Source organism: Strix uralensis, chromosome 5 (genome assembly GCF_047716275.1).
Source record: "Strix uralensis isolate ZFMK-TIS-50842 chromosome 5, bStrUra1, whole genome shotgun sequence".
Taxonomy (NCBI): domain Eukaryota; kingdom Metazoa; phylum Chordata; class Aves; order Strigiformes; family Strigidae; genus Strix; species Strix uralensis.
The window spans coordinates 22868215-23444930 of NC_133976.1; the positions used below are offsets into that span (position 1 = coordinate 22868215).

Here is a 576716-nt window from a genome sequence, read left to right on the forward strand (position 1 = left end):
ATCCATATTTTAAACAACTGCGACTCTGGGATCTCAAAATTAACATACTTCAAAGCAGACTCCCTCTCTGTAACATTCTCATACCATGAAGTTAAAAATTCAATTGTCTCTTTTCACACTATAGAAGGGAAAAAAAAAAAAGAAATAACAAGGAAAAGGAAAGTTATTAGCAAATTGAAAATGTGATACTGCAGTTGAAAGCAGTAGTTGGAATATATGTGGAATTAGAGCTTTGTTTCAGTTTAGTGATGCTGAATTTCTGTTTTAGGTATTTTAAATAATCACCACAAAATAAGGCATATAGCTTAAATTAAGAAAACTAAAGTTGGCACAATTGATCCAACAATTCCTAAGTGCATGAATAGTCAAAAACTGTATTTCCTAGCAGGTCTCCTTAGTGCAAGGTCTTTTTATCACACCTTCTCCCACTGTGACAAATAGCCTTGAAGATTAGATTGAGAAATAACATAAGTTTGAAAATAAAACACATCAAATAATAGGTACTTATGTCTGTCTGAACATTCATACCTCATACTCACCCCTCAACAGTTTTAAAAAGTATCTGTTAATTTATTTCACATACATGTATTTACATTGGAGGAAATTCACAACACTGAAAATACAACATTTACACATTCACAGATATACAGTTTTGCACCCTCTCCCCTGCTAAGAGCAGGCATTCAGCTGTTCTACCTTTGTGATAACAACAACATCAATTTGCAGTAGATCAAACAGCTGGTAGGCGTGGTGGATTTTACGAAGCATCATTCTCAGTATGTGGCAGTTATATTCTTCAAGCTATTAGATAGCGGGTTATTTCACTGAAGAAAAATGCCTCTTGCATGGCATTTGCATAAGCTTCTATAAAGCATAAGCATATAGGTTTATCTATTTCTATTTTACCATGCTCTATGGAGTTCAGTTATCCTTGTAGTAGTTATTAAAGTTGATTCGCAGTAGAAAGTCCTCCAAATGTGGTTGGTATCCTCTATTTACAAGCTTTGTTACCACTGGAAGAAAAAAATAAAATAAGCTTCAACTAACAGTAATAGTCTAAAGTCAGCCTTGAGAGTATTGATGCATTTTAATTTAAAAGAAAAGTCTAATGCAGAAATCTGAAGACAATAGAAACAAATGTGTATTTTTGCATAAGAAAGGTCCAGTATCTCTCTGGAATTACAAAGTATTTCAAGTAAGATACAAAAGAAAGACTATGTATCAGTTCTAATTGAAACTGTATTATTCTAATAAGGAAATGCTTTCTCAAGTTGCTTTCACAATAAGATGGTGTGTTACCATAATTTCAACTGACCAGTGAGCATGTTTAGGTTCTCTGGTGACCTCTGTGAAAGAAGAAGCTCTGCTGAAGTTTTCTTGAGCAAAGTCCATTGTGAGAGAGAAAACCAAAGAGAAATTCCTGGGACAAACCCCTCAAGCTCTATGAATGAACAAACTGACTGCTCTAAATGTCCTTAATAACAAAGGAAAAAAGGCAATAGAAACCCCCTAAGCTCATAAGCATCCCATGCACTAATATAAAGGGAATGAGCAAGCAGCAGTAACATGCAAGGAAGAAGGGAAAGTGTCAAGTTAGAAGTTAGGGCCTCAGCCAAAGCCGTTGAAGTCGAGACAACACTGCATTGGCTTTCAATGGATTCTGGATCAACCCATTGTGAAAGAGAGCATTTTACAATACACAGTGACTGAAGGTACAAGTGTAGATGAACAAGCACATATTTGTTCTGTAGTGCTTAATAAAGAGGGTGTATAGAACTAGGTCACTCAGCAAATTTCCTTACGGAATGGTCTATTAATCTCTGTCCATGAAGCAACCATAGATCTCGTAGTATGGGCTTAGGTGGCTCCCAGAGGCGTTCTGACTTCCTGTAGAATTTGGAAGCAGCCATTCTAACTCATCCTGAAATATCTGTTTTTGGTCCTTTGACACCATTTTTGGACACCCTTAAAGAATAAAAAGGGCAGCTCATTTCCTGAAGAATATAGTCTGACTAGAAAATATTCTAAAAACATAGATGTAAACAGTTGCACTTCCTTCAGCAATTAAGGGTTCTCTAAAAACAAAAACCAAACGCCATGAACCGTCTTTGTACTCAGGGGAAGGATAAGTAACTTGTACTGAAAACACAAGATCTGAAAGAGAAATGGAGAGGAAAGACAGATAACCATTTCTTCACATTACAGGCTAAGCTGACAGAAGAAATTTTATCATGTTAAAGGAAAGAACATTTGGCAAATGATCTGTGCAGTTGAAAAACACTTGTGTGGAGCATTGGATATAAGCTTCAACTAGTGCTAGGAGGCTCTCAGCTTTAGTCCAACACAGGAATCAGAATTTTCAAATCTTGTAACAATGGTAATACTCAACTAAAGCAGATATATCTAAAATTACTTCTAAGTAGTATCTAACTGTCTCTCACTGCTGCCAATAAAAAGTTCCAGAACTCAATTCCAGAGAAAAGAAAAATCTAAGCATATATACAGCTAAATACCACATACTTACTTTGCAAATTAGCAAAAACTTACGGTCAGTTTTGGGATATCTGTTAGATTACTTGTGTGGACGTTTTCACTGATACATATGCAGATCTGTGCAAACCACAATAATGCAGTTTTCATTTGGAAACTACATTTTCTAACACATGCTAAGTACATACATCTTCCTAATTTTACATTATACTTCTAAAACCTCTGTAATTTTTTCAGTTGTCAGTTGACTTTTTCTTCTATCTAGAATTTATGCAGTTTCTTACCTTTGAATAAGAAGTGGGAGTAATACTTGAATGTATTGTACGACTGCTGCATCAGACCAAAGTTGGGATGAACAGCCATTTGCTTCCCTGCATCGAAGCTCCATGACTGAGAGATCAGCTGGCTGCGGAACTTCAAAATAAGGCTGAAGATGCTATGTATAATGTTCATCACAGGGGCCGCCTTCTCTGTCAACAGACCCCTAACAGAACGAAAACAACTTTAGAAATGTAGTTGACACAACTTATTGGTTGTAGGAAGAAAAATACAATGGGGTTGACAATCCTTTAGGTTTCCTCTTTAATTGCTTATAAAAAATAATCCACAAGGCTGCAGCCAACTGTAACCGTGATTTTAAAAAAGGTGCCTAAACCCAACATAGTTGGTATGGTATTTGCACTGGTGTATCTGATTTCCAGAATGACATCTGCACTTGCAAAAGAGATGACATTTAAAAACATTATCATGCTCTGAGTCTCCTTAAACTTTAATCCCCTCTCATCCCACCACCTGATATCCAAACAGCAGGTTTAGGCAAGTTTTTTCCTAATTAAAACTGAAAAAGAAAGACATGAAAGGACAGATTTCTTTTCTTGTTTATAATTTCTGTTCTTTATCATCTCTTCTTCCTCTGTCTCCCCACTTTATCATTCCAGTGCATACTCTTTAAGAAACCAAATAAACCCTAGTTCCTCTCCTCTTATTCACACCACCCTTCTGCCTCATATACAGTAACCAAAGGGCTAAAAGCTTGTGATTCCTAAAAGACAGATGTCTCTTGCACTGCTCATAAATCTGGACAGAGGCATCAGGTCACATTTGTTCCTTCACAGTCCAGTCCTGGTCACTGCACATATATTAAAGGCACATACAATGTATAGAGGAAGCATTTTACAATCCTTCAGCTAGGCTTACTTGTGCACATGCTGAATGAAACAGCATTCATTTACAATGGCTATGACAAGGATGGGGTGAAAGAAAAACAGAACTGTGGCAAGTGCACCCTTAGTCTTCAGGTTAGAGCTGTCCTGAGTAGACTTGAAGCTTGCATTTTGAAGCTTGCAAGGTGAACAGGAGCTGGAGCCTACTCCAAGGAGTCTGGGGAAATGAAGAGGATGGGTAGCTGAGGAAAAGCATCAAAGTATGGACTTCAATGTGCTGTGAAGTTTGTTTCCCTTATATTAGAACACCTTCATGTGTAAAGACTAGTGTGTCAGGTAGAAGTCAGTTTTGCACAATTACGTTAGGCTTGACTGGCTGCTCCATTAACTTAAATATTTGAAGTAAAAATAACAATGGTAGCTTGCCTGAAGATTGCTTTGTTGAGGTATTCAGCATGTGTTCTGTGAATTTCTTCCAGGTTACCTACAGAAGACAGTTTGTTTCCAAATTCACACCATGTAACATGAAGAATCTGATTAGCAATGTAACCTTGAATAACTTTCACAAAATGCTGCATTTCATGTTTATACAGCTGGAGCTGTCGAAACTGAACAGAATTTGATGCACGACTCACTAAAGCTGGAAATAAAAACGGAAATATATTATCAGCAGGACTCACGGAGACCATCAAAAATCAGGATTTTTAAAGGAATTAAGGTTACTGTTAGTAGAGTCTGTTTAAGATGCCAAGCAAGTTTCTCTAAAAAATTGTGGCTTTTGAAGCTTGATGTGACTGTTTATAAGCAATTGTCTAGCACAGGGTGCTAAAAGCATTTTTAACAGGATGCTTTCTAGTTCACTCATTATACTTACCAGTGCGTTTTAAGTGAAACCAAACATCCTTGAGTGTCCACACCATGTGCTTCAGCTGAAGCAAAAAGGAGAAGATCTTGTTGTACTTATTCATGCAGCTCTCAGTAATGACAATGTTCAGAGGCCAGTCAACCTAAAAGAAGTAACAGTGCTGATCATACTATATTTTTGTGTTAGAAATTATAAGAACATTTCAGATACAAGTATTTCAGGGACACACAAAATATATGTATTTCAATAATGTAATGGCCAGGCTAAGCAAATCCTGTAATTTCCATTACACAATGTTTTTACTCCATTCTTAAAGGTATTCCATTATTAAAAACATCTTCACTCTACCATGGTACATAAGAACCATGGTCTAATTGCAGCATTCTACCTTTCTCCATGCTTTCTTACCTTGTACCTTAGCTCTAAGCAACTCAGAGCATCAGGTGCATTGGGCTTGAACACTTCTGGAAGATACTTGAGGGCAAAAGAAAGATTGGAAGCAAGCTGTGTGTCACCATGAAGACTGTACTGTAATGCTTTATTTAGGATAGAATTAAGAACTAGTGGATTCAGCAATTCACCAGGTGTTTGTCCTGATCCAAGCTAGGGGGAAAAAAAAAAATAAATCCTAATTACACAGTATTAATAAAGAGTCTTGGCTCCTAAACACAGGTGAGTTAAAGCAGAATGGTAAAGTGGTGACTATCCTGCCTTCCTCCACCATTCTGATTGGAAGTTTCTACTTCTGCCATATGGATGCATGAACAGCACAAGAAGCAACTGCTGAACTATTTGCTGTTCACAGCATGAAGGTAATCTCATACCTGTACTGATTAATTGCGGTATGTTGGCCTGCAGTTTGCTGTGGTTCAGGAGGTGCTACACATCCCTTTAGGCTTTGGTGGGGCAGAAAGCCAGCGACAGGACTGGTATTACCTACCTGACTCCAATCTGCCTATCTCATCAACTCAGTACCCTCAGAGGTTTACAAATAAAGCTATTCATCAAGTCTAAATCCCCAGGTGCTTTCCCTAGTTAGGTCTAAAGCATTCTTAGGATTCAGAGAAATGCATTAACTATCCTACAGCCATGTATCTCCACTGGCAACCAGCTATATTAACCCATGCTATCCCTCCTACCTTGCTGTCTTCCCCAAGAACACAGGGGTAAGTCATGAAAATACTGTCTCATCAGAGGGCTCAGCACTCTCTTCAGATGCCCTCCCCTCTGCCCTACAGGATATTTGAGGTAAGAATAGGTATTTTGCAACACAGGCCTTTCCACTGGATTTTAGCAAATGGCAACAGGCTCTTCCAGCCTTGCTGCCAGCAGATGGGAGAGAACAGAGCAATAGTGCAGCATTTTTCACAGGAAAGTGAAATACCCTTCCATGACTGTTTATCTGTCAAATTCTGAAATTATTATCCTCAGTGAGCCAAATCCTTGTACTCTCTGTTGCTGGGATTAGCAGTAGGAGATATTACTCTCTTCCTTGGGACTTCCTTGGGCATGGGCATCCCTTCCAAGCAAAGACCTTCTTTTGCCTCCATCCTTACAACATCAACACAGTTCCTTGCTACAAGACTTCTCAACATGGCACAAGAGAGGAAAACAGCACAAACCAGGTCTCTAATTCACACCATTCCCTCATTCCCATCCAAATGAATCCAGAGGTGTCAAGCTAAAGCAGACAACTCAAAACCAAGGGTTAAGACAACAAAGCAAATTTACCTTTTCAAACAACAGGTCACTGAGTGACTGAGCAAACTCCCCGTCTTCCATTAACAAAAAGTGTCTCAGTGCTTCAAAATGCTTCTCTACATTCAGTTCCACAAAGTAGTAATCAACTATTGCTTTGTTCACAAGAGAAACACTAAGAATGAAAACACAGACAAGGTATTATTCTTACAAGCACCTCCTTCCTTACTGTTCATATTCAGCTGTGGCTACATCAGATTAATGCTCCAGTACTTAACTCTAATATTCAAGACAGGATGATATTCACATAAGCAAAAAAATGAGACAAAAATAAATCTTCATCCAGTATATACCAGAATTAAAACCTACCCCTTCAGATAACTGGGTTCTGAACAGTACTGGGGAAGTATTTTAAGACTGGCTACATATAATGATCTTTAGAACATGCTGCTGGGCCTGGAGCAACATTTTATCAACAGCCTTCTGTCTTATCTCTGTCACCTGCACAAACAAATTAAGAAAGACTGTTAAATTCCTGAGAAGAATATCCTAATTGGTAAGGCTCTGACACTAGATATTGAGGGTAGGTCTATACTACAGCTTGCAGTATAGCGTAGGTATTCCAGTTAGCTTTAAATAATTTAACTTCCATATCAGGGATAGGCTAATTCTGCCAGCACACAACTCAGGCTCACTTACTTTGCTTTGCTAAATACATGCATCTGGCTACCAAAATGATCTGTATACAATCTGGATGTTTAAAACTACTTTCTACATTGCACCAAACTTTGAGTATAGCATACTCAGAGTCAGTAAATGGAAATCCAAACTTACAAGATAGTTGATTCCAAAACAGGAAGCATTTCAACACATCTGTGAACAACTGTTTTCATGGCAGAAGCTAATCATGTACACAATAGCAAAAAATTTTCTTTAAAATACCATTAGATATACTAATAAAATGGTCCAGCAGATACGTGGTTTCCCTATATATTCCAATAGTAACAAGAACAGCTTCTATTAAACTTCAAAACAGCCTTGAAGCCAGAGTTCCCACAGAAACATAAAATATATCCTGATCAATATACATGAGCTTTCACATAATCAAAAAGATTTTTTTCTCTTATCTTTCATCTGCCAAATAAAAACTAGCACAAACATTATAAAAAATACACCTTTTTAAAAGAACAAGGAAAACAATGGTGTCAAAACCACTGCTGCATAATCCATGAGTCTGAGAGCAAACACTTCCCTCCAAGCCCTTCTATTTCAAATAGACCTTCAAATTTTTAATTTACACATAAAAATATAAGTTTAATTTACTAATTATAATGTAAATCTGAACTTTTTAGGTAGTGATGAACCATCCTCTGAACCACTGCTGGAAGCAAAGAGAATTTAAGAAAACAGACCAATGTGTAACTCTTGTCTTGAGAAAGAACTAATAAAGAACACATTAATTGCTAAATTATCGATTCACTATTTCTAACAAATACTCACTGAGATACGAGTGGAGCCGTAATAGAACGTTTCATCAGCACTGGCAGAGATAGGAGCTCACTCAACTGCACAGCTGTTTCATCTGTTGCTGACTGTACCATAGGATCCACAGGAAACGTGTATGATCTTGGTATCACGTGATGCAAGAGATGAGAAACTGGTAGTTCTGCTAAATTTAAAAATATATAAACATTGTAAGTTATTATATTTAAGCAATTTGACAATCTGTTTCTATTACACTCTACAAACCCCTCTAGGTTAGAAAACCATAATGTGTCAAAATGTGTTTCTCATCTTTGTGCCTAGAAACAAATTGTTTGGCCACCACAGTTCGCAATATTGGTAATTTACTGGTAATTCAGGTATTTTTTCTGGCACTCATCTTTCTTGCTGAAGTTTACCACATCTTCTATTAATCTACTGTTCCGACAGTTCTACTCACACATCAAATCATAACTGTCTTGATATTTTTCAATACAATACTGATCTGACAAGGCTTTCACATAAGCTTGTTCTTTCTTCCATGTATCTTCCTCTCTCCCTTCCTCCTCCTTAGTCTTGGGAGCATTAGCTTCAGAAAATAAAGTTTCTTGAGGGACTGTATCTTGTGGAGTTGCTTTCTCAGGTTCTTCTGCCTAAAACAAAAAAATGGACAAATTTTATGAGATGCTGGCTTTGCCTACTCACAATTAATGTGTTCTTACAGGTAACTGACTAGTTGTTCCAACGGAAAATAAAACAGCTTACTCACCTGTACTTTTCTGACATGCAAAACCAATATGGTATTACAGTGATTACTACATTAGGACAGAAACTTATTACCTTAACTACCAGTGTGTTTAATCCTTTGAAAGAAAAGGAAGTCTTCTCAACAACTAGTCTGTTTCTTACCTGTAAGCTCTGTGAGGAATCTGGAGAAGGGTCCTTGTTGACCACATTTGTGATTACTGTAATTACAAGTAAATTAAAGACAGCATTTACTTAGACCTGCTTATAATACTTAGTTCAGATCTGTTCCCGAAGTTCCTCAAAATTTCTCGACAGACTATCATAGAAACAACCATTCCAGGAACAGTCCCTCCCCATAGTCCCTCCCAGGCAGTTTTATGCATGTTTTCTACTCCAGACCACATGAGGCCCTGTTTCACGAAGTTTCACACTAGAACATTTTTAATGCTCTGTTTATTGTATATAAGAGACAAGACTAAGCTCAAACTCTTTCCTCCAAATTCTAACAGTGTCTGAAAAATTATGCAAGGAATTAAGTACCCATTTTGAACATAAACATTTACAGTTACTTTTATGAGCCCTTAAGCAAATGCTGGCTGAATAAACTTAATTTTATTTTACCTTCTTGTTTCTCTTCCATTACGTTTTCCTTTTTGTCATCTTTAATATTAGCATCAGGAGAGACTGAAACACTGTCAGATGACTGCGATTGTGGTAAAGTCTTTTCCTTAACTTGTGATGGTTTTGCTTCCCTTCTGCTCCCTTCAGCAGGAGATAATTCTTCACTGTACAGAAGTGTCTGAACTGTGGAGTCAGATGAAGGACCTGCAATGGTTTTACGATGAGGTATTGGATCACTTTCCATAGATGGGGCCCACTTCCCTATTTGGATGCTTGACTGGGACGCGTGACCAAACGGGCTCCAACGAGATTTCACAGGCTCTGCATCTGAAACCAGTTCTCCAATTTTGATGTGTGACTGTGAAGCGTGCCCATGGATGTTCCAACGAGGTCTAGCTGAGACCACCTCTGACACGTTTTCACCAATCTTGATATTGGCATCAGATGCGTGACCATGGATGTTCCATCGAGGCCTTGTAGAAGCTACATTTGACACATACTCTCCAATCTTAATATTGGCTTCTGAAGCATGTCCATGAATGTTCCACCTAGGTCTTGAGGGCTCTACCTCTGAAGTGTATTCCCCAATTTTAATATGAGCTTCAGAAACATGCCCATGAATATTCCATCGGGGTCTGCTAGATTCAACTTCAGAAGTATAGCTGCTGATTTTTATATGGGAGTCTGAAGAATGCCCATAAGGACTTGAATGTGGCTGGTAAGTGTCCACATGAGGTACATATTCTCCCACTCTAATGTTGGCATCAGACGCATGTCCATGAGTATTCCACCGAGGCCTTCTGTACTCCACATCAAATACATTTTCTCCAACTCTAACATGTCCCTGGCAAGCTGCAGATGGTCTGAGAACTGTATTAAAATCATACTCGTTTTGCTGATGCAATGGTACATTGTCTTCTCCTTCCAGTGCTCCTGTCAAGACAGGCTGATTTTCACTTACTTGAGAAGTCTCAGAAAGATCCGAGTTAATATTCCTGAATGCTTCATCTAGCAAAGATCCTTGCACGCTAATGGCAACGTGTTCTTCATCTTGTGGCTTCGATAAGAAATCTTCTATATTCACAGTGGATTCAGGCAGGGAATCAGCACTGCCTACAGGACTGCATGCTTTCTCTGAACTTTGGAGACTGCTTTCAGATTCTGCTGCTTTAGGCTGAAAATGATGATCAGCATTGTTTGTCGGCTCTGGCATGGGCAGTGCTTGGTCAGCAGAAGTAGCATATTCCAGTCCAGGCTCAGATTCTTTTCTGCCAACTGTCTCATTAGGATGCAGAGATTTCACAGAAGACACCTAACAAAAAAATAATTATTACACTGTATGGCAAGCCACATAATCAAGCTACTTATTAGGGCACCGCTTTATTACAAGTAAGATTTAAAATTTTCCAATTTTTCAGATGTACCACAAATAACGTGATAACTACTCACCCTGCTGTTACAGTGAACCTTGTGTTTACCGAACTGAAATGAACCATGAAATGAACTCGAGGGAAACTTGGAACAGCAACCTGGGGTTTAGGTAAGAAAATAAACTCACCTGTGAATGTGGATCTTTCACAGCAGGGTTTTCATCTAAAGCCAACTGGCACTGTTTATAAGGAATAATATCTAATTTTTTCCTGTAGTTTCCATCTGGAAGCTTTTCAAGCATTTCCTGTAAATAAAAATTATAAAACCAAAAGTCTTTAAGTCTTTAAGTACCAAATTTTCTAAAAAACATTTCTTAGATCTTTTCAGAAGATACCTCGATGCGTTTTTGATCTTCTAATAGGAACTTAAGACGGGCTGTTTCCAACTTGTGTCGCTGGATTTTCCATAATGCTCTTTGTTCCCTACGGGCTGCATCATCTGAAAGTTTGCTATAATGGTCAATTAATTCCTGCCTAAATTAAGGTAAAAAGAAAGCTAAGTTAAAGATTTTCATATACTGATTTTCATCTTCCCTTCTAAAGAATAAGACCTTTTAGCACTTCAGAACTGAGAAGCAATTTTTTAAAAGCAGAAGCCAGTTTTCAATCACAGAGAATAAACAGGTGGAAAAACCAGGACTGTATTCTTAGTCAATATGTATTTCTATAATTATTCTTAGTAGGTCACTCATTTATCCTAAGTATTTTTAAATATAACAGAAGAAAGTGAAATATGACTAGACGTACAACAAGAGCAATTCAAATAATTATCAAACTCCTCCATCTGCTTTTTACTCCTGTTTTGGCATACATGTGACATTTTTGCTGTGGGTTCAGCTTTTACTTGTAAGATGTAGTTAATTTTTTTCCTGAAATTCTTATCATAACAAAAACCAGACTGGATAGAGTTGGCACAAATCAGTGGGTCCAAGATTTTGGGGCCACTAACCATTCCTAAATCACAAACTTGTTGATAGATTACCAGAAATCCTTACATCCATCTTTCAGCTGCAAACATTACCCTTGTAGAGCAATGTCTGGGAACTGCTAGTACCATAAATTTGAATACACAATAATTTTTCCTGAGGTCTTTATTATGGTTTTGCAGTAGCTAAGCTTTGGGAGACTATTAAGATATATTTACCTTGCCTTTTTTTCCAGTTCTTCTTCTAAAGCTTTCAGTCTTTTTTCTCTCTCTCTGAGTTCTCGGGCATAGCTGAAATCATCATCAATCTCCTCTTGCTTTATTGCAAGGCGACGCTGCATAAATATTTTAACACTTTTAAAAGCCACTCTCAATACCAGCTGTAATGCACACATCCGCAAGAAGTTCTTATTTGTACCCCATGAGCTATTCATTCAACTTCAGCAGAGTAAGTCAAGATATCCTTTCCATTATTTGCCTAAGAAAAAAGCTGGCCTTTACAAACACACAGAGAAATACCTCTTGGTCTTTTGCAAATTGGTCTTTCAGCTTCTGAAACTGTTCCCGTTTCTTTGCATCCAAAGCCATTCGTTCTGATATCTGTCGATCTGTATTATAATAAAGATATTCTTAGTTTACATTAACAAACCCACTAGAAAACACATGAAACACTGCTGCAACTTACCATTAATGGCTTTCAGTACTTTGCTAGCAGTTTCTCGAGCATGAACGATTAATTCTTGTTTGGCTATTTCCATGCGCAAATCCTAAAAAAAACCCCAAACAAAAATACGGATGGGAATTTTTTCTGGTTTTTTAGACTTGAAAATACACTATTGTAAAGACAGGCACACACTTTATAATGGTTATTAATCTATGATTACAGTACAGAAATATGAATAAAGCAATTAATTAAATGGGAAGTCTATGAACTAATATTGAAAGTTAATACTCGAAACCTTACAACAAACCAAATCCATCTGATATATACACTATATTGATGTCATCTGAAAGACAGAAGTCTCTTTATAACTAAGAGTTCTGTAAAAACAATTAGCTATGCAAATTACAAAGCAAGTCTTACCTGGCTACTAATTAGATTGTCACATTTGTTAAATTAGAATCTAACAATCTTACCAGTAGAAGGACAAATCTGCTGCTGCAAAAAACTAAGATGGAAGTCCAAAACTCATTTAATATATGAAAATGCGAACAAATAATAAACACACCACCTATACTTTTAAAAGCTACATTTAGTATGTTTATTTGCTGTGGTAACAATTCAAAAAGCAACCAACTAATGAAAAAATTCTGACTATAAATACAAATTCTTTCAAAGTTATAATAAAAATGAAAAATTAGTATTAAAAAAAAATACCAACAATGAAGTCTTTATTCTCTTATTCATTTACCTTTTCCTCCTTGCTTATGGAACTGTATCGGGCAATTCTTTCCATTCGACCTACGTACACTGCACAATCTCTCTCTATTTCTTTCAGCTCCTCAAGCGAAAAAATAACTGAAATCCGGGGAACAGGTATATCTGACCAACAAATATAATGCTGAAAAATGAGAAATTTCATTTTAAATAAATTTTTTAAATTGTAAAATATTAGATTATGAACTCACTTTTTTTTTTTTTTTAAATTTAGCAATGCTTCAAGATACTGAAACAAGCCTCCACACAGGATCTAAAATTGTTATTATCATTGGTTTTAGCATTTATATAATTCAAAATAGGAGACAGAAGTATAATGTTCCAGAACTTGGATCACATGTCAAATTCTCAGGGTCCCCTCTTTCCCACTGACTTGGACAGGAACCTAAAATCTGATACAGACATTCATAGTAGTCATGTTCTAAATGCCTAAAACTTTGCTTTTCTGAATACCCAAATTAACTGAGCCTGCGTAACTCAGCACTGAATACATCTCTCCTATCAAAAGTTGGGTTTTGTTCACTTATATCCCCCCCCCAGATCCCCACTTAATAGGAACTGTCTGGAACATAACTAACACACACCTACAGGAGAGAGCTCTAACACAAGACATAACTCTTGAAAATATGGCCAGTGCACATCAGACAGTACCTGTTCTCTAAGTATCTTAGGTCTTTCTGCTCCATCTCAACATCCCTAAATCTCTGAAGCTGTTCTACTCAGTGCAGAAAACAGGTAAGTGAACTTCAAAAACAAAACAAAACAAAACGTGCACAAGCATGCTCACACTGGATTCCCCAGTCTACTGGCAAAAATCAGAAGATGGAATGCTCAGAGCTGTGCTCTGGGATTGTCAGCCTAATCAAAAGGGAAGAGCCAGCTGTTTAGGGAACTATCATGGAAAGGGATGAAATGTGACTGGCACTCTTAGACAGATAGAAGACAATTGAACCTGGGAGCTGCACATCCTGGGGGAATGTGTCAGTATTAAGATACTGTGTTAGTGACTGATAAAGCTACAATTTATAATGGAAATATTGGCTGACGCTGATTTATAAAAAAACCAGTACTACTGGCACAGCTGAGTCATGGTTTGAGAATGCTTATCAGAGCAGACTCAGGAGAACTAGCAGAGAGTCATCTCACCTGAGATATTAAGCTTATGCCTGGTATCTGATACTGAGCTGCTCAGCTCTGTCAGGATCTTAGAAAGAGAATAGTAGTTACATGGAAAAGAGTGCCTATAGCCTTCAGACACCTCTGTGGTTGTTTCACTGTCAGGCATACATAAAGCAGGAAGACACATAGCTTATGTTTTTCTTGTCAAGGATAAGACTCTTTCTGCAGCATATGAGTAAACAGAACTATTTAAGCACTTCTTGGAAATGTAGTAATAAAGCTGAAATACAAGAGCTATGCAGGACTGAGTCAAGACCTGATAAATGACGCATCTTTAAACCAAAAAATAGTAGTGTGAGTTGTGTGAAAAATGAAAGCCTAAAACATTCCTGCTTTCAATACAAAGCAAAATAAGAAATGTATCACGTGCATTGGATACGATGAATTTGATGCTGTTAAAATTTTGTATTTCTGCAGTGGGGTGTTAGCAAGTAAAGTGGATAAACAGTTCACAAGTATCTGAGAGCAAGTAATTGCCTTTCATGAATCAACATCCTACTTATGCAATAACAGTTTTCAATAAAGGAGCAAACTTGCTAAAAGCCTAGAAACTTGCTCTAAAGAGACATAGTTTTCTCAGTGTAATAGGAAGGAATCAACCCAAAACTTACCCTAGGACAGCACAATTTCAGCAAGTTTATGGTCTTCCCACATATGTATACATCATTAGCAATATGTTTAAGAAATACAGGGACACAATCTTCTACTTCTTTTGAAATCAAAACATAACCATGAGTCCAGTAATGTTTATCTACATATCAAACAAAAAGATGAAAATATATATTTTAAATTATTTAATTAACAGCACAAATTATATACATTAGAAATGCTCCATACACATACTGTACCTCTGAAACAAAGATAATCCTCATTCACCTGGATCATAAATTCTCCATAAACATCTCTGAATACACCACTGTATACCCAATCATAGATAAATCTGAAAAAAATATAATTGTACAATATTGAAAAGTCAATCCTCTTGCCTTCTCAACTTTATTATAGCCAAACAGTAAGTATATTCTTTAAAACACCAACACACACAAGCTATAGGACAGGATAAAAACCAGCAATTAAGTGCTACCACACCGATATTTAAAGATACACACAGGATTGTGACTCTACATTTTTCTTAAAAGAAACCATCTTTATATAGAACATTTCAGTGATAATTAGTCAATATGAAAGAACACTGCCTTATTTAAAACAATCATTTTATTTCTGTATATTAATTTACTAATTAATTAAGTATATATTAAAAATTTCTAGAAATCTTTGCAGCACATCAAAAGCTTAGGGAGAGGTAAGTAGGAAGGATTTATTTTACAGAGAGGTAACTTTAGCAGGGAGAAAATGAAAGGGTATAAAACAAAGATGCAATACTAAGCACTTTTCCCCCAGACCTAGAGATATTTTTAATATATATGCATATATTTTAATATATATGTGTGCATATATTTTAATATATATGCAATAATGACAACCAGTATTTTGGAGTATTTATGTATGCTTTTTCCTATTTCCTCTGTGTGAAACCAAAATTATCTGAAGCTGTAGATAAAAAGCCTCGGACCACCTTGAGGTTAATCTTTTCTTTTCTTACTAGTTGCAATACCAACACTGTTTCTAGACGCTGGGTCAGTGTAACAAACTGGAAGCATTTAGCACAGGAACCACCGTTCAATTTTAAGGTTGTAAGTAAAAAGTTAAGAACATTTAAAGTGTTAAATCTGATGTTTCTATGATTTATTTGAGCAATATCTTATATTATTTAATTTCTTTCAGATTAATAAATGAGTGGGATGACACTTTCTGCAGATAACAGAGGCCTCCTTCCATGGCAGCCCTGATCATATATGATTGATGTTTCAATAGAGATCTGCAACAAATCTAAGAGTCAATGCTGTAAGTACCATTGCATTAGTAGTATAGTATAGCTAGTATAAATATAGTAAGAATACTTTCATATTTTTTAGGTTCCTTGTGATGCCATGACATCCCACCCTTGGTATTTCAGAAATTTGACTGCCTTCTATAAATTGCAGGGCAGTAGCTGTGAAGATATTTCAGTGAGTCTTAATCTGAAATTAAATTCCTCTGAAGAACATTTTATGTGGAAGGAAGAAAAAACAAGAAGGGTGGCCACCAGAGGTATCTTAAATTTAGAGCATTTTCACAGATTTTGGTCTTCTCTTTCTAGTATCATGACATCTATTAAGTATCATTGCAAACTGATGATGGACTACAGCTATAAACCCTATAATAGCTGTTTAAAGAAATTTAGCGTCTCTTCAGAAGTCTATAAACTAACAATTTCTAAACTGATGTCCACTGCTTAACAAAGCTGTTGCAATCCAAGGAACTCTGCTTCCTATTGTGAGTTAGTTACATCTACTTAATGAACATCAGATGATTTTTTAAAAAAATTTTTGATTACCGAAAAGCCCACAAGACAGACAGTGGAAATAAGCATAAACTTTCCCAGTTTGTGTAACACCAAGAGAAACTTTTTAGTTAGCAGTTTCAGGATTTTACTACAGGTATGAGAAGAAAAAAAATAGCAGCTTATCCGAGTCTTATATTCTAGTATGAATTTCCAGGACTAGCAGCAAGAAAGAGTTTTATTTACATGCATTTATTTACTAATCTAGTCACACATAAAACTCTTACGTTGTTACAGAGCTGGAAAAGAGAGGGAAAGAAGGATTCAGCAAAATGAATTAATTTTAATATGTATTTTGCAGATACAGCCACATCTTATCTCTGAAATGTTAAAAGCCATTGTTAAACTAGTAGAGTTACTCACCAGATTACTAATTCATAACTGCTCTTAAACACAACTAGGCAGAGAACAGTATGGACGCACCTTGTGTATGGTTCACAGCTCGTCTTCAACAAAGACAGAAGAACTGGATAATGCTCATTGCTACAGTTGTTGAGAGCCTCTTTGTACAGATATGAAAGCAATTTAACACCCTAAAAAATTGAAAAATATTATAATATTAGGCAACAAACTTCACTACAAGTTTAATAACAAAAGATTCACAAATACACAGCTTTACATGTTTCACTAGACACAGAAGGCAGGATTCATCTCACTTCCTCTAGCTATCTGCAGTTAAGATCACTTTATCTGAGCTAGTTACCTCAAGCTCGCTTTATAGTCACTGGAGGGAAACAGGTATGTTTAGAGCTGGCTTCATTTGAGTTGCTACAAACATCTCCCTTAGAATGAAATAAAATGCACTCTAAGGCTTCTTTTTTTCTCATTTGTTTACTTTAGGAATTGAAAACACAGGACAAAATTCCAAAATTTAAAGTATCTGGAGAAAGGATCATGGCATTCTAACTGGAGGTCCAAAGTCATATCATTGGTAGCAGAGAGACCAACACTAAATATTTTATGTAAAATTCTACCTAATTTTGAAGAATATTAACAGTGTGACACAAGCCAAACATAAAAACATCAAATTAATTATCACCGTAGGAAATGAAGCACCAGCTCCACCACTGATCCCCAGCGCTGTTGTTCCTATGCCACAAAGTTCAGCTAAATACCTAAAAACAATATTAAAACAATGTTACAATTTCAACCAAAAGTCTCTGAGATCATAGTGATGAACTTTGCTAAAGCTTAACATCATACAACAACGCAACTGTATGAGCTGAATGATAACAGGGATAACAAAGAAACTGAATATAAAGACCTCACATGTGTTCCCTAGTATCTTCTGGATATAAACAAATCTCTCTGTTAAGATAGAGGAAAAATACTGAAAGACTGTGTAAGAATGTCCAAGCAATATTGTCTCTTTTAGTGCACACGAATTAGATTGTGTTTTGTCTGCTATGAAAAGCTTAAATATTTAATATTATTCTCTTACCTCAACTGACGACCTAATTTTCTGAAGAGAAAGCTGATTGTTAGAAGACTTAAAGTAGGAGGTGTTGACAGAACACAGGCTCGGTAATATTGAAGATACTTTCTCAGCCCACTTGTGAATGCCTAGTACCAACAGAAAATATTTAAAATCTTACTGTTAAAGCTGTTAATAGTCTATCTATGTCTCACATCAATTGCATCGCACGAAAACAAACCTTTTACTAAAATAATGTGCATATGCAGCTAAGAAGGATGTGTATACCAAAGTAAGGACCAAGTAAGAGTCCATGCAGCTTCAGACATTCCAATTAGCCAGATGACTCCACTGTACTCTCCATACATCCAGTGCACAGAGCTTGTACCCACGCACAGTGTAATAAAGCACCTTGGTTCAGCTTCTTTGAATTGCCCTTTGAGAAGCCTCTCATTCTCTAACAGCTATAATAGGAACCTAGGAAAACCTGTTTCCTTACTTTCATGCCTAAATTGGATACTGGAAAAAACTTGTCTAGAACTCTTTCTAAGAAGACAGAGAGAGACCTTCTTATTCCATTTCTATTAATATTGCTGTAAATCAAATATACAGAAGAAATACTTTTTCATAACCAATCCTAACTTAATTCTATGCATTAGAAAAGGATGAAATCACCTAATATTACACAGTGTACATACACTTCAGCATAATATACAGAGGACAGGGAAAATTTGCACTTAATTCTGAACTGAGAAGAAGTAATTAAAGCTATTAAATATAATTTCTCTATTTCAGTTTTTATTTTTAAAAAATATATATATCACATATATGCATACTGTATTAAGCAAGTTGTATTTTAATTTTATACATCTTAATGTGTAAACATGTAATGTTTTAAAAACATCTAAAAATTATATTCCAGCATTCACTGCTGACCTGGGATGAGCCTTACACTTAAAATGCTTTGCAGTTTAGCAGACTGCAGAAATTCCAGCTTTACACAAAATCAAAGTTACCTTCTCTATCTAAGATAATTGGCCCATTCAGTCTAGATGATTTAATACAATTGTTTTACCTGAAACACAAGTCCTTTGCTGTATGAAGAATCTAAAACTGGCTGAAGAGAAAAACGACTTAGTCGTGTGTAATAGGTTCCATACTCTGCCACTTCCAAGAGTAGGTTGTGCATTGCCTCTGGTGAAGTTCCAGATACATATACCCCCTCCTTTATAACAAATGTCTGAGCAGCCTAAAAGGATACAGGCAAAGAAAAAACAGGCAGATTCAAGTATTTCATAGCTGTATTGTGATTTAAAATATCAAACATTTACACACAAAAATAACAGCAGACAAATTTTCAGTTTAGATACTCTGGTGACTGAGACTATAGATAGGACAGCGTGATAAATATATTAAATTGTAGCAAAATTTAAGGAGTATGAATGGTATTTTCAAATATACAGAATAAGACTCATTATCTAATTCCTTAAGGAAAATCCAATCTACAAAACTACTTACACATCTATTTTTAAATATTCATATCCCATTTTCACTTAGAGGACTACAAATGCTCTTAGCCTATTGCAATAACATCATGCGATATATAGGTATACACACACACACATATATATACATATATATACTGCCTAATTGTCATTAGGTCACATTCAACTTTTTAACAGTACCCACAACTCTCAAGATCTGCAACATCCCAAAAGAAATAAATGTATTGAAGAGGAAACCTCTACAAAGAAAAGAAGAAAAAGATGAGACTAAGAAGCACAGTTAAAAATCTTCCATACCTGATTCAGTGAAAATGTAGTAGATACTACACCAATGAGGACATTCAAGACGTCTTTAACCAGTTCCGGTTCTTTCATTAGAACGAGCTGTGGAAGCTGAAGTACAGTATTACTAAACAGTTGCAATTCCCCTTCTTGAAGTTTGTAAAATTTGTCAAAAGCTTCTCTCCCAGCTTCAGTAAGATATGGTTCCTCTTTTTTACCAGGTGGGCTGTGTCAGAGTAAACACAACATTACAAGGTGATTATATGAAAATAAGGAAATACATCTCCTAAAGAAAAAAAGGCATTTCAGAATTTTACACAGCCTGTATTGACCACAGAAAAAGCTACTAGTAATATAGTACATTTTCAAGGGAATGTGCATTCAGTCAATGAAACTGTAGCCCAAACTCAGTACAGTGAAGAAACAGGTAGATAATTTGAACATCAGTTCAGAGACAGAAACCTTGACAGAGAATTACCAGCTTCTTTTGTGGCCTTCCCTGATGCAGTTTTCACATTAGGAAAATGAGGTCAATATATACCAGATTTTCAGGGTCCATGTAATACTAATATTCAAATATGTTAAAGAGCAATATGCTCAAAATGCTATTATGACTTGTATTAACACATTTTGGCTCTTCCCAGTGAGGATTACTATCCCCTCCAAAACAATTTCTCCTTCCAGTTCTTTCAAAAATTCTGAATTCTAGTAGCATGTGCTACACGAAAGCTGTCAGGTATATGGTCTATATTTGACTGTGAGATCCTTACAGTCTAAATGGTAGCAAGAAAAACTGTCTTGTTCTAGGAACAAAGCTAGAATGTGCTACAGTGGCTTTGAAAAATCAGGTCAGGGAACTTCTGACTTTCTGAGCTTCTCAGGCTCAGAGTTGAAAAAACACTGTATAGCACTGAAACAGATACATCACCACATTATTACTTAAAATTACAGAAAACATACAGAGCAGAGTTTCTTCAAGAATCAGGCACACCACTGTCCATCAGGAATGTAAGGAAGATACCTGCCACACCTGCCTTTTTTTGTCTTTCATTTTAGGGAAGTTAGGAAGCTTTAACAGGGCTATCTAGAGCCTTCTCTCAGGAGATGCAACTTCTACTCAACAACCAAAAGAACTACAAGTCTAACTACACCATTAAGAAATTTCCATTTTGGTTACAGACAGAAAAGGAATACAATACTGTAAGATACAGGTTTAATTATTCTAGTGCTATACAACTACCACTTTCTCTTTTGAAACTGAAAACAGGGAATCATTTTAGACTGAGATAAATTGCATAGTGCGTAAGAAGTCAGATTAGTTAGAAAAAATGTTGCATTTCACACAAACAACAAGTGTTCCCAGAATGCCTTCAGTGTTTTTGGCAAAGATGATTTTGTTTTATCTCTTCCTATGAAACAGTTGCAACTTAAGTAGTTTGTTGAAACTGCACGACCTTTATTCCCTTCTCAATCATTAATGCAGTATATTGAATTCTGTGAATTAAATATGCACATTTCACTATACTGAGGTAATTTGGAACTAAGACAAAATGCACCTTCATACATTTGTATATGATTGTAAGTTTGCCAGTAACATTAGACACATACTATCCAATTCTTTCCCAACATCTTCGTTTGCTGGGTCCATATGTAAGCACTGCATCCCACAAGTCTATGTCTGGAGTCATGCTCGGCTCTGACTGAGAATCAGGAGTCAGATTGGATGCTGACTGGAATCCCTCATCTTCTGACTGGTCTATACTTTGGGGAACCTATCAGAGAGAGTTCAAATGTTATACATGAAAACATTTTACTGAAGAAACATATGCTAATAACAAAGATGTTCTGCTATCATTTGTCATCAAGTGACTCCACATGACTCAACCTGTGTTGTCCCCCCTCCCTTTATTCTAAGTTTCTTCTATAAGCACTTTTTTCATTTGATGTCTCTACAGGTATTAATGCCTATACATAAAACAACAATCACCATCAAAATAATATACTAAGTTTGTCAGTGTTAAACTTGAAACTTACTCCTTTAGTAAGCATATAATTCCACAATCTGAGAATCTGAGGTCTGGATATTCAACAATATGTAACACTAACAAAATCATACTGCTCAGTATTTCATTTCAGCAAACGATCCATGTCCTAATTCTTCAAATTTGCAAACATTTTGTTAACTATGACTAACATAGTTTGCTTCCTTATGCTTATTCATATGCAGAAAATCTGCAGGTGTCCAAACAGTGTATATGCCACATCCTCAACTCCCACTCAACAGGAGTTGTATGTGCAGAACAGTACTCAATTTTAGTAAAAGACAATCACACCCTCATAAAAAGCTGCATGTTCTTCAAGAAATCACAAATTTTCCAGTCTGATGGAAAGAGTACGTCAGTCACTCAAAAAGGTTCTGCCTCCCCTCAGTTATGACTTACATCCATATGTGCACACTGAATGGCACAGGGGTTTTCTTTTCTAATGTGTCTGCCTTCAAGTCTTAATTAAGACTCTTAAGGGAATTTCAAAATGAGGACTGAAAGTACAGAAGTATAAAAAACCTACCTACACACAGTAAAAATGGAAAGAAAGAAAACAAACCCAACAAGTTTATCTAGTACCTCTATGAGAAGAAAACATAGCACAAATAAACAGAATGGACAGCAAAAGGGGAAAAAAGATACAGTAGAAACTGTACACACTGAAAAGGTAAAAGGACAGTAGGAACTAGGAGGTTCAATGAAACATAACTTAAAAAATGTTTTAAGATACAACAAGACAAGAAGAAAATACAAGTTAGGTAATGTAATCTGAACAGCAAGATACATGCATTCAGTCAGGAATGCTTATGCAGGTGGGCAGAACAGTAACAAGTAAGAGACAATGCAAAGGAGTTCAATATCCAAAGCAGGCAAAAATGCAAGCGAAAGACTACTAGGGTAAGGAAAACACAGATATAGCTGATGTCTTAACTTCATAAAGCCTATGGCCACATGATGATTTTTTTACAGTTATAGGACAAGACCAAGGTTTTGATTATCATACATCTCTACCCAAAAAGCTTATTTGGTTCTCAGCAAAGAAAAGGATCCCTGCTTCATCTTAATGACTACCTGTATGTTAAACTATACTTTCAGAGTGGCATATTGAAAGCATGCATACATTCTCAAGTCCAAAACAAATGGTACCATACTTTAATTGCAAGTCCAGACAAATCTGCATTGTCAGGCACTGGTGGTAAATCCAACTTGATGTCCATATCATACGTACGGCTATGGACAAGAGCACCGAAGAGCGAGACCCGCGTTTCTTTCTCAAACTTGTCACCAGCAGGATAGTTCTGTGAGAACAACCCTATGGCAGGGAGTCCGGTGCCAGGTGCAGCCTCCATTATCTGAAGAGTCTTTTGAATCGTGTCATTGAACTGACATTCTTCATTTGTTATTAGGGATTGTATATCAGCCTCAAATACACTTACATCATAATAATCATAACCCTGGTATTTGACATTTCTCCCAACATATTTGTTGTTCAGAAAATAGTCCTTTTTTTGTGGTACAAGCTGAGGAGGACCTGTTCCAGCAAGCTGTACTAAGAGATCCAAGACAGAATTAACTTCAGTAAATGGTAAGCATTCAGCTGTTTCCAGTTCCTCCACAAGATTCTCCAGTCTGTCCGCTTGAGCACCTAGGCCACCAACTCTCAAGTTGAAAGACAGCATCAAAATTTTGTTCTTCACTGGAAGCCTGGAAACGTTTGATTGCAGCTTACGAGCCTCATCTTGAAAAAGGTTTATGAACAGGGCATTATAAGCAACCCTTTTCAGATTTTGCTTAGCCCTTCTCTTGCTGATCTTCCGCCTGCCCAGGTGGACTTTCCATGGCAAACCTGTCAAGTGCACTTCACACAAATCATTGAACAACTGTGTAATGCTCTCCATTTCACATCAAATTGTCAGGTTACAGCAGTTACAGTCTGGGTCTCTGGTTTCACGCAAAGACCTGAAAAGTATCAGGAAAAGGAAGAAACGTTCATAACATGGGTATGAGAATTTGCTGAGTATGCTTTAATTTAAACTGAGACAGCCCAAAATGAGAGAGAAAACTGACCTTGCACATATTTAGGCCATGAGCTATGAAAATAACACTATGACTTTGATCACAACCAAAGTGATGGTGGTGCAAGCTTAATTCTAGACGCCCGATTCTGCTCGGCGGACTAAAATAGAACGGAGATGATTGCCCTGATCTAAATCAGGATTCATGTGGGACACCTTCAAAAGCTTCACCACTCTAGCTCTGCCCAGGAGACGCCCGCCACCTCCCTCCCGCCCGCGCAGTGCCCTCAGTAGAGGCCACGGGGCCACGCAGAGGGCGAGGGACACGAGGCGGGTGCGGACGGTGCCGGGCAGCGCAGGGCTGGCCTGCACAACCACCGGCCATCCCTGGGGCGCTCTGAAGCACCCACCGAAAAGGGAGGAGCTGCCGGCGGCGGGGGCTCACCCTGAGGATCAAGCTGGGCCCGGCCCTTCCACCCCCGGCAAACGCGAGCCAGCCTGCCCCTCGCCCCCAGCATCAGCCGGGGCACGCCGACAGCATTAGCACCACCCCCCGCATAAGGCCGCCACCCCGCTCCTGCCCGGGGGGACCGCGCCCCACCGCCCCGCCGTACCTGCGGCGGCTCCCCCGGGGCGGGCGGCAGCCGGACGCCGCGGCCGCCTCCTTCCCTCAGCGCGGGCCGCCGCGCGCGGCGCCGCCGACGTCACGCGAGAGCGACGGGCCGCGGCGCGGCGGGGGGCGGCTCGGGGGGGGGGCGGCGCTGGCGGGGGCGGCCGCCCGGCCCCGCTCCCGGGCAGGAGCCCGAGGCACGGCGGGGCTTTGCCCCCGACCCTACAGCGGCGCGAGCCCCGCAGGCCCTCGCAGCCCCGCCGGGGGAAGGCCGCTACCCCCGCCGCGGCCATGGGCGGGCCGGGCCGCAGCCAGGGGTGGGAGCGTTGCCGCCCCTCACGGCCACCGTCACCACAGAGCGGTTTAAACGCCGATGCATGAACTGCCGGTGTAGACGGTTCACGATTCTAAACCATTCCTGCGATACTTACTTTTAACATTGTCACTCAATTTACAAGAAATAACACGCTATTGCCAGAAGGCGATAAACCCCATCTGTACCGTGTCCCGATCCGCAGAATTTAACTGCAGTCCTCTGACAGTATTCGCAAGCTAGTTCCACCAAGAGTACACATTTTCTTATCTTAATTCATGTTTTAATAAACATAGAAAAATACATACAGAAATACACCCCTGGTATGATTCAAATACTGGCTGTAGAAATTCAGTTGAAGGAAGGCTGGTAAAAGGGAACGAGCTAAGATATTTCTGAGAAAATACTTCCCTTGCAAATGCTGAATTGTCAAAAAAATAGTATTTTTTTTTTCAGGGGAGAGAGAATAAACCAAAAAAATCTCCTGTTCCGAAAAGTTCTGAAGCTAAAGTTGCCCAGTTCTTAATCTAAAGTAAATACTTTTTGGAGGTTGAAGTTAAGTTTAAAGAAATTTTGAACTGAACAGATCATCTTCATGTTCTTCAACTTTTGTTTATGAAAATATTTGACATGTCTTTTAGTTTCTTTTGAAATAGATTTTTATTTCAAAATGTTTAAGGATTGGGTATCATTACCCATCCAGCAATAACTGAAAAGCAGTATGAGTGAGAATGGAGTCATGAGAACAGTTACAAAAAGAGAAATATGAAGACAGATTTAGTTACTCAAATTATGTAGTTGATCCCAGCAGCAACACCAGTATCAACATGATTTGGAGTGTCTGAAATCAAAAGGTCACATTATTGAAGTCACAATCACAGCAAAGTGCTCTTGAAAATGAGCCCTAAATCCTATCTGGAACACTGCAAAACAAGGCAGACTATGCCTATTGCCTCAGGATGTTTATTTAATTTTGAGAATTCACATGATTCCAGCCTTAGGCCACTATCAAATCACTGGGGGTTTGGGGATTTTATTTGTTATATAGACAATTTATGTTTGAAAAGAGGGCAGAGTGAAATTGTCTTTACCCTGCTTTACTCAATTATGTATTTGTAATTTTATACATGCAAAATATTTTTTTTTCTCTTATGCCCTGTATAGTTCAGGAAATTAAACTTAAATCATCACATGCATACACTTTAACTGTTCAGTTGCTTCTCTTTATTCTTGCAATTGACAATTACTCATTAGAAAAATAAAAAAAATAGACCATGTTAGGTGAATCCTTTAAATCAGGTTATGAAATGAAATGTCATTAATCTGAAGGACCTGTGGTTAAGTTTAAACACCCAATGAAACGGTGGTGGCAGCAGCAGTGCAAAGGCTCTGGTGTTGAATACTGTTAAAATGTTTGGGCTGTTATGACTGCTCATTTCAGACACCTGTCTTTTGGACTTAAAGCCAAAGTACTGCATATGCAAGCCTGACTTTACAGTATCACAAATGCCATAGGCCCCAATTTGCAGTAATGAAGTACAGGAGTCGTTTTCAAGTGTCAGTCCTGAATAATTAGTGCCAATATCGAATTTGCAAGCACAGTCCTCTAGCTGAAGATATGGATTTTAAGTATTTTAAAAACAGGAGACAACTGTAAATGGCTCTTAATTCTGTTTAGAGACTGACCATCTCTTTTCCTGATGATTTAAAAGGCAACATGAACAGCAACACATTTTCTTCTGCTCTGTAAAATGATTCTGAAGTCAATTTCTTGAAATACCATCCTTTACTGAAAAGAACAGCAATAAGAAAAACAATTATTAATCAAGCTTGTACCACAATGCCCAACCCCATAAGAACATTTTTATTGGAACCAGACCACTGCTCTTGGCCATTTCTTCTGAAAGAGAGCAGCGCATTTTCTCTCAGAGAAAGATGCCCGCCTTTATCATTGCTTTTTCTGTTGAAAACCAAAGTTACTCAGTAGAGAAACATTTCTAGACAAGTATGCTTGAAAACATAGGTACCTGTCTAATCTGACTCCTATACACATGCAGTACCCAATACTCAGGTATTTGTGAATGTACTTTAAGAACGACTAATGACTACTGAGTTAAGTGAAGTTCTTTGTGAACAAGCTGAATGTATAAAAATGTCACCTGATTTGGGACTATATTCAGAAGACATGTTAGCAATTGGAGCCAGTGCACATCGTATAACCATTCTTTAAGCATATAATACTTTGGTAGATTCATTTCAAAATTCTGGAGTAACAGTATTCAAAGTTCCCAAGGGTACAGTTACTATGCTATGAAATTTGGTGCTTTCTGGCTCAAGTGGCAGAATTAGAAGCATTCAGAGTTTCATCCTTTTCATATTAGATCAATGTGCTCCCACTGACTTTAATATCCCACTGACTTACAGGATCCAGCTGTATTTTATCATCTTTTCAGAAACTTGCATATATTAATAAGAACTAAAGATAAAAATAGACAACTTACCTGAACACTGAAGCATTTTCCATTGCTGCTGAAACTGGTCTCTTAATATTTTTATTTTATTTGCTTTTTCTTGGCTAGGAGGTACATAAGTTCCAAAGTTAGGTGTAGAAGCACCCACTAATGCTTGGGCTACACTTTGCATTAAATTTATCTCTTTGTCCTATTTAAGAAGAAAAAAAATACTCCTGGGAACCAAACTTTCTTTATTTCAGTAATACATGAAATATTTTAAAACAAGATTTTGTAATTAAGTTGCTAGTATTAGTAGCAAGAATGAGCAACTTTCCATTTTCAAATAAAAACATGTCAAAAGGGAGTTTTTTCTGAAAAATTAATTTTTATCTCCTGTAAAACTTGTTTCTTTCAAATAGAGAAAGAATCTCAGTTTTCCTTTTGTGACTGAAAGGAAATAATGCTGGGTTAAAGGTAGAAAATGTTAGGGGGGAAGGGGAGCATAGAGCTTGTTTACTTCATGCATCATTTATTTTCTATCAGTAGAAAATAGTGATGTATTCTGCTTTTTTTTTGTGACTTTTTTTTGACTCCTGACAGTCTAAATCAGTATCATTTGCTCACAGAAATTATATTCTGAAATGTTGATAGTACAGGAAGACTATTAACATTTATTTGGAAGACTGTAACTCTATTTCACTTTTAAGAGATAAAAGTATTTTTTCAATTATTCTAAAAAGCCCAGCACATGCATTAGAAAATCCACACACATTACATAATCCTGTTATGGAGCTACCTGCAGAGTACCACTATAAAAGTATCAGTGACTTTTGAAGATTTATGCCTAAATTTCTTTTCATCTCTGAGTTTATCCTCTACAATACAAATAATTCTTTCCATGTCATACTCCTAATTAGTAATGTGCAAATACACTATTTATGTATACTGCCTATCAATGTACAAATTATTGTAGCTTAGACAATTTATGTATCAGCACTCTAAATTAAAACAAATAACATTTGCGAAGACTACAGAATAAAGCATGTCAAAATTCACTTGACAGCTTAATGAATAGTGTATCTTTAATTGGATACTTTCTGGGGAGCAGATTAAAATAAGCATATGTGAACAATTAGTTGTTGTTTCTCATTAAAGAAGAACTAGAAGGCACGAAAGCAATCAAAAGTTACTGTTTCACAGAACACACAGAGAAATTGTGCTACTCACAGTCACAGGATGCTGCAGAAGCCAAGAGTGTAAATTGAGTTCTTTAAGAGATTAGACAAATTCATGGAAGATATGCTTGCTGATTATCACACACTGGTCTGGATAGAGCCTCCGACTTCCTAAATTTAGAAATCCTTAACATGGTAGTGTGTGGAAAAACTAGACTAGGGAAAGATCCAGATATTCTTTATTTCCTTTCCCATGCTCTCTACCAGAAACACAAAGCTAGGGTAGATTGGTCCTCAGTTATGTATTATGACAATTAAGTTCACTTAAAGGATATGTGCTATTTTGATTTATTTATCTTCTGCATGATGGAAGTCAGGTGTGATAAAGTAGAGCATGGGGAGTGAATGAGAGGAACTTCAGCATTTTATGATAAACAGGACAACGGTCTGCTTTCAGTCATATTTGATGGAAAGAGGCCATATAATTAACAGACAAGTGTGTCTTTTCAGGAGACAACTCCGAGCTGTGAATCCCAGGTGGAAAGGGAAGTTGTGGTAAATTGTCACAACACCTCCTGTCTACAGACATAACCATGCACTTGCACTCGTGCCGCAGCTTCTCAATCATGCCAGCTGCCTACAGCTCAGTAGGCACGTGTGTCTTGTCTCGTTCTCAGGACAAGAAGAAACCCGGGCTATTTGTGTCGTGAATTCAGGGATACCAAAGACAGTATAGATACAGCCAATATTTTGTACTGGGCAGCTTGAAGCAGTTCACACCAAGCATGCTGCTGCTTGATTTGAGCTCTGTCCTAGGCACTATGAAGTACCACATCTTAGTACCACTTCTTACCTCAATCACTGCTAGAATTCGAGACTCAGCTAATCCTTGTAGTAAAGTAAAAAGCAGAAAAATCCCACTTATTCCAAGGCTCCTGTTTGGTCCAATAGCTATTACTGTCAAGTCAGGTCGATAACTATATGCTACAGGAAGAATGAATCCAAGTACAGCAGAAAAGAAGTCATTTCCTTCAGCATCCTTTAACAACAATGAGAAACTGTTTAGCACAAATGCAAAGCACCAGATTCCCAGATATAAAACAGAACAGTAAGAGGAATCTCAAAAAGCTTTTGACTGACCTAGGAGACAGGATACTGATTTATTTTCACTGCAATTTTTATATTAAACACGCAGATTATTCATCTTTTCCTTTGTATCTTCGCACTGTGCTTTCTTGAAGATAAACTACAGTAGCTACTAGAAGTTTCCTCAAACCTATTCATTCTAATACACTCTAAAGATCTGTGAAGTAGTAGTACCCTGGCAAGGGCAAGAAAAGGAAATATTTTCAAAGGTCCAAATTGCACTGAGGGATGTAATTCTCAGTGTCATTTTATGAATTTGTAAATATATTCTATTATTTCTGTCAAAAAAGTTTTTCTCTTACATTCTTTCCAGAAAGTGAATCTTACCTCTTTCCAGTTTAGAGGAATATAGTGTTTGGAGCTGGTCTTTCCAGACTGTTCTTTCTCACAAATATGTATCATGAGTATTTTTCTGTAAATAAAAAACACATCTGAGTATTTAACCACCAACTTCCAATGTGATAAAAATTTTTTCTTTCATGATTCTTTAAATACTAATTCATAACACAGGAGCACATAACTATTTGCATTACTACAAGCCATAATGTAAACACCAATTAAAACTGAAATCTTTTTTAAGGTATTTTTAAAAAGACTATTAAAGACTATGGGCAAATTACTTTTAAGAAAAAGGGGAAGCAGCAAAAAAAAGTTATAGATAAGATGACTTTCAATAAGGAACTCGGCACCAGTAGTACGTGTCCCCTGCGGTTATAGGGGGATATGCCCTATATAATTAATAATTACCTTACTGCTTTCTATTTTCAGTAACAATCTAAATTTCAATTAATATAGAAGGATTACATTTGAAACCTACCACTAAACGCATAAAGTGGCATTTAGAGATAGCAGCTTATCTTTAGATATATTTGGGCATGTTTTGCATTTTGTCTCAAGCTAAACTTAATGAACATCAGTTCATGACTGATTCCTTAGTGCAGATTTCATCTTACATATGGACACTTATGAACATTTAGAAAGCCTTTGGGATTTGACTCCCTGAAGTAAAGAGAAACCTCACCCATCATCTGTGTTTGGTATGATTTGCATGTCTCCAACAAATACACAAAGCACTCTGCAGAAAACAAAGAAAAATATACATACATTTGCATCTACAAGTAATTTTTTTTCAATTAGTGCAATTTGTTTAAAGAGTTTGCATGCAGATTAGATGCATAAAAAAGAACGTATATTGTTTCTGAATTTGGGCCATTAAAAGTATAAAGAAAAACACATTTATGGCAGCCCAAAGGAACTCTTTTTCCCCCACCAAATACTAGGGAGAAAAAACAAAACCAAGAAAATGTCATAATGTCCTCAGGCCAAAGACAACTGCAATCTGACAAAGAAAATGTAGGCTAGCACAGCAGTCATCCTCACAAATGTTTTGCCTTTGGTAAGGCAAAAGGTTTTTGCTGGCATATACAATACTGTCTGTACTACATATTGAAAATGCTATGTGTATGGAGACGCTATTTGTTTTAAAATTAAGGTTTCAAAGGCAATTTGCCACATTTCACACACGCTTAGTATCTTATTTTTACATTTTGTCAAAGGCCCCCAAATGCAAAAGATACAAACTCACCTTTGAAATCCAAAACGAACAGAATGTCTTAGTGCAACAGCAACAGAAACAGCAGCTGTGGGTGATTCTGCAATCCCATTGCATACCTGCAAAATATATTTTTCATTCAGAAGTAATTAATGCTGCACAAGATAGGGTCATTTTTCATTTGTAACAACTTCATTTTTACTTGTTTCTATGTATCATTCAAAACAAAGCTACAGCTGTATGAAAGGGATCTTTCATACAGATATCATCTATCATACAGATAGATATCCATCATACAGATAGATCATTCATGATCTATCATAACAGGGTTAAAAAACTGTTATTATTGCCAAATTTGATAATTATGCCAAGAGCTGTTCTATTACTTCAGAAGTATGGTGCTATGCTGAAAGGCAACTGTAAAAATAGCTTTTGCAGGGGAAGCCCATCTTTACTGGGTCTCTAGTCTGCAGATTGCACACACTCAGTGTGCCCGCAGGCAAGCTGCACCAGAAAAGTACACCCTATGAATTCTAATTCTGACTCTTCCTTTAACCTAGGCAAGCTATTTCTTTCTGGACAACACAATGACAACATTACTCAGTCAACCTTTCAGTGTTCATTTGTGTTGTGTAGTGCTTTGAACTCTACATGAAAGCTAAGCAAAAAGATAATGCATGCTCCCCCTCTTCACTCCTCCTTTGTATTTTTCAACACAAAAAGCTCAGCTTTGCATCTGCAACTCATGAAGAGTTCTTTTTGCCAGTTACCATTTTTTTGATCTATTTATAGGCTCTCCTAGAGGTATGTGCAGTCTATAGTGTTAGAAATTTGTCCCCGAGATCTACATATGAGAATTCCAACAGCAAGAAGATGGCTTACAAGAAAGAGGCCATTCTGGCAGTTACTCTTCCTCGGAGGCCTGGTACTCTAAAGAGAGCCTTTCATTCAAAGGGGGAGACTGATTTATAATGATGTCATATTCTTGTTTGCAGTTTTTTCTCTTTGCTTCTCCAAGTTTTTATACATAAACACAAACATGCACTCTGTAAGTCTGCCTTCTCCTCATTCCTGACACTGCAAGAATCAAAATGCTGAACTGGAATTACTCTGTTCATAATCACAGCATGCAGTGGTGCTTTCAACAGCTTCACTAAAGGCCGGGGGAGTAGGGTGGGGTGGTGGTGGTGTAAATCAAAATTTACTCTGAGTAAACTGTTGTATAAATAATGGTAAGTGGGTGCAGCTGCACATAGCATGGCATCTTGTAATGAAGAGTAATGCAGAAGTAAATTCTCTCCTAAAGACAGAATGAAAAATTCTGTGCACAAAGACAGGGAAATTTTTGACATTTCTTGTTCAGATTTCTTGCTGCTGCTCACCACTGCTTGAAACACCAATTTCTGCTCACCTCAACTGGAGGAGTGAATGCCTGGCTCATCTGTATGTCTGAGAGTGATGAGAAGGTTCTTACTGACTCACATGCTGTGACTATAGAAAAGCTGGACAATGTCTTGCTCAAAGATCGTTAGAAAGATGTCTTGGGGTTAACAACTATCCCTAAATAGTTGTTTTCTCATCTTGCATACTCACTCTCACAATTATGTACGCACATTCTAGCTGAGATCAGTGGGGTCATGAACTACAAAGTAACTAATATCTGGACAACAATGTACTAGAAGCAGAAATCAGAGGAATCCAACTCTCTCCCCATGCCCCAAGATCAAAGCAGTTTATTATTACCTCCTTCTTAAGTATTTTATCTAGGATGGCCAACATACTGCCAAGAGAGAGCAAAGTTTTGTCCTCTTTCACAAGGTCTGCATAAAAGCCACTGTAAAATAAATTATATGAAGAAAAACTAGGTTAGAGGCAATAATGGTTTTGAAGAGGACACTGACATTGTACTCTGCAGTTAGTATTGAAGGGGTACATTTTGCATAGGTGCTACACGGTGATTCTCAAAAACCCAGCTCTAGTAGGAAGATGTTGCCTGACAATCTTGAGCTCTCTAAACCTGTGTCCATCTGCACTGGAAAAAAACCAAAAATGTTTGATGATATTCACGAAATACAGTTCTGTCAAAATTGGACTAAGACAAAAAGTTGAGCTTGTCAAATCAGACCACTCTGGTATTTTTTTCAGCGAAAAGTGAACACAGGGCTTTAAGGCACCTTCCTAGAAAAATCTCTTTCTAAATTAATATGTTTGCACTAACTGTTCTATCTCCATTGAAATAGTTTTCTCTAAAAGTATTCTTATTAGTTCTTTAAAGAACTTCAAGGCTATGAGTGATAACCAACACCAATGTCTTCATTTTTCAAAGGAAGAAACTCTGGCTGTAATTGAGTAGACTAAGGCCAAAAAGATGATCATGGCAGAGACAGAGCTCTGTACACCGAGACCTCTCACCCTCATAATTATGTTGAAAATTAGATAGAACCAACCTGACAAAAGCTTTTATTTCAGTTTTGTCCAATTCCTTCACTAAATGAACAGGTACAGGGAGCAAATGTGTTGAACCTTTAGAGTCAGATGTTGTTGCTGTTTTGATGGGAGGCACTGGAAATAGAATATTTTTCATGTGCAGTTCCAAAAACTTTTCTACTTTGACAGTTTCATTGTTGTTACTTATCTTAGATTCATTTTCTGTGGAGGGATTTGGATCAGCCTTCTTTAGTAGGTGCGATTTGGTGCTCAAATTTTGTATAAATGATGTGTCTAGAGAAAAAAAAAAAAAAAGAGGGTTTCACATGTGTTAATTCCTAAGCAGTGTGTTAATATTTGGTTACGTTTATTTACAAAATTGAGTACATCTGTATTCATAGTATGTAATTTATTTCCATGCACTAGCTACAATGTTTCCTGCCACATTTGTTTTAATCTACTGAAAGGTCATAAAACAGCATCCTCAAACAAAGATATCAAAGTGATACTTTTTGGTGTGATGTTTGCTGGCTTCGGAAGTTCTTTTCAGACCAGCTGAAGACATGGCCTTGAATGAAGCCTCATACTGCTTCATCAGTCACTTGATAACTGTTAATTCAATTACTTTAATCCACTGGTATTTATCTTAATCATTTTGAATTTCTGTATGAATCCATTTACCAATCACATTTGCTTGAAGAAAGAGAAGAGTAATTACCTTCATACATCAACCATTTCCAGTAGGGTTTATGTGCTGCTCTCACATTTTGAATAGATTCAACAGCACTACAAAAGAAACAGGATTAACAGTATCAGCACTAATGAAAATACAGGAAACATAACTTACCTTAATGAAAAAGCAAAACCAAAAAATCCAACTGAAGATGAACAAGCTCTGGTCTCTTCCAAGAATGCAGAAAAGAAAGATAAAGAGAATGAGAGTCAATAGGCAGATTGCTTGGAAAGATTAGATTCAAGAGTCAGAAAAGTGAAGAACACATGGAGTATGTACGCACATTTACACACAGCGAAATCCCAACCCTGCTGTTAGAGGAAGCACACATGTCTCTGAGTTCAGAAAAGGCAAGATTTCACCTGTCTTTCTTTGCTCTGTCAGAGATTTTATCATCTACATAATGTAAAGATGCAATTAGATTCACTCAAAAGCAAGACTATCTGTTCAGGAACCAAGTAAAACACATTCCCTGCTGTTCTTTGTATTGGAAACTCTTTTTTATTATCAATGGTATTTGCAGCACTACAGGCAAATGGTCCTATTACATTAGCCATCATACAAACATAATTCAGATGATGTTAAATCCAGGATAAATTCTGTGTACTTGGAGATTATTTGTAAGGTGTTCAGGAACTGGACTGATATAATGGATAAATATGTAATCAACTCTCTATTACCTAGAATGATAGCAACCTGAGATCCTACAGTTGGTAGAGAAGAAAAAGAGGCGATACAAGGGCTATGGGATGTGCTGGGAGCAAAATAACCAGCTCTGCTCCATCAGAGTTTACCAAACACAACCCTGCACATAGCCTGTATATAGCTACACTGCTTCCCTGACTGATCCGAGCTCCGAGTTCTAACTAACAGCCAACTGGTAGTTGCTGCCACCAAAATGCATGAAGAGCATTACTGCTGAAAAAAAAGCACAGGACAACTATTGAGGTGGGAAAGACTGAGGACAGAACACGGAGATGTGGAGGAGATGGTACAGACAGGTAGATAGAAAAAGATGCTGTTTAGATGTGGGGCTGATTCAGGCCCAAAGTTCAGAATGCTTTACTAGGTCAGATTCACCCCTGTGCAAACACAATCTTACTGTCTCCAAAAAGAAGTTAGACCTGAAGTTTAATTATCTTGGTACAGCCCCAGGCCTCAATGCTCCAATTTCCAGAAACACAAGGAGTCATCAAGACGGACCCTGCACAGCATCAGCAATCACTGATGAGAAAAAGGTTAGCTCCAGCTGTTGCTGTACACTACAGGAACCAAAGTGGCTCTAGAGCCTGAAGAACTAATCCTTGCAATTACATACTTTCCCAAATACTGGCTGTTATTAACTGGCACTGCCTTGATTACAGCAGGATTGATTCAGCCTTGAGTGAGATGGATCTCCACAGGATAACAAGAACCAAGGATAAATGGCTTATAATTTTATGCTATTAAGCTCTCACAACGTGAAATAATTCAGAAACAAAGTATACAAAACTGTACCTTGGATGACTTTTTTGGAAAGCAAGTTATCCAAAGCAGAAAATAATGTATTAAAAGGCATCGTATTAAAACCTTGCTTCACCAAAATGTTCAAAGCATGCACGTCATTAGTCTCTTTGATAAATACCTGGGTTGTTCTAAAATTCTTCATATGCTTACCTTAGGCAAGGTGCCATTTCTCCAGTTATTTGAGGTACAGGATCTCCAAGCAAAGTTTTTACAGTCATGCAGACTGATTCAGACAATGACTTTAAGTGGTAACCACCCTAGAAAAAAGTATTTTGCGTCACCTAAGAAACAAGTACTTGTAACATCCATCTGTGTATCATCATAGAAAATAAATTAAACTTTTGAAAAACACCTGAATTTACAGAAACAGAAGGTGATATGCAAGTACCTCTAAGTCAATGATTTTCAATATGAAAACAGTAAATTAGAAACTACTTGCTGAACTCCACTGGCATCTCATGATTCAAGTCACTTTATCATGGTTCGATTCATTTTGGAAATCAGTCATGACTTGGCCATGAAAACCCTGGAAACATACGCCTTCTCCATTCCTATCCATGATATGCCGTCTTCAACAATTCTTGTGGAAGATTCCTTAGAAGGCAAATATTATCACTGTCTTCTAAAATGCCTGTACAAAGGAAATCTCCCACAGCCTGACACCTTTAAGATATGGTTGTCCTAATGGTTTGGTAGAATTTGGAGAACAACTGAAGACTGCTAGATTGCAGATGATAGATTGCTTCCTGCATACCACCTGTGGAGCAGTCACATTGTATTAGCACAAGATGCTTATCTGCACTTCAGCTAGTAGACAGAAACATCTATAAAAACCTGCTGGAGAGAAGGATGATGGAAGAAAGCTCATGCAAAACAGAGGTCAAGTGAATCAATTAATAAACAGTTCACTCTTGGGAGACCTTGTTGGCAGTAATATTTCCACACACTTATTTACCTGAAAAGCCATCATTTTTCTAACATGCAGCAGAAACAGAGAGTTGAAATCTAGATTTCAAAAGGAGGAAACATTTTTAATTGTTTAAAAAATAAAAACTAGCTTTTGAAAAAAGAATTTGCATAGAGGCTTTTAATCAAAAAAAGGGGAATTTAGTAAGGGCTCCATTACTAAGGAAGAGCATATTGAGGCTAAAGGTTTTTTAAACTCTCCTGCAGTAAGACATACTTGTAAAAACGTCAGTAATGCAGCTTATTCATGAAATACATCTTAATGAGTCTGGGACTGTCCAGAGCAGCAGACTAGTCACTGTTCACAAGAACTGAACATAGCTGTGGAGTATATGGGATTTTTTGAACAATGAGCATACACTCTTCTGTTTCAAAATTTTATGTTTAAAAAAAAAAAAAAAATCAATTTTTAAAACATGCATTTCTTTTTAATATATAAGAGCACTGTCTTACCTATTTTTGCGTTCCTGATTCTTATAAAAAAGATAACAAGAAGAAATTATTTTGTTAAGAAGTTTTGCTTCTTAGTTTCTAGCTTGCCCTATATGGCTCTAATACAAAGACTCTTCCCCTGGGAGTACATTTCAAGTCTTTACCTCTAGGATGACACACAGCTTTCCATTAGCTAACTGCATAAGGAAGTGGGTAAGGTGGGCAAAAACCTCAGGAGTGGCATTCATCTGACCCTAAATCAAAGAAAAAAATTTTAAGAGATGAAACCCTGAATCAAAACCACTGGTTAAAAAAAACCCCATACAATCTGAAATACATGGAATACTGGAACATTTGCCTCTCATTGTATCTAATAAAATGCTGAACCAAGTGCTTTAAAGGAAGCTGCAAAAAACATAATTACGCCTATGGGATAAATTGTCTTTACATGTCTCACTGTAGTATTTAATGAGCTGGAGTCAGCTTAAAGACGCAGATGTTTATTTTTAGCTTGGTCAAAGTGAATTTCACCTAGCAATCACAGGACATTTAAGAGACAGGAATATTTTGTGAACAGATTCATGACTGAAAACACAAAGGCTACAGGTTACTTACTTCAGGGTCTCCAATTCCAGAATCATATCCAGAGGAGACAATAACCAGTTCAGGATCAAACTGTCATAAAACAGAGAGAGTTGTAACACATTCTTATGTCCTATTTTCAATTTTGTACTGATTTCAACTATACCATGTTCAGCTGTTATTTCAGCCAGAATATGAACACAAAGACTCTCCTTGAACAAAAACTAAGACTACCCTTTTATGCTACTGTCATTCACGCTGGAAAAGTTGCAATCATTTTATTGAATATTTAAAAGCTAACATTTCATAAATACTATTCAGTTCATCAGGACATCAGTCATGCCAGCAGAAATAATGTGTTAACTACACTACTGGCAATTACTGCATTTCTACAAAATATTCAATGGTACCTGCTTAAGAAGTACTTAGGAAGCAGTCTTTGGGTTTGGAGAGCAGTAAAAAATTACCTCAAAAGCTGCTGGAAGCAACACATGGAAAAACACAGCAAGATAATCTGAATTTCCCATCCCAACCTGCAAAATATGAGAAATATAGGTCATGTTTTCCTGTTGGAATAAAAAATTTTCTAAGGTTCTTCAAGACTTTAGGGAAAGATAGTATCAAAAGTTGAAGATAAGGGAACCTTTTAAGGTCAAGAAAAACAAACCCCATTTAAGTGAAGTGCATAAATATCCACTATTTTCAGTCTTAAGTATGAGCTTCAGTTGTCTGCTGAACAAGGATGGATGTAACCATCTCCTGAAACACTTTCTGATTTGATGGCTAGACAAGATATTCAAGGAAAAAATTGTGTATGTTTTTCTCTCCCTCTTTTTTTTCTTAAACATTATCACATGTTGAGCCATATTTTTCAACAGACATTCCACTGACAGGAAGGATGTACACTGTGCTAAGACATACGCCAAGTAAGTAAAGCAATGCACTTCCTGGAATGTGTTATGTAAAGCATGAGATACAAATCTACTGCACCTGCTTTTTTGTGCTGTAAACATTTACCTTATTCCAAGGCAAATTTATGTTAAAACCTTTTCCTTTTCCCAGACCCACAGCATCATAATCAGATTCTGTGAGTGATGGCCAGAATTCCTGATGTTCATAGCGATGCCAGGAAAAATACAAAACACTGAAAGATACAAAAAATAAATCCAACTTGATGAAAAGATTCTGAAATTGACTTTATATCCCGAACCTGGTGACTGTACTGACTGAAAGCAAGAAAAGAGAGTTGTCCTTTCTTCTTAGTTCTCTTAATGGACTTGAACTGTTGAACTCGGTACAGGAGGTCCTGTGCCAAAATGAACCTAAAAATTAACCTGCCAAAAAATTCTTGTATGCACACACTCTGTTCAGATCAAAGACAGGGCATTTTCAGAAGAGCAGACTTGTTTCTAGAACCTACTTCTATGGCTTTTTCAAAAACTTATAAAGGTCATGCATTTTATCCAAATACTACTTGAATACTTTAACTGAGAGATTTGTGAATACAGAGAATACATGTATTAGCTGAATACTGGCACAAAGAGATCTTGCTACTGGCAAACCAAGGTAATCATATTGCTCATATTGCATTTGTTATTCTTTAAAGTAGAACAGATTTACATATTTATTTTTTTGTTAGATTTTTCCCTTTATTTTATAGCAAGTAAAAAACAACAGAGTGCCTAAAATAGCAAGGAGAATGTTTTGTAAGATTCTAGTTTTAGAAATTTAAGAAATCTTATTCTCTACAAAGGCAAGCGATCTTTAACTAGCTAACATTAAAAAAAAAATATTAAAAAATCCTTCAAACCTTGGATCTTCTTCAAATATATACTGAGTTCCTTGCCCGTGGTGCACATCCCAGTCAACAATTAGGATTCTGCATAGATCAATAAAAGAAAACATTCAGTGGAAGAACCACAGCCTTTGATCTAAAGGAGGTAGAGATTAATAATGTTTTTCTGACCCAAAAGGTACATGACACCCAGAAAGCTCTAGACATTAATCTAAAATGGTACAATGTCAAACTGTTCTCTAAATGGCATACTTGGGTATGAAAAGTTTCCCTAGAGTCAACCATGCACTTACCTCTTTAGACCATATTTCAGTTTTGCATATTCTGCCGCAATAGCAACATTGTTAAACAAACAGAACCCATTAGCTGCATTTCTCTGGCTGTGGTGACCTGGAGGTCTAAAACAAAGTTGTATATGGTTACTCACCACAAAAGAAATTTTGGTAGAAGTGAAGATTTCTCACATATTTTCTTACCTTACTAATGCCATTCCATTGCACACTTTTCCTGACATCACAGCGTCCACCAGCTGCAAAGTCGCTCCTACTGCTAGTCTGGCACAGCGGTAAGTGTTCTGAAAAAAGAGAAACTCATAGTTGTCATCAATCACTCATCAGCTTGTTTTAACTAATCACACATGATGTGCTTTTGCACCCCAACAGCAAGTTGTCTTGACGTAATTCTACCCAACTGAGGTTGTATGCAGATAGCTGAAAGCAGAATTTTACAACATAGACTCCAATGTGCTTTCTACCAGGTTTACCTGTGATGACCATATCCTTCATAAGGATGTTCTCTCTCTGGAGCAGTTAAGAAACATGAGATGGACATACTGAACTGACTAGTGGAATAACACAGCATCTTCGAAAATAAGGAATGAAACCTTACAAAAACAAAACACAAAAGACTTCACCTCCATTAACTGGCACAGCACTTAAGAGCAACTGTTACCAAAATGTGACTTGCAGGTCACTAATGGTCTACAGTGACATTAAGTGACAAAAATACAGCTAAAATTTGAGTAGCACACTATACTGGCATGATACAGTTACAGAATAGATGACAGGACACTTAACCAATTTAAATTACAGCATTATACTAAACTTTAAACAGATAGCAATAACATCATAAATAAATGCAAGTCTACTTAAATAGCAAAAACTGTATTGCCAATCTCCCCCTACTTAGAAAAGTGCCACTCAGATGCAATAACACAAACATTTGTAACTCCCAATAGAGGGAGCAGTTTAACTTACACACCGGATGAAAAAAAAAAGCATCATAATTTCCAGAGACTCTTTTCAGTTGCTCTTCATTCATTGTCTGTGTGCTTTTCGCCACTTCCAAGTGTTCTGAACTGCAGAGGAGAGAGATTAACACAACACTTACAAGCAACTGTAAAGGTTTTTTTTTTAATGCAAAATGTAATGAGAAGTAACAGAATATATGTTAAAAGACCCTTTCTGTGAGACTTCACAAGTCCAGTAGGTACTCTGAAATGCTAGTTACAGGATATAGTGAAAAAAAATAAGGAGCACTATGAAAGCAAGGGTTCTTCTCTCTTTTCCAGTGGTAAGAGCAATTAGTCTTGCTTTCAAAAAAAGGCTCTTTGTTCATCATGCAGCAATCTATTTTGCAATTCATGCTACCTATAGATACCATCCCAACAAGAACTAAACTAAGATTCTCACAGTCATCAGAGTGCGAATTATAACTCTGCAAATGCATGTCTAGTCCTCCCTTGTTCTACTGAAAACAAGTATTTGAATTAATCCTTCATCAGGTGTGTACTAACTCCCTTTTTTCACTGGTTCAGGAGTGCAGTAAGTACTAAGGCACTAGCACCAATGTTCCCCCAATTCTCTGTCACTGCTCTCCTGCCCTTGTGTAGTGAGCTGGAAATGGAGGCTGATGGCATCTCCTCTCCCATCTGTGTCCTAATCCAGGATACAATGACTACATATATGTGTTCCTCTAGGTGGACAACACCAAAACAACCAAAATTTCACAACAAAATGAGACACGCTAGCGCTGCCTAATGGAAATAAAGCTCAACAGTGGCTTCAAAATGAAGGCATTAACAGGAATAAAACTATATGAACCTGAATGACTATATAATTACTAGTTTAACTTCAGCAGCCTCGTAACTAACTGTGAACATCAACAAAACATTTTTACAGGACTTATAAATTTGTTTCCATATAAAAGTGTTTTAGAAAGGAAAGAGCTCTATTACTTCTAGCTTACTTATGGAAACCAAGACATGTCCCCAATCATCTTGCAGGAACAACTCAACTGCAAATAGTGATCAAGCCTCTTCCGTACCCAATCAGCAATGTATTTACTATGAAAATAAATTATATTGGTACACAGCACTAATTGCATTCTAATAAATAAGTACGTGCTTAGGAAAAATACTGTCCTGGAATATGAAAACGTAAGCATGACCTGAGATCAAGCTATGGTCCTTGTCACAGGTGTCAGGGCCCTGGGTGCATCCCCTCCCTCCTGGGGTTTGGCTGCTGGGTTCAGAACCAGCAGAGATAGTACAGCTGGTGACCTTGAGAGCTACAAAGAGCCTCAGCAGAGGCTGCCTCCTAACAGTTCTGCTGAGAAGTCTCAGCAGAGGCTCCCCCTCCTTCCCTTGGCACTTCCTTTTAAGATAAGGTTATCACCCCTGGCTACACTGCAGCTGTGTTGTGTAGCCATGTCTGTGTCTGGCCACGAACCCTGCTAATCTGGACCTGGACCCTGACCTGTGGACTGACTCTCCACCTTGACCTCAGACCTGCCACGTCGCTATGGCCTCGTCGAGCAATCTAAACTCATGGCTGAATCCAGCTGCCATCACTGGACCTGTGCTGCTCACCTTGCTTGGGTATTGTGGGATTGTGCCCTTGGCCTTGAAGCCACTGCCTCTGGCTGCTTTGTCATCACACTCTGCTCCTGACTCCCCCTGCCTTTCAGAGAAGGCTGCCCTTGACACTCCCTGGCAAGGGCAAATGAGTGCACAATCAACACACAGAATCATCTGCAGCTGGTTGCAGAACCATCACACCAAGGTGGCAAATGCCAGAGCAGACCTCATTGCCATGACTTCAGAATGGGCAGGGTGGGTGCTGTTCATCTTTACTTCCCCCCCTCAAGAATTAGCTACAAAGTTTTTCTGGTTGGTTCACTCCATCTCAAAGATGCTTGGGAGAAAGAGGTTATCTTTCTAAAGAAATACCTGTTTTTCTAAACTTTTTAAAGTCCTGTCCCAATTTTTATTAGAAGTTTACTTTTAATCCTATACATAAATCATCACTCGTTGCTTAAGAACCCAAAAAGTGAGAATAGGGACTTACTGGAATATCAGATTTGTACTTCGCAGCTACACCATACTCAACATAATTTGTCTAACTTTGTGTGGCACATTTTCCATTGAAATTACTGGAAGTCATTGAGTTTTGGAGCAGGCCTTTTCAAATGGAGCAAAATATGACCTGGAGGTATGAGATCTGTTATTTCATTTAATTAATCTGAATGATGATGAAAGTAACTTTCAGACCTGTGAACTAACAGGATCTCCTCCTCACTTCCTTCTCTGACAGGTACACGGACACATCTCTCCACAAGATGGTAACGTTTAAGCTGCTCGTAGGAGGATGACAGTCTTTCTGGCACTTCAATATCACAAACAGGACTAAAAATAAACAAGAATCATATTACTATAATGCCATACCTGCACAGCTAACAAATACACTTCATAATGCCTAGCTTTTAACTTCTCATTGTAAGAAGATTCATTACCCTCATAGAGGGACACGTAAGAGTAAAATAAAATCTTTAAATACTTTTTGTTTTGGAATTGAGCCAAAAATGTGTAAGCAGAAAATGTTATGTGGTTCTTAAACAAAAATGAAACGCAAGAGCATCATTTTTGTTTTCCTCTCTCACCATTGAAAGTAGTAATACTTAACTACAGACACAGGAGTGCTGAAATTAAAAGCTGTACATTACAATGAAGATGAACAGAGGAGACATGGGCTTGGGAGAGAACACAACAGTGGACTGTTACTCTGAGCACTGCAAAGGTACTGGTCTAATTTATGTAAATTTAAGCAAGTAGTATATACCAACTTCTAACTGAATTGAATTGACAGGTTTCAGCTGAGTGAGTGTATCTATCTACATATTTTTTCCAAGATCTTTATAAGCAATTTAATTAGCTTAAAATACTTTATTTAGGGGGCTACTCAGAATTTAAAATTAACACTTCTTATTAATGTGTACCAGACCGGAGGCCTACAGCTTTTCAAATCCATCTTCAGATTATCATTTTGACATCTGGATACAAATTGGGAATAAAATAATTTCCAAAAGGAGACTTCCTATTTACTAGGAAAATGACAGGGTATCTATTTCCTATTACATTTACCTATAGCTAGTACGTATTTCCTATTACATTTACAAAAACTGCATTTACTTGGTATTTCTCTCCAAAGTCCTAATAAAATTCAATTCATAAAAAGGATGTCAGTGACTTACTCGCTCCAAAGTAGTTTATGAGTGGTCATCTCCTCATCGTAAATCAGCGCTGTCCCTGAAGCCATTGCTAGAGACAGAACAAAACAAAAATCCCAAGGCACACACTTTAGGCAAGAAGTAAACATATATTAAAACAATATTGTATTAGGAAGTGAGAATATATGTACACAGCATATCTGTTTGCACGTCAGTTTTGCACTTACAGAACAAAAATCATTTAGGAGGAGCCCTGAGAAGACCAGGTGAGGCAGCAATTCAAAGCTAATTGCACAGACCTTAAAACTGGATGCAAGCAGGTGCGATTCACGATTATCTGCGTTTCCAAAACCTCAGCGGAGGCATTTCTGGTGAAGGGGTGGGGTTAGGCCACTTCCCCAAGCCCCTCTAGCCCACACTCGGCCTGATGAAGACTGCTGAGGATCTGAGCACAGGCCTGCACAGGCCTCCTCATCCCGCCATTACACACCGATACTTGCCTGTCACGGCTGATGTGAAAGGAACCAGCTACTTGCGAAAACTTAAGTTATAAAGCCACAAAATATGAAAAATAGGATTATATACACTACGCATAGAACAATTGTAGGGATCTGTTGTGTTTAAAACTTTCAAAAAGCCCAAGAGAGACATTTAAGAGAAACAAAGAAACCGATGCGAAGAGGCTCGAAGTGCGCCGCTGGCCGCTAGGCCGCCTCACCGGAGCCCCGGAGTGCGCGTTGCCGTGGGCCGCGGGCCCGCTCCGCTCCTCGCCTCCCACCCGCCGAGAAAACCGGGCAGCCCGCAGGCGCCCTCTCGCAGAGCCGCCCGGGCCCTGCAGCGTGCCGACGGCAGCGCCCCAGGTCCCGGAGCGGGCCGCGGGCGGGCCCCGGCTCCCGCAGGCGGGCAGGGCGGGAGGCCGGCGCGCCTCCGCCACACGGGCCCAGCCTCGGCCCAACCCCCGGGAACGCCTCGGCTCGGCTCGGCCCCACCAGCCGCCCACTCCTCCCGCGGCAGCGGCGGCTCGGGGAGTGCCGAGGGGCGTCCCCGCCCCACGGCCGGCCCTGAGCGGCGGGGGCGGAATATAAATTCCTGAATTTCATTTTCGCTGGTACTAGTGCTGCTGGACATTTCACTGGTGTGTAAAGGGAGGCCTTAAAGGGCATACCAGGGAAAACTTTTACTCCGCCAGAGTTCTCTGAAGTAGGCCTGACAGTTCATGCCAAGGATAGTTTAACCACGGGTATTGTTTTTAGTATATAACAAATCCAAGAGCAAAAAACCCCACAACCCCGGACTATGTGGTGTCCTCTAATATAAAAAGAAATAAAATAAAAACTTGAACTAAAGTGATTACTCCTTCGTTTTTGCAGCGTAACGAGCATCTCGTTCTCGGCAGGTAATCGCAGGCACCGTAGCCCTTTGTGCCGAGCCCAGGTGCTGATGCTTCTCCTGCATGATGTGTGCAGGTCACTGGCCACCGGGCCACACAGCCCCTGCGCGAGTCTCCCTCGCAGCTCCCCTGGAGCCGCTGGCATGTGTAAAGCCATGACAGGCTTCTTCAAACGTCAACTGAGAATCACAGAATCACAGGTTCTGCAGGGACCAGCACACACTCAGGAGGATCAACTGAACGGAGCTCTTGAACAACCTACTTTTTTCTAAGCAATGACTTCATTATACATATAAGCTGAATATATGTTGTTTCAACCTTTTTTTCCTCAGTTTCTACTAGTTTTCCAGTTCATGGTAGAAAGTGACAGAGCAGGTGCCATCAGGAGCATGCACACAAACCTGCACTTACGGGAGACATACTGGGAACTCAGATCATTACAGATGGGACTTTTAGAAAACTACTTTTCTTGTGTCTATTATTCGTATTTATAAAACTATTGTTAAGTTCTGTCCATCTTCATGTAGTCTTTAATGTCAGTGTATTGCACTGACAATGAGGATGCTAATCATGTGGCCACTGTAATATTTCGCATTTCTTGAATGTTATCACTGCATTAGTACCCTGCAGACCACTTAGACAACTGGTAAAGTTTATACATTGACTTTTGTAATGTGTCTGAAAATGAAAAGGGACCTTTCAGTAGCAGCGACCTAATTTAGTTTCCAGTTGAACCACTGTCACGTTCAAGATGGTCAGGCAAGAATAAAAAGTTTCAAAAACTGCATCTAGCCTATGCTCTCAGGTGTTACCACTGAGACACAGTCAGCTCTGTCATTGTAAAATGACACCCAGTAATCAAATATTCTTGTGGCTGGGGCCAACCAAACTGTGTTTACAATTACTTATTCCTATTTATTCCACTTTGATTCCGGCAAAAGTGACCAGCAGAGGGCTGCCTTCTTTTAAAATACTCTAATGGCAGAAAATGAGGTGGATTTATGAAACATTAAGCAAGGGAAAGTTTAGGTAATTAGAGAAAATGGCAGAGTGTGTGGTACAGAAAAATACATTAAAGATAGTTAGCTGGATTAAAACTATTTTATACCAGTTTTTGCACATATTACAAAGTTTTTTGCAATAACTCCAAGAAACATTTATACATCGTTGGCCAAGTTCAAACTTGATGTGAATAGCTGTAACACTACACTAAGAAGGCCTAATAACACTGGGGTTTAAGTTCAATTTATAATACAACTTAGAAGGAAGTCAAGACTTTACATTCCACTTATAATACATTCCTATTTACAAGATAGGTTTGGAATGAGAAGTATAATCATCTTTTTACAAATAATATGATAACTATTTACAAGCATTTATGGTATCTCCACTTCTGAGTGGCCAAAGTCAGCTGGGAGTCCCTCCTCTGCCAACGATAAACCTGGTTTACTAAAATGATGCCCTCTTCAATATTCCCCACAAGGAGATATACCACGGGACGATGGGTCAGAGTCATCCTCTGCGTACAGTTTTCATTGATAAGCAGCCACTGTTGTATCATACTCTGAGTTTCGTAAGGCAAGAGTGAGCCCTGGGTAATGAATTCCACTTGGCATTCGATGTTATACTCTCGGTCACCAAATACTGTTCTCTTCTTGGACAGCTTTACTTTCACTGCTGAGAAAAAAAAAGGAAACTCCATTTACTCAACTGGAGAAAGAAACACTAACAGTGAAAGCAGATTGATTGCTTTAAAATACTATCATAATTTATGCTGATAGGGTATGGCAAGGCCTTCTCCAGCAGCAGTATACATTTTAAAAACTAAAGGTTATGTAGTAAAGAAATTTTTTCATGGAATTAGACAACTAGGAAAAAATATTTTCACAAAAGTTAGTAATGTATTTTTACCATCACCATGTATGTCAGACTTTTTGGATAATTAGCTGTTGTAAGCTGTTGGTGTTGTTCTTGTATCATGAGGCTGCCCAGCTTGCCCAAGCAATTCTGAAACTCATTTTGTTCATGGTAGGAACTCGTCAGCAAAAATAGCTAGTAATGCTTGCTGATACCACCCTTTTACATATTCCCTTTTCATTATAGGCATCTACCTACCCCACTTGATTCCACCAGCACTTCTTAGCATGAAATTTCTCTATACCGCTTGATCTAAAGTCAGCCAAAGCCACCAAGAATCTCTGTACTGATGTCAGAGGGCTATGCAGGAAGTTTCTAGGGCAAACTCTAAAGTATTCCATGTCACTCCAGTAAGACAACATGAGGTAAGAATTTCTTTTACTGATACAATTTTCTGAGTCTCCTTTTCAGTAAGCTATGTATCACAAAAAACGCATGCACACAAGTAATAAGGACACACTGTTCACTGGTAAAACACCAAACCTTTACTTTAGGTTTAACCACTAGTAAAAGGCAAACCTGCTTATTTGGCTGCTTTTGCCAGAAATATTTTCCATAAAGCATGTTGTACTACAATGTAGACAACTAGACAAGAACAGAAGACCTATTTGGTTGTAAACTAGATCATCAATAAATCTTTCATGCAAAATAAATTCTGCTTATATTTTGATTAGAAAGAACATATTCTGAAAAGCAACCTAAAGTTAAGTCAGCAGCCAAACTCTTAATCCTTTGAAATTCAAGCAGAAATTGTCACTTATTCTCATTCTAATTTTAAAGCATTTTAGAAGGAGAGATGTTAGTCTTTTTAATAGCAGCCATATTAGCAAGGACTTACCAAAGTTACTGTCACAGAAAACTTCAAGAACTCTTCTGTGCGTAAAGAATTCCTCCACTGCTGGGCAGGTCTGGCAGGCAGGCTTTGGTAGGACTGGTAAGAAATTACAAAGTCTCATTGTTATCTTTCAGAATCTTTTGTTTTAATTTTCTGCTGTCAAAGCTGAGAGCCCACTGTTTAACCACAGGGATGACAGAGGAAATAAGCAGTTGGTCAGTGATAATGTAAAAAGTCTACACACTTCTCTGAAAATACAGCTAGGGATGAAAAGGAGTTTCATTTTCCATGCACGTTCAGTCCTTGTTCAGACTGACAAGCTCAATTATCAGCATCAAATACAGTATTATTTTTAATACAGCTATGATGGGTGGGAAAGGGGTTAGCTGGCTGATTCTATCAGTGACTCTGGGTGCAGTTGAGCTAGGATTGTGAATATATGAATTTGGGTATGCTAGCTGCAACGGATTCCTACTGTTTTCTGCAGAAGTTAACAAGCCTGAGTGCATCTGAAGATTTGAACATTAATGTCATGATAACTCAGATTTCCCAAAGGAAAATCAGAGAATAAATCATCCCAACTTTTCTAAGATGATCTGAGAACCAATTCGTTGTAGACATAAATTTATCTGTGATAAGGGCCATTGGTAAGTCTATAAAGAGACCTCAAAATAAATCAGTGTGCTGTCATGGGTATGATACTGCCCATAGCTGTGCAGGGTGATAATTGTCTTCCTCCACTGTCTAAGCGTAGACTACCTACACTTTATTTTTTTGAAGCGATGCTGATTTACACCATCTGAGGTCTGCTGCAGCTTACACTGCAAGTACTAGCACTTTCCCCTGCCATCTGCACGAACAGGGTGAAGCAGTACCAACAGACACAACTCCATTTACAAAATCACAGACTCTCTGGGAATGGTGTCCTTTGTATCTCCTTGATTCCCAGGAACACAGAGTACGGCCACTCTCCCCTGGGCCATCTTCCAGCTACCTTTGTCCAAGTATTTATATTCCTTTGTAAGAGATGCCAGGCACATGTCCTCATCTGCAGGGAATCGATCACAGTCCAGACTGTCAGGCCAGGGGTGTCCGTGGCAGGTGAGAACAGGGGCGCAGCTCTCACGGACAGCAACACACATACTCCTGCAAGGATGGATAAACCTGTCGCCAGGGGAAATACCAGGATGAATTAGTTAAACTCACTCAGTGATAACAGAAACTATTGCAACAGTGATTTCTGTGCAAAGTACATTGTTTCACTGGTATTTAACATTCTTCAACAATAATGTAGTGCCAGAAGCATCAACTGTGCAAACTGCACAAGTGGTCTGTACATGGACTAGACTGTGCTTACAGTATTGTCACAGTTTTAAAAATGCATTTATTACAACCTGAGAAAAGCTTCAACAAGAGCCTGATTCTATTAATAATAGGTGCTTCAACTCTAAATTAACCAGAACAAAATGTCAACTGTAACAAAATAAAACATGATATTCTTTGACAACAGCATTCATTTCCTCAAAGCAAACTAAAGTTGAAGAGGAACATGTTTTCAGTACTTTTCTTTCCAATGAGTATGAAAAAATTAACAGAATTATTTCAGATAAAGTGGAGATCACCTTTAGATTATGATAAACATGCATTTCATTTGATCCCTGTTGGAGTTTTGTACTGTGCTGTGGTACTTACGTATCTAAACAGATGGGTGCAAACAGGGAGCACAGGAATGTCCTCACGTGAGGGTGACAGTCCGTGTGTGTAAGGTGCTGCCAGGTGGTGGATTTTAGGATAACCTCTGCCATGCTTGTGTGTCCCATCAGGTTGGGAAGCCTCATTTCAGAGTACCCAATCTTGTGGCACATGTCCATCTCCTTGGGTATCACTACACATTTCGTGGATAATCCAATGTCAAAGCCTGTTGTCACTCTTAGGAAACCACTCAGAGCAAAAGCAAGTATTTTTGCAGTCAAGAACATCTTCCAGTGACTCCTGGGCTGCTGAGCATGTAGCTGTCAAACCCCTCCAAGTGCAGGAGCACACTGGAAACCTTGTGGCTTATATACCCCAAGAGCTTAATAAACCATTGGTTATCAACTACTTATCAAATCACTCGAGACAAGACCAGGTCTTATTGCCTGTTCAAGGAATTGTTGTGATAACCAGAGAGGTGGAGACAAAGTATAGAAGTATGTTCCCTAAAGACACTGATTTGCTATAGCCTTTTCAAATGTCCCACAGGGTCAGTTGCTGCAGTGTGCTATGTGGCATATTAAATTTTGACACCTAGAAGGTTTGCTATGTGCTTTCTAAAACAAATTAAGAGATCCCCCAGAAAAAAGCTTGGGCAGACAAGCTGTCTCCTGGGGCTGCTGTGTCTCCTTTGTTTTCAGACACTGCTGACAGGGCAGGAAAAAGAGCCCAGATTGACTTATCAAGTGAAAATGTTTTGCTTGTGCTAATTGCCCATGTCTCTTCCACTGTTTTACAATGTAGAAGAGGTGCTTTCTTTGGTCAAGTGCTATAAAAGAGACAGCCTCCTGCTATTAACCAAGTATTTTGTCTGGAAATTGGGATCCTTATCCTGTGACATACTAAAGGTCACAACATCTATTAATTTTAATAGACACCTGGAAATACAAAATTGTTTTACTGATTGGAATATGTGCCTGCCAGATGGCTACAGAACTTGCATATTTCATTTATTCAAGTTCAGTGGTGGATTTAATATTGTAGGACTGTTGTGGCTATCAGTATTTATTCAGAGTGAGAAGGCAGTTACACTATGGAGAAACATTTTTATTATTTCAAATGAACCTGTCTACACTTAAAATTGCTCAAGTAATGCAGTGTTTCACCTATTTATTAATAAATTATAATTACATGAAGCTGTGTATATTTATATACACAATATAAATTATAATTACATACCAGATGTGTACTTTTTCTGTTTGCAGCACAAAAATTAGTATACATTTCTTAAGTTAAAAGTTAACAGAATTACTGAGTACTTCGTTACTGTTCTTACTACAGTACTGATAAACAGCTCTTTGCTGTAGAGAAATTGGGGAATCAGTTAATGTGACAGATAGTCTGAGTAATGTATAGCTTACCTATTATGAATAGAAAAGGCAGATTATTAGTTAAAAGAGTTGAAGATCTGAACAAAACATTTTGTGGAAATTTTTAATTTGAAAACACTTTGCCAACTAGTTATGGGTACTAATTTTTATTTCAATTTCTTATTACATGATTTATTGTCAGACATGTTTAGATATTAATAATACATAGGTGGATCTACTTGATTATTAGGCTAAAATGAGTATGTTCATAATAGTGTATTAGTTAGTATTACTGATGATTGACATACATTTTTCAGAAGCAGCAGCTTTTGTGCTTGTACCTAGATGTAGCACATTTAGACAATGTGCTACATATAATTTACATGTTTATACCTAAATGTTAGATTATTAATCCTAGCATTTTTGAAATCAGTGACAAACCACCACTGATTCGTCCTTAACTGTCTTCTTTAAGCTACTGGGAAAATTACAGTATCTGTTTAAATAAGACAGAAAAAAATGACAGCATGCAAGGTTCCAGGAACTAAAGCATATTTAAAAGAATTGTCAGTTTTTCTTTTCATGTTTTGTTACCAGCTCTGTATTTTTTCCAATAAATGTGGTTTCTCTGTATCTGTTAGCTCACTTCAAAGCAGAGGAACTCAATACCTAACCAGACTGATTTAGGCCTGATGGTAGCATCCCTTTGCCAGGTGCTCCATGTATTCCATAAGAAGTTGAAGAGCCTTATTAAAACTCAGTATAAGTCCCATTCTTGCTAAATCTCTGCAGGTATCCCTGGGGCCCACACTTCCACATAGCTGCTCTTGCTACCATTTTACCACAAAATGATGGCACGAAGCTGCTCAGCACAGGGAGAGGGCAGACGTGTGCGCCAAGCCAACTGTGCAGCTTCTTTGAACATCTCCCTGATATCACCTGTATCTCATGTGTGCTCAGAGCAAAGCCATGACCCAGGTACAGCTGCCCAGTGCACAGAGCTCAGTTCACACAGGCTCCAGAGATCTTGCAGACACCCTGACGTCTCTCACCTGAGAGTCACTTTGGCATTCAGCAACTGGAGTGAACCTGGACTCCATATATGAGTAGCTGCCTTATCCAGCAGGCTTCTCTATCCATCCATGTTGCTAATATCTTTACCAAGTCACCCCATAATTTTATGAAATTAATCAGATTCCTCTCTGGCCGTAATAATATTATTTTGTAATACTTTTGTCATCTGATTGCTATCTGAAAGTAGGTGGCAAGATCTCTGGTGAGGGAAGCCCTTTGATTTCATGTGGGGCATGGTATTACATAGAATCATAGATCATAGAATCATAGACTGGTTTGGGTTGGAAGGGACCTTAAAGATCATACAGTTCCAGCCCCCCTGCCATGGGCAGGGACACCTTTCACTAGACGAGGTTGTTCAAAGTCCCATCCAACCTGTCCTTGACACGCATATTTCCGAGTGATACCAAAGATAGATAGGTAGGTAGATAGATAGATAGATAGATAGATAGATAGATAGATAGATAGATAGATAGATAGATAGAGTATTTGGTCTCTTGATTGATCCTAAAACCTGAGTCAACTCTGTTACTGCAGATAATGAGGGATTATAGAGTCACTAGCTCTGCAAGAATGGTCCCCCCAGCCTGTGCTGTACCCAAGACCAGGTTCCCTCTGGGTCATCACTGATGGACAGAACAGAGACAGGCATAATGAGAGCATGTGAGATGAAGATAATAAGAGCTAATACCTCTCCTGACAAACTTAGTCTCCATAGGAACTGTCTTAGAAATAAATAGTTGCGTATCTCCGAGTCACTGTTTCCTACTGGGGCTTCTCAGGGGGTAGGTCATTTATAAGCCACCACAGAGCTGTACCTTGAGGTTTCTTTTAGCCTCAGATATGTCTCAGAGAAGGCCAGCTATCTGTTGATGCTTTGCTTTTGACAAGCTTTCAGTGCATCATCATTTTGTAATGCTAAAGAAAATAATTTTTCTCTGTGTGAGTACACTGGTATCTTTGGAGGCTGAGGGCCCAACCACACAGGAGAGTTAAGGCCTCTGTGGGTCAGGAGGGAGCTGCACACTACTGCTCAGCCACATCTGGCATGGTGCTTCAGTGGGGAGCCTGGGGGATTCAAGAGTGTGGAGGAAACTTCATGGTTTTGCCATCAGAAGAATGGCAAGCCATCTGATTTGCTTCTGTTTCTTCTTGTTTTCTTGCTGTTTTGATCAAAGTAGCCATTCACCCAGGGAATAGCATGACTTTATGTGTTTGTCAGGAATGACGAAGCTCACCTGAGGGCTGAAGAATTGTCACCAGCTCTGAGAACAAAATGTGCACAGATGCCTTTGCTGGACACCTATGACTGCATTGGGTTTAAGGCTGGATCTGAAGCCAGAGCATTATCCGTAATTCAGTCATTTCTTGCTAGCCGTCTTCTGTCAGGAAAGAGCGTCATTTTTGGGAGCTTCTGATTCCTCTCTCTCTGACAAACACTGGGTTCAAGATGTTAGCTGAGTCAAATTTCTTACCCAGTGCCATCTTCAGTGTCATCATTTACTAAGGAATATATCAGTTTGACACTTCTTTTAGCTACGCTCACAAGCCACTTTAAAGCAAGGGAAAGACTTTGGCTGTGCTTCTGTTAAGCTTAATTATTTTGATGTTCTTCATGAGCAGATGCTACCTTGAAACTTGGTTTGACAGAAAGTCATTATCATTTATCATTTTTAGCAGGAGTCTGGCAGAACAGTTATTAAAAATGAACATGCAAAGTAGATTGCCATTGCTTGAGGAGTGCTTCAGGTCAGTCAGATGTTGGCTCCTCAGCAGAAGCGTGAGCTGCAGCACCCATATTGCTGTGCCACAAATTCTCCTTTTTTGCAAATGCTCAGCTGCTCATTGACATGGCGTGGAAAAAACAGGCAAATATATACACAGCTTGCTTTTGGGAACACAGTTGCCACACCAGTTAACATTCAAATTGCACAAAACCTGACAGGGGCACAGTGTTTCTAATTGTAGTGATATATGTGTGTAGAGGTTGCTTGAATAAAGACTGTCTAAAATGAAAAAAATTATTAGTTTAGCAAACTATCATGAGAATTGCAGTGTCTGCATACATTTTGAGAGGGCAGCATAAAATACAAGAACTGAGGGTTTAGAGAGACTACTGTCTCGAAATCTGGAGTCCAGCTAATGCTCTCTGAGACTTCTGAAGAAAGCTGCGTGGTTGTTCCCTTAGCCACGGGCTGTATTTATTGTTCCTGGATATGAGCAATGGTCACCTGCTGATGGACCCTGATAACAGGAACAGTGTCTGGAGGCTCACTCCCTGCCCACCTCTATATTGTCTCCTTTGACTGTTACCAGGGAGGCAGACAGAGATTAACCAAGAGCCGCTCATCAGACCCCAGTAAGAAATGGGACTGAATTTTTCTTCAAAGAAAGTAGGGGTTTGGGAGCAAACTAGTATATGTAGGGATTTTTGGTTTTAATCTAAACATTTGTTGCACTATTTGCTGGAGTAATTTTTATCTGGAGTCTAATTGCAGAGATGCAAGGCTCTCAGACAAGGATTAAAGCTTGTAACCGTGCACCCTGAGTTGCAAAAGGAGGCTGTGGAGAGGCGGTCCTCACTCTCATGACAGCTCTGCTGGACCAACATCCTTACTTTGTGGAACAAGATTTATTTCATAATGTTTCCTTTGCTTTATAAAAAAACCCAATTAGGACACATGCGATTCTGTAAAAGAGCAGAGGAAGAGTCATAGATGGTTTTGAAAAGGCCTCATTAATTTCTTTGTCACAATGGCTTTAGCATTGCTTTAATTTTTAAAGGACAGAAATACTCTATTTCCTTATAAATCTGTAATGCAAGTTGTTAAAAGGCTCTCTGCTCTGGCATGTTGAGCTCTGTCGTTATTACTGTCAATTGATTAACTGAGAGGAAGGTTTGTTTTAACAGTGAAAGAGAAAGTTGATACTTTGAGTGACCCAAACTTAGATTCTGACTCTGCAACAAGCTTCCTGCTGAAGCTTTAACCCCACTATATTATACTCCTTCACACATGGACTGTCCTAGTTAACAGTGGTTGTGGCAGGGGGATGCTCAAACTTAAATGAATTTGAATATGAAGCGTTCAGATGCTACAAGAGCAGGGAGGAGGCATGTAAATACCCACACAGATTCCAACAGTCTCACCTAAATGCACAAGTGTGCTGAATGCTATACAAAAACTGGGTAAGTAGCATTTGCTAAGTAGGCTGAGTAAGTTGGGGATGGAAAAAGGTCGTAGGAAAATTAGGTGACTTGCTAATCAGCTAGCAGCTAACACAGGCATACAACTCTGAACTTTGCCATCACAATATTCATTGACCCATTCAGCTTTCGGGTCTCCTGCCCAGCAATATTTTTGTCACTGCAGAGCAGGACAATTACCGTAAAGTAATTTTAGGGGAAGAATTGAAACCATGTACTGACTTACTAGCAGCATGCTCATGAAACTGCATTCAGGCTGTATCCCATGTGCTGCACGGCAGGGCCTTACAGTGAACGCCGTATTGGTTAAATGCTGTGTGAGTCTGTTTGCTTTCAAGGTGGCTGAAAGGAGGAGAGAAGCACTGGCATGATTAAGAAAGTGGAATTTTGCTCTTCAATCATAGGAAGTGTGCCACAGTCCATAATGGTAGTGGTTTTGCTCCAGGGATAAGCAAATTCCAAATGGTGGCTTTCAGGTGGGAGCAAAATACAGTCTGTATGAATTCAGGGTTTTACACTATTTACACTAGATGAGCACCTTCTGCAGAGAGCCAGTAGTGATAGTTACTCTTCTCTGCCTTCCTTCAGGTAAAAAACTTCTTAGGGTAGTGGGGTTTTTTTGGTTAGTGTTCGTTTGCTGGTTTGGCTAATTTTTCCTTTTAGTTTTTAGTCAGTTTTGCTGGGTTTCAATTTAGTTTTGCTCTGATTTAATTTTGTGGAAGAAGGACCATTTGACAAATGGAGTTTCACATATTTCAGGCACACTCCTTGCTCTGCAGAAAAGTTCCTGTTTCTTTTAGACTTAAGGAGTTTTTGCAGTCTTTCGGCAACTGTTTTTTCCCTTTATCAAATTTCTGTCATAGCTGAGTCCCCTCTCATGCCTTGTCCGTCACAAGCAGCTCCAAATGAAATAAAAACTGAGGTTAAACAGAGAGTGCACTGAATTGTTTCCAAACCTCTGTGGCCAAAAGGGAGTACAAGTAGACTCAAGACTGTTTCATAAGGAGTCAGGGAAACAGCTGTTTTGGTCACAAGTAAACAGCAAGTACATACCAACTATTTGTAGTCCATTGAGAAAGTAAACAGGCTCATCTTGTCTATTCCCCCTGATTCTTTCTTTGTCTGTGCCCTGTAGCCAGCTACTGATCATCAAGATAAGTCGGAAACACATTAAGTCTTGAAAATTATGTCTGGCTTCTGGCTGTCACTGGAGATAGCTCTATCAGTTAAGTAACTAAAACTGTGGGTGAGTGCTCCACTGACTCCAGCATGCCTGGAGCCCATCCCTTTTAAGTCGCTTGGTGGTATTTTGCATCTAACTTCTATGTATCCCAGCCACCTGGAGGAAAGGGGCTCAGCATCTGTCCTTGTAACAGTACATGGCAGGCCAGGCTCACTTTGCTTTAATGCCATGGGAATCAGTGGGGCTGAAGTTTCTGTTTAAAAGTCAAACTTCATCCAAAATGCTTTGCTGAATAAGCAAAACTAATGTCTGTAAGGTTCCACAAATAAATAAATGTGCTTCAAATATCTGAGTTAGATGTTATGGCCAAATCTAAATAATCAAAACAAGTATTCCTGTTGCAAACGGTTTTGCTGAACTGAGAGGAAAACAAAGATTTGCCAGGAAATAGTCAGAGTTACACCCTGGACATGAATTTCAGATTCTGGTCATTAGAATCCTGACAGGTCTTTTTGGTTACAAATTTCTCTCCAAGCCATGACTCATATTGTTTTTAAGGGTGTAGCTTTACATTTTAAAATTTCAAAAAGAAAATATATTTTCTGGATAAATCCTAGACTTTATTTTTAAGTTTCTATGTCAGTGTTGTTTTAGAAAGATTTTTTTTTTTCTTCTAAAAGCATTTGCAAACTTCTTCATTCAAGTACACATGTACATACTAAACTTTGGGTGGCTTAATTAAAACAAATACCTGTGTCCTGAACTCAAGTGTGTATATAGTCAATATTCAAAAACTGTTTTGGGATTCACAGAAAAGAAAAAATATTTTTAATTGTGGCATTTACAAACTACTTCCAATAATAACTGCAACTGCTTCATAAATGAATGTGTCCATTCATAGGTGCACGGTATATAATTTTTACCTGACTGCTGTGCAAGTGTTTGATGGGAATAGTTCTTTTCTGTTTTGTTACCTGAGCTCTGTGCCTGGAGGGTAAAGGGTGCTCACTGAAGGTGTGAATATTCTCTATTTATTTTCGCTCTCCCTATTTTAGATAATCCCTTACAAACACCTTCTGGAAAAGGATGACCAAAAAAGACATCCTTCTGGAGCCTTTAATGCACCTTCTTACTCCACCAACTAACACACTTGCTAGTACAGCTGTCACTAATCTACTTTTCTTCAGTATTTCTCATATATCAAGGAACTCAAAACATTTTTCAAGGTTCAATGAACGAAGCCACTGGCCTTTTGTGTAACCCGTTTTGCTTACAAATGCATAGCCAAATCACACCTCTGTTGAGGAGTGAAGGCAAGAGAGAGCAGGAGCATAGCACTGTGGCAGGCAACCGGCAGGACCATGCCAGGCGTTGGATCATCATGGGCAACTCTGAACATCAAATGTCATAATGGCTTCACAGACACTACTTCTTCTTGAATCAAACCTTTATGACTTTCTCTATGTTGTCATACAGAGATGGTATCCCTGTAAATAGTCTATAAGTCTACTTGTCCATCTGAGAAGACAGCTAGTAGAACAGTTAATGTAAAAGTAAGTAGATTTTGCATCTTGTACACTTACAAAATGGGGTTACATAGTGCCTCCTTATAACAACGTGATGCTGGGCCCTTAAAATCTGCAGAACCTCAGCAATTGCTCCCATAGAGAGCATTCATATTGCCATAATCATTCTCACAGCAGGCCTTAGAGTCAAATCAACCACTTCATCCCCACCCTTTCATTTTGTGGGACAGCCCCATTGGTATCCATGATAGACTTTAAATCCTCTGCAAATGGATTCAATTTAAATTCAATTTTAAAAGGATTAAATTTATAGAAAACACAGATCAGTCTTCAAACAGAAAGCATAGGTACAATGTGCTTTAAAAAAGGTAGGGAAGAAAATAAATAAATTTTCTCTTTCTTTGGGCCTTCAGTCCCTCAGAGTTCAGAGGGCAGATAGCAGGTTCCTTCCCTTTCACATGGTTTGTGTTGTGCACATTGCCTCTGTTGAAGATCAAAGACATTTGGTTTCTATTATCCTATCTTGAAGAGAAGCTCACTGATAAAGAAGTCTCCACCCTAATGATTAAACCCTATTTGGATTTAAATACCTGGGTGAGAGCCCTTCAGCCTGCAGACCAGGATTAGAAGGTCCATGACTCCAGTGCCCATTTGCTAATCTGGATGCAGACCATGTGTGCCTGCCTGTGAAATGTTATGTCACTTGGCTTTCACAGGCCTTTACCTTCATCCCAGGTCAATCATTTTCTTCCAGTGGCACTACCAGGAAATGAAATGGAGATGAAGCCATCCTAAATTGCTACACAAGAGCAAGAGCTAAATAAATAAATAAGGGAATATTATAGAGCAATCATTTAGAAATGGCTCAAAATCAAGCAGTACCTAAACGCTCTTTAAAACTGTGGTTTACTCCTAATTAGTTTATGAAGCTCAGGGAAGGGGAACCAGAGAAATAATTAAATTTAAGGTTGATCAGGAGAAGCTGTTTTTTTTTGTCTTAGGAACCATTTTCATTCTCTAAATAGCATTAAGGGTTTCATGCTGGTTGCAGTGACCAAAGATTGATAACTATATCCACAGGAGGCTCTTTTCATTATGGAAACCACAGAGGACCAAATAGTTTAGAGGGGAAGGTATTTTGAAATTAGACTCAGGACCATCCAAAGACAAAAGATTTGTGATTGCAGCTCTAGTTTCAGACCTTAAAAGGAACATGTTTGCCTGATAGCTGTTTTAGCTTTTTCTCCCCTAGTTACTTTTGTCTGATAAAAGCCATCACCACTCCCCATAAGCCTTGCCTTGTTATATCTACATCTCTACTACAGCATTACTACTGTTAAATGTACTAGGGCAGGCTTTTTTTGTTTGGTGAGAGAAAAAAACATTTTTTAGAAAATACATCCAGAGAGTGTAATTTGAGCACTCGGTTGTGTGCGTAAATGCTCTGTATTCCTTTTCTTTTCCTGCTATTCTATGAAAATGGAACAGAAGTACTGGAGTTATTGACAGGCTGACCCTGTACCCAAGGAAGGCAATCACAGTTTCCATAACCCATGGTTATATCCTGAAAGCCAAGATTCTGCCTGTTTTGTTTATGCTGAATGTTACAATACATCCTATTGATGTCAGTGCAGTTCCCATGGCATACCTTGATGTGAGCAACACTGACAAAGGTGGCCAACATACACAGGCCATCCATTCCACTCTTTTTGGTGAATTATCTTTCAGGAGATTATATAAAAATGTTTGGTTTGGGAAATGATATTGAACAAGGGTTTGGCACGGATGGTACTTTGTCCTGCCATATGGTGGACTGAGTTAAACATCCTCATCCTAATATCTTGGCTCCAGCAAGGGATGCTGCAGGTGCATACGCCAGGCTTTAAAGTGAACAGACAGCTTCTTTCCCTGTGCTTACTGGAGTCCTTACACAGCCGTTCCCTCCTTGCACTCCGATGGGAGAGGCCAGCTTGGGTCTGTGCCCACATGAGTAAGAACACTTTACTTGGCTATTTCTTTTTTTGAGGATCAGTGGCATTTGATTTACTTGGTAAGAACACTGCTCGAGTAGATAAAGCTAACACAGAAAAATAAGGGGAACTACTGCTTCAAATTCTGCCTACTTCCAAGTTTTCATTTTTTTCCTTTCCAAGAGGAATGGACTGTTGCTGGTTCAGGCTTTTCATAACCAGCCTTACTAACATGCCCATGTTTTTTAAGGCCTAACATTCCTGGACAAGAAGAAAGATATTTAGTCTTCTTTAAACCTACTAATTGATCATAAAGGATGTATGAACCAGCTGATGATGTCACATCACCATGTTAGAGAAGAATTTATTAAGTCTAAGCCATCCTCTGGTATGAATTCGGCACATTAAGGCAAGCCACTCTTTGGGGCACAGCGATGATCTCTGCTTGCTCATCTTGGTTCTTCCTTCAGCCTTTCCTGAGCATTTTCTCATGGGAGGTCATGCTTACCCCACTGCTAAGATTTGAGGTTACAGCGCAAAGTGAATTTTCCCTTTACATAAATAATTTATATCCCAAAGTACTTTAATGGTGCCAAACACTAGCTATGGAAAGCAATTCAAGAGCTGGAAGGTATGCAGCAAGTACATTAGTCATACAAAATCCAGGTGATCAAAACCACTAATCTAGCCATAAACATAAAAGGCTACAAAATCAATTGAGAAACCTAAGGAAAAGTAGTTAATGTTCTGTTTTAAAGACCTAAAACAACAATACTGAGTATCTATAGTAATTATCGTGAGCTGTTTGTGAAGAGAATCCCACTTGTTTTAGAGTCCAGATAGTCACTTGTTTACATATGGTCATAGTTTCACACCTGTTCTGATAATTCAGCAAACTTAATGTAAAGCATTAACAGAATGCTTAAAGCCTGTAATGTGACGTGGGACTGGGAGTTTATCTGTGACCCTGGTGACTTAGCTCTCCCTCTCTGCCAGCATGCAGGACTTGATCTCAGCATTCACAATATTCTCACTTACGTGGTTTTACCTCTCTGATGAGTCTGATTGTTTATTTAAGATATTAGTAATGCCTTTGAAAAATCTTTCTGTATTGTCTTTTCTTTGTTTAAAGGAAATCTGTGCTCTCTTGCAGTTATTTTCCTTCCTATCTCATCATAACCTTTTGCACAAATGCATCATGTATGAAAAGCTTTAGGGCAAATGATGTTGTCATGACATTTACTTGGTCAAAATCCTGTTAATAACAAATGAGAGACTCACAGCAACTTACAGTAGATTTGCCAAATGGCAGGGAAAATACGTATTATTTCCATCTTATTTTGGAGCACTGCCAATAAATCTTTCCAGCTTGAACCTAATTTAATGTAAAGCACCACATCTACACCAGGGCAGAAGTGGGGGAGCAGCTGGGGACAGCCCCAGCCCCAGGCGTGGGGCATCTCCCTGGGGATGGGGAGAGGCCAGGCTGAGACAGCAGCCCATGGGTGGTGGTGGCTTGGTGCGACCCATGGCCGGGCACACGGCCACGGGGCAGCGGGAGCTGCAGCTCAGGCAGGGCCAAGGTGAGCGCTTCAGCTGGAAGCAGCTCCCCCAGCCAGGGTTTGGCCCCACAGCATCTGGAAGCCTCTCCCCAGGGTCACCACTGGGACGGGGTTGTCCTTGGCTGCACTGGCTCCGAGCTGGCCCCAAGCCCCGGCAGCCAAACCTATGCAAGTCCCTGGGGATGCCCTCACAACCCTTACGGCAGAGCTCACCATCACACTTTCCTAAACAACTACTTCACAAAGGCTGCATTTTTATTTTAGGGCTAAAGGACAACAGCACAAAGAGATTACAGTCATATGCACCCATCAGTTTGGGGTGAGCACAATTTTCCAGGCACCATCAGCTCTGTGGCCATGTCTGTGCTAGTAAATTAACCATGCCTGAAGCAGTTTGTTGGATAAGAAGTCCAGCTGGCAAGAAACTGCCCAACTCCACGCTATGAAAGCCTCTTACCCTCCCAAGCCAGCTGACAGCTTCCCACTGCCTGTTAGGAGCGTCACCTGGCTTCTCAGCTGTGCCAGGGGAGTCACAGGAAGACAGCAGCTGCCCTGCGCCAGAACTGTGTTAGCAGTTTAACAGAGCAGGCAGCTGAAGTTCAGCACCCAGAAACACTCCCAGCCCTGGTGAGTGAGTTAGTGCCGAACCCACATGTCCAACACACAGCTCCCACCGGCTCGCACATGCAAGCCCAGAGCACGCCCTGCTGCAGCAGGCGCCGACATCTCCAGCCAACCAGCCAAAACAGGAAGAACAGTCAAAGGCAGCTTTGGCAGGCATGGGGAGAAGGATCTATAGCTTCTATAGGAGATCATTTTGGATACCATAACCAAGAGAGAGTGCTTTTATGTCCTGTGTTCCGCCTTGGCTTAGTGATCACATAGTTGCTACCTTTTGCAAGAGCTGGTGGGCAGGAGCTATAATCTCTTCCGGTAAAAACATCTTAACACATTCCTAGAGAAGACTTAGTCATTGCCCTCAATGAAGGTGATACCATATGACGAAAAATAACATAAACCTGTGTGATAAAACACATAGACAAGGAACTCACGATGAACCCCTGAGATGAATCTCCCTGTAGCTACATTTTTGCTTGGAAATCCACAGTGAAGAACCCTAGCTAACATGCTCACTGGAGATGCCTTACATTTAATGTAATCACTTAAATAGAATCAAACATTTGTCTGATTTGATCATCTTGTTCCAGCAAGATGCAATAACATACATGTTTCTAGATGAACCTACATTTCTGGAGGATACTTTCTGGGGAGTTCCCTGCAGTGTTGTGCTTCCCTCATCAATATGCAAACCTGTTCTTAAAAAGGTGCTCTGCTTCAGGACTACCAGACATTTTATGTGCACCAGTCATGCTTCCTCTTTATTCAAAGTTTATACTATGTTAGTTTTCTCCATTAAATAAAAAGTCATCTTGGGATTCTTTTAAGAGTTCAAACTCCAGCAAAAAATACTTGGTTACTCCAGCAATGGTTCCAGATTCTGAGTAGCAATTTTGATTCCTTATAACTGATTTTATAATGTATCCTAGATCTTGAGAGGGGTTTGCTTTAGAGAAAACTTCAGTTAATGTTTTTTCTGATTACACTTCTCAGCTATATTTTCTCTCCTCAGTAGCACACTACTGTTTTTATGAAAAAGGAAATTCAAACTTGACTCAAACTCCAAAATGTAAGGAGTTTCCTAAGAACAGCAAAATCTTTGGACACATGCCAAAGTCATACTACTTGGCGTCAGAAACTCTTACCATGTACAAATGGGGCTTTTAAAATACCTGAAAAAAAGCTGCGTTGCCCCAAGCCCCAGTGGATTAAATGCCCATGATTTCCTGAGCAGTATAATTTTACTGTTATAACCTGTGATATTACTGTTATAATAATAATAATGAATCTCCCATTAATATCAGCCTGAATTGGATTAGGTGGCAGTCTTTGGTTGCATTGCTATTGTGAGCACCACTCAGATGAGAGCCTCATTGCTGCAGGCACCACGCAAACATGGCAAGAGACGTTTCCTGCTCCCTACCAGCACATGCCTCCAGGACACCGCATGGCAAAACTAAGAGCATTCTCAAACGGAACCTGAGCAATTTCTTTCACTACATTTCATTTGGTTGCTTCACTGGTTCCTCATTTTGCCTCATTTGCCTCTTAAAGATAACAGCACATTCAAAATACCTCAATGAAAGGCATAAGACTTCCATGCCTGGATCGCTCAAACTTAGCTGGGAAATGCACCTCGTTGCTTACTGATGAAGCAGGCCTTGGAGTGAACTAGAAAACTCCAGCATGGAAATGTAATGAGGTTAAGTGTAAAGGAGCTCTGTTTGCAGAGCAGGATAGCAGCAGACAAAAATAATGATACCTTAAATTACTTTCCTTGTCCCCACTTACCTCCTTGCAGAGGGATGCTGTTCTTTGTAGCTAAAAATCATGCATCATTCCCATGCCCAAGAGCTGCATGTGGTTGCTAGGTGGCAATGCAGTTTTTAGATCATTATGTTGCTATCCCAGAGGGCTGCAAATAATCTGTGCTCAAGAGCTGCTCATTAACTGGTAGTCCATGAAGTTTCAAAGAGTGTCTGCATGATCGAAGCCCTCATCCCTTGATCTTTCTTCAACTTGTGCATCTGAATTATTAAAAGTACTGAGGAGGAGATTTTACATGCTGTAGTCCATGAAACTGCTTCTGGTATTATTTGACAACCAGTTACCCTACAGTGCATTCAGGAGATGGAGAATTAATCAGCAGAGACAGCAGGTGTTATGAGCCCCTATTCTTTCCCTGGTACTTGCAGGGACCATCTAAAGCCCTACAGGAGTATTCCATACCAACATCCAGTGAATGTTAGCATCTAATACATGCTTCATTCTCTGACAACCTTAGCTGAAGCAGACCAGAAGCATCTGATATTTGTATTTGAACAGCAGATCAGAAAGTAGGAATCTCAAAGAATCCCACCCAGCTCATATGCCTGGTAGTTCTGAATCAAGAACAAAGTGGATCTTCTGAACACATTTTGCAGGACTTATATTAACACTGACCTCAGTGTTATCCTGTTGAAAACCCAGAAAATAATAAGTGAAATTGAGCCACATCTGACCCACAACAACACATTATCAAAATTCAACATGAATGATGAATCTTCAGTGCAATGAAGACTAATACTTAAGGGCATAATCCTGCTCTAAAACAGTCAGGGGACATGTGGGTTTTCAGGGCAAAGGTCCCATATATCCTATTAGAACTCTGTTAACTCTAAGATATATATGCTTGTTGACTGTCAATCTGACTTTGGCTTTTAAAATCGGGCTGAGGAATGCAACTGCATTTAAGGACTGAAATCCTGTCCTTCAGAACAAAGCAGAGATGTCTTGTAAAATCCAAGATGATGTAAGAAATAATTGGGTGGCAGTAGTACAATCAGATCAGGTCTCTGGCTGACTTGAAGTTTGGAAAATGGGAGAAAGGTTAGCATCTGTGGTCTGACTGACTTCCAAAATAAACTACATCAGCAGCTCATATTACATGAAATGTACCTACAATATTAGGTTTCATACAGTTCCCTTATACTGAAAATACTAATTTCAGGAGTGATTATACATTTGGGAATACATATGGGGAAAACAAGACTGTTATTGTGTAAAAAACAAACCTTTATTTGTCACAATACATTTCAAGTACATGCATATTTACATTTCTCTAAGGCAAACAGAAATTGGGTTCTTATTCCTGAGTTGCTTAGCACCAGTAGAAACAGCAAATAAAAACTTAGGAAATGTTGTCTCTCCCTTTGAAGCAGCAGCTGCCTCCCATGCAAAATATTTCTGCTTTCACCTCGCATTTCTTTTAATGAGATATTTGTAGTAATAGTCTCTATTGCTGTTTGGAGCCATTTCTGCAGACTACAACCTCTTCATGGAAACATCTTGCCAAGATGTGACAAACTTTCCATGTTTTGTTACTTTACCTTACAGACCACTGACTAGACAGCACAGCAGTACTTCTGTCTTTGCTGGCACCTGCATCAAGGTCTTCTCTTCAGTTATTTTATCAGTTCTGTATTCCTCCAGTATCTAGAAAAATGCTAACATTACCTTTCTCCTGCGGGCTAGCTGCTTCTCCAATACTAAATTAAGAGAGGGAAAGGTTCACCTCAGCCAATGGAGGGTTTTAGGGCTTGACTTCATTAAAGCTAAAGGTGGGGGGAAGTAAAAATGCCCATTGAAGTGTTGGCATTTATGAAGAAAATGCAAAGCATTTTTTCAATGAAAAATAATGCTTCCTCAAAGTCTGACCAACATTCGAGCCATCTGCATTATCTCAAGACTTTAGGTATTTGCTAGAATTTAGGATGTTGAAATTCCATTTAAAATACAGAGGGAGCATGAAGTTTTCAACATTTTCCAGTTCCCATTAACTGGCTCTAATACACTCACTAATTCCAACAGGCACTTTTCTCCCATGACTTTTAAAGAGGACCATGGAGCATGATCCTAAGAGAAAACATCTATTCTGTAAAAAATAGTTCCTATTTAACGTAAAAGTGTAGTCCAAGGAGAAAGTCAATAGTGCAAAATGGGGTATGACTCTTTAAGTGTGCCTTTCTCAGTGACCTGTAGTGTGGAAAAATGTTTTGTTTGAAATTACATTCTCTGCTTTTAATGCATTCCTGAAACTGTAGCTTTTAATGACTTGTCAAATACATCAATAATTCAAGGTTTCTGTTACCATTTAGTCTCTCTACGTGCCATCTCAGCTAATCAGTGTTCATCACAAGCAATTTTTAAAGAAATACTAATATTTACAGGTGTTTAACTTAAACATTCATTGAAAGAAACAGAACAACTGTGCCTTGATTAAACTTCTGGTTTAAATTGGTTATTAAAGCAAAAAATGCCAAGTAATTTCTTACTTCTTTTCCAGTTATTACCTGCTAAGACCAAATGTCTTCCTTCACATTTCACTCAGTAGCAACATACAACAGCATACTGCATTGGGAATAATCTGCATACAGTCAGTCAGCTGTAAAGACACTACCCTTAACAAGGACAAGCAATCTCACAAATAAATTCTTCACCAAAGGTTTGCCAATTTCTTTTTCCTACCTCTGAGAGACTATTACAAACTAAGCACTAAGGAAAATACAGTAAGAGGAACTCATGAAGTATCTAATCAATCTATCCCATCGGGAAGCTGACTCCTTCTGGTAAGGCACCTCTCAACAGAAGGTCTGAGGGTTTTTCCAAGTAAGATGAGTTCAAATGGCTAAAAAAGGAATGGTTGTTATTCTGCTCCTGGCAACACCTCTCTACACTGTGAGCAAAACAGCTTGCTGCAGGTATTCCCAATGAACAGCTGCAGCGTAGCATTTTTATCCTCATTTTATTTTCTATAATGTGACTCATGTGCAGCTTTACTTCTAAAATCAGCACTGCTGATTCTATAACCAGTACATCCTCTGAGAAGATGTACTTTCTCAGTGATCATTTCAATACTAAGATGCTAAAGAGCTTACAAAATTTTAGAAAGTCTTAAGAATTTTCTCCCTGGAAATCTTTGATCCCTGGTCTATTATACAGAGAGACTGCACTGTATTTAGAGGAAAATATTGTACCCCTTGACAGTGATTGTTTATCCAGTGACTGTTCACCTAGTGCATTTTTGAAATCTTGTCCTGCTACGCTGGCTACTTTGAAAAAAAAAAAAAAAAATCTAGTACATCGACACTTCTCTGCTTCTTGCCTCTTGCCCAGATCTGTCAGAACTGGCTGGAGCTCAGGTTCTCCTCCGCTCATGTAGGACAGGGGACACAGGCACTCATTTGGGCTGTGTCTCTGCTACCTGCTGCACTAGCTGAGGTAGCAGAAGATGATTAGCCACCCCAGGCTTTCACCAAGGTGAAATATTCCAGAGGAAGTCACATGAATACTTCTTGTATTCAAGATAGTTCAGTGACCTGGGAAAGCAGTCACGGCACATCTCTGACACACTCTGTATCTCAGTTTGCCTGGGGTAGTAACGTACTCTTCTGATCTCTGAGCTGAAGAATTAGTCCTACCTGCTCTTTTGAGGATGGCACTGGGTTATCACAGTCTGAATCCTTTCATGCAGAAGGAAGAAGTTGTAAACAGGAATAAGTTTCTGGATAGTTTTGAAATGCTATTCCCAAAGGCACCAACTTCCATATGCAGGGTAAAAGACATTGCTCTTTCTTACAGTGCAGATAAAACAGATTACATCCAGTTTAATTATAAAAGTTTTATACACCTGAAATGTCACAAACATTTACAACTTTCTCGCTTTCTTCAGAGTTCTGAAAAGACTGAGTCACACAATTACACTGCGGTCTCCTTTGACTCTGATGTCTGTGGTGGCTTGAAGTTCAGTATCTCTTTGTATGTAATGCCTGGAAAACAAGAGAATAAACCGTGTTGCCGGTCTAATCTGAAAAGGGGCTCCAAAGAAACAAGCAAGGTGCAACTCCCAGCAGTTATGCTGTGATCTAGGTCAGGAAGAGAGAGACCTCTTCAGGCAAAAAAACAAAAGAGTACAAAAAGTAAGGGAATCAAGGACCATTTTTTCCATCATTTCAAATGTGAAGTAGCCCAATACTGAAATGTTACAGGTGCTTTCAAAAGGATGTGAGCACTGACTTTACAGTATAGTGGGCAATATCCTCAGAAAGAGCTACTGAGAAAAACAGCTTTAAAAGTCAAGTCTTCACTTAAAAGCCAAAATACAAACCTCTAATGTCACATGAAAACTAGATTCAGACTTAAATCTCTACTGGGATAGATATGTTTTCTCTCCCTGAGAGAACCTAATTTAAAATTAAGGCCAGCAATCGTTATAGTCCTATAGAGCCAACAGTTGAGGCATCGGTTCACCTGTCCTACCCACAGGAAGGAACATGTTATAGAAATGGTTTCTTTCCTATACTGCAGAAGATGGGAGGACAGAGGAAGGGGAAGGAGGGGAGGGGAAGGAGGGGAGGGGAAGGAGGGGACCCTCTATTAGGAGGCAGAGAAGAAGCCTTTGGGGATCATTCCAGGAGAACTTGATAAGAGGAACACTGGCTTATCAACAGCATTTCTCTATCTTAATATTGTCTATTTACTCTGTTCCATCAAAAGCAGAGAAGGCAATTTGTAAATGGGAATATTCTTATTTCTGGATGGCCTTTTATCTGACTATTTTTGAAAACATCACAAAACTAAACTCACGCTTCCATTCATCTAGCGGAAGATCCATGTTATCAAATGTGTCGTCATACTTCTCAGCTTCAATTTCTTCCTCAGGATCGTGAATTGGTTCAAAGTAAGGATGCAGCAAAGCCTCAGCTGCTGTGACTCGCTTCTCTGCATCCAGCACCAGCATCTTCTCCAAAAGGTTTACAGCTATTGCACAGAAAACAAACAATGTATTCAAATCACACCACTGATTCCAGCCTGTACACAGTAACATTGCCCTGGAGACATTTCAAATAAATACACAGAGTTATAAAGCAGAATCATTGGGTGTTCATTTTATAGCCAGTGGGGCCCATCTGCATGACAAAATAGCATTGTGAGCAAGCTGGGATGTGTACAAAGCCTGATTGCAATGCAAAGGTGCTCCCTTGCCTCTGTATGCACTACAGCCACATCACCTCAGCCAAGGACTTCTCAACTTCTGGCTCCAGGACCACTGGGCTTGGGGCTTTCCCAGGTGTCTCTCATCATTGCCACCGTGTTGGGGTTCTAAGGTACATCACAACCTGACAGCAGCAGAATGAACAGGTGGGTGTAGAGCTAATGAGAATGGCTTTGTATGTGACCAAACCCAAGCCCAAGTACACTCTGAAGTTCACTAAGAGAAGTCAGTTGTCCACGCTCAGAATCTCAGCGCTGACTTTATCTGCCATGTGTTTTTGACCTTGGCCAAAACAATCCATGAAAATTTCATATATTCCTCTCCAGTGGATTTTGGATCAGGTCCACTGTTAGACTGTCAAAATGGGCTAGTGTAAACAGATATGAAGAATGACGTTTATTCTCTGTTTTTCTATCCTGAAAGAACGTTCCTGGGTTGGATGGAGCAGCTGAAAGGAAGAAGAGGCAGCAGTGTGGGACAAGATGCTGCAACTCCTGCTTGCCATGTCATGGATTCTCCCTAACCTTCTCTCCCAGACCATGAGCAGTTGTTCTCTATGTAAGGATGGCCACAGCCAGATGGCCACTGAGGTGATAGGAGGAAATGTCCTAAAAACTAAATGGAAAAGTGTAGCTTGCTGTAGTTGAGAAGGTCAGTGAGCTAACCACGCAGACAGGGTAAGAGCAGCTTATTAATGATGTTTATTTCTACTGCATCTGAACATTCTTAAATTGAGAAGATTCAATTATCCTAATTTCTATTTTAATAAAACTGGCTTTCACAGAATCACAGAATTGTCTAGGTTGGAAAAGACCTTGAAGACCATCCAGTCCAACCATCAACCCAACATTAACAGTTCCCAACTACACCATATCCCTCAGCGCTAAGTCGACCCTACTCTTAAACACCTCCAGGGGTGGGGACTCCACCACTGACCTGGGCAGCCCATTCCAATGCCTAACAACCCGTTCTGTAAAGAAATGCTTCCTAATACCCAGTCTAAACCTTCCCTGGCACAATTTGAGGCCATACCCTCTTGTCCTATCACTTGTTACTTCATTAAAGAGACTCATCCCCAGCTCTCTCCAACCTCCTTTCAGGTAGCTGTAGAGGGCGATGAGGTCTCCCCTCAGCCTCCTCTTCTCCAGACTAAACAACCCCAGTTCCCTCAGCCGCTCCTCGTACGACATGTGCTCCAGACCCTTCACCAGCTTCGTTGCCCATCTCTGGACACGCTCAAGTAATTCAATGTCCTTTTTGCAGTGAGGGGCCCAAAACTGAACACAGGAATCGAGGTGCAGCCTCACCAGTGCCGAGTACAGGGGTAAGATCACTTCCCTGTCCCTGCTGGCCACATTATTTCTGATACAAGCCAGGATGCCATTGGCCTTCTTGGCCACCTGGGCACACTGCTGGCTCATGTTCAGCCGGCTGTCAATCAACACCCCCAGGTCCCTCTCTGACTGGCAGCTCTCCAGCCACTCCTCCCCAAGCCTGTAGTGCTGCTGGGGGTTGTTGTGGCCCAAGTGCAGCACCTGGCATTTGGCCTTATTGAAACTCACACAGTTGGCCTTAGCCCATCGCTCCAGCCTGTCCAGATCTCTCTGCAGAGCCTCCCTACCCTTGAGCCGATCAACACTCCCACCCAACTTGGTGTCATCTGCAAATTTACTGAGTGTTCATTGTCTCTGGGGAACAGATGAGGTTTGGGCAGAGCCATCTCAGAGCTCTGGCTGCCTCGGGTCATGTCACAGCTATGCACACTTGGTATGTTCTTCTGGCTGTATCTATCAAATCCAAGCCAGTGCTTCTCAGGAATGCACAGATGTTTCTCAGGATGTATTAGTTCCACAACTAAAATGTCAGCTTTCTTTTTGATTGCATTTCTACTGCAAATGAGATTGAGCTTTCAGAATTATATTTCAAATACAATACAGAGAAAAATTTATTACATATATTTAACCTCCCAGGGCCCTTGCAAAAGCTGCTCCAGTAAAACCATTAAGCTGGATCAAAGCCTGAAACACAAAATACTTCTTTTTTGATGCTTCTAAGACACATCTGATTCCTAGCAGGGTCCAAACTTGACAAAGTTCAGTCACTACAATCAAAGTTATGAATTATGGAAAGCAAGAGACAGAAAAGCACAAGAACCATCACATAAGCTATCACATGACTGATACTGCTGCTGCCTCCAATGCAAACAAAAGAACAATAGAAATTGTACACATCTACACAAACTGTCTTACCCAAAGGATTCGCATACTTCAAGATGGATGCAAAATCTTTTTTCTGGACTTTTGGGAGGCTTTTGATATAGTTTTTTGCCTTAAAAGAAACATGGATATTAAATTAGGCCTTTGCTGCCTTTGTAATGTGACAATATTAATTATATGCTTAATAGGTAACTCAACAATAGCACACTATGCAAGTGAATTTTTTGGGGAGTCATAAGCCCTGATTATATTCACCTTCTTGTTGAAAATAACTTTTTTTTTTTTAAATCAAGCCTTAAAACCATGATTAAGAAATGATAATGTAAAGCTTTAATTATTAGTGCTCCATATTTAATATATTAATTACAATAAACATGTATGCATCATTTGAAATAATGTCATAGTGAATTTACAGGAATCTCTAGAAGTGAACTTTATACAGTAATTAGTATTTAAATTGTATAGTTATTCTTATGAATAATTTTAGATTCTTTATAGTAGGGGCTTAAGGATTCTAGAAGGACCTCCACATAAGAGTAGGAAAGACGAAGTCAGAGAATCTGCAAACAACTGGGTTTTCGGAGTAGGTTCAAGTTTTCAGTACATTCCGAATATAAGTAGTAATGCATCAACTTAACTGTTTATATGGTGCACACTGGAAACTTTGAAGTATTTAAATATACAGATTTTTCAAGTGTTCTATCATTTGCTGTCCCTCCCTTAATCTCCAGTAGTTATTCTGGGTGTGCAAAGCATTTCAAGGCAGAGATGTACTATCAGGGATCATTTCAGTAGTCAATACATATTATCTCAGCCAGCCTAAGAAAGGAGCATGGCTGAAGTAAAATTAAGACATGTAAAACCAACTGAGACAAAGCATAATACTCACATCTTGACTGTGCAGTTTTTGAACAAAATCTTGCGTTGGTGTACCTGTTATTTTCATTATTTCTGTGAGCTGGTCCAGATCTGAATACCAGAAATAAGGAACAAAGTCTTTCACCATAAGAAAACTAAGCACCCTGCAAAAATTGTGCCTTTCTCTGCTAGTGGAAAATGATACAAAAATCACAAGCAACAACTGAACAGATTTATGAAAGGTGAAAGTTATCCTTTTTTCTTGCAAAAGGCAAAGACACTGAAAGCACCTGAAATAAAATATCCTATAATTTAGGAATACATAATTGAATCATCTGCAAACTCCTCTAATATCATCAGGCCTCCTCTGTATTTTTGGTCAAAATCAGTCCAAAAGTATTGGAGTATCTGAACAATCAATGCATGCATTGCATGCATTGCCCTGGTCTATCCAATACTTACGTGATGTAGAGGCAGGAAAAATCACAGAGAACATTGGGTGGTATGATAAACAGAACAAAAATCAGAGGAAACCAGTGTGTTAGATCTTCTCCACACTGAGAAAGGGAAAAAAATTAATCCCTCTCCTCATTTCCCACATGCATAGCTCGATTCCAGATGCTGAGATGTTGGAGTCATTTGGGTGAGGCATCAGAACACTCCCTAATCTTCTGTGTCCTAAACCAGCACAAATTAATCGGCAACAATATTAGCTGTTTCAAAGAAGAAACACCATATTTACAGGAGGCTAATGCTGCAGAGAACAGGCTTGTGACTCATTTGCTACTCTATTAAGAGTAGCAGATGAGAAGCTAAATCAGAGCTCAAGGCACACGAGGATTCCACCAACCTCTGCAGAAAAAGGCAATGGTGGGTAATGTTAATGAAATAAATAAATAAATAAAATCCCATACCAAGTCTGCAGGATAACCTATTCATAATACTAAACCAAAAATCCCTTAAGTTAGCTGTTTTCTTACTCACCTACCCAAAGCTGAACCCATGGCTGTATTTCCCTAACAGGTAATACTGATTTGTATACTCAAAGGCCATCAAGGACTATTATGCTGGGATAGTTTCCTTCATAACATAGGACGCAGAACTTCAGCCAACAGTTCTGAAATCTCCAAAACCCAGTATGACTAAAATACTAGCTTTTCCACTCTTTCATTTACAGTGCAACTTGAAAATCATGACTCATTCATTTTCTTACTTATGTATCAGAATGCTCAAGGTTAGCATTAGTTGAGAAATGCTATGTGTTATTCAACGGCTGTTCTTTAGCAGGCATTTTAGTATTTTCTTGTTAAGAACTAACGTGTACTTAAAATCTGTACACCTGAAATAATTTGATGTATTCTACTTTTCCGTAGTCCCCATCATTTTTTTGGTGAATGCAATCTTCCTCTTTTATGTTTTTCCTCATAAAACAAGAATATGATCCATGCAATGAAGTTGTAATCTTACATGTATGAACTTAAATACAAATGTAACTTAAAACTAAACAATTGTGATTCAGTGATTCTGTAAACAAGTATTTGCAAGTAAGTGATTTATTTACTGGAACTTCACAAGGGGAAAAGCAGTGCAAAATGATTAGGCTGAGCTGACAAACATACAGAGCTTGGACACACAAAAAAAGCAAAAAATTCTTGCTGTCTTCTATTAACACCATCCCCTATTAACTATCGCAACTATTACTGCCAATGAAGTATCACTTGAGGTTGAATTACAGCTTAATCTTAATTATTTTCTCAATTCATCAGCAATGAAATTATAGGACTAGATGTCTTCTGTAAATCTAAAACATTTTACTAGATGTTACTTACATAACATTTTTGTAAAAGTCTCAAAAAGCATGAAATGGACCAGCACACATAAGTCCGCATACTACAGCAGAATCTTCTGTGCATGTTCTGGAATTGTGGAACCTATTACTAAAAAAATCAAAATATGCCTCTTGTATCATCACAGAACCTTTTACCTGATGATCTGAGACATGATTCAAAGATCACCTCTCTTTCTCTATTGAAAAAGTTCAGTAATACAAGTTTTAATTGGCAGATGTGCAGAAGTCATACAGATATCAAATAACCAATTAATGAGAAAGGTACAAACCATTTTACTATTCATTTCAATTTATGCTCATCAGGTTTTGAACAGGCCTACTGTATCACACAAGAACCTCTCATCATTTTCTTACAGTAGTATCATAAATTCACTGAAGGATACGATCATTTCCTTTGAACAGAGGCCTCCCTGTTATCATCTCAGCCATTATACAGCCCACAGACCAGATGTCAACTGTAAAAAAAGACCAATCATCACATTAAATTGCTGAACACTTGTCCATTTAAATGTACATAAAATTTAATTTAAAACATATTTTAAAGAAGTGTAAAATTCCCCTTTATATATAGCCTGTTATAAAATAAATGAGTGCCTTGCCTACTATGATGAACAGTATAGGTGAAACTACCAGCCTTTCTAATTAGCAAACTGGAGATAATCTGGTAATATGCTGTGCTGGGTTTGTGTGGTGGGTTTTTGGTAGTGGGAGAGGGGGCTACAGTGGTGGCCCCCTATGAGAAGCTTCTTGAAGCTCCCCCAGCTCTAAGTTGGACCTGCCTCTGGCCAAGGCCGAGCCAATTAGATGCACCTCTGCGATAACGTATTAAGCAGGGGAACCTGGGAGGGGTTGGGACTTGTGAGGAAGAGAAGGACACCTATGCAAACACCAACATCAGTGGAAAGGAGGAGGAAGGGGGGGGGGTGAGCTGGAGCACAGGCTCCCCTGTATCCCGTGGTGAGACGGCAGGGCCACCCCCCTGCCACCCACGGAGGTCCATGGTGGAGCAGAGATCTGTCTGCAGCCTGTGGAGGGCCCCAACACCAGAGCAGGCATCTGTGCCCGAAGAAGGCCAGGACTCTGAGGGAAGAAGCCACCCCCGCTACTGTAGTTCAGTGCTGGGAGGATTGCAACATGTGGGGGTGACCCACGCTGGAGCAGCATGGGAACGTCTGCAGCCCGAGGACTCAAGCCAGAGAAAGTTCACGGAGGAGTCTCCTGTGAGAGGGGAGCCAGGTGGAGCAGGAGAAGAAATGTGGGGGAGTACTTCCCCCCCCAGGAGGAAAGAGCGGTGGACTGACGGAAAATCCCCCATTCCCTGCCCCCACATCATTGGAAGGAAGAGGTAGAGGCATCAGGAACAAAACTAAAAGGGAAGAAGGGAGGGGTGTGGGGAGGTGTTTTTAAGATGTGGTAACGCTTCTCACTGTCCCACTCTGTGTGGCGTTGTTTTTGTTAGTGTTTGAATTAAAGTGATGTTCTTTTTTCTTCCCCCAAAGAGTCTGTCTTTTGCCTAACAAGTCTGTCTTTTAATGGGTGACACCTGTCCCTGTCCTTATCTAAATTCCTGAGCCTTTTGCTTCATTTTCTCCTTCCCAGCACTGGGGAGGGGAAGGGGTGAGTGAATGGCTGCGTGGTGCTCAGTTGCCCTCTGGGCTCAAACCATGACATATGCAGAATCAGCTTCTCAGTAACAGGTAGATGCACGTGGGAAGTAAATTTTCAATGCTTTCAAAAACTTCCATAGCTATCCTAGTGTCACTTGAATTCCCTCCTTCTGCCATCTTCTCCTGTCCGAGTTACAATCAGCACATCTTTGCAGAAAGATGACAGTCAGTGCAGAACACAAGAACACAGACCAGACTGTCACACCTGTATACGTTTGTATCACTTTTTTCCAATCACCTTGGCACTTTCTGTTACACTCAGAAAATATACAAACAAGTCCCCAAACTCACAACCACCAAATGATTACCTGCAATTTATCTACAAGAAAGTTTTGCATAATTATACGGTCATCTCCACCGCCAATTTCTCATTCACTTCAGAAACAAAGACATGCTTATAATTGCCTGATTCAGTGAATGGTTAAGCTCTGTTAAGACTTTTCTGAAGAGATGCTGACCTGTTTGCGTATAATGCATCCAGTTAAGTATGACCTCTGGGGCTCTGTACCACCTTGTAACCACGTAACCGGTCATCTCACTGTCTGTATGCCTTGCCAATCCAAAATCCAGAATCTGTAGTGGAAGCACAAAGAACATCCTGATCAGACAGCTAATTATCTGTTTCATACAAACTTTACAAATGTGGAAAATGAAAGAACTGGAGCAATCTGCAGAGACTGGTTTATTTTTGTATCTTTTTCTCACTGAAGTGTCTTGTTCTCATTTTAAAAATGAAGACAGAAGTAGCAAGGAGCTTTACAATTTTTTTCTCCAAGTTAGATATTCCTATAGCAACATGAAAAGCTGCAAAACCAGTAAGAAAATAATAGATTCTTCAATTATTAATTAAAAAGATACTGGTCACATTCAATGCAAAATGTTCCCTGGCCATGGAATCACCATTGTATCATGTTAGGGCTAAAAAACAAGCACCTATCTTAGATGGTATTCTTTGCTGTCATATTCCAGGTGGTACAATTCAAAAGTGCGTTTCAATAATATTCTGAAGTAAGGAGTTATCATTATTTCCATTTTATGAGTAACTCATACAAGGGAAGACTTCCTCTAGGTCACATTGAAAATCTTCAACAAGATTAGGAAATTACTATTATTCAGTCCCACCGAGTTTTTTCCAACCTACTGCATCAACTACAGAATAACCCTCTGTAAGGAAAGCAAGGTCAGTGCAATTTTTTTAAGGGATTATGCACAACTCAGCTTATTTCTAAGACTCTCAGATATTTACCTCTAGATACAGCAATGTGTACAGCAGCAAGATTAAAAATGAACATTACAGCCTTTTGTCAACTTCTACAAAATTGGCTTAATAAGGCCCACCTGCATGGACCATCAAAAGATGGTGTTGAAAGATGTGGCCAACAGCAAGAAAATTCCACCCCTGGAATTACAGTCAGTTCATGTTTATCAGAAGTTCACGCTCCTAACAAGAAGCAGGGGCCTGGGTAAGTAAAGTCTACTTAAAATAAATCATCATCATCCACAGATAGCTGAATATGTAGCTTTGCATGAACAGCCACTAGTTTCGATGTGTATCAGGCTTCATATATATATACTGACAGGGAAAAAGTTTTTACTAGGAGCACCTGTGCGTTACTATACCACGAGTTATGTTTTAGTAATGCTCTCGGTAATTAAACTTTTTAAAATATTTCAGGATAGTTTCATCATTCCCTGGCACTAACAGAAAGGAAAATTATATTTTCATTCATAGATCAAGAGTATAAAATGTTATGGCTTATCTTTATTGCCATACTTGAAATACCATTTACATGTTTTCCCCATAACTGCTGATTACCTACCAATTTAAAAACAGGAATAGGATGCAAAGGGAGAGATTTTTATTCTTACTAATAAAACGCACTTGATTACAGCCAATTCTTTGGTACTGAAGATTTACTGGACTGAAAATATTTGCAATAGCAAAATACACTTTTATTACAGATTTCAAATTTATTCTACATATACAGCACACATTATGCTTTCTCAATAACACAAGAGGAAGGGTGGAAAACAAAAGGAAGTCTTATGTAACAGGTCAAAAGCCACATGGGGTACCATCTATACTGTCACAGCTTTTTAGGCATTTTCCATACTACGGCTTGTGACACTTGGAAGTGGAAACAGCTAAAATATTCGGGTTTGTATTTTTGTAAAAGCAGAAAACATCAGCAAGAATTTTTGCGCATTGTATATTAACTTCGGGATTTCTTTTAATTTACATATCATTAGGCCCAGAAACAAGTGTATCCTGTTAGTACTTAATATATTAACCACTTCCAACAATAATCTTCACATGAAACTATTTTTCTCATACTCCAATCTTCAACTTTTCAGCTGGAACTTCCAAAGCAATTTTCAAAACAAGTTTGAAAATCTTTTCTGTAATACAGAAATTATGAAAGAGAGCGCAAATTTCCTCAGCTCCTCAAGGACAAGCCCCCCTTCTACTCAGCAAACTTAATCTTCCTAACTTGCTTCAGTAACCCTAGCAAAAATATCTTGTAACTTTGAGACTGCAGAAAGGGCAGTGATTTCCCCTCATGCACCTTTCACTGTCACTTTTCTGATTACTCTGTAGCAGTTGAGAGCATCAGATGAGGGAGCCAGAAAGCTCATTGTGAAAAACAAAACTGATTTCTTCTTAATTACCACTTCAAGGAACTGTTCCAACCTGCCTACAGCCTCATTGCCACTGGAGCTGATGCAAGGGAAGCTGCTGAGTGCACAAACATGGGGGAAAAGGCTTGGACTATCCCTGGCAGCGTGGTCCTGTGCCCACATAAACTGACTTCAGAAGAACACTCTTAGAGCGGGGTCACATCCTGTCCATTGCATCCGAATGCTGGCATGCAGGGGAAGTCAATTCAACTCCTTTAGTGTAAAAGAGATTTCAGTTAAATCCTTGCCTTGATATTTTTTATCTACACTTCTCAACATACTATAGTTTGCTTTTTGTTTATAGATCGGAGTTGTCTTTTGACAACCAGAATTTCCTAATTGCAAATCTACACTTCTGCATATGCTATCAGAGCTTATTGTACAACCAGGGACATCATAATTTCGCTCTGAGAGTCAAGAAACAAAACTAAAGCTAAATGCTACATTTTCTCATCATTTCACAAAACTGTGTTCTGATACAGAATTATCTGCCTCAGTTTATCTAAAAGCTTAAAGATGTTCAAGGTAACAGAAAAATAAGTTGTGTTAAATAAAGAGATACAGTGATTGTATCATGGAAGAATGTCTTAGACCTGGGCTGCACCTCAAAATGTAATTGCACAGCTGGGGGGGCGGGGAAGAGAAACAGGTACAACTGCTTTTTTCTAGATTCTTTTTTTCCCCAGTCACCCTGGGATCCACTCACCATTTGGCCACCTACAAGCCTGGAGAAGACAATGGCTTTTTGTGTTACATAGGGAAATGACAGGAATCTAAATAATCAGGTCAGTCTCCAAAGAGCAAAAAATTGCATTACAACAGCTACATGCAAGTATATAGTTTGTATATTGTATGTTAAAAACCATTTTTGCAGTGTTGCATCAACTTTTATTTTATGTAATTAGGGGAGTGCTTCACAACCTTTGATCTTCTGTATCTCCCAGTTTGTAGTTAGACTTTTTATATTTGTTCAAAACTGGAATTCTCACGTAACTGAACTACTCTCATGAAGTCTTATGTTTCTTAGGGAGGAAACCTTGGCCACAAGATCTAAATGTACTTACATATCAGGACACAGAAGGGTGTGGGTGTGCACCATCATCCTACCCATATTTGGAGAGAAGCCCTGATGGGTAGGACGAAGGGAGTCATGGTACATGCCAATAGCTGCCCCACTTCGGAGAAGCAGCAATGAGGTAATACAAAAAAATGCCATGAAATGCACCTGTCTTGCAGTGCAGCAGCAGAAAGAGCTAATAGCTGAACTACAGAAGGTTTTATGAGGAATTGTCTCCCTTTAATGATTTTTTTTCTCATTACTTCAATTAAGAGCAAAAATGAAGCAGAACTGACATATTCCTGCTATGAAACACACTCTAGTCTATGTGCAGTTGATACTACTATTAGTTGTAACAGTGCAGAAGGAATCACTTTTAAAGAAGTAAGATGTTCTCATTTGTGGTGAGCAGTATGTGATTCCTCTCATGCTTCTCTGAAGTGATTAGCTGCAACATGTCATAAAACCAGTTCTCCTGCTGGTTATCTGACCGTAGCCATGACATGATTTTTTCCTGAAAAGTATTTTTAGTTGAGTGACTGCATAAAAATCATAAAATGGTTTGGGTTGGAAGGGACCTTAAGATCATCTAGTTCCAACCCCCCTGCCATGGGCAGGGACACCTTCCACTAGACCAGGTTGCTCAAAGCCCCGTCCAACCTGGTCTTGAACACTGCCAGGGAGGGGGCATCCACAGCTTCTCTGGGCAACCTGTTCCAGTGTCTCACCACCTTCACAGTGAAGAATTTCTTCCTTACATCTAATCTAAATCTACCCTCTCTCACTTTAAAACTGTTACCCCTCATCCTATCACTACAATCCCTGATGAAGAGTCCCTCCGCACCTTTCCTGTAGCCCCCTTTGAGTACTGGAAGGCCACTATAAGGTCTCCCTCTCAGCCTGTCCTCACAGGGGAGGTGCTCCAGCCCCCTGATCATCTTCGTGGCCTCCTCTGGATCCACTCAAGCAGGTCCATGTCCTTCTTATGTTGGGGGCCCCAGAGCTGGACACAGTACTCCAGGTGGGGTCTCACGAGAGCAGAGCAGAGGGGGAGGATCAACTCCCTCAACCTGCTGGCCACACTTCTCTTGATGCAGACCAGGATACAGTTGGCTATCTGGGCTGCGAGTGCACATTGCTGGGTCATTTCATTCAGTTTTCCATCTGCTAATACCCCCAAGTCCTTCTCTGCAGGGCTGCTCTCAATCCACTCATCACCCAGCCTGTATCTGTGCTTGGGATTGCAGGCTGTATACCAGTATTCATTGCAACATACACATCACACAAGAAAAGGGTGACCATTAATGTCACACACACACACTTGGTGCGGGCACACAGCTGTGGCGTGGACTGCTGTCAATGCCAAACCTGCAGAAGCAGTTTCAGTTCTTACACTACCCTTCACCCAGCTGCAGGGACCCAAGTTAGGAGGTGCTCCAGTGATGCCATGAATGTAATAACCCGTGGCACTGACTTCCTCACCAGAAATCTTTCTCTATATCCTGAAGACAACCCCCATCTCTCCCCTGTTAGCACTGGGTACCAGCTTCCCAGAGTGTCCTATCTGGACTGGATGTTTTCAGCTGGGACATTTTGGGCAACATTTCTAGCTTGATCTCTGCCATTCATATGAAATACACATTTATGTCAGTCAAGAACATACAAATAGGACGTGAATAGATTCTCACTATTCAGGGCTTTATTTCTTAAGTAAATATTTAATTATTCTTGTGGTGACTGAGGTCAGACAAATGGGAAAATACTTATACGGAGCAGTTTCCTGTAATTTTTTTCCGAGATTTTACCACTGCCCATCTGATCTTCCCTTTAATTTTCCAGCGTTTCCCTATTTCTCCATGACTCCTGAAAGCCCATGGGCTGAAAGCCTGGCCCATCACTGAAACCAGCCAGCGAGATTACAGCTGTTGCACCTGCTGTCTTCTGTGGTGTATTTCTGATACATCTGACTTTTTTTTTTTTTTTTTTTTTTTCCAAATAAACATATCCTACCTTCAATTCACAGTCTTCATTCACTGCCAAGTTTCCAGGCTTTAGATCCTGTCATCAGATTTGAAATGGATGTTATTTACTTATTTTACAGCAAGCACAACAAAGCACACTTTTTTTCTTTTATTTAGGTTTAATGGTTTTCATACAACTACTTGGAAAAGCAACAGGTAAAACAATGTCATAATCTAATCAGAAAGTTAAATATAACAAATAAGACACAAACTTGCATATGTTTGGCTTTTTTCCAGTATGTTTTCCCCCCAGACAAACCAACTGTTTTTCTGCTAGAAGTCAGGAAAATACTTGCCAGTGAAGGAACTCACTCATGTTACCATGAGTGGGGTCTGGACTTAAATTTGTTGCACACCACAAATTAAGAATTCACATATATATTTCTGGACTATACATAACTGTGTATCAAAATATGCTTTTAAAAGGTTCCATACCCTCATAGACTTAGAAGTAATCAAAAAAGATTTTACATAAAAGCCTATGCTGTCTTCTGTGGGAAAACCAATTTCTTAACAAAGTCGACTGAATGGAGACTGCAACATGAAAAAAAAACCACTCCTCTTTAGCTACTGTAGAGGCTGCTAATGATCTTCCAAAGTTGTACTTCTAAGTTTAGCAGCAAAGGCAAGAGTACTGGCAATGACTAAGAAGATTTTGCAACTCTTAGACATTCACAGTTATAAATATATATATGACTCTATATATGACTAAATAATATATATATGACTCTATATGTATATATGACTCTTAGACATTCACAGTTACAAAAAGAAGAAAAAAAACAGAAATAAATTTTCCTTCAGCTTTTTCAAACCTTTGTTTGACACACTTTGGCACAAGACATTTAAACGAATCTTCTCTCTGAACTTTTTAAGAGGCATCCACCTGTTTTATACAAAGATGCTTTAAAATCAGAGGGGCCTTGGAGAGAAACAATTTGTTGCAAAGAACTGTAATGAAACCAAGAAACTCAAGAGTCATCAAGAGGGAGCTTAGAAAAAGTCTAAGCAACTGTAAATTTAGACCATGAACCTGTGTTGTAGAAATAAAAATATCAATTTATTAAATTATTTTGGCAGTTTGTGTACTTTCCATGTCCAACTTAAAGCTGCACTTTCTGTGGTGCTCCTGATACTTTATTACAGACAGACAGTTTCTACTGTTCTGATGCAGTTTTGGGTAGTTATGTTGTTTGGTACCATGAGGGCATCATTCAGAACTCCTTCTTCACAGTGCAAAAGTGATTTTATGTGGACTTTAGACACAGCAGGGATTCAAAAAGAATCAGATGCCTAATTTCTCTCAGAAAAAAATGAGGTTTTCAAGGCTCTAAAATTCTGGACTACTTCTTCAATTTCTATGTTTTCATCCTTCCCCCAACTTCGAACATTAACATGATGTTAATTTAAACATTGTTTTTAAAAGTTTAATCTTTATTTTTAAAAAAGGCCAGAAAAAACCTCTTCTCCATCTCAATTTAGACACTATTTGCTCTTGTGGGGACTTACAACTCAACTTCACAAAGCAATTTTAGAAATCCAAATCTAAGGTGTATTCAGTGCAACCCAAGTGCCCAACTTACACTGATGTAGCTATACCACCTCTTGTTCCTATTGAACAAACCAATGGCATCATCAAACTGAGACACAATAAACAGAATTTCAAGCATATTTATGAGCATGCTTATACACAAACACCACTCACATTACCAACATCTTATATATTGTTTCCACTTACCCTGTGAATTATGCCTGATGAATGAATATACTGTAAAAAGAGAGAGTATTTTTTAGTTAATGAGGTCCTGAATTTAAGAAGTTGACTGGGACAGGGGAGGAAGTACTTTTTCATGGTGCTAAAGTAATCTGAAATCAGGAAATGTTTATTGATTGCACAGAAGATCTTTTTAGCTATGTTTTTAATGTTCAGATAATTAAACTAGGATTTTGCCATTCCTCTTCCCCAATAATGAGAAACCAGTAAATCAGTTTGAGTACTGCAACAGATTGTATAGTTTTTTTTAACTCTTCCCATAGATAAAATCCCATTTCCAGTTAATTTTTGGCATTGCTAGATATATATATATGTACCAAAATAAATCCTGCTATTTTATATATCAGACATGCTATCTTGCAATAGATGTCTCTGGTGTGCCACCATAGTTTAGATTCATATGCTCCGGCAGCACTGAGTTTTAAGACATCATTTAAGACCAGGATGAAGGCCAGTCAAGGTTTTAACTGAGAAGTCTCACTTACATGCTTCAATACTTCCTCAATGAAACATGAAGAGGTCATGTTACAAGACATTCTCCTTTACCTGAACATTTTCATCATCCTTCCAGTGACCTATTAAAGGGCTCACAAATGTCAAACCAACAAACTGGACACCTAGGATTATTTCTTTTGTGAAGACATCTGACCAAATACAGATGTCTGCACCCATGACCGTTCTCAAATGCTCCCTACTGAGGTATGTAGTTCCTCTCACCAGCCGAATGATGCCCTAAAAGAGACTATTTTCATCATGGACAATATTTTCATCACGAACCTCTAGTAACTAGTTCAGACATAGGTATCTCTTTTGCAAGGACTGAAACGCAGAAAGTTGTTCTGAACTGAGAACATGCTTTCCAGGACCGGCCTGGGACGTACTAGTACTGTTCACTTCACATGTGGAGAACTGCTCTGAAAACCCCACAGACCATACTACTGATGGGAGCTCATACTACTGACACCAAGAAACATGAAAACAATAAAAGCTTTTTAAAAAAGTCCCCAGATGCGAATCCCACCAGCTTCACCTGGAGAGTTTTCATTTTATTCCACCCTGAAGAACGGGTCAGTAATTGAGAAAAGAGTTATTGGGAATCAGCTGTCAGAGCCAGGAAAGACCAACCAGGACAGCTGGCACAGCATCACAGAGATGCACAGAAGCACTGAACTTTGCAAGGTAACTACCAACCAGCCGTAGCCCCAGCAACTGTTGTCTTCTTCCCCAGAAGCCATGAAGATGAGCAATTAACCTTGTAAATACAACAGTCCCTCTGCAAAGGGATCCTCATAGCCCACCTGATGAGAGGACCAGGGAAAAGAAAGCAAAGCTACAGATCAAAGCCAATTTCTTCAGACAGATCCAATGTGCATTTCAGACTTAGGTTTCTGAACTTAAACAAAACCCATACAACCTAAGCAGCACAAGATCTGGCTTTAAGGCACCAAGTTTTTAAAGCAGTGACTGAACAAAAATAAAATCTCTGACATTTACTTTTTCCTCTCTTACACCTGACACAGAGCTCCTGATGTAGTCTTATAAATTCTGACAAGAGGTGGGGGTGGGGGGGTGGAAATCACTTCCCTTAACCCTCTGCCTACATCTTTACCAACCCAGCCCAGATCGTGGCAGGGCTCTGCTGCTGCACAGGCACACTGCTGACTGTCGTGCCCAAGTCCGTGCAGGTCTTACTATTTGCGGTAGAGCAGTTCCTGCTGCAGAGCACTTGCAGATTAGGCAAGGTTTAACATCACCCATAGGAAATGCCATAGTGCTTTACAGGATTTCCTGGGGCAGACACAAGGGGCTGAGGGCGCAGGGCTGCTCCCCAGCATGTAGGCTGTAAAACCACTACAGCAAACAAAGAACTATGAAATGCTGTATCTGTCATGCATGTGCATGAAGAGGGTCAGGATGGAAAGAACCAGATACAGAAAGACGAAGTTTGTCATTTGTATGCAGAGACCAGAGAGAGTCTACATGCCTTTTTTAAAAAAAAAAAAAAAAAAAAGTATCTGTAAGTAGTTAGACTCTCAACAAATGAAGAAAAAGATTATGTCTTCTGCCAATAACCATCTCGATCAAGGATATCACAATGACTACTTGCATTCTAAATCATTTCAGTGTCTTCTTACTGAAGCCTCGTGATTTTCCAGAGCAGATGCTTAAAATATTCTATAGGCTATTTTCACTGGTATGACTGTACACAGCAAGGAAATAACTGGCAGACCCAGGAATTTCTGCACCTAAGAATGTGGCATGCAGAAACAGGAATTAAAAGGACTGCACCCTTCAGAGTTTTAGTTAAAAGTAAATCTCACTTGTTTGGGGGGAAGAGCGTGGTTTCACTGGCGTTCTCACCCCACTGAAGGTTTTATGAGTGTTCACAGCCCCAAAATCATGTTAACACTTTGGGGAGAGCTCCTATATTTTCTAAACACTCCTCTTAATACAACACTACTGAAATGACCTGAAATAGTACTTATTCCTGGTGCTAATGTACACATCAGCCTTTCCGTAAGCTGAAATACTGGTGCTGTGCTGCAGTGTTTCTCTAACAATAGCAGTGCTTTTTTAACTGCATTTTATTATCTTCTGGCAGGTAGCAGCACTGGAACTATGCCAGTCTTCATTCAGAAAAGTTTCCATTTCATTTCAAGAGCGTTCTGAAACAAGATTCTATTCTTACTGATTCTCCTCATTAAATTATCCATTTATTGACAGATTTTTCACGTTTAACATGGGAAAGACATCCAGACCAGAGCAGACACATCCTTCACAATGTTACTACCACTTCACCTGAACAACATTTGATTCAAGAACCCAGTTAATGTGAGCAAAGTGCCTGGGAGCACAGGAGCTCCGTGCATTATCCCAAAGACAATTTTTGGGAGCATGCATAAATCCTTGAATGCAACCTTCAGATTGTGCTAGGAAGCTATCCAACAGTTGTCTAAATTCTAAGCATTCTTGTCTGTATATGCAATCTCTACACAAAATAAAAAACTAATCAAAAGGGAATTAGAAAAGACTCAGGAGAAAGTATTCTAGGCAGCATGCAAAATGAAAATGAGGAGTGACTTGGCAGGGAAGGAAAAACTGAAGAGGGTGAGAAAAACTGAAATGGGTGAGAGGGGGAAGGAAAAGCAGAGAATCAGAAAGAACAACATAAACATGAACAAAAGACAGTAAATAGAGATGACATAGGGAGAGAACTAGAGCAAGTAATTACCATGAGTATGGCAAAAGAAGCTTGAACAGGTGTTTATATGGCCCAAGAGCTATCTGTCCATTCCCAGATACTGTAAAAATAAAGAAACAGGACTGCCACCCACCTCCCCAGACCTCTACAAACAGGAACCCAACTGGCACTCCTGCAGAAGAGGAACCCAAGACTGAAAGTGCTGGAAGCTCTGGCCCCTTTCCACCCACATAAAGACATTTATGTTCAGCTTGCCTTCTGTACTATTTGACAATACACAGCTTTTCTGTCAAACAAAAAAATGATGAAAGCCCTTCTAAGTTGCAAGCTCATACTTCAATAAAATTTAATTCCAGACTAAGGCCTGACTAGGAAACAAAGGAGAGGCACATAATTGTTTTTAAGCGGTGTCAAATCACATTGTTTTTTCCTACCACAGATGAAGTTAAATTCTGATAAATTACAAGGCTCACCAAAGAAAGGAAATGAGTATTTCATTCTCTATAGAAAGAAGACAGTAAAACAGCAAGAACGGGAACTAACTGACAAACAAGGACTGTATAGACTTACAGAGCAAAGACCTAAGGGCTTGATACAAATCTTCCTGAACTCAGTATGAACTTTCTATTGACCTCAATTTATCCTTTTAAAATGAAGCCTGTTGAGCATTTTGATATACAACCAATTCAGAACCAGTCTACATGCAGAATATAGAAACGAGGCCTACAAGGAACTGACCTGGGGTTTAGCAAAAATCTCTTATCCCTTCACAATACATCACTCACACAGAGTTTTTTCTACATGCATTTAACTGTCACATGTAAACGGGTTGTTACAATAGAAGTATGCAATGTGACAAAAATGATGAACAGCCTTCTTGCCTTTGACCAGACATAAATACAGATACCAGAAAGTGCTTATGTACTTACACAAAAGACAAATGCATATTGCAGGTAACATCTTTAACACCAAAAAACCACTGCAAAATAGTTCATCAAAGTTAAAAGGTGCAAAAAAATAATATGCATTATAAACATGAGAGGCTAAGCTTGGGAAGTTGAAAGAGTTTTTACAACAAAGATCTACACAGTGGCCTATTCCTCCTTCCCAGGCATTGCATGTATTCCCTTATAATGCCTCAACTGAGTGCTGAGTATGGTTTGTTTCCCCCCATCCCACCAAAAATGTAATCTAAGACAGATGGGCTGTCTTTAATCCAGATACAGTAGACTTTAAAAAGTACAAGATTATTACGCAAAACTTGGCAGACCCTTTCTTAAACAGCTAACTTACTGATATTAGTAAAAGTAGACATAAATTACTGACCCATTTTCTTTTTAGTCTGCATGCTAGCAATACTGCTTTCAGCTTAACCCACTTCCTGACACAGAGAGTGCTGCAAGAATGACCCTCAAGCAATGGACCACTCCTATTTCTTAAAGATATGTACTGGGTCTGGCTGAGCTGAAATTGGTTTTCCCCTGTAGCAGCCCTCATGGTGCTGTGTTTTATGTTGGGAGCTGGCAGGGTGTTGATAGCACACTGGTGTTGTGGCTACTGCTGAGTAGTGCTTACACAGCACCAAGGCTCTTTCTGACATTTCCCCCCCCCAGTGGGACGGGGTGGGCAAGATCTTGGGAGGGGACACAACCAGGACAGCTGACCCGAACTGACCAAAGGGATATTCCATACCATATGACGTCTGCTCAGTATAAAGCTGGGAGAAAGGAGGAAGGGGGTGGGGTCACCCTTGGTCCTCCGAGGCAACCACTACGGGTATCAGAGCCCTGCTTCCTGAGAAGGCCTGACATCGCCTGTTCATGGGAAGTAGAGAATAAATCTGTTTTTTTCTTTTTTGCTTCTGCGTGGAGACCTTTGCTTCACTTTGCTTACATTAAAACTGCTTTTGTTTTACCCACAAGGGTTGTGGGTTTTTTCCTATCTTATTTTCTTTCCCCTTTTTGCCCTTTTGGGAAAAAAAGGGGGAAGGGGGGGAAGTGATAGAGCGACTTGGTGGGTACCTAGCATTTAGCCAAGGTCAAACCACCACAAGATATTTCCAACTAGGTGTGTTATTGTGGCTGGATGAATTGGTTCAAGAAGAATCCAAAATTTAATGGAACAGATACAGTAAAGACTTGTCAAATGTTTGCTGCGCAATAGGAAATGACAAAACATCAGAGTCTAGTAGCTGAATAATATCTTATTTCCTGCTGATAATTTTGAGGTAAGTACAGTTGTGCTCTAAAAAATGTGGGGGAAGGGACAAAATATTCAGGCGAACAGCTTCTTACAGATCTAACAGAGTTACAGAAACCAGAGGTACCAATTTACTAGGACTATCTCAGCATCCCTGCTGGTTGCCTTGTAATTGAAATGACAACTGCTCTCATTTTTATAAAATCTTGGGAATAGTGGGGAACATCAGGAGTTTCCTGCTCTTTTTCTCTGTGGTGACAACCTTGGCTGGCCATCAGGTACCCACTGAGCCACTCTCTCATTCCCTCTCCTCAGCAGGACAGGGGGGAGAAAATACAGTGGAAAAGCTCATGGGTCAAGATAAGGACGGAGAGATCACTTACCAATTACCATCATGGACAAAACAGAATCAACTTGGGGAAGATTAATTTAATTTACTGCCAATTAATAACAGAATAAGATAGTTAGAAACAAAACCCAAAACTAAAACCACCTGCCCTGCCTTCTTCCCAGGCTCAACTTCACTCCTCACTCTTCTATCTCCTTCCCTGGAGTGGTGCAGATGGATGGGGAATTGGGATTGTGGTCAGTTCATGAGGCGTTGTCTCTGCTGTTCTTTCCTCCTCACGCTCTTCCCCTGCCCCAGTGTGGGGTCCCTCCCACGGGAGACAGTCTTTCATGAACTGCTCCAACATGGGTCCTTTCTGTGGGATACAGTCTTTCAGGAGCAGACTGCTCCAGTGTGGGTCCCCTGTGGGCCACAGGTCTTGCCACAAAACTGGCCAGGAGCCTGCTCCAGCACAGGCTCTCCATCAGCTGCAGCTTCTTTCAGGGCACATTCACATGCTCCAGCACAGGGTCCTCCACGGGCTGTAGGTGGATATCTGCTCTGACACGGTCCTCCATTGGTTTCAGGGGGGCAACCTGCATCACCATGGTCTTCATCATGGGGAATCTCTGCTCTGGCACCTGCAGCACCTCCCTCCTTTCTCCTTCCTGACTGACCTTGGTGTCTGTCGGGTTCTTTCTCTCACATTTTCTCAGTCTTCTCTCGCAGCTGCTGTGCAGCGTTTTTTACCCCTCCTCAAATACGTTATCACAGAAGTGCCACGAACATTGCTGATGGGCTCAGATTTAGCCAGCAGTGGGTCTGTCTTGGAGCCAGTTGGAACTGGCTGTGCCTTCTCACAGAAGCCACCCCTGCAGCCCTCCGCTACCAAACATTGCCACACAAACCCAATATATCCTCTCCAATTCCTGCTCTGTTTTCTTCAGATGTATGTCAACCATGCACTGTTGCTCCACTTGCCCTCCACATTTACTGATCCAACAGACTTCAGTGTCAACCTTTGAAACACACAAACTCCACTCTGTTGGCCTCTGCAAGGTAATCTAGGCCATTAGGTGCAAAATACATTTCTAGGCCATTTCACTGGAATTAAATTAATTATTCATCCTTTCCACTACACTCAACTCAAGCTAATTTTTTACAGTTCATATCTTGCTTGCCTGTAAAATTAGCCCAAATGATGTTTTTCATCTCTGGTGAATAGCATGCCTCTGCTGGAAACTTGTTTCCCAGACAGTTACCTGCAACAAAACAAACCATTACACTTACATGGTCCTTGAGAAAACACTTATTAGGACATGGCTTTGTAATTAGGGAACTAACTACAAAACTGAAATCATAACTCCATGTTCACAGCCCACATTGGAGGTGAATTCCTCTAGTTTAAATAAAGCCAATTTTCCCAAACCTGGCTTTAGTTTCTGCATTTGAAAAGTGGAAATTAAGCATTTAAATGCACAACTGTAGAGTAAGAAGGATAATTCCTTTGCATATGTAAAAGGCTGTGTGAGTGAAATGTACTGAATGAAGAACACAAAATCCGAGGTAGGGTCAAAGAGAAATTATTAATGCAGGACTCAACAACAGAGTATAGTTACTAAGCTTTGCAATGGGAGTAAAACAATTTACTTGCCTTTCTGTATCTGTTAAGTACTGAGAGACAAAGGAAACTTGGGTATGCTGTTCCTGATGTCGTTGCCCAGGAACAGCATGCTGTCCTGCAATATTTATTTTTAATAGTGTTTGGCAATGCAAATATAGATCTGGAAGAATCAGCATCCTGATGGATGTGCCAGACCTTCCTGTATCGAAACCAGTTCTGTATTTCCACTGCACAAACACATCCCTATGCAACACACCTTCCAGCACACCGACTCCACTTATCTCTGTACAAGTGCAGATGCCCATACTTTGCATGTTGCAGGCATGGAACTGTAAAACCAAAATTGTACAGTGCAAGCAGCAGCCAAGGACTGACATTCAGTTCCAGATAGTGCCATACACAGCCTCGTTACAATGTGCCTCTCCAGAACAGCAAAGGGAATTTTATGGCCATCACTGCAGGAGAACTTGGCTGAAGCCTGCAGAGCTAGGTCAAGGTTTTTCTTCTCTTGGAATTGTGTCACCAAAAGAAAAAAATAAAGAAGTAATAGCCTTTTTATAATCTATATTTTTGTACATCCAAAAAGCAGACTCTGTAATTTAAGAATTGCAGTATCAATCTAGATTGAGAAGCATTTTCATATCACATTAATATAGGTTACAGATGGACAGGTAGCTTAAAGTATATCTGCTTTTCACATTTTAAGATATGAACTTCAATAATCACAGTCCATGTTTTAAAAGCCAAATAGAAGAAAAAAGTAGTAGCAATAATAAACAGTATTTAGGAGAAAGATGAGGAAGAAAAACATAAAGTATATGACAGCTAATACATTTAGAATCATCTTTGTGAGAGTCACTAAAATTCAAAAGGTATGTTGCTTTGCTACAGCTGTTGGCTCTGCAGTCCACAGAAGTATAAGATCCAAGAGATAAAAGAGAGATGAATATAAACATTATTTCTGAGAAAGAGTGGGGATTAGCAGTCAGGCTTAACTGGGTTTACACTCAGGGTTATTCTCTGGGAAAAAAAAAAAAGAAAGAAGAATCATGAAGAAGCCTAACAACTAACTTAAGGATGGAGTCTGGTTATACTTTTTGTTCAAGTATAAGAAAATTCTACATTGAAATTACTACTTTTTCCCAGATGCCATGTTCCAGCTAAGTCGTGACTTACTGGAAGAGCTACAAGATGAAGCTTTCCTATGCAGTTCAAAGCTAGACAAATCTGAATGGTCCCTTCTAGTCTTTTACGAATCCTTCCATAATTTCACAGTTTAAAATGCCAGCACATTACAAAAACAGGCAGCAGAAGACAAAATCAAGCGAAGGTGGCAGGAGGCCTGCATGATGAATGAAGAGCTCCTAGGGAAACTGAAACATAAGAAGTGTACATGAGGTGGAAGCAGAGTCAGGTCACCCAGCAGGAATGTGGAGACGCTGTCCAAGTATGCAGAGATGGAGTTAGGGAAGGCGAAGCTTTGTGCTGAACCTGGTGAGGGACATAAAGGGCAACAAGAAGGGCCTCTACATGCACACTAGGAGTAAAAAGAAAACTAGGGAAAACACAGGCCCACTGCTGAATGGGGCAGAGCATCAGCTGACATGAGGCATGGAAAAGGCCAAGGTACTCAATGTCTTCTTTTCCTCCATCTTTACCAGTAATATTTGCTAAATCATAGGTCCCTGAGACCACTGGGAAAGTCTGGAGCAAGGAAGACCTACCGTTGGTGGAGGATCATCAGATAGGGAATACTGAAATAAACTGGATAGACACAAGTCCCTGGACCCTGATGGGATGCACTTATGAATGCTAAGGGAAGTTGGCCAAGGTCATTGTGAGGCCACTTAATAATAGGTCATGGTGATCAGGAGATGTTCCTTATGATGGGAAGAAAGCAAATATTGTTCATGTCTTCAAAAATGACAAGGAGACGATCAAGGAACTAAAGGCCAGTCAGTCATACCTCACTCTCTGGGAAGGTAATGAGCAAATAATTCTGGAAACCATTTCCAAACATAACAAGGACAAGGAGGTGACTGACAGTAGTCAACATGGATTTACAGAGGGGAAAATAATGCTCAGTTAACCTGTTAGCCTTCTATGAGCAGACGACCGGCTTGGTGGATGATGGAAGGGCAGTCAGTGTTGTTTACCTTGATTCTAGCAAGGCTTCTGAAACTCTCTCACATAACACCCTCATAGACAGAGGAAGCATGAGTTAGATTAATGGACAGGGAGGTAGACTGAACTGCCTGGATCAGAGCTGACTGAGTCAGTTGACTGAACTGCCTGGATCAAAGGCTTGTGACCAGTGGCAGGATGTCCCTGGAGGCCCATCACTAGCAGTGCCCCGCCTAGGGTCAGTACTGAGGCCAGTCCTGTTTAACATTTTCATTACTGACCTGGATGATGGAACAGAGTGCACCCTCAGCAAGTCAGCAAATTATACAAAACTGAGAGGAATGTTCATATACCAGACAGTTGTGCTGTCACTTAGTGAGATCCCCACAGGCTGGAGAAGTGGGCTGACAGGAACCCACAAAACTTCAACAAAATCCTGTACCCGGGAAGGAATAATCCCATGCACCAGTACAGGCTGGAGGTTGACCAGCTTCGCAGAAAAGGACCTGATGAACAAGTTGAATGTCAGCAATGTGCCCCTGCAGCAAAGACAACCAAAAGCGTGCATTAGGCAGAGGATTGCCAGCAACTTGAGGGAGGTGATCCTTGCCCTCTTCTCAGCTCTGGTGAGACACACCTGGAGTGCTGTGTCCAGTGATGGGCTTCCCAGTTAAAGGGAGACACTGAAGCAAATCCAGTGAAGCTCCATGAAGATGATCTGATACAAGAGGAGAAACGGAGACAGACGGGATTGTTTAGCTGCGAAAATGCTCATGGTGAAATGCTCACATCTTATTGATGTGCATAAATACTTGACGGAGGCAGTAAAGAAGACAGAACCATATACTTCTAAGTAGTGCCCAGTGAAAGGACAAAAGGCAAAAGTTGAAACACAGGAATTTACATTTAAACATAAGAAAAACTTATTTTGCTGTAAGGGAGATTGAACCCTGGAACATGTTGCCCAGTGAGGCTGTGGAGTTTCCATCCCTGAAGATACTCAAAACCCAACTGCACAAGCTCCTGAACAGTTTGCTCAGTTTGACCCTGCTTTGTGCAGGGGGGTTGGACTATACAGTCTCCAGAGGCCCCTTTCAATCTCAGTGAGTCTGTTGAAAGGCATTAAAAATTTATTTTCTTTCAGCGGACTCCCTTCTGACATCTTTCACAGCTGTTTAACTCCGGTGCCTATTAGTTTGGGCTTGTAAGTGATTTATTTGTGCTCCTCTCAGCCACCTCCCACTCAGATTTGTCACCAAAATTCCACAGTCCTTCCTCTTTATCCAAGCTGTCCCAGACTTGAAGACTTTAGAGACTCTAACTTTACATGCATGTTATACACAGGACACATACTTTTCAATTTCACAGAAAACATTCTGACATCTGACTCAGAAAGGTATTTCAATATAGAAATAATCCCAATGATTTAAATTTAGCAATGAGCTTTAGTACTTTGCAGAACTGGACTTTCAACACATAGGGACCAAACCAGCACTTGATGTGATCCTTGAACACTTCCCAAACCAATGTGAGCACTAGGAGTAAACGGGGCTCAGAGTCACTCTCAGTGTCAAGACTTTCACCCCAAAATATCACACCTACAAGTTGACAGATATGTATGGTACATATATACCATATACATATATACCATACATATAGGTATGATATAAACATAAATACACACATATGCATCCACAGCCCCCCCAATCCCATATATATACACATATATACATACATACATATATATGCTCCTCAGAAGAGCACAGAAATATACTACACTTAGAGCAAGTTAGGTGCCAAGTGCCTTAGCAACAGTGTGTCAGACCAGTATTGGTACACCACAGAAACATTTTCAAATTAGAGACATTTGAAGCTGATGACATAGCTGAGGGCTCAAGGCAAGGGGAGTCCTGCCTCTGAACTCAACAGTGGTTTCATTCTTAGCCTCTATGCTCCCTAACTAGCCACAGTAAGAGATATGGCAAAGCAGCACCACAATCAACTACTGGGGAAGGCAACTAAAAATCACAACAGGGATGTTCTGGTGTACTCAAACAAAGAAACAAAGATCATCCTGGATCAATGTACTATATAGATTTTGAATTATTATCCTTTCTTTTTCCTTGAAAAAAGCCACAGACAAAACCATCATACAAAAAACCCAAGATAACATTTATCATCACAAAACAATTGTTATGCAGAATGTCATTACTTTTACTATACAAGGTGAGATAAATTTTATCCTGCTCTCAAATAATAAGCATTTATAGCTCTCCATAATGGTTTACTAGGAAAAAAGATTGTGAAATCAAAATAAAAATGGCAAACCTTTAAGCCTTTCAGCATCTGATATACCAGGAATTGGATTCTATCTTCAGTTAGTTTCTCATGCTTCATTATCTTACTCAAGTCTGTTCCCATAAATGGCATGACAAGGTAGCTTAAAAAAAAAAAAGGAAAGGAAAAAGGACAGAATAACTTTAATTTGTCAAATAAATTGAAACATCATTGCATGTTATAGTTCAGTGGCAATATTAAATTATGGATCATTCCATTTACCAAACAAATGCATCATCATTCCCCTGCCCTCCAAGTTTCTCTGATTTTATCTAATTTGATTGTCATAAAGAGGTATTGCCTAACCCTGATCCTGATTATAGAAAGTTGCTAGTTATCAGAAGAGTGCAGATTCTGAACTAGTTAGAAAGAACCTACCCAAAAGGCATGTGATATTTCACAGCCACCTACACAGAAAACAAAGACATTAACACAATGCTATGTATCTCACAATCACGGCCATAGCGTTGAACGAGCAGCAACCAAACTGCCTAGACGGTTCATTCAAATAGACAAGGTCAGACACAACAGAAATAGAGATGATCAAATTAGGAGGCAACAATAACTTCCATTAATTTTCATCTGGGATAATAAGCTGGGATCTTCAGTATGTAGTACTGGTAAGGGACACCAGCAACAGAAAGCCTGAGAATACCAAGCTGGCACTTGAAGGTTAATCTTCCCTTAAGATCCAAAACTGTTTTTCACATTGCTTGTGGTAAATTCATTCTTCAGAGTCTATCCTTAAAGTCAGATCTGAACACAGATAGAACCAGTCACGTCTGGCACCTGAGGATAAAGTAAGTCATCAGTTTTCCTCTTATGAAGATGAGCAGATGAATTTTAATGAAGGGAAGAATTAGATGTGATCATTGTTTCATAGCTACAAATTTTATTATTTAGACTTAAACGGGTTTCCTCTGGTTAAAATATGCAAATTACAATTCTGCTGATTTCTACTATTAAACCTGTATGAAAACTTCATTTATTCTATTAGAATTGTAACTATTAACAACAATATGAACATATGGTTCATGCTTTCTCTACTTAATTTTCTACATTTTCCTGTCAAATAGCTTTCTTTGTTAACATAGAAATATGCAAGGCTGTTTTTGATACATAGCTACACTAACACGAAATCCAGAACAGTTCTATGAATGTAACATGAAATCTACATTAAGCTCAACGGGACTTCGGACCACTATTTCTCTAGTGGCTCTAATTCCCAAGAATTGCAGCAGGATCCACAAGCAAAACAGCAGACATGATAAATATCTTGTGTCTGAGATGCTGCTAAAAGATCAGGGAGATGTACATACCTGGTGCTAGAAACGATCTATATGATGTGCTGTTCAGACCACTGGACTGGGAAACTAGTCAGGCAGTACAACAGACCACTGTGCAGATAATCACTAAAAAATTCAGCAGCATCAGCAGTTTTTAAATAATTCTTGAATTAGGATGGATCACACTGAGACATGTCACATAGCAGGAATCATTTTCAGCCTACTTGCTTGGGTTAAGAATTGACCTACCATTTGGGCAATCTGGGCCTTAGGGTAAGAAATCAGAAAGGTGAATTAGGAAATCCACCAAACTGCCATTTACTAAGGGCTGAAAGAAGCATACACCTTATAAGATAGGTAACTGGTTCTAACGACAATCTGAAAACCTCGGTATGCCAAGTTTGAAGTTGCACATAAGAGTTATGTTAAGAGGAAATTCAGAAAAAATCCATGAAGCAACAATTTTGGAATTCTCCATTTAAAAAAGCAACAACCCTTCCTCCTGCACAAGCAACAATGCCCTGCTCCCAAACACAAACAACTCAGAACTTACAAGTCATTAAACTTCTCCAGTGTTACATCTGGTGTGAACACATCCAATATTCCAATGACCTAAAAATAAGGAAGGGGGGAGAGGAAAAAAACCAAGATTAATACTGATTTAACACAAAAATTCCTGAATTACATAAGTGAAAAAATATAATCAGAAACATTTCCATAGTGACACATTAGCTACAGGCATAAAGATGGCAGAAAGAATACCTAAAGTAGTGCCTGCTTAGCAACACCAAGATTTGCTATGTGTTGAATTTTATAACTCCGAGGGCTGTTTGACTCTGTGATAAAAAAAAATTTTAAAAGTATTTACTTGAACAAAAAGTTCAGAGGTTAACAGTTTAATGTAAGAGGAGAGAGCATCTTTTAACCTGATCCACTGCAGTGTCAATAAACCAGACAAACTGGGTTATAACCTGAAGCAGTCGTGCTATTCACTTAGCTGCGCCTGCCGCCTGACAAAGAACAACACTTTAAACGTGTTCTAATTTCAGTAACAGGGTAATTTAGGTACAGAGACTACAATATCTAATTGGGAGTACAGGGAAGAAACTAGAATTAAACTATTTATAAACAGTAAATTATCAAGAGCTTAATATGATTTACTATGGCTTTTATACCTTAAGTTCTCCTTAATAGTATTTTTGTCAAACAAAATCATTCTATCACTCAACAGAGAAAGTTCAATCTAGTAAAACACGTGTCCCACCACTGTTTTTCCTACTAGCATGGCTTTCAGCGGAGCTATACCAACTGGCTAGATGCATTATGGTAACTGCCAGTGCTTCTCCCATTGAACACCAGAAATTTAAATATACAGAACTCAATGCTCCAAAAGATGTAGCTGGAATTGTCTAAAGCCAGATCTCAGCTTGGATGCTGCTTAATCCAGGCAGTGCCTAAATAGCACAGGCTTTTAGAGTTGCTTCTCTTCTACTACTAATTCATGACCATTTCTGTCTACTTGGAGGAAGCCTCCCAAGCCCCGGCCTGCTCGTGGTGTTTCCCAGATGCAGGCTGTCATGAGGATAGGAGTGTGCTGGGGTTTGCTGGAAACCAGCTAAAAGACTAATAATCTTTATAACCTTGTTCAGACCTATCTCCACAGCCCTACAATTTAAGGACATCAGATTGTACATTAAACTAAAACTGATTAAAATTAGGAACTGCAAGCAAGGAACTGGGGTAATGGCATATTATGCTGTCTGATGTTACTATCAAAACAGCAGGAGGAGGGCTGAAAAATCCACTTTGATAACAATCTAGATGGATTTTGGACATTACTACTATGGCTTAATTGCTCCACAAAACAAGAGTTCTTTAAAAAAAAAGTACATGAAAGTAAAGAGAAGTGAGAGCAGAAGCGCAGGAAAAAAAATGCAAGAAAGGGTGACTTCCTTTATTTAGAACTTTAAATAAAAATCTCCAACTGTGATGAAATCCTTACTGCACATATTTTTATCTTTTCCACATTCAGGGGGAACTACTACAGTTAGCCTGGATATTATCAAAATTTCATAATGATGAACAAGATAGAAAAACTAATAAAGACGAAGACAGAAAATTACAACTCTTTTTCTTTGTAGCCACATATATCTTTGAAAAAAATCACTAATAATATTTTCCCAAGGACTGTTATATGAAACTAATTAAATAAGAATAATAGAACTACCATAAAACAATAATTAAACCCACAGAGGATGTGGTTATTATTTGAAGTAATACCTTCAGTGCTAACATTACAGCAAGAACTTTTTTATTCTTATTTTTTTGCATGACAGTTTTACATGAGGCTTTCAATTTCTCTGTGGAGGCAGGGAGAAAAAGGGAGGAGAGAGGAATTCAGAAGATGTATGTGACAACAATGGAGCATAATGCAGCTCTACGGGCATTTCCTAAGGCAGTGTGTGTACACACACACACACACAGAGCATACATAGCCAGAAGAGTTGTGTGCTCTCCAAAGATTTCAGTATTAAAAAGAAGGAAGTTAATGTTTTAACAGTAGTCTTATCCAATATCCACTTCTTTCCCTATTAAGCCCCACTTTTTCAGAAGTCCTGCTTGTACTCCTCAAGGACATTTCCATGCCTTCATTTACCTAAGCAAGAAACGTAAGAAAATAAACCCCATCATGTCTGAATGTAGCAGTGAAAGACACAGGGACACCACAATAAAAAGAAGGGACACAGCAGAGGACGAAATGGTGCAGCCACCATACCGCATCCCTCTGTGTGCCGAGGCATTATCAGGCACCTGCTGTGAAACTCAGGAGCATGAGGAACACGTTTTCGTAAAGAACATACCAGCCCCAAGACACACTTAATTAAGTACACTAACATTTTACTGCTGCTTCATTCAAGTAAACAGAGTTCCCAGTAGTTACTTAATGCTGCCTGATATACAGTATGTATTACTTCTGAAGTAAGGTTGCAAACTCATGGAGACAAGCCTATCATTGCTGCAAATCCTCTGCGGTGAAGAATACCACTGAGACCAATGCTCAGCTCCCACTGAAGGGAATTTAAAATAATGAGCCACAAAACTCTTCTAACATGCCAAGGATTTCACAGTACTCCTTTTATTGCTTTACAAAGCAAGTGTCCTAAAAACCCTGAAATCCATTTTAGTGTTCAAAATGGTAAGACATACTAATAGTTAATCAATTTAAAAATAAAAGTGAGGGACCTATTTCTTTTTCCTCAATGATCTTCATTTAATAGCTACATTTTGGGATGATTTTCCTGTACTGGAAGAGTCATTAGTATATCCATTTAGGTCACAGCTTTCTGCAGATATGTTAAGCACAAGGAGATACAGGATAAAATAAATCCTCCGAGGAAGATACAACTTCAGCTACTTCTTCAGGAAAAGGAGAAGAACTGGACAAAGTGTAGGAAACTCCCTCCTCTATAATATCATAAAAATCTTGCATCTGTCTAAAATGCTCTCAATTAAATACAGTATTAATAAAAAACCTTTATGATACTTAAAGATAACATCCCAGCACAAAAGTAAGCTACTGTAAACCAATTACAAGAATAATTTTTTTCATAGTAGGGCCTATACAAAATGTAACAGAGGTATCTCTGAAACCTTCTGTAGCTCTATTTTTGGTGTTAATTCAGCACACTTACAGATACTACAGGGACGGAAGCACAGCCAAGGAACAAACCCAGAACACTCTGTGATGGCAATGAAAAGCATCTATGGAAACCTGCAGCAGCGCTGCCCTTTCAGGGTCTCATTTTTTGACTCATTAACTCTGCCAAAAGGCAATTTCTAGAATGAATTAGCCCACAAAGGAAGTACCTTGTTTCCTACTGCCCATCTGACTGAATGCCAACTAGGATTTCTTCAGTCTCCACTGAAGTACCTTCTTTGCTTGTGTCTCAAGGAGAGAGTGTAATACTGTGTCTCTCCCATCTTTCTGCAAAGCAAAACCACAGTAACAGCAAAACCACCCATCTACTGGTCTAACTCTTTTTCCACAGGTATGCTTTTATTCAATATTTCACTTTGTTGATTGTGTCTCTTTCCTGTGAAGCCAGTGGGGGATGGGCAGCAGTGTCACCAGCCTTTCTCATCCCTATCATCCATCCCCCAAGACATTTATACTGACCATTCTGACCAACTTTAACTGCTGTCAACAAATAAATAACAGCTTTGTGCTGGTAGGTGGTTTCTGCCCTTCCCTTCTCAGCTGCCTTCTTTTTCAAACATTATTCCAGCAGTGGAGCACAACAGCAAAGAGCTCCTCATCTCTATCTTCCCCTGCACTTTCATGTCTTGGATTACTTTTATTCAAGGACCGCTGCATGTCTGTTAAGGAAAGTTTCTGATGTAAGCAGCACCACATCAATGAAAGACTTGGATCTTGTATAAATTAATAAGTAATGTAGGTTATGTCTCTTATACAGTAAGTGCTGCTTTCTCTTGCGGATGTTAAGCATGAAAACACAGTGAATTTGAATGGCTTTGGCCCTCAGGCTACAAACGCAAGTACATTTTTTAAGAGAGATCCCCGCTTGGGTGCACTGAACTACACATTATGCTGCATTAAATTTTCTGCAGGGTTAGCTTCAACGTCATGTTCCTGCACTATTTCACATCACAGTGCACCTGCATCCTTTTACCATACTAAGAAGTCTCAATCTTTTTAAAATTTTAGCTAACCACGCACAAAGCTTGTACCACAGTCACCTTTCTTCCTCACTGATTACTGCTACATGACAGGAGGGATGCCTGCTGATGGACTGAGAGCTCCTTTCCTTTCCTCCTGCCAGTCGGCACACTACCAGACATAAGCTGTACCCATGAGTGTCACCGTACTCTTCTTTCAAAGGACCCATATGTAACACTGGACAGATCCAAATCCTGCAGGCAGACACATCTTCATCTCTGGATTGGATAGCAATCCAAAGAGAAGGTTTGGGTTTCAGTGTTGTCTTCCTTATTTTAATTTACTGAACTAAGCTAATCAGTCTGCTTTACTAGTACCCAAGGCTGAGGTGTGAATAAATGGCTATCAGCTGAAGCCCAGCCTGTATAAAACACTTATTAGGCAGGTTTATGAAAATAAGCAGAAGTGAAAGCAATACCACTATGTTGATTTATTGGCTTTTGAGTACCAAAAAAAGTGACTCTGGTGTCCTGTTAGCTCCCTAGCTGTGCTAAGTTTTCAGCCCACAGAAAAGCAGCCAGGAATGTTTCTCCCCTACAACATTTTGACAGCAATAAACTATCCACTTATAACTGTATTTTTGCATTCATAAGGACCCATAAGGAGATCTGTCATCTCCAGCCAGGACTCCAGAACTGCACTTTACTGGCACTTGTGCACCCAAAGGATGTGAATTTTTAGCTAGTGCAGTCCTGCAGGACTTGCTGCGGGAAACCTCTTCTAACACAGTGAGCATGCTTTCATCTGTAAAGGCATCGCTCATCTACAACTCCCTTGCTGGTCTGATTTTGTACACTGCAGAGGCTGTTGCTCTTCCAATGCTCACATCAGGCTAGATGAACTGTAAAAGGTGACAGTTTTAAGATTTTCTCAGGGAGGAACATGGAGTGCCCCACTATTTTCTCTGGAACAAACTCCTCCCTGCATTGACACTGTGTAGGTGTAAATAAAAAGCCCAACATTTTTTTCAAAATAAAGAAATCAGCAGAATTAAATATTAGCCAACCTAAAAGTGAAGGACTGCATCATCCTCAATAACATAACTGTAGAGACACACAATTTGGTGTCTGTTGGACACCCGAATTCCTTCCAAAAGGGGAAAAAAAAGCTACATGGTTCTCATAATGCAAAACACACACTGGTCTTCAGATGTGGGAATACACCAGAGAATAATTTCCACTCAGAGCAATGAATGAGAGCATAACATAAAGTACCTTTAAACAAATAACTGCAGTTGCCTCTTACACACAGGGTTTCCAGGAAAACATCTGTAGAATATTAACTAACCCAAGAAACGTTTAATGGGCATTTGTCAAAAATGTTATGGCAGAAACACATTCATAATTTAAGTTGGTGGAACTGCATCAGAATTCGTGGGGGTGCTTATATGTATACATAGGTATATACATATGTACACACACATGCATGTACCACACTGATAAAATCTGCACTCTGTTCTGACACAAGACATCACATGAGCCACTGCTTTTCTCTCCCTGTCTCCACTGTCATCTCCCCATACCAGCTATTTTGCACACCTGCTGGCAACTTCAAAACTTCTGTTAGCAAACTGGGAGATGAGAAGGGCAGGATTGGACCAGTACAAGCCACTGTGCAGTTGTTGCAACAAAAGTGGTATCACTTCCAGTCCAAATGCATAGTAAAATCCAAGTTATTTGCCAAATGAAACTAAAGGTTCTGCACCTCCACTTACTTGTCTGGGTTTAGCTTTACACACACAGACATCTCCATTAACTTCAGAAGAATACACGAATGCAGAGCTATGCAAATGTCTGAGAGCCAAGGCCAGGGCCAAAGTTAGCACGCTGAACATAATTTCACTGGTTTTGGTTTTGAGTCAAAGTCACAATAGTTTTAAGGGCCCTCACTTTAACTGAACTCAAAATGAAAAGAAACAGGGAAAAAAAGCAGCAGTTCTGAAAAAAACTTCATAAAGGTAAACAGTCTGTTCTTTTATACAAGGTGCAGTAGATGCCAAAGAAAGAACCAAGAGCTGCTAAGGCTGTGGTGGGATGAATACTTCAAACTAGCATGAATAAATGAAGAAAAAAACCCAAACCGAAACACAGCTTTCTTCATTCTGCCTTAGATGTTTTTATTCTTCATTTTCACACCATTCCCTCCCTTGTGCCAGAGTATCTGTTTATGCAGCTACAGAGTGATCCGGCAGCTTATCCCACTGGAAACTAACTTTTCTTTTTGGCAGTGTCTAAGGAATTGATCTGGGTTAGACTGCTTCTTAGCAGTAGAAGTAGCTTATGATATTTCTGAAACATCCCAGTTCCTCTCAAATTAAAAGGCCTACCAAGAAAAAAGGATACCAGTGCCATTAAAGACAGTGATTTATCTCCTAACAGACAGGTCTCGTTCTCTTCACACACAGCCTCTGCCCCATGGTCCTCAACACTATTTCTCCCCTGCATTTGTTTGCAAAGGGTTGATGAGAAGTCCCATGCTACCAAGTCTGCACAGTTTACATAGAAATATTCCTCACTACATTTAAGCAATGTCCCACTTGAGAGCCATTAGGGAGAACAAATGTCTAGCATATATAATGTAAGATGGTCATGCCAGCAACCAGAGTTGCCTCCTCCCGAAAATGCCTAAATAGACAAGCAAACTGACCCTTTAAGTTTACCTTACAAGGTAAAATACAGTTCCAGTAAAATTTAGTAGGATGACTCCGGTATTCATTTTCACAGGACTACTGGTCATCCTAAAACCCTTCCACATTAAGGAGATGAGCATATTCCTCAAAGGGTCTATAATGGAGGTCACCCAGGGTATTAAGCAGAAGTTTTCCTCCATTTTCTTCACTGGAGCATGACAAGCTGATGAATTATATCACTGTGGCATAGGTTTAATGGTATCTTCTGCTACCTTAATGGAGGATCAGAGATGCTATTTTTAATACAATGTGACAGACCATTACAATTTCTTCCATCATTCTGAATACAGCATAAAGTTAAATAAACTGTGATAATGTATTGCTACATGCTTAACACAACACTTCCCCGAAAGCTATGAAGGGCAGAGATGGTCCACTGAGAGTTAATCATGGTGAAACAAACAAAACATCACGCTCTTCATGTAATCCAACATCAAATGCATCATGATTACAGAAGTAATTTTGAAAGAAAAACAGATCAGAAGAGCGAATTGGATGTAATTTTAACTATCTAATAAACAGAACCTTGAAATAGTTTATATCCTGAAATACGAAAAAAGCAAGATGAGGATTTGTACGGGCAGATTAGTGCAATGTTGCAACAATAACCCAAGTCTAATCCATAGTGGCAATACCATTAGACCAGCTATCACACACTACATCCTCCCCATACTTAAGATTACCAACACCCAAGACAGAGATAACAGTGGCATCGCTTTTTTATTGTGGTCTTTGAAACAATTACTTCAGTTTTATTAATTTTTAATAGCAGTTGTATTGATAGTACAGCCAGAAAGATAGATAACTGCTATTTTATAGAAGTATACTATAACATGTTAGTTAACAGAAAAATCAGGGAAGACACTTAATCACTGTTCTACTCTACTAATTTCCGTTTTAAGGAGATATGGACCCACCTGAGTGGTGCCCATTCAAAACTCCACTGGCAGACCCACAATGGTAACGACAGAGAACAGGCAGCTGTCCGACTACTGTACACATCATGAAAGGTGTGTACAGCACACTGTGGACTGCTGGTGTGAATGGGAAAGGACCTTACTGTCTGCCTGTAAATCGATCCTTTGGTGGAAATATGCAAAAAAGAGGCTCTTTGACAGAATGGTGGTGGATCAAAGTGGGAGCTGAAAATCCTGATCAGGAGTAATACTGCCACTCTGGTTTAATTTTGGATGGGTGGAGCAGCTAAAGAAGTATCCTGAGATCAGCACAGGGACTAGAAATCCTAAAAGGCATTGTTGCTATTCCTAATTCACTGTGGGCGAAACGACTGACAGAGGGTGTGAGGCTGAGATGGTAGATGGGCTGTACTGCCATGTCAGCCTCATTGCGGATGGGTGGAGCAGTCAGCTTCTGCCTCCACGGTGCCCACGAATCCCTGAAGGATCATTTATTCAGTCTTTGTTCTCTAATGAGTAGATGCCATAATTCATGGTAAAACTTTTCCTCAGTATGTAGACCATATTCTTCTTCCTGTAGCCCAAACTGTTTCCCAAGACCATAAATTATTCCCTTCCTTCATATATATTGATTTGTAACTTTTACAGATTGTGTTTACGTTCCCCAGTGAGCGTTTTCTTCTAGACTCTTTAATTATCAAACGAGTCCATGGAGGGGTTCCAGAGTATTATCCTGAAGGGCATACACCGCATGAAAACCACCAAGAGTGGAATATGCTACCCAACAGATTATTCTGGGAAATGGAAGAAAAATAATCTCAAAATTCTGGACACAGTTAGGAGCTTGGCAACTGCACAAGCTGCTCTGCTCCCAAATGTTCAGTAAAGAAAATGCTGAGAGTATGAAAGCCCATGCATGACACAGAAGTTCCCTGCAAACGTTAACTCTTTAGCACATACAGCAGTGGTTACGATGCGGTTACTTCAAAGATATTATCAAGTAAAACGATCAAATGTCTTAAAAGATTCAGACTACAATGTTAACAGGCACACTGGTTCTTAAGCCGACAGAAAGGTCTGTTATATTCTGGATAGTCAGGATATCCCACAGATTATTCTTCAAAACGAACCTAGATATTGTTGGTACTAACAATCTTACTACTATAATGTTAAATGGCAATGACGGGCTATTACCAGTTTCTCTCATCGTCACTTTCAATCTCTTAGCTTTCCTTGAAGGCCATGTGAATGGAGCTATGCTCTAATCTCCCACATTATTACCATTTTAAACCAGATTTTAACCATTGTTTTAACAACTCCCTCCAAACTCTTTTTTTTTTTTTTTTACATGCATTCTTCATGAACAGCATTTAAAGTCACTACTGTGATCGTCCAAGCCCACACTGGGACCCTTCTCACTTGGAATCCATGCTTTGATTCCACAAAAACTGTTTTCACACAAATCTCTCCTCATTTTTTTCATTAAACCACTAAGTATTATTGGGACTAAGTATCTCAATGACACTTTCAACACTTCTTTCTAGAGCTGTTATTCTTCCACATTATGTGGGATTCCGTGCAGAGCTCTGTATCCTATTCTCTGCTTCCCAGTAAAGCAATTTATTTAGTCATTCATGAACTTCTCTTGTTTCACATTAGTATGAGCCCAAAACTTTCAAATGCTTCATGAATCAATAAAAAAAGAAAAGGAAAACCCTGCCCCCTCCCCAAAGATATACATGTGCACCACAGCCATCTTCATGCAAGTTCAGAAAAAAAAGAGATGCTGGCACCTGAGACCCACTGGCACAGCCCCAGGCTCTGCACTCTTCTGCACCTCACAGGAACATAGTGATGGAGACTGTAATTTCTGATTGTTAATCTCTCTCACTAGTTCTGAGCACAAATTCTACCATGGTCCTAACCTTCCCCACCCAACCTTTCCTACATGGAAATGAAGCAGTGTTTCCCACAGGATATTCTGGTTTGTGCGAACTGATGTTTGTAGATAAAGGACAGACAGACATAAGACAGGCTGAAAAATTCTATAATTCCATGCAGCCACACAACTGCCTTGTCCAACTCTGCACAATTTTGTTTTTAGGGTGTGTAAACTGTGGCCTCGGGGGGGATATCTGCTAATGACCGAACTCACGTTTTCATGTTTCATGTGTTTCAGGAGGCGCAGCTCTCGGTAGGCTCGTTTGGCGAAGAGTTCAGACTGAAACGGGCGGTACAATTTCTTAATGGCCACTTTGGTACCACTTCTTCCATCAACGGCTGAGCTTTAAGGGAAAAGGAAGAGTTTGGTGAGTGAGAACTGAAACGAGACCACAAATGCTGGAGAGTGGCCGCATCCTGCCCGGCGCTACCCAGCCCTCACCCTGCGGCCTGCCCGGTGCTTGCGTGGCCTCCCTGTGCCAAGGGAGGAGACACCTCCCCAAAGCACCCCCCATTCCTTTAAAAGGCTGCCAGGCCCTGCGATGGAAAGTACCCAGTTTCCAAAAGCTTCAAGGAGGAACATCTGGGAGGAAGGAAAAAACCCCCCAAACCAAAATGAAATCCCACAAACCCCAACACAAGCCGAACCCACACCAGGTGCCCCGTCCCAAGGGCCAACACCCCGGGTTTGGGGACGCTGCTACTCCCGGGAAACCGCGGGCCAGGGCCGGCCGCCGCGGGCAGCGCTCCCCGGGCAGCGCTGGGGCGGCGCCCCGGGCTCCGCTTGCTCCGGGGACGAAAACACGCGTGGGACGGAAGGCGGCAGACGGAGGGCCGGGCGCCCCCGGCGGCACAGCCCGCCTGCCGGCGCCCGGCCCGGGGGCGGCCAGGTGGGCAGCGGGGCCGCCCCCCTCAGCCCCCGCGGGGCCCGGCAGCACCGGGCGGGGCCGGCCGGGTCAGGCACAACAACCGGAAAAAGTTGGCAGGGAACACCGCGGGGGAGGGCCGGGCCGCGCCGGGTCCCCCCGGCCCAGGGCAGAGGGCACCCGCAGCGCTCCGCTGCCACCGCGCCCCCCCCCCCTCCCCGGGGCTGCCCTGCCCTGCCCCGCCCCGCTCACCAGACGGCTCCGTAGGCGCCGGACCCCACCGGCTGCAGGTCCCGGTAGCGGTCCCGCACTTCCCAGAGGGTCTTGGTGATCTCCTGCCGGTAGAAGCCGTTCTTGGGCGAGGACATGGCGCTGCGGCCCCCCGCCGGCACCCGCCGACAAAGAGCCCGGGCGGGGGGGAGCGGGAGCGGCCAGCGCCGCCGAGCCGGGCTGCGGCGAGGGGCCGGGCTTGGCCGAGCGGCGCCTCCCGCCCCCGCCCCGCGCACCCCCCGCGGGAGGCCCGGCCGCCCGCCCCGCGCCTCCTCCGGCGGGACCGGGGCCGGGGCCGCCCCGCCGGGGCCGCGCTCCGCGGGGGGCGGCGGCCGCCGGGTATCCCGGCGGGGGCAGCGAGGCGGCCAGTCCGGCCGTGCCCGGCGGCAGCGCAGCCCGCACGGGCGGGAGGCAGGTGCGGCGGCTCCCGCTGCCTGCGCAAGTCCGTGCCGGGGAGCTGGAAGCAACTCCATCGCAGCCCGCCTTCGGTGTGTGCGGCGCTGCCCGCGGGGCGCCTTCTGCCGTCGTGGTGAGATCAGGTGAGATGCAGCCGACTTGTACATGAAAGTGGCAAGGAGTTGAGTCTGAGGAGAGCTGGCAGTACAAAAGCGAGCTTTCAAATGGCCGCAGCACGAAGGTGCGCAGCTGAGGGCTTCCCAGTTCATCTCTGGGTCAGACCCCAAGTTTCAACAATATTTCATATAGTTAAGTAGAAACAAGCACACACTTGATTCTGTTGCTCAGAGCAAGTGGCCCCGTGCACAGCTGGTGCGGTATCAAACAGTTCAAGCAGCAGCTTGAAGCAACTGCAGTGCTGGAGTACAGAGAATAGCGACCTTCTCAGTCTCTCTATAGTAAATTGGCCTGGACTGGCACGTGTAAGGCAAAGACCTGCTTGAAAAAATGTTTTACATGTTCTCTGTGTGAATATAATTAAAATTCTTGTCCTTCAGGGTCTGGTAAAGCCTTTGTTTTGTCTGACTTCACCCCTGAGCAATGTTGCTGAGGTTAGATAATTCAGACTTGCTGTCACTGGAGTTCAATTTGTGGCTTAGCTAGAAAGGGGCAATCTGGCCAAATTTCGTTGTTCCTGATGCCTTTTTGGTAGCTGCTGTGGGCCCAGACCTTTTCGTGCCAGACTACCAAATGCAGAAGAGCAGCCCTCCCCTCCCTCCTCCTGATATTGATGTGTCGGGTACAAGAGGAAAGCATCCTTCCACGCAACAGCTGGGTGTTCCCCCACTGCTCTCTGCTGACCTGTGACCTCTTCGACTTCTGGTTTAGTGAGAATGGAAAGCAGCCTTCTGACATTTGGCAGGTAATGTGAGGCTCATGTCAAGTGTTAGATTAATGATACACGTTTGACTTTAAAATCCAGTGTCCCAGCAGATTTTTTTTCTTTTTTACATTTCTGACATCACTTTTATGCTGTGTTTGCCATTCAGATGATGGCTGGAGTGAAATGTGGTACAGGCAAGGTGAGGGATAGAGCAGCTTTCACTGAGTTTTGAGACAGTCCATTAGTTAAGTTACTTTTAATGACAAATATGTATGTTTCTAATACAGTAAGGATTAATTCTGCTTTTGACCCTTCACCTACTTTCCCTTTACCCAGCTGTGGCAAAATGATGCTTTGTTAATGCAGGCTTTTTATCAAGGCAGAAAGTAGATTATTTTGATACAGTAGATGAAACTACTAACCCAGCACTAAGATGTCACTCTTGTGCAGAAGCTGAGAATATTACAGGGCAACTTGTGTGAGATATATTAAATTCATTGTCAAAGTTGGCCAATGCTGGTTTTCCCATGTTTTTCCTTCATGTAAGTATTTAAGTATACCTTTACTATAGATGGATGAGGTAGCAGTGTAGGACAAATACAAGACCACTTTTCCCCATCAGGTCACACATCTAGCAGATGAACTGATAAATTTACTGAAAAGACTAGGAAATCGGCACTGTTGTAACAAGAGAAGGTTTGTCTAATAAAACCATAAAAAGTGTCTGTGAAGGGAGTGAGATAAGAAACTTGGATCCATCCACAGCTGATAGATCTTACAGCATCATCACGAAATGCACGAGCCTCAGCGTCCTGGAAGGCTTGGCTGGATACTTGGGGATGTGTTTTCCCAAAGACAATCTGTCTCAATGAGACTAATAGGATACTATGGCCATATCTTATCCCAGGCAAAGTGTGCTTGATAGACTAAATTAAAAAAGGAATGCTATCAGATGTTTCTGCTTTGAGCATATGTTTATTGTAAAATTTATGGAACAAAAAGGGACCTTCTTCAGACATCATGAATAAAAAGTAATAAATGCATTAATGATGGAAAAATCCCACTTTTCTAATGCCTATCCATAAAGGGAAGCTTGGGAAGGTTCTTACCAGGAAGAAACATTCATTTTGATACCCTTTTTTTTTTTTTTTTTTTTCCAAAGAGCCAACTTTCTATGTATTGGAAGGTTGCCATCAGCTGCAAAGCATATGCGGTAGATGGGATACATAGTAGTCTTTCTAATCCCGCTGGGAACTGAGATCTCAATTTAAACTCCAGTCTGGACGTGAGGCTTCAGTGCTGGAGCAGCAGCTCTGCAAGGGAGCAGTGAGAAAGCTAACCATGTTTTCCTGAGAAATTCTGCATGTATGGAATCTGGTGAGAGAGTTTTGATGGCAACGCTGCTCACAACAAACTGTTAATTAGCAGTGATAAAATGGCACAGCTCAGTCAGGAGCTGAACTGCAGGCTGGCTGCTAGGTCCTGGGTGAACAGGGTGCATCTGCATGAGTAGGGAGAGGGACTGGGACCTTGATCCCCAGTCCAGGTACTGTCAACATGGATTCAACCAGGGGAAAGCAGACATCATACAGTCCTTGGAAAAATCAAGCATCTTCCCACCTTTCTGTCTGTTTAGGTCTATAAGATGTCTTTCACATAGTCATTTTATTCTTGATACACATATAAATAATTTAGTTCTGTAAATGTACCTTAAATGTCAATAAACATAAAATCTCGCTGAACTGTCAAAAGCTGGTTCCTAGAATATTATTTTTAGCCAGCTTTCTATATCCCCACCTTCAAAGAGTACTCTGTTCTTGTCTACTTAAATATGTTGCCATGGAGGAAGTTAAGTCCATTTTATTTATTACAACAAGAAGTAAAGCTTAAATTTAAAAAAAATCTCAGTTTTCATCTGAAAATATTCCCATGCTATTGTGTCCCCACCCTTCCCCAGTGGAGCTGCTGCCAACTGTTTTGCAACTTTTCTGTTTTTGTCTTTCTGACCCCTGAGCAGGGTGCTTCAGTTCCAGTTTCTGTGACATTGAGCACCCCTGGGGGCCTTGCCATGCTGCGAGAGCACTCAGTTGTCAGCAGAAGGGAATAAATACGCACCACCAAAGTGCTTTTTTTGAAAAAAAAAAAAAATTTTAAACTGGCTTTTCTATTTTTTCAAGAGATCAAGTGAGAACTTAATAAGTAACTATTTACTACCCCATTATCCCTGATTGTGAGGGAGGAAGTGAGGCCGGGTGTAGAGGGTAGCAGACAGCTGTGATTAAACCAACTGCTTTTAACACTCTCCTCTTTCTCCTTGGAGCCTGCCTAAAGGTCCTCTTCATACTCATTCTTACAATAAACTGTAGGAGTTTAGTTTTTAAACTATCAGAGATTGTTGCAGTCTGAGATGCAGTTGTGCTCAGAAGTAAAAAATGCTCTTGTGTTGAAGAGTTTCCCAATGTCAGTACAAAAATCATATGAACAGTGTTAATGGCTGTCACTGATTGATAGCTTTACTCATTTGTCATTACACAGCTGTACACATTACTCATTTAAATCACCAAAAATTCGGTGGTACTCTTACCCCATTTTTCCCATCCTCCTTAATATTGCATTCATCTGTTGTCTTTCCATCTCAACCTAATGATAGAGCTGGACAGGACAGGAGTATGGTGTGTTATTTTTGCACAGAATGTAACATAACTAGGGTTTATTGATTTGAACCTTTGGGCTCTATTATAAAATGAGTATGAAATAGGAATATATTATCTTAGTGCATTTTAGTGCTGATCTACAGGATATTATTCTATAACGAGCAAAGTATGGCTCAGTGGAGGCTGCTAGTTACAGCAGATTTTATGTATATTTGTCTCAGGGATGCTACTGTGATTCAGTACTGTGTTCAGTATTACTTGTGATCAAATTGGAACCTAAAAGGACTAGCTAAAACCTCTGTGCTATGGTACACATCTTAATTTGTGACAATAGTTGAAGCTGGGGGATTGTGTGAGTGCAAAATGAAGCATTTGTATGCACGCAAGATTGAAGCCTAATTGAACGGTTTCGCTCATTATATAGAAATTTCCCATCTAGTGGCTTAAGAGGTGGATTGGTTGGAATATCAGTGTTCACATAGGAAATTCACAATATATTCCCTACTTGCAGTGAAAAATTAGACCCTTTTAGGCCTATAAGTTCACTATTTTATCTTAACTCAGAAAGAAGGTCAGTGGCAGCTACACTAATGCAACTTTCTGAGTCTCTTGGTACTAGTCCCTTAAAAACTTTGGTTTTTGCCTAGACTCATAAATTAATGACCCTTGGTACTCTCACTCGTGCAAGCATGCTGATTTTCTAAGGACCAGCTTTAGAGAGCTGCACTAAATCCATAAACATTAGCAGCATGATTCACATGTAAGAGAAACAAGCAGCTGCTTTTAAAGCAAATAAACAGAGGTGTTGCTGTTAATTCCTTCCTAAGGAGACTGATCTTGCCGAGACTGAATTCCTTTCTGCTGTTACCAAAGGACATAATTTACCCAATTTACAGTGCAATTCTCTTTTAGCAAGAGCTAAATCTTTACTGCTGCTCATCTGTCAGGGATTCTTGGGCCAGTTCAGCAATTTACACCTGTAGCAAAGGATACTTAAGTAGTTTAAGTGCCTGCAGCTGAATATAGCACTTTTGAACAGATTCATCTTTGACCAGGTCCCGGGATTCAGGAACGTTGGAGGTCTGTTGATGATCTAGGAGCACATGTGACAGGAAGAAAGGAAGGAAGTGTTTTTTGTATTGACTGCTCCCCACCTCTGTCAAAGGTGCTTCTGCTGCCAGCATTTTGTCCTTGAAAGGGTTGTCCCCCTCCTGTCCCTAGGGTGAGCTCGCTGTGTTGGATCCTGCAGCGTAGTGACCCTCCTTGCATTTTGCTTTCATCTTTTGCACCACATCAAAAACACGCCAAGAGCACTAATGGGAATTCTGCAACAATGGTAATTAATGGCTCTTGACCTGCTGTTGCATGATATATTTTTTCATATATCAGTGTTGATTACCTAATTTCCTATTATTTTTCCCCGTATAAATGCCCAAAGTTACTAGTAATCCTGCTGTTTCATATTTGGGTAGCCACTTTGTTCTGGGAGGAGGGAATTTTGTGTATTATGGCATGTGATACCCTCTAATGCTGTGCTTTTCCTCTAAACCATCCTTGGTTTTTCTTTCCATTAGCACATTGTAAACTGGAGATTTCTTTAGTCTTGTCTTTATTTCTGCTTTGGCTGTGGCATATCAGTTTCCTGCTGCTGGGCTTCAGTGCTGATGAGGCAGAGAGCTTAAAAAATAAAGATGAAGATTTTAAAAGAAGTGTAGTGTATACTTATGCATGTCAAAAGGTTGAGATGTATGCAAAAGACTTCTTCCTTTTGCTTCCAGTGATGATAAAATTACTATACTTGGGGTTGCACTTAACACTGATTATTATAGAGTGAGATAATAAATACTAGAAGTGATTTCAATTCAGTAGGTGGAGGGATAACAAGCTCTTGTGACTGAAAGCTGAAATTAGGTAAATTCAGATTAGAACTAAATTGTTAACAATGACAGTAATTAACCAGAGAAAGCCCTCGGAGAGTTGCGTTCTACCCCAGTGGCAGCCTGAGCCGTGCTCCTCCCAGGGTCCCTCCTGTGCTTCGCAGGTGGTCAGGGATGATGAGCACCCTAATTAAGTGTGGGCTAAAACCTGTGATGCTCTCCTCAAACATACATGTGACGTGTAAGAAGACAGAGAGGCACGATTGTAATAATGAGAGCAAGAGTGGTGTCAGGAAGGAGATTAAAACCCCAGTTTAAGCAGGCTCCATGGCAAGTTTTGCAAATAGAAGTTGGGCCACATAAACAATGCCTTCATTAAAGACATTTTTATCAAATACATTTTTATAAAATAAAATCCTATTATATTTATTTACTCTTTAAAATTTATTTTTAAGTGATCTGCCTTACAGGTTCACCAAGCCTGACAAAGCCCTCACTCCTAGAAGTTTACCTCCATTTGCCTGTTTGTGTTGGTTGACAAATGTTTTTTTCCATCTGTGTTCAAACGATAAGCATTGTTAGTGCTAAGCCTTCCACCTTTCTGTCCCAGTGGGGTACACGCTTTGCAATTACCCTGTCCTGCTGTTGTAAACTGATAAATTTACCACATTGAAGTCCCACGTTGTATTACCACAAGGGATTCTTTTACCTGCTCTAGAAAAATACTTTAATTAGTGGCTTTTGAGGTCTAAGAAATCACCTTCATTTTGCAAATGTAGGAAAAAGATGTCTCTTTGCCTACTGTTTTTCTTGACATTAAAATGAGATGATTTATGGGTTTTGATGGTATTTCATTAAAAATAGCTGAGCTCTTGTTACCCATTACTGTCACCTTTGATTAGTTTAATGTGGCTATGATCGTATTCTTCCTACATAATTTATCTCCTAGAAGAAATTACATCATTGAATGTAAAAGGCAATATTCAGAGGAAGATTCAGAGTTGCCAGAAGAACAAATTTTGGAAGTGATATAAAGCTTTCTACCTCAAGCAGCAGAACTATGGCAAGAGCAGACCGTCTGGTCTTTGCCTACCACAGAGTTTTGCACATCCTTTGAAACATTTGGTGACGGCCACCCTCAGAGCCAGGAAACCAGATTAAACAAATGGTGGGACAAAGCCCACACTAATTTAATTATCATTGGATGCAGGAGGTTCTTGTGAAATCTCTACTTCGTCCTTGCCCTTCCAGTGGAAATAGAGCTGCAGAACAGGCTAGCAAGCTCATTATCAGATTTCAGAGAAAATAAATCACTGAGCTACTTTTCTGTTAAATGGTAAACAAACAAATGAAAAAATATAGTTGACATGACTAAGTGATTATTTTCATTATGTAGTCAGACAAATAATTTAAGAATTTACAACCTTTTCACCTATATTAGCATGAAATTCAGTCATTGCATGAGCATTACAGGCCTCATCCATCTTCATAAAAAGCCGAAGTAATGACGGTCAGACAACACTTCTGAGGACTCACAAGAAATCCACACAGGCATTTACTTTCAGGTTAAGATGCCTTGCAGAAAGTTGGATACAAGTGGCTGTATTCCACTGATAAAAGTATTGGATAACTGGTCAACATTATCAACAACAGTCAACCACTTAGTCCACAAATTAGGAGCACATTTTCTAGAGGGAAAAGATGGAAAATTTCTCAAAGAAGACAAACAATACTGTATTAAGTATCTCTGAAAAATCAAAGTTCTTGGACTTGATATTTTTAAAATGTTTATTAAGAAAAAGCTTTTCTTTTTACATAGAAAAGATACAGAGGAAGGTAAATAAATGCAGTAGAATTATTACCTCATGTAATAACTGTACAACTGAATTTTAATGACAAAAGTTGCAGAAAACCTAAATATTATAAAAGCCACCTCCAAAATGACTCTGACAGAGCAAGAACAAGACAAAAATGAACATTGAACAACTGTGAATCACAAGTATGTAGAAAGACACAGCTAGTACACCACAAGAGGCCTCGTGCCAAAGTATATTCCTGTTTCAGTATTATGCCTTCAATGGGGAAATCAGATAAATTTAATTCTTTAAGAAAGTATCTGGTGTATCCTGCAATTTATTATTTAATTTTCCAACTTTTCAGAGCTGGAAAGTCTTTAAAATTTTGCTTAAAAAAGAAAGTCAGATAAGACGGATATTTTGTTTTCCACAAACAAATTCTTAAATCTTTCTGTTTTGTCATGTCTTCCAGTGGCAATTACTAGATTATTTTCCCAAGGATTATGTGAAGGAAAATAAGACAATGAGGAGTATTGAATTCAAAGCTGTGAACTGAACTGAGTATTCTTGCATTGCTATCTGTGACAGACTTTGCTGAAGCTTGCAGAAGACTAGAGATCTGCCACAGTGCCTTCAGGGCACCTTCCTGTAAATTTGGGATAATTCACCAGCACTCCACCCATGCCATGGTTAGGAGCAACATCGGGAAGTAAAATCATCTCACAAACAGGTATTGTGCAGATTAAAAAAAAATATACATGGGGAAAATAATGAGAACAGACACTTGAATGGCAACAGAAGACAAAGATTTATTTTTCACTGACTTTCAACTGGTGTTAAGATTGCTTGAAACATCCAGTAAATTTGTAAGACCACCACAGATATGACTACATATGCATATTCTGTCTATCTCACTACCACACCCTCTCTTTATAAAGGCACTAACTATAAATAATATGAAAACGGACAGATAAAATGCCAGAAAAAAATTGGATTGCTTGTATGGACTTCTATGTTTATGTTTGTATACATTCATGCTTTAAATGTACAATTTTAAAATTAATTTAAAAAGTCACCTTTATTTTGGCAATACAACTGATAAAATGAAACATGCAGAACACACAGCTTGACAGAACTCAGTGCATAATTTTGTCAGAATGAAGCAGTTCTTTATCACCCTTTGTGAGTTGGGAATACATTCATATCACAAGGCAAAAAAACCCCCACCCAAAACAGATATCTGGCTTCTGTATTCTGCTTTTCCACATCTTCTCCAACATCTTTGGACAGTAAAATCTACGTCTGACCACAGGTTAAATTGTATGGTTATATTTTAACAGTCTTCATAGTGCAGCAAGGCAAGACAGAGCTGCCTGTATTCACTGTTCTATCTCCAGGCTATCCATTTTTAAGTCGGGGGGTTTAAAGCTAATCACTTCTTCATAGGTAAGTTCTGTAGAGAGGTGTAAGGGAGAGAGAAGAATTAGGTGATATTTTCTGCAAAAGAGAAATATGCCAGACAAAACAGTTCTATGGATGCATGTGAGTTGTAGTTTGTATTTCCGGCCTTTTCAGAGTCCAGATCCAAAACCAGATTGAATTCACTAGGAATCCTTCTGTTAACCTCAGATTACAAACTAGACTCACAAATACAGTTATTGTACAACATGTCTGTCCCCTTCAACTAATTACTAAAACACAAAGGGCCTGAAATGGAAACATCAATTATGCTGTCAGATGACCTGCCAAAATGATGTAATAAAAGACAAAATGTAACGGAAAATGGAATCTTTAAAAGTGCCCAAACAGGTTTTAAAATACACACTTTTAACTGCGGAGAATGTTCTTTATCATTGCTCAGTCAATTGCCTTCAGCATACATCACTCGCAATTCTGTGATAATGCCTTGGGATCTAGGTTTTGGGGTTTTTTTTTATGTTTTATTGTAACTAACTTAATTTTAAGGTCCTCTGAAAAAAAAATTCTTTTGTCTTAGAAGCATGTAACAGTTTTATTTTCATTAAGAAGGGCTTAGCTAGAAACATGGATTCCCTGCTATTTTACCCTGCTTTAGGAATAGCCCTTTATCTTTTCATTCTGACAGTCATGTCCTGTTTTGTGCTTTGCACAGTAATGAAATATGTTGACAGCAGCTACCTCCTATGTATTTTCTCAAGTTAGATATTGTATTTTAAGGACCAGATCCTCTTCACACATAAATATATGGCTAACAATGCAGTACTTCAGGTTCTGTTCCCAAACAATGATGTTTAAATCACATCAAACTCATGCCTATTAGCTTGTTTATTAAACAGATCTGTCTGAGACAGCTGCTACACCTGCAAGTGGACCTAGCACTCCTCTAAAAAGTATGTAAAAATCTCTGGGCTGAATCTTGCTTAACGCTCCGGTTGTGTTATGCTGTAGCATGGTGTACAGTGACCAGCATAACAGCTTTGGTGAAGGATTTCTCTGAAAGAAATTCTGTGTGCAGAACCCCTGAGGAGGAAGGATTAGTTAGGTGACTCTTTCAGTGATTGACTTGCAGCTATTAAGTAGCATCTGGTCACAGGCAGCCAGGTAGGAGCTAGAGCGGTGTTGACTGAACTTGGAGGAAGCCAGTGTCCTCACAAATTGCACACCTGGAACTCTATTAGACATTATTCCTGCTGGCTGTGCATGGTATGTTTATGAAGCTCCCTCAGCCGGTTCTCATGCCACCTACTCAGTAGAGAGTACTGATGTTATGCTGAGATATGTGCAAGTGGAGCAACAGCTAAGGAGAGATAGTGCATATCATTCAACTCTGAATAGCGTACTCTTGGCCTCCAAAATTTTGAAATACTTTCTGACTCATTAAACATGTCAGAAAGAAATCTCTGAGCTTGGGCTGCAAGCCTCAGCAGTGTGCAGTGGAGGCCAAGGAAATTCTTAAGTGCATAACGTGTAAGACAAACTGTCTGAAATCTCTTTACTTTGGTGCTCAGTCCCTCTTGGGATTAAGTGCCACTGATTTGTAATTTGAAAAATTAAAGAATTAAAAAAATTTAAAAAATTAAAGAAAAAGAGCGGAAATATGCCATTGACATCTTGAGAAACTGGGTCAGTATTTCATCAACAGTACAAACGTTTTATGCAAACAGTCACCTTTATATCATCTTACTTAAATGTGGTGCATACTGTACTTGAAAATAAAGTTTCTTTCCCGAGATAAAAGTATGGCCAGGAGGAAGATCTGCATGTCCTGTGCCAGTTTTGAGATTTTTGACTCAGGCCTTTTTTTTGTCCTGTATAAAGAAGGAATTTGACCTATTGTTCCAGCAAGGTCAGTGATGAAGAAAAATATGATACTGTTTTTTCCTAGAGAATTCACCTCCACATCCTCATTTCAGTTCAGAAAGTGTTAAGCTAAGATTGTTCCTGAAATAATTTCAACGGAGTTTCATCACAAACAGAAATGAGCTTCATGACTCGGAAGTTGTTAAACTTTCCTGTTAAAGACTCAGTCAACTGAAAAAGTGGCAGAAAACAAATCTTCCACTTTTAAGTACAGCAGCAAATTGAACATGCCTCTCAATAAACAAGATGTATGGGTGGTGCTGTATGCTGCCAGGTTTTGCAGAGGACAGCATGTGTAAGGAGTAACTGATACCAGTCAATCCGTCTTGTTTGTACAGACACAGTAGGTCTCTAGAAAATCCTTTTCGGGGCTCTAGGAGGTTCTTTTATTGTAGAGAGACCCATGACCCCGCCCCTATCTATCTTTAAGATGTATTTGCTGCCTGTCTCCCCTGCAATGCCCAGGATAAAACATGGCACAAGTGGAAGGGCATGAGTAAGACAAGGGAGGTCAGTATTTTTCATCATAAACCTACCCACTATGTCAATACATTTTTATCAAACCTTTCTGGAGTAAAAGTTATAGAATATACAAATAGAAACAGAAGAACATTTATTTTATAGAATACCTATTTCATCTTAAGCCAAGGAAAGGACTTTATTGATAAACAGGAACAATTAGTTTTCTGGAACATTACTTTCAATTTAAAATGTCTAGTAAGGAATTTTTAGCATAATATGTCCTCATTAGACAATGATGAAATTGGACTGTACTTTTCAGTGTACTTGCAAACTTAGCCACCTTACTTCCGTGATACTGTAGTGCAATATGATCATGATGCAAGCATGGAATTAACTAACAAAAAAAGGTTGTTGCAGTATTTCTCAAGGATGGGTTTTGTGGTGTCACTCCTAAGTAAAATCAACTCTCATCTTAAACAGGATCAATAGTGTTGTTTATCTATTAATCCCAATTACTTGGCTATCTAAAGAATGATTAACAAAATACACATCTATGTGGAAAATACTCATTTCTGGTTCTGAACAAAGCTAGACCAGAATCCCAAATAGTGTCACCTGCCCTAGGACAGTTACTTCAGCTGAGGATCTGACCTAGAAAACTAAAAGCACGACAGAATATGTGGTTACCTGGTAACCAGCATCAGCTTTTAGTTAAGATTAAACTTGCTATAGGGAATCTAGTGAGGAGATGATAGAATGGGGGAGGGGAGCAAAATCCAGAGAGGAAACACAACCCTTTCCACCTCTCCACTCCCACAAGTGCACACATAGACTTATCTTGTTTCACTGACGCTTAAGAGTTCAAACTGGTCTGGTTAAAAACAGAGGAAAACTTACTTAAGTAAGGTTTTGTTCTGCTGCATGTATTGACTACTGTGTGCAATTCTGTTACCTTTCCATTCATCTATGGTTCGCTCCTTATTCTCTATTGACTCATCGTACAGCTCGGCCTCAGGTTCATCATCTGGATCGTGATACTGTACAAAGTATGGATGTGCAAGTGCTTCCGAGGCAGTAATTCTTTTATCGCTGTCTAATATAAGCATCTTCTCAAGAAGATCTACAGCTAAGGGAAAAAGAGAAACGTGGTTCAAAGCCAGAAGAGACAATCTAGAAATAAAAGAGAAGACAACTGTTTACACACAATCTATTCTCACTCACCTTAAACACAGTTAACATCATTGGCAAACCCACAAAATTTAGACAGTATAACAAATAAGTTTTGAAGATTTTATACTGTGAGTGCAATTTTCAGCGCTGAAAGAAGCTTCTGGTTTGCATGTGGTATGCACAAAGGTTCACTATAGTCTATTTGAGATCTGATTCACCTCTTCAGACACCCAAGGCCTTCATTCTGGAAAGATTTCTGTGTGCTTAAAAATTAAATATCCTGGGTTGTGCCTCATGTGCTTAACTTGGTCCCAATCAGTGCAAACTTAGGTAACTTAAAATTGTGAATGTGAGGTTACACTTTTAATTAGGTGCATCAATGAAATCATCAGATGAAAACCCCAAAGCAACTTTACAGGACTCAGCAGAAAGAAAGTATGTTTGAAGTTGACAGTTGCAGAATATTAGAGAGAGATCTGCAAGGTTGAAATTGGTTTTCTATGTAAAGTTTATCATAACTATTTAAAATATTATATAAAAATGATTTTTAGTGCTTTCATAAGCACTGTCGTTAATTTGCTTTTATGATATTAATGTGTAGCATGCTCTTATGTACCTCATGCAAATAAATCCCATTTTTTATAAGAAAGTGTTCACAGCTACTTGTATTTGTAAAAATAAAATCGTCTTTTAATACACAGAACAAATTCAGACCACTTTAACTCATAATACTTCCCTGTATAAAATGTTCTAATGTGCACTCGATGGAACTGACCAGGCACTGTCGTAAGATGACTCCAGTGACTCAAATGTCTCCTTTGCCATGTCACAAGAAATGGTTCACAGAAACATCTCTTTTGCACAGGCAGAACCAGTTGGTTAGACATAAAAACAACTGTGCAGGATCAGACCAAAGGTCTGTCTAGCCCAGTATCCTGTGTCAAACAATGGCGCATGTATTCCTAGGAAATAATACTCAAAAGGGTCATTCAAACAGCTACACTTCCTGGTATATTCTTCTTCTTGCCAGCAATTTACAGCTCATGGCCATCTGAGCCAGAAGCGATGTCTCTAGTCTAGGCCCCATGACATTTTTATTTATTCCTGCTATATATAGCCAGCTTTTGCTTTTCACCCACAGACTGTTTTCCTTACAGGAGATTCCCGTAATCTCCATCAGAAACAAAAGACACATGCTTCATGAAGGGAATAGTCTCAAGTTGAAAGGTTAAGCAATGCTCTTCTCACTGGTCTGATCATTACTATATGAGATCATATAGCAAAGGAAGGCTTGAGTTCCTACGTTAGTGAAAGATTTAATCAATATCAGTCTGACTTTCTTACCTAATGGATTGGCACCACGAAATACTGCTTTCAAATCCTGTTGAGGCATATGTGGAAGAGATTCAATGTATTTTCTTGCCTAGGAATAAATCAATATACATACCACATGCACAGAGGTTAAATTTTGCCCAACAATAACCATATCAACTCTAAAAAAACAAATGTAATATTTTTTATGTTTCTTCTACATGGGAAACCTTCTTCACATAAAACCATAATGTATGACTGTGTTTTAAGCAGTCACTCCTGTATATTGCACAATAAGCAAGGGGGTTTTAAACAGGTGTATTTTCCTTAAAGGGTTATGTGTTAGCACTTATGTTTTCACCTATGCTTACTGGTTCATTGCAGTGTATCCCCAGGGAACACATGCATGTAACATTCAACCAGAAATTGCAACCTAAATCATCTTTCAGTTACCCTCAGCAAAGTGGTATAATCCAATCTGCATCCTTCCCTCCTCTGTCAAACAGTAGCTTCACTAACCGAAGAAAAAATCCTGATACTCCCAGGACTCAGATCTTCAGATGTTTAACAGAATTTATAGCTTGTCTTGTCATCCAAACTCAGCTAGGAAAAGCCTACCCACATGTTGGACCCACAAACATCAGCATGGATCCTGACATACGTGAGCTACGAATTTCTGGACTGAGGTAGATAGGTCAGCAAGCGAAGAGGTTGAATGCTGGTCCTAAGGGATGGGATCAGATGAGACAGGGAATTCTGAAATGGAACAGTTAAAGAGGCAGCAAATGGCTGTCCCCAAATCTGTAAAAAAACCAGATGGTCTTTGAAAAAACCTTAATCCTTTTAAAACATGTTTATGTTACAGGGACATCTCCCTGCACACTTAAAAGGAGACTATCTGCAGGAGGCTAACTAAGCATCCTTGGCCTACTGAAGACAGCAAAGGAGATAAAGTTGTTCATACCAAGCAGCTCCATAGCTTCAAGTGAGATACCAGATTGAAAATTATGGAACTATCTTCTGGACTATCATGAAGCGACTATAAAATACTCTGACATATCATCTGTGCAATCCTACAACCACACTTGGGAAACAGATCCTCTTCCCTACACTGTTCTCTCTGCCATCACCTTAATTTCTGCAACTACGATGAAGTGATACAAAGATATTTTAAATCATTACATAGCACAGTTTATTTTCAAACTGTGTTCTAATTTAACGAGGCAGATCTATTTATTTTTTCTGCTTCTTGTAAGATATAAGCATACTCTATCAAAATTCTAGACTACCATTAGTGACACATTTCAGAGTCTTACTAAAATAAGCAAGCTTTCATGTGTTATGTCCCCAGCCTGTTAAAAGTATATTAGCATTTTCCCTTTTTATTATGGGGGCTGACAGCAAGGCTTTCTAAAAGGATGATTTCTTCTTAGCAGCCGTAGCCAGTCATGCAGAGAATGATGTTTAAAGACTAGTCAAACACCAGCTTCACTCCACCTATTTTATGCCCCTAAAGTTCATAAAGCCAGCAAACACCTGCTAGAAGGTGAGGGTGTGCAGCTCTTATCAGGAGTTAAGTCTTCCAGGGCATTAGTTTCTATGTATGTATGAACAGCAGAGCAGAGAGAGCTGTCACATTCTTGCATGGAAGCTATGGACTAGGGTAGAAACAAAGTAAAATTATCTTGACAAACATCTGTGGATTTGTGGATTACGTGTTTCTGTACGGACATCAACTAACATCACTAATCCAAACACAACTGAACAAGATAAGGTCAAAATTATCTCCAACCTTGCCCAGAAGTCCTTTGAAAACAACACAGACCTATCAAAGTATATTTCCCAACCTGTCTCCTCTGCTTATATATTCACCACAGGAACCCAACCAATAGAATCCAGACATTGAAATTATTCTGAAAGTAATGAAATATAAACCCATATTAACATGAAAGACTGACAGAACAGCTCAGTAACTTGTGCTGAAACATCCCATGAGATTGATGTTTTAGTTTCCAGTTCTTTAATCCTCTACTTATAACTGAAAATAGGTTTGGCATTTCAGAAAATATCTGACCTTGCTGTTAGAAGAATGGAAAAAATTGTCCGGGACTGCAAGCTGCATTAAGAAATATCTAAACAGTAAGGCCAAACTACAGGTAAAGAAGAACTAGAATGAAGGAACAGAATAGGCACTCCCTTGCAAGAGGCAAGTACCTCCAAGCAAGGTACGTATCTCCTTTGACATTGCTCCTCTAACCAGCTAGCAGCAGCCCAGAGGTGACCTAGCAGCACTCCCACTCATTAACTTGTTTTTTGTGTTCTCCCTATGCTCTAAAGGTATAATTAGCCTCAGTAAAAGTTTTTGCGTTCCTGTAGCTCGCTGAGGTATGCTCTGAAACACAAGAAATTAAAGACAAAAGCAGATACTATCTCCAGTAAATATTTAAGGTGCTTAATCTCTTAAGCTTACAAACTGACTAGTTGTGGGTAAACCACACATTTGTATATGCTATGAAAGTGTTACTGCAAAAACCGTAGGATCTTAATAACACGTAAAGGCTATACCTACACTTAAGACAGCACAGTCTGAGATCTGCTGGTTGATTCAATCTCTGGCACAAGGACAGGTCCTCCTCCTGCCCCAGCCATTCCCAGGTGCTGGGTACCCACAAACTCTGGGGCTGCGCCTCGGCCTGTGCTGATGAGGTTTTGTTATGCTTGGACCTTCCAGAAATACAGGGTTGCTCTGGCTCTTCTACTACTCCTGCTTACTTAACCCACTAGTGTATTCATTTGTTAAGTTCAAAGAAAACCCATCAATATACACACAATCTGAAAAGCAGCCATTAGTATTAGTCTGAGGTGTATACAGAAAAGGTTTAAGAAAACAGCTTCAGCTCAGGAGGTATCTGTGCTGTTGTTTATCTGAATGTTTACACTGTGCCCATCACCTGCCTTGATCAATCAATACCACATCTCATTCCTCAGCTTGATATCCACAGTTACTGCTTAAAGTGAATCCTTTAAACGTAGCTTTAGCAGAGAAACGAAGTGGAAATTGTTCATTAACTAGATTACTATTTTAAAGTAGTCATATGGAGAGTTAAAAATCACACCGTTAACTACAGATATTATCATGAAAGTGGACCTCAGACAAGCATTCAGAGAGATGAACAAATACAAATTTCAAATTAGGGATCCAAATAAGAGCACTCATGCAGAACACACATTATTTGATTCTGGTATCTCTGTTGAGATCCCTTACAACAACGGAAAGCATAAAAATTACAGAGACATCAGATTGAATAACAACAGTATCATGCTCTGAACTGAGCATCAGTTTGAATTTTTTTATTGTAAGTACAGCAGCAAAATAAAAGATCACCAGGACCAGTTGCAAAACTCCTTTCAAAAACGGGGTACGTGAGGACAAGTATCAAAATTAATCCAGCTGACAATCAAGAAATTTGGATACCTCTAAACGGATTATTTTTTGAATGGTGTCATTCTAGCAACAAAAAATAGAGATAATTTTAAAAGTGTTTACTCATTTCCAAATCAGAGTATCTGTGTAACACAACCAGTGACATACAATACCAATTAGAGAAAAGAATGACAGAAATGAATGACAGTTAACCGAATGAAGCTGGGAACTCACATGTTCTGATGAGATCTTCTTCAGAAGTTCAGAACTGGGTGTGCCCACAACTTCCATTATTCTTTTTAGTTGATCGATATCTGCATTATTTCAGGAAAATAACAGCACATGGTCCTTCTGGGTTTAAACGATTAATGAGCTTTCATGCAGATAGTTAAGATGTTTAAAACTATTCAGCAAGATAATTCCACTGTAGTGCATGGAAGGATACCAATTGAAACCTGCTTAAACCTAGTCCTGGAGTATCAAATTCTCTATTGTACTATAGGAATCTGTCAGGTGTGCCTGTACATGGGAAAGATGCATGCAAAATATTGCTTTCCTGTTCTAGTTCCCAATTTAACATATTATTATTCTTAAACTTAATACCACATTTATGTTTCAGTTATCTGAGGGATTTCCGAAGAACAGTCTAATGCGATAGAGCACACAGGGCTAGATTACTAATCTGAGGGCTGGTAAGTGGAAAGTTCTCATTTGGTAGCTTTAAGAATCTGTTTTGTATTAGTTTCAAGATTAAAAACCTTGAAAATGTTCATTTTTCATTGTCATATATGATCTGTAAAGTATATTACATTTTCCCTAGAGACTCAAGGTTATTTTACAGTTTTATTTAAATTGCTAATCACATAACTGTAGACAATATTTTATAACAGCTAAAAAATTCTTATCTCTTGAAAACTAGATGTATTGATTCTTCCAAATACCACATATCATGTAATCACAGTCTGAAGCACAGTCATCATCCAGATGATCAACATTTGGACAATGTCTGTGGTTACAATAGAGCCTAATGATGCTGACCACAATAGAAAGGTCAGCAGGGAGACTTGGTCTCTCATCTCGCTTATTTTTCAGGCAATTCTAATGTCATGTTGTTTTGCACCTGGCAACAGCTTAGTTTTACAGAAGCGTTTGCTTTTTGAGGGGTTTCAGGGTAGTGAGAATGTCAGTACAGAAGAAGGTGCCTTTGTTCCTCATATTAAAGGCTTTCCTCTTCTGATGCAGTTGTTTCCTCATTCCTCATGTGTTTTTCTTCAGTTTTCTTTTATTATTTTACCACTCTCCTCAGCAACGGCTCTTTTTTTCCTCCTGTCAGCACAGAAAATGCCAATGAAAATCCCTGATGCTCCAGCAGGGACCACAGCACAGCGCTGAAGAGAAGAGGGGGTTTTGTTGCTCCTGTGGCATTTCTGGAACTGCTGGCTTTTTTAAAAACAGGACACAATATGCCTGTTAATTCACTTATTATTTAAAAGCTAATTTGTTTGCATTTTAGGAACTTCCAGCCTAAAAGCAGTTCTGTTTTTTAAAATTATGTTAGCCAATCAAAAAATACTGCCTTCAGCTTCAGTTTTAACGTATGTTATTTCAGTAAGATACACACATGGAAGAAATCTGCTCTGTTGTAACTAGGTTATTATTTACATACAGATACACAACAAAGAATAAATGTAACTTTTTGTTGTTTAGGAACATCTGTTACTGTTCTTTTCCTACCAGTGGGTCTCACATTCATCTGTCATATTCATCTGTCATATACACTAAACTGAAAGATAATCAAAATGGTTTACTGTTTTAGAAGTTTGTTACCTCAAAAAGATTTTCATGGAAACACTCAAGTCATTAGAAAAAAAGGAAGAATTAGAGAGTATCTTTATAGCTGCATTTTATGTTTTATGTTAAGGATACAATCATTTCCAGGAAATAGGGCCTTCCCTTTCAATAGCTCTGCCATGATGCATCCAACCGACCAGATGTCAACTGTCAAAAAACGGAGAGAGAAATGTGTACGATGAATCAAAGAGATCCTTAAACAGAGTTGCCCCTTGTTTTAAAGCTATCACTATATCCAGCTGTAGCAAAATGTAAGTCTTCACAATTTACCTGTTTGATTGTAGTGCATCCAGTTTAACATAATTTCTGGAGCTCTGTACCATCTTGTTGCAACATATCCGGTCATTTCATCATCAGTTTGTCGAGCCAAACCAAAGTCTAAAATCTACAGAATAAAAATAAAAAATAATTTTAAAAAATCCCTTCTCACTTTTGTTATAGGTACTGATTTTCCCCATTACACATTTCTCAGTTTATCCATAGTCCCTCACTATCGGTGAAGCGAAACAGCAACACTCTGCGGACGAGCTCATCTGCTCTCCCTGCTGTATCCCTTCAGCCTACGTGTTTGCATAAAGATGCTTCCACTGCAATAAGCCTGGCCTTTTGTCCTCTAAGGCAAACTTTACATTTTGCCTCAAGTTCAATTTTTCACTGACATTCATTTGCTAAAAATAAGCACTGTTGCGATAAAAATGAGACACTATCAACTGGGAATGCTCGTGTAAAATACCAATGACAAGTGCCACTTGGCCATTTAGACATTTAAAGACCACACAAGCTCATCACAAATCTGCAGAATTTCTGTTGCTTCCCTCTCACATCTATCTAAGCATTTACCCAAATCACGCGTCATTCTGATGCCACTAGGAGAGAAACATATATCCTGCATAACAAGGTAGATTTAAATCACACACCATCTGTTTTCAGTAGAACTCCCCCGCCAAAACAACAAAGGAGCTCTGTTTAGGTACACGTATTACTCATAGGCTTGATAGCAAAATGTTCCCCTCCATATGCTCTCCCTTGTTAAGTTTACATTGACGGGAAGTTATTTCAATTACATTTTCCCTGCTCATTTCTTTGTTTTCTATTTTTTGATTAGTCTGTGTCCCACTAATTACAGAGCTAGAAGGCATGCTCTTAAGAGAGACTGTTGTGAAAGGGTACTACTCTCTGAGCCTCAGTGCTGTTTGTTAAGTCAGTCATCTGAGCTAGTTAGCATCTCTTCAAACAGAAATGTGAATTGAGATCAGTGGCAACCTCCCATGGTGAGATCCAGGATTATTTATTAAGCTGATGGTTAATCCTTTTCATTGAGAGTAAGAAAATTTTAAGAGTGTCATTCAAAACTCCTCAGTTATAACTCAATTTAAAGATATTAAAAGCCAAAAGGAAAATATTAAGATATAAATAACACAGTAACATCTTCTAATATACTTTAAAAGCATTATTTATTTCTTAAATAAGCAAAAATAAAAGCATGAGGAAAACAAGGCATGAATAATGGTGTGAAAAATAATGCCCTTATTTTTATAAGGATTTTGGCAATATTTTTCTTTAATAGCTGATCCCTTCTATCAAATGTGTACACACACGTTTTTCTTCTTTTTGCTTCTATTTCCTTTTTTGTTTGTATCAGGAAATATCCACTAGTTTGTTCTATTAGAAAATAATTTGGTATTGGAGGAAGTAAAACTATAAATGTAAACAAAGCGAAGAGCAGCATAACAAATGCTAGGCATGGAGGTGCACAGATACCATAATAGCAGAGAAAAAGATTAAAAGTTTCCTTTACTTACAGTACAAAAATACAGCACACATTTTAGAGTGCATGATCAGACCCAGATGACCAATAAAATTTCACAGATGCTGAACATACATGCACGAAGACATTAAAAGGATAATCATGAAACTTGCTGAGCATCTGCAAGTGTCACTGAACCCAACAGGAACTACAGTTTCTCACCACAGATCCGGATTAGCGCGAGAACCTAACTACACTGCTCTTATTCACTACTGTGACTTTTTGCTGATTTTGTAGTATTTGGAATATTTTGTTAAATCCCTCGCAGCTGGAATAAAGGAATTACATCAGAGTCTCAGTCACAGAGAGAAAGATGTCTCTGGCTGTCATGGAGAAATGCTAAACTTCTCATTCTTGGGCTTAAAGGCTTAGAAAGCTAGAAGATATATTTTCCTTCTCCAGAGTCTCATGCTTTTTATGTAATACTGTATCACACAGATACACAAAGAGATGTATTTATATAGATGTGTACATTAAAATAGCACTTGATAAGTGTGGATTACAGGGTTCTTTTTGGTGGGGTGGTTGGTTTTTTGTGGGGTTTTTTTGTTGTTGTTTTTTTTCACTGCCTGTAACTGGTAATGCTGGTATCTTTTTTCATAACAAAGGTTGTTACAAGGCTTCATCTAAACATGGCAGATGCAGATACATATCACAGGTCAAACTTTTAAGAAATACTCAGTTAAGTACTCACTCATGGACCAAATTATTAGCCTATGTACCATCTGTGAGGAACTAGGAATGAATATTTTGCAAAGATACTTGTGTTCATACTAAATTAATATTTGAGAGAAAACACATGTTCATGGAAATGGGTTTTCTATGCCAGCGGAGCAACAGTAGCAAACAGTTGAAATTAATAGAATCAGAAATAAAAACGGTAGCTAATGTTTTCTCAGAAAACTGTCATCTTGAGAGCTTTTACGACATTCTTCATTACAACAGCATACCTACCCTCAATTCACAGTCTTCATTTACGGCTAGGTTACTGGGCTTCAGATCCTGTAGCAGAACAGATAGAGTTAGTCAAGTACAATTTTAACCAATATAACTATGTCTTAGTAACACATTTAATGCACAGAGGGATACACTCCATTCATTTTTGTTATCGCAATGAGTGAACTCACCCGGTGGATGATTCCAGCTGAGTGAATATACTGTGAAACAAGAAGGGAAAAAAAAGGTAAGATTTGAAGTTAAAGGTGAAGGAAGGTAAGTCACTTGTCTTATCTTTTCACTTCTGAGACTGATTGTTTTATATACAGAAAAGACTTACGTCACACTACATTTTCAGATCAAACAGAGGTATGACAAACTTCAAAGCCTCCTTGTTTTGTTTTGTTTTATCCACAGCTGGATATTTCAAGAAAGGTAACCATGAAGACTAGATTCTAACATAAAAGATAGCACTTGCAGTGATTCTTCTGTTGAAAGTTTCTTAACAATTTGGAATTTGTTCCAGTCTTATCTGGATGTCTGTGTTGATCAGCTAGTGGCTCAGTGAAGTCAGTGGCCTAGGGAGCAGTATGGTTGACTCCTAGATGATGTGTCACCTTCCCATACCATGAACACTGAATGTAGGTGAGAGATACTCACGCTCTGGGACAGCTTAGTGACCAAAATACCCACCTAAGCCACAGCATTACTGCTTTCAAAGCAGGGACCCAAAGCAGTATTTCAGTGGTTATTTAGTGTCTCTGCTATTTTAATAAAACATTAAAACTCAAAGATTGAGAAAACCTCACTCTGTAATTGCCCATCATTCACTTGTTAGGATTGACAGTCAGTCTATCTATGACCTTACTGACCAGGATCAGCAAGACCTTGAAAACCTTCTCTTTATTCTCTAGAGGTGAATTCATCTTCTTTTTTAGGAGCAGAGATTACATGCAAAACCTGTGTATCATCAGGGAAAACCCAAAGAAAACACAAGGGCATTATTCTTCCTCCAGACCTACACATGGTTTATCAGAAAGGCATGGTCACCCCGAGCTCTCCTCACAACACCCGCGAGCAACTGAACGAAGAGGAAACCCAACCACCGCTGGTGACAGAAGGAGCTGTGTCCCTGCTCTGCTGAGACAATGACAACAGCTCCTCTCCTCTTGGTGCCTCTACCAGCCAGCTCAGGAGCCTGCAAAACTATGCAGCTCCATGTTAACGCTTTGTCTGCTCGGACAGCTTCTGCAGGGCGTGAAGCCTGTGCTTCATACTGCTGAACACACCTACCAGTGAGCCCAAAGCTTACTCAGATATGCAAATACATGTTGTAATGACTCCAGCGTAGATGTAAGCGAGGAGTTATATACAATCAAATGTTCTTCAACTAATGAGACGTGAGAATTTCAATTCCAGAAGAGATGAGCCACCATCAACCCCTCCCATTTGAAACAGAGCCAGAAACGCACCTGAGTGCATTTCTGAAATTAATATTCACTCCAGAGCACAACTCTTACTACTATTTAGCTCTGACACAACATAGCCTTATATTCAAAACCCCAAGCTGGATAATTAACTCCAGAATCCATCTTCCTAATTAAGCTATTAACTTAAGTAAATGAGACAAAGCAATTAAGGACTCAGTTCTGCAATTTTTAGTCACTAAAATCTGCACTTAAATTGACAGAACCTGCATGCATGCATAAGAATTACTGTCTCGGGCACAAGGTGACTTGCTGAAAATCATGTAATAAGTATATTTCAGAGCCAGCATTTACCATGGCTTGCTTTCAAATATACAGTTATTTTGCATGTCTAAAATATCAGTTATGGTTAAGTTAGCTACTAAAGCAGCTGACCCATCTCTTTTGTTTTTGCTTATGCCTGGGAAAATCAACACTGGTCTGAGAAAATGCTTATCACCTAGTAATGGGAAGCATTTTCTATATCTTCTCCCGTTATAGAGACTTATATGTTTAATGTCAGCAAAATCATACATATTTTAATTCTTTCAGAAGGAAATTTTGTTAAAGTTTCATTGCCAATCACCCATGTTGTCTAATTGTATAAATTTTCACTGACATGATTGAAGGAAACAATGACTTTACAGGCAGAGTAAATCCTAGGTGATCATGTGCAACACCATACATTGCTAGGATAAACTTCTACTTCCAGAAATTTCCCGAAGAACCCAACTAAGTTGGTTATCTCTTCACATGTGACACTCTCTTCAAAAATGAGGGCTGTAGTTTTTCAAACTACATGTCTTTCAAAGCACAAACGTGAGTTACTTGCCATATCATTCTTTATCAATTTCACATTCTTCGGGAAGTTTTTTCACTACCTTCTCATGACAGGTGAAGTGTCTAAAACACACACTGTGCTACAGAACATGTTCACTTGAGACACTATATAGAAAGTGATTCTTCTTCAGCAATAACTTAAATAGACACTGATCTCAAGTTAATGTTCAAGGGGAGTATTCACATGTATTGTGCATGTAAACACTGGCAGACTTGGGGTTTTATTTCTGGTTAGAAAAATGATCTGATAATTTCTGAAATGATTGCTGCTATCTGCACACTCTTAAGACATAAAAAAAAAAGTGTTTAAGTACTGTCACTGCAATGAACCAGTTGTTACTACATTGCTGACTCTAAAACTCCTACATTCAGCCAGTACCTTAAGACCTCGAAGTAACTGATAGATGAGAAACTGTATATGGTCATCCGTTAACTTCTGGCACTTCACAATGTTATTCAGGTCAGCACCCATTAAATTTGTCACAAGATACCTGTGAAAATAAAACACAGAGAAAAAAACCAAAGAAACACACCTCATTTAAGAATGGCAGAATGTAAATCCTTCTAAAAGCAGCACATCTAAAGAGTAACTACACATTCCCATGTAGGTTCTTTTTCGTTGCTCTACTAACAAACAGTTTATGCCCTTGAAATCAGATATGAGCTTTAATAATGGAATTACAGCTATGAGATTTTATATCATGAAGAAGAAAAATCCTTACAGTACATTAAAAGCTTTTATCTCTGTTTTCCCCACGACACACTACCGTAGTTCAGTGAGGGGAGAACACATCATATTTTGAGATGAATAGGAAGCCTCACCCAACATCAAAGTGAAAGCCTGAGGCACTAAAACTACAGCACCTGCAAGGCCCCGGAATATCTGATGATGGAGATTAACACTGTATTGGTTGAAATAAGAGTGTTTTGCATAACTTCCCTCCCTGCCCCCACTGGAAGTTTTATTTTTTAACAAATTTCACAGAAATGTCTTTTCCAAAAACAATGCTGGGACAGAAGTCTGCATCTATCATACCCAGTTCTCATTTGTGTAATTTTGCCCCAGAGTCAAAGTGGTTTGGCCACTAATTTCCATGGAGGTAAAAATATATTAACTACTATTTCTTGTGCTAAATTGTTTACTTAAGTGCTTATACACGATGTAAACCAAGATGAACTCAGCATAAATCATATGAGTAACACCAAAATACACCTAGTCCTAGGTTAGTCAGGAATCTAGCCTAAATTCACCTTGTCTCAGTTAACCAACAGAATACTTTCCTGCATTCCTGAACTATCCCATCTAGCTATGAAAAAATAATCTACAGCTAACACATAATTGAACTGAAAAAGTTTTAAGTTTACTGGCATTTATGCAGCATCAAGCCATTTACCATATCCCTATAATCTTATTAATTATCATTCAAAAAAGTACAAAAATGAGGCCCATCCTCCTGCCTTCTCTTTCATGGAAAAGCTGCAAAAAGCTTTACTGGTGTTCTTCACAAAGCTAACTGTGGCTGCAAGTCTGTTAGAAAAATACATGCTTCCTTTTCAAAACCAGAATGGTACTTACTTACTAACTAGTCAAAATGATTTAAAAATTGTACTTACACTTCATTAAAATTTTCTATTGATGTTGCAGGTGTAAAAACATCTAGCAATCCTATAACCTGAAAGATGAGGGAATTGACATTTTATTTTTACAAATCTGTAAAGCAACACATAACTACTATTGACAGTGCTTAGCATTTTTGGGATGAAACTTACAAAAACATGACATAGAGTCTCCTGAAAACTTAGTACAAGTGGCACAGTAGGTGTTCTATACAGGTATAGCCTCAGCTATCCCCATGATCAACAGAAAATGATATTAATTACAAAAAATAATTACAATAAGACTTTAGACAATCAGAAATAAAGGCAGGAAAAGTAATGTCTTATTACAGAAAAGCTGACACACAGCTTATACACTTGTTATACTTAAGATTATGCACAATTTCATGGGTTATCTTGTTCTGTTGTTATTTAACTTTTTTAGGATTTTTTCTTCAGGATACTTTTCAATCCACTGTTTTTTATTCAGGCTTCAATTCATCAAGTTACTTTTAAGTAGGTGGATACTCCCACTGAAATCAACTTTGCCACGTAAGTTTAGAATACTGCTCAATGATTTGGGGCCTGAAGTTCTATTATCTTTCATTTAGATATTACACTGTTGTTAATTTCAATGAGAGTATCTGCCCTTAATTTCTCAACAGAATGCAAATTCAGAAAAAGCAGGTTTGAGGTTCTCATTTTCCCTGGACTGATGTTTCAAGAGTATCCAACAGTAGCGAGCAGAACATTCTCATTACTTTAGTTAGAGAAGAGTAGGATCACTTGTTTTGGATTTCATTATCTGCATCTTCGAGATGAAATTAGATCATTTTTCAATAAAAAGGCAGCCTTTTACTGAAAGTGTCTACTTTAAAGCCCAGTGACTTCACTACATGTAAGATGGCTAGGTCCAGGTACCTTGGGCAGCTAGAGAGTTGTATATACTTTTTGAAAGAGATTGTACCTAACTGAAATTAAGCCTATATTGCAAACTTTCGACATAAAAATCCAAAGGGAAAGAACTCACTCTCCACTTACGTTCTCGTGCTTCATGTGCTTAAGCAACCGAAGCTCTCGATAGGTCCTCCTCGCATGAATAAGTGATTGAAAAGGTCTTGAAAGCTTTTTTACTGCCACCTTCTGTCTTGTTTTGGTATCATACGCTGAACTAGAAAAGGAAAAAAAGTCCATGTCGATGGCATGTTCTAATTCAAAGCTCTCAGGTAGTTCACTGGAGAAACCTGTACCCTCCTGGGGTCTCTTACTCCCTCCTTTGCCCTCTTTCACCTTCTACTCAGGGACTACAACTGGGGGAGCTAGTCAGCAGTAACTGAGTATTCGAAGACAGTTCCCTTGTTTTCCATCTAGCAAATTACTAACTCTTACGATAATGTTCAGGACTCGTCCCCAGGTAACCCTTATCCATATGGCAGGAAAAGTAACCAGAGAATTAGCTCCATTAGTGCAGCCCCAGCCTCCAGCTCCAAGGCAAGGCTCACTCTGGGTCTTGCTGAACAAACTGAAGTCTTTACTAATTAGAGGAACACTGACATTGTGCCTAGCAATATTAATTACCTATGTGACCATTAGCTTGCTAGACGATAATGCCACAAAACTGGTATCAAAACAGGATGTTGACATAGCCAAGGCCATACCATTTCCTTGGGAAATTCTGGTAACAAGTGAACACGGGGTACACTGCAGACCACAGATACTGCTGACACACAGCATGTGCTTAACTTCATACAGATGGAGATGCCCCACTGAAGAGGACACTAAATACCCCTCACCATTTGCACAAAAGGGAGACCCACTGTTTTTTGTGCATCAGAAAGACATGACAAGCATAACAAGCCACAAATAAATGCTGCCTGTTATGCAGCACAGGAATAAAAATGATCCCTGTATGTCATGACATTACACAGTACAGTTATAAAAAGATTCAGTTTGCTACCTTCTCTTATGAAGAAAAGAATATTTTCTTTAAATTGTTACTCTTATCCACTCAATTAAAATTGTGTTCAATCAAAATACCTTGATATTTCCCTGTTTAAAGTGTGGATAACACTATCTATGCTTGCTAGAGAGCATTAGCAAGCTGAGAACCTTCACACACATCCTACAGTGCTTTTTCAGAGTTACAAACATGAAAATTAGATAACATGAAAAATGCACAGAGTAGGATGACAACAATCAATGGTCACATGAAATGCTATTAGCTCCTTATGAACAGTGTTTTAAACAGTCCTGCAAATTGTAGTAGGAGATACCTGCTAGAGACAAAAACCATTGACCGTGCCTGGAGTAGCTCCCAAACTAATACACCAAGCCTATAATCAGCTCCAAGTAGGTGGACTCCTACACATATTTGGTGCTCTTCTAAAGTTATGAAGAGCCAAGTGAAGAGCAAAGCCTCTTTATTTGCAGACAGCTGGAAGACAAGTTATGTTTCTAATGAGAAGCAACAAAGGATACAAGCAACAAATGGGCAGGAAGACCAGAGTGGCATCCAAAAGGTGATCGTGATCCAGTTATCCTAGAATTCACCCAACCTCTGCAAAGGCCAATGCAGGGTATACATCCAGCAACACTTTTATTTGATAAAAACAGAGAAAGGGTAAGTAGATTTAATCAAACAGTTTGTTGCAGGCACCATGGAAGGAGTGAGTCACTCATGAGATAAATGAAATAGATAAGCCGATTACTTAGCTAGTTTCTTGCAAGCACCACAGAAGTGGATCTTCAGGAAAGCTTTAAAGGTGTACAGGGTTGTGGCTTTGCTGAACACCTCAGGAAGGGCATTCCCCAAGAGAAGAAAGCAAGCACAGGAAGAAGACGACTGGTCTCACTCTGAGGAGTGGGTGGAAGGGATATGACAGAGATACTTGTTCTGACAGTAGGGTAGGGACAGAGTTATTCAGGATATGAGGATGCTGTGTTGCTCAAATACGTGGAGCAACTCAAGGAATGAACAGTGCGAGAAGAACTGACAATAGACATATCTTAAATTCCACATGACTGGCCACAGAAACAACATGAAGGTTGCACAAGTAAATTTGAAGAAATAAAAAGGAAGCCAATGCTTAGCTGTTAATGTAACAAAGATTAGATATAATTGCCCTGTGTGTAATCCTGGCCAATGAAGCCACTGGAGAACACCACCAAGTCTCATAAACACATACTTTCTCTATCCTTTCCAGCTTTTTTCCAGTGGAAAAGGAAATGTTTGTCCAGATAAATAAATAACATTGCCCAAAACAGCAGTCTGTGCTTAACAACTTGGCTCTTCTAGTAATTCACAAGCCTTCCCACTCATGTTTGTACTGGTCTGTGAAATACTGTGTACATTACACAAGGCTAGGAGGAATTAGGTTTTAAATCCCGTTATCGTGATAAACATCCCACTCCTCCCAATGCTAAGTTCAAATTTGGGTTTCAGTGGTTTAAAAACCACTGATCTTTAAGACAGTTTGCTTTTTACCCTCCATATGAGTCAAGGCTGCAAAGTTTTCAGATGGTACAAAGCCCTGTTTTTTTGGCTTCGGTAATTCTTATGACAGCAGATTTTTAGACCCAGGATGGAAACATGTAAGGAGAGAGAAACGAATAAAAGAAAGAGAAAACAAATGGCCACTTGAGTCCTGGGACCTCCAATGAGAAATCATGACTTGAAGCTGCACAGGCCACGGACTGACTTGGTTTAAATGAGCTCCTCCGCAGTCAAGAAACCGTACCAAATGATAATCCGAGCTAAAAACTTCCGTCTCTTTCCTTGCCTGGTTTACCATCTTCATAATTCAAGTTATTAACAGTGAAGCATTCCAAAATATAGATTTCACATTGTTTGAGCTCTCAGGTTTGTCAGATTCAAGGGTGACTTACATCTGTGATCTCTGCTACTGCCCCTGTGATCACATTTTGCAAGCAGCAGGCCGCTGCCTGCATTCCTCCCTGTGTAGACTTAACGCTTCTTAATTTAGACTCTGTCTCCCCCTCTTGCTATTATATCATCATAACTGCAATCTGGGTTGTCCCCTGAATCGTTCCCTGAGTAAACTGTTAGGTGGCAGGATAAACTGCTTCCCTTTCTACATGATTTCCCCAAGAATGTTCAGCTTTCAGACTACTCCCTGGATAGGACATCTCTGGTCCCAGTCACGGCAACAATATGGACCCACTTGTGCTTGACACCTGCAAACCCTTCCTTGGGGGCCTGTAACCAGCCCAACTAAAATGATTCAAAACAGCTTCTTCAAAAAAAAAAAAAAACAAACCCAAACCAAACAACCCATGCTCTTAACTAGCTTAACAGCAGGAGAAAAAGGTTAGAGGCCCTCACCTTCCCTTACCCTGCACGACACCCAACTTGCACCTTCCCCACCTCCGCATCAACTGGAGACGGCTTTTCTGCCAGTCTCCTGGTGTTTGCATTGCCTCACAAACAACTGCTGGCAACTTACGCCTTTTTCTTTTGCAAGGTTATTCTCCACAGGCTTCAGCTTTGGCCAGCCACTTGCGTTTAATACCTGGTCTATACTCATACCTGGAAACAAATCATCCTTCCAGTGTTCAGCTACTGTTTCCCGAGTTTCTTTGAAACTACTTATTCTGAGTTGTTTTACCTCTGATTACAATGTTACCTCATGTAGCTGGACAGAATAGTACCATGGAGATAAACTTTGATACTTGCAAAGGGGTATCATCTCCCATCTCTATTCTTTACTGTTAGCATTTCATTTGTTGTAGGCAGTGAAAATCAGTGGCATTTTAAGTGCATATTGTCAGTCAGTATTTCTGACATCATCATTAAGCAGTATGCTCACGTGCCTCAATAGAATATGGGAACACCACTTCAGACAGACTTTCTATCATAATTTAAAATTAACACAGTTATTACTATTTTTTTAATTTACAAGAAACAACTTTGTAACCATCTTGGCAATAGCTTTTTCAGATATAATCATTCTTGACCCAGAACCCTTCGCAGTTATGACACATTTTTTGCTGTCTGTCCTTTCCAAGATCAAGGATAAAAAGCCATCACTCTGCTTACAGCGATGGCATCACTTTTACACAGATTAGAGACTTTGTTCTGTGTAATTTTCAATCATCGCTTAAATTAGGCCTACCTTTTCAGTGTTGCCAAGTCCTATATTTAATAATCCTATTGAAGTTCCCCTAGATGAAATATGAATCTCTATTTATATGCACATTTTCCCAGTTCTTAAGTTTCAGAGAAAAGTTTTAACATTGGAAGCTAATGCAGTCCAAAAACTCAGGAGGCAGAAGGCACAGGATTTTAACAGCGTCATGCTAATTTCATGACTTTTGATGGGGCATGGATTTTTAGTAGCTGATGTTTATAAACATGGCTGTACATACAGTCATGTCCCTAGTATCCACAGACAGTTTATCCTCTGTGGTTGCAGAGCAGTAATACTGGACAGACAGGCCATTCACGTGTGCAGCCTGCTCAGACCCTTCAGAGTTTGGGGGATTAGGAGCACACAACTCAGTTATGGCTATTTAGCCTTCACGATCAAATTTGCTTCCGTAGCTGGAGCGCCACTTGCAGGAGCCCAATATAACAAATCACGCATGGAGCCAACTCATATCCTATTTAGGAAAATCCAGTATCCAATGTAGGAAGAACTCTTCCTGGGATCAACTGGTCCAATTGGACTACAGCCAGTCCCTGAATTTCTTAATGCTTTGAGCTCGGAGAGGGCTTCTTAGCTGAGCACATTAATACCCACAATGCCTGAAAAAAGTTCAACCTGAATGCAGCGTTCGGTCTAGTGAGTTCTCTTCATTCCTGGAGACAGCGCAGGTCTAGCTGGTGCAGAAAGAAGGCATGACCCAAGCTGGTTGTATGTGGTGCCAGTCTTGTGCCTGCAGCGAGCTCCCCATTTGCTGTAGGTTACCTATATCTGCCAATATTCCATCCCCATCACCCCAGAGAACCATGAGGTTTTGGTTGTCTACAAAGTGTGATTTTATGCTTCTGGAAGCCTTACACATGTACACATAATGAGGTATACTTATTCTAAGTGATTCATTTGGGGTTAAGTGCAAAAAATACAGAGAAGACTAACTTTTCCAATTTATTTTATATAATTCAATGTCCCAGCTTGCAAGGCTGTTACATCATCAGAAGTTTGACAACTGGTTGGACACACTATACCAGACTCAGAGAGAATGCTGTACACAAGCAGAACATTAAATTTGCTCCATGTGACAATGACACTGGGTCTGGGTTTTCCCCATATTGTTATAGGCTTCTATTTTTATTTCTTTCACTGCAGCACAAATTTCTTGTCTTCGCTGGGTCACATTCCTCCAGAGCACGTGGAGATTCCCCATTACATGTAAGTGTTAAGAGAAAAAACAAATTAAAAATGCAATTCATGCTCAAAATACAAATTTACATGAACAGAACTTTACTGATTTTGGCAAGAAAGAAGGTAACATTCAGAAAACAAAATGAAAGTGTACAGAATTTCTGCCACATATTTAGCACTGCCACAACTTTGAGCTCTTATCCACAGACCTCAGCATTGCAGGAGACATGAACCTCCTTGTGGACAAATGTCCCCTTAATTTGTAAGACCCTGAATTCCTGAGAAAAACAAGTAAGAGCAGCAGAAGGGTGTTATGTGAGCAAGCATTGAGGGGAAGGAACAGAATAGGGGTCAACAGACAGAAAACCTAAGCATTGAGGCAGGCAGTGCTCACTGCACTGCACATTGGCAAGAAAGATAGAAAAGGGGGACACACAGGAACCCTGCCCTGGGACATTTTTTTAGTACCTAATCATATAATCTGGGTTCATCACAACTGCAGTGAATGACAACCCTTTTTACATTTCTCATAAATATCATGTCAGTGAATCAAAGTCATCACATGAATAACATGGATTTTGGTTTTTGTCTGCAAGGTTTAGCTTGCAAGCTTTGTCTTCTGGGTCTTCTCCATGGCCTTCTTTTTTAAAATACAACTTTTTTAAAAAAAAAAAATAGAGCTACTTTTTATTGAGATATAGAATAGTCTTGAGAAAAGCACACACAGCATCTATCCAATACCAGAAAATGGACCATAATAGCTATTGGCAGTGCAGCAAAAGAACAACAGAAAAAGGCCACCCACAGTAAGCTTAAGGTAAGCAGCAAAGTAAACCCAGGAAATGGTTCATTTCTTCTTTATAAATGTTTTGTTACTTTATGCAAGTTCAACTCAGTGATTTCTACGCTCTAAGAGCTAAATTTAAGGTACAGAGTGTGTGTTTGTTTACTAAACCTCAAAAATCATGACATATATGTGCATCAGAAGGAAACCATAAAGAAAAATGAGATAATAGCAAGACAAAAGATGGGACGATAAGTAATGGGCAGCTCTGAAATGACATGTTAATCTCCTCATTAGAGAAAAAACCCCTTGCTTGATGATGACAGGTTATTGTATTGTAAAATTACATCCCATCACTTGGGTATTATTCCAACACACCATGCTGAGCACTAACATCAATTGTTTTGGCTTTAGTACAATCACTGTCAATTATCTCAGATTTATTTACCACTAAATCTAAATATAAAAGCACAAGATACCTCTTACATATGCAACATAATTGTTCCATAACCAACACTAAAATATGTACATACTTTTAAGCACTGAAAAATACTAAAAAATAATTGCTATCCATGTTTACATTAATAGTCTTCTTTTAATGTAACAGCATGATCATAAAAATGCTGTATCAGCCTCTGAATCCACAAGCTATTCTTTATTTTCTCATCCATCTCATGTCTCCACAGTGGCTTAAATATTCAAATAACTTTACAGAGGAGCAGTCACATTTTTCTAGGTGAAGTTATAGACAGTACAGCTTACATCAGTGGGAGCGATGCGTTTAAAATCATGCTTGTGAGAAAAACATACAGAAGGATGGGGTCATAAGCTGTTAGCTTCCTCAGCACATGTAACCAACTCATGAATACCAAAATAATAATGTATTTTAGATAGCCTATAAGCCCAATGTCAGTATGTAAACAAGGAAATCTGTCAGCTGCCACTAAGCCAGTACACTGCTAATGACAAATGTATTCTATTTAGCATTTCATTAAAAAAAAGACTGCCAGGTAGTTATAAATGGTGGGCTTTAAAGCTGTAGCTAGAAATGCTCACGGTTAATCTTGAGATAAAGTTTAACATGAAAAATATCGGTGCTTTCAGATGCATTACATAAACCTAAAAAGACAAAATCTCACTTACATTCTTGTCCTTCTTTTTCCTATTCCTCCCCCACTTCTCCTTCACATTTCCCATTTTCTCCCTCTACAACAACCAAAATATTAAATGGTATAAATTTGTTCCTAGCTCACACACGGGTTTTGAAATGCTCTCTCCCTTCCTGACTGTACCCACAGAACTATGACACTGGATTTTTGGTATCAACTAGCTAACAGGTTCTGAAATTGCAAACAGCTCCTCAGAAAGCTGTGTTGAAGCAACCAGGCCCTGAGACTTCAAGGGCTCTGGAACAGAGACTGTGTCCCCTAGCCAACTGCAATCACAATCATGACCAATGGCAGGAGAGGAAAGCAGTTAGCTATGCTACTGCTGCATCATGTGGTCAGGATGGTGCGTATTGTAACAAATCATATTGAAGTAGGGATGGAGGATACCCTCTGCAGGGAATTTTTATTCTGCTAATGTATTCCTGCAGCCACATAGAAGGCTGTAATTCCATGATCCTTGCTGCCTTTCTGCCACAATTGGCTCATCTTGTGCCTCTCATCTCTCTTTCATCCCATAGACCCCTCTCTCTCTTAAAAAGGTCTAATTAATTCCTCCCGAAAGAAAGCTTGCACAATACAAACTGGTCTTCCCCACTTCTTGAGCTTGCCTGTTCTTCCCCATTCTTACAATTCCCTCTACCACCCTCATCACACACACACAGATGTTTCTCATCTGCTCTCGAACTACTCCACAGGCTTAGTGACAGCATCCTACACAGAGATCTCCATCACAGCCATTCTCAGCCCTTCTCATTCTTTTCCACTAACACCTCCTTCCTGATACAGTCTCCTTCATTAAAAGCATCCTTAGACATTCCCATTTAAAATAGGAACCTTGGCTCCACTAATTACCATCACACTTCCCTTTTCTTTCCAAAGTCAGTAACTACACTGTTCCAATAGCTGGAAAATAAGCAGGATGAAACTGGACAAAGGAATGACGAGCAATCTGCATTCTATCCTAGTACTCCAACAAAACCACTCTCAATGAACTCCCTAGTAATGTGTCTCTGGCCAGTGCTAAGAAACACTCTTCCATCTTCCTTCATGTATCTTTCACAAAATTTCTTGAATTCTTGATCTCCCTTAGCTTTGTAGCTGCAAACCCCATTGTGTCCTCATTGCTAATAGCAGAACATCTTGCTCCTCTGAGGGTCTTTCTCACTCTGCAACATTTTTTGTTGCTTCACTTATTTTCATCCATCCCTTCTAGCAATGCTGCTGCAAAGATCCTCCTCCTAACCTGTAACATTCATCATGCAACTCCTTTCTCCCTATTGCAACCTCACTTTCAAGGCCTTGTTTCTAATTATCGTTATCACATATACTCACTCTTAAGAGGTGTCCTGCCTCTGACTGGACTCTCATATCAGCCTTCATCTCTCACTAAGTTTTCAAGACAGTATTTGAATAAGCTTACAAGAGCTCATTGTAAATATCTTCAAAACCTACGAAAGGCTTTCAAACTTTCCTTCTGAATGATGCATACCAAAAATAGACAACTGCTAACAGATCTTGGACAACAGTATTTTAACAATATTGTTTGAAATGTTTCCAATAAAATATAACCATCAACAAGTGTAGGATGAAGTTCAGCCCCCGTATTTGCACTGGAAACAAAAGACCTAATCTGAAAGAGGTACAGCCCAAAGGCTCTACACATGCTTGGGATTCTGCCTTTAGCCTGTAGAGATCTATACAGTCTTCAGTTTCCAGCTGTATTTACATACAGCAGGTATCTGTTACTACTACCCTACAAGTTTATCTCAGCATTTATTATTTAAACTAGCATGTAATGCTATAGTGACACATATCATAACTCCAGTAACTTGATCTCATAGTTGAAATCATATACTTAGTATCACTATAGCTAAATAAAAGGTCCCTTTAAAAAAAAACACCCAAAAGTCATCAAGTACAATTTTGGATGAAGGAATTTTTTTCTATGTCAAAGACAAATTATATCAGCTTTTAAAAAACCTCATATGCTATTGAGTTGTCTCAGCATCTCCTTAGAGCTCCTCAATGTGAAAAGGACATTATTAGCAATGTTATATTCCACTCTTGCAAGCTACTGCCCTCAAAACACTTGTGAGTGACAATCTAACCAGAAGCACAGGATGGGGTGGATGGGGGAAAGAAGAGGTTAAACTTCAGGATTAAAGCCTTCTGCTTCTATTTTTCCACTGTACTTCCTCAAAGCAAAATAGAAGACTAAACACCACCCCACCTTCCCCCATTTTTACCCAAAATTAGCTAGGACAAAACCTTAACGGATCTTAAGCAAGCACTTAAAGTTAGCAGGGTAGAGGGACCTGCGGAAGTGCTGCATTGCATAAATGACGTAAGGCAAGCTTTGCCTTCCCGCTTTTCTTGAACTGAAGCCTGTGCCATTATGTTCTGACTTATCAGGCCTCTTTTTAAAAATCTGTTATGTCACCCGAGTTGGTGTTAGGCATTGCATACTCTTAAAAATAAAAGAGACTGACTGCCCTATAGGTGCCAACAGCCTTTGAGGAAACAGTGCAGGAGTTTCTGGTTGAGAAGCAGCTCTGGTCTCACTCTGATTCATCTTGCAAGGTCTGTTCTTTCCAAAGAGGGCAGAACACAGAGCTTGCAACATGCTAATGGGAAACAACCTGTTGGAGAGATCAGAGACAGCATGCTGCAGAAGGCCGTCTATACCTCCCAGGCAAAAATAAGACTAAGGTTGGAAGCCAGTTTATAAAAGCTGGCATGAAAAGAAGCATACTGGCTTTAAAAACCAAACCAAAACAATAAACCAAAAATCTATCCACATTACATAATTTGTGGTATAATAAAAATTCTTAAAAAAAAAAAAAAAAAAAAAAAGAGATGAAGCTCTTTCTCAAGCAGGTGGTAACACCAGCTCCCAGAGGATGGTGGACAGGTATCAAACCATAGTGGATGTACCAGGGTAATACAGCAGGGTGGCAGAGATGCTGCAGGCCAGAGGTCCAGTTTTTAAGCAGTATCACTAGGACAGTTGAAAGACTCAGAACACAGCCAGAATTCTTATTTAACAGGCAGAATCACAAGGGACAGGAGTTTGAAATGCAGTCTGACCTGAGACATGAATTGTCTCTTTTCTCTAGAACTGAAATGAAGCAGTTGTAGATGAAGAAGGGCTTGTGAAAGTAAGCTTGCTTGCTTCCTATCTAAATGACTATCAGTTAAATGCTGCACTTTAAATCAGAAATGTTTTTAAAGCTCACAATTAGCAGGAATAGTGCCTGGTCTATAAGAGTTAACCAGTTCTTTGACTTCTGTGAGAGATAAATCCCACTTTGAGGGTAGGCACAGTGAAAATGCATTTTTCAAGAAAACTTTAAATTTAACTGAGTTTTGGCTTGAGGAAGAGTTAAAATAATTGTCCAATATAAAAAACCTCAATGTGATAAGCAAAGCTGTAGCACAAAAAGAAAACAACTCCAAAAGAAACAGTTGTGCATGTAAATTTGATATTTGCTAATATGCAAACAACCCCTGAAAAAGGAAAAATTAACCAAAACGCAGTGTTGAAGACTCTGTTATCATTTCAAATATAATTAAATTACCATACACACATCACACTTCCACAGGGCTTTGATTTTTTTTCCTAAATTAAAAAAAAGGTCAGATCTGACAGCAGCAAATGACAGAACACCCAGCAGCTTGAATGGCCACAGGAAACAGCCCAGATAAAGGGAAGCCCTCCGCAGAGTCAAAATACAAGACTAATGCACAATGTACTGCAAGGGTGAAGTACTTGAGGGAAAGACGTCACAGTTCTCTCTGTGGTTCATGCAGACACTGAAGTGCAAACTCCACTTGGCAGCGTGGCTGAGTTCTGAGGATTTCTAAGGACTGTTCTTTACAATGTGTCATTAAAAAAGTGAGAAAAGCAGTAGAGCTTTTTATATGTATTCTACATATAAACAAAAAAAAGAAAAACATACTGGAGAGCACTGTGCTTGATACAGATACCTCTTGAAAAGTGAATCTATTTTAAAACAGTATTATCTATCTCCATAGCACGTTCAATGCATCTGTGTATAAAAACTAACCCAAACACAAATTCTATTAGACTTACGAAATGTCAATAAGTTGGGCCAAAACACAGCCTCCTGACACAAACTTCTATTGATTTTGAGCTGCAAGCAAAAAAAGGGCAAGCAGAAGTTAGCTTAAATGCATATATTTACAATATGTTTCTTATTACCAGTTATCACTTCAGTTGCACAAGTCTATCGGATGTGACTGATAATTTACTGTAAAAAAGGAAAGGGTAGGACTAGAGAAAAGTTTCACTGAGGTAGAAAAAGATTTGTTACAACAACTTTGTTCCTGTTTTAAAGTTTGGAGTTCAGGACCTTGGCTTCTATTCAGCAAAGCACTTAAGAATTTGTTTAATTCCAGTGGTTTCTGTAAGACTTAAATATGTTTTTAGATGTTTTACTGAATAGGAGTACAATTATTCACAAAAGCAATACAGCATATTACTCAAGGGAATGATTGTGTCTTGTGGGTCTCCTGGGTAAAGCACATGCACACAGAGGGGAAAAAAAAATCAATTTCAATAGACACTAAAAATAGATGGCTTTTCTGAGAGATGCGAACCTTTTCCTCACATTCAAGGCTTCTGTTTGAGTTTATCGATGTTAACAAGGCTATTAATATAGAGTAGTATTTTATTGCTGTATTCTGTTCTTAAATGTATATTTCAAAGTAAACCTTTCCCGTAACATCCTCCAGTCTACATTTTACAGTCCAGTTGCTAGGCTTCTCCATTGATAAAATATGAGGATTTCCTTGGCTTTGCAGACAGAAAAGAAGTAAGTACAATGAATTAACACTAACAGTTTAAAAAAACCAAAGCACCAGCTGTGCTGCAAGTGAACCACCACGTTTTCATTTCCTTGGCAATTTCTCAAAAGTCTTGACACCTCATTACAAAATTCAGCAAAGTAGGTCTTCCCCTTAAAACTATGTCAGCAAAAATGGGGAAAATAACCAGAAATGCAGGTTCAGTTGGAACACAACAATAGTTACTCTCCTACTGTATATCCAGCTCCTAGTTTGTAAAATAAAAGAGGAGAAAGTAAATTAAGATTTTATAGTCTAAATAAACTAGGTCCTTGTGAAACTATTCACAGCAGATAGTCACAGGACTATAAGCTTATCTACAATGGCAGATACGAACAGCCACAGAATATTTGCCTAGATTTTCTTAGTGCGGGCATAAGCCTGAAATAATGAAAAAAAGAAGAATTCAGAGATACTTCATACTAGTCCTGAGTGTTTCTGCTGACCGTTAGGGGTTTTTTTAAAATGCATATTCCTAGTTTACATGTAATTGGGGCGTTTCACAGAGCTAGAGAGTGAAGCAACAAATACCAAACTCCATACATGTTCTCTGGTATCTGACTGTGAAGAGAAAAACATGAGCGAAGTTTAGTCCACGGCAAAAAGTTAAGTTCTACAGAAATCTTTTTTGTGTAGCACATTTATTTAAGGCCCATTATGGATTGTTTTTACATAATTCCACTCACCCAGTTTACAAAAGAAACATGATTCTTTTTTAGGAACCCCTTAAACATCACTATTATTTCCAAAAATTGATTCAAAGCTTTTATAAGCATAGGTAAGCGTGCATCAAATATGAAAATAATAACCCAAGCTGCACTGGGAGCTCCCGAAAGTGCAAACCTCATATAGTAATTATCAAAAAAAAGGCAAACGTTTTATGGTAAGATGTGATAAACCCTTACGCAACCCTAAGGCGCCGAAGCCCCTGGGCGGCAACCTGCCCTGGTCGGCAATTCCCCCCGCCATGGCCGGGCGAAGCCCCTCTCTCCTCTGCCAGCCGCCCTGCCGACACGGCCCCGGCCAGGGGCTTCTCCCATTGTTTCCGAGGACCGGCCGCCCCCCCCGTGGGGGCCGCCCCGCGCACCCCGCCGCCGGGAGCTGCACCCCACCACATCCCGGCCCGGCAGCAGCGGGGGGGCTCCGGCTGCCGTGCCCCGCGGCCGGCCGCTGCCTCCCGGTCCCCCCGCTCGGACACGCCGTGACTGTGCAGGATTCTCGGCTTCGGGGCAATTGTCACTCGGGCGCGAGCGGCGCCAACCGACCAGCGGCTCCGCGGCGGCTGCTCGTTGAGGCGGCGCTGGGGGGCGGCCGGCGGCGCCCTCACAACTCCGCTGCGAGGCGGGGGGCGGCCCGGGGGGGGGGCAGCGGCGGGAAGGCCGGCGGGGGCCGCCCTCCGGCGGCGGCGGGCCCGGTTGCCCGGGTTACGGCGAGGCATGCCCCGGCCCCGCGGGGCCGCCGGCCGGGGAGGCGGGGAGAACTCTGGCGCCGCCGCACACCCCGGCGGCCCAGCGGACACGCCCCCCCCCCGCTCGGCGCACACGACCCCCGGCACGGCCGCGCGGGGCTCGGCGCGACGCGGGGGCCTCCCGCACCCCCCGCCCTGGCTGCCCCCCTCCCGCTGCCGGCCGGCAGCACCTGCCGGCTCCCGGCCCCTCTCCCGCCGCCCCGCACACCTACCAGACGGAGCCGTAGGCGCCGGAGCCGACGGGGGTGAGGTTCTGGTAGCGCTGGGGCACCTCCCACACCGTCTTGTTCAGCTCCTGCCGGTAGAAGCCGCCGCGCTCGGACATTTTCCCGGAGCCGCCGCCGGCAGCCGCAGCAGCAGCGGCAGCCGCCCCTCAGCCGGGGCGGGGAGCGAGGCGGGCACGGCCGGCGCCGGCGGGGAGGAGGGACCGGGAGGGGAAGGGGAGGGGAAGGCGGGAGGCCGAGGGGGTGGGGGCAGCGTCCGGGGCCGGGGGGAGCCCGGGCGGGGGCGAGGGGCGCCCGGCGCACAGGCCCAGGAACCCCGGGGCGGCCCCCGGTGTCCTCCCGAGGGGGTGTGCGGGGTGTGGCGCAGCGGCGGTCCCGCCCCGCCCCGGAGCGGCGGCTGCCGGCCCATCGGCCGGCCCTGCCGGAACGTGCGGGACCGAGCCCGCGCCGCGCCCGGCTGCTCCCGGCGCGGGCGGGCGGGCCCGCTCGCCGAGCCCTTCGCCTAGCGCCCTTCAGGCCTTTGACAGCCTTGCTGACACCTTTCTTGTTTTGCCACGGCCACCTGAAGCTCCCCTCGGCCCGCCAGACCCCCCTTGCCCGGGCTGCAGCGACAGGGGCGGTGACCCGGCACCGGGCGCTGAGTCGGGGCATCGCCCGGGGACCCGCCGGGCCAGGCGCGGCCGTCGGTCAGTGACGGGGCTCCGGACAGATGTCGGGTTCCCTGGGAGTCCCCAGATAGCTAGAATTTCCCCTTAAAGCACTGACTCCCGCACACAGTCATCTGAACACCTCCGCTTTCATCAAGGAAGACTCAAGCCCCCAAGGTAACAGAGGAGAAATGTTGAAAACTTCCAATCTCCAAAACTCATGCACCAATTAAAGTAAAATGTTCTCTGGTTTGTTTACTGCTTTGTTTCTTTTCTCCAAAATGTGCTTCATACAATATCCCAATGACTTGTGGAATTGTTGCAGCACCACTGCAGTGTTACCAGTATATTTTCCTATGTATTATTTCCTTCCCTAACTTCTTATGCTTCCTTGAGCACCTCTAAATAACTTGAACATAGCCTGCTACATAATGGAGCTTGCTCCGCACCTGCCTTTAAATCAGTGTGGAATGTAAATCCTCTCTTTTCAGAACCCTTACATAAGTCCACTGTGTTCCTATACCATGAATTGCAGTTCACTGACAAATGGATGCTCAGCTCACGATCGGACGTCATCATGAGTGTACAGAACATGTATGCTTGAACAGTTGTGAGCACGATGAGCCAGAAGGCAAGTTTTATGGATGCTCCAAAAACTGGATGGTTCAAATTCCAGCTCTGATACCCCAGCCCATGTTGCATGACAGGACTTCCATACTAGGACTACCAGAGTGAACAGTGTCAGCAATTTGGCATTTGCTCAGTGCATTTCAAATTAAAGAATACATGAATGATGCTCCTACAGCCATTTATCTGCAGCCACCCATGCAAGGTGTGCTAAGTACTCCTAAAGCTGTAGCCTAGTTTTCACTTCTATCCTGCTGTAGTGCAACAGACATATCCAGTCCTCTCCAGACTGCTCCCTGCTCCCAGTTGAATTTCTGTGGTGGGGGCATAGTACTTGGAGATAGCAGTAAGTGTGAAAAATCCAACAATACTTTCATCTATTTTTCTCAGTACCACCATTTTGAGTTTGAGTATAAAATCAGAGTAACAGTGCAGTCACTCTACACCAAGCCAGGAAGAAGTATTTCCGCCCCTGTTGTCCATCCCCCCCCCTAAAGTAAGCAAGCCCAAATGTTTTCCAATGCCAAAATGAAACAATCCTACTTGCTGACTTTTATTCTACTTGGACTCTGCAGGTGTTTTGGCCTCTGGTCCTCACCCACTCACCCAGTATTAGATTATTTCCTGCTAACTGCAGCCATGATTTTTGGAAGTTGGGTCTATTCATATCTGCCCAAGCTTCTAATTGTGCAATTTCCACAGGAGTTAATTTTCTGTCCTGTTGGTATTTACAGTTGCTCTCAATTTCCTGTCTTTTGTGAGCTTCTGTGAGCTTGCAACCATAAGTCTCAGATTGTGCTTAATTACCTTGTTTTATTGGATACTACATATATGATGTTCTACTCCACGTAATGAGGGAGATATTAGAAAACACAGAGATTGGAGGACAGCATGTTTGAGTTGTCTCAGAGCTAGGTAGGTTACAGGTCTCCAGAAGCCTCCAGTAAAGCAAGCCCTGGCAGCTGCTCCTCCCATGGCAGAAGCAGCTCATCCATCTTTGCCAGTTCTGCAGAGGCACATGAGGAAGAGGCAGCTCCCTTGTCAGTCGCATTCTTGTCTTTTAGTTCGTGTTTTACGGGCCCGCCAGGTCTGTGCGTACAAGGGAGAGGGGAGGGAGTACACTCTGAAGAGGTGTGAAGGCATAAGGAAGAGAGAAGGTCATGGCTTCCTCTGTACACATGTTGCCTTCTTAGGAACTTTCATTTCCTATATGTGAAATACTGCTACATTAAACTGTGCCAGAGGCTGTGTTGGGGCTGCCCATGGACAGGGGGAGGCCATAAAACTGATGTGGACACTGCACACCCCCTCCCCTCCTGCCCTGATGGCTGCTTAACTCTGTGACAGTTCCTTGCCACACCAAGTGCTGATGGCTGGAGGATGATGGGACTCATGGCATTTCATATATGACATGATGGCATGGGAGGGCGGCCCACGGGCTGCAGTAGGGTAGTCTGAGACGCCAGGCAGTGTGTGAGGTAGGATCCAGCTGTGTGAGCCTCACGCCTGGTGAGCAGGATGTCAGGCATGGATGTGAGCCCAGGCTGCAGGCGTGAGGAGGCCGTGCCCGGGGGAGGGAGTGGATGCACTGTCCCTCTGACGCACAGCAGTTCCAGCAGGTGCCGAAGGAAGAAAACTTGGTGGAGTAGCAGGGCACTGCTATGCTCTTGTGGGTGTTCTTGCACTGCATAGTCAAATTCTGTGTTATTCTCACTAGAACAATCCCCAATGAAAACAAAGGAATTTATTATTTACTAATAATTGTAAGTTACTAATAATTAGTGAGTTACCAATTTCCAGTAATTCCTCATTTCTCTTTTACTTCTTTTTTTTTTTTTTTTTTTTTTTTTTTTTTTTTTTGATACATTGCTGACAGCTTGCATGTCTTTGCTAACCTCCTTCTGGCTCCTTTTGATTCTCATTTATCCTCTCTCTCTAGCTCTATTTTGATTTTCAGTTTAAGAATCACAAATTTAATACATAACACGGTTTAAAGATTACAACTTTCATACTAATAACAAACATGGAAACTTGAAGAAAGAAAATGACACCTTAGTGTTTTCTTAGAAAATGTATCACTTCCTGGTTGGAAACATAATCATATTATAGGAAACCCAGCATTGATTTAAAACAGGCTTTGGAAAATGTAGAATACACTGTCAGCAGATCAGAGTTCAGACTGTTCTCACTATAACTGCTGTAAATGTAGAGTAGCTCTAACTAAAGAATTACCAAGTATCAGTGAGGTTTTAGGATGAACCACCTTGATTCTGTCACAAGATCTGTTACAGACTTAATTTTGAACTTGGAGATGCCCATTAATCGATTTCACCATGTCCACCTGAAATTAATAACAGCAAAATAAACCTGAGAATGCCATTAAGATGCTTCCTGTGCTGCTTTTTTTCGAAAATGTTGTAAGGAATAATTAATGTCTTCCTAAAAGAAAAAAATTATATTGGAATGTTATATACAGTACTATTAACAATAAAATATTGTAGTAATTAGCTATAGTGCTGGTTTTATTTGCATGTTCTTGCTAATTTATGAAACCACATCTACGAATATGTAATTATAACATAGGAAAGCTGTCACTGTTTATAACAACTGAAAACACAAAGTACAGGCAGCAGGAAAGGCTTAATGAAGCTTTCTGTAAACAGCGAGTCAATCATTAGCTAGTGTTAATACATGTGTTTCCATGAGATTGCTCTGAGAGAGACTGTTACTTTGTTACTGAATTACAAGACACTTGTTGCATATGCCTGCAAGGTAGTATCACTCTTACTAACACTCTTTGCTGCCAAGTACCGATCTGGATATATAGCACCCAAGGTGATTCAGATGACCTGCTCCAGTCTGAGACTGTTACGTCCTGTTATAGCTTAGATATTTGCACTGGAGAAACTTTTTTGACGTTGTGAGGGTCACAATGACATGAAGGGTCTTGCTTTGGAGAAAACTGTTAAAATTTAGCTACTCATTTTGAACCTCGAGTTTGATCATAAAAAATCCAAGGTATTTTGTATCTATGATTAGGTATGAAACCCACTGATGAATCCTGCTATTGACTGAGGACTTTTAAAATCTGGCTTATATCATAACAATTACACGACAAGAATAGGTTTTTATCCTTTCTGAGAAGACAGATTCTAATATGGTTTGAGTTCAGAGCTGGGGCTTTGTTTCCTTCTCTCCCCCATTCTTTCTATGTGGAATTGGGATGGTCACTAGATACCTCTGGGCCACCTTTCTACAGTTATGAACTGAGGCTAGCATTTTTTCCCTATTTTAAGGATAAACATATAAGATAGATACTACCTCAGATAGTAATAGCACTTGTACTAGCTGTGATTATTGTTTGCAGACACTGATAACAAAATTTTCCAAATATTCCTTTTATACTGATGTGGATGCAGGGTGGGAAATATTTTCTAATATCCTGTTAAATGAATGTAATTCTGAAAAAAAATCAGTCTCCTTTACCTGAAGTTATAGTGAAGTGTCTCTTGGCCTCCTGTAGTCTACCAGTACAGGGTGTCAGTGTTTTCTTCATCCAGGAACAACATATGGGTATTATTCTAAGCTCATGTTGATATTAGATTTTCAATGCGATTGGCACTGCAAACATGCTAGCAATTGGCGTCAGAAGTCTCCAAAGTAAATTTAATAAAATACAATATCCTGATCAGTCATGTCAACAGGGGCTTCTCAGTGTATGTACATGCAGAACAAGGCCATCATCAGAAAAATAAATACAGATTTAACTTTAAAATAATTCCTAATTAAGTAAACAAAGGTCTAGCTATAATGAGGGAAGGCTGAGATGGGCTATTAATATATAGTGCTACATTTTCCTTTGTATTTCTCTTGCAATCCATGTAATTATGTTGCCTGGTGTCTCACAACAACTCCATGATGCTTTATTCTTATGCATAATACAGCATCATTCAAACACTGCCTAATATTGACATGTATAATCAGTAGCTGCGGAGAGTGCAGCACTGCTCCCATTCAAGGCAAAGGCAAATTTCATTATGTGAATGGGAGCAAGAACACATTGTTCCAAATGCATTAATTGGGGTTTATGTCCTGAATAAACAGTTGTAAATTTCTCCTGGTTGACTCTGAAGACACTTCAAAGATAAAAGCAGATGTGGATGTAAGAGCTGACGTACACCAAGCTCTATGCCTTTCTGATGTATAGAAGAAATCACACTCAAGGAAGGCTGTTTAATTGACTATTGTGTTGTCTCTTTTGGCTCCACAGAAAACACCATGGGATCTTTAAAATGACTGTGCATTCCTAATCATGAATTCCTCTAAGCACAATCCAAAAATGTTTATGTATTGCTGCAATTACATTAACAAGTTGTCATTTTGGCTAAAATTGTGTTTATTCTACAGACTAAGTCGATATGAAGAGAACGTGTTACTGACAGGGCTTCTAAATAGCCATGGTTGTAGATGGGTACAAACTTGCACCTACACCTGTAGGGTTGCTCTGCCTGATTCCTGTGAGCTTCAAAACATGGTAAGCACTAATAGAGTGCTTTAAAAATATGCAAATATTTGCAGTTAAGGGAGAACAATATGTGAGTCCTGATTCAGCTTTAACTCTTTATGAACACCTAGAGGAAACAGTTACCAATGCTAAAACTTGTAGAAGCAGAACACAAATCTCTAGTAAATTATCAGTCTGGCTTAGTATGGGATGCATGTATTCACATGCCTTCATTTGCCATCTGCTACTCATCTACAGAATTTTGTACTTCAATCTGGTGCTTTCATTTCCCATAAAGCAGTTACACTCAACCTTATCATATTGAAAATACTGCCTCCTTCTCTATTGCTGTGTTTTTCAGTCATTATTCAATACATTGTGAGGATGCAACTCAGGCTATTTGAGAAAAATGGTACAAATTTGGTGGTTCTATTGTATACGAACCTCTCCAACCTACCTGCAGGGTTTTTCCCACCAGCATGGCTCCAGTGCACAGTGGGTTATTCCACAAGGTGAAAAGTGGAATTTCTACTTTAATAACAATTTCTTCCTCACTGATGTTATAATGTCACTTGCTTGGTTTTGACTTAATATCCTGTCTTTGGACTTCGCTAAACAGACTTTTGGTTCCTCAAAGTAAGTGTGTCAGCAGGGCTCCAAGTAATGCTTGTAATGTGACAAATTATACTGCAGATGTTGAACAGTGTGGACAATAACGGACCTGATGGAGGCATGCCCTCTACTGAGGCTTCACAGGGGCTTGATAAACCCAGTGAAATTGTTACATGGCTTGGCACACTGTTCATTTATTGGGCATTTGGACCCACAACATACTTTCCTTGCTAAATATCTGGATCAAACTTTCTGCTATTATTATTATGGCAGGATGGTAAGACAATAATATGATGTGTTTCAAATCATTCCAAACAGCCATTTGGATAAAAACTGTGATCTGTGTGATCGACATTCTGTTCAAGAGCTGCCATCCATAAAGGGGGACAATTTTTCATGGTTTCATCATAATTCAGGATGTGTTTGATACACACTGGATCTTTCAGGCTATTTAGACTATCAGGCTATTTAGGATTTTTCAGGCTATATATGTCTATTAATATTTCAGAAATAAATATCAGGTGGCACCTCAGTTTACCTGTTTTATATTATTGTACCTGACTGTACACAGTAAAATTGATTAATACAAGCAATGGCTGAGATAAGGCTCTTTTCAGAAACGATTAATTGAGGGCCCTGAACCTAAGGATTTAAGCCCTTTAATGTCCCTCTTATAAACTGGAACTTAACAAGGGGAATACCAAATCACTCTAAGATCAGAGGCCCTGGAAAGGAATGAGGTTATCAGTCATTGCAAGAAATAAGTGAGACAGATCCTGAATGCATCAAGTATATGGCCACACAAAAAAGGTGAAGGGAATTGGGTTGGAAAGAACTGTCAAGGGAAGGCTGCCACATCGATAAGGAATATAAGACTGGAGGCGACTTCCCAGATAGGTCATTGTGCCACATTCACCATCACAAACTTATTATGTGCCAGTTTAAAAGTAATTCAGTTTCGTTGCCTTACCATAAAATTTATACTGGTTTGTAAACTACCAATATATATTTGTGATTGTGCCAGTGCTGCTTTGTGGCCTTTCCTTGGTGTTTCCATTTCAGCTGGTGTATTTCTAGACATCAAGCATGTCTGTGGCAGCATTCAGATTAAATACGCTGAGCTCTTTATGTCTCCTGTGTTAACACAGGCTCACCCTTCCCTGTGTGATTCTGAGGAGAAGGGCGAGCAAAAACTGTAACAGCTTCTCCTATGGAGTTGATTATTTTATGAAAAATACTGTGTGACGGTTCTCTGTGGCCATCGGGGAGTTATGAAGTAGTCCTTTTTTGTACCATAGTCTATTGTTTAAGACAGAATTAATTATTCCCAATTTCCTTGAGGTTTTACTCAGCCTGTAGCAAAACACACAGACTGTCATTTTTGCTGCTTGCTTACCGTTATCTCCTGCTTCTAATGGTAAAATAACAAATAGGCTGCATTTTCCCATTGACTGAGACTCTTGGACGTCAATGGCATAGCAGTGGGCTTTCCAAAGTAATGGTCATGCCCATTGTCTTCTTTGTGTGAACATTCAAATGACAGGACAGTGAACTGTGGCAAAACCTTTTACATCCCCAGAGTACATATGTGGGCTTCTCTCTCAATGTGAGCATAATTAAGCTTGGCAGAGGTAAGAGACCTACAAGCAAAGGCAAGAGGCATTTCAATACAATTCTTCAATGCATGCAAAGTTTCTATTTCTGTCATGCTAAGGGGAACTAATGCAAGATGTCTTTACTGGCAAAGGCGGCACATTGTTCTAAACACCAGTCTGTTTTACAGCGTAATACCTTGGTAAGCTAATGTTTCTTAACACCACTTCTTAGCATCTTCAGTCTCCACTTTATGCGGAATTAGACTGAGCATACCTTAAGAAAATTCTTATCAACAGCTAACAAGGCAAATATGTTCTTAATTGCAGATAAATTGCAGATTTTTATGCCATGCTACTGGTATTCTTGAAATCATTACAGAGATGGGTGTGAACCCATCTTTTATTATTGCCACAGTAACACACTCCATCTTACCCCAGTTAGCCTTCTTTATACATCTAGTGGTTTGCCTCTCTTTTGGAGTAGTGTGAAACAGTGGATGAGCATTTAAGAAGCCTCTTCTTCAAGTATAATTTTTGGTTTCATCTGTTCCATTTCCTCCTGAAAGACATCAGCCAACTGCCTTGTCCAGCAGTTTCAACACTTTTTGCTTTGGGATAGAGCCCAATATTTTCTTTAAAACCTTGGATTGATTGTAAGCATAGCCACTGAAATGAATTATCTCTGCCAGTCATTATCCGTTCATTTCATAATATAGAGGTTTAGCATATATTGTATCAGTTTTAGATAATTTTCCTCTGGAAAGCTCCCCAGAAGGCTTTTCCCAGTAGGGGTTTTAGAAGCACCAGGTATTATGTAACTTTTCTTGTTTTACTGGTTTTCACAACTTTTCCTGTTTTGAAATACAGAAGCAGCAAACCTTGAATCAGGCTTCATTTAAAAGTGTTTTTTCTTATGTATTGTAGTATTCAAGTTCTTTACTGTCTCCTGAATTTAATGGATGCCCTTGCAGAGTGTCCATTTACTCCTGCCCGATCTGTATCTTGTTTTCCTGAGTGATGCTGTTGCACCTATCTAGCAGCTTTACCAGGTCTCTCTCCCCTGACTCAGCAATTATTAATGTATTTTTGAGGCCCAAATCAATGTCTGAGGTTGCCTCAGTTTGTGTATCCTACACTAACACGTATTTTGAAGCAACAGTTGGCAGCAATTCAAGGGCCCTTTGCTAGACTGTTTTTTCCTCCAATCTAGGCAACAAGCATGTTACCAGGAGCTCAGTGGAGTTGTGATGTTTTGCCTTTATACAAATAGAGGCTGCTGGGGTTTGAGCCCAGTGAGTTCCAAGTACCTGTGAATGTCATTGATATCTCTCCCGAGATACGTCATGGTGCTCAGAGCCTGGTTCTGTACCAGTTTTGCTGTGTGCCACTCAAAAGAGGCCATGTTACTCCTCCTGCAGTTTCCTGCCCCTTGGTTTGGTGTGATGAATTGCTAAACTCATAATGTTCCACCAAACTCTTAATCCAGCTGCATACTGGGAAAATATGGTACTATTTGACTCTTCTGTGGCAGCAGAAGAGCTTTGCAATCACGACTGGCTTTGTGGACAGGTGATCCTGCAAAGTCATTCAATCTCAGCAGTATTTTGTGTGCTGACTTACGAAATTGCTAGCTATAGAGTAGCTCCTTTATTCTCAGAAAATCAATAAATTATGTCATTAGCTATTAGAAACTCCCACACTCCCATGCAGGTGGAGCGGTAGATATTTCTGCAAGCATCCAGCCTTTTGAAACTTTTTTATCTCCTAGAAAAGTGGTTTTCTCGTGCTGCAACAGCTGCAAGATGATGAGGTCTTTTTCATTTCATTCAGCTGGCTTCTCTGTTTTCCTCATTTCCAGTTTAGGATTTCATTCCAAATTGGCAGGACTCTTACTCCACAAATAACAACCATTTGTTAAGTTGGACACCATCAAGGCATTCATATTGCACAGTTTTGCATCAATTGTGATCGTTGTAACAATATTTGATGACAACGGGAACCTGGACTTGACCTGCAAGATTCCTTCCCAGTGCTGTGATATTCCTATTACAAAACACACAAGCAAAAGACCAAATGGCAAAGAGAAGGAAAAGCTAAATCAGAACATATAGATAAGAAACAGCACAGGAGGGAATTCTCTGGGAAGGCACAGTCCTCTACCTCAACCCCACTGTCCAGCAACTCATTGTACCTCAAACCCACACTGCACTACAAAACTTAATTACAACAGAGCTTGGATCTTCACAACTACATAAAGAGCTGTTAGACCAGAAAACATCTTCTTTGTTTAAAATTAAAGTAAGATGAGAAAGCTGGATTCTCCTTCAAGAGTACCCAATTTTCAGTTATTTCCTTCTATAATCATGCATGCATAGTTATCAGCAGTTCTGCTTTAACAGGGAGAAGAACTTTCCCTAAATATTCCTAGACATTCCATTCCTTGGTAGCTGGGTTGGCTAGCAGTAGCCTGCACTGCTGAACTGATCATGCATTCTCTGTTAGCTTACCTAGAACGAGATTTGACCTGCTGGATTCTGCATGCTCTCTTTCTTCCCTTATGTCTACTTTTCACCATTCTGCTGATAGATCCAGGCTACATGGCTGGAGGGATCTGCCTAGAAGGGAATTCCCCTGCTGTAGTGCAGGCTGTGGATAGTATGAATGTGAATAGCCTGGAAGGGTCATTGTTAAGAGGGCATGAGGAACAAAATTACTGAGCTTGGGCTCAATGACCTTCTCCTTTCCATTCACGAGTTCTGCAGTAAGTGTAAATCAACCTGAACTAATAATAGCTATGCAAAATTTGTTCAGCAAGCAAACAAAACGAACAACAATAACAGAGCTTAACCAAGGTTTGCATTTGCTTTCTGAGGTACACACTGATCAAAGTTTAGCTTAGACATAAATATCAGTTTCATAAGATCTTTTGGATAAGGTGATGGCCCTCAGCATAAGGAATATGACAGGTGATGCTTTGAGAGGAAATGGCAACAGATGAGGATGCTTGGACTGTAGATGTTGTAGCTTTCCCTCTTCATTTAATGAAATAACTGTAATCATAGAGAGGAAAGCAGACAAATGTTTCATACATATGGCAAGCTTCAGCAGTCAATCAAACAATTCCCCCAACACAATGAACACAATCTTTCCAGCTCTAGGCCTTTGCCACAAAGCTAACAGCTCTACTGTTCCGGAAAGCAATCACATGCTCCATGCTTCTCCCTGCAGGTGCAGCTTTCCTGGTCAATCCAACCATAAACATTGTATTTTTGCACTCCCTTGTACAGCAGTAAGTTGCAATCCTGCAATCAGGAAATGCTGTGTTCAGAAGTCATTATGGTGAATTCTCTGAGGTAATGCAAAGGCACACAGGGAACAGCTTTCCGTGATTTTAAAGCCTTTACACAGGGGCTGCTAGAATCTCAGAAACAGTTAACTAGTGACTGAAGTCAAATGATAGGTTATTGCTTCCTCCTCCCTCCCCTCCTTTTTTCCTGTCAAAGCAGGAAAGGAAATTAAAGATAAATCTTTTTTTATGAAATAGATTTTTTTTATAAAGAGATCTTGGAAAAAAACAGAGCAAGCAAGAGCACTGCTGCTTCTCTTTTTGGCAGGTAACTCGGTTAAGTATGGGACAGGTGGCTTCAGGAAGTAAAATACTCCATACTGCTGCAAGTGCTTGGTGATCTGTTAAAATAGCAGCTGTCCCACTCCCAGCCATAAGGAGAAGGCAATTATTATAGCCTCAGTTATGACTATAGGTGAGTAGACAGGCTTCAGCACAACTTGAATCCTGTCTCTTTTGCTCTTGTTTACCAGAAGCCATGCACTGCCCCAGGCGTTTCACACAGCAAGCAGACACATCCACAGCCGGAAAGAGGAAGGGTGTTCGGTAACTTCTACAGTTGTCCAGACCTTAAGAAGTGTGGGTTCAGTTCTTGTGCTTGCACAGGTATACTATGGGATTTTAGTTTGACTGGTCCAGATAGTTAAAAAGACTTGCTTTTTTTCTAATGCCTAAAGCTTTTATCTGCTCATCCTCTGAAGAAGAATATATAGAGTTAGGTACCAAAGTTGCACAGGGATTAAGCATCTAGCAAGTGTCAGAGAAAAAGTCACTCCTTTCTTCTAACACCAGGAGAAACTGACACTTTTCTGTACAAGCCTTCAGTGTTTGGAGAACTCAACTAGGAGTGAGAAGTATGATCTAAATTCTTCCTTCAAACTTAAGGTCTTGAACCCTAGATTTCTGCCCCCTGACTAAGGCTGTCCCATTCCCCAGGTTCCAAGGTATGGGGAAGGAGGTAGGGAAGTACAAATGAATCAAGATGGGATGGGAAGGAGAAACTATTCCTCCTAGATAATGTGTAGCGTTTTGTACTGACACAGTTTAAAGACCTAACAATCTGGAGGGCAAGCAACCTGCCCCTTAGTTGTGTAGCAACAGCTGTATTCCAGCTGTTGCTTTAATCAAGTCATCAAGGACAACTTTTTAAATTTAAAATAATTTTATCTCTTTTTCTTAGTGAATATTCAGTTCTTGTTTGCAAAATGGAGCTGTTTCAAGCAAAGGAAGTAAGAGCACTGCTGCATCTGCATAACCCAAGTCCTTAAGGTCCTAGTGGATGGGGGAAGGACAGGGCAAAGAGAGGAAAGGAGAACTTTGATTCTGCATAAGCAGAGGGAAGCACAGAATCCAGCCACTCAATTCCTAAGTATCATAACCATGTGGACCATGTCTTCCAGAGAAGGAGCTAACGGGTATACTTCAGGAAAGGATATTTTTTAGATCCTACTCAGCTCAAGCATGAGAGGTATGAGTTGCTAGGCCTGCAAAGATCGAGGCAGTTCCATTTATTCACAGAAGTTGAACTGTAGGCAAGGGACCTTCACTATTAAAACCCTGATAACTATGGACTTCGGCAGGAGGAATGCAAGCCAGAGTTTTGAAGGTCACGGTACTAGACTTCTGCATCTAACTGCTGTCTATAATCTGAGGTGGACACAAAAGATGACCTTCTGGATCTGACCCTCCATATTACTTTTCCTCCTCTCCTCATACAACAATAACAGTTTTTACATTTTCCCAAGGCTTTTTATGAGGGCAAAATCCCTAAAAAATGCTAACTGTTCAACTTGCATATTAATGAGGGTCTATGTGAACATCTAAAATGTTGCATATCCACTGGAGGGAACGTGTGACTGGAGGATATGCAAGCACACAAATATTGGGTGACAGTAACAGTGAAGCATCAAAGAAGCATCTATGGATGCAGTGGATTACTAAGAACATAGAGATATTAACTATGGGGGTGGGAGCATAAGCACAGACCAAAACCCAGAAAACAGACCTAAAGAGACCTTATTTTCTTCCAGTGCAAGAGCAGACACCCCACTAATGTGAATGGGTGAGGATTATAAATGAACTCCACTGTTGTATCAGCTCATGCCTAGAGGCATTCTCCTCCACTCGACATTATGTAAAGGGGTACAACCTTCACCCTGTGCCATGTATGTCCTCCTGATGTTGAGTTACTCCCTGACTCCTGCACGGTGATGCAGCCTGGCTTCAGTTCCTCACAGTCTGGGAAGGTGCAAATTCTTTCTGTCATGGAAGGGAAGAATAGGGAGAAAAAAAGGCTTGTAGGGAGGGACCAAGCAATAAGAGTGTAAAACTAAATCAGATTTTATTGCCTTGGTATATCTGGTTGTGCCTGCTTTGATTGCCAGCATGTGCTGAGGACTGTGATCTTAAAGCATCGCAGCTGTTGTTACCTATCCATGATACAATCACACCTTCAGTTTGCTGTGTGAACCTCTCCTGAGGGGCATATCTGTGCTGCACACTCTGTATGGAGTAAAGGTGGATGAGGCAACATTGCAGAAAAGGTGGCACTAGTTACCAGCTGTGGAACTCTATGATATTGTGGCTTGTTCAGAAGCAGCCTAGGTATTCACAGGTGACACAGAGTTGTGCTGAGCAGACACATGAGTACAGGAATTGGTAATATTTTTCAAGTAAATATACTTGGCAAAAGACGCTAACAAAAATAACCAATTTTCTAGTCAGTCAGAACTGATGCCATTGACTCCCTGTGCCTTGATGATATTTAAAATATTGCTGACTGCTCTGTGTTGATACAAGTAATGCAAATCCATGCACTTTCTGACAGTGAAAAACACAGGAAAACAGAGGCTCCAGGGCCAAACAGTCCATTGTAGCAGGAAATGTTTTCAGAACAAAAAGTGACTGGGTCATGCATAAGCTTTGCGATAGCAGTTATCCTGGCAGCTGAATGGTCTGTTGGGGGAGGCAGGTCAGTTCATCTCCCTTGACCTAGAGTACTTCTTTCCTTTATTAATTGGCTGCTTTGACTTGCGGGCTTTGGTCCCTAGATTTTGTTTACTTTTTTTTTTTTTTTTCTTGGTAAGGAAAGAAAAATGTATGGCAGAAGAGGCCACAGGAATCTGTGGAAAGAAATGCCTCTCCATAGGCAATGTCTGACTTTCAGTAACCTTGGCATATGTCATATGAATGGGCTAGGAGATAAACCCCAATAGGTCACTGTTATTGCAACAATTCATCTAGCTTTACACTAACTTTCAATAAACAGGAAATTTTCAAGCAAGTAAAGATCTCGTGGGAGGTGGGGGTGCATCACGGCATGGAATTCAACTTCCATATCAGTTTCAGGGACTTTCCTTTCTGAAGCCTAAATCATTGAAATGAGAACATTCCTGAGTTAACAAGAACACGTCTCTCACTTTGAGCCACCCACCAAAAGTCTTTAAACAAAACATAACAAGTGATTCATGGTAATATGAACTCCCCTGACACATGCACAGCCAAGACTAATATTATGGTACAGTATGTTATGCTTGATTAAACAAAATGTTTTGGTACTCACATTTGACAAGCTTTTGCATAAAGCAATTGTGTCAAGCTACGCATCTGAGTCAGGAAAGTAATTTATTCCAAGGCTGAGTGTTCATGGGTTTTTTTCTCCTTTTACTTCCTTGTTTCTCTGTCAAGAAGCAGCTCATGCCATCATTGTAACACCTGAATGTACATAACATGTCCAAAGTGTCTTGCTGAACCTGCAAGGGGGACACCTCAGTGGAGAGGTGCAAGGATAGTGCTGTGGCTCAACGGAGAGCTTGTGAGTGACTGGACTGTTTTTGCAGTGTGCCTCAGGTGCCTGAGCATGGAGAGAGAGCACTGAAATGGCTGAGAGACTGAACTGGATTAGACAGGTTCAGGTAAGCTCACTAGCCTGGCTTCAGTGCCTGTTCTGTGGGAAGCAGGTTCAGAGTTAGCAGGAGGAAGCAGAATAAGCATGGGTAAGGAGTGAGCCCTGAGCCAGGAGTGACAGTCCTGGTACTGCTGGAGGAGATGGCTGAGTGTAGGGACGCTGTAACAAAGATCTGTCTCGGACAGGGAGAACACCACTGGTCTTTTTCACACAAGCCTCATCTAGAGCAAGGTTGATAAACAGTGAAGCAGACCAGATGATCAACTCCCCTCACTCATCCAGACAAAATATAGTAGGCAGTGGCCATTTGAAGGGATGGGGCAACTAGATACTGCAACTTTTAGATGCAGAACTGCCCAGAGAGATGGATTTTGTAGCAAGTCAGTGTGTATTGAGAGAACATCCCGTGTATGACTGGCTGAAGTAAGCATGATCCTATGAGCATGATCATCAGCTGAGAAACGAGCTGTCACAGGAATTCTACCATGAAACAACTGTTGATGAGTTCAGCTTCCCAGGAGGGGTGTGAAGCCTGATTAGCAAAAGTAAGGATCAAGACTTTCATTGGATTGTGTCACCAATGTTTTCATATGCTTTAAATTTTCTCAATTTTTTAAGATCTGCATCCTGAAGTACCTAAATCATTGATAAAATATTGTACAAGTTCAACCTGCTTATAAATCATCTTTAAACTATGTCACATGCTGTTGCATACATATCTTGATCAAACTGTGAGAAAGGCAGAGAGTGCAAGATCAAAGCAAGCAGGAAACTTCTAGCGTGGCTGGACTGGCAAAGACATCTGCTTATTGCCATGTTTGTATAATCACTCATGTGGCTGTCAGACAGCAACTGGTAATTGTGTCATTCTGCACACTGCAGTTCACCAGTGGTAGCTAGGGTGCTGTAGTTTCAAGAAAGAGCATGCACTGCGACTACAAGACAGCTAATTGCAAGTGAGAGTCAAGCCTCTGCTCTTTGTACTGCTCTTCATATGTATTTCTTAAAGTGATTCCTGCCATATCTTAGCCAAGATAAGTTTTATTTTAACTAACGTCTTCTGTAGCCCTAATTTACTACTTTGGGCTTTTATTACCAAGATGTTAAAAACTACCTTTCCTTTGCATCTTTAAAAAGCACCACATTATGATTTGTGTTTTAATGCTTCTGTCAATGTAAACTCCTGATGCACTGAGATCTGTGTAGCATTTAAAAGACAGACACTTTATCAAAAAGTTTGCAGGCATGTTGAATTAGAGCAGTGTCTTGAAAAGAAGAAAACTTGTCTTGTTTGTGAGACAGCAAAGGCAAGGATAAAATAGTTAAACTTCCCACAGAGTTGTTTTTATTGCTGGAAATATACTTGCTGTCCTTGAATAACAATTTGGGACTTCAAGCAGTGCATAAAAATTAAGTATTTAAGAGCAATTTTGCTTTTTGAAACATTCACTCAGCATGAGCAACCTATGAAGTCTGCATAGGCAATAGGAGCAGTTATTCAGACACAGAGTAAAAGATCTCAGAAGAAAGATAATTCCCTTGCAGCACTTACCTTGAGGCATTTTTTACTTCAACCTGGCAGGTCTTTGTGTAGCCAGAATTCATGCTGAGGTCTCACACCTTCTGAGCTGCACTGTGTCATTATCAAAGTTCATCACAACTATGCTGCACCTTGGCCACGGCTTTCTGAGAAGAGTGCATGGTGCAAGCACTGTGAAAAGGGTAATCCATGCCCACGGAGAAACTCTGGAGGACAGGTGACGAGCATCCTTCCAGCAGCTTGTCTTGTTTTTCCTTTCTCCTTCTGCTCCACAGTAAAGATTCATCATCAGTTACAAGTCTCTATTTCTGGAGGCCAGTGAGAGGCTGGACCTAGGATTCAGCCTATTGCCCAGTGCTGAATTGGTATCTGCGCAAGTTAAACATTGCTTTCACTTCTGCTAGGGGTGAAAGGGACATGTAGCACATACAACAGAATCAAAAAAAGGAAAAAGTCTCCATTACTGTGCTTCTTCCCTTCCCTAAAAGTCGAGCTAATTTGGATCAATGAAACAAAAGCAGTGTTCCTACAGAAACTGCCTGAATTTGATGAGTAGGAGAAATAAGTTAACAGTCATAGCTAGATATCACCACAGCCCCAGGCAAAGACAATTCACCGCTAATATTAGACTGTATTTGAACATTACATATACTTCTGTAACTCTTCTCTGCACCATTGCTTCTTCTGTTCATGTTCTCTGTTCTCCATGGGGTTGAAGCACTAGTACAGCAGCAGCTGTAGGGTATAAGGGTGAGATTTGTGGGGAGAGGAATTAGCCTATATTACATTTCTTGAGGAGATGAACCGGCCTGTGTTAGGTCTCTTGATATAATTGAAAAAAAGAGATATGCTTTCAGCTTCATAAGTTCTTCCTGACTTTCACAGAGTTGGACATTTGAAATCAAGGGTTAATGTTAAATTCCATCTTATCAGTTATGGACCCAAAAATTCCTCTTACTCAAGCAGTGCAAATTCACTTACCTTCAATACTATCAAAGGCCAGTGGTCAACAACTTGTGACACAGGAGCATATTTGAACAGCCCACAGTGCAGTTTGGACAGTGCTGGGAAATTCTGCAGTTTGAAAATTCATCCATGGAAGGCAAAAGTTTCTAGTTTCTTCTGAATTCAGTGGGATTCTTTGAATTTAGAGGGCACAGACAGTCCCTGCCCTTCAGAGGCAAGGTACCGCCAAGTGGTTGACTGGTATCATCTTGCCTCTCTGTGAGGCAGCATCCCTCAGCTCCCACTGAGCTTCTACCAGAGCTGCTCTTAACCTTTAAATTGAGAAAGAAAGTACAGCTTGGCATGTGCTCTTAAAAAAATTGCTTCTCCAGCTTTAGAGCTCAATCATCTTTGAGGATGATCCATTTATTTGGGCTCAAACACAGTTTTTAATTGAAGCTGTTAAAGCTTCAGACTGAACAGTGCTTTTAAAATCTGGTATATCGCCTATGAATCACATCATATCCTGAGATCTGTATTGTATCAAGTTGCCTTTTTACAGCTCTAGGCTAAAATCTTAAAAGCAAAGCATTTTTAAAAGGCTGAATGAAAGAAAAGAAACACAAAGAGGTTGGTCTGGCCCATGGCCAGGCCATGGTTGCTATCTGGAGAATATTCTGAAACACAAATCACAAAATATGGAGACTTGCCATGTCATCAGCTATTTTTAGCAGAGTGAAGAAGAATGAACTCAGTTTTAAGAAACATGTAAGATTAAAGATGCAACCTTAAAATTAACTTTGTTCTAGGTTTGTTCCTTGAACTATTGGTATCAAACACTGTGATTTGCATACACATCCCTTGTAGATGTCTGCTGTTCTGTATACAAATTCAAAATACACCATGTTTTTATACAGTAAAAACAGTAAGATTGAGTAAACAACTATGTAGTTAAAATTCATTATGAAAAACAAGAGTTAGAATAATTTGGAAAAAACCCAGTTCTGCACAGTTTTAAAGGCCTTGCATTTCTTTACCTCAAGTGTCAGCTTGCCTGATACTTTCATAAAATTGCAAGGGGTGATATCTAAAGATCTACTCATTCTATTTACACCTTGATAGGTTGTTACACATAATGTATTTCTGGCCTCTGGCCCTAATTCAGAAGATATCTTTATTCTTTTCAAGTGCTGTACTTCTTAATCTTGTATATGCTTTAGACTTTAATGGATCTCAAGTTGTGATGACATTCATGCAGATATTGATATGCTTACGTGAAGAACCATAAGCACATGAAGTAATATTCTAGAAACCAATTTTGCTGTGAGATAGAGAATCAAACCTACGGTTCTCCCACGTATGTGGCAGGCAAATAGTGATGGCAGTGGCAGACACTCAGTTATGCCAGCTCACGGTGAGAGGGGAATGACAGTCTGTTAATTGGTTCTAGAGCTGTAGCCCACAACTTCCTTTGCTTCCTCACATTGTAGGCAATGTCCAATGTTAAACAGTTTTTCTCAACTTTCATTGAATTTAGTGTAGTCAGCCTGCTGACTACAAAAATTCCTGCTGTTACACAGTCCCAATCTGATTGCAAACTGTTTTGCTTCTGACAAGTCATACCACACTGTCCAGGATGTTGCCTTTTATCAAAATAGATTTTTTTCCCTTAAAACAAAGTAAATGAAAACCCGTAAAGGGCCAAAATTCACCCTGGGCAAAATAACTGCTCTGTAAAAGCAAGGAAATATTTCTGACACAAACAGTGACTCTTGATTGCTGAAGTTTTTCTTATGGTTGAGTATGGCCACCATGTTAGTGGAAGGACTGGGCAGCTGCTCCTGCACTCACGACTGGATGCATTTGTTAGCGAGTACTAATAGGAAAGAGGAGGGAGGGGAATGGGGATGTACAGTTTTCTCAGTTCTTTGGAAATTCAAACTACTTACTACTGCAGTACTCAACAAGTGAGTCTCAGTGTGTGTGCAGGTGCTCTACAGGCTCTACCGGCACATCAAGGATCATATCCTCCTATCTCTTCCTCATGCAAACTGAGAATAATTCAACTGAAATTCATGTTGCTGAAGTAGGGAGGAGAGTCAGATCTGAGGTTTTGTTTTTTCTTTTTTTTAATTAAGCTTTTCTAGCAAGTTATCCCTTGAATGTGATGCAAGATGTCCCCTTGCAGAAACCTTAAGTGCTGTTGGCAGAAATGTTCCTGTTTAATTAAGCCATTAAAAGAGACTGATACTTTTAATGTAGGAAGAGGGCTACTTTCAGGGAGAGCGACAGCAGAAATAGCTTCCTCTAGCAGAAATGAAGTGGCTGGGGGAAAAGGAGCCAGTAGCTGGACACAGTGTAAATAAGGATTAAATAGCAACCCAAAGGAAGAATAAGGAACAGATCAGCGAGGAGACAATGAAGACCAAAAAATAAGAGTATGACTAGCAGTTTTAGAGAAAATGACTTCTCATGTCATGCTAGACTGAACTAATGAAAATGCTAGACTGTCTTTCTGACACATGTAGGGAGGTAGCGATCACTGTGTGATATGATGATTTGGAAACTGGAAGGTAGAAAGTTCAATCTTAAATGCAGCCCTCCTCATTAAAAAGTCAGAGAGCTCAAAAAGAAGCTATTTTTAAAGATTAGATTGTAGATGTACAGGATGGAGGAACTATGTATGAAGCCAAGTTCAGAAGAAATGAGAAAAATAAAATGTTAATATCCAAAGCATTTCTTTATGATTATGAAAGCAGTTCTTCAGACTGAATGCATGAGAAACCTCAGAGAAATTGGTGAACGACTTCTAGTGCTAAACATTAGATTTCTGCAATTTGCAGTGAATGACCATGTGTGCATAATAAAAATCATCTTGAATGAGAGAAAGAAGGTCAAACTGAAGAAGAAGGAAAAAAAAATATTGAAAGGACAAAGGGAAAAAAGCAGCTCTGCAAAGTAATGTAAGAAAGAGGATGCATGAAAAAGAAGCTTGTCAGAGGGCAAAGGGAATGAATAGCATGATGGAAAAACCCAACAGTTCAGATATATAGCTGGTAATGAGGCGGTTCCTGGGTGTCGCTGCCCTGCTCCAGGGATGCGGGGAGGTCAGAACCCTGCTCAGCTTAGTCGAGGATCAAAGACTTCCCAAAGCCACATAAAGCCAATTTTTCTTTTTACATGGTTTGGGACGCCTCTCAGCTAGTCTCATATATACAGCTGGAGTTTAAAGAAGAGAAATGGAATGAAAAGACTGAGAAGGAGAAAGAACATAAACAGGGGAAATAGAGCCATTTTTAGCTTCCCACCCCCCCCCCCGTACAGTGTCAAAGTGATGAAATGTAATTAATATTGATCCTCCGTGATTCAGAAACCGCCTGTAGCAGCTTCTTTGAATACATATGCCATTGCACAGCTGCTGTTGGTTTTCCAGGGGCACAGAACTGCACTGAGCACCACAAACCATGCAGAAGAGAAAAGGTACCACTCGGCATTACTCTGGTGGGGGAGCTGAATAGAGGCAATAGAGGTTTTAGCAAGTGCATTTAAATAGGTGCCTATCACAGCAATGCTTTAAATTGTTAGGAATTGGGGAAGGCATTCATTAAGTTGGTGCAGCAGTCACTAACACATATGGCCATGTTTGGGAGAACTCTTGTAGACAGAATATATCATAACTACTCCAAGTTGTGACAGTTCATCATGAAGTTTATCATCTGTGTCACCTGCATGTGCCTGCATATAAAACCTCCTGGAAAACCAGTGTCCTGGAAAGCTGGAGGCAAGAAGAGCAGATCCTGTGAGCTGTCAAAGGGCTGCTGCTGATATATTTCTGCCAATCCATTTTCATGTCAAAGTTGCCACTTTTTTTCCCAGCCATGGTAAGGCATTGCATGTCACCGTCTCCCGGTCCATCTGTCCTATCAAATTGGCTTTTCTCCCTCTGGCTGTTTTGTGTTTCACTGGTGTATGCAGGTTTTAATCCCTCCATCTGATTAGTTAGGAGAAGAAACAGACTTAATCTGATAACATCAGGATAATGTAGCACTGCAAAGATAGGATGATTTAATTATCTAATAATTTTTATTTATTTACTTACTTATTTAAGTGCTCTTCAGCAGAATGTAATGGGTTTTGTTTCCAAGAAACTAAAAAGTTATCCTAAAAGCACACTGGATTTAAGACCACTTTATAAAATACTGATATTCTCCAGTAAGAAGAGATTTCTCTGAGTTCATTTCAGTAGAATGTTTTTATGCTGGCGTTCCTAATTGACTTAGCCTATCCTTGGATTGTCTCTTCTTGGCTCAATTTACCCAGCCTGGGAAACTTTGTACATTCAGAAAAAGAAAACCCAGGCAAATGTTCCCTTATCAGAAAAGATAGCTGCCCTCCAAAGAAATTTCCTTGTAATTATTTCCACAATTACCTGACTGAAATAATTTGCAGATTTTAAAGCTTAAATTGCCAACATATCAAATGTTTGTGTTAAATAGAAGTGATTTATGCAGGCCTCAACATTTTAGTTATTGGTCCCTGTCTCAGACAGATCAGCTGAGAATTTGGAAACCTGTTTCTTTAAATTGTCTAAGTAAGCTTATCAGACATCTTGTAAGACAAGAAAACAGGTGTTTAATAGACCTTCCCTTTGTACTGAGGTGTGAAACCCTACTTGTTCGCATCGGGAGGCACACATCTGGCACAGTTAGGACGATGAAAGGCACATCTGAGTTATATGATGGCAGTGAGCCTCCAGCCAGCCTCCCAAGTGCACAAAAACCCTCCAGAGGTCCATCTGGGACCTCCTCCCCTGATATCGCTCCTGGCCAGTGACTCCAGGTGACCACCCACAGATGTCTGGCTGCTCTAATCGCAGACGGTCCTGTGGGGTGGGGAGGCTGTGGAGGACACAGACACAGAGAGGCAGCTTGTCCAGAGCATGGTGTGCCCAAGGCAGAACTCAAAGCAAGCAGTCAGCAGCTGGACTAACTCAGGCGCAGATCAAGGCCAAGGCCACTGACCTTGGTCAGACTGGAATGTGCAGAGCCCTTTCAAGCATCTTTAGCTGCTTCTGTTGGCAATGTTTAGGCCTTTCATTTTAACTTGAGCATATTAAATGTAATATAACATAAATATCTATTTTAATTTATCTTGCTGAGTTCAGTTTGGAGGCTTATGCCAAGGAAAAATTAAAATCACAGTGAGAATCTTCACAAAGAGGTAACATTTTATTGCATGTAAAAAACCCACACCCGGACAGACAGACACACACACACAGACAGAACTATAAAAGAACAGCATCTACAGAAACCAGGCAGTGTAAAACCGACCCTTTCCCATAATAAGCCATGGTATCATAGAATTATAGAATGATTTGGGTTGGAAGGGACCTTTGAATATCATCTAGTTCCAACCCCCCTGCCATGAGCAGGGACACCTTTCAGTAGATAAGCTTGCTCAAAGCCCCATCCAACCTGACCTTGAACACTTCCAAGTAGTTAAGCTGTATTACCTTGTAGGTGGATGTAGACTTCACATGGGGGCTGGGGGTTGAATTCTGATCAAACCAGCCCATGGCACCTCCTCCAGGCTTTGCTCTCTGTGCTAAGATGTTTTCGTTTTGAGACACTGGACCCATCTGAAGATCACCCAGTTTACTCTGTGGCTCCCATGTATCCATGCCAGGCAGTCCATTCTGCATGGTGAGAGCCTCCTGCCTAATGATTTGATAGTACTGAACAAGCTTGACTCAGAGCACTGAATATAATATATGAAAGTCCTTGCTGAAGTTGGATAAATAGATAAATAGATTGATTGATTTTAGAAAAGCCCACTGCTGCCTGACATAATTATTTTGCCATTTTGCAACACTGGTATGTGCATCCTGTGAATGCTGAAAGGGGAATTAATCCAGTCTGTCTTCCAAGGAAGAAGAGTTTCCTAAGAAAACAATTAACATAATAATTATAAGGAGAAAAGAGCTCAGGACATTTTTGTCCTCAGAAAAATGAAATGGAAAATATGATTCACGTTCCTTAGTAATAGACACTTCTGGCAGTATAAAATATGGAAGAACATTTTTTATCACAGGCATAGGGACTTTAGCTACAGTGAATTATTATCAATATTTAAAAGACAAGAAAATCTTAAAAGTTGAAGTTTCAAAAATAAGCAATGTAAAAGACTACATCCATCACAAATTGAAATTACAGGGCAGGAGGGGTGAATAGTCATTGAATCACAGAATCATAGAACGGTTTGCGTTGGAAGAGACCTTAAAGATCATCCAGTTCCAACCCCCCTGCCATGGGCAGGGACACCTTTCACTAGATCAGGTTGCTCAAAGCCCCGTCCAACCTGGCCTTGAACACTGCCAGGGAGGGGGCATCCACAGCTTCTCTGGGCAACCTGCTCCAGTGCGTCACTACCCTCACAGTGAAGAATTTCTTCCTTACCTAAATCTACCCTCTGTCAATTTAAAACCGTTACCCCTCATCCTATTCCTACACCCCCTGATAAAGAGTCCCTCCCCATCTTTCCTGTAGGCCCCCTTTAAGTACTGAAAGGCTGCTATAAGGTCTCCCTGGAGCCTTCTCTTCCTAGGATGAACAACCCCAACTCTCTCAGCCTGTCCTCACAGGGGAGGTGCTCCAGCCCCTGATCATCATTCGTGGCCTCCTCTGGACCCACTGGAACAGGTCCATGTCTTTGTTATGTTGGGAGCCCCAGAGCTGAACACAGTACTCCAGGTGGGGTCTCACAAGAGTGGACTAGAGGGGGAGAATCACCTCCTTCAACCTGCTGGCCACACTTCTGATGCAGCCCAGGATACGGTTGGCTTTCTGGGCTGCAAATACATGTTGCTGGCTCATAGTCAGTTTTCCATTCACTAATACCCCCAAGTCCTTCTCCACAGGGCTTCCTGTATTTGTGCTTGGGATTGCCTTGACCCATGTGCAGGACCTTGAACTTGGCCTTGCTGAACTTCATGAGGTTCGCACAGGCCCACCCCTCAAGCCTGTCAAGGTCTCTCTGGATGGCATCCCCTCCCTCCAGTGTTTTGACTGCACCACAGTTTGGTGTCATCAACAAACTTGCTGAGGGTGCACTCAATCCCACTGTTGATGTAGACGACAAAGATGTTAAACAGCACTGGTCCCAACACCAACCCCTGAAGAACACCACTTGTCACTGCTCTCCATCTGGACATTGAGTTGTTGATTGCAACTCTATGAGTGCGACCATCCAGCCAATTCCTTATCCACTGACTGGCCCATCCATAAAATCCATGTCTTTCTAAGTTAGAGACAAGGATGTTGTGTGGCACAGTGTCAAATGCTTTGAACAAGTCCAGGTAGATGATGTCAGTTGCTCCTCCCTTATTCACCAGCACTGTAACACCATTGTAGAAGGCCACCAAATTTGTCAGGAACGATTTGCCCTTAGTGAAGCCATGTTGGCTGTCACCAATCACCTCCTTATCTCCCGTGTGCCATAGCATAATTTCCTGGAGGATCCTCTCCATCATCTTGCTGGGCACAGGGGTAAGACTGACTGGCCTGTAGTTCCCCAAGCCTTCCTTTTTTCTCTTTTAAATATGGGGGTTATGTTTCCCCTTTTCTAGTCAGTGGGAACTTTGCCAGACTGCCATGACTTCTCAAATATGATGGATAGTGGCTTATCCACTTCATCTGCCAGCTCCCTCAGAACCCACAGATGCATTTCATCAGGTCCCATAGACTTGTACACCTTCAGGTTCCTTAGATGGTCTCAAACCTGATCTTCTGCTATAGTGAGTAGTTCTTCATTCTCCCAGTCCCTGCCTTTGCCTTCTGTGTCTTGGGTGGTGCGGCAGGAGCCCTTGCCGGTGAAGACTGAGGCAAAAAATTTGTTAAGTACCTCAGCCTTCTTCATGTCCCAGGTAAGAGGTCTCCCATTTCCTTCCAGAGAGGACCCACATTCTCCCTAGTCTTCCTTTTACACAGGAGGATTGTAAATGCAGTGCTCTTTTTTGGAAGCTTCTAATACTCTATTCCATTGTAACCTTTTGTTATCAAGAATTTAAGTCATCACTTCCTCCCCCCTGATGCATAAATTAGATTATTTTATGTAGAATATACAAGCAGTACAGCATATTATTAATATGGTCTCATACTTCATCATATATATAGTGTCACCAAATGTTAATGGTTTTGTTGAAGTCTTTTGCTGAATATCTGTTTTGCACTGAAATTTTAACTAGAAAATTTTATACAACACAACTGACTCATGTCTTACAGTTGTGCCTTGCTCTGCTGTGGAGCTGTGCTGGTTTGCCAGGTGGGCACTGTCCTGGGGCTGTGAGCTGGTCCAGCCAAGTCCTGCAGCTCCACTGTCACTGTTTTTCAGCTCTGGGTGAACCTGTTTAATGCCAAGAACTACCCACAGCCTCACCGAAGTGTTTTAAGCACCCTCTATGCTTTCTGAGCTCAGGAGAGTTATTTAAGCAGCAATGTCTCTTACACCTGGCAGGAAGTTCCTTCAGAAGGTCTTCTGCCCTCCTGGTCTTTTCTCTTCAGGTTCTTGTCTTTGCACCCTGGTGCCAACACTCCAGGTGATGGTCATTCAGGTGCAGGCAGGCAGTGTTAACACATCTGTCCACTACAGCAGTTACAGATATTCTCCACCTCATTACAGAACTCCTGACAGCAATATCTCTCAAGCAGAACAGTACCACATATTCAAAGCAACTGTCTTCCCCAAGCCCCCTTCCCACACATCACCTCTTTGTCCCACTAGATGTTCACAGGACATCCTCTCCTTGTCTGACTAACATGGAGGGGGTTTTACTTTAGGCTTACACTGAGAGAACAGGTCAGAGAGTGACTCCTGAGCCAGGTAAGGCATGCAGGCAACCAAAGTGCAGTTCCTGAAGAAGGGTCATGTCATGTGACTGGCATCAGGCTTGTGCTGGTCGGGAGGCTGAACTCCTGTGATGGGAGGGAGGGAGGGAGGGAGGGAAGGAGTCAAAAGGAGCTCCTGAGGCTGGTTGTTAGACCACCCAGGCCCCTGCTTGGTCCTGTGCCAGAGCACTGGGACCTTTAGATCTAAGGGACTTGTTGTCTTCTTCCTCCTCTCAGCTCCCTGATGGTGTATCAACCATGGGAAGATTGGTAATGGCTTCTACACAGCCTACTGGTGTGAGTGTTGGTAGACAGCAGCAGTTACTACTTCAGTTACTACTGAATCATAAGCTTTTCTTGCTGCATCTGGGCAACCTGGCAGTTTCAATGTTTGGACAAGCTGCATTAATGTTTTTCAGCAGGTCTCAGTATGCCTCTTTCCAAACATTAATGTGCAAAGCTCATACCTGCCCCAGACAGACTTAGAATGATGGAGAAAACACCTGCTCCCTGACTAGATCATTCCAGGAGTTAATTATGCTCACTGTGAAAAATGTGGTCCTTACTTCTGTTCTGGTTTTATTTGGCTTAGCTTCCAGCTAAAGAATCTTTCTTTTCCTTCAGCTTTGACTATTAGAAATCTTCTCCTAAACTGATACTTCAATCAAATCACTTTGATACTTCAAACTCTGAGCTTTTTCTTCAACAAACTAAGTAGTTTGAGGTTCTGTTATTAGGCTTCAAATCATTCTTCTATGTCCTTTTGGAAGTCCTTTCACATATTTCAGAGTTCTTCAAAGAAAGTAGCAGTTAATGCTGGGCAGTATTCCAGGTACAGCCACACAGTCTTCATCTCAATTGTGGTGCAGGAGTGCTCTGGGGCATGTTGTGCGTTCTTGGTCTTCTAACCATGCATTAAATTAAAGCCATTCTGGCTGTGAGTTTGTTGTTGCATAAACCACTGAGTAACAGAAATTGTATCATCACTGCTTCTTCAGACTTCAGTGCTCTACAAGTCTCCCCATATTTCTCTGAAAGGCCACATGCATCTTTTCTATTTTAATTAAAAAGCCTTAAAGGTTCAGTTCATCTCTGAAAAAAAGAGTTACTAGAAATCTACTTTTCATAGTTTATTCCCAATCCCAGATGCCTGTATTAGCTACAATGTTAATTCTGCTTTGTATTCACTAAAGCAATTTCAGCTTGTTTGGGAACTGGTTTCGCTGGTCTCTGTCCATGTCACTGTATTTTAACACACAGCATATTCTGCAGGGCTGATGCATTAATCTGGTTAAGAAACCAGAACAGGTATTTCCGGCCTGAGAAGTTTCACTCATTGAACCCCCAAGGGCATTTTGCTCTGCTATTGTGGATTGAATTTATGACTGTTGTTATTTCAATTGAATCAGAATTGTTATGCTAGGGATAAATTTGTCCTGGCTTGTTTACTGGTTTATTTGAATGATTACACAATTGTCACACTCTAGGAAATAAATCTGCTATTCAAAGTATAAGGCTAATCAGAATTTTCTCCTTGGAAATAAAAGATTATGGATAAATAGCATAGAGGAGAACAAGGCTATATTATCTCATGAAAGAAATCAACAAACACTAATCCCTTTAAATGTTCAGTTTTGAAGTGGAATAGCACTGTGCATGGTATAGAATTGGAAATCAAATATACAAAATACAAAGGGATCAGTCTGTACTACTAGAGAGGTGGACAAAGTAATTAGACAAATCACTTCATTCTCCACTTTGCACATTTCTGTAAGAAATGCTCTTTCCTCCTATTATTCACATTGTGGATTGCTGTTTGCACAGCTCTTTGAGATTTTCAGTTAATACTGCAAGAGTAATTATATTTGGTTTAGAAGTACCGCTATTATGTCAACACTACTATTTCTGTTACCTAATTATCACTTTGAACCACCCTATATGAACCTTGCTTTTTTTTCTTTTAGCTTGGGCAAATGGCTTAGCTCATTACCATAGGCATTTTTTTCACTTGAAAAATGCCCAAGAAAGGACATCAGGCTTTTGGCCACATTAGATTGCATTCAGGAACATGAAGGAGACCTGGCTGGAGATCTTTAGTACCTCATCATTCATACAAAGTTTGCTGACCTTTCTCATACTTGCCCAGCAACAAAGAGTCCAAGTCAGTCTGTTTTAAAGAAAGACTTGGGAAGCAATGGGTTAATAAATAAAGCAAAGATATGGGACTTCAAAAGTAAGGTCTTGACAGCTCGTGTCTTCAGCACATCAAGCTGAATTTTAACCTAGGAAAATTCTTTCACTCATAATATTTAAATAAATGTCTAATAAGTCTATTGAAATTTAAACTCTGAATTAAATGGCTCTACACAGAGTAACTTCAAGATCATAATCAACCTCTAGATGATGTATGTTCTACCTGAATAAATTGAAGAGAAAATTATTTCACCAGACACATGTTCTCACCTTGAAAATCATATGGACAAAATATTCTTAACACATGGGTTGCTATATAAGGTAGGATTGGCAAAGCATTAACACCATCTTCAGTTTTTCACTCCTTTGCCACACTGGGTTTATACATCCTAACTGCTTCCCAGCCCTACAGTGCTATATACGCCATTTCAGTAAAATGTTCACAACTACTCAGGTCTGTTATTCAGAGTATAGATCTTAATAGAGTGGTAAAATAGCTTATAGGGAAGTCTTGCCTTCTGAAAAGAGGCACTACAATGAGGCTGCAATTGTGTTTGAAAAATTTTGCAAGAAACATTTATAAGCCCTGGTACAGCCCTGGGTGAGGACGGGGGTTTTATCAGCACAACAGCCATATCATATAGGTGAAGGCAAAAGCAAGTAGAAATATTTCAGTCTGTTACCAAGAAATGAGCTTCTTTGTGAAATTTATCGCCCATGAAAATAATGGATTGTAGAATTAACCTGTCACACAGAGAAACAGATAATGTGGCCTTGCGGTCTCAACTCAATGGCTGTGGTCAGACTAGAGGCTACTGGCAGCATGGATGATGCTGGGGTATACATAAGTATGCATAAGTAGTTGCAGCAGAAATCTCCTGTTTTTTTTTTTTTTTTTTCATACAGTGCAAAAACCACATGAATTAATGTCTTCAACATCTTTTTCATTCCAGGGCTGGCACTACTTCCTGAGCAGTGCTTGGGCCCTGAAGGCTGCAGAGCCCTGAGGGGAGGCTGGCCAACCATTTCTAAAGAGGCCTGTGGAAAGTGTCACCAGAGAAATGTTACTAACGCCAGGGCCTCATTAAATGGCGCCTGAGTGTTTCCTACCGGCCTCTCCAGGGGCGTTTGTGAGGGCCGCAGCCCTTCCGGACTGGCGGACTGGCACGCTGAGGGACCCGTAGATGTGTTTTAAGTGCTTCCTCTGGAAGTGCTGGAGAAACGGGGATCTCTAAAGCTCAAAGCAGCCCTTCCCAAGCAGCTCCAGCTAGAGGCGTCGTGGAACTGGAAATCCTGGCCTTTAAAGTGCGTTAAAAATAAATGTTTTATTGTTGTTACCCAATCGTCTGATTTGGGGTCAGATAGTGCCAGTCAGGCCGCTCTGCCCGGGAAATGTTTTCCGTTCTCCTCCTGAGCCCCCAGGCCGGGAGAGGGAGCCGGGGCCCGGCGGCGCCCGACACCAGGCGCTTTCCCGACGGCTGCCGGCGGCGCCCGCCCGCCCGCCGCTAGGTGCCGCCCGCCGCCAGCCGGAGCCGCCGCTCTGGGGGCGCCGGGCTGCCGGGCGGGGCCGCGGGGCCGGGGCGCCCCTTGACCGCCTCTTTAAATTTGCCCCAGGGGTCTCTGTTTATGTATTTTTTAAACAAGTATTTCGGAGTTTGACAACCGCAGGTGAGCGCCCGGAGATTTTCGGGCAGGGAGCGCTGCGAGGCGTTGGCGCCCGCTGGCCCACGTTCCCGCCGCCTCCCTCAGCCCCTCGGCGAAGGCGCCCGCGGCGGTTGAGGCGGGGCGGCGGCGGGAAGGGGTTCCTGCAGCCCCGAGCCCCGTGTTGAACAACCCCCCTTGCTCCGAGCTGGCGCCCTCTCTGCCGGTGCTGCCCATTGCGCCCAGTGAATCGCCGGCAGCAACAGTTGGAGGCAATTGGGCAGCTAAGAGAGAAACACCATACAATTGACTGGAAGTCTCGACCACCAAATTGTGGTTTTTAATACAATTACAACACAAAAGGTGATGACTCGCAGTAACGTAAAACATTTTTTAACCTAAACAAAGTTTAGTTGTGTGTGACATCTTACGTGACAAATTTTTAAACAATTTGAGTTGGTTTTTTTTTTCCGCTCAAGCAGTACAGTCTTAGTAGTGTCTATTTTTCACTTCGCCAGGATAGATAGAAGAATTTCCTAGGAATGCAAGAAGCTATTTGGCCTCCTGGCTTATGTCTATTGGTAATATTTATCTACTTGAAGCGTTTTTGCTGTCTCGTCTGGAGGGGAATTCTAGCCAGGGAGTTTCGGAAGTGTGCTCAGTTTATTTTAGTGTTTGTAATATTTTTGCAAGCTGTGTGCTACTCATTAGAGAAAAGAGCAAAACCAAAATGAACCCTAAAGCAGTTGAAATGAATGCAATAGGAGAGAAAACAGCACCAGCTTGCTTTTGTGACCAAGGTCAAAAAGGAGAAATTGAAGGAAAGTAACAGTGTAGAAATGTTCCAGAATGTACTAGTTTTAATTTTCTTAGCATTAACGTAAGGCTTCAGGGAACTGATGCAGCCTTTCTGATAGAAGTGATTTAGTGTCAGAAATCTGAGATAAAACTGAGTTTGTGTGGGAGGGAAATAGATGGAGGTTTAACTGAAGAACATTTCTTATAAATTAGGACAACTGAGAAGAACAGCAGCAAGGACCTACTTCTGGTGGTTATGGTTCTGCTGAAATACAGAGTTTTTTCTGTAAAGGCAAAGGAAAAACATTCTAATTAATTATTTACAGCAACCGGGTTTGGGATCAAAATAACTGCCTTGAGACTGGAGTGCAGCTGCAACACACATTCCAGATGTGAAATATAACACTGTGTTGCGGCTGACCTTATTTTCTGATTTTAAACCCTGAATTGGTCAGGACTGGTAAGTGAATAAATTCATTATCGTTCTCTGAATTAATCCAATGCGGAGGTGCTGTCACATTCCCCACATAATCAGATGTGTTTTGGGGACAGCCGGGGAAATAACTTTCTGCCAGATGAAAGGTCACCCAGAGAAAGATCATCCACTTGGGCCTGGGACATAGGAAACTGCTACCCCTGGGGCACGTATGCTCACAAGATCTTTGTGTTGCAGTTTGAAGACCAACTCAGCAACAAGTTACCCCCTCACTTCTTCAGATGAGGAAGTCCACCGGGAATGCCCCCAAACCCTGCTCCTGGGGAAAGCAGCCAGGTCAGCCAGATGTGTGCTGCCTCCTGCCACACTTCCCCTTCAGAGAGCGTGCTTCCTGCTTGTCCTTTCTTTTATTCTCCCGTAGTTCAGACCATTTTTATATTAGGCCACTGAGAGACATCATGTGAACAGCTTAGCGAAAACAACAATGAAATGAAAGAACCTGTAGAAAAGCTAAGCTAAGATTTGCCACTTTCCTCAGGCACCTAATGAGACTTAATGTTCACAAGAGCATCAAACAAGCTTTCCCATGACTCTCCCAGCTTCTTTTCCAGCAGATGGTGATGACGAGTGAGTATCTGTTTTTCTCAGTAATTTTTGAAGGAAATTGAATATGCTGTCCCATGCTTAATGCTTATTTCAATCTGAAACAATTAGTCAATCTAATTAAACTGATACATGTAATTTTTTTCATTCCTTTGTTACTCTTGGCTCAGCATAGCTGAACAGAAGTATCACAAGTATGTGATGTACATCCCCCGTCTCCTATGATTTTTTTATCTATCAGAAATGGTATTCTTTAAAACTCCAGCTGGCTTAATTCTTAAGTGACTTTTTACATCTGTTTAAGGTGTCTGAGATATGCTGAATAGGCCAGATTTTTAGAGGTCCAAATGTCTGATTCCTCAGGAAAAAAGGCAAGCCCCTTTGAGAAACCTTTCTTCTGGAAGCAAAATTCAGTGCGTTTTCCATAGTAGGCAGCATGGGCTTAGTATAGAAAGAGCACAAAATCTCCCACAGTTCATTAAGTTAGGGAGAGCTGTACAGGAAACTCAAAAGTTAACTGAAACCTACATTATTTCTTCCTAACTTGTGCTACTAGATGTCAAGCTTTCTTATAACAGGAAAGGATTTCTTTTGATGTAGGTCACCGTTCTGGGTCTGCCTTCTGTAAAAATTTCAGCATTGCCTCAGCATCACTGAGGGTTTGGAGGAGCAGGTGTTGCTATGTTTAGGCATGGACATTCAGCAACAGGTTCAATAGCCTGAGAGGGTATAATGTCCAGGAGGGTAAAACGAGCCATTTTGAGCACTAACTAATGAATGGTCCTTCATGAAGAGGAAAGAGAATTCCTACAAGAATTAGTCAAGATTCCCACATTACCTGCCCCAGCTTATGATTTCTCCATTAGTCAAAATGTCAAACAAGTTTGAGATGTTCCCTTAGGTGATTTTTAAACATTAACTTTCTGGCAGAAGCCCAGGCTGGGCTGTAAGGTATTGTGTAGTGCTAGGCAATGGACCAAATTTCATCCCAAGATAGATGAGGATGTTATGGAAAGGAATGGCAGTGTTTATCCGTGAATAAACAAGCTTTTAAATTTGCTCCTTAATGTGTCAGAAACAGCTGGTTTACCTTTCTGTAAGTCTGAACTCTCAAACAAGGACATATTGGGGACAATGTAGGAAACGGCACAGAAAAAGTAGTGCAGTGGTAGAAAGTTAAATATAGCCTACCAGGAGAAAGTGTGGAGTATTATTGTTCTGTTTGATATATGGTAATTGTCTTGGAGTATTCATTTTTCAGCTATAAACACTTGTATCATGGTATCTTTAGAGATAGAACTTAATTAATGTTCTTCATGTAACGCTTTTGCATGTACAGGTATAGTTTTAGGGCACATGTATTGAAAACATTGGAATTAGTGAGTTTACCCAGCAGTGATATCAGAAAGTTGGGATGGTTGCTCTGTCCTGTGAGTCTCTGTGTATCCCGTGTCTGTGCTGTGAGTTGTGTAAATACCTGATGTACTCAGCCAAAAAATAAAACAAAATTAACATCAGACTAGGAGCTTTCACATCTTCACCTTCACTGTACAGAGAAGTTAGCCCAGTAGCCTGTCTGTCACAGTGACTACGGCACTTCACCAGTAATGCTCAGAGAAAGCACGAGAGAGTATGTGAACAGTCATCTATCCTCCCCTGCTTTCCTGAGTCAGAGGTTGAGTTAAGACTACTATTTAATGTTTTTAATTAATTTTTACCAGTGGACCAGCCCTTACTGAATTTCTCTAATGACTTTTTGACTTTATCTACACTTTTGGCCTGCACGGCAGCCTGTGACAATATAATTATGCACTGTGCAAAGAAATACCTGCTCTCTCCTCCTAATTTGACACCTGATAATTTCAGTGGGTGCCATGTAGTTTTTTGTGTGGTGTGACACAGTGAGTAATCATTACCTCGTCACCTCTTGGGCACCATTCATTGTTTGCAGCCTTCCTCCTTTGTCTTTTCCCATCCTGAAGACTCCTCATCTCTTTGGTATTCTCTTATACAGAAACTGTTTGCTGCCTTGGACCATCCTCACTGCCTTCATCTCTGATTTTCAACTTCTAACCCCCCTGAGGTGGAAGGAGCAGACTGTATGCAAAGGCTTATCCTGCATGGACAGGCTTTTGTCAAAATAAAACATGAGGATAGATTATAACCTTGTTTTGATTTGTTTCTGAACAGGTCTGATAAAGTCAAAGGGTTTGAGTCACAAAGTGGGAGAAGTGGTAGTGATGTCCCATATATATACATCTCAGTTGTCATGACAGCATGACATGGTGGTGTAAGCCATGAAAGGAGTGAAATCTGAGTTCAGATCCTTTCTGTCTACCTTTGAGAAGGGAACTGAACTAGTGCCTGAGCTACAAGCTGATCTGGACAAAGTCTCTCTTGTTTTAGCTGCTCTGGTTTTGCTCTGAGCTCTTTGAAAGCCACTGGAGTAGGGACTGAACCCCAACCATTTTATTCCCAGCGTGTGCCTTTAGCACTCAATTATGGAAATAGTTTCTTGCTCATGCTCTTCTCTGCAAGCCTTTGATATGAACAGAAAACTTATCAAACACTCTTAATAGCTATCAGTTTATTTCCTTGATTAAGTTTGGGCTGATGTCCTCCAGGACGCAAGAGTTCAGAATCCTAATGACTCAGGGCTGTTTTATCAAACAACTGCAGTTGCTGAGGGTGTAGTTGCTAATTACTGAGCTGATACTACAGCCACCTAAGAAGTGCTAGAAGTGGCTGTTCAGGACCAGCATATCTTTGTGGTAAAACTGTTGTGGTGCTGGCCTTGCTTTGACTACTCAGAAAAATTTGTATGGAAGTTGAGAAGGAGGCATTGTTGGAGCTCAGCCCAGCTGCCCACACCTACCAGCAAAGGTGCTTTCATTGATCAAAGAAAGGACAGATGTTTCTTAGACAACACTTGGGCAACACAGAGCCTGTCAGCGTGGAACTTTCTCTTCAGCTTGAACGGTAAAGATATAATTTCTGCTGGGTGTGGAGTCCAGCAGCTTCTGGTCCAAGCAACACATGATTTCTGTGATATATCTGGCCTCAGTGCCGAGCCCTCCTCCTCCTTCTCCCTGCTCTTGGCCCCTTCCCTCCAGGCTTTTGGAAACACAGCCACAGAGGTCCCTTACAACAAAGAAGAAAAAACACCTTTTAACCTGTTGCCAAGACAAAAAAGGGCATGTGGCCTATTTTGACTGAACAAGCCTTTTAGGTAGGTGTAATTAGAGACAGGGTTGTTGACTGCCATTAGGTTTAATTAGATGCGGATTGGTAGGCAGCTCTCACTCTGGCCAGTGTCTCTTCCACATGGCTCTTCCTGCCCTGGAAGCACTCAGCAGCAACACTCAGTGCTGCTTTCTGGCCTCTTCTGGTCCTGGAGGTTTTCACAAAATGCACGTTTGATTGCAGTTCACCTCATTAATGAGGAGCTGATTCTGTACTAGCATGCCTGGATGATTTCTGGTCACTCTAGCCAGCATGGGGGATGCTAGATCTTCCAGTTCCAGTTCTACTTGTCCTCACGATGGTCTTTAAAAACAAACACAACTCAGTGTTTGCAGCATGAAAAATGGGAGAAAAAAGAACTTGTTGGCAGCTGCCTTTCTGCTTCAGGAAAAGGTTTGCATTTGCATTTAAAAACGCAACCTTGTCTGCAAGCCCAATCACCAGTGCAATGTCACAGGTTGTTTGGGGACACCACATTTGACCTATATGTGACTCAGCGTTCATCTGCTGTGCCAGAGGAGCTAGCTGAGGTTTGCACATCACCCTGACACATACCCTCTGGACATAGTGATTCATATCTCTGCAGCTACTCTATCATCCCTAACTTGGCAGATGAATCTAAACAAAGTTACAAGGTGACTGTTACTCTTTTCTTCTCCAAAGAAAATCCTTGGCAACATATAAGGATCTCAATGGTGTATAGGTGAGCGGTGTGAGCTGGTCTGAAATCAGTGCTCTGTAGAAACACCTGAAAGGCAGCATGCTGAGCTTATGACAATTGCTTCCTATACTCTTCTATTATTAATAAAAGTGCAGGCTCTGCTGATCCAGACATTTAAAACATATTCCCTCCCACCAATCTGTTTCAAAAAGTTGTTGAGAAACTGAAACAAGAGTACTTCAGGGATAAGATTGATAGCCCAGGCACAGCCACGACAAAATCATGTTGCCAGCCACCAGGTTCTGTGGTTTCAGCCTCCAAAAGTATTTCCTCTCATTGCAGGTACACGCTTAGATTCATCCTGGTGAACTTCGTAGCCTGATGTAGACATCTCATAGGAGTACAGCTGGTATGGGTTCCTGCTGTGTCAAAAGGGGAAGAGCCATATTTGCAGGACAAGTCAGATGATAGTACGTGGGTTGAATCACTCTTTGAATATGCCTGGTTTTTCCCCTGTTGATTATATTTTTAGCAAAGGAAGCCATGTTCCTGATTTAGTTGCCCTGGTGAAGTGGTCATGGTCCTGCTGATGCAGTGAGCCCTGCACTGAAGCAAGCACTGAAATATGCGCTGAAAGCACCCAGAACAACGTGACATTTAAATGTAAAGAAAAGGAAATAAAGTAGTAACCATTTTAAGATGACAGATTGATTTTCCTACCTAACATGCCAGCATTGAGTGCTGTGCAACAGATAAAGTAAGCAATACAGTATTGCCCAATGTGGAATAAAATTATTCTTGTGATAATAGCTTCTCTCCCAGTTGATACAGTGACATGGAAACAAGCCATGAAAACCTGGCACTCAGATGAACCCCAGAGCTGGAACAAGGGACGGAGACAGAGAAGAGGGGGAAGGAACAAAGCAGAAGGGAAGGAACATGGCAAGTGGAGGGAAAAAAAGTTTTCCACCTTTCAACAGTGATGAACCTTTGATTCAGGTTGTTCATATGATGAAGCCATCCCCACAAGGACCCTGCCTGAGTTATCATTACTTTTTGTCTGTTTGAGCTCATGATAATCACTTACATGAGATTCTGCTCCCCTCCCCCCCCACCCCGAGAAACAGAATAGAGAGCAGAATTATTTTTATTGATCCAGAAAGTCAAACTACAGAGGACATTCAAAAGCGTAGCAGAAAAAGTTTAAAATCTCCACTGAGAGTATCTTACTCTGCATTTTGTTTTATCTGGGCAGATATCATAGATCTATTCTCATATATTTTGTGAATTTTGCCATTCAGAAAATAAAATACAACGATATGGAGAAACTCAGGAGATTGCAATGCATGGACAAAATCTTACCAGATGGAGGAAACCTGATTTCCTATCCCTTTTCTCCCTAATATTTCCTGGTCTATGTTATTTTGTTTTTACCAAGGGTATCTTCCCATAGCTATAACTCTTAAAAAAAATAAATATATATGGTAAGTAGTAGAAGAAAGAGCTACCAGCTACTGTGAACACATTACAGGAGGAAGTAGGTGATATTTCTTTACCTGACAGTAGTGCATCCAAGACTGGACATGCTACACCAGAGAGGTGATGGGAACATAACTGTGAAACTTTCAGTTTGTGTACTAAAGCAAATGATACTTAAGGCTAAAAAAGACCTCACAGTATCAGTTTAGCTGCCAGTTTTAAATAAAATTTAGCTGTGGGGAGGGGAGAAGTGTTCTGGAGCACAAGATCAGGGGCAGCTGTGCTCCAGAAAGCCTCTTTCTCCATCCCTTCACCCTGGGACTCGTATTTAGCCTTGCAGGTGATTTCTGAAGTGACTAAAAATCCTGATGTAAATAGGTCAGTGAAAACAGAAACACAGGAAGACTATTAATATTAAAGGAGAATGCAGTAAGCCTGGGAAGCAATAGCATCTGTATCACATATAGCCTGATAATAACATTACCTTTGGGAGGGTTACATGTATGAGTACTCCTTTACACCAGTAATTCAACTACTGCCTTGTAGCAATGTAATTACTCTGCTTTCTCTTTGAAGGCTGGCTGCGGTTTCAATTCATTTACATTGTAAAGAAATCTAATTTTTTAATAATAAAAAAAGCCTTCTCCAGGTCTTAGCAGGTCTGGAGATCTCTGCTAGGCCAGTGCTGGCCTGAGAATTGTGGACAAATGTGATGCTCCTAAAAAGAGCCAGAGAGGTGATTTAAGTCCTCTATCTGATCCCCAGAATGGGAGTAATGTGCTGCAGGCAGCTGTGCAAACACCCACCCAGTCAGACGTGTTTTTGTGGGAGGACAAAACATTCCCAACTGCTAGCCTGTATTGAGTCTCCTCAGCAGTGTTTGTTGTAGTGCTGCTTTTGACTGGACACTTGGAAATTGGTGGTGGGGAGCAGCGTCCTGCCATCAGCTGGTAACAAACTGGGATGGCTGCTGTAGGTTGGAGACCACAGCTCTGCCTTCCATTAGCAGGTTACTGAACACCTGACACACAAGTTATTGTCTTCTCCCCTCAAAAATGCCAACAGTCCCAGTAATGAGAATGTGAGCAACCCAACTCAGTGTGGGTTTGGGTGGTGTGCAGCCAAAAAGGCCTGGGCAAGAAATGTGTTTTCGAAATGGATTAGGGAAATCCGTTGAGCCGGTGCCTGTTCAGCGACGGCTGTACATTCTGGAAGCAGGAGGGTCTGTGGAAAAAATGCAAATGTAAAATATGGAATGTGAATGTCAAGAGTGCAAAATAGCTGTATACAAAAGCTGCAAATCTTTTCACCTAACTTGAACCATACAGAAACCGGTGTCTAGTCTAATCTAATTCCTTATCATCTCACTGTGGATCTCTGTCACCCCATCTGGACATGCCTGTCTTCCCCACCAGTTGTAGAGGGACCACAGAAGAATAGATAAGGCTGGAGAGAATCTTTTAGATAGTTCAAGTTAGGTGATATGAATTAGGACTAGGAGTCAAATTAATGCTGTTATGGATAGCTTGAATTCTGATATTTCCCAAGATTGCTGTAGCTCTTTCAAGAGATTTCTTGGATGCATATGGAAGTAGTCCATCAATTCCCAGATTGCATCAAAATAATTTACACACCGGCTGCACAGAAAGCTGAACTCTCTAGAGATCAAAGAAGTGCTAAAATGCTCAATTTCTTCTAATGTAACATTTCCAGGTGAAAAAATGAGGCATGTCTACTGAGACTTGATAACCTCAATGACCCAACAGTTTGAGCTGTTCTCATTGCAATATCTGTGTTCTTTTAACAAAGATTTTTCACATTTGTGAAGGTGTCACAAGCATGATGTGAAATGAGCTTGTAATATATGATTTTGAATGGTGTCTTTCATTGCCTAGGGACCTTTAAAACAGGCCCTCTGTGTCTGCTTATGGCAGTTGTATTGAAGTGGAGACAATTTTACCTAAGCAAAATAAGAAAGTAAAATCTAGGCAAGAATACTCTTCCTGAGTCTGAATTATATTTAGTGCTAACTCCTTGCAGGCTCTATTTTCACTCTGTCAATAACAGATGTGCTGTTTGCAGTGTATGGCTGAACAAATCTATTTTCAAACGTCTCCTTGACTCCTTCACAATCTGTTGCATTCCACTGATAGTAGAATAAGCTGCTCGGCTGGGAGAAGAAATATGGAAGATGGGAACAAACTTGACTTTATTAATAAAAAAAATGAAAAGAAATTAAAAAAAGGCTTGGGTTCTTTTTATTTATTCATGAATAAGTCAAATTAGGAAATCTAGTTTTGTAACTGCTGGCTCCAGGAATGGTGATAGGAACAATAATAAATATTAGCTCTTAGTAGTGGAGAACTCTCTTTTGATTACTTACAACTACTTATTTGCATACACTGTTTGCTTAAATTGTACCCACGCCAGAAGTGCCTTTTTAAGCAAGCACATATGGTCTTTCTCAAGGTCTCAAGGCATTGCAACATTTAAAATTACCTACCACAAATACATGCGTTAATTCTCATACAGCATAATTATAAATCAAATTTTTACTCTGAAAATAAACAGATTTTAAGTTCATAGTTAAATGACTCATTGAGATCAACAGGAACAGTATGAAGTGCTTAGAAAAATGGAAAATATTTTTTGCCCAAGAACATTAAAATTTAAGAGACAGGGTTAGTTCCAAGGAATATCTCTGCCTTATCTGACCGGGGTTTAATGATTGTCATTTCAATGCTACCACCTTATGTCAAGGTCAAAACCTTCTGAAAGAGCTTTTAGAGAGTGATGAAAACTTCTGAAGCACAGCACTGAAAGCCCGATTTCAAGGGCTTCCAGGTGAGCACTTCAATAATTTGTTCAAGACAAAAAGAAATTAGGAAACAGGCTGAAGTTATGATACTTATTCAAACAAAAAACATCAGGGTTTTCCTTTTATTAAACTTCTGAATTTTAAACCTAACAATTAGTGCTTCACCACTGGCACTGATTCTTGGGGCTGGAACTTAGAAAGGGGTACAATATTTCCACAGGAGCCCAAAATAAACTGGTATAAATCAATTTTGCTCCATTGCCTTCAGCTAAATATGTTGGCTAATGCCAGGTGAGGGTGTAACTAACTTTATTAACCCTATAAATGCAAATACATGTTTATTCACCTGGACTAATTCCTGAGGACAACGTGGGTGTGTCATTGATAGCAAACTCAGTGTGCCCAGGGTTGGTCTTTGACACTGAGATCAACTGATATGCAACAGGCTGTGTCCATACCAGTAAACTCTCTTACTTGCCAAAACTGGGTCAACTCACTCAGGTTGCCTCTTGGGAGTGGTATGCTAATGCCTGAATTATGGCCAAGAGTTATGCGGAGGAGTATTTTTTGGCCCCAGCCAGCAGTGTGCCAGTGCTGGTCTGAGAATTTAGTTTAGCTGACCTAGCCCATGTCCCCTCAGTTGCATGCTGAAAAAGAGACCATATACTGCACATTCTGCTGCACCTCTTGGGAAAGAACAAGGAGGAAAAGGGTGCAACCTGACCTTGCCCTGCTTCCCTCCAAACTTGCAGATTTGCTCCTCAGGCTCCCTTCTGACACTTGATACCATAATGGTCAAAATGTGTGTGGTGGGTTGGCTCTGGCTAGCAGCCAAACTCCCACCCAGCTGCTCGGCCCCTGCCCTCAGCAGGACAGGCCACGGGGAAAATAGGAATAACAGAAGTGACCAAGCTCATGGGCCAAGATAAAGACATTTGGTGTCCCTTCAGCTATTTCTCACGCTTTTTGTTCTCTCCTCCTCCTCTGCCTGTTTGGCATTTCCTCCCCTTTCTTAAATGCGCTATCACACAGGGGCCAGCAGGTTGGCCGGGGGCCTCAGCTGTGCCCTGCGGTGGGTCTGTTTGAGCTGGCTGGAACTGGCTGTGTCTGGCGCAGGGCAGGCCCTGGCCTCTTCTCACAAAGGCTGCCCCTGCAGCATCCCCCTCTGCCAAAACGTTGCCATGGACACCCAACACAGTGTCCTGAAAGGGCAATGACAGAAAAGCCTGGTCTGGAGCATACTGTCCAAACTCTGAACATGCCTGGTGAGGTTGTGCTTAGCAGTCCATGAGGTGAAACTAAGAAAACAAAGGGATCAGTGGCAGGATTAAATTTGCCTTTTCTGTTGGAAATGACTTTTCCTGTCTGCCATGTTAACTATGTGCAAATGGTGATTCTCAGAAGCATACAATTTGGTCAAACATAGATGTTTTGTGGCCAGCAGAAGACAGTTTTCCTGTGCCATATTTCAAACTCCTGCTCTAGATCATGAAGGCAACAGACTTCCTCAGCATGTCCACTCAAAGAAAACACCAGACCATTTTTGCCATGCAAGAAGTGACTGTAAATAAAGGAACTGTGAAACACGTACTCAGTTCTTTTTTTTTTTTCAACTTACATCTGGCAACATTTTAACTAGGAGGAAATAGTGCCTAATGCAAGGTTTTGAGCAAATTTAAATTAACCATTGATCTCAAAACTACCAACAACTATTTACAAATACCTTAAGGGACAGGAGAGGTTCTTAGATCATTTGATGTGGCTTCCCATGTGTCACAGACAATTAAGGATACCCTATATTGAAGTGATAATAGTTTTTTTATGAACATATAGTTTGTTTTCTACTAAAAGCTGTGTTTGAGAAAGGATGTAGATTTAATTTGGAAACCCCAAATGATGAAGAGTAAACCTCTTCATTTGATAGTTTGTGTCAATGGTTAATCACCTGCTTTTTAAAACCTAGTTCTACAGTTGATCTATATCCCTGTCTGCCTCACTCCGTTCGTCCCTCCTTTTTTCCCTCCTCTTCCCCCTCTCTTTCCCTTCCTTCCTTTTCTTTCTTTCACCACTGATTCTTGATAGATTTTTCACTGCTGGAATTAAAAACTATATTACTACTCAGTAGCTTCTCCCTTTGAAAGTGCTTACCTACCACTCTTTGGTCTTCATTTTGGTAAGCTAAAAGAGGCTGGGCTTGTTATCTTTGTAACTACAGCTCTCCAAAAATTTCTTGCTTTATCTTCTCCAGTGTGTCAACATTCTTTTTAAAAATGGGCCCCCAACCACAGACCATATTTCAGTCTTCACTCACCAATACCTATAGCACTTAATCAGTTTACTAATCTTTTTCATCTATCCCCTAGCTAATGTGACCTGTTTTTGTTGCTACAGTTTTGGTCTACTGTACCCTCAGTCTTTTCTTGCATCCTTTCACCTATTTGGGAAGTCTAGTCTTCCCTTCATCTTTCTAAAAAGGAAGAATTATTCTTTGGCCATCCCAATTTCTCTGAGTGGACTCAGATTAGTGTGCAATCAGAGGGCTTTGTCTGCTCTGTTCTCCATTACTGTTTACCACTTTTTCAGTCTTTGTCCCTAGAATTACAATTTACTCCTTGATCACTTGTGAAAACAGTCGAAGTCCCGATTAGCGAAACTTTCCCACAGTCACTGATGGTACTTTTTTGGCAATGATGTTTTCCACAAAGAGAGTTAACTTTCCACGTTATTGCATTTATGTTATATAGCACCAATTTTTAGATCACTGTAATGTCGTATTAATTCAACAGATCTATAAAAGTCAAAGATAACTGTGGAGCCATGACACACTTAATCAAAGTTGTAATATCATTTTAGAAAGTAATTCAGGTTTATTTGACAAGAGCTATTTCCCTAAAACCATGTTGACGAGGGTTTATTACATTCCTATCCTCTAAATCTTTTTAAAGTTGAACCAATGAAAAATAGTGTTTACTGATTCCAGAAGGAAGTTCGCAGAAGGAGGTAAAGTGGATGCTCACAGTACAGGAATGAGGGCAAGATGGCACTGATGGTTTAGTATGGGGAAACATAGCAGTACTTCTTTAGCAACTCCTGTTCTGGTTCTTTTTGTTACCTGCAAGAAGGACTTCAGTCTCCAGATCTTTTAAAGAAGGTGAGAGTATAATGATGAGAAATTTCTATTCCAAGTCTCCAAAAAAACCAAAAGCAGGGTCAAGCCATTATCTAAAATTGTTCATACAAGCAAAGACAGGGCTAAAGAGAAAAAGATGAGATTAGCAAAATCCAAGATTCAAATTGCTATCCTCCAAAGGCTGTGTTTGATAAATAAGACAAATGAGAAATTAATGAAATGGGAATTAATGATTGAAATTTTATGTGCTGCATGCTGGATCTAATAATGAAAGCATGGGTGGCTGAGCCTATCCACGTCTGTGAGGCTGTAAATATCAATGACAGGAGAGTAGATAGAGTGAAAGGAGCAAGTTTTACTGTAGTGACTGCCACACTCTCACCTTTAGGGTTTTGGGACCCATGGTGACAACTCTGCGCCTTCAGAAGCCCAGAGGTGTCACCCGCTCAGACAGCCAGAACCTGACTAGATCACATCCACTATGTCTTTCCTGAATATCACCTTTTTTCAACTTCCTTGTCTTCTTTCTTCTACTTTGTTGTCTTGTTCAGGCCTTCTCTTTAATGGAAGTCTGATTCAGCTGACTAAGCTTGAATCCTTTGCAATATTATTCTAAGCCTGTGGCCAAAAAGGCAACTAAAAGAAAAACTTTAAAGAACCTGATGCTTTTATACATCTGTGACTGATAAGGCTATGCATGCATCTGCCATTCTTCAGCAGACAGTTACACCAGAATCAGGGGCTGCATTTGTTATCTCTTGCTTTTATGTGACTTTCTCTAATTTGTGTTCAGGAAAGTCATATCAGACTCCAGCAGAAAAAAAGCAAAATGTCTCCCCTTTTTTCTCCCCTTCCCTTTCCCCTGTCTCCTGACAATGGGTCTTATCTTTAGCACCATCTCAAGTGTTTCCAAATGGAGAAAGAGTTGGTCCTTTATGTAATTTTTCTGAAGTTCAAAGAAAGGGTAAAAGGGATAATTCTCAAATGAAAGCCTCTGTTGATGATTTTAAGTGCTCAACTGGGTGGTCGTTTTTGGGTTTTGGTTGGTTTTTTTTTTTAATGCTTAGGTTAAAAGTTTTAATGGTGCTGTTCTGTCATAGGAAAAAATTCCCATGATATCTCTCCATTTCAGACTGTTTGTTTATATCTATACAGAGACTAGTCAGTACATTTGTACTCTGGACCAGTTAATATTCAGGAAATGAACATGGCTTATTTTTATTGAGAGGCCTCTGGCTTGTTACCTGGGAGGCTGAAATATTTTTTCATAAATCACAAAATCATAGAATTGTTTGGGTCGGAAGGGACCTTCATCTAGTCCAGCCCCTCTCCCATGGGCAGGGACATCTTTCACCAGATCAGGTTGCTCAAAGGCCCATCCAACCTGACTTTGAACATTTCCAGTGATGGACCATCCACAGCTTCTCTGGGCAGCCTGTTCCAGTGTCTCACCACACTTATTGTAAAAACTGGGTTTTGTTCAGAAGCTTACTAAGTCCTCTTCTCCTTCACAACAGACCTGTGTCATGTAGGACTTCTTGGCCTTCAAAATACTGCAGTTAGCCCTTCATCTAACTACTGTATAGTGCAGCTCTCTTAGGGCCAGATCATATTTTCCCTCTCATGTACACTAAGCTGGAGAATTTGGGAGGAGAAAAAGACCTGCACAAAACAAAGTAAAAAAGCATAGAAAGGTGAGAAAGTTCCTTTCTGAGCGGGATATTTCTGATGGGCTTCTGCTTCTGTGAAAGATCAAAGACAAGGAGAAGGTGCCAGTCTAAAGGCTTCACACTTCTCCAATCAGTCAGCAAGGCTTAAAGTGATCTACTAGGAAGGCCTCTCCTTCTCCACTCTAGTCTGGCTGCATCCCTCTCTAAAGGAGGACAACAGACACCACCACTGTAAGAACCACCCATTGGGATCAATAGGGATTATCATACAGCTCCTTCATTGGTATCGTTATAGTTCATTGCTATCATTACATGAACACACAGCAAAAATCAGATTCTCAATCCAGCCTTCTTGTACTGTCAGGTGATTTTCTTTCTTTTTGACTATTCTCTAATGTAGAACATTCAAACCACAATTGCCTGCCAGCCTCTAAGGTACAACAGTCTGGAGGCAAACAATCAAAGTGCTTCTGGGCATATCCACTTTGTACAGTAGCACACATGGCTTTGGCTAGATGGTATTTCAGTCTATTGCCACAGCAAGTCCAGCACTGAAAGCAGCATTACTAGCTCAGAGTAGTAATGAGAGAGAGTAAATAGCACTGAGAAGTAGGACAGGGTGGGTTGGGCATGGTGCCATTCTGGACGCAGGTTCAAAGTAGTGCCATCTAATGATTCACCTCTGTAGGGACATCTGGCTGTACTCAAATGAGTAGCCTGTCTTCAGATCCTAGACCACACAGGTGCTCATCCTAGGGGTCCTGTGTAACAATTCAGAGTAGTTGATAATTGAATAACTACTTTACCAGGCCTCAGAGAAAGGAGAAGATGTCACAACTCTTTGTGTCTTAAGCATAACTTAAGACAGTATCTGTTTGTTGGAGAAGACCCAGCACCTACCATGTGTCTTCAATTCAAATTTCTGCTAAAGAAATGCAGAAGCAAAATGTCTCTTAGTGGAACCTATCACTGACTATGTCTAAAACCTCCTGAGTTTCAAAAACCCTGAAAGAACATGAATCCCACAGCTGCAGTATTTCCCATGTATATCTCCCAAGTGGGCTGGTCTTCACAGGGTTCCCTGGGGGTGTCATTCTGGATCTGTCTAACCTGTTTCTCCTGGCTAGCCATGAGGCTGAAGCTTGCCCATTGCTGGAGAGTAACTTTGTGGGTTAGGAGTTTCTCATGAATGGTGTGCTTTTGCCTCGTGCTGGCTAGGGTAGAAGACTTTTTAGAACCTCGTTTTCATTGACTTTGGTATACAGATCATACATCTACTGAAGCATTTCACTTTATGTATTTTTTTATTATTTCATCACAGTCTTTATTTATTTGTTATATTCCTTTTTTTCTCTCATCCACTTGCAGATGTGTGTGGATGACTGCCATTCAAGGTGGGCTTTTTGCTCTTTAAAGGACATCAGAAATCCACTAGGACCAAATAACCCTGCATCTGTCTGTGCAGGGCATGAAAATAGGGAGTATATGGAATCTAACTCCAAAGTTCATGTTCTTGGTAAAGCTTGTCCTTTAAAGCTTAATTGGTTCCCTAGAAGAACATGAAGGCCAGAGTCAACTTTGAAGACTGAAGTATCAGCCTTTGGAGTTAACCTCCCTAACCATGTGTGAAACCACTATTGTGATTTCAAAGTCTCATTAAGTTTTAAATATAGAGCATGCCAGAAGTGATTTTGCAGTTAATAAAAATGTTCATCCATTTAAAAAACCAGACTGTAGTCTCATTACAGCTGTATTGCATGAAACATTATTTGTAGAGAAGAGTTCTTAATCATCCACTTCAGTAAAATTTATAGGGAAAACAGCTTTACTGAGTGAGTTAATTTCAAAGAATAACATGTTTAGTCTTAGATTATTCTTTCACAGCTGAAAAGAAAATCAAAGTGTTTTGAAAATTATTCTGAAAAAACAGAAAATTATAAACAACATAGAGTGAATGACTTGTAACTGGCCCTTTGTGAACGAGAGGAAAACAGAGAAATCACAAAACAGATCCTGCCTCTAGCAAGAGGAACTGATGTATAAGACAACCCTCCTCCCCAAAATAGGAATCAGACAGCAAAGACTCTTCAGAGAGACTTTCAAACCTTCCAGATGGAAGATTTTACCCTTTTACCCAAAGATCCTTTTATCCAAGAGACAGTGTTGACATTACTAATGAGAGATGGCAAATATCTTTTTAACTCTCTCTGTGGTCTTCTGTGCTGTTGTAAACAATATACCTAATAATAGGAGAAATAAACTCTTTGATACTGTTACTGGCTGTGGGAGGGGGATTTCAGATGACTGGTACACCATGTTAGTAACAGATATTTTCGCATTAATTTGTATAGATTTGTAGACTTAACAAGAAATCTTTTGATTTTCTAAATAGTGCAGGCAAGGGAATGCCATCCAAACAAAATGACATGTGTTTCTCTGGCCACAGGCTCATCCTGGGAGTTCATGAAATGGGTGTTTGCCCATGCCTGTTGCCTTTTGTCCTCCTGCCATGCCTCACTATGAAGAGCATGTCTCTGTGTTCTTGATGTCCTCCCCTTAGGTGGTGGGGGCTGTTGCTGCCTGAAGCCAGGCTGGACAAGCCCATCTCCTTCAGCCTCCCCTCCCAGGGCAAGTGCTCCAGCACCCAACCGTCACTGTGGCCCTATGATGAACCTGTTCCAGTTAATAGATATCTTTCTTGTACTAATTGGGATAGACAGACCAGGCACAGTACTCTAGATGAAGTCCAACAGCTTCTAAGTAGAGGGATAATCCCTTCCTGAAGTCCTTTCCAACCTGAATTATCCCATGATCCTATGAAATGGGTGGTGGCTGGTAGGTCCAGAGGCATAAGGTAATAAGGGTGCAGGAGGTAAATAGACTTTGTGAGAGTGTAGGTGGGCTGTGTAGAGTAGTTGGGTGGGGGGGACAAAAAGATGAGGGGTGTTATAGGAGAGAAGCTGTTGAGACAACAAAGGAGAAATCACAATAAATAATGCTAGAAAAACTGACCTCTAAAAGTTCAGTAAGAGGGTCCAAGTTTTTACTAGAAATCATGGTAATCCTCTGTAAATGGAGCTGATGAAGTGATTAACCGCAGAAGAAAATTCCTGAAACAGAATCTGGTGATTTTAGGCTATAAAATAGTGCAGGAAATTGTGATCACTTGATGTCTCTTTCTTATTATTCTTGCTTTCAAATGCAAACACTGAGAGGGAGAAATGGATACAAGAGTGCTTGTAGGCTTCTTGGTTTCTGGGCATGCTTTAGTGTGGCAGTCCATGGCAAAAGTCCTCCCTCTTCTTCTGGCTGAGAAGAGAACATGAGAAAGAAAAGGGGAGGGCAACAAGTGAAACCATTCTGCTCCTCTGAACTGGAGACCAGGCTTGTCATCACCTTGTCAGACTGCATCCTAAGCCTCAGGATGTTTTGTGTTTTCTTAAAGTTCTGGTTGCTAGAACTGAGAAGTGAACTCTTAGGGTTTTAGAGAACCCCTAGAAAAAATTGAGGACATTGCAAGGTTTAGGGCCTAGACAGTAACTACTGCCAAGCCTGTTTCACATTTTTCTCTTTCCTTTTTTTCCACTAGTCCCAGGAGTAGTTGACAGTCAAACTGGCCACCATTACAACATCTCTAATTCCTGGGACACTAATGATTGAATACACTGCTTGGGCAAACCTGTGGCGAACATGGGAGATGTTGTCTCTGGGTTTTAACTTCCTTTTAACCTGCTGACAGTGAGGAGCTGTGGACACATGTGGTGGTTTAGCCCCTGCCAGGGTCTGAGACCACGCGGCCGCTGCCCCTCCCCCACAAAGGGAGTGAAATACAAAGCCCCGAGACTGAGATAAGGAAAGGTTTAATACAACAGAGCAACAGCAACACAACAAACAATAACAATAAGAATAACAGTGATAACAATGAACAGAGCAAAGTATATACCGATACAGCAGTGAGAGAACCGGCTGCGCCAACCCACGCAATCACCGATTCTTCCCACGCTCGAGCCTGGACTTTACGTCAGCATGGTATATGAATAACCTGGCTAGAGCTTCCCCCCCACTGCTGGGGAAACTTAACCCTATCCTGGCTAAACCAGGACAACACACATTTGTGCTTAGGGCAGATAGTGGAGAAGATGGGTGCTGGGCTGTTGGGGAGCAGTCCAGCCCCCAGGTGCCCGTCCCCTGTCAGATCTTCAGGGGCTCTATGCCAGAGAAAGAGGAGGAGGAGGAGATTGTTGCTTTTACCACAGCCACGGCATAGGACTGGAGGAAATGCCTACTGGATTTGAAGCTGTTTCCTACCACAGGCAGTCTTTCTTCTCTCATATCGCTGGCTACATGCACCAACATGGTGGCCTACAAAGATGGTACAAAGGACTGAGTGTGCCGTGAGAAACAAGGATGGGGCACCTGAGAAGCCCCACAGAGCCACTGGGTTGGTGGGTGTGTGACTGGACAAAATTATCCTCTTGTAGTAAATCATCCCTGAGTGGAGAAGATGAGAAATGCAATGTGCCCCAGCACTGAAGGGTCGTTAGTACAGCAAGCTCCTCGTACTGATTCCAATGATAAACATATTTGACTTGATTTGTACAAAATCTGCTTTAAAAATTCATGTTTCCTTTTTCCTCCTGCCCCTGGTAGCTCTGTGTGGTGTTTGAAAAATGACTCACCTCTCTTCGAGACCACTTTATATTCAAATAGCTAAACTACTGCTTTTAACCAGTGTTTTGTTGAAAGATTCCCCCTGGCCTTGCCAGCTCTTTTGGGCAAATGCCTTTTCTGCCTTGGCTTGCAGATACATTTCCGGGTCTCATCAAAGAGCAAAAGCAAAACATGTTGAGATAATTAATAAACCCTCTCCTGGGTCTAGATCTCATCTGAACTAGTTGTCATCTTATCATCCTCCCTGAGTAGACTGAACTGTGGTCTTCACTCAGGTCAAAACCACCACCACAAAGAACGTGGTGACCCAGACAGAGCTGCCATGCAAACATGAGCGGTCCAGGTCCCGGGCTGCAGGGAGTGCCTGAGCCTGTCAATCCTGTCGGAAGGCAGCAGCAATAACACCTGTATGTATGCGCTGTGATCAGCTGGATGACCTGCTCAGCCTGGTGGCTGAGCTCAAAGAAGAGGTTGAAAGATTAAGAAGTATTAGGGAGTGCGAAAGGGAAATTGATTGGTGGAGTAGCACCATAGCACCCCTGAAGCAACAGGAGCAAATGGAGGCTCCAAACGAGGCAGGCGATCCCTCACCCTCTTGCTACCAGGCAGAAGGAGGGGACCTAAGAGATGGGGGAGACTGGAAACAGGTCCCTGCTCAGGGAGGCAGGAAAATCCCCTCCCAACCTCCCTCACTTTCTGTGGTGTCCCTTCACAACAGATACGAGGCCCTGGAACTTTTGAATGAAGTAGAGAAGGATGAAGAAAATAAGTCAAACAAGGAGGAAAATCAAGGTCTACCAAGGCCGGGTCGCTCTAGACCAGGTATTAAAACCAATTCTAAAAGAAGGGTCATTGTAGTGGGTGATTCCATTCTGAGGGGTGTCTAAGGCCCAATATGCAGACCGGACCTGCTTCATAGGGAAGTCTGCTGCCTCCCTGGGGCCTGGGTGAAGGACCTCACGGCAAAACTCCCCACTCTAGTGAGACCCAAGGACTACTACCCTCTCTTGGTTTTTCAGGTAGGCAGCAACGATATTACCAAAAGTCCTAAGTCAATGAAGAGAGATTTCAAAGCCTTGGCGTCAGGGGCACAAATTTGTTCTCCTCCATCCCTTCAGTTGCAGGGATGGATGAAGAAGATTACAGGAGAACTCAACAGATGAACTTGTGGGTCCAAGACTGATGTTACCGGCAGGGCTTTGGATTTTTCAATCATGGGTTAGTATATAGGACGCCAGACCTTTTGGCATCAGATGGGATGCACCTGTCCCAGAGGGGGAAAAGGATCTTGGGGTAGGAGTTAGCTGGGCTCATTGACGGAGCTTTAAACTAGATTTGAAGGGGGAAGGGGACAAAACTGGAACTCCCAGTCATAAGCCCCAGGGTAGATTACCACAGTTTGTGGGCTGTTGTGCCAGTGATGACCCTCACCCTGCTATCCCAGTGGAGGCAAGGGATGGAGACATGCAGCACAACAAAGATGAAAGGGATATTGATGGATCAGTAACCGTGGTAACACCTGTGAAAGGTCAGGCCAGACTTAGGATCTCTAAATACGAAAAGGTGCTGAGGACATCAGCCCATCTGAAGTGCATGTATACCAACGCACACAGTGTGGGTAGCAAACAGGAGGAGCTTGAAGCCATGATGCAACAGGAAAATTATGGTGTAGTGGCTATCACAGGTTTCGACCAGGATGGAGGTAACTTTCACTGGAGTATTTCATACCATGTGATGTGATGGGTGGGCGAGGGCTCTCTCAGGTGCGTGTGCGGTTTTTCGGGTTCCAGTCCGGTCACGTGTTGCTGTGGGGGGCGGTCACCGCTCTCGGTAAGCCACTGCTGCATTTTACCTGTTTCTTTTTGGACTCACTATTGTTACTGTTGTTCTCTTGTTATATTTAGTAAATTCTTTTTTTTTTTATTCAATCAATGAATTCTCTTCTTTTTGTCCCTCCCCTACTTCACCAGGGAGGGGGGAGGTGAACTGCTGGCCACGTGGCATCTGGCTGCCGTCTGAGTTCAAACCTCAACACACAGAAACATGGTGGGATGTCTCCCATGACTGGAGTGCACTAGTTGATGGCTACAAGCTCTTTAGAAGGGATAGACAAGGAAGCAGAGGTGGAGGGGTGGCACTGTATGTTAGGCACTGTTATGATTGCCTTGAGCACAAGTGTAGTGAAGTCAGGGTGGAGTGTCTTTGTGTTAGAATCAGGGGGAAGGCCAACAGGGCAGATGTTGTAGTGGGAGTCTACTATAGGCCACCCAACCAGGACAGAGAGGTGGATGAAATATTCTATAGTCACTTAGGAGAAATCTCACAATCACTTGCCCTTGTTCTTGTGGGAAGCTTTAACTTCCCAGACATCTGCTGGAAATACAACACAGCAGAGCGGGACCAGTCCCGGAGATTCCTGGAATGTGTGGGAGATAACTTCCTGACACAGCTGGTGAGTGAACCGACCAGAGAAGGTGCCCTGCTGGACCTCCTCTTTGTGAACAGAGAAGGACTGGTGGATGATGTAGCAGTTGGAGGCTGACAAGGGCACAGCGATCATGAAATAACAGAGTTCTCTATTCTTAGAGAGGCAAGGAGAGGGGGCAGCAGAATTGCCATCCTGGACTTCCAAAGGGTTGACTTTGTCTTGTTTAGGCAACTGCTTGACAGAATCCCTTGGGAGACAGTCCTGAAGGGTATAGGGGTCCAGGAAGCCTGGGCACTCTTTAAGAAGAAAGTCTTAATGGTACAGAAGAAGGCTGACCCCAGGTGCTGTAAGAGAAGCCGGAGACAGAGAAGACCACCCTGGCTGAACAAGGAACTTTGGCTGCAACTCAGGGAGAAAAGGAGAGTTTACGGCCTTTGGAAGAAGGGGCTAGCCATTCCCAATGATTACAAAGATGCTGTGAGGCTATGCAGGGTGGAAATCAGGAGGTCTAAAGCCCAGCTGGAAATTCATCTGGCTTCAGCAATCAAGGGTAACAAGAAATGTTTCTGCAGGTATGTCAACAGCAAAAGAAAGACCAGGGAGAGCCTCCATCCCCTGCTAGATGCAGGAGGAAATATGGCAACGAGTGATGAGGAAAAGGTGCTTAATGCCTTCTTTGCCTCAGTCTTTAATAACACGACTAGTTGTATTGAGGGAATCCAGCCTCCTCAGCCAGAAGACAGAGACTGGGAGAACGACCCCCCCACAATCCAGGAGGAGATAGTCAGTGACCTACTGCATCACATAGACATACACAAGTCTATGGGACCGGATGGGATACACCCGAGGGTGCTGAAGGAGCTGGCTGGGGTGCTCGCCAAGCCACTTTCCATCATTTACCGGCAGTCCTGGCTGACCGGGGAGGTCCCGACAGATTGGAAACTGACCAATGTGACGCCCATATATAAGAAGTGTCGGAAGGATGATTCCGGGAAATTACAGGCCTGTCAGCTTGACTTCAGTGCCCGGGAAGCTGATGGAGCAGCTCATCCTGAGTACCATCACACAACACATGCGGGACAACCAGATGATCAGGCCCAGTCAGCATGGGTTTATGAAAGGCGGGTCCTGCTTGATGAACCTGATCTCCTTCTACGACAGGGCGACTTGCTTATTGGATGAGGGAAAGGCTGTGGATGTTGTTTACCTTGACTTTAGTAAGGCCTTTGACACCGTTTCCCACAGCATTCTCCTGGCGAAACTGGCTGCTCGTGGCTTGGATGGGCATACACTTTGCTGGGTTAAAAACTGGCTGGATGGCCGGGCCCAAAGAGTTGTGGTGAATGGAGTTAAATCCGGTTGGCGGCTGGTCACGAGTGGTGTCCCCCAGGGCTTGGTTTTGGGGCCACTCCTGTTTAACACCTTTATTAATGACCTAGACAAGGGGATCGAATGCACCCTCCCTAAGTTTGCAGATGACACCAAGTTAGGTGGGAGTGTTGATCTGCTCGAGGGTAGGGAGGGTCTGCAGAGAGATCTGGACAGGCTGGAGCGATGGGCTAAGGCCAACTGTAGGAGTTTCAATAAGGCCAAATGCCGGGTGCTGCACTTCAGCCACAACAACCCCCAGCAGTGCTACAGGCTTGGGGAGGAGTGGCTGGAGAGCTGCCAGTCAGAGGGACCTGGGGGTGTTGATTGACAGCCGGCTGAACATGAGCCAGCAATGTGCCCAGGTGGCCAAGAAGGCCAATGGTATCCTGGCTTGCACCAGAAATAGCGTGGCCAGCAGGGACAGGGAAGTGATCTTACCCCTGTACTTGGCACTGGTGAGGCCGCACCACAATTACTGTGTTCAGTTTTGGGCCCCTCACTGCAAAAAGGACATTGAATTACTCGAGCGTGTCCAGAGATGGGCAACGAAGCTGGTGAAGGGTCTGGAGATCAAGTCTTATGAGGAGTGGCTGAGGGAACTGGGGTTGTTTAGTCTGGAGAAGAGGAGGCTGAGGGGAGACCTCATCATCCTCTACAACTACCTGAAAGGAGGTTGCAGAGAACTGGGCATGAGTCTCTTTAATGAAGTAAGAAGCGATAGGACAAGAGGTAATGGCCTCAAGTTGCACCAGGGAAGGTTTAGACTAGATGTTAGGAAACATTTCTTTACAGAATGGGTTGTTAGGCGTTGGAATGGGCTGCCCAGGGCAGTGGTGGAGTCCCCATCCCTGGAGGTGTTTAAGAGTCGAGTTGACATAGCGCTCAGGGATCTGTGTAGTTTGGAACTGTCAATGTTAGGTTAATGGTTGGACTAGGTGATCTTCAAGGTCTTTTCCAACCTAGATGATTCTGTGATTCTGTAATTCATGTCAAAACAGCAGGGGCAAACTTTAGTTCAACACAAAAGTTGGGCCAGGAAGCAAAAGCCCGGGTGTGCAGACAGTGACCTGTCCTGGGTGAGCCCGAACATGGCACAGCTGCCTTTTTACACCCAGTGTGCAGCAAAACTGATCAGCTGAACAAAAGCTGTGCTGGTACAGTACAGCTGGTGGCACCAGAGGGGCTGGATATTTGTGGTGGTTTAGCCCCTGCCGGGGTCTGAGACCACGCGGCCGCTACCCCTCTCCCACAAAGGGAGTGAAATACAAAGCCCCAAGACTGAAATAAGGAAAGGTTTAATACAACAATGCAATAGCAACACAACCAACAATAACAATAACAGTAATAGTGATAGCAATTAACAGAGCAAAATAGCTACCAAATACAGCAGTGGGAAGCAGGATGTACAAAACCACACGTGCACCGCGCTCCCGTGCCAGGAAAAATGTGACCTGCCAGGATGTGAGGTCCGCATGGTATCTGAATAACCCGGCTAGAGCTCCCCCCCCACTGCTGGGGAAACTTAACCCTATCCTGGTTAAACCAGGACAATATTTTAGCTGTTTTGGGGTATAATGTTGTTACCTGTAAATAGATGTTTAGGAAATTTTTATATTCTAAATGACAGCTGGAAACGGAAAACTGTCATGCAAGTATGACTGAGAGCTAGTGTAAAAAAGCTATGAACACACAAAGAAAAAATTATACTTTCTTACTCTCCTGAACCGCTAGGAGTGGACAGGGTTTATGTTGATCACAAATATTCACAGATTTTATAATCTTTCCTGCAATAACACTAAGTCTATATTTGCTTCTGGAAAATATTCTAGATGCGTGGCATGGAGGTTAAATTTTAACTAAGTTCTTTCATGATATAGGTGTTCTCTTTCTCATTTATGCCTTGAATAAATGTTGATAAATGTTCACATTTGCAATAAAATTCAGAGGCAAAGAGGGCATCATCTTGGTTTTGCAGTGACCATATCTGATCAGGGACTGTTAATATTGATCATCACAATCTAATTCAAAGCAGAAAGCAAACCTCAGGGATGTTAAAGCCTTGGGCAAAATTGTCATAATTTACTGTTATGGGGAAAACTTTATGGTTAGCTGCTTGGATTAAAAATCCCTGAGAGTTTTCCACAGGAAAGTTTTATTAAAGGCATGCCATGTTAAATATACAACACTCCCTGCTCACATACATAGTTACATATATATTTACATATCTGCAAAATCAAATTTCCTTGCCCATGTTAAATGACATTTTAGATTATTTAAAGGGAAAAAAAATATTTAAAATACCATATAATTCTTTGTATTAGTTGTATCGCTTTTTTTCTAAAATCTTATATTTCATTCAGCTCAACCAAATGCTTTCTCCTCCCCAAAAAGATCCCCAAAGCTAAAGTCAGCTTCACTGGGACAACTCATTCTTGTCATTGTGTCTGTGTGGAAACATTTTATCTGACCATAACCAGCTTTGCACCATGGAATTATTTAGTCCAGCTTGAGAAAGGTCAGTCTGGTGGTGCTGTGAGCCAGGGTAAGGCTGCCCTTGCTGCCTGGGCATCTCTATCCCTGTGCACTCAGGTGGCTTGTGGGACAGGGACTGTGTGGCAGAGGGAGCACATATTCTCCTGCCTCCACGTCCTGGAGTGCTCAGGCCTGACTGTGGTGTGCGGCGATGAGATTTGTCAGGGCAGTGCAAGCTGGAGCTCACGGCCTCCCTCTGACACCAGCCCTGTACTCCTGAACCCTCTAAGAGGGACAGGGCAGCCCTTCGTTCTCCTCCTGAGATGGCACAGTGTTTCTGCAGGGTTTTGCTCACAGCTGGGGCATGGGCAGGACCCGTGCTTATAAGGATTTGTTTATGCGCTTAGTGAGGTAGGTAGACCGAGCCAAACTACAGGAATTAGAGGTGTGACCATGGTTCAGGCAGGGATGCCCAGTCTGGTTAAACACTAGTTTAGTGAGGAGGATGCACATAAGTCTGTGGGACAGGATGGGTTACACCCAAGGGTGCTGGAAGAGTTGGCAGATGTGCTCGCCAAGCTGCTTTCCATGATTTACCTGAAATCATGGCTAACTGGGGAGGTCCCATTGGACTGGAGGGTGGCAAATGTGACACCCATCTACAAGAAAGACAGAAAGAAGGAGCCAGGAAACTATAGACCTGTCAGTCTGACCTCAGTGCCAGGGAAGGTCATGGAGCAGGTCATCTCGGGTGCCATTAAAAGTCATATAATGGACAACCAGGGGATCAGGCCTAGTCAGCATGGGTTTACGAAGGGCAGGTCCTGCCTGACAAACCTGATCTCCTTCTATGACAAGCTGACCCGACTATTGGACGAGGGAAAAACTGTGGATATTATCTACTTGGATTTTCGAAAAGCATTTGACACAGTTCCCCATAGGATTCTCATAGAAAAACTGGCTGCCCATGGCCTGGATGAGCGAACGGTCTGCTGGGTCAAGCACTGGCTGGATGGATGGTCCCAGAGAGTGGTGGTCAATGGAGCTAAATCCAGCTGGAGGCCAGTCACAAGTGGTGTTCCTCAGGGCTTGGTGTTGGGACCATTTCTGTTCAACATCTTTATTGATGATCTTGATAAGGACATAGAGTGCATTATCAGTAAATTCGCAGATGACACCAAGTTAAGCGGGAGTGTCGATCTGCATGAAGATAGGGAGGCACTGCAGAGAGACTTGGATAGGTTGGATCGGTGGGCCAACATTAACAGGATGAGCTTCAAGGCCAAGTGCCAGGTCCTGCGCTTGGGCCACAACAACCCCATGCATCGCTACAGGCTTAGGGAGGTGGAGCTGGAGAGCTGTCTGGAAGAGAAGGATCTGGGGGTTCTAATTGACAAGCAGATGAACATGAGCCAGCAGTGTGCCCAGGTGGCCAAGAAAGCCAACGGCATCCTGGCTTGTATTAGAACTAGTGTGACCAGCAGAAGTAGGGAGGTGATAGTCCCCCTGTACTCTGCACTGGTGAGGCCACACCTGGAGTATTGTGTCCAGTTTTGGGCACCTCAATACAAAAGGGATATCGAGGTGCTGGAGCGAGTGCAGAGGAGGGCAACGAAGCTGGTGAAGGGCCTGGAGACCAGGTCCTATGAGGAGAGATTGAAGGAGCTGGGACTGTTCAGTTTGAGGAAGAAAAGGCTGAGCGGAGACCTCATCACTCTCTACAACTACCTGAAAGGACATCGTAGAGAGGTTGGTGCTGGTCTCTTCTCACAGGTGATTAGTGACAGAACAAGGGGGAACGGCTTTAAACTGCAACAGGGGAGGTTCAGACTGGACATTAGGAAAAATTTTTTCACAGAAAGAGTGGTTAGACAGTGGAATAGGCTGCCCAGGGAGGTGGTGGAGTCACCATCCCTGGATGTGTTTAAGGGTCGTTTAGATGAGATGCTGGGGGATATGGTGTAGGGGAGAACTTTGTAGAGTAGGGCTGATGGTTGGACTTGATGATCCCAAGGGTCTCTTCCAACCTGAATGATTCTATGATTCTATGAGAACAGGGCAGTGGGGCTGCAGATGCGGCCAGAGACGAGCTGCCCTTGTCCTCAGGCAGCACCAAGTTCTGCGCCACAGGTGACCATGCCCAGCTGGCTGTCCCCTGGGAGTACACGCATCACCTACAGGTGTACATCCATGTCTGTGAGGGCATTTTAGGCAATTGTAGGTGCTGCCAAAGTTACACTCTCAAACTTATTGCAGGGCTGGTAGAGTTATATTCTGCCCATGTTTATAGGGTGGGTCAGACTATATGCTGAGAAACACTAAAAACCAGGCCTCATGTATCCCTTCATAGATGCTGAATGTCTATAGTTTGCAGACTGCAACTTGGGCAAACTTCCTTTCAAAAAATAGCTGTATATTTTTAAGCACAGGCAGGAGTTTTTCTTTGAAATGATTGATTTTTGAACACAGATCACCCTTTGCCAAGTGGGTTTTTCTTGTCCCAACTTTGCATCTGAATTTTTTCTCTACAAAGCTATGGAAAATTGTCAGCTTGGAGATAACAATTTATCTGGATCAATTTTCATTTTTCTGTACGTGGTGTGCTGTCAGCAGGTTAGAGTTGGGGGACAAGGATCTGGAATCTTAAGTTTTATTCCCAGTTGTGCCATTAACTTGTTCTCTAACCTTAGGCGAGTGGGGTCTGGGTTTTTTTAACTGCATCAACAGAAACGGGATGCCACCTCACAGGGCTTAATTAATGTTTGTAAAACATTTCAAGATTTTTGGATGAAGACAGAAATGATTCCACACAGTAAACATGAAGTCTAATGGCCAGGCCCAGAGCATGCCAGCCCTCCATTTGCAGAGCAGGCACTAGGAAAATGGTATCAACCTGACATATGATCTGCTTGGTTCCCTTCTCTCCCTACCTTAGCCACCTGCATCAACGTCCAGTTTCCTCTCTCATGATGATCATGTTAAAGCACTAATTGTATTGGTTTTAGAGTAAATCACCTGGAGATTGCAGGAGAGATCCAGAGTCCATTTAAATCACTAAGGACATCCCATATGCTTTTGGTGGATCTGGTGTGAGCAGGGGCAACATTTGCAGCACAGTAATAGATCAATTCTCCAACTCTGTTAATACATAAGACCATGATGAAAAGATAAGGGAGTGCAGACGGACCCAATCTGATCCATTCATCAGCTTCTTTATTGCTTAGCAATTTGGGCCCATTTATTTTCTCGTTACAGGCATGGGTGACATGCCTGACAGACACAAGCCAAATTATTCTCAAATATCATGATGTCCACATTTGCGCATCAGAATTTGGCTTCTTCCCTGTTTTGAACAGTAAATGGAGGTGAAAAATATTGTGTTGCTAGTTATGTGAAATGTTTTAAGTGAACTTCACAAAAAAAATAGCCTGGTTTACCACCAAATCAAATTGGGTTTTGGCCTAATGAATAGTGTCTAAAACGGCATTGTGTCACATTCTTGGAACTTAGATCCAAGCAAAACACCCGCTAGTTCTAATGAGAACAGAATTCAACCCCATTTGCAAGACTAAAATATGCAGACTTATAAGGCTAAAATTTCCTTAGTAAAGGATTTTCCTCTAGTAAAAAATAATCCTCATTAAAACAAACAAAAAAGAAACAGAAAGAATCAGGGAGAAGTACCACTGAGAATTTAAAGTATCTGGGTTTGTTATCAATAACTGCATACGTAATTTTTTTGTGCATATAGATAGTCCATAACAGAGCCCAGCTACACACTGCTAGAATAACAGATCTATCTACATCAACCTCTGTGGAGAAACTTGTAAACGGAGAAAGAGTCACTGTAAAATTTGGGAAAAATAACTATGAAATTTAGCTCTTGTGGAGCATAATATGATTGTGAACGTGACTTACCTCTGTGGTGCAGTCATTCATCAATGAAGCTGAAAAGGTCTCATAGCTCTAAGCAAAAAGAAAAAAGGGGGTAGGAAACTTGTATTTCCTTAAAATTTTAACATGTGCCTGTTCAACATTTCTGCAGGAGCACCCCTATTGTCAGAGCTATAAAAGTGCAGATACTTCAACGAATGATCCATTTATGCATCACAGACTTTCTAATATAGTTATTGACATACAGAACAGTGTTTCTCAGAGCTGATGGTAACTGCAAAGAGTAGGTGTGAACTGGCTTATGTTTCTAAGATGATTTTTAGATTAGGTTCTCTTTATATCTCCAGAGTTCAGAGTTAATTTTGAGGTTTCTTTATTTCTCTTAACATTGTTCTGACTTTCTATACTCTGAACTAGAATTTCAACAAGCTATGATTAACTTAGTTGCTTGTAACAATTATCCCTGTAAGTCACTCCTGTCTCTAGACCCATACCCAGGAGCTGAGAGCACCATGAGGGTGCCTGGACATGGCAGTGACTGTTGGTGCCAGCTCTGCTGCTGCAGCACTGGACATAGACGGCTGGACCACACTTGACCGAGGTCTGCTTATTGTGCCACACAGATGGCCAGCCTTACAGATGCAGTTTTGCTGTTTCAGTGCTGGAGCAGACCTGATTGAGCAATGCTGCTTGCACCATGCCCTGGTGAAGTTCATGTCAGGCTCAGATTCTTGACAATGGAAAAAGGATGGAGATCTTGGAGTTCCCACTTCGCCATCTAATGACTGTATCACCTGAATGTTAGTCTGCCTTTTGGCTTCCTGCATGTCAGTGGGGCAGAAAATGGTGCATTCACAGTGGTCCCAACTGGGGAGAGCAGTCCTGGGAGTTCCTCTTGCAGCAGCCATCGCTCTGAGCATCTCCTTCTGGTCTTGAGGGCTACATGCCTATGGAGGCAGTCATCTCCTTCCTCAAAGCTTGGCAAGGCTCAGCAATCTGATCCTCTCCCTGGCCTTATGGCTCAGGCCTTGCAGTGAACTCATGTGTCCTTGGGTTTGTTACTTGCTGGAGAGAGGCTTAAACTAGCATCCTTTCCCAGCAGACAGTTAACAGGAAGTTTTTGGCTGTGGACATGCCAGTTAGTCATCAGTAGTGGTGCAGATCTTCTGACGAGGCTCTGAAATCACCTGTCGGAGAGCAGTTTGAGTTAAATAGGAGCTAACCAAAGCCCAGCCTGGAATTTGTTAGGCTCAATCAATTCCCCAGATAACCACATCAGCCATTATCGCAAACAACCTGCAAACCTTAGCTGGTCCAGGAAGCGGGGCAATGGCCACAGCTGGCAGACCAGTGCAAGGGGACTGACTGTGTGCAGGGCAGAGCCTCGCAGCCCAGCTGGCAATCCCGCAACTCACCCCAAGCAGCACCTGGGTGCAGGCCCACAAAGAGAAATTGCTTAAATGTTCAAAATGAATAATTCAGCATTCCTTTGATTTGTGAGTTTTAACTACTGCAGAATATCTGTCCTGCCACATTACTTCAACCTTGAAATGAAGTACAAATAGATGTGATTCAGACTCTAAATATTTAAAGCCAGAATCTAATCTTAGTTACATTGTGTATGCTGTCATCTCAAAAACTCGATAAAGAGAGACAATGATGGACAGCACAGATTGAAATTAAATTCAAGCTCTGTATTAAAAGACTTGCCCTGCTAATTCACATGAATGATTAACCACAAAGAAACTGAAGTCTGTGAGTTACAGCAATGTTGAAGTGGTCTTTGTCGTCACTGTCTTGGTTAACTCCAGAAAAGAATAGTCTAAAACCACCTCGCAGGGAGGTGGTCCAAGATGCAACCAAACTATTAACATTCTCTAGTTAAATGGCAAACAAAACATTTCTAATCTTCCTTTCACTGGAAAGAAAGATAAAATCACAACCATAACCTAAATCAAAACCTATAATAGCACTTAGGCAGTTACAGGTTCTTACTATAGCTAGCTAGGTCAAAGCAATCAGCATATGAATCTTCACACACAGCAAGCAAAAATATCACTCGACACAGCTCTCTATCGAATATTATGGTAAGAAAGAGGAGTAAGTGCACCAGGGTATGACCCTATTAAATACCAAACCTGTAGGTCTAAAATAGCACAAAACCCAAATGGATGATCTCATCTCGAGCAGTAATGTGCCAGAATACAAATAGACGATTGCAAATGTTTCAAGTGCACAAGGAAAACAAAAGAAGACCATGTTAAAATAAAGGCTGAAATATATATTGGTGGTGTCTGAGCAGAATGAAGGATGCTAGACCTGCTGCTGCTGAAACTGCTAGTGGTCTTTCCATTCCCTTAGCTGGACTTTAAGGCCTCATTATGGGACTTCTGGATATCATAACCGTATAGCAGCCTCACAAGACAAACTTCACTAAAAGCGGCAATGAGGCTAAACACCCACATCAAGTAAACTAGATGTGTGTGTTTAGCCTCATCTAAAGGCTAAATGATGTAAACATCTGTTTGCTTTCTAGTTCGGGGCTAGTGTAGTGCAGCCACCAGTCTAGGGTAGAGGGTGCTGCAGACTTTAGGTGGAGTTTAGATCAACTCAGAAGGGGTGTTCATACATCAGATATGAATAGTATTGTACTTAACCAGTGTTTGTTTATTAACAACACAAACACAACATAGTTTAGACAGATGGAAATGTTTTATATTTCAGTAAGGCTGTCTGCTGTAGCATAAAATATCCACTTCTATCATTTTCCAGTGAGCTGAGCTGGGAGGGCCTGAGTGCCCACAGGGTGCTTCAGGGATGAAAAGAGCATGACTAATCCAGAGAGTGCTTGTTTCCTTCCTTGGGCTTTCAGAGGAGTGTGTTGTGGTCCAGCATGTGCCACCAAAACACAAGGTGAAGACCCACACAAAGAAGGATCACATGAAGTAGGAGAAGGAAACCAGCCAGATCCACAATAATAAAATTCCATATAACATCGTGGAGGCAGTTTTACAATTGTGAGCATTGCCATGGACCCAGATACAGCTGCAGGAAACATGGATTTTGGTTTGGTTTATATCCCGTGGATTGGCGTCCAGGCTCTGCAACTAGCAAGTATGATCTCTTACTGAATAGGAGCATAGCCACAGGAGAGGAAAGATTAAGGGTATCAAAGGAATAAATTTTTCATTTCACTCCTTTCTTACTACAGTAGATTAAAAGAAAAAACAAAGAGTTTTTCTCAACATTCAATTTTGAGAAGAATTAAATAAGCCCAAAACATTGTTCAGAATTAGAGCGCTGAATAAAGGATTTCAAAAACACAGTGTGTGGTTCATGGTGGGATTCTTATTTCCTTTTAAGATGAGCCATATACAGCTGTATGAGAGCTATTGTCCTCTGTCCCACTGAAGAAATAGTTTCTGTCTGAAGTGTTCAATCTGTTAAGACACATAGGTGCTTTAAAAGCTTAAAAAAAGAAGGAAAGTGCTCAAACTCTCTTCTGGTTCAAATGGCAATTATCTGAAAAGCTGCAAAGAAACGGGAATACATGGGTAAATGAAATAGCTTTTGATTGCCTGGCTATGAAAGATGGTAGGATTTGTCCTCTTTGGGAATGCAATGCCAGAGCAAGCAGTATGCACCGGCAAGACAAACGTCAACCCGGAATGACTGGTAACAATGGCAGTGATCTTACATAGCATGGATGGTTATTACAAGCCTGCACAGGAGAAGCCGCTTGCTTCTCCAGTGGATGAAGAAATGCTCCTTGACACTGAGCCATAAGGGGACACGATCTGAAGAAAACAAAAATCCTTAAAAACTTCCTGATAACTGTGGGTCTGGAAAGCCTCTTTTCTGTCTCTTCTGCAGGGATTGTCAAACACCAAGACTTCCACAATCATTTTTAGGCCTCATCAAGAGAAAGGCTAACAAAAGAGAAAGGCTGAAAGACTAACTAGTTTACAATTCTACCTTTCAAATTCATCATTCATCAGCTGAAAGAAGGTTTCTCAAAAGAAAAAAAGTCAGAAACACAGACTAGGTAAGCACAGAGCCTGAAAAAACAGAATTGCCAATTATTTTAGATTGCTTGCTGCTGTCATTCATTCTCCAGGGAATCCCATGCTCCAGGCAGATCTGGCAAAGCAGATCTCTAAGAAGAGAGGAGATTGTGCAACAGAGAACCTGTAAGGCTTCAGGCACAGAGCTTGACTGCGTTGAGCTGGGAATGAGAGATGAAAGCAAGTCATGAGGACCATGGTGCTGAGATTTCCAGTGCAACAACTCCAGGGACTCAAGAGTGCCAAATTTCAACCTCTCTGAGTGTAAAGCAGAATAGCACAGGCCTCGAGCCAGCAGTTGGTAGAAAAATGGGAACCAGACATCCTCCTTTAAACTTCTGAAGTTGACTGTCTCATTGCTCTGATGATTATCTCTAGACAGGGAGAAAAAAACCCCAAACAACTTCCCCCATAAGCTTTTTCTAAGAGAAGACAACAGACTTGGAAAAAGTCTTAAGAGAAGGCAAGCTCTGCTGAAGATCAAATTCTTTAGAGAGGAAGTCCTCAGAGAACTGTTTGGCCATGTGCTTAGGTGCAAATGGGAAACCTGACTAGAACCTTAATTTAGCAGGGTAAATCAAGGTGTTGCAGCCATAGGAAAGCATGTGAAAGAGGGATTTCCTGATCACATTCAGAATTTTTTTTTTTCAGGCCATGTAGGTACATACTACCAGGTCATAGTATAGTTGAAAATGGTTGTGTTACTAACAAGGTTTGAGAACCTGGAACAGTAAAGGACTGGCCACAAAATCTCATCAGTGCTGGTAAGTCCAGGACAGCTGAATTTCAAGCTCAGAGCCATTTTGAGTCTTTATGAAGCTGGCTAAAAATCCTCCTGTGTTATGACAGTTTGGGAATTTGTGAATTTATGGGTTCCAGTTTGAGTTTCTGAATTCCCTGTACATTTTTGTTTATAGTTATGGCTCTGCTGGTCTTCAAATGTTGCCAGAAAGGCCAGCGTTAGAGAATGTGTGTAAACACAGCACAGACTGAACATGCTGAGAAACACGCGTCCAATACAGCAGCGTGCAGAAGGGGGAGGCTCAAGTATGGCTGTAACAGACTGATCAGAGAAACCATCTTGAGGAAGCACTATGCCTCACATACACAAGTTAGACAAGGTCTCCTCCACCCATGACCACTTGCTTATAAATCTGTAGCATATAGAGAGTGGTAAAAAAGTCTAGTAAGGTGTCAGAAATGTGGCACTAAGGAATAGAAAATAAATTCCTGGCCAGAGACAAATAAACAAATTCCTGTTCAGTCGAGCGAATTACTCTGTATTAGTCAAGCAGGGTCAGGGTCCTTGTCCCATCATCTGAGATCTCTACTTGCTTATTTGCTGGTGAGGAGACAAGCAAACCCTTTGGAGAGGTTGAAATAGCAGTGGGATTCAGACCTGCTGGTAGTGGTCGACAGCCTGCACCCACCTCTGAACTATGGCTGGGAGATGTCCAAGCAAGGGAGTTTTGTTCACAGCTGCCACTATGGAGGAGAGTGGCTCCTATTATGCAGAGAGAAGGTTCTTGTGCTCAAAGAAGTGCCCCTTGGAGGGGTTGCAGAGGGGATGAAAAGGAGGGAGACCCCCAGTGAGCTTTTTTCTTTTATCTTGCAGATGAACCAGATGGCAGGAGCAGCAGAAACCAAAGGAGGAGCATGAAGCCTTTAAGAATCAGATTGCTAAAACGTAGGGAAAACTGAAGCCAAAAACTAGGCCTGGACAAAACAGAGCACCAGAGTGGAAAAACAAGCACTGGAGGAGCTTAGCCAAAAGGGTAAAGAATAAAATAAACCAGCTCAGTTCTTCAATTCAAATTCCAACTCTGTGCTTTCAGGAGAGGAGACTTAGAGAAACTGAAGAACTGGCATTAAGTCTCCTTTGTAGCTGCAGCTGCTCACAGTTATCTGCCTCCGTGTTCCCTGGCAGATGGCACTGCAGTGCAGATTTCCCAGGATGTAAAAAAAGGGCACCAGAGAGTGACCAATGGATCCATTGCAAACTCGCACACACTGGCAGACACACACTAACAGGTAAGAAGGATCCTGCCACAGCATTGCCACAGCCCGCAGCAGCTTATGATCGCCTGCAGCTGCTCTGCATCAAGTCACTGGTGGTGGGGGGACACATAATGTTCCCCCTGAAAGCCCTACTTACTTGAGCAGGGCTTTCTGATCTCTCTGGAGAGATGCTGCTGAGCCTATATTTTAATTGGCTTTCAGGTCCCAAGATAGATTTTCATCAGGCAAGAAGACCTTGCTAAAGGATGTTGCACTATATCCTCTCTTCTCAAGAGTACTCTCATTTTTCAGAGCAAATGCCCATAAAAAGGGCATGATGTCAGGCATACCATCTGCAGGATGGGCTGCGCTCCTCCATTACCAACCACAGACTGACGGACGCTGCTGCTCTATCACCCCTGGAGGAAGCATTACAAACCCCTTTCAACACCCACCCACCGATTTCAGTAAAGATCCTGTGACACTTGGTGGAAAAAACAACATTGTATTTGATTTACAATTAACAGGATTTACAAATAATGACAAAGAAACAGATTAGCCATGAAATTAGGATGCCTTTGTTGATGAAGGAGTAGCTGGCAAAGCACCTTTATGTAGAAGTCGTGTACCTCAGTCCTAAACAGTGTACAGTAACTTACAGCCCAGGCAGGTTCAGGAATGATTATACACAAATACAAGAAGTCGAGTACAAAACAAACCAAAAACCCCCTCCTGGCCTACTGGGCAGGAAACCAGTTCTGGTGAGGCTTTTGATTTTTGGAAACTGAAGGAAAGGCCCATGACAAATACTGGGAAATCTTCAAAAAAGGGGGGAAAAAAAATATCAACAAACAGTAAAAGTCACTGTGTGACAACCTACCGGGCAGGGAGAGCGGGAAGACACTGCGTTAGCTTGCTGAGAATCAGCAGAGTCCGGGCGCTTGGCAGGACAATGAACGAAGGCGTACAGATGGCAGCGCTTCATTAAAATGCTACTTTACTGCCAAAAACTTGCGAGACAAAGAGGAATAAAGTTTTCTGATGTGCAATATAGCAATTTAAGAAGACGTACCTAACTTTTTGATTTGTACGGAGCTTACCTATATTGTAAACACACACTTTCTGACAAGTTATTTCAATTTTCTTTGCTATGGGTTATGGTGCGTATTCAATCAAATGCAGCATTCCAAGGCTCAAAACTGACTGAGTGGTTTTCAATACATGGGTATATTGATTTTTCCAATATCATACTAGTATTTTACATCACAAATACAGTAAAACCAAGTGATGGTATTTCTAGGACAGTTCCAAGATTCAAATAAAAAATCATCAGAACCATTCTAAAATAAGATATACATAATCAAATCATGTTAAACAGCACACTCTCGGCAAGCAGCTAATTACAAGCATTCTGCTGGTCATGTTTTTCACACAAAAGTCATTCAATAGCACATAAATATTTCTTCTTCTGATCTGCTTCTTTTTACAAAACCGTTCATCAGATTCACAGAATTAGTACAAGTAAGGCACATTAGCATATATCATAAAACTCACAATAATAACAAAGAGTTGTAAAGTTTTAAGGACTAATTCCTTCTTTGAAGTGATTTCTGAACCAAACGAGACTTTTATCAGTAGAACCCTCCTACAATGACATTACTCTTATTTCCATCGCAGCCAACTGTGGTGGGTGCGATACTGTGCATCACCATGGACATAAATAATTAAATTAAGAACCATGTGGTGGTAGTAAATCCCATTTTCAGATCTTGCAGAGAAATCAAACACGTTGTTCACGATGTTCATTATGAGCATAGACTAAGTTTTAGAGCTTTATGGAAGTAAATTTCCAGTTATCAAAATAAAAGGGGATATTGCATGTGTCTCTGAGTATGTTATTATTTTCCTAGTAAAAATATTGCTTAACGTAGAAAGGATGCTATAGTACTGAATTTATTTGCATAATGAATCCTAAATGCTGATGTCTCAGATTCTACTAAATGAAATGAACTATAGGTTTTCCTCCTTCCACCCCCCACCCTGCCCCCAACCAAAGGACTCTCTTTCCCACAGAAAATTCATTTACACACAACACAGCTTTTAATTAGAAGCATAATTTACAGTAAAAATTCTTTACATTACACCTCTGCTATCAAAAAAACATGAAATATTTCATTTAAAGTTGTAATTATACATTAAAAAATAGAACACTATTTCCTTAACAGGAAGAATGAATTTGAACATCTTCAGATCAGATTTCTTTATTGCGGCTTTTGAGTCAAAGGTCAGTCACTTTATTCTCTAACGCAGCTGCTATTTGCTGTAAACGGAAGGCAAGCTGCATTTTTTGTGCAGCTGGATCCTCTTCAAGTGCATTTATAATCTGGAAGAAATAAACACAGAATGTTTAGAATCATTTAGCTTGAAATGTATGACATAGTTCCCAGACCAAGTGTTTGATACTACTTTGGTTGTAAAGAGTTTTTTTTATTCACTCTGTACCAAAGATAAAGTCCATCTAGTAGGGCCCATGTTCTATTTTTACACAAAGGCAATAAAAAAGATCGTCTCTGTTTATCTAAGTTGCTGTAATGCTTCCCATTATGCTGGGATCCAAGCAAATTAATAGGTTGTACTTTATCTTGTGAAATATTACATTCCAAGATGGAGCAGGCAGGGGGAAAAACGTCTTTATAGATGTTTAAGAAAATGCTTTTACTTACAGTGCACCTTACAAGGCTTACGGGTTATTTGCCAGCAGTAATTAAGCCCCATCCCCATAAGCTTTGGTTCTGAGAAGCTTCTGGGTGGTCCACGCACTGGCATAAGGTAGGGCAATGCAAGGTCTCATAGGTAGTATGATGAAGAAAACAGTCTGGTCACAGTACCAGGGAGCTGCCAGCAGCTCCCCTTTGGCTCTCGCCAAGAAATGCCAAGACTCTGGCCCAGCACCATGTAGCTCAGGAAGCAAAGAGCTCAACAGAGGAGCCCCCCCAGCATCCCGCATGCAGCCTCTGCTGTACAGAATATATATATAGGAAGGTATGACTCTAAGACACAAGGGATTTGAAAACAAGAGCTAGAAAAGGTCAACTGTTATGAGAAGGCTTTTCTTCAAATGCAGTTTTTTAGGGCTTCTCAAGATCAAATTTCAAAGGTTTCGAAAGGTTTTCATTTCCACCATCCTTTAGGGAAACTTTTCCACCGTCTATTAGATTTCTCCATTAGAAGAATGTGTTACACGGCAAAACCGTTTCTTTTCTAGAACTGTCTTGATTAATAAAAGTCAGACGCTGTAATCCAGCAGAAACCTTTAGCTGTTTAAATACTATATAAACTTTCAAGTACAAGAACTGGAGAAATAGTGTTTGCCTGTCACTGCCTGTGGTTCTTACTACTTCCTGCACATCATTGACAATGGATATTAATGCAGTCAGTATCAATCTAGCCAATAATTTCACTTTGAAGGGCTGGTATAGCATTTGAGTTTCAAACTGGAGCACCTTTGTTTAGAAATATTTATTTTAATGGATTTGTTTTTAAAGTGTGAGAACATTTTTATAAGACAGAGTTAATAAACACTTATTACAGTATTTAAATGGGGCCTAATTTAATTTAATATTGTTCCCTTAATTTAAACAATTACATCTAGCTGTAACTCCTCAAATCTAGACTAAATAATTCATGATTATCTCTGCTGGTGAATATATCCTTCATATAAATGTGGACAATTAGAGTGTACCCACTTAGTCACTGTCAAGCCCTGCAGAGATGCAGAAGGTACAGCGCATGCTGGGAACCACTGCGTCAGTAATAAAGACAAGGGCAGCTGCAAAATGTTCCAATTTATGCAAATGAAAACATTTTCATGGAAAATAAATAAGCTTGATTAATTTTACTGAATGGTTCTTGACAGATTATCTCCGTAACTCTGAATTAGCAGCCCTTTCATCAGATGCACCTTGTTGTTACACAGTGATGTTCATGAAAGGAAGAGCTGCAGCTACGCACTGGGCTTTGCTGGCCTGCCACTGATGAAGTCCCACAGACTGGTGACTCTACCTGTGCCTGCCACCAAACGTGAAACCACTAGTGGAAGCAGGGACATGGGGGTGTGAAAGAATCAGGGCTTTACGGTTCATCTGTAATCCAGGGTCCCTGAGTGTTCCTGTAAGGTCAGGCCATGGATACATTTGGGAAGGCACTGAAAGCCAGCTTGGCTAGTGCTGGGGATGGGGGGTGAGGAAACCAACGCCATCGGGCTGGCCTGCATTCCTCTGGCTGCTTCCCCTACTGACTCTTGTTGCAAGACTTCTCCGGGTGATTTGATTTTCCCTGCTTACATCTGTCTAAAAGCTGCAGCGGGCTGGCTGCTCCTGTATAAAGCAGCTGCAGTGAAGTTGAGGATGAGACTCACTACCTTTAGTGCTAAATATAAGTGAAAACACAAACTGTGCTGAGGTGCAAGACAAATCAGAGAGAGCTCACATGTGCTGTACTCCTTTTTGATTCAGCATCTGTTCTTACTTGCTTTGATTTAATTCTGAGAGTTTTCTGGAGGCATTCATTTCCATGGAAACCTTTGAATAAAAGTTTCCTTCTCTCTTTTTGTTTTCAGATTAAGTTTGGAGACCCATAGCCACAGCCCAGCTACAGTGGGATATTCTTTGTCCCCCTTTCCACAGGGCATGAAAAACCTAAAAAGCATTTTGGACTGAATGTGAGCCTCCTTTTGAATCAGGCTATATTCAAGTTACTCTGGCTCACCTTGGGCAGGCAGTTCATTTGGCACGGCAAAACAGGGATGGTAGCATGCATGGAAATTTTAAGTGCATCTTTACTAATAAGAAAGGCAAGGCCCCATTCCTACAAGCAACACAAATTTAATATATTGTTCCTAATAAAAATACCCACTGGCTTGAAACCTGATACAGCTCTTGATGACTACTTTTTACTTGGTGACATTCTCATGTCATAATTCTTAGGAATTATGATGGTAGAACTGAGGAGAAATGATTTTGCAATGTATTTCTCTTTCAGATCTTGTTAAACTATCACTACCAAAACCAGAGAGCCTGTAATGAAATTGTTCGTTTATAAGAACACACCCTTGACCAGTGTAATTGTCAAGCAAGGTGGATAACTGCAAAGTTAAAGCTTTCTGTTCAGCATTGCTTTTACCTGGTTATCCAGGGAATTCCTGAAGTTGATCCTTCAGGCTGGTTAGCCTTCATAACTTTTTACCACTGATATTAAAAAATGGAAACAAAAGCCACAACTTACCTCATCGTAGTATTTGTTAGTATACTGGTAGAGTTGGTGTAGAGCCACAAGCGTATTTAAGGAATCAGTATGTGCCTGTTAAACAACACAAGCAGTCAGAAAACGTATCAAAATATGATCACAGACAGCTGAAAGTTATGCATGTGCACAACTGTTGAATACAATATACAGTATACAAGCTTTCTGAATGCAAGCTCAACATCCTGTAACTTTTGTTAAATGACAGTTGGGGCAGAAATAAGGGGTGAGAAAACCTTTGTTTGGTGATTTTTAGATCAAGACTTTCTTGCTGGTGTTCTTCCAGCCTGCCCACAACTCTAACACTGGAGGTGGAAAATATTTTGAACTCTGAACGTCAAACCACAGCTCAAACATCTGTTAACAACATGGGTATGTATAACTAAAGCATTTACTCAGTACAATCTATGTATTGTTGAGAGATTAAGCATTAGTTCTGTCACTGTCATGGCTGTTTGAAATCCTTTCTCCAGCTCTTTTTAACTCTTTGAAATTATCCACACCTCACTACAGCAAAGGTGTAACTCATCAAGATCAGGAGCAGGTTTGGAAAAAGCCATCTGAATTATGAAGGTGGAAAGGAGAGAGGGCAGGGAGAGAGAGACAAAGGACTTTAAATGAAGCAGGAAATAACCTTTTCATTACCTCTTACTCCCTCCCCGCTTCCCGACATTTAACTTATCTAGTGAATGTGTTCTACCTGTCTAAACAGATGTTTTTCATTCAAATGAGTAAGATTCAAGTCTCTAGTTACACCTTTAGCATTTTAAGTTAGTTAAGAAAATTAAGAATTGCAGAATATTACTACTGGCATAAATGATTAGCCAAGGCATAAAGCAGCAAAGAAACATCCATCTTTCCTTGCTGTATAAAAGTCACTTCTAGAGCTGGTCAAAATTTGCAATTTTCGATCACTCCTTCCATATTAATTCTTATCACAATTTATAGTGTAAATAGAAAGGACCAACATATTCTGCTGATGTTAAAACATTCTATTGATTTTACTTTTAATCGCCAAATGTTTTAATTTTATATACATCTCAATTTGTGTAATAAAGTGAACTGGAAAATGAAATGTCACTGCAGATGAGTTTTGTAGTGAATGACTGAAAATAGAAATGCTCTCATGAGGATGTTGATCTGCAAAATGTTAGGTCCTAAGGGCACTGAAATAAACAAACCACAAAAAATTCCCCAAACGTCCTCCTTACGCTAAAACTCTTCAACTAAATTAAACAAATGAGCAAACCAGCCAGTAAGTACACTGTGTCTTTGCTCAGGGTAAACATCTTTTAAGACTGGTGAGGGCCTCTCCTGATTCTCCTAATTAAATCAAGTGAAGGAACAAGCCTGCTCTAGCTAAGCTGAGCTGCAGAGCGGACAGGCTCTTTCAAGACTGAAGTAGATATTGCAGTGTCTTTGCTCCATCAGTCTCCCACCAGAGTCCCCAGCTAGCAACCACCTTCCTCTGCTCTTCTCCATGAAAGGTAACCCCCAATAACCTATAATGTAAAAAGAATTGCCACTGAGTGAGCACATGGTAAGCTTCTCACATGCAACAGTAAAGCAGAAGTATTACCCTCATATAGACAGCTCTAAGAGAGGCTACACTTAACGTACGTGTCTCCTTTTTCATTTCTGGAGTCTAATTTTTGCTGTGGTAGCACTCTGAATTCAGTCATTACTTGTTATCAGTATGATCAATGCTAAAAATCCTCTATATGCTGTGGAGAGATAACACAATTCAAGAGTGCTATAATTTTTCCAAAATGGATGTGAAAAAATCTGAACTCTTTGCTCTGGCAACTACATCACTCAGATAGATTAGTGATGATAACCATTCTTGGTTCCATTCAATAAGTAACATTTCAAAGGCCTAAAAGGCATGACTACACTAAACAGGAGTATTTCAGAGATTTATGCAATAACTCATTCAATATTTGCACATACAAAAACCCACTTGTTGAGTTGGAAAGAGAAGACAGTGCTCCACTTGGATCCAATTTCAGGACAAGAAAATGGAATTTGTTCTTACCCTAGAAATCTCTGCTAGATGGGTATTCATGTCTTGGTCACTAACTGGCACCATCTGACGAATACCTTTGTAGTAACTGCAACAGATGAAAAAAGACTTTCAATTAGGTGAAATACACTGTGATATTCTGGTAATTCTGTCTTTCAATTTTGCAATTATTTTAAACATGCTTCCTAATAATGCAGGAGATGCTCTACCACAACAGACCAATGATTCCTTTAGTAATCCTGCCTTCCATCAGTCATTATTATCTTCACAACAGAGGCAAATTGTACCTGATCGTACAGGGCCATACCACAGGAAAGAAATCTATTTATAATTGCAGCTGATGATTATTTCAGGTCTTCAAACTTTTGAAGTCATCAGCTAGCAAGAGTTTTGTCCTGTGGCAGACCTTCCATGGTATTCACAGAATTGCAAATTAGTAATGAATAGGGTCAGAGAGGGAATAGAAAAAATGTGTTTGTGAAAATGTTTTCAGGATTTGATCTCTGCTGAGTTATGGAAGTGCAGCATTGGTTAGACAGATCTTATGGGTAACAACAACCACTGCAGAAAACAGCATCATATTTTCTCATGAATAAATCTATCCATCTGTCTGCACAGACACAAACATGCACTGGGTCATAACAGCACTCCATTTCAACCCTGCCAACGCCACCACCAAGGGAATGTTTTAACATTCAGGTGTATAATTTTTAACATTTGACAGTTGACTTTGACTGCTTCAGCATTTGCTTTTCCTCTTACACAGGCTTAAAGCCCTAACAACTCTGAATAAGCATGAAAAGAGTCTATACTTACTCTTCCACCATTTTCTTATAGTTAGAAATTTCTTTAGCGTAAAGTAATTTATTACTCGGAGAATCCTGAAAAATTTGTAATAGAGAGAAACTTGGTTGATTTATGAACATCTCTAGAAAACAAGTCAAGAGCTTAAGATCAAGCTTTTATATTCACATGCACTTGAGCTTTACAGATATTAACATCTGGATGCTTATTAACATTGGTGGGATTATTTGTCCTAAAAGGATGAAGCTTTCACATGGCATTACTGTTGAGTTTTACAAATATATCAATGCAAGATGATACTAAACTATTGGTGGATATGAAATAATCAGTTCTTAAACTTGTTTTTCATAAAAACAGTTGCTATTTTCTCCTTATTATAAATGTCAATTGGCAGACTACACAGTAACACTGACATGTTTACCAACCTCTAAGTGGTGACATACTAACTTCATTATAAAACTGAAAAGCAACTATCAAGTCTGTATCTCCTCAGAGAATGGGTATTGTCTATGAGGATGCCCTTTGTCTTGTCAGGCATGAGTGTAGTCAGGATTTAGAATGCAAATCACTTACTCTGCTTAATTTGTGCTCTGTTCTTGTGCAAGCATCCATGAAAGTCTGTGCAATGACTGACAAGGAAGCATCCACTACTTCATGAACATGAACATCAAAGATGAAATGGGGATTTTTCAGTATGTTTACCCAGAATCTAAGAGGCAGGCTGCAAAGCAAGGAAAAAGATAAATAATCCTTTTTTACACAAAAAATGTTCTACAACAAGCAAATCACATGAAATTAAGTATGGGTTTTGCATTTTGATCTGCTCACAATAGTGAAGCTTAATTTTATATTTCAACATTTTTACAGGCTATCTGTTGTCTGGTTTCCATGTCTGAAAACCAAGACTTTACATGTCTCACAGAAAAACTCATACGATAAGAATCTCGAGTGCCTCAAAATAGCAAGAGAAGATGTCTGTGTGGTTAGAGAAACTACCTGAGTAGTATTTTATTAGATTTTGTACTTTGACAGGTAAATCTAGTCCCATTTGCCTCTTGCTTTCCTCTTCCCTGCAGAAAGACAAGTAAAGTGGTAAATCTGCCAATGACAACCCCATAGGTAGGCTGGTTTAATTTTTGCAGCTTCTAGGCTTACAGGGAATCCTTTTGATCATATAAGCATATTATCTCAATTAAAATGATTCTGAGAATTATAAATGAAATTTACTTTGATTTGTGATAAGAGTTCCAGTACATACCTGGGAATTATACTCTAATTTCTCTGCAATACAAGTATTACTCATACTGTACCTGTTTGTTTTCCAGATGTGAATGGTATCTTCATCCTTGATGTCATGTTTTTCTGCTTGTTCATCAAGAAAGTCAAAGAAATATTTCACAGCTGGTGGCACCACATGGTTCGAGTTGAGGACACTATGAAAGAAGTTATCTACAAACTGCTGAAGTGTCCCCTACAAGCAAATTTAAAAACATCTATTACATTTGTGTTACAGGCTGAACTTGGTACCATCCTGGAATCTTTTATTTTTATTGACACTAACAGCCTATAATTCAGTTGCAATCACTACTGGCCTTCATCCTGAGTGCTAAGGGTACTGGATGACAAAAAAAAAAGTAACTTCTTAGTGCAGTGGCTTTGCAAACCGCCAACACAGTAAAGACCTTCTAGAGAACAATTTTATGTTCTAGCCTGAAAGGATGCGACGTCACCAACTATTTTACAGTTTGCACAGAAAGGTGTGCTTTCTGCTTGACAGAAGAAGCAGAAGCTGGTTGCTAAGTATACAATACATTTACACTTCAGAGTTGTTGTTCACATAAAATAATGGTTAGCCACTTTTAATGGTTTTGCAGCTTCTCACCTCCAGTTCCTCTGACTCCAGAACACCATGCAATTTTTAGAAAGAGACTGAGTGGGAAAAGTACCAGTGAGCATTTGACTTTTTGTTTAAGGGCAAGCACTTGGGTCTCATCAGACACCCAGTCTGGCCCAGCTCCATAAGCTCCACCAAGCCCCCAGGAGGGCTGTGTGCTTGGTTGGATTCCTGAATCTGCCTGAACCTTAGAGACTGTCCCCTTGTTTTAGAGATGACCCCGCTGGGGCCACATGCAGTTTGTGCCCGCTCAGATGGTTGACCCTACGGACACATCTGAAGGGCTGCATCCTCTCTCTCACCATCACTCCAGCTGCCAGCCTCAGAACAGGGCAGGGACTGAGAAGGCAAGGAGCCCTAAGCTTCTCTGTTGTCACCAAGGACACACTGACAGTCCTTGGGTTGTAGCAGTAGCTGTGGTCCCAGCCATAACATCTCACCAGCTGTGGATGAGTTAGTGAAGCTCCAGATTGGTAATAACCTATAAACTAGCTATTGGGAATGGAAAAGCAGCAGCTGCAAAGGAGTTGTTAACAGAAGAGAGGGATATAAGAATCTTGCTGGCTCTTTGTTCTGAGTTTATCATCTATGCACAGACTTTCCTTCACATCTACTTTCACACTTGGACAAATGGCCTTAGCTGGAGCCAGACCACACTCATTTTCCTGAGGAGCCTGGCTTTAGGGTCATTAAACACATTATTCTAAATTCTTTCTGCAAGGAGGAATGCTTTGCAAAGTTATTTTGCTTGTGATCCATTCTGCAGTATAAGCACTAAAAATACTCTAAAAGGACTATTATTACTTGAAAACATTTTTATTTTTCTAGATTATACTGCAGCATTGGTCACACAGAACAAGAAAATATAAGGCTCTGTAGCAGTTTATAAAGCATTTGGTTCAAAAGAAAACCCAACAAAATATTATCTAAACAGGTGGTAGAGAGGACAGTATCTGTCTTGCAAGAAAAATCCTTATTTAATGAACACATAATCATGGTTCTCAGCTTTGATCGAGAGTTATACTTTACCTCTTTCCCAGTAATGTTCCTCAGGGCATATTAATCACTTAAAGCCTTGAACATCAGCTTGTATGTACATGACACATACTCAAAATTGCAGCCAAACACATGACTAACAGTTGCACCATTTTCTTCAGTTGTACCTCAAGATACATAGAAGTAAGATGTAACTGTGGCACAGCTGAGCCTTACCTTCACAGAAAGAAGCCTGGTCAGGTAGATTTCTGTAATAGCTTTGGTCCTCTCTTTTTCTTTCACACTGCCCCGCTTTGATTTACCTTCATCTATTTCATCTACTGGCCGGACTAGATGCCAGACCTTATTTTCATCTTCCAGGAGTGCATGCCCTAGAAAAAGCAATCGCAATAATTACTAGAAATGCCCCACACCCAAAACAGCAACACGAAAATATTTATATACATAAGTATATGTAAGATCTTTGTTCCCTATCCTAAACATACCTGTCCTCTTGCCAAGAGGATCTAGATTACTCTGTTCCTGTCCAACATATACAACTCAAGTACTAAATGTTCAATACTACACAAACTGAAAAAGCTTGCTTTTGTCAAGAGCAAAGGGAGAGGAAGGAATCACACAATAAAGAAACTCCTGTTCGGTCACGTAAGAATAGTATGTGTATTTTTTGAGGTCCATACACTGAATTACTCTACCCCTTTGTGAATTCTCAGCTAGGTCTGACCCAACAGCCACTGCAGAAACGGCAGTAGCCTACTCCAGGTACAAGGCAAGATATTGTTGTAGCAGCTCTGGTGAATCTGGCAGTGGCAATTTAAGAATTTATGATCTCAACGTTTTTTCTAGGTATCACCACTACAATTTACATTTTCACCTTAACTATTGAGTTCAAAGTATGGTACCTCAATTCAAACCTGCCTTTATCGGCATTTGACCAGCGCTACTTGACTTTGTAGCTGAAAGGAGGGAAAATGCATCCCTTTGCTGAGAGGACATGAACTCCACTGGGCAGAGGTAATGAGTGCAGCAAATTCTGTTTGTCAGACTGTTTGTCAAACTGTTTGTCAGTTTTCATAGCTTAAACCAGAGAAAGAGACTCACATCAAGTCTGTTACTATATAGCAGAAAGAGGAGTAAGCACCTGGATCTAATGACAGCTCATCTGATTACAGTGCCTCGTTACGCTATCCGTGACTTGGTCATGCATCTGGTCCCTGAGCTTAGCTCAATGATTGCACAGTGGAATAAAGGGAGTCTGGCATTTCAGCATCAATGTGAATGTTCAGACAAACTCTACGCCTGAGAATCTTTTGTTACAAACAGTTCTAAAAGAGATGATACATTTGTTTTAATTTGCAATTAATATCCCTTGACAAAAGATTCTGTGTCACAAACTTAGTTTCAAATCTCCTGGTTTTGCTAGTTCTTCCTTTAATTTCTGAATTTTTATATCTATTTGGCATAGTCCCTAAAATCAATGGCATTTTTCCAGTGGAAGTTACTGAATCAGTGTATTTAAAATCACTGACGTCTTAAAAATGTGAAAGTTATTTTTCCCATAAAAACTGTGATTCAGCCCTATTGCACAAATTATTTTGCATTACTGCTAAGTCTTATGCTTTAGTATACATATCTAATGTAACTGAATCCCAGTTACAGCGGAAAATATCAGTTTCTAATTGCATGAATTTTGTCCTTTCAAATTTTTGGCCATAGTAGTTTATTAACTAAGTTCCTCAACAGCTACATTAAATTTACCAGCTTGCATGTATGTTCAATATTTTACATCACAGGGGAAAATAACATTTGTGTGTAATCTGGCCAAGCCAACACTTCTGCTTGAATCTACTTTATAGATCCTCATGAAAAGCATTAGCTATGCAGTCTTCTGGGGCTTTTACTTCTTTTTAACCAGATAGTGAAAAAAAATAAATCCCACACTAAATCACGTTGTCCTTTGAGAGTCCTTAATTTGACTTGTAAGTTCATGTGAACGAAGCAAGAAAATAAAAGTTATCACTTTATTTTGAAGCAGCTGTGATTTCGCAATTGATACCATTCATAGCAATCATCCACCACTACAGTAAGAACTGCTGCTAGTCCTGAAGTCTGGAATTCCTTTTGCAATGCAGGAAGTGAAGAAAATAACAGATAGGGGAAAATCCCTCCTTGTTTACTGCAATAGCCACATTATGCATCAAGTCATAAGCGGGGAGAAGATTGCACCCACTGGGTCAAATGCCTCTCCCCGAACTCTTTGTCTTGGCCCTTAGGCATTCTTTGGCTAATAGAAAATAACACTGGGGGGAGTTAATGCCAAATATTGACTGCACTGACTAATTATAGTGGTACGAACCATGACGTAAACATAATGGAGGCAAGTGAGATGGTCACAGGCAACACAGCCCCTTTCCCCTTGTGTGGCCTGCAGCAAATTAGCTTCCTTCCAGTTACCTCTCCCGCTGTGAATACACTGCTCCATGGAGGTGAAGGAAGGGCTGCCCTACATGGATCTGCTAATCAGTTTTTCTGGTCTGCAACCTTCTGTCTACTTTTATTCAGAATTAAAAAAAGAAAAAAACCAAAACCCCAGAGAAAAAAACCCAGAATAACAGAGTGTGTTGTTTTGGCTTATAGTTCAGTACAGAAATACTAGCATGAAATCATTGAAACCATTCTTCATCTTGATAAAAATTAGTAATTGCATTTATTAACTCCAGAAGCAAAAGATGCTCATTTAATTTGTCACAACCTCCAGCTTCTAGTGTCTTCCTGTTAGAAGCTGTGAATCAAAAGCAGCATGGAAGCAATGCCAGGTTTTAGAGCAACATCTCTGAACATGGTTTTACATCTTCGTTCTGAGCAAAGCCTAGTACTTTGGCAGACAGTCAATGGCTTCAGCTGACACTTCTCAATGCAAAAGGTGCAAGTTAATGAGAGACCGAATAAAAGGAAAACCACTTCGTCACAAGCCTCATTCATAGAGCTGGGATAGGATTTCTGTTTATTCCAACCCTGTAAATCCCTGTGTCATATAAATGTGTATGTGTGGGAGGGAAAGCCTCTGATCCTCTCCCCTCCCTTTTATACACATAGTGTCTCACAAATCACTGTCACTGCAGGCTGTCCCTTTGCACTAGCTTTGTAACATTTTATAGCTTTTCAAGAGAACAAGTTGCCACCAGATAGCTCTGAGGACCCTTCGGCACTAAAGAAACTGGGCTAGCCTGGCACAAAACATTTGTCTTCCCAAATTTGCACACCACGACCATGGTGCAAGACAGGCTGTGGAGAAGAAACATGGTGGAAGTTGTCTTCACTCCATACTTTGGGATCTGAATTCTCTCTGCAGATTTTTCTCTTGTGTGACAGCAGCGCCCCAGAAGTCTTTTACAATTTAGAATGCCACACATATAACTAAGGAATTCATCTTGGAGTACGGATCATATAGGTTCAATGAGCTTCATCATACTGATTCACAGCTAAAGATATAATCGTAGAGAAGGAGGAAAGGAAAAAAAAAACCAACAAAAAAAGAAAACCACATGGTCTGGTCCTCTACTGCCTGCCACAAGGATAAAGAGGTGGGGAGGATGAAGACTGGGAGCCCAGAACAGGAGACTGAACACTGCTCTGTGTTAAGAAAGGAAAGCAAGCTAAGGACACCACCAGGCTTCATTCATGTTCCACTCCACTTCTTTAGAATGAAGACAACTACCACCTCAGCAGTTACCTCAGCAATCAGTGCAACCAAACTGAACAAGGACTAGGAATCAGCTCCTTGCCTGGCTGCACTTGACTGTGCTCTATATTAAACTGGATGGCTTTTTAAGTTAACGTGCTGGGTTGGCACCTGCTGTGACAGAGTAGTCACCACTTGGCCAACTATGACAGGTACTTCCAGTAAAGGGGTAAGGGGATAGCAACAGAAGTGTAGTCACGACCATTAGAAGACCCTTCAAGGATGCTGGAAAAAGTCTCAACAGAAAGCATCCAGGAGGACAGACTAAAAAGTAAACAGCAAGTAATTCTGCCTGTCCTCATTTCCTGGCCAACACTCAACACAAATGAAATGGAAGCCTGCACATTTTTGTTAAACAGCAATATACGTCAGAGCTATCAGCTGAGACCTGTCTTCTTGAAAAATGTACACTTCTGGCATATTATTTCCAATGTTTGAAATAATTGCCCTTGAAACCTATTAAATCCAAGATCAGTAAGTCTGTTTAAAGGAGTGAAACTTAGGTGAAGCAATGGCTTTTGCAATCAGTGCTAGACAGAAAAGCGTATCAAGTGAGTTCATAGAAGGAAGAATGATCTCAACAATTATCGTTCCATAAATCTAACTTCGACCTTACGTAAAATAACTGAATGTAATGATAAAAAAAAACAGAGAAACTGAACATCTGAAATGTACAGGAAACACATGTGACAAAGAACATAAATTTACAAGTAAATATTTCCACAAAAATCTGAATGCATTTTAGGCTGTAATGGGTATTGTGTCTCAAGATGTTTTGAGATAAAGGAAATTGGTCTAGACAGAATACTAACATGTAGAAGTAAAAGCTTTAAAAGACGGGTTGCAAGCTAACAGGTTGTCTTCTGTGTTGAGAAGTCCAGCATGCTGCAGCAGACAGCAATACAAGAATTATGCAACAGCTGCATTAGAGATGTGAGAAGAAACATTACAAGGAAATTCCTGATGCTAATTTACAGTGGATTGCAAACCTCAAAAAGAACAAAGGAATTGTGGAAAATGCTGCACCTAAAGAGATAACATGTATGGAATGAACAAAGCCAACCAATAAAACCGAGACAAAACCAAGCTAGCATAGCTGGTGAAACATCACTCAAAGAGAGGGAGACAAAATATGAATGTACAGAGATGAGTTTGCAAGGCAACATAGTTGTAAGAAATGCAATAAAAAAATTGCATCAGATCCACTATGTCACAAGAGAGGGGGGCTGGTCTCTGCTGTGGTTCGTCTAGAACATTTCATTCAATTCTTAGTCTAATAAGGGGATGAAATTTGGAGAGGAAAGTAAGTAAAGGAGGAAGGAAGGAGAAACAGAGATAAAGCTCAGGAAAGATGAAACATAAGGTTTGACTATAGAGGTACTGGGACTAAGAAACAAAATATGCAAGGAAATGTTTGCTAAGACTGCTTTCTATTAATCCAGGGCATAGACTCACAGCAATTATGATTAAAGCCCCATCATTTAGGGCTTTTATAATCAGGACAAAGAAAATCATTGCAAGTGTACAGTGGGTAACACACAGCAAATAAGCCCCATATAGTCTGGTGGGGAATATCTAGCTCCACAGACATGCTTGATAAACAAGATCAAGATAGCAGTGTCACTCTCTTTGTGTGGGTTTTGACTTCTAATCATTTTGGGAGGCAGGGAAGCCACAGGATACTTACTTTCCCCTGGGACATCTTGCTGATTATCCTCTGGCTGCTGGGAAATTCCCATTTTCGATAAGATAAGTGTGGCACCATCTCGGACCTTTGAAAATACAAACACAGGGATGTTATTTGAAAGAAGTATGCACTTACTGAACCTCTTTCTTAAAACCTAAACTGTGGTTTCTGTAATCTTTTGCAGGGTATCTATACCTATGATTAATGCTGCCCCTCAAAGGCTCCTTGGGCAACTGGCTCTGCAATTCAGAACAGACTCCCTCCCCCTCCTTTAATAAGAGATTAACACCTCCTCTGAGGTTACTGAAAATGTTAGAAACATCTCCAAGATTTAAGTGGTTCCTCAATCTGGTGTGGGTGCCCTTTATACAGAAATGGGGTTTATCATGAAGAATCAGACCTGTCTGTTTTCTGAGGGAAAACTAACTTACTTCTATCTTTCCTAATCAGGATATCTGTTGCTAGAAAGCAATAAATAGCATACAAAGGGAAGATAAGTGGATTGCAAGTGCTTGGTAGAGTGCACAGTATGAAACCTAAAACAGACAGTATAAAAACGTCAGCGTCTGCTCTCCTGAATGGGGTGTTGAACAAACCAGACCAACCCAAAATCTGTTTAGCAGCACAGCAAGGGCAAAGACAATTCTCAGGGGTAGGAAGTGGTAGAGAAAAGAAGAGATGAATACGAGACCTAGCAAAAGAAGCTTTTGAATGTTCAAAGGGAAATTTGGATTTGGACACTGCAATGATGAGGAAACCAAAGTGCTGGCATTTAGGTGATGTGATTTTGGTAAGATGTTTAGGCAATATGTATAGACCTAGCCTTTCACGCTCCCAAGCTTTTACTGCCTAGACCCAGAGCTAGAGGTTTTTTTGATTATTTATGTAGCACAGAAATTTCTCTAAAAACAAATAAAGATTTTTATTTATTACTAGAGAATGGTTAACAGATGCGAACAACTGCTCTGAAACCTCCTTACATTATAATGCATTAGTGTGTTGATACGTTTCCATCTGCCATCTCTTTGGGATGTTAAATCCAAGTCTGAGAGGATCTGTGCAGTAGAACCTGGACGCCACTCTAAAGGGTAATTAAAATGAGAAAAAAACCAGCTTTTAATCATGTGCAAAAATAACTACTCCAAGAATGTTTAAGTTTAGACACCCACTGACACACTGTGGAACATTATAAGAAGTAATCTGGCACATGCCATGATGTGTGTTTTTTTAATGCTTAATAGTTTGGTCTTTATTACAGAAGTTTGCATGAACTGTTCCTAACCATGCACATGACTTCTGATTATTATCCACAGAAAGTTAAATTCCTTTGCATAGAATACTACAAATATATATAATAAGAAATTATAGTCCAAATAAGAAATAAGTCCAAAATAGTGTAGGACTTTGTATAGAACAGAAAAGGCATTTTCAGAGAATTTACTAGGATTTTCTGAAGAGCAAGAACTGCATCCTCTACTTTCAGATTAAGGCAGTAATGAAGATACTACAAAACTATTAATTGGAGCTTTTACTATGAGATTATGAGGCCTTTTAAGCTACGTCAAATTATTTTTCTCAAGAAGAGAACAGCAATTTTGAAAGCCTTCAAGGAAGATGATTTTCAGAGGCTGCGTGTCTCTCATCATCTCCTAAAAGTGCAGCTCCTGTAACTTATAATTCATTTGAATAACCATCATAAAGGCAAGTCAAAATCTGTACCAGTTTCTGAAATGGCATCATTACTTTTCCATCAGTTAATTGTCCATGCTGTCATTATCACATTAATTAGTACCTGAGATACTGACTCTGTCAGACACGAATACATTTGTGTTAATAGTCATTAACAGGCTCTTTGCACACTAATGACAGTACACCAAAACTTTAAGTCAGGAAAAAGAACTCTGTAAGAAAGCATTAATTTTCAACGCATATTAGGATTGCTGTAAAATGCTGTATTTCTGCATCTAGCTGAACATGAATTTAACTTTTTTTTTTTTAAAAAAAACCCAGTAAATTGATTTTATAGACATTTTTTGGGAAAATACAAAATCACACAACATGTTTCACCTGCTCAATATAGTATCACAAGTAGCTACCTACCAAGAACTACACTCTCAGCTTTTGGCCATTGAGAACACGGCAGATTTCGATAGACTTGGTCTATTATCTTTTCCTTTACTTGTGATATAGTATCACAGTTCAGCACTTTCACAGGTATGGAATCGGTTCCTCCATCTTGTACATATACATTTACTGTCTGTAAAAAACACAATGTACATGGTTATTAAGACAAATCAGCACTGAATTTCCTCTGTATCTTTTTCTGGGCAATTTAAATGCAAACAATATCTAAAATTCACTGTGCAATGATTATTGCACAGCAGCACATATTTGCAATGGGAATATGGATTATGTGAAGAATCCTTCGCTGTTATGCAGCCAACCAGCTATCATAAATTCCAGCTAATTCCTCCCACTATGACAAAACAGAAAAGATGCAGAATAGATTTACTCATGCCTAATATACTACTGTTATTGAGCCTTGGGAATTTATTAAAGGGGAATACACATGAACAAAGCAGCTGGACCACTGACTAGTTACATGCTTCTCATATAACCTGATAACCCGGAATACAGAAAAGCACAAGTGATGCAGTGCCCAAACGTAATGAGCTCCCAATAATAATTTGAGCTGCCCTTTGCTGAACTCCTAGAATATTGTGTGCTCTTGCCTTCCTTTATGCTGTTTTCATGGTTGTGGTTTTACTTCTCAAGTCGAGGAGACTAGGTCTGTACATGTGGTGATTTAAGATGTCTCAACTGATGAGCAGTGACTTGTTCAGCTTCCATAACTTTATCTCCTGTGACCAGCTGTTCATTACATATATATATATAAATACACACATACATGCACACACATCCATATATGTATATATAAAAGCCATTTATATCATCTTTGGTGTCTGAAGACTTCATTTACAGCTTAGCGTTGTCACAATAACTCTAATTTAAACTTCAGGAAAGATACCTAAATAGTTTATGCTAGTTCTAAAATATTACTGTTTTCTGATAGCATTGACATGTTGGTTTTTTTTTTTAACGTTAAAGGGAATTTCTTGAAAGCCTGCAATGTGCTGAATCTAGAGTGATTTTTTTAAAAGTAGCTTCACTATATGGGTCAGTTTTAACACAGACAAATGCAAATGAGAAAATGATGTCCCGGAAACCTCCCCAGGAGGAAAAACCCCACCAAAACCAAATAAATGTTATGAAAAGCCTCTTTCTTTCACTAGCTGAATCAGTACAACAGCTCAGAGCCCTTGTGAATCTTCTGCCACTCAGGTAGCTTTGGAGGCCAGGCACATCTGAAGCATTGCAGCTCTCAGATACATACAGTCCTGCCAACCATAATGCCTGAATTTATCATCTCAAACCTCAGAAATAAACTTGCACGGCTGGTATTTTTAAACAGTGAAGAAAAGCTGTGCCATACGGCAGTCAAATTAAACATGATTGCGCTGTCCCTTGACAGAACTCTCAAACTAATCATGAGATTTCACCTTCCTTTTCCTATTAGCTTTATGGTAATTAGACATGATTTTGCTGCTGGTTCAGTATGCAGCATGTCAGTGTAACCAGTGATGCAAAACAGATTCATCTTTTAAATAAGAACAATTAGAGAGCAGACAACTGCTCTATACTGTACTTTCCCACCATGTCTCACTTTCAGGCAGAAGTGAACAAATTAACTCATGCTTTAACCTACCTTGGTGCACAGATACTCCCTAACTGTTCACAGTTACCACAACAATTTCATCATCATGCCAAAGATTCCAATAATTTATAGCAATAGTAACCCCCCTCCATAATCTTTCATCACACATATATATATACACATATATCTCATCATCTTCCATGCATGCATACACATAAAATCTTTGTTTGATAGGAAGTCTTTAAATCTGGACCAAATACTACTACTGTACAACATTATAATGTTTAGTATTTAGCTAGTACGCTTGTTGTGCCCACATCTGATTGCATACACAAATTTTCTGCTTTCACAGTGCATTCATTTAGCTTAATTGCAGGCACTGGCTTTTTTCTGAGAAAAGAAACAGACTGAATAAAGAATTATTGCCATTAAGTCTTACACGATGTACACTGCAAGTAAATTTTGTTCTCTGTACACAAGAGAAAATATAACCATCATTGCCACTCAATGTGGTTTCTATGGGTGGCACTTTCAGCTCAGATATGAAGATGACAACTCAACTAATCCCCAAAATATCAATTTGAACTTAAAATATATCTTCTTGCTCAGCACACCCTCTTCCTCCAGGCAGTCTAGGTCACAGTCTAGTGATTCTGTGAGTGAAAGTCCTACAGCAATCTCCTCACATCAGCCCTCCCATCAACATCCCTTCAGAATACACAAAATGGTGATTTTTTTTTTTTTACCAAGACTTAATAAAGATTATTAAGTTTCTCTTTCCACACTGCAGATATGTCACTGCATCTTCGTCAGTTGGAGACAACCACAAATGGCTGCTAACGTGTCAATAAAAGAGAAATCAGAGAGGGAAAAAAAAATTCTGTGTTAGTCTTTGAAGGACAGTCTGTGCATCTTTGATATTCATTACACTGTACCCTGAAGAAAACCAGAAAGCCTGTCAGAAAGAGTAAAACTAGAATTTAGGCTCCCTAAACAGCTAAAGGGTGGGCTGCTTCAATTTTTTAAAAAGACAGTGAATTCGTGTCCTGGAGTCTGGTTGAAGAAGTGGTAGAAATTTGTGGCAGTGAACAGAATTAAGTCAAAGCAGAATTCATCATAGAAGAGAACTGGACCATGGCACTGGTGATCAGATTCAGGAGGTGGTGGAGCTCAGATGGGGAATTCCCAGGGCAGGGATGTCCACTTCATCCCACTTGAATCATCTAACATGGGTCTCCAGAACTGCCTGTACAGGCAGCTTCCCCTCATCACTATAGGGAATTATTTCCTTAGGTGGAAATAAACCCCTTCCAATGCCATTTGCGCCATCCATGTTCAGGAGAGTTTGACTCACACAGGAACAAGTGCAGAAATAGGTTCATAAAGTGTTTTGAGGATTGCAGAGCCATCTCACAGGACTGTAGAGGAGCTCATCCTGGTATACTAATAAAATGATATCTAAAATGACATTTGATATGTTTACAAGCAGCAATCACAAGGGAGAAAGACAACCCAAAGTTTAAACATAATGTTAGTGCAAGAATCCTGCAAAAATCAATTGCCAGTTAATTTAGATGGGAAAAGGAAAGGAGCCAAACACCCTGACCACTGTTCAGTCAGACTTTGAAAATTATGAAAGGGATTTACTGAAATTCCATAGTGACAGGTCTTGGATTTAACACTTAGAAGATACTTTAAAATTCTATTTTCCTGCCTGGACACTTGTTTTGGTCAAACTATCTACAGTCCTGCCCATGACCAGAATTTCTATGCAGATCACAGTAGTCCAGAAAAGTATGTACAGACTTAATACTACAGAATATAAAAAAAAAAAAAAAAAAAAAAAAAGATTTTGTGATATATTAATCATGCTCTGCTTACCAACTGTGTGTACTCTACATCATCTCCCAGTAAGCCTGTGTCATTCAACGTATACTTGGCTTTCTTCAGTACAGCATCCACTGGGCCTTTTTCTACCTGGTGTTTGATAGCCTTGAACAACTTATAAAGAGGTTCCCCAGCATTGTCCTATTTAAAGGAAAGGAAATGAAATAAAGCAAAACCAAAAGATAGACTCAATGCAGCATGTTCAAGTATTATTGATAAAAAAACCCCACAGGAAACAGACTTAAACTCTTACCTTGAGGTACTGATATAAACAAATAGACATCCAGTTAGACAACATTCTCTCAACAACCGTTTCAGATCTGAAAAAAAAACCAACCCCGAGTATAGTAAGGGTACTTAATGACAAAGTTTTAAAGAAAAACATTGCTTGCTTGAAATATAGTATTTTTACATGCTTAACTGCATGCACTCTCCTAATGCAATGATTTCCCTGTAGAGTCTTGAGAGAATGTACTTGCTTTAGGATAAGTGCTTTGTATTGCTCATCATTCCTGGATACCTTCAGCTCACTACTGAAAAGCACACGTTCTTCATGCAAAATCTTAAATTGGGTCTATGCTGTAAGAGCTAAAAAATTAACCCAGTTGTGCAGTTACTGGGAACTAACCTACACATTACAAAGCTACAACATACACAGAGAAAGGTCTTTTGTAATTTATTTGGGATAACAACGGGGTTAAAAACACTAAAGCAAGCCCTCACTGAATGCACAATGCAAGCTGATTATGTGTATTCATTATGGAGATGATGTGTGGTATAAATGCTAGATCATTTGGAATAAAATTAGATTAAAAATTAAATTAAATGTTCAGTATTGTATTTCAAAGTAAGGTAGATGTTTCCGTAATCTTGATGCACATTCTACACTACAGCATTTGAATAAGGAAATCTGTTGCCAGCAGTCCTGCCTGTGGCTTCCACAGCTATTCCTGGTGAGCTTGTCTTCCTAATATGCTTGGGCCAGGCTATTTCTGACTTTCACAGATAGTTGGCATTTTAATACAGTCACATTGCAAAAGAAATACATTTACAGAAAACCAGAGAACTACAGAAAACATGACAATCATTCAAACCTTCTTAGCATCAGCTTTGGGTTTTTGGCCACAACATACTGCTCCATCAGTTCTAAGAACAGTGTCCTCATGATGTCAGTATAGTATTCTAGTTTTCCATGTAAAGCAACTGTCAGTAAAGATGCAAAATACACTTTAGCTCGAGCAGAGAACTCCCTTTGGTTTTCCAGCGTGTGAATAAACTGAAACAGAAAACAAATGTAAAGTCAAGTCAGATGACAGTTTTCTGAAGAACCTCAACACTTCTCTGCACTAAGAAGACAAGCAATATTATTTTAATATTAATCTCTGAAGCACAGAATGGAAAGTTTTCAGAAGTTTGAAAAAACTACTTATAAGAAATTGTTGCCAATAATTTGTTTTAGATACACACAGTGTACTGGACTAACCCAAGGAATGCTTATATACTTTAACCGAAGCCTTATCTAAAAAGGATGCTTTAATTAAATGTAAAAAGGTGTTCTGTGACAATTTTCTAAAAGAGAAAATCAACTCCTCTCTCCCCCAAATTCCCAGTCCTTTCACATCAAATTACAAAGACACTAATCTAAGTACACCTGGGAATGCGCTCTCATTTGCCATAAACTGTAATGCTACCATTAACTAGCTCAGCACTGGAGCCTCATTTAAAAAAGAAGAAAAAGTTAGAAGCCTAAATCTATATTTAGGTGTCTGACAATCAGCCTCAGTTTTTGCCAGTGAGCAATTAGAAACCTCTTCAGAGCTGCTGTGAGCACTCATCAGTCTTGATGAATAGGCCACTTGAGGAGCCTCTGCCTCTCTGGGACAGAGATCCAGCAGATGGCTGCCCGCAGGTGACTTCTGTGATGAACCAGGATAGAATCAGCACTCTCTGATCATGTTTCCTGAAAGGCTAAACCAAACTTGTAACAACAGTTTTTATGCCAGTTTGGGTAATATCTGTTTTCCTACACCCACTGCAATGTTGACTAACTCCATACTACGTGACCTGGCACAGAAATATGATCTTGCCTCTCCACCCACCAGGAAGCTCTCACTGCGATGCCACATTATCTGCAGCAGTTACTTATTTTTATTAATTTTGGTTCAGTTGTGCTTGCAAACCTACTGTCTTGCACACACAGGTATGCCTAGCTAAACAGACAAGGTGCATCTACTTCTGTACTCACATTAATAAGAAATGATTTGCTATTGAGGAGGTTGGAGAACTGGTTCAAAGCCTGCTCCACAGTCTGTCGCCTGGCCTCAGGAATATCCAGCTTCCCCGTAATCATCACGTCTTTTTCTCCATCTTTGGAGGGCAGGAAGAAGACTCTGTCTGTGTAGGTTTTGTAGTCCAGTACTGGGATTCCAGCTTCATTGATATCATTTGTTTGATCCTCCATCTCTATCATTAGATCTGGAATATGCAATACAGTTTAAAGGTTCATTTAAAAAAAGCCTGCAGATTTTTTTAGGCAACACGATCTCTTTAGGTGCCTTGTAATAGAGACAAAGCAACTCAACACCAAAAACTATTTCATTTAATGTTTTCTCTTGCTATTTTTACCAATTATCCTGTTAAGTATGACTGCAGATAATCCTACGGTGACATGAGGATAACTGCCTTTAGCACAGATGGTTTCCTTCTTGCTGCCTATCCAAAAAAGGGCTTTAATGGACATCTGGGTGAGTTCATATATATGAATGTAGGATTGTAGCACAGAGCCAAAAAATGACACCACAATATTGTTTTCTTAAGTTTTTTGGTTTCTTTTTTTTAAATGCACATTCTATTCCCTTTGAGTCTATATTGTAATAGAAGTTCTTTTAAAAAACACATAGCAATCAAAGAAAGAAAAGTTTAAAGTGTAAAGCATGCTAATTTAATTGAAAGGAAGGGGATATCAGGAAGCAAGAAGGTTAAATAGTTCATTGAAATTGATGGAAACATTTCTGTGGGACTCAAAAGCTCTGAAGTACTTAAAAGGGACAACACTTAGGGAATCATCCTTTGGAGCAGCTATTCTAGCTGAAGGCTTTCCAATTACCCAATATTGCTGATTGACTAGAATACCATGTTAATTAATATAGTGACCTAGTGTCTCAGCAATTTCATTGCTCTTATTCATTCATTTACCTCTTTGTTTTACAGCATTCAGCAAAGCTGAGGGAGAAAGCATCTTGTGGCTTCCAGCTTTGTTGTATTTGTACTTCCTCCCTGATGTCCCTTTCCTCTGCTATCTTTAGTTCCATGTATTTTAGACTGTCTGCACTTCATGCTATTGACATTAGAGTTTCACAGTATGGATCCAGAATGCATTCTGACTTCAGTGTTTCATTTTACTGTCAGCCAAGGTGGATGCAGTTTAGGAACTGGATTACTCCTTGGATGTGCATTCTACTTCCCAGTTTGTGCTTGGTGGAGCAGAGAGGAAACCTTCAACCCAACATGCAGCAGGAGTCTGTAGCCCTCTACTAGGAGTGTCAGCAAGAGAAAGGCACCTTTCTCCTTTCACATATGAGTTTGAAGTTGCATGGGAGAGGTGGCAAGAGGGAGGGCTGTTACACTTGATCAATCCTCTCACAGTTCAAAATGTGGTTTGAAATGAAGACCATTTATGAATAGCTCTTGATTCAAACATTTGCTTCTGGTTTGTGTCCAGAACCTGGAAGAAGTCAGTTTTCCAGAGAAAGCAAGCTGGTACAAGGAAAGAACATGCTGTCCCAGAAATGCCAGAAAAACAAGACTGGGAGAGGCTTCCAGCATGGCCGAAATCTTTGAGATAGCTTGAGCTTCTTAAATTAGTTTCAAACTCCAACCTGAAATTGCCGTTTAATTCAATCCTGCTTTTTAGCCACTGTCAATATGAAATAATCTATTTCTCTTCAGAAATAAAACATGGAGGGTTTTTTTAGTAGAGATTATTTCAACATGACCCAACAGCAAGTATAATTCAGAAAATGAGGTGACATTTCATGGTAATCATTTAGGCCAGTATTTGCAATGTTTGCACTCAGATGCCTAATTTAAGCACTGCAATGAGTATTTCAACATGTAGAAATGCTGAGCCTTCACACCTCCTGCTGCCTTCCCTGGGATGATGTCTCTACATTTACACAGAACAATTAGCTAGCTTCTCAAATCAAGCTTAAGGTTTTACCACGATAAACAGGGCAAAATGCTATTTCTCTCCCGTGAGCTTGCCAAATTATCCCTTTGTATGCTGATTACTGAAAATAAATTTTGCAGTTCATTTTGCACATACAGCCATTGTGCTAAATACTAAGTGCATGTTAGTCACTATAAAATATTCTTACTTCCGTATCAATGGCAACTCACATTAATGACTGTAAGTAGCCCCAATCTCAACTAGTTTCTATTTCCCAGTTGCTAACTCTATGCTTGCTTTAGACTAAAACTATCCATTTCCTTTAATACCCTCAGCTCCCTATTTTAATTTATTTATGGCTTTCATATATAATAACAAAATATCTGCTGTATGTCAATGTCAGTAATCAAGACTACTAAGATCTACTGAGTATTCGTTCCCAGAAGACAGTTTTAGCAAGCTAGCACCATTGCTCCAGCTCATCTTCTGATTGCTGAAGAGGACCCAGAGAAGGGCAAATATCTGTCATACCTGTGAATTCCTTTTTGCACCGGTCTCTGACACTCTCCTCCAGGCCTTCAAGTTGTGATTTAATTTTTTCATACTCTCGTTCTGCTTGTTGGCTCTTGCGTCTTTATGGAATAGAGGTAAGATTTGTAAGAAGTTAGAAACTGCAAAAGTAAATACTTTGCAACAGCTCTGAGTGGGAAGCCAAAGGACTGGAGGACATTTTCCGAGTCTGATTTCTTTTTAAACGCTGGCAGTAGAAAGAGAATGGAGGAGGAGAACAGCAACAGTGGACCAAGTCTTCATTCCTTGTAAATCAACCTGGCATCATCACGGGCCTGCTGCTTCAAAGCACACTTGGGCCAGCAATTTAAAATCCAATAAGCAGTAGCTACAAATGCTTTCAATCACATATTACATACAGAAACTCAATTTGTATGTACTGAACAAAGATTGCTTGCAACATGTCCTGCACTGGCTCTGAGCCACCCAGGAGTGTGTCTAGGACTGAACTGAGAAGGTTGCAGGAGGTCCACGAGAACATCAGTGATGTACAGCACATATTTCAGCATTGCTTCAGCTATATTGATATGCACCATAAGAGTGAAATCCACCCCCTCCTGAGGGACAATATGAGGCCCTCATTACTAACCTTAAAACTCGGCTAAGTAGGTCTTAAGTGAAATAAAGACATTGTTCTGAACCTTTGTGAAGCATGAATTTCACCATTAATCATGAAATTTGTGTGTGAGTAACACTTATCTCAGCTGGAAAGGCCAAAATGACCCTTTAGCCAAATCCCTCCAGCTCAGATCTACAGTCCTGACTGAGGCAGCATAAACGCCGATGGATATGTATACAGAATAAGTTATCTCCTTCACAAGAGGCACTTTAGCTGCCATTTCAAGAATATATGTGTGCAACTCAGTCTGCAATTATGCGCTTGGCAAGCCTGGGACCAATTGTGCTTATGTATAAAGGATGGACTGGGCTGACTGACACCAAGGAATTTGGTGTGAGTGAGAGGAATTAATCGGTGCTTATATACATTTCTATCTGTAACTGCCTTTCTTAACTCTGCAGTTCATAAAAAAGATGAAGATAATTTCTGTAGACTGAGCTGAAAACAATCAGGTAGTACCTTGAAAGCTTTAGGACAGCAAAACCACCTAATTAAAGGAACTTACCTGTAACAGATGATAGAAGTGACGATGATTGCTACCATAGGAATAAGTACCAGTGGCAAGATAAGATTCAGTGGGATGTCACTCACACGTGTATCATATTCCACCCTTCCAAGGATCCATTCCCGGAGTCCAAATTTCACCTAATCAGATAAGCACAGACGTTTGTCTCAAAAAGTGCAAATGGACAGTGGTTCATTTCTCAGTTGCATTCTAAATTCTTCGTAATTCCCACTAAGTGAATTACTAGCTCAAACTGACAAACAAAGGAAACATTTCTGAATATTTAATACTGAATTTAGGTCACTAGCACTTTATTACATGAAGTAATTTTATTTTGCTTAGCAGAGGAAGGAAAATGCCCAGCCTGTCTAGCTACAATTTTACATTCGTATGTAATGAAGGTAGAAGGCATTTGGCAGCTTGGGACTGCTCTTTACATGTGACATCTTCTGGACAGCAGGCAGAAGCTGGAGGAAGAAAGAACTGCAAGGAGTTTCTTCATGGTACTACAACAACTTGAAGAACAAATTACTTCAGTTAAGAAGCACTGTATCAGTGTCACACATGATATTCTGTTGAAAAGGTAACCTACAATGAATTCAGGAAGGTTGTTGATGGTGTCTCTCTTCTGCCGTTTCTTTGGTTGAGGCTGTACTTCTGGCGGCTCACAATATAAGTCCGTTTCAGTTAGTGTTTTTATGTTGCAAGGCTCGTCACCCACAAAAGCCTGGGCCTCGTCTATTGTCATGGCTTTGTTCAGGTTACTGCCCTAGACAGAAAATACAAGGCTAAGTCATCATCACAAAGTCTTTGGAGACAAGAAGTCCTGAGCTGCGACTTCCCATTTGGATAATTTTTAGCAGCAGATGTGATTTGCACTGCAGTGTACAGAAGAGCAGAGTGGTTGGGAATTATGCGATTTCTCTCCTTTCCTTCCTAGTGCGAGAAGACATGTCCCCTCCAGTCCTTGGGAGCTCTATGGCAGAGGGCATTACCAAATGTCAGGCTGAACAGGAGGGGGCATCCCTGGGAAACCCAAAGTATGGCTAAAAATATAGCAACTATCTCTCAGAAGGGGAGTGGGGAGGAAAGGGGAGCTGACAATGTTCTAGCAGAGGTAAGAGACTCCTCCAAGCATTTTGAGTATGGTACCAAACAACAGCTGTTAAAGGTTTGAGAAAGGAAGGAAGAATTCCATATACACTTCAAGGACAAAATGAGCAACCACCATCTCTTGACAAGTTTACCTTTGCATTAATAAGTTTGTTGACTTGTTTTTTGATGCCATCTGTGAAGTTTTCAAAGGTTGGGTCTGCAACATAGGCAAAGGAGTGGCTCTCATTTTTTACAACCAAATGATAATGATCCATTAGAATAACAGTGGTAATGTTATAGTTTTCTGGGTCTTCCAGTATTGGTGGCGAAGAAAAAACCACTGTGGTTTCATTGAGTCTTGTAACAAGCTTTCCAACAAACTGTAAGAAACAAGACAAGAAGAGAATGCACATTTTAGAGTTTGACTTGTTCCTGTACATAACTGTTGATAACTTTAGCCTGTAGAAATAAACCCACTGGATTTATATCCTCTCCATACAGCAGAAATAACATAGCATGAGGTATTTTCTGAAAAGAAAATTAAACAAATTTGTTGATGAGAATAAACTGTTGCTTCATTATGTTCTAGCAGCTACTTGAAGAATAAGCTTAGGCTACAGATCAGTTTCCATTCCCTCCAAATTCTGTGGCTCTGGACCACACTGGGCTGATATCATTAAACTGCTCTAAGATTAAGAGGTTTACATGGCAGCTTTAATCCAGATCATCTTCCATGCCATTAAGTGTCTCAGGTAGATTCTTTTCTACTGACACTGTAAATAAAACACCTCGTTGAAATTCAATACAATTACTAAGTGAAATTTTGGAATAAAATTTACCAATTGTCAATCAAGGTAACAACTCAGTTACCCTCCATACCCAATTACACAAATGTTTTTATCCTATAAACTCCTTCAGTCATTCAGTAACACCAACCACAGCCAACAACACTAATAGGAACCCTCAACATTTCTTTTATCACCACCTCAGTTGCTCACTTTGAGAAATGCAGTTTGATAGCTTCTCCTCCACATTTCTGATATTGCCATAAGTGGCATCAGAAAAGTTTCTAGTATTAACCAAGAATGTGTGCTGTACATAATGCTGAATTAAGCTAATGTGCTGAGAAGATGCTGAGCATACATAAGAAGCGGAGTAAGAAATGTTGAGAAACACTGTCAAGAATGCTAACAGACTTTAAGATCATCCTGGGAGTTAAGGTTATCACGATAATTACATCTTGCAGTTTATGGCCTAAGAAATGTAGGCACTTTTCCTCTTAAAATTCTTTAAGGATAGGGTTCTGATGGACCCAAATCCAGCTGGCTTTGGCATACTCTGAAAGTTGAATCATGCATGTAATACAAAAGATGCACATTACCAGCTCTATATGGATCACAAGACAGTCTTAAATTGAAGAGCCAGCCTTAGAAAAAATCTTACAATGTTCTTACTGGAAGATCACTTTTAAGTCCTCAATCATCGCATTAAATTGTGATCTTCATTAGAAGAGTGGGAAAATGAGACTATCTGTAATGCCAGTTCTTAACATAAGATGCAAGAAAGGTTTGTGTTTTTATTAAATGGTATTTTTCACAACTTTTTGTGAACATGCTATAGGTGGAATATGCATGAAGAAAGAAAGAAAAGAAGGCTCACTTCATTGAGGTGTGAGAAAATAAAAGGCACTGACTTTGCAAAGCTGAGTACTCAGCATTGTCTGGATTTGGGTCCTGTTTCAGGCAAATCTCTAAAGCTTGCAGGGGGAGAAGGAGAAAGATAAAGATAAAATAAACACTTTCAAATTATGAAATACATCCACTTTACCACTCGAAGCTTAATTCTTCTATCCTTATTCATAGTGAATGAAAATAATTTTAAAGCAGAAGATTGCAAGGTACAAGTGAATGTAAGTCAGGATGGTAGGAGCAGGCTCTTCTTCCATGGAAACCCTGAACAGACTCAGAAATCTGTTCACACCTTATTCCACTCCAAGCCCCGTGAAGTCCAGTGGGCAGACTTAAATGAATTTTTTGAACAGATGATATGTTATGCATCCAGTGTGATGTCTTTGCGGGGAAAGAAAGAAAATTACCCTTTTGAGATTCGTTTTCCCTGCTTCTGGACGCTCTGCATATACCACCAACGAGAAACTCTGGATGAGCTCAAAACCGGTTCCAGTTACTGTAATATTTCTCCCTCCACTGAAAGGCAGAATTAAAAAAGAAGTCAAGTCAGTGGCAAACCACCACAGCTATAGACTGCTTTATCCTGCACTGCTACTACTTCCACTGAAAACAGCTATATAATGCCTATATGACAATTAGATATCCTACACAAGGGACTTCTGTGGAAGCTATTGATGACTACAGCATTTAAAAGCAGCAATGTCAACTTCAAACTTGTTTTAAAATAGTAGAATAAAAAAAGTACAAATTGCTTTGTCAGTATTTGTGGCTTTTCATTGATGCCTATCTTTGTGTGCTTTACTTCTCCAATGTTTTTGTTAAAATCACTCCACCTACCACACGCACAGAAACAAAAGTGAGAGAGTATTTTCTACAGGTCTGTAAGGACCTAGTTTCTCTATTCCTTTTCATTTGCAACACATTGTTTAAAAAATAATGCATTCGCATAAGAAGAACGCATGCAAGTTGCCAGTGGGAATTAAAGTCATCGAAGTAACGTGGATTTAGAGGGATAGCAATCCTCAAAGCAATCCATTAAAGTAAGCTTTAGTTTATTTAGAGGAAAAAAGAAATCTTTTAAATCCCCTGGGGTAAATCACTATTGATCTACCAAAAAAACCCTCCAGGCCCCAGAACCACCCAAACCAAAAATCAAAAGCAAGTATTAAAAACAAATCCTATTTTACATAAGTGACTACACAATATTCAGAGTCAGGTACCAATTTCTCCTAGAGAAGTCATAGCCAATTTTATTTTTAATGCCCTATTTGTAAGGTCACAACGTTCCACTTCTTTTATTTACTAACAGAAAGTGGAAACATCATGATCTCTCTCTGCCAACGGTACCTCACTAAGCAAAAGACCAGAATATTAGGGAACAGCTGAGATCACCATGAATCAAGCTCACAAGTTTGTCCCTGTATCAGTCACAGAATGACTTGCAAAACCAGAGTTATGTTACAAGGACTTTTATACAGATGATTTGCCATATTCATACAAATATAAGAGTGGCATATGTTCCTTTGGTTTCACAATTGGTACTAGGTGAGCTTTTTTCCAGAAGGAACAGCTATCAGATGAGGTGTCACTGAGTACCGCCACAGAGGAGAGAATATCTTTTAAAAGCATTATTGAACCCTGATCTAGATTTCCTGAAAAAATACTTTTTTTCCTCATGGGACAAAGAGATGATAAGTCATAACTTTCCCTTATTTCCAGCATACTTATTAAAAAGCTGAAGAAGAACTGCTAGAAAACTTTTCATGAGAAACCTTTTATATAGGTTATCCTTATAGGATAAGGATTTGTAAGTAATACAAAGATCATGTTGTCTGACATCATGCTGAAATGCTTCAAATCTCTTTCTCTGAGACATCTTCATTTAGAAGAAGCTCATTACCTCTTCTGGTTTCAGGATTTACCTTTGAAGTGGGGATTAAAGTTTGAAAGTAAACAGAATACTTTCAAACATCAGCTGCAGTTAAGAAAGATCACAAACTCTATGTATCTAAATGTGTACATTGCTAGAGTACAGGAGATTTTATTTCAAACAGTTCTACATGTTTATTACTTATTACACATATTTTAACCCAATTGTAAATTAAGTTATGACAAACATTTCATTACCTGCTGAAGCTATTTACTGGCAGGAACTTGGTGACAGTAGGATTCTCACTGTATGAAAATAGCTGTGGTACATTAATTGCTGTGCCCCCATAGTCCATTGTGACTGTAACAGCTTCAACCTTGCTATTAGGTCCTGTAATGCAAACGATCTCGTCTCCAAATTCAGTGCTAAATTTGAGAAGAAGAGGAAACATCTTTAGTTACTAACATTACGGTGATTTGTATTCTTTACTGCAGTACACCGGAAGCAACAAAACCAGCTCTATTTTTGCTAGGCACTGAGTAGTTACGAGAGGAGACAACACTTTCTTCAGAACACTTAGGGTCTTTAAAATAGATGTAGGGTATGAAAAGGAATAGTGTACAAACACAAGAACAATGCAATGTCAGCACACTTCATGTCATTCCTTTTTTGGGGGGGAGAGAAGGGCAGCAATTAATAAAAGGAAAAAGAAGTGAGAGGAACAAGCCAAGGGGCACTAGAAGATTAAGATTTTACACGGAACCACTGAAGAGATGCTGAGTGAAAGCATGGGTGGGTTTGGAGCAGCCAGTCAAGCAGAGAAAGGCGAAAAATCTGTGTTTATCTCAGTTCTCCCACTTTGGTTGTTTTTACAGCTGCTTCTTCCAGCTGGAACCTTGGAGTGAGTTTCTGTCTGAATGTTACGTGCAGAGCTCCATTGCACGGGATGAGTCACAAAGAGATAGACAATGGTTTTGTTTAATTTCTAAAGGCCAGAAAAGGTTGGTGCTTTGTTAGGATACAGCTCTGTATTGTTAGTTACTCAGGGTACGTACACATTGCAAGGCTGGCTACCGACTGAAACTTGAACGTCCTTCTTGGAACCAGTGGCCAGGTTTGTACCAGTGATGGTAAGTGTGGTTCCGCCCGCTTGGGGACCACTTTCAGGTCTTATTCGAGAAGGATGAGGTTCCTGCAAAGAGAAGATGGTCAAACTAATTAAGAAAATTAGAATAAAATTTACACCAGTATTAATTGGTATAATAGCTAACAGAAGTTTAATAAAATAATAACATTAAAAATAATAAAATCAAAATGACAGAAAATTCTTCTAAAACCCCCCCAAACCTTTCATTATTCATGCTGAAGAAAAAAGTAGCATGATGTGAATGTAATTCTATTTTTTCCATACTATATTTTACGAGGCTCTATATGAATTTCAACTCTATTTACAGAATGTAGAATTAGCTGCCATTAAGTCTGTGAGAGCTTCCTGTTGGATTTCCTGTTTTCACACTTATTTTAAGATTTCTCTCTTCCTTAAGGCTGAGTCCACCTTCACTCTTCCTTATCCTTTCCTACATTCAGTGTCAGCTACAGGAGAGACTGAGCAAGGTTTTCAAAACTGGTATTGAACAGAAAGAATATTAAGATTCCCTTTATCTCGTAAGGCTCTTAATTGTGGTAAAATTGTTATCCTGTTCTTGAGCAATGAGCTTGCAAAGAAAGAAAGTCAGAAAAGGCTAAACTTTTCTTTATGCACCCAGAACCTTGGAGCAGATTTTTTAAAACCAATTGAAACAAGAAGACACGCTTCAAAGTGTTATGAAATTTGCTGGCTATTTAAATTTCTCAAGTAAGTTCCCTCTTTTTGTTCTCAATTCAGTCTTCGTTTCCGTGATCGTATTCCAGGAGCTATGACAAATACCATAAACTAACAGTGAGGGCTTTTCATGAACAGTGTGATTTAATTACTTCATCACTAAGTAGTCCCTGCTTCCAGTTGAGAAAACCATCCTTATTCAGGACAACACTGAAGCTGCTGAACCAAGAGGGCGACCGAAGCCGTGCAAGCTGTGTGAGATGGGTTACCAGCCGGCTCCAGGAGAGTGCTGCCTGCCAACTCCATGGCCGGGCCCTGCCTGCAGACGTGCTGCAGCCCTTGCGCTGGAGTGATAGCTATTGTGCATGCAGGCAGCAAGGTGGTCCCACAGAGCCAGCTGTCACATGTGCTGCACACACAGATAGGATGCCAGGTCCAAGCATGCGGCAGGGGCATTGCTCTCAGGGACCCTGCATTTGCTAAATCATACCAGATCAACAGCTTAGGGAGGCTGTGAATAGGTAATGCCTTTACTGATATATAACTGCGCTTCTTCATCCATATTCAAACACAAGATTTCCTTAAATGAGTCAAATAAGCAATGAGCTTATTTCCCAATCTCATGTATATTTGTAACTCACATCTGCTCTCCTCCTCCTCTTGCACAATCTTGCTAAAATGGTTGACTGATAATAAAGTCCAGGCTTGGGGTATTCCGTATGAAGCATATGCAAATAAAGGAAGAGCAAAGAAGTTTGAAAACTTCGCTTGCTGATGAGGGTTTCCCTGATCACCATCATACGGCACTGATCTCCTACTCTAAGGAGGAAAAGCCCTGCTCAGAAACAAAGAGCAACAAGCCCACACCTTACTAGTCATGTGGCAAAACCTTTCCCCTGTGTTGTTTTGCTCAGGTACAGATTGCCATTGCTGACATTGCTGTGTCAGTTTACAGCTACAAAACTGAGGGCCCACGAATAGCAGGGAGGAGGACTGATGTACCACAGTTTGGTTGAGCCATTGACAGGTTTTTAATAAGCAGCAGAAATCCATAAGAATGCATCCAATGGACCTCGTGGTTACTTTACAAATTTGTTTTATTGAAGCACAGATATAGAAATGTGGAGAACTCATACTTGGTGTGCTTGTTTTATACTTTCATGTCTGAGCAACTTCTCCCCGAAGGAATGCGTCATGGTTCAGCACACTTCACAAATCCACAATGACAACTATAATTTGCTCTCAAGTCATTGAGCTTTAGGAATATGCTTTAACACTAATTGGGTGTCAATTGCTTTTCTTCCCTGAGAGAAATCTGTTTGTAAACCCTTCATTCCTCAAGATGTACATCGCTGCAGCATACTACTGCTCTCATGTGCTAACCTTTGATTTTGTTTTAATTTAATACATCACTCGGGTTACAAGATTTTATGTAGGGAAGTGACTCAAAGTAATTTTGAAGTATTTTTTAAGCAAAAAGGAGCCTTGATTCAATATAAGAATTGCCTAAACCTTGCCCACTTAGGTCTATACAACCTTTTCTGGGCATGCTCTTGTTTGGATTTAATTGCTTGCTGATTTAAGTTAAATTGAAATAAGACATGTGAGGGCAAATAAAAAGTTTGAGGGGGTCAGTTTTAAAAATCACACTTGAAGTTTAAATTAACACAAGTCTAGACATATGCTTCAAAGAAAGGCTTATTTATGCTTTTTTGTAACACAATTCCATTGCTGAAAAAATTACCAGCAAAATTGTATCTAAAATACAGAGTAAATAAATTGCTTATAAAAATGTATGAAATACTGTAAGCATAGCCTTAGCACATGGACAGAAAACCATACCTTTTATCGACTTCAAATTAAATTTTAATTGCTATAGATTGTTAAGCATGTTGGACCACTGCATCATCTGCAGTAAAAATCCACAGCAATGATTAGCTGTATAACATGCCTCGGATAGCTTTCAGAAGAAAGTATAACCCAAGAACCACTAAGGAATCAGACAAATCTGTTATCCCTGAACCTCAGAAAAACTGTTTAAAACTCACAGCCTTTTCCCTAAATACTCCCTCCACTGAAAGCCTAGGCTCTAAGGACAGACTTAGGAAGGAAAGGAACAAGAAACCACTTAAAGCCAAGCCTTTAAGCACAAACTTAGGAAGGAAAGGAACAAGAAAAGGTTTCTGAAGCATCACACACCACTGTTCTCTGTAACCTCACCATAAAAAATGAAAGGAAGCTTGCTAAGGACTTCTGCTAGACAGCTGTATTCCTTTCTACCTGCAAAAATGTGAAATAATTGCCCTGTTAAAGCTTTGCTGAGTTATCTGATGGGTAGCTTTGGCAAGGTGTCAGCTGGCTCTTGCTAACAACCAGTAAATATCGAGTGAGCTACAAACTTGAAGTAGAACCATCCACACCATTCTGTGTGGGACCTTTTAGTGGTGGTGTACGTTTGCCTATGAACAGGAATACACAGGTACCCAAATAGCAAAGTTATTGCTGAATAACACAGCAGCAATGGGGAAGTGAAACAAGTATCTCTTCCATTTTCCCCAGAAATTGCTTTTTTTCTTAGCAAGACTCCAACTCTGCTGGAAGTTAACATGCAGCTAAGCTGGACGGGAGAACATGCTGCCCACACCTGACCCCATCGATGGCACAATCGCACCATGAGGTCAGCACATCTCAGCTTCACTTCAGGCTGAATGGAAAACCAAGGCCAAGAATGACTCTGGGAGCAGACAAAGAGGAGGTGGAATAGTTATGGTTTAACCCTTATTTTCTCTTTAATTGCTGGTCTTGCAGCAGCTCCTCAAAATACTATTTTAAAACAGCTTAATTCAAAGTATTCATATTTAACGTATTTAAAGTAATTTTGCAAATACCAAGAGCTCTCCAGAGACCAAATAATGTGGATGCCTCAGAAAGATGATCTAATAAGGAGAAGCTGAACTGTGCTCTGTGGGCAGCAGAATTCTTCAGCATGACTGCTAAGACAAAGCATTGCATAGTAACAGTTTGTTACTGTAAACTTGTTAGGAAAATGATTTGATTAATTTTAACTTGCTATTTTCTGTTTCACATTTTCCCCCTTTCCCTTTCTCTTAAGACCCGGCAGAAAAAGTAAGTAGTTAAAATAAATTATCAAGAATTTTAACAATTTTAATAACCATTTTATTGCAAAACCAATGTGATATGAGCAAGTTTTAGTGCTCTTCTAAAATATTCATGGATGGCTCGAAGAGCAAAGCTACATTGGCCCACCTGGCGGTCTTAAAAGTACCAATAAAGAAGAAAAAATTGGTTCATCCAAATGTTCAACCAGAAAGCATTTTTCAAAAATGCAATTAGGTAGATAGGATCAGCGGGAGAACAGTATTTCGCTGAATGCCAAAATAATTTGAGAAAGCACCTTCAGTGGTGGTACAAGCCTTCACAAGAATTTTGTTACCTAAGGAGAAGGTATCCCCTTCCCACAACTGACATGGCACTCACCAGTGAGACAGAGAGGTTCAGACCCTTGGAAGCTGCCAGGTCTAGTCTTATCTTACACAGTCTTATCTTACACAGACGAGCAAAGCTGCATCTAACCCACAGCTCTATGTTACTTACCACAGCCCCGCATGAGATTCCTTCTCCTTGCAGAGGAAAGCAAGGTGAAAAGGGTAAATCCTTCACTACAAACCTTGTTTGAGGGATAATAAAAACGCTGCTTTTATGAAGAGCCAACCCCTTTTAATTTGGACTCAATCCTGAGCAATACTGAATGTTCAACCATTACAAAGAGCACTGATAAACCTAGGACCTCAAGTGCTGCGAGATCAGTGATGTCACCTTTTCAAATTCCCCTCAATGATTTTTTCTCTTTGTTTCTGCCCTTTTCTCATTTCAGCCTCTGAATCAGATGTATACCTGCCATCATAATATATACCCCACTTCCACTTTCAGCCCTCTGCACCTCAGGATCTTTGTTTGCTCAGTCAGAAGGTTACCAGGGGAAGTCACACTTACTATAACATTGCAGCACAGTGTGCCATTATAACATCACACCACAGTGCTCGGTGCAATTATGATGTTAAGCAGAACACTTGATTATGTGTCCTATATGGAATTTGTAGCAGTCTTATAATAATTCTTCTGGAAGATGTCAGCCCCTGTGAGGACTTGGCAATACTTAATTTCTCATGGACACAGTAAAATTTAAACAACCCTACAAACACTAATTTAACCCTTATTTTATAATTCCTTAAAGTGTAGAAAACAATAATTCATATATATTTCAGTCTTCTTCTTATTTTGCTTGAAATGGAGGAATGTTCTTTCAGGTTTCAGTGCTCTATACCTCCCCTTTTGTCACTGGGCAAATAGTGTTCATGTTTTCCAGGTAGTTTAATGTTTGAGCATAAATATTTTCTGCAATAACAGGTTACCTTGTTATGTAGTCTTTTTGATAGTCTAGACTAAAAAAGCCTGTTCCAATGTCTGTCAGTTGTTCAGTGGCCTGTTTCTTGCCAAGTTTGGTAAGCCATCTCCCAGCAGAGGGACCTCCCATCACCAGGACTCCCCACCTTATGCTCTCATGACCATGCCCTGTGTGTTTGTAGGAAGTGGATTTGCAGTTTTGGTAAAACATATGCACATCCACAGCTATACTATTTAGAATAGAATAGAATAGTTCAGTTGGAAGTGACCTGCAATGATCAACTAGTCCAACTTGTCAACAAGGTGTAGCTTGCTCCCTATCACATGGTTTATCTTGAAAAAATAATTTGATCTTGATGGGATTTCTTGCTTGTAGGTCCAAGCAGATTGTAGCTTGTCATTCATGGGAAGTATGAGCATTTTACATATCTTACATACAAACCTTCCTTAAATCCTACTTAGGCATAATAATGTTGAGCTAGAGGTCTCAAAGTCCACCTGCAACCCAACTCTCCTATGTTGTACCAGACCGCTGAGTTATTACTCCTGAACTGTTAAGCAGTTTTCCCAGAGCTTTGACAATCATTAGGCAGCTTTGCTGGAAGGATAATAATGATATGAATAGGTTACCTCTTCTGTTTTATGGCTGTGGTTGGTGCACATCCCATTGATATGGTTTACCTGAAAGCAGTGGTTATCTGCTCCAATTTGAAGTAGTGAGACAATGACAGTTTCTAAGTCCTTGTACATTCCTTATGGTATGTAACATTCAAATACTGCTAGTTTGTTTGGTAGCAAATTCATTTATTTTCTTTGTAATAGCAATGAATTCCCTTACGTGGCATTTGCATTTCTGTGTGCCACTGCCCTATCTTTGCATTGGGGACTAACCTGAGCTTCACAAACTATTTTTTGGGTTTGCCCCACAGTAATGCCATAGTCTTGCAACAGTCTGTCCTCTGAGGTGCTCTGTGCCTCGTCAGCACAGCGGTACCAGAAAAAAATAAAGACAAATACTGGCAAACCAGCTTGCACTGGCCCAAATATGTATATGACTTCACACTCAGGCCATTTTCCAGTGTCCTGTTTTCTCCATCGCAGACAGAAGACTTTCTTTTGCTTGCTCTGTTTGTATCCATTGCCTTCTACTTATGAATCTGTTCACAGAAATGGTGATATATTTTTCATTGTAGTTTCATGCTTTCTGCATGCTAGAGGGTAAATTATCTCCATGTCTGTTCCACTTATAATCACATTTAGACGTGAACTTACTTATTAGCAATGTACATGACTGCTGCTCTTACACAGCTACTGCAGACCCTCTGAGCATTCACATTTCAGCTCTTACATTTTTCATCCCGTTTATTAATCTAGAATGAACTTTTTCATCCTTAATATTTTATGACTTGCAGTTAGTCTTTTTGCACAGTTAGGAAGGTGATCTCTTATTTCTTCAGGTTTCTGATTACAATTTTATTAAAAGCTACCTTTTACAGGCTGAAAATGCTTTCAGAGAGCTCCCAGCATTTTAGAGCTCTGTGGTCTGTTGGTGTCAAATGAAAGCACAGCTTTTACCTGGCTAACAGTGGGGTTACTGCGTTTCTTTCCTTTTTTTTTTTTTTTATCCAGCTTCTTTGCAATTTTCCCATTAAAGATATGCAGGTGCAAAAGAGAACCATCCCCCAACCTCTTTTTCACTGACCTGACTTGCATTTGGGATCTGATCTGCCAGGCTGATTCATGTTCAATCAGTTTGTTTGCTTTGCAGCTTTCCTGGTTTACACTGTCATGTCCAGCCAACTCACTTCTGGTCCCTTGCAAAGTATTAAAGAACAAGAGGAGTGCACTCCTGTGGAGCATCACCTAGGTTCTGCATGTCTTCTTTTTCAATTTCTCTACTATTCCACTCATCTGTTACCAAGCACATCCTAAACTTTTTATATTCTGGGCATGACTCTGTAAATAGGGATACTATCTACTATAATATTTGTCTGTGGTAGGCAGTTTCTAGCCCAAGAACTACACCACTGAGATAAAAGTGGTTACCCTTCATCCTTCACTAATGCAGAAAATCAAAGAGAGACACAACCAGCCACCAAGGAGGCTACTGGTGGATCATGAGAGGGGCCAGAAATTTAGGAACAGTTGGAAGGCAACAGAGGAGGGGGGCCTAACCAAGATGCAAAGAAACCTTGGCACGAAGGCTATGCTTCAGAGGGGGATGCTTGGAGAAAATGCAACCATGCCAGACCACAAGCAGAGAGACAACTGGGGAGGGAAAAGAGGATGGTGGCAGAGTATATCCTCGTGATGCTGCGAGAGAATGCCAGCTGCAGCACAAGGGGAAGCCAGCAACAGATGGATGTGTTCAAATGGACATGATGGGGCAGCAAATGGCAAAGCCACCTAAGCTCCTTTCTGCCAGCTCCTGTAAGCAGTGACCTCCAGCTGGGGGTTTGCCTTTGATACAAGTGCACATCTTCCCAAGTAGAAATGAGCTCTTGTGCTTCCACACAAACAGAGCACAGGGATGCTGTGTAAAGGACCTAGTGACAGTTCACACACGCAGATAAGACTTTCACAAATGTACAGAGCACATTATTGCTCTGTATTTATCTCATCCATCCTTTCCTCCACAAGTAACCTTTCCCTTTCTTCATCCTGGTCCCAGCTGCAGTAAGTTCTGGCTCTTGAAACAGGTCTGTAAAACAACTAATTTGTTACCAAAATTAACTGCCCCTCACTGAAAGTCAAATTATTCTGCCAACCCTTGCATATAACTAAGGCAAAAATTAAAGGCATTAAAAGCATAGCCCACGAAGTGCTGTAGACACTGGCCACCTTCTTGGAGGTCAAAATGTCATTTCATGGACTATAAAGGTAACCGCAGAAGCTAAATTAAGCTTCTGAACGGGGCATGCAAGTCATTAGGAACTGCTCTTTCCCCCTCCACTTCCCTCTTTTCTCAGACTCAAGGGAGCCTGCTTCTTGTTTCTTCAGAAAAGCCACCCACTCACAGGATATTCAACCAGAGAATTTCCATTGCGCACTCTTGGCAGCCTGGTGTTCACCGCAGTGGCTGACTTGACCCACAAACTTGCCTCATCACAGCATCCACAACACAAGCCAGGTTTCAGTTCCTGGGTTATTTCTGCAAGAGCAGAGAAGTGAGCTGAGTCCTGCCTTTCTGGGGCTGCTTTGTCCAACCTCACACCATGTGAGCTGATCAAACACTTCCAGCCACTTCAGGTGCCCAGGCAGAGCATTTGCCTGCAATGTACATTGTGTGCTGTCTGCTGTGGATGGGATGCTTATGCAAAGGGTTGGTATTTTAAACAACTAATTTTTTGGACTGTAGGCAGCATCTTTTTATTGTGAGGCAGACACCACATGATTTACTGAAAAGACCACAGAGCCTTGCTGACAGGTTTGATGGAGAAATGGAAGCATGCATGACTGAAAAGTCTGCGTTATCATACAGTCAGTGGCAGCTTTCAAGCAGAACCACAAGCACTGAATGGTGGGACATGTATTTAAGTGCACAGCTCAGATGATAGAGAATTAAGTCTAATAATATCCACATGAGGAAGGGCCAACTTTGCAAAAACTCTCTGCTACCCAGGAGTTCTCCTGGCCCCTATGCAGGCTGATACATAAACAAGACGTGCTCCAGGACTCAGGAATAAAATAAGATCCTCTGGAAGCAACTCCAGACTGCTGTGGATGTATGGTTTATCAGCATCAATTGTAATGCCAAAAAGGGTGTAATATGCTCCCACAAAACCCCCCCAAACTCCCCAACTACAGTGTAAAATGCATGTGTTGAGGTAAAGACTCAGGGAGAAAAATCAAGGAGTGAACTAAAACCCTCCACAAAAGCCTTGTGGCACTAATGGCACTGCACTGGTGAGAGCTCCCAGAGCAATTGCTTCAAACATCAAGAAGGAAAGCAGAGGATGGATGGAGGTAAGAGAAAACTGCCATGTTGGGAGTAGGTTAAGGTGGAAGAGTGCACCTTGTTAAATGTAACTGTGCTGTTCAGGTTCACATTCAAACTTCTAGTATGGTGAACAGTCATGTTCATGTTTGTTTTCAGATCAGACTCTAATTTATTCCCCCTTCTTCCTCTTCTTGGTTATTCATCTCATTTTGTTTAGGTAAATAGACTTCCTGATTTACTAAAAGTCATTATTTCCAAGCCAGTCCCTAAACAACCTGCAGCACCTCAGAAATGTATTACACTTTTGCAAAGTTCTACCTCTAATTTCACCATCTTACATTTGAGTTTTCTGAAACCCCAGTCTTTAACCCGCTCAGCCTAAAACTCATAGAATTGCTCTTGCAAACAGATGCTGGAGAACCCAGAACCAGCTGCAAGCTCTCATTCTGGTGGCTGGAGTCTGAAGATGAGGTACTCTGAGAAAGGAATCATGCTTGTGTGGGATCAGCAAATCTGGGCCATATATCTAGGAAAAGCTTAACTCCTTCCTTTGATACTGCTTCTCACTGTCATAGTAACAAGCAAATCAGATAAAGTTAACAATAAATGAAAAAGCAGGACTGGCCTTTAGCCGTGTTACTGCTCCACCTGCTTAGAGACCAGCCCAGCTGTCAGTGCTCCAGATGTACCGCATAGCTGGATATTAAAGTTTAGCACCACTTCATTCCTATTTCACTAAACAGGAGAATGGTTATTGCCTGATACTGATCATAGTGAAACAACAGCAATGTCAGTATAGGGGAGGACCGGGTTACCAGAATTTAATGTCACTGGAATGTTCGGACTTGAACAGCACTCAGGTTGCATAGAGAAATTGTGGTGGGTAGGGAGGAATAGAGCTTTCTTCCCCTGTTACACAGCAAATATAGATGAGGTGTCTACTGCACAGCACTGACTCTTGTGGACCAGGGCATTTTAGTTCAGAAATAATTTTAAATTGAAACTATGGCTTCCCTTTTAACTGGACTTTTGACTCATTTAATGGAGGTCTCATGCATTCCTTGGCTCAGAAATGTGCTGTGCTGGCAGAAGGGGCAGAAGCATGAGTCTGAGCCCCAAGTTCTGCTGACTATTGATCCTCATCAATCCAGCTTTAAAAATTCATCTCATTGTTCAGACTGGGTATCAACAAGAGCCAAACGTAGTAGTACTTACAGAATCATAGAACGGTTTGGGTTGGAAGGGACCTTAAAGATCATCTAGTTCCCACCCCCCCGCCATGGGCAGGGACACCTTCCACTAGACCAGTTTGCTCAAACCCCCATCCAACCTGGCCTTGAACACTTCCAGGGAGGGGGCATCCACAACTCCTCTGGGCAGCCTGTTCCAGTGTCTCACCACCCGCATCATAAAAAAATTCTTTCTTATATCCTATCTACTTGATAACTGACTATGTGCTTTTGGTGGTAGACACTAGTCACATGTATGAGGCTGAGAATGGGGGGAGTACGGTGACACCTCTGGTGTGTATCGACACACTGGGTTGAGCAGCTGCATTGTCTCCTTGTGCACTGCTGGTGCGCTTCTGCCCTGTGCCACCACACACTGTATTTAGGGTGATCACTGCTAAAGCTGAAGCTATTGTGCTTCGGGTGATCAGAGCACACAGTAAAACCAGTGATAATTACTAGCAGGAGGGTAGACAGACAATGTGCCAAAGAAAGGGGGAAATACATAATAGAAGATTTATTTTAGGAAGGCTCTTGGAAAGAAGAGTATTTTCTTTCCTTTGTATATACTGAATAGAAGAGGTTTTAAACAAAGCACAGATTTCGCATGTCTGCTGAAAGAAGTCACCAAAGAAATGCCTGAAAACAGCAGTGAAACAAGATTGTACGTTTTAAGACAACATCAACTGACGTGATCATCTGCTCCGATCATCTGTTCTCACGCCAAAAGCTCTAATGTTACACTTGCAGAGGTGTGTGTGAATGTGACGCCCCTGTACTGACTTTAATCCTACTTATGCTGGGTTTGTGTGTGTGTCAGGGGTTCTTGGTAGCAGGGGAGGAGGCTACAGAGGTGGTCCCTGTGAGAAGCTTCTTGAAGCTCTCCTGGCTCCAGGTTGGACCTGCCTCTGGCCAAGGCCGAGCCAATTAGCAACAGTGGACGCACCTCTGTGATAACATATTTAAGAAGGGGAACCTGGGAGAAGGAGTGGGAGCTGTGAGGAGGGGTTGTGAGGGAGACACCTATGCAGACACTGAGGTCAGTGGAAGAAATGATGTGGAGGAGGGGGGGAAGGTCCGCCAGAGCAGAGACATCCCTGTACCCTGTGGTGAGACAGCAGGGCTGCCCCCCTGCAGCCCATGGAGGTCCATGGTGGAGCAGATGCCGACCTGCAGCCCGTGGTGGACCCCATGCCAGAGCAGGTGGCTGTGCCCAAAGAAGGCTGTGACTCTGTGGGAAGCCCCCACTGCTGTAGTTTGGCACTGGGAGAACTGCAACACACAGGGGTGACCCAGGCTAGAGCAATTTGTGAAGAGCTGCAGCCCGTGGGAGGCACTCATGTCAGAGAAGTTTGTGGAGGACTGTCTCCTGTGAGAGGGACCCCACACTGGAGCAGGGGAAGAGTGCGAGGAGCCCTCCTCCTGAAGAGGAAGGAGTGGTGGGACTGACCACACCCACCCATTCCCTGTCCCTCTGTCCCGCTGGAGGGTAGGAGGTAGAGAAATCGGGAGCAAAGGTGAGTCTGGAAAGAAGGGATGGGTGTGGGAAGGTGTTTTTAAGACGTGTCAATACTTCTCACTGTCCTACTCTGTTTGATTGTTAAGTGTTGTTGTTTGAATTAAACTGATGTTTTTTTTCTTCCCGTAAGGAGTCTGTCTTTTGCCCCTGACCACAATGGGTGGGTGAGTCACCCTCCCCGGTCCTTATCTCAATTCCTGAGCCTTTTGCTTTATTTTCTCCTTTCCATTTCTGAGGGGGAACGGGTGAGTGAGCAGATGCATGATGCTCAGTTCCCCTCTGGACTCAAGCCATGACACTACTGCAGTCCCCGTTGGCTTCATTTTCTCGTGGAACAGAGAGAAATGAAACTAGAAACCAATTTCACCAGCTTTAAGACATGAACTGTACCACTTGCCATTGCTACGCATTTTGTAAATAGAGTAAAAAGATTTTTGCAGTAAATAAAAATACTCTTTATCAGCAGTTAGCTTAGGTATCTGATATCTCAGTAACCTCAATGCAGGCAGAGATTGGCACAGAGGGAGTCTTGGACTTGCAGGAAAACATCCACCTGGTTGAAGCCTGTGCACAGCAGCTTCTCCTAGTGTCTCACTGATGGGCCATCAAGAATCTTTCCCTTAAGTAGCCAAAAGCTGTGGCTGCTTATCTTGCCTCCAAGATGGGCTGAGGAGGGAATCACACCAAAACAAGTTCACAGACAGGCTTTGAAGCCTACATGGGGGCTTCAGATTACATTTCAACCCACTCCGTAACATCTTCATGTGGTTCTCATGCAAACCATGGGAGAATCTTGACACACAGGAGAAGCATAGGAGAACTGGTGTAAAATATAACAAACACCATGGGTTCATGTCAAAATTTCACCTCATGTAGGGTTTACTGTCATAGCCTCTGTCCTAGAGACCACAAACATAAGCACAGGAAATTATGTTGTTGTTCTCTGGTTAAGATGAATGAGATTGATGAAGAAAGACTTAATTATAACCTACATTTCCACAAAGGAACAGAGGACATTTTCAAGCAAAAAGGGTGTTTTTTGCAGAGATATCATCAGGGAGAGGAGGTATTTGCTTGGAAATTATGGAAAAACCACTTCTAGCCTGTTTTGCAAAAACAAGAATACCCTCTTCTCAGTTGAATGTCATTCTTGACTTATTCCGCTGCTTACTGCCGACTCCCTTCCTTTCCTTTTCACAAGATATCAAGAATTAATGAGACAGAAGTTTAAATAATGGAGAAGATAAAAGCCTAACCCATCCTTTGTGTTTTATAGACTTAACAGTTTATAGGTGTAATGTGAAGTATCAATATGAGGACAGAGATTATTTAAACCTCTCAACTATCACAGGCTCTTATAAATTTTGAAGACCCCATAGATACAGATAAAACTACTTGCTGCTAAAACCACGTGCTAGACCAGCTATAACCTAGCGCCACATTTAGGGTAAAGGAAAGACACAAATGAAATTCTCCTTCATAGTGACACTGAGAACAAAGCACATGTGTAATATGAACACACATCACTCTGTCTGTGGCTCTGCATGCTGTATTTTTGAATGAAATAAATCATTAAAAAATTAATGTACCTTCATTACTTATTCTTCAGCTGCTCTGCATCCATTCTTGTAATTAAGAACATTGGCTAGACTAAACACTGTGATTAAAATAGTGCACCAACTGTGCATCTAAAGAATACCTGATTTTTTGAAGTGCTGATTTTTTTTTATTCAGTAGTGACACTGAAGAGATATTATGTCACTACGGAGTAAGTTTATTACAGCTTCTTTTCTACCACAACTTTTCAACTTGGATTGCCCACAACATCATCCTATTTTAAGACTCTGGATCTATTGATCAGAATAGATTTTTGGTACACCCTTTGTATAAAGAAATGTTCAAGTTAAGTGTTTTCTAATATACTTGAATGACAGTTGAAGAAACAAAGCTTGTAAGGCAAACTCAAGTGATTCTGCACTTAACAAGTAAACTTCTAACTTAAGTCATGTACAAGCTATAAAACATGCCTCTGAAAAAAAAATGCACTTACCTGGTATGTAAACAGCACTTCACTCGGTGATTTACCTAGTTTTCCGTTGATGTTAACTTCAATTTGACCCTGTTTTGGTTCATTCATCGGTCCAACTTGACATACAATCCTATCAAGAAAGAATGCAAGTTTATCCGTTAGAAGTAATAGCTGCAATACCAATGCAATCTATGTGAGCTACCACACACACTGCCAGCAACAGTGCTTTATCCTACACAAGGTACTTGAAGGCTGCCTCAGATTCCCAGCAGAAGCACACAAGAATAGTTTAATCTTCTGTCTAAAGGTAGGTAAAATTGAAACCTGAGCACTGAACACAGCAGCTACTTTAGCAGTCTGTTAGTAGAGGTGCCTTCTACAGAAGACTCCAATTCAGGCCAGAAGTCAGAGATGAACCTCTCCTACCCTACACAAGGTTTTTATTGGACCTTGTGATGTCAAAAAACCAAAGGACCTCACCCCCCTTGATGTAAGAATCAGATCATCAGCTATCTTATAACCTGTGTGTTTTAGCTGCTGATACTTTTGTTGTGCATCCTGCTATCTTTCATTGTTAAACTACTGTACTTTCACACTTACAATCAAAACCCCTTTAGAATTACTGTTCTCTGAAAATAAATCCTCAGATAACCCACGCAAAATCAGAGGTCAAGGAACACTGGCCAAGAAAATACTGCCGTAACTAACACTGCTGCTGAGTGATAGGTAGGGTGTTTAAATTTTTGTTTCAAACAGGTGATCCACAGAATACAAGGATGTAAATGCAATAAGGACTTGACACACTTGAAAACTGGGACAAACGTGTAATGGAGAGCTGATAATACAGTTAGATAAGGAGGTATATAATGTTGGCAGCCTGTGCAGGCAGACAGTTTCATACAGGACACACCCTGAAGATCACTGCTCATTTCATTCGCTCTTTCCCTCCAGGATTGTTGCTATTCTTCCTTAAGCAGTGCATGACTGCTTAAAAAAAATCCCTCAAATTAAAAACAACCCACAACAACCCCAAATTACTGGGTATAATGTACTTAAACCGGGACTTATAATAAAAGGATTGTCAAGTCCCTCTGCAGATCACTCCAGACTTTTCTGTCTGGGTACTGGCAAATGGACAAAATTCTCTAAATTCTTGCATGTCCTGGCATGTGTATGGCTGCCTGAGTCTGTTCCTCATCATCTCTCTACTGTATTCTTGGAAGTTGTATCTTCTTGTCAGGCAGAAACAGGAAACGGTGCCTTTGGAGGAATTTCTACCATATGTTAAGCTAGGGAAAGCAGTTGAAGGCCAGGGCTGGGGGGCGTGTGTGGGGGAAACGCTGTAGCATGGTTAACAGAAAAGTTCCCTCCCCTCCCCAGTGTTGGCATTGCCTCCCTTCCCCCACATTACAAATGGAAAACTACAAAGAATGAGAACATGACTTCTCCAAGGCCAACAATTAAATCACCACAGAGCCAAAAGCAGCCTTAAGTGCCTTAAATCTCACTGCTCTTCTGCTCATGGGAGCAACTGTCTCCTAAAAATGACTAGCTTTTTACTGCAGAAGGATAGGGGAGCAAGACTAGGCACTTACTACTTTCTTTTTTTAAAAATTAAATTAAATAAAAGAAGGTAATAATAAAACAAAAGAATGGAGGAAGATAAAGACAGAAAATTATAGACATCTATTTGGACATTTTGAATAACTTCTTTTTCAAGGTTTCCCTAATGAAGAACATCCTTCAAAACCCCCTAATTTGTTGATAAATTACATTATGCAAGTTGCATTTGTTCTCACCCATTACCACACTGGCAGAGCTTAGGAAACCAGTAATGTTGCTATGATACAAGGAACCAGTCATCTCAGTTCTGGCTCCTTTCCATGTATTTAAAAATATCAAAAAGCTTTAGAAAAAGCCAAGAGGCTGGGGAAATTCTTGTAAGGTTATGCTGCAACTCAGTGCAGCTTTTGCAAACACTGAAAACAGGGAATGGGAAAAGATGACTGTAAAAGAGTTGGGAATTTTGTGGATGATGATGCACATGTAAACGCACAAGTGATGGCAGTGGATTTGGGAAGCAGTAAGAGACATATAGCTATATACACATTCTTAAGTCCTAGGGGCCTGGGAAGCTTCTAAATGCCTGATCCACAAACTGATTAAAGCTAAACATTTTTCAAAAGCTAAAAAAATCACTTAGGTATCTTCAAAATCCCTTTCGAAACATGCTACAGAAATAGCAAAAGTTACTGTATTACACTTTAACTGAAGGGAAAGAAAGCTAAGGTTTCAATTGCAGCTTTAAATATCAAAAGTGAATAAAAAAATCACATTGCTTAAAATATGTCATTACTCTTAATATTACTACTGAACCTTCATGCTATGCTTTTTATCAGCTAATATCAAAAGGGTATTTCCCTCTTGACATTAGATCCTTGATATAATCTGTAACAAACACCTAGATACCTGGAAGGAGTTAGGCACTTCGTTTTAATTTTTGGCACTGCTTAAGAGTGTGACAACTAATCCACAAAACATCTACCAACCTGCTTAGGCAATTCAACATCCATGGACTTGTTGGCTCCGTGATGAACCCTAGTAGTCTAAAGCTAAACCAAAACTCTGGGCTTCCTCCCTGCCCCCAGGAAAGAAACTCTGTGGCTGGACTAAACCAAAAAGATTTAAGCTTCCTCTCGCTTTGCCTGCTTTCCTATAAATCTTTATGCTTGGCTGCACTGTGGTTCAGATTTAGCAAAGATTTTAATGATTAGATGCACACCTATGATGTCTTTAATTCAAAACCAAATAATCTTGAGATATCTGCAGTAACAGTTTATGAAAGTTTTTCAAGGAAAAAAAATTCAATCAATCAGAAGCAGGATAGTAGTACGCAACTGTAAATTTGTTGCTGTATTAGAACCCATAACAATTTTAAATAAAGACTTAGAAATGTTACTATGAAATATTGCAGGTATATCGCACTAGTTCTTTCTTCTATTGAGAACCTTTTATACCTACAGGAAGATCATCTTCTCCTGAAAATGCACAGAAGTTACTTTTTTCTTCTAAAATCGTGTGAAAGATATCCAGCAATTACCTTGTGGAAACAGAGTAGAATTCCTCTTTGAAAAGACATTCCTTGTCTGCCACCGTTATATTTTTTACATCTTCTGCTTTTATTCCCAAATTAGATCCCATTATGGTCAACAGAATTCCACCACTTAGTGGTCCAGTTTTTGGCTCAATCTGTGTTTGCATGAGGGAAAGTTAAAAAAAAAAGCAAAATTAAATACTGCAGCGACCATGTTGCTCTTCCATATTATTTAAAGCTACTTTGACTTACCTGCACTTGAAATGCAAAAGATGTTTCTTGTAGGACCCCCATAAAAACACATTATGTAACATTTAATGTTAATTAATCAGAACCAGGATTCATCAGCTGCAGATTTTGTGTCTCCTGTGACAGACTGTTATGTACAAAACTCTTGTCTGGTGTTTACTCTGTTTTACGTTTGCTTCCTCCACTGAAGCACTGTGATTTTGAAAAGCAAATGGATAGGGCTCTTCTCACATTCCACAGAGCTTTTCCAGCATTTTTACCATGATTTTCTCCCCTTAGGTTCACATCAGAACAGTGCACTTTCCTAACACACAGTGGTGCTCCACATAGTGTCCTCCTCTAGTCCCCTGATCTTCCTTACTGCATCAAATGGTAGGATGCTGTAGTACGTGGACTGATGCTAATTAAATAATTTGCAATTAAAATGAGAATTGAGAAAATCCTGCAGTTGCAGTGGACTTCTCAGGTTGAAATATGGCCCAAACAGGCACTTGAATTCTGAATATTTGTAGGGAGACTAACCTGCTTTCTTATGTAATATTTGGAGTATGTCCAGCAAGACCTTTTCAGGCCTTGAGCTCTGGAGGGCTGGAAGTTTACTATTGAGAAGAGGGAGGTTGCACGGTCCCAAATGCAGTAATTGAAAGCCAAACAAGTACAGCTTCTGAAAGTCTGGACTTTAATATCTGCTCCATCAAAATCAAGAGTTTCTTAGATCTAAGCAAGTCTGAGAACAGAGACATGGCTGCTGCTGCGTGCTGACCAGCCCAACTCCAGAATCACTTGCTCTGTTTTCCCACTGGTTCAACTTCCTAAAACTTCTGCCTGCTGGCCATTCCTTTGCACTCAACCCATAAATAAACTAGCTGAAAAATGACTCAACGGTTTGTGTAGATGTTGCCAAATATTTTGTTCAAATCTGAAGCTAACAAAATCTTTGAATATTTTAGAATGTAGTATTTGTATATTTTAGTATTTAGTATTTAATCCACAATCATGTACATATAGTATCTCAGGTGAAAACACTTTTGTTTTTCTTATTTCCTTTTCCTTCCCACTCAAATCATCTTTATCTGGGTACAGCTAGCACACAACTATTCTTCTCCACACTTTCTGTTGAGATTTGACTGAATCTATTGACTGAAACACCCCTGTTATGACTCTCAACCTCTGTCATAGTTACCACATTTTGTGATAGCTTGGGATGTGTTCTCATCAAATGGCGTGTCTGAATTTCAACTGATAGCACTGTCACAACTATTTAGATTTGCCCAGTGGAAGTATGCATCACTATTTTCTCAACAATTATGCCCAGAAAAACAGCATTTGGCTTGTTGCTGAAAAGGACATGGATTCACTTCTTGTTTTGGCTACTGGTCCACCAAAACATGGACAACACTCTTCCCTCACCCTGGGTGAATGCTTCAACTGCAGAGTAAGTCAGGGGTGCATATTTGGCCGCTCTGACTTCTTATATTCAACTTCTATAGCCTTGCGTTTGATTCTGGTGTGGACTGGAAAATATCACTGACACCTGAAAAACACATTGTGACGCAGAAACAACCTGCTCCCTTATTAAATACTACTTAAAAGTCTAGTTTGAAGCCTGTTAATGAGCCTGCTAAGTGCTTGTAGCTCCAGGAGCAGTGAACTTCTTTTATAGACATATTTCAGGTAGAAAGGATTTCAGGAGAGAAAAAAATCCATGCTAATTCCCAAGAATCAAGTGCCACATTTAAGCATACACTGCTAGCCTGGCTTCTGGCACAGTGAGGACAAGGCTTGAAAAACAAGGAGTCTCAAAGACTCCATTCAGTCTCTTATTCTGAGTCTTTACAAATCTCTCACACACATCACTACTGGCATTATTTCCTTGCAGCTATTTCAGAGGCTTACTTAACACCCTAGGAAAAAAACTGCCTTTCAGTATGAGCTTGCTTGGATGCCTTCTCCTGAAAGATAATACACTGGTAAGGAGAGAAAAAAGCAATCTTACACGAGTGATTTCTGGATGAGGACACGTGTTGGTGGGAGGAGCATGACAGAGTTTTTCATAAACGCACTTGCTGGGCTTGCCATCTTCTTCACACCAGACACAGTTATAGTCCTGATGGGCCGCGAGGCATAAGCTGCAGTCGCTTCGTCCATATGAGCAGTTGTACAGAGTCACTGAAATATGAACGGTAAATGCACTTAGACATTTTCCTCTGTTTTAAGGATATTCAGTGTGTTATAGGAAGGCAAACTAATCCTATGTACAAAGCTCAGCTGAGTTGTGTGAAGAATATACACATTCTGTACTTAACCCTGAGTGATGATGAGATAAACCTGTATTTTTCCCTGTATGGAAAAACCTAAAATCTATCCATGTGCAGAGTATGAGTAAACTATCAAGTAGAACCAAATGCATTTTTGTCACTCACGCATTGTCAAAATGTTTAAGTACAAAGTCCTTTCTTTGACTATCCTCAATGAACCTAGTTGAAACAAACAGGTCCTCCTGGCATACCAGGAGTCAGACATGGAAGGGTACAAACTGCACGGGTGTCAGTAGGGACAAACATCAGCTGGCATGGGACCTCTGCCAGTTGCATATTTAAAGGAAGAGAGCTGCCTTTGTAGGCCGTTGCTAAAGCCTGAGCCAAATAGAAAGTTAACACTTAATGAAGTGTTATCCTTTGTTCAAGTTAATATCTCTATTTCTCCATTCTTCTCTATTTTCTTGCTTTTGTCTTGAATTGCCATCCTGATGTGTGCTTTATTCCTCTGTAGTGGGGTTTAATTCCAGTTTTTCTGAGCCAAGAAATCAGGTCTCACAGTCATGCCTCTCACACTGATGAATCACACACCAGTTGTCCCAGACACCAAGCTTGTTTTGGCCCCCATCAATCTCTAGCATAATGTGCAGCCACTGAACAAAATGAATTTTCTCAAATAGATGCAAAGCCTTGAGACATAGCTGGGTGGTTCAGCAACATACGGAAAGCCTGGGCTTGCAAGAAAACATTTGGAGATGCACTTGAGAGCTAGCCCAGAAGAAAACAGACTGAAGAGATGCCACACGTTTCTCTAGGGGAAGGGTGCAAGTTGCACAGATTACTCAGTGTGTGAGTGCTGTGCCTCCCTGGGAAGGTGAGCTGATTATTGTAAAGAGAGAAACTTCTTGCTCCCTCCTTTTCTGCTCCTTCCCTTCATCCCTGCTTCTCTCTACTCCTTGCTGCTCTTTTTTATCAGCTGCACAGCCTTTCATCCTCTGCCACCGAGGCTCTGGCACTTGTTGAGTCTTCTTGTAAATCAACTTTACGTACCAGAACAGCAGAAAACTATCCAGGTTTCCTCCTGTGCTCTTTCAAGAGTTAAATGTGCTCACAGATGGGAGTGGGGAGCACAAGACAGAGACTCAACATCTCCCCCTTCCAGTAGTGCTGAGCTGTTTTATGTGCTCATTAAGTCTCAAGAATTGGTACTGTCAGTGACACTGTTTTTTTTTCAAAGGAGGTTCATCCTTAAAGATGCAGGAAGCAAAGTGAAGTAAACAGAGGTGATCAGATGTGGGCAAGAGAGACTAGGATAAATCCCTTTGAGATTGCATATGGTAAAGGCCATCAAAAACATCTATTTAAAGAAAGCTTTTATTCTCAGAGGAGCAGGACTCAGAGGAGAAGGACATTGGTGAAACCACCTTCCAGTCCATCAGCAGTAGCTTTTTAAATCTAATTCCAAGAGGCTACCATGTCAGATTTCTACCAAAATGAAAAAGTAAAATGACAATGATGGTTTTCCACTATTTTTCAGCAGTGCCCTTATTCCCCTGCTAGGCATAAACAATATTACAGATGCCCCAAACTTGGCTACAGTCTCTCTGCCACTTGCATGAGAGCATATAACCTCATAAGGGCAGTTTTCCCCTAAATTCTACATATTTAAAAACCTCAGCATTCACAGCTAGTCTTTAATAGAATAGCACTTTTTTATTCTTCCCCTTACACTGAAGAGTCAATGCAGTGACGAAGTCTGGTTTTAATCCTTCTTATATCTAATCAGCATATCCACTTGATTTCAAGTAGCTTTACCAGCACAAACTCAGTTGAGACATCATTGGAGGTGTATGCAAAGCTGAGGGACTCTGGCATTTGTAACAATGAATCAATGAGAAAGAGCACCCATTTGATTCAACCCCTATCTTGAAGTCTCAAGGAATCAATGAGCACAAAGCAGGAGTAGCATCATTTGCTTCATATACTGAGCACATCAATATGGAAGTCACTGAGCAACAAACATAACCCAAGCAGTATTTTCAACGGTTTGTGTGTTAACCATTCTGTATGTTGGATGTGAACTTAGTGCTGGGGAAAAGCACCAGACTGACAGCCCTGGTTTGCTTTTATAAGAAGAGATGGTGCGGGCAGTGGCAAGGAAAAGTTTCCTTGCATCTATGCTGTGAATTGCTTTTGCAGGAACCAGATTGCTTTCTTAATCCGCCACTCTGAAAGGTTGCTACCGCACAGGAACCTGAGCAGATAATATTGTTAAACAAATCTTCCCCTTGCCTTCCTAAACCCTGCATTTCCCACCCACTCCACCACACGGCCACCTGGTACAGCACAGGAATATGCTTACTGAATTACTTTGTTATCTTTCATCGGCTGGACAGGGATTTTCATCCCAGCCCTCAGTAAACAATGTCAGTGCTGCAACATCTTGAAGTCCCCCACATCCAGCTGCATAAATGAACGGAGAAAGCTACGGCCTTAAAGCACTAAACACTCCTCCTGTTCACTGATCAGCTCATTAAATGTACCAGCAGCAAGCCACTCATTAGATTCAGACTCTTATCCATCACCTTGAGATACCAGCTGTGAAATCATTGATAAAAAGGACAAAGGATAAAAGGGATATATTGGATTTCATACTGTTCAGAACCCCTGATGGCTTGAGATGTAAAAATGCTATCATAACTTAGTATTCACTAAGTGCTATACAAAGAAAGGGTTCTTTCACTGGCAGGTTCAAAGGTGCTTCTCAGCAGCAACCATATACCCAAAGCCAATTCTTTTCAAGATGCATAAAAAACATTACGCTCTGGATTTCATATGGCAAGGAAATTTAAAAGCAGGAGAGAATTTGGATTAAAAACCCCCCTTTTATAATAAAAGGAGACATTTGTTGATATTTTTTCAATTCCCCTCTTGCAAGGGTTGCATATTTCAATTTGAATGATAACATTTCTTTGATAATTTTGCTACTTCTTTTTTTCAATGCTTTTCCCAGACTTGGAAAAAAGATGATGGGGATATTTGGTCAAAATTCTGCAGCTTTAAACACCACAGCCTTTGGAATGGAAATTAAGACAGTGTGAGATTGTAATATGACCTCCCTGTAACATTCATGTCAGGTCCTCTTTTAAGTGCTTTCAACACCGCACACAGAGCCATAGGGAAAATCTTCTAAAAACATACTCCTATGCTGCCAATAAGAAAGGGAATAAATTTAAATATTGTACAGATGGAAAAATATGGTCTAAGGATTTAATCTGCAGGGCAAATTACTTGGGAACAGTATTAGTTTTCCTGATGTTGACTCATCATACAAGTAACAAGTGTGTTGCCTCTCAGTTTTTGCAACGTTATGCCTTAAACTTCAGTCCAAAGGAGTGTAAGGTAGGACTCAACTCCCAGAGAACAGCTCCACTGATTTTGATGGATCTTCCTCACCTCAGCTCAGGACTAAGCTCACAGACATAATTGCTTCATTGTTGTACATTGAAATAAATAAAGAAATTTATATTTATAAAGGAAATTATATCAGAGAACAAGTCTTTGTGCTATAAACCACAATATATATATATTTTTTGCCATAGAAATAAATGAATAAAGTAATGAGCTGAAAGCACACTGAACATTTCTGTGTATTGCAGAATGCACAGCTTGTCCAGGTCCCTCTGAAGGCATCCTGTCCCTCAGGCATGTCAATCACACCACTCAGCTTGGTGTCATCTCCAAACTTGCTGACAGTGCACTCCATCACACTGTCTGTGTCATTGATGAAGATATTAAACAATACTGGTCCCAGTACAGACACCTGAGGGACACCACTTGTCACCAATCTCCATCTGGACATTGAGCCATGTGACTATCCAGCCAATTCTTTATCAATTGAACAGTCCACTCATCAAATCCGTATCTCTCCAATTTAGAGAGAAGGATGTTGTGGGGGACTGTGTCAAAGGCCTTACAGAGGTCCACACATAACATCTGTAGCTCTTCCCTTGTCCACTGATGTAGTCACTCCATCATAGAAGGCCACTAGATTGGTCAGGCAGGACTCGCCCTTGGTGAAGGTATGTGGGCTGTCTGGAATAACCTCCCTGTCCTCCATGTGCCTTAGCATAGCTTCTAGGAGGATCTGTTCCATGATCTTCCCAGGCACAGAAGTGAGGCTGACCTCATATAATAGTAGCAAAATAATGGTAGCATATTTAAAACAGCCTTTACTATATACAACACTGATGTTTAATTCATGGTTTTAGTATTAATAACTTTTTATCTGTCAGATTTAATTGTTTCATTCAAAACAGTAAGACCTACAGAGTTATAATTCTTATTCACATCACTCCAAATTATAAAGGGAGAGATTTGTTTACTGTAATTAATCTTCCTTTAATCCTGTATTTTATACTTACCCATCAGTTTGCTGTCGATCTTGACCTTATCTGTTCTTATGGATAAGTTAAGTCGTAGGGTCTCATTTGCACTATAGGAGAACTGGAAAAGATGACACAATAGAGATGTTTATACCTTCACTTGGCAAGGTTAATTTCATGCATTTTCTATGGCTCTTGTTAATCAGAGCTGTGAAGGTTTTAGAAACTATTCCAAACCTTATGGTCTCTTTTTCATCTTGGACAAATACATTTATGGAAAAATGTTTTAATGAACCTAATTCTTCACAATCAGAATTTTCAAGTACCAAGGGACAGCAATATCTGAATACTTGCTTTTCATTAATTCAATTTACATTTGGTTATAAGTATCCAAGTGCAAAGGTACTGTTCAGATTCAGTAAGTATAGCTGCTGACCCTGCCGAGTTCTCCCTTCCCACACCATCTGGCCCCATTACTTCTGTGGACATGGCAGACTCGCACCACATGGAGGGGAAATCTCTTGCATCTTTTGCAGTGCAACCCCCTCATTATAGCCAAAGCACAAGGTTCACATGCTCCAAGACATGAACTTCTGCTCATGTTGAAAAACAGCAGCAATAACAACTGGTGGGAAGGAAAAAGGCAAAGAAAAATACAATGGCTTTATAAAGCAAATGCTTTGTGCTAGGCTTAAATGCCGCATAAATGCTAATTAGTTCTCAAAACTGCTCTGTTAGTAAGCCTATAAGACTTAAAAGTTAAAGTCAGAGTAACATCTGAGTCCAACTTTGATGTTGGTAAATAGACTATTTTTTTAAAATATTGTTTTCTTTCTCTGTAAAATAAACCCGAGTGAAAGAAGCATAGCTAGAAAGTAGACAAACAACAACATACTGTTACCATTCCCATTTTTACAGATGTAAAATGGGAAAGATAATGAATTGGAGTGTGGAGAGGGAGAGCTCTGAAATTCTCGTATTTTATCCTCAATGATTTTACCAGATTGCATAAAAAGGGAAGAATAAAAGAGTAACGGTCCTGAATTCCTCCAGGGACAGTTCAATGAATCCATAGATTACATAGATAGAGAAATCAAGCAGAAAGATCGAGGGCTTTGAGGGGAGACCCCAGAAGCTCTGAGCCAAAGCTGCTGCCTTTGACTGCTACTGCCAAAGGGGAATCTCCATCAGAGGTGATTTTCTTCTCTGAGGGAAACCAAAATTACCTGTATATTTCTGGACACATGTGGACACTGGAACAGGAATCTAAGAACAGTATTTGGTAAGGGAATCTTATTTTTGCATTTACCTCTTTACTCATGAATGAAAATTTTCCTTCATCTGATTCATCAACAGGAGCTTCAAATTCAAATTGGCTGTTTCCAACCACAAATTTTTTACCCTATGGAAAAGAAAAATTCAGCTTAGAATTCATATAGTATCACCAAACATAATGAAATATCACTAGGCAATATCCTGTTCAGCATTGGAGGTACTAAGGCCAAATGGAGAAGGCTAACCCGTTAAAGTCATCTTCTAAAACAAAGCTAGTGAAACGTTGGGTCAGCGCAATCTGCTACTTTGCTGCATTCCTCCAACATTTGCTAAAGGTGGAAGCACCAAGCAGTACAAATAAAGCAAGAACATATATAGCACTTCATTTTAGGGAGCAATACGAAAAAGCCAAGAGATGTGAATACTGGACAGATGTGTGAGTACTGCCCTTTAAGGTTTTCTCTGTGGGGGTCCTGGGCAGAGCAGGAATGCAAGAATTACATGGGAAACTGGAATGAACGTCTCTCAGATCTTGCTGGCTTTGTTTGTCCTGCCTCACCATGACTCCAGCTGCGTTTTCACAGGACAGTCTTTGATGGCAGCACCAGCTTAAGGGTATTCCTGTCTCATAGACCACCTTCTTCCCCCTCTCTTCTCCCTAGGCCCTAAATCCTTTCATTCCTGCCTTCAGGCTGCAGCACATACCGACCTGCCCTGCACTAGCAAAACTCTCAGCTTGGCTGTTCTGTGATTCTATCAAGGAACTGAGTTGGCTAAAAGCCAAACACATCACCCCACAACACTGTTTCTTGTGCTGAGGTCATTCTCCTGCTCTGGCCCACAGGACAGCTGCACAAAGAGCTTTGCCAGAAGAATCAGAGAAAGAAATAAGGATATTTTCAGACCGTATTGTTGGTAAAGACTTATGAAATCAGAACTCACTGGGGGACAAGACCACCTTTGCCTTTACAGAATCATAGAATGGTTTGGGTTGGAAGGGACCCTCAAAAATCCTCTAGTCCAACCGCCCAGCCACGGGCAGGGTCATCTTTCACTAGATCAGGCTGCTCAAAGCCCCATCCAACCTGGCCTTGAACACTTGCAATGATGGGGCAGCCACAACTTCCCTGGGCAACATGTTCCAGTGTCTCCCAACCCTCATCATAAAAGATTTCTTCCTTACATCCTATCTAAATCTACGCTCTTTCAGTTTAAAACCGTTTTCCCCTTGTCCTGTCACTACAGGCCCTGGTAAAAAGTCTCTCTCCATCTTTCTTATAATGCCCCTTCATATATTGAAAGACCACAAAATTATCTCCCCAGAGCTTTCTCTTCTCCAGGATGAACAACCCGAACTCCCTCAGCCTTTCCTCATAGGGGAGGTGTTCCAGCCCTCTGATTATTTTCATGTTCCTCCTCTGGAGCCCAACAGGTCCATGTTTTTCTTGTACTGGGGGCCCTGGAGCTGAACACCAGTACTTCAGGTGGGGTCTTGTGAGAGTGGAGTGGAGGAAGATAATCACCATCTCTCAGCCTGCTGGCCATGCTTCTTTTTACGCAGCCCAGGATACCATTGGCTTTCTGGACTGCAAGCGCACATTGCTGGCTCATATCTAATTTTTCATCCGCCAGTATCCCCAAGTCCTTCTCCACAGGGCTACTCTCAATCCATTCATCTCCCAGCCTGTATTGATACTGGGGATTGCCTTGACCCATGTGCAGGACCTTGTACTTGGCCTTGTTGAACCTCATGAGAACTTCACTTTGATGCCTTCTGAGGATGTAAAGAATTAGTCACTGCTTTTGTCCAGAACTGCTTGAGTCTTGGAGTACATGGCAAAAAAATAATGGTTACTTGATTCCTCTCTCCCGCTCCAAGGGTTAGTAAGCTGTCTCCTGCTGTCATCTAAGTAAGCCTCACATATGAAGATCTTATCCTATTTATTTGTAGCTCGAATCACTGGTAACTCATGGGCCACTAAATTTATCTAATTAGTGCAGTAGAAACCTTTCCTGCTGCACCTTCACTGTGACAGGTTGGGCAGTGGACACAAGAGCCCACCAAGGTTTGGGGCAGATGAGGAGCACATGCTTTAACCAGGTAAAGGGCCTGACTCTAGTCTGTGGGAGGTTTATGTTATAGAGAGGAACAGACCTTTTACTTCTTCCTTCTCAGCAACTCCATATAGAAAATAAGCTACTGACTGAACTCTGAAAAGCCTTTTCTGAAAGTTTTATAGCCCTTTCTGCTTTACAGAAAACAGCTACGTGCTCCAAACTTTAAAGCACCTTACAAATCCCTTTTTTGAGCAATGCTGCCTTGCTTTCTCTACTCCACATATTTCAATGTATCATGTATTTTTCAAGTGTTCAAATTCTGCTGCTGCTGTGTAAGGCTTTCCCACATGCTTAACAGAAGGCGCTGGGAGAGGGGGGAGAGCTTCGGTGTGTGTGACAGCTGCTACCTGAAGTGAATTGAAATCAGGAGTTGCTATACCAGGCTCTTGAGCAGAAGGCCACAGAGCTCACATTCAGCAGTCTGTGTGCAAGAAGAGACATGTAGCAAACGCTAGGAAGTGGGTTACATGTCAGACACACATGACAAAGACAAATCCAAATGGGAAATTACTTTTAACAAAAATCTTTGGAGGGCTAATAAGGTTATCTTGATGCTGGGACATCTGTCTCTTCTAGTGTGCCAATCTTTCAAGAAGTCAGCTGGAGAATGCCTCTCAGAAGTTGCATGCAATATGACTGATCAGTACTAAACTCTCTTCTCAACCACTTGTCCTGGATGAGGCTATTCCCAAGAGAATGACAACAGCTTGAATTTACTTCTCCTTCCTACTGAAATTCTTTCAGAGGAAGGAGGGGCAGAAAAACAGTCAACAGCTTATCCTCTTCTAGTCTATTTCCCTCCAGTGGAAGTGCTCACGAGGAGATTTATTCATTGTACTGTAAATGTTCACAAGTTAGAAGATGAATACGAAACATGTGAACTTATCTTTCCATCCTCAGTTTTGCAATAGCAGTTTTAGAAGCCATCCACCTCTCCTACTCACTGAGTAAGCCCTAACCTTCACTGCTAATCTCCACCAATAGAGCTGCTTATATGCATCATGTTGGCTAGTGTACTTAGTGACCCATGATAAGGCAGGTTGTGCATTGCCCTTTTAAGCAAAGCACAGATTAAACCAAGATAATAGAGCTAGTAGTTCAAAGCGACAACAGAACATTCATTTTTGCTTTTTCTAAGCAAAGGAAAATAGGAGGAAAATGGATGTATACCAATGTTCTAATCAATAAGGACCTTAAATGTGCTCATAGCTGCATGACTGCTAGCTCCAAACACACCATAATACCCAGCATAACCTGTGGCAAAATTGTTCCACATGAGAAGCCACATGCTATTTTGCACTTGGGCTGTGGGCCAACGTCTACAAAATATCCATCCATGGCTTCTCCTGAGCCACGCTGCCCTCCATGAAATGTTTACCAAAGTCTGAGTGTAGGTTATGCCCTTACTCAAATGAACTTTCAGTAATCAAAGTTAACTGCTTCAGATAGCATGACCTCACAGGCATGAGTGCCTGTATGATATCAATTATTTCATGCCTTATTTGTCTGTTTTCATATATACTTAGAGGTCTGTGTATACAGCTGTAGTCATTATGTGTGCCTATTGAAGTCCTGGTACTGAAGGCATTATTATTTTGGCTTAAAAATGCACCTCGGTACCAGCATATGTGGAGCTGCTGCAATGACAGAGATGACGTTCCCACACGGCTCTCACCTAAGAAAAATTATTCTGACATCATTTGACACTTGTTGCTCTCCAGCATCTTTCCAGCCTAGGGCCTTTGCATTCAGCTTACTTCTTACAGAGACTTGAATTCCATGCAAGCTTTCCCAGTTCCAAGTTAAATGTGTACTAGGTCTGGTTTATAGGCAAACTGTAAAACACTGCTACCCGTGACAAAGCATGCAATCCACAGGATGTGTTTCTGCCTTTGTTAAATGTAACTGATACCTCACAGAAAAAAGGGAAGAAGCTTTTTCGTTCCCTTTTCTCTACTAGTAGTTCGGAAAGATTAACGTGCTTATTCACAGAATGATAAACTAGGTGAAGGAGTTTTTGGGTTCCTGTTGCTGTTTCTCCTCCTTGAAGGAAAAGGGTCCTCTAGAAGTCAAATTCAGCACATCTAGATTATGCACCTGCTCTGAATTTGTTCTTGAGAGAGAATAGGCTCTTCCACTTATATCAAAGAAGCAGGGAATGATTTTCCTCTTGTGCAGAAAAACAGCTCTTCACAATGTTAAACAAAAGAAATGTGAGTAAATTCTCTGGAATACTTTTCCATTTTTAGCAAAGAGAGCTGTGGCCTTTAAGACAAGTGTTGTATGCTACATCTTGCACACAGCCAGACATCCTACCAGGGACCAGTCCTGACATCTCAGAGAACAGACCAAATTCACCAAATTGAATTTCTTTGTTAACATATATTTTAAGGTCTTCAAGTTAAAATGTTTATTTTTGAACACATGCTTGTAGAGCATGGTCTTGATATATGTATAGTGTAGTGATACACAGCACGATCTTCAAACAATTGTAGTGCATGGGTTTCTTTTCACCCTTCTCTGAATATCTTTCTTACATTGTTACTCTCCAGACCTGTTTACCCTTTTCCATCACTTGGCAGGCATAGCAAAGGTGATAGAAGGACTTTGTGAGCTATACAGTACTTCACTTTGGCAAAGGAAAAAAAACCCTCAAAAAACAAAAGCCTTCTTTCCCTTGATAGATGGCTGGTAGTTAAAGCAATCGATGCAATCTCCAACATATCTATCATCAATTCGCATTTACACAAAGACAACACAGAAACAAACAATAGAAACTAAGAACAATACTTGAGCTATCACCTAAAGAAATGGTTTTTAAGCTTCATTTTAATCAAACTACCAATAACATTCTATGCATTGTCTGGGTTATAAAACAATTAAAAACTTGGGGTCAAACTCTGGCTTCTTAGAAGCTTTGTAATGATTTACTTTCTGGAAGAAAGTACTGAGAAAGAGAAGCCTTTGCTACAGCTGAGAAAATACCTGATCTTCTGGTCTGATGGTCACACACACACAGAAAAAGCAAAAGATTGTTTTATCCAAACTAAGAAACATTTAACTTCTGAGTGAATTTTTTTGCTTGAAAAGTGAAAACTGAATTAAGAACACTGAGGATGTAATTCTAGAACACACAAAAAAAGCGCGAGTATTTCATTAGAAAAAAGGCATGAAACATTCACAATTCCTAAAACTCCTCGTATTTGATTAGATGAAGAATAATTATCAAGTGTTTCAGTAGGTCCAACTTACATTCTTTAAAAAAAACAACCCACCTCTAGTAGTTAAAATATTTTGTCCAGCTCTGATTCTGTCTTGGTGATGACTCTACCACAGCAACCAGTATTATATCAAACTCAAACGTGTAGCTCTTTTCCTTCTTTGAAAACAATTACGAGTAGGATCTCCAAGAAACACAAACTAATGCTTTAGTTTAGGGGTGTGGCTGCATCTTAAGTGGAATTCAAATGACAGCTAGCTTTGAATTAATCTGCTTACCTGATAATAAGCTAGATGTCTTCCTTCAAAATACACAGTTGTTCGGTACTCCATAGGTATTATTGGAGGGTTAGGGTTTAGAAACTGTGGGCATTCTTCTTCCTGGGGAGAGAAACATTTTATATGTTATTCCAAATAAAAAGTCTTATCACAACAAGCTCCAATGGTCTTCGGACAATGGCATGATTGTTCTGAAGAACTTCATGCTTAAAATACAGTGACAGATTTGATTACACCCTTTCAAATTAGACATGCTAAAAATGACTGCAGCATATGTCAAAGCTGTGGGTGATTATCTTTCCCAGCCTTGAAATCTTGTTCCTCCCATTGAAGCAAAATAGTAAAGGGAACAAGAATATCCTTTCAGGAGTTATTCAGTCTCACTGCCCCTCCTCAATCACACCCTTAAATTCCCACCCCCGCACTGTCACTAAAAAAACCACCTTACACTTCTGGAGTTAACTTTAGAATAATTTTTAAATCCCTAATTGAACCAATTGATATAAGAGAAAAAGCAAATAAAATATTGAAGTGTTCTAATAAAAACCTAATAATCTTATTTTTAAACATTACCATATTTTGTTTAATCACATCCTGTATTGAAGAAGACTCTTCACAGATATGTCTCTTCCAGTCCCACTGGCAATTCCATCTATTGCTTGCACAGGAATAGCATCTACAAATATAACATGATAGTCATGACAAACTGTCAGGCTTTTTCCCCCATTGACAAAAAAAGTAAATGAAATACCATCTTTATTCATGGAGGGTAGATCAATCTGTTATAGTGTCCTTACTATATTAAGCTGAAAACTTTATAATAAGAACAGTTCAAGAACCCCCAAAAGCTATTTTCTCCCTTAAATATTTGAGCAAGGATCAGAAAACCACAGCATCTTGCACAAACTTTGAGATCAAGTCTGAAAGGACTGGAAATGATCTTGATCAACCTTCATACATAAGGATGAACAAAGTGGGGTTTGGGTTGGCTGTGCCTGCCCTGGGGCAGCAACATTGAGCAGGGCAGATGATGGGGGCAGAGTCAGCTTTGACTGTCCTATCTGAACGCACTGCAACCCAAAGCACTAATCTATCATTTGAGGGAACAAGTAGGTAAGCAGATGTCCACAGAGCTCACCTGCACATCCACTGGCAGCTACAGAATGGCAACCCAATGAACAAGCCTTTAATTCTATGTGCCATGAATATTCCTATTCCATGTGTTTTATGTTACCAGCTCATCTGGCGCTCTTCAACCATTTTTAAACTCCATTAAAATGTATGAAAAAGGATTTGGACACTGGCAAATTTTGAGAGTGCTAAAGGCTTAATTATGAAATGATTGAGTAACTCAGCTGCCAGTTAGCTGAAACACCATGTTACAGGATCTGAACACCTAAGTTAAGAAGCTGAAATACTTACGGCTGATTTTCCAAAAGATTCATTGCTTCTTCACAGTCATAAAAAGGGTAAGTATGTGACGCAAAAAATACCTTGTTCTCTCCAAAGGTTAACTGAAGTGGAACCGAAACATGATCTATCACAAAAGAAAAAAAATTATCTAAGTGGTTGTTGAATTCTTGAGCTCTTGAGCTGAATGATACAATGATAATACTTTTATTATTTTACAGGACATAAGCAAATATTTAACTATAATGTTGACACTCTGAATCTCATGACCTGTTATACTTTAGATCTATAAGCTCTGTTGTTTTGTCTTTTTAAGCTTTACAAAATTTTCAGCACATGGTTGTCAAAAGAAAAGCGGAGGTGGGATAAAGGGAAGAAGCAAAATTACAGAATAGCTTTGTTTTATGAAGTGTTTCTCAGCGGTGCTATCATCATGCTAGAATTTTAAAGAGTCTAGAAGAACAAGGAGAACTGAATAAGGAGATAATTGAACGCAGATGAAAACTGGCATGAGAACAGTCATTTTAAATAAAACATTTTCTTAAATATGAATATGTCTGCATGTAAAATTACTTCTTTCATTTGTGGATTAAAACTGTCATCGTCATGTGAATTAAAGCAAGTGATTTTTGTGGTTAATGCCCAACAGTGTCTGCAACGCTAAGTTACCACAGGCACTTGTGATCTTCAATTTGCTGTACATGATTTCTCCACAAATGTACTTCTTGTCTGGATTATTACTGAACTAAGAGTGGAAAATTTATCTTCAGAAACTGGTGCTTTCCTCAGTGAAACTGTTTGAAATACCTTTTGCAGAAATCATTAAGCCCTTGTGACAAGCTATTTCACAAGCTGTTGAGCAATTTCAAACTCTGCTTTCCTTGAACAGGTTCTTGGAAGACCATCAGCTGCTTGGCTGGAAGTCACCTTTGCCTGCACCGAGTCCCCTTGAATATTTCAGACTGGTAGGAATGTCAGGGGATTTCCTAACAACAGGACTGTGAAAAAGCATTGCTCCTCTCTAGAAATGTCCTATTCCCTTTGGAGCCAACCACAACTAAAGTAACCCAGACTTTTTCAAACTCACTAGGGTTTCTTAACAGTAAGTGGATGGCTCAGGACTTTTTGTCACATGCTGCCAGGAACCACTGCCTGTGTTCATAACCATCTGCCTTCTGTCTGTCAAGCTTCTGAGCATCTTTATAGTACTTTTGAACATCCTTTCGGATGGATCCCTGTGCAACCAACTCAGAGAGGTGTATTATTTCTAGGTGACTTGGTTACTCTAATGCCATCCTTGACAGGCTTCTAGTCTCACATTTTATGCTGGAAGATATCAAGATGTCAAGTTTATCAACCTGGTTGCTTTATGTCCTGCTTTACAAAATATTTAGGGAATGTGAGCTGGCCCTAAATAACAGTGATGCTTTAACACTTGGCATAATCTGACACCATGGCACACTAGCTAGTTTAAAACTTGGGAGTGAGACTTTAACATCATTACTCTTCCTGCAACTAAAACTGGATTTTGACTTGTTTCAGCCTTAAGAGAATTCTTAAAAATATCTTAAAAATTGCTTCCAAGTACTGCTCTGACAATTCATGGCTGTTGTGATACATATAAAAGGGTTATCCTCAGGCATACCTCTGCAAGCTGCAAGAGCACCTGTTTTTTGCGGTTTTCTTTTCTTTCCGTTTTGTTTTTTAAACTTGATACATAATAAACAGTGCTGTGTAACCAGTTTTATTCCACGTGTTTATGCATCAAGATGTATGAACTTAAAGCATGAATAAAATGCTGTCTAGCAAATAGCATAAGAATTACGGCTGGCAACTGACCTTAAGCATATAATCAGAGGTTCAGAAGAATGATACAGCCTTTAATTATACAATCACATATTTTTCCACTGGACTAACTATTGCAGAAGCTGGAGGGCACATAGTAGAAGAGACAGAGGCTTTACGAGAGACAGGACAGCCTTGTGACATGGACCAGAAAACAAGCCACTGAACTATAGATGACTAGATCAAAACTAAGACATCAGAGATGAAAAACTTCACATCTGAAGCACATATGCAGCTCTTCTGGCCCCACACTCAGAGTGATTAGGGTAAGATTAGAGTAGCTGGCTTTTGTTTGTTTGTGACACAGAATAGCACCTCTTTGGCTCTGTGTCTACGCCTCCGCCAAGCTCCTGTTTCAGATTCCTGGTAGAAACACTGGGAATGCTACAGCTTGTAAATACAGCAATGGAAAAAGTTTGAGCTGACCTTTTTTTTTTTAAAGTGTTTGAACAGACAAAGTTCAGCAGTAGGATGTTTGAGAAAAGGGACTGGAAGAGGAAAAAAAAACTCGTATGCAGCTCATATAAGGGCATCACATTAGAAGCAGCAGGCTACGTTCTTTCCTCTTATTATACATGGAGGGTAGCAATATTTCTTTACCTTGACCTTTTGGTGTTGGAGGAATTATATCGGGTGGAGCACAGATAATAACCCCTTCTTTTAACTGAGCGTCATGGACTGTTTCACCAAACGTACACGAAACCTGGTCACTCTCAGTCAAAGTTGGCAATGGACTTACAGTCAGTTCAACCTGGAAACAAAATTTTAACAAGGGCAAAATATTTGAAAGAAATTAAGCAAGACCCAGTAAGATTTATGGCCAGAGAATTTCAACTGCTCTTTTTTTTTTTTTTGGCCAGCGCTGATATTTTGGCTAGTATCACAGAAGATGGTTCTCCTTTTCAATTTTTATTTCTTTCCATCTGCTAATCTTTTCTTCTTATACCTCTACCAATTTTTCCAGTCTGGGTCTACGTTGAATTAGACTGGTACAAAAACCTCTTGTCCTGTCAATGCATTAGATCAGAACAAAAATGTCTGTGCAGACACACCCAAAGCCTTTTATTCTTGTCCTCAGCATCCAGTTTAGTAATAGTAAACAGAGTGGCTAACAATTAAATCCTCACAAACTTAATCAAAATTACATTAACCTTAGGTGTTACTAGTGAATAATGAAAACAAGGCTGGATGGGCTGGAAAAGGCTGAACAGAAAAATGGCTTCCTCAAGACTCAAATGTACATGCAAGAAACCCACTGAGATCTATCATTACTGCTGAAAAAGGATTTCTGAGTGATGGTGAGATCTTAACCTCCTTGAGGAAATTATCAATACAGAGTGCAGGTGAGAAACTAAAAGCAAAATAAAATGGGAAAACTTAGTAAGGAAAGAGGAAAAAATTTAAATGCCATTTTGGATGCTGTCCTTGATTTAATGCTTCAGGTGTGTTAATTATACAGTTTAACTTTTTCCATTTTGTATTGCCACTAGAAATGACAATCATCCCCTTCTCACTGAAACTATGTTATGAGCTGCAACGTTTTTTGGTGAGTAAAGGAATCATGAGGAGACAGTGGCATTAGTATTGTTACAGGAAGCATGTAAATGCTCATATGAAGTTGGGTTTGGTTTTGGATTTTAGGTATTTTGGCCTCAGATGCTGATATGAGACACCAGAGACTTGTCAACACAAGTTGACAAGATCTGAAGTAAGAGAAAATGTGGATTTTAAGTAGACTAGTGACACTCTACTAACATTTTTATTCAACACAGAAATGGCCTTAACATAATGCTGTTTACATCATTTAGGAATGGAATTAAAGTGACATGAATGAAAGTCTCTTTCTTCCTGATTAAGAGGGATTAAAAGCCATTTTACTGATTTTAGTTGCTGAGCATCCCCAGGAAATCCTCAGTCTGCACTGGTATGCTCCATTTGGATTTAGAGCAAGCTATGACATCCTGGTCACCCTCTGAACACTCAGTTTTGTTGCCACAGAGTCATTTTGCATGCTGAATTTACTTTCTCCATGCACCCAGACAGACTTCGCTGTGTAGGCAAATCCACTGCTGATTTTAAAGCAACAGCTTACGGCTTCGCTGCTTACTTAAGTTTATGCTCAAGTAAGCTGAAAGGGCAGCATGAAATCTCCCCTATCAATTACTTTTTACGGGTTATAGAACATTGTGCAACACTTTCATAATATTCAGGTAAATGTAAATGCTTTATCATCCATACTAGTGCATCATTTTGGTTTACAGGGAAGGTCAAAAAGAGCATTTCTTAGAAGAAAACATGAACTGCCACCTGCAAAAACAGCAGGCAAGAAAGAACAATGTGAGAAATGCTGGAGAGTGAGATACCCAAAACACTATCCTATTCCTAGTCTCCCCTGTGCATAAAGAAATGCAGATATTCATCTTCTTGATAGTCACATCAATGTGCTTTAAGAACATGTAGGGAAAACATTTTCTTGTCATACCTTAGCTGGGGCTCTGCGACTCATATTTAGAGGGTCTGCACTAATGATAGTCATGCACGTGCCACTTGGACTCCACAGCCAGTGGTTCTCCTTATCAGCTGTTCCACAGTCTGCCTTCTTTGTGCACCTGACAAAACAGGAACAAAAACCAAAGCAAAGCAATATTATAGCTGGACCCTGCTTTCTCTGAACGAAGCAACAATTTTGGGATCAGACCCTGAAATTACAACACAAGATGACTGGGAATTTGCTTTAATATTGACTATTCAGGTTGCTATTAGAGAATTTTTAATACAATAAGTATTGATGGTTTGAGATGTCAAAAGCAAGTGGGGAAATGTGCCTATACTATTTTGGACACCACCTTGGATTAGACAACCCAAATCCATACAGAGGCAGTAATATTTAGCACAGGAGCCATTGCCTGATCATCTGAGACCAGGCTGAATAATCTTCACTGCAATATACAACAAAGTCCTGAATGAGTGGGCACAGCCTGTATTTTCTGCAGGTCAAGTGGCAGACACCTATGTGTTGCAAGTAATAAGACACCCCACTGGTGCGGGTAAAATGCAATACAGAAGTATTGCTGGGGGCACAGAGGCTTGTGGAGAGCTCCTGTGAAACTGTAGCACTAGAAATGTTACTTTCATAGGGAATGTTTTCATTAACTGCTGCCACTGTTTTAAGACCTCTCTCTGCCAGGGCACTGTTACCATTAGGGGAAGACAACAGAGGTTGCGCAGCCCCACCAAAAATACTGAGAGATTTTCCCAGCTCAAGTACAGGAAGGACAGAAAGACGAGATACTGCCATGAAGAAGCTGCATATGTGGCAACAAAAGCTTGTTTAAGTGTGTGTGTGTGGACAGTCTCATGTGCATTCTTTCCATTCTGTGCAAAGTTTAGAATAAAATGCTGTAGGATCTCTGGCTGCTGGAGCAGAACAGTATTAACTCATCAGGGGCAGTTGCTGCACAGTTCTGTCAACCCTACCCTTAAATATATCATTTACATACAGAATCTACATTCATACAACATATCCCTAAACACACTATTAAGTGCTGTGTGCGATCATGAGACAGAACTTGCTGCAGATGAGAAAAATATTAGAAATTAACCACTTTTTTCTCCCCATTGGAAAGAAATACTAGCAAATGCAAAAATTCATGTCTGCCTGTTCTCAGAGACCATTAATATTTTGAGATATTGAGGTCAGTGGTCATATCAGAAACCTGAAGGGAAATCTAGGGAAAATTGCCTTTTGTATGATATATGATTTGGCCTTCAACTCCCAGAAGCCCAGGAGGAGTTTGAGGTGTATATTTCAAATCCCCAGGTTTCATCCACAACAACCAAAACCCAGACTGGAAGAGTTACAGTATATTACATAAACCTGCACGCACCATGTTAAGTTTCTCTGCAGTGCTCAATATTATGTTACACAGCAGGCTGATAGGTAACTTAATGTGATAGTTCACATTTTCAGACAGGAAGCAAGAAGACTGAAATTCATCTGCATACTATAATTAAATAGCCCCTTTGTTCCAACAGCAAGTACTTAGAATCATGAATTCCCAACTGCTCATGCCAAGGGGTTAATTAACTTACTAGTCAAAAAGAGAGCTGCAGGACAGCTCTTCCCTCTCACCACTCCAATCAATGCAGAGTGCAAAGAAGAGACATTCCAGAGCTGTTCAGTGCTGTCCTAGTTTACATGTGTTTGAATATTAATTCAGTTAACCTCTGCAAATAGTCAGTCAAATGCCACTTTCTGCCCTCCTACAGTTAGGTGAGGGTTCAGTGTAGCTACATGTCTTGATAGATGATGTTTATATAAAAACATCGTTTGAGCTATATACTTTATTTCAGATGTGAACAGTTTTTTCTTTTATGTTCTTTTTTACACTTTCCTGCTCTACCTAAAATATATGCTGTATTTTCTGAATTTTAAATAGGGACCACTCTTTTAATTTCTGGGAGAACATCTGACTGTACAATTCAGAGTGATAAAACATGCAGTTAGAAGATTTATACTGATTTTCAGTACCAGCAGAAAAGTATGTATTTTCCCACACTAATCAAATCTGCAGAAGTCAACGGGGACTTACTTATGTGCACAGAAGACTGATATAAGTGTCTGCGTGATAAAATTAAAACACTATCAGGAGCATAAGGCTGAGTACAAAGAGCTGGGATCACTATGCCAAGCAGTAACCCACAGCACATGTCAAAATTTGAGCTATGCCACTGCCTGCACCTGAGAAAACGCCAGCAGCACTCACCTGCCCTCTCTCACACACCAGCCACAGTACGGATCCCTCGCTTGAGTACACTTCTCACAGTCCGAATATTTGTAGCAGTCTTGTACAGGGAGCCGATGCACCTGGAAAACCGAAAGTAAAGCAAACCGTAACGGATCTGAAGAAGACACAAGGAGACAGAAATATTTGTGGACAAGGTTGTACAGCGCTGTTGCCTGTGGCAGCAGAAGACTTGACCCTGTATTATTATGATCAGAGCTCAGCTTGATTTTAAGACAGTACATACAAAACCATAGTCTGGTCGTTTCCCCCTTAACAAAGTCCAACTTCATACACTTCTCCTGCTTTTTTTCACTCTGATATTCTCTAATCTCTCTTCAAAGTAACGTAGGACATTGTTATAATCAAGAATCATGAGCAAGTCTTATAAAAATTGAGCTTTGCAGTTGCTCCAGGTATGTTACTTCTGGAAATCTGCGTTACAACAGCCACCGCAGGACAGAAACCGCCTCAACAATGCTCTGAATGTGAGAAACAGCTACTGCAGGATGGATACTTTCAAAAGGCTAACTTGGTACTGGCTAGATCATTTTTTAAACAAAATATCTTCCCCTCCATATCACTAGCACAGAGATGAAATCATTTGGAAATGTGACTGTCAGTGGCACTTTTAGCCAGAAGGCATTTCAGGAAGTCTGCAAGCATGAGCGAGCCAGGGTGCTTCAGGTTACCGCACGTCTCCGCGCATAACCCTCCACCATGCAGTACATTCACAAAAGAAAATGAAAATAATTATGACAGGAAGCAGCAGGGAAAAGATCATCATCAGTTCTCATGTTTCAGTCCCCCAGTAAATATACGGCTTCTGGTTTTTATTTCTTTTGGTGCTGAGAATAAACAACTTTGTCTTTCTTTGGTGCACAGAAAAAGGAACCAGCATACAACCATCCCTTTTAGTTATGCTGCTGAAATGATGCAAGAGGAGAACAGGACATACGTCTTCTTGCTGATGACTATGTTTTACTTTTAAAGAGTGCAAAAAGTCTAGCAACTAACTCTGAGATGCACGCTTTCTTTTTTTCTACCTTATCCTCTCATTTAAAACAACTGGCAATTACAAAGCTACTTTGAAAGTCTGAGTTTGGCCTTTTCTTTCACATTCGGAGAGTTCAGTCTGACTCAGTTAAGGAAAATGTCAACACCGGGTAGCTTTCTTTATATTATAATAATAATATAAATTATTAACAAAACTATTGTTAATATAATAAATATTACTATTTATTAATACAGAGGTTTACCTTTTCTCCATTCTCTTCTTCCACAGATTCTTACCTAACTGGAGCTAAGTTACTGGCACTCTGTTTCACTAACTGGTACCCATAAGTAATTTAATATCCAGTGAATGGCTTTTTTATGACAAGTATTTATTTCATAATTCTGACAGGCAGAAACAAGCCCTAGAGATTGCTGTCTCTGCAAGTTCTATGCAAACTTAATGGATATTTTTTAAAAAAAGCAGCTCTGTTTACAGCCAGCTTCCAAATACAGAGAAACTAATCTTACAGATTTTCTAATTGGCACTCGTAATCAAAGAGAGTGGTAAAAGCTAAAACAAGCAAACAAGCAAGTGACTGTCCTAAGTGACCGCCACAGGCTTCTGCTCTCCTCCCAGTATGGTATGTACCATAAGGAATTTGGGATCCTACCAGTGATGTTCACTTGTAATGAACCAGCAGAAGCACTGCAGGGTGGTACACTCCTTTCCAAGTCCTCAAAGAAGCTGCAAGGGGTTTCTCCTGCTCTCTGCCCAAGCTCTGGGAGCAGAGCGGGGAGGAGGGGTCTGACTTTTGAAAGCATTTGCTCCAAGCCACCCACTGCTATTGACACAGCAGCAGAAGCTGAGAGGAGAAGGGGGAGAAGTGAAACAGGAAAGCAAGAGCTTATTTCTTACTGTGGCTCTTAAACTCTGTATCATTCTTCCCTGTATTTTGCTTGATCTGATTTCTTTTTAAAGGCTGCTTCAAGTTATCACCCACCACATCTTCACTTTTGCTTTGTTCAAATGCTTATGGAGCCCAAGCAATTCATTTCCAAATGTTGAGACAGGCTGCATCTGTCAGGTGGCTTAGCACTAAGCACGTTTATCAGCAAAGCTAGCCTGCCCTTTATTGTTTACCTTATTTTAAACAACTCTAAACCATTTTAACTCCCAGGGCAGGGTTCTGATATCTCTATTCCCACAACTCCCAGCTGTGCTTAACCCAGAAGTGCACGTTTCAGCATTTATTCTTCTCCCCTTGCTCACATCGCTTTGTTTCTCCCAGCTCCAAAGGCCTCCATTCTCCTCCTGTCTATCTGCTTCTAAAAGTGGGTGGGACTGCTCATTGTAATTAACTCCTAGAGATGACAGTAATGTAATGCCATTACAGAGCTCTCAACTTTAGTTATTCATATTTAAGCTGAACAGGTTTTGTAAAAGAAAACTATTATTCGCATTATTCAGAAACTGCAATGTCTATGAGAGCTACTTGGAAAAGATTAAACTGAAAGCCTTTCTTTGGCAGAATTTCCTTCTTTCTAAATGTAAACATTTTGTAGACATGGAATTATTTTTTTGCAAATTTTCTCTGAAAAAATTTGTCCGTGGCCTTCCTGGAGAACTGTAGAATTTATTATGAGTTCAAGCAGACCGTCATCGGAAAATTTGTCTTCCCTCAAGGTTGCTGCCATCCCTTACACTGCTCAGATGCTCGCGCCATAACCTGGTGGGGACCTGGGGGCTTTTAAGCAATGTGCCAGCTTGTCAAATGGGGTGCCACGCCACCCAGGCATTTGTGGACAACATTGAAGTTTGGAGTTCTGTTCCAAATCTGAACGGAAGCCAAATGAGAAGTATCAACTACTTCAAAATAACCCCGAAGTAATCTCCCTCACACACTGTCATATTATTAAATGCTTCATCAATTGCTTATCTGGCACTTTTTCCAACATGGCTTCTAGCCTGAAAACCTTCAGCTAGAATATAACATTCCCACAGCAGAAATTTATGTTAATCCTTCTATAAAACAGAGAACATTCTTCTCGCACTGTTTTTCCCAAATACTCTCCTTTCACATCCTGACTCATTCTCCCCATGTTACTGCTGCCAGAGCATTTCCCATGTTCCATTCTGTGCCACTGTCACTGCTGCATGGTCACAGCCTACCACCCACCCTGTCCTGGAGAGCTGCTGAACCATGCATTTGAGGCTGGCAGCTCCAGCCACCACAAAGAGAAGTGTCAGAAGAGGGTTACAGCTGGAGGTGAAGGAGAAATCTGGCATCCCTCTTGTCTCCTACTTGCTTTTTTTTCTTCCTTTCTTTACAAACCTCCATTGTGCCTCACCTGCCAGCACAGAGAGGGGAACCTAGAAGAGACTGCCTGTGTCTTTCATAGCAAAGTCTGACCTTTCCTGCTGCACTTGCTTGGTTCTAGCAGAAGCTTGAACAAAAGTGTTTCCCAAAGTTATAATTCTCTCCATTCCTTCTTAGTTTTTGACAGCAAGACCCTGGAAAACTCCTGGCAGCCTTACAGATATGTAAATGCTATTATGTCAGCTGCTTGCATCCTAAATCCTGAAGTACTCTTGAAAAGGACTGATCGCAGCTAGACCATCCACCCCACGGACACCACACTGAGCACCAGGGCTTCCTGACCCTGTGGCGTGCTGGTGCCAAATATCTCAACTTCATCCTTCTCACAGACCTCATAAGAGAGCTTTAGAGGTGAACTCACTTCCCATTCCCAACAGCTAAGCATCAAGGATATAACAGTTTTCTGAGTCACAACAGTCAAGTCCATCTGCTCAGACTTGAGAAAGGTCCTCATACACACAGACTGGGGGAGACCCAGCAAATGGGGTGACCTCCAGGATCTCAGCTAAAGTTGCAGAGAATGTGAAAGTGGACCTGGTCCCAAGCAGGACATGTTACCTTGTCTGTGGTCATCACGTATAGATTTTCTTGGGTTTGGTCAAGGACCAGGTCATTCTTTATGGGTTTGTTTTGTTCAATAGTAAGAGAGCTGTACTCAGTTGCAGTGGATGACAGGAACACCTATTTCATGGAAGAAAGAAAGGTGGTTAATGTTGCTTTTTTTAACCCAAATATCATTGTATCTGGCTATTGCCATAAAAGAAAATAAAAAATGTATCTATAAATACATTAACAACAAAAGGAGGGCTAAGGAGAATCTCCGTCCTTTATTGGATGTGGAGGGGAAACATAGTGACAAAGGATGCGGAAAAGGCTGAGGTACTTAATCCCCTCTTTACCTCAGTCTTCAATAGTAAGACCAGTTGTTGTTAGGGTACCCAGCACCCTGAGCTGGAAGACAGTGACAGAGAGCTGAATGAACCCCCCATAATCCAAGGGGAAATGGTTGGTGACCTGCTACACCACTTAAGACATACACAAGTCTATAGGACCAGATGGCATTCACCCAAGGGTACTGAGGCAGCTGGCAGAAGTGTTCATCAAGCCACTTTCAATCATTTATCAGCAGTCCTGGCTAACCAGGGAGGTCCCAGTTGACTGGAGGTTAGCAAATGTGATGCCCATCTACAAGCAGGGCAGGAAGGAAGATCCAGGGAACTACAGGCCTGTCAGTCTGACCTCAGTGCCAGGGGAGGTTATGGAGCAGATAATCCTGAATGCCATCACAAGGCATGTGCAGGACAACCAGGTGATCAGGCCCAGTCAGCATGGGTTTATGAAAGGTAGATTCTGCTTGACTAACCTGGTCTCCTTCTATGACAAAGTGACCCACTTAGTGGATGGGGGAAAGGCTGTGGATATTGTCTGCCTAGACTTTAGTAAAGCCTTTGTCACCATTTCTCACAGAATTCTCCTGGAGAAACTGGTGCTCGTGGCATGGATGGGCGTACTCTTTGCTGGGTAAAAAACTGGCTGGATGTCCGGGCCCAAAGAGCGGTGGTGAATGGAATTAAATCCAGCTGGTGGCCCGTCACAAGTGGTGTTCCCCAGGGCTCAGTATTGGGGCGAGTCCTGTTTAGTATCTTTATCAATGATCTGGACAAGGGGATTGAGTGCACCCTCAGTAAGTCTGCAGGTGACACCAAGTTGGGCAGGAGGGTTTATGTGCCTGAGGATAGGAAAGTTCCACAGAGGGATCTGGACAGGCTGGATTGATGGGCTGAGGCCAACTGTATGAGGTTTAACAAGGCTGAGTGCCAGGTCCTGCACTTGGGTCACAACAACCCCATGCAACTCTACAGGCTTGGGGAAGAGTGGCTGGAAAGCTGCCTGGCAGAAAAGGACCTGTGGGTGTTGGTCACAAGCTGGCTGAATACAAGCCAGCAGTGTGCCCAGGTGGCCAAGAAGCCAATAGCATCCTGGCTTGTATCAGAAATAGTGTGGCCAGCTAGACCAGAGAAGTGATCGTCCTCCTGTACTCAGCACTGGTGAGGCCGCACCTTGAACACTGGGTTCAGTTTGGGGCCTCTCACTGCAAGAAAGATACTGAGGTGTCGGAGCGTGTCCAAAGAAGGGCAACGAAGGATCTAGAGAACAAATCAAATGAGGAACAGCTGAGAGAACTGCGGTTGTTTAGTCTGGAGAAAAGGAGGCTGAGAGGAGACCTCATCGTCCTCTACAAGTACCTGAAAGGAGGCTGTAGTGAGGTGGGTGTCAGTCTCTTTTCCCTCCCAAGTAATAAGTGATAGGACAAGAGGAAACGCTCTCAACTTGTGCCAGGGAAGTTTAGATTGGATGTTAGGAAAAATTTCTTCACTGAAAGGGTTGTCAAGCATTGGAACAGGCTGCCCAGGGAAGTGGCTGAGTCTCCATCCCTGGAGGTATTTAAAAGATGTGTAGATGGGGTACTTAGGGACATGGTTTGGTGGGACATGGCAGTGTCAGGTTTATGGTTGGATGCGATGATCTTAAAGGTCTTTTGCAACCTAAACGATTCTATGATTTATGTAGTGAAAATCCTGTGTTTACTCAAGTTCCCAAATTCACATTAGGGAAAACATTTCAATTTGAAGTATATGGCATCAAAAGCAGGAAGCAAAGCACAGAAGTCATGAAAAGAAATTGCTCACTGCTCACAATAGCTAATATTTGTATATTTTTTGTAAATACTGATTTATTTTAGCACTGTAAAATTAAAATTCTCAACTAAGAGCCTTTGCACCTGAAGGTGTTCAAATTTGTTGTCTTCCCTTATGGTTACCAACAGTTTCAGCTTCAAATTTCAAACCATGTAGTAGCACATGGCCATCACTCCTTCAAGCAAAAGAAGGTCTTCAGCACTGCATTCTTGACATTTTAACACCGCAAATGTGAACCCTTGAGCCCCACAACACACAGTCAGAATTTACTAGAGCTCCAGCATGGGCTTTGTATTGCCATCTCTATTCACTTAATGGCCAGAATGATTACGAAATAAAAGCTGTTCTTAAATTAGTATGGGCTTGAATAGAGATAAGGCTAGAGCAGCTGCCAGATTACCTAAGGCTGTTTATATAGGGCTCTCAGTAGGTATCTAATCCTTCAGGAAAAGTGTCATTCAGGCAATGCTAATTCAATCTGTGTATTGGATAGCTGAGGTACATCAGAAATAATGTGGTTTTTCTTTGAAATTAAAAATACCAAGCTCCAAGAGAATTTGCTCTTGGTATGTGATCTTATAAATCCCATTTACTTTTAGAGCAGAAGTATTCTATCATTACAGTTCGCAACCTTTTAAACAGCTTCCAGTCTTTTAAGTCCAGTTTGTTACCTTAAGAATTTTACCATCCGACGTTCCCAGAAAGGCCACGGTATGCCCATTCTCCACAGCCACAGTGACAGCCGTGAGATTCATCCCTTCTTTTTGCAGTACCGGCTTCTCTATAACACCATTCTTACTTCCCAAAAGGTACGGTAAGTGTTCAGAGCCACAGGGGAAATTTTTGCTTGCATTCTAATAAGGGATAGCAATACAGAGCGATGTTAAACATTCAGATCACTAATTCCTAGCTAAGAATGAAGTGCAACCCTATTACCAGACAGTATAATACCCCTCAGACATACAAGAGTAGAAAGACAGAAATGGATTGTCTGGCCATTTCCCCCCAGCCAACAGGCACCAATCATAAAACAGCCTGCTAATTGCAAACTGCTTCAATGCTTTCACTTTCCAGGAGACGTGGGGAGAGAAAATTTTTTGTTTCTATTTCATTATAGCAGCACAGTTTAAAAAGTAACCAGTTTGTTTAATTAAAATCAACATGTCAAATAGACTGGGTTGACCAATTTTGTGTTGAAGACTGTTTTTTTAATGCTGTTTTGTTTCTTAATTTGCTGCTATCCATAGAAAAGCAGCCCACTGGCAACCATCTCGTCAACTTCAACACATTCCCTCTTCACTACACTTTAATGCTGAGCTGCAGGGAGTGCCACCAGAAGGAAGTTCATTCACACCTTGCCTTTCCTGCTATATTTGGTAACGAGACTGTCTTTCTGATCTGAAATCCACACCTCCTTTTTGCCGGAAGCCACGGCTGCTCCACTTGTCACATTCATGACTTTTATGTTTGATGCTCACCTCAGATGCAGGGTACTGCAGTAAGTAATATTGGTGTTTGGAAGCAAAAAGTGCTTTTGGCTTCTTACCAGTGCTAGTGACCTACTGTGTGGGAGAGGGCTGTGGTTTCATGCGATGAAGGATTATGGGTCAATACCAACATAAGGTATTCCCATGTCCCATCTTTTCAGCCGTTCACTCCTACCCCTGGAGTGTAGCACACCACTTCTCAAGCTGTGCTCAAACAGCTGCTATGCAAGTGTGTACCCCAAGCTATGCAAGGTTGGGGAATTAAGACATCTTCCTAAAAACTGTCTGAGCTATTTTTAAGATGATTCAATTCCTCAACCCAGTTTAGGGTTGGCTGCAGTAATGAATGGAATGCACAAGTAGGGCTTGAGAATAGGGTGGTGTGGGCAAAAACATCATAAAGTCAACAGAGATGCTGAAAACTGCCTCTCAGAGATGTAGTCATAAATTGAAGAACAGTATCTGGAGGGGTGTAACAGTGACTTCCAAAAAACTTATAGCCAAGGTAATGACAAACCATAAAAAGAAGATGGCCATCATGCTATGGAAGTGTTTTGAGCCAGAGCAAAATATGAACAGCACCTGAATATAAGAAACCTGTGTATTTCCAGCTATCTGAAAATTCAAATCCAAGTGAGAAACAACACCAAACTCCAGATATCACCTACAAGATTCTTAATACCATTTAAAAACATTATAAATATGTTGTCTGAGACCAGAATTGTCTATAGTCATTATCTGGAAGCTGATCATGGGCGTAACAAATCACTGCATTTGACTCAGTAATTTCCATACCAGAAGGAACCCTTTAAAAGAAATGCATTTATGAAACCAATATTCATCTTTCAGAAGACATCAAATCTTTTTTAAAAGACTCAAAATTATTACTATCTTGCCACTTCTTGCTTGATGTGTTCCACAACCCCCCCAACCACATTCCATTTCTATAGTGAATCCAGCTATTGAGTTTTCAGTCATCTGATCTCACTATAGTTTAGCTCAAAGCCACCCCAAAACATGCAGTTGTATATATTCCACTAATTCTAACACAGATTCTAAAACTGATACTGATATTACCAGTCCATGTGATGCACACGGGTTTTCTGCTGCAAAAAGTTTGTAAAATGAGCTGGTATTCTTTTTAGTGTAGCAGTCGTTTCGGTTTTTTTCCATCTTTTCATTGATGTGCCGCAAGGAAAACACACACATGGCAGATTTTAGAGAGCCGTTATCTTTGTTTACTTTGCTGAAGAGGGCAAGAAGAACTTTGTCATCTGAGACAGCATCCGTAGTTTGTCTCTGCTGAGCCATGCTCTCAGCCAGCTCCTCTCCTGGGGTAGTGACGTAAGCAGAATGACAGTGGTCATAGGCACCATCATCATCTTTGCAACCCAAGTCCATTTCAAAGTAGGAATAATAATGGGCATCATCTTTGCACAGACGTGCAATCAGTGTGCGGTTATTGACGGGCTGTTTCTCTTGCTGATTAAAAATAAAATAAACATAATTTTTATCCTCAAAGACTGCCACAAATTGTTGCGTGCTTGATGAGTGATAAGCTGACTTAACAGCTGCCGAGTCTGTATACATTTCAAAAATGTCTTTCCCATCTCTATCGTAGAGCTGCCGAGTGCTGATTATTATCCCATTATCATTTGGTCCGTTCCCTTTCCCAACAAACAGCACTCGGTCATTATTCAAGGAAGTGATCAATCCCACAGTTGATACATTCTCATCGTTGCTTGCTACAAAGGACTTTTCTCCGCTACTGTCTACATAATACTTCTGATTGCTAATGTTTCCTAGATCTCTGATGGCACAGATTCCCTTAAAAAGGCTTCCACACACCACAATTGTTTTATCCACCTTGTTCAGCAACAATAATTTGTTGTAATTGTCAGTCAGTACTGCCTCTTTACATTGGTTTTCATCAATGGGAGGTGTGCACTTTTTGTTGTCCTTTCTTGGACCTGTTTCTACAGACCTTATTACATCCAGGTTTGCTGTAAGCTGATACAGAGCATTTACCACTCCCAAATAGATTATCCCAGTGTCATTATCCACTGTTAGATGATTTAGCTCTGTAGCACTCTGAAAAAATTTCAGTTCCTCATTTCTGCACAAGGTGATACAAAAACAGCTCAAAATGCTCAGTGTCCAGATCCATAAAGCCATTTCTATGTAATACCTGAAGGTGGAAAGAAAATAAGAACATCAAACATATTAAAAAATAAAATTTACACAAAATTCAGCAACATGAAGGGTTTTTTTCTTTCATTATTTCAGACACAAATACACTTATCTTTATACATGTGTAGACATCATGAACATCATGGAAAGCCTCAGATCCAAATTATTATTATATAACCAATTAGATAATCAATCCTGTGCTAAACCACAATGAGAACAACAGACAATTTGAAACAACATAGAGTGACAAGAAGTGGTAGTGCTTCTCCAGACAACTTCATACTGTGTGAATTACTTATTGTTGAGATTTTAAAAATACGTTGGAGGATCCCAGTGTTTCGGGTGGCTCCTCTTTAACAGAGGGGGAGAATTTACATAAAAGTGTTTGAGACATTTGTGTTCCCCAGAAAGGAAAAACAACCTTCCATTGACTACAAGTAAGTCTGGATCTGGCTGCTGATGGTCTTTAAGAAGACATTACACTAATCCTTCATCAATGTAAAGCTGAAAGACGGTAGAGCCCTTAATATGCGACATCGCCTTTGACTGCTGGTATGCATTACAGTCCAACACTTCAATTCATTAGAGCACTGCAACTTAATAGTTTCAAATCTGTTTTAAGAACATCACTTCAGGGATTAAGATTCTGTTACTTGGGGTTTTTTTCAGAATTTTTACTTCCCAAGCAGATCACCTGGCTGTTTGGAATTAGACAAAGACCTTCTGAAACTTTTAAGAAGGAGTCTAATTTTAACCTGAAGAGTTAAATGAGGAGGGAAGTCCCAACTGTCTTCCTAAGCACAGAACATTTTGTCAATGTTTTCTCTAAGTGTTTAGTTCTGAGAGCAGAAAACAGAAGCTGGCATGCTTGAACACACTGATGTTAGGGGGAAAAGATAAATACTGTTTGGAGGAAATATTGAAAAACAAATCTGATCCACAGTATTTTAATTTTCAAAGTTAGCCATGTGACTCCATAGTTTGATGAGGAAAGAACCTGCAAACTTACGGGGAATCTCAAGCTAAATCTGAAAATACCTGGAACTGTGAATAGAAAGGAAATAATGAAAACCCACAAAAGAAAAGAGAAACATTTAACAAAATAATCCAACAGGCAAAAGCCTTGTAGGAGGAAGTAAATAGCATAGAATGCCAAAACGAGGAATGGGAAAAATAATAAAAATAATAATAAAGGAACCATGCTCCTGTGTCAGCTATAACTTCTGTTTTGGCAGCAGCAATAGACTCTGGTGGGATGTGAAAGAGAATTGTCTGAATCATCATTTATACTGGATAACTAAGGTTAAACGTCAGCAACCAGGCTGCAAAAGTTTGAGCAGGGAGGTAAGGACTTTTTTGTGAGCGCAAGCCATCTGCCAGCTCCCTAAACCACCCTGGCATTGCAGCAATGAATAAAGACAACTACTGCCCTCCAGCATTGACTGCATTTTGATCCTCTATGGAGAAAATGCATGTGTGACGGTGAGAACAGCTTTTCTAAAAGCAGAGTGATTCTAACTTCTAAAAAACCAAAAACCTACTAAATGTAACTCAGGATAGTAATGAAGACAAAATAAAAGGCTAAGTTCAGTCTTGTTTTGCTAAAGCTTTTATCATGTACCAAACTGAGTAGCTAACTGCAAAATGAGGTCAAAGAAGAGACAGTACATTACCGACAGCACAAACCTGACTTTCTAATGATAGGTTGACCTCATATGACAGTGACCAGGAAAAGGCTAAGAATTATAACCCATTCTTCAGACACATGGACTTCAGCACATGCCTTGCAATGTAATGGAAGTGTTGGGCCTCTCTACAACAATCTTAGACCTGCTCTAAGGAACCCAGAAGAATTCTGATACTATTTGTCAGAAGCTCCTCTCTTCTTCCTGCTCCCAACGACCTCAATTTTCCAAACAAGCTTTGATCCCAGCTTACATCTCCATGGCTAAATGATATGTCATAATGCATGTCATCTACTTTCAAATGTTCTTCCTCACAGTTATCTGCAATGAAATAAAAAAACAGCTTGACATACTACTGCAATGTTGTTTCATAACAGTTTTAACATTCTACTATCTATCGCACAAGGATGAAACGCCGAAGAATTCAGATTCATTTGTTCCTGTTTTTCCCACAAGGTAATTAGATTATTATAATCTCTGCTCTCGGTCAAAAAAAGCCATAAATAGCTCTACTTATAAAATAAAATATGCCTCAAATGAATGGAAAGTGATTTATTGCACCTTAATTTCTGTACTTGGTTCACTTCCACATCCATTTATTTCAGTGGATTAAAAAAAAACATTTTGTCCATTTGTGGCACTCTGGACACAGAGGCTGCACTTGCAATACACCTGCCTTCATCGCACGGTCAGAACAAAGAGTCTTGCTGGTTCATGCCAGAGCCAGGACTTAACAAAAAGTACATTTTGCACCTCTAAACCAGACTCTTATGGGAGTAATTAATCTCTCTGTACAAAAATGGGTAATGCTTCCTCCCTACCATTTTCTGCCTTGTTTACTTATTAAATTTTTAATCTCAGTTATTCAGAACTACATGCCTCTACATTAATTCTGCCTTTTTTTTTTCTTTTTTTTAATTTACTCCCTGCCACCTCGGTCTCATGCCAAATACCATCAGATTATCTCAGACCTTCAGCAAAGTAACAGTTTTTCATTCTCTGTACATATGCTATGGAAAAGACCCAGAACTAAATTCCCATGCACTTCTCAAATACCAGGCTTAAGGAAGGAAAAAAGCAAACAAAATAGATTTAAATGCACTACAACCACAGCTCATTCTCACCTGATCTTAATTGGGAAGTAGTAGCTGGAGGAATCCTGCTATGACTAGCTGATGTGGTAGGAACCATGAAGTGACACCTTGTTGGAATGACACAGCTACCAGAGTTCTGCCCCACTGCTAGATCAATTTTAATTTAAGTACCCATAACTATGTCTTTCTACTCAAGCAAGACCAATAACCTTAAGTAACAGTCAATTCTTCAAAAGGCATGCAGAAAAAAAAGAGCACCTATAATCTACAAGCACAAAGTGAGTTTCAAATTGACTTCACGCTATTACCCTTAAGAATTAGCACTAGCAACATGCTGACATGGATGTGGTAGGTGTTTTCCTCCTTCACTGCACAATCCTCTGCTGTACCTGTATACAGGAACCTTCAACTTTCCAGCCATCCCCAGACACTTTTCTTTAGCCTTTAATATAACTTTAGCTTTATGTCACTTAATTTCTTACATTCGTTTCCGCTGAAGTGAATGAATACCAAATTTTGCCTGAAATTGGAATAACTGAGAACTAAAGCAAGTGTTACTGCCAAAAACAATGGACAAAAAAGTCTTAAATGAAGGAATAATCTCACCAGTTTAGCTTCTGTGGTGTTTTTGCAGAGTTGCTTTTCACTAACCATATATATATATACTGAACTGAACTCCGTTACCTCATCTAATCCAATGTTTTGTTACTTGAAATTCTGGGTCTAGAGACAAACACTTCTGTCAAGACAGGCAGATACTGATACGCTTTAAAAGTAAGTGGTGCAGAGAACTGTGGTTCTCCCTGCAAACTCTCTCCTAATCAGGGAGACGCCAAAAGATTCAAAAGACCCTAAACTTGCAACATAAAAAAGATAAAAATCCAAAGAAGGCACCCAAATGGCGTAGATATTTGGGGAAAGAGGAATGAAATTTCTCTTCTCCCTCATTTTGAGTAACTTCGCTTCTAGCTTCCAATAGGTTTTCCACAAGTCAAAAAGAATTCAGCTTTCATTTTTAAGCTCAAAGGAATTCAGAACAGAAACTGGAGAATGTGTGCAAGGCAGGGGATGAGCAGATTTTCAGTTTGGATTTCAAAGATTCTACTTCTGTGAGAACTGTAGGTAAATGTGAGCACTCTCCTCCCCAGCTACAACCTTTATTACTATTTCCTAAAACCCATGAACAATGGAGGTTGCTTGTTCAGAGAAGGAATCACCTGGAAAAACACTCTGCAGGATTCAAACTCGTTTCCTGAGAGCATGGCAACATGCTGGAAATGCTTTGGAGAGAGAAAGACTTCTTTTGTAGACTATGGCATAGGTCCAAAATTGGTTTAGTATAATCTCTGAGAATAGCGATCGCTGTGATGGGTGTCCATCCCTTTAGTTGTGACGGCTTGCTGTTAGCAGATGGGACCTGTGGGTCAGTGAGCTGCGGGATGTCACTTTGCAAAGAATTAAAAACCAATGTCCATGTCCTTAGAAGTTGTGATAGTCTGTATTGTTCAAACATGAAGGGAGTAATTTTCCTTCTCCTTCACTGCTCCTCAAAACACAATTTGCTAAGATATAGGGTGTCTTCGTATGGGACAAACCATCCTATCTGGTCAAACTGCTGGAAAAGTGGCAAAAAATGGACAAATACTTGTAATACTGATTCTGCTCCTGATGTGGAAGACAAAAGTTCTGGTTGCTTTCACAAGGCAAACTGTTTTTCTTAAATTTTTTGAGTAATTTTCAATAATATAAGGTTTCTTTTTTAAATATTTGTAACAGTTACATTGATATGGATCTTCTTTTACAAGGTCTGATTGGAAATTATAGATTTGCCAAGGAATTAATGACTCTTACACCCTCAGTCCCTGTGCATTCTGCAGGTGTTTTTCTGCAATCCCTGGGTAAAACAAATGGAAGACACATGGAACCACAAACTCAGATTACTGAAAACCAGGGCTTCCTATACCATGGTTTCATCTGGCAAGAATGAGCTGCAGTGAGTTGTCCCTGGCTGGATGCCAGGTGCCCAGCAAAGCCGCTTTATCACTTCCCCCTCCTCAGCTGGCCAGGGGGAGAAAAATATGACAAAAGGCTTGTAGGTCAAAATAAGGATAGGGAGAGATCACTCACTAATTACCATCACAGGCAAAACAGACTCGGCTCAGGCAAGTTATTTAATTTATTGCCAATCAAATGAGAGTAGGGTAATGAGAAATAAAACCAGATCTTAAAACACCTTCCCCCCACCCCTCTGTTCTTCCTGGGCTAAACTTCACTCCTGACTTCTCTACCTCTTCCCCCCGAGCAGCACACGGGGATGGGGAATGGGGGTTGCGGTCAGTTCATTACATATTGTCTCTGCAGCTCCTTCCTCTTCACATTCTTCCCCTGCTCCAGTGTTGGGTCCCTCCCACAGCAGACAGTCCTCCACAAATTTCTCCAATGTGAGTCCTTCCTATAGGCTGCAGTTTTTCATGAACTGCTCCAGTGTGGGTCCCCTGCGGGGTCACAAGTCCTGCCAGGAGCCTGCCCCAGCATGGGCTTCCCATGGGGTCACAGCTTCCTTTGGGCACATTCACCTGCTCTGGCGTGGGGTCCTCCACAGGCTGCAGGTGGAGATCTGCTCCACCATGGACCTCCATGGGCTGCAGGGGCACAGCTGCCTCACCATGGGCTGCACCATGGGCTGCAGGGGAATCTCTGCTCTGGCATCTGGAGCACCTCCTCCCCCTCCTTCTTCACTGACCTTGGTGTCTGCAGAGTTGTTTCTCTCACACGTTCACACTCCTCTTTCCAGCTGCAGTTGCTGTTGCACAGCAACTTTTTCTCTTTCTTAAATATATTACCAGAGAGGCACTACCATGGTTGCTGATGGGCTTGGCCTTGGCCAGCGGCGGGTCCGTCTTGGAGCCAGCCGGCATTGTCTCTGTTGGACATGGAGGAAGCTTTTAGCAGCTTCCCACAGACACCACCCCTGAGCCCACCCCCAACCACCAGAATCTTGCTACACAAACCCAATACACCTATACCATGGTTTCATCTGTCAAGAATGAGCTGTTCCAGGGCCCAAAGAGGAGTAAATCTATCTCTCGTGCCTGCAGCATCAGCAGAGGCCAGCGGTGGCTGGGAGAGGAGAGCGTGCACTGGATAATTTCCCTGGGAAAAGGGCATAGGCAAGAAGATCCTTACATCACTCTGGAGACTCTCATCTTTCAGAAGATCTGAGGTATCAGCAGCAAAATGAGCTCAGATAACTCACTCCCTGAGAGAGCCCATTAACCCAACTGGACACTGAGGCATCCCACAGCCGGGCTAGCTGGGACCTCAAGGGCAAAAGGACATGTTTGAAAGGATGAAGCAGTGTTGCATGAGCAAGGCCACTGAAAGAGAATTTCAAGGACTTTTCTTGAGCTTTACTTATAAGGTCATCCCCATCAAGCTTCCCACAAAGGCAGAAGATGAGTTTTGGAATGTGTCCAGTCATTTATCAAAGATCACCAAACCCTCCTTGTGTCTTACAATCTCCAAGGGGGTAGGGAGAGGATTAAACAGGGGTCTAACAGGGACATCCTAAACAGGGGTCTAAAAGGGACATCCAGGTCTAATATCTCTGGCAACTACAGTAAAACAGTATTGTCACATACAAACAGGCCAGCAACCCAAACAGAAACGTTTTCCTGTCCCAAACCAAAAAGGTTTCTCCAGGCATTGCAATTGAATTAACAGCTGAGGAGCACAACTGCTTTTCACAGTAGGTCCTGTATCCACCAGCATCCCAGCACCTCCATGCCAAGGACTCTCAAGAACTTGGTGCAAAATCAGCAGGGTTGAGTCAAAAGTTTAAGTGAAGCAAACAGCTAGCAAATTCAGAGTGCATGTTAATAATTATGTCATTAGCTTAAAGCTAAATTAATAACACTGTTAGTGGTCTGAATCAAAACCTTTCATCTGTGCACACCTGAACTCCAAAGTATTTAACATTCTGATCCAGATCCAAATTCAGAGCAAGAGGAAGCAATGTGAGTCTTAATTTTTCAACTAGGAGTCACTCAAAAGAGCATTAAGAACAGGTAATGAGACTCAGAAAATGCATAGTTACATATTTTGTGATCGCACTCAAGAATTTCCAATAATGTGCTGTCTCTGCAACATCAGCAGATAAACAAAAAAGAAGAGTAGCGCTTCACAGATTTATATACGCTCTTAGAGGCAGAGCCATGCTACACCAAGCTGAGCTCTAATGAATTCCCTGGTTTATTACAGTCAGACCTGGCAGAGTTTTGATTTTGAAAATCTTTCATACCATGGATTCTGCCACAGTCCAAGGGTGGGTTTTTTGCTGCTCTTTGGAATCAAGACAAAAACTCTCTCAAATGAAAGTATCTTCAAGAGTTCACAGTGCCAAGTAGCTTAAAAAAGAGTCAATAAAATTAGCTGCTGTGGAAACACCTCATTCCACAGCATTAGCTACCAGCAATTATGGAGTATAAACCAGTCTGAGACACAGGTAGCCTATGCCAGAAAGGTCTCTTCAAATCCTAATTTTTATTATTGTAATTTTTATCATGAAGACAGGTGCTCATATTATCACCTCAAACAGGAGGGTTGCATATACACAATCCAGCCCCACTGATGCAGGCAGGAGCACACACAGGGAAGAAGAAACGCTACACGAGAAAGGCCTGAGTTCCTGCCCTCCTGGACCACACCCTCCTTGCAGTTTGGGCTTCTACATTAATTCCTCCATCTTTTTCGCAATGAAGAAGAAATGAAGCACCCATTTTAATGAGGCCTCACTCTCAGTGACACAAAGATGTAGTTGATCTGCAAGAAAAGCAGCCGAGTGATGTGTTTAATAGCAAGCAGCTGAGTCCGCAGGAATCTGAACCCACAGAATCCCCAATTTGACCTGCTTCATGGGTTTGTTAAAACCATGAGGTCTCTTACCTAACAAAAATTTATGGCTTTTTTTTTCCCCCAACTTCACTGAGCGCTAAGCCCAGTGATGCCCTATGGACCAACATCCAGCTGCATCAGTCTGCAGTCGGCACTGGACCACAGGCCCCCTCCAGACACTCCCAAAGTTGCTTACAGACACTTTTACGTTACCTGATCCTGCAAATGGCCAAATCTAATTTGGCCCCAAGTGTAAACACCCACCGCAGCATCGGAGCTGCCCGAGCTTCGAGGGGGGATGTCTCCCTGTAGCAATCACTGTGCAGGGTGGCCACAGAAGCCCAGCAGAAAGTGGGGATGCGCCATGCATGCCTGCCAGCTCCATGTGTGTCCTGGGTTATTTTACCCCTTCTGCAACTCAGAAAAACTTTTTTGTTTTCTTTTAGCCAGGGGACCAGCAAAATATGTGAGAGCCTGGAGCATGGGAAGGAAACCCAGGGAGTTAGGATAGCTTTAATTCGCTGGCTAATAAGGGTATTACAGCACAAGGAAAAAAATGCATTTATACTGATAGTAAAAGGACTCTGTGTCACCAGCTCCATGCTACAACAACGAATTGCTTGTTTTCAGTGCTAAGGTCATCTTCAAGGACTGGTTTCGGACTTCCCCTGGAAGAAACAAGAAAGGAGGCGGATTTTTCTTCCATTGTGGGGGAATCTGAGCATGACCATGTGGAAACAAACAAAAACTATTCCGGCTCCTTCCTTGCCAGAACCAGTTCTCCCTCATAATTAACCATTAATCACACACACACAAAATAATCAGATCAAAAGGACAATATTTCCAGCATGTGTGAAGCTTTACTTTCCCTACAAATTGCACAAATGGGACTTGAGAGGTCACAGGCAGACGATCCATCTCACCCTCCTCAAAACAGAAGCACTAAACCACACTCCGGATATCCAAGGCAGCCGCAGCCTTTTGCAGCAGCGCCAGCCAGCTTGGTGGCAGTTCAAACCTGCACATACCCCTTGCTGACTTGAGTGTAGCGAAAGGAGAGCTGGAAACAGCCAGGGATTTCCTTGCTGCATTATGGCTGCACAGGACAGCACACAGACTTTGAAAGCTAAGTGGCATTTTGGCACGAGACAGAACTAATTTTTTTCTTCCTGTTACATTCTAATGTTATAGGATCTAATAGAAGAATCATATATAAGCCATAATGATCAGGCTGTATGAAATTTATCCCATAAATCAGGGGGTTAAATCAATTTTAACTCATAAATCAATGAAATGCAAATATGACAAGTAATTCATGAAGCCCCATGCAACAAAATCCTTTTCCTCTAATTCCACCTCTCACTTGGTGGTGTTTGCTGTGCAATTCCCTGTCTCACCATCATGCTGTCTTATTCTTCTGTTTCTCCTGATTTTGTTTTCCCATTTGGGTTTAACAGATTCCTGCATTCTTCATTTTAACGTAGTTATCTGGCTGTGCCAGCGATTTATCCAGAACTTCTGTGAGGTGGCACAGAAGCTCTATGAAAATGGGAAGCTGTCAACTGCACTAAATGGAGTACTACGATATATATTGTACTTAGGCAGCTGACAATGCAAGCCACAGAGAGAGGCAGAGGAGGATGGGGAAAATTCTTGAAACGGAAAGTTTACTGAATGTTGGGAGCCAAGAAACACATAGCTGAGGAATGGAGAATTTTCCTGGCTTCTGCTGCTGGAGATAAATCGCAGGGGTTTGTCTGGTTCGTCTTTCTTGAAATTCTTTAAACTTTCATTTGGACGATTTTTTTTGTCCATGGTGGTGTTGCTCATTTTGATTGCTCTGAGATTAAAGGGTGGTTTTTTTTCGAGTCTGCCCTTCAAATTAATGTTCATGACAGTTTTTAAAAAGCTCTTTTATTTTTCCTGCCTTACACATCTTTTCACATCTTCTTACAGCTCCTCCTCCCCCCACCTTCTTCTTTTCTTCTCTTCTCAGGCACAGCCTCCAAGTTTTCCTCTCCTATGGCTGCTGCTACTACAGCTTGAATACTCTTCTGGAAAATCTCTGATGACAAAGCAGGAGGTAGAAGAAAAAAAAAGGGGGGGCAAAAAGAACAAGAACTTCAGGTGATTTTCAGACCTCGGTGGGGAGCTCAGACATACTGCCTCATTGACTTCCTATCTCTATTCAAACCTTATCTGAAAACCCCTCTTTTGCTTCTTGACTGCTTTTTTCTTGACTGCTTTTTTCTCCTCTTTGTTTCCTCCTGCTTTTTCAGAGAAAATAAAAATACAGAGACATACTTAACTTCATGGCACCTGCTGATTTTACATCCTCAGTGTTCACTCCAGCTTGGGGAAGAGGAGGGAACGTATGCACAAAAGAAACGGTGCTGGGTGAACAGGTGTCCTGCTGCAGGGAGCCAAGAAGAGGTAGCGTTATATGGTGCAGGTGAAGCACCACAGCAGAAACAACAAAGTGGGGGGACTGCTTCTGCTTATAGCCAGATAACTCCTGCAGCTGAGAAGGGAGCCAGGAAAAGATGGGGAGACACATGACAACAGGGCAGAAACAGCTTGGGGAAGCAGAAGAGAAATGTAGCAAGAAAGGGCATGTGGTAAATATTTGGAGAGGTTTTTAAGGTAGTGGGGAGATGAGTGAAATAGAATCCATAAGAAAGAGGACTTGCAGGAAATTGCAAGTGCTAAAATAAATAAGATACACAGTATAAAGGGTTAAGCAGCGGAGATGCAAACAAATACAGAACAGGCTGTGTGTTTCCAAGTCGCATCTGATTGCACTTACTCATTTATCCACTGTGGCTCTCGGCTGCCACAGGCAAGAAAAGACAAAACAGAATTGCAGCATTTTGACTTGTGTTTACCTTTTCCTGTGGTTTTTTGTTGTTTTTGGTTTTGTCTTTCTTTTTTTTTTAACTAAACACATGAGGCTGATCTAAATTAATGGAGTGACCCTGGCTCTAACAGAGCAGTGTTGGCTTGCGCTGATACAATCTGCCCGGACAGACACTGCGTGCACTTCTTCTATGTTTCTATTCATTATATCTCACTCCAAATTTATATAGCCAGTTAACCAGTAATTTGCATGGACCTGACAGCAGCACCTACCTCTGCCTGTCTATTTAAGGGCCTGTTGGCAAACGCATTATAAAATCCCCTTTTTATGGATGCATAACACAGTCATAAAATGTGTTTTCCTAGCTTCAAAACTGTCCAACACAATTTAATCTCCAGGAGCACTTTATTTCAAAAAAGGAGCATTATACAACGCGTGATGAAAATATATTACTGGCCATTTCACACCAGTCCCTGCCTAATCCCTCCAAAACAGAGGTCCTTCCTTTAAAACTGCAAGTCCTTGGTTATGCTGAACACAACCATACAATCTCCACAGAGCGGCTCTAACACATGCGGGACAGATGTGAGTAAAACCAGCCAATTTGCATAGTCGGGCTCAGGACCCACTCCAGCTCAACCTGCCAGCTAGGCCAGGAACTGTTTACGGCCTGCACTGAGGGCTCTAGCGGGATTTAGGTGATGCATAAACTTGCAGAGAATCATAGAACAGTTTGGGTTGGAAGGGACCCTTGAAGATCATCTAGTCCAATCCCCCTGCCATGGGCAGGGACATCTTTCCCTAGATCAGGTAGCTTAACACCCCATCTAATCTGACCTTGAACACCTCCAGTGATGGGGCCGCCACAACTGCTCTGGGCAACCTCTTCCAGTGTCTCACCACCCTCATCATAAAGAATTTCTTTCTTATGTCCAACCTAAACCTACCCTCTTTCAGTTTAAAACCACTGGCCCTTGTCCTGTCACTACAGGCCCTCGTAAAAAGCCTCTCTCCATCTTTCTTATTAGCCCCCTTTAAATATTGAACAGGGCTCCCCTGTGCAGGGTGCAATTTTTACTTGGAAATGCTGCTGTCCAGTAAGTGCACATGCATGTATGGTGTTTTCCTCACTGCCCTGAAAAAAATCATAGGTCTAAGTCTCAGAATTTGTCCCTGTAATTACTGGTACCAGATTTATGATTTTATCCTATCTCCTCAAAGGCTTTCAAGAACCACAAGTCGTACTCCTAAAGATCAGAGGATGCAATCTGAGATGCATAGAAGTAAACAGCAACAGACAAGCAGACTAGCCCTTCCACTGCTACCACTAACAACTCATGGCTTGGGGGATTTATTTATCTGCCTGCTGATTTTGCAATCAAACCATTCTCAAATAGTATTTTAACCTAAAACAACTGCAAAACTCAGAAACATATCTTTAAAGAAAAAAAAGTGGGGGGAAGAAGCACTGTTTGCACTGTAAATAGAACATCTGGTTTTGGTTTCCTAATCCTCAGAGTTGACTCTTCCTAAGAGTTGGTAACTCTAAACCCTCTCTGTCCTTGATAGATGAGTTGGGCTAACCACGCTCAAATAAAGGAGCAGCATTTTTCACGCTTCTGACAGCACAGTGCATCTTTAAACTATTGCTTAAATAAGCGCTGCCAAGGCACCCTGTGAAAAAACACACGACAGAAGATGCAAACCCACGAGTAAAGTCATGCAAACTCTTACTACTTTCTTACCAGAGGAGCCTCAGGATAAGTTGGGCACGGCATTTGTCTCACACACAGTCCTGCCTATGGCAACCCCATTTCCTGACCCCATTTCGTTTTAATGTTTGAATAAACGCAGAAGTATGCCCTGTGAAACAGCCAGTGTTAAAAAATGGAAAAGAGGTCTCCACCGAAACTACTGGCTTCCCACAGACCTGACATAAAATGCCAGGTATGGTCCCAGTGACAAGACTGAGGCCACCTGCTCTCCAGTGTTGTAGCCTCTGCTGCTGCGGAGTTGAATTCTGGTTGTAAAAAGACGAGTTTCTTCTGTATGTTTGTAGTAGGATGGAGAGACCACTGCAAGGCTGCTCAGCAGATGGCGGGAACATTTTTCTCCTCACTGATAAGCGTATTTGGACACATGAGTCAGTAGAGCCAGTAAGGGCCAGCTACATTATACGAGGTGAATAGAGAGCAGTGTAAATCCTCCTCCTTGCTTGACCAGTTTCATCCCACAACTCTAATTATTCAGGCAGCCTCCAAAGACTTCTGTTGGGCAGCTTTCATCATGCATCTTCTGAGCTCTTAGGCTAATTGTTTCTTTTATGACACCCACTGATGTGGTTAAAAGGTCTAATTCAAGTATATTTTACAATGTTTGTTTTGTTCGTGGGATACTTTGGTGTATATATTTAAATATATATTTAAAATTTGAATTTACAGTGGCTGCTCCATGTATTCAGAAATTTCGTACAGTAGATAAACTCTAAATTCAAACACACTCTGCACACTTTCTACAGGAGAACAGAGATCTAGGAAAGTCTTCAAACATGATCATCATGCATAAACACTTTCAACTGTTTGAAAGCAAATAAGCTGAAAATTTATAGGGGTACATTAAGACATAAAGTTTATAGTGCTGATGTGTACAGATAATAATAAATATGCCTCAAAGCAGGACATAATTGAAAACAGAACCTGCATTTCCCTGCAAACAACTGCAGGACAGTCAGAATTACAGTGTTTAACATATGTATTCTAAAGCATTTATTTCGATAGTCTTATTTCCAAGTAATCAGAATGCATAGCTCAGTTGTTTCAGGAGCACTTCTGATTTTACATATGGTGCATAAGGGAAGAACGAACTATTATTGCAATAGCCGAAGACGCCGTGTTTTTGTTCAGGCTGCATATTTCATGAGAGAAGTCCTTCTACAGACTCAAGTAAAAAGGAGTAATTTTATGGGCTAGTTTATTCTGTAAAATATTCCTCCTAATCCTTGTAAAAATATGCTTCATGATAATCCTTTTGCCTGAAAGCATTTTTGCAGACAACTTTGAACATTTCTATCACATTTTATCAGCTTTAAGCTGATCTAATTTCTCTAATTTTCATGAGGTTATTAGGATCTGTCTAGATATCAGATTTGTATAGTTGATCTGGTTTTATATAAAACCCTCAAATTGGTACATTTTAATTTCACAAGCACACATCTGTCTTCATCTGCATCTTGTAAAGTACCAAGTACTTTCTTGGCCCTTAATTAATTAGGAGCAATGACCTACGCATCAGGTAGTAATAGCATCCAATTAGTGGAAATGTATGCTGCTTGCAAAGTATTATCAGTTACATCACAGGAGAGAGATATTTGCCCATTCATGCTGCATGCCCTGGATGTGATGTACCAGCAATCTGTAGCCATGACAGAGTGCTAGCACAAGACTAAAAATTACTACCCTTCGGCCTAGTGTTTTGAATGTGAATTTCTAAAGACATTCAGATGCTAATATTTTGTGCATTTATGACTGCCATCAGAAACATATCTCCAAGCTTTAAAATGCCTACCATTGAGCTCATGAGAATAGGATAACCATGGAGGTTTGTTAAACATGCAAGGCTAGAACCTGCTGGGCACAGAAAGGCTTGGAAGCATTGGAAACCACCCCATGGAAGAGTTTGCCCTTCCAAAACAAAGGTGGAAACCAGTCCCAGAGGTCAGAAATCCCATTTCAACACCCAGAAATCACAGTATGACTGATTCCTCAACAGGAGACAAATTTCCAACAGGTTTTTGCTGCCCATGTACAGAGCCTGTGGAGTCACATCAGAGGAAGCTTCACTCCGAGACATAAATTACTTGTATATCCTTCGATGCTTTGCAAATGATTTTGTTAATACAATCTACCATCAAATAACTATTCATCATCTCCCACAGAAAACAGCAGGAGTTGCACATGTGTATCTGGGCACAGATTTCTCTCACTACCTTTCTATAGGACTTAAATGATGACATAAAGAAAAGCCAGTAGGAAACTCAAACTTACTATTCTCCATTTGTTTGATGGGAGAAAAGCAAGCATGAATTGTAACAGAGATATTCAGAAATTAGTTACTAAAGTACTGAAAAGTAAGGATGTCTGAGATGATGATGATCATTCTTTGAGTATCTCTGAAATCTGTGTTAGCTTGCTCTGAGAATCCAAGTAACAGCAATTCACCAAGGCTTTGTCTCTGGACTAGCTCTGTATCAGCATCCATAAAAAAGCTGGAGTTCATTCAGGCTGAGTACACTGCAATTTGATAGAGTTGATGTGACTGGCAAGTGAACTCCTAATATTGATTCAAAGAAAGATGGCATGGAAGAGGGTTGGTGCCAAAAGATGGAACCACACTGGACAAGCGGCTCAAGCAAGGAGGCTACTCCACCATGAGGGTGACCAAGTTGAAGCTTCAGTGCTTCAGTCTCCAGGCTGCAACACTGGAGTACAGTAGTTTTATTCCTTTGCAAAGGATCTGTGACACATGGGTGAAAAACACTACATAAAATCAGCACTTCTCTCATGCAAGGTTCAAAAAAACCCCCAAAACAAGCACCGAGACAGCTCCAGCACATTGTTAAAATTAGCTGCAGTATTAAACTTTCCTTAAAGTTTTGGGCAAACATCTTCAGGCAGAAAATTCTTATGCATTTCAGACAGAAACATGTCTCTCAGCTTAGTTTTCAAATTGGAGTGTCTATAAAGGACTGCCACTGCCCTTTGGGTGGTCCCTGCTTGCAGTGACTAAGGGAAGGCCTGAAGCTCACCACCATGTCTCCAGCTCTGCTACCTCATGGGGAGAAAAATGGAGCCAGTACTCTGCTACTCGCTCTGGTCTCCATCGTTGCCACATTTGCCTCACAGTAACATGGTGGTCAGGATTCCTACGCAGGCAAAACAAGGGTTTTTAACAATGGCCTTTAGGCCTCAGGTCTAACCATACATGATCATTAAAAAATGGTAAGCAAGAGCACTACTTCCATGCATTTAAAAAGAACTACAGTTGTGCAGTAGGGAAACTATTGTGCAAATCAGTCCATGTTGCCCAGCATATGCCCAGTCACCCTACTCTCCCTGCCTACTTGATGTCTGAAAGCACCCTCTGTCATCAAAATGCTAACAAATTCCCATACGGTCTCATCCACTGATTTTAGTGAAAGCACTAAACTGCCCTTAGAGAAAAAAAGACAACACATTTTTAGCCCCAGCACTCGTAGATTTACTGTTTTTGCTATGGTGTGGTATCTAGCAAGCTGTAAAAGTACAGTTAGATGAGCACGCTTGTTTAGGTTTCAACTTTACCTATACTTGTCTCATTTGGTTTTTAAATAAGGTTTTGAAATAAGGCACTTAAATACTTTTAAGTCAATACTTAACATTTAGATTTGTTTAGACTGAATATAAATATTTATTTAGACATACTTAGGCTTATGTCAAATAAGAGTATTCAGCTAAATTGATATAATCATTCAGCAACATTAAACCAACTTGGGAATTCAGACAAGCCTTTGAAAAGTAAAAGTGTTAATAGTGCATAAAGATTTGTAGAAAAGAATGAAATGAGAACATGGTGAGAAGTAATTTATTTTTTATCTCTCTTGAGAAACTGGCCAACCTCTGGGACATCCCTCCTGCCAGTACAACCACCCAGAAGACACAGCTATAGGGAAACTGCCTACAAAGTGGAATGGGGATAAGAATTGCCTGTGTTGGGTGCATTTGTTGTTTTATTGAAATAATTGATCCCTGATGCTAAAGATAGTAACACCGGTGGGATTCAAATACTCCAGACATTAATGAAGTCTCTCTCACTTTCTGGCAATGGATTTAAACTGTCTCTACTCCCACCGTCCAGTGCCTTCAGCAAGAGAGGCAGTTCAAACTGAGAAGGTTATAATTCAAAGAGCAAAGCAAAATCACCTTGCTGAGTCTCACCAGTGAAGCATGCTCACTGCCACAGGAAGAGCTAGGGGAGGGGGATGGATCCCTACCTCCATACACAAAAGAAAAAAAGATATCAACAAGACAACTACACCACTGATTTGAGAGGCCACTGCTTGATCTGAGTACATCTGGAAAAAATGCAGCAGCTCCATTAGGTGATTAAACAAACATCTCCCCCCTCGAAATAGCTTTGCTCAGCAGGGCTGTTTGCTTATTTGAAAAAGTTCCTCAACTTGTAATGTCTTTCTCATATCCTTCCAGTCTAGGAAGTCTAAGAACCGCTGACAAAGCAGTCTGCCATACTTTGTGTTAGATGGCTGATTTCACTGTACCAGGCACCTGAAACACCAGGGGGTCTCAATCTGACAGTCACATCCCCCATCCCTCCCGCACAGCAAGCACAGTTAACCAGAGCCTGAGGAAGTGCACTTGGTATCTTACTGATGACACAGATGTAACATTTTATTAAGGTTTGTATTAGCCTTTAAGCAGCAGTGTGACAGGAAAAAAAAAATCTACTCAGAAGAGACAACCACCTTTGTCTAGAAGAATCAATGGTCCTTATCCCCTCCAGCACTGCATCAGTATGGGATGGCCATAAACCTGTGGTAGATGCATATGGAGAAACTTCATTTCTACTACAAGCCAGGCCTCTCTCGTTTATACATTTTGGAGTACTATAACAGTGTTCATAATACAACTCCCACAGTCGTCTAGGTAGCCTGACAGGGATCAGCACTTTTATTAATAATGCTTTGTTTAAACTTACTGGAACTGCTATTTGATTTATGAAGTCCTTTGCAAGCTTCAGAGTGATTTGCACGAAATCACTATGATCTGCACACAGGAATTGCTTCACCCAGCCCTGAATGAGTTGGATGACACAGTACCTATTGTCTTAGCACCGCCAACTCTACCCAACAACATCCTTTGACATACGACCTGTCCAATTAAATAAACAGAGTAATTTAGATAGGCAGAAGGTTATTATTAGGGCTGGATGGTGGGCAGCTCACTGAAGCAGGAGTACCATTCTTTGAAAAAAACTTTATGCTGTTTAGCAAAGTTTAATGACTGGAAGCTTTCGAGAGCTTTGCACTGTACTGCATCCAGTGATGAAACATCCAAGCATATAGCGCTCCCTTCATACCAGAGCAGGCAACAGTTCTGAGGTCTTGGGCAAGACTGCTTCCTTCAAAAAGATGTTTGGAAATAAACAGCTTTCTAACCCGTACCTTTTTAGCCCTAATCGACTATATCTTAACTGGACCCTATTCACAGAATCACAGAATCATCTAGGTTGGAAAAGACCTTGAAGATCATCCAGTCCAACCATTAACCTAACATTGACAGTTCCCAACTACACCAGATCCCAGAGTCAACTCTACTCTTAAACACCTTCAGGGATGGGGACTCCACCACCTCCCTGGGCAGCATTCATTTGAACCAAGAAGAGGTAAATAAGAAATCAGGACTGTGCTGATACTTTCACATAATTTTTTTTTTTCCTTTCATCCTGGGGAACTGTCAAATCCCATGTCTTATCGAAGGATTTCAATTGTTTTTCACTATCCCTGACTTATTTGACAGGGGCTTTTTTTTTAAATGGAAGACAAGAGTAAGAAGAAAGAGGATGGTGAATAATAGCAAGAGATAAGTTAGAAATAAGTCTCTTCCTAATGGCTCCACGACAATTACTAGAAAAACTACATTCCTGCATGGTAAAGCCTTGATGTCAGAGCCCAGTGACAGCAGAAGGAAGAAAAAGATCTTACCTCTTCTCAGTGAAGCTTGATACTCAAAGGCATTTCCTTTTTGTGTATTTAGACTCAGCTTTTTTTCTGTATAAACATGAGATCTATCACATGGTCATTTCCCACTAAGACAGGTTCTCAAGCCTGTGCCAGCGCTCCCCCATCCAAAGGACTTCACTGCAAAAATTCTCTGACCTCTTCCGGAGGGAACTGGATGCAGCAAGAATGAATGAAATATTTGTAAGGGGCTCATCCTCTCTAAGTGTCCTTCCAAATCCCAGCCACCATGGTCCTACACTGAGCTTTTTGTTCCTGGCATGTCTGAAGGAGGTCTGAGTATTAGTTTAGCCTACTCTGGTAAACCATTCTTCAAAAGGCTTTTTTAGTCTGCCTAATTGCATTGAAACTTTTATATTCAACTTGCAGGAGTTAAAAATCTCTTCTAATTTTCTTTATTTGGACAGGACGCCAGCTTTATAGAATCATAGACTGGTTTGGGTTGGAAGGGATCTTCAAAGATCATCTAGTCCAGCCCCCTTGCCACAGGCAGGAACATCTTTCACTAGATTAGGTTGCTCAAAACCTCATTCAACCTGACCATGAACACTTCCAGGGATGGAGCATCTACAACTTGTCTGGGCAACCTGTTCCTGTGCTTCACCACTCTCACAGAAAAATAATTTCTTCATATGCCCAGTCTAAATCTACCCCTTTTCACTTTAAAACCATTTCCCCCTTGTCCTGTCACTACAGGCCTTTGTAAAAAATCTTTCTCTGTGTTTCTTATAACCCCCCTTTATATACTGACAGGTCACAATAAGGACTCTCCGGAGCTTTCTCCAGGATGAACCAGCCCAACTCTATCAGCCTCTCTCCACAGGAGAGGTGTTCCAGTCCTCTGACCATTTTTGTGGCCCTCCTCTGGACCCGCTCTAGCAGGTCCATGTCTTTCTGTACTGGAGGCCCCAGAGCTGGACACAGGAATCCAGGTGGGGTACATTTTGAATGATGTTTCCTTGTTTCCAATAGCCTCCCTGACCCACAGTGCAGATACTCCACTCATCTTTCCCACCCCTGAGTATTCAAAAAACCACTCACTGACCCCATGCTTCCAGTCTCCCAGTTGCCTCCAAGGGTTTAACTCTATCTGCCCCCTCTAACAACCTTCCACCTTGTACACTGAACACAAATATGTAAGATTTTTAATTTTTGTAGCTCATGCTGGAGGGGGAGAAGATGGAAGCTGCTGCAAGCACACCATGCCTGTCCTGCAGCCCTGGCTTCAGCCAGGTGCTGGTCTTTGCTCCAGCCCTGGGCTACACAGCTTCAGACAACCACTATTTTTATATTGCGGTAAGACCCAGGGACCCCAGTGAGATTCAGAACACAGAAAGACATGGCCTGATTCCGAGTTGTGCAGCCTAACCCAGCTTGTTCGTGACTGACAAGGAACTGCCACGTCCCTTGTCACTGCTGAAATGCCCCTCGGTGTGACCCCTCCACAAACACATGTTCAGTTTACATGTTATTTAGTAACAACCCAGTATAAATGAACAGCTGTCACAAGAAAGTATCCAGTTCTGACTCTTGAAATTATTTTGGCAAACTTCTTTTCCCCCCACTCAGGTATGGTTTGGACTAATTAGAGAGAAGCCTCCTGTTCAAACGAGCAGCCCTTCCCCATCCATTGTCACACCTTGATGAGAATGGTATTTAAGAGATGTAGGTACTGTTAAGATTTGAGATTCCATCCAATTAAACACTGTTACAAAAGGAAAATTATCCTTTTAACAGATTACTAACAGCACACTGGTTTCTGTTGTCCACATGGGATCCTGAAAATTGACCGGCTGTGTGGAGCTCAACATTTTATACTACTCCAGTGCAGAAATGGAGCAGAATTAGGAAACAATTATTAGATAAGTATGCAACTGTGGCACCATAAAAGCCCCATGGGTAAGACCAATCTAAGGAGAAAGAAATGAAAAAAACAGTTTTCACCTTTTTTTTTTTTTTTTTCCCCACAGTTGGAAATTCATTCCCTGCTGTTTCATATTTCCTATACTGATTGAAATTGTTACCTACTGCATTATTCTCTTCAAGGCCTGGATTTGTTAGGTGAAAGCATCATTAGAAACAACAGGGCTGAGGTAGGGAAACGGGGCTGAATTGAAGAATTCTTTCACTGTATGAGCAGCAAAATGTATTTTTCCCAATAACGTTTTACACATGGCAGAAATTGCTTTTCCACATCAAAGTCAAGACACATTTAAATAATGAATAAGTGCAAGAACCTCAAGGATAAGACATTTACATTTTTAGGAAAATACTGGGTATTAAGCCTGGTCAGCACCAAAACTTGGTTTGCTGGGAAAGCTTCTGAAGATCTTTTTGCCCTCCTTTCTCTGCAGAGCCCTCAGGAACTGGCAGAATCGAGTACTGCATACCTCAAGAGAGCTATACATCTCAGCACAGGAAAGGAATCGGAAGCCTCTTTGAACTTCTGAGCAGGTTGGATCTCTACTAGGTTTTTTCTGTCTAGTAGAGGTAATCAGTAAATAACTGTGCCATTAGCTTGCTCAAAAATGTAAACAATCTAATTTTAGTGAGAATGGCAAAGGAAGATAAATACACTGGATTCGATTAATGCTGATGCTAGAAATTGTAGTAGGAAGTCAGCACTTAAAACTTTGTTCATGCTGAGATTCCATGAGCACCCAGTTGCTTTATCCTGTTTATATTACGCATTCTGGCAGAGTGGTGACCCACATAACCTCCACATTTTTCAGTTAGAGTTACAGTTAAAAAATAGGGCTCAGGTACAACATTTTTTGACTTATGGCATCCCTGGCAACACCTCTGGAGTTCAGGGGTTGCCTACTGGTGGTGATGAGTAAGTACTTTTTTTAACATTAAGTTTTAAAGTCTTCTCTTGATGAAATCCTGGGAATGAGATTCTTCTGAAATGCACAAATATGCTTTTTCAGTCCTGTTTCTAAAATATGAACTTTAAATAGACAAACAGGAAACTAAAATAACCCATGAACTCTGTTTCTCTTCAATCAGCCTCTTAAAGAGTGCTGAGCTCTTTGGCCAGCATTTACAGGAATGTTTCAACACCTCTTGATCTGCTGAAGTTCTACTCTATAAATGGGTTAAAAATATGTGGCATCACTTATAATTTTACTGCTTCTTTCAAAGAGGCACGTGTGAGTTTATTTAATTCATCGGCCTTAGAAGGAAATTGGCCAATTTATTCCATGTTAATGGTTACATGTTAAAATAAACCATTCTTAGCCCTTAATGACAAAAAATGAAAGTAGCATTCGTAAGGTTTATTTGTCATACCAGAGTGCCGTTCTCATAACTTCTGACTATATATACCATTAGTTTTCTATTTTTCTCCCCATATTCCCCAAAATTCTGGATTCTACAGAAGTTGAACTACCTTCACCTTGTCAGCACTCAGCAGCTCTGCTCTTTTTCTCATGGTCAAGACTGTCTGGGAACCTCAGACTAAATATTATTATACTTACTTCCAGCAGAAGCTCGATCCAGACTTTGAGCACTTAAACACAACAGTGGGGATCTCTGTACTTAGATGCCAGAGCCACTTACATTCAAGAAAAAACGTATGCCCTTGGTTGGAGGGAGTGGAGGACGGGAGCATGTGGATAATGCTGTGGTGTTTGTACAGTAGCACTGTATCGAGAAAGATTCTTTTAGGAATTGGGAAATCTTGATTCAGGCTGTTGAGTGCATCTGCACCCATCTCTCTGACGCTTTGCTAAGAGATGCTTTTGCCCGAAGCAGGGCTCCTTGATCCAGTGCTATACAAAAACCACTTCTACGTGTACAGGAACAGATTGAGGAAAACCTGACTTCTAGGGCACTGAGTTGCATGGGTGATCTTGGCTCCTGGCACAGAATCAGCTTGTGTGTTTTACCCAGTGATGAACACAAAATATGTAACCCATTTTCAGAGTGTGAATTTGAGTTGCCCTCAGTTTAACATGGGTATTGACCTCTACACAACCACAAATAGGACTGGGAAAACCCCTAGAAAGGAAGGTTTCAAATACCTTTTTTCTCCTAAGCATTCCTTGCCAACTATTTTGGGCATTCTTGCTCTGCATCCTGGTTGTTCACAAATTTGTTCTCATGGGCTTAGTGCTCCCCACGCAATAACTGGAAGCAGAGGCACCTGATCTGCTGCTCACACTTGAGGCTGCTGATCACACTTGAATTAGTCACTGCTCTGAGCATTACAGGCCCACATCCTTCTGGTGGTCTAGCCTTACAGCTGGTGGCCTGAAACAGTACTTTAAAAAAAAAAAAAAAAAAAAAAAGGAAAAGAAGAAAGAAAACCTACCAAAAAACTCCTCCATGTATTGGGACATGCTGTACTTCTTTTTTCAGTAACATAAAACAAAACTCCAATGTCACACTTCCCCTGTCAGAACACAACCTAGGGCCCTTAATTCTTGTCTCAGAAGGCAATACACTTCTACCCAGTTTCCATTACTTCCTGCTGCTGGAGAGAACCCATTCTCACCTAGCCACTGCCGTGAAACACTCATCTATAATATAACTCTTCCTTGAATGTTTTCTTTTTCTCCTGAAAAAGGATTTGGAAACAGCAGGGATACGAGCACTCACCTCTTTTAAACTCTGCATCATAACCTTTATGATATGTTTTATCATCAACCATCTTTAAGATTTTACCAGGATAACAACTTTGCCTTTGCAATGGCTCCCACAGTAGTCTTCAGTGAAAATGGGGAGAGCTAAGATGTAAGAGACTAATATTAGAATTACGTGGAGTAAAAGAAGAGGGTTTACAGTCTGCTAAGGGAAATCTCAGCAGTAAGCCATGAAAATGCTGGCTGCTAGTGCTGTACATCAGCGAGCAATATCCAGAGTTCCTCAATTTACATAGGAAATATTTTTAATAGGCACGGTACCCCCACCTCTCAGCCACTGACTTGGTCCCTCTCGCAGCTCCCCAGTAAGTCTGCAAGTCCACAGATCATCAGAGCTCTCGCAGGGATAAGGGCGATGAAGCCTGGCGCCTGCAGTGAGCATTTTTCAGAGTGTTGCCATGGTGATCTCCAGCACGCTCATCCCCTGAGAGCTCAGCTCAAAATTCAGAGGGAACCAAAGCAGGACAAAGAAATGACACCCAAGCAAAAGCAACAGGGAAATTACTTGTAATAAGCATACATACACACTTTCATACAGAAGCTTTCAGAAAATAGTTATTTTTAGAACTGAGTGGTCTGTAGGAAAGAAGCACAATCTTCATAGACACAACTCTAAATCAGGATGGTCTGTGAAATAAAACCAAGAATTCCTAAGCCTGTTTCAGCTTGTGGATCAGTATTTGGCACAGGGCAAATCCTCAGCCTCCGTACTGCAAAAATCCTGATTTGTACAGTAAGGACAGAGGACAAGAGATAACTAAGCAGATAAAAAGATAAAGATGCCTTTAATAACGTAACACGGTAGAGCAGCAACAGATCACTAGATAATCAAAATCTGACATTTACTTTTTAGAACATTTCATTATTCCATGAAAACAGTTAATACAACAATTCTTAAGTATTTGAGCAATTTAAATTTTCGCCAAATACTTTACATCATCTGTTGGTCCTTATGGCAGTTATACTCTCTTACTGCATTCTCAACAAAAGGGAATTACATTTGTGTGAACATGAAAGCAACACTCTGTCAAGTGATGTACGATCTCGATATATAGTTGAGAAACCTGTTGTATGGTGCTTTCATTCCTACCCTACAAAAGCACTGTCTTATAGTGGCCATACACACAGAAATAAACCAGCAAGAAGAGACACCAAAATTCAAAATCTAGGCCATGTCAGATATGCCACAGTCCAGAAATAATACTAAATGAGAGTCAATCAATGTTTTGCCATTAGGCAGCATGTTTCAGACAGAGCTTATTATCAGACACTGCCAGGCCCTTTTATGTCTAAAAGGGCTCTGAGATCAGTTAATCTCACATAGCTTGATGCTCAGCCACTTGCATAGGCTAGTTTCTTCTCCAAAAATACATGATAATTCTTTTTGTTTCTACCTGGGCTTCTTATTACTGTTACAGACTTTGTTTGTCCTCTCCATGTCATCATCTACTAGATCTTCATGTAAATACTTAATCATGTTATGAAAAACTGCCTTCTTCCAAATAAGGATGGAGCTTTTCGGTCACATCTGCTTTAAATTGCATCAAACCTTTCTGGGTTGGTACAGCACTAACCACTTCAGAGCCTTGCTCTGTCCCCGCTCACGAAATATGGTGTGAAGTCTGTCGCTGACGATGGCAGGCAGCACTTTACCTGCCGCCTTTGGAGTACTGCCTGATGCTCATCACTGTGGAAGGTCACCTGCTGAGATGATGTTCACGAAGGTTTGGTTTCTTCAGTATATTCACATTCTCACAGTCCCGTTGACAATGGACATAGAAAGGGTCATGTGGAGTAAATTGCCCAAGCATCCATTTGTATGATGCAGAAGATTTTACTCAATACATGTGCCCCTCTTCACTCGGGTCCCTTGGTTAGTCTTTCTTTGCTATCCATTCATCAAGTGAATTCTCTGTGCTTCCCCAGGCTGCCACCTCCCTGGTTTTCAAACTAGCACAACTAGAACAACTGCTGGCTGGAGGAAGGGCTGAGAGAGAGACCCAACTACAATCTTTGGTATTTTTTATTTTATCTTTAGCTCCTTCAGTCCTAAAGGGTGATGACACCTGCCTTGAGCAGCCTCCTTCTATTTTAAGCTTTCTTGATCCCCTTTAACAGTGACTGATTTATTTCCAGCATATACTGGTATTTCTGCTCAATTGCAGGGAAAGAACTTGAACTTTAACAGGATCCCTACAAAATCACTGATTGCGGTAGGCATAATATTATGGTTCTTATGCACTCATACCTTGATCCCTTCAGGGGAGAGGTTTTATTTACCACGAATAAAGATGAAGGCTGACAGACAGCCTTCAAATCAAAGCACGAGCCAGAAAATGTCTGATTACTCCCGGAAGCAGCATTTAACAGCTTAACTTAGTCTTTATTTAGATATTGTTTTGCATATTTCACCCATAACATAAGCAAACTTGTTGTGAACAAAATAATTTGGTAATCTAATTTATCAAAATCACTCACACACTGACAGACAGGAATTTTAGTAAAATTTGCACTTATGAGATCAATTTGTACTAATTTCCATCTCTTAGATGCTTATGCCTTTTCCAGGGCCAGTGAATGGAAAATTGAGACCCTAGTGCAATTCCAACCACTTCCAGAAAACACAGTTGTACACTGTAATGGGAATTTACCTGAAAGGCTCTACTTTCCTTACTTAACAGCATGCCTTCTACCACCCACTACTTGTATGACAATATTTTACGCGGATACTGCAAATCTTTAAAGCATGGGGACAAATTAACTACAAAGCGGCTGTCAGATATTTACCTTGCCCAAGAACGTTAGACGTATTAGATTAATGCCAAAGACAATAAATGTAGTTCAGTAAAGGAGTTGGCAGAACAAGACAGGAAGCATCACTGCAGAGATGCTTGCCTCAAAATCACATGTCTCAAAACATCAAATGTGGCCCCTCCTTCTCTTCCCTTTCCTCTCCCCAGTTATTCAGCAATTGAAGTTACAGGCAAGGGTCCTGTCAGCTGCTTAACAGACACATGAGGAAGATCACAGCATGCCTTACACCTCACTTGGGACACTTTCTTTTTCCTCTACTGTCCTTCAAGGTCAGAATTTCAGCTTAATCTGGTGAATCTGACAGCAAGCAGCTTATCCTTCTCTCCATCCGATGTCCTGCCATTCATTTCAAAGAAAGATCTTGGGTAAATGTTATACTTCGCCTAACATTTGGGCAGAACAGTTGATACCTAGTTCATCACTAGTATGCACCCATACTTATTCCACCCATGGAAGTGGAAGAAACAAGCAGCTAGGGGAGATGGGAGAACCAACCTACCTTGTTCAGCAACAGCGTGGACTGGTACCCAATAAAGTGACTGTATAAACATGTCCTGACACAGTTTAAGTAAAACACCTTCAGTAGGTGTCCTACAACTGGAGAAAGAAACGCTGCCTCTCACCTTGTCAAAGACAACAAACAGACAGGCTTGTTGGGAGGGGATGTTATCTTCACTTGTTCTTCTTTCGTGAGAATAAATGCCAGCTTTTCTATAAGACGACTATTTTCAGGGTACCACATTTACTTACAATAATGTTAGCATATGCAATTTTGCTCAAGTCATGCAAAATAGATGTATTTGGAACATTTTCCTTTCTTTAGTTTTTGTTTCCATTCCCCATCTACGTCATTTACTTGTTCTTTTCCTCCTGGTCCTATATACTTCAAAGACATATTTTCAAAGAACAATTTCTCTCAGCATAGCTTGTAGCTTGCCCCCCAGCTGTAAAAGCTTTGCTCACATATACCTCCCTTAGGAGAGATAATTTCTTTGCATAGAGCTCCTTTAGGCAACATCTGTAATCATGCGAACAGGTAGAATGTTCCCATGTGGTGCAGCTCAAGAAGGAAGCATACACATCCTGCAAAGCAAACCCAGGGTAGCACCACAAATATTTATATGCCAGATAAAATCCATATTCTGTAGCTTGGACCACTATAAACAAACGCTATCCAATATATCTTTCAAGTCAATCAACTGAAGAATTCACATATGGATGGACAGCCTGATTTGAGTTCACCCAAGGGTATGAAAAACCTGGGAATGCAACAAATCAGCTCATCCCTGGGCCATACACACCTTCCCTTCCTAGCACCATCCTGGCCTTTGAACAGGATCTCCCTGGCTTTGTGACCAAGCAGACCTCTCTACTGTCATTCCATTACTGGATACTTCTAATGAAGCACTGGCAGTCAATGCCACTGCAGACCAGAGACCAAACTAGTCTGGTTTATCCTGTACAGAATGATATAGCTCAGGCTTTCTAAAGATGATGGCTGTAAGAAGTGCTAAAGGACTTCAGGAATCTGCTCCACCACCCTCGACATGAGCTGTACTGTATGTTTCTTCTCGTTACAATGGAAACAGTACTGTGACCCTTTCTTCCCCTCTATGAGTGCCCTGAAGAGCCAAATGGCCAGTAGCCTATGGTGGAGACTTTCAGATGTGGAACTGATGCAGAGGATGCCAAAGTCAAAACTGTGACCAAGCTTGCTGTTCTTAGGGAGGGTCCCCTGGCATCCCCATCCTCAGGACTTCTCTGACATGCAGTAAGAGGATCTCAGCAGAAAACACAACAGGAAAGGAAGGTAAGAAGAGGGTGTCAGAGTATAAATCATCATAACACTGCCCGTAACAGGTACCATAATTTGCAAAGTCATCATTTCCACAGAAGGGGCAAAAATTTTTTTTTAAGAAATAAAGTTAGATGCAGCTCTATGTTTATGTATGAAAAATAACCAGCCAGAGCTCTCAAAGCAATGCACACCTTCTGCCTCCTCAGTGCAACCAGCACCACTGTTCTTCCTGCAGGTTCAAAAAAACCCCAAACCAGAACAAGCTCTAAAAAACATGCTTTTTGTAAACATAGGTCTAGCTTTGAAGAAAACCGTGGCACGTCCCTTCACTTGTCTGGAAATTTCCAGACACATTTTAAAGAAAATACTAGCTGTATAAACATAGAGATGTAATGTTTCGCAAACTCAGAAATTCCCAGGAACTGTAATTTAATAAGATTCATTTAACTAGTCACAAATTAAACTGATGCAAATCTAAGGAAAACCAGCAAGGACAAACAAGACTGTATTTTGTGTATCCCTGGAAGAATTTTGTTTACTCAACCACTGGCTTACTGACTGACACTGAGAAATCTCCTACTTAAACTAGGTATTTTTATGTCTTGATATTACTTTATGACATTGTGCCTGATCAAATTGAGTGCTGCAGTAACAGGACACTAGAATATTGTCTAGCTGTCCAAAGGAACAGCTATTTTTAAATATACTGTCTTTTGCACATACTGTATTAACTGAATCAAATAAGGTTGAGGCTTGCCTTGAATTTAGCCCTGAAAAAATATTAAGCAGACAAGTATTTAATTCTTACTTTTATGCTTGTTAAATCATTTAATTAAATATAACATTAATTGAACTAAAGATTATTATACAGAATTTTCTCAACTCATACATTTAAATGCATTAAAGCAGGGAGAAAAACAAAACAAGAACACAGGCTGGGCTTATAAACAGATTCATAAAAACAGCATTAAAAAAGTAACACCCTGAGAGCACAGAGCATTTTTTTTTCATGTTTGCTAGCACAAAAGTAACAGCAAAGGTTAAGAGCAGTGGAGGTTGCATATTCCATACAAATCAACGCATTAAAGTAAACAATTTCCATTTAGCAAAGCGACATACCAGTTCACCTAAGACAATTTGCTTAAACAACATCACTGCTATCATAAGGCAAGAGGATGCAGAGCAGGAACAGAGCAGAAGTGCTCAAACTGCTAGCTATGAAGAAACGCACAATGGCCCTGCAGCCAGGCTGTTCCAGCATCAAACCCAGGAGGATCAGCAGCATGAAGGCTTCAAACGGGCTTTTGCAGAAGCCCTGGAGTGAAAGCCCTGTGCAGGAGACCAGGAGCAGCAGGGACCACCACTCCAGCCTTCAGGGCTGAAGGGAGCTGCGGGGCAGCTGAGGTGAGGGGGTAGCACTGCCCTGCCACACCCAAGGAGATCCCCCCAAAGCCCTGCTCCCTGGGTCTGTAGGCTCAGAGTGTGTGTCAAAAATTAATTAGATCTGAAATGAATGGGGCCTCCTAAAATTGTTTTGTTTATTAGCAATTCCACAGTTCCTACAGGCATAGCATTCAGAGGCTTCCCCTGTACCCACAAGCAGACAGCAGCAATATGAGCAAGAAAAGCAGAACAGTGCCCTTATCTGTGCCTGTTCATACTGGTATTGCTCACACTGGTATCATTCACTCGCCTAAAATTAAAAAGAAGGGGGGTGAGGAGGCAGATTTCACCGACTCCAATGTTGGCAGTCCTGTGAAAGGGCTCCCTTTGACCAGGAATCAAAGGTTTATGGAGACAAAGCTAATGTAGCATCTGAGAATGACACTAAAAATGATATTCAAACTCCAGAATCAATGCTAGAGTCAATGCTGACAGCTGATTTGCAACAGTTCCCTCTAATTCTGTAATGCATTCCTTTTTCTAAGCAGGGACAATTCCCAATTTTCATTGCCAGACACAACAAGAAACTTGGTGCCAATATTCTCACTTCTGTGAGAATACAGAATAATACCCCAAATGGGCATCACAACCTGCTTATTCTGTAAAATCCTGTAGGCTGACACACTGACTTGAGAGTGTTACCAGGCGTTCATCCACATCTCAGTCCCACTGTCGATTAGGAGAAGGAAGAAACCTGTTACAATGTGGGTGATAACCAGGCACTTGTATTCACCAGCCTATAAACCAGGACAGTTTAGGTTGGTAACTTTGACAGAAATTTCTCAGTGAATTTCCTGCCTGCATTCTCCCAAAATTGAGATAACCCCAAGACTTCAAATTCGGCTTTAGTAGGACAAAGAACTGATGTGAAACCCTATTTTATTGCACCCAGCTTTCCTACTAGGTTTCACTAGGCTTGAATAAGCTGCTTTTTGCTTTCTCTTGATCTCCCCAGGATGCAGCAGCACTTGCCAAAAATAACTATGTTTTAATTTTCCTTCATAATTCCCTTGCAGAGGTCTGCACTGTTTTAATGCTGTAGCATCACATATCCTTTTAATCCCTGCCTACACATTTTAACATTTCAAACACATGATTATTTATAAATGAAAAGCCACCAGAGCTTTGGTGAGGTAAAGTGGTTTTAGTGGGGACTGAAACTGGGGAGGGGGGAGAGGGGAGGGTGAGTCATCATTTTCTGGTTTTAATCCTTCACTCCTCTGTTTTGGGCTTTCTTATTAGCAGTAGTGCTTATTCACTTTGAGCAGAGCCAAGACAGCAAACAAGTCCTCTGAATTTGAAAGCCAAACAATTCCAACTCCTAATTCAGCTGTGCACGCCTGCTCCAGGCTGTTCAATCCCTTGAGACCCCTTTTTGTAGCATAGGCTTTTCCCTCCTTTAAGTGCCAACCCATCGATGGCCTTTGGCTGGGGTTTTGTCCATTCCCACCTGCTCCTGCAAGAGGGAGAACAGACTGGGATGGAGTGACGCCATCCTTAAGTTTTGTGCTCTATTCAGGGCTGGGCATTGCCACACCAAATGGAGCAAACAGGTTACAAAAACTGTTTGCACGGACAAAGCAAGGCACTTGAACACCACCACCACTTCAACTAACACACCACTTGGAAACAAGTTGCACTGCATACTGAAGGGGAGACAGCACTTGTTCAGAATCTCCTCTCCTTTTCGGTCGTTGCTCAACAGGGCAGCAAAAAATTTGTCCTTCAGCCCAATTATACCACTCTGCTGATGCTGTAACAAAAGGAGAAAGAGCCATGACAGAAATAACAAGGTAACCTGCATCTCTAATGGAAGCAACAGCAGGAGGTAGAAAAATTAACTGCCATCACACACCATTTTTCTTCCCACTTCAAGCATCCTCTCCCTCTCTAAACACTCCTTCTATACCCATCTTCCTGAAAAAAAAAAAATCTTCTAAAGACTGACCCTCCCAAGCCCATCTATAACTCATACTGTTTGCACCTCCACTGAGAAACAATCCAATTGGCAGCATGCAGGTTCCAGCTCTAGACTTTTTAGGGACGCTTAAGATTTGAAAAAGCCTTAGCATGGATGCCTCAAGGTTCAGCTGCCACATCCACGTTTCTGTACCAAAATACTTGCCCTCAGTTTCAAAAGTGTGAATACTCTTGCGCTCCAAGTATAATTTAGGACAAGCAAGAATATGCAGAACCTCTGAGAATTAAACTAGCTATTTCAGTAAATTAACTAGGTAGCAACTGTGAAAATGCTGATGCTAGACAGTATTTCAGCTTCCTGGGCTATAAATGGATATAATTTTTACTTACCTGACAGGTGTGCCATGAGAATTAGCTAATATTGACACTTTGATCTTTAAAATGCTTTGCCAAGTATTAATTAAGGAAGGATCATTTTGCATTTAAAATAGCTAGGATTTTGAAGTTGAATTTGTCTCCATCCCTCTCCTAAAATGGTAAAGAATCTACTGTTTATTTTTCTATGTATTCCCCAGGAGACTATTTTGGAGAAATATGAGGAAGAAAGACTGACATGAAGATCTGTTTCAAGGAAGATGAATGGATACCTCTAAATAAAAAGCTGTGTTTTGTTGCAAGAACCTTCTCTCTTGTGGGTCTTGTAGCCACACCTGTAGACTTAGGTTAAATGTTACTCAATGCAGGGGTAAAGGACCCCCCACCCTGCAGTAAACCACGTTTTTATAACTAACCTAGTATTTTTCACAAGGCAGGTCTCAAAGTGAAGTATGAGAAGTTCATAACACGTTGCAGATACTCAAATACTGCATCTAGTGGTAAAATGTGTCCTCATTTCTCCATAGAGGGAAACGTGCCAACATATGGGCAAAACTCTATTACGGTTTCATCTGTAGCCAGTGATATAAAGCACATCCAAAGCTGCACGATGCTTTTGTTAGATGGGTCACCCATGTAAGCTGCTGACAGGGAAAGATGGGAGAGCCAAGGCTTGCCCGCAGAGCCAGCTCTCTCCCAGCCACTCTGCGCTCAATAATAACCACAGGACTTTCACCATGGGCTCTGTTGTTGCAAAGATCTAGCAGCGAAGGGATGACATTTGGCCCTTCCATGTCCCAATGAATATAAACCTAGATTAGAGTGAAATAAAAGATTGTACTTGATAGCATATGGGCAAACAGCAGCATAAGTCTGCAAATAAGCTGCTCTGCACACCCCAGAGAGACCATTATGCAGGGCTTTCCTGTGGTTGCTACTGCTGGTGGTTACAGCCTGACCTGGTGTCACAGGCTACTCGTGCTGGTAGTGCAGAGACGTCATCTCTCCTGGAGCAGCAGTATTTTCCTTACTATCAGCCAGGCAACACCGGGAAGACAGAGTCAAAGGGAAAGAAAAAAAGACAGGACACAGGTACTGGGAGGAATACCAGAAAGCACATGCATGAAGATAGGTGCAAACCCTGTGTAGTCTCCCTGAATGTCCTCTAGCGTCTCAGGGTGACAATAGCAGAAATTCTGTGAGAACATTTTGCAAAGCCCATGTCTTGTTCTCGCCTGCTGTCCAAGACACACAGAAGACACTAAACAAACATTAGCTGGTGTTTTGGTGACTTAAGTCCTATGGATCTAAAGATGAGTCTTAGAGGTGATTCTGGGGACTCAAGTCTGTTTGATTGTCATATCTAGAAAATACTAGAATTAAAGTTCCTTATGGGAATCCTTCACGATAGTCTCTTTGACGGGAGACTTTTTCCCCCATTCCCATGCATCATTTCATGCACAGCATAGACATTACTTAATGAACTAGTGACTCTCCAATATTTATTTTTGTCCTCATTATCCAGTGTGGCTCTATGCTTTATTTACCATGCTATCCAAATGCTGCTGAGAATTACTTATAGCATTCACAATATAGGAGCCAAGTTCTTATAAACAACAATTAATTTTACAATACCCAGCTGGATCCTGAAACTAAGGTGGACATTTTTGGGATGGGCACTCTTTTTGAGCAACTACTTTATAATCCTAGAAGTCTAAAAAGCATCTCCATAGACTTTCCAGAAAGAACCTACCTACCAGCAAGCAAAGTTTAGCGACAGCACATGACATGAGGTTGTCCTCACCCTTCACAAGGGTGTTTGAACCAGGCTATTTACAGTGCCAGCACGCATGTTTTACATAAGAAATACCATTGAGACCAGTGAACAAAACACCCAATGCTACATTAAGAACATGTTCCAGGGATCTCAGATTACAAGATGTGCAGTGAGAACCTAATTTTGGTATCTAAATAGGGCTGGGTGTTCTTCCCCCCCACCCTGTGCACTTTCCTGCCTGTGTTCTACTTGACGGTGCCTCTTCCTGATTCCCTGAGGTACACGCTCCCCCCCTTCTCCTTGCAGTCACTGCCTCAAGATTATTTTGATGTATCATCAGTATAATGCAATACAATTAGCAGCTTATCATCCCCTCCACTCTATTTTACATTTTTCCTAGCCTTTCCCTATTTTTTTAAGGGGAAAAAACCCCTTTCCATCCCCATTCCCTCTCTCCTCTTCACCAAGTGAAGAAACACAGCAACCCAACATTTCACTGGATTCCTCCAGCATCCCAACTTTGACTTTCAGCTCCATGAAAGATCAGTCCAGAATTCTGTTGGAAGAGAATGAGGAAGAGGAAGTTTCTGCAAGTTTATTCCACTTTCTGGCTTTATGGGTATCCAAAGACAAAATCCTACCAGCTTTCCTACCAAACCATTATAATGTATTCAAACCCTAGTTTAAGATTTAATTTTAAATTTTGACTGAAACAAAAAATTTTATTAAATATCTCAGGATGCAATACAAATCAAAATTGCAGGAGGAGGTGCTGGATTTCATAGCTTCAGAGCTCTACCTCCAGGTTGTGAGTAACTGCAGGCAAAGCCACTGCTCCTCTTGCTTCCTGTTAAGTGCTTTGTTCCCTCTCTTGGGCTCTACTGACTTTTTATATGAGAATGTCTTCATAGCCACTTCTGTGATACAAAACCAAAAGTAGATATGAAAAGGTATTTTCTCCTCTCCACATAAACTTGTTAATTTGGCGTTACTACAAAAATACCAGTCAATGTAAGCCAATTAATTTTTAAAAAATTATTCAAGTTTAGAAGGATAAATCTACAATTTTAATGTCAGATATCCGCAAGAGACAGATCAAGAAGAAGGTTTCCATTTAGGAGCTCAGTCTACACATGCACAAAATTAAAATATCAGAAAAATAACATCTATTGGAGACCAAATTTATTTTTACATCAAGGACAAAGTGCTAGTATCCATCTCCACAAGGATGTGTTTACTCCTCTGCCAGTTTCATGACCAGCTAATAATCATGTTGTCAATAGTTTATTACTCAACTTCCTGAAATACAGCTGTACTTCATGTCTTTTATTTGTTTTCACATGTATACGTATATGAAGTGACATTTTAACTGGGCAGATATCTTTTACCCATACTCAACCCATACTCACAGGGCACTCTCCTGCTAAATAGGCACTTAAAAAACTACAAACAAACAAACCCCAAATATTCTGCTTATTTCACAAAAAATGGGAACTGAAGATAACAGTACCTCTTCCCAAGTTTCCCAGGAGAAACAGTTGAAGATCAAGTTGGTGAGAATAATGCGAAAGTAACTCAAGAAAAACTTTTACATGTACAAACTTGTCACAAACATGGAATTGTTCAAGAAGTGCCACTGGCCTGAACAAGGTCACTCAAGATGTACTTTTAGGACCCTGGAGTAACTAAAGTGACTGGTCCCAGTAAATGCCTTCAAACTTTGTTTTGTTTTGTTCAATACAAACTGGAAGGTTTTAAGGATTTGATTTTGTATCTTATAAGCCTATATAGGTTTCAAACTGGGCCAGATACCAGTAATGTAGATACCAGTCAATGCACAGCCTAGTCTGTAAATCTTTAGCTCAGGTACAATGTTGTAAAATCTGAGGATCTTCATTTCAAGCAATTCCGTATCAGTAGATAACTCTATATAAATGTGCTGGGTTTGTGTGTGTGTCAGAGGTTTTTGGTAGTGAAGGAGGGGGCTACAGAGGTGGCCCCCGTCAGAAGCTTCTTGAGGCTCCCCTGGCTCCAAGACAGACCTGCCTCTGGCCAAAGCTGAGCCAATTATCGATGGTGGCTGCATCTGTGTGATATCGTATTTAAGAAGGGGAACCTGGGAGGAGGAGTTGGAGGTGTGAGGGAGACATTTATGCAAACACCAAGATCAGTGGAAGAAAGGAGGAGGCAGGGGGGGCGGTGTGGTGTTTGTCAGAGCAGAGACTCCCCTGCAGCCTCTGGAGGTCCACAGTGGAGCAGATGCCCACCTGCAGCCCGTGGAGGACCCCACACTGGAGCAGGTGACTGCATCCAAAGAAGGCTGGGACTCTGTGTAAGTCCCCACTGTTGTAGTAAGGCACCTGGAGAACTGCAACATGCATCAGGGACCCTGGAGCAGCTCGGGAAGAGGTGCAGCCCGTGAGAAGGACTCATGTCGGACAAAGTTGATGGAGGACTGCCTCCTGTGAGAGCAATCCCATGCTGGAGTAGGGGAAAAATGTGAGGAGTCCTCTCCCTGAGGAGGTAGGAGTGATGGGACTGACTGTACCCCCCATTCCCCATCCCTCCATCCACTGATGGGGGAGAAGGTAGAAAAACCAAGAGCAAAGCTGAGCCTGGAAAGAAGGAAGGTGTGGGGGGAGGTTTTTCTAAGATGTGGTTATACTTCTCACTGTTAAGTGTTGGTGGTGGTGGTGTTTGAATTAAACTGATGTTCTTTTTCTTCCCCTAAGGAGTCTGCCTTTTGCCCATGACCATAATGGGTGAATCATCCCTCCCTGTCCTGATCTCGATTCCAGAGCCTTTTCCTTTATTTTCTCCTTCCCATTCCTGAGGGGGAAGGAGCGAGTAAGTGGCTGCGTGGTGCTCAGTTGCCCACTGTGCTCAAACCATGAAAATAAACCAGACAGCATTTTGCAATGTTCCTGTAGTATCTCACTGTTTCAGTACTATTGGTCAGTTAGCAATTTTAGAAGACAAGTTTATAAAAGCCCAAATGCTAAAATTAAAACCGTCCCAGCTTGTTAGACATTTAAACAGGATCACCATCCTATTTGACATCTAAGTCATGAATTCTGTACTTTATCCAGCATTTGGAAAGGCTTAGTTGACCGCTTCCAAACTCATCAGGCAGGCTCTGGGAAATGGAAGGTGAGATCGTGGGAAAAATGTAAAATGAAAAAATACTGGAATGAATCCATGGCAGCTAGAAGTTCATGACGATCACTACCCTGCACACCAGAGCCACTCAAAGCCTCCTGGGGTATGATTTGTAGAGATATGGCTGTGCTTCACACACAAATATGTACGTACATATACACATGTGCATGCACACAGTTAGGAAGTTCACATTATTATGAAATACAGCTAGGGAAAGCAATTACTTTAAGAAAAATAATGGAGTATTCACCAGCAAAGTAAGTTTCAAAAGGGTCTAGAAAATGAACCAAAGCTCTTATTGTTAGATAACTATTGACTCCAGGTTTGAAAAAGTGACCTCAAGTGAGCAATGATGCACTTAGCTCGGAACTTGCAGCTGCTGTATTTCACTCTAAATTGAATTGCCAATCCACAGTGCAATCTTCTTCTACTATAAACTCACATCTTTGAGGCAGGTATACAGAAAAATTCTATATACTGGCTGCATTATTCCAAGTTAGACTAAATTCCTCTGGAAATGGAAAACATGTCCACATTACAGAATTTAAGGATCCCCATGGGTATTTATAGAGGGGTAGTGTTGTGGGTTTTTTTTCTTTTAAGGGCACTTAGTGACAACTTCATGTTGACATTTTTCCTGTGAACAGTTCATAAGCATGCAAATAACTAACAGCACGTGGCCCCATTAAAAGCATTTAGGTACATAGAGCCCACAGACTCATACTGAAAACCACGTAATAGACATTTTATACCTCACACGCATACGCACAATTATCAGATCCAGCATTCTTGCCATACTAAAAGTTGTCTTTTTGGCAAATTAGGCTGTCAATTTAGCATGATTTATAATATCACCAGTGTCAATAGTCTGCAAACATAAATAACTGACATGTGCTGTGAAATACTTACATTCACTTTTCCACTAAGTCTTCTTCACTACAATCAAGTTATTTTCCAGGACAGTGTTTAATCTTCTTACTAAATAAAAGAAAGCAGCAATTAAAAATATATTCATATGCATTAAGCTATGCTCAATCACCTTAAATTTATGAACTTTGAAATATTGATTTAAGATCATCTACAGTGTTCCATAAACTTTTAATTTGTTTATATATAGTCAATTTTGTCACATTTTAAACACAACTTTAGCACACCATAACTTTCAATCCTGAGGCTAAATGGGGCAATGTTCTCTATTTCAATAGCTGCTCAGATAATAAATCAGATGGACAGCTGCTCACAGATGTACAACTAACTACTGAAGAACTGAGAGCTCAACTGATATATCACCAGAAAGAATGCCTAGCATTACAGATGGGGTATTGTATGATTTGGCACTCCTCTAGCTAGAGCTTGAACACACTCTTATCAATGGCAGCACTCAGCACCTCCCACAATCAAACATTTAAGAATGGAAGAGAAACAGTGTCTGTCTCTCTAGGGAAGGATAAAATACCATCTGATATTCTTTAACATCACTGTATATGCCAAAAAGTGATAAAAAAGGGTTCATGTAGATTGTTCAACACGAAGGTAAAGATGACAATTGTCTTTGAAAAACTATCCCAGTCAATAGATGTAGTAAGTGCTGAATGCCCCAACCTGTTTCTTACACACAGTTATTTCTGTTACTTTTTAGCAAGGCATGCAATGCCCAATCAAACAGTTTGCAGTAAATGCCAACGCACACACTAAAAGATCACTGCACGGCAGTTCCAGGGGAGAGAGACTTGAACACCTGGCAAAATCCACCACCTTTTCTCCAAAGACATCTCATCTCTGCTGAACCTGACTTTGAAACTTGTGCAACACTGGCTCCCCAGGGAGGGAAGACAAACCTCAACAGGGCTTTTATTTTCCTTTCGTTTTCCTTGAGGCTGCCCAGTACTAAACCAAGCTTATTTTGTTAATGTTTGATGGGATTTAATTTCTTGTTTGCATTCCCCATATCTAGTTGCTGTGGTAACACATTCTTTAAAACTATGTACATTCATCTCTGCCCAGGGAAAAGCTGTTTGAGGGAACCTGCACCCTCACTGGGTGGAGGACGAACATGGATACCCAGCAAAATCGTGACATAAGGGACATGGGACAAGAGCTGGGTGAGATATTTAGACCACAGCTGCATGATACTGCCTAACTGGAGAGTGTAGGTTTGGATTGGGACTGAGGGAAGTCGTAGGAGGGGAGTGTAAGTAAAGCAGCCAACCCAAGAGACAGACAAAAATTTTAGACTTTAGGACCAAGGGAAAAGGCATATTTCTTTCTTTGTTACTGACAAAGTTGGAAAAACAATTCTGGTGCAACTTAACTATATAAAGGAAAAGGAAACACAGAAGTAAAAGGAAGTGCAAAGGGATGTGAAAGATTATGATACTGTCAACAACAGTCAAGAAGGAAGGAGGTGGAGGTAGTCAGCAAGGAAACAAGACTTCATCCCGCTGAGTTCCCTTTATACGTCCATGTTGCCTGTCTCCATTAGAGTATTTTTGCAAGCATTGCTGAACAGTGATTTAGGCATGTCTTGCACAGTTGGTTCACATCTTAACTTTGCAGATGCAACAACTGTCCCCTGCTAATAACATCAGAAATTTATTTATTGGGAAAACAGGTTCAACTATAACCCAGGAACTGGCAGAATCATTGGACTACTTATGTGTCAGTTCTCACATGGGTACACCAGCAATTTTAGTCTGTAGTTAGTAATCAGCTGTGCCAGAGAATGATGCTACCAAACTGTACTCAATTTTCTGTGTTATAAAATAGGAAGCCTTTTTCATAAGAGGCTTGGGACATGAGCCAGAAATCTCGCTCACTGTCTTCCTATTTATTCAGACTGAGTCATCAGATTTTCCACGTTTCTCCACTCAAAAGGCACGCTGCTTTGGCTAGGTTTAGATGGACACAGGTGGTACCATCTGCTGCAAGGGTTCCTGGTTTTGTTTGGTTTTGTTTTTTCCTTTTACCTCCTGCTCGTAGCACAACAGCTCTTTTTCAGTATCTTACTCTGGAACATCACAAGGAACTGGTCTTTCATGGGCCAGTCAAAATGGACTGCTTGAACTGAAGGAACTAAAATACACATTGCTATCAAGGGTCCTCTGGCAACTGGAGGCTCTTGCAGACTGACCTGAAAAGTACTTAGATGACACAGTGGAGTTGTTCTTTAAAGCTGGCAGAAACCATGAGCACAAACAGAGCAACTGGGTAGGGGGATGCTCACACAAGCTAACTTCAGTCTAACAAGGTTGATCTTCCTGTTTCTCCTCTCTCCACTGGCTTGACAGAGAGGGTCCTGCTGTGGATCACCTTCTGGAGGAGAAATCAATCTTCCCTGAGCTGCTTTTCAGAGGAGACTCCCTCTCCTCTCCATAACTCACAGAAGACAGCAGGGAGATTACTGCCATTAGGCTACATTTAGCTCTTATGCTGTCCCACCCCAATCTGAATGCACTTAACTGCTCCCACCTTTCATATGACACAATTTCTGCCTTTCAAATCAAAATACTCCTTTAGGATGAAAGGACGAAGACCACCATGGATGTGTCATGCAGTTAAGACCATCAGGACAGGTCAATAATCCAGCAGAGACAGGACAACTGTAAACAACCTCCCCATCCTGCAAGCACCCTCTCCCTCATCAGGCAGCTGCAGTTTGTATTTAGGGTGAATATCTCAGATACCATCATTTCAAAAAGAAGATAAACTCAGGCTGATAGGTTGTGTTCAAGTGAAAAATTTTCCAAGTGGATAACGTGCTGCCCCAGCACCGCAGCTGCTGGGGGGATAGGGGCTTCCAAAAGCTGCAAGGAACAACGCATAGCACTCGTCCTGTGGTGCCTAAAGCCGATGCTGCCATAAGTAGAGTAAAAACATATTGAGTGCTTTTTTTTGTTTGTTTGTTTCTAGAGCTAAAAACAGATCATAAACCACATTTCTTTGAGGGAGGCCTTTGTTTGTTTGTTAGAAAGGGCAGGCACTGGGTCAGGGATAGAAGGCTGTACTATCCGGTTCCCAGGCACAGACCTTATTCCCCTGAGCCTTCAGCTATATGTAATGTATGGGGCAGATACTTTTCATATAGGCTTTTATATGCCCATGGAACTTTTGTCAGGCTGTTGAGCTAAAAAGCACAGTGCACTTGATAGGACAGAGAGCGTAAGATAACACTACATACTGCTTTTTTGAGCTTAACTTTGAAAACAGATCTTCACATCCCAGTTCTGGGAAGGCTACGTTACAACACTGAGATCATGTCCATATGGAAACAGGATATAGAATTTATTATTAAAAACTTTATGGTGATATCAAATGACAGCTTAAGACTCTAGACATTGCAGTGTATTTACATCTCTAATTAACTCTGTATCACACTACTACACTCCAATATCTGCCCAATGCTGTATCTTCCCTCACCTTCAGCTCTCCAGCTTACGTCACTCTTGGTCATCTCTGTTCTGCTCTCTCCACCTCCTTGACTCAGAGACACCCGCTCCACTTCTAGCACATGAATTACAGAGTGTTATTACTGACTTCCTTTCTGTCTCCTCCACTTGGCTACCTCAGGCTTAGTATCCTTGTTGTCTTGAAGCCGCTTGACTTAGCTCTACCTTCGATACACTTAGGTCTGATACTGCTCAAACTATTTTTTTTTTTTTGCTTTGGTTTCCAGTCCACCCCACATCTTTTTAACCTCAATTTTATGCACTATGAAGAGACCTTGATCAACCCTGTGCAAAAATTAACAGGATATTAAAATAATAATGGAAGTGTTTAATATTGCCCAATATATCTCAAAAGAACAACTGCTTTCACTCAGACCTTTCATTTTGCTCTTCCTGTAGTTTGCGGGGCAAAAATAAAAAAAAAAAATAAAAAAAAAGGGAGAAACGACACATGCTGGAGTTTTCTGTTCTTAAAATCTAGAAGTCTCAGACCAAAATCTGAATGAAGACCAGCATAACCCAAAACTGAAACCCAATAATTTGGGCTCCATTATCCTTTTGGAATATCCTTCATTTTAGTCTAAGGAGACTAAATACCTTATCTCTTTTTCCAGAGACATTTCTTAACTACAGAATTAAACACACTAACCACAAGGTACTTCTTTCTCTGCTGTCCCTTCTGACCAGCCTAGAAATCCTACCTGCTCTTTCAACAGTATTTCACTGCAAAGATCAAACAGCAAGAATTCTACCCCGTGAACTGTCAACAGGTTGAGACGCAGCATCTCTCAGCGCAAGAATCGAAGCAAGCGAGGATTGGTGAGTAGCACTTTTCCCAGCCTCTTAAGAGCGTAATTTACCAAACCTTACCGTTAATATTGGACAAAATTGTTCCCTGCCTTGTCACTCACATAAGGCAACAGGGCTCCTCTATGACCAGCAAGGTGCTGAGCCAGCACTGAATGCTGGTTCATACTTGTTCAGCTGCCTGGACACTCGGCATAAGGATTTAATCCAATGCAAAGCAACAGAGAAGCAACCCCAATTTCTCAAAAGCTATCTGAGAAACTCTTAAACCTCACTTCCTTGTCTTCCAACACTGTATCTAGCTTAGTAATTTTACAAGGGTAAGGATACCAAGAAATCATATCCATGAGTTTTAAGCCTTCGTAGAAAAAGGTATTCTAGAAAGCTCCTCAGCTGTGATGCAAAAACATGATGCCTGACAGTAAGCTGTAATACAAAGAATTTTACTCTCACACACTTGGGATGGCCAGTGTAACTCATGGTTTTTTTGGTTGCAAATTAACACCATTGTCCTAAACTTATACTATAAAAGCCATGCTACACCATAATTTTAACTGTATTAGATACCTGTGAATGCTAAAATAGCAAACAGGAGAGGCAGACTTTTAGCACAGTAATGGTTGTACTTTTTTTTTTTTTTGTCACGAAAATGAAACTTTACAAATCAGATGTAAAAATGGACTCCAGGTTGTCTTCAGTTTAAACACACCTGTAGTGACCCTGGCTAGTCAATGTGACAAGCTCAACACCACATGCAATTCAGAGAAGATCAGACTGTTCTACATGTTAGGTGAACCAACACACATTAGAGATATCTCCATATATTTATTTTTTATCTCCAACTTGAGTTCCAGGGAGTTAAGGTGATAAATTCAAAATCATAAACAGTACAGTCTATGCCTATGACTTTTCAAATGCCATTTGGCAAATTGTTTCAAAATGAATCCTGTGAGAAGTAACTTCTCTGACAGTACAGGAGGATTACACATGTTGGTGTAGGTGTCTCATCAAATCTGGTAATTTCTCTGTATGCAGTACAGTCAAAGGAAGAAGGTAGATTCTTCCAGAAGGCAATGGAAACTGGGTTTCTTATTCTTACTGTTGGCTAGAGAAGCATCCCAGTTGCTCATGTTAGGAGTCTGATTTGTTAAAGTGAATATCTTCATTTTTTAATCAAATAATATCTTCTTAATTTTGTGCCCTCTGATTAAAAGAAGATTCAGGAATTAGTGAAAAAATCGATGTCTTTACTCTGATACACTCTGCATAGAGACAGTAAAGAAACTCCCTTTAGTAGCTTAGCAGGATCTTTTCAGTCCTTAAAATGACCACATTCAGACTTTCAACAGCTGTCTTATTAGACTTTTCATCAAGCACTTTGCTTTCTCCACATCTGTCAGGACACCAGAGTGGACTTCTCAAAAAGTTGCCACGACAGATCTTTCATTTCGAACTCACACAACTTCAACTAATAAAGGCTGTCTGCAAGCAGGAATCCAATCTCTGACTATTCAGTAAACGCTTACCACTTATATTCTAGCAGAAGGTTAATCATCAAGTAGTTTACAAAACACGTCCTATTTCAAGACCAAAGGTGAACAAGGCCAGAATTGCTGTCCTGAACGCACATTTGTGCATTAATGTGTACACATAGGGAAAGGCTACAGGAGCAACCAATATGCTTTTAGCAAAGTCAGACACCACTCACACTTCCACTTTGATGAGCCTGTGTATTTAATTAGCCCTGTTCAGTTAAAATACATTTATATGTATCTACCTTTGAAGATCACACCATGCTCAAGCTCCCAAACAGATGAGCCTTTATTGTCCAAGGGGCAGACTGTAAAATAAATTCAAACACCCTTTGTGCTTACTGTTACTCTCTTGGCTAGCTTTAAACAGCACTTTTTCAGCATGTGAGGCCGCTGAATTTTTCTCTGAAGCCTCCCCCCTTTCTCTGATAGCAAATGGGGCCAAGGCCAGCCACCGTGACACACTGCTGCCATCCAAGGGGCCTATCTGTGCAACCCAGTGGTCTCCCAGCAATGAAAGATGCTCCCCATGTCACGAGCATCAACTAGTGGAGGTGACAGGAGAGAGACCACCCTTACACAGCAGAACAAAGTTTACTCATAGTTTTCCAGGAATTCAACATAATACTGACACAGACAAATTTTTAAATTATCCAAAATTCAAAATTACCCAAAGCTCACAAGTTCACTTTTCTCTTCACCTTCTTATTCCTTCAAAGCCCTGAAATGATATTCCTATTTCCCTCTGTTCTCAGTTCTCAGATAATCCTCTTTTCTTTTTTTTCTCCTTTGGCTTCTAAGGGCCAGGGAGAAGAAGAGGCATCAAGAGAGGTATACTGGAAAATGAAGCAGACTGCCATCTATGTTTGTGCTGACTGTAAAAACCAGTATAAACACAGATCAATTAGACTAGTTTGCATTCACCAGCAGTTTTCAAAGTACTGAAGTAGCTCAGTCATTTCAAAATACCAATAAGTATTTAGCTGACAGGAATTATTAGGAATCTCATGTTACTCTGGCGATGAGCAGACTTACAGGTCACTTTGCACTCACCATAAAATATTCTACAGCTGCTGCTTTGGCTTAAAACAATTCCAGCAACACCAATCAGCCCCCCTTCACAACACACAGCTGTAACTACTAACTGAAGAACACAAAAATTCACCAAAATTGTCCTACGACCATTACTGTTCAATCAAGGTAAATTGTGCAACATCCAAGGACATTGCTTCAGAGCCTCCCACCTCAAAAAAGAAAATCAGTATCTGCTATATTACATTCACCCTTTCATCTTCATGTCGTTGAAGGCATTCCACAGGCAGTTTTATTTCTGAGAGCACTGATTTTCGATCGATCTGCACTGGCCTGGATTTGAAATAGGATACTACATGAAATTGGATCCTGGGAGCCTCAAAACATGCCCAGGCTTGCACAGGAGGTTAAACAAAAAGAAGGAGGGTTTTTTTAAACACAGGGTGCTAGTAAAACTGATTTTAAAGTGCCCTCCATTTCTCTCGACTGGAAGTAAAATATTACCTCTATAAAGTCTTTTATATCAAGCTCTTGAAATTCTTTATTATTTACACAATGCCATTGGTGCACACCTCGCCTTAGAAATATGCATTTTAATAGTCAACTAAAGCGATCCAAACCACCAAGGTAATTAAGACTGCTTTAAAATTGGCTTCACTACCTTTCCCCATACATCTGCCAAGCTATGGCCCAGTACTGCAGTCTCTTCATCACGTAGTCAGTGGGAGTACTTGCACAGGAATTTGAAGGTTTACTTCCTAAATCACAAAATGCAGCCTGCATTATTGGAAAAAGGAGCAGGCATGACAGTGGGAGTGCGAAAAAGGAGAGGAAAAAATGCTAAGTGTAGGAAGTTAAAAAGGAAAAAGTTCATTAAATAGGGAATGAGGCACGGATGAGAGAGAGTAAGTGACATAAGGAGACAGCAGCAAAGGATGGTGTGAAAAACAAGAGGAAAAGCATAAAAGGATGGAGAATTTATCCTGAACACTGTAGGGCTTTAAACGCATTTGCAACAGAGAAGAAGGTGCAGGAGGAACAGTTAGAGATAGTAAACTGGAGTGGAGAGCTGAGAGATTTATTTTAAATTTTTATTTAAAAAGTAACAATCACCCAAGGTTCACTTTTTACTCCTTTTTCATCCCCCACTGGGATGCCAATTCTTTCGGAGCAGAGTATGAGACGCTGTCAGGACTCCTGGTGTGGCAAGCCAGGCAAACCTCGCCAGAGCCCTGATGGAAGGATCAGTGAAGTTTCGGGTGTCTCCTTTGATTGTGACTGATTTTTCCCAGGATAGCCCATTGCACTGCAAATTTTCTTTCTTTTGTTTGTTTCCAAAAGTGCAAAAAGGAATCATTGCAAAGGCCAGTTTGAAGCTTGAGTGAAATTTCATCTTCCCCACTGAGAAATGTGTAAAAATCAGAACCTTCTTATTAATACAACAGTTCAGAAAGCATCACAGCAATCCAAGTTTAAACAACAGGGATGTCTCATTTGTCCATCAAAATCAAGGAACACGGCAACTCTGACTAATTATCAGCAATGTAAGAACACTGCCCTCCTTCTAAATCAGGCAGAAGGGCTCTTCTCGTCTTCAGTCCCTCTCAGGGAATCAGCCTGATCCCCCCCCAACTTGTCCTTGCTTCCTCCGTGAGCTGTCTTCCTAATCTGGAATCCTTCAGTGCTGGGAACTGGACCCCCTGCCTTGATTCCCATCATCAGTACCAATTTATGTTAGCAAGCCAGGCCAGCTGGCTGCCTGCACACCCAAAGAGACCATACACTCTGATACTATGCGCTTTTTAAAAAAAAGAAAACCAAGCCCGAAAAAGTGTAGCCGTTTGCAGAGCTTTGCCTGTCAGGTTAAAACTTGCTCCCTGCCCTGTAAACTTAACCTACCTGCTGCTGCTGAGCACAGATACTTCCCTGGGTGTAGCTGCTCTTCTGGTGGGTGAACCCTTCTTCTGCAAATAATTCAAAACTATTTCTACGCTGGGGGAAAGGTGCAGACTTACTGTTTCTACTTCACTAGGAAAGACACATATGTTGGGTTTTTTCAAAAAAAAAGCAAAACCATTTCAAACTGCGATAGGAGCAGGGCTTGGGCTGATACTGCCCTATCTTGCAGAGCAAGTCACAACGGGTTCTGTAATCACGGGCTCTGCAAACATTGATTTTACCCCCCCACCCCATGGGACCTTAACTTGCCCAGTGCTCCCAAGCAGAGGACGCCTGTGTTTGCAGCTGCTGCTATCGACAGAAAATGGCTGGGCAAAAGCCCAGATGATCCAATGGTCCAACCAACTTCAGTCCTTCCCTGTTGAGCAATCTGCTCTTTTTTTGGGGTTTTTTTTGGGTTTTTTTTTGTTTTTTTTCCACGAAACCTCTTTCTTTCATGTTTACACAGGGCACGAGCTATGGGAAAAAGTGCTTGTTGTTCAGTTCAAGCACTTTTTTTTCCGCCAGCGGAGGAAACAGTCTTTGGATCCACACGAAGGGAAAGGCAATATTTATAAAGGAAGTTCCCACACTTCCTCTTCAAACAAATCACTCCTGGCTGGTTTTGCAATTACAGCCCTACCGTAAGGACGAGGGGGTGGTGGTGGTGGTGCATCCAGTACATTATTTCCTTTTAAAGTCACTTGCCTCTGAAAAGGCAGCTTCCAGAGAGGAAAGAGTTAAGCACTCGGGAAAAACTGTCAAGTTTTCAGTAACTAATTTACTCTTCCTGTAGGCCTGGAGGAAATCCTCAGCAGCCACGATTATTCCTTGCTGTTTCAATACTACTCTTTGTGGATTTTAATGGCCAAGCAATGTGATCCAAACCGCAGATGTAATTAAAGCCGCCAAAACTGGCCCCACGAAAGTCTGGGAAGCGCCCTGTGCCTTGTCTGGGGGCGACTGCCACAGCGCAGACGCCTTGGCCTCATCCTCATCCTCGCTGCAGCATGCCATGTTGCTGCCGACTGGACGGACCCTGCTTGCTGGGAGGGCAGAAGGGATTTTAAAGGATGGAGATGTGTGGCAGGAGATAGACAGAGAGCCACCAGCTCCCTGCAGCCGGTGTGGGCAGCTGCCTGTGCTACCGGTGACCTGTGCAAGCCAGTGTAGGACCTCTGTGGAGGGAGGGGATGCTGCTCCCGTCTGGAGGAGCGTTTGCTCTCGCCTGTTTCCATCCCATGCCCTGCTCCCTGGGTTATAAAGCTCTGGCACAGCAAGCCCACTTGTCTGTAACGCAGCAGTGCTAAAAACCTCTCTCATCCATGGAAAAACTGTATTTGACAAGCAGCACTTCCCTCTACATACAGCAGTTAAAGGCTGCAACACTAGCACAGGAAGCAGAGACTTTTCTGACAATTCATGGTACATCAGCTTCCTATTTGAACCAACATACCCTAATTTCTTATGTGGTGAGTCAAACCACTAGCCTGCCTGAAAGGTCATTAGTCCCCTGGTACTGAAAACTCTGTTAGATCCATACCCAGCAAAGGAAAAATAAAGTTTTCGCAAAATTCCTATCTAAACTGTGGGAGGATGGAAAATAACATCTACATACCTTGCTGAAAATAGTTCTTGAGATAAAGATGTGATTACTTTGGCACTAACTTCTCCCTCCTCCTTCCATCCCCTCCTCAGCCACGCTGAGGTGTGAAAGACTTAGGAAACTCCCTGTCCCTACTCCATGGGTTTTTTTTGTGTCTAATTTAAGACATGATTAGATTAGATTAGAACACAATTGGATTTGGACTTGATTAATCTTTCATCCAAAGAAAATCCCGCACCTTTGAGTTACTAATTTCATTTGATAACAGCTGCAGAAAACTAACTCCATATTTTTGAAGCTAAATCATTGCCAAATTCTGTTTTCAAGCACCAGCTGCCCAGAATAAGGCTAAAGAACTTCCCAAAACAATTATATTTAAATTATTAATTAAAACCACTTGGAATATTATGATTAAAATCAATTAGTTTATGCAAAGAGATCTACAAACCCGAAACATAGTTTCAGCGAAAGAAATTCATCGGCTGATGAATAATTAATACAGCTCTTCATTTGTTTCACCTCATGCGCCAAGTAGCACAAAAGAAAAGTCATTAATACGAGTGGATCGCAGAGCTAACAGAGATCATTACACATTTATAATCACTAAACTGTTTAAGTGGAAAGTGTGAAGGGCAAAAAACCCCCTGCAATACTAGGTTCAGAACAAACTGAAACCCACAGTTTTGTCCATCTGGATGAAACAACAGAGGAAAGAAAAGAAAACCAGAGCTGCCTCTTTCTGGCATTTGCAGCCCAGAAAGCCAACCGTATCCTGGGCTGCATCAAAAGAAGTGTGACCAGCACATGAAGGGAGGTGATTGTCTCCCTCTACTCTGCTCTCATGAGACCCCACCTGGAGTACTGTGTTCAGCTCTGGGGCTCCCAACATAACAAAGACATGGACCTGGCTTGAGCAGGTCCAGAGGAGTCCATGAAGATGATCAGGGGGCTGGAGCACCTCCCCTATGAGGACAGGCTGAGAGAGTTGGGGTTGTTCAGCCTGGAGAAGAAAAGGCTCTGGGAAGACCTTATAGCGGCCTACTGGAAAGCTGGAAGGGGACTTTTTACAAGGGCATGTAGTGATAAGACGAGGCATAATGTCTTTAAACTGAAAGAGGGTAGATTTAGATTAGGTGTAAGGAAGAAGTTCTTCACTGTGAGGTTGGTGAGACATTGGAACAGGTTCCCCAGAGAAGTTGTGGCTGCCCCCTCCCTGGCAGTGTTCAAGGCCAGATTGGACGGGGCTTTGAGCAACCTGATCTAGTGGAAGGTGTCCCTGCCCATGGCAGGGGGGTTGGAACTAGATGATCTTTAAGGTCCCTTCCAAATCAATCCATTCTATGACTGGCTTGTTTGCTGTAGGTAAGCAGCAAGATCTGTCATCAGTTTTAAGAAGTGAGGTGCTTCTCTGAAAACTCTGTCTTCAAACTGGCAAGTAAGATTCACGAAAGCAGCTGGCCTGACTGCCCTCCCATTTCTGAAAGCAAAACACCACAGCTTGGCCAACTACCTCCACACGCTTACCATGAAGACATGTGCTTTTATATCCATGCAGACATCTTTTCCTCTCAGTCACCGACAGAAGCATTTTTCTAGTCTGACATGCTACAGGTCCCTTGGCAAAGCATGTTTCTTCTTTAAAAAACAGTGGGGTTTGGTAAACAATGTGCAGATTTCCTGGGGATTACCAGAACTACATACTTCTTGTTAAACAGTGCTCCAGTGACATAAGATGATGTCAATGGAAGAACAGCATAAATCATTCACTGCTGCACAACTAAAAACTTAGCATATGTTAATTTATAACATTCCTTAACTCAATTATTTTTGTTGGAGTGGGTGGGAATCAGTGGGGTAAAACACAAGCAAACAGTCATTGTCATGTCGCTAGTTTGATGCTACTCTGCTTTCATCCTGCTTAACCACTTCTCTCCAGCTAAACCTTTACATCATTTCAAAGAAAAAGTTGGATTTGTACATGTTTGTTTTTATTTTCAAAAGGACTCAGATAGCTCTCCAAAGAAACACCAGAGATTAAAAAAGTACCTGTGGTCAGAGAACATTCATTGGCTTTTAAGTGTTGAATTACAGTAGAGAAGTTAAGAAATGAGGTAGGTGTTTTATCAAAGAGCTTCCTGCATGCTCTGTTACCCACTCCTCCGGGTGAGGCAACAACAGGGATATTTTCACAGTGTGAAAACAACAACTTTGCAACGCATTTCTGCTCTATATGTGAGGCTCACCTGTGTCCCTCAATACGCAACATACCTTCTCCTTCCCTCATTACATTACTCTTGCTGCTCTTTCTTTTTTGTGCTTTTCCCCATAACCTTCTTTATGTTCCGTCTGCTGAATGCAGAGTGCAGCCAGTAACATAAGACTTGAACTTTCTACCTCCTGACATCAGCGAACTCAAAAAACTAGACAAAACAAGCTGTCCCATTTCTAGACATTGTCTGTGCATTGATCTCAGAATCTAAGCCCTTTCTAAGGTCACGAATGATAAACGATGCAACTTCATCCATGATAAATGATGCAACATGGATAAAGTACAGCTATGAAACTCATCTTCAGTTCTGAGGGCAACTGTGACTCTGCACAGAGTCCCAGAAGACGACTACCATTTGCCTAGTATTGTTTTATGGCTAATCACCCCTGGCCTTGTCTAATACTAAAGCAGTTATGTGGCTTACAGAAGTGGTTTGATGCTGCTAACCTGGGAGTATCTGCCGCACGCCACAGGCCACAGTGTGGACAGCCTTATAGAAAGAGGGCTCCAGGTCACACGTGGCATGAGCAGCCAGACCCATCCTGCTCTGATGTACCCTGATGTACCCATCCTGCTGAGTATGACAGCAAGGTAGGGTGGCTGGTTCCCAACAGCAGTCACTCACCCGCAGCTGAGAACAGGTTTATCTTTCACACCATTTAAAAATGGGAAATCACATTCATACAGGTCCAGCCTCCCAGGCTAGCTTCATTTGTTTCATTGAGAATGTGAAATACAGAGTCTTGACAGACATGCTATTTGCAGGGCTGGGATAAAATTCTGATCTCTTTGCCAATAAGAGATAAAATCCTGAGATGCACATGGTTTCACTCCCTGGATCTTCACACTCCTCTCCTTACATAAAGGGAACATCATTGTTTCACAGGAATACACTTTGCAGGGTGGGAAGTGCCTCTTAGGGTACTGGAAATGAAGGATTTTCCATCCTGGGAATGACTTGCCTGCCTTATAGAACCTCTGCTTGCTGGGCTACAACAGACTTTTGCGGTCTTCCCATTCTATGCCTTCCACCAACAGGCACTGCCACCAACCCATTAGCACATACTTCTCATATCTTTTGAACAGATGGAAGTTTTGGGATAAATTATACCTGGTTTCACAGTCAGCCCTATCCCAGGCACAGTGTTATCACCACAGACAAAAAAAGCCCACAGATCTGCTTCATATGCCCATAAAGGTTTCCTCTCCCTTTGCACTGAAGAAGTACTTAATGGGCAACACCGTGGCTTAAATATTCCTCAAACAAGGCAGACTTTTTAAAAAGCAGCACTAGCTCACTCTACTTTAAGGGCAAAACAATCTTTTCACTGAGAAATGCTCTCTACTCTGCTGTGTGGGCCTCAGTGGCTGCAGAACTGCATGTAGGAAGTGTGAACTAAAAGTGATGCCAGAAAGGCAATGCTGTGGTCTTACTGACATGAAACCTATTACTTTTGTAGCCTATGCTGAAAAAGCGCTTGACATATTATGGTCTGGAACATGCTTGTATAGCCTATGGTCATAAACTGGCCAATTTTGATTGCTGGGTGTAGGCAGTAACCAAGTAACTAGAAACAAGTAGTTTTGCCTCTAATTACCGAGTGTTATAGTGCAACGAGATCCTGGGTCAATGTGACGGTTTTTCCCCCTCTGTAAAGAAGTTGCAGTTTTTCTCAGTATTTCCTCTCTGTAGAAATAGCGTGCTAAGACACTGCTCATGATATAGCCTTGCACTGTTGGACACACACCAGCACCCCATGGCAAAGCTGTCTCTAATTGGCACGCCTATCTGTCGATCTCACCTCTGAACTCACAGAACAAAAGAAAGCATTAATCCACATCTTCAAGAATTCAATAGTCATTTAAGCAGAAGGTCAGGTACCTAATGGGCTGTCAAGTTCAGGCTGTCTATCCGCCCATCTTCCTGGCTGCCCAAGTTCCCAGGCCTTGACTGACTGTCCTCAGCAGCTGTGTACTTTGTCTTCCTGCCAAAGCACTATGAAGGCCTGAGCATAGGCGACTGCTTTGCAAATTTTAGTTGGGATGAGATATTCTGGATGCTATTTGTCCTGTATCACTGGCACACTTTAATAGAACATAAATATACTTTCAGATGTCTGCATCGTGCTTTTTGATCCAAATCTTACTATGATTGCAGTAGTTTTAGAATACCTCATAGCAAGGATAATTGTGTGTGAACGCCACGTGGCGCAGATAAAGGTAGCGTGCATGGTTGTACACATTTCCCAGATCTTTTTCATTGCCACAGGTTACAGAGTGAGCTTGAAAACTACAGCCTGGAATGCAGAAACATTGCTACACCTCCCAGAAATTTCCAGGAGGTACACAATGAGGGAGCCCTTTCCAGATTCGTTGGGACATAGCCTGATGTGCATATTTGCTTTTGAACAGTCTTGTAAAACCAAAACATTTTTTTCCAAACAAATCACAGGTCACATAAGCTTCCCAAGGGATATACTGGTTACAGATGTTTTTGTGTAATAAAATATTCCACTCAACTGCAGTATTTCTAACTGATAATGCTAAAACTAAATTACCCTTGTCTAATGGTTATGTCCCAAATGTGCTCCTTACCATGGTAAACACTGGCTCATTTATTACTGTTTAGCCAACATAATATTTAATTTTTTATAAGAGCATGCCACAAAAACAATGTATTTCAAGTTTGCAAGAACTGCAACATGTTTGAACTTTTCAAAAATATATACTTAAAATTCATTTTTCACATATTTGTAGAATAAACTATACCGCTGTTTCACCATTATCACATCAATTTGCACTTAAAATTTATCTCATTTTTTAAACATGAGTAATTTTAATAATTTTCCAATATTTCACTCTTGAACTTGGAATTATTAAACAAAAAAATCACTCCTTGATTGTCTGAATGGTCCAGGGCTAATAACAAAACATTTAATTTGATTTCCTCCTGGCAGAGTTGTTAGGAAGGGAAAGGTCATTGTGATGGTATCTCAAAAATTATCGAGTAGTTCAAAATAAAAACAACAAAAAAACGAAATGGGGGAGAAAGAGATGATTGTCTATTTTCAAAATATAATATAGCACTAACAAGGACGGCTATGACAATGGAAAAAAAAAATTGAAAAAGGAAACTTGACTAGTATTCTACCGTAACAAGGAACCTCCCTCAAACCAGGGAAGCTTGTGCTGTTGTACTGTAGAGTCTCTATGAAAACTATCACCTCAGCAATTTTACTTAAAAGATTAGAGCACCAGGCTCAAGACATCCATTCCACTTCGCCCTCTGTATTGGACCATCAAGATCTCCCTGCCTGGATTTCAAATACCACCATCAAGGACAATGGTACAAAGTGGCTCTTGATGTGATATCACTTTCTATGTTGCCGCTTCAAGGATAAAGTCAACACATTCATTATGTTTTAGAAAGACTGGAAACACAGCAGGGGCACAGCGTTCTCTGAGGAGGGAGACGTAAGCTACTTTAGCACAACAGGCATTGTATCAAAAGTAGAATGTGACCATTTTTAAGAAAATGTGGAAGTTAGTAACACTTGGAAGTAGGATATTTAGCCTAGACCAAAAAAAGCACTCTTCTCCCAAGTCTACAATGCCATGATCCAGATATTCACTACCTTAATGCTAATGTTCAGTGTTTAGTAACATATTGCATCCTTTCTGAGCTAACTGTAATCACCAACCTTGATAAGCAATTTCTGCAGTTATCAAATTCAAATGTATGCTTGTGCTTGTTGAAGTAAGACAACATCACTTTGCATTGCTGCAATGGTCAGAAGCAAGCTTTAAAGACTTGCTATGGAGGAAAAAAATGGGGAGAATTTCCCCCCACCCCCCAACTCAGCTGAAAGGATAATTCAATCTCCAGCAAATCACTTGGGGAAAAATGTCATTCAGATCGATGGAGATGCTTCCTAAACATAACAGGGCTGAACCTGACCTAAATGGCTATGGAGTGTTTGGAAGAACTGGACTTTGCTTGGTTCCAAGCAATGCACTGAGAAAGCTTTACCCAGCGGACATTTTTACCATAGTCCTGCTAGTCTGCCTGTCACTCTACCTCTCATCGTCATATTTGATTAGCTGTATATTTATTCCAGGCTGATGTGGTAATTAAGATTGTCAGCATGTATAGGAGGCAATAATGGTTCTCCGATGGCTCTGGCATTTGGAAGGGAGGTCATGCAGCAGATGAAACGCTAAGCAACAGCCATGCTCTCATGGCTCAAGATAACACCCAGGACAGGAACAAAGCACTGCATTGTGCCCAGTCACTCTCTTTCTGAAAAAAGTACAATTCAGTTTTTCTAAGCAGATGCTCTCACATAGAAAACAGAAGCCCAATCTGCTGATACTTGAAATTTTTAAACTGCTTTAGCAGTTTTTAGGGTGGTATGACTAAGCAGCAGTAAGAGCAGTGGTTGCTGTGCATCAGTGACTTGAAAACACACAAGTCTTGCAAATTTGAATGCTCCTTTCCTCTTCCCTTAAACAGACTCTAGCATGGTAACCACCAGCAGCAACATGCAGACGTAACTCCTTTGAGATCTGGCATACTGGGAAAAGCACTAGCTTTCTGGAATCAAAATCACCTGGACTCAGCAACAGACCTGAACTGCCAGCACTGCCCCTGGGAGCTGTGTTCCTGCCGGCTGGCAGGACGCTGCCCATCGAGCACCGGCTGCCACAGAGCCTTCCACAACTTTCCATTTTCCCTTGTTATTTTTGCTGGCTGCCACAAAAAACCTCAGCTAGGTGACATTACTCCCTGGGCAGCAAGTCCCTATTTATTTTAGTGCATGCATAATGTGGGTAGTAGCAAAAAGCACAACTACAACCACCTTGAAGCTCATCTGTGGGAGGGGGTATAAGCAAAACAAAACTTGAGAGATTCTGTGAGTCCTGACACACATATGAATGTACAGCTTGCAGGGTGATAGATTATTATTTTGAATTCATTTTTGGTATGTTTTGCAATATCCTTTGTCTTGCCCTGGTTGCTTAAGGATAGCACCCAGAAAGCATAGCTAACTAAGATGCCCAACAGTGTCATTTGTCTGTTGCTCATCTGCCTCCCTTCCCCAGTGCCTTTATCTATGTAGTCAATATCATATCCAAAAGTGCACACTGGCTTCTCTGAATGTTTTACTTTTCAAATAAACAAATGCCTAATTAACTCACTCTTTATTTTAAACCATCATATGCAGCAAAATGCTCCAATTAAAAATGGAATGTCTACTGATTTAAGCCCAAAGGTTCTGTTAAGGCAAGTTTTACAAATCCTAAAAATAGAAATGCATTCATAATTTTCTCCTCAGTTTAATTAGGTGGGGTTTTTTTTTGGCTGGAATTTAAATATCCCTCTGCAGTATCTTTAACTGCATTGCAGTAGTAGGAACCCCACACACAACACAAGAACCGTAAGACGAAAGATGATTTGCCTCTTTAGTTCTTCCACTCAGAGAGGAGTGTAAAGTGGAGGCGTGCATCCCACAAAACAGAGGTGTTGCAATTAAATAGGAGGAACTTCAGAAAGATGGGACTCCCAGAGCCAAATGAAACTCTTGGTTGATTTGTGTATAGAGAGATCTTGGTCCTTCTCTAACCTATAGTCTTAAATGACGTGGAAGAAAATAGCATTGTGGCAGTCAAGGTGAAGGTGATGTAACTAATGGTATAGCAGCCAGACTAAGGGCAAGTCAGTTCGGAGTGAGCTGAAAAATACACTCTAAAGGCGTTTTGGAATGACATTACTTATAGCAGTCACGGAATGCAAGGTCATGCTTCTTCAAATACAGGTTAAACTTGTAAGGTGGTGAACTAATCTGGAAATCAGCGACCTGAAGACTGACTTCAGAGCCATGGTGAGCTACAACTAAAACTCTGGCAGTGAGGCAGGGGATAAGATGATTAATGAGATCTTTCAATACATGAGCTAGGGGAAGACACAAAGCAGAAAATATTGTAGCACTTCAGAGGAGCATTATTAGGAACAGACGAAGTTGAGGTTATCCAGGGCAACGGGGCAGTAAGCAAAACAATGCTAAGTGGTCATCATGGGCCTGCTGCCTGCTTTGCCTACACAGGAGCCGAACTTCCTCCTGTTATTGCTGCCAAAAGTGGTGATGGGAGATGATGTGGGAGCCAGCTCCTCCCAGCCCCAACCACACCCTCTCTCTTCCTTCTCTTTTCCACAGCTGGGGTCGCAAGCCCAGATCTTAGGGTGAACTTATTCTACCCTCAGCCCTAGAGCGGCAAAAATTCAGTTTCTCTTACATTGCTGAGATGCCTGGGACTGGTTCTGGCACTTCATACAGCATTACTGAAATGATTACAAGCATACATGGCCACGTCTGGCATCCATACTGCACAAAAGATGTTGACAAATTGGAAAGGATTCAGGATGGAGCTGCAAGAAGGATTCCGAGTCAGGAAAAGATGCCCTAAAGCAAGAGCCAGAAGTAATTCAGCCGATTTATTTTCACAAAGAGAAGGTTCAGAATGGCTTGATCACAGTCCATAAATACTTACATTAGTGAGAGACATTTAATAGAGGGCATAACAAGATACAGAGCTGAAAAATGGAACTTTGAGGCAAAATTCAGGCTAAAAATAAGGGGAAAGTGTTAGAAATGAATGCAATTAAGTCACTGGAACCTTTTACATTTGCACACAGTAAATCTGCCGTCACCTGAAGTCTTCAAAAAAAATTGAGATTGGATGTCTTTTTAAAACGATATTATCTAGCTCATGCAGAACTTGTAGGCTGAGTGAAGTGGTGAATTTGTACAAGTGTATAATACTATAGCTGAGCAACCTAGATGATCATAACATTATAAAACCCATGAGCATATATTTATTTCTTGAGTAGGCCTAAAAAATCCAATTTTTCCTGTATCTGCTTTAAATGAACACACCAGCTTTGCTGAACCCAATCTGAACTTCTAACTTGAGCCTTCTGCTGTAGAAGTGATACACGTCCACTTTCCTTCTCTTTAGACACTGTGAAGAAGCAAGCCAAATACCTGAGACTGAGCACAAGTGAACACAGTGAATTTGAAGACAAGAAGACATCTGTAAACTTTCAAGTAGCTTTCCCAATCCAGGAGCCTGAAAGCACTGTGTGCTTTCCAGGGACATTTCCAAGCAACCTTGGATCATTCCAGTATGTGGGATTAGATGGAGGGCAGGGGCTTACCAGCTAGACCTCCTAGACCCTGGCCAACCCAGTTATGCTAAGCAAGACAGTACAGGAGGTATCTTGGCATTTAAACACTTGTTGGCCACTGAACAGGTAAACAGTTCCACCATGAGTGTGCACAGAACTGGGCAAAGCAGGATAGCCTGGATATATCCAGGTTTAAACTAGTTAAATCCTATACCTTTCAAATACACTGCAAAATTACCACACACTTTAGTTTAATAAAGGTAGTAATAGCTCAGGAGTGATATTATGTGATGGCAGCATTTCCTAGCAGTCCATGAGCTTTAGGAATGAAGCCTTTATGTGGACAGGAGACAGACTCAAAAAAGGCACGTGCTCCCCTCTGGTTCAGCTCTTCTGCTGAATTGTTTTCAAATCCATAGTCCTTTCTTCTTTCTACCACCATAAGAGGCATTTACTGTTCTTATGATCTCAGGATGGAAAAATATTAATCAGAAACAGCAGCAACAATTTCTTTTTCTTCTCAAATCTGTGTGGCATTAAGTATAATTACATAAATAACTGGAATGGCAGAAACAGACAATTGCTGGCTTTGTATGGGTATTGAAAAAGATTATACTGTTTTTATCATGTCTCTCAAATAATGGGTATCTTCCAAGTCTACTGTCAAGGAGACTGCTTGCTGCTTTAATGCTGATATGAAAATAATCTTGTAAAAGTACTGAGAGAGGGTCTTTCCACATATTTTCTGCCAGGAAAGATTACTTAAATAAACCATTTAACCTGCTATTGACCTAAAACCTAGTTACATAAATGTTTTTAAAATTACTTATCCATCTTGAGTGGATAAAAGTAATCTAGTGAAGTCAAGGATAACATAGGAAGTCCCTTAATGATGGCTGCATTCTCTGCAGCCTCTATTAGCATACGATTTTTCTGCTGGCAAAGCAGATACAAATGAACTGCAAGAACACAGGCATGGGATAGCTCTTCCTCTTCTTAAAGGACTGGGAAGAGACATATACACATAAAAGAAGAGTGAAAACTTGCAAACAGCTCTTACAAGGGGAACCTCAACTACTTTTCCCCCAGTTTTTCCCTTATAAACATTGCTGTAACTTCTTTTTAAAACCAACAGTGAAAATTACAGCAGCCATATGGAAGTTGAATATGGAGGATGTGTCTACCAATACCTGAGCTAATGTCATCCCAAAGTCAATAAAAACAAGTGAATAAAACACTTGATGCAGATTGATGCACAAATGCTCAAAACCAACTGAGACAAATTATATCCAACTCTGTGGATGCACTAGAGATATAAAGCATTACAGGCATCCCACTGCAGTGTGGGCAAAGAGGACAGCATGTTTATCAAGCCTAACAAAGGCTATCCCAGGAAGGCAGGCAGCAGCTTCATCTACCAGAAGTCCCTGATCTTTAACATCCTGGGTTTGTTGGCAGTGCGAGCGACAGCTCTGCTCAGTGGTGTGTAATGAGAAGAGCCTCCCGGGCGTCTCGACTCTCCTCCCCTGCAATCAGGGCAGTGATGCCAGATGCAAGTTTGGAAGTCTTCAGCATTTTGTCTGACAGCATAAATGTTACGTTTTTTCATGAACTGAACCAGTCATCTGTGCCGCTGCATGCTTTCACCACCTGCTTATATTGGGCACACAGGATGGGACACTTGCATTTCAGTGACTGGGGCTGACATGTCTGTAAAGCTTTAGCTCCTATAGTATTATCCAAACCTTTGGGGGTTTTTTGCCAAACAGATCACCCTTTCAGTGTTCCCCTCCCTCACTTTAAGGAAATGGCACCTTTTCTACAGACCCAAACAATAGCCATGTTCGTCCACAGCAGCATGCTGGAAATGGTCAGGATGCTGTTAACAGTGTCCATGTAACTCCAAAAGGCTGCAGCTGCTGCAGGAGGTGTTTCCTGGCCATATACCTGCCCAGATGCTGCAGCACTGAAGACTGAGGCCTGGTACCATTTTTTCCACACATGCAGATAATTTTCCCTTCTACTTCCCTTGGGATGGTTGTAATTTTTTAAAAAACCCTCATTAATAAATTCATAATCTCACCAGCCACATACATTTCCGCCTCCTGAAGTGTTAAGAGAAGAATCAAACCAGCTCCTGATACTTCTGTCAATAAAGAGCACACTCAGGATCAAAGGAATAAAAATGCTAATTATGGTGCACTCTGTAACACCTCTCTCCCAAACCAAGTGCTCTGATTAAGTTAACCATCCTGCTAATTACAATAGCATTTAGCACAGCTGGGGCCAAAGAAAAGCCACCTTCTATCAGAGCATGGTTACCTGCCTCAGAACCAGGTCAAGCATATTTATACTGTAATAGAAACTTGCCTACAATCCACAGAATAGCCACTGCTAATTTTAGATACTCAAAATCGTATTCAGTTTCTTTTGCCATTCAAAGAAAATATTTGTGAATATTTAAAAAATTGTATTTTTTTTGTCATGAAAAAAATGCTGGGGTCAGAAGCTCATTGCCCAGAAATTAAGTTACTGGCTCCTAAGGGAACATACTGCAGGATAACACATCTTTGCAATTTAAAGGGGAGCCCACTCTTCTGCCTTTTCTCAGTCAATACCACACGGCTGTGAAGTATGCCAGTGATGAGAGAGGAAGGCCACTGTACTCTATACTTTCATTTAAAATGGAATGAAGTAGCATGCAATTACTGGCAAAACCACCTGCCACATTTCAGCAGCACATTTGGATGGAGAATGGGGGTGACAGTATTGGTGAAAAATGACAGCTGAGTAAGTGAAAGTTAATCCTCCCCACTGATTCCATGGAGGGCAGAAAAATATAATAAATCAATAAATCCCTGCAGCTTAGAAAATTTTATCTTCAGTGGATGCTTACAACCCTTGTTGCACATAGCATAATTAGAAGAAAGAGATTTTTAAATGGTTATGAGGTAATAACCATATCTTCCATTCATCACTTCCTCCTTGAAGAACTCATCAGTTTACTGGTGGCACCTTCCAGTCCACCTGCTTGAAGGATAAGTGCTACTTAACATAAAGGAGCTGAAAGGTAAGAAAATTTCCTTCACCTCAGTATCACTCCTCAAAATGGCTGTTTTGTACTTATTCAGCCTCCCTGAGACTTTGAGTAGCAGATGAACAGACTCTTTTTCAACATGAATTCAATAATTAACTCTGAATTAAACAAGTTATCTAAACACAATGATGCAACTAATGCTCCTGAGTGGATACGTACTTTCTAAATTCCAGGCATGTTCAAAGTACTCCAGTTTCACTGCACAGATTCAGCAATCACCAACACCCTTGTCATGGGGCACCTTCCCATTCACTTCTCATGTATTGCATTGGCTCACTTACTTATACACACATACATATATATTAATAAATACAGCACTGTTTTATGTAAATTGATAACCTTCATCTAAATTCCCTACTGCTTTGATAGGCCAGTAAAGGTTTAAGTGGCTTTAATCCGCTGTTTGGGCAAAGAGGCTTATTACTGCTCTGGTTTGGAAAGGAGAGAGGAGAGGTTCTTCAGATGGAAAACCCAATACACTGGCTGAGCTGTTAGAGAAGGTCAAAACCTGGAAACAGCACCCCTTGAAAGGGTAAAGACTATGGATATCCCCTTGCTGATATCATTACCAAGAAAACAAGTATCATGACACCATGTAAAGCTCTTGGACAGGAGTCAGTGCTATTTCAGGAGCCTGTGGATGGGGCTTAGAGCTGTTCATGAGGGATTTCAGTCTGTCACACACATAATTGAAATATAGCAATACAGTGAAAATCAGGGCATTTGAATCCTCTACTTTTTTACTGACATCCTTGGATGTGTGACCACGTAACAGTATAATCCCATCTGCCTCCTGCCTTCCTGGGAGTCACAAATCCTTCTAGATGTGGCTGCTTCACTCCAGCACCTTGTCCTGCCTCCCTTCATATGGGTGGGGGAGATGGGTATGGGAGGAAAAACAGGGAGGGAAAAGCGATGTCTCATCATCTCCCAATCCCTCCCTCTCACAGCTGCTAACTGGCAATGGCCAAGCCCTGTGGAAAGAATCACAGTATTACAGGGTGTAAGCAGAGACTACAGCTGGCTGGTGAAGAGTAATGCACAAGACTTGTTATTTGGCTGTTAGGGTACTACTCATTGCTGCATACAGTTAGGGTGATGATACTACTTTATTTTGTATATACCTTCTACTGTTTAGGTAAGCTCAAACATTAATTCTTATTTACTGTTTGCATTTCATGCCAAATTAATTTCCACTCTATGCATGCACACTTTCAGGACAGGTAGAGAAAAGATTATGCAGTAGATACTCATGTATCATGGTGATGTGCATAATAGGGAAAAATGGTGGAATAATAGAGGAAGCAGAAAACTAAATTGCATACATATTAAGACAGATAAGTTTCCTGGGAGGACTTTATATGAGTCTTTGCATTGCCTGCACCCAAAATGTTCAGGAATTACAGGTCACATCCTGCTGTTACCTCTCCTATAACCCACTCCAAAGCACTAAGAACCTGTCAGTAGAAGATGCAAAGCAAACTAAACATATCTGCCTAGTTTCTTTTTCCTGAGTTTTATTACAACAGTGCTTTTTGACTGAGAAAGAAATGTTGCTGTAAAAATCAACAGTTTTACATTATCTAATTACCTCTCTATCATAAAGTGATCAGAGGAATTATTAAATCATAGTCACCAAAATATTTGGATTTGACTGAGTTTTAGCATATTACTTACACAAACTTTAACTCTTGAAATAATATCAGTTAATGATGTGTGCTTCACCTGGGAGTCAAACAGTTAAAGTAAAAAGCTGATGTCTGACAAATTGAAAGTAATTTCGCATTGAAGTAAATTAAACGAATTTCCCAGATGTTGCTATAAGAAGAGACTTGAGGAGGTGAAATGAAAGTCACTGCTGATGCATTCAGACACTTCCATAAAGTTCCCAAGAAGGAAACATTTTGAAAGGAAACTGCAAATAAGAGGAGAAATCTGAGGTGGGAAGTTTACAATCCCACTGGCAGTCTTCATCAGAGTGTCTGGTGACTCTGTGTCATTTCACAGGGAATGGTCCACATTTGTTTATGGGAAACACTACGTAAACACTAGAGTTAAATCAGTCTTGTTCAGACGGTGTTGGGTAGTCAGAAGGAGCTGCTTCTGACTTCCAGGTGAGGTGAAAGAAGATGAAAAGCAAGACTTGCAAGTCTATCTTTAATACTAGTTAATTTTCAGTACTTTGCTGTGGCAGATCTCAAAGTACACCTAGGATTTGGAAACCCCAACCTCTCCCTTTAAAGCAGATTTTCCACTACATAGAAATACATATAATTGACTTGGGCAAATGTCAAGAGGTAGCTGCATCCTTGCATGAAAACCCTCAGGAATACCTTTCCTTCCCTTCTTACCCAATTATTGCCACTCCACTTGAATAACATCTCCTTCTACCATACCCCAAACTGAGTAAAGAGCCCACAAGTTTAGGAGGATAGGGAGGAAAGGAAGTTTACAGTCCCCACCTTTATTACTAGATCCCAGAAAAGCCTATACGCTCACTTCTCTCCTCTGTCAGTTGGGGACGGAAGCCCATGCACCAGGTGCACAAGCACCGCACTGGCTACAGAGCAGCCAAGAGTGTCTTCTTCTCAGGGTGATCACGTATTTTCCATATTCTCTGCACTTTTATCTTTCAGTGGTTTCCTCATCCAGCTCTTCATCTAGATTCCTGGAGGTATTTGGGTTACTATTCCTTCTAAACGCTGGCAATGTGGCAGAAAGAAAACTCTCTCCGTATTTGACTCCAGTCTTCAGTATCACTCACAGATCAGGGTTTTACACTATGGATTTGCAAGACCTGTTCATATCAGAATAACGAAGCTGGCTATGCTCACCTGTTCTGTTAATGTAGCCATTACATTTCCCTTAGCTCGCCTTTTTTTTGTCATGTTCCACTAAATTGTCATCCAACAAATTAGAAAAAGTATTTTATTAAAAGTAGTGATCACGTCAAGTTTATCCTCTTATTAGGATTACAGATTTTCTACAGTTTACTTGGAATAAAGCCCAACAGATGTCAACTTTCCATGCTAGACTAACAAGAGAATCTACTCCATTCTCATCTCATGACCAAGGCAATATATCAGAGGAAAAGAAAAAAAAGAAAAATACTTGAAAAGTACAAGAAGGTCCAATTTCCAGAAAAAAACCCACCCCAAAGTCTATAATGGAGTATCATGGAAGAAGGAATAAAGAGTTATAAAATCCCAAACCACAAAAATCTTTGATAGTCATGTAAAAAGCTCCATATTTTGGCTAGACTGTTAGTGCTGCAACACCAGCTTCAGATTCTTGGGACATACCAATTTTACTCCCTTAATCATTTGAAAGACTGATAAATTTCTAGATTTGGTAGCTACAAACGGAGCACAATAAACCAGATTCTAAACTTCAGACGTATATTTCAAAATGTTTTGGTAGGCAGGTTGACAAACTACTCTATGAATACCTTTCCTATGTTTCACACTGTCTTTCTTTGGGTATATCCAGTGGTCTAACAACCAAATCACAATGCTGGAATATTACACTAGCCCCTCCTCCCTTTAAATGCAAGAAAAAAGTAATTCTGACCAACCCCTCTGTTTTTTAAATATATAAGGCAGTGAGAGAAAACTATTCTAAATGAAGCCTTCAACAACACCTCCAACTCCATAAATAATCAGCAATCCTGGCTGGTATTGCAGGCCCCTCCTGTGAGACCCAACTCCAGGCCAATACTCATTTGTTTCACATTGCTCAAGCATAAACATGAATTACTGAGATTTTCAACTAACTGTATTCCGCAGAAATGGGTCACTTCAGCATTCCACAAAGGGATGGAGGGAAGCAGCCAAAAGCCCCCGTTCTGCCACCCCCCTTTCTCCTTTTAAGATTTCAGGAACATGCCTCATACCAAAGGATCCAAAATTTATCCAAATTGAAAATAACTATTTTGGCCCACTTTGTAAGAAAGTAAAGCTAACCAAGTAACAGTGGGTGTACCAGCTCTTTCTCCACGATTCTCTCTTATTTTGTCAATGAAAGAAACCACCTAGTTTCCAAGTATTTCATTCCAGTACAGCAGTTCAGTACAACAGACACAAGCCATCTTTTCTAACAGAACCTGAAGCTGAAAAAGAAGTGTTTTTGAACAGGATGAACACACACAAATGTGCAGAAAAGAAGACAGAAGATGAGACCCCTAAAAACATTTCACAATATTACAAATCATTTTGTTATCCTTAAAATATGCAACACTGGTTATAAGAGTGATTCACTCTTAGTGATAGTTTGGAGTGCCAATGCTCAACAAATTTATGCCATATATCAAAATACTAATTTTTGACATTTTAAAGGTCTTAAAAAGAGGAGACCCCACATTTACCCATTGAAGATAATGATGTTATTGCACAGTTTCCTCCTTACTGTCATAATTTATAAGGGAGGAAAAAAATCCCAAAGGAGGACAGCACTGAGCAAAACCCACAAGTATGTTTTCTTTTAATAGCAACTTTTTTTGGCTTGGGTACAGACGCATTCCCTTTCACATTCCCCGCTGAAAGCTGCTATGAGCACACCACTGTACAGGATGACAAGGTGACCTCTCCTTGGTGAAAGGAAACAAGAAAATTTTAGGTCTCTGGTACCAAGACCTATAAATGCATTTCCGTGCTTTTGCTAGGCTATACAAAGTTCATACACATAGAGGAAGGACATTACTCTCAGATAACAGAAAAAGAAGGAAAGCAAGAACAAAAATTGAAGACTTCAGTGAAAACTTTAGTCTGGACAAACAAGGGACTCATTTTTACCTCCAAAAAGGTTAAGGTCACCAGACTAGTGCTCAGTTTCTTACCATGGGGACAAAAGAATACACCACAAAGCCAGTAGCACACATATCACAATTGGCAGCTGGCTTGAAAATGCTCGAGTTCAATTGACGATGAAGAATGAATTACCCTTATGTTTGAACAAAAAAAACCCCAACCTGATCTCACCAGGCCAGAAGCACAACCACATTCCAGGCGCGATGTGTGACAGCACACAGAAAGCGAGTTTCAATTTATTCTGCGCATTTGAGCACACACAAAAGCCTATATGGTTCTCATTAAAATAAAAGATATCTCCAGACTTCTGAAAGAGCACAGAGTGATTTAGGTTCTTGCTCTCATGCAGAAGAAATAACTTACCCTCCTGTTTGTTGTGCTTCCTCCAGGATCTAGGATTTAAGTCCCCTATACTATTCTCATATCTATAAACAACCACCAGTAGATTAAAGATCTTCCCTTATTCCTTCCACTCTCTCTTTTTTTTTAATGGAAATTTCTTTGACAAAGAGCAACAAAGCATTCTCTCTGAAAGAAAGAGCACTGCAGATACACACCACTTTCAGCAAGGACATTTAGATGCAACTCCTCAGAGTTTACTTAGATTAGCTTAACAATGTTCTCAAAAAGGAGCTATAAACCTCTCATGAAGGGTAGCTTTAGTGGTGGAAGAGGTTTAACAAGCTCATTCATTAATGACCGGTGTCTTTGGGGTGCTCATTTGGTGGGCCTTCAAGGAGCAGGTGTTTCTGCCGCAGCTTTTCTCCCTGCTTTATATCGTGTCTGGCACCTTCGCCTTGCGTGCCGGGCCAGCCAGTGAGCTGGGCTCATCCACCAGACCGTGCCGAAAGGACAATTATGCACTACAAGAGAGAAGGAACAGAATATCTGACAAAAAGAATTTGCAGGATTACCTTTTTCTGCATTCGCAAGCTTACTCATGTATATCTATGTGAAAAAGTAACTGCAGTGTAAGTACATGCAAGGCAAATGCAGTGTGAGATGTTTCATCTGGACCTTATCCAGGCCCAATTCAGGCAAACAGTGAAGAACAAAGAGCTCTAAGGACAAGTGAGGAGAATAGGTATCTATTTAATATTAAGAAAAGACACTGAGGGATTAGAGGAGAGCTACAATTAAGAAGGTCTAATGTGACCACTTTATTTTGGTGCTTAGACCCCTACCTATGAAAGGTTTTCCTAGCAGGAACATCACCACGCCTTGCAGGGGCTGCTGCTTGCATTTGAGAGAGACTATCAAATACGTTTTGAAATATTGTGCAAATGAGTCATAAGGGGCTGAGAGACAGCAGGAATCTAAGAATACAATGAATTAAACATAACTAGAGCACACACACCAGAAATCAAGAAACAGTCCATTTGCATCAGCTGTAGGTGTTTATGGAAGAAAATTATGTCAGTGTTCATCATGTTACAGGAAGTGTTCTGGATTGATTTGTAATTAAAAGGGAAGTTTAATGCATATAGCTACTTTAAAATTGTGTAGTTACAATTTAGGCAAACTATTGTTTTAATTTAATTAAAAGTTAGTGATTTTATTACTTTGCACATAATATGAATCCTGAAAAAAACCCTATGAAACTAAATGAAAATTTTGCTTTCTCATTCCACTCCCCTCCAGCAAGCTTAATTCAAATGCTATTACTAGGTTTTTTTGCTGACATATCATCTAAACGCAGGACAGAAAGGACTGAGAAAAAGTGTTTGGCAAGAAGGGTAATTAGCTCTAGTTAAGGAAGAAGCTACCAAGAATTGCACTCCTAAATATTAAAGAGAACATTAACTTAGTAACAAATTTCAACAGGAAGTATATTAGTGTTTGCTGCCTGCAACAAAATAATTAAGAACAAAACATGCTATAATAATATCAGTTTTCACTGGAACTACTTTAATGGGTATTTTTTGTTTGTTTCTAACAGAAGGATAAATATCTTAAATCTTCAATAGCACTTAATATGATTTATAAGACTCTGAAGAAAAAAATACGTAAATGAAAGTGAAAGGAAACACCTAGCTAGAATTTGTCTCACCACTTAAAACATCCATTTTTCATGAGGAGAGCCAACAGTGGTGCCAGTGGCCACATCACCTCTCATTAACTCCAGAAAATTATTTTGCAAAGTAAGAATGCCCTTGCGAGTGACAAAGATGCATTAGATTTCTCATGAGGAGTTATATATGAACTGTATATTCCAGTGATACTATAGGAAATCTATACTCCAAGAGACAGTCCATCACAGCCAAAGGGACGCCTTGCAGCAAAACAAAAAAACAAACCAAAACCAGAAAATAGAGCAGTGAGCATTAACTAGCAAACAAACTACCTTGGAAGATGCAGGAGAAATACTAAGATACCGTGCTGACCACAGCAACACAGTTACTCCATCCTCGAGGCTGAGCCCTGGCTCTGTCGTCTTTACAGCCTTCACCTCCATGTGGGTTAGTACAAAATGCAAGCTGCATTCCAAAAGATAGTCTTTTTTTTGTCTTTTTTTTTTTTTTTTTTGTTGTTGTTGTAATGAAAGACACAGCGTTGCTTTCTCTTCCCCTAGCAAATAGCTCTGAGCTGGAATGCAGAATAAATATCTCAAAGACTCCTCTGTGCTGGAAGGCTTAGCAGAAACCCAGCAGTCTCAATATAAACCAGATGTGTCACAACAAGTTTTGGGTGGAGAAATGTGTTCGCTCAGGGTATGAGAGTGCTCAGGAGGGACTGCCTCTTACAATACAGACACAGTAACAATTAAGGAAGGCGGGAGTAGGCTCAGCAAAAACTTGTCAACAGAAAGACTGATGGTGATTTTCTTTAAAGTACCACCATCATTTGTCCTTCAATACTTTAACAGGACCCCGATGAGATATGCACAGCATTTAGTTTGCGTTAAATACATACACTTTCAGAGCAGTGCAGAGCCAAAAGCCTCAGACACCTTGAAGCTTTTCCATGAGAGCAAGCAGGTTGAAGTATGTGATGATTTTCCTAGGAAAAACTGGAGTATCCTCGGGTTGACTATGATCTTCAAGCTGTTGTGGCCTCCCCAAAACCAGAATACAAAAGCTGAATTTAATCCTAGGTAGGTACATCTCACTACCTACACATAATTCAGAATTATTCTCTTATGACGTAGACGTGCAAAGCACTTAAAGAATATATGCCTGCCCCAAGCGATCCAAGAATCTCATCTAGACGTAATTAGGAGAAGGCAAGTACTTAGGGAAATTAGTCATTAGTTTGCAAATTCAGACTCCGGTCTCTCAGCTACAAGCCTTCCTTTAGTTCACTATTCTTTTTTTCTGCCTTTCGTGGTAAAAGAGCATAGGGATGATGCTGTACAGTAGCAGAAATTTGGGAGTCCCTACACAGATCATCCCACAACAGTTAGCTTTGTTAGGTGACATGGAAGGAAGAAAATGTTTGGAAAAAAACTATTTCTGAAATGAAACAGAAGCAAACTAAAGAAAAGCAGACTAGCAGGAACACTCAAACCCAAAAAAGCTTGAAATCCAGGGTGTAGACAGATGTTAGGAAAGAGGGAGGAATGAAACAGGGAGAAACAAATTTTTCTCCTCTCCCGACTCACCAGTTTTGAATTTCAAAATAATATCCAAATGAGCTCCCTTGCAGACAGTGTAATAAGCACACAGACCCACCTGTAGCAGGCAATCTCTCCTTCCAAAATCTCTTTGCACACATTTCAGGCCCAAAACTTGGAGAGCAGACAATTAGCAAATGAGAACCTCTGTCTGAAGGCAAGTATATTCAAAATCCTGCTGTCATATGATGTAAATACACAACTATAGTAATGCCAATCAAGATGCTAAGCAAAAGCCACCGCTCTGCTGAGTTGCAGGCTAAACTCGACTTTCATGTCTCACATGTGTCTGTTGGCTCAGCATTACTGCATCATCCTACTTCTTTTTTGCATAAGGGGGAAGCTTGTAAAAATGCTAGAGGAGTGCTGGACTTTTCTAGGAGAGACCTGTGGTTTTCCATAAGGTCCTGAGCCTGTCTATGGGGTTCCTATGTGCTGCGGTAATGGCAGCCGTAGTATAAGCATGAGCAATGCTCTGCTGCTGGCCGGGATCCCTCGGCTGACTCAGTCTGCAGCAGGTCATAAAATGTAGGAGTGTCCATGTGGTGACAGTTGGAGCTTAAAAAAAGGGCAGGTATAGCTGTGCTGGGTAATTGGTAGGCAAGCAGCAACGGCAAGGAGAGCTTGCTTGCCAGGAGGAGAAACTCAAGTGCATGTAACATTCCTTACCTATTACTTCACCAAGGAGCTGAGACCAGCCCTACGTGATCCAGGCTGGAAACAGGCCAGGGAAGCAGCTATGTGGATGCAGTAGATGGAGGAGAAATTGCAGGTCTGGGAACGGCAGCCAGGAGCCTGTGCTGGGGCACTGGTGGTGGTGCTGCCACTTTCCAGACTGTGGGTTTTGGGAATCAGTCGAGTAGCAACTGACGTGCCCCACCAGTGCCAGACATGGAAGGGTACATCTACTTTGACTCCAAGTCAGGCTTCAAGCTAACTTCATCCTTTTTTGTGTCAAGCAAGCTATTTATTTGGAAGGAAGATCTGGAGGGAAAACAGAGACAGACACTGAAGTGTTTGGCACTGTCAAGTGCATTGGGATATTTCATGCATTTCTTAAAGGGCATGCTCACTCCCTGGCACGCATGCCAGGCAGCCCACAGCGCTCACTCAGCAAAGATTGATTTTTAGTCCTTATGGCTTCAATTTTCTTGAAAAAGTTGATCCTGATGCACACTGAAGGATGAGTGAACAAAAGTGCTCTCAGAGCATGCGGGACAAGAGAGCAGGAGAAGCACACCAAGTGCTCTTGGAGAGATCGTGGTGTTAGGAGCTGTAAAAGGTCCCCCCCTGAGCAGGTCAGGCACCATGGCTGTGACATCCAAATTCCCTCCCTGTGCTGGGGGCACAATGGTGAAGGGAGTGGGGTGAGGGTCCTGGGTTCTTCCAAGAATTGGAAGGGTAAAAGCCCTTTTCAGGTCACCAACGCAACCCAAACAGCAAGGAGTGGGGGGGGGGGGGGGGGGGGGGATGAAAGTGCCAGGAAAGTCACCTCTCTGCCCCTGCTCCCCTACATACTACACGTTTTGAGCAGCTCAGAAGTAATTTATGGATGACTTAGCTGTTCAGACAGATATATCATAGATGCCCTGTCAACAGCCCAAAAAGATTGCCTGCTGTTATTCCTGTCCGCAGGCAGATGACATTGTTTGGGAGACCCACATCTGAGGTCAGCTCTGGGAAATGTATTCCTAAAGGATCAGTTCAGCCAGGCAAGAGACGCTCTCAGCTGCTGGCTATTTGGGAGGATAACAAACTTCCTAACTAACTTACAAGTGCACATATTCAACATTTCTTATCGACAAGGCTTGAAGTAAAACTAAAGCTCAAACAACATGAATAATAAATGAAAATGACTTGTACTGCTACACTTAGCAGAGCCCAGGGCTTTGACTGAAACTCCTTTTCTACCCAATGCTGTGTTTCTCTTCCTTGTGCTCTGTATCCCAGTATGGGTTACATGGTTTTGCTATGCCAGAGTAGAAAACGTGCCCTGACAGCTTGTGCTGCTGTACAGAGGAGCAGGTGGGACCATTCCGCAGAGTTTGGAAAGATGAGTGCCAAAGGACTGCATTAAAGAAACACTGCAGCAAGCCTGAAGAAATACCTGCGATTATATAGCAATTAATACTATAGCAATTATAGCATCCTGGTGCTGGAAACCTGAAATACATGCACGCACCCATGGACGGACAGACACATGGACACACCCTCCAAAAAGCCCATTCTAAGATGCTCACCTTTGTGACTTAAACCCCTCCAGTCAGGGAGTCTGAAACACCAACAAAAAGAAGAAACATAAATAAGTGACACAGATGTCAAGAATGCCAATCTGAGTATCCTGGAAAGTCAGAGTTTTCCAGCTGTTCTCAACTATTTTGGTAATACAGTATTTGACAGAAACATTTTGTATGTAGCTTTAAATCTAAACACAGCTTGAACTGGGTTGACCACTAGAGCAGAAGTAACCACCAGTAGAAGTTCAGGACAGTAAATTTGTGCTAAAAGCAACAACTACAAACCATGTGCACTCGTTTTTTTGCTAAGGGGATTTATATGCCTATGTGACTATTCTGTTCTGAACAAGAGTAAAACATGCATGAAAAAAAGATTACAAGCAAAATAAAAGTGAAATGGGAAGTTGAAGAACAGGTAAAACAGGATCTGAACAGTTTCACTTCATTACAAAGGAATTCAGCCCATGGCTGCAGGATGAATGTAGGCAGCCTGGTTCTTTTATAAAGAAAAAAAGCAACAAACCCAAACCTGTCTTACTTAAGGAATTAACTTGTTGACTTTTCACTCAGCCATAGGGGTACTGGACATTTTCTCAGTCTGACAAATGAGTTTGTTCAGGGTGTTTAGAAAACTGGCAGATTCACATGTTTTTTCTCTGCTCAGATGAAATTATTATTATTGCAGACATTCAGACAAACTCTAAAGTCCCTGTACTCTTACAAGTTTTATAATATAGTGTGGATGGCAGGGGAGCAGAGGGAATGGGGCTGGGGGAAGGGTTTGCTCTGTAATACTACATAAGGCTACACAGAACTATTAAAAATCCCAAATTAAACTGTCATGACAGAAGGACCAATTCCTTCCTGCTATCACCATGGATCAAAGAGCTCCGAAATTCTGTGCTGAATTGTAAAATAAGCAAAATGCAGCGCTGGCACCAGTCTGCCATTCAGCCCTCCCACGTGCAACACATGTGAGCAAATCCTGCCTACCTAAATGCATCTTGAGGGGGCTGTTTTGGAGCTCTAAGAGCATCGGCTGCAGAAAAAGCATCACACGTGCTTGTTTCCTGTGGCTTCAGGCTTCCTGCACTGCTGCGGCTGCTCCTTGCTCTGCTCCCGTGTCTGTTGCTCTCATTCCTCTGGGTGAGCCTGCTCACGAGAGAGTAAACCTACAGTGGCGTCAATAATCCCTGCACAAACTCACTGCCCTAGCCTGCCATGCCGAGAGACGTCAGCCTTGACAAGCCAAGATGCTCTTTTCATGTCAACTTCGTCCCTAAAGATCTCCAAAACTACGTCAGGGAAATACTATGTAGCTGGTTGAAGTCGATTATCCCCCTCCATCCTGACCGACAACTACACCGCAACATTTCTAAGCTTTGCCTGGAAGACCTTTTGCTAACCCAAGCCTTTTTTAAACAGGAAACGATGAGCTTTCCCAGCACAAGTTTTCATCCCTGGAATGAATCAAAACAATCGAGTTTCTGACCAAGTAAAATCTGAACCTTTATTGCCTGAATTGAAAAGGGTAGCAGATTTATTTTTTAACATCTGCAGTGACTGCAGCAAACTGTTTCAAAAACAAATCCCTGCAACGATCCTTGGATAAAAAAAATATAATTTTCATCTTGCATTTCGTGTAAGTGATAAACAATATTACTCAAACTCTTAATAGCTCAAGTGGGAGGGTTTTCAAAAGGAGCTTTTTTGTGGTTATTACTTGCCACAGTATTTTTAGGGGGGAAAAAAGCCCAAAATGAAAACAAGGAACTTCCAAATGAAGCTGCATCAGAAAGAAGTCAGGAAAACTGTCAGAAAAGACTTATCAAACACAAATATCTTCCAAAATAGAAGCATCTACAAACCACTGCAGCCAAGTTATGCAAGTCCAAATTATCCATCTCTACTCAAACACCAGTGCCAGCCACTATAAGGCAAGACATTAGAAAAGTGCATTTTAAAGCACCTTCTCTGTTTTTCTCATCCTTGTCTCTCCTCTCTAACCAAGGGGACAAATCATGAAATTATCTAGCTCCAAATCAACCCATCTATGCAATTACCTCACATTCCTCTACAAAGTTTTATTGCCTCGCAGGAGTAAAAATTAAAAGCTTTACTTAGAAAGTGTGAAAGTTATCAAAAGCCTATTTTACAGACTGAAACAAAATAGTATTGTTGAAATGTACAGATATTCCATCACTGATGGAAGTCTCTCAGTATGGTTGAAAGGGAAAAAATCAAATCCACAAAGTTATTCTGTGACCAGAATGTTTTAACCTTAATTAGATACACAACAACAAGGATCTATTTCTCCTGAAGTAAGGCTCCTTTTCTCCCTATCATGCACAATCCAAACAAAATTCTTGCAGATTACATTAGAAATACAATTTACAAATGAAAAAAAAAAGCAACAAAAAACCCAAGAAAACTTGCCAGGGTGAAAGAGAGACCCAAGGACCTGAAAAGTATGTGACATACAGCATCCTCCAGTCCTTTCCTTTTCCAAATGAAAACACAGTGCTAAATCAGATGTGACCAGACTGCTGAATGAGAAGATAGTGTGTTACCAAGAATGTGATGAAAAGTGACTTCCCTCAGCAGTTTGATGTCCTCCAGTGAGGAGGACAAGACTAACCCCCCTGCCTCAGAGGGACTTTACAGGCTGTAGGCACAGCTGGGCACAGAGACAAGTAGCAACTCTACAGAGGCAAGGTCACAAGTTGATTCAAGAGGTGAAACCAAGGAAACACAGGGTGCAGCCAGAGGTTTTGTGATTTCATGGGTGGCTGAGATTTCCCACCAGATTGCAGTCTCTCCTTGCACTGAGGAGGTGACATGGATCCCCCACCCACATACTGCATAGCTGCTCTGATTAGAGGGTAGTTCTTTACTCCATCTTTATTCTCCATGGTGCTCTGGCACGAAATCTGTCAAACTGTGGAGCTGTAGAAACAGAATATACTGCTCCCATTAGAGAAGAAAAGAACAACAACCCAACAAACCTCAAAAAACCCACACAAGAATATACCCAGTGTCATTTTAAGATACAAGACATAACAGAACTAACACATATGAAAGAATCATCTATCAGGTGGTTGATTCTTTCTACCTTTTTAAAAAACCAAAACCAACTCTTTTGTCCTCAAGCAAAACTATCCCCCTATGAGATGCCTCTTCCTCTTAAAAACTGTTTGGGTAACAAGTTTTCAGTAGCCACACAAGCTCTCAACAAAAATACAAATCAGTTTGCATTCTGGAGTCAGTGAATGATTAATGTCATTTGAAATCTAATCATAAACCCATTGGCTATTTAAATATTTCGATGGACCTGACAAGTAGAGCACACACTTTCAGCTAAAGAACTTCAGTGCAGCACCTTTCTGTGAGAAAGTCTTAGTTTTCACACAGAAAAGGCAATACCTACAAAGAAGAGAAGACTGGGAGGAAAGTAAAATGATCTAAGATGAATGACTGCAATGTTTCATGTATCTTGAAGTCATGAAAACTTAATGCTTATTTAAAAAGAGATTGTTCAATTGACCAAAATGAGACACAGTTCATTTTAAATATCATGCTATATTTTGCTTCTCAATCTATAGGTGAAATGTATCCTACGTTCTCTGCTACTATGTAGTTATGATTAGATAGTCAGTGTGGTTTCTTCTACCAGAGGTTCCCATCCACCACACCCTTTGAAAAACTGGTGCCAGAACTGGTTATGGGAGGGTAGGGGAGCAGGGATCCTGTTGCTAAAGGAGAGGGAAAATACCAGTAAGGTGTTTGCCTCCTGGCTTTACGCCTCAGAGATGACTAAATTGCTCTTGGAGCTGCAGTTCTTGTGTGCTTACCCAGTGGAGGGGTGAAAGCCACAGCAGCATGGCACGAGCACACCAAACAGGATGAGGAGAATGAAGCTGGATGTGCACTTTTCCAGGGGCAGACATAGAAACGGGGAGGAATTTCTGTTAACTACAAAATAAGGAGATGAACGGACAGAGGAACGTGAACACCACCGTCGCACAGGGAGCTGCAGGGAGACAAGGGGTTTCAAAGCCATCCGACAAGTGAAGGCAGCATCTAAAACTGCAAACTTGACATATGATACAGTATATGGTTACCACATACCCATGTATCGTGTATGCTGTGGAGATGCCTAGCAACCTGAATTAAAATTTAGGCAGGCAATGTGTGTTTTATGCCCAAGTGAACTGCCCTCCATTCCTTCCTACCCCATGAGGTCCTTCATCCCAGAAACCAGGGACTCCTGACCTCAGCCCTACCCAAGGCTGGCCAGGGTCCTGGACACCCTACTGCATCTGACCATTTAATGATCTATAGCATCATTTAAGTGGTTGCATGTTCAGCACAACTCAGGAGAGCAGCATTGCCTTATATGACAAAAGAGATCAGCATGTTTTTGCTGGTAAGGCATTTTACAACGTTCAGTATTAAGCATTAAAGGTACTTAACTTGACTTGGAGTATACCCATTTCAACATTAGCGATTAATAATGCTATGTTGACTGAGAAAGTATGGTCACACTCCAGCAAAGGCAGCTGCCAAATGAAACGGGATCGATTAACATGACACGAGGCTCCTCCCAGGTGACTCAAGGGCACCGAGTGGCTGCATGCTTCACCCAACATTTGAAGAGGCACTGATAAGCAGGGCTGGTACTGACATTTTGACCTGGTACCTCCACGTTCTCGGTCTTGACATCTGTAGGAGTTGTATTTTTCCTACTATTTTCCTACAGGAACATAAAAGGGAGTGTCTCTGTCTGGAGCATTGCGACATCATCTCTCTGAAAGGAATGAGGACTGTGCAGCTGGTTTATAACAACATGTTATCTGGCAGGATAAGCAATTCAAAAGAAAAGAGCATAAAGATAGAAAATAGAAGAGGGATGAAGGAAGATCTAGAACAAGAGGTGCTTGAATAGTACAGTTGATGAGGAGCATATGAACATCAACTTTAAAAAAAAAAATCAGTACATATGGGAATGAAAAAATATATGGAAGGATACTTTACGTCAGAAAGGACAAACTTAACTTGCTTAATTAAATTAATGACTACACTTCCCACCTCCTTTACATCCCAGGCAGACCTGCTATGCTATATCTACTTTACATGCAAATGGAACAAAATTATCTATTTGGAGTTTTGTTTACTTACTAGATTATTTCCAGCTTCCATGAAATATAAGGGATCTAGATAAGAAATTCAGGGGAAGGGAACAGGATGGGAGACACATGGCTTGGCATTCTCCAAAATGCGCTCCAGCCTTCTGGCAGCCTCTTCCCACCCATATATTTTACTGGAAATGGTCCTTCTAAAGCTAGCTGGCCTCTACAAATCTAGCTATTAGACATCACTCCAAGTAAGTGAGGCTCATTTCCCTTGCAGGTAAAAGATTTCCCATTTTTCCCTGGCATACCGTACACTGACAGAAAGGCAGCAGACAAAATGCTTTCCCTTGTTTTCCATGTCTAAACTCTCACGGACGCACTGCTCCACAAATGATGTTGCCTGGAGTTAACAAACATAAGCTTTTGGTTGCACCATAAATTGGCAAGGGTAGCTCTAACCTGGATGAAGCAATTCACAACTCTTCAGTATAGTTTAATCTAATTTAATGTCTCAAAGTGATACAGTGAGGATTGCAGGCATAAAATTATTTAAGTGAAATATTTACTCTTGTCTAACTTATATCCCCAGATCGCTACATTTTTTCCTCACTGTCCATAAAATTAAAAATTCATACTTTGATGGAGAAAGTATACTTTGAAAAAGGCTGTTCATCTAGGCAAGAATATTGTAACATATAATGTTACCATATTTTGGTATTACATCCTCATAAAAACCATCTAAATACTTCTGGACTCTCACGTAGTACAATAGACTCCTCTAATTCCACAGAGGTGAATCTAGAAGATCAATAAGGTTTTTGCTGCTTACTTTAATGAATGCCCATAAATAATGAAGGCGGCTTATCTGTATACGCTCCGGAGGGACTGTCATCCATCAAGCCAGTAATATCTGGTCAAGCAACTTTCAGACGTTAAATTAGATTCTCTTTAGAGAGGATTCATCAGCTTTTGTATCTCCGCTCCTGTAAGAAACACGGCATCTCCCCCACTCATCAGCAAAGGAGTTGACAGAAAAATATTCTCCCAGACATTCAGTATTCTTGTTAGTAGACCAGCAGAGAGTGGAATTATGGTTTTGCATAGGCAAAAACTAGCCAGAAATCCCCTGGTAGCACTGAGATGCAAGGCAGCTGTGAAAAGTAGAGGAGATTGATACTGAGAGCTCACAGTTAGCGAGTTTTAGGGAAAAAGCCTCTTGTTCCCCAAAGGCATTAATAAGACACTAAAATGGAATAAGTAATGCATTGAGATGCTGCATAAAATCATAATATTTTTGAAAAGCAAAAAGGTGTCCTCCCTCAAGGGGTGCTCTAATAAAGATATTGTACATTTTATTTAATATATATGCAAAATGCAGGTACTGTTCAAATACATAGTTTACTATCATAAAATTAGTTTATTAACCTTGGACAGACAATACCTTATTGTTTTTACCTTCACTTTCCCAAAATGCCCAATTAAACAAACAAACAAAAAAAAGCATTTCATTTCTCAGTCTTACAAGCTGTCTAACGAAGAAGCAATTTATGGCTTTCTTTCCCAATTACCTACTTAAGAGTCAGAAGTTTAATTTCAGGGTAATCTTCATTTTAATCAAAACATACCTGCGTACAGGGCTGCACATACCAGAAGAGACTGACAGCTATTTTGGTGTATTTCTTTAGAAATAATAAGAATTTAAACGACCATTTTTTATTAGTGTTTATAAAGTCAAATAGCAGCACTCATGTTTTAACAATACGCAATAAAGAGAACATTGTTTTCCAATGACTAGTCTAAATTAGCAACAGTGCTGAACACTAAATGCATATTTTATTCCAAAACACTTAGCTTGTGGTTTACAGCTCAAGAAAGTTGCACATTTATAGTTGACCTCTGATGACAGTCATACTGTGATAACACAGTATGTTAACTGTGATATATTCTGATATAATTTAATTCTGATATATATTTAATACTATTTCCACTTGCAGAAATACTCTATGATAACTTTTCATAACCAAAAAAAAAAGGCGTCCCAACTTAATCATACACCTATGATCACGAGGCTGGCTTTGAAGCCTGCCATTATGCATTTCTCTTTCAAGTATTGTTAGAGATAATCTGTTCTTACTTTTCACATCAGCAGTTGCAGTTGGTTTCTATCAGTCCTTGGAAGACAAACTGTAACTTAGAACTAGGACACATGAAAGCAGGTTTAGGCCACAGGATTGCAGCATGCTATTTTAGAGTACTCTGTTTTCCAAATGAAGCAAAAATAACTATAAAAAGCGCTAACTTTCATGGTATGCATTCAGTTTGAGTTGGTTGTGAATTCAGATTACTGCTCTAAATCCAAATCCACTTGGAAAAACCATTCTGCTTTCCTGGTTTCCGTCAATGGCTTGCAAATTCCCACCTCCAGGAGTAATGGGATCGCAGGAACGCCAAGCATTTCTCCCTCCTTCTGAAACCCTCCTCCCTCTCTACTGGAGGAACTTTGTGGTTTTCAGAAGAGGTGGTAAGTGATCCCCTAGGTCCCCAAAACAGAAACAAATAAAGTAACACTAATTCAGGGTTGTTTCTTTCCAGGAGGGTGGCTCTGTATTATTACTCAGTGCTCGGTTTTATGAATGCTTACTGAAGTCCCAGCTCTCCTCCCTCTTGCATGGTGTGACAGCTTAATTACCAAAATGCCAGAAGATGCCCATCTTTCCTATATGGGAGTATATATTCAAAGGTGCCCTTTCTCTTTTGAGCGTTTCTGAGTACACCTTTTGACCACAAGCATCTGGACTCTTAGTGAATAAATCTTAGGAATTTCATAGGAGATATAAAAATACATAAACATACATATTTAAGGACTACTCATAATGTTTTTACATGAGATTTTTTTTCTTATCCAAAAATGTGTTTTAAAGCATGATGCTTAATCTCTAATGTGAGGGGCAGCAAGCAGGAGGAGCCTCACTTCATGGCTTAAGATTTATCCCCAGCATGCAGTTAAAAACATATGGAAGCCAATAATTTATCTGAACACATGCCTCCACTCTGAGGCTGCCTTCCAAAGCATCATTTCATTAATAGGCTGTTCTGGAAAAAATCACTGTAAGTCTTAAAAGAAAGCTGCAGGTTTTTTTGACATTAGCTTGCTCAGTTAATGAGCTAACTTTCCCTTTCAATTAATTCTCTAATTCGCCCAGGCAGTTAGCAGATATATGTATCTTCATATTACCTGAGACACCTTTCAAATCATTCCTGTGTATTTATACTATTTAAGCCCTTGTGACCCAGTGACCTGAAGCTGTTTTTAACCACTTGTTGCTGTTTCATCTAATTTAAATATAACCAGCTATAAAAAAAACAAATGCACTCAACACGCCCAACCTCCCACTTTAACAGATGCAGTACTGCAGCTAGCGAGGGCTGTGATGAATTATGATCAACACTAGGCTGATCTCTTCATATAAAAACCAACATAAGGTTGCATTTATATCTGTTACAGATGTGGTTACTGAATTGCAAAGAGAAAGGGACTGAGGACAAAGACAGTGAACATGGCGCAAGGGCAAACAAGGCCCTTAACCCCAGAGGTGGGGGATAGTTAGGCCAGGATCAGATAGAGAGGAAATTAAAAACAGGGAGAAGAGGGTGGAGGGAGCAGGCCTGGGATGCAGAAAGAAGCCAGGGTAACGAGATCCCACAGGAGGAGGTGTGAGGAAGAGCCAAGCAGCCCAGGAAAGAGGAAAGCCCTGTCCCAGCTGCAGGAGGTTGGCGGCACCTGATGGTGCCCATGCAGGGTGCTCCTCCACCCCCAGTCACAGATGGGCTCCTCTCCCCATCTCTCCCTCCATGTTCCCCAACATCAGACAGAAGCCATGGGCAGTCGGGATTGTCCCTGGTCTGGCTCCTGGTCTGTGGAGTGGCTGGCACAGAGACCCCACCACACCTGCTTACCCCCTGCCCACGCAGCGCTCCCTGCAGTGCCCCTTTCTGACCAGCCAACTGCCTCCTCTCCGCATATATTATTTTTTTACACCTATGCGGTTGACCCAAAACATATTAATTCATTGTCGAAGTAGGTTTCATCTCCCCCACAAGGGCTGTCCCACCACAGGCCTAAGAGTCCACTCAGCTCCCTTCCTGCAGACAGACTGTTGACTCTATCCTGACATTGTATCATACCTAGCAAGTTTAAAATAAACCCAGCTGTTCCTGAAGGGCTAGGTGATTTATGTGCATTAACAACCTTGGAAATACTTTTTAAAAGCAGGCAGGATCCCACAGATGCCTAAAAGTCCTCCTGCCTCTCAGCTGTGCTCCAATTTTGGAGTTATGGAGCAAGTGTTCAGAGTCGCAGTCATCCACAGGAAGCTTCACCCACACACTCCCCCCTGACAGACAAAACTGTATGCAAAATCAACACCCCAGAAGCATAACCAGCAGGTTATGCCAGTTGTATTTATCATTCACAACCATGATGCCACAGCCTAAACTAGTCATGCAGAAAGTTATTTACTCCGCGGCTTCAAAAGTCAGCGCAGGCTCCAATTTTTAAAGAAAGCATTTTGATCATCATAACTTCTCTCTCCATCTAAGGCGTCCTGAATGCAGCGTAAAACCATCATCAAGTTTAGCCCACACCCCTTTGTACTTATTTCTTAATAAATGTAGACTACATACAGGAAAGTCCCTGGTCTGTGCCCTGACTCTTCCGGCTGCTCCAGGTGCTCTGAGGGAAGCAGCAGGTTTAAGGAGGTAGTAAAACCAGAGCATGCCATTCTAAGCAGGGATGTATTGCACAACCTTATCAACTCATATCTTCTAGGGATGGCTGTATTATATATTGCAATTTCGGTTTTACTACTGACAAACTGATGCGCCTCAACCTGAAAACAGTCTCTCTCTTGTTTGTACATTTACTTCATTATGTCAATTAAAATAATCCAGTTCTGTCAAGAACCTCGAGATGCCCATAAGCACACTAACCCACGGTTTTGGTATGGTTTTGGGAATGCCATTAGTTCAGCTATTGGCTGTTAACTGATGCAACATTAAAAAAAAAAGTATATCCCTTGCTAACAGTAAAGGAGAAGTAGAAACACACCATCTCAAAGCAAAGCTTAAAACGTTAAATATATTGGGACTATCTGTTGGGATCCCAAGATTTACTGGGGTTTTAAGAACCTTCTCCTGAGTAATCACCTTCTCAGGCTGGAAAAGAAAGAGCCCTCTCAAACCAGAGATAACCTCTCTCACTCACTTGTAACAAAGAAGGACACACAATGTGATATGCTGAGCAGCATCAGAAAGAAAAACAAGCCCAAGAAGAATAGCATCTGCTTATCTTTGCAGGCCTAAAGATTTTCCGGGGCTTCACACTAACTCAAGCAGATTTTTATCCTTCTGCCTTTTGTCTGCTTCCCTGACTTTCATTTTGCTTTTTCTCCTCCCGCACCATATTTCACCCTTTTATAACCATGCATAAGGTTGGCATCATGTCTGCTCCTGCCTCTGCTCCTCATTGGATGAAGCAAACCAAGCAGCTGCGTCTGGGTAAAGATGAAAAGCAGCCCCAGCTTGTCCCATAGCCATCCCCATTTTCTTTTCCTGTGTGTGGAAACCCATCTACCAGCTCATGATAACGTGGTTTTACTTCTGTAGTGTGCACTTGCTTCAGGGTTTGGGGTACGGTCCCTCAAGGGAGTTTCTGCAGCAATGTTTTCCACAAGCCTTGTTACCATTCTTTTTTTTATTATTATTTTTTCCCTCCATAAGCGTTCTTACCTTTTGCTGTGTAAGTAAATTCATAAACACATCAAAGATAAACAGACACTGCAGATATAAGAGTTGGTATACCAGTAGCTATGCAGGAGAATATTACCTTCAGATGATTACTTTGATAAAATCGAATTGGTCCACCCATTACAAGGATGCATGTTTTGAATTACAAATTAAAAGACACAGTAAATGATCGATTTCTTGATATATGGAGAAGATATGAACAAGGTGCTCTGCAGCTCCATAAAGAAGTACTTTTCACATAATTCTATATATTCTCCCTTGCTCTCATTTTCCAAACCCAAGCAAACAAAACAACAAGGACAGCTGAACTGAATTAGTGAGTGTCCAAAAATATCCAGCCCATCTTTCTTAAACACACACAAGAATGTTTCTAGTTTGCCAAAAAAGGAGCAATATTTTTAATACTGCTGCCCTCAGAGAAGCTGCGTCTTGGCTGTCTGAATTACAAACTACTGTCTTAGGCAGATAAAACAAAGAATATGTGAAAATACAACCGTGTATAGAATGAGCAACACAGGAATCAGTTGGCAGTCATCTCTACAGTGACCCACATCATGTTTTTACTAATTTTTATTCAAATCAATGGCCTGTAAAGTCAACAGGATTTTGCCAGAGTAAAATCTCAGTGCTTAACCTGGGTTAGGTTTTTTTTTTTTGGTTTTACCTAAAACTTGATCTCTTACTTGCCAGTCTGGAGTCACCTGCAAGATATTTTTACTTTCCAAGACCAAGCTGAAATTTTTCCATGGGATTAGAGGCAGGGGAGGCAGCAATGAAAATTTCTTATTAATAGCAAATGTGACAGGGGAAGAGGTGGGGGGAAGCTATTCAGCTGACAGCTTGGAAGTGATACACCATTTATATACTTTTCTTAGCATCCATTACAGGTTTCACTGAAACATAGCTTTTCTCCACTGTGGTAAACTTCATGCTGAGGAGTGCAAGGGAAACAAAAAATCTGGAAGCACTAGTTGTGTTGGAATCCAGATGTTAACATCAGAAGAAATGATCTCATGTCAGGGTCCAGTGAAGACATATTTGAAATACTGGGCCTAGCCACTTCTTTACAAGAAAAATGTAGCCAAATCCCCAAAACTGCAGGAGTCCTAACCATTGTAAACTATTCTGGGAGCCAGAGAAGTATGTATTTAGGCCATACACTGAGTATTTACAGAGCAAAAAATCTTTTTCATCAACTTCAAAGGGAGTTAGACATCATGTCTGAGTAGTTTAAACTAGAAGAAGTCCATGCATAAAGGGAGAAATTTTTTGGCTCGTCATGATCATGGGACTCCCCTCTTGCAGGAGGAGATTAAAATAGAACCACCTAGACAAGTAACTACAATGTGTTGCATTTGGAGATACCTTCTCACGGGTAACACACACACACGCAAATGAATTAGGCAACAGACTTTGTTCTTTCTATACTGTGATAATTTATGTTGTTAAATGCCTGGGTGGTGTTTGGAAACTATGGGCGAAAGGTAACTTGGTAGAGTGACAAATAGATTTGGACTTTGAGGTAGGGCAGGGCAGGGCATTAAAATAAAGTTGAGTGGTATCTTCCTATCATATAAATGTAAATAGGTTTTGAGAGGGCTGAATTAAGGAAGCATTTGTGTCTCTATTTTTTATTTTTTATTTAAAACAAACAAAACCCCTCCAACCATTGTATGTTCTTGTTCTGTTTTGTTTCATTGTCCACCCAAACACACAGTTAAAAAGCACACGTAAGCCATACAAGGCTCATTGGATAACAAGGCAGGAAAGGTGAAACAACAGCCGGTGCTCAGAAGCCTCCGTTCCAAAAAATTAGCCAGATTTGCAGGTCTGATAAAAAGGCTATGAGCAAGTCAGATTGATCTGAATTATGGTCATATAGCTCCCTTTTTGCTCTGCTTAAGTGCAAAATACAATTTTACAAGTGAATTAGCGACAGTCCTTGCAAGGACTTTTCCATTCACTCCAGCCAACTGCTAAATGAGACTCTCAAGGGGAAAGCTGTGCAGGTGCCCATCCCAGCAGACCAAGGGGCTGTCACCCCACAAAAACCCTGCCTTCAGGGATGCTGCATTGGAGGATGCATTTGGGCAGAAGCGCCAAAACTCACCTTATCCAGTACCCAGCAAGAGCCTGAGAGAAGGGAGGGATACAGATGGTCTGGGAAACAGTTTCCTTTCAGGAGCGAAAAGCAACTTCTTCTGCTACTCTGTCCCCTGTATCAAAAAAATCTGTCTGTAATCATGAGTCAGAGCCCTTTAAATAACATATTATAGGCCTCTGACTTTGCCAAAGTGCATTTCAGTGCTAAAGAATAAAGACACTAGCTTTATGTATTTTATATATATATATCACTAGTTGATGCATAATTAATTAAAATCAAACACATGGAAGGCAGCTCTGTCTGGAAAGCTTCCATATGAAACAAAATTGAAAAGGCTAAGAATATTTAGTTAAGAAAGAAAATGAATAAAATTAAATCATAAACAATACAGACCCAAGCACATCAAATTCACCTTGTGAAAATCTACAAACTAATAAAAGAAAATATACTTTGAAAAAAAAATACGGTGGACAAGTGACTGACACTGTCATCAAGGCAAGTAAATCAACACGATGGAGACAAGGACATTTAGTGGCTAGAAGAAAATCCCATAGAGTGATAGCAGGAATTAAACCAAAAGCACCAACCTGGTTAGAGGATTAAAACTCAGATATCACTAGGGCTTTGGACAAGCTCTTTCTTCAAGGGGTAGCTGGAGTGGTACCGTATTACCACTGTCCCCCAACACTCGCCACCCTGACCCAGCAGAGCTGGGGTGGGAAACACACAAAATCCCCATACGTCATTTTTCCACAAGGTCATTTCTTTCCTCTAGCGAAAAAAAAAAGTATTTCCTTTTACTGTAATTCTCCTTGAGCACTGTGGTTGGTAAGAGTTCCAGGTGATCCAGGTGAGCTCACATCATCCTGAGTGGCAGCAGCCCTGGCACGGGGTCCCTGCTAGGGACGAGGATGGCTCAGCAGTTCTGCCTGGCCAGCTCTGCCTGCCCACACGGATGTCCCCCAGCAGCTCTGCTGTTCATGGAGCAGATGCGGGGCTTCAGCCTAATGCACACACTATTCCCTAATGCACGCTGCAGAATATCATGTACTTTCATACAAAAAAACCCATGCAGTGTTGTGTGAGACTAAACATAGGGGGTCAACTGCACTGATATGGAGAGAAAAATCCTTTGTAATATATTACAGATACAGAAATTGTTACTGTCCTATACATTTTCCATCCTTGCCTTCTGTGGAAAGCTTGAGACCATCTCTAGGACAAACAACCTTTCAGAAGGCCAGCTACAGCCCTTAATACAATTCATGGAAGGCAGAAGTCAAAATCATTTTGACCTTAATAGTCCATCCCATTTTCTGCTTTATCATGAGTATAAAAATGTGAAATATAACATAGACTCAAAAAGACAATTTGGACTGAGCTCCCCAAGCATAGCAGGGAAAAGGCTAATGTTAGAGAAGAATAATCTGTTTACTACACCTATTTGGTAAAGTTTTTCCAGCACTACCATGCAATACTTCTAAGGAAAGGGATATATGAACAGCCTGGTTTTGAAGTACTTCACCAGATTCAGCTTCAGTCTGAATATTCAAACTCTAAAGCAGTCTTTTTGTAGACAATCTTGCCTCCAAGAAAAAAAAAACAAATTTGGGTGGGGAGAGGAGAGAGGATCTCACAGATCAACTTTGCCATGTGACCTGGAGACACAAGCAAAATCGTTTTTGGATATTTTTTGTTTATTTTTAAATAGAAACACAGCAGAAGATATACAGGTCCTTGCTTAGCTGTGCTATTCATTGCTGAAACTGAAACACTTGGAGCCCATCTTTCCTAAAATTCTGTAGCAACAGTGCAGAAATAGCTCTCGCAGTGAGCCAACTAACCTCGCTTTATCAGCCGAGAAAACCAGGCACTCAGAGAATGCAATTAATCTTTTCCAAGGTGGAGAGCTCCAGGGCTGTGGTGGATAACAGTCCAGAAGTGTCCACTTTTCCTCTATTTCTGCTGCATTTGTATTTTCACCAAGATGCGTTTCATTCCATTCATGAAGAAAACCAAGCAAAGCTCTCAGCACTCCAAAACTGGAACATTCTTGTCAAAGAATTTAACACATTAGACCAGCAAGATTTAGGAGACTCGATGCGAAAGAACACAACTAAGCAGCTATGATGACAAAGGGGTAGCTTGACAGCTTATTGACTGAGAATGGCTTTAACATCAGGGAGAAAAGAATAAACATAATTTTTTGAGTGCCAGATATGAAACATGCACTAATATAAGTAACTATACTGATGGCTGACTCTAGAGTGGACCTTTCGGATAACTGCAGGGTAACAAATAAGTTTTAAACCTTACAATGCTTTTTAAGCAATTTACAGGCTTGTATTTCTGCGTTCTGTATTCCATACATAGAAAAAAATCAATTAGTTTTCTCCCAAGCTGTGTATACTGCAAAGCCTAAAGTCAAATTTCAGCATGCCTGTCACCAGCAAGAAGTAACAATGAGCAGGGATATCAACAAAATAATCAGGTGGCATAAGCTCTTTATACAAAAAATAAAAAATAATTCTTTTTTTTGTAGACATTCTGGCAGAAAAGGATGGGGATAAAGATCCCTGGGACATTAAAAGAGCCAGCAGGGTTTATGTTCTTAAAAGCCTTTAGGTCTGGAGTAACAGATTGAATACTGAGATCATACCTGAGCTGTTATCAGGATACACAACCACACACAGGTGAACACCTGACTCCAAGCAGTCTTGGTTAAAAGCACAGCTGATGACTGGCAGCAGGGGAGCCAGAGCAGTGAGCTGCAAAGCTTCCCTGACAGTTACACTTATCTTAAGAGCTTAGTTACTCCCACCCTGTGTTTCAGGGTACATGTTCTTCTCTGGCACTAGTAGGATCTCAACAGTTCCCCCAGCTTTCTGAAGCAGCAGGCAGCCTCCAGCTTCTCAGATCAACTAGTGCCCTCCTTGTAAATCTTGTGATTTAAGTTCTTTATGGACTAACAGACTTGAGGTGATGTTCTCAGACTCTCTCTCGTCACAATCCTCTCCACCCCATACCTCATGGCAACATTTCTACTTCATATGAACGCACGTAGCCAGAGGCTGGTAAGGAAAAAGGAATGAAGGAATTCCACATGCCACTTGGAGTAACACAAATGCTGTGCAATGCTCAAAAATGGGAGGAGAATACTTAGAAGGGTGACAGCAGAATTGATTACAGCTGGACAGGAGAGTTAGAAAAGCAAACTGCCTTTCCGCATGACATGTAATTGATCAGTCTGACACATCAGAAGACAACACTTCATAACAGAAAGGCAGGAACAGTAAGAAGGTAGGAATAGGATGGATAAGAATTTAATAGAGCACTTCAGAGCAGTATCACTTCTGCTGGGTAGGGCTTGACTGAGTGCAACTTTCTGGAAACTATATTGGCTAACACAAAACTATTTTTTGTTTTTAGGACAGAAAAGAGAATCAATTTGTCTTCCATTTGAAAATGCTGTATGCCATGTGCCATAAGAGAGGCAGGGCTTATGAGGAGACAGAATCTGTTTCATCAAGCCAAGTTACATCATTAGGGAAGTAAGAAGCAGTGGGGCTCCAAGCCTTTTCAGAGGGGCATGATTTTCTGGACTCTGAACTGAGAATCTTATCCTCAGTCTCCCAGCTGTTTCATCTGCCTCATGATCTTTAGATGATGGCCACTACCATCACTATAACTTCTACAGACACTGGTCTCTGTTCAGGGTGCTTTGTCAATGTACCGTATAATGAAAAAAAAAAAAAAAAATCACACATTAGTATGTAAACAAGACTCTAAGGGAATTTTCACAAAGTCCCTCCTTCCTTTGCATCACTCCAAAAATTACTACCTTTTCAAGGTGTTACCAAGGGATGCATAGTCTGTTTAAAGAAGAGCAAGACACATTGGTGGCCCATGACCGAGGCTAAAATAAGCTAAATCTGGAAGTTAATTAAAATAAACCATTTTGCATCAAAACTCAAGGGACTGGAATTGCAAAGAAGGGAATTTTTCCTTTTATAGTTTGCTGCTACTTTTTGGCAGTTACAAACAAAGAGCCACCCTTAAACACAGTTCTTGAAGAGCATCTTCAAGCAGGCTCTTTCATTCCTGTTTGGGAAACTGAACAATAGCAACCGTGATAAAAGAAACTTCAAGTCACAATAAATACATTGTTCCTATTTAATTAATGTTTTCTCAATACAATTGGTGTGTAAGAGGTCAGGGGAATAGAAAATTGTATACTATAGAGATCACGCTGTCAGGTAGCACATTAAAAATATTAAAAATGTTTTCCATGACTGTTCCACAACATACACTGATACGGGACTAGCAGAATAGCACGTGCACCAACCAATTCTTTGTAAGTGGGAAGCTGAACCCTGTAATCTCTTTATCATCCTGTCAGTGAGTTAATGGTCATTACCATGAACAGATTCTTATTTTATCAAGCAAGTCAAGGCATCACTGGTGCTTTTCATATGATAATACTGATGCTTTACACCACAATTATAATGAGTACAAATTTTTTAGCTTTACCTAGGCTTAGTTGCAACCTTTCAACTTGCAAACATCACCTTGAAAGTCAGAGACACTCGTGTAGCATACTATTCTCCTTATGACCAAACCTCTCTTTCTCTCTCTCATTCCCTCTCCTCTACATACAGTATAAAAGGCTTAGAGGTGGAAACAATAGGGGAAACTGCTAGCTGAGAAAAATCTTTCCTATACATCTTGTAACGCTACCATCCAGAGCAGTGCAACTGGAGCTTTACATGTGTTTTCGTTCAAGATTACCAAAACGCCAATGAATGTTTCTTCCCTTTATCAGCACTAAAAATATTCTAACAAACATCCTCATGTCAACAGTTACATATTTTCAAAACAGAAATTTCCCATTGGGCTTTGTTTGTTATCAGCAAAAAGTCATTTTGCAATATTGCACGTTCCAGCTCACTTCCCCCAAACAGCAACCACCACCACTGCTGGTTTCTTTAATTTTTGGAAATGTTTTGCTTTGTCCAAACAAACACGAAAATCAGTTTTCTTTCAAATATGTGATGAACTCAAGAGTTAGACTTACAAGGGGTTTTCTTTGCTGGGGTTTTTTCAGGTTAAAGATATCCTTGTGTATTTGAATTGGATGGTAGTGGTGGTTTGGTTTGGTTTTCAAATGATGCTTCTAATCTTACCACTAAATAAAAAAATAAATCAAGAACTGCACTGCAGCTAAGTGTGAGCACATGTAAAACAGAACTGAGACCATGCAGGGCAGTGTTGATCTTGGATCCTAAAAGGAATTTTATTGAAAGTTCAATGATCTTCAGAGATAACTCCCCCAGTCTCATGATTTTCTGTGTTATTTTGGCACACCTCATGTACAGCAAAATGAAAAAAAGAAACAGCCAAGTCTCAAGACAACTTCTGCAACACCTCGCAAATAAGTGTTCCTATTTCTTTTTTTAAACTGAAATTCTAGAGAATTAGGGAAGGGAGAAAGAGTACAGGGAAGGAATAGCTTCCCTCAGAGAAGTACTCCAAGCTCATGTGCACGTTACTGTAGTCCCTTCTTGGGACAGAAAACCCATTCACCACCTAAATCTATTAAACATTCAAGTTGATGAAAGACAATGAGAGCACTGGAAAAAAAATTAAGTATGCTGTGAATGCTGCCAGCAGACCCTGTTTGTGCTGGTGTCTCCTCCTGAACGGGCAGCCACCAAAGACCCAAGTCACACACCACAGGCTGCCCATCATCAATATACATGAACATCTGCATTGCACCTACCTGGGGCCAAAAGCAAACCTGTGACCAGTGGAAGAAAGCTCTTCATTGCAGCACCATCCTCCACAGCCATTCCTCTTTACAAAACCATATTTCATTGTTATGAAACAAGGTACTGCCAGCCAGCAAGACACAACATTAACAACCCTTATGTATATGTAATCTCCTACATATAAAGGAGGAAGTTGAAGCCAAGATTTTACAGTATGATTAATGATTTCTGGGTGCACAGTTCAATTTACTCCGAAGAAATGCTGAGTTTTGCTTCTGGATGGGGAAAAAAAGAAAACAGGCTCCTTTAACAACTCTTAAGCTAAACCAGCTTTGGGTTGAGTATCCAAATCACTGGTTGTTTTCAGATGGTTGCCACAAGACCCTTGAGAGAGCTATCTTGGAAAATTAATTAAGCCGCAATACATCACATTTAAAACCTGGTGTCCTTGCTTCAGGTTGCTCTTCGGTTTTTGCTCAGCCAGCCTCTATGGGTGGGGTAAATGTGCATTTAGAGATGGGGAAAAAATAAAAAGGTCTTTCCCAAGGGCCTGGGCAGGCAAGTGAGTTTCCATGAGGTAAGCAAGGGTGTGAGCCCACGGGCATGCTGCAATGGTCCCAGTGCGTGCTCTTCCTCTACGGTACACTGCTGAGGTATCCTGCTGTGAGCAAGCATGTGGCAGGTACCGTCCCCGTCCCCACTGTCACTCACCCCACAGCTCACAGCCTGTGCTTGCACCTGCAGCACCTGTACAGCCATTGCTTCGTGCTCTGGCATGTTATTCTGCAGGGACAAGAGGCCGGACGCCCACCCCATTGCCTCACCAGCGCTCTCTATCCCTAGCCTTTTGACTAGGCTACCGCACGCTTCTCACATACCACCTATCATTTAAGCATCAATCAAACATTGTTCACTCCACGTCACAACAGCTACAGCTTGATCTTCACACAGGTCTTCTGTCTCTCTGCTCTTCATCTCTGCTTCCCAAACCTGAGACTGTCCTTTGGCCTCCTGCTTACCTTCAGAGCAGCTGCTTCTCTCTAAGCCACCAACCAGTGTGGATGGCCACCAGCTGCACCACCCAAGCTGGCAGCGACCCTGGTGGAACACATCCAACACAGCAGCTGTCCTCCAGCAACCAGTGGTACCCAAGTGCCCAGTTGGGCACTGGGCTGACCTCCACTACCTTTGCTTCCCTGATAGACTGGGGGCCCCCCAGAGAGCTGTTATGCACCTTGGCTGTGCCTGTGGAAGGGGCAGAGATAAAGACCCGGATCCTTTTTCATACAAAAAGTCAACAGATAAATTGGCAGAAAAGACAGTCTGGACAGTGTTATGAGTCTCTGTTCAAAGGCTATCCTGCTGAAAGGGGATTTAAGGGAGCATTTGACAGCTAAGAATAGCTGTCTCAGCCCACTAAACTTCAAGTCTCCTCCTCTCCTGACAACTAATATGCCCCCTCCCCCCCAATTGAGCTCTTTGTGTAGGGGCTCTATGAGGTGGCTACACTGGTTCTATCTCTCCTGGGGGTACTCCTGCACCAAAAAGATGCTGACAGCAAAAAGCACGCAGGTCACCTCCTCTGTTCTGGAACTGCCTGAGTACCAGAAGGCAGCAGAATTTTTGTCTTAATAGCTAACTGCTTTTAGACCTTCGATGTGTTTACTGCTCAGCCTAAAACACCTGAAAGACATCAGTTTGTGTACTAGGCACAGTGGACCCATTCTGCAGAACCTAATTTTACAAGTGAGATGAAGCTCAGCCTTCTTTCCACATTCACACAAGATAGACATCCAGAATAAAAAAAAGCAATCCTTCACACCCTTTTGCTAACCAAAGATACAAATCAAATGGCACTGGCAGACTGTTCTTCCCCAGTTCTATAAAGACTTGCCATGCAGAAAACATCTTATGTGCCCACTGAATTCTTTCTTCCACAATATTCTGTTAAACTCTTAATTAGAAAACAAAATAAAAACATATAGTACTCCTGCACTAGCTGTTTCCATGTAGTATTCAAGAAGCTGCATCATAGACACAATACCTATTAGTGCAACTATCCACCAAAGAGAAACCTAAATTCCATGGAATTACTGCTGCAGCGTTGAAGTGCGTAAACTGCCAAAGCATTCAGGAAGTTAAGAGATTTGTTTATGGACTAGACAAGGTTTAATTAAACCAGGCAGCTCCAAAGAACAGTAAATCCTCTCTCCTCCCGTCTTCCCCACCCCCCTTTTTTTTTTCCTAGAGTATCTTTCTCCTAGTGGCTCTCCTCTTCCTAATAATCCCATCATAAATGACAGATATGTTATCAGTCATCACTGGGATTTGACATGTTCTTAATACCTGTCATGACAGCTCTGAAGTCTGCATGCTACCCCATTGTACTCCAAGGCATTTGCAGGAGGTAATGGACACATCAAATAGCAGTCAATGGCTCTGCTTTATTCGACTGCTGAAGGCTTGCAATACAGAAGTAGGTGCTTAAAAAAACCTAATCCGTGATCATTCAAAATTACACGCAGAATAATTAAATATAAAACAGTACAAATAGCTTTTGCATTCTCTATGCTTATGATCATCTTGGACACATTGTAGAATTTATTATTCTATATTTATTGATAAGAATGCTTTAATATATTTAAGAAAAGGTATCAGTATTGGTAATAGCGAAGATCACACTAATGATCCAGGGTCTTCATTGAAAGGTTCCAAGTATTATACTCATGTTGGCAACATAGCAATGTATTGCTGTGCCCATACAGAGTCCCTCTGGGTTCCCTGGGTCTCTGCTTTACTTTAATAGAGAACCTGATGCAGAAGCGAGGCACAAGTCAAGGCTAGAACCAGAGTTAATATCAGAGGTGAATGCCTGAATTGGTATGAAGACAACGGGATTGTGAAGTGAGTCATTCACAGTAATTGTCAATACTATAAAACCAAAGACTAAACGTGAGCACAGTAGAACATGCATTTGAAAAGAGAATGTTGGGGACACAAGGAAAAGACAGTGTCTTATCACCAAGTGATAACGACAAGGCACATCAACTAGTAGGTTTTGTATCAGTCCATTCCTAATGCCTGTCGATTTCTGTAGTCTTCTTAATACAAGTAGTTTTGTCTTTCTTTGTTCAAGCCCTCAAAAGAGCTGTGACAGATACAGCACTCCACAGAACAAATTCAATACAGAACTCTCTAAACAGATGTATTTTCTTTTAGTCAAATTCTAGTATTCATTCAGATGACTCTGGTCATCTGTGTGCAGTACTTTTCAGGCATAAAAATAAAATACTTTCTCACTGTGACATTTCTCTGGAGCCTCAAACTTGCAGAAGACTTTCTCTCAGTGTATCTAGGCTGCTGCAAAGCATCATATAGCCATAGTCTCTGCCAATAGCATACGAGATGCATGACAGCAGTGTTCCTTGCCATTAGTAAATACAATAGCTTGTTGTTCTCAATGCATTTACAGTTTTGCAAAAAAGGAGAAAAAAACGCCCAAAAAAACCAAAAAACCCACACAGTTTAGAGACAGTGCAGCCCTGTGCACAAGAGTAACTTAAGGCCCTTTCAGCAAGGCAAAAAAGCTAAGGCAGAACTGTGAGCTGGAGTCAAAAGGAAGTGTCCCATCGACATAATGAGCTTTGGAGAAGATCTGGAGTGAAGACGACAACCAAAACACTTTCAGCCACCTAAGTGACTGTACATCCTTTGGTCAAAACTGTTCACCAGTACTAAGGGTCTCAAGGGACTGTTTTCATCTATAAGAAATGGATGAGCAAACTGGGATTTTTTCCAGTGAAATTTTATTTAGGAGAGATACAAGAGTAACTTGTATCCTGTAAGCACCTGTAAGCACTCAGAACAAAGTGATGGCATTTGGGGAGGGGGGGTGGGGGGGGTGTTGCTCTCAGCATGTGGCTTATCAACAAAGCAAATCCTGTTCCAGGGATCTAAACCACTTCAATAACAGCACTGGTCGAGTATAAACTCACCCTGCCAGCTCAAACACTTTCAGAAAAACTGAAAGGTTAAGTTTGTATCAGTAGGCTTCATACCAGATCAGATATTGCCTGTTCTTGAGCAGTTAACATAAAAACCTACCACAAACAAACTTGGTATCTTATTTTCTGATCATGATCTTATTCCAGGGCCTGTTCCGGATCAAATTTGAACTGCTGGCTGAGCCTGGGTTGCACAGAGGCAAGATGATGGCAGCACGGCTCCATTTAGGAGTCTTCCCAGCACATATTCCCTTCTGGCTTCACTCCAAGGAGCATTTACTGCTTCTCCTGCTGTCTACAATCCCAGTTATTCCTTTCATATACCCTCTCAGCTGTAAGCAAATCAACATGCCAATCCCTTGGGACACATGGCTTAGTTTATACTTAAGACTTGCCATTCTGGTTTCTGCTTTGGACATTGATTTCCATTGTCTCAGCTATCACTCAACAAAAGGGCATTTAATTGCTGTCTCATTTAGTCTGGGGGAGAGGGGGAGAACAACTTTTACCAGCCCTCTGATTGATGGTAGCTATTAGCACCTTCTAGCACAATAAGGACTTATTAGAAGCCCGATTTACATGTGAAGTTCATTGCCACACAAGTGAATCAGATTTGCAGCTATGCTTACTTGAACAACTTTAGAGACAAAATCTTCAAATTAAATGAATTTGCAGAAATGCTTACACTGGCCACCCATTTAAAAGGAAAACTTTGAAGATTAATGAAGTTTGAGGAAAGCTTCTAGTAACAAAAGAAGAAAAGATTTGTAGACATCTCAATTTTGTTTCTCTTTCTAAGCACTACCATGTAGGTGCTTTAAGAATTCTAAAAAAAAAAACCCAAAAAACAACCAACCAACCAACCAACCTGATTTATACTTATTTACACACATCTAACACCAGGAAACACTTCATATCCACTATGCATCAAAGTTTATAATTGCAAACTACAAAAGGCAATGCTGAAGAATCCCATAAACAATTTTCTCCTCTTGCATGAGAATTTCTACGTTCTTTGTGATGGAGGAACAAACAAAATTAATATTCACATTTAATATCCTCCATGTTCTGTAGAGCAATGAGCCACATAGTCTGCTGTTCAAGCCAAACTGCTGACAGTGGATTTTTAGTACTCAGCTTGTTTTATTAAAAAGCACAAGGATGCTAATCTTTCTTTCAAAGGAACAGAGCTCAAGAAACAACTAGATCAGTGAAGGCTTCTTGAAATACTACCTTTAATCAGTCCAGTTATGTGAAGCTTGCAGTAATTTCAATAAAAGTTTGATGTAGTTTGATGCAACTTATCAAAATGTCTAATCTTTCCAAAATCTAAGACCAAGTACCTTTTGAACATCAGACTTTCCAGTCAGACGTAGAAACGAGCTGAGGCACTGGGTATTATCAGACATACATTTGTGCATTTTTTGGAAGATTTACCATGGGAGAGGTAGATCGAGAAAGGCCGACTTGCAGTGAGGCAGCGATGTACAGCCAAACATGAGAGCACTCGTGCCATCTCAGCTGTGGGGAGTGCTAACCCTGGCCAGGCAGAGGCTTTCTGAAACCATGTTAGCTATACCCACAAAAAAGCACTTCTGGCTACTTTGAGAACATATCCTCTACTATTCACATAATTGGTTTAAAATTCCACAGCAAAATTACTCTGCTATTACTTGCTTTCAGTGAGTCCACCCTTACATTCACATCCCCCACGGGACCCACCTTTGCTCCTCAGTGATTTTCATCTTCTCTGATGTGTATTTCTAATAAGCTTAAATAGTGACTATTTTCATGCTTTTTCCTACATTTCAGAAAATCATGATTTTAGGTTCATAAATGAATGTGCGAAGGCAGATTGTACTTTTTTGCTTTAGAACAGCTGTGTTCACTTCTATTTGTTCTGCAGCTCACATACGTGTGAAACTATATTTTGATCCCTCCCTTTCCTATTAGTTTTTAAGGGGAAGTAAAACAATGCACAGAAGCATCCCAGAAAAAACCCAAAACCTAAACAAAAACCTTCCCAAACTGGCATGCAGCCCGATACTAGCTAAACACTAGAATACACTTGTTTTCTTAACTTGGCTCTTTGTAAATTTTATTTTCCTCTCCCACTGTTTCATTTCTCTTTGGTGTGAGACAGGAGACACGTGTTTCTCTTGCTGGAAAGGCTAAGTGGTATCTTCTGAAAAGTACAGGCTATAGACAATTATTACTGGTAGCTGAGATGAAAGCGGCACAGGCAAGCCCACTGAAATGCTTTGCTTTCCCCTCCAGGCTCACGCCAGGCTGGAACCAGTGCTCCCAACAGCAGCACTTCCAGGAGTGTCGCCAGCACCAAGCGAGCTGCCAAAATGGTTTTAAACCACTTTGCAGCTAAAGAACAGACCAAAAGCCATGTTTGAGCAACGCCTCTGTCAATCTGCACTTCAGGTCTCTTTGGCCACATGAGGATAAAGAAAATTCCTAGTTGGAAGAAGGTTTTACAAGCTGGTTTCTGAGAAACCTGTCAAGCCAACACGTGCTAATCAACGTGAATGGGTCCTGGAAAAGAAGTTGATCAAATCTCTCTGATCATTCTCAGAGACCCAGTCAAACCCGCGCACCTTTGAGATTCAGGTCAATCACACATCTGCTCAGCATCCCCCTGGGAGATTCAGAATGTAAGTGCAAAATTAGGGCAACCACTAGCACAGCAGTAGGCTGAGCATCTTGCTGGCAGAGGCACAAACCTGCTTTCCTACCCAGCATACCATCTATAAATAGGTTTACGAATACAGAACCTCTGCCAAGCTGTTCTTTTTTTTTTTTATCCCTTTGCTAATTTTTAATGCCTCTTGCAAGATTGGCTCCTAGAAGTTTTATCTCCATTAGTAGTAATAAACATTTATTATATGCTCCAGCAACATCTGAAAGTCTTGATGAATAGCAACAAATTTGTCTAGAAAAATAGAATATAATTTCTCATTTAGAAAACTCTAAGGTATTAAAAAAAGGAAAAAGTGAGCTTACCTGAAAACAAAAAATTCACATGAGAAGTCTGCAATGCACACCACGGCTTGGGAGAGAGAAATCCACTTCTGATGGGACTTCAGGAGGAGACCGGGCGGCGTCAGTGTTTAGTCTTGTTCAGCTGTGCTCCAGCGGGTACCAGGAGAGCTCCAGAACTGAGCCCTGGGCTGTCCCCCTCACTCTTCTCACCTGGAACAACAGAACAGGCTCTCAGCTCCCTCAGCACAGGAGTGATGCAACATTTCATATTCAAGACCCAGTGATGAACGTTTACATTATCTGACTGCTGGAGATGCAGCCTTATAAAAGGTGAAACTTCATTACAGCTACCATTATCAATAAGCATCGGTCTCTGCTTTTCTTTACTGCAGGTGCCCTCTCAACTTAAAATGACTTGAGGACATGCAAAGCACCAGAAAGTTATTTAGAAAGCATTGTAACTCTGCCTTGGAGGGGCCACTTTTCTAGAAGATAATGGTAGACACATAAAAAACTTACTCAAGCCCAATGTGTGGCAAGAAGACTTTATGGTAAGAATTTGACTTTGAGCTGCCAATGGTTGGGTGACCAAATCAACCAGTGCTAATTTCAAACAGGAGCATTAACTTTCATCTACTATTATTCTCTTGCATCTCCTTGTTTCCCCGTTGCCTCCCAACTCTTACATAGTTCACCATCCATTTTCAAGGATGGATGCCTAAATGAAGTCCTTTATTAAGGCTCACTTTTCAAAAGCAATGTCACCTTGCAGTTTCACTTCACTTCAGAAATTAACTTCTAGGGGCATATTCTCAAAAAGCCTATATCTATACTTACACCAGCTTTCTGGGAAATAATTGAGTATGGAAAGTAAGGTTTAGCCTGATGAAATTTTTATTTCCATCTAAAAAGAAAAGGAAATGCATAGTAAAGAACTCCTTTCCTCAGCCTCCCTCTTTTTTTCCCCTCTGCAAGATGAAGACAAAGGACACTTATTACAAATCATTTTTTTCCCTTTCAGAAATCCCACAGAACTCACCACCATATACTTAAGTTTTGAGCTATGTAGAATAGACTGCTGAATACTTTGTATGTTCTGAGCAACCTGATCTCAGCAGGGTGTTGGACTACATGACTTCCAACCCAAGTTATCCTATGATGTTTTCCAAAGGGAAGAAAGACTGGTTTGTACCTCTCAGAAAAGCAAGCCAATCTTTTTTTATGTTTACCACCATTTTTACTGTATGCATCTCCTCCAACATGGAGTCTTTCAATAGTTCAAATCTATAAGCATTTTACATATAAAAAGGCATTTTTAATCTTGAATTAGCAGAAGTATCTTTTCAGATGTTCAAACTGAAAGGATTTAACACAATTAGGTAAAACTAGCCTGGTAAGAAAGCTAAGAGAATGTATCCTAAGTCCTCTGTTAGGTAACACAAAGAAAGGGCTTGGGGGAAAAAAAAAAGTGTTGGTATTTACTGTAGAAGAGCCACCAACTTTACAGTAATACATTTTCTACCTGCGATTCTGAAGTCAGGACACTGTTTTAAACTCAGCCTGAGCTGTCATGTCACATGCAGCTGTCAGATCAGTCTGCAGCAAAAGCAGCAGGATCCCTTGCACACTCCACGCCTCTCCCTGCCAGCACAGTCCTCTTGGTAACGCCTCCTCCCTCTGCCAAGGCACAAGGTCATGCACAAGCCCACATCTCTCGCAGAGCATCACACAGTCAGCTCCCAGGCCTGAGCTCCAGCTGCCTCCATCATGTCCACGAGCAGAACCTTTTAGCTGGCTGGCAGGTTTACTGAGCAGTAAAAAGCTGACTTTTCAAAGAGACTCTCAAAAGACAAACTTTATGATTTTTTTTCCTCCCCAAATCCTTAAGCATATGTGTATTTCTTGATTAATAATAAACCCAAGAAAAACTTGTGTAACGCAGAAAGATCTTCTTCTGTTTCTTTGTGTACCTGCTCTCATTAGAGAGGAACAGAGATGTTATTTAATAGATGGGATATCCAGGGAATAAAGTGCAAGAATTCCAGTCCTAAAACATCATAAAGACAAGATATTACAATAATACATAAACAGACTTTTCCTATCATTAAGGCAAAGGAATGCCACATGGGATTGGAAAATTCTCAAATCCAACAGAGCCTTATTCTTGCTCTTCAAAGTCTAACACTCCTATCACCTCTGCCCTCCTCTCCTTTCCCCCTTCTCCAAGAACTGCAGACACCCTCTCTGCTAATCCCAACCAGCACACTGGCCATCAGACTCTATCATTGCTATTGCTGCAAGGGACCACCGAGGCAAGAAAGGGGTAATCCCCTCAACCACTCACGGGGCTCTACCAAGCAAGGGGATACACATTCTTTCTTCCTTCATTTTTCAAGAATCACAGGTACTGCTTTATTCTAATAAAATTATTTCAAAGACATAAACACCATCACCAGTTTTAAAGCTGAGCCTTAGCCTCAAACACAGTCTAAAGAGACCGTTGTTAGACATGTCTTCAACACCCCCATAGTTTGCTTCAAAGCTCATTGCATTAAGTGGGAATAGTTGAGATGCAAAATCAAATTCAAGCATCCTGGGAATGATGCACAGCTGGCAGGCAGATCGACTGCAGGGATGCAGTTCTGCACATAAAGTCACGAGAGTGGAATTCCTAATAATGTGTAGTAACCAAGGCATGAAAGAGAAATCAGTTCACGAGTTAGCCCCCAGCAGCAGAGAGGAAGTTTTGTCTGCTTCTCTGGAAGGAGGACAGCCAGTACTGCTCAAATCAAAGCCTTGATCCACAATCCTCCAGGCTTAATTAGAAGATCATGAAGAGTACAAAATGGCATTGGACACAAAACCCGATCATTTTTCAAGTAAATTTAGTGGAATGAGCACTGTTACATTTACAATCCACTCTCCTCCATCCACTCTTTTTTCCTTGTTAATGATACAGAGTTGGCTGCAGATGCAACAAAACTGGTCAGTGACCGCAGCGTGTCCTAAAGCAAGTCTTGCCTATTATTCCAGCTGGCTACATGAAGGTCGCTGACACTGCTAACACCTCTGACATTTTGTAATCAATTGCCAGCATTTACAGAGGAGAAAATACCACTAGTTCTGAACGCACTCAGAAAGAAACTCTTTTCAATTAATTTTAAGCTTACTCTCTCTGATAGCCAAAACATGAAACCCAGGCAACCTAGCAAGCCAAATATTAGCAAGATTGGTTTCTGGCAGCCAATGCCATATTCTGTTTGTATATAAACAACTGTAGTTTATCTGCCTCTTTAAAATAACTGCGATATGAATCATCATAAGGACAGCAGCAACCAGCCAAATACTTGTAGCTGAAGAAAAACATCATTTAATTCTCAGAGCAACTACGAATATCAGACTATCAGCACATTGCTAACACCAAACACCCATTTAAGAAATCTAGTATTCTGTGGAAGAGACTCTTGGAAGAGAGGCTGACTTTTACCTATCCCTTCGCTGCTGGTAAAGGATGACGAAGCTTTTCCTGTACACCACACATTCATCCTGTTCCTGCTTTCATCTTCAGGACAGGAACAGAGACTATTCTTGCGTTGATTTTTAGCCAGCTGTTACATTCCACTGCTATAAGTGAGGATGGAGGGCTAAAGAAGAGATTTTCAAACAATACTTTGTAAACAGTCCACAAGTCCCATCTGAATGATAAACTGCCAATGTGCTGGATGAGTTCAGCAGCTGGGAAGCCCTGGATTTGACAGCGCTGCCCTTACCCGATGGTTTGAAGTGATCATTTTGAATTAATACAAGGCCTCAGTGAACACAGGGATCTCTAACTTAAGACCTCCTAAAGACCTATATTTCGTTCAAAATTCTTGTCCCTGACAGTCCTCCTCATCTTCCAGCTCCTAATTCAAACTATCAGTCAGCTCTTGCTTTTCACAGGAGCTGGTTGCTGTATGGTGTAATGTTTGCGTCAAATACAATCGCCAAAGGCACTCCAATTTCCACTAATAATTGTCATTAGGGGAAGAAGAAAAAAATGGTTGTATTTTTTTCAGAAAAGAACCATTTCCTGATGTTTAGCATAGGCAGGATAATGGTCATGGGCAGCATCTTGGCTCAGCGGGCAAAACTAGTAGGTGGTAAATGAGAGTGCTGCAGAGGGGACAGATCTTTTTCCAGGGGGGAGAGGGGGCAGTGTCTGCTAAAGGAGGCACCCTGATGGCAGGAGATTTATGCATCCACTCTTGTGTTAGTCCAGGAGGACGGAATCATTATGCAGGGCCAGCTGCAGGGGTGTGTGCTGCTGTCGGGAAAAATTAGAAGTCTAGCAATGAACTATAAAGAAGGGAGAAATGACAGAGTGAATGAAAACCCCATGATAAACCCATTTAGGCTCTCTTCTCCCTGGGATGAAAGATGACAGCATATATCCTGGGCGAGACTCAAACAAATATGCCTAGATACACACAGGCGCACGCCCCTAGAATATGCAATGACAACATCCACCAAAAGGATCCGTAACTGCAAAGGGGACTGAGCAAGAGTTTATCTAAGTTCTGGGGAAAGATCAGAGTGCACTGCGATGCTTTTGATCAGAAGAAATCTCATCTGCTGCCAAATGCCCTTTTTGTGTAAACACCTTCGAAAGAAAGCTTTTCCATTTGAACACCTTGGGGGAGTGGTGGGGGAAAGGGAGAGGAGAGAAGAGATGACAGGACTGTAAGACAGTGAAAAGCAACTGAACTAAGGCTCTGGTATTTCACTCTTATTTGACCAAGAGAGAACTTTTCAATTTCATGGGGCATTCCTTTGCCTAAGAGAATTTCTGGCTGTCGGGCAGGTCTGCATAACTTCTTGTCCTGTTTAAGGAGGGTTTTTTTCTCCTTCATTAATACACTCACAGAAAGGAAATATTCCAAGTATTTCTTCACTGCACTGCACTTGGTAATAAAAACAGAGGCTCCCAGGTCATACTGGTATTGGCTAGCAAGGGTATAAGGAAAGAGTGGGCAAGGAAAGCAGTGATCTTTAATATGCTCCCAAAAGCCCCTGGTTACAATGCCAGCCCTAAGCCTATGAGGGGAAGCGTTTGGTAATTTTTCCTTCTGCCTGTCCTGACCACTGTTAAAGCCTTTGGGGCTGGTGAAACTCTTTCTGGAATGCTAATGCCCCACAGGAAGCTGGACAGTACAAAATGGGAGCTGTTTGGAGAACACCTTCCTTATTCCAACACTTTATTTTAAGTTGCACATAAGGACCCATGACGTTAGCCACATTTTTTACCAGGAACAGAAGAAATACATTTTGCCCAGCATGCCAACATTGTAAATTATGTCACTGTATGTCCTTCAGTATAAGCTCTTCCAGATACAGTTTTATGAGAAAGTTTTTTTCACTTATGAGTGTGAGAATTAGGGAAAAAACCCACAAAACAATTCTGCTGTAAAAGTCTTCCTTTCCACTATACATGCACACTCAGAAACATGGGTATTTATTTACTTTTCTTTAAAAATACTTAGGAAAAAAAACTTTTTTTTTTTTTTTTTTTTTGTTATGGTGGCCCTTTTATAATATTCTTCCCAGTGGTGCTATCTATCAAGTATAAAAAAGATTTATGCTATCAGCTGTCAGGTTAAGACACCACTGACCACATTCATAACTACCTGCTGTGTTATACAAGCATTTACACCTGTAGAGTGTGGGTCTAATAGCTTAAAAAAATGCACACTCAAAAATATAACAAAAAGCACACCAAACCCCCAAACTATGATAGTTCAGGGACTTGAGACATTGATTCATTAACACTGTGAAGGTGTAAATGTGTACTGAAGTGAAGAATGTGGCCCTCTGATGAATTAAAGCAAATGGAAGCTACCTACATGCATGGTAGCTCAAAGAACATAACTCTGAAGGCCACTGTTTGATCAAATTATGTGAAAAAACACAGAAATAAACCACAAGTTTTTACAGTGAGCAACAGAAAAAGAACTGGAAAATTCCTAAACTACAAAACCATATCATTGACAAAGTGTAAACAATACTTCTTACAGCTACACAGTTATGTTTCACTTTTTATTTTTTTCCTAAGGAAATTAAGGACTGGCAAATGTATAATATTAATATCAATTCAGGAAATACTTTCATAGTAAGATATCAAATATATTACAAATGGAGGGAAAAGGAACACGGTTATTTATCTGACTTGAAAACAGCACAGTGTCAAGTTAATTTAAAATTCAATTTCAGTTTAAAGCATTACAAGGAAGAAAGAACCCTATGTATCATAGGTTGTAAATTGAAATCCTAGCAAGGTTTTTGTCTGCCAACTAGTTGTGTATCAGCTATAAAGCCAGATTGCAGGTGCTTCTTTTAGAAGATTGGGCTACAAGGCTCTCGTAAACCACGTTTGGAGAAGTTTGTCATTTACTATTCCCAAAAGTGTTTTACTTAAACTTTTTTCATAGTCTGTTATTTATCAAAAAACTGGTGTTACAATAACCCAGAGGTAACTTCTGTAAGGTACAGCATGTGACGCAAAAGCACAGAGGGTCCTACCCTGTGGAAGTCACCAAGAAGGTCTATGCAGCACACACATAAACATCTTTTACAAAAGCAAATAAGCAAAAGCAGTTTGTCTGCAAAGACAGCTTTTAGGATGACACGAATTTAAAAAAAAAACCAAAACTTTTTTTTTCCTCCTTTCTAGAAACACACCTATGCAAAAACGCTTCATTAAAACTCCACATAAAACCTTGAACATGATGGTTTGAGAGAAGAGGCAGGATACTCTTCCCAATTTTCTGGGCTGAGGGATAAATAAATCTTATAGAAACAACTTTTATTACTCCCCAAGACTACAAACTGAATGAAAGCCTACTAAGATTTTCATATATTATTAAAAAAAAAAGTGACCCAAGGACAACAGCTGGACTTTCAGATGCCCCTTTCCAGCTCCAAGAAGTTCCCGCAAGGTGCACCAGCCAGTCTAATCAGAAAGGCAAATTCTGCTCCTCAGCCACCAGCTGCTAATGCCCAGCTGGCCAGTGGACAGAAACAGACTGGGAGGGCACTGAAAACCTGCACCGAAGAAGGAAATAAATGTATATCCCTGACCTCTGCTCCTCCAAAAGGAAGGCAAAGAAAAGCTGCCATTTACAACAGCTGGGGCTATTTTTATTTAGTCACCTGGGCCTTGAACCACCTTGTACAAACACTTTGTGAAACCTCAAAACCTCACTGAGAGAGCAGATGAACACCTTGGAAAATGGTTTTTGGCAAACTGGAATTTAAGGTGTGTGCAAATCGGTACTTGGGAAGGGGTAATATTCGAGGACATGAAATTTATCTCCATTGACACATCCACAGCTGGGAACCAGTATGAACAGCTTCCTCATGCTGATCCAATTCACTTCTGTTTTGAAATGGAGGGATGTGGAAAATATTATTAGAGGTGATAGGAAAGCATTTTCTTATTTCAGTAATGGCTTTTATCCTATCTTTGAAAACTGCATAATTATGTTTATAATAAATACCCATTATATATAATTACATTTACATTTTTCATAAAACAATAATTTCTAAAAATGCTGGAGGATTAAAAAAAGCTAAGGAGGGAGGAATTTGATACAGCATGAGATGGAAAAGAGCCTTTTTCCTCTTATTTTTTTTTAAATACATCTGGGCTTCCTCCTGCTCCCACAGCAGAGCATGAGACTGTAGTTATGCCTTTCCCCCGCCCCCTTCCCACTTAAACCCTCACCATTTAAATGGTTTATTCACCTTTTTGCCTTACCATGCATTTTTGGACCTACAGCTCTGAGGTGGATTTTTAAAAACTTTTGCTGGCATTTAATATGGAAACTAGCACCACTGCACCAATATTTATACATGTGGTGTTACAAAAATATACTGTTTGCTTTGATGTACTACTCCTTCCTTGCTTCTCGCTCCAGCAAAAAACACAAAGGACGTTTAGCAGTGATAAGGAATCCTACTGACATCATCAGTATGCAGTGGCATAGTCAAAAGGTTTAAGTCTGAATTACTCAGTGTCCCTTGCAGAATGGCCAAAACAAGCCTCAGTGTTGCTTAAATTTCTGTGGAAACTAGGAAACATTGTTTAAAAAAAAAAAAAATCACCAAAATAACCCATATTTAAAAACAGGCTGCATCTGTTACTAAGAAAACCAGGCCGTGGCATGGGGATGTTGCACACAAGAGGATACAATACTTGCTTTCTTTCCAAGCTATCCCTTATGCAGCATGTGACACTCTATTCTAATGCTACTTTTTATTAAAACTTTTTTGGTTGCCAGATGTTGTGCAACACAAATAAGGAGGACTTGAAGATGGAAATGCCAGCTGCTCCTAGGTATAATCTGCCATGGGACTAAAGCAGCCTGAGACTGGGATGCTCCTCACGCAATGGAGGGAGCCTTCTGTGCAGGACTTGAGGCTTCACTTTCTTGCCAGTTTGATGGAGGTTGGGAATTCAAGGTTTACTGGACTCTGTAGTACTGTTTGATACCATCTGATTGCAAGATGGGCCCAAATGGCTAGCAGAGATGATCAGATGCAGACAGAAAACACGATTTTTTCATATTAAGACTTGTCATACCAAAAGGGTTGGGTAACATGATGAAATGCTACATCCAACACCAGCCCCCAGCACACATAAAAAAACCCAGTGATGCAGCAGAAGAGCACAAGCAGACTAAGACTTTGCATTTCATTTTCAATCCTTTCATCTTTAAAAACTAAACAGTTTTAAAATATTTTCAAATATTTCAAATGTTTCCTTTACATTTGGCTTGCACACACATGATAAAGGAGCTTCAAATGTTCCAATATTATGCTAAAAAGGTTTTAAAAGTTGTCTCCAAATTGGAAGTACTTCAGAAAAAAAGAAAATATATATATCAAAAAACTCAAATATATCCACAAGTTCTTTGAAGTCACTTTCTGCTCCACTAAGACATTTATACTAATTGGTGAATTTCTCATTTAATCTTTTCAGGCACTGATCATTTCTAAATGACTAAGATTTAGGATACACTATTTTAATACTGATGGTGTACTTAATGAGATCAGATTTTAGTAAGATTCTAGGCATTTATGCTAGAGAAACGCTTTGACTTAGGGGTGTATTTTTACAAAAAAAGGAAGGTAGGTAGGTTGCTCTATATCATAGAGTGAGTCTGTTCATATTATTATAATCACCATTTGTGATCCGATTTTATACACCACTACATGGTATAAGCAAAAAACTCAAAAATATATCAATCCTCGATACTAACACGAAAAGTGTGCAGGTCCATTTTTTTCTCATTCTCAACATATACACAAAACTCTCAGTAAACAGACATGCTATGGAGGATAAACACAAGTAACTTGTGATTAACTTAATCAGATCTAATTTGGTCAGCCAAAAGCTTAGGTACTTCCTAACTTAATGACCACTAACAGAGAAACAACAATTCAGCATCTGCATCAGGACTGCTCTTCTAATTTTAGGATTAACACTTTTCTAATCCATATTTTCCCTGTGAAATATATAATGATGAAAGATAACTTGTGATTGCATATGTATAGGCACCAATAACTACACAAATGAAGCAGAAGATTTTTTATAGTAAAGAAGTATATGTAGAGTTACTGTAGGTTGCAAATAAGACTGCAGTATGTCCAGATGTTAGACTATACACAGCTAAGCAAATGCCGAGGCACATCATCTTTCAGTAGTATAGCAATTTCAGCTTTGTGCTGCTTTTCCTACAGAAATACAACCAATTAGTACTCAATTTCAAGCCATACCAGAAACACTCCTTCAATAGTTGCAACTGCCTTGATCATTTACAGCAGCTCTTTTTAAACAGCTAACATGAAAAATTTAAAACAGACGAGAATTCTTTTATTCCTGTGCCATTCCTGAGTTTATTGCAGCTCCTGTTTCTGTGCACCTCCCTCCTTCACTTGAGCCCCATCCAGGACACCCTCTCTGGGAGGAATCCCTGATCCACATTCGGAGGACGACTTTGGGGGGGGCTTCTGGGGAACCAGCAACCAGCCGAGATCACCTGCACCGCGGCTCTCTCCAAGCTAACAGCACTCAGATCTCTGTATAAACCATTTGTTCAGAAGGACACAATGAGAAGAAAAGCCTGCCCATAACTAGAAGTTAATACATCTGCATTGCTCAGGAGTCATGTGCCTCCTGCATGAAAACCCTGGAAGGGTTTCCCTGCCTGCTCAGCTGTGAATTGAGACTGTGTCTGGGAGCTGTCATTTGCTACAGTTTGAAGTCCTCTTTCCACAACTTAAATGAGAGAAGAAAATATCTGTGGTTCCTCTCTAGGATAAAGTGTCTCCAGAACCTACAGAAGGTATTTTATCACCTCACCTACTCAGCCTGGAGCACAAAGCCCGAGAGAGCTCAGAGAAGGAGATGCACACGCAATCTGCCAACACCACAGTCACTGACGATGCTGTGTATCTCCAAAGCATCTGATGCTGTCCATATTGATTTTACCTGCTATCCTGATTCTACATCTATGCTACCCGTATTCTACATCTATAACCCAACTGTTCCTACAGAGAGAACTGAAACATAAATGCAGATGGATTTCTGTATGTTCCCAGCAGAGTCTTCAAAGTATTTTCTGTAGATTTACCTGATTGAGAAATTAGTTAACTCACTACCTCCACCTTAACTTTCTTATAAGACACCAAAGATAAAAGATTTTGCTCCCACCAGTAAACTCTGTGTGTGCCCAAAGCCTGTGACAGTGCTAGTTACTATAAAATTCTCACAGCTACACTGCAAGTGTCCTCCTCTTGCTAGGTATTATTCAGTTCACAAATATTGTGTGCCCAGGAAAGAGAAAGAAACTGTTGCCTAAAGTACAGAATTAGTGCCATGACACAAACGTATGATGCCTGCACATTATTATTCCAGTTCAAACATACCCTCATCTAATCTAGTTCTGAAATATATTAGCTTCAGTTAGAGAGTAAATACTACTGTAATGAATACTAATAAATACCTCCAAATAAATAAGAATGAGATGCTTTTGTCTTTGCCAGGGAACTATTACAGGGAACTTACATGCAGACAGAGTGGCCATTCCCTGATATAGAATCCATCACTGTCACTTAACATATGACCCTCTTGTAATGCTGTGTTAGGAGACAGAAAGTCAAATAATCTCTTCGCTTTGATGAAAGCATGAGGAAGTTGACTCAGATAAAAGCAGGGAGTAATCTGTTTAAACAGCTTGGGTCCAAAGTTGAAAATTAAACAAAATCAATAACAAATACAGGCTTGCTGCTGGACAATCTGCCTTGAGCATGACATAAAAAAGGATGAAATGCTACTCCAAACGTATTTCATGCCAGAATATCCTATAAGTGAAGTTCGTTTAGACCTTCAGCTGTTTTAATTTACATGTGTTTACTCAATTATAAATCTATACAGCACCCATTGCTTGCTAGTAATGATGTAGCTAAAGAACCTTTTGGCTAATCTAGAGGTAATGAAGAACATCAGAGTAAACTGATATTTTTATTAGAAGAACAAAGAAAGAAAACTGATAGTGAAACCCTCAATCTGTTCCCACTATTTAGGCTCCAATCTTTGGTGACAGTACTGGCACACACCTACTTGGGTCAGGTTTTTGTTTGCAAGGTAGGAGAGATAATACCTTCCCACTCCATAAACGTAAGATTCAGCATAAATACCTATACAAGAAGACAACAGAAATGTTGACAAAATAGTTTAATACTAAATCTGGGTTTGGATCACTATAACACATCCTTTCTACGCCTTAACAGTCAAAGGCATGGAAGGAGCTTCAAAGATAATCATTACAGGCTTCTGAGAAAAGGTATTTAAATGTGCATGGACATTTTCTACATGGAAAATCTGCAAAAACCTCCCCATTAACCTGTCTGAGCTCTTCTGAAGTAAAAACAAACCAAGAAACCTCAAAGCACTTTTTAATTTCCAAAAATATTTTTCTGTAAGTCAGAGCAAAAAGACCAGCAACAATTCATGCTACCTTAGTGAGGGCAGGCAAATGTTTGGACGCATAACATCCAAATTTAAAGTGTGTCTGTGAACACAGAGTTTATTAAATTTTTTAAAAATTCAAAATTGTTGTTATGATAAAAAGCATGCAGCAGAAATCACCAACTTTATAACTGACTTCTTTCTAAAATCTGAGTGAAGATAGCTTTGCAGATTTTTACTGCTCTTCTCAGGAGTCAGAAATGATGTTCCTCATGGAATTGAACTCACGGAAAGGCCAAAATTTTCCAGAAGGAAGAAGGATGACAGCATATTAGGCTGGCCAAAATAAATAGTTTCAGATTCTGATTCATCAAGTAGAATACAGTGAATGGTATTTATATCCTTCTGTAGCAAAAAAAAGCAACCTCAAATCACATTCCTTGAACAGTGTTTGGTCTTCCTAAAGGTTCAGAGAGGGTCATGTTGAGCTGCAGTCCTGTGAGCAGAGTGGCTTGGGGTCTTGTGATTCCATTCGTCACAGAGCTCAAAGCATTTGAACAAAGCCCATGACACCCACCTGGCCAAGGGTTAAGGCAGCCTTTAACAAGAAATGAGCCTTTGTGGTTCTTGGGCTACCTTCAGGCCCATAAGGAAACAATTGCATCATGCCCTAATTACTCCAGCTGACTCCATGAACGAACTGGGATTCCTCTGCAAGCATTTCACAGAACATTTTGTAATATGGAAAATGAAGGTGTTGCATTATCTTTCCCAGACTTGAGAGCAAATTTTTCTGCAGAGCTCATTTAAAGCAGAACCACTATAAAGAGGGAGAAACAAAAGGTATGCCAAAATTATACAGAGGACAGGACATACACAGAACAATTTTCAGATATAACATTGGACTGTCATACATGGCTCCCAAAAATGATAGCACTATGTTCCTGCCCACTATTTCGCCCTGGAAATTCACCTAAGTTCATTTCATAAGAGAAAAAAAGATTTGTTATTTTCCCTCAGTAAGTAACACCACAGTTATTCTTGCCTCCTTGTAAAAATGAGCAATCTCTGCAGCAGTTGATCTATAAAGTTTCCCAACTTTCCTGGGAGGAATAGTATTTTATTGTTCAATTTGGTTTCTCCATAATATGCATCTCAATCTTCAGTGGTGATGTGTAAGGAGTTTTGATCAAACAGTTTAATATTGAGGAAAAAAACTTGTATTTTATGGGGAGAACATACGTAAAAGGACACAAACATACAATATAGGATCATAGGAAAAAGCTGCAGTTTCCTATATTCATACATATCTCTGCATATGTATTTTTCCTCTGTGTGCATATGCACATTACAGATATGCTAGGAGTAGCAATGGTAACTCTGTATAGGGTTGTATCTCTTTCTCACTGTATACATATTCCTGGAATTCAGGCAGTTACAAGGACAGGCAAACATCTAAGACACTTGCAGGTAGCTGCTCATCTTTCAGGCAAGGCATATACTGCTGGCTAATTTCATGCCAAAATATAATCATTTGGTCTATATATTAATTCAATATAAACTGAGGTTGGCAAGCACTTATGATAAAGTGTCACACTGTAACATAAAACACAATAGATGGCTGTTTATGTTGTTTCCACACCAGGCTGTAAAGCAAAGCAGCTGGGGAGCAGAGATGTCCTCTCAGCAGCCCTGGCTAGTGGGCTGCCATTTCCAACACAGGGACAAAGCTGCTGCCGGAGAGGGGTAAACGCTGCAGCTTGCCCAGCTGCACCCACCTGAGTCTGGGAGTCAGAGACTTACGTAGGAGACTGGAATCAGAACTTCAGTGAAAACCAGAGGCAACAAGCACTGAAGCATGTTTGCAACCTCGACTGCTAGCCCTGCATCTGCAACAACGTAATCCCTTCTCCCCATTCCCAGCCCACTATTTGGGGGACTTTTCTATTCTTTAGTATTCATTGCAAGGTTTTCATTCCAATTCTGTACACAAAGACCTTCTCAGGATGTATTTCATTTCTTAACTCCCTAAAAAGATATTGTATGTCTACTTTGCACTTTCCAAACCACCTCCCCCTCATTTACAGCCCAACTCCACAGCAAGCTCTGAGTGCACTGTGCTAGTGCCTTAGAGATGCTCTGCCTGGGCAAACATGTTTATTTATGGATCATAATGCAATCCTGTAGCACCAAGGTAAACAAATCCACAACCCGCTCCCTCCTGCAATGACAGCTGAAGACCTAAATTTAGTTCCTTGTCATGAGAGCCCATCAGCAGTTAAACTATCCATCTTCATCACCATAGTTCAACAGAAGGCTTCTTATGATACAACAGGATAAAAACAAAGCCACTAGTAAGTAACATTTTGGGGTGTATCTGAACATAGGAACTGGCAGATAGAGCATAGCCTATCTATTCAACGAGGGCACTGAACCCAGTATTCCTGTGGTCAGAAGCACTTTGACTCATCTCAATCTCTACCTTAGTTAAGTTTCTCTTTTGGCTTCTCTGTCATGACTGTGGGGCAGGCAGCAAATGCATTCGCTTCCCCAGGGAGGGTGCAGAGCGCAGCTGCTCTTTGGTGGCATGCAAGAGGAAACTTGGGCCTTTTTTTTTTCTCCCTTTCAATCTCAGGTCAGGCCCACAGGTCACCCTATATACACAGGATTTTAAGTGGAGGTCAGCAGCTTGTCTGTTGCACGTAATTAAATTTGTTTTACAAGCTTGTCTAGGCAGTAAGTAATTAAATATCACTTCTCAGACTGAGATTTTCATTGTCCTGAGTTGCCTGACAATAGGATTTTTCTCAGTCTGGTTTGTTCCCAAGCAAATGTGAAATTTCAGTAAAGCTACCACTGATAATTCTGGAAGAACTACAAAGCAACAAGAAGGGTTCAACTACTGATAGCTTTAATGACAATAATAATTAAGTATTCTTAACAGAAGTTCCAAAAGTGTATCCAGATTTTCATCAGCTTGTTGTCACTGGCAATATTAAAACACAAACACAGAGCGCACTGTTTTTATGACACCCAAGATAAATCCAAATTCAGATCTGAATCACAGTTTTAAATTCAAATCCATTTTTTTCAAGTCAGAAATACATCAAAATTACCATAAGAATATCTGTAGATACTTTCCTAATTTGGAAAATTCATTAACCAAATAAAAGGATTATGTAGCCTTAATTGCAAGTGTTATTTTAAATTATTCCTACTGTTTCACAATATACTAAGAAGCATCTTGAATCCACAAAAAGTTACAAACTCCCTGAATGAGCCAGTACCAGCCAAACTTTTCAGATGTGGGACAAACCTATTTCCAGGATCGGAAATGCAGCATACAAACTAGCAAAATATGTGCCTGCCTCCACTGTAACAGCACTTAAACAGCAGCCCCCTCGCAACGTCCAGTAAAAGGACATATACATGTTTTCAAAACTTTAAAATGCACTCTATTTTACTCTGCGGCACACCATATTTTTCCATAAATAGCAGACACCCCACATTAGGTTTTGGAGGAAAGAGCACGGATACCCGAGAGCTTGCTTTTGTGCAGTCAGATACAGAATAGAGGTACAGATACAGCTTCCCACTGATAAACAGGGTCAAGACTTTACTCTAAGCAAGTGGGTTGTCTTACTTACTCGTACAATTGCACCAAACTTCTTTCAAGCAGAGGTAACTGTTCCCAAACTCCCTAAACCAAAGAGAGAGGAGGAAGGAAAAAATCTGTCCCTTTGTGCAGTTATCCCATGTTAACTGGGTGGGAACAATAAATAGGCATCACCTTTTAGAGTCATCCTGTCAAGGTGCTTTGGGAAGACCATTTTTTGCAGTCTGGCTTGGAAATCAGTCAGACACAGGATTAGGATACAATGAAAGGGAGCACTTCCTGACATGGATTTACAGGACAACTAGGCCTGTGCAAATTTGCAGAAGACAAAGGCAGAGTTTGAGGGGCACCTCAGGATCTACTAACGAGACGGAAACTAACTAGATACTACGTAATTACCTTGCTCCTTCTCAAAATATTAAATTAGATTTAACTACCCCAAACATACTAGGTGTCCTGAAAAAGGTTACAGAATTAAAAAATGTACATGGGCAACAAGGACAGCTGTATCAACAAACTTTTAGACATGAGACTAAATAGCCTAGCAGTTAAACCTGCAAGAGAGATGCAGAAGGATACAATCATGACCAAACAAACAAAAAGAAGTAGTCTAGAGAAAGTGAATAGAAAATTATTTTCACCATATCTCACAATATGAAAAATGACAAGGTACTCAACAGCTCATCAGAAGTCAGATGTGCAGAAAGTGGCTCTCCATGCAGCTACATTCTGTGTCATTAGTCAAAAGTAGAAAGGTCTCACTAGGACAACATACAACTAGGTCCATCAAGAGCTAACAAACAAAACAGTCCCAATGCAACCTCTGATCCACTAAATTCCTAAATCTTCAGCTGGCAGGTGCGTGGTGTATAGTAGGATCATTCATACAACCCTGGGTTCCTGTGCTTGTCCTCAGTTAGTTGACCTGTGTAGACACTTTACTACGCAGATCTTTAATACAACTGTTTTCATCTTTGTCTCATGTTTGTTTGTTTTTATTTCTAGTATCTCTCATAATTTCCATAAACAATGTAATTTACTATTCTTGCATGACAATTTCCAACATGGAATTAATTATTTGGTCTGATTTGTGTTCAAATCACAAGTTGAGTTTTTGAAAGGAAAATGGATGCTCAAATACAGAACAGGCACATGGAGTGCCCAATTTAGATATTTGGTTTTGGGGGAATTTTATTAATAGATTTCTTCCAATAAAAAAAATAATCATTGAGTATATCCTTCATAACTACAGTATTCTCACAATGTCTCTTAAATTATTTGTATTTCTCTTGTGACATAAGAGGATGATATATAATTTAACCCAACCTGATGTGATGAAGAAGGGAGATGTTTCTTTTTCCATATTTTTTTCCCCCTATTTTTGGATGTTTGACCACTTGTGTGCTGTCTTGTTCTTAAGTCTCAGCACTTGCACCATCCTGACCTGAAACTAATATTTATAGAAGGGAACTGCTAAACTGCAATTGCTTTAAGACTACATAGGGAAAAAAAGAAAACTTAATCTATGAAAAGCCCACCACAAACTCCTAGGACATCATCACCAATATCTTCCTAGCACTTGTCACCTATTTAACAGAGACAGTTTACCCGATATTAATTACTCGAACTACCTTCTGTTTCTACAGTGGAGTTCAGCAATTCTGATGGGTGGAAGACTGAGAAGCAAAAATTAAATTCACATAATCCCTCAGAAAGAAGTGACAAATCTGCACAGACACTGTTAAATTGCAACAAGTGCTTTCAATAATGAGTGTATGTTTACCATGTAATTACTGTCTTTTTGAATCCCGAAGGAACAGTATGTGAAGACTTACGTAAAGTATTAATGCAGTTTAAAAAAAATGATCTGAATGCATACCGAGTTATGAGCCCCTAAAAAATCCTACTTACATTTCAAATATGTGTATTTGAGCTAACCAGCTTATAACACCGTACACCAAATCATTATGAACTGCTGACTATAAAAAAACCAATCTGTTACATTATTTTTATTATGACAATTATAATAGTTTATTTCACAGGGCATACTACCAGTTGTGCAGGCTATGATCTGAATAAGAAACAGTGTCAGCCTGATTCAGCAACATTCATCAGCAATTCTACACACATGCACTCTGGGTTTCAGGTGTTGTATAGGGTACATTTGAAGCTGCAGCCCTGAAGATGGTTCAAGCTCAACATCAGCCTAAGCGATTTATTGATGATAATCAATTATTCACTGTGATAAATACAACCACCACCAGCAAGTTCTACTTGGTAATGCCAACCACACACATGGCTTCTGCAGTTTCTGTACTTATAACCTACTTTTCTTTGAAGGCTCTGTGAAATAGCCTGAGTTCTCAGGTAAACATTTAGAAATTTGAGAACCTCCTCATCCTTCTACCCCTTTCCTGGTTTTATAATGATAGTTAAGAGACTTGTAACCACTCTCAGAGAGAGAATAGCCATGGCACCTCTTCTTCCTTCCCCACTCGCTGGAGAGAAGAATGTATGGAATGTATGTAAATAATGCAGTTGAACTTTTTATGAGCAAACCCCCCTTCATCATCTTGAATTACTTATTTGTAATGAGTTACTTGTTCAACACTGGCCAAAATAAAGTTTATCCACTTACAAAGAGCTAATCGAGTCAGAACTCTTAGAATTCTGCCTCAATACTGTTAATCTCTTATTGTGAATTCAGCATGTTAAGAGAAAGGAAGCTGATTTTAATTCATTTAACAGAACCCCAAAGACTAGATTGTTCTGTTATGAACAAATGCTTCAAAGATTTTCTGCCAGTGCTGTTTCCTCTCCAGCTGGGAATAAAGTTTTCCCCCCTATTAACACAAGTCAATCTTTCTCTGCCTCAAATTCATCTCTGAAGTTTCCAGTGATCTCAACGTTCCTTTTATGAACACAGATTTCTTTTTAGTGTATAAGAATTCCTTTCTATTATAAGATATTTTAATTTGTATTTGTTGATTAAGTTTAGAAAACTTGAACTGTAAGTTTCATATGACATCTACTAAAAGTACTGGGAATGACTGATGATAGCTATACACAGATGATGGTCAAAGGATGTTGTCCTGGTACTTTCAAGAAGATAATCACGTTCTGCAGTTGCAAAATACATATCTCTCTGGGTACTTGGGTAATGTACGCTGTGCTGTGAGGTCATCTCAGATATTTTCAGCAGAGTCCTGTGAAAGGTGACAGCTGCAAGGGAAGTTGTCTGACACCAGTAACACAGTGAAGAACAGTGCAACTATTCCACACGTCAGTTAACCTCACAAATTAGAGCAGGAAAGTAATCAATTTCCATAAAGCAAAGCACTGCAGGCCCAATAGTAGTCTTGTCTCCAGAATTGAAACCTAACATGAGAAGTTGGAAGAGTGCCAGTATTTTGGAAGGTTTATACTACACTAAAGGTAGTAACAGAGATACCTTTTGCCATTAACAACCAGTTTGATTAGCAGTGTAATAGGGCAGAGTGCTCCTCACTGTGTCTAACCTCATCACCCTGAGTCTTTATATACTCTCTCTAAATTCTCCTCTGAGAAGAGAAGTTTGCCATATTTCAATCTGATATTAGTCTTCAAGCATAAATAATATATGGAGATGAGCTAAAACGTCTCATTGATTAAAATTCTACACCGTGAGCTTGTCACATTTCAATGTGCAAATTGCTTCTGTCTGGCCTGCATTCAGAAGTCACTCATCTAAATATATATACACACTTGCTTGATTTTAAGTTTGGTATCACAGCTGAACCACAGATCAGAATCATAAGAGATTTTTCTCTACAATGAATTTGTAAGTAATGATGTATCTGGTCAACTGGTTATCTAATGAAACGACAGTATTACACTATGTGGCTGCCTTCACACAGCTGTGAAGAACTCAGCCAAGTCTTGGGTTAAAAGCTAACCCTTAGGTTTCTACCACGGTTTGCAGCCCTTTAGCTATAGTCCTCAGAGAGCCCAAGAAACCAAGCAAAATGGAAGACCATGGATACCAAATCTGCATAATAATAGCTTTTTATATGTTTACAACCAATTCTTAAACACCAAATACATCTAAGTAGTTTCCATGGAAAGCAAACACAAAAATCAGCCCTAATAAGAGCATGGATTAACCATCTGACCTCACGTATTTATGGTTAGCACTGCAGAGAAACTGTAGACAAAACTCAAAGGTGGTCAGGGAATCATGATGTGTGTTACCATGTCACACACCCAAAACGTTTGTTTATAGGACTCTAAAGCCCAGTGTTCAAAGACTGAAATGTTCCTCCTGAAAGCAGTGGTCAGACTTGCATAGTTAACTTTAATGAAAAGGGATGTCAGAGAATCCATGCATTTGTCCTGTCAGGGTAACTTGTTTCTTAAAACCACCTCAGAAGAAGAAATTATTTCAAAGTGACTTCTGCTGTTTGAGAGCAACATGTTCATAAAAACTCTTATTGTAGGAGTCTGCTTTTAGGTTGCAGCTCAGATAACCAGTTTATTTTCTAGATTCAGAAGGCCTCCAACAAACTCAGTATTTAGCATAACCCAAACGCTGTAGGGTAGCCAAAAGCTCAACAGAAAAAATACAGTCCTGCCTTGATCAGAAGCATATTCAGATATACTGCCATGTGAAGAAGAAACTTCTCTCAGGAAGGCACACTAATTCAAACATGATAATTGAAGTAACAGTGTTAATGGCCATCAGCAAGAGAAATGGGAGGACAAAATGCATATAAGCCACTGTCATGCTTTCTGCCAAGAGCTGAAGAAAAGGAATGCAGAAACATTCATCCCCCTCCAGAGTATTTTTCACTGTTCTCAGACCAAATCTTTTCTTCCTTACCCTATTATAAGTTAGCAACTGTAATTATTTTTAACTCGTGAGGCAAAGATTGGTAAGGTCTCCATGCCTACCTCCTAGAAAAAAAGCCATAGTCACACAGCAATGGCAAAGAACCGTAAGATGCAATTCTTCTAAGAATGAAGGTTATTAAAACAAAATTATTCTTGAAGTATTATTTTCTGTACCTCAATCTCTTTCAAAAATGCATACTTTCACTTTTTTATTTTTACTTCATGCTGCCAACCAACAGTTTTAAAGAACAATATAGCACCTGCAGAGACCACTTTCTCAAATGAGAATTCTAAACAACATTTATTTGACTTGTTATAAAATTTGTTATTTAGTTATTATTACATCCTTATATAATGGAGGGAGGAGAAGCCACTCAAAACAGAATGAATATATTGCATTAGATCTGTTTAGAAAAAAATTTAACATACATAATACCTGTAGCCCAAATGCACACACACACAGAAAACACACCAACAAACAAAAAGGGCAAATAAATGTCTGCTGGTAATTTCAGATTATACATGACACATTCTGGAATGTGCATCATACTGATATGCACAACAGTTTCATGTTTCTCCATTTAGCTGTATGCAATGGGCGATGGTGCAGAAAGCAAGAGCCATTTCAGAGAGGCAAATTGCATGGAAATAAAGTAATTTTCAATTGCCCAGCATTTTCTGAGGGTGAAGGCCATGCACTCTGACAGAGAGCTATGAGGAAAGAGGGACTGATCTGTAGCAGTGCACAAGTGCCACATTTGACCCAGGTTATTAAGATAATGATATAGTAGCTATATTGACATTTTCAATGAATGAATAACCTAGATTTTTCACACTAGTAGAAAATACTAAGAAGCTACCAGAAAACCAAACCAATATAATGGTAAGTAACCTCACAGTAAAATGACAAGCCATATAGCTATAAAGGCGTTTTGGTAGGTAATTGTCATATCCATAACTTTGGCTGCATTGCCAGCCATCAAGACACAAATCAAAGATACCTAAAATGCGTTAGAGTAATTTTCAGGAGAAATTACTTGAATCCATCATGCTCTACAGGAAATGTCAAATCTTGAAAAAAAGGTGTTAATTCAACTTTTATTTGTAAATTCTTCTCTTACATGTTGCACAATTTCTGTTAAGATTAAACAATACTTTGTTTCATGAAAGTTATATGCTTACATCTCTTCAAAATGGTAAATGGTATCTAGCCTGCAAAATTATCATGGTTTATTTGCAGGGACCAGATCCTGAAGAAGGCAAAAACCTTAATGACTGACAGCAGCGCATGCAGAACTCCAGTGAAACTAGTCCTTTAACAGCAACACATTCCTCTAGTTTTTGAGAAACCTTAAAAACCCGGCTTGAATTTATTTTATGAACCTGACAGAAAAGCCTTCCCCTTGTCCCACTTCTGTGAATAAGCAGAAAAATACCTTCAATAATACAAGTATTTTAAACCCTGCCTTACATGTGAAGAAAGGTTAACATCACCAGTAAGCTCAATTTTGAACTCCTTGAAACACAGAACACAGCATATTATAATAAAAGGAAAGAAAAACAAAATCACAGATGGGTTCTTTCAAAATAAAACCAGGCGCTGCAAGGGTTCTTTCAAGAGGTGAGCTAAAACATGCCCTTGCCCTTCCTAAAGTTGGGAGGGAAGCCCATGATAGTGTGGCCAGACACGTGCACCCATGAAACCCCATGAGTTTCCCTCCCCAGGCAAGAGGCAATTGCATCTACTATAGGATGTAATTCCCAGTAAGCACCATGCTCTCTGTTGATGTGAGTGGACAATCTATATAGTTTTGGTGGAGTTCTTTGCAAGGTACCACAAAGACCGGTCTCATAACCCTAAATTAATGCAGTATGGGTATATGAGCCCAAGTAGTCCATGGCTGGTGGCAGATGCCACCCCAAACTGTCAATCCTGCCCTTCTGCTGGAGGTTGCCATCTCTGGAAAAGGATGGCCAGCATATTTAGCATAAGTTAGCGTACCAGGCTGTGAGCGGCAATGAGGTGAAGTCAACTTGCATTTCCTTCAACCATTCCTGCTAAAGAAACATAGCTGACAGCTGCAGCAGTAACTTCTTAAATCAATTCAGTGTGAAATTCCAGAGCATTTCTGTTGGTGCCCTCTGAAACTAGATGGCTTTAATCACCAGCTGGCTGAGTTACTGTAAGTAGATGGGCAAGGTGGCATGCTTGGTGTTCCCTCTTGTTATCTCTTTATACAGCAGTGTCTGCAGGAGACACAGTATTCATTAACTCCTGACACGGTTAGTCAACGATGCTTCCTGCAGCTTGTAAGGGTCTGGCTAGCTCTTTAATCTTTGCTTGAAAAGAAGGATGGTTAACAAAACACCCTGTAAATATGCACAGTTCAAGCCTGTTTGTCCTTGTCAGACTAAGACTAGAAGTCCAGTCTAACTGTTAAGCAGCACAAGGCTAACATTGCTGTAGAATTTTGCATCTTTCCCATGAAATACCTGGAAAGATTTTCAGGCATTCAGATTGAGTTCCTGTACAAATTCAGAATAACATGTAACCCTACTGGAGTCTGATGCACCTTCTCCTTGAAATACTTTTCAGCACAAGATGTTCTGCCCAAGAAACAAACTATCACATCCTCAAAGTGATACACTTTCATTTTTAATTCTCCCACAGAGAGTAGACTTCTATTTTCCCTGAAATATTTTTTCCAAGTTTTGTTGACTTTAATTAACAGACCAAATGAGATAAAATAATTTTTTTAAAAAATCCATTTTACTGCAAGACATGGACATTTGCAATAGCTAGCAACTTGTGGAAGCTGTTGCTGTGAGATACAGAATTACTGAGCTGAAGAATACTATTTGCCATAGCCCTGGCTTTAATATTTTAGGGTGAGGGATCACCTGTGCTGACAGTGGCTACACTTCGCAGGACCAGGAAATAGGAATAGCTTCTCTGACATCCATTCATTTTTACAGGTTATAACACAAATGGTTTTATGAGCACCGGGATGAATGAAATTTGTTTTCTAAAACGATTTGTCCTCTTCTGCTTGACTGGCTCTTTTAACAGAATTTCATGAAAGTAAAGAATATCCTCCAAAGAAATATCAGAGATCCCACATTGAAAAACAGATGAGAGAGGCAGAAGGAGATTAGCATGGTCTTTCTACAAGATAACCTTCACTGAGTTTGCATCTTGGGGGATCCCAAGAAAGAATGCTTCAGGCAGAGCTCTGAGACAGCTGACCCAGCTGACCCACACCACCCAGCAGGGTGACCTTCTGCCCGCACATAGCCTTCTCCCTTCCTTAACCTGCACCATGAAGTCCCATCTCCTTCCTGCAGCTGGTCCTCAGGGATAAACTGATTTGACTCACTAATCTAGCAAAAAAAAAATAGTTTGGTTTGGCAAGTTTGTGACCACGAGACAGCTGAGCTGGCCCCCTGTGCAGATGGGTGAGCTCCAGAGGTGATACAGGGAAGAATGGAGGCAGGACCACCTCTTTAGGCAGTAGAGTCAGTAGGAGAAGGTGGGTGAGAGGATGCCAGAACTAACAGAGATCACCCAGCTTTCCTGACCAAGAAAAAAAAGGGTCTAATAAAACACAGATCTGAGTAACTGAGGCAAACCTGTAATACCATTCTTAACCCCAACACCTGAATCAGGAAAATCCCAACGGTTCAGACTTTTGTTTCTCTCCCATCTTTCTCTTCCCAGTGCAACCAAACAGGGGCTGGAGGACAGACTGCTCTGTGCAACACAAAATGGCCTCTCCAGCTCTCCCTCCCTCTCTCAACACTGACAAACAGTCAGGCAACCCCAGGGACAGCAGCTCTCCAGACATCTTCCAGCAACTTTTTCCTTTCAGACAGGCCAGTCTTAGGGCCAACAAACCCCCGGCAAATGTGGAGCCAGTTTTCTAATGGATTCTGCTGAATAATCCGTCTGGGGACAATGTGCTGCAAGAGCCTTGCTCTGGGAGTGGCTGACGGGGGGGGGGGAGGGGGGGCAGCACTACAAAAGCCCAAATCTGGTGAACAGCTGTAGGATCCAGTTCACTTACAGCATATGGTTTTATTTCCAGCTTAAAATGGATTGAAACCGAGTCATTTGTCAGCAAACTGTAAACCACTGTCTCACCACCTTTGCGGGCACGCTTTTTCACCAATAGCCATGCTGTTCCTGTGTCTTCCTCCATGATGCTGCACAGAGCTTTTTAACGTAAGCAAGGCAAAATAAGCAACAGATTTCTCCCCTTTTGCCTCCTCTCCCCCTGGCATCATGGGAGCTAATGTGGGAGCACTGGCTCAAATGCACAAGTAAGGGCTGTAAGCTTCAATTCCAGTTGGCAGTCGCACCATGTGATTTTGGGTAATGTTATCCTTCTGCCGAAATTCCTCTCCTGCACTAGAAGGATCACACCAACCTGCCTTGCTGAGGGACTGTAAGACTAAACTTAGTAATTGTTTTTTAAAATGCCCCCCCTCCAACTTCCTCCAAGGGCTTTTTTAAACACAAAAAAGGTCTAAGGAATCATCCCGCATGTTACTCTAGAGCATTGCTTCCTTTTGTGAGCCTGAATTTGACTCAAAAGTCATTTCTTTAATTATTTTTTTCAAATTGTTACACGGAGAGAAGCCTCCTGTCACCGCGACTTTTAATTTATCAGCAGTTCCTCTAATTTTAAACAGGTATGAAGTTTTAAAAGTAATTTAAAAGAAAAGCAGATATTGACACATTAAAACTTAATAGCTCTTTGTGAGACATTGCATTTCATAATCAAAACCTCCTTAGAATTTTCATTAAAAAATGAAATCGCTGATCCAACAAACCATAACAGACGCAAATTGGGTCTGGAAATAAATACTTATGCATAAAAACCTACTTATTAATATTTTGATGAGGCTGAGGTATGTATTTGAATGAGGAAAAGGCACTCCACAATTTAAAAAAAAACCCACCACAACAAAAAGACTATTGACTTTCATGGGAGAACTCTCAAGTGGCTTAGAAAGTTATCTCAAAGGTGGTTATTAATGGCAAAGGTGACTTATCAAAATTAGAGAACTTGTTTCTTTTTGGCACTGAGGAAAAAAAAAAGAAAAAGTCCAGAAAAGGTATCACCACACCCTGTAGGGAAAAAACACACAACACAAAAAATCAACCCTACAGTTTTTATACTCTTGAAATTGAGACCTTCACTGCAGCAAACCCATTAATAGGATGCCTGGAGACAAGAAAGCAAGAAACATATTCTCACCGTTGCCAGAACTAGCCTTTTTAAACACTCATTATGAGAAGTCAAGCTTGGCTACCTAGTGGGGTTTTTCCTCTCAGAATCCCTCTGGCCTAGCACAGCCCCCTTTGCTGGAGAGCTACACTGCGTCCTCCTGTCCTAGTGAGACTCTGGTAAAACACTGTGCCACGGGGAATCTGCAGCATTTCATTTCCTTTCCTTTCCTTCTTCTACAAGAAGCCCAGGGCCCTTATGCACTTCACCCTTTCCCCCTGAATTAGCAGGTTCTAGATCAGAAGCAGTCATTGCAGATAGCACTGTAACAAATCAGCAGCCACAGCCCAGTGACAGGAGATGACCCCAGCCTCCTCCATGGCCTCCCCCAGGAAAAGTGCAGTGCCATGGAGCACTGGTCAGCTATGCAAGGGTGTTGTGGGAGAAGAAGAGTAGAGGGTGAACAGGAGATAAACATGGTCTTCACGGTCATACAAAAGCAAGGGCTCAAGCCACACAATCTGAGGAAGGAGGGACATTGAGAGGCAATGTGTGAGCATGTGGTGGGTGAAGACTCCTGAGCAGCTGGCAGCTTGGGACTTCTGGGGCAAGACAAAGACTCCTTCTCTGCCCTCAGGTCTGAATGGACAGGATTGGTACTGTGCCACAATAGCCCATGATGGGGAACAAACTCCATGAAGTGGAGTTTCAAGGCCCACAAGGCCTGAATTGAGCATGAGCACCATGAGGAGGGGTTGAGTGACAGTGCCTGGAGATTCCCTTCTTGCAGGGGTCAAAGGAACCCATCTACTGACCAAAGAGATGCTGTCATTAGAGATGTTTTACTTGTGGGGTGCCAGATTTTGGACAATGTAGAAAGGCAAATGAAGCTCACCTGTCCCTCCAACTATCACCCCTTGTTCCTCATCCATGTAGGCACCACTGATATTGCCATGAAAAATCACTACAGAGCTCTATGAGCAAAGGTGGGTGTCTAGATGATGCTCTCCTTGATCCCAAAGGCAAAAGAGAAAAGCCCAGGTAGGAGTGGACAATTCCTGCAAATAAGTGTCTGGCTGCATGATTGGTATCCCAGGCAGCACTTTGGGTTTTATGACCATGGGGACTCTCCTGAGTAATGAGGCTACAAGCGAAATCCACCTAACAAAATGGAGCAATGAAGAATTGTTGCTCTTTACAGGAAAGGGCTACTCAAACGTGTGGAGCTCGTTTATGGGATTGATGATAGGCTGGGTGAATGCTTGTGTGTTGGTGTGCTGGGTTTGTGTGGCAGGGTTTTGGTAGCAGGGGAGGGGGCTACAGCAGTGGTCCCCTGTAAGAAGGTTCTTGAAGCTCCCCCAGCTCCAAATCAGACCTGCCTTTGCACCAAGGCTGAGCCAACTAGCTGTGCCTCTGCGATAACGTATTTAAGAAGGGAAACCTGAGAGTATGGGTGGGAGGGATGACTTTGAGGAAGAATTGTGAGAGGGACACCTATATGAACATCAAGGTCAGTGGAAGGAAGGAGAAGGAAGGGGGAGAGGTGCGCCGGAGCAGAGAGCCCCCCTGTATCCCATGGTGAGATAGATGGCAGAGCTGCCCTCCCTGCCATCCACAGAGGTCACCAGAGGAGCAGAGATTTGCCTGTAGCTTGTGGAAGACCCCACACCAGAGCAGGTGGCTGTGCTAGGCTGGGACTCTATGGGAAGGAGAGAAGGAGAAACCCCTGCTGTTGTAGCACTGGGAGGACTGCAACACATACAGGTGACCCACGCCACAGCATCTTGGGAAGAATGCATTCTGCGGGGAGGACTCACACTGGAGAAACTTTGTGGAGGATTGTCTCCCATGAGAGGGTCATGTGGAGCAGGGGGAAGAATGCATAAGAGTGCTTCCTCCCACCGCCCGCCCGCCCCCCCCCCCCCCCCTTGGGTGAGGAGATAGAAATATCTCGAACAAAACTGAGCTCAGGAAGAAGGGAGGGATGGGGAGAGGCATCTTAAGATATGGTAACGCTTGTCTCTGTCCCATTCTCTCTGTTAAGTGTTGGTTTTGTTAGTGTTTCAATTAAGTGATGTTCTTGTCTTTCTTCCCCTAACAAGTCTGTCTTTTGCCTGTGACTGTTAAATGGGTGAGCGACACATCACTGTCCTTATCTCAATTCCTGAGCCTTTTGATTAATTTTCCTCCTTCCCAGAGCTGGGGGCGGGGAGTCAGTGAAGGGCTGTGTGGTGCTCAGTTGCCCTCTGGGCTCAAACCACTATAGCTGGCATTAGAAGAGAGACCAATAAGGGTGGCACTGTGATGGGAGGTTAATGCAGACCACACAGTGAAGAAGCAGATGAGGTCTTCTGTAAAGAACTCAAGGAAGTCTCCAGACCACAGACTCTAGTTCTCATGCAAGACTTAAACTGCTCTAAAGTTCAAGGAGAAGGCGGCTGCAGAAAGCAGATTTCTAGAGTGTGGCAGGGACAACTTCTTAACACAAATGCTGGATGGGCCACAAGGGATTATATTCTCCTAGCAGCAGTAGTTCTTAAGGTTGTTGTGGTAAATCTTAGTGAGATGAATTATCATCCAGTAATATATATATAATATATATGCATACACACACAGTTAAAACCGTAACACTACAGTTCACATACACATTACATGCTTCTTGCCTTCAAATACGTTCCATGTGTGTTCTAGAAATGTGGTTTAAATCATATGCACAGGCACACACAGTGAACAAAATTCTTAAACTTGAGTGTAAAATCCAAACACTTTTCTTTTAAAAAAGCTGCCATCTTATCTTCCAATTTTATCTTCCAAGGCCAACAAATAAGACCATGTCACACAGCAAAAAGAAAACATCTATTCACTCTTCAGTCAGGTAACTTCAGCTTGGAACACAACTGGCAAAACTACCCCTCCTCAAAAACAGTCATTAGTGCAAGCATTGCTTCAAAATGAGAGAAGGTCACAAACAGCAAACAAACTGTGTCTTCTGTAACATATTGAGCCCATATTGCTAGAAAACACAGCTGTCAAGCATTACCTGAAGTAATTTTGCTGTGGAGCTCAAGTAGTTTAAATTAGTCAAGACCTTAAATAGACTTTCACACCCTCTAATCATGACACTGAGTATCAGAGGGTTCTCAGGGTTGGTAATCTACATAATTTCCCACTCATAGTCAAGAAACTCAGACCTTATTTGAAGTAGCTCTTATTATTATTGGCATTTCTTTAAAAGAACACCTTTTTGCCAACAGGCATAAGAAAACCCTAGCTAATGTTTTCATATGTTAAGCCAAGTAACACATGTTCATTGGACAGCAACTGCCTCTATTTTGAGGTATGTTCACGAACTAGAGTGACTTGCCTCTGGAGAATAAGGCATGAAACAGATCCAAAACACACAACCATGTGCTGCCTCAGCAGTTACCTGGTGGTAATGAGTGCAGACCCTGCAATAGGAGCCTTGTAAAACAGCTGTTCAGGCAATACACCCAGAGCTGCTGTGCCGTACGGCTAAAAACCATCCACTACAGTATCTGCAGGCCCTCTTACCTCCTGCTTTTAAGCAGTTCCTAAGAAAAGCAAGCATGCTGCCAGGAGATTTAATTTCACTATAGCGGTGTCCAAGTCTGCATTAGAAACTCTGATGGTGTCACAAGGCAATAGGAGGTTGCACGATCAGACAATGCTGGGACAGACAAGGCTAATTCCCACTCTGTTTTCTCAATCCAAATTTCAGATATTGGAATTCCATGGATATTATTAAATATACATCAGACTGAACTATGTTAGTGCCATTACCTAAAACTCCATCCAAAAGCAAGCCACTATGACAGCAGGTCTCCTTTCAGATAGGTTTTTGTAGAGGCCAAAACTATGCTGCTGGCAACTTCAAAGACTATACATTACATTGGCAGAAAATGAAGGTCCAGAGAAAATACCAAAATTCTGCCTTCTGAATTACTTCTCCAAAATTAAGGGATTTATTAGCCTGACCATAATGGAGATGAAGCAGATTTGAGAATGCAAGCGTTTGGTCAGAAGAATGTACCAAAACTGAATTAATTATGGATTTACCTGGGAGAGAAAGAAAAGATGTAAGGAGTTCATTTTCCCATTAAGCTAACTGTGAAAAGAGCATATTTTAGCGTGGATCTGTTTTTCTCCTGTTGAGAGATTGTCAGTCAAAGTCAGTCTTCGGTAAACACCACTACAAATCAAGGGTAGAACAAGCCTGTAGTTTCACTTGCTTAATGGGTTTTTTGTTGTTGTTGTTGAGTCTGAAGGCAGGCTTCATGCAAAACAAAGACTTAAATGAAGATTTTCCAAAATAGACACTTTTGAAAGCAAGAAAGGCAAATTACAGCTAGGGCCCACAGGGAAACTAAGCTCCTTCCCCACAAAAGCTTTGTGCAATGGAAGCAGATTTTATCAGTCTGCTTTGGAGGAAAGCAGGGTTAGTTCTTACACCATGGCACTGAGAGGACCAGCAGCAGAGCTTTAGGGTATTACTCCATGGAAGGGATCCTCTGAAAACAGTGCTGACTGGAGGCGTTTCCAGTCCTCCCCCTTCTCCTACAGCGATTAATTCCTACACTCTCCACACCATCTGCTAGACGTGACCACTGCTTCCATGGAAGTGCTTTTTGCAGCACTTCACAGACCCAGTTTAGAGCACAGGCACGGAGGCAGCTCACAGATATGGATGAGGCTGAAGATTCACAACAAAGTCCTGGCAGCACTCTGCTTACACCACTGCTTATGTGTCCTCGCCCCACAGCCCAGCATCAGCTGTGCTGCCACATTGTGCTTTATGGGAACAACTCAACTCAGGAAAAAGCTGCCAAAACATGGGGGAAAAAAATACACAGGATCAAGTATGTGAAAAACTATTAAAAGAGTAAAAAGGAAGGGGGTGTATTTCTATGGTTTTGTCTCACACACACATACATTCATGGGCCAAAAATTTCATCCCACAAAAGCAGTTTGTGGTGGTGGTGAACTTCAGCAGGTACAGAGGAGAAGCCACAGAAGCTGAAAATTCTCCCTCTGGTTTTGCTGATGAAGGATACAGAAGAAGGTCTAATTCCTCCTTCTGCAGTACCACCATGTAAGTGGCCTTTCAGCTCACAGTGCTTCATGAAGCATCTCCTCCTCAAAGTCCATATTCATACATGCCTGTACCACGCTGGAAGAGCAAGCATCCTAGTCTAACTAGACTATGAGAAGACCAACAGACCCTTTTCTGCCATTACCCTGACTTAATTCTCTGTTAATAACTGCATTCATTGTATCTTGAGGTTCTCCAGGAAGCATCAGCTGGATGTTGTGTGGATTAACTTCTCGTAGCACTGAGTTTTGTTGTCAGGCCCAACCACATGCTTGCTGTGCTCCACCCACCACAGTCTAAACTGAGGTGAGCTCAATGATCATCCTCTCTGAAATATCTGAGCAAATTGTGGCAACTAGCCATGACAAATCCTCTTGGATCCCATGACCACATAACAGAGCTAAGCATGTACATGACAACACAACTCTAGGTTTGAAGCACACACTTCCTTGACTATGTTCTTACCCAACTTCTTCAAGCACAGCCTAAGGGAAATGATTTGCTATAAGGCAAGTCACAGGCACTAGTCACAGCTTGTGTCCAGACACCATCTCCCAGCTCCAGCTACACCAACCGAAGAAGTAACTACTCTCAGTCCAATGCTCATCCAGACTCCTGTGGAGTTAACCAACCTTCAAAGCTGCCAGAGGAGCCATTTGGATGATGCTCCCTTACCCATTTCTGTCAAAAACAGCCAGGTGTGTGAAGACCTACAATTTAAACTGTTTAAGCTATCCCTATTAATTCTGACCATGGGAACAGCTGACAGAGCTGTGGTTGGAGGAGGAGCTGTGATCTGCCCAATAGTTCTTGATGTCAACACCTGCGGCTCAGAGGATGAGAGAAGAATAAAAATGAAAGTAGCTGTCCTTCTGCACGGCCAAAGGGGAGCCTCTCTGACCATTAGCCAGGGAATGTTGGCAGCACATGTTGTGTTGTATCTTCAAGCAGTAATGGAAAGGAATGCCTGCAAAAGCAGTGAACTTAAGTGCAAGAAAGCTCTGAACTGCCTGTGCTTTCAGACAGGGCAGCTGAAGCACAGCATCTTCCCTGGGGCTGCATGAGGAGGCTGTGGAAGAACTTAACCTTATACCAGCTTCCTCAGGTAGACCACAAACAGATGGGAGGTTGTGGAACCTACCCTTTCTAATGGAAGGGTTGGTGGGGAAGAAAAACAGGGTGGGTAAAAGCACAGGGTAGAGGAAAGACAGAAGTTACTAATTGGAAAAAGGAGTAGATCCTGAGTAGTCCTGTGTACTATAATAGTCCCGTAAGAAACAACACCCCCCTTCCCACCCCAATCCACCAAAGCTGCTTTCGGGTCAATTATATTCTCTCCCCAAATACTTGCATTTCTTAAAGCAAAGCACCTAGCCCCTCTATAAGGGGAAAAACTGCTGGTGCCACAAAACATATGAGTAGTGGAGTGGTGAGGAAGTGGTTAAAAACAAAACAAGCATATGTACTGGGAGAGAAAGTGTTCACTGCTCCAAGGCTGGAGAAGGTCATAAGGGACAGTGGCATGTAACCAAAGAAATGATAAATGGATTTGGCATCTGTGTTAACTTCTTCTCAGTAAATTCCCAAGACTTTTGCTGGCTTTTGTTACTATGTGTGCACAAATCCAAAACACACACACTGCATTGAATCAATCCACCACAGCACTTTTAAGTGTCTGCTTTTGCTCGGGTCTGAGGACACATTTCTTTCTCTTTTTTTTTTTTTTTTTTTCCTGCAAAGGTAAAAACCTTCTTCTTTTCTCGCAAGCAAAACTCTTCCTGAAAAATAATTCTGTTTACCCAGAAATGCTTCCCAACCCTTCCTCTTGGTGAGCAGAAAGCAGTAAGTACCGTGAAGGAGCCAAACTGTGAAAAAATTCTGGGGAGAGAGCACCGCTGGCTTCTCACATCATGTTACGACAGCCAGTCTGCACAGCATGCTGACTAAGTGCAGGGGCTCACTCCTCCGCTTCCTTACTCAGTGATCTCATTTTTTAAATGGATGTCTATAACTATAAATGTATAATGGGTTTGAAAAATAATCTTATCCTGGGCAAATGGAAAACCTAAATCATCAACTTTGGCAAATGAGGGGTTCTGCTAAAAATAATTGTGGTATTTCTGGTTTTGCAAAACACAGTATTTTCAAGTAAGTTGGAGACTAATGTATCTCAGTGGCCTCTTCCTGAGCTTGAAGACAGACAGCAATAGTCTCCTGCTCCTTACAATCAAAACCAACAGAACTAAATGAATAAGCACAGGCAATTTAACCGCTCCATGATGAATTTACCAATGGCACTAATGAAAAAGGCAAGAATCATGCCAAGTATAGACTGCTGCTCTTTGGAAGAGCCATAAGGAACTGCTGAGAAATGGAAGAGGAGGTGGCTGGCGAGGCAGGAGGACCAGAAAAGGCTGAGGGGACCAGGGTAGCAGAGACTTCCCCTTCTAAAGTCTCAGGGAAAGTACTAGAGCGATGGGGAACTTAAAGCTCTTGAACTGATACGAGAGTATAGCAACAGAAGAAATAATAGCTTTTCCCTCTGGGCACTTGGAATAAGAGTGAATAATAAAACTTTTAGGCATCTACTAGCAAGTCAAAATGCACCGTGAATAGACAGCATTTACTTCTCACAGGCCAGGAATGATGGCACAGCACTCCCCCTGAATGTCTAACTCCTGGAAGAGTCAACAGTGTGTGACCCACATTCTCCATTGGGGTGAAAACTGCTGGCTTTGCTACTTGTTTGTTTTCTTCCTTCACTCTATAGTTTTGTGAAACTCAGAAGTTGCCAAAAACTGGGAACTTTCAAAATGGAACGCAGAAGCTTGAGAACAAACAGAGGAAAGAAAGGTTTGGTCTCCACAGCACAACCATGATGCAAAACTATACTTTGGGCAATTTTAAAAAAAGTATTAGCTCCAGAAGGGTGAGGAAAAAATGAAACCTTGTAGCTTGATAGCTGAAGCATGACAGTTTGACTATTAATGCAATAGAAAAAAACAGTTTTATGAAAGTATTTGTTCTATGGGTCACACAAAGATAAAGTGCAAGGGCCATTTTTTCTAAGTAACATTTGGTAGCAAAATATTAAAAAAAAAGACAAACAACTGATTTTCTTATTTGGAGAAAGGAATGGCTGGTATGTTTTAGTGAAGACAAACATCCAGAGACTATCCTTGCTGTTTGAGAGTTGATCTTTTTTAATAGGCTTTTCCGAGATTGGCTGATGCCTTACTCAGCAGCAGTTTGTAACAGAAGAGGAAGCTGCTGCTAAGCATCAACTAATGAATTCTGAAGTTCCAAGAAATGGTAACATCAAATATGTGTATCTATATATTTTTGTGAATTACATACACACAGAAGGGACAGGAATTGTGATACAGCTGTTGGGGGAAAAAAAAAAAGAAACAGGAAAAACATTGTAAGATTTCCCCTTCATTTTAGGGCTTTTTTTAAGAAAAATGTTTAACAATGCAAATTTAAAAAAAAGCCCTGCTAATAAGCTGAGCTGTCACACCTTCTGGAGGAGAATATAAAATGGGCATTTTAAAACAGATGATTTTATAGACACAGATTGTGTTTTCCACATTAACTGCAACTTTTCCTTTTGTAATTTATACTGTAGTTTGAAAACACCAGGAGTTGAAGGGTTATGCAAGCTTCTGCTGTGACACAGAAAGTGGAAGGTACTTCCACATTTCTCTCTAAATTAAGATGAAGCCAAGAGATCAAATATATTGTAATTAATGGAAATTTTAAAGAGCCTTCTTTTCAATGAGATTGTTGTACAGTGACTTCTGTGATCAGCTTTACATTTTTGATTTAGTATCTCGTTTTCTTCTAACGATCAAAACCACACTCACACAGGTCTCCCATGTTCATGCACTAATCTTCAAGACGCCGTCTTTAATGGCAGTATCAAAGTTGTTAGCATGAGCGGTTTCTATGCACTGGTGGCTTTTTGAAGATGGCTGAATGAATCTTATTCACTCACCACGTTCCTCTTGGGGGTTATACATGCTTCTGTTTACAGGTATGCTAGAATATGCTGCATGCTTTCTTGTAATGTCCACTCCAAGTAGCTATTCATCCAGAGAGACTACCTTGAGATGCAGTGTCTGCCCAGGTCCTTCCTTACTCATGCAAGAAGCCCTGGTCTTGCACCTCTGTGCACCAAGAGCTGAGCAGAGGTCCCTGCCTGCCTTGTGTCCCTTGTTCTTTACATGGTCTCTCCTTTCCGCAGAAGGTTGTCACGGTTTGGATCAAATCCATGCTCCGTGGCTTCTGCTGGAAAGCACAAGGCCCAAATGAAGAGTGTAATGCAACTAGTAGTGTCAGCAGCTGCTTCCTACCACGTGCTTGCCAGCAGATATAGGTGAGGAAGCCAAGAGTGTGTGTGTATAGAGGCACATATGTTACCACTCTCTCCTTTCTATTGTCCTCCCTGGCCAGCTAGGTCAGAAGTTGGCAGCAGGGGTGCCAGTAGGGTTTGAATGGCATACAGAGGGATCGGGGGCTTGGGGCCAAGGGATCTGCAAGAGGCAGCAGTTCTGGGCTCCCATGGGGTTTCGAAGTATCTCGCCTAGAGACAAGGCATGATGTCCTCCAACAGCATGTCATCTCTTCAAGGGACAGGATTTCTCAACTCGAGTTTACAGGCACAGCCTTTACGGGTCGGCCTCTCATTTGAGAAAGAAAAACCTGGCATAGTGCTCTGAAGAGACTGTCAACCTACAGCTGCTAATTTATGATTTACTAATTCATAAATGTAGGCTTTGGGGAGGTCTCTTTGACAGAAAAGCAGCAGACTTTCTGACAAGGAGAAGCAGTACGGCAGGGGTGGTGCAGTCATGAGAGACATCCCCCTCCCTGGTCTCCAGCACTCGTCTGCGTGGTTTTTAAATCTCTTCTCTACAATGACAATTCAGAGGCACCACTTGGCTGCCCACCCTGCTAGCCTTAGGACTACTGCAGCACTTCATGAACTTTAATCCTCCACCAACCTATTCACCTTCATCAAATGAACATCAAAGCCTCCCCTGAAGTGTTTGGGATGGAAAGTTAACATTTACTGTATATTAAATGTGACTGGATACACCTCAGTTCACCTTTGCTTTCACATACAAGTCAGAAGGTTGAATCATACTGGGACAGGACTGAGCTACTCAGGTTTTGCTCAAGTTATTGAGGTTGCTTAGTTATTCCTTTTAAGCCAGACTCTTTAAGAGTCTGGCACACAAGGCTGCAGGGGAGCCTCAATGTTTCTGAAAATCTCATTAGGCATCTAGCTGTAATCCGAACCCGCAGCCTTAACATACAAATATTTGACCTTTCATAACTAGATGCATGTTCTGCAGAGGAGATGCTGTTGTGAGAGCTCTGCCCTCTCTCCCGTGGACATTCTCAAATAGCTACATTAGACATCCTGAGGTGCTGAGAAACTCCAGCACTGCAAGGGAGAGAGGACAACATGTAATAAAGATATGTTAAAGAGGGCTTCTTCCAGCTTCTGGTACTTTGGATTAGATATACAATAATTCTGGGTTCAGAAAAAAATGGACACTTCCTGACGCTTCAACCTCTTTATTCAGAATTAACTGCATGCCTGCATACACAACTAAGGCACCTCCTTGCACAGTCAGACCCTCTGCCAGCAGCTGACTAAGCCTCAAGGATGAAGGGAAAGATGGGAGAAAGAAGCAGGCTGGATTTTTGCCTTGTCTGCCAGACTTCTCCCTAAGATTGAAAACTTGACTTCTAAGGAATGCGTTTTCTTACAAGTAGATTTTTAAGAGTACAGCAAATACTAGCCCCTAGCTCTGCAGCAGCGGTTTCTGCAAGGGCAGATGTAGGTATCACAAAACCAAGGGAGAAGAAAAAAAAAAAAAAAAGAAAATCTTGATTCCTTACATGGCAGCTTAGGAGAGCACATCAGGATACCGAACCACACATTTATATTCTTCATGCTAAAGGCAAATAAATCACATTAGACACTGACTCCTTAAACACTTAGGACAGATTATAAGCACAACTAGCTCATCGCTGGCACAACCCCCCAACTTTTAACAGTCAGTTTATTTAAAACCTGCACGCTAGATTTGAGCCTTCTGCACAGTGAGCTCTAGTATGCCAAGTTGCAACCCAAAGTGACTCTTACTACCAGGCTATAAACCCCAGAAAATAGGGCTAAGGGTTCATTATGAACATGGTGACAGACTCCTAATTATAGTGGTGCTATCAAGCATGATAAAGGCTGGTTGGTTTTATTATAGTCTCATCCAAAGACTTGTTGGATGCTGGATTAGCTCATCTTTTCACTCCTGTTGAACTGCCATATGTTTCTTTTTCTCCTTTATGTAGCATTTGGCAGGAGTTATTTGTCAGCATTTAGAAAAAAGAAAACATGTCTGCAGAAACTTCATTTCTAGTTCTTTCCATGAAAAGTTTCTTGTTTTACCTGATAAAGCCTCAGAAATTGCATTTTCATGTCTAAAGCAAAACTGGATAAGAAAAGGCTGCTATTAAAACATGAAATATGGACACTCTCACACTGTCCTGATCACAAAACTGCAGCATAACATTTCAGTTTACTTCAAAGAAACAGATACCTCAGTAAAAAGCTGTCTCTTTCTCCCTTCCCTTCCACATCAATTCTGCCCGATTTCATATCCACTTCAAATATCTGCAAGTAAATCAGAGCAAAATGTAGCATTTTACTAACAGATTTGATTATTTATTCATCGCTATCATCTACCAGCATTGTTGCAAAGATCCAAGTTGCACAAAACAAGCCACAGGAAAAAAAATAATATTTATGCAAGGGCTTTTAAAAAAGCTTCTTGTTTGGCAGATATAAAACCACTGAATTTCACAAACTTAGCTAATGCACCATAGCAGAAAGAATTTAATTGCTTCTTCTAATCCCAGAAATCAGAGAGCTGGGAAGAACTAAGCAGCACCTGTATGGAGACAAACCTGGAAACCACTTAGCAGCACCTTTGCTAGACAGAAAAGAGAGCTCCAAACAGTTATTTCTTGACTTCATAATGGTTTTAGTGAAAAATTGAATCAATGGAAGAGCTTCACAGAGGTAGCCAGAGGAAAGGCAGATTATTTCAGCTGCTCTACAAACAATGCCCAGGAGAGAGGGGGAAGGTCGCACCACCAGCCTCAATTATGAAGCAGAATTAGGCAAGGAATGAGCATTTTGCTGTCCTGTGCAATTTGAATCAGCTATGCTCAGGGCATCTCTTCCCACTGCCTTTCCTCCCCTGCCTCAGCTTCCTCTTCAATGAGAGCACTTCTGCAATCGCAAGCAAAGTATTCTTCCACAGGCATCTCCCGTAAATGACATACTCTCCCAACAAATGACATGGACTCATCTCCAGATGGAAAGAAATACAGTTTATTTCAGAGAAGAAAAAGAAGGGGCCTTGAAAGGCCCCCAAAAGTGACCTAGAGGCAAGATAATGAGAACTAATAGACCACTTCTGAAAAAAGGAAGGTCACCTGTCACAGCTGCTATTCAGCTCTGCTAAGTGGTTTTATTGATGGGTCATTAAAGGATTCCCATCCACCTTCAGCCTGAGAATGGTTTTACAAAGCAGATAGTAGGAAAAAAAAGGAGAAAACATCTTGGCACTATTTCTTTTAAACTACATGTGTTTGACAGCCTTTCGAGTTATATTCTGTTTTACTTTTTTTCCATGATTTCCTCTATCTGTGTGGGCTTCTCATGCCAACCAGGGAAGCAGGAGAAACACTGCCTGTTAAAAAATTGTGGCTATAAAAATACAAAATTGCCTTAGGTTTAAGGTGTCTTAACCTGATATCATTATGCACTGAGAAGGTGCATAATGAAGATACGAGTTTTAATTAAATTTTCAAATGTTATTTTTAAATTTAAGGGCAGTCTTCCTGCAGCTGGGCCTCATCTCTAAATGTAAGCTCATGTGTTTGAATGGCTGAACTCCACTGTAACCCAGTTTGCATGGAAATAACTAATACAATTGATTTCATGATTCTCTGAGCCCTTTGGTGTAGGCTTTCAGCTGCCCTACTATTTGCAGCTGTAGATATGTAGTAGATAAAGACTAATGCTGTTTGTATGCCAACCCAGAGATGCAGAGTCGGCAGATTTTAGGAGCTCTGCAAGCCAAGCCATGAGATGCTCCTGCAATTTCCATGTAAGTAGGCTAACAGAAAACTGAAAAGATAAGGCAATTTTGATGGCTAGACCATAGCTACTCTATCCGGTGGTCTGGCAGCATAGCTAAAAGCAGATTTCCTTGCTTGGCTAAAGGGGCTTAAGTGTTCTGCCTTCTCTTCCCCCTGGCAGTGGTCAGGGGAAAGACAGAACCTGTGTCTCTGTAGGGATCTATCAAAATCTCATCAGCATCTGCAGTAACATGCAGGCAGGAGTAGCACCCAACTTCAACAGTGTCTTTATAGAAAAGCAAAGAATAACTAAAGCGCCACATGTTATTGAGGAAAAACATAGAGTGAACAAGAGCAAAAGTCACTCAGTTTTGATTGCCTGTAGTGTTCTATAATAATAATTTGATTTCTACCATTATATCAAGAAAAAAAAAAGAGAACCCATTGACAAGCACTATTAACAAATTTGATTATTGGCTTGAATTTTGTGGCTTAACACACAACAGTTATAAGGAGCGCATTAAGCTAACAGATACCATGAACAATGTATAGGTGTACACACATCTGTTATCTATAGGGGCCTCTACCTTACACATGCCTACTACACACACCTTAAAGCTCTCCAAAGCACACAAAAATTGCTCACGTGGTCACTATCACATTCTGCCCCACTTAAATCTTTTAGCCCCCTCCTCTGTATGGCCCAAGCTCAGACAGGAGCCATGGGGAAGCTGGCACGATGTGTCCCCATGTGCCTATGCGCAGACCTGGGCTCCTAGGGCACGGTAAGAACTGGCTTCCCCGCCGCAAGGACCAGACTTGCACAGCCTGCAGGCATCACCTCTTCGAGGAAATTTGCTGCTACGAATTAAAGACCTGCTAGCCTGTGTTAACTGAAATGTTTTGAGGACTTGCACTTCAGCTTATGTTGGTCAATATTCATAGAAAGAGCACAAGCACCTCTGACAGCAGCTCCCCTCCTCTTGCCAAATCCTGCCTCTGAGCTGTTAAAAGAAAAGGTCACCTAAATTTAACAGGACTAACAAGATATCTTCCTCAGTCCTCCTTAGAAACAGCTGAGCTGCTCTGGCTAAATGCTGGTTTTTCTTGTTAAACAACAACAACAGAATATTCAGCAAGAGGCAGACACCGAGTTAAAGAAATCTCAGTGCAAGCTGTTAAAATTTGGCAAACTTGTAAGCGGCTGAAAATAGAGTCTTGTAATGGGAAGTGTCAAACAACCTTGATAATAGGCAGCATTACCAGTCTGCTCTGTAATTCTAAATTATGTTTTATTACAGTGTTAAATATGCCTGAGCTCCATTTACCAGTTCCACCACTGCCAGCCTGAGAGCAGCTGCTGGCCGATGGCAAATTAACAAGTTGTAGTTTTCCTGGTGTAGACAAGAGGGTAGTTGTTTCTGGCTTTCAGCAGTCAGAGCAGGATCATCTCAGTGGTTTTTATAGAGCTGAGCATGTTGGCATATGGCCATTAACACATTTCTCAGGTGGCTCCCTGCAGTAATGAGGTGGCTTGAACATATGAGAAATAAGCTCAAGTTAGATTTTTCCAGAAGCCGGTGTAGATGCAGTCAGCAGATGATCGTGACGAAAGTACCACAAAATACACACATTCCAGAATTTTTGCTATTTTGGAAAAAAAATTAAAACTCAAGTTGACACTTGGGAGGCCCAGGGCCTTTACTGTATCACAGGGTAAGGTTTATAAGGTCAGGTCCACAAGGGGGTCCAGGGACCTTTCTTCTGCTACAGGGTAAAAAGTGGTCCACCTGTGCATGTCCTTCAGGAGAATCAATACCCATTACAGAGTCAAACCTTGAAGATCATCAACCTTTCTCCTTTCTCCTGGGGAAGATGAGCCGTATGATTGCCCAGCCTAAAAGACTGGCACTTTGTAAGAATTGAGGGGTTTCAGCCAGTCTCCAAGAAGCTCTTCAGATAAATCACGCAAAGAGGCACCTTTTCAGGGTGCCAGACTTGCATGGCATCAACCAACCTTTCACCACCCCCAGCCAGTCAGTCTGTAGGAAAGGCTGCCAGTTCTAGGATAGTCCAAAATACTTAAAAACTATTAAAACTACACGCCACATTGTTCCGGGGGGTGGGTAAGGCAGGGGGGTGGACATGACAACTTGCCCAGGCTGCATGCCCTGGGAATGCCAGATTTTGGCCATCACAGCAATTCTGGAAGCAAACCACCACCTCAGGTGTGCCAGAGAGCAGCTGCCCAGCTCCAGCAGTACAGAGGATAACTCTTCATGTGAGAACAGATCAGGAGAGCAGGAAAGATAAGTAGCTGACTGTCAGCACTGGGCTGGACACCCACTGGCATCTCTCCTGGCCAAGTCACAGCAAGAGAGTTGAGGCGGCTGCTGGCACAGTATCATGGTGACACAAACACGGCCATTTACCTTTCTCCTTCTTATCCCCGTTACCTCCTCAGCCACTTCCATATTTTATTCTCCCCTCTGCAAACCAGCCCCGTGGGTACCAAGGCCAAGGCATGGTGATGGTTTGGGTCCATGACACACAAGCTCCTGGAGGAACCACATCGTTCAGCCTCCCATTTCTACATCTCTAAAGTGGGACTAGCACTTCCCTCCGGCACAGAGTTACAAGGATATATTTTTGAATGCTCAAAGCATCCATATGTAACAGTAAAGGATCGAGAGAAAGATTCTCCAAGCAATGTATAAAAGCAAGAAGAATGCGTTCAAGTCAACTGTGCTGCTCAGCCTTCCGCCCCGGAGATCTTGGGAGGTGCACTGTGAAGCAGTGGGGTAGCAGGGACAGAAATCACTACAAACACAGGCAGGCACTGCCCCGAAGGCAGTGAGTGTGCATTTCAGCGTGCTGGCACACAGAGCTGGGGGCCAGTTTCTAACTACTGGTAGTTTCTAACTACTGGTAGTGCTGGCTCCTTTTTTGCCTGGTACATGCACCAGCTGAAAAGCAAAGCGGGCACTGGACGTTTTTCAGAGAGATTAAATAATCTTTTGATCTAGAGAACAGAGGGCACCTGCTTCAGAAGCTGCATGCTCATCCTTTCCTGATGAAGTCCCTTTGAGGTATCTCAGAGAGGACATGCTTAAAACACCTCAAGTCTCAGGCTGTTCGGCTAATCTGGATTCCTGAAGTTTTGCCTATATTCAAGGAGAACGTGATTTTTTTCTTCATCAACTCTTACAACCTCTCAGCTTTGATCAACATTTCCCCCACCCCAGGAGCATAACTCCACTTCTTTCATCCTTTCTGTACATCTTCCGAAAAGCAGGATCCTCTGCTAACCAATTCATGTACCACCTGTGCCAAAAGACTGGCTGAACATCTCCACAGCTTCAGAGACACTTCTTGCAGGACGCCCATTGCCTGCGAACAAAGTGTAGTCTGAAAAGCATCAGGCCATCCAGAACACGCAAGATTTAAACTGCAAGCCCACCAGGGCCAAGTTGAGAAGCTGCTGAACTCTCAAATGATCCGATATGGAAGAGCGAGAAGAAAGGGAGAAACAAATTGCTTTCTCATAGGAGGTAATGGGGACAAAGAAATAGATACAACTTGGGCTAAAAACCAAGTCTATCTTTCCCACAAGAAGGAAGCAGTAGAAAATAACTTGATTTTTACAAATTGTACCTCCATGATAACAGGACTGAGACTCACTTGGATTACTTCTTCTCAGGGACAGAGATGCAGCAGGCTGGATTTCTCTTTTAGATTCCAGGTAAAATTCTTCCATTTACAGTGACTGATGGTTACCATTTATTTCTTTTGCAAGTGTCACCTCTACCCTTCAGAACACAATCTTATTAGAAATACAGCCTTATGAGGCAGGGCAGCAAAAAATTGCAGTCTTTCTGAAGGCTCTAACAGGTATCAAGTGCTGTGACTGAAGGAGTATATACATTAGGTCTTTTTAGGCAGCAAATGTGGCTTAAGAAATTCCCACCTGTGCTACTGTATGCTTCCACCTCAACTGTGCCAAGTCTTGCGCCCTACGTTATTAACTGGCACCCGAGAAAACATGGATGTAAAAAAGAAAAAGTCAAAAGTTCTTTATATTTTAATGTAAACTCAGAAGTCAACTTATTTCAGTTGTCTGTGGCCATGCAAACACTCAGCAACAGCAGCAGTCGGCATCCTCCTCAGGATCACCAGGAGAAAGGCACTCAGGGGAAAGCTTAAGATACAGTTGTATCTTAAGATCACAAAATGATGTGAAGTTTGGAAAATGACTGGAACCTGGTACACCTGCGTCCCAGTTCTGCCTATCTTCCTCTACCACTGCTATGCACATGACAGAGCAGTCATTTAAAAAAACATTTTGTAGTGGTTCAATATGAAAGTATTTCTGGTAACTATGTCAGCTAAAGCTAAAAATAAAATATAACTATTTGTCACATGAGCGCTGTCCATAAGCCTGGACAACTCATTGCAGGAAGTTTCTCTGAGAAGAAAGGACAATGGTAATTGTACCCAATGGCTCCTGAAGCTGCAACTGCTGAGATGGTATTTCTTTCTTACATAACTTTCTCTCCTATCATAGGATATGTTTTATATATATATACATACATGTATATGTCAGTCTCTCAATATTGATAAGGATTTTTCCTTGCAAATTATTGTTTACTTCAAAGGAGCACCCTCATCAGCTGAGAAGCTCCTCGTTCATGCAGGAAGGTGTAAGAGAAAATGACTGCTTTGCATGCATGGAGGAGAAATAACTACTCTGCCCCAGTTCTCTCACTAAAGCAGTACACTGCAAATTGAGAGATCTCTCATTTATAAGATGTCCATCATGGATTTCTAAAAAACATTCACGTTGCTACAGAGTGCTTTCTATTTGAAATGTGAAAAGATCTGCAGGTCAAAGTGGGAGAGGGACATATTCCAGTCCTTTGACTCTTTTAGGGAAGGGCCTATCTATAGCTCCATTAAGAAACTGGAGAAACTGAACAAGGGAGTGAAATAACGTGCTGCAACAAAACTTTGATGGAGCATACCAGGAAACCCAGGCAGTTTCGCTGGCTGAGAATAGAAACAAGCAGAGGCAGCACATGCAGCAGCTCCCTTGTCTCCTCTGTGCGGGGAGAGCACAGCCACCTCCCAGCTCCCTTCATTCCTCCCCAACCCACAAACTCCCTTCCCAGCCTGCAATCTCCCTTCCCAGCCTGCAATCTCCCTTCCCAGCCTGCAATCTCCCTTCCCACTGCTCTAGTGAGGGCTTCTCTTTCTCTTTCATTTCTTTGCCCCTGCTCCAAGTTTCCAAGCATACAAACAAACCAGAAAAGAGCTGAACATGTCTGTAGCAGGGAGTGGCGGACAGGGAGATCCTGTGTTGTGTTAACAGACCACAAGTTTTTTGTGTAAGTACCACCTTTCTGATACTGTTGGAAAAATCCTTAAGTTTTTTATATATATGGATACCTTGTTTCCTCAGCTAACATTCTACTCTCTTTCTCCTCTCCAGCATACACATCCTTAAATGAAATAAACAGCCACTAGCAGTGCAAGAAAATGAAGACTCAACTAGAACAGGAAGCAGAGCAGCAAAGTTAATATGCAAGAGCAAAATATCACAAAGCCAACTGAAATAGCACCACTATTCAGCTTTCTTAATGGCTAGCTGAAATCTGTTTCAAGATAAAAGGCATCCACCAAGACTAAGTGATGCTAAGAACAGGAGGAAAGAGCTTCAAAGAACTCGCTTCATAAATATCCCTCAATATTGTAGGATATTACCCTCAAATTAAGTTAAATCAAACCACATCTGTGAGATTTGACTATGGTTGAATTGCAGGTACCAATAGCAATAGCAGCAAAATATGCCACCCTGACTGTGACTAGGTCACTGTTATATGCTTATCTGTCACCTTTAAGAACAATAGACAAGCAAATCATAGAATCATCAAATTGTTTAGGTTGGAAAAGACCTTTAGGATCACCAAGTCTAACCGCAAATCTAACAGTGCCAAGACCACCACTAAACCATGTCCCTAAGTACCTCATCTACACACCTTTTAAATACCTCCAGGGATGGAGACTCAACCACTTCCCTGGGCAGCCTGTTCCAATGCTTGACAATCCTTTCGGTGAAGAAACTTTTCCTAATACCCAATCTAAACCTACCCTGACACAACTTGAGGCAGTTTCCTTTCATCCTATTGCTTGTTATTTGGCAGACCAGCACCCACCTTGCTACAACCTTCTTTCAAGTAATTTTAGAGTCATAAGGTCTCCTCTCAGCCTCTTTCTCCAGACTAAACAACCCCAGTTCCCTCAGCTGCTCCTCATAAGACATGTGCTCTGGATCCTTCACCAGCTTTGTTGCCCTTCTTCAGACATGCTTCAATGTCTTTCTTGTAGTGAAGCGCCCGAAACTGAACACAGTAGTTGAGGTGCAGCCTCACTAGGGCTGAGTACAGGGGGACAATCACTTCCCTAGTCCAGCTGGTATTTCTGATACAAGCCAGGATACCATTGGCCTTCTTGGCCACCTGGGCACACTGCTGGCTCGTATTCAGCCAGCTTATGACCATCACCCACAGATCCTTTCCCCCAGGCAACTTTCCAGCCACTCTTCCCCAAGCCTGTAGAGTTGCATGGGGTTGTTGTGACCCAAGTGGAGGACCCCGCACTCAGTCTTGTTGAACCTCATACAGTTGGCCTCAGCCCATCAACCCAGCCTGTCCAGATCCCTCTGTGGAACTTTCCTATCCTCAGGCACATAGACCCTCCTGCCCAACTTGGTGTCACCTGCAAACTTACTGAGGGTGCACTCAATCCCCTCATCCAGATAAATATATTAATACTGAGCCCTGGGGAATACCACTTGCAACGGGCCACCAGCTGGATTTAACTTCATTCACCACCACTCTTTGGGCCCAGCCACCCAGCCAGGTTTTTACCCAGCAAAGAGTACACCCGTTCACGCTATAACAATCAGTTTCTCCAGGAGAATGCTGTGGGAAATGGTGTCAAAGGCTTTACTAAAGTCTAGGTAGACAACATCCACAGCCTTTCCCTCATCCACTAAGTGGGTCACTTTGTCACAGAAGGAGACCAGGTTTGTCAAGCAGGATCTGCCTTTCATAAACCCATGCTGACTGGGCCTGATCACCTGGTTGTCCTGTACTTGCTGTGTTATGGAACTCAAGATGATCTGCTCCATAACCTTACCTGGCACTGAGGTCAGACTGACAGGCCTGTAAGTTCCCTAGATCATCCCTCATGCCCTTCCTGTAGATGGGCATCACATTTGCTAACTTCCAGTTAACTGGGACCTCCCTGGTTAGCCAGGACTGCTGATAAATGATTGAAAGTGGCTTGATTAGCACTTCTGCCAGCTCCCTCAGTACTCTTGGGTAGATCCATCTGGCCCCATAGACTCGTGTGTGTCTAAGTGGTGTAGCAGATTGCTTGGATTCCCCTTGGCTTCATTCGGCTCTTCAGCCCTGTCTTCCAGCTCAGGGTGCTGGGTACCCCAACAACAACTGGTCTTACTATTAAAGACTGAGGCAAAGAAGGGATTAAATACCTCAGCCTTTTCTGCATCCTTTGTCACTATGTTGCCCCCCACAACCAATAAAGGACAGAGATTCTCCTTAGCCCTCCTTTGGGCTTTGGCTCTTCTAATTTTCTCCCTGCATAACTTCACAACATCCTTGTAGTCCTCCTGAGTTGCCTGCCCCTTCTTCCAAAGGTCATAAACTCTCCTTTTTTTCCTGACTTCCAGCCAAAGCTCTCTGTTCAGCCAAGCTGGTCTTCTTCCTACCAGTTTGTCTTTTGGTGCATGGGGACAGCCTGCTCCTGCACCTTTAAGGTTTCCTTCTTGAAGAATGTCCAGCCTTCCTGGACTCCTTTGCCCTTCAGGACTGCTTCCCAAGGACTCTTGTCAATCAGTCACCTAAACAGGCCTAAGTTTGCCCTCTGGAAGTCCAAGGTAGCAGTTCTGCTGACCCACCTCCTCCCTTCTGCAAGAAGCAAAAACTCTCTCATTTTGTGATATCTATGCCCAAGACTGCCTCCAACCATCACATCACCCAACAAGACCTTCTCTGTTCACGAACAACAGGTCCAGTGGGGTGCCTTTCCTAGTTGGCTCACTCACCATCTGTGTCAGGAAGTTATCCTCCACACACTCCAGGAACAAAAAGCTGCCATTAGCACAGCACAGGCTGCTGGACACACCTGGCTCAGGTGCCCCAACTTCAGTGATGGCTTCCCACTCACCAGCCTTCTGCTGGAATACCTGAGGCTTTCAAGTACGCCAAGACGGAGACTGTCACCCCTTCACCCTACCACAGCAACAATTTTCCTTACCTTTGAAAGTAGGCAGGTACAATTTTCTGAGCAGGTTACAGAAGCAGCATTTGTTAAAGTTAAAATGTTGAAGATCTGTCAGACCAAATCATTTGCTACCACAAGTTTTAGAAGTGTGGGCCAAGAAGCCACCAGGGTTGAAGACTGGTTAAATATCACATTTTAAGAACTTTTTAGAGGACAAAGAATGAAGTATTTTAGCAATATTTGGGAACGGCGAATGAGGTCACTGTGGCAATTGCAGGCCATTTAAGTCACATTGATCTCGAGCAACAGAACTGAAACGTTCACAGAAAATGAAGACCATGCAGAATTAAGGTACAGAATCCTCAGTAAAACAGTCAATATAGCTTTATGAAAATCAGACCTATAATCCTACCCAGAAAATGTCCCCAGCCTGATAAGTGTGGTTAATAAAGGCACATGGTATCTTTCAGCAAACTAAGCATGTATTAGCCTCTTATAACTAAACAGCTCTATTGAAAAACAGATGCCACACAAGTCAACAGAGCAGATTAAATAGTTCATCATTCTCGACGACTCGCATTCAATCCTGGGTATATCAGCCCCCCTAATCTTTATGGGAATCCAGACCTGAAGAAAAAGTCTTCCAGGAATGTGTAAGTCCTATTTAAGAATGTCAGTGCTGGTATAAATCCACCTTTGTACCAATTTTCAAATGATCTGCAAATGTATAAATTGTAGAAATTTCACATGATCAAAAGGACAAATCGAGTTCAAAGGTATGATGATGTGGATAACACAGTACAATGGATTCAACTTAACAGCAGCATTATTACTGTAACCAAACAAGATCAGACGAAAAGCAGACCCAAAATTTAGGTCACAGTGTTGGAATGTAATTTGGAAGACAGTAATGTAAAAGAACATTAGGGTCACAGTGGTTTGCCCACTAGCACAATTGCTCTGGAAGTAGAGAGAGCGCAAATGTGATACTCCAATACACATAGTATCGAAGTATCACGTTTAAATTGTGAGATGTAATCACATCATTTAGCATTGGTCTTCCTAAAATGTATTTGCTCCTGACATCAACTGCTTGCATCTAATGTCATTAAATCGGTAAGACCTCAGATGAAAGCAATAGGCTCTATTTAAGAACTAGACTTAAAGACAGATACTATAGCCCATCCATTTAATTTATCCAAGAGAAGGTGAAGAGAGGATGATAAAGAGGTGACGATCGCTGTCTGTAAGTGTCAGCTTATAGGTGATAAGTCTTTTTCCTAGAGCTGATTTGATCAGAGAATGCCAATCCACTGGATCGAAGCTGTTCTTAGGAGCTTGGCAGATTTGATAAGACTGATAAGAAGTTGCTCAGGTCCCCAGTGCTTTGAGCTATTTTCGTAGCCATCAAACCAGGGGATCTCCATGTAAATCATCTCTGCTTTACCTAACTTGGAACAGAATTTCCAAGTTCAGTCTTTCAGCTCCCAAATAACTAAACCACCAGCTCCCCTGCTCTCTCCTCCCCACCAATGTGCCCAAAAGACATTCTTTTCATATACAGAAACGCCTTTTGGGCCAGGAGAAGGAAGGAAAGAGAAAGGACACACTGATTGGGTGGACTAGTGTCCCATGCTGCCCAGCTCAGGCTGAAGGTTCTCCCTGAGCCCAGGCACCCCTACACCTCATAGATGAGTGAGGAAAGACCACTGGCTACTCCAGAGTCAATTTTCTTCACAGAAAAAACAAGACAAACCAATGTCTTGGGGTCACCTGCATCTGAACTGAGGAAAGAATCCAAAGTGCTTTGTTCAACTCAAAATTATCCACTACAGACCGTTTGATTTTTCCTGTTTTTTTCCAGTCTGCCTCTCACCTTTTGGTTAGGGATCAACTGCTTCCATAGGTCCCCTCTGACCTTCAAAGCAGTGAGTGCAGGAGCTTATTTCCATTGAGACCTGACTCCAGCCTCTTCCAGAGCTCACCCAAGAGCCCCCTTTTTTGGATGCACAGCCTTTGCTGCTCTGACCTTCGTTTCCTTGCAACATTTACTCATATTCAAGACACACCAGGAAAAATGAAAATGTGACTTTACCTCAGGAATAATTGAGGAGCATTCAGAAACCATTCAACAGATGTAATAGAGACTAAGTAATATACTGCAACTAACTTCTCTAAAGTTGTGTCTTTAGCTTTTGAGCTGGAACACAGCACAGAATTTTTAATTACACTGCTACTATGAAGTGGTAATGAACATTAGCTGATGACTCAGAATAATAATTACTAGGTGGTGCTATCAAAGGTACAATTTTAGAAGCCAAGCAGGTGTTACTTTCCTGAATGATTCAAAAATCACAAGCAGCCAATCTCTACTTAATTGCACATGGAGGCTATGCGCATCTGAAATTACTTTTTCAAATGTCCAAAAGGGGCAGAGAAGGAAGTTTTGCCTTAAATGCTGCTAAGCTGATTGGTTGTCAGTGTTCAGAAATAATTCCCCAAGTACAAGATTTGGCTTTTTCATGATGTGTCAAGCATCTGTCTATTAAAAAGGTGAGGTTGCCTTTTCTTGGAGAAAGAAACATTTCAGGCTTGCTTTCCCCTAGACCTCCGACAGCCCCCATTTCAGAGTATCAAGTCATTTTATATCAGTAGCAGCAGCAGCAATAAATGCCTACTTGCAATTACAGCAGAAAGGTTTTTACATTACAGAGGTTGTAATAATAAATAAAAATACATTTTAAAAGGGGCTCTTTTTTTAGTAGGGGAGCATGTATTCAAAAACAATAAGTAACCCCAGAAGATTGTACAAAACATTCTTCTAGCATTGAATTTTGGTAACTTGTTAGAAAATACCTGTCTTAAAAGACTACTTCTTCCTCCCGGAACATTTTCCAGGTCACCCCACTACACCACAAATTGAATCACGAGAAGGTTTCAATTTCTCAATTTCTAATGAAAAGCTAGCTGACTGGGGATATATCTATCACATTTGTACTACAGAGTATTTCAACATGAGATTATTTGTGACAGCAATTCAGAAGTACTGAATCTCCCAACTCCCTTCTCCCCTGGGTGCTTCAGTAGTTCTTTTTCAATCACTCTTGAAACAGCTGTATGGTGGAGTTACATGGGTCTTGCTATGGGAACGACAGATAACAGATTAGGTGTGTTTTTTTTAAAAAAAAACCCACCAACATCCAACTTTTCCTTTTGCATATTGTATCTTGAATCCTCCCCCACATCACTGCTATTTAAACAATTCAATTAAAATTTTGGGTAATAGCATGCTCTTAATTTCTTTCTTGATTAACTGGTGTACAAAACGAGGCTCAGTGGGAAATCCTTCCTCCACAATACAGCATTTTTTTTTTTTTTTTAAGATGTTTGCAGGGAGTTAGCGATAAAGGCAAGAAACAACAAAACCCTGGGCATGTTGGGCCACCAGTTGTGCCGTGGGCTGGAGGAGGAATCCTGCCTTCCACCGCAGGCATGCCCGTGGTGACTAATGCCTACACACCCTGCAGCCTCGGATCATGCTCAGCCCATGGTTATGTCATTTTTAAAGCATCTAATGGTAATTTAGAAATCCAAACCTGAAAACCGGACAGGCGCATACTTTACAGGTCTACTATACAGAAAAGCAGTGATGCAGTCAAAGGTAAAACAATATTGACATTCACCCTTTTTAAATTTGAGCTGGGGAGTTTGGTGTTCTAGACAAGGTTGTAAACAGGTAAAAAAGATGAATTATCCCACTGTTTCATCTGGCAGTAGAGCAACACAGAAGAGATGTTTGCACCAGCAAATAGATGAGCTTCATTACTTTGGAACCAGACTCTCATACAGAGATGCTGTACCGATTTAAGGCTCTTAATAAAGCAGATTACCTTATTTATTATCACTGCAAGCAATCTCCACAATCAGATGTATGATGAAGTTATCACGTCAGGTGATCTGCCTTCATGAATGACATACACCCAACTAGCCTGCCCCAAGCACAAGGCAAATTTCTCCTAGACCTCCTCCAGCTCCCTCACTGGCTCAGAGCTCCTCGGTGGGCTCCTCAGCTGACTCATGCCATCCAACCCATGTCTCAGTGCTCAGCTTGGGAACTCCCAGCACAGACCTGCAGAGCTATTTATTATTGCATCTAGCCTAAAGATAGCAACTTTGTATGAAATTAATCGCATTTTATTCTCCTTGGTACCCGTGGACCATACTGAAGTTCACTCAACATAAAGTGTAATTCAGGAAATGTAATTAAAGATCCTTAAATGTTAATCTGTACAATGTTTGTCCCTTATTCCAGCAGGATTTGTTTCCACTTCCTGGAGTCCTTGAGCTCCTCATCAGACAATGCCACCTCTGTTAGGGGGCTGGAAGCAAAAGAAGGTGATACTACTAAAACTGGGCACTTAGCCTGGGTCCCCTCTTCACACCTGTGATCATCCACAGCCACGCCTCACCACCCACTGCTGAATGAGCTCAAAACATAGTTGAAAGCCAGCACAACATACCCATTGTGACTGTGCTAAGCCATTCTGAATTAAGGCCAGTGACACCCACCTACTTTGATGCACAGTATTTTTTGTTGTTTAGAAACCTGAGAGCAATAAGACAGACAAAACACCTCTAGCCCAACACCCTTCCCCAAAACAGATTTCATCTCACCATTCGCAGAGCAGCCCAAACTAGTCATGAGGTTTTTTTCTGTTTTCAAGGAGACGGAGCCCTCCCGGGGGCGATTCAGCTCCCCTAGTTTAGGTGCTTATCTCAGGCTCGCATGAATGAATCATCTTAGCCTCTCCTTCCCTTCCTCCCCTGACGATAGAGGTTACCTTAAATAACCATACAGAACTAGAAGTTAGACGTTTTCTTGAAGACAGTCAGGGAAAATGAACCACATTTTAACAGTGGCCAGCAGCAGCAGCCACTCAATATCATTCATTTTGCATCGCAAACGCCCTCCCAGATTCCCAAGAAAATGGATTTCAGGACTTTCTAAATTGGAATTTGCATCAAGGTTGAAGAGTTACCAAAGGCCTTATTTTCTATGCATGTGCCTAATCTCTTCTTCATATCACTGGTATCCAAAAGCTTTCTGCAGCAATTCCATGATTTAGCTTTGCCTTGAACAGGAGAAGGGGGAGCTGGACTTACTTTTAATTTATGCCTGCTGTCTGATAACTGTATTGTTCCTAGTCTGTACTTTTAAATTATATCATTTTCTCCCTCTTGCTTTTCCTCCCTCCCAACTGAAGAGTCTTTCTTCAAAGAAACTTGCCTCAATCCTCTTCACCCCAAGGTCTCCTACCCTTCTATCTTTCTCTATTTCTGTTTTTGTTTTGAGGTGGGGTGACCAGAACTCTACACAGTATCTAAGATGCAAATATTTATGGAACTGTAGCATCACAGGGATAATTCTGATTTTGTTCTCTATTCCTCTCCCAGTATTTCTTATTGTTCTATTTACTTTACTGAGCACACTGAACTGACATTTACAAAGAATTATCTGCTGTACTTCCAATAGGGTGTTGGGGTTTTTTTACCCCCTCAGCAAGAGGATTATTTTCTTTTCCCCTCCATGCATTATTTTGCATTCATTGACACTGAATTTCATTTGCCCGTATTTCCAGCTCCGCGTTGAAAGAGTCTCTGCAAGTCATTTCAGGCAGCTTCGGGTCAGATACTTGTAAATAATTTTGGTATCCCCTACAACTTCTGTCATCTACTTAAAATCAAATCATTGATGAATGAACAGCTGCGACAACAGCACAAATCTTTGAAGGGCTTCATCCCAGCAATAGCTGCTATAGAACAGGGTTGCTCATCAGGTATTCCAGTTCTTTGTTTCCTATTTTTAACCACTTAGCAATTTGTGAGAAGACTTTCTTTCATTCCCTGATAACTGTGGTTCCACCATATTTCTGTGAAATATGGTTGTACTTTTATTTTCAAATAGTTTTTGACAAGGTATCAGCTAGATCTGCTGTATCCATATAGTAGCTTCCTTCAAAAACCTCCAGATTTTCAAGAAACAAATTCCCTTTGCAGAAGACATGCTGTCTCCTCTCTGGTGCATTGTATTTCTGTTATCTACTTCTGTTCCTATTCTGATTTCTACCAAACTACCTAATACAGGAGCCAAGTTTACTGATAATCTCTCCACATGACCCCAGAAGCCCTCGCTAGATTGGTACAGTTTTGGTTTATTTAAGCAGATGGCAAACCATGAGCAATTTCTTATTTTCATTCCTTTAAAGCTCTTGCATGAGCAGCATCCAGCTCCAGTGCCTTGTTACCAGAATATCTTTTTTTTTTTTTTTTTTTTTTTTTTTGTGAAAAGCCTTTTAGAACTGACATTTCAAACAGAGCCAGGCGACTGTCAAAGAGACATGTTTGGTCCAGTGAAGGCAAGTCCCTGTGATTCAGCTGCCTTGAAGATACCAACAGCAGTTTTAGCAAAGCTAATGATCTGTAGTCTAAGAGAAGCAAAGGCATGAGAAAAGAGGGAGTACAAGGTAAAAGGATGAGTCATACTATTTAAAATAACTGACATCAAAGCTTCTCTTCATGGTGGCACCTAATAACACGTGTGTCCTCAGCCCACTCAAACTGGAGGATGCGGGTGTAGGCAGGAGCTCTGTTATGAACCTACTGCATAAAGTTGCCACCCTTAGTCCCCTAGGATGGGATGCCCTTGTGCACAATAAGTCAGTCTGCAGTAAAACCTCGGTCAACCTGGATGATGTACCATTTCCCAGATACAGCAGAGACTTCCAATACTGTGGATCCTGCACCACTTAACAAGGACAGAGGGAAAAACAAGTACTCTCATTAACTCCAGTAAACATGGATCTGTCCTGCATTTAGGGTGGTGACAGCTGTAGCTTAGGCCCATTGGAAAATGATGAAGGAAGTGGTGGTCAGAGTGGGTTTTGAGCACATGACCACTATGCTTTGGTGAACAGTACCATGGTTTGCAGTAATTGTGCCAACCCCAAACACTTCTAGAGCAATGATTCAGATGACCCTCTTCTCATAAAAAAAAGAAACACAAAGCCAAATACACATGGAGCATCCCCTTCCCCTCCCATAGAGCTTGATTATCATCTTGTGATTTTTGAGCAGATGCGCACTTTTATTGATTTTATTTGTCTTTCACTACAGCACTTGAAATGTAGGAATTTAACTGAAAGCTGGAATTATTTCTAATGTGACTCTGAGGAACTGTGCTTAAACAAAAAAATACCCCTTGAAGTACTGCAAGATTCATGGAAGAAGTTAGACTTTAGACCATGCTTAAGTATGCGGCAACACTGAAAGTTTAGCACGTGCATCCAGAGGTAGATAATTACATAGGTTTCCAGCTTTCAGCCACATCACTTCATAAATGCACTTGCCCAAGCATTGCTCAATATCATGTCAGTGCAAAGAGGCCAGGATTTCCAAGGCTGGGTTGGTTTTACAGTCTCTCTCAGAAAACATATAATTCAGGAAAGCCTAAGTACTTAGAAATTATTTTTTTTTTTTTGAACAAAAGGTCCAACCAGAATATAGCTTTGCAATTCCTTGCAATAATTTAAACACTATCAACATAAAACTTAAGTACTGCAGTTATAACCCCATATTCAGAATAACACCGAAAAAGCTAAGAAAATTGTTATTACACTCGGGAGAATTGTTAATTCTTACATCTTGAAGAAAAAAAAAACCAGGTTTAAGAAGGTAAACCGGTAGCACATAACACAAGTAAATAGATTTTTAAAGAAGCTGTGGGAATTTTCCAAATTCATTTTTGCCTAGGACCCATCTAGGACTGACTTCCACCACCGCGCTATAAAAGCTTTATTAGAAAGGTGTTCTAATAATATCCCAGAAACAGCAGCAGAACAGAAGTTTCCTTTTCTTGCTTGAACACATCTTGCAACTTTTCACATGCAGAGATGAGCAGGAAAGACTCCCTCTCCCTACAGAAAGCCTACCTGCAATTTTCTTCTTCAGCTTCATACAGATGTAGGAGACAAAACAGATTACCCCATGAATGAACAAGCAAACTAGCTGTCAGTCAGACCAGGCAATCTCAGTACAAATAGAGGAAGATTACTGCAAAATACATAGTTTGACATGCTGACAGAAATCACTCTTGTCAAACTATCGATATGCAATGATTTACGGGCTACTTCCGGTGCTTTACTTCCCTAAACTTTTTTTTTTCCCCTCATGACTGCAAATGCTGAACTACATTTTTCTTATGTTCCTAAGTACAGGGTGGTTGGGTTTTTTGGTATGATTCATAATCAGCTGCTTTGAAATCTCTTTTTTTTTTTTCCCCATGACTTAAGTGAATGTGTCATTGTCACTCGGGAACAAGCAACAAAAAGCACCAACAGGAGAATGTTCAGCACAATGACCAAGGCCAAATATTTTTGGATCTCCATCTTCCAGCACTACTAGAATGATTTCAAAGTTTCTACCCTAGATCTCGCTTTCTGCTGCAAACTCCTACCCCTCACTGAGAATTCAGAGTCTGTGCCAATTCAGCCTTTCATTTTAATTAAATCTAAAAATCAGGAGTTATTTAACATTATTTTACACTGCTTAGAGCCAGTAATTGGACTCCATGTGCCTCTTCTCTTTGCAGCCAAGGGCATAATTCTGGCAGGTTCACATAGCTTTTGCTCACAAGCATTGAGTACACAGATCTTTTGAGCCAATTGGGACACAACTAACAGATGCTAGGAGAGGATGTTATGGGTGGTTTTTAAAAGGGCTAGGCTCTCTTTGGCTGTTAGACAGGATTCCTCACCGAGGTGAGCCAGGAAAAACTAATACCTAAGTAGAAGCTTCTTAGCAAGGCAATAACAACACATCTAATGCCCATGTCTTTTCCAGGGCTATGATAAATCCAGCTCCAATGCAGGGAAAAATGAGGTTACTTGAGAGGAACCCAGACCCAGACACTGCAGGTCTCATTCAGAGTACAAGGACCTTCAGCTCTGACCCCTCTCCAGCTCCACCACAGCACAACTATTTCCACTGATCTTGCGACTCATCACAACAGAAGACTCGCTACCTTGGCAGATATGGCCAAGTCTTGATCACTTTGTTTTCTATCAGGAACAAGATTTGAGCTATTTAGCTACAGTGGGGTGACCTGGAGGGACACCTGGCTGAGCACCACTGTCATCGTGCAGCCTCCCTCCATGGGCAAACACCCCTGGCTCCCCGCCAGCCTGGTCAGGCTCTGCGGGTACCGCAGATGTGGCTGTGCCTGCAGCCCTGCCACCAAGGAGTTGGAGTAAAAGTTCTCCTGGCTCCCAGGGAGGTCCCTTGGACTCTGTTTTACCAGCTTTTAGCAAGTGGGCAGCAACCTCAGGGAGGGGTGGGAGGCGCAGCAAACATCTGGGGAAGGGTATTGCTGAACCTTGCCAATCCTCTGGCAGCAAAGCTGGTTTGGAAGCTGCCTTCTTGCCCCTGCCACCACCCCCATGCCTCCCTGCCAGCACAGGAGGGCTACCACACCTCTCCCCTGTGCCAGTTCAGCTGCTTGCCTAACCACAGGCAAGCTGGGTGTGCATTCACATGTGGAGTTTAAAAATAAAACCTCCAAAAGAGCACCGTGTTCTTTAAAAAAACCCAAACAAATCGCCCCCAAACCAAAACATCTCACAGGTTTGGCGCAAAGCACAGACACGCCAAAAGCTGAATCAGCTCAGGGAGGAAGCAGCACCCGCCAGCTGCAGAGAAAGCAGGAGAGAGGCGTAAGGAACTGGGGGATGGAAACTGAACTACACCCCACCCCCCCAAAAGAAAGGGGAAACAGCACTCAGCCTGACAACTACTTTTGCAGGCAAAGGACGACTACAAGCACATTAAAGTCTCTGGGAGGCAACCACACCGGCTCGATGCATGCTTCAGCATAATGCACGTGCCCTGCCAACAGAAAGCCTCCATCGCTGCGTGCGTGCAGCCTCATAGTACCTCAGCCACCCAGAGACTAGGCTACGTGAGCTGCAAAGCAGTCCAGCCCCTAGTCGTACTGACGGTCTCAGGTTCACAAGTGGCAAATAAGGCATGTTTTTATTTACCTTTCATTTTTAAACACTTAAATTTAATTGCTCTACCTTCTCAAGTTAATTCCAGGAACAAGGAGATGATTCTTCTTGTAAGAAAATGCTGACATTTGACTCCAGAACCTGGGGATAAACTATTTTCAAAACTAGTGATAAAAACATACAAATCAGCAATAACCTACAAGACAAACATACCTCTCTCCCTCCCACAGCTGTAAAGCAAGACCTCTTGCAAGCACTGCCACATGTGCCCTGTGTCTCCGCAGTGCCCTGTGTCTCTGCGCCTCGCTCACACCACTTTCCTTCAGCTCCCCAGCGGCAGCCAGTCAAGATCTTTTTTAATCCCATCTCTCTGCTGCTCAAACCCTGTCTCTAGAAAACTCATACCCATCAGTGGTGAAAAGTTGAGCTGGATACCAGTGTATCCCAGGGGTCAATACTGGGTCCAGTCCTGTTCAACATCTTCATCAATGATCTGGATAACGGGGCAAAGTGTACCCTCAGCAAGTCTGCAGATGATACAAAACTGAGAGGAGTAGCTGATATGCCAGAGGGTCACACTGCCATCCAGAGGACCTTGACTGGCCAGAAAAATGGGCCAACAGGAACCTCATGAAGTTCAACAAGGAGAAGCACAATGTCCTGCACCTGGGGAGGAACAACCCCAGTCACTCAAGTATATGCTGAAGGCCATCCAGCTGGGAAGCAGCTTGGCATAAAAGGAGCTGGGGATCCTGGTGGACACCAAGTTCAACATGAGCCAGCAATGTGCCCTTGCTGCAAGGAAGGCCTATGGTGTCCTGGGCTGCATTAGACAAACTGTTGCCAGTAGGTTGAGAGAGGTGAGGCCACACCTGGAGTACTGTGTCCAGTTCTGGGCTCCCCAGTACAAGAGAGACATGGACATACTGGGGAGAGCTCTCCCATGAGGAAAGGCTGAGAGAGCTGGGACTGTTCAGCCTGGAGAAGAGAAGGCTCAGGGTGGATCTTATCAATGTGTATAAATACCTGAAGGGAGAGTGCAAAGAGGATGGAGCCAGGAGCTTTTTAGTGGTGCCCAGTGACAGAAGCAGAGGCAGTGGGCACAAACCAAAACACAGGAGATTCCCTCTGAACATCAGGAGACCCTTTTTCACTGTAAGGATGACTGAACACTGGCACAGGTTGCCCAGAAAAGTTGCAGTCTCTGTTTTTGGAGATATTCAAAACCCTTCTAGACATGGTCCTGGAAAACTGGCTTTAGGAGGCCCTACTTGAGCAGGAGAGTTGGACCAGGTGACCTCCAGATGTCCCTTCCAAACCTCAACCATTCTGTGATCTCAGGAAATAAAACCCACATCAGTGGTGGTTAGTATGAGCCAATACCTAGACTAGGTTTCTCACGCACCGTAGGAAGGCAGAAAACCAGCAGTGCACTTTACTAGTTGTATAAGAGTGTGCAAGTCCAGCAGGACTAAGGCAGTGGCTTTCAAACAGTGGTTAGATACCAGGTGCTATGGAAAGTGACACCCAGTTGATGGCAAAACAATAAGCTGTTTGCCATGGCCATTCCTGGACAGTATCGCCAGTCAACTGTTTAACCACGCAGCAGCATGGCAGAGAAGTGGGAGATGTTAAGAGCTAACAACATGCACTGCTTCAAAAAGCTTGGAGGCTTATGGGATAGGAAAGTGAGCAGGGAAAAAGAGCCCACAGCACAGTAGCATATGCCCAGGATTACAAAAACAAACTAGCCAGCACAACACACATTGTACTGCTACTTCATTTTTTTCATGAAATTTTATCTTTTTTGAACCTTTGGTGAGCTATTTTGCTTAGAAGAGTTTTAAAGGCCATAAACGTACTGCCTTTAAGTTTCATATTACTGGAAAAGTAAATAGTAGGGATGTCCTCACTCAGCATTCACCCCTATGTATCCATTCCTATTAAAAAGTTAAATGTAATATCTAAAGATCCCCTTTTATGACCTCTGCAGAAAAGGACCGTTGCTTTGCTAGCTTGACAAAAAAGCCTGCGTACAGCCTAAATTGGCAAAAGAGTTAAATTGCCGTATGGACACTCACAGGTAGGGAGGTTGGGGAAGACTGAAATATATGGGAATATGTATTATAAACTACAGAATCAGCTTTCAAACACATCCCAAAACCACTCAATGCCTGCCAGAGCATCTTGGAACTAATCATTACTGAAGGTAATGATACTGAAGGGTTCTAGGATACCCTTCCTTGTAAGAAGCTGAGCTGCTGAGCCCTGCTCTCCAGCCAGTCCCATCCCATGACCAGCCTTCCAGGGACAAGGGTGTCAGCACCAAATGCTGAACATGGTCCATCAGAACACAGAGCTTTGTTTGTGCTGAAAAAGGTAGACGTGTTAGGTCGGACCCATCACCCACCTCCCTGCCACTGCTAGCCATTTTTCTCCACCAACTTCTCATTTGCAGCTTGTCTGTGCCTAAAGGCAGAGCAATCATCTGCCCTGAGCAGAAAAGAAAGCCTTGAAAGCTATAAACTTCCTAAACATCCCTCCTGCCAACACCTGTCATTCGCTTCTACATTTCCTATTTCCTCTGTTTTCATTTAAGGTATTATATGACTCAGACGAGGCCTCAACAGCTTCAAAAGAATTCCTGTGTCTGACTGCCTCAGCTTTATTAAAAGTAACTGAGCCATTGATCATCATCAGAAGATGTAGTCTCAGGAGAAATGATATCATTTGTAAACAAATGATCCTGTGAACACAAACACTTCACCAGCCACAGATAACAGGGAAACAAGTACATGGCTCAGGAGGCAAGAAGCCCCCCTAGCACACTGGCAGATCATCTTAGAAATAACAAAGGGAGTTGCACCTCTATGAGCAGCCTGGCTAACAAGAACATGTTCTTCAACAGGCAGGGCAAGGGGGAGAAGTAATTTTCTTATGCTGTTGCAAGTCTCTGAAGGCAATTTCATGCCACTGTCTTAGGAGGCAAGCGAGCAAAACTGCTCAACCCTAATACGACTGATTCCCTATGTTCAGAGAGGGTGGGTTTTTTTAGCTGACAGTTTCCATACACTCCCTTGCATGCTGCTTTTCATGGCTGACCAAAGTGTGAAGGCTGGAGAAGGGAATGCATGACTGCATGGCAACACCTGTGAAAAATTAAACCATTTTCCTTCCCTTACCTCCAGCTAACTACAAACAGGATCAGCCTGTCTGGGATATGAAACTTGCTTCTACAGAAACAAATTAATGAAGATAGCACCATGGATTAGAGCACATAAAGAGTGAAAGATGCTATACAAAGTCCATTGAAGCATCTGCCAGGTACAATCACTCATTTTTCAAGAGTAGCGGACCAAATATCCATACAAATAGGTAGGAAAACTTTTTAAAATAAATGCCTTCATATGAAAGATCGATGTTTCATATTGAAAAATTTAATGGACAACTCCTGGCAAACATTTAACTTTAATACAGTGCAGGCTCAACAGCTGCTGCTGCTGGAATGGAGCGGCTATTGTGCAATTCAGTTTTTGGAAGTAAAAGGATGCCAAAATCTGCATCAGATGCCCTGCATTCCCCAACCAAGAGTACATTTAGCATATTCAGTTTAATACCACACAAATCACATGGAAGCCACCAAGAATCTGCAGAGGTTCATCAAACAGAAAGTAGGCATCCAGCCAAGAATAGCCCCAGCAGAGCAGACACAGCCAAGGTCCTTCTGGTCTGCAGCCAGAATCCTCAATACCTAGAAATAATAACTTGGTAAGACAGTGTCCCTGAATCAGGCGGGGCCTCCAGGAAAACCACTTGGGAAAATCCTCTTTAAAGAAATCATTGTGCATGGAGGGCAAAAAAAAGAAACAACCTCAAGTTATCCTCACTGCTAGGCAAACACATCATGTGATCCAAAACATGTCAGCTAGCCACCAAAAAGCCCAGCTGAACTGATGCCTTGAGGTGAAATTCAGCTTGCTTAAGTTCATACAGAGTATGCCTAACAGCAGCTTATGTGCTTTGGGGGCTAAGGGTGTTCATCAGTGTGTAAAGGTGCTGAAGGAAAGAAATGGCAGCACTGCCATGTGGTTCTTCAAAAGAAATGCTGTAGCAGTCGGCAAATTCAGGGCTCATCTAAACTCAAACAGCTTCTCTAGGCAGTCTACAGTTTCCTTTGAAGTATATATCTACGAGCACATATGGTCCTGGAGCATATCCACACACATTCACCAGAAGGGAATGAGAGTGGGTGGAATACATAAGACTACCCCTAAGAAAGGGAGGAGGAAGAAGAGAGAATAAAAACCCTGGCATAAACAAACAGCTGCTATTTCTAGCCTTTTTGGTTGAAGCCCTCCTCCATCCCGATGCCACTCTGTAAGATGCGTTGTTCAACTTAAGAAACAACCGGAGAAATAAAAGCGCAAGAGCACACACTTTTACAACCCAATTATGACCACTTACAAACATACTGTAAATCTATTCACTGTTTAACACACCAGGTACATCCAGCAAATGCATTTGCTCAGTGTGTACCCAATGTAGCTTGATATTCTCCATGTAGCTTGAGCGTGCACATTCAAGCAAGAAAAAAATTAAATAAACCAAGTCTGGATTAGACTGAGTCCACAATAGCAAAGAAAAAAAGAGTAATTATTGACAGTGGCTTGGTTAGGCTTATAAAAGCTTAACGGAAAAGGATTTTTCCATAATTGCCATCTCTATCCTTTTATCCAAGCTCAGTGGGTACATTACCTATGTCAGCAGGAAGTTTAGCCACTCCACATGAAATTAATAACATTTATGGGCTGACCCATCGCCCACAGCCTTCTCAAAGCTTTGTAGAACAAGAGCTATATGAAGATGTTTCTGTCCTTCCATCAGGAAACAGTCCGTACCACACCTAGCTGCTTAAAACAAAACAAAACAACCCCCCCTCCTTCGCAGGCAGCAGTCCCTGAAGACTGAGCCTCCCTCTTACACATTCTCAGGAGTAAATTAACCTTACGTACTAATTACAGAAATAAAAACAAGCTTCTCAAGAGCAGCGCATCTCATCTGCTGACCTGCCAGCGCCTCACGGGGCAGCAGCTCTCGCACCATCAGGATATCCCTCTTCCCTTGTCCAGCTGTCCCAAGGAGCACCCCACGCCCCAAATCGGGAGCTTCCCTGCTGGCCTCAGTGCAGCTACCCCTGTGCTCACAGACACGAGTCAGCCCTTACGTCCCTCTGTCCCGTTCATCCACCCATTCACGGAACAGAGCTCACTGACGTTGAAAGGATGTGTTTCAAGTTTGGGTGCCTATAAAATGGCTGTGGAGTGAACCTGCACACCAAGTGAGAGCTTTAAGCCTGACTTTGTGTTCATGTATACAGAGAACAAGATAAACTAGTTTAACTAATGCTGACCCAGTTTCATACCATAAAGGACCAAAACAAACATTAGAAATTAAAATATATTCTTTAAGAGATGCTGTTCATTTGTTTTGAAATGGGAAGCATGAAACATTTGAGTCTCTGTGATAAAATTCTAGGCAAGGACCAAACGGAACAAAACCAGGTCAACACCCCAACTTAACAAAATTGTGTTGAAAACCATTAACAGGAATACAGCACACAATCTTTATAAGATAGTGCTCTCTTCAGTGTCATAGACCAAGAAAAGAACAAGAAAAATCAAGAGGAGGATAAACAAGGCTGGATGGGAATCGATTGCTGCCTCTGAAATTTTAGTGGAACAGTTGGAGTAAGAAGCTGACTGCAGCTGAACTGAAAAATCACTATGTGTAGCTAGATTACTCATCTACTGTTAAACCAAATTAAAGTGTTCTTCCCACAGGCAAGGCTGAAGATTTCAGAAAAGCCCTAATTTATAACTCAGGTAAGTTTAGAAGAAAGCTCTGTAAAACTGAAATTAATTTTGTACTTAATGGGCAGGAAAACAAAGGACAGATGAAACTTCATGTTGCTTGATACGACTGTAAATAGTACACAGTATGCAGGATGCGACTGAGCCAAAAAGCTGGTGACCTGCGTTAAAGAAGGGTTCACCTTATTCATGTCCCAGCTATAACCAACCTTCCTTGCTCTGCAAATCACCATTTCAAGCTGTTACACAGTAGCAGAAACAGGGAAAAAAAAAAAATGTAATTCTTCAGCAACCCAGACCCTTACCACAGCCAACATTAGGAAGCGCTATCAATAAGAGTTTGAACAAGTGATTCTCCTTAACGCTTTTTGTCATTAGGTAGCAAACTCATCTATAGGAAGCGTGAAAAGCAAGCGTGCAAGGCACAGGCCTTTTAGCAAAGCGCCACAGTGAGTACTTCTGTCCAATTTATCTTCCAGGAGCAATCACGCCTTGGACGGAAGCCCATTTCTAACAATTTATTTTTCATGTCTGGACAAGGCAATATAAATTCTACACAATTTAATCTCTTGGTTAATAGACTTAGCCGTTATAGCTGAAATACACAAGTTTAACAATAAGACTAAAATACCCAGAATACTTAAGTCCGAGAAATGTGTTTGCTGGCTTCAGTTCAGGACAAGTAGAAGCAATAGAGTAAACCGCCACAGACAGGGGAACTGTGGCAAGACCTGCCAAGAGGTTACACTGGACTCCACACAACTGCCTACAGAAGAACAACTGCTCCGAGCAGGGCACAAAAATCGGCTACAAAAAATCTTTAATTGTCAGCAAAGCTCCTCCAAAGGGCTGGGAAGCACCTAGACGCCCCGACAACTCGCCTTGGCTCCTTGGGTCAGCGCTACCCTAAATTACAGGGACGCTGGGCCGAAAACCACCAAGGATCATTTTGCCCATCACGTTTCTCCACGTGGTTGCTTCATTCTGCTTTCAAGCTGCAGTTCAGTGAACAGGCTGCATTTACCTCTTCACCCTCACCCTCAAATTTGTTTGGATAAACAGGCTCTCCTTTGTTCCAGGCTGCTACTACATTTACACATTGTATTGTAAATCAGCTGGTACAAAGCAAGGCAGGCCCTTGAATGAAGACACTAGCATTTTTGTTCACAGCAAAATTAAACAAGAGGCACAGAACTCCATTTATAACCTCAGTCTGGAAACAATTGGGTTTTAAAAGGTGAGAGGTTTTAAAAAGTTTACTAAACAAACTTAAGACAGTTACAGAGTCTATAGAGTCAGTTCACAAACAAATTCAAGGCTGTATAAATTGCCAAAGCAGTGTTATTTCTGAAGAGAACTTTGAACAGTTTAAAAGCTTGCTTTCTCGCTGTTTCAAGGGCCCAAGAATTACTAGCAAGTGATTTAGCTTTTACTGAGTACATAAATAGAGAGGAATTATTCAGAGAGGAAGGGAATGAACTATTTACCATGTCTATTAAAGACAAGAGACCTAAATAGCACCCAGGAGTTGCAGGATAAACATCAGAAAAAACTTCATAGTTGAGCAGAGGAATAGACAACTATGAAGTCTTCCCCATCAGAGGTCTGGAGAAGAGGTTCAACAAGCATCTGTACCTAATGGCTTAACCACAGCCGATTCTGCCGTATCACAGAGGATGGACTCTGTATATGGCCTCTTCAAATCCCTCCCCAAACCCATTTTCCATTATTTTAAATGTTATTTTAAAATCAACTGAGTTTGCTGAGACTACTCCCAGGGGTTGATAGTTCAGTACAGCCCAGCAGAAAAGAGATCAAAAATAATCATTATTTGATAGATGCCCAGGTTTTCTGGAAAGCCATCATCTCATTCCCATAACTGAGTATGTATTCACAGTAAGAAAATAAATAAAATTTGTACTGGCTGATCCAAAGGCCAGGAATAAATTGCATCTGATGTTGTCTGCAGTCCAGAAGTGAGGCCGTCTGATGGAATGCTATGGAGAAGCTTCTGTTGCACATATGTAGGATGTCATTCACTGCTGCAGACAGCCCTTGCGCCTTTCATAAACATCAAGCTTAAAATATTAATCCCAAGTCTCAAACATAAGTTTGAATGGCAAAAATATTTTCAGTCCTTTGATTAGTTTAAGGGGGGGGGGGGGGCAGGCAGAAATGTTATGGGTTTGGGTTTAAAAGATTTTTAGCCTGATTACAAGAAGTATGTTAAAATACGAAGTCTTCAACAGACTCTTTTCGGTGCCTCAGCCATCCGTGGTACAAAGATGGCAGATGTTTTGGTAGTAGATCCAAAAGAAAAAAAAAAAAAGGAAAAAAAAAAAATCAGGAAAGAGAGGGCATGCCCCCATTTGATGTTTCAGAAGCCAGGGCATCACTGTCCACATTGTAATTCTGACATGATCTGATGGTCCATGTTTACCCTCAGCAGTAAAAGCCAGAACGGGAAGGTGGGCTCCCACTTGCTCTGGTCCCTTCAGAGGCCAGAAAGCATTTGCTGAGCACAATAAAGGGAAGCTCGACCTCTGCTTCACCACCAGCCCCAGCAACACCACAGTCGGCCGCAGTCATTTCTTCCCTCAGGCACTCCCCAAGCATAAGAGCCATAACTGAGGTGACTGCCCAAGCTGCTGCACCCTTGGCCACAAAAAATAAAAAATCCGATACAGTCCTGAGCATGGCAACTTCACTCTGCCACCCTGGGAGCAGTCGGTTCCCAGCAGCATGAGGGCTGCCCCATCTTGCAGCAGGGAAGGAGGCAGAGGTGTGCCACCACGGCTGCTGGGAGCACCGCGGATGCCATGACCAAAGCCTTCTCCCAAGCGCCACACACATCCCTGCCAGGAGAGCTGGCACAATGCCTCCCACAGGCTGAGTTCAACCCCCAGGCCCTGACCGGCTTGTATCAGTCCCCCCCTGTGCTGTGCCCTGCCCTGAACTTCCAGCCCTGCCTCTTGATAAGTGATTTACCTTTTATTCCACTTCTCTCCATCTTCAAACACATCATTAGCAGTTTAATCAGCACTGGAACACTTCCCCTGCCACCAAGCATCACTTGGAGCATGACCAGGGCTTTGCCCTCTCTCCTCCCTCTCCCAAGCTGCCCTTCCCTCTCCGAGCAGTGTTTCACACAGGGACTCTTTGGTTTCATCCCTTTCACCTGAAGATGCCACAAAACATGGAGGGAGCACCTCATGGAACAAGCAACACTCTCACCTGAAGCTGGATCCGTTTCTGCCCTGAGCCAACACTGCCGCTAGGGAAATGATGTTTGAGGGAGTGAAAAGAAGTCAGCCACCCACAAGTACGTGAGGGTCTGGAAACCCTGTAATTTGCGCCATGAAGAGAGATTACAGCCCATCTCTTCCAGCCGGAGTACAAAGGAATTCAGATTGAATTGTGCTTCCCCTCCTCTCCTCCCCCGGCCCCCTGCTTAGCTAAATAACTAAAGCCAATACATATAACCATGTCCCTAGCTTGTTGACATAATCCGCCACTTTGCCACCGCTGCCCCCCTCGTGGGGGCGCCGGCACTGCCCTTGGGAAACCATCCGTTATCTGAAATCGTCTCCTGAAATCTGGCATGACACGAGTTTTTCCTATGGTTTAGTCTGAACCTGTGCTGATGGGCTCCAAGTGCTCCACCACCAAGATTTATTTTCCTGCTTGGAGATAATACTGCTGAAACATCTATAAAAACAAATCCATACACTTTAATATTAAGCCTTTGCACTAAGTATTAAAGTGATACTGCCAGATGAAAGGGACTGTAATATATTTTTTAATACCCCATTTTAAACTCTCCCTCAGATTATTACCTATGAAAGAGATTTTAATATCTATTCTTTCACTTAGGTGTGTGACACCCGCCTGTCCTCCATTTTTTCTCCAGGTACATAACAGTTACCAAGGCCCACCTGGCATTTCACTAAGCTCTGTTCCAAAGGCAGCAGTGGTGGAGGTCAGGGGAACCTGCATGTCACGCACACAACCGAGGGCTGGGACAACGAGCGCCTGTGGCTCCCCCAGACACATGGCGAAGGAAAACCGGGAGACAGATGTCCCACAGGGAGGGAAGACGCTGCTGTCCCAGCAGCAGCACCACCCCAACCTCCCACTGCCAGACCAGCCCTCGGTTGCAGACATCAGCTACACTTCTGGCAGCCACCTTGGCACTGCTTCTCACCTCCAGCACGGGATGGAAATAGGTATTGAAATTTTGTAACGACAGAAAACTCAACCTGTCACTTCCCATTTTAGTAATTTCTTATTGTGACAAGCAGGGGCAAATTTGACCAAAAGGCTCCTAATACGAAGACCATACTGAGTCCTGAACAAAGAAAAACGTGCTTAAAAGCTCTCAGCTAGTATCGCTATGTTGCACACAGACAATAAGGAGCTGTAAGAAGCTTTTCTGTCTTATGTGTCTTTGACTATTAGGGCGACTAAAAACCGGAGCAAAATCATTTAGCAAAAAATCCCTCAAAATAAAAACAAACAACATCCCCCAACAATATCCCTCCAAAGACACAAAGAAATAACTCGGTGCCTTTTTTGTTCTTAAATAAAGGCAGGCAAGAAGAAAGCGTGGCTGCCCCTGGAACCGTTGCGAGCAGGAACTCCCAGAGGAGAGGACAATAGGGACCCAGTGCCCACTGTCTCAGCCCTGCGCCCAACAAGTTCCTTCAACTACTCTGGGTCTTGGTTTCCACATCTGCAGAGTGGGGATAATAACAGGTCTTTACATCACAGGGGTGTTACAAAGATCAATTAGTTAATGTATGAAAAGCGCTTTGAAGATATAGCAGGTGGTGAGTATTATTATGCAAATAACATGATTTAAGAAAATCACAAGTGCTGGATTAATACTAATCCTTTGATATTTAAAAGACAGCATTTTTTTCATATTTTAAAGCAGTGAGCATTTATGTTATAGCTTCGCATGGCTGCTGCAACAACAATTTTTAACCTTTTCATTTTGTACAGCTCAATACATAAAACTCCTCTGCAGACATCTTTACAAAATCCAATCTCATCTCAAAGCTAGGACTAGTGGAAGAAATTATACATGTTGATGAACTGGATAACTAGATCCTATGCAGGAATATTTCTCAGAGGATAGAATGTCACAGGCCTAACTTACTGTAACAAACATTGCAGACTCTTTCGGTTTTAGGGCTTTTTTTGGAAGCACACTAATTTCACGCATCGAGGCATTTGTAAAACAATATAGCTGCTACCTAATTATGCCATTTTATATGGTGGAGAGAGTGGAGAAAGAGAGAAGGATATGGTTCATTCACTTCTTCCAAGGCTGCGTATCTGAATTGTTAAAAATAATTAAAAAATAATTTAAAAAATAATCTAATGTCTAACGGCCTCATTCGGTGGTCCTGCTTGGAGATCAGGCCATTGCAATATCTGCTTCAACTTCCAGCAAGTGACCGCAAAACCACTTCTGCTTTAGGTGGATGCAGGGAGTGGAGCAGATAGCCACAAGCCAGCCCAGAAACGCAGCCTGGCTCAGAGCTTGCAACTTGCAAGAGACAAACAGGACAAAGAACCCGAGGTGAGCAGCAACATCAGAAACCAAGGAGAGAGCACAGGCAAGACCAGCCATCCCCCTGGTTTCCTGCCTTGCCTTTCCCAGACCTCTCTGTGAAAGCAAGACATACTACCCAGTGCCTAAAACCTCCCTGTACTTCCAGGATTACCACTGCCACATTCCCTTTCTGTGAGGAAGCCTGTTTCTTGTCTCCTGCACCATAAAATTTAGTGTAAACCAGCTGGTGCATTCAGTCTAGGAATTTACAATATTGCTGTGGTTAAAAAATCTTAATATTAACCCCCTATGGAATGCATGTCTGAAATTGATATTAATGAAACAAGATCAGACATTAATGTTCTGTACAGCGGGTTCCTCAAGCTGTGCTGTAGCGTCAAATCAAATCTTTTCCCAAGTCAACGTACAAAATACAAATAGAGGATGGCAGGTAGTATTGACGTGGGAGGAAGCAGCAGGAGCATTTTAAAACTTGAGAAGCTCTTAAGTTTGCAGCTATGGGCAGCTACACTTCCTCTCCTACCACATCTCCCACAGTAATAGGATCCAAGCTGTACACTTAGTTGTTGGGGCTTTTTAAATCTCCCAGTCAATATCAAAAGCATTCGGCTGCTCTTTAGGAGGAATAATTTTGCACTCTAGGAACAGTGAGGCATTTGCAACACTCCCGAGGAACACTGGTGAAGGATTTCCTTTGCATGCCTCTGCTTGTGATTGATGCGGTGATACTTTAACCGGACCCAGTTGTACAGATTCACAATTTAATTTTCTTGTGTAAACAGGCATTCAATGTAATCTTAGTGTGTTCTTGTTAGTTAAGTTATATAATTTACTTACAACATAGATCCGAACCACCACCTGAGGGTCATTCTTCAGACAGAGGGGACCCTTGAGGGTGTCCAAGCACAAACACCTTTGGACACATGATTTCTACTCCTAGATCTTCCAGGCTTAGAGCATAAATCTGCAGTTCTGATCCTGGGAAGAAAATAAGTACAGCCCCATCCTTCACTCTGCTCTCCTGTAAAAAGGTAGTCACCTCCTCTCCCAAAAAAAATCTAATGATAGACCACTCTGTTGAAGAACAACTCCCAAGTGGGAGGATGAGGCAGCATCATGCTTTTTCCATCTTCACAGGGAATCAAATTCCCCTTTGTTTCTAATCCAAAGGAGAAAGTGAATTTCTCTCTCAAGAGTACCCCCGCCCACAGGTGGCCTGAGGTTTGGTATACTCTATTCCCAACACCTTCAGCTAATTCATCTTTTCTGAATGTTTTGAGTTTGCACACTTGAGGAAAGCAATCTGATTTTCCTGTAATCAGCTATTCAGTTTGAGGTACATGGATCCATCTTATTTAAGTAGGCCATAGATATTTATAGTTAAAATTAGAAACAGAAAAAAAAATTACACTATATTTAACATATACAGTCTGCAGACTATGCCAAAAAAAAAAAAAAAAGGAGCTATTGTAACTGACAAAGAAGTAGATAAGACATTGCCTTCTGTCTGACCAGGAAGCATGAGTAAAGCCATTCAGTCAGAGGACAAAAAATAAACAAAAATCTGGATTCCCACCTGGTTTGCTGATCTTTGCACAAGGTAAGCCAGGAAGGTAGAGTCTGTCCCACTAACTACTGCTGCCTTTTCTTCCCCAGAAGATAGGCAGAGAATGGGAAGGGGTATGTACTCTGATGATTTGTACTTCAGCCACAAAGCTTTCTGGACTGCTGATCTCCTGGCTTTGTACGATCTGCATCACATTTGTAATTGTATTTACCTGGACAGCTTTAACCTTATTAAGGATTCACAGGTAAAAAGCAGAAGCTGAATCAAATCTCATAAAGCAGTGTCTGCTTCATGGGGGCTAAGCTAAGGAGAAAGCTACCTCAGCTCCTAATCTCTTAGGTTTATAAAGAGGATATTCATAATTTCACTCAGGAAAAAAAAAAAAAATCTATGTCAATTGAGGTGAGGTTTATTTGAACTAAAGAGCAAAAAAGTTATTGTGTGGTGTGGGATGTTTGATCTCATGCTTTACTGAAGCACAACTATTTAAAAAGAAATTATTTCAGGAACACATAATCCTTACCTTGTGGCTAATATATATATAAATGACTAAAAAAAAAGTACTTAAATTGCAATATTTCCTCTCCCTTCAGGTAAACATAAGAGCTTAGCATTAAATCTGGATTTAAAAAAAAAAAAAAAAAAAAATATCAAAATCAGCTCATGCATTCTAGGGACTACAAATACTGCCAAACTAGGCCCTTGCAGCTGAGTTTGCTGCTCTGCATTTGGCACAAGTACAATTGAAATATTCCAGAAGACAAATATGTTACATTCTTTCAGGTGTTTTGAGTTAACATTTACAGTACTCAAGGAATTTCTATTAAAAAACCCCTACCTTCAGCAAATCTCAAAACCTTCACTTGGAAACATGAAGGGAAAGTTTTCACATGACAGGGCATACTTTCCTTTAAAAACACATCAATTGTAACTATAAAATGTATTCTACATATTATATACAATACATATAATTTTATATATATATAATTATTTTTTTTCATAACAGAGATCCTATTTCTGAAAAGGAGTAGAGAGCACTCCATGCATATAGGTACTTTTATGAAGTGGTTAGAAACGTGTGAAAGAGAATCACTATGGGTTATTACGATACTGTCCTTTGAGGCATGACAAGGGAGTAAGATTGCTAATGAATGGTCTTCTTTTGGGACGGGTGAACTCTTAGCTTTCTATTTGTGTTACCACCCATGTGGGCTTTAAATTGAAGTTGTGTTTGTGCTCATGGCCTCATTAGATTATAACTCGACTGTTGATCTGAATTCCTGCAAGCCTCATACACTCGGGACCTGCCCTCTCTCGTTTGGAGGAGACCAAATAACGGTTATTCCTCTTTACAGCCACGCCATCCCCTTGTAGCTCAGCCTCAGGGTCAATAACCTTAGGTCTAGTTTTCACCTTTAACAAATTCTCCTATTGCTCAATTGGCAAAGGCTGTTCAATACCTAGGCTGGAGCTAAACATATTAAGCATTAACCATTTCTTTGTTGACTTTTTAAAGTCACATTTTTTAATAGTTGCCTACATTTGTCTCCTTGACTAAACACACCATGACAGCATCTGCATAATCTATGACAGGTATCATACCCTGTGACTGCTGCGTACCTGACATTCCAGCATCCAGACTCACAGTTTCTAAATCAAAACTAAACATCATGGTAGCACATGGAAAACCTTCTAAGCTTCCTCCAAGAGCCTAACAGAGGTAAGAATCCTCATGTTTAGGTAAAGTCTGCTTCAAAGTTATTTTTCATACGTGAAATTTTCTTTTACCCCATCCTTGGTATTTTGATTTTCTTTCTCTGCTGCAACCAATAAAACACCTTTACATTCAATACATGAATAGTGGAGATCTTTTAAAGCCTCGCATTTTACAAGGTTTTCCTAAAGCTTCTGAAGAATATGAATGATCTATGCAGTGGCTCCATACATTAAAACATAACTTGGGCATACCAATCTCATTCTCTCCCTTTCTTCATTACTTAAAGAGCTATGAACCATCCTGGGATGCCTTGTACTAGGAGGGAAGGTACATAAGTAATTTCCTAGCTGCTTTATTTACTTTGCATACCTTGTGGGCAAAAGTTGGCAAGAAAGGACTGGAAGCTGTTTGCTTTGAAATTATCACCCCATTTACAAGATTCAAGAGCAAAGTCTTCTAAAATGAGGTAAGAGGGAAAAGGAAGTGACTATATGCATGGTTAACACTACAGAGTACATTAGCAGTGCACAGGAGGTCATTAGCTAAGAAAGAAATACAAGTACCAAGAAAGCTCCCCCACGAAGTGCATATGTACATGACATTTAGAGCACCTATAGAGAATAAAGGCACTAGCCAGTTCTACACAAAATGGCTGTATTCAGTTTAAAGCCACCTCGTATTATTCCCAATGGAAGCAAAGCTACACGGGGGCACTGCTGCTGTTGAAAGCACAAGCTCAACACCCAAACTTTCCTCCTCTCTTCCCTGACTAATAGGACCACCCAGGAGGGGATGGGTAAGAAAGGATGGGAGCTACAGACTCAAGTGGGGCTTGATAACACAAAGAATTTGGCAACAAAATTAGTTTAAGCAGGTTTTGAATCCTCTTTTTTTTTCTGACCTTCCAGCTTCTCAAACATTGCAAAATAATGTGTTTGCAGCACCATGCTGTGAAACACATCAGAGAGGCAGTGAAACTTTTAAGTATTTTTTTTCAAAGTCATACGAGAACTACATATAATATAGTATAATGCCAGATCGGCTCTCCAGTTCACAGCACAGCTCCACAAAACAGTCATGGTGGCACAACCAAACAACTACTACTTACAGCAGAGTTGCCACCAAAGACTTCATATCATTGAATGATGGTCTGTGCATGCTGCTAACCCACTTGGAACAGAAACACGCCCCCCTGTGCCAAGTCATCTCGTGGGTACAGAGAGCCTGATGTGAAAGTGCTTTGTAGGCAGCTTTGCTCAAGCCAGGAAAACTGGGGATGCAGGTCTGCTTTTGCATAGGGGCTTTTGGGGAGAGGACATAGAAGAGCTTATAGAATTAGCAGGTATCCACCTTTCCTGGTCAAGAAGGAATGCTGCAGCATCCACTTGCCCTACTTATATATGACAAAAATACCACTGAATTGTATTTCTCATCTACAAATTCCCCAAAATTCCCCAAAAAGAGGCAACGCCAAAATAAAAAAACAAACAAAAAAAATCAGACAGAAATTAAATTACTTGCTAAAGGCAGAAACAAAACCAGAATGCATGAAGTCAAGAAACCTACAGAAGAAACCTACAGGACCCCACTGCATACAGGGGATCACAAAGATGGCAGTCGGGATGCCAAACCTACGCACAAAGCAGCCCTGACTTCTTCTGGTATTCCAGTAGATACGCCTGTTTCATCTGACCAATGCCACTGAACTACACATGGTGTAGAAGTATCTGTTTGGGATAGAGACACAGCAGCAGACAACCTGGCCATGCTAAGTTACTGTACATGAAAGGTGTGAGCAAATAGAAAAGTCTGTGAGAGACAGCAAAGGAATCAAGTACGTAGCCACTTCTGGACATGAATTTACCAGTGTTGTCTTTTCACAACAAACTGAGTAATAATGTAGAGGAACTCTTCAGTGCTGCCTCATGCAAAAGCTCCTAACTTCCAAGGCTGCTAAATCCTCTTCTGATATCAGAGTTCCAGTTCAAGTATATTTCAAGTAGATTAATTATGCCACAGACAACAGAAAACACAGTTCTGCCTCTTCAAATTATCAGTAGGACAAAACACCATGAAGAGTTTAGTTTCAAGGATGCTGTTTACATTTACTCACTTATTTTACAGGCTTCAGGATCAAAATGAAAAGATAATAACTAATTGCTACAACTGGGAAAAGTAAATTGGAAAGTCCTTACCGAGTACACCTGTACACAATAATTTGAACAGCGGCTGTATAAGCAACCCAGATTGCAAAAGTGCAATTAGAGAAGTGGAAAGTGTTACTCTGAGCAATTGAGATACTATGTTTTGATAACTAAGTTACCTTGGAGATGATTCACACACACAAGTTGCTTAATGTCATTTTACACTACAGGTCCAGGAGGTATAAAAAATACGCATAAAAATCACTATTAAATCAGACAGTATCCAAGACAATTACAAAGTAAATACATTTTCATGCCAGATTATTGCACTAAATTTGAGGCTGTAATATTTCAGCCTAAACCCAAAGCCCATAAACCCCATGCAGCCATCTCCTGTCTCGAGGCACCAAGTCAACTGCACTGCAATGCTCTACAAGAGGACCTCATCCTTCTCAAACAAGCAACACTCCACATTGGAAGAAGGAAGGGAGGTTTAAAAAAAAAAAAAAACCACCACAACAAACTCAGTCTAAATTAGAGTTCTTAGCCCACCTGAGCAGCACGACCACCACTAGCGAAAGGGTCTTCTTGAGGCTCAGGCTTCTGTGCAAATAGCTTCCAGGATGAAGTGCCTTTTGACGTGTACTTGTTGCTGCTGGAAGAAACACAGAAAAGATGCTTCAGAGAAGACATAAGACAAGGGACTGGGCAACAGGCACAATCAAAGAGAAAATAGCTTGTTCAGGGGATTTACAGGTATCCTAAGCAAGGAATCATTTTGGAGCTGGCACCTCAAGACATCGTAGAAAATTCCTCATTTTCATCTGTATAAATGCAAAAGGGGGAAGAGTAAGGAAGGTAAAATCTACTGATTTCACACTGAATACAGCAATTAAAGACTTAAAGATATATCATAACAGTCAACAAACATCAAATCAACAGGATTTTAAAAACGGGGTATCAAAACATATAGGCCAAATATAGATTGAAAATTAGTTAACTGAAAGATCTCAAAAAAGTTTTCATTACTGAGTAACATCACCATGCAACTGTAATGCTCCTTTTGCAGTTTGCAATGACTGGAATTATGCTCTACATTACTTAAGTGTTTTATTAGCTACCTGGAAATAAGCATGTCCTTGGTGGTAAAATTAGTGGATTACATGCTTTAGTAGCATGATAAATAAAAATAGAATGGAAATCACACTGATTTAGCTCAATTACTTCTTAAGCTGGGCTCATTCCAACCAAAACAGCCTGAAGATACCTGAATGCAGATATACATATCCCATAACAAGGAATGGAGGTAAGGTTTGCAAATCAGAGGATCATGACCTTAATAAGCAGGAAAACAACAGGCACATGGAGGTCATCATAGCCTCGCAACTAAGCATCGCATTCAGAGCTTCTGTTGTTAGTAAAAGGGTTAATGTGGTTCATGGATGCAAGGATATGAAAGTGAATGGAAATACTGAATAGGGTGGGATGGGGTATGCAATGGTGAAGAGTGGCACTGAAATACTGCGCCCAGTTCCATGGCTGATGCTCAAAAAAAGATGCTGAAAATTAGAGAACATGCAGAGCAGAGCTATAAAATCAATTAGCATCAAGAAGGGGAAAATAGCATTATGTATAATAAGATTTAAAGACTTGGTCCTTCTGATAAGCCACACAGACAACTGACAGCTTACTTGATCTTTAAGGGAAAAAAAAAAATATCAGCAATAAAAACCACTCTAATACAGCCACAAGAAGACTTAAAAGGGACCAAAAGATGCAAGTCAAAAGCATAGAAGGCTCCTGTTAGAAATAAGATATAAATTTGAACAGGGAGAACGAACAGGAACAACATTCTTAAATATGGATTCTCTTTTCCTCAGTATTTTCAGGATGAGATATGCTTTAGCCCAAGGATTTGTTTGGCCCATGAGCAATAGCCAAATGAGATGGTCAAACAGCTGCAGGACTTGATGGCTCCTCTGATCTTAAATTCTGAATGACAGTCTCAAAAAAAAAAAAAAAGAAGAAACCAACAAACCCTCAAACAAAACAAAAAACAAAACAAACCCAAAAGGGTATTGCCCTGAATTTTCACTAATACTACTGAACACTGAATTAAATGCACAATGGACTGTGAAATGCTTGCAAATCTTCCCCCAGCTAAATGTCAAACGAAGAGGCCATCTGTTAATAAACATAAACATCATCTCTCTGGAGTTTTATCCAATGTACTAATAAGCAAACTCATACCACCATTTAGTGCTATGGGATTGCCAAGGCAAGTGAAGTCTCTTGGTTTCTCTGAAACAGCTTTTCTCAACAGCTTGGGTGGGCAGAAGGAGACAACACCTGGAGCACACAGCAGATACATATTCCCAGTCACAAAGCCAGTTTCATGGTTACAGAGTTACTGACTCTTGAAAAACTTCTTCAAAGCACTCACAAAGACACCTTCTGCCTTAGCAAAAGCCTTTCAGACAAAACCACCTCCATTTAGCATGCTTGGGAGGAAAAATAAATATCCCAAAAGTCACCCACTTCAGTTGTTTTTCTAGGTTTGTAACTTATACCCGTAAGGGTGATGTGCATGCATCGTAACCCCAACTAGAGTTTACATGGATTATTAGTCAGTTCATGAGGGAAAAATGTCCAGTTGCCGATGAAGTGAATCAAAACTGCACAGAAAAACTTTTTAAAGCTTTTTAACTACTTACTAATCCCACAAGACTGGAAGCAGAAGAGGTTAAACTATTATTTTCATCGCCTTACAGTTCAACAGGCCCAACATTAAGTTTACACCAATTTGTCTCATACTGATTAAATAAGCACAGCACATGAGTTCAACACACGCTGTGGCAACATATTAAGGAAGGACAAATTAACGGTCTTTAAGAGGGAAACTGCACATTTTGGACTTCCAGTTGCAATGAGCATAACCAGATCCATTAAAGGGAAAGGACTAACTATTACAGGTTGAAGGAAACCATAGCCTACTACTTTTAACCATTCCAAGAGCCATGTATATTGAAGAAAGAGGCTTTTATTTGTTGTCTATGCCTAGGCTAAGTCCAAGCAAAGGATTATTAAACTGTCCTTCTGATTTGGGTCTGGAAACCTAACCTTGTATTTCAGTTGCACCCCCTTTACCAAATCAACATGGGTTTTTTTTCCACCCTCTGCTTTCTTCATATAGTTGAATACATTTGATTAATCACTGTTTTCCCACTGGGAAGACACTAGTTAAAGAACTGGTCCTTTATAAATTCTAAATAGTGATGCCACTAGGAATGTACAAGCTAGATCTTCTTTATATACAGCTCTTACACACATCTGTCAGAAAGAGATACTATCTCTTCTTAAACTATCTAGAAGATAAACAAGAGCCCTAGGGAAAGAAATTTGAGGAGTTCACTCCTGAACTTTCTACGTATTTAAAACACAGTCAATTAGTATAGACAGAAGGTTAAGCTTGAAATGTGAGAAATCTTGATTTCTGCATCACTTCTCCAAGAGACTCAGATATCACCCTAATGATCCCTCTAGACATAGCAAGATTAGCATCAGGTTTATGAAAGCTTTCTTCAATCCAAATTGATACGTAGACCTAATTCAGCCTAACAAGAAATACACTAGCCAGGTCTATTCAGCAATAAGCACGAACACACCCTGTTCTAAAAAGGTAAATTCTGTAACAATTCAGTTGAAGTGCTAAAAATCCCATAGATTTTTATTTAAAGTCATGTTGATCACAGGCAGTTCCTATGTACTTAATCTGGCAGAGTGCTCCCAACAAGTCTACCTGTGCAAGTCCAGCACAGAAGTAGGGGAAGGACAGCTTAGGGACAAAGTTCCTCCACAGCTTCCTGGTTTTTGTAGGACTAAGAAGGCTTTTAAAACACCTTTAATAGAAAAAAAGAAATATGGCATATCTGCAGCACTAAGAAAACTGTGACTGTCAAGTAATACAAAATCCATTCACTGCAAATTACCGAAATCATAGAATGGTTTGGGTTGGAAGGGACCTTAAAGATCATTTAGTTCCAAACCCCCTGCTATGGGCAGACACCTTCCACTAGGCCAGGTTGCTTAAAGCCCCATCCAACCTTGCCTTGAACACTTCCAGGGAAGGGGCATCCCCTTCTCTGGGCAACCTGTTCCACTGCCTCACCACCCTCACAGTAAAGAATTTATTCCTTATATCTAATCTAAAACTACCCTCTTTCAGTTTAAAACCGTTACCCCTTGTCCTGTCACTGCATGCTCTTGTAAAAAGTCCCTCTCCAGCTTTCTTATAGGCCCCCTTTAGGTACTGAAAGGCTGCTATAAGGTCTCCCCAGATCCTTCTCTTCTCCAGGTTGAACTACCCCAAATCTCTCATCCTGTCTTCACAGGTGCTCCAGATGTCTGATCATCTCTGTGGCCTCCTCTGGACCTGTTTGAGCAGGTCTATGTCCTTCTTATGTTGAGGGCCCAGAGCTGGACACAGTACTCCAGGTGGGGTCTCAGAAGACCAGAGTAGAGGGGAAGAATCACCTCCCTCAACCTGCTGGTCATGCTTCTTTTGATCTAGTCCAGGGTACAGCTGGCTTTCTGGGCTGCGAGCGCATATTGCCAGGTCACATCAAGCATCTCGTCAACCAACACCCCCAAGTCCTTCTCCGCAGGGCTGCTCTCAACCCACTCATTGCCCAGCCTGTATTTGTGCTTGGGATTGCCCCAACCCATGTGCAGGACTTTGCACCTGGCCTTGTTGAACTTCATGAAGATCGCGTGGGCCTACCTCTCAAGACTGTCAAGGTCCCTCTGAATGGCATCTCTTTCCTCCAGCACGTTGACTGCATCACAGTTTGGTGTCATCGGCAAATTTGCTGTGGGTGCACTCAATCCCACTGTCCATGCCACTGACAAAAATGTTAAACAGCGCCACTCCCAACACCAACACCTGAAGAATGCCATTTGTCACTGCTCTCCACTTGGACATTGAACCGTTGACTGCAACTATTTGAGTGCGACCACCAAGCCAATTCCTTATCCACTGAGTGGTCCATCTGTGAAATCCACATCTCTCAGATTTAGAGACAAGGATGTCATGCGGGACAGTGTCAAATGCTTTGCACAAGTGCAGGTAGATGATGTCAGTTGCTCTTCCCTTATCCACCAACACTGTAACACCATCGTAGAAGGCCACCAAGTTTGTCAGGCACAATTTGCCCTTAGTGAAGCCATGCTGGCTGTCACCAATCACCTCCTTATTTTCCATGTGCCCTAGCATAGTTTCCAGTGGGATGTGCTCCATGATCTTGCTGGGCACAAAGGTAAGACTGACTGCCTCCGCTTTTTATCCACGGTCTTAAATTAGTGATGCTAGTTCACAAGAAAAGCAAGTGAAACACTAGAAATAAGGTTTTACTTAGATAACTAAATTTTTGAAGACACACTTTGATTGAATAAATCAAACTACTAATTTCATTTATTTCCAAGATTGCAAAGGAGTTTTCCTGAGGGCAGGCGGTGGAAGAGGGCATGTCGAAGATGAACCCAGAAAGGCAGAAACTTAGAAGCTAACCACAAAGGTGGAGCAAGGTCAGAAGTGCCTCAGAAGGTGCTGGGTGGACTCCGTCCACCGACAAGTGCCAAGGCTCCCGAGCCCAGGGAGCTCGGCACGGAGCTAATCATCAATCCACGCTGGCGCCAGCTCCCAGAAGTCAAATTCCAAAGAGAAACCGAGCGTCCTGACAAGCATGTGACTGGTGACCACAGCTCTGCTGACACATTCCTGGGGACAAACTCTGCCCTGTGTTATGGCGGTCTCAGGTTGAGCAATTGTGCAGGGCCTGATCATCAAGTTGCCTCTGAGATTTTTTTTAATAATCGTTACTAACATTTGTTAAGCACAGACACTTTTGGACATTACGTCAAGTAAGTTTTCCCTCAACCTTATGAGATGGAAACTTAGACAGATTCAAAAGCTATGTATTTCCAGAGACTTAACTGCAGACAGAAACAGAAATACTTGATTTTAACAGATAACCAAATTACTATCTGCCTAAAGAAAATAAGTTCCAACTCCACAAGGTCCCCTGAACAGCCTTCCAGTCAGCCCAGTTGCTCCAGGTCTTGGGCAAGCAAGTGCTCTCTCCCTCCTCCATCCATCCCCTGGAGCCTCCAGGGGCACAGACTCTAGAGACTCTTTTTGTAGCCATATCTGAGCAGTTTTGTAGACAGTTAGAGAGCTTTGTGTACCACTAAGCCACTGACGGTTAGATAAAATGGCTATCTTCAATTCCCTATTTCCACTTTGTCTACATGAGTTTTGCCCACGCAAAGAGTAGGAGGTTAAACCACTTACTATCCAAATTTTATTTTATTTTTTAAATAGACACCCCCCTCAATGATTTACTCAGGCTGTGTTGATTTTTGTTTTTTCTTTTTTTTTTTAACAAGGATTAACAGAACAATGTCAAGTCCAAGCCAGCCACAAACAAAACTCTTAAAGTAATACTCCACTAATCCTAGTTATCCCTGGCTTTATTATAGCTAATAATGGCCTTTTTTTTTTCTTTATTCTAATGGTATCCACTTAAATAGAAGAGGACACCCCCACACACACACACTATAAGCTGAGCTTCACAACTTCCTGTGGTGCATGAGAAAACCTGCAACAAAAGCCCAAATAAATATCCACTACTGAGTTGAACTAAAAGATAAAGGTGAAGAAGTAGGAGGAACACCACATTGGGGTTGTTTGTTTACTCAATTCCATCTTAATTATTTAGACTCTCATCTCACTAACAGCTGTGCAGGTGCTAACTTTACTTCAAGAAGGACCTACAGTTTTTGTTTGCATAAATCAAGTACGTTTAATCAAGTGCACATTAGCTCATCAACACATTGGATCTGATGAGGAACTTCGTAAGTGACAATGCCAAGCTATTTTGGTGAATATTCATTATAGAACAGTCTGACTGGAGGAGAGTGAGAACAAAATGACAGTAAAAGAACGGTAGCAATTACTTTACTAGCAGTTAAAGCTGCCATTAACTGCTTGCTGGCAAGAGCTTAAAGTTGCAAACCCCAATTTAAGCTTGTTACCTTAATTTTACAATTGTAATTCAATATTCAGAATGTGACACTAGTGTAATAAATACCTTCATTCAGTGCTTCATACAATAAATAATTTTAAAGTGTATGAAAAGTTTCAAATTATAGCCATTACAGAAATACAAATGCTTAGTATTACACCTTCATAAAAATAAATAAATGTGCAAACCATTTTTTCAAAACCAAGCCAGAATCCAAACCCATTAGCAACAAGTCACTGAAATTTTTTTGTTCGTAACAGGCATTCATGAAGAGATCTCCCTTTAAAACAGAATTTGTTCTTAGGAAGCTTCTGCATGCAAGGCAAACAGCTCCCAGTTTTGTAAAATTATATAAAGCCTTTATGCCACTTCCAACATCTGTAGGAAAATTCAGGCAGAAGAGGGCTGTGCCCTTAGTGAGGACATTTTACATAATAGGTCTTTAAGTCAGATGGACAAAACAAGATTTGGCTAAACAAAAACACTCTTCCTTCACTTGCTAATTCCCAGAATGGATAAACGAGGAGGAGAAGAAGAGGAGGGCTGTTTGGGTGCACTGCCTACTACATCCTTCTTAAATCCAGAAACTCGCATGTTGTGACCGACCTACTGAAGTCATGCAACCTCTTGCGCAGAGCTGCCTCCCTGCTACCACTGCCCACGGAGACACGGTACAGGGTAGTTCACTGGAGTCACATTTGCCATTTCAGAAAAACATAGGTGCTTACCGGCTCTGGTTCACAACTGCAGCTTGATTTAGCTGACCCCAGCTATTTGCCTTGTCCCTCTGCCAGGACAGAGAAACGAACAGGATGCTCATGCTCTTGGACTTCGCAACATTACACACTAACATCAACAGCCATAAAACACAGTTTATATTCATATGCCAGGCTGTAAACTCTGGCAGATTCAAAGTCCAATAGAAAACAAGGCTGAATGGCAGAGTAACCTCTGGCAAAGGGACAGAATGAACAGCTGGATGCTTTAGCTCCTGAAGCATACGTCAGAGTCACAAGTGTATTTATTGTGCTATCCTTCCCACATCGTCAACAATCCCGGAGTATCAAAGAAGTCTGATTATCAACGCTATTGTAACAGACTATCGCGAGCACCCAAAGCTTCAGGTGCATGTTTTGCGGGTTCATTTTACTACAAAACACATCATCACATTTTGGTGGGTTGACCCCAGCTTCTCACAGTTATGTCAGATCATTTAAAAAGCTTTTGGCACCAGAAGCCACCACTGAAACTCCTTTCCCAAACACTACCACCATTTACTTTCTGTATTGGTTTAAGTAATACATTCTAAGAAAGATAAATTTCTACTTCATGTGCAGTCAGACTAGGTTCCCACCAGGGCTTCAGACCCAAAAATATTCAAGGCAAGAAGGACAAGCCATGCCAGGCTTAGAAGCAGACTTCCTCCCTTTTGTTTTGCCTGGAAGCATGCTCTGTTCTGGCTTCTCCACCACAGGCAGCAGCCCCCGTACCCAAGTGCGCTTGGTCTGTCTCACAACCCAAGAGGCAAGCTGGGCATTAAGTGCCAGCCCAACCTGCAAATGTAATCACTCCCTAGCTCACAGTGAATGGGTCACCCAGCTGATTTGCCTACAGCATGATACACAATGCTGGTCCTGCAAGGCCAGTTATATATTTCAAGCTTTGGAAAGGGAAAAAAAAGGAGATTTTTCAGCCCAGCTTTGGAGTTGACGCCTTCAGAAAAGAACTGTAAAGCAAGCTGAAGCCAACCTAGGTACATACCAGCAGCCTATTACTTACCAACCTTTGCTTCCTTCTAGATTCCATTGTAATGAGAACATAAACAGTAAAATGTATCTCCCTCGAATGAATTACCTATTCAGAGTTCCCTCTGGTGTTCAATAAGCTAATCATCACACTCAAGGTAACAGCCTTAGTTACAAAAGCATCAAGTTCCCTCGCAAGCAAGTTCTCATTCCATGACGAGCTCAGCGATAGGGACGGGACGGCAGGGTGTAATTCACAGACAACAAAGGCAATGCTATTTGCCATGAGATTTCAGAGACGCGATAAACTTCCTTCTTTGTATATCCACCCGAGTGTCTGACTAACCCAGAAGGGACCCAGATCGCTATTGATCTCTTCTGTCTCCGGGTGTCACCGAGACTGGCGCAGTCTCGGAGAAGGCAAAGTCACAAGTCACAGGTACAGCCCAGCTACCCCGGGCAGGCAGAGGTGTTCTGTACCTCCCGAATAACTACGCCTTGAGTCACAAGCCTGTCCAGCCTCGCACTTTCATTCGCCTGCACGAAACACGAGCAAAGTACAGTGTATCTAATTAACAGTTCGGAAAGAAAGTTTAAAGCTGCCTCTGCAAAGAGACAAAACGCAGGAGCACCCGAACGAGCTCCCGAGCCGGCGGTGCGCAGGCGGAGCGCGGGGCCGGCGCCGGGCCGAGCCGCCACACCGGGGCTGCCGAGCCCAGCGCGCCGGGGGATTGCGAGACTCCCGGGAGGGCGGCTGACACCCCCCCGCCCCCCGCCAGCGCGGCTGCGCTTCGGCGGCGGCAGCGGAGGGAGCTCGGCCGGACCCTGGCGCCCCGCGGCTGCCGGGCGGGAGGAGCCGCCGCCCCGCGCCTCCCCCCGGCCCTGCGCGGCGGCTCGGGAAAGGCGCTCAAAGTCCGGAGCCGCCACTCGGGAGCCCCTTAACCAAAACCATCTGGGGCGCGGGCGGCGCGGCGGAAGCCCCCCGTCGCCCCAGGGGCCGCGGCCGAGGAAGGGGGAAGTTGCTTTGCCCGCGATTCAGCGGCTCCCGAGCCGGGGGAAGACCGGGAGGGGTGGGGGGGTCCTCGCCGCGAAATCCGCCCCCGCCGCATCCCGAGGCGCGCAGCGGCAGGGCTGGGGGCTGCGTTACCTTCAACAGGTGCAGGCGCCGGCGGGAGGGAGCCCCGCGGGCGCGGACCGTCCGAGGGGCAGCGACGGCGCCCGGGAGCCCAGGGCGGGCGGCGGCGGGCTGGGCAGAGGCGCTACGGCAGCCCCCGGCGGCCGCCCATGCTCCCGGCGGGCCCCGCCGCCGCCACAGCAGCCGGAGTCAGCGCGAAGGCGGCAGCGGCTGCAGCCACCTCCGAGAGGAAGGAGGAGAGCGTCGGGGAGCGAGGGAGGGGAAAGCAGAGAGAGAGGAGAGAGAAACCGCCCCGAGAGAAATCAATCATCACATGACGGTCGCGATCCGCCGCCGCCCCCCGACAGCCGGAGCCTACGCCGGGGAGCCGGGGAAAAGCTGCGAGGAGGGGACACACCTGTAGGCGCAGCACATATCCGCTGTGAGCACAATGCGAGACAGGAAACTGAAAAAACAGCCCAGGGAAGGAGAGAGGCTCCCGTTCGTCCCTCCTTCCCTCCCTCCCTCCCTCCCTCCACTCCGTCCTCCTCCTTTTCTCTCCACCCCCTGCCCCCGGCCAGGATCCGCTTCCAGCGCTGTCTCACGCAGGGGGATCCAGGCGGAGGCCTGGGAGGAGGCAGGGGCAGCACTTTCTCTCCCTTTTCCTTTCCCCGTCTCCGCTTTGTTTTGCCCGCCAGCCAGGCAGAGCCGGCGCGGCGGAGCGGGGCCGCCCGCGGGGCCGAGCGCTCCCGGGGAGCCCCGAGCTGGAGGCGCGCCGAGCCCCGCTGGGGAGCCGGGGTCGGGGCCGGCCAGCGCCCGGTGGGCAGCGCAGCCCTGCGGGCCCCGGGGCGGACAGCGGGGAGCGGGGCGGCGGCGGCGGGACTGCCGGGACTGCCCGGCCCGGCGCCTCCGGGCAGCCTCTGCCCGCGGCTGGGGCCGGCGCTGGCCGCCGTGGCGCTCCCCGGCGGGGCAGGGGGCACCGCTGGGGAAGGGTCTCCTGGCTGTTCTGTAGCCTTGGGGTACCTTGGCGTACTCCGGGGGTGTTCTGGGGACGCTCCTGCCTGCGTAGGGAACAGCGTCAATTCCACCCCTCACACCTGAGCAGAGGCTCCCGGGCTCCCAGAGGTTGCCTCTCTTCTTTCACACCCTGCCGTGTCGTGGGGCCCGAAATACGCCACTGGCAACGTTTTTAGTGAACTTGGAGTGCTCCGGGGTTTATCCCTCTCAGGTAAACTCTCTGTAATCACAGCTTCTGGAGGTCTTCTCTCTTTCTCAGGCACTCTACTGGAAAGCCTGTGTGCAAATTTCTCCTGTCTTCCCCCAGAAACATGCCAACAGGAGTTAATGCGGAGCCCACTGCCTCTGCCTGTGTGCAAACACAGCGTCGCCTTGCTTTAGCATGGTGATCTGCACCTTCGGAAGTCAAATTTGTCTCAACTGTGCCTAATGTAGGATAATCTATTAAAAAGAGGGATGCCTGAGAAGAATGGCTCAGGTAAGCTTTGGGCAACTTGTTAGACTTTGTCGGTAGCTTTCCATCAGTCAAATGTGGACCAGCAATGGTTCAAGGAGTAATTAATTGGCTGCTGTTGGCACTTTGAGTGCAGCTTCATTGAATGTTGTGTGCGTTGGGCTTCCCACCGAAACAACAGGAGAGAGCTGGTTCAAAAGCCACACTTCTCAAACAGCACCCTGGAAGTTGCTGAAAAATTGTCATTGCATCTCAGAACGGCAACAAATACCAAATAAACAAAAATCAACTCCAAAACCTGGGCAAGAGTAAAAAGTGAGAGACTGTTGGAGGAGATGTTAAAATCAGCTTTCAGACCATATCTGTGCGAAGTGCTACCACAGTCTTGGCAGTAGTTTGGGACCATTCAAACATAACGTGATGGTTTGTTGGCTTTTTCCACCTGGGGTTGTGCACAGGAGGCAGGCTGTGCTGGCTGGGTCTCGCCAGTCTGACCCAGTTTTTGTGCTAACCTCCACCAGAAGTCCCTTGTCCTTGTTTTTTGCCTCATTCCTGTTCTTCACCTGACTGGGCTGAGTCACTTGTAAGATGAGAAAGAACACCCTGGCGTAATTGTGGAGCGTTTCAGAAGATCTGAATCCTCCCTCTGTACTTCTTTGCTTGCTGGAAGAGGGACAGGGAATCTGAAGAGGAGGGAGGTAGGACTTCCCTAGAAAAATTGGGCTAGTCGCATCCTGCAAGCCCTGGGAGGGATCCAGGACAGAGAAACTCACAGGCTGCTAATGGGCTTGGTAAGACCTCGCTTTCCAGGCTGCTTTTTTAACGTCTGGGCTTCTGGCCAGATTGTGCCCAAATTTTTGGCAGAATGCCCTGGAATTACCGGCCAGGCAGCTCTCCTTGTACCCTGGCCTGTGAATCCCTGCCTCCCAGCACGCTCTGCTCCAGGGGCTTTTGCTGGGGGCTCTGTCACTCCACCCTGCCTGCTCCAAACCTAGTGATCTGCTCGACCTACTGAGGGGGGAAGCCCCAGGTGTGGGCCCACACCTGCTCGTCGATGGCCACTGGCCAGGGCTGTACTTGCCATACTTCTGCTGTCTCATGGTGGCTGTCCCCAGGCTAAATCTAAGCCTTAGCCCCCTCCCAGCACACCACACACTTCCTCTGACTGGAACAGTTTCTTCCCACCCCTCTTGCTCTGGCCTCATAACAGCCTTTTTTTCTTTTTTCTTTTTTTTTTTTTTTTTTAAGAAACCTGCCCATGGACACAGAGCCAGAGCAATGGTGACAGTTTATTTAATTCAAAAGAGGAGCTGGTGAAGTGAAGCTGTGCTGAATCCTCATCCAGTCCATAACACTTACCTGCTGTGCATTTGACCTTGCCAAGTTTGACAGGGATTATGAAGCTGAACTAGAGCTCGAGGTGGCCACACAGCATCCCATCCCAGGATAGCTGTGTTCTCTGCTAAGCCTCCATAAGTTACTGTTCTGCCAGGCACATGTGGATGTGCTTAAGCAGCAGCATGGCATGCTCTGGCTAGCTGGGTCACAAATGTGTGCCACAGCACTTTTGTTACTGAATTCAGTGCTGAATTCATCACTCAGCCCACTCACAAAGGTGCAATGTATTCACAAGGTGGTCTTCTGCCTCCCATTGGCCCTTCCTTGTCTTGAGGCCAGCATATTCTCCTCTCCCATGGAGAAGTATGTGATATGGGGAGATACCTCCCCAGAGAACCCAGATAAACAGCTGCACATCAAAACCTGCTATTTGCAGCTGAAGGATTATTCCCCTCCCTTATCACCACCCACCAAAAAAGAAAGAAAAAGAAGCCAAATCAAATCCTAAATGCAGAAATGCTTAGAAAAGAGCAACAAGTATCGAATGATTAACAGCTTCCCAGACCCCTGGGGATCTTCACTGTCAGTGTGTGCTTACACACACATAGTGTGCAGCTCAGGGGAAAGTCTTACTCTCTCCCTCTCCAGTGTAAGAATGCAGATAATGGGACTGCATGTGAATAGGACTCTAGTCCAGATTTCAATTTCCTATTTATTTCCTCCCTCTGCACTCCCTCTTTCTCTCCTCACCTTGTTATCACCCGTTCATTACGTGCATCCTTCTGTTTTTTTTTTTCTGCCTGTTATTATCTTTTACACTGGATGCAATGCCTGTGCCTCTCTCCTGCTTTCCTTCTCAGTGCCGTCAATTCTCAATTCTATCTAAGGCACAGCAATACACAGTATCCTTCCTACTGCCAAGACCTTCGAGGCCTGTAAAAAAGAGCCGAATTTCCAGCTGTCATTATTAAAAACACCTTGTTCCACGAGCAACAGAACTAATGAGGCTGAGTTTCCTGTGGCTTCGTCTCTGACTCACTCATTGCTATAACCTCATCTCCCATTTCTCTTTCATGTCCGATGTGACATCTCTTCTCAGTGGTGAGAGCGGCGGCAGCCGCTGTTGCTGGTCTGGATCACACGCGTGCTGCCTGCACAGAGCGGCTGCCTGCACTGCCAGGGCGACTGACTGCTGCCAAGCACAGCCCCTGAACAGCCGAGTTCCTCCTGCATCTCTCTGTTGGAAAACTAATTTGAGTCCCTAGTCACTGATGCTCACAAACCCCTGGGAACTTAATTATCTTTGAGGCTTCTACCTCTTTTATTCATTTGCTTGCAACTAGCCAATGTGTTCTGATGTTTTTATGAGGGGCTGATAGGCAAATAAACAGCCAGATGATTGATTATCAGCCTTTAGGAAGGACGGTTGTTGCCCTGTGGTCATGGAGATAACCTGAGAGCAACCCAAACGGCCAAAAAAGAACCTCATATCCTTTAAAATGATTAAAACTGCACTTCCTGTGTGCAGAAAATTTTGATTGTCTGTGTGCCCACACTTCCAGGCAACCTCCTTACATCCTGCTTGAGGATGTCCCAAGTCTCGTCTCTCTTCTGAAGGGTGGGGAGGGGGAAGGAAGGGGGAAGGATTCTTCCTTATGTATGCAGCAATGCATCTGCTGTACTGGGCAACAGCTGTAGTTGAGATTCAGTCTGCCATAGCACCACTGGTACCGCCATCCTTCGTAAGAAATTTATATCAATAATGGGAATGCAAAGAGCACAAGAAGTAGGACATTACCTGAATGGTTTTAGTCTTTTGGTTAAGATATAAACAAGGGCTCTACAAGACTTCTTCACCCTTTATCTGATGTCTTTGATTCTGACAGAGCACTGCATTGTCTTCTGCTAGTGGCTGAAATGACCCAAATATACATATTTATGTTTTTTACAGTCCATAAATCACCCTGGGATGTACTTTTTCTGGATGAAAAGTGCCAGATAAATCTAAGGTGTTATTATTAGATTTGTGAAATGTCACTGTGCACATCCTGACTTTTATGCCCTTTGCACCAAACTCACATGGCAGATCAATTTGTATATATTTAGGGGTTTTTTGGTTGATGGATTTCTCAGTGTCCATTTTCCAACAGTCCAGGAAAAAAATGTTTAAGGGCAAAATAACCTAAGGTTAATTGTACAATTCCCTTAATTTTTTTTTCTTTGATGCTGGAAAATATTTGAACCACCAGAAGCAGGTGGTTTTTGGTATTTTCTAACCAACCTTCGATACATTTGTTTACCCCTGTGCAAAATGTTACCCAGTCAGAAGTTTGCTTTTGTTTAGTTTAATAGACATTTTACATACACTTTACTGCAGATATAAATTGCTGCACAAAAGTATGAGATAGATAGAAAACCAGCAGGCCCTGGATACAATTTCCACGTGGAATCCGCAGAAAGCCTTATATGGATGTGTGCAGTGTCTATATGCATATGTAGAACTATTACAAGTAGCAGCCCTCGCAGTCAAGACTTGATGCTCTGACATTGCCCTGGTTGTACCTGATTGTGTGGGAGCCTGATTAAGAGATTCTTGGGTAATGAAGAGGTACATACAGGCAATGCTTGTATTTTTAATGCTACCTTGAATTTTCTGAGGAATTTAACTTAAAAAAAAAATCAAAATAGGATAAGAAATTTCAGCAGAAAGTTTAGTGTTGTTTCAAAATGCAGCTAAAATTAAAATGAATGTAAAATGTTGACAACTAATATTTGGCCCCACCCTTTTTTCCCTCCTCCTTTTTTTGTTTAAATAGACCCTTCACAAACACACACACCTGTATATATATAAACCAGACAAACCAGCATTTCCAACTTTAATTAAGGCAGCCGCCTACCTAAATTCCAAAGCCACTGCTCTGCTATCATGAACTAACCACTCATTTTAACCACAGCCAATATATTTACACTCAACAGTATTGCTAATTCTGCAACTGGTTGGAGAACTGGCTATTGGAATTAGTTAACTGCCATGCATGCTCCTATAAATACCTCTATATTGTAGAAAAAATAATAGAATCTCATTATCTACTAAAATTTGAATTAGTTTTATTACAGAGAGCTAGGCTGTGGGAAAGCAATTACAAGTAAGAGTGCGTGATTACAGTGTTCTGTTCAGAAGTGGAAAATCAGATTTAACTGTTCTGTGCTGGAAATAATGCATCTTTTTACATCAGTAACCTCAGATAGTGTATAATTAATATTTTCCAAACATATATTTCAGAAATTTTGTGTTTATACTATTCAAGTGTATATCTGGACTATAGTAGTTAAACATACAGCTGAAATAGTAGGTGTTTAATATGGTACAACAGAGTTAGAGAAGCATTTATCATTTTAAAAGACTTAGACCAATCAGAATTCATAAATGACACATCAGTTAAGATAGAAAAATAAAGTATTGACTCCTAACACAGAGGCTGTATTTTACCTTTTTATTTGTAGGAAGATTTCCAAGATAATATGGGTGTTTTAAATGACTAGCAGAGCTTCCATCATGTGATGGCAACTAATCAATAAATCATGTGTCATTGTTGTGGCTCAGCATGTCAAATAGCTGCATTTCATTGTCTGTATTTACAGGTTTTGAGCATTTTTTTTGTTGTACATTTCTAGCTCATTAGCCCTGATTTTGAAAGTGGTTATTTTCATGTCAATGAAATTGGTAGAAAAATCACGTCTTATCTGTTTCTGCCTCAGGAAGGAGATGAAATGGGATAATCAATGGGAAACTTCTGTTACTTAACACTGCTTGCCACCCCATGTGCATTTACTAAAGCAGCTCTTCCTCACAAACAATGTGAAAAATTAATACACGGCATCCTGCTAGACATGCTGGACATTTTGATGCTCATGGGAGATGGTAAAAGGATGAGTGTTTTCGAAAGTAGCTTTTGGCATACATAAATCATGAGTTTTGTACTGAGGCCTGGGACGTCCAAATCAAATGATTTTGGTTAGATAACAGCATGGACTAATAGAGTTTCAATTACCCTGCCCATCTCTGTTACTTTTGCCTGCCAGAATGCCAGAGCAATCTCAATCTGCCATATGAAGACTGCCCTACATGAGTAGGTGAAATGGCTGGTCAGTACACTTCCAAATCTCTGCTTTAAGAACAGTGGCATACAGCTGAAAAAGCGTTAACCTTTGTTATGATCTCCCATTGCCATTAATCACATTTTGAGCGCCTTTGCCACTGTGTCAGAGTACCTAAAGAAATGTTCTTGATGAAGGCAGTTGGTTCACTTGGACCCAGGCCAGAATGAAATGGTGTTTGTCTTCAGAGAGAGATCTACAAAGAAATGGCCAAAATGCAGTCACTTTCTTTTGTCTGCAGTAAATAGCCCTCATTCATCAGAATATTGCAAAATCTCAATGTCATCTATGCATCAGTCTCAAAAATGCCTTTTTTTTTCTTAACATTTTAGTTTATTAGAAGATTAAGTTATTTTCTTCTGGACAATGACTCAGGACATAATAACCCCCATGTTTATGACAGGCATGTCAGGTAAGTGGAACCTAGGCAATCTGAAGTGAATTGTGAGCATTTGTATAGGTTTCTGCAAGTACGAAACACAGATGCTTGGTTTTCCGATGACTCTGGTTTATGTATATATACATATGCGTGGAATCTGTGCTCATATTCCTTCCTGGATGCAGTGTAAGAAAGCCTGGGTCTTCACTTCCAAAGTGATTAATAGTTGAAGCTGCAGCTATATTTCACTCTAATAATTCTTGAAGAAACTGTGCTGCTCTGAGACAAGGCAGAACACAAAGTCTGGTATAAAATTTGTGAGAACTGAACAAAATTCAGTCACATCAAATCAACTACAGAACTGTCTTGCATGGTGGCTCAGGCAAATCAGGAATTTGATCATCTTTTAGATAGTTCTGCATATTTCTTCCCTTCAAGAAAACTTTTACAGAATAACTACATTACAGCCTCCTCCCCAGGCTCATCACGCAAAGAGGCACTGTTGAGTGCAGAAGTCCAGTACTGACGGCCCTCCACAACATGTGGTCTTTCTGCTGGGACCACATTTATTGCGCAACCTCATGCATGGAAGTTCACAGGCCCAGAGGGCTGAAAAGGACCTCTGAAGTGTCTAGTACATACCCCTGACTTGGAGCAAAATCATCTACACCTATATGTAAATTTTGATGTGTTTGCCCGTCTTCTAAAAATCTCCGTTGATGGAGGTCTAAGCATTCTGTAGGCCATCTATCTACTGCTTAACTGTTAATGTAATCCTAATACCCCATCTGAATCTTCCTTGCTGCAGATGAAATACTTTGCTCCTTATGCTAACAAGGATGCTGAAAGCAGATAGGTTGGGTTTGCCTCTTCACAAAAACCCTTTATGTATTTGAAAACTGTGATTATACCTTCTCTAAGCCTTCATTTCTTTACAGTCCTCATCCCCCATTCATTCAAACTTCTTATGTAGGTTGAATTTTCTAGTTCTCTTATTAATTTCTGGACTTGTGTAAGTGGGCAGCTTCATCCTTGAAATTCAGTTTTTAACAGCGGCCGTGATCCTTCAGCTGAGCCCTTACCAGCAGTGAATACCATGGAAAGATCACCTCAGGTGCTCTGCAAGTTGTACTGCTGTTTTATGAAACTTGGAAGTCTGAGCTAAAAGGGCTATGGGGAAATGGTGCACTGAAGTGAAGGAGAATTGAGCCATGCTGGTAAGGGAAGAGTAGAGCCTTGCACTAGATGGTTTTGCTTCTTTAAGTGTGGCGATGCTTCTAGTGAAGGTAAAGCCTACTATGATTAAATGCCCAATGCCAATGTTATAGTACCCTGAAGATGTTATTTAGTCTTGCTAGAGTTATTTTGTTTTGCATTTAGCCTCCTTTTTTTTTTTTTTCTGAGGAGGAAAAGTAACAAAATATAACTTAAATTGCAAAATAAGTGTCCAGGAGGATTAACTTCACTGCCATTAAAGAAAATAACCAAACTTACATGTAGAGGTCTAACCAGACAATGGTGGAATTAAGCCAGGTCCTGCTTAGCTGTCCAATGCCCAAATTAAAATACCCTCTCAGTGCAAGTCTAACACAGTGATGTGACTCCTGGGGCAGCCATCTCTCACCTAACAGCTTGAAGCCTGAGCCTGAGCCGAGTCTGAAGTTGTGTTCACCTACAGATATACTAAAGCAGCAACTGGAGCTTGTAGCCAGCAACTCCCATCTCGCAAATCTTCACTCTAACTACATTGCTGCTACCTTTGGCACCCCTCCCAAGCAGTATGCTCAGCATGGTGCTACATGGAAGTGAGCAAATGAACACTGAGAGTAGCAAATGATGATTAATGAACACTGTTACACTGCCCTTCCCCTCCCAGCATGTCCCTGAAAATTAATTTCTTCAGGAGGGGTTTCACATTATGGCTAAGCTGGTCTAAGGTTCTCTTCCATGACTGATGGTCCCCATCCCCTTACCTGCTTCTGGCCATGTAAGCCCCCAGCATCTCTTGGTCCAGCTCTGGTACATATCTGATCCCATAATGAGCCTTTTTTGGGAGCCAAACATCAAAAAACAAGAAAAAGTGTATCTTTTTTTCTGTTTCCAGAATGCCTGATGATATTGCTCCCAGAGATGGTTTACCACAGGGTCAGAATAGTGCCAGCAGCAGCACATGGATTGGAATGGGGTGAGGGAGTGGGACATGGAGGTAGCAGATCACTAGATCAACCACTGGGTCAGCCTCAATATCCCTTCTTGCTGTTAGAGGGGCAAAGAAGTCATGGGAAGCAATCACTAGGTGCTCCGTTTCTGTTTTCTGTTCTGAAATCTGTGTTTTTAACTACTTGAGCTTCAGCTCCTACAGTCCTCTGAAGTTGCAACTGTCTGTGCTTGAAGTAGGTGGGAGGCTTAAGAATGAGAATGTTACAAAAAGGCAATGCAGTTTTAATGCTTCTTTGATCATCTGCTTTTTTCTATTTTTTCTGTAAGATATTCCCCCCCAGGCCAGTCCCAGAGCAGAAGCCAATAATGCAGTAGGAACATTCACATATTAAGCTTTCTGCATACCAGCTATCAGGGGGCATAAGAGCGCTGTGCATGTGAACGCCTGCTGCCATCCGCCTTTCCTGCCTCCATCACTTACAGAAGGATGGAGGCAGCAGGAGGGTCAGCAGAAGCCAGAAATCAGGCAGCATGAGAAATGGCTGGAGAACTGCGACTGACAAGGGGACTTGTAAGAGGCAAATTTTAAAGCCTCATTCAGTTTTCCTTGTTAGGATACTGTTAGGCTTCCTACAACAATGACAAGCCTGATATTATCTAAGCAATATTGTACGGCTGAGAGCTGAATGAGCTCTATGGAACACTGGAATCTCTCCCTAATGTTTTACTTTTGATACTCAGGAAATTTTGTTCTGCACTTCGACCAGAAGAGAAATCATAATTTGAATAAAATAAAGAAGCAACCAAACATTTGGCAAATACATTATTTTAATTGTAAATGTGGTAACTATTTGGAAATGTTGATATTTTCTGGCAAGCACAGTGCACACATGTATGTTATTAGTCACCCAACACATTAGATTTGTGATAAATATACTTCTTAAAATAGATTTGCTCAGTGTTTAGAACTTTTGTCTTCTTTATTCAATAAATCTCCAAAACTGTAGCAGATGGAGAGGGGAAAAACATTTTTGACCTCAGAATGGAATAGTTTGATGGAATGTCAGCAGACAGATGACTTCTCTGTATTAATAGCATCATATTCAAAATGGTTACTACTGTGGATCACAGCACTGTATTACAGGCTTATGATAAGTATTGCTATAAAACACATTTAAATCTAGTTTGGTAAGGAAGGGTAGAAAGAAAAATAACTTCATGTACTTCATCTGCTCCTGAATTCTTTAGCAGTTTTTGTGGCTTGACATACATTCTTACTTTTACTGTGTTTTCCTAGGGAAATAAAGCTTATGCAGTGAGGTTTTGGATTTTTATCTGTTGACCCATAATAAATTTGGAACCATGACCTAATTTCAGATTTCATATATATTAAAGTCCTGGAAATTTAGTACAAATAGGTATAGAGGTAGAAGTAGCCACATCAGTGTCCTCAGAAAGGAAAAATGTGGTATCAGCGAGTTTGTTAAGCATCAAGGGATTCAAACAGGAGAGAGATTTAAGTATGTTTCAGGCATGGGAAAGGGTTCAAATGGTTGCTGTCACAGTTTTGGACACTGAAAAAGAGCCATAGGATCAGCTACAGAGCTGACTGGTTTTGATAAATTCATTATCTTTCTTTCTGTGCAATATATCCCTATAAGCAGGAACATGACTGTTCTGTGCATTACACAGAATGAAGGAGAGATTTTGCTTCACTTTAGTTGCTTTGGGTATTATTCATAACAGCAACAGCTTACAACCAAAATCTTGTTTCTCTCTGAATGTTTGAGATATGTGACCCACTGAGAACTTCTGCAGGTTTGCTCTCCTGGGGAGGCTGGTAGAGGGGTGGACTCAAGTCTTGATCTCACCAACGTTTGCAGCCCGTTGTTAACTCTGTGCATACTGATAGCCCAAATGGGAGTGTTTTTATAGGTTTAAAATGAAGCACATGTGTAAGTGTTGGCAGGGTCAGTTCCCAGGAGCTCTGTGTTTCTATCAGCTAATGGAGCAGATCTCTTAACTCAGGTGAGGTTGACGTGGCTGCCTTACAGAAGGTTTAATTCTCACTGACAGCTCATGTTAGCAGCTAAGTTTTCACATTGTTTCTTTGTTTTCACATGGTGCTTTGCCAAGTTATTAATACCTTTAAACTGGTGCATGCCTGCAATTACGTGTGAAAGCAATATTCATTGTCTTTCCAAAACATGTGCTGCAGAAGTCCAAGAGAGAAAACTAAATGAAAGGTCTTTTTAGTGTGAAAAACATGTCAATCTATGCTAACAGCTGATTTCAGCAGCCTCTTCTGTCACACTCCTGTGGCCAGGAAAAGGAAGGTTCTTTCTTCCAAGAAAATTGCCCCCCTAACGTTACTCCGAGGCAGGATGAGGAGAGTGAAGAGGAAATTAGTGTTTCTTTTTTGGTCATTTTGTTCCACTCAAAGGCTGTTAGCAGCCAATGAAAGCAGTTGTGCTCCTGTTGGCTGCCACCTTTGTGTATTAGGCAGAGGGAAATGACAGCCTGCTGCAAAGGAAGGACCTTTTTCACCAGAAATCATTGAAATTCCCTTATCCTGGCCCTGAACAAGCAAGCAAGGAAACAACAGCAGGAGACAGCGCGATGTGTTGGCAATAGAGAGGAACAGCCATGGAACAATTGATGTGAAAGCCTTCAGCTGAAATCAGCATGTGGCCTATGCAGCCGGCCAGCCTGGCGGCCTGTAGCTGCAGTGAGGTATTTACGCCTCGGACAAAGTAAGAAGAGTGCTAAGAAGAGAATGAGAGAATCATTAGACTGTGTTTATTAACACAGTGCTTTATCTTCAGAGTGTTGCACACAATTAACCAATATATTCAGCAAGAGCAGTAAATGGATAGCATTCATTATCACTCAGTCACTATCTTACAAAACAGATTTAAAGGGTTGAGAAGAAGATGCACTTGAAGCCTTGGCAAGACAGATTTTTAATCTACTGTTTGAACTGGTGCAACAACATTTTGAACTACTTTGTACCACCTTGTCCTTTTAACCTCTGTTTCACCAGGCAAGAATCGCCCATGGGGCTGAGAGAGTATTTCAGTGTCCTCTTTTATCACTTTAGTATCTGTCCGTTAGGAACCAGAATGAAATTAGTTCACTTCATAGACAAATCTGATTACTCTTGGATGATAGTTCTCACTTTCAGTCATTAGCAGAAATGGTCTGAACATCCTCACCAAGTTGCACCTGGCCTCTGGATCCAGGGGAAGCTGGGTTGGAGCTGTGCTTGGTTCCAGGGGAAGCTGGGTTGGAGCTGTGCTTGGTTTGAACCTAAAACATGATGCCTTCTCCAGGTTAGGAGAGGGTGGCCGTTCAGAGGTGTTTGGATCAGTCCCTAACGCCTGGGTTGAATTTAAGCCACTGGCAGCAGCAAAAGAAATCTATAGCCAGTCCTCCAAGGCAGCCGGATTCCAGTTAACTTCTGATTAGCTACAGAAATGATACCTGAAGTCAGACATTCCATTCCTACATGCTCTTGCACAATAATACATAGATTACAAGACAAAATCAATCCCAGGAAGAGAATTCAGATCTTCTAACATAAAACAATACAGTGGTGCTGTTAGTTGTCTAAGTATTATCATCTAGTGAATAACAGATCTTTTCAAAGTGATCTTGTTCATAGGACAAAGTCACTTCAATGTGGATGCACAAGTACCAGTTCCAGGAAATACTGGCAATCTTTTAATTAAGATTTTTTTTTTCTCTCTCTCCCTCCCACCATGACTCTTTTTTTCCCCAAAGAAAGCATTTCACAATGGCAGCAAGAGGAAAAATCTGTAAAACACCAGGTCAACAAGAAGGTCTCATTTCTATCAGATTTGTTGGGAACCTTTCGATTTTTTTTTTTTTTTTTGAAGAGGGGTCTTCTAGTGCTGCTTGCTTCTGTGGAGTCTTTGTAATTTTAGACCATTTGAAATGACTCTGAGCAATCCTTTGCATGTTTTTTAGTGCTCTGCTTCTGTTATGTTTAGTTTAGTGTGTGAGAGATTATTTGTTCAGCTAGGTTTTTACCTGTGATAACAGCCTGATAAATAGAAAAAGGCAGTGATTAATTTATGTTGTTATTAAACTATCAAAGCTTCAAGTACTACAATATTACAATATAAATATTGTGAATTAAAATCTAAGAACTGAGGAAATAAAAAAAAAACCTAGAAAGGTCTTTGATGGTACACACTTTAGTCCAATTTGTACCAAACAGTACATCTGTATCTGGCCATACAGAGAGCTCAACAGCCTAAATTGCAGGTCCAAGCTTTGCTACAGATTTCTGTGCTGCCTTAGATCACCATCAGCAACTGCATTTTTAAAACAGCTGCTGATGTACAACGTTTCTGTCTTTGTATGCCCTAATGAGAAAGTAGCAGTCAATCCGGGATGGCTCCAGAGGCCTTGGTGCTTCAACTGTTTGGCTGCAAGGGGCCAGGCTAGGCACCCAGCCTGTTGGAAGTGAAATGAGGTCTCCCTTTGTTGCACACATTCACGATGACAGGAGCTGTATGTGTACACTGTGGCATGGTAACATGACTGGTAACTGCAACATTTTACATTTCCTTCCAGCTGTAGCTAACTATCCCAAAATTTATTATGTTGCTAATGCCAACACATTACTTTAGAAATTTAAAATATGCATGGGCCAAAATACTTTGCTTCTTTGGGATTTTTCATTTTATAGCTGTAATTTCACAAAAAATCCACTGTCGATTTAGAAATTAATGGTAACCTACAATATTTCATGTACCCAGAGTATCATCCCTTTGCAGGCCAGGAGAAAAAATTCCAGTAGCTGGATTTGTAGCTATTGATTCTAAACGGTATGACAGCAGGACCACAACATTTCTGTTCTTAAATTGTACTGCAACCCATACATGGATTAGGGGCCCAACCTCTGTGCCTAAACAGGCAAAACTCTTGAACTATCAGCATTCAGCCTTACTTCATCGTTCAGACATGACTAAAGATTTTGGCAATTCGAAGAAATGTACGCACTTTCCCCCTTCTCTATCCGTGCAGAGTGTCATATGGCTGGAGGGGGCAGCTCAAATGGCACTAGGGTGAGAGATGTGCTGCAGCCTGCTCGGAGCCACTGTGGTAGGAAAGGGAAGGTGGTACAGGCTGCCCGGCTAGGGTCTGGAGGATAATGGCTGTTGATATGAGACAGCCCTTTAGGCAAAGTGCCTAAGACCCAACACAGAAAAAAAAAAATGTAAAGGACACATAGTGTGAACTTCTTAGCAGGATGGTTGCCAGACTGCTTTGGCTCTCGCTTGTGGAATCATCTTAGATGTGCCGCTGAAGTGTAAAGGTGTTGAACCGAAATGCCACTTCTCCATGGGCACCTGCTCTCCCGTGGTGTAACAGCAATTGCTCCTGAATGCCCCTTCTTTCCTGGTGGTGGCAAACTGCCTTTGTGTGAAGGGGAAGCCAAGATACTCTGCAAGTAACACCCTCAGTACTATGGAAAATTTTAGAAAATATAATCAGTCTTTGTCATGCTAGGATTCAGTCAAGGCTGTCACAGCAAGGAAGAATGGAACTGTTCTTGGCTTCAGCCATTGCCTTGCTCTGTTCTACATGTGTACTCACCTGTATGGGCTGCTGGACTTCCACCATTGTGCATTGCCATAGTGTCTTCTTCCCCAGAAACCTGGAAGATCCAGTACCTCCACCTGACTCCAAACTGGACTGTGATGGGCAGAAGCAGTATGCAAATAGCAAGCTCATGTCTGATAGCAGAGCAAAAGCCAATGGCTGTGACTAATGGTGCTGGATTGTCCCATCAGGTCCTGGACTTTATGGCAAAATCAAAATCTGGAGGTGAGATATGGTGCATGATATTTAAGATGAATGTTCCAGTTCTAGTAAATATCCAAAGAGACAGAGGAGACAGATCCTGAATTTGCATTTAAATGAAACAATAATCAGATGGGGAAAATGACCTTTTGCTGAAGTAAGAAGAGGCAGGAAAACTGGATAGAATGCCTATGGGCAGCAGTGGGAAAGCCAAAGACTGCAGCATGCACAGATAATATCTGGCTTACAGTATCTACTGGTACAAAGCCACTGTTTTTTCCAAATTGATTTGAGCCTGCTGAATAACTTTACTCTGATCCAGACATTCGCATTCTGTGGCTTCCGGGTTTTTGACCTAGCACTTAGGATCCCTGAATCTGGGTTTGTGAGTGAACAAGGGTCCCAAACAGACAGTTAAACAGCACATGATTGCGGCTCCAGTTGTTTTGTAGTGTGACTTGCAATTGCTTTTTAACTCACTATTCCTTCAGGCAAACAGACTTTTTAATTCCTGTGCCTTTCACGGGAAGATTTGCAGATCTGCCCTTAACGTTTTGCTTCATCTGATTGTTGTTAATAAATACCACGGACTTGAACTTGAATTCTCTGCCTGGAGAGAATTTTTGTTTGCTTAAGAGATGATCAGCCCATACAGTGAAATTCTGAACAAAGCTTTCTGCAACTCGAAACTGTATTTCCTATGTTGCTTTAAAGTTAGTTTTGTGGTATTCAGAGATCTGTGCATTACACAGTAAATGATTTGTCCTGCCACAGTGTCCTTCATCAGTGTGGAAGGAGTGAGATGAATTTCTTGGACAAAGATTCTTTTAGGGTTAAATTTTAGGCTTGTTTTTTAGAAAGCCACATCAGTCGTGATCTAATTGCACTATTTCAGCAGAACTGACATTTAAAGTATGTGATAATTCTACCACTTCAGACAACCACTGTTTCAAAGACTATCTCCTAGAAACTAAATTAAGGATCATCTAGATTGAAGTAAGAAGGGAATTTGAGATATACTAGCATTGAAAATGTGCAGGCGGCCAGTCAGCCAGAAAGTTTTCACTAACCAGAATTTCAAGTCTTCTTCATTCTACTGACATAAATTTATTGGTAAGAAGACAGCTGGGTTTGGTTTTGATGCTTAAAACTGCATATTGGGAGAACTGTCCCATGGATTAGTCTTAATAAATGTCACTCTCAAAAGATAACCAGCTTCAAAATCAGTCTGTCAATCCCAACCATGTACTTGTGGTTATTACACTCTTTGTATTAAAAGTAACTTCTCACAGTAAAATGTTGGGAGCGGAGATACTGTGGGGTGTCTGCCTGGAAACCAAGCTGCGAGGGGCTTATGTGAAATGGCTGGACAAAGCAGAGCAGGCAGCAACTGTTCCCTTGCTCCTCCAAACATTAGCATTGATAGCAATAAAGTGAAATAAAATAACATAATCCAAACCAGCACATTTCTTGTCTTGGTTTTCAGCCAAGTCATATGTCAGTGAGTGTAGATCTTTGCCTCCCAAAGGCATTTGCCTTCACTCTGCCTCTCTAAAAAGCAGTTCCCATTGCTGTTCAAGGCGTGCTTAACTTGGGAAGGAAAAGATGAAGGTTAGGTACTGGCACAGGGTCTTGCCATAACATCGATTTATTTGTTTCTCTTTTATAGCAGCACAGTTAAGAAATGTGTGCTTATTTTGATTGTAAAAACAACCCTCTCTTTACATTCCTATTTCTTATATGGCATCATAGTATTATAATGCATTTTACACATGCAAGCGTTGTCCTTGCATGAAGAGCTTGAAATGTAAAAAGAAAATAAGCCAAAGCAAATAAACACAAGCTAAAGCAGAGGACAGAAGCACAGGAGAAAGGAGAAAAGAAAATTGGTTGTTTGGCAAGGTAAGATTTAGAGGGATTTTGAAAACAACCTGGAGGTTGAAGACAGAGTAGTTATTCAATTGCAGAGACCCAAATAGACTGGGAAAACAGTGAAGCAAAACAATAAAGCAAAAAGAATAAGAAGAGCAGAGAAATCAGGAGGAATGGAAAATAAAAACAGATGTTCGCAGTTTCAAATGTATTTAGTTTTAAGGACCATTTCATACAACAGAACTTGATATTTAGTGTGGAGAAAAGATGTGAACACTGACCTGATGGAGTTAAGGAGATGGTCTCGGCATCAGTAACCTTTGAAACTTAACCACTGGACATGAATAACGAAAGGGAGCAAGTACTGAAACTGTCTGGGCCATTTGAGGAAATGCTGGCTGGCTGCACTTATGAGGCCAGACTGCAGTGCCTGCCCACTCAGCCTCAGCCGGTGTGGCTGTGGACATGCTGCATTTTAAACTCATGCTTCAGTTCTCCAGCTGCTTCCTTAACCCAGTGTCATTGTGGAAAACACTACGGTGAAGGGGGCCAAATAACCATGTGAATAAATACATTCATGCCTGAGACACATAATCGGACTCTGCACAAGAGCCAGATGGGACATATTCTGATGTACAGTCCAATATTCTGCTTTCTTGGTCCTGCACAGCAGGGTTCCTGGCAGGCAGGTTTATTAGCAGAGTCACAAGTACCAACGTTGTGGCCTAGCTTCGCTACACCTCTCTCTAATAGTCTTTAATTTGATGGGAGTTGCTTACCACTAATGACACCCAGCTTAAAAACCAGAATTCTATTTGCATAAGCATTGAGGGATGCAAAGGCTCTTAGCACTTGTATTGCACTTTGGGTAAGAGGTGGAAGTTATGGGGGAGAACTGTCATTCTGGGGTCCTTGTAGGCCTGGTTGGGATCACTTTAAAAATACTGTCTCCTTTCTGGGCATTAAATTTTAGGTGTACACCTGCAATAGATCATAGTAGTTTTTCATTGTGGATGAGGATGGAAAAAAATTCTTTAAAGAAGAAGCAGTTGAACCTGTTCACTGTCTTGATTTTACTGTAGCTTTTCATACAGCCTCACATGACATTCTCATAAGCAAACTCGAGAAATATGGTAAGTTTATCTGAACCAGAAGCTGAATACACAATGACTGAAAAATTCTGCTTAGAGCAATTTAAAGTTTTATAGAATGCCGAGAAATACAGAACATTTATCGTCATGAAAAGGTTGTTATGCAGCCACAGCTTTATTAATCAATAGCCTTATGTTGGAAGTAAGGGAATGATTAGAGAAGATGCAGTTCCATTATTTATGGGGAAGTAAGCAACTAATGGACAAAATAGGAGGAAGACTGAAACATTCAGTGCTTTTCTTTGTCTCCACTGTTTAAAAGAAACCCTAGCTGTGACCACAAATTATTGACTATGAAAAAAAGAAAAGCTGGGGACAGTGAAGAGGGAAAGAATGGATTAAAATAAATTATATTTATAAAGTTAAAAGAAAGATACTGAAGCAAATTATTAATAATTTCAGGCCCCTAGATTTGTAAGAAACAGCCAACATGCATTTATCAACACTTACATAATTTCAAATCAATCAGACTTCCTTTCCTGGCAGGCTAACCAGCTTAGAAGATAAGGGGAAGCAGTAGAAATAGTATATCTTGATTTTAGAATAAGTTTTGATACAGAATCATGTGGCTGACAATCCAACGAAACAGGATTAAGATGGATTTACACAGAAGGTTGAAAAGCTGCATTCAGAGAAGTTACCAATGGTTTCTTCTCAAACTGGGAGGCAAGAATGATTCTAGTCCTCTGCTACTTTCATCAACAGTGAATGATGAAGTAGAGAAGAAATCTATATAGATGCAAACATGATGGAAAGGATTACATACCCTCTGGAAGACAAGATCAAATTTCAGGATGACTTGGGTAAACAGAAGAAATGGTTCAAAACAGTAAAAGAAAGTTCAATGAAAAGGACAAAATGGTACGCTCAGGGAGCAGAAGTTAGTTGACAAACATGACAGCAAGAGGCAGCAGAATTGACAAGGGGGTAATTGCAAGCATATATTAATGCTGTTGCGTTTAATTCTTGGTCATCTGAGGGAACACATGCAGTTTGGGTCCTACATTTTAAATGAGGATAACTGAAGAAGGTTCAGGGAGGAACTACAAGAACACTAAGGGTTTAGAAAAAATGATCTAGGCTGTAACTCTGAGAGAACTGTTTTCTGGTACTGAAGAAAGTAGATTGTGAGGATATGCTAAGAGTCTAATGATATATAGTGATACCAGGAGATCATTCTACAAAACAAAACAGCAATTAGATTTTTTCCACTTTTACTGAGTGCAGGGCAAGCAGTAGTGCATTTCATTTGTGTCAGAAAGACTCAGTTATACAGCAAGGACTGGTTTTGCTATTTGCTGTTTTATTTGTTGTTAGGATAGGGTACACCAGTCGGTTATGGGGAGGTTGTAGAATTGCTGTTGTTAAGGAATTAAAGAGGCATCTGTCATGAATGTTCAAATTACTGTTAGTCCTGTTTCAGTGTAAGGAAATAGACTGGAGACAGGCATGCCTGGGGTGCGATGAACATCTGAATCACCTGGACATGCCTCTTCACAGAAACTAGAGAGGCAATATTACGGTATGTAGGCTCCAACTTAGCTTCTCCAGAGTTAACTGGGGAGACATTTTTAGGCATTTGGCTCTCACCTGTTGTCAAGATCTTTGCATTGCTATTGCTCTCTTAGGTCCAGTTTATCATTCCCCATTTCTCATTTGGGAGGACTGGTTGGCACACGCTCCACTGGCGCTTGTGTAGATCTGCTAAGGGCATGGTGCTGACTGCCATTTTCTCTAAAGCAATGGCAGCTGAAGGAGGGCTTGCTTTCATCCTTTCACCCTGTCCTTCTCTTCATCTAATATCATGCTCTCAGATGTATCACCAGGGAAACTATCCCACATCAAAAGTAAGAGGTTTTTATTACTGGAGTTATTTGGGAATTCTTGCTATTTACTTGTGTTTTGCATGACCCAACAACACTCATCTTTGGGCAGCATAGAAAGAGATCCTTGTATGTGGGAGTTTCTGACATAAGCACCGCTGCCAAGAAGTGTGACATGAAATCCTACTCTTTGCCTGTCAGCTTGTGTCACTAAAACCCTTACAACAGCTTTTTCTCACCAAAGACTTCGTCTGACTGTATAGGAAGATATCAGTACATTTCCAGCATCTGATAGGGTGTAATAATGTTCTGTCCTTTCTGGTGTCTAGTGTAGCCTCGGGTTAACAAAGTGCTTTGAGTGTATGAGAAAGGAAGCAGCGTAACACAATGTGGCAAAGGTTCCGCTGGCTGACTACGCACCAGTTTGTTATCCAGATACCAACACCCAAGGTGCTTTGAGCTTCTCCTTCTGTGTGGGCCCAGATCTGGTTTCCAGTCTTGAGCTCCCTTAGGAGCCACTCTGAAAGCTGCAGTGCTTCTGGGAGTCCTGGCTCCCTCCTCAAACACGGATGTGCTCACAGGCTCAGGAGATTTGCAGAATGCATGAGCAAACAAATTTGGCACAATATTTCTAGGCCTCCTATTTTTACTCAGAGGGGAAACCATGAGAGGTTCCACACCCCTACCAACAATCCAGGAGATCTCTGATGCGGTTGGCCACTGCCTGGGAGCAGGGGAGGGCTCATTCACACCTAGTCGCCAGACTGCAAATGTGGCACCTCTTTAGTTCTCCCCGCTGAGGCGTTCAGAGACACGCCCCCCGCCCCCCCCAGGTGACTTCTGGCCAAAATCACCTTCTCTCTGCTCTCTTGAGTAAGAGCTGGTTTATTGCGAAGGGTGATTACATTTCAGTGGGAGAGCACTTAAGCTAATTGCTTGGTATTGTTACTCCTGTGCCAACATTCCTCTGGAGTTTTAGTTCAAAGGCCTCTGTTGCAATCAAAATACTTTGCTGTTTGACATAGATATACCCAGAGTTCATCAGCCGGAAGAGAATGACTGTATTGTGTGGACAGAGTGCACAGATATTGTCAAGGGAGCAGGTAACCAAGAGTAAAATCCGAGGGTGAGATTTACTGTTTAGGTTCCTGAGGGTGAACGGTGCTGAATAATTGAGAAGCCCTTTTCCTGCAGCTGGTGCCGTATCGAAAGGCCATCAACGATGCTCCTTCTCATCACCAAAATCTACTTTATTGCTCAATTTCATGTCTTGATAAATGCAGTGGGGATATTTATATCCAGTTCACTTGTTCAGCTTGATAAGCCATACAGAAGCAGTGAACTTCAGGCCGTTTCATTTGATAGAATTCCCAGTCTACTATAAAAAGAAAAATATCTGCAAAACTGAGTCTTATTGCTATTTACAACGCATGCTGTGGCTTTTTACTGTGAAATATTGTGACACCTATCAACAAAGTTTAGTGCAGACAATTTCTTGGGAAAGCGTGTGACGAGTATGAAATTCACAGCTGGTATATGGAGGGGTTATGGGTGGAATAGTCACTTTCTAGAGGGACCATAGTCCATGAATCTTTGTAGAGAAAACAATGAGAAAATAATGAAAAGCATGTGTTTTCCTGATTTTTTTCCCCTCTGTTCAAATACAAATGATTTATTGTGGTGCCTTTTTCTAAAACATTGCTTTCATGTAGGCCATGCATTATATTTGGTAAGTTCGATATACACTTGTGTATGTATACACACATGCTTCAGCATACATCACATCTTTTATTGGTGACTCCCTCTTCTACCCAGGTAAAATCTGAAGTGCTTTCCAAACTTTAAAACAGATTAGGGAGCTTTTTTGTTGGCATGTGTAATTGCTTTGCCCATTTTTATAGGGAAGCTCTTTAGCGTGCAGCTATTCTGCACAGTAGTTTAGAACAGTAGAGCCAAATGAAATTATGGTGGGAGTTTTCAGCAGACAGGCTGTAATTATCCAGTTTGGAATTTGACCAGAGTGAAATAGAAGCTTGCCTACCAATAAACATACTTGAAGTAACATGTTTTCGAAGTTTTTAAACAAAGAATCTTGTTTGGATGGTGAAAGTGCAAGATGGGAGTCATAAAATCCATATTGCTGTGGCATATATTTAGTAGCTATACTGTGAATTATTTAAGATCTCCTTCCCCCTGTTTTTTTCATCAAAAAGGAACAATGGTATGGGGCTGTACCGCCACTTACTCGCTTCATTTTTACCCTGTATTACCTCAGAAATGATGATGGGGTTGGCAGGAATACCTTGGTCAGTTTTATCTTCTGTTGTTCAGTGCTCACTGCGTTCTCATCTGTGACTCCAGAATGGCCTTGCCTATGCAGGGCCAAATTCATTACCATGGCAAGGACAACTGTGTGATCATTTGTCTGGAGTGGCTCTGCCCTGTGGAATTATTTCTAGTTTTAGTAATTATTTCATTTTCAAAATAGGATTGCCATTATTTTTTTTATTTCAACATGGTATTTTCCCATGGCAAGTTATTCTATGGTGGCTGTGAGCTGCTCTGTTGTAGGCAGTCTCCTTGATCAGGACTTTTGCATTCACCATCAGATCTGTGTGGAAACCACTAGCAATAATAAATTACCATAAGGGAGGTAACTGTGATACAGCAAGCCAAAGCAATGCTTCAGTTATGAAACAGCTGCATGAAAGTGGGGATTTGTTTTCATGTTGAAATTTTCCCTGTAATTTTCACACCAGTATGCTTCACATGAGTTTTAAAACTTCCAAGTTTTGTTGGCCACTACTTTGTCCATCGGTTTTGGAAAAGATGGAGAGAGCTTTAGCAATGCACAAAATGAATCACCGTACATGTATATACTTGAAGTAAGGCAGGGCAGAAGTGACAAAAGATTGATTTGCCCAGAGTTGACCTCAATTACTGGTCTGCTGCAAGGGATATGCTGGGGCTAATTTTGCTGTAAGTTTCATGTCACATGAAAGTGGCAATATGGGATGAAGTGCCATCATGATATGCAGAGAAGGGTAACTAATGGGAAAGTATGAAAGAGTGAAGATCATGCAGAGGCAAACCCAGTAACCTCTCAGGCTCAGCTTCTGGATATGCTTCAAAAAACCTCGGAAACTCAGTAAAGCTAAAGTATCTATACTCAGTATAATTAAGGTTTTATGACAAAACTCAAATGCTTATCCAAACTATCAGTGTTCATTGCAAACCTTACCAAGCTAGGAGGTTGTCTTTTCTTCAGAGAGGATTTTCACCGACGACGTTCTGTCACAAATCTCTCAGGAGATGAGCTCAGGAGACCTCAGAAGACAGGCAGCAGCTCTCTATCATGCACTGTGCTGCAGTCAGGAAGAGCACAGAAGCTCTTTCTGATGCTACATCCACAGTGATGGGATTTTTTTCGAATGACCTAGAGAAAAGCATAAATTCTAGCCATGGGCTCTATGTAAATGAGTCAAAAACATTCCTAACTGGATGGAGCAGTTTTATAATTTTTGTGAAGCAGAACCAAAACAAGCTTGCGATGTTGGAGCTACGCAGCTAAAAATGCACTTAAATTTTTGTAGTCACCCTGAGAACATACCACACATACTTTCACACACAAAAAACTAGACATATAACCTTTTCCCCTTGCATTGCTTCATTTTTCCCTACTATTTCACAAAGTAGCTATGTTTTCATTAAGGACAAAATATGTTGTGAATTTATCACTCAGCTCAACACACTGTCATTCTTTCTTCCATTACTTCCAACCTAGTACTTCCACTTTTTTTGATATGGGATATTATGTAAGGTTGGATTCTGGTCTTCATTAATGTGGTAGACCTCTGAAGGCATGTCATTGGCTGCAACTTATCTTCATAGATAATTAGGTGACATCGTGCTTCTAAATTTTAAATTTGACCACCCAGATTCAGATGCCCCATTCTATTATTTAAAGAAACTACATTGTTCACATTTGCTGTCCAAGTGGTGACCACAGTAGCTCACTGAAGTATTGGCTAAGGGAAGACTGGTCTCTACACAGCTGAGCACTAATTTATGTTGCCATATATCCCACCATCTTCTTGTGCTGCGTGACAATGGCTAACCACCCTGTCTGATTTTAAAGCTTTTCAAGATCTGTGCTGCTGGTATTAATTCTGTTTATATTTACAGCACAACTGAGTCTCCGATTTGCTTAACGCAGTAAGATAGCGATAGACTCTCCATTACAAAGGAACACACAGTACAAAGAGCTCAGCTGCTGGTTGAAATATTCCAATCATAAAAGTGCTGCTAATTTAGCTAGGCGATAAATACATTAATTGAGAATATTTATGAAGACTTGTTTGTGCAGATGGCCAAAGACAATAAGAGAATGATATTTCCTTACTATATGAGGAGCTCATGTTTATCACACACTAGTATGGCAGGTATTTACACTGTTTCCTTTCAGCATGTACATTTAGATCTCTAGGTTAGGGGCCTAGACCTGACCAAGCTGGGTAAATAAAAAGGCAAAGCTGTACTATTTCCCTTAAGTGATCAAAGCAGGGGAGGAGAGAGAGAGAGAAGGAGAGAGGTCAGGGGGGACTGAGAGAGAGAAACTTTTGAGAAAAAGCTTTGGTCCCCTGCAATCCAAGTTGCCTTCTGAAGATTAGATACCTAATTCTCCTTTGATCGGGGTGATTCAGTTAAGTGCCTGACTTCATGTGGGATGTATCTACATCACCTCTTAGAGTAGCCCATCTCTGTCCACTGACCACATATAGAGAAGTCTCCTAACTTACTCATCCAAAGTCTGATGATTAAAGTAAGTTGAATGAATAGTCTTCTCCAGACCAGAAGTGGTAAGCAGAAAATTGTTTTGAGCGTTATTCTTACCTCTATGGTATTTGTCTCAAGGGATGAAAAATGTGGTAGATTTTAGTCCAGTAAAACTACCTGGTCCCCATCCTGTACTTTTGCTAAAAGCAACTTCATATAGTTCAGGAGGAGTGTTTATACGAAAAAGGCGCTTTTAAACCACATGTGTGTGATTCAGGTTCATCTTCTCAGGTTGGTTTTCCCATTGCAGCCCAGTGCAGCCAGAGGGACATGTGGAGAGGCAAGAAATGGTATTTTGTACTACCTCAGAATTACCTCCATGGGACACCCTCTGAGACAAGTTTAAGCACATTTTGTGCATCCGATCATCCTGCCATTCATTTATTTTCAACGTATATCTAATTGCAAAACATTGTTAGGCACAGTAGAAGCTGAAATGGGCCACATGGTTCTCAGCACTATATTTTTCCTACTAGATCAAATGCTTTTTTATAGGGGTTGGAGAAAGGGCACTTTCAGTAATGCAGGGTTTAAAATCCAACCATGTCTAGATCATTTTGCCAATTTCATTATGTCCTTAAGTAGATGCACTGAATGTGGTTAATAACAGTTCTATGCCTTCCATCATCATGTATTTTTGAACAAATAATCCATATTTTGCCTGTGATTTTTTTTCCCCCCCCAGGCAAATCCTGTGTTGTACAGTATTCTCATTCTTTGTAACCACACTCATAAAAGCTCCATCAACCTGCCGTGCAACATAGTCTCTTCTACTCTAACCTTTGTTTTGGAAGATTCCAGATACTTAGAACATATATGCACTCTGAATTGCATTCTGTCACTAAATGCCATTTTATTCTTCTTTATCTCATAGATTTTCTATGAGATAAAAATTGATACGTTTCAAATAAAAGCCCATTTCCAATTAAAATGGGGAAAAGTCATGAGATTATTTATAATGTAGTTCACGAATATTTATTTAGTTCTTTTTTCAGTAGTCATAGAAAATATACTTCTAATTTACTACACTCTAGCTGATGATCTACAGACCAAATCTGGTCTGTGGGATGCTTCCATCTGGGTAGAGAAGATGGAGATCAACTGTTCTTTTTAATGCTCAATTGCATCTTTTCACTCGTATTTTTTTCAGAATTTGGAAAAAACACCACGCCATACTGCATAGATTGTACTCAAGTTATTAATAATATTTGACCTGTAGACAAAATAAACTACAATATAGCTAAAAGAGCTTGAAAACTCTGGGCATGTGATTTTGCTGTCTTCCTCATTACTCATGTGATGGGCTTGAAACTGAAGCTGGAGGAAATGAAAGTCAGGACTATGCAAAAACTGAGTGCAGACAGTGACTCAATAGTAAAATGGATTAGGCTGAGAGTTTGTTTTGACAGCTTTTCAGGTAAAATTTGAGTCTAACAGGGAATGCAAGAACACTGACTTTCTGTTCCTTGTGCTGCCTTGAAAACAATGTCAAAGAAAGCATTAGCATACAAAGCTCCCTCACAAACAAAGGTTGATAAAAATTCAGCAGTCATCATTTGTTCAATTAATTCAGAAATAATTTTTGATATTTTTACTTCTCTGTTGCATAGTGGTTAGCAACGTGTCAGGGAAGGAGGAGGAAGCATTGTATAACTGTGCTGAAGAGTGCCAACATCCACTGAAGTTCAAGGCAAATGACATTCAGTGCCGCACAGGCTGATACTGATTTAACCTCTCTTATTGTTTTGAACATTGTTCACAATCATATTAAAATATGATAGCATCAAGAATGCACAAACATCTGCAACCTAATTTCTCTAAATCACTTTACAAATCTGTTCTTATTAGATATCTTTTTCTCAGTAGTAATTGGATGGATATTTTAATCTTTTCAATGTATTCTATGTCCCAGCTAATAAAAGCCTTGTGAGGGTATGTTGATCTCAAGGTGTTAGTGCTTATGAAAGATACAGGTCTGGTTGTTCTTAAAATGAAGCCTTTTATTATCTCTGAGCAAGAACAGCAGAAAACTATAGTGTTTTGATGTACCAAAGTACACAGATCATGACCTAAAGGAAAGTTCAAATTCATTCTCCCATGAAGCTTTTATGACTGACCTCCAGCTGCCAGATATGTGGAGTTTTTTTTTAATGTGGACACCTGTCAGGAGTAAATGGCTTGAGACTACTCCTTTACTTCACATAAGCTACTAAGAACCTCCTCAAATTCATGCAATAAATAACACATGAATGACCTGGAGGAGAGTAGCATGTACTGCAAAACGCCACCACAGGAAAACCGAGGAACTAACAGCAAGCAAATTTCAGGTACCGTCAAATCACACACAGACACAAAAAAAAAAAAAAAAAAAAAAGAAGAGAAAAGAGAAAGTATCATACACTGAACCACACCACCTTTCTTTCTGGGTAATACAGAATAATAACAATAACATTCTTGCTCTATGACTTTCCTTGCAATAAATGGGTTTGTGAATACAGAACAGAGGAATCAAAAGAAAATCTACTAGACATTCAGTTGAAGGAAATGGATCAGACCTGAACAGCCTACAGAGTCTAACAACTTTTTCCACTCAAGATCTCAAAGAATTCCAGACTCTTATCAAGACTTCACCTACATACTCCTAGGAAGACTGATCTCAAACTGGAGTAGTGCTTAAACCAAAACACCACAGTCAGAACTGTCATAATAATTATTTGTCATCATTGGTATTATTTTCTAGGTGAACCCTACAGCACCAATCCACCCCTCAAAGAAAGACTGCTGCTTATTACAGAAGGAAAAAGGACAATAGACTAATTGTACTGTTATGAATCTCTCTATTGAGCATGTGGTGTTTGATGTACTTAACTGGTTGCTTATTGTTTGTTGTATGGTATGCAGAGTACATGCAGCCACCATGTTCTAGGGAGCACTCAGTACAGTGAATAAGCATACCCAAGTCACAGGCAGCCTTCTCCTCAATCCCAGAGTGAGGAGTTTTCCCAGATGGCACATCCTTTGGCAAAGAACTCCACATGTTGATCACCAGCAACAGCAGGAGGGAGGCTTTGTAAACAAAGGTTATGGGACCAAGACAACAGCAGTCATAGGCTGGTAATCAGGAGAGACATGTGGGTGCCTTAAACCAGCTGGAGACTTGCTGCCTTTTGCTGATTAATGTGGTTAGCTGCTCACTTCAGTCTCTTTGGTTCTCACCTTCCCCCACTCCATTCTTCTTTCCTCACTGCTCGTTCATCCCATGCTGCCCTTCCTTTCCCAGTGTCAGCTCCGGGGGTGGTATGCATATTACCCATTTCTTTCCTCATTCCCACTTTTGTATGCTACTGACTGCTATGCACAGACTTCCCCTGAACTGTGTATCATTTCAGATGTTCCTTGCAGGTCTCCAATCTGTTATCATGCTTTTGCTAGTTTATGCACTCTTAGTTTTATTGCTCCTCTACTCACACTGGAAAAAAAAAAAAACATAGAGGAGCAAAGAAATTAACAATTATAACAACTTCTTATTTATTTCTGTTTGTGTTTCTGTACTCTTTATTTGTCTCTTCTGTTTTTTAGCACAGAGGAAGAACTACATTGAAGACACATAAAATGTTATGCTTTAGCATTAAATCACTCACAAAAGCTATTTGTTTCTCTATATAATCTTCTGACATTCATAGAATACATTAAACAAAACTTCTCGGTCCCTTCCATCTTACGTTACATCTGCTTACTTCCCAAGCAAACAAATTATGTTTCCAATGAATGAAGGTCCTAAGTGAATAACTTTTTGGTAAGAACAAAGGGCAAATAAAAAGGTACAAAATTACAATGGATGAGGCTGTAAAAAGAGGTAGTTATTCAGGGAAATAAGGAAAGGTAGAAAAAGAAGGCAGAAATGTGCAAGCAAAGTGAGCTGCGTACTCTATTTGAACAAGTTCATCTAAATGTAACAGTCTTAAAAAGTCTTAAAAATGAATTTCCACAGGTAAGATTTTCTCTTGGTTCTGGCCAAATCCCCACCCCCAAAATGTTGTTTTTTTAGAAATGTTACTTTCCTGATAAGACTACAAATAGAAGAACAAACTATTTCAGGGAATTTTCCACTGAATTATACCTTATACTTTGGTTTTCTGGTGAAGACTGTTACAGGAAAGAAAAAAAATGAAAGATTTTATTCACCCCAGGGAGAATTAATGGTTTGAGCTAAAGAGGAAGATTATTTCCTACAAATATTTAGCTTATGAAATGCTCAACTTAAACTCTAATACTGCAAACTTTTCACAAGAGCTAGAGCTTCTCTTAAACTGACCTGTTTCTACATGTATTTGAAGTTGCAACTATCAGAGATGAATGGAAAAAAGACCTCAGCAGAATATCGCACAACCTTTGCTTACCAGACTTGAATTTTACTGCTAAGACCTCTGACTTCCATAGGTGTTACTTCCCACCTCAGCTGTGAGCTTGAGTCTAGTTTCCACTCAAGCAAAACCTCCACAAATGCCAAGAAAGGCAATGAAGTCAGAACTGTGAACTTGGTGATTTTGCGAGATTTTTTTACTTTTTGTGTTTATAGCAAAATTTTTTCACTCACAACATTTCTACAACTGTATAACTTTCCTTTAGCTGACTTACATGATTAAGAAGGATTCAGCAAGAGATAAAATTAGATTGTCAATAACCGATTTAATAATCAGGAGATAAAAGTGCAAATACATTAAGTGAGATTATTTTCTTCACTGTGAGCGTGGTGAGGCACTGGAACAGGTTGCCCAGAGAAGTTGTGGATGCCCCCTCCCTGGAAATGTTCAAGGCCAGGTTGGACGGGGCTTTGAGCAACCTGATCTAGTGGAAGGTGTCCCTGCCCATGACAGAGGGGTTGGAATTGGATGATCTTTTAAGGTCCCTTCCAACCCAAACCGTTCTATGATTCTATGATTTTTGTCTGCTTTCAACAATTCATAGAAAAGCAATGTGTTTTTGGTGATTTGATTTACTGACCTACTTTGCAAGACTTTGTAGAAAGCTGTCTGTAGATGTTGAATCAGATTTTTTCAGATGAAATGTTGCTTTTCTTGCTGTGTGCATAAACATCTAAATATCATAACGATGTGCACACACAAAGGCTGATTCAACTCTAATTGATGGCAAAACTTCAGTAATGCAATATCTGGTCTTTGGCAGATATTGAAGATGTTATGTTATAAGCAAAAGGCAATCAAGGATTTGGCAGTGGTTAATACAATGTCTATCCTTATACTTCTCCTTTTAAAGCTTATGTGGGCTTCTATCCTGTGATAGAAGGGACTGCCCCTTGCCTTACATGTACCTAAGAAAGCTAGTAGTTCCAGCCTCCATGCCTAACTATCCTTTAACCTGTCATGTGATTTCCCTAAGATTACTTCTGAGAGGCAGGAACTCACTGTTATTTTACTGAAGGGAAAGTGAACTACAGAGAAGCTGAGTAACTTCTCCATGGGCCCACAGGGAGTTTATATTAGAGTAGGTATTTGAAGCTAGGCTAGTGCTTTAATTACTAGGTCATGTTTTCTCCTGCTGGACTCCTGCTTGCCACATCTTCACAGCTGTGTGGGTTGAAGAAAGCACTGTATTTTTCCCTGGAGCAGTGCATGACAGTAATGTTCAGACTTAACACTTGAGGCAGGAAACAAAATAAAAATCTACCAAATGCATAGACTAACAGGCAAATTTTTATAAAAAGGAGAACATCTTTTAAATTTGTGCCTGTTACAGTAACTTAAGGTACTACTTAGAGCAACAGTTAGCACTGGATATGACAGGAATGAAAGATAGCATTGGAAATGTGATTTGCAAGCAGATAGTGTATGCTTCGTCTCACCAGTACTCTTCAGTCTTTTCAGTGGTGCTTTCTAGGAAGCATCTACCCAAATCAGTGCATTCACTCAGCAATCTGTTCAGGTTCAGAGAAGCTTTCATAGGCTGGTCTTGCTTTCTGCCAGAATCAAGCACCGCAACAACTCCAATATAAGCACCTCTTAAGCTATTTTTAGTTTCAAAAGAACAATAAATAAATAAAGACGTCTTTCATATAGCTCAGCTCATCAGTCTCAAGTCCTCATCCTTCTTTACAAAGCAAGAAGTTAACTGGCTCCCCTTCTTCTGACTTGGGAGCCTATTTAAATTCAGAAGCTTGAACTTGGGTGTCTGGGTTGTGTCCTAATATCTGTGTATAGTTTCTTTATGAAGCAGGACCATGTACTCCTCTAGGCCTATGTAAGGTCAGTAGACTATTATATGTTGCCTGGGTCATCATATAAACTCCTCTGCAAACATAGGCTCTTGTGTCTCACTTGGAAGGCTCCATAGGATATTTGTTATATCCATCACCACAAAATGTGTACCAATGCACTGCAAGAAATTTGAAAAAATGAGAAAAACTAAAGCAAAAAGTTAAAGTGCTGCAACAAGGGATCAGATCCAGTGTATGAGGTTTTTTTCTAAACTAGTAAAGTAAGCCATGCAGTCCCATTATTTGACTGTTGCTTCTGCTATATTTTTCTGTTTTCTTTCTGTAAAAAGAAGGATGCTACTAACAGTCATATAACTCATTCTGGTTTATGACATAGTGGAGGAAGTCAGCTCAATACTTTATGGCAGCAAAGTAGAATATTTTTACATGTGGTTCTGTTACACTGATTATCTGCACTCTAAGAATCATAAATCAATATCTAGTACAACTTAAAACATTTCAAGGTTAAGAATTAAACATCATTTCCCTCTACAAGGAGACAAAACATGTCAGAAATGCATCTGCATTTGATCTGCAAGGCATTTAATTTTAGCATCAATAAACATACAAGAATGTCCTCAATTTAGCCATTCTGATTTATATAGCTTTGTGTGTGCATGTGTATATATGTGTACATATATATATAAAATATATATTCAAACAAGAAATACAGTCTTATTTTGTTTTATTGACATCTATAAGGGAAAATATTTGCCAGGGAATAGGAATAAGGTAACAGTCTGAAAAAAATCTGAAGACTAAAAGCTTTGTAAATGGGTAACTTCTGGTAAAGCAATTTTATGTTAGAAGAGACAGTCTACCTTCCCAAAACCTCCTGAGGCTCAATGTAAAACAAATAATTTCCATGAAACAAAAAGGTAATTAACACTTTTGCCATGTCATCTCTACAACCATGGTTATATGTATAAAGTCAGAAATCATCTACAGTACAGTCATGAAGACATGACCACATTATCCACTGGTATGATAGGAGTAAAGACGGGTATCACTTGATGTCCTATGTTACCGAAGTGAGGTTGCAGCAAAGGTCAGACGTTACAAAAAGATGTCTTGTAATGTCTTCCAGATCATCTCTTTTTGCTTGGCTTGCCCCAGAGAGTAAAGAGCTTGATATAACATGTAAATGATAGGCTACATATGATTTAAGCATATACATATGTGAGCATGTGAGATAAAAGTCTCCATTTAGCAAGTGACTTTATGTAGCTTTTGTAAGGAGAAAGAAGATTCCCTAGAAGACATACAATTGTCTTATTTTTGTAATAAATTCTTCAATTCATTCTTTACCCAGACAGAATTCAGAGCCTTACAGGACTAGTCATGGGTTGGAAAGGGACTCTTAATGGGCAAGCTGTCCAAAAAAATATTCTAGCCAGGAGGATAGCTGCCACTCCCAGCTATTCACCTCTTTACTAGCCTGGAAAATAACAGTTTTGTTCAGGCTTTCTTGGCTTTTACAAATGCTTTAGTAAATAGTGAATGACAACTTCAAGCTGTTTATCCAGAATAGCCAAATGGTCAGCATAATGGTGTCTGTCACAACAGTGGGAAATACTGTATTACCTTATTAAGTTATCATTTCTGTTAATAAGCTCATGTCTTGTTTACAGTAAACAACTGCAGAAAAAAAAATGGAAAAGAATACATGTTATTACCTAAAAAAGGCTAACACCAAACTGTGAAAACCATGCAGTTAATCAGGCCATTGAAAGTGAGTAAAGTTAGAAAATGTAAGAGCAAATAAAAATCGGGAAACAATTAGATCAACATTAGCATTTTGTAGAAAGATTTCTGATGACCTGAAGAAACATTGTCCCTATGGAGTAAGCTACTACAGACTAGGAATGAAAATTTTTTGTGTTGATACTATGGAAATACTTCCATGTTATTTGTGAAAAAAATACTCACTAGTCTGGGGGAAAGAAAAAGGAAGTTGATATTGATCTGTAGGGCATTCTACAAAGAAAGAATGCTCCTTTTCAATGTGTGTGAGCTACTGTCAAAGCTTTCTAAGAGAAACTGATAGGAATTAATAGAAAGTTGGGCATTGATCATAGGCATGAACCTAATGAAGAAATACAGAAAAACACTCCAATTTTGCGAAGAAGAGAAAGAAGTATGAAAACCTGCTAGGACTACCTTGTTTTGTTGCCGAGGCCAGTTAACAAGTCATGAACAACAGCCACAGCAATGTAACTAAAAGACACTGAGAGCTGTAGGCTTAGCTCTTGATCAGTCTGGGGACAGAGCCAGGATATGAAATTGAGGAGAGAGGGAGAATAGAGTACAGTGCACTACAGCCTCAGATATTCAAGTAACAGCAGGAGATTTTGGAATCCTCTAATATTAGAAGATACATGGCATAAATTATAAGAAAGCTGAAATCCTGGTAGTGATGGTGCATTTTTTCAGGTACAAAGCTGAGACGTGTTCTAATGTGTTACCACATTTCAGATTCTAGTAAAAGCTATTGGTTTCTGTGGTTTCAAATCTCTTTCTTCCCCTTTCCCATTTCTAAATAATTTTTAACATATTCTGGATTTCCTGAAAAGTAGGGTGTGCCTACCACACTAGTGCTTACAAAGACATATGAAGAAGAGAGGAAGCTGTGCTTGTATTAAGCAATGCTAACAACATTTGAGGTATCGAGGGAGGCCACTGGCACTCATTGTTTGGGAAGTGGTGGAGAGGAAGGTCTCAGCATTTTTCAGTGAGTGAAGAAACAAGTCTGGTAAAGTTCTCAGATAAAGGGAATCGTTACAGATTTGGGAAGTCTCAGCTCCCCAGGCCTGAGTCATGTCCCTGTTCCATGTTGGGACAATGATGATGTTGTTAGCCATCTGTGTGTGGTGAGGGAACTACGGGGAAATCCTTACCCAGTCCCTGATCTGGGCAGCTGGAGGAACATGATTGGAAAAGACAGGAGTATGTCCCAGCTGGTCATCTAGACACAGCTTGAAATGCCAGGCAACAGTTACAGCAGAACGAGCTTCATGTCTGACAATACGAGGAGTGCTCTGCTGACATCCCAAAAATATTTCACTCACCATCCTACTTGGAAGACAGATTTTCTGCATTACAAAACTACATTAAAATACAGTTTGACTGACAAATGTCAGCACTCATTACAACAGGTGCAAACTTCATAAACTGACTATGTCACCAGAGAAAATGTCCCTATACCCCAAGCCCCTGTTTTTGCTGATGGAGATCGAGATTGCACATATTTGTGTATGCCTCACCTACACATTTACAAACATTTCAATATTATACTGAAACCTCACACATAAGAGCAACAAAGAGGGGAAATCCATATGAGGAACAGCAACAGATGTATAGCAGGATTTATCTCACCTAACTTTAGACATCCAGAGTGTAGGCGTCTCCATCTGAGCTAGCCAGCCTGTGTTCCTTTTATAGCCAATGGAGAGAAATAGAAACTTTCAGGGCCTGATTTGTCTGCTTTATTTTAGATTACATCTACATTGCAATGAGATGAGATGCATCCTAGAAATGCCAGTTTCTTTCTATAGACTATGGAGGACCGTGAGGTGACTAACTTAAATATAAATATGAATGCTGGCTAAACCAAGAACTAAAAACGTTCAACCAAACACTTCTTTTTGCAGGGATTTTTTTTTAAATCCTAACCTTGTTTTCTGTTCAGTTATAGCGTGGTCCCATAAGACAATATGGTTTATGAACAAGTAACAAAGCCTGTGGGGCCAGAACTTTCTTAAATCATGCTGCCACAGAACTCTTCTGTGGCATGCAACCATGACTGTGATGGTAACCCCCCATGGGGATTTAGGTATGACCTTTACAAACTGAAGATGGAGTAGATTAGCCTATCAAACAAGGCAGAGTTTTAGCTCCATGTGCACAAATTTGGGCAATCTGCACCACAGTTACCTGTGTCGTTATCCAACTGACCAGCAGATCCTTAGGGCCAAATGGCTGGCCTCATTTGGAATAGGTACATATCTGCATAATAAATATATTGGTTGTTGATTACTCTGTTTATAACAGTGATAGCTATGGATGTAAAATATCTGAAAAATGGAAAAAGGATCTGATCCCTAATGACTCAGCAGTGTGCCCAGGTGGCCAAGAAGGCCAATGGTATCCCGGCTTTTATCAGAAATAGCGTGGCCGGCAGGGACAGGGAAGTGATTTTACCCCTGTACTCGGCACTGGTGAGGCCGCACCTCGATTCCTGTGTTCAGTTTTGGGCCCCTCACTACAAAAAGGACATTGAATTACTCGAGCGTGTCCAGAGATGGGCAACGAAGCTGGTGAAGGGTCTGGAGCACATGTCGTACAAGGAGCGGCTGAGGGAACTGGGGTTGTTTAGTCTGGAGAAGAGGAGGCTGAGGGGAGACCTCATCGCCCTCTACAACTACCTGAAAGGAGGTTGCAGAGAGCTGGGGTTGAGTCTCTTTAACCAAGTAACAAGCGATAGGACAAGAGGGAATGGCCTCAAGTTGCGCCAGGGAAGGTTTAGACTAGATATTAGGAAGTATTTCTTTACAGAATGGGTTGTTAGGCATTGGAATGGGCTGCCCATGGAGGTGGTGGAGTCCCCATCCCTGGAGGTGTTTAAGAGTCGGGCCGACATAGTGCTGAGGGATATGGTGTAGTTGGGAACTGTCAATGTTAGGTTAATGGTTGGACTAGGTGATCTTCAAGGTCTTTTCCAACCTAGATGATTCTGTGATTCTGTGAGACAGAGCAACATGAATCTTCCCACATCCATGTAATATGAGAGATACTCATGAGCAACTCCCCGTAAATTTCAGTGCTTCCTTAAAAATGTTTTGCTGTAGGAGGATTAAAGTGTTCATTTAGTGACCTTCACCTTTCTTGTGTGGTTTTTGTTTCTCCTCCCTCAGGGAGACTTTTGATATGCTTTCTTGCTCTGGCAAGCAAGGTACAAGTTGTTCACCTGACTACTAAAGGCCCTTCCTGCCCTGCCCATCCAGCTGATCTGTGATACCTGGATCAGTACAAACCCAAGATGCTGCAGTATGTGCCTTGTGGTTCTTCACTTACAATCTGTATTGTGGGGCAGAATCAGGAGCTCATTGCCTTTTAGCTACTTACTACCTGATTTACTAATCTTGTTTCTAAATGAAATATATGACAAGGTGCGTGCTGTAGCAATCTAATTGCAAAACTAGAGAAACACCAGAAAATCCTAATTGTTCAATATTTTGTTTCAAATTCTTACACATTAAAAGGTACTTCTTCCTGGATATTTCTTCTGCTTTTCAGTATTAGAGATTCAATGTCCAAGATAGTTATTTATGAGAGAAAGACCAGGGTCTGAGCCTAAAGCAGAGAAAAAACAAGTTTTGGACTGGGGATACATATTATCTATTGATAGCAAAGAATTTTAAGAGGATTCTTCCTTCTGCTTTTCCTCAGTTTTGTCTCCCCTTTCTTATAGTAGGAGTTAGTGCCCCAGCAGGTGTGCCAGTTCATCTTTTTTTACATGACTTCCATGTAAAATGGACTTCTGGAAAGACTCAACTTTAAACCCTAATGTACCCCCGTTCCCCTCCAACCTTAGCCTGGATCTGCTGTAAAAATAATGTGTAAGTACAGCCTGATTCTCTAGGTCCATCATTAGCAAGGCCAAAGTCCCTCTAGTAAACCCAACCAGCCATCATTTTACCTATTAATTGAACACATCTTAGAACTGAATGCAGAGAAATCAATGACAGACAGTAACTGCGGGTTCCTACAATGTTGTTTTACAAAATCATTTTACTGTCTACCACATCTGAAATAGTTTTTGTTTTAACAGCATAATTTAAAACTTGCTTGAGGTGCATCAAATGAACAATAGGCTGGCAGCCAAAATATGCCAAAGGTATTAAAATTTACATTAAGCAGAGATTTGCAGGAAGCTCTGGACTATAAAATCTTTCTGATTAAAGTGTGGTTCTGGGCTGAAAAGTGTGTATGGAAATATGAAATACAGCACCTGCTTGATGTTTGCTCTAGAGATTAAGAATTTTCACTGTAGTCTTGTTCCTACTGCAAAGCTTTCTCAGGTACGGAAGAGTAATTTGGTTGTCTTTGCATTCCTGTATCCTTACAATTATTAATTCAGTGTTAAATGCAGGGCTTGTTCTGTCCCCTGAATTTTTGTTGTTGTTTATTTGTACTATTTACAAGTATTATGTATTTATTAGCAGCTTGGTTAGGTGCTAATAATCAAGGATCAGGTTTTCATTGTTCCAGTCTCTGCCTGGGAGACCTCAGTATTAAATAAGCAACATAGACATGGGAAAATCAGAAGCATAAGAAAATTGAATGATTTGCCTAGTGTCTTGCAAATGCAGGCAGAAGGGCCAGAGTAGGAATAACAGTCAGGTCTCCCAACTCCAGTTCCAGGACTTATTCACTGGAAAATATTATCTTCTGAGTATATTTAACAATAAATAGTCCCTGAACAAAACAGTTTACAATTTAAGAACAGAATGAAAGAAAAACTTGGAGGCTGGGAGGAAACATTAAGGCTGCAATGAGATGCATTGGCTAGCAATTTGGTCAAAGTGGTCTTCCTGCTATTTCCTATAATCTCTTATTCTTTTCCTTTTCCCATCCTCTTCCCACCTCCTGTCCTCCTGTCAGCACAGTCCCTCCCACTCCCTTGGGATCATCTGACTTACAGCAAGGCAGTGCAGTCTGCCAAGAGGGCAGCTCTTCACTGATTACCTTCCAGCCAGGAGGGTGAGTGAGCTGCCTCATTGAGGGGGTAGAGAAATGTCAACCTTGGTGCAAGAGATGTGGGTAAACTATACCATCATCAGAAGAGCCTAGAAAGACTAGCAGCTAGAAGCTCTTAGGGCAGCTCTGTCTTCCCTGTCAAATGGCACCCAAATGATGGCATTAATGAATTTTTACTTCTCTGGTATTGCTATTATGAATTAAGATTGTAATTGCCTCTACTCAGGAGAGCAATGAGAACACCCAGCAGTCCCTCCCAACATCTATCATTAGTCTTGCAGAAATCCCCTTGTTGCTAAGAATTATCACTGCTAGTGATGCTGTGAGAGCAAGAGAAGTACCAGGCTTTCCTTTCCAATCCCAGGTGGGTTTTGTAGAGATGGAAGTTCATTAAACCACTTTGTGAAAGGAGCCTATTTGATCCTGAAGTCATTCAGACAAGCTGCCATTTAACCCTAACGTATGATTGCTGTCGTTTTTCAAAATGTAAGTATTTCTGTAGGTATCTGCTTCTATTCTGAAGGATCTTCAAGGTCCCTTCCAACCTAGATGATTCTGTGAGTCAGAGGGAAGCTCATGCTGAAAGCAACGGATGTTGACTGGTTTGGATAATTATCAGTGTTGCTGTTATCTTCAGATTCAACTTGTGGCTTAAGAAAGTGAGACTAAAAATTGGCCTGCTTAGAAGGCAACCGGGAAACTTCATTGAAGCAACAAACTATGTGACAACTAAGGAAATAGGCTTTTATGCACAGGGAAAAAAGTGTTAAAGTCAAAACTACACAAGGCTTATTAAAATCGTATTGAGTGTTGGCAGTGAGTAAGTGCAGATGGCTTTCTGAAAGCAGCTTCCTGATGGTTAAAATAATAGAAAATAAAAACAAAACAAAAACAATTAACAAATTGCCATGATTGTTGAGGTAGAGATGTGGGAAGATGGACAAAAGAAATTACTGAGTGTCAGGGCGAATTTGTGCATTGGCAATGATGTTGCTTAAAAATGAAGTAGGTGAATGCACATTTACAAGTTCTCAGCTGCCAGCTGCCAAGAATGAAAGTCGCACATCTGGCTAATAAAATAGATTTGTTCTTGATTGCTCAGTTTCTAGTGGTGATAGCTAAAGATGTAGAATTCTGGAAGAAAGAAAAAGGGTCTTATCCCTAAGAACTCTTCTGTAACACAGACAGACATGAATCTTCCTATATCCATGTAATACCCATGACCAATTCCCTGTAAATTTCAGTGCTTCCTTAAAAACATTCTGCCATAGGAGGATTAGAGTGCCTGTTTAGTGGCATTCAGCTTTCCTGTGTTTTCGTTCTTGTACCTACTCACTCAGGGAGATTTTTGATACTCTCTTGCTCTGGCCAGTGAGGCACTAGCTCTTCATCTACCTACCAAAGGTCCTTGCTGCCTTGTCTGTCTGTCACCATCCATCAGCTGATACCTGGAGCAGTAGAAAGCTGACATGCTGTACTTACCCCATGGCTGGTCTTCCAGATAAAGTTGTGGGGCAAGACAGAACTGGGAGCATAAGGAGCATGTGGGGTTGAGGGTGGGAAGAGAAGGAAAAAAAAAAGGGCTGGAGTTCTCAAGTATGAGAAATCAAAGTCATAACAGTGGGGTGAAGGGCCTGGCTTAAAACTGGAAGACATGTGGTAAAGGAATATATGTAGATGACATTGTTTAGCATAGGGTTTTGACAGTTCATTTGAACATGTTGCAGCTCATTTCCTCTTTAAAGAAATACCTAGAGCCAAATCTTTCAATCTCTCTTGAACTGTTGGCTCTCTTTACAGGTCCAGCCTCATTTCTGATTCCCATTTTGGATTCCAGTTTCTGATTCCCAGTGGTATAACACTTACATGTTTATGCAGGTCAACTGATTCCTCTTTCATTGACATGAAATAGCCGCCCAGCCCAGGCATGTTCTTTATTCTTTCATACCCAAACAGTGCACTCTGACTGCCTATTTATCACTCCTGAGACCCTGAAGTCAGGATATTGCAAATCCCAGAGTTGTCAGTAAAGTCACTCATGTATCTATGAACTACTTTTTGTTTCCTCTCACAGGCTCTAGCATTCACTATTTACTTAATACCATTTTGACAGGGCTTTTTAGTGAGGTTGCAAGTTGAACAGTTTTACTGCAGTTGGGCTGCAGCCAATGATGCTTCCATCTCAGTTGGGAAAGGAAAAAAACAGAAAGTATAATAAATGTGGTTTTACTTAATTTCTCTATGTCAATCACAGCTGTTGCATTTACAGAATAGCACAAGGCCACACAGCTTCCTGGGCCACATGTGACTCACAAAGGGCTCCAGTATGACTTCCAAGCTGTGGATGCATTCATGACCAATGGCTGTATTTGTGTAATCCACATTTCTGTCTCAGAGAGGAAGTGAGTTAAATGAACTGCTGAAACTGGGACAGCAGGTTGTCCTGGGACTCGCTTGTATGTCCGACACAGGTAAACCTTGGAGTGGAAAAGTGGGAACTGTGACTACTTCATGTATGTGATGTATATTACATGACATGCTGGTATGTACTTTAATACAGTTTGGTATGAAACTTTGGTAAAGTTTTTGGTGTGTAGCTCACAAGGTCAGGAGAGTTGGTAGTTGCAGCTTGGGTGGGTGCAGCAGATGTAGTGATGCAAACATGTTTTATAGGGAGTCCAGGGCAGCAATGAGGGATTATCTTGATTTTGACTTGGATTCACTGTCCTGGCTTGGGGCTTAGTAAGTAAACAAGATTTCTTTGTACCTTACCTACTTAGTGGAGGAAGACAGGAACATTCAGAGGGCCATGCAGCCCATTTATGATCTGAATTTCCCTCTGAGATGAGTCATTGCTGAATAAGGTGCCTATAGCTACAACCCCCAGGCTTAGCCAGGTGTAAAGCCTGAAAGCATTAAGGCAAAGCTTTTATCTTTAATTAACAGACATCTTTACTCATGAAGAATGTTGTGATAGAACACAGTGAAAGACTTTAGTATGTCAAGGAAGTATTGAGTATACCATGGTCTCTCACAATATAACATGAATAATAGAAAGATTTGTTGTTACATGTTGACCATTAAAGGTGTCATTGATAAACATGATCAGCTTTAGGGTAATCCTTCACAACTGCAGTCCCACTTCTGAGCTATAAATTGTTGATGTGACAGTCAGCCACTGCAGCAAAACTGGACATCTAAACAACATCAAGGTTCCAACGTTCAGTGTGTATGTAAAAAGAGGAGAGAAATAAGCCCCACCTAGGCTATTTGATCTCATTCTTTTCTCCACATATACAGTATTCTTACACCCAGTTGGTTCATTTGCATGGAATTAATTTCTATACATGAACTGTATACATCAACTGCCTTTGAAAAGCAGGGAGTGTGCTGTTAACGTCTGCTGGTGGATGGTGAAAAGAATGGCCTGAAAATCTCCAAAAAGTCCTGATGAACAGTGGAGAGAGATCCCTCTGCAAGATGTTGCAAGCTAAAGAAACTGAATGAGCAAACCGTGTCAGAGTGCCCAACTGGCAAGAAGCCCTTCACACAAATGGCTGCATTGAGTAAAGGAATGTCATGAACAAACTTCAGCATGCTCACTGTTGAACTCAAGGTAATGGGCAACTGGAAGCCCATGAAAGCAGCTGGTTGCACAGGGTCTTCAAGCCAGAGAGAGTAAAATGTGTGCATGTAACTAAGGTATTATGGAAAATACAGAGGAGACGATAATTTGACAGGTCCGTAACATGAAAGAGTAAATTTCTGCATAAAGAAATACCATAATCTTCTTTATGCTTTCATGCTGTAAAGATTTACAAGCTGCAGGTGGTGGGCAGCAAATGGAGTGGCAAGATCAGGCAGTACACAGAGGATGCTAAGAAGAGTCAGTGGGCAGGATGAATAGCAAACAAATGAGACCAGTCAAGAGCAGCCTAAACCAGAGAGGTAAGTGAGAACCTCCCTGCCTGGTACCAGACCTATCAGTCACTGCAGCTGGCATATGAACTCCTCTTGTGAGAATGTTTTGTTGGGTCTGACCTCCATTTGGACTTTTCTGAGACTGTCTTGTGGGAAGGAGGGGGGAAGGGACTGTGACAGTTGCCCATCTGCATACAGTCACTGGTGAGAGGCTAGGTGACATGACTGACAGGGGATGGTATCTCCATGAACACTGCCTTATCCAGCACAGGAGATCTGAGTATGTGGTATAGCTGCATCCACACAAGTATGTATCCCTGTTTTCCACATTCGGGCCTCTAGTCTCATTGACTCTTGATTCATTACCCAGTGTTCCCAAGCTAGTGTTTATTACATTTTCCTTTTCCTTTTGATAAAACTCTGTGGTTTAACACTTTGGATCAAGTGCTTGTCAGAGGTCAGATATAGTTCAAGAGTCCTCGGACCATAATACTCTGTTTTCTACATTTGTGTGTGAGAGTTGGATCCAGTTTTGCTGAAGTTTTGAGAAGCCCCTACTCTTGGTAAGTAAGTCTCTTGGTTTCTTAACAGCATCTTGCAGAGGAATTATATAATCATGCCTTGAGAAGCTGCTGGGTGTAATGCCTCTTTTGTTGTGCTTCTTGAGATAACAAAATTCAGCAGGAATATCATAAACTTCTTACTTAATATTCTATTACACCTCATAAAAACAATACCATCTTAGACATAACAGTAAATTTCTTATTTTGTTAAGTTGTTTGGCAGCTAAGGAGCTCTAATTCACAATCCTCCCTAGATTTTAGTTGCAGTGTTTGAAGAGGCTATTCACCTAGATGTCCACCCCTTTCCTTTATGATTTGTCAGAAGGGGCAGAATGGGTGCTATGCAGCAATGATGAAAATGGGTAGCTTTCTCATTAGCTACTACAATTCACGCCTGGTTTAGTTACATAACCTAAAATCAATGACAGTTTAAGTTAATTCACTGACTGTGAACTGCAGCAGTTAAAACATCTGATTCATGATCCCTGATGGCTTATGCTGTGGCAGCTGAAGAAGTTACTGCTCCAGCTGTGGGGGAGGTCACCTCTCTAGCCTACTGCAGCTAAATGTGACAAGGAAAATGAATTAAAGCTGTAAGGCATTTTCCTCTGGTTTGAGGAGAGGGTTTTTTTTCAGGCTTTCTCTTATACAATAAGTCTTGTGTATACTTTGCAGGCAGTTTGATGCTAGGCTCCATTCAGTATCAGCCACTCAGCATTCAGTGCTCCTTTTGCATCCTGCTGATCGAATTTTAGTGGAAGGAAAGTTTAATTCAACTCCACATAGATGTTTATGGCTTGTGTTCCTAGTGAATGAAAGTGTTGGAAGCTTTCATACCTGCCCATCTACCATGTTGAGTTCCACCATTGTTCAAAACATGTGGCTTGCTTCTAAGCACACAATTTATTCAATGAAAATAGGCTGAGCTAGTTGAAGTATACTTGCTGATTGTATTTGGTCTTGGTATGCATGTTACACTTCTCACTATTGCTATCTGTACTAACTAACATTCATTCAAATAGCTGACACAACAGGCACTAAGGCAAGTGTCTGTCTTGACATCAAACATGCATCTGTGCTGACTGGATCACCAGTGTGGGAATGCAGATATTTTCCTCCCAAACACAACTTCCCAATTATTTTCCTTTGTCTTTAATTCAGCCTTAGAAATTTTATTCACTGGCTTGCTTTTGTCACTTAGCTGGCTGTGATGCAGTGACAGTGTGGTAGAATTTCCATTTCTTGATAAATTTTACAAATGTCTCTGGAATCTATTATCTGAAACTCTGCTTTTTAGGATGCATTGGATATCTCTGTTATGTCCACATTCCTGGAAGACCAATAGTGTTAATTTTCTGGACTCTCTGAAAAAAATAGTAGCTACAGTCATTTGTTAATTTTTCTTGCATAATTTGCTTTCAGACTTTTTGCTGAAGATGCAATATGTATGGCTGTTTAGGTGTTCCTGTGTTTTTGCAAGCACGAGCATGTGCCAAGTTGCTTTTATTCTTTGCATCAGGTCAGAGTGTCTGGAAAGGCAGTAGAGTGGGATTCAACTAACTTAATCCTCTGAGTCACTCGTCCAGGGTCCTTTAAACTCAGTGGTGAGAAACAAACACTTTCCATGTGTGATTCATCTCATCCTAATATAGATATCCAAAATAGGTCAAGTGTATGCATTCTAGAAACGCCTGAAGTTAGATAAGCTGAATCTCTTCCCAAGTGTCTCAAGAACTGCAGTCAATTGCAATTCTGCTGTGGAGACTTCTATTTATTTCTCTCGTGTTACTGATCATAACACTGGGTGTCATTGCTATCTGTTGCAGATTCCTCAAAGCTGTCTCCATGTTAATACACTGGAATGCTGTGCATCCATTTGGATCTCCATGAATCCTAGCAGTCCCTATTATTGGTGAAACTGATATTCTTCCTTTATAAATTAATCCCAAATTATGCTCCCAAATATCTAGAACTACTCAATGTTATGCAACATAAAGGAATGTACATGTTCACTTCTCCTGTAATTCTTGGCTTTGGCAACAATAGTACAGAGAAGAAAGGTTGGTTTTAGTTTAGCTGAAGGCACATGAGAACAATGCTTTAGTATATGTAAATATGCAGTTTAACTAAGTGCAGTTTATCTAAGTTTAGCAGCAATACCTCCTTTTTACGATCACTTTATTATTCTTGTATCTTTTTTCTAATAATAGAATCAGAGGTATGACACAGCAATGTGGTTGGCAAATTGTTTTTATCTATTTCCAGGTAGAATATGCCCGGAAGATATCTCAGCCTTCATATAGAACTTGCTACAAGAATACTACCATATATTGCCAGGATATATTTTTTGTTTTCTTTTTGTGTCTATTGTATGAATTACTTGTTCCCCATACGGTGTCAATATGTTCAGTAATTAATTTATTTCAGTGGGGCTTTCTGTACTATCTGTAACATTCAGCATTCTTCTTTTCCTTGGGACTATGTCTCCCTGGTGTAGGCTGTTTCAAAGGGCTTCAATCAGTGCAGCCAGTCTGCGATGGTTCAAGCAAGGAACTCCCATTGGTAGTCCCATCAGGGAACTGCCAGTTTCCACTTGCCTGGAGCATTCTGGCTGATGTACAACCACATTCAGACAATTTATGGAAGATATTTGCACCTCTATAAAAAAAACACTGACTCACCCTACTTACACTGTGATGAACCTTAGGCCATAACCCAATTTACTACCAACTGAATGGTACACCCTTTCTCAGAGAGGAACACAAGGAATTCACCATGTTTTCCCAGAGTCCACTGAATGGCTCAAGAACCCTGGACTGAATGTATAATTCTGCCTACAGTTTGCAATATCCAAGTGATGGTGACATCATATAATTTTAATTAGCCTTCGCTTGTTTGCTGTTTCATTTTGAAATCTGTAATGCTATCAAAGCCTTTGTAACCTGGCATATTCACTGATACCCCATTGCCTATTCATTATTTGGTTTCTGGTTTGCTGGGTGCTGTTGCCTTGTCTTTACGTTTACTGATAGAGCATTCAGACATTATTTCTTTCTCCACTGATAACGTGCTCTCTCATCAAACCTTTCCCCAGTGTAATTTTCCTATATTTGATCATACAGCAGCTGCCATCCTCTCTTTCCCTTTTTGTGTATTTATAATATAGGCAGCAATACCAAAACAATGCTTACTATTCATGATGTAGTGGTATGTGGCATTGAGTGAGAGCTGCTTCATGTTTTGTATATGGTGACAGACTGATAACTCTGGGCAAACATTTAGATTCTTTGTGTAGTTCCAACAGGGAAGACGGGGATTTTTCGCTCCTCCTTTGTTAAAGAAGAGTCTCATTCACAGTCTTCTTCAGATCCCTTCCCTTAGTAGGATAGTATATATATTCCTTCCTCTGTTCTTTTTATGTTTATGGTATTAAAAAACTGAGGCAGAAAATAAAAGCTAGATTTCTGCATTTACATTAACATTTTGTTTTGCAGTGGTACAACAGTTCTGAAGTGAAACCACTGATCATCCTCAGTCACTGCATCCATTGGTTTAGTTTGCAGAGCTATGCTGGTGTGTGTCAACTAGATCACTTGTGGAGAAAAAACTAATCAAGAAAGTCTACTTGAGATCTGTATCCGATGTACTCCACACTTTAATGGGAACACAAAGGTCAAAACTGATGAATGGCTCATTGGACAGCCTTGATTCACATGTGTGTTTGGAACATTTGGTCATGGGGACCAGCCTAAATCTAACCTGCAGTACCTGAAACCTTGCAGCATGTAGATGTGGTGGCTACTGCATTAACAGCTTTGATCTACTAATCTGCTTCTATTGTGCTAAATTATTTGGTAGTGTAGATAAATCTTAAGCTTTGTAGAAAGACAACAAAATAAGTATGGTCAACATGGCCTCAAATTCACTTGTACTATGTTAATATTGGTATTTAGTAACCAAAAACTTTAAAAAAATCCATTAGAAACAATCTCTTCCAGCTGTGGTCTAAGGATATTGATTTCAAAACTGAAAAGTTTTAAATCAGATGGTTGCATGAGGACTTCATACAAAAATGTTCTAACTTTTAGGACTGATGGGATCAATTTCACTCAAAATGTTCTTGCTTATTATAGCTGGCAGCACATATCCTAGCAAAGCTAATCAATAAGCACTAACAAACAGATTGATACCATCCTCTGTCAGGCAGTTAGGAATTTAATGTGTTTGCAGAACAGGACCCTGGGAGTGAAAAATAAAAGAAAAAATATTAGTTTATTGATTGTGCTCCTGTGACCCATTTCCTATACATTTTTACTCCATTTGTCACAATGTAGCTGGGTTAACCATATATGCCTGTGCACCATTCCATAGCATACTAACAACTCTGCACTAAACTATAATTTGACTTAATAAAACATTATAATCAGAACCTTGTAACCTAATCAGATATAATGCCAATATTTACAGAAATGCTCAGTGATACTTTTTCAACAAGGGCTAGCCACAAGCCAGATTGAAATGTTTTGCCTTTAGTTGTTACAATGGCAAATGTCTTCAATTACAAAATTTTTGAAATGGAAAAAGAATTTGTTTTCTTTACCATTCTCATGGTTCAAGGAGATAAAACCATTTTTATTGAAATTGAAAAAAAATGGATCTTTAGACAGGCTATCTTTATTACTAGTGGAAGCTCTCTGGAAAAAATGAAAGAGATTTACCTTAGCTTCCATCTTCATCTGCATGCAATAAATTCCAGTGGAGTGGGAAAAATAGAAATGGAAGATAGCCTTTTATCTGACAATAGCAGCCTTTAATGCACTTTATGTCCTTAATGGCTCTTGATTAACTCAGGCAAACAAGGTTAGCTCTGACCCCTTACAGAAATACAGGCAATACTATCCTCCATATAAAACTGAAACACAAGAACTGTGTTTTCAAACAGATGGTACAGAAATTAAGCTAAAATGAAGAATGTGATACTGGAGGCTTAAGGCATTTCTGAAAAACTAACAGAACTCCTGAGGAATTTAAGAATGCCTGTCATCTATAGCAAACATCTAAGCTAAGTCAATCAAATGAACTGTCCTGATAGCACCAAAAACCCTGACCATTGAAGAAAAATAGGTTTGTTTGTATTGTCCAAGGAAACATTCTGCTCATTCTATATAGCATGTACTCATTCTAGACAACTAATTGTGCAGATGTAGTTTTGCACTAGAAGATATGATAAATGGATAAGTAACTATGCATGTTAGTACTATTTCTCCCAAATGTAGTAGATTGGACATATTAAAGACTGTAAATAGGTATGACATTTGGATTTCAACCTGTAATTGCGAATCCCTTTTATTTTCAGTCTGACAGGCTGAGGCAAAATGAATCCATTGCCCATGAACTACAGCTTGCCTACCACAGGTATTATGTTTATTACAAAAATAAGATTTAGAATTCTTGCAGATTTTGAAGATGATGTAAAAAGTGTTTGGGATTTGCAGAAAAATGAGGAGACAGGTAAAGCTGAAGAAATGTACTCTCTCCTTTCAGTAAGGTTAACTGTTACTATATTATGAATATGTTGCATGCACATCTCTGATAGAAGTCAATGGTTGCAGACATTCATGTGAGGTTGTTTTGAGGTCGTAAACAGCTATGTCTGAAAATAAGTCAATGATACCTTCTCCACCTTCTAGAACACGGGAGACAAGGTGTTTAACATTGCTTATTTGCACCATAAAGTATGTTAACGGGCCACAACTGGTACAAGTAAAGCTGATTGTGTCCCAAGATGTAACAGATGACAAATCAAATAAACTAGGTCACACTGTCATCAGACATTCATGACACCTCATGCTGTGTGTACATATCCTGCCCTCCCTTTAGTTGTAGGTCTCATTTCAGTCCTCTGTCATGCTGACAGCACAACAGAACAGAATAGAACAGAAAAGAATAGAGTAATTTCAGTTGAAATAGACCTACAATGATCATCTGGTCCAATGATGGAGACATCTCGACTATCTTAGGGCATCTCAGATGTCAGGATGTGAGTCTGTTTAAGCTACAGAATCTTGATCTTAGTATCCAAACAGCACAAGGCACTCCTGAAGTAATTAGTTTAGTATGTTGAGCCAGTAAGGTGGCTACAGTTCCAAACCCCAAATGATGCTTTGTTTGCTCAGTATCAATTATGTCTGGGAGTAAAGAGGTCATACTAGGAACTTTTACTTGCAGAAGCTTAGCTTTGGAGACAGGAAGTTTAGGGGTGGTTTGAAGAAGCCCATGTTGTGTTACATGCTTTTTTAGGCAGTTTGGGTCCACTTTCAATTTTTGCACTAACTAAACTGAAAAGAAATGGCAGAACATCACACTGCAAAATAATGGGATAGAGAGAAAAAAAAAAATAGAATGAGTGAAGATCCTCAAGGTAAATGGAAGGACAAAGAATGATCATGATTTGCCTCTGTTCAGAAGGGGAACTTCATTAGTTTGTAATAGAAAACTAGAAAACCTTAGTTTCAAGGTTCTAATTGGGCAAACTTATTTTTTAACTTGAAGTATTAGCAGCTTGTTAATAACATGGAGATTTCTCAGTTCAGATGGAGATTGTTGACAGAAAGAACAAAGATAGAGAGTCCTATAAGTAAGGAGGAAACATGGGATGAGTACCGGAGTCACGAAACTAGGCTTTAAAGTGATATTAACCCTACCCCTTTAAACCCTACACTATGTAAGTTCTTCAACCACTTTTCAACTTTTTATGTTGACCTATTTCTCAGCAAAACCATTCCTGGCATTATAGAATCACGGAATCATTTAGGTTGGAAAAGACCCTTAAGATCATTGAGTTCAACTGTAAACCTAACACTGCCAAGTCCACCACTAAACTATGTCCATAAGTGCCACATCTACCTGTCTTTTAAATATCTCCAGGGATGGAGACTCAGCCACTTCCCTGGGCAGCCTGTTCCAATGCTTGACAACCCTTTCAGTGAAGAAATTTTTCCTAATATCCAATCTAAACTTCCCCTAGTGCAACTTGAAGCCTTTTCTGCTCATCCTGTCACTTGTAACTTGGGAGCAGAGACCGACACCCACCTCACTACAGCCTCCTTTCAGGTAGTTGTAGAGAGCGATAAGGTCTCCCCTGAGTCTCCTTTTCTCCAGAGTAAACAGCCCCCATTCCCTCAGCTGCTCCTCATAAGACTTGTTCTCTAGACCCTTTTCCAGCTTCGTTGCTCTTCTTTGGACACATTAGGTAGGGGGGCAGAGTTTCATACAGACACAACTAGAAAACAGATGGGTCATGGACAAGTTGCCTACCTGCATGTCTACTAACACATCTGGTGGTGTGGAGAACTCAGCAGAGCTAGTGTGGGGTCCGAGCTACTCCCTTAATCCACCCCTCCCTGATAAAGCCAGACCTCTCAAATCTATTGTTTTAGTCTTATCTGCTGCAGATCCTGTCAAGATATTAATTAGCAAGATCATTCACCTACTTCTGAGTGGGGAGCCATACTGAGGTTTATCAAAATTTCCTCATCCCAGGGCAGTATGTTTAAACTCTAAGCATTTCAACAGCAGTCTTATCGCTGCATGTTATTGGCGATCTGAGAAAATTATTTAGCTCTGAGAAAATTCTGCTACATTTTATCTTTTAGACAAGAAAAGCATGCTGAAAGAAATCACTTGGTTTGCAAGCCTGACAACTGGCATAATAGATTTTTCTAGGACTCTGATTTCTGTTCCTATTTTGGGACCACAGCTAACAGGTGGCCATTAGACCTTCAGCTGAAAAAATGACAAGGAATGTGAGAGCCTGGGGCATATCGTTGGCTTTATTCCATAATTTTCTAATAAAAATTAGTTTGTAAATAGTTGATTTAATTACAACCCTCTATACATGAGAAAAAAAAATGATTTCTCATGGCTGTTCCAGAATATACAATGTAACAAAATGCTTGATCACATTGCAATATCCACATTTCCTTCTAAACCATACTAAACAGTTTAACATACTGTAAAAGAAAGATGAGAACAAGCTGAAGTGGGAAAAGAAATCAGAATGCAACTAGTCATGCTTTCATTTCTAAAAATGTCCCAGATCATGCTCTAATAGAGCCTAAGTTGGGTACTGCTTTGGTCTGAAAGCATCACAGATGTTACTGTGTCGGTCAAGAATAGCTACACCTACAATAGTGATTTTCACTGTAAAACTGGATTTTTTTCTGCATAATTCCAAGTTGCTGTTTGCATAAAATGCGTGCTTAAGAGACACCTGCAAACCAGGTCTATATGCCAGGAAAAGTTCATTGTATATAGGACAGGTTTCATTTTATTCATAAATAGTTCATTAATTGAAGAATATAATTCAGTGAACCTGAATTGAATATGAATTTGTGTCACACTCCACGAGTAGCTTCAAGTAAATGAAAACTAAGGATGTTGTGTTATCTTATGGAAGGAAGGGATCTGACGTAGTTTGGATGTGGAGACTCTGCTTCCCATCTCATTGACTATTTATGAGTGACATCTTTCTTAGAAAATGAGATATCAAGGTTAAGGTTCTGTCTTTAGTGAATGACTTGCATCAAACCCTCAGGCCACAGTTTCCCCCATAAAGTTTCCAACCACTTGCACATATGTACTTTGCCATTCTGCAAATCTAACCCTTTTTTATGTTAACAGAATCAGAAGGATTTTTAAACTGAAAAATATGTATTTTTTAATCATGAAAATGGTGAAAAAAAGCTTTGACTCAAACTGTAACTTTTTATTTAATTTCATCTCTGGAAAAAAACATATTATTTGAATTTTAGCTGTATTGGTAATTATTTGTTGTTTATAGAAACATTCAGTTTATACAGCTAAGTTCAATGATGCAAGATGCTAAGAACTTTGGTCATAGTCTAATGAAATATTTAATCTTAAAATATTTGTATGATCTTTTTTAAGTTTTGTAGGGACGACATACATGCTTAAAATTAAGCACATGCTTTCTTTCCTTGAACAAAACAGGAGAATGGGTTAAATTCTCTTATTCATCTTCCCTCTGCTGCCTTGAATCAGTATCTTGTCATTTCCAAATGGGATCCATGCCAGTGCTAGTACCTTAAGCATACATTCTCTTCCAGTTCTTCAATTGCTTAAATGGAGTTACAAGAAAATCGCCTGATGAGGAAGCTGAGGCTGTAGCTGGATATTTTGTTGTGGTGTTACTTAGACTGTCTTAATCTAAACTCCTTCCCTTTCTTTCATCCCAAGCTCTTCCACACAGCTTCTCCTTACACTACCTGGTCCACAGCCAATAAATCATCCTTGTTCGGTGTACCTACCTGATGACAAAGGCATGCACATTCTGCCTTGTCACTCAGACCAAAAGTGAGACTTCCTCACAGCCCAGAAGCTTACTTTTATTTGCTGTTCTGTCATATACAGTCCTAAATGTGTGACAAACAAGCCTTGGACACATGTCCATAACCTGTGTACATATATGGCCCTGGGGAAAATATTTACATAAAAGAGGGAATAAAAGAGACTAGAAAAGGAAGAGACACTGGAAAAACCATCCGGACCCAAAATCTGTGGATTCTCCAGCTAATTTAAATGAACTTTGTATGTGTTTATGAAACCTTCTGTTAATCAAACGGAGATTGTTAACAGTGACCTTTTCTTTAAAGAAGAAAAAACTGAAAAAATAAGCACAGTTCTAGAAAGTCATATCCTCTTTATGCCTAATTAGCCAGAAGCAATGCAGTTATCATAAGAATAGTGCTTGTCAGGCCACCCCTGCTATACCAAAAAGATGCGGACAGGCTGGAGGGGATCCAGTGAAGGGCCACAAAGATGACCAAAGGACTGGGAAGCCTGTCATATGAGGAAAGGCTGAGAGAATTGGGTTTGTTCAACCTTGAGAAGAGAAGGCTTAGGGGGGACCTTACCACCATGTTCCAGTATTTAAAGGGTGGCTACAAAGAGGATGGAGACTCCCTTTTTACAAGGAGTCACTTGGAAGAGGGGTAATGGGTACAAGTTAATCCTGGGGAGATTCTGACTGGACACAAAAGGAAAATTTTTCACAGTGAGAACAATCAGTCACTGGAATAATCTCCCCAGGGAAGTGGTGGATTCCCCAGCACTGGACACTATTAAGATTTGGCTGGGCAGGGTGCTGGGCTATCTTGTCTGGACCGTGCTTTAGCCAAGAAATGTTGGACCAGATGATCCTTGAGGTTCCTTCCACCCTGGTATTCTATGATTCTATGATCCTATGATTTTAAAATGGAATGTCTAAAATTGAGTCTTGGAGTCTTCAGGTAGAGTCCTTTCTATTAAAAATGTAAGGAAAAATGCCTTAAGCATCCTTAACTAACTCTCCCTGAGTTGAACCAGAAGACTAAATGCTGACCATATCTGAAAATCAATGCTTTCATGAACAAACTGAAAATCAGTCAAAGTTGCTCTTTGCTGAATGAGTTTCATAATTTGAGAAATTCTGTTAAGCCCCACTCTCCTGCTCATGTAGGAGAGAAAGATCTATGTGGAAGTTCTCTTTTCCCCGCCCTGAGGTAGAGTAATTTACAGTATATTAATCTTTGAAAAAACTGGAAAGATAGGCAATATGACACATTTGATTGTGCTCAGATATGTTTGAATGGACAAAAAATTTCCATGTAAACACTTAAAAAAAATATTGAATAAAAACCTCAGGAACTGTTGTTTTTTATTATCAATAGGATGGGGTAAATTTTACTCTGTGTTGTCTGTATTAAATCCAGGATGACTTTTATAGATGTCATTGGAGGCTTTCTGGACTCATAGTGATGTGAATGGGTGATTAATTTGTCTGTCTTGGTCAGATGATTTCTACTTTGTACTGCCATGGAGACTAATCTATGATACAGATATCATAGAATCACAGAATGGTTTTGATTGGAAGGGACTTTTAAAGGTCATCTAGTCCAACACCCCTGCCATGGGCAGAGACACCTTCCACTAGATCAGGTTGCTCAGAGTACACTTCTAGACAAACCCTTAAAAACTGTACTTCCAATCACATCATCTGAGAAATTGGCCTTACTCCCTCACAGGATTTGTTGTTGTATGGTATTTGACAAGGGACTAATATATCCACAGGCTTTTCCTTCTGATTCCTGGAAGTGAAATTCTGGACCAGAAGTATTTTGTGTTGAATGTTAAAGGAGTCCATCCTGCCTTTGGAAGGGATGTATAGAAAGATATGGAAGTAGAGAGGTCCCACAATACAACTTTTAAAATCACATTGGTTTGATACAATTCAAGCAGATGCCAAGAGGAATCTTTTATTAAAGGAGGGGCTGTAGCAGGGAAGTGTATAGTCAAGTGGAGTGACTCTGGTAACAACAGGTGTCCATGGCTAGAAGAGTTTTGATTTTCTTATCAACCTGTCAGTTTGCCTTTGTATTATTACAGCATCATCAGAGCAAAAGCACCTGAGCCCTAATTCTGGCCTTTGCAGATCGTGTGTGACTGCTGCTGTTGCAAGAAGTGCTTCACTCTCTTGTACTTGCACTATGACTGGGGCTGTCAGCACTCAGGGGGGCCTGATTGTGCTCACGGACTCATTTTTGGATGTTTCTTTTGTGTTCAGGAAGGAGGAGGATCCTAGTGCTTTCCTTCTTTCCCTTACACATTCATCCAGGCCCGTTATGAACGTGTTGTTGTTTTGTATTAATTTTTGCAAAAAAAATGTTCCAGAAAATTAGGTATGATCACCATATAAAACTGAACATGTGAGGAGATGCTGGATCCAGAGACACTAATCTGACCTCATAGCAAACCTACTAGAAAATGAATGACATCAAGGACATTTATTGAGTAGATATGACAGGATTAAAAATAAAACAGAAAATAGTTTGAAATAGAGACTGAAAGAGAGTACAGAAGGCACTTCAATAAAAATGATCTTTCTTTATATTTCTGTATGTGACATATTCTGGAAAGCAAGACTTGTCCTTTTTTCCCCCAGCTGAATGTTGTGTTGATCATGGTGAGGATTTCTACTTTTTCTGAGCAATCAGACACACAAGTTGAGGAAATGGTAAATATAATAAGAAAACATTATAATAAATAGTAATAAAGTAATACTAAATGATGAGGATGATGATAATATTGAATAAAAAGCATTGAGGCAAGCAGCTTTCGCTGATGTTGGGAGAGTCCAAAGGAGCTGGATAGTGCAAATGGGTGCACTGGGCTGGCAGGGTAGTCATGGCAACTATTTGCTTTGGGATGTTTTTTGTTGAATATGGTGAAGTCTCCCTGCTGCTGCTTCTGGCCTCTTTTTGCACTGATCTTAATGACTTAAATCCTGATTGCAGGCTGATTAGGCCCAGCGCGCTTGTTAGCTCAAGCTTAGTAGGAGCTGTAGCATGTGTCATCTCACAAGTTGGCATGCCCTTCCAATTAAAAAAAGGAAAAAAGTATTTCAGAGCACAGTTTGGAAACATGACTAATATTAATCGTGACAGATCTTTTTATAACACTCCTCCTATGCTAAACTGATTTCTTTCCTCCACACTTTGAGTAACATGAGGATGTCACACCTGACTTTGCAAAATGTGACTTTTATGCACTTCTGTGCATTAACATTTCTGCGAAAGGTGTGGCTTGAAAAATCAGAACAGAAGGCAAGGTGAGAACACCATAGAAGAATGTAAGGCTCTGAGTCTCCTCTAGACAGTATTCTCTTCCTGTAAATTAGTTGCATCATATTACCTGATTAGCAATCTCATTGAATCAAATAATAATAATAATAATAAAAAGTATCCTAGAAAAACAGTAAATGAGATTCCACTACACAGGAATTAGAAGAGTTTTGTGCCAGCTTTCGTGACATAGTCTACCCCAGAGACATCTGAATCATAAAAAATTTGTTTAAATACTTTGGCAAAACTTAGATTCTAGCATGACTTGGGGAATTTACCAACATATTCTTAAGGCACCAGTTTTGTCTTATCATCATTGACTCAGATTTATGATTTTCTGAGAATCTGAGGGTTTTTAAAATCTGTATAATAAAATGTTGGGAAAAAATATTTGGTAATAAAGTCTGCCCTTGATTTGATGCACTATATGGTAATATTAAAATCAATAAATTCAGAATAGCAGCCATATGCATCTTTATGTGAATCTATAGGGAATTCCATGGCTAATGGATGTTTTCTAGGGGAAAACAGGTAAGAGGGTGAAATGTTTCCCTTTGATGGCCTCAAGGGAAAATTCCCAGAGACAGAGCACAGAACATTCCAGCTGTGCACTTGATAACAAATGACATAGTCTGCATGGAGCCCATGTACCACAGGCAGAGCTCTGCCTCCTGACTCACCCCACTGATCCAAGGACATGGATCTTGGCTCACACCCCATGTGTTTATACTGCTCTGTGACTGGCTGGTTTTCATGTTTTGAAATCATCATACCCACATGATCTCAAAGCTCCCCACTTCCTTCCCATAAGGAAGATACAGGTACACTTTCTATATGTCTATATATAAAGATATCTATATTTTTATCTATAGACATATCTAAAGATCTAGATATTCAATGTAATAAGGACAATAAGAAAAAGTCCTGGGAAGTTTTCTCCAAAAGACCACACAAAAAAGAAGAACCAGCCAATGGCTCATGAATCAGAAAATTTTATTTCAAGGTCAGTTTCAGACAGAGAGGGCAGGTGGCGCGGAGCTCCCCTTGTCCATGGCTGTGGGAAGCCTCCAGCTGCCTGTGGAACCATGGCATGGTGCAGACTGGGACTGCGTGTGCTTCCTTGTCCTTAGGTCAATGGCTTTGTTGAAAGCTGCAGAAATCTCTGGCTGAGTGGCTGTGGAGGGAGGGGACAGGAGCATGCCATGATCTGGTCCTGTCCCTGTCTGGGTCTGCAGCTGCAAAAGGCAGGATGATATCAACAAACGAAGGGAGCAGCCACGCTTACTCACCATGAGCAACCCCTGTTCAGGGGTCTGCCAGCCTCAGGCCAAGGCTGTCAGTCCCACATTTCTCTGGTAGCCAGGAGACACCCATCCCAAGGTGGCATGAGCCACCTGCACCCTGCCACCCGCTCTGACAGTGCCACTGCATCACTAGGTTGGTGCTGAGAGCTGGTGTTGTTTTTGATTCCTTAACTTTGTGTCAGTGTGCTTGTAGAAAGTAGCGAATCTCTGGCTGTGTGGCTGAGGATTGGAATGCACCATGGTCTGGTCCTGTCCCCACCTGGGTCTGCAGCTGTAAAAGGCAGGATAACAAGCAAAGGGTCAGCCACCCTCGCTCAGCATGGGCAACCCCTGCCCAGGGCTCTGAAAGACTCTTGATTCTTTAACTTAGTGTCAGGGTCCTTGTAGAAGGTGGTGAATCTCGCTGGCTGTGTGGCTGAGGACAGGAATGCGCCATGGTCTGGTCCCATCCTTGTGCGAGCCTCTGGCTCTGGAAGACTAAGGAGGAGCAGCCACCATCTGTCACGCCACAGGCAAACCCTGCCTCCCTGCCCAGGCCCAGCAGCCATGTCCTTCCCTCCCTGCCCTCCTCTCTGTCTTCCACAGTTGCAGTCCTCGCTCACCTGCCTGCTCGCCTGCAGTCTGGGCCAGGTCAATGCACAGCCCTTTCTATACCCATCCTGGGTGGCTGTGTTACCACCAGCATTCTCTCTGCTGTGGCATGGCTGCTACATCACTGGGCGTAGCCACGGCTGGTGGAAGGTCCAGACTCATTTCCCTCACAAACACCTCCAAACTTAGTATTTCTTCTGTCAGCTCTTCATCTGATCTGAGCTTCCATTTACCTGGTAGCTGCCAGGCATTAGCCTTGACCAGCCACCAAATGATTCCAGTCTCCCCTAGACCAGTCTTCTCTGAATTTTGTGTGTCCTGGCCCAGACAATATTATTTCACCTTTATCCATTGCCAACATCCTTTATTTCATAACAGCCTATGTACATCAATCTACCTCCCTCCTCTTCACAGGCCTTGTTCTTCTACTTTCTGTATTTAAATCAGGTTCCTCCATTTCTTGGGCTCAGAAGAACAAATGATGAAAGAATGGAAAAGAAAAATTCCTTGCTCTCACGCAGTGCAGACTCAGCTTCAGACTCTCATGCAGAACCCTCTAAGCTCATCTGGGCCTACGGCTTTAATGATAAAATATGAATTGAAACTTCGATTATCATAAGCACTGTTGATAAAATTTTGCAAAAAGAAGGGTCATGAATTTAATTCTGCGTAGGTAAAATGATGAATATGCTTTCTCCTCAGAGACCAAAGATCTGTTTTGAGTTGCTTTTTTTCAGCGAAGCTTAGCTTTTGTCAGGCATGCCTTGTGGAATATCTCCATCCAAAGTTTTGCCAGTAATGGGTTCCTGCACAGGGTATCTTTGAGTAGTTGTCTTAGTAACAGCCAGGGTTGTCAGGTTCTATGTAACAAGCTTGGTGTCTTCCTTTGGCCATAAAAGGCTCAAGAAGTTTCCTTCTTTTTTCCTAAAATGGCTTTGAAATAGAACTGAAATTGACATTCACAGTGATTATTGGTACTGTTTTGTGGGAGGAGGCTTGATCATCAACCACCCCAGTGAAACAAAGGATTTTGGACAGTGTCAGTGTTTAGCAACCACCATGTTTGGTGGTATATTAAGCAGAGAAGTTGTTCTTCAGTGTTCTTGTTCTTGCATGTGAGTAATGACCTTTTTTTTTTTTTTTTTTTTTTTTTTTTTTAAATTCAGATAAATGAGATTGTTCCATTGCTTGATAAGGTTCTAATTTGTGATCTGAATACGTTACACAAAAGTGACACTGTCCACTGACTTATCAGGATCAGGATCAGAAATAAAATGCTTAGTGGAAAAGAGTGCTTTTCTGTGGACTTTTGACTTTGAAAAAGAAATAGAACCCCCTAATAGGAAAAGTGACTGTAGCACATGATCCCAAATGCTGTCCTTTAACGATGTACTTGAATACTCCCCAGTGATGCATGCACTCATTGCTAGTTTCCTGAAACATGTATCATCTTGCTACACTATCTGAGCAGGAAAGAACTGTAGACTTGGGCATAGAGTGGGATAAACTGTATCTATATCTGCAGGATGCTCTGCATCTGCAACAAGATGTGCGTGAGCAGAGTTTTGTATTTTTATATATGTTTTATGTTCATGTTTATGCATATCTATCATGCCTATGTTCATACATGATAAGACTGAGCTTTTTTGGTAGCTGTTAACAGGCAGAATAGAAACTGAAAATATCATAGCTTTTGAAGTCCTTCACTACACCATACTTTCCAGAAGCTATCAACAATTCATGATCCTGAGTAAATGTGGTCTATCTATAGCATGCTCTTTTCCAGACATACTAAAAGGAGAGACAGGCCCAGAATTTCAGATATTCTATCTCCAACTCTGACTTCCCTTTGGCTGGATCTCAAGAACAAAAGGAGAATCTATTGCCTTTGGAAGAGGGGCCAGGTCTCTCATGAAGACTATAAAGATGTAGTGAAGTTATGCAGGGAGAACATCAGGAGAGCCAAAGGACAGCTAGAGCTCAACTTGGCTACAGCTGTTAAGGATAATAAAAAATGTTTCTATAACTTTGTTAACAGCAAAAGGAGGATTAGGGAAAATCTCCCTCCTTTACTGGATGCGGAGGGAAACATGGTAACTAAGGATGAGGAAAAGGCTGAGGTGCTCAACGCCTACTTTGCCTCAGTCTTTAGCAGTGGAACTGGCTGTTCCCTGGACACCCAGCCTCATGAGCTGGGAGATTGGGAGGGGAAGCAGATTGAGGTCAGCACAGTTGAAGAGGAGGTGGTCAGAGACCTGCTACACCACTTGGATGCACACAAGTCTGTGGGACCGGATGGGTTACACCCAAGGGTGCTGAAAGAGTTGGCAGATGTGCTCGCCAAGTCACTTTCCGTGATTTACCTGAAATCATGGCTAACTGGGGAGGTCCCATTGGACTGGAGGGTGGCAAATGTGACAGCCATCTACAAGAAAGGCAGAAAGGAGGATCCAGGAAACTATAGACCTGTCAGTCTGACCTCAGTGCCAGGGAAGGTCATGGAGCAGGTCATCTCGGGTGCCATTAAAAGTCATATAATGGACAACCAGGGGATCAGGCCTAGTCAGCATGGGTTTATGAAAGGCAGGTCCTGCCTGACAAACCTGATCTCCTTCTACGACAGGGCAACCTGCTAGGGAAAGGTGAGGGAAAGGCCGTGGATGTTGTTTACCTTGACTTTAGTAAAGCCATTGACACCATTTCCCACAGCAATCTCCTGGCGAAACTGGCTACTCATGGCTTGGATGGGCACACACTTTGCTGGGTAAAAAAACTGGCTGGATGGCTGGGCCCAAAGAGTGGTGGTGAACAGAGTTAAATCCAGTTGGTGGCCGGTCATGAGTGGTGTCCCCCAGGGCTTGATTTTGGGGCCACTCCTGTTTAACATCTTTATTGATGATCTAGACGAGGGGATCGAGTGCACCCTCAGTAAGTTTGCAGATGACACCAAGTTGGGTGGGAATGTTGATCTGCTCGAGGGTAGGGAGGCTCTGCGGAGAGATCTGGACAGGCTGGAGCGATGGGCTAAGGTCAACTGTGTGAGCTTCAATAAGGCCAAATGCCGGGGGCTGCAATTCCTCCACAACAACCCCCAGCAGCGATATAGGCTTGGGGAGGAGTGGCTGGAGAGCTGCCAGTCAGAGAGGGACCTGGGGGTGTTGATTGACAGACAGCTGAACATGAGCCAGCAGTATGCCCAGGTGGCCAAGAAGGCCAATGGTATCCTGGTTTGCATCAGAAATAGCATGGCCAGCAGGGACAGGGAAGGGATCTTACCCACGTACTCAGCACTGGTGAGGCCGCACCTTGATTACTGTGTTCAGTTCTGGGCCCCTCACTACAAAAAGGACATTGAATTACTCGAGCGTGTCCAGAGAAGGGCAACAAAGCTGGTGAAGGGTCTGGAGCACATGTCGTACGAGGAGTGGCTGAGGGAACTGGGGTTGTTTAGTCTGGAGAAGAGGAGGCTGAGGGGAGACCTCATCGCCCTCTGCAACTACCTGAAAGGAGGTTGCAGAGAGCTGGGGATGAGTCTCTTTAACCAAGTAATAAGGGATAGGACAAGAGGGAATGGCCTCAAGTTGCGCCAGGGAAGGTTTAGACTAGATATTAGGAAGCATTTCTTTACAGAACAGGTTGTTAGGCATTGGAACGGGCTGCCCAGGGAGGTGGTGGAGTCCCCATCCCTGAAGGTTTTTAAGAGTCGAGTTGACATAGTGCTGAGGGATATAGTGTAGTTGGGAACTGTCAATGTTAGGTTAATGGTTGGACTAGATGATCTTCAAGGTCTTTTCCAACGTAGACAATTCTGTGATTCTGTGATTCCCTTCAGCACTGTACAGGAAGGCAACCAACACCTTTTTAGTGCTTTATCTAAGTAAACACTGCCATGAGGGATTCTTAAGAGGCATGGATGCAAAGAACTCCATCCTGATTTCTCAGATCCTGCTGAAAATAGGACATTGCCATGAAACATGGAATCATAGAATCACAGAATCATTTAGATTGGAAAAGACCCTTAAGATCATTGAGACCTACTGTAAATATAACACTGCCAAGTCCACCACTAAACTATGTCCATAAGTGTCATATCTACATGTTTTTTAAATACCTCCAGGGATGGAGACTCAGCCACTTCCCTGGGCAGCCTGTTCCAATGCTTGACAACCCTTTCAGTGAAGAAATTTTTCCTAATATCCAACCTAAACCTGCCCTGGTGCAACTTGAAGCCATTTCCGCTCGTCCTGTCACTTGTAACTTGGGAGCAGAGACCAACACCCACCTCACTACAGCCTCCTTTCAGGTAGTTGTAGAGAGCAATGAGGTCTCCCCTGAGCCTCCTTTTCTCCAGAGTAAACAGCCCCCATTCCCTCAGCTGCTCCTCATAAGACTTGTTCTCTAGACCCTTTACCAGCTTCACTGGTCTCCTTTGGATGCATTATAATCTAAATGGCAATGTATTTGAATGATATCAAGACTAGTGTAGGATGTTCTCTAGTGGAAACAAGATATGGATGTCTTTTATCTGGTAGCTTAATACTCTTGCTCTTCTCCAGATCAACTAATTTTACTCAGTTCAGCTTCTTCACCAGTAGACATGTGTTTATCTAGCCACTTACCTGATCTTAAAACTGGTATGTCCAGTATTATGCAAACCTGACTCATAGCACGGATTTTTAATTTTGATTTAGTGTCACTGTTTACTCTTTTCTTATTCATTCTTCTATCTTTTGAAGTCTGACTTCCATCATAAGACATAGTTTTATGACAGAAGTGCTAAATCAGCAGCAAGAGGATTTCCTCCCCTCCTCCAGATCTTGTAAAAACTGTATAGTAATATTTTGATAAAGATATAGTAATACTTCCCATTTAAATACCTTCCTAGAGAAAACAGTTCCTGGAATACTGCATAGGATTTTTACAGTTTACTGGTTTTGTATTTGATTTACATTATTTTGTCTCTATTTGTTATTTTCATACTAGAATGAGCAAATGTGTTCTCATTACTTTAAACAATGGTAGACAGTGCAAATGAAAGCCACACCAAGTACAAAATAAGATTGTGCTGGCATAGCTAGCTTGCGTTTTTGACTTACCTCGTCTGTAGTTGTGGCAATCTGCTCAGGACAGAGGGAAGACACGACCCTTAAAATCTATCTTCATAATACATAGGTGACTAATTTTCTAAGTAAAATAGGAAGCAGATACCGGATCTGCTGAAATCAGTGGGAGGCTAGGTCCTGAAATATCCTCATGCATCTGGCATTTAAGGATATATTTAAACAGATAAGTTCTACCTATATCCAATATCTTGTCAGTAGAGAAATGTTTCAGAGCACCCACGTAAGATGCCAAGAGCTAGATTATGTACTAAGGAATATGAAACATTGGGCACAAGAACTTAGAGTTTAGACTCATGAGCTGTGAAAACCCTTCTATCCTCAAGGTAGAGATACCTATAGGATATTCATTTGAAGGGGACTCAGTTACCTATATCTTCTCATAAGGCAGAGGTCATTAGACTAACGTGATCAGCTGAAGGAGAACTAGATTACAACTCTGTCAGGGGCAAATGGGCTTTAGGGCACAGCTGAACTGAATCAACAATGCCAATAAGAAAGCTCTGGGAATTATAAACCTATAGAGAACTTTTAGATGTTAGTGGTAGAAGTTAGTTCTGGTGAGGGAAGCTATGAAATCCCTGAAACTCAGATAAAACAGAGTGACTTAATGTAAGGTGAGTCAGTTAAGATAAGGCTTGAGAAAGGAAGTGAAGCTAGTAGTTCTAAGACTGTTCCCAATCACATAGGTGTGCCCGTCTTCAAGGTTCTTAAAGTATACATGTGGAACCATTACAGCTTAAGCCTAGAAAATAATGCTAAGTGGTTTCCAGGTTTTAGTCAACTGTCCAAACCCTCATAGTTTATTTCTCCACTTGCTCACATTATATTCTGAGCTAAGGTTAATAATGACATGGACTCAAAATCAGTTCTACAGTACATGGGGATTCTCCCTAAACCAGACATCTAATTAGTTGTTTTGGTATGTATAGGCAAAACAGAATAAAAGTATTATCAAAAAAATCCACTTTCTCTGTGAAAGTTGAACATTCTGTTTTCAGCTTTTTATGCACAGTCTATGGGAAACAAATGATGTGTCAGTACTTGAATGTGCCAAGAGAATGCTGATATATTGTGTGCTTCACTCTCAGTTATCCATGGGCTGTTTATCCAGGTTGCAGATTAACTATGTCATGGATGCAAGACAATGGAGTTGTCTCTCTGCACAGCTGGTTGGTTTTGGCTTGGATTAACTCAGGTGCAATTGAAGTGTTTCATCAGCTTTCATGTGGTACAGACCACACACCAATAACTAATATAAATCTGACCCAGCTACATGCAGATTTGGTTTGGGTGTCTATTTTACTCCTGTTACCATCTGAAGAGTGCCAATTCTCATCTGAGTGGCTTGGGTCAAATTTGGCTTCTTAGCTCCCATTTGGAGCTGATACTGCCGGACCAAAGGTGGTTTTACGAAACCTTACAGACTCAGATTTTGAGAGGGCTTGTCAGAGTGAACTCAGTACCATGACAGTGCTCAGAGCAAATCTGATGTGGTGCTGTGTCTGAATTAAGAAGCCTCTCCAAGTCAGTAGCACTGGGGAGTGGAGTACACAAGTACCAAGTGAACAGTCTGAGTAGGCCTGGTCCTGTGCAGAGCCATCAGGATGCCTCCTATTAATGTTTCCCATGCTGCATGATCTGGGATGATCTCAGACCCTGATTCTGTGACAGAAAGGTTTTACAGGCTTAACTGGTAACAGAGCTACAGAACAAAGTCCTTATTTAATGCAAAACACTAGAGCCACCGTATAAATTAGCATGAGTCATTTCAGCTTGTCTTGAGATAAAGTCTGCCTGGTTACCTCTCATTGTTCATTGCTCTCCATTGTTTTTCTGGCTGTATAAGCCAAATAATTTTAAGTTTGCTATATCAGCAAAACTGTCAATTATGTCTGTGTTCTAGTAACCCAGTCAGCTAAAATAAGCTTCTTACTTCTCAGCCTTCTGTCCTCTCTTCAATCAGGGAATATGGGACAGATTTATTTCAGGGGTCATAGACTGCTCATTGGCACTGTATGTGAGGTATATACATAGCAGCATAGCTGCTACCACATCATGTGCAATGAGTATATACTCTCTCTTTCCCTAGCAGGTGGCTGTTTCTGGCTGTCCATTTTCATGTCTACACAGTAGTCCTTTCTCCCTCGTTTGAAATCAAAGATTCAGTAACAGTAGGGCTGAGTCTTGAAGTTTATGCCCTTTAGAATAGACCCTTTCAGTCCTTCTGCAGTGCTGTAACAGGCTGGTGCCACAGTGCGCTATGAGCAGAGCTGCTGAGGTGAATACATGGAGTATATTATTTGGAGGAAAGAATGAGACAACGGTATTTCTGTAGAGCTGTGTGTACAGACAGAAGAATTGCAAAGATCCTTTTTTTGGTTGTCAGTCAACTTAATTTGAGGAAAATTCCTTAGTGAAATGTTCTAAATGGAGGCTCAGGAAATTATCCCATATTCTTTTCCTATGTTGCAAAGAGAATGGGAGCTTCAATCCTCCATTTTATAAAACAAGATGGAGTTCCCAGGAATATTCCTTTAAGAGAGTCATACTAGCTGTTGGATAGCTACCCAAGAGGGTAGCTCAATCTGGAAGCTAGCTCTTCCTCATTGCTTTCCTTGTTTCTCCCCTCCCTCACTCAGAGCAAGTATGCCCACAGGAAAATTGCTCAGGTCTAGTCTGCCTGCATCTGGCCTTGTCAGGGAATTTTGATAGCAACAATCTAACTTCTTCCTTGCTATCAGTCAAATGTCTTCAGTCCACTGCTGGAAGATATTACTTTTGATTGTAGAGTCATTTAGTCAATTTATGTGACTGAAATTAGTGATGGTTAACAAGGAAAAAGGAAAAAGAGATGAGTATGCCCACATAGGAAACTTCACAACCATGATGATCTACTGTTTGACAGAGAATGTGGGCCAAGGCATCACACATTTGTACTTACACCATTCAGCCCAAATCTCCTAAAAACTTGTTACAGATTCCCCAAATAGGAGGAGAACTGGCTGAAGTATGAAAGTTTAGGACTCAAGCTGTGTTTCAACAGCTTACTGTGATGAACTGAGCTGTGGTAACTGTGAATTCAACTGAAGATGTATGACTTCACATAACACTTTCTCAGTGTAGGCTGGCAGTCTGTGTGCCAGCTGAGCAGAAGTTGTTAGGCCACAGAAAGATGATCAGGAGTAACTTGATGCAATTATTACTAAGTTTTCAGTTGACGTTATGGTTCAGATTCCTTCCTTTTTTAAGTGAAAACATGAAACTGTCTCTTGGTAGACAACATCTTACATGAGGAGGAGAAGACAGAAAGGGCAGATTGTCTTCTCTGAGCTGAGCTGGTCTGAAGTTCCAATCTGAGGAACTATTTGTGTGGCACAGATGCTTTCAGGACTGACTGTTTTTCATCAAAAACTGTTGGAGGTTTGGAGAGTTATAAATAGCTCCTACTTCATTAGCCGAGACCTCAAAGACTTCAAGCACAGGTGCAGGGATTTCTACAGGGAAGAGAGAGGAAAGATCACTCTCAGTGAAACTGCTGTGTCCTTGAGAGTGAAAAATCACTCTGTTTCTTGTTGCTGAATAGAACATATCACTTAAACTGACACAGGCCACAGAGAAAGAATCAAAAGAGATCAGATGTTGATTCTAGTAATGCTTCCTTGGGTAATCCTTGATTTTGAAATTATTTGAATGGAAGCTACTGTTAAATTGATAACACGTTGTGAAAGTGTGTGATGACTGGCTCCCATGAACAGTGAGAAAAATGGATTCATAGAAAGTATGGTATCTGATCAGAATATTAATAATCTCCTTCCCTTGTACATTAGACCAGCAAACACTTTTAAAAAAATTATCTCTGTCATGAACATCTGTTACCAGTCAAGCAAATGCTAACAACAGTAAGCAGCCTTTCTTTCGTTGTGTGCAGAGGTTCATCTCCAAGTTCAAAATGAAGGTCAGACTGGAAAGGTGAGAAACATAAGAGTTCTATAGCAAATACTCCAAAAACCCACAAGGTTACAGCTCTGAGCATTCCTCCTGAGTATCACTCTGATCCATAGCTTGGAGAGATGTCATCTTTGTAGTACAAACGGGAAGAGATAGCATAGCAACAAAAACATAACAGTGTCTGAGCAATGGTTTTAATGAAGAAGAGGGCAATAGAAGAGTTCAGCTAATGGCAACAGAAGAGGAAAACAGTACAGTCAAGGAATTTCTTAGCTTTGAGAGTCTGAATATTTTTTTTTTCTGGCTGAACTGAAACTTTTAAATGTCTTTTAAAGCCTATCAACTTCATCAGAATTTAATATATTATTAAAAATAAGTCAGTGATTGAAACCTTTAACAAGTTAAATGTTTTGACTAATGATATTACATGGGGATTTGAAGACTGGGACCTATGCAAAAATGGGTTGAGATTCTTATAGTACTAAATAGGCTGAAATTCTTACATCACTAAGATGCAATTTAGCATTGTAATTATTTCACATTTTCAAATCTGTATCCACACACCTTAAAAATATTAACATAACAGCTCCTCTAATTTTTAAGTTTATACAGTTTTTTCTTCTATTTTTGGTCAGAAACCTAAGGGACAGGAGTCTGTTTTACATGCTGATCTGTCATTAAGATTGAGTTATTTCTTAGAATTCCTCACATCATGAGTCTCAGCCTTAGATCTGTCATCAATAGAGCTCACTTCCTTATATAGTCATTATCTTGATATCAGATAAAAAGCTGTCTGAAGATATCAAGAGAGCTCATAATTCTGGGACTGAGGTTGGTAGACTGGATATATGAATTAAAATGAAACTTGAAGTTATGGTGTGAAACAACTAAATAGACTCAGCAGCAAGGAAACCACATTGCAGTGATGAATGACAGAGCAAGTAAGTATTTTGGTTGAATGAGCTTAGTTCATGGTGGTGGTACAATAAACTTAGTTTAAAATTCAGTTTATTTGTTTTTTACCTGCACTATTGCTTTGTACTCTTTAGGGTTCCTGTCATAAGCATCAGAATACTTCAACACTTTGAAAATTCACTAACTTAAAAGAACTGGAAAGCTGCAGTGCCAGTTCTGTAAATGCCATTCGAATCCACTTAAAACTAACACATTTTTGTTAGAGACAAAAAGCAGAAAAGAATTCAAGAGGTACATTCACTCTGGTACTTTTGGACAGTTACATAATGTAATTCAATTCAAATGCTATGTAAAACCAGGTATGATTTGTTTTGTCACTCATTAGTCTTCAACTTAGCTGACCAACACACTTATGCATTATATATACTGCCCAATACAAGTCTCTTCTCATAGCTCTATTTCTAAGCTCTGCAGCAACTTGATAGAATTTCTCTTACACTACGAGTTTGTCATTCTGAAACAGTTTATCAGTACTGTACACCGTACTCAAAGTCATGAAATTTCCATGATGACCTTAAGACTTTTCTACTTATTCTACTGGAAATATTTCCTGTTATGTCTTAGGTTTTCAACCCTCTCTATGTTAACAGTTCAGAGCTCTCAGCTGATCAGCTAGACATCCCAGTTTGATTCCTCCCAATCACGAAGTTCTTCTCATTTACAGCAGAGATTTTTTTTTGTTATCTCTCTGTAACTGCAGCATTTTGAAGCATTAACTGCTATACAATCACTGTTATGACAGTCTTCAAGGTCATCTGATACTGCATGATAGCATGATGCTTCTCTGTATTGCAGATGCTTCCCAATTTTGCATCACTAATTAAGTTCTTAGAAAAAGGCCCCTATGCTTTTCTTTTCTTGAACTCCTGTTAGCCATTATGCCTTTCACTCTGCATTCTGAGTTACTGTCATTAATGAAAACTGAGAAGAGGATACTTCATGTAGTTTTAGAGAAATTGAGATTGTCATTGCTTAATGGCTTTTTTTTTTTAACCTGAGTTTTTCATGTATACGGCTCAAAAAGCCTGCTCTTTTTATTTTCTTATCCTCTGTGAGGTCTTATTTGGTTTTATTCTCACCTCACCCCTACATTTCCCGTATTTGAAGACATAATTTTACCTTCATTTCCTTCCCTCTGTCAGTACACTTCTGCTGGACTCTTCTTCCTTCTAATCTTTCCCATAGCACTTGCTATCTTAGGTTATCCTTTTGCTTCCTGATCTTGCCATGCTTTTGCTTTTTTTCCTAAGGATTTGAAAAACTTCACTGACTACCATGAGCTTTTAAGTGACTGAATGTATTCATTCAGTCTTCAACCAGGAGACTCACCTAATGGGACACTTGTGTCACTTGTCCCAACATGAAAGATAATCAGTTCATTCTTCTGGCTCTTATCAGAAGTCTCTTTAACCTTACAGTCTCATCTAATTTATATTCTTACTAAATGCATCCTGACAAGCAACACATTTTCTACTGGATTTGCTCAAGCGACAGGTCTACAATTTCTTAGCCAAGACTCTCGGATAATAAAAACCTGCCACTTCACTGTGATTTTAAGAGTCCTCAGTCCTTTATTCTCTCCCTTCTGCCTGAGAGTCATATTTCCTTCTCCTTCTCAACATCTTGAAAATCATTTATATTTCCCTTGGCCTCTCAGTCCTGGCCCTTTTTTCCCCCTTAGTGAAAACAGTTTTTCTTTTCTTTACTGCCATCTTGCTTTTTCTATTAATTTTCTAATGAAGCAAGTCTGTGTCTCAATTTCTCTTGATCTGGCTTCATCTCCCTCTGTCCCCACGGTCTTCTGTTACCCGCTTCATTTATGTCTGTTCTTCAGATTTTGCCCAATGTGTGTTTGAAAATCTGAAGTTGTTTGTGCTTCTGGCTTTCTTCCCACAAGTACTCAAACTCACACTTACGTTCTGTGTTGATCACTGCCTACATTCTAGCACTTAGGTCTTCTCTCATGAGTTCTGTCAATTGATACTTCATCCAATAACAGACTCTGTGAAGTTTCCACTCAAGGACAATGTAGACCCTGAAACCTCCACATCCAGTAATCTTGATTGTCTCAGCAAATCTTAAGATTTTACTTGCTGAAGGCTTAGCTACTGTTACTGTCTTTTCTTACAAGTTCCCAGCTTTAAAGAAATAAATAAAATTCTTCTGGTTTAGCCTCCACGCTTCTGACTTCATGCCTTTACAAGCTTTTGTCTGGGTCAATGCTGTCAGCTCACTGAGGCTCAGCAGTTAGCTATTTTTCAGCTGTGATCAGTCAAAAGCAGGAAGCTCTCTTAAGACCATTAGCTGCAATGCTTCAATCCTACTCATGAAAGAAAGCTGTGATTTGAGAAGCTGGGAATATTCCAAAAAACCAGAACTGAGAGCTTTAAGCATGTTACCTGAAAGGGACAAAAGCCACTGAGTGAATGAAAAACAGAATATTCTAGAATGTTCTACTAACTCAACATAACATTTTTAAAACTGTGAAAGAGGGATTTATTTAAATTGAATAATCTTTCATAAATCAATGAGACAATTGGAGTGTGTTGAACTATATTTTTTTGGCACAAGGTTTGTTTGTATAAAGATTTTTTCTTTCCTTTAAGCTAGTACATTTAAAGTTCATTTCCACACAATATTATTTCATGATCATTCAATGGCTTTTTAGTTGGAAACTGAAGCTTTGGTTAGATTATAATGATTACTGTCTTAAGTAAGAAAACATGCAATTACTTTTTCATAAAGGCGAAATCACTTTGCATACCAATGTCACCTAGCCTATTGCCAAATTCCAGAGATCTTATTACCTTATCATTTTTCGGCCATGATAGATACCAAAAGAGCACTGGCTGTTCTCCTACAGAGCAACTACTTGGATTAGTTCCATCATTCTAATTCCTTTTATGCCCCAATTCCCTAATCCCCTCCTTTATAGTGTCCCCACAACCTGCATCTCCTTTGGCAAGGGAGGAGGAAAGAAATCGCATGGGCAATGCGTGGATTGAGAGCAGCCCTGTGAAGGACTTGTGGGTATTAGTGGATGGAAAACTGACCAGCAATGTGTGCTTGCAGTCCAAAAAGCCAACTGTATCCTGGGCTGCATCAAGAGAAGTGTGGCCAGCAGGTCAAGGGAGGGGATTCTCCCCCTCTACTCTGCTCTCATGAGACCCTACCTGGAGTACTGTGTCCAGCTCTGGGGCCCCCAGTATAAGACCCGCTTGAGTGAGTCCAGAAGAGGCCATGAAATGATCAGGTGGCTGGAGCACCTCCCCTGTAAGAACAGGCTGAGAGAGTTGGGGTTGTTCATCCTGGAGAAGAGAAGGCTCCAGGGAGACTTTATAGCGGTCTTCCAGTACTAAAAGGGGGCCTACAGGAAAGATGGGGAGGGACTCTTTATCAGGGAGTGTAGTGATAGGACAAGGGATAATGGTTTTAAACTGAAAGGGAGTAGTTTTAGATTAGCTACAAGGAGGAAGTTCTTCACAGTGAGGGTGGTGAGACACTGGAACAGGTTGCCCAGAGAAGCTGTGGATGCCCCCTCCCTGGAAGTGTTCAAGGCCAGGTTCGATGGGGCTTTGAGCAACCTGGCCTAGTGAAAGGTGTCCCTGCCCATGGCAGGGGGGCTGGAACTAGATGATCTTTAAGGTCCCTTCCAACCCAAACCATTCTGTGATGATGATTCTATGTATTCTCCATATACTTACTACAGATTTTATTTTTTTCAGAGCAGAACTCCTCACTGCTTTTTTGAGGACTGTCCCATCAGCCTGTGTCCTATTTTCCTCTTATATGGAAGGTCATTAATTATCTTCAGTTTCAACCTTAAATATTATATGTGGATTTCTTGAAGCATAGGGGAATTTTTGGTTTTAATCCAAGCTGAAAATCTGGAGGACAGAGAACTTCCCTGTTCCTTTCAGAACCCTTCTGAAATGTTCTGGCATATATACAACTTTTTATCTTTAGCTAAACCTAAAATGACTTTAAATGATGTTGCTAGCTTGTTTTTTTTTCATCTATATCAGTTTGCCTAAATCTAGCCCAGACAACTTGTTGACTTTTTGCCTGTAGGGATAGAAATATTCCCTCTTCCTTCCTCCCAAGAGTTATGCTTTCTACAGCTCAAGACGTATACAAGTTTAGGACTGTGAAATCCCTCAGAGGAGTAATATGACTGCAACAAACATCATGAAGGAAGATGAACAGCAAAACCAAATAAATGAACTGGACCATCTCTAGAGCCACTTTCAGCTTGGTCTCAGAAAAGAATGGTAACATACTGTTTTGTCTGGAAAACTACTAGAAGGCATAGTAGGCCTTGGGCTAAAATCTCAATGGGGTGCAATATGGGGATTCATTAACTTAAATGAAACTACACCAATTTATGCAACTGGAAGAATCAGTCCATTATACTCTCTCTCAAAAAGGTAGCTTAATAGTACTGCAGTGTCTTTCAAGCAACTCCCAAATATTATATGGAGAAAGAACAGGAGGTATCAAAGTCATGACATCTGATTTATTTCATTAATTACTCTGTTTTGTTTTGGTTTTGTTTACATGTGGTAGAGTCTCAACATAACCAGTTAGGGGATTAGTGGGTTAGTGTTATATTGCTATATTTAGGGCCCTTTAATTGTGCTTCCAGCAAGAGGTAAGAAGAATGGAAGGGCAGAATGACCAGCAGTTGCAATCAAGGCATGCTACAAAAAGATGCTGCAGATTTTTGTTTCCCTTTACGTCTGAAGAGATGACCTGTTGTCCAAGTATGGCAGCTGCAAAGAGGTGCAATCATTCATTTGGCTCTAAGCTCAAATGTTCATGCTGGGCTTAATGCACTCCTGCTATATTCATATGTTGAAAACAGGCATATGGCTAGGAAATGGATTTGAGAAGTCTAACATTCCCCCAGGTATTCTACAGCTCCAAAGAAGCCCAAGCAGTAGACATTGTTGCAGAGCAAAAACATGGGAGAGTTGCAAAGTGCATTGCTCTGTCAGCAGAACATCCATGAAGCCATGCTCAGTCTGTACAGCTGCCTTCAACTGAGGTGTAGGTCCTCTGCAACTAGTAAGTGCTACAAAAGTATAGTCTTACCTCACTGATACCAGAAGGTGCGATTTCAGATAGCATGATTATAGCTCAGAAATGAAAGGCCAGACTCAGTCTGCAATAAGTCAGAGGAGTTAGTTACTGTCATCAAAATGAACCTGGCCTTAGATATTTAAAGAAAATATTAGATTAAGAACCAGAGAGGATCATATGGTCAGTGCGCATGGCCTCCATGATAGATTATGCATATTCGTTTCAGGTACTCTTATTCACAAGCTGTGGATGCTCAGTTTTTTGGCTGCATAACTACTTGGAAATGTCCCATGCTGTTTGATAAAGACCCAGATGGTAACCAGATGGCTACATGTGACTCTTTCGAAGTGCTGCTGCAGACGGCGACTAAGAAACTGAAGTAAAGTCTACAAACATCTCTCTCTCTTTCCCATAACTTTTATTAATAGGGAGTGGAGATTACCATACTATGTCCCCACTGTTTAATAACGGCAGATGTTGGGGGTGTTGGCAGATCATTTTCCCATTTCAGGAAAAACAAAACCACTCTGACCCAGAGTCTAGGCATTTTCCAATGATGACTTGTTTATTTACTTGATATATCCTTCATTGTCAAATCTGGAATAGTTTTAAACTTGAAATTGCTAGAAAATCCATAAATATTACACTAGCTTCAGGAATATAGCAAACCTGCTCCAGCTATTCCCTTCCTAAAAGCTCTCCCTTTGACTAACTTAGCAGCCATCCATTTCTTAAAGGGAAAGGTACACTCTCATGTCCACTAACCAGCTAACAGATGACACGCAGGCCAATAACACACAGGCAAACCCATCTTTTGGAAATCTTGACTCTGACACCAATGACTAGCTCTCAAGAGAATTTCTGTATAAAAGCTTATTCCAGCTACGGAGATGCAAACAGAACAAACGCTCTTGCCATTTGTTAGTAACATCTCTTCCCTAACCAGAATAACAAGAGTTGTAGCATTTGTTCTACGGTACTTTTGCAGACACTATATTGTTTACGGTAAGAAGGAGAATTTACAGGATGGTGATGACTCACTTCATCACTGTATTTTCCAGCCACATTCAAAGACAAGGTGATGATTCAACTGCTTCTTCCAGTCACATATCAGGAACTTGTAGTAGAATTTGAGCCAATTTTTTTCATTTGTCAAAACCATTGGCTGCCCATACTCTTCTGTATGTCATCATAGTCTTTTCTAAATATAACAGAAAAGCCTCTTATTATACAGAAGGGCTAAAATATGATTTAGCATAACCTGTAATACCAGATATCTTTCTCCTTCTTTCACACATTGTTTTTGTTTTCAGTTAATGAAAATACGCTGATGTGAACATTTAGAGATACAAATGGGGTCTGGAGTATTTGAGCATTGTTAGTCTAATATTGCTACAATGCCATGAAAAGTTAACATATCCCAGTTTCTACCTGTGTGGAAATACTCTGCTTTTGCAGGAATTTCTTTTGGGAAGCTCTTCATAAGAATTTATTTGGCTCTAGAGGGATTGTATCTTCTCACCTTATTAATATTTCCTAATGTTAGTCCGTGATTTATTGTAAAGTTTCTGTTTTACCTTAGTTTAGAGCCTATTATGCAGTCATCACTTCTGTATGATAAAACACAACAAAATACCTTTGTAATGATACCTGACATGAACATCTCAACACATCTGAGTTTAATGGTACCAAAGCTTCTCCGCGTCAAACTCTATATACTCCATGAGTTATAAACTAAATAATTTTCAGCTCTATAGGCAAAGGGTACATTACATTGATTTGTAGTTAAACACATGAGATATTTATCAGGGATATAAAACAATCAGATAATGCTTGTGCATTGATAGGAAGATGTACGTGTTTGTATGCGTGAAGGAGATGCAAGACAGAGATGCAAAGGGATAGAGAGGAGACATCTGTGGTGGGGAATAGATTTAAATGCAGGAAAGTATTGCCACTCAGAGTAAGAACCAAGATGTTCTTCTTAAATATTATAGCTGTCATTTTGATGGAAGAAGCCCATCACAATTACATTCATTGCAGCTTAAAACTCTGATAGGAGTTCACCAGGACCTAGCTGAATGTTAATATTTTTCTGATTTGGCGTTTTGAAACTGGACATTCTGTAGTGAACTTCCATCAAAAGGTTCATTACTTAATCATTACTCTATTTTTAATAATGCATGTTTTAATTATTTTTGCCCCTTCTCGAATATTTGCTCTCTGGGTGTTTCTCGTTGCTGACTATTCTGAAATTTAATTTTGATGTGCTTTAAACTGTTCAGTCTTATTAAGAACGCAATAAAATCAAGAATCTGGAAGATCCAGTGTAGCTCTGGGAGGTCCCTACCGAAGAATTTGTTTTCTATTTTCATACTGCCATCTTGAGTATACGTGTTAAAACTACACTTATTACACGTCCTTGCAACCATGCCTTTGCTTTCTTCCATTAAAACATCATCTTGCATGCTTGAAAGTGAGTTTTAAATACTACCAAATTAAAACAGTTGCACTTTATACACAAGGATGTAAATAAGTAAAGGTGAACCAGGTCATCTGTGATGACTATTCAATAGTACCGTGTCATCATGTTGAACAAACAGAAACCTGTACCAGACAATAAGATGTTTATTTGCCTTGTCATATACATTGGTTAGAAGAAACATTTCCATTTTCAGCAAAATCCAGGAAATATCTGAATTAAGAATGATTTGTTGTCTTTTCCAACACAAAGATGTTTTTGTAGGCCCCTGAATTCCAGGAATGTGATGAGAGGGTACTAGTCTGTAAGGACCAAACATTTATTTCCCCTTATTTTCATATTCTCACATTTTACAGAAATATCCGTTCTGTTCTTCTCCTGTCACTGTCTTCAAGAATTAAGGATCAACCCCACAATGCCTAGCTTCCACTTTCAAAGTCAGCTAGTGATGTAGAGCCTAACATGACCTGATTCTCAGAAAGTTTTCAGTCACTTGCTCTCCCATCAGGCTACCTTAAGGTCAGTCACAAGATGCCGGCTGAAGAGGCTGAGATGCTGTGGCTTAATGAATTACTGATGATGAGCTGAACCTTGCTGCTTATAAGGGCTGGTTGAAATGGTTGATCTTGTGCTTACAAAGACTCCTTCAGGATAGAATGATAATGGGCAGGTCATAAACAGATGTATACAAGGATAAAGCCTTACAGTTCTTTTACTTATCAAAGCCCTACCTGATGTATCACCTGATATGCATGAATCAAGGTCTTCAGAGATTGCCAGCTAGAAAATGAGAATAAGGGCTATATTCTGTATGGCTGCACTGATTTAAAAAGCTTCTTGTCATTTAAGAAACAGTATTCATAAAGAGATAGTCCCCTGCAGAACCACCCCCCTGCCCCCCCCCCCCCCCCCCCGAAAACCAGAAAAAGATATCCAAATCTTTGATATTCATATAAAAGCATTACACTGAATATTTGTTTAGTTGTAAATTAGAACAATGTAACTATGTTAAGAGCAGGAAAGGTTTGTGTGCAAGGAAAAGCCATATTTTAAGATTAAAAAGGTTGAAAGATTTCATCTGGCAAGTTCCCCATTTTTTTCAGTCAAATATAATGACAGCTTTTAGAGAATGATTGTAATTTTTGTGGTCATTCTGACTTTGTAATAGAAGAATAGATGAGCAGTCTTTCTTCTTCTTTGCTTAAGTGATGCATGGAATGACCATGTGGAATTCAAATTATATTTCTGCCTGCTTATTTTACGTGTGATTGTGCTTAAGACAGGCACAAAATTATAATTAGTCTTTACATATATAATCAGACAATACTTCTGACTGAGTGGGCAGGAGAGGCAGAGGGGTTATATCATTACGGTATTCCTTATTATCAAGAAAAGAAGAAAAATAATTTTATTACAGACCTATAGCAGGGAACATTGAAAAAGCGTCCCAAATGAAATTAACAGGCATTGTCCTAAAAACATGTGATGCCAGACTCCTGGGGATTGGTCAAATTTAGGCACATTTCATTGTACCTCAGAATCTATGGCACACTTTGAAATGCATCTTGTTATTAATCCCTTCTTTTCAAACTTACTTGTCCTTTTTTCCTTTAATGCCTACCTTTTTTTTCATTAAATGCCTACTTGAAAGCAAACCTACTTTCTCAAATGCATATATTTAGACAAGTGGCCTTACAACCTCATATGCTAACTGAAACATGTAATGAATTGGTCAAATAGTTGACAGTAACTTTTGGGAAATGAGTGTTTGACCAACAAGTTTCCTTTGAAGCGCATTGCATCTGGAATCCATTCATTTCAGCTGAGAGTTGATTTCTTTGAAATAGTAAACACTGCTACTCAGAACATGGTGTGCTCTGAAAAGCACCGTGTTTATTCTTGGTTGTGTTTTGAACTGAACACGGATGGACACAATATTATTCATGCAGCTTGGGGGGAAGTAGGAAGGTAGGAGGTGAGCCAATGCTGGAGAAGTGTGCACTATCATAAAATCTTTTGGGGTTTGCTTTTATCCTCTAAACTGGCAAAAGAAGTGGCTGGTCCAGTTTTTAATATCATAATAATTATAGCATTGAATATAAACGAATACCATAATATCATAATGATTATGCAACTGCAGGATTGCTGTCATTAATTCCCTTAATTAACAATAACCACACCTAAAGAAACAACTTTTCATGTAACTGTTTTGTTTAACTATGAAAATGACTCTTAAACTTTAAAAAAATTGTGTATTTATGACTACATGGAAGAGACCTCACATTCCATTTAGATGCCCAGATCAAATAAATGTTTCCAAGAACTACACTTCCATTGTTCCTCCTGCATGCTAAACAGCTATAAATATCTGCTCACCTTTTTTAAGGTTTATGTAATATGAATCATTAAACATTCAGAACTTTCCAAAATGAGTCCGTGTTTGCAGAGATGATAACCCACATTCCCTCCTTTTTTGTCTTTTGTTTACTGCAGTCTTTGGCTGCCACTGACAGTTACTGTCTTACTGCTTATCTAGGATCTGTACCTGCCTTTTCCACATTTAGATTGTAAGTTTTGGGAGCAGAAATCATCTTTTTCTTCTGTCTTCATACAGTGCCTAACACAAAGCAGGTCACGTATTTCACCACTCTTGCACAACTAAGAAAAAATATTTCTCAGTTCACCTAAGTCAAAAACAACGAAAAAAATCCTTCAAATATTAAAATAATTACATCAAGAATATTGAAGGATCTGTTCTCACAGTCTCACACAGACTCTATGTTGCAACTCCAGCAGTGAGTGATACGTTAAAAAGGGCAGAACTCAAACACTGAGAGTGCCCCATTATAGGTACCCACTTTGAGAAAAACAGACATGATGGAGAGAGTCCAAAGAAGAACAAGATAAAGATGTTTAGAAACTGAACATGAAGGAATTGCTAGAGATAAATCTAAGGAAGAAAATTCTAATGGAGTATATATGATAATAATCTTCCACTGTGTAAAACAGCTGTTAGTAGAGATTATGACAGGAACAATAAGAATTTAATTTTTCTTGTACTGAAGTTGGCACAACAGTCTAATTGGGATGATAAAGCACTGGAGCCTAAGAATGCTATGAAATCTCCACTGGAGTGTCTCAGACAAACTATGCAAATAGCCAGTATGTATTTGACCCTCCTCAGTTCAGCATCTGGCTAAAACGATACTTTCTAACCCCTTACCCTTATGTAATTCTGTGATGTCTAGGTGAGGACATACTGAACTCCCAGTAATTTTTAGACCATTTAACCTACTATTCAGCAATTTAAATTTGCACAAAATGATAAGTGGTCCATATTTTTTCATAAAAACTCTGCAACGCTATTCCCATTTTGAAAGGGATCCAGGGCTTGGCATACTACTGTATTGTGATGCAGAGACCACTTGATGGTGGTGTTGTGCAGCGTCCCTGGAAGACCAGCCCTTGAGAAGCTGCACCAGCTCTCACTCTTTGCAGCCAGGACAATCAGTGGGAATGCAAGAAGCCCCAGGACTCGTTCAGCTCATAGCTAGTGTTGCCCACTAACTAACATATTGACCAACCCATATGCTACAGGTCCCCTTGGAACCAGAAATAATTTAGGCTCAGTTTGAAGTCATTTAAATTAATCCATACCTGAGTAAAGTACCTCTGCAATATCTTCTAATTTTCTAAAGTGAACTTAATTTTTCAGACTCCCCACAAAACAGTTCAAGCTAAAAAGCAGCTATGGGATCATCCTGTTACTGATCTCTTTTAATGTTGCCAAAGGTTTATGATCTTCTTCCCTCAGCCTAACTTCTCTCTTCCTCTGGTTGATATTCATGTAGGTGTTGGACAGGTCACAGCTGCAATAAGAAGAGCAACCTGATAGAATGAGAAGTCATTGCAGTATTAGCACTAATGTCTCAGTGGGATAAATCAGCCAAGCCTAAACATGCTATTGCAGCTAGGGTGTCTAAGATAACATGAGTTAGCTAGTTTAAAATGAGCTTGGTTGCTTTCCCTTTAGACTGGGGCACTGACATACTCTCAGCCTGCTGTGCCTCCTGTGACAATCACTTTGTTTTTCACAGTGGGTAGGTAGCTGTAATGCTGGCAGGACTGTTTTAAGGAGGCCCTGGACATGGCACGAACAGCTGAGCACAGACTGTTGTGAGCAGGAGATGTTACTCACGCAATCTCAGGCAGTTGGATGCGGCCTCAAATTAGGACAACTGCCTGGAGTCTGGGTTTTTCAGGTATCACAGTGCACTGGTAGCTAGTGCTCAAAAATACAGAGTTACTGAGAGCTGCAGGTCCTGTAAAATCTCACTGGATATTCCTTCATCTCTGTGTCCGTCTACTGTGTCAACTGACAAGATTCATGACCTTTCTAAGTAAGTCACTCCCACCATCCCACGTTTTTTTGACACTGGGTGATGAAAAAGGTGAGGAAAGATTTAAAGCAGACACACAGGTGCCCAACCAGCCAGCTCTGGTGCTTTGGATAATGTCCAAAGATGTTCTTGTGTTGTAAGCCCAGCCTGCACACGCACAGAGTACCACACAGGTAGGCACTGAATGATTTTTGATTTAAAAAAAAAAAAAATATTTTCCATCCTTAAGGATCACTAAGCAAGAATTAGAATGAAACAGTTATGAATATTCACCAAGTACCTCTGTTCATCAACAATTTTCAATATGCTCTTGTATTCACAACAAAACAACTCACAAGAGTACGTTTCTTGGCATTCAGATGGGAAGATGACTGAACTACAGAGTAAATGATGAAACTGATGTTTATGATTTAAGAGTAGAGCAGCAGAGCCTTTGACCAATCAAATCATATCTGAACTGGCTGCTATATTGATTTGTGCCAGTCATATTGATCTTTATGAAAATTAGATTAGGAGGCTGACCCCATATGAACCTTCATATTTTCCAAATGTTCTAATGTCCCAAAATAAAAATATTTTTTCCAGATTAATTAGTAAACTTGTATTGTCAGTGAAAAAATTTGAAGTATTCAAATTTTGCTTTAGCAACTTGTTAAGTCATCATTACTATGTAAATGACTAACAGAAAAAGGTTATTGATTTACTTCACCAATTGTTCAGTTGCTAGCATGTTCCCACCAACCAGAGCTGGACACCTGAGCAGGTCTGACTACCTTCTTCTAATTGATAATGAGACCTAGACTAAGGTTGCCAGACTAAAGCTTAATCCAGATAAAATTGAGATAATGTGAGATTGTGACAAGCCACTGGAAATTCTGGAAAGCATTTTTATGTTAATACGCAATTGCAATATGTTATTAGCACTTGCAGTCTGGGAATATTGTGGGATGTTTGGCCATTGTTATATGGCCTTACTGCAAAAGTTCATCTGAAGTCCTCTTTCTAACTTCATGGATACTTTTGGACTAAATTATGTTCCATAATGTGTTATAATTAAAGCAAACCTAAGAAACACTGTAGGCTGTTTAGTCAGAAAGTCTGTGATTTACTAAACTGGATCCTTTGTTTGAGGGAGCATTTAAATTGTCTTAAACATTTTCCCATACCAAAAGCCGCAGTTGTGAGGTAGAGCTAGCACCAGAATCTGTTTGCAGGTCAGACTTTTAACCTCCTTCTGCCCCAGCCAAACACAGAGTTTATACGCCCCATCAGTTTTAATCTGCAATTCCTACAGTCGCGTGTGTTGTATAGTAGGTCTGTATTGTAAAACACAACTCTTGCGAATGGTATGGTTTACACTTTCAATCTTAAACTGCAGCCAGTTAAGCTTTCACACATTGTCAAAAGAAGCCACCACAATGGAAATAAATTCCCCACAGCAGCACCCTATACAGCTACCATGGCCTTTGCTGCTATAAGCACAAATAAACTTCCATAGTAGATCCTTTAATTTACTGGAGTCCAATATCTAATTCTAGCAGCAGCCATTAGAAGATATTTCAAGGCATTAAGAAGCCCTTAGTCTGTGCGAATTACTTCAGAGAAAGAAAGTAAACTTCCAGTCCAAATTTTTTTAGAGACTCTCCGTCAGAGAACACTTTATTGTCCACAAGGCAGTCAGGGCATTGCACAATCAAACTATAAACCACAGAGCAACCAAGGCAGGCAGAAAGGGAACACACCCTTTCTAACTCTGCTTCCCCTTTCTTTTATAATCTACCCCCAAACTGGTAGGACACACCAGCTGGAGCCTCTTAAACCTCTACTAATTGAATGTTGTTATCCACTATACTGCCCAGAGAGGAAGCTTCTTTTTAATTTTTAAGGTTTTTTTTAAGTCATAAAGTTTTTCAGCTTTTCTATTATTCTATTATCTGGTTTTGATAAAACTTGCTCCTTAGTCTAAAGCTAATGAGCATAAAATGCTCATTTCCCCCTATTTACTTCTTCTGTTCACATCACTAAACTTTTTTTTCAGGCTTGCCTTGTTCCCACCTGACCCTCTCTCTCTCTTTCCTTCAAATCCCTCTCTTACCAGGGCTTTGGAATGAAGACAGAAAATAAGAAATTAATAATAAAACCCCACAGATCAGTTACATGAGTGTTGAGTTTTACATCTACTTGTGAGGAAAGGGTTATGTGTCCTACAGAGATTTATATTTGTACAGAAATATTTGCAACATCAACCACATTGGTGATTTTGCCAATTGCTGGAAAAAACCAAAATAAAGCACAATTTTTCTTTAATTTAACATAGTCATGTAACAGAATCTTTACTTATTGTATACTTCAAAATAAGGAGTTTGGATTTAAAAAAATAAAAAAGCCCTGAAAAATATGTAAAGCATTTTCAATTTATTGTCATAGTTTATATTCATTATCTAGCTATGTAAGTATACCTAAATGTAAGTACATAAGTACAGAGGCAGGAGTGCTTCTGTCCTTATGCTATTAAGTTTCTCAGTTTAGCTCTATTGCTATAAAATAGACTGAAATTCTTCTTATGAAAATAAACATACAAATGTATGAATATTATCTAATAATTACAATAGATGTAGTTTAATATTATAATAATCAAATGCACAAACCACAGCCATCAAGTTAATGTAATAAGTAAAAGGTTTCTTTTATATTTTATGTTTTTTCATGCCATTGCCCCTGGTTTAGCCTCTACACAGGCTCCTCAGCAGATTTCTCCAGCTCTCCTTTTCTTTCTGCTGTACTGGATTTTTCTCCCTTTCCCCATCTCAGGCTGAAAAGTAGCCTCAGAAAATGGGATGTCTTACCACAGGTTAGAGCTGCAGCTCTCATCTGCAGAAACAGAAAGCCCTACCAATTACGCTGCTAAGAACTTAAGCCATTACCAGTGCTGCTATTTTGTGTCCCCCAGATGTATAACTTGCTGGTGGCTGTTTTCTCCAGCTACTGACTGGAAATTGCCCTTCCTGAATGCCTACCAGAGTGAGGAGGAGCATGTAACACGTTTACAATTCATTTGACTTTGTTGATGGGTTTAAATTTGGCCAAGAAGTGGCTATTTACGCTACCTACAACATATTACTGATTAAATAAAGCTACTTTAAATGTTCTGGCAGCTGTGGTGAGCTAATCAACCAAATGACATTGTGACATTCTTGCAACCACTTTTTCAGTCAGCAGCTGGCCACCTGTTTTTTGGATGGAGGGCTTCTTAGCAGTGTCAACTGCAGTTTCCCCAGTCCCCATTCCCACCTAACTTTTAAACCACCCTGTAGCAACAATTTCCTTGATTCCCTCATGTCTCCCACGTGCTTTACCTGGGGCGCGCATAGCTCCTTACACTCCCATGCTATGGGCTGTGCAGAGAGAGTGGAGCTGTGTCTCCCAACAATCACCACCACTCTGTGGTGAAGTTATGTCCCCTGACAAGGTGACTATCGTTTTGTGGTGAAGTGGCTCCACCCACCTCGCTGCACCACAGAGTAGCAGCCGTCTTGTTGGGGAACACGGCTTCACTCCCCTGGCAAAACAGGGGCAGTGGCAGCTGGCTTTGCTCACAGCGGTTTCTTGGTCAGAGGAAGAGGGAGGCACGGAGAGGTAAGGGTAAACTTCCTCTGATTTCAGCTCCCTCTGGAGGTACAGGGAGATGACTGCCTCCAAGGAGGACATGCATGATGGAGGCCTTTCAGCCAGGTGAGAAATGCAACAAGGTCATGAGAGCTGCAACACCTCCCCTTGTGGTGTGAGAAGTGTAGGTTGTTATTGCTCCATAAATGCTTCGCCAGGCAGCTGGCTTAAGAAATAAACAGCAGTAGTGGTAAAACAAGTTTTCCTTCCCTGTAGACATCTAGTTAGGAAATTGTAATTTCTTTAATGAGAACCCTCTAACAGCAGCTTTACCTTTGTTACAATTTATTTGTTTATTGTAATGTACCCAGGGTGAGACTATGCTTTAAATCACCCTGAAAAATCAAAGCTTGAGTATACACCATAACTCAGGTGCTAAAGGGGCAATTCAGCTCTGAGTATGTGCCCTGTGGGGGGCCAGAGCTGCGCTTCCCTTTCCGAAGGCTGCCTGAGGTGATGCTTTAGGCCTACTTTTGAAACACAAAAAGGTAGATTTCAAAAAGTGTTCAGAGATGGTTTCATTTTATTATCAAATGTAAAAAAAAAAAAAAAAAATCTAATGTTCCCACAAGGAAGGTTTATCACAGATTTCAAGAGAAAGCAGAGGCAGGTCAACTGCAAGTGCTTATGAAAATCCTGTAGTAAATATTTTGGTACCTGCTGTTTGCCCTTGTGCTGCACTGTTCACATGATGCTCACACAGGGGTGCTGCCTCTATAATAAAAGTGGGAAATAATGGGAGCACCTGAAACCATATTGATGCTGTGGTAAGGCATGGGGTATCATTTCCATGTGCCTGAGATTTGTCATCCAGAACTGCAGCTGGGGGAAGATCTGGCACGCAGTCATATACAATGAAATCTAATGCTCCATATTGGAAAGCCTGGAGAAGCAGGATTTTCTTTGTACATTTGCAACAGCTGGCTGTTTTTTCTCAAATTACCCTGGCATGTAGCAAACAGTACTGAATGTGTATGAACAGGTAAGTGACGTGTATCAGTGCAAACACACCAGACCTTCTGAGTATGTGCTTGATCTGTGCCTGTGCAGATTGTCTCAGCACCGTGAACACCGAGACTCTGACTGGACTGGCTTATTGCTGACTCATGTCAGGAAGAAATTCTGCATCCATAAACCAGTGCCTACTTAGTGTTATGGACTGTTATTTGCTGTTACATATTTCATCCTGCCTGAATAAATGTCTTCCTCTGTGAGACTTTCATAGGCTGGAGACTTACCGATGGCAAAGATCTGGAACCCCAAACACTATTAGGCTGTTGCTAGTTGGGGGTGGGAGGAGCATATATTATTAATTATTATTAATTTATTTTTTATTGTGGGAGCACAAATATTTTTAACTTAGAGCAGGGACTTTCACATCCCTAGGTAAAGACTGGGGGGGGAAAAAATAAAAATACAAGGCTTTGCATTACAATGGCCCTGTCTTGCAGTGCTTAGTCATGTATGCCTGAGCATATGCTTTCTAAGGTTTGCTGAGCCCCATGAAGTGCTATTGCTACTGCTGCCTGAAACTGAGCTTCACCTCTGGCCATCAACAGAGTGAGATGGCGGATGAACTGTCCTGTGGCCCCATTTTGCCTCTTTGGTAGTATCTGTGGTCTACCAGAGCTTCCTGGGTAAGAAATGATGTAAGTCATTCAGGGAATACCTGGATATTTGACTTCCTTCACTTTACACAGGAAACCAGTTTTACCAAGAGGCTTATTCCAGTAGTGATGGTTGCAGTACAGCTAATAAGATACTGAACCCAGGAAAAAGCTGAATAAGTTTCTGCTGGTTTAGTTGCTGTAATTTTCTGGCTGCGGAGTCATGGAAGATCTTGTGCTGTCCCACAGGAGTGTCTGGAAACATAAAGTGGGTGGCTGGCCAAAGGCAGCCTCAAATAATATCACTTTACATTGTTCTAAGGGTGTTGAAATGAGGAATTAGTGCAAAGTAGTAAATACGTTGAAATTCATACCAATGCTTGAATTCTGCCAACTTCCCTGTGTAAACAAGTCCTGAGATTGTTATATATAAAGTTCAAAGAACAGGTCATCAAAAGTAAAAGCACTTAATATTGCTTGACTGGATTCTCTGTCTAGTTAAATCATAAGCAGATAAACTTGCCCTGGTCTGTAATATCAGCTACAAAAAGCCAAAACCAAACAGAAAAACACAGAAGGAAAACAGAGAATGTTGTCTTTTTAAATACTGCCTTATTTTCTGTTCAGTCAACAGGAAGGACATACACATTCTTCACAAGTCTTGTAAAACGGAAAGGTGAAAATGGGGTAGGTAAATTCCCTGTGCTGTTACTGCCCCAAATTGGGGGAGCAAAATGACATGCTGTTTTGTGACCAGAGTGGTGGCAAGTCTTCCTTGTTCCTTGCTCCTAGGGACAAGAAGGCGTATGTCTGAGGAATGACTACATAAATTCTCTCAGATGCTTAGTTCAGTACCAGTTCTGGTAATTAACTAGTACTGTTGTTTCCATGAGTGATGTGAAAAGGGAAAGTGTGTTTCTTCCTTCTAATGGAAACTTCTTAGCTACTTTTCCATCCACATAAAACTGGGGCTGCTTTAAAATTTTGAGTTGATTTATAAGACCCTGAGCAAGAACCAGATATTAGGTACATGTACAATGTGCCTGAAATCAGATCCTCTGCAGGAACTTTGCAAATATGATCATTTCTTTTGGCCAGAGGAGTCAAAAGCCATCTCTACATTGGTAGAGAAGGGTTGAGTCAGAGAATAAGGCTATAACTTGGCATACATTTATGGTAAGTTTCCAGAAAGAGACTACTGAAAGAAATAGGCTCACAGCTGCAGAAATTAACCCCACAATTCTCAGCAATTACATGCAGCCAAGTACCTGAAATCTTTAAGTGATCAGCACTGCAAAGGAAGTACAATTATCCCAGCTGAAAGACTGAGGCAGAAAGACACAAACTGACTTTATTAGTACCACCTGTAAAGTGAGAATTTCTTACAGATTAGCCATTGGATTACCATGCCTCACTGCGCTAGGCTGTCTGTACTATCAGACTGTGGATTTTGTGCAAATCTGCTTCCAAATTTGTTATCTTCTTAATGGGAGGATTAAGTAATGGGCTAATAGTGGGGTGGAGAATAATAGGATCAGAATAGGGAAAAGACAGTCCTTTTCTCCACTCTGTTATAAAGATACGAGTGGAGCTGTAATCTCTCACCTTGTCTTAGTTCTGCTGTATTTCCTCATATTCCTTTTTCTACTCAACTGGTGTAGTGATTTTTCCATTCTTCTAAAGCACTGTCCGTTCTCTGCTCATCCTCCTTTTCCCTTATCAACTCACCTTGTGTATTCCAGGATATATTTTCAGGAGATCCCCATATGGGGTCTTTCAACTGAAGACTGAACACACGGTTTGTCCCAGGCCATTTTAACACAGCAGTTGTATTCTTTGGATATTCCTTCCCACAACTCTGAGTCAGAAGCACCTCCCTGAAATGTTCTGTATAATGTATTAAACATACAAATGGCAAAATCAAAATGGAATTGGAAAGTGAAAAGTGAATGTTCAGTGACAAAAATGTTGTGCTGGTTTATAAGATTACCAATGATTTCTGATTTCATATATATCAAAACATTTCTTTGTGAAATTGAAAGACACTGCCAACCCTTATTTCTCTGGAAACAGGATTGTCTGACAGAAGCCTTCCTATGGCTTCATTTCTGGTTGTTAATACTGAAGGAAAACTATGTAAGACTATTGCAAATCTACAATGGGAACACTGTCAAAGAAAGCGGTGTAATTGTCCATTTCACAGACATGGGGATTTCACAGGTGACGGACTTAGGAAGAGCCAGTCTAAGGAAATAACAGCACTTAGAAAGATTGAAATCTAATATTCTTAGACTGAACACAACAAATGAAAGAAAGAAAGGGCATCTCTAGGACAGATAATAAAGTGTCTCAAGATCAAATTGAGTTTAATGCTCTGAAGGCTTTGGATCTTGGAAGAGTATGAAACAACTGTGAAAACAGATTGGTCTGAACCTCTTTTCCTGTATGCCAGTTTAGTTCCATTGATTTTTGATGAAGTTATTTCAGATTTGCATAAATGTAAGGTTAGAACATGGTCTATCACTTCTTAGCCTACAGCTGTCCGGAAAATACCCAGTCTTGTAGAACCTCCCTGGCAACAACCACCTCTTTGTTCCCCCTCCCCCCTTCAATATTCTGTTATGCAATCTGAAATACAGTGATATGGCCTGGAAAGTATTGATTAGAAGTCTGTATCTCATATGAATGAGAGACCATTAGGTAGTAACTTGAAACTGCTGATATCAGTAAAATGTTGGTTAACTTCAATCTGTTCTAAGCACATACAATAGAAATAACTTAAATATACAAGAAAAATGTATGTCTTTATGAGATGCACCAGTTTTCTAGTAAAGGCTAGCTAAAACTGGATTTCAGCATAGCCACACTGGATGCCACAGTGTGAGTTTTTTAGGGATTGTCCAAGGTAATGGTGTCTAGAGGTGGTCTAGCCGTGAGCCGGGTTTTGCCACCAGATAATGCAGTCTCCTCTCTTCCTGCAATGCTGTGGCAGCATCAGACTTCCCCACTGCAGCCACCTCTGTCTCCTTGGTCTGTCCCAGAGGGTTTGCATTTCTGCTGTGGAGAGAAAGGCATCTGTGCAATAAAGCTGGAGGAGGTCGTTGTCTCACGGCAGTACTGAGGCTTCCCTCTTCTCATCTTCCTTCCATCCACAGTCACAGCCAAATCCGTGTAGCGGGCTATCAGCAGAGGAGGAGGAAGAGTACAGCCACTTGGGCAGTATCTGTTGCTTGCTTTCCTTTAGGGAAACAGCAGTGGGCTGGACGGAAACATCTCATCTGCTGGATTTTAACTGAGAGCTGTTAGCTTAATGTCACTACCTTTATAAGGCATAGTAGTGTTAGATAGTTAATGAAAGAATGCATACAATTCAGTAGATTTTTTTTTTTTTTTCATTTTTAGAAATATGGCTGGGGACAGTGCTAGAGATATTGTTGTTTTGGTTTTTATTAAATAGTTTAATAGGATGCTGAATATAAGACATTGAAGTCAACTCTATGTAGGAGTTTTAGGTTCAATTCCTTCTCTTTTCTGAGAAGATCTGAGTCTGATTTTAAAAAAATTCTCTGTTCTGTATATCCAGAATAGCAGGGTATGGAAGTAAAATAGATTGGATGGGACAAATAGGAATATGCTCACTATCCCCCAGATTAAAAATATTCCACTTCAAATACAGTAACACATTGGCTGGGAAGAGAGCATGACTGCATAGCTCACTGCTGAGACTGACTCTCAAAAGGATCAACAAACATGTGTTTTGTGTTACATGTTCTTTGGAGATGATCTGTTATTGGACAGATGAGTATTTTGGATACTAGACTACAAAGTGGTATTTCTTTCTAGTCTTTTCCTTCCCTATATTAATTATTTCATGTAAAGTGTAATTCAGCCTGCACAAGAGGCTTAGAGTGCCCCCTGTAGAACAATCCATGCTGCAATTTGCCTTTGCCTGGGGATGATAATGCTGGTTCAAATCCCTTTGCCATCCAGCCAGAGCGCTTCAACAATTGATTGAATGATTTAGTAGGGGAGCTCGGCAGAAGCACTGCCCCATCTGGCTGTACTTTGTGCAGACTGTAATCTGATATGTGTAGCTAGAGAATGCCTATTTGATCAGACTTTGCTGAAAAATGGCAGGGATCCTGTGGTCATGGATCCTGAGGGATTTGCCCTGTTATTGCTTTCCATGCTATGACCTGAATCTGGGAATGCTTACAAGCTGGTTCAGTTTATGGGACTTTACAGTTGGGAATTAAGTATCTGTAAGTGGTTAGGCATTTCCAGGATTGGGCAAAAAAAGCTGAGCTTGTGTTTGAAGATCTTTATGTTTAAAGTAGGTCTTTTTACAGATTGATATCTAAAAGCATCTTTGGATCTAGCCATGAGCACCTGATTCTACAAACCTTTCTGCAGCCTAATGGGATTTAATGAGATTTAGCATGCATATTTACAGGACTGGAGCTTAATTCCATAAAGTATCACATTATAATATTTTTCTATGGGCTGAAACTACTTTTTACTACTGTTGCAATACTGTAGTAATTCATATGCCTTATGGTAAAGAGATGTCTGGGACAAATATTGAAGTTATATTTTTTTTTTAACAAAGCAGCTTATTTGAAGTACTTTTTTGTGTAATACTCTGTACAAAGACCTGAGCATGTTCTGACTGACTTTAACAAGTTCTGGCATTTATTTCCACTGAATGTGTGGAATGACATATAAATGTCAAAATCCAACAGATTTTTAAAAAACTCAAACTGTCTCTAATTGAATATGTACTCTTTCACAATGTAACTGGATGCTTTTAAAAAAAAGTGCACCCTTGCAATACATAACTAATTTTACATTAACTTTTTCTCTTGTTCCTAAGCTCACAAATAAGAATAGTGTTTTTCATAATTACAAGCAGTAAAACAAGGCTTGTATGCCAGTGCATTAATAGTTTTTACAAATATACATTTATTATATAGATTTTCAAGGCCTTTTTTCTCTGTGGGAACTATTTCTGTCTCCACAGGAACACTTTCTTGTTATACAGCACTTAATACTAACACTACACAAACACTCCATAAAATACACAAATGCAACTGCTATATGAAAATGGTACTGATCAAAAATCTAAACCTCATTGGAAGTGGCTAACAAAAGCATTCATCCAGTTTCATCCTACAGCAAGTAACTTTAATATTAGTTGCAGCTGCTCAGCTTTTCAGCATGTCTGTCTTGGCCTGATGTGTCCTTTAAGAGTCAATGGCACATATTGCTGCACATGTTCAGTTGCTCTACCTTTGTGCTGCAGTTCTTCACTCTGTAAAATGTTCTCAGTACACAAAAGCAGCTGCTGAAGAAACCGCTTCAGATCGAGGGTGAGAGAACTGATGGCAGCACCAATAAGCAAACTCCAGTAGAGACTGAGAGAGCGAGACGGTGCAGAGACACCAAAGGAGCTTCTGTGAGAAACAAAAATATCAGCATTATTGCCTGTCATCAGAACCCCAGGTGAGACTGAAAAGCCACTAGACACTTTTTGGCTGTAGATCTATGGACCTGTGTTATGCTAGATTCAAAAGGGTTCACCTTAGATTATGAAATAGAATATTTTGTAGAGATTATACCAGCAGTTTTTTCTTTTTCCTTTGCCTCACCAGTGATGATGATGATGATTTTTTGCAATAGCAACAAAATAATTTGGGGGGAGTTATCTATACTTTTTGGAAGTTGCATTGCTCATTGTTCAGTAACGAATTAAAAATTCCAATGCACACAGACTTCAGAAATGTCTATAGCTGGCTAACTTATCCATGCAATACATCAGTGCCTCCTGAAAGTGATGGCAGAAAGCCAAACAGGCAAAAACTGATGCTTGCTACTTAATTTACAGACTTATATTTAAATATATTTTATTGCAACCATTTGTATTGAGAGATTTACCCTGGAAGAGCCCCAAAAGCTTCATGTGAAACATGCACAGTTATTTCTGTTAGTGTTTAGGCTTTATTTCAGGCAGGGTTTTTTTGCATTGCTCTAGCCATGCAGCGATCTGTAAAGGGAACCTACTCTGATACAGTTTGAAAAGTGCATTTTGTACTTGGCTCTCCCTTTGATCGAATTAATCTGGGCTTTTTTGTAGTTCTAAATGAGGCCTATGGGCTGACAATGTAGCTGTTTAAAGGGGATTTTAGGGGATAATAGCCAATGCAAATAGTGCCATGAGAATGGCAACTTGCTTTTGCACTTTCAATCACATAATAACAGCAAAGAAAGCTTTTAAAATGAATTGAAATTTTGTGGCATGCCATCTGGGATTATTTGGGGAAACAGTTCTGAATACTATGGTTGTGTAAAAGAATGGTACTATGGGGCACTCTTAAGCTGACATGTTTCAGATGGCACCCTTATGCTAACTGCTGCAAAGTTGGCTAGCATTTTTTTTTATTATTTTCTTTCTCCTGGATTATCTGCAAAAAATTCTCTTTGCTGGTATTTGGTCCTGAAAAACTTTTCTATTGTTAAAGAATTCAATTCAAACCCCTTGCAGCTGCTGATCCCTTTATTGTTCCAAACGTTATGTATACGCGTCTCAGATGAATGTAGCCAAGCCTTTTAGTGCCTTAATAGGTGTCTGTATAAAGGTCATTTATTCTGCAGTACTTGTTTTAACAAAAGTTTATACACAAACAACAACTACAGCTAAAACATTCACATTAATCAATGCTCCTCGCAGTGTAAAATGCAGAGAGAAGAAGCCTAACTGGAGAAAGTATGTCCAAACATGAGAACTCTTTCTGTGTTTAACTTTCAAGCAGCACATATTTTAGACTTCATCATCAAAAGCTGCATGAAGAATAATTTCAAATCTGTTCTGAGCAAGGATTGATGATTTCAGACTTTTCAGGACAAGCGCAGTTTTGATGAGGTCACTGAAAGGCTTAATACACAGAATCAGTGGAAATGTGGAAAAAATATATATCTGAGTTCTGCTTTCCAATTAGTTTTGAAACTGAGCTTTAGGCTAGCCAGCACCTTGACATTTCAGTTGACATAGCTGCCTTCTTTTCTATTCCCTTTCCTTTTGTCTGAGCTCCAACTGGCTGCCCTTATAAACAGTCCTTGAGGAATTAGGGTGCATGTCAGATATCTTAGATGAGAACAACTGAGTGCACTTCTCTGGTACGGAAGACTTTTCTTTTTATAGAAATATTAAAATACCATCTGTAAGCTTTAGGAGTGTAGGTCATGTCCATGGAGAGTTTAAATTGAGGTTATGACAGATGTTGGGTGGTGAATTAAGAATTTGGCTCCAAGTCTGTAAATCTAACTTGGTTCCATTGGTTTCCCTGGAGTTAGTTCTGCTGACACACATGTAATGAGATCAGATTCTGACTATCTAAGTACTCCATTGAGCTCAGCAGAATATAAATCCATCAGTGATATGAGGGATGAGGCTTGTCAGGAAAATAATGTGTGAGCTATGGTGGGGACACATGAGGAGCAGGGCCAAAGAAGCCCAACTACTTGATCTCCGATAGAATAAAGAGAAAGCTGTGCTTCCTTGTTTGCTGCTTCATATTTTTTACCATTCTTGAGAATAATAGATCATGCTCTGATCTCTAAATGTTGTGTGATTTTTTTTTTTTTTTTAAATTATATAACAATGAAGCTATTACTGCTGCTGCTAGGGGCATTACTGTACACCACTCCACCAGTCTGTGTCGAGCTGTACACATGGATCACAATTGCTCCATACAAAAAGCTTAAAAAGCAGTGGTCTGAGAAAAATTGTTGTGTATCCCACTGTGTTGATCATCTGATCAACAGCTCTGCCAGATAGGTGAGGACATTGGTCTGTCAAGGATTGCAGTGAGAATACCCTCCCTCTCCAGTCTCAGATTCTTAGCTAGCACAGCTCAGATGCTCTAAAATGCTACCTGAGACAGAGGCAGGCTGCCTGCAGCTGCCTCATGCAGGATTTCGCAGAGTGCTGTCACTTCCACTGCAGCCATATGCAAATAGGTGGAAAGTGCAGTGTTTGGTAAACTGATGCACTATGTGCCTCACAGCTGACGCTGTTAATCTCATGGGCAGCCACATACTGCTCTGGCTGTAGCTTCCAGGTGGTCTTCAAAACTAGCCACATGTATAATGTATTTCAGTAATCCCATTTGGCAACAGCATAGACACAGCTGACTGGCTAGGTCCTCATCCAAACCAAATGACTGCAATTTTGCCAGAGAAGATGAGGTGCCAATGCACTTGACTAGTGAGACAACGGATCAAAATCCCAAATCAGGACACTCAAATCGTCTTGTTTTGGCAGGTAAATCCTGTTGCTACAAATATTCTAAATATTTAATAACGAGTATAGTGATTCTGTGGGAGAGATACAGAGTAGCCATGGTGTGGCGCTGCAGAATGCACTACAAGAATAGCAGAAGGGGATAGGGAATGCCATTATCAGAAGTGGAGGGAAAAGGTTTCTTCCTTCTGGTAAATCTAGTCTTACTGAGACTAATAAAACATAAGGGAGTAATAAAAAAAGAACCCAAACCACAAAACCAGAACATGCTGCCGATCACAGATGTGTCCTATATGAGAAACAGAATTTCTCATCTTCTGTTGAGCTTATTCCACCTTGAAAGGTGTGATGCAGTAGGCAGTGTCCATTACAGAAGGAAGATACCACTAATTAGCTACTTGGTGGTGTTTTGCTGCACTGAAAAGTAGTGGCTCCTGGCCAGCATACCTGCTGCTGTGTGCAGGAACTCTGGGGAAGCAGCACCTGGCACCAGGTTCTTGAACACATTCTAGATGAGGCTGTTTTGCCCCAGAACAGGAGGTATGGCTGTGGTTTTTATACAAAAAGGCCTGTTAGAGCAGTTTGTGCTATGTCACTTGACCTTGATCTGTGCCAAACTATGCATATAGATACAGAAACTCAAAGCAAAAGACAGACTTCTCAAGATGTACATAAGAGATGAAGCCACCGGTTATTCAGGGTGTTCCATAAAGATTTTACATACTGCTGTTACTTAAATTAGAGTGTATTTAGTTTAAAACTAGAAGAATGTTTTTAACAGTGTCAGTGTATATCATGCCAAGGGAAAGATATTTATAGATAAGAAACCCCCCCATCAAGAATTCTTCCTCATTCCAGCATTCTGGCTACAGTGCAGCAGGGGAGGTATGAGGGGAACTGCTATTGTGTCACAGAAGCTGCTGAAATTTCTGTTGTTGCCACTGAGGGAACAGTATCTATGTTTGGAAACAAATGGATCCACTAGCTATGGTCCACCAGTGAATCTGGACTCTGGAAACGTTACCCTCCCCCTGGTCCTCCCTGCTCTCTCCTCTGGCTCATGATGTCAAACTTTCAATTCTAATGGAAAGGACTGGTCCTCCTATCAATAGTATGTCTCATGCAGAAGATCAGAAGCTGCCCACACACTGATGGAGTTGTTTTATTGTAAAAAGAGGCTATGCTCTGCCTGTTTTTATTTGAATTTAGTCCTTTACAATTTATTAAGGCTAATATAATAATATAATAGCAAAGCTGAGATCTGTTAATTGAAATCTGACCCTGGTGTTTTAGGCTGACATGATCATGCCATTTTCAAAATATTATTCATCTATTTTAAGTCAGGTAATTGCTTGATCAACACTGCCAGCTGTATTTATTTCTCTGGATAGCTGAGCATAAGAGCATTCACAAAATATTTTTGTGCCTCATTTGATTTTTTTGAAAAAGGTGAAATGTTTGTAGGATACTATTATGCCTCTGTCAGGCCCGATTTCATAAAATGTGGAATCAGTCAAATCTCTAAATGGCTTTTATAATGTTTCTGAAGCCAAGCCTTTAGCTGGCTTAAATGTTTAATATCCTTTTATCTTGCTCTTCGGATTGCAAACCTGATCTCCTAAATTCCAGAGTATAACTTTTCAGTGTGTTTTTTCCTGCTTTTTCTGTAAATCCATTGCCCCAATTTCTACAATATCCATGACTGCAAAGTATGTGCAAAGTAGGTGCTTGTATCAAACTAATATTTAATATTGCATGATGCAGCAGGTGTAAGTACAAAATGCATCTCTGTTATCCCCGAGCAACATCTACATACTTGCTTCATCACTATATCAGGTATAAGTGGCTTTATAGCAACAACAACAAAACAATACTGACATTTAATGTTATATTCTGAAATAATGATTCTGACTTAAAGGCTGGAGTGTTCACTAGCAAAAAATTGACATGAATCATGAAGAAGACTGGTTATCTGATCAAAAGTTTAAAATAGTAAGGTTAATAACACCACCAAATGCTCAGCAACACAAGTTTATGGATTGGTGGCAGGCAAGTTTTTAATTTGCTGGAGGATGTTTTTAAGAAAGTTGCATTCTTGTGTATCGACTCACCCAATATTATTAATCTTTGAGAACACTGTATTCTTCTGCACCAAAGCTAGTAATTATAATATATAAAAATAGCTAAATAGCCAGGATATATACAATTATTTTGTCACTCACAAGTCAATTATTTTAGTTCAGCATGAACTATGCATTTTACCCTTAATAGAGTACTTGCATAATTCCTTTACTGAAAAAAACAATCCCAAGCCCAAAACCTTGCAGCAGTAAAATGTGGTAAAAACTGTTATGCAATAGACTAATATTGAATTGTTTGTAGTACATTGGAGGGAGTTAGCAGGCTGTGCAGGAACTGCAGAATTGTTAGGATTTAATATTTTCACTGGTTTAATCTCCAGATTCCCTGATTAGATTTGTAGGTAAATTATGATTGTAGCTGTTTTGTAAATGTGTAGTAATGGTCTCTGCACTGATGAGCGTTAAAATCTGCTAACATTGTCAGGGTATTTGAGGGTGTTCTCTCAGCAAACAGTCCACAGGTACTTTTCATGGGAGATGTTACAAGTTGGGTGGAGTTTTTTTTTTCTGTTTTCCCAGTTTCATTTGAAATGTTTATTCTGCTGTGAATAAAAGGGACATAAGAATGGTTCCTTAGGCAGAGGGATCTAGGACAGACTGCAAGATCTCTGCATGGAATTGCTGCAGACCAGTTTGGAGAGAATGTAGGCTGCTGTTAACTTTTTGTGGGTCTATGTCAGAAAGAAAGTTAATGTCTCAAAAAGAGGCAAATTTGAAACAAGTGCAATGACACTGTTTCTGGCTCCCACCTCAGCCTGTTATAGGTGCAAGAGGTATATGAACTCCCAGCAGAAAATCCTCTGGTCATAGATGTTGTTGAAGCTGATGTAAAGGGCACTACACCCACATTCTTGCATGGGGGTAAATAGGATCTCAGGGTAAACAGAGACAGTAGGGTCTGTCTGTGTGGCACCATGGGGATTTTGTGAAGCAAAGTACACTCTTGGAAACTGCTCTGACTTGTCATTGCAGTCCTTGAAGCAGATCTGGAGGGCATGACAGGGCTGTAGAGTCCTCTTTACCTCCTGATATTTTATGCTACACTTTTCCATGATGTGACACAGCTAAAACCCAGTGCATGCATTTTTTTCGTTTTACTGAGCAAGGTGAGAATAACAGGTTTAAAGTCACTGAATCCTGTGATTTGGTGTAGGAATGCCACATTCCCTTGTCACCACATGCTGGATCCATATTAACTAGAATATATTTACTGTAAATAACATGAAAATAAAAGTGGTTACATCATTTCTCTTCCATCATTTTAACAAAGTTCAGTATTTTCATTGTCTGGTATCATTCGCAGATACTATACTCCAGAACTGTGAAACAGGCTAAACCTCAGCAAAGAAAATCTTCTTTGAAGTCTTGATTACCTTGCATTTAAGTGCACCTTACCCATTTTGTACTTTGCATCTCAGGTACAGATGACTGGCACAGGCATTTTCCCCTGTGTAAATCTTAGCTGGGGTGAATAGCCCTCTAGGATTATCAGGTTTAGGTCTTATTCTGAACCAGTTCAGTTTGACTAATCGTGGTCTGCCAGTCTAACTTGCTTCCTGCAGATCTGAGTATCTAGGCTGATCCTATCCCTCATTTTCTTTCCTGTAAATGCGGGCATCACAATAGTGCATAATGCACATCTAGGAGTTAGTACTGTATGAAGGAGAGGTGGTAATGTCCCTTGGCCAAGAGATCTTCCCTCCCTCTGAGGGAAGGAGGGCAAACAGGTCACAGGGAGAGCACTGGAGCCCATACATGACACAAACTGGGAACTGGAGGCTTTTTTGAGTTCTCATTTACCTTGGAAGAGGAATTGTTTTTTAATGTGCTGAAGGCTGAATTAATTATTGAACTGTTGAAAAGGAGGCTACCAATCACCAGACAAGTGAAGACAAGACTATTCTGTGACCTTGAATGACTACAGGATTTGCTGCCAGTTCAATTTAGCGTTCAATTTGTTGCTGATGTTGCTTCTTTTCAGAAATATTGGAGTCATGCAGTAGAAAACACAGGGCACATTGCTTCTTAGGTCAGCAAGAGTTTAGATGGCTGTTACTAATGTAACACTTTGCTTTGCTAAATACACTGTGGAACAGGGTCATGAGAGTTGTCTTTGTCATTAGGTGCTGAACTTGGAAAGCCTTAGTTCTCAAATCATACATCTTTTCCCTGGAGGGTAATTATAGTAGCTGATTATAGTAGTAGGTCTTTATCTTCTGTGAGGACAGCCAGTAGGGGAGTAGAGGAGCTTGTTGTTATGCTAAAAAGCAAGCAGATTCAGTTGCCTCTTTGTTTGTTTGTTTGTTTTTCTGTAGAGCTTAACTCCTCATTTAGCAGTTCCTCATAAAAAAGCTCATGTGGAAGCACAGACCACTGCTACCATGGGAAGAATGACATAGTGCAGCTTCACTCTGTTATTGTTCTGGTCAAACTCATCTCACTTTTTCACAGGAAGGGAGCAATGAAAACATATCATATTGCAAGTTTGTTCTTAAACAGCTTTCATTTAAGTTGCTGTTGTCCCAAAGACTGGGATTTCATTTCCAGGTTCCATCTTACCCTTAGAGTGATGTCAATGGAAAAACTTTTGTGATTAATTTACAAAATGTCTTTCAGTACTTTGCAGGAGGTATTGCTTACTACAGTTGGCATGCTGATGTCAGGAACGTTGGAACAGTCTCTAGACATGCAAAACACACTGGTGTGCATTGATTTGTTGTAACTGTTGTTAGACCTCAGCTGCATACGAATCTCAGCAGATATGGATTTCTACTTCCAGAAGGACTGAGGATCAAGTCTTCAGGTTTTTGTCTCGCATTTGGTTTTTCATATCTGGGTGATTTACATGTGGAGATGGAGGTTGAGCTCTTGGGTCTTCTGAAAATGTAGAACTGTAAAGATGACGTTTTAGTTTGGCACACCTGTTACCAAGAGGTGTCAGTGTTGTAGTGTATTTATTTTTATTGTTCAGGGTCTGCTCCTGTTCTGCTTTGCTAGAAGTCTTTGCTTCAGATGAGTAACACACCACACGCACAGACGCACATGTAGCTTTAACACATCCTGTCCTGAAGAACTGCCACAAAGAGAAGTACTTTTTTCCTGGTCATGGTAATGAAGACTATTAGGAGAATATTTCATATTGCAGATTGCTAAATTAAACAAAGATCCTCTAGGATAGTGTTAGATAATGATGGTGCCTGGGAAGTGAAAGGAATAATATAAAGCACTGTAAGTCATGCTGATGGCAAGGAAACTTGCAGTACTGGCAGTTACACTCTTCTTAAATAAGGGCTAGACTTCTTGTCTACAGTTTATTGGCCTGATCCTTCAAAAGAAAATGGTTAAGTATGTTACTTTTTAGATGTTTATGGAACAAACACTTAATCCCTATTTTCTGTACAGCAATAAGTAAATATCTAATTTTTTATTTTATTGATAGTGACAACAAATAAGTGTTGATAGTGACTTTTAGTCAAATTAATATGATACGTGTTACAGGACTAAGATTTGCTGGATCACTTTCAAACATCAAAGCCAAAATATTTTAACAGTGGTGTCTAAACTTAAGATCGACATTCATAGTTAAGTCCATAAATAACAGATTTACAAAGAATCTTCTTATCTTCCTCACATATACTTGCCCTACTGAGCCTTCACATGCCTTATACAAGCTATGATTTTTATCAAAAACCTGGTTTGGTATCTACATTTCTAATAGATAAGAGGAGGTCAACTCCCACCTTAACTGAGCAGAACAGCTCAGTATCTGTATCTGTTCAGAGATCTCCAAAATTCACAAATGAGCTGTCTCTATGTCTAAATCCTCAATCAGCCCTGCCTGGCAGGTGTGATCTGAGCATATGTAGGCCACAGTGGTACTACTGAATTCAGTTAAAGACACAAAGCAAAATATAAGGACATCTCCATTTCACATATCTCATATATGCAACAGCAAAGACATTTCTGTTTTATCTTTTTCCTTTTCAGGGACAAAAGAATTTTCCTCTTACTTCAACATTGTATTGAGACACTTTCCTCCATTTTTAATCCCATCTGCTATGACCTAGCAGGCAATTAAGAACC

At 40.9% G+C, this 576716-nt stretch overlaps 6 protein-coding genes and 1 long non-coding RNA gene across 15 annotated transcripts; 1 reads left to right on the forward strand and 6 right to left on the reverse strand.

Annotated features, from left to right (window-relative positions):
- Positions 1-544: 544 nt before the first annotated feature.
- Positions 545-24435, reverse strand: TUBGCP6 (tubulin gamma complex component 6). 6 transcript variants are annotated; one of them, XM_074870081.1, is made up of 27 exons: positions 24357-24435; positions 22879-23686; positions 21291-21454; positions 19698-19908; positions 18971-19144; positions 17923-18044; positions 17521-17596; positions 16905-17014; positions 14887-14978; positions 14650-14789; positions 12834-12983; positions 12107-12188; positions 11941-12029; positions 11641-11756; positions 10832-10970; positions 10625-10741; positions 9067-10378; positions 8608-8663; positions 8159-8351; positions 7717-7885; positions 6250-6391; positions 4927-5121; positions 4528-4660; positions 4080-4293; positions 2775-2974; positions 1803-1887; positions 545-1013 (listed from the first exon to the last, which is right to left on the reverse strand). In XM_074870081.1, the coding sequence occupies exons 2-26, from the start codon at positions 23623-23625 to the stop codon at positions 1814-1816; spliced, it is 5217 nt and encodes a 1738-aa protein (XP_074726182.1). In that variant the 5' UTR covers positions 23626-23686; positions 24357-24435; the 3' UTR covers positions 545-1013; positions 1803-1813. The 6 variants fall into 6 exon arrangements, with proteins under 6 accessions (XP_074726182.1, XP_074726180.1, XP_074726181.1 ...); XM_074870079.1 differs by having other exon boundaries at positions 1803-1965; XM_074870080.1 differs by lacking the exon at positions 1803-1887.
- A 1431-nt stretch (positions 24436-25866) lies between these two features.
- On the reverse strand, positions 25867-44880 carry HDAC10 (histone deacetylase 10). 2 transcript variants are annotated; one of them, XM_074870088.1, is made up of 21 exons: positions 44657-44880; positions 43963-44029; positions 42983-43117; positions 40693-40789; positions 39909-40006; positions 39726-39830; positions 39448-39516; positions 38655-38781; positions 38105-38170; positions 37671-37730; positions 37220-37309; positions 35808-35914; positions 34137-34204; positions 33439-33712; positions 32735-32825; positions 31025-31110; positions 30461-30514; positions 29767-29851; positions 29147-29332; positions 27167-27326; positions 25867-26454 (listed from the first exon to the last, which is right to left on the reverse strand). In XM_074870088.1, the coding sequence occupies exons 2-21, from the start codon at positions 44025-44027 to the stop codon at positions 26429-26431; spliced, it is 2049 nt and encodes a 682-aa protein (XP_074726189.1). In that variant the 5' UTR covers positions 44028-44029; positions 44657-44880; the 3' UTR covers positions 25867-26428. The 2 variants fall into 2 exon arrangements, with proteins under 2 accessions (XP_074726189.1, XP_074726190.1); XM_074870089.1 differs by lacking the exons at positions 43963-44029; positions 44657-44880 and having other exon boundaries at positions 40689-40789.
- A 1814-nt stretch (positions 44881-46694) lies between these two features.
- Positions 46695-50059, reverse strand: LOC141943681 (secreted frizzled-related protein 2-like). The gene is made up of 4 exons (XM_074869335.1): positions 49773-50059; positions 49075-49244; positions 48084-48176; positions 46695-47005 (listed from the first exon to the last, which is right to left on the reverse strand). Exons 1-4 carry the CDS (start codon positions 50057-50059, stop codon positions 46695-46697), a joined length of 861 nt encoding a protein of 286 aa, XP_074725436.1.
- A 15254-nt stretch (positions 50060-65313) lies between these two features.
- MAPK12 (mitogen-activated protein kinase 12) lies at positions 65314-108114 on the reverse strand. Its single transcript, XM_074870090.1, has 12 exons — positions 107938-108114; positions 107034-107163; positions 97088-97146; positions 95240-95351; positions 83399-83428; positions 81650-81697; positions 76362-76476; positions 74620-74691; positions 72419-72498; positions 71563-71641; positions 68905-69078; positions 65314-68087 (listed from the first exon to the last, which is right to left on the reverse strand). Exons 1-12 carry the CDS (start codon positions 108051-108053, stop codon positions 68017-68019), a joined length of 1086 nt encoding a protein of 361 aa, XP_074726191.1. The 5' UTR covers positions 108054-108114; the 3' UTR covers positions 65314-68016.
- A 7425-nt stretch (positions 108115-115539) lies between these two features.
- Positions 115540-165662, reverse strand: MAPK11 (mitogen-activated protein kinase 11). 2 transcript variants are annotated; one of them, XM_074870092.1, is made up of 12 exons: positions 165409-165662; positions 134805-134934; positions 133782-133840; positions 132547-132658; positions 130053-130082; positions 129880-129927; positions 127389-127503; positions 127194-127265; positions 125502-125581; positions 121877-121955; positions 120315-120488; positions 115540-117014 (listed from the first exon to the last, which is right to left on the reverse strand). In XM_074870092.1, the coding sequence occupies exons 1-12, from the start codon at positions 165459-165461 to the stop codon at positions 116941-116943; spliced, it is 1026 nt and encodes a 341-aa protein (XP_074726193.1). In that variant the 5' UTR covers positions 165462-165662; the 3' UTR covers positions 115540-116940. The 2 variants fall into 2 exon arrangements, with proteins under 2 accessions (XP_074726193.1, XP_074726192.1); XM_074870091.1 differs by lacking the exon at positions 165409-165662 and adding an exon at positions 148607-149472.
- LOC141944080 (uncharacterized) lies at positions 123012-127187 on the forward strand. Its single transcript, XR_012629148.1, has 3 exons — positions 123012-124068; positions 125887-125959; positions 126601-127187. It is a non-coding gene; the product is annotated as an uncharacterized LOC141944080 (long non-coding RNA).
- A 49620-nt stretch (positions 165663-215282) lies between the features above and the next one.
- On the reverse strand, positions 215283-477844 carry PLXNB2 (plexin B2). Of its 2 annotated transcripts, none has more exons than XM_074870093.1 (39): positions 477829-477844; positions 468407-468509; positions 393633-393821; positions 334150-334218; positions 295875-296985; positions 293982-294164; positions 291170-291292; positions 287220-287320; positions 284936-285062; positions 283054-283204; positions 280621-280735; positions 279772-279874; positions 279199-279300; positions 273617-273709; positions 272347-272428; positions 267661-267833; positions 265422-265570; positions 262343-262451; positions 248413-248549; positions 247615-247782; positions 245895-246003; positions 243952-244179; positions 243297-243473; positions 242705-242844; positions 241542-241642; positions 239088-239317; positions 237937-238118; positions 237096-237162; positions 236837-236983; positions 233341-233497; positions 232221-232321; positions 231241-231325; positions 226028-226182; positions 224232-224392; positions 223495-223642; positions 222934-222998; positions 222130-222205; positions 220077-220151; positions 215283-217176 (listed from the first exon to the last, which is right to left on the reverse strand). In XM_074870093.1, coding segments are annotated over exons 4-39 (5538 nt in total). In that variant the 5' UTR covers positions 334152-334218; positions 393633-393821; positions 468407-468509; positions 477829-477844; the 3' UTR covers positions 215283-217071. The 2 variants fall into 2 exon arrangements, with proteins under 2 accessions (XP_074726194.1, XP_074726196.1); XM_074870095.1 differs by lacking the exon at positions 477829-477844 and adding an exon at positions 431059-431132 and having other exon boundaries at positions 468407-468502.
- Positions 477845-576716: the final 98872 nt, after the last annotated feature.

Bases quoted from the DNA above. Each gene is read 5' to 3' on its own strand.
- TUBGCP6 (XM_074870079.1), bottom strand. From the start codon at position 23,625: ATGGAGAGCATTACACAGTTGTTCAATGATTTGTGTGAAGTGCACTTG. The intron at 19,145-19,697 runs GTATGGAAGATT...GTATCCTTTTAG, and splicing joins CTACATTTTCACTGAATCAG to GCTGCTCAGACATTTGTTAT. The intron at 14,790-14,886 runs GTACAGTATGTG...TTTGATATGTAG, and splicing joins GGATTATCTTTGTTTCAGAG to ATAAACATTACTGGACTCAT.
- HDAC10 (XM_074870088.1), bottom strand. From the start codon at position 44,027: ATGGCTTCAGGGACAGCGCTGATTTACGATGAGGAGATGACCACTCAT. The intron at 40,007-40,692 runs GTGTGTAAGTTA...CTCTTTTTTCAG, and splicing joins ATGCTTTTTTTTTTCATCCG to AACACTTACCGCTGTGCCAG. The intron at 29,333-29,766 runs GTAAGATTCACT...TTGTTGTTAAAG, and splicing joins TTCCTCTAAACTGGAAAGAG to GATGCTGAAGGAAATGACTT.
- LOC141943681 (XM_074869335.1), bottom strand. From the start codon at position 50,059: ATGTTCTTGACTGCAAAAATACTTGCTTTTGCTCTGAGTGGTTTCCTA. The intron at 49,245-49,772 runs GTAAGTACCACA...CCCTGGCGACAG, and splicing joins GCACCCATCTGTTTAGATAC to GTTTATCCATCCTTGCAGGA. The intron at 47,006-48,083 runs GTAAGTCCTTGC...TTTTTTTCTCAG, and splicing joins TTTCTGTGACAGTAACTTTG to CAGTGAAAGTAAAGCTGTCC.
- MAPK12 (XM_074870090.1), bottom strand. From the start codon at position 108,053: ATGTCCTCGCCCAAGAACGGCTTCTACCGGCAGGAGATCACCAAGACC. The intron at 83,429-95,239 runs GTTTGCCATTTT...CTCTTTTTACAG, and splicing joins AGATGCTGAAAGGCTTAAAG to TATATTCATTCATCAGGCAT. The intron at 76,477-81,649 runs GTAGGATATGTT...CTTCCACTACAG, and splicing joins ATGAAGACTGTGAATTGAAG to ATTCTGGATTTTGGATTGGC.
- MAPK11 (XM_074870091.1), bottom strand. From the start codon at position 148,719: ATGTCCGAGCGCGGCGGCTTCTACCGGCAGGAGCTGAACAAGACGGTG. The intron at 134,935-148,606 runs GTAGGTGTGCGG...TTCCTTTTCTAG, and splicing joins GGCGCCTACGGCTCCGTCTG to TTCAGCGTATGATACCAAAA. The intron at 129,928-130,052 runs GTGAGTTCACTC...GTTCTGCTACAG, and splicing joins CAGCTGGAATCATCCACCGG to GATCTGAAGCCCAGTAACCT.
- PLXNB2 (XM_074870093.1), bottom strand. The intron at 280,736-283,053 runs GTAAAGAAATAT...CTTTTGTGATAG, and splicing joins TCCAACACCAAAAGGTCAAG to ATCATGTTTCGGTTCCACTT. The intron at 272,429-273,616 runs GTAAATGCAAAA...CATCTTTTCCAG, and splicing joins TTTCATTCATGAGTAAAGAG to TTCTCCTATAGTGCAAATGA.